Below are 576,716 nucleotides of genomic sequence, written 5' to 3'. Positions count from 1 at the left end.
TGTGCCAAACAATATATTTTGCATTTATTAACTTGCCTAATCTGCACCCCAAGGCAGTCAGGTGGGTACTATGACCCCTTTTTTCAGATGAGAAAACTGAGGCACGGGGTGGCCTTCTTGGAAATCATGGAAGTGACAGAGCTCAGTGTTGATGGCTAGGCAGCCCAGCTGCAGAGCCCACACCCTTAACTACCACTATGTTAAATTTTAAGTTCCAAATGAATGTTTTCAAAGTGTGATCTGCCAGTTTTTCAGCCTCAGAATCACCTTGAAATGATTTTGTGGGGGGAGGATGGGCAACAGAGTTGCTCTGTTGCCAGGCTGGAGTCCAGTGATGTGATCATAACTCACTGTAACCTAGGACTCCTGGGCTCAAGCAATCCTCCCACCTCAGCCTCCTGTGTAGCTAGGACTACAGGCCTGGCTGATGTTTGTTTGTTTGTTTTCAATTTACTGTAGAAACAGGATCTTGCTTTGCTGCTCAGGTTGGCTCAAACTCCTGACCTCAAGTTATTCTCCTGCCTCAACCTCCCAAAGTGCTGGGGATTACAAGTGTGAGCTGGGCCATGCAAGTTTTCTTAAAAGATAAATATCTGTGCTCCATTCCCACCTATTGAATCAGAGGACCTAGAGGTTGACCCTAGAAATCAGAATTTTAGCAAGGATTTCATATTATTCTAATCAATGCTAAAGTTTAAGAGCTACCGTATGTTATAATACACAACCTCAAATTGGCCAATAGTCAAGAACATGGCGTGGCAGGTCCTGATGATTTTCTCTCATCACTAGGACCACTGATGAGCCCTCTTGAAAGCTGAACCCTGTCGCCTCCAAATCCCATCCTGAAATTCCCTGATTTAATGGAGGCAACAGCATCCAGTCTGACTATCCAAGATCTATTCTAACTTTAGTTTCCCTAAGTATGTTTCTGCTTCTGAGGCATTAATTTTTTTTTTTTTTTTTTTTTTGCAGGTGTTAGCCAGGGCTGGGTTTGAAGCCACCACCTCCAGTATATGGGGCTGGTGTCCTACTCCTATGAGCCACAGGCGCCGTCCATCCGGGGTTATTCTTGCTCCATGTGTAATTCTCTTGGTTTGGAACACTCCCTGACTCCTAAATGCCTCTTAAACTTTCGTTCCAATGTCTCTTCCTCCTTTAACTCCCCTCAGTATTTGGCCAAATTTTCCTCACGTGGAATCTGCTCCATTCTGTCCTTTTGCGAAGCAGAGCTCTCCACACTGTAGTGTCATTACCTTTTTACTTACACATTGTCCTTCCTGGGTCTTAACCTTCATGAGGAAGGTTAAAAGGTGTCCCTCTTCTCCTTGTATCCCCAGTGCACAGCGCGCAATAGGCATTCAGTAAACATGTACTAAATATGGGACCGATGAACAATGTTTTTTAGATGCTGGCTAGTGCCCATCTGAGGAGAACACCTCCTGCTGTGACAGAGTCAATGCTGTGTTCTGATACCTGACCCGCAGCCCTGTAGCTCTTTGTTTGGCTCTGTGTATTTCAGCATTTGCTACGACACCTTTTAGATACTGCATCTGGCCAGAGGGACTTCCCCAAAGGAGCAGCAGCTGGTTTTCCCATCGTATGTGTCTTGTTCCCTGGCCCACTTCTTTCCAATCCATCCTTTCCTATTTTAGTTTACATCCTGTGGTAGGGAGCCTCAAAACCATCCCCCAGTGGTTGGTTCATGGTATCATTCATGCCCATGTATGTACTGAATAGAGTTGACCTGCATAACCAACAGGATATTGCAGAAATGGTGACACGTGGCTACTGAGGTTAGGTTATAAAAGACACTGGCTTCCACCTTGCTCTCTCTCAGACTCCTGCCTTTGGAGGAAGCCAGCTGCCATGTCATGAGGATGTGAGAACAGCCATTTGAAGGAACTGAGGCTTCCCTCCAAGAGCCAGCTTCAGTGTGTGGATATGTGAATGAGCCATTGTGAAAGCAGATTTTTGAGTTCCTTCCATTCAAGCTTTCAGGTGACTGCAGCCCGGGCAAGCACCTTGACTGCATCTTCATGAGACATCTGAGCCAGAACCAACCAGGCTAGTGACCACTGAATTCTGATCGAGAGAAACTGATGTGATAAATGTTTATTGTTGTTGTCAGTTGCCAGGTTTGAAGATTTGTTACTCAGCAATATATAACTAATTAAATTCCTCATCTGGCCTCATTTCCCAAGTGAGCCCATTGAGACCACTTAGCCAACCCTGAAAACACGATTTCAACAGGAAGACAAATGTTGACAAAGTTATATGAAAACCTCACTAAGAAGTTTAATAATCTGGTGATGAAAGCCAGAACATTCACACCCCAAAGGGGGTCATCCTCCCTCCCCATGGTTCCTACTTGAAACAAATTGTTGACCCATTTATACATAATACTTTTGACCAAACAAAGTAAACTTTGGCTCTAAAGGAAACAAAATAAAATATAACATGCAATTTTGGCTTTAGCTATTATGCTAATTCTACGGAAAATCTGCTAGTCAACCAGGAAAAGAGGAGGGTAGGAGGATACAACATCGACACAGTAATAAAGGGACATCTATATGAAGACAGATAATAGGATTGTTTTTTTTTTTTTTTTGCAGTTTTTGGCCGGGGCCAGGTTTGAACCCACCACCTCCAGTATATAGGGCCAGCACCCTACCCCTTTGAGCCACAGGCGCTGCCCCAGATAATAGAATTTTTCAACCTAGATGAAAAAAGTTAAAAGGAAATGCATCTAAATCTTTAATATTTTATATGATGTGGACAAGTTAAAGAGAAATCATTCGTGGTGATGTCAGTGTGAATGCTGTTACCTCTAACTACACAGTCTTTGTAGTTGTCTTATTTATCTTTGGATTATAAAAAAGAATATTCACAGCAGGGAGCAAACCTATAGTTTTTAAAATCATACAGAAATGGCAAGTTGAAAATAGACACAGAGATATGCGAAGCTAATAATAGTGATAGGCTTCAAAGATGATTACATAAAAAGGTCATCCCACGCTCTCATTCACCAGTCCTTACTCTTAGCATCTCAGGCCGATGCCTGCCGAGAGCGTCCTTTGATTCTTGCAGCAGCTTCCTCCAGATCAGCCCTCTGACTGGTGCTCTCACTCCTGCTGCTGCCCTTCCTCATTCGTTCTCCACAAGGCAGCTGGCATGTTTGTTTAAAACCATGACCCAGATGAGCTCCCCTTTGCTTAACCCTTTTGGTACCTTCTCACTTGGCCTGTCGTAAATCGCAGGCTCCTCGCTGTGATTCGTCGGGCGCTCCAGTGCTGGATCCTGCCACTTCTCTGACTTTATCTGCTGCCTCTTTTCTCTGTGGGCAATATTCCAAACCCTTTCCTATCACTGGCCTTGGCCTTGAGGATGCCTCCTGTGACTCATTCTCTTCCCTCATTCCAGTCTAACTCCATCTTCTAGAAAGGCCTTTGCTAAGAATCCCTTTGAAAACCCCCCACGTATGTTGTCATTTGATCGTATGGTTCATTTTTTTCATAGCACTTATCATCATCTGAAATTACACATTGTTTTCTTTCTAGTTTGTTGTTCAATAATCTGGTTTCTGGAGGCTTGGAAGGGTAAGGCAGAGGGAGCTAGAGAAACTTTTATTAACAGATACGTAATTGCAGCTAGATCTGAGGATCATGTTCTATAGCATGGGGTTGGCAGGTGGGGGGGGACTACAGTTCATTGAATAACTGTGAAAACATCTGACCTTTGATACCGAACTCATTCATCCATTTCTTAACTTGATGGCAAAGCCCAGTATGTACAATTGTGTGGGTGTGGGTGGTCTCCCAGGCCATGCTGCTCTCTGAATTGCTTTTGTGTTGCGTTTGTTAGTAAGATGATCCCAGTCATGTTAACCCTGATCTGATGGGCATATCTAACCCTTAAATCAGTTTGCCTCATATTTCAAGATGAATTTCTACACAGACCAGGTAAGTTTTTCTGAAGATCAGCATATCAATTAGACATTTTGAAAATGATTTGAAATGTTTCAGAAAAACCAATTATTTTGTAGTTTTAGCCAAAAAAAGCATCCTTTTTGTCACTGGATTCACTTAGTATTCATAATTTTTTTCCCATACAATGAATTAAGATTGCTAAAAAATCAAGGACTGGCTTTCTGGTTGGATTTCAGGTAGGATGTGTTTTAAGGCCAGAGTTCTTCCTCAATATTTGATTTTTTTTCCCCCAATATTTGATTTTTTAAAAATACAGATAGGTGCTGCATTTATATCTGCTGGTTTAAATTCTGTCATATTTCACTTCTAGCCTTTTAGTGTGGCAAATCGTTTTACTTTTACTTAAGCATTGGTAATTTGGAGTATCTGGTACTAGCTAAGAAATAATTCTATAATTGAGTTTTGTACTCACCATATATGGATCATTCCTCATCTATAATGTGCCCTAAATGCAGCTTCATTTTCCAGATACTTCGATGTAGAATAAAGTTTTTCATCATTAAAAAAAGCAGTAATAAATGAAAAATTAGCAAAATAATTCTAACACAAGGCAATTTAACAAATAAAGCATTGTTATGTATTTTATTTTAATTGGGGTCATACATGTATCAACCTGCATTTTGGTCAAGTGAAAAAAAAATTTAGTAAATACTGTTTGTGGGGCAATGCTACCAAGAACTCGTTCCTGGCTAGCACGGACCTCAGGTTGTTATTTGTATATTTTCAAATAGTTAGAAGAGAAGTTTTTGACTGTTACCAACACACACACAAAAAGTTAAATATTTGAGGTGATGGATATGTTAATTACCTTGATTTGATCGTTCCATATTGTATGTATATAATCAAAATACCACACTGTAACATCCTATAAATATGTATAATTATTACCTGTCAATTAAAAATAGCACAAATTTGTAAATGTAAAATGTCTTGTTCTATTCCTCATTGTATTTCTGTGCTTATAGGTAGCACAGTCCCTGATGTCCATAATTATTATTCTCATTATTATTTTATCATTATTGGAGTAATGAATGAGACCAAAAAAAAACAGCTAACTGCTTGATACTTCCTGGCATTTTTCCACAACCAACACTATTTCCCCAGAGTTCTTCCTTTCCTCCACTCCTTCCTCCTGTGTCCTTCATCCAACTCCTTCTGTCTCTCAATTTCTCTATATTTTACATATCTAAAGTTTGAGTTTTATACTCTACTGCTCACAGAGGGATTCGACCAAATGGAACTCCATGCATAGCTCCTGACCTGAAGACCGTATGACTTGAACTGCTGGCTCCCCTCCCACCTTGATTCCCCTTTCATTGATGTGAGCACTCATGTTCTATCTAGTAAATCGCTTATTTATTTATTTATTTATTTATTTATTTATTTATTTATTGGTAGAGACAGAGTCTCACTTTATTGCCCTTGGTAGAGTGCTGTGCCATCACAGCTCACAGCAACCTCTAGCTCCTGGGCTTAGGCGATTCTTTTGCCTCAGCCTCTCCAGTAGCTGGGACCACAGGCACCCGCCACAACACCCAACTATTTTTTGTTGCAGTTTGGCTGGGGCCGGGTTTGAACCCACCACCCTTGGTAGATGGGGTCGGTGCCCTATTCACTGAGCCACAGGTGCCGCCCAGTTTTTAGTAAATCGCTTTTGACAGATTTAGTTCAATGGTGTTTTTCTGTTGAGGGGTATTATTAGTTTGTGAAAACAAGTGCTGAGTGAGCGAAGGAAAGTGCCATGGGTGGCAGCACTATTAATAGCAATCTGGGGAACTGTGACCTGTAGGAGTAAGACTCAAGACCAGCTTGAGAACTTGAGGTCCGCGCTAGCCAGGAACAGTGAGCTTCTTGGTAGCATTGCCCCGCAAACAGTATTTACTAAAATTTTTTTTCACTTGACCAAAGTGCAGCTGATACATGTATGACCCCAGTGAAAATAAAATACATAACAATGCTTTGTTTGTTAAATTGCCTTGTGTTAGAATTATTTTGCTAAGTTTTCATTTTTTACTGCTTTTTTCTTTTTTTTTTGAGACAGAGTGTCATTTTGTTGGCCCTGAAGAGTTCTGTGGCGTCATAGCTAACAGCATCCTCAGACTCTTGGGCTCAAGAGATTCTCTTTCCTCAGCCTCCTGAGTAGCTGGCCACAATGCCCAGTGATTTTTAGAGGTGGGTGTCTCCCTCTTGCTCAGGCTGGTCTTAAACCTGTGAGTTGAGGCAATTCACCTATCTCGGCCTCCCCAAGTGCTGGGATTACAGGCGTGAGCCACTGTGCCCAGCTAGTACTGCCTTTATAAAATTTATTATATGCTTTTACATTAAGATGAAAAGGAATTCTTTTAATTGTCATTTATATTTTTCCTATAGACATGTATTACAAGGAAAATAATCTTTTACTTAACGATGAAATACTAGAATACATAAAGGTGAAGAGAACACCTGTTGTGGCAGCTTTGAAATATGGGAACCAAGACAGTAAATATTAAGAAAATACCTTTTATTTTTTTAATGAAACTCGATCTTATAAAAGTTTAAAAAGTATATTCTATGTTTATTTAGCAGACTTTATTGATGTATACAAGGATTTATTAACCAATTAATAATCAAAACTGACTAATGCACGCAATTGCATATCCACAATTTTGAGGTCTAGTCTAGAAGCCAAAAGATTTTGTTTGCTTTTGTTGCAAACTCATTTGGCAACAAGATCCAACCTGAACTGATACAAGGATGTTAATAATTCTTATTTATCTCACTGTGTATGAACTTCCACATATTTTACTAAAGAAATATTAATGTACTTAATTTCAGGTTGTTGTACCAGCCCACATCTCAGAAACCCACGTTCCCCATTAGGAATGTTATTAAAAAAATAATTGGTGCACTTCAGTACCTTTATAGGAATGTGAAAAGACTGGATTCAGAAAAACAGGCAGCATGTGATCCCAAGACTATAGAATCTGGAATTGAGGACCTATATCGTGTAACAGAAATAAATGTTTTGAATTGGAAGGTACCTCAGAGATAATATATTCCAACCTCCTCGTTTTGTGAATGAGGACTCCGAATCCAGGAAAGTGCAGTGACCTGCCAAAGGTCTTACTACTTGGTTAGTAGCAGAGATAGAAATAAACTCCAGCCCCAAGGTGCTCAAATCCCACGCGCCTTCTACTCACAGCCCTATAAGGAGCTCTTTGTTTGTGGCTGGGATTGCTCATCAAGTGGAATACACATGAGCGTTTCCTCTATCAAGACACCCTGTTCCCATGTGAAAGTACACGCAAAGTTGGGCTCATATCTGCTCTTGAATGTTCTCCCTTCCCTTCCCAAATTGCTCCCTGTAAAACTATTCCATTAATTAGCCATCATCACAGTCTTCCCTGGGTACTGTTACAAGCACTAAAAAGGCAAAGTCCTTGACCTTCCCTTCTATTTAACTTCATCTTTTGACCAGTTTCTAATAAAAATATGCCAGAACACATATTATTTTTCCCCAAGAATGTATGAGGCTTCTTCTATATGCCTAGGATTGTGAAAGGACTAAATCAATGGTTTTCACCAGGGGGAAGTCTGTCCTTTCAGGGAATATTTGGCAATGACTAGGGATATATTTTTTCATTGCCACAACTTGGGGTGTGCTGCTAGGATTTGGTGGGTAGAGATCCCCAAAAGATTAATAGTGCCACCCAAAAAACTCGAGGACTAAATATAATTTAGTCTCTAACTGAAAAATAGCAACCAAACATTCATGGAGTGAGGAGGAATAATTCAGTTCTAGACTCAGTGGTTCAAGATTTAGAGTCACAATTTCAAGTCTTACTGTAACATTTACTTTATTTGAGACTTTTGGAAAATCATTTATGCATTTGGGGCTTCAGTTTCCTTATCTCAAAACAAGGCTATTGTTATTATAACTAACCTAATTATTTCATGGGGCTATTGAATCAAAAGAGATCATGCTTGTAAAATACTTTGACAACTGGAAATCACTATATAAATATAAGCCACAGTTACCATTATTCTTTATAGCACTACTTTTTGCCAAATATAGGCAGACATACTCCACATTTGTTAACCTACCACTGAACTTTCAGAAGTGTCCACCTGGATCCCAGCAAGCCACACCACCGTCCAAGCCAGGAAATCCACATCATCATTGATCTTTTCTTTTTCTCATTCCCCAGTTTGTCATTGAGTCCTGTGGAATCTGTATTTCTTCCTTTTGAAAAGGAATTCAATGCAGGGTTAGAAATCAGAATTAACATCCCTCCAAGGCACTCGCTGAGGAATCTGATGTTGAATCCCCAGGCTGATATCACGGAACGCTTATGTGCTGTGTCGCTTCCTCTACCTCCGGCTTACCTCCTACTTCTTGAGATTTCTTCTCTTTTTCTTTGGGAGGGAAGAGCTTCCTGGAGGCTCTGTAACAAGTCCACTGTTTCCTAATACCTTACCACCATTGGTTTTGGATATAGACCTTCTCAGACCCATCTGGGTCATTGTTTTCAGAGTGAGAAACAGAGTATGAGACCATCACCTGAAGTCTAGCGAGAGGTGGCTTCACTTCGTCAAAGTTATCCTAGTTCCTTAAGTCCCCAACTAGAGTATTTGAGAAACTCTGGTACATCTTTCTGGAAAACATGAGATGATTGGCCAAACTGGGAATGTCTGCCATACACGTATACATAGAGGGTATCATAATGTATGACTTTGTGTGGAGTTTTTGCTTTGTGTACACTTATATGAACTCCTACTTATAGAAAAAAACTTACTGTGGCTTAATTATTCACCATCCAAAAAGTGTTTTGTTTATGAAATGATTCTCAGTAATGTAATAAACAGTGTCACAGTATAACTAAAACGTATTTTGATTTACAGACAACTGTTTGAAAGGAAGGTCTTTTCTGATGTTTCCAGTGGTGCCCATGGTGTGGAGGGGAAGGGACTAGATGGCAGTCCCTCCCTTAGTGGAAGAATTGTACAAACACACACTGATCGATACAAATTAGTTCACAGAACCAAGCTCAGTTTTGAAATCTATAGTCGTTCATTGCTTACAGCATACAAATATCTTACTATGGTTTAATGTGGATATACATACATGCAGTAAAAGGATGTATTTTTATTTTCTTCCCCTTGATGTTCTAATTTCTGTGGTAAAATAGAACCTCCATGCAGAAGTTCTTAAATGAAATATCCTTCATAAATTCCCAGTATTAATTAATGGAATATAAAAGGTTATGAGAGAATTTTTCTTTTTTTTTAGACAGAGACTCACTCAGTCACCCTGGGTAGAACACCATAATGTCATCACAGCTCACAGCAGCCTCAAACTCTAGGGCTCAAGCCATTCTCTTGCCTCAGCCTCCCAAGTAGCTGGGACTACCAGTGCCCGTCACAACACTGGGTTAGTTTTTCTATTTTTAGTAAAGATGGGTTCTCCCTCTTGCTCAGGCTGGTCTTGAACTCCTGAGCTCAAACAATCCACTTGCTTCACCCTCTCAGAGTGCTGGGATTACAGGCGTGAACCACCACACCCAGCCAGAATCAAATTGTTATATATTACTGGCCGAGTATTAACAAATATTTCAGTATTTCCCTCCTCTGTGATACTCAGAAGGACTGGTTTTCCTATAACACATACATTTTTCCTACTTTATAGGACCATGCACGTTTTGATTTGATCCGAGCCACAAAGCAAAAGAAAACAATCTTGCCTGGCTATCACAGTGAGCTCAGCCATCGTGCCCATTCTCACACAAGCCAGACTGGAAACTTCCTTCTGCTACTAATACCGCATGGCCTTTCTCTTCCCAGCCATACATCTCTCTGACTCTAGCTCTCCCCATGTATGAAAACCATCTTCTGGTACTGGGGATGATCGAGAAGCAAGGAAATGGAAATAAAGTAGATATATCTCATTTCACAGATTAAAAGAAATCTGGGTTTGCTTGTGTACTCTAAATTCTAACCCAATGTAAACTAGATTATCCTATTGGATGTTTATATCATTTCCTAGGGCCTCTTGCCTCATACTTACCAGTTTCATTTCTGATGTTAATCTTATGCACTGATAATATTGTCAGAGAACTGTCTGCTGGGTTCAGATGGAAGCTTCCTCTGTAAAAGCACATTCTAGAATGAAACGTGCCCCTTTAACAGAATTCCAGCAGACTTTCCAGGAAAAACCTCTTTCTAGCCCAGAAAAAGCCCATCATCTATTCTTTCTTTCATTGAGCTCCATCTAATGGCAATCACATGCTTTTTTGACATGAGGGAAAGGGAAATTTGTGGCTTCCAAGTAAAGGGTGAATTCTCCCGAGGGTGTCAAGGGAGCTGAGTTTGGCTTTCTCAGCAACAGCAGTAAGCTTGGGGGTTATCATTTGCTGCATCAGGATTTTACTGACTGGATTAATTTCAGTTCTGGGCACAGAGAAAGCCTGTGAAAGGGAAAGCATATGCTTTTACTTAATCATATGGCAAAGCGACATACCCCTGACAAATAGCTCCAAGCCACAATTGGCAGGGGTTGGAGTCATCCAGCTGTTGTAAATGCCCAGTCGGAGAAGAAAATAGCAGGCTTGAGACTGCAGACTGCAGGAGGCCTTGAAAGCAGCACTTTGCTGCATTTGCTGTATAATAATACCAAGAGCTATGGAAACTAGAAATGTGCCCAAACTGAAAACGCACACATTGGTGGGCGTGCATAGAAACAGCAGGAGCAAAGATACATATGTAATGCCTCACTGGTCACTGGACTGCTCTTAGGAAGGGCGAGACCCACAGTAACTGTTCCAAGCTGTCATTCACAGCTACTGGCTACGCGCTCTGCTGAGTCACTGGCCTTGGCAAGACATGTTGGCCAGGACCTGGGAGGCAGGTGATAGAGAAAAAACTACTCCACCAAGTCAGTACTTTTTATAAAGACTCACTTTTAATTTTAGTCCATCCCTTCTTTTCTGTTTCTTATATTTGAACCATTCAGACAATACAGTAAATATATTTACTTATAAATGTCTTGAATAACTACAATGGTATCAGTTTCCAAGGAGAAGAGCTCTTTCTTCCCTTCCACTTTCTCTTTGCTCCAGATATACGGGCACATATGTGTACATACACACGACTGCCTGAGGAGAATTTATGGTTTCTCCCAGAAATGCTAATTTAGAAAAGTTAAAAGAATTTAATACCAGAAATGAGATAATACAGAATAAGCAGCAGGACCCCATCTGAGGCACCCTGGTCCCGTGTCTGTGCCTGAAGGCACCAGCTGCACCCAGCACGGTCCCTGCGCGCAGCATGACTCAGGCTGCCGTGTAAGGGGGGCTCCTTGGGGAAGCTCTGCCAACTCCCACCTTGTGACTGTTCTAATTAGAAAGATTTGCTTAATTAGAAAGATTTTCTAGCCTATGAGTGAGCCAATAAATATTTCCGCTGTAAGGCTGTGAAAGGTGGGAATGATGCATCCGGAAGCAGCTGTTTGTGTTCCAGGACACCATCAAGCCAGCTGGAAGTCCATTATTATGTCTTTGTTTTCGAGATGAGGTTGCTCCCTATGGAAGATCCTGGCTTCTCAAAGGCATTGCATTTCCAGCATCTTACTATATTTACCCATGACCCATGGGAGTCACGTGGCTTTTCTAGTCAGAGGTGAGTGATGATCACAGCACGTTGAACACAAAGAGAATCAGGGCCCGGGATGACCCTAAAAGAGAGGCCAAAACGCAGCAATATATTCTCACTTCAATTTGTTCAGCATCACCCTCCTCCTTCCCCAGTGCTAATACTTCTTTAGTATCTCCTCTGTTGATTATTTTGTCTTCAGGCCATAATTTGTTTGCTAATAAGGAAACTCTTCTTATCTTGGTCTGCCTTCTAAAAGTCAGTAGAATGGCAGTGTGGGGAAATCAGGATTCAGAGGGAGAGAAAAATCCTTGTCTGCCTTCCTATAGTGATGGTGTTGCCTCCCCCAGACATGCCAGATTGTTGCCCAGGAGGAGTTTTTCAGTGTCATAGGAATTGATCCTTCACTTTCAACTTCACCGCTGCACAGAACACAAACTCCAAAAGGATTCATTAGCATGCAAGCTCCAGTGCAAACAACACCCACAGTGCATCTGAGGCCTCATGGTAATAACACGGGCTCGTAATCCTCTTCCTTCCCTGAAAGAGGGGAAGGTGTGTTTCCTCAATTCTTCTCATTCATCCACCCACTAAGATTTCAGATTGGTCTAGAAATAAAAGGCTCAGGATATGAGACATCAACATTTAAGCCCTGTCACTCCTCTGATGACTGCCACACATCTGCCACAACAGGACTCCCTCTTCCATATTGTCAGATATTCATTCAACTGCCAGAAACAGAACGGTTCCAAGAATGGCTTCAATTCATGAAGGGTGTTTGCCAGAAACTTTATATTTTATTGCTACTTTGCAACAATATCACCTCTCCCCCCCCCCCCCCCCGCCCCAAACTCACCGGACGTTGATATTTTTAATTAGGCACATTGTTACTTTGAACAAATTACAAGGAAGCTGGGAGAAGGGGATTGGATTTGGGACAGGTAAATAGTCGTGACCATTACAATTCCAGCATTTATTATGCTTGACAAATAGTAAATTAAGCATGTTGAATGAGGCCTTAAAATGTTAAGACGAAGCATTATCAAAGTAGGAGAACTTATCCTAACACGATAAGCCATTTTCTGGTGATACTCATATATGTGACTAAATAGACGTACCCAAGAAAATTCATGGTTGTGAAGGTAAGCATATGGGGTAAAGAACTGATTTGATTCCTCTTTATTCTTGCTTCACTCTATGAAACAGAAAAAAGAGAAAGAGAAAACCCAGAATAAGATCTTGACCTTGACTGTGGTCATAATACGGTAGTATTACAACTCTGAGTTGCAAAGACCGTGACATTAGTTCTTTCCTCGATAATTTATGACTTCCAAGGACAATGATCTTCATTATGTTTTGGATTTGAGATTATTTCTATAACTTCATAGAAAACCACGGCAGAAAAGCTCCACTCCTCATTATTGTGCTCTTGGGATGACCTTTATTATTTAGCACCTTAGTTCCAGAAAAGTTTTCATGATACAGAGATGTCCAGTAGTAACTTTGATGTCAAGGACACCTGCGTGACTTAATTCAACAATGATTATGATGTATCAGTTGTATCTCAGGAACTATACTGGACCCTGAAAATACGGAAGGAATTATACACTGCTTGTCTCCTCAAGGAGTCTGTAATTTCGTGATGAGAGATGTTTCTGATATGATGAGTGCTATCATAGATGGGCAAATAGGATACTTATGGGACTAAATCCATTTGGAGAAGTATTTGCAAGGGTTGGTACAGAGATCTGAGGTGGGGCGTGGGGCTTGGTATAGAGTAGGATTTTGTTAAGTAGAAGGAGGTGGTTGAAAATTGTACCCTACTTGATTGAAATTGAAAATCCTACTGTGCACCAAGCCCCACCTCAGATCTCTTTTCATTTGACTTGTATTGAAATCATTACATTAGCACGAGGCAAGGAAGGAATTAAGTCAAGCATGAAAAATGTCAGTGTTTGAGGGAGTAGAAGTTAGAATTTAAATTAAATTCACATCTTTGGAGACTGTTACTAGCCTATTTAATTTATAGTCATTAGACACATCCATGTCATTGTCCTGAGAAATGTGAAAAGGACTGCTAGGGATTTTGCAGACTGATAAAATTTTCCAAAGACTAAAGATAAAAGCTTTGACAGAAAAAGTTGAGAGTCACAGACCATCTTCCTATAACTTAGTGATTGTGGGTTGAGAAGTGCCATTTGGCTTCTTAGAGAACAAAACATTCCCCAGACTAAGGATTGTCAGATGACAGCCTTATTTAAATTATTTCAAAATGCAGTAGAACCTCTGTGAGTTGACCACCCATGGGACTGTAATAAACTAGTCAACGTACAGAGGTGGTCAGTTAAGGAAGCAGGCCTGCTGTACTGATAGGTACATGTGGTGCGCATTTGGTCTACGAAAGTTAGATCTACTTGGAGGAGGGAGGGAGGTCAACTATGGAGGTTCTACTGAATTTAAAAAGTCATTTGAAAATTAAGTCAATAATCTAGCTATTTTCTGCAGTAAAGCAAAATTTTATCCAGGTGTTTATATAGAATTCAAATTTGGAAAGTTGGAAAGGAGATAAAAACATTGTGAGAAAAAAAATCTTCAGATTGAAGCTTTGCCCCTGCTAGAAGGGAACAGCTGCTTCTCTAACAGCCAGAGAACTAATTCGTGTCCCCTCCGACCTCCACTCTAATCCCTTTTCCCTGACTAACATCAGGGGAGCAGAGAGAATCTAGCTCAGAAGTCACATGGAGGTTGAGGTTACAAGAGACCAAATATTCAAACTGTAGTCAATCAAAGCACGTGGTGTGGTTGTAGATGACTGACCCAATTGGAGCTTAAAATGATGGCACGGATGAGGTGCCTTGGCACTCTGTGTATGGTAGCTGCATGTTTTATTCCCTCCTAGATACTCCATGTTGCTGTTTGTTTTCTAAACCTCCATTAGCTTTGATGTCTCAAGTTTTTTTGTTTTCAGAGCTCTGGTGTGCGTTCCACTTGAGGTGTCCGAATTTTGCATCACTCTCTGTGGAGAGGGTGGCTTACCATGTGGCACAGCCTATATGGGGTGGTGTTGCTTGGTTTTAGTTGTGGTTGCAAGTGAGCATGACAAGATTACCTATTTTATCTTAGTTTAATTTATTAAAAAAATTTTTTCTCTTACACTGCTGCTCTCTTTTTCACAGGAAGTTGACCCACAAGCTAGGCTGACGGTTGGTTAGCCAGAGAGGGTAGCTCACACCCTCCTCTGGGAATGTAGGAAATGGAATAACCTCAGTCTTCTTCCTCAAAACCACTTTGGTATGTGCATGTAAACTGTACCCAACTGTTATCAGATAATTAAGGTAAAAGGACTTCACAACATCATGGGTATTGAGGTTGCAGCCTTCACATCTTAGCTGGGGCCATGGAAATGTCTTACCCTACCTTCAGTGGATGCTTTATCAAAAGTGAACCTATCACAGGTGTGACAGATTCAAGCCAACAGCCTCCCTGGCCCTCTGCAGCAGGTCCCTGGATGAAAGCCCCCCGCTCCCCGCCCCAACACACACACACACACACACACACACACACACACTATGGGGCTATTAATAAGCTAGAGCTCCTTAGCACCTGAAGATTCCTAACTGAGGCCAGGGGCCAGGGCCTAGGTGGGGGAACTGACAGTGATAGATGGGGAAGCAGGAATCCTTCTCAACAACAGCCATCTCTTCTACGAGGCTTGGCTGGCTCAGAGAGCATTCTATTTTTTTTTTTCGTGGAATATGTAGACAGCTCTCTGAAATACCTATTTTCTTGTTCCTTGAAATTAGGAATAAAGTGGTTATGAAAAATATATGCCTTAAAAATAATATACTTTCAGTCATTTTAGAAACCCACTAATTATAAGATATTCAGATATTTGCTTGCTACAGAGAAAATCTCTTGAATAGAGATATTCTTCATGATACTTGCTTGTTTATATATGAGCATCAGATATAAATCAAATCAAACAATTAGTCCACTTGCAGACTGATTATTTGCTTCTTTAATGCAAGCCAGTTGTTCATTTAAATTAGGATCTTATCCTTTTTAGGGAGTTTACTAGTTTGCTAGGGCTGACAGGACAAAGCACTTATAGACAAGGTGATTCAAACAGCAAAAATTTATTTTCTTACAATTCCGGATGCTATAAATCTGAGATCAAGGGGTCTGAAGTCGCTCTTCTCAACTCCATTGTAGATGGCCATCTTCTCTGGGTCTTCCTTCTATCTTCCCTCCATCCCCATCTTCTGATGAGCCGTGGGAGTGAGGAGGAAACTGCCCCTTTCCCTTCAAAGTTTGCTGAAGGATCAACTCACAATTAAGGCAGATTAATAAAAAGAAAGAGGTTTACTTATCATGTACCTGGGAAAGATCACAGGTTGATTACCCAATACCCTAATGAGGTCCAGAAATTAGTTATTATTTTTTTGTCGTCTTCTATTTATTTCTTTTTGGAAGGTAAAGGAGGAAGTAAAAAAAAATAAAAAGTTTGTTTTTGCTTCAAAGAGCTTCTCTCAAAAAGTGGAGATTCATTTTCATTACACACCGACATGGAACTGTTCTTCTGTTTTTCATGACAATTTGAATTTGAGGTAAGATGCATAATATACATGTATGTTTTTCTGAAATCCAGTGAATTCATTTGGATGTGCCGGTGTTCCTCGTTCTCTTGTTCACATATGGAAGGAACTGGCACTTTGGCTTCGAAAATAGATTTAAAAATCAAAGATCCTACTTGTCTTTGATTTGGATCTGGACTAATTAGTAATGAACCCTTCAGCAATAATGGCCTCAAACATTTAAACATCCAGTGAAACAGCAATCAGTTAAGAGACTGCTGATTCTAAGAAGGAGAAAATTCCAATTCTGAATGCCAAGTTCAGAGCAAAATATCTGTATTCTTCTCACTTTTTCAATATTTATAAATAGGAGGGAAAGGATAAGAATTACAAGGATAAAATTTTAAATACAAGTGCATGTAGAGCTGGGAAATGTTTTTCATTAAAATTACCACTTATTGTAGTGCCATAAAATACTTGGAAATAAAATAACCTTTTAAGGCAGAAGACTAGTTACATTATTGCTGTTCAAACTTCTTGAGAGCAAAATAATGAATACCAATTAACTTCCTGGTTTAAACTTACTTGTCTAAAAACATGTTATTTTGGTAGTTGGACATCTTTGTTATGCCCTGAAGATTCAAAGCAGAAATTAAAACCATGTAGAAAACCAGAAACTTCATCAGTACATCCAGAGAGATGTTTGCTTGTAGTTTTGGTTTCTAAAACCTTTTTCCAGGCATCAGGCAGATACTCTTTTTGCAGACATAGCCCAGGCAGTAATGAGAACTTGGTTGTGCACGGAACTTTTACAAATTCTGTTAAGTGTTGACCTTATTCTTTCCGTATGGATCAAATCTTGCTTTGTTTGAAGTCAGAGCTTTATTTTCATTCAGCTTTCTTCCATTACTTTCTATGGCTCCTGGCATTATCTTTTCCATGTGTCTGGAGTGATAACAGTACCAAGTTTTTTTTTTGTTTTTTTTTTCACATTTTTGGCACACCATCCTTCTGTCATGGCTCCCCGAGATGCAGAAGCAACAACTGCTTGAGGTTCAGAAATTTTTATACACTCCTTTTATACGGGAGAGGAAGATGAGGAATATTGGTAATTCTGTTTAGGAGGAGCAATGGTTACTAGGGAGGATGAGTGGATGAGGGAAATAGATTGACTTGTAAACTGAGAGACAGATATTATGTTTAAAATGATTTGGGGCAGATCTGGTTGTATTTTTGTCTTCTTTTCTGCAATGTATTGAGATAACAGAGAGGGTAATTGAAGTTGATTGTTCTTTCAGTGCATCTGCCTGGGTATATAGATAGAGGGACAGCATGTCCCAAGGGCCTGATGATCTATAAGGGTCTTTAATTCAAAACACTCCTTATACCAGGAAGTCATACTTTGGGAAGAAGTTTCCTGAACTCCTTCACAGGACATAAATTGTACTGATTTAGGGCTCACTTTAATTACCTCATTTCAACGTAATTACCTTTTAAATAATACCTTATCTCCAACCACATACTGTCAATTTTGACATATGAATTTAGGAGGGGGCACAACTCAATCCCAAACAGAAGGTATTAGCAAACAAAATATATTTGCAAATAAATGTATTGAAGCATACTATATGCCAAGCAATGGGATAATTGTTTTACATACATTATTTTATATACTTCTGTTAGAGAAGTCTTGAGGTAGTTGCTGAAATAACTAAAAAGAGCAAGTAAAGTTTTAGTTAGAAAAGGAAAGTTAATTAACTATTAACAACTTGCACAGCAATCTGGGCCTTGTCCGAGAGACTGCAGACCCCATGGAAAGTGCAGTTTTTGGATTCTATACACAACTTTGAGGGCTACCAGCTACTGCTTGGAAATCTAAAATGTTGGGTTTCAAGACAGCTGCTTGTCTCCAAAAATGTTGGGGTTTTAGGCAGCTGTGGGCCTCGTTTCTTGGAGTGCCCTTGGCCGACAAATGACCAGACACACCAAAGTAAGGCAAGCACGAAACAAAGTTTATTGAGAAAGAGAAAAACAGACTTATAGACTAAAAGCAATATGCAGGCTTACAGAACAAGATACCCTTCACCACAGACAGCAAATGGGCCCCTGTGGTTGTGACAAGGGAAAGGCGTGGGTCATGGCCACTGATTCTCCTTTATCCTACCTGGCAGGCCTAAGTCATGGTTAAGAGGTCACCTGGAAACCTGAGTCTTATCACACATGCAGACCTCCCAGGAGCCTCTCTGAAAGCCTTGGGGGTGTGGCCTGCAAAGTGGATTTAAACTAATGATATAATAATTAGTCCTAAGGCTGTTCTAGATTCTATTGTACCTGTTGCTGGGCTAGAGAGTCCTCTGTATCTTTTTTCAGCTGGCACACTAAGTTCTGACTGGTAGATTGGTAGGGTGGTCCCTCCTTCCCAGGTGTGAGCAATCACTTGGTACAAAATTAAAGTGGGTGGTATCAACATGGAGGCCTAGGGACCCCACCCTTGTTCTCCTTCCCAGGAGAGCTGTTCTAACTAATCACATAACGCTCCATACAGTGACTTGAAAAGCTGGATTATTAGAATCTCCATTTTATAAATGTCAATAGAAAAGGAGCCAAACTCTGCACAATAATTTGAAGTTTATCCTGAGCCAAATTTGAGGACCATCACTTGGAGCTACACCCAAGAAGCCTCAAGCAAGTGCTTTTCTTACAGTTTTACTGTGGTTTTGTTACCGTTTGGTTTTATACACTTTGGGAAAACAGGAATTACACATAAAATCATAAGTCAATACATGAAAGGAGTACATTGGCCTCGAAAGGGATATCTCAGGCTTACAGGTTATATTGATGGGTTTAAAGACTCTTTGATTTGTAGTTGGTTAGAGAAATGAAGCTTTGTCTAAAAGCTTGGAATTTTTTTTTTTTTCGAGACAGAGTCTCACTATGTCACCTTTAGTAGAGTACCATGGCATCACAGCTCACAGCAACCTCAAACTCTTGGGCTCAAGCCATTCTCTTGCCTCAGCCTCCCAAGTAGCTGGTGGTAGACTACAGGTTCCTGCCACAATGCCTGGCTATTTTGTTGTTGTTGTTGGAGTTGTCATTGTTGTTTAGCTGGCCTGGGTCAGATTTGAACCCGCCACCCTTGGTGTATGTGGCTGGCATCATAACAACTGTGCTACGGGTGCCAAGCCAAAGCTTGGAATGTTTTAAGTTAAGATAAGGAAATCTGTTAATTAGAGACAAGCCACCAGCCATACACCCAGACACAAGTGATTTTTTATGTAAATTGAGGACCTACAGATTTGTCTTGAATAGCCTTAGGCCTGTTAGTGAGTTACAAAGAATATCTCCAAGAAGAGGGAGCAGCTTCTCAGCAACTCAGCTTTAAGAATATATCCTCTTGGCCAAGAGCGGGGTCCATTCAGTCAGGTAGCGGAGAGCTTAAGATTTTATTTAGTTCACACAAATGAGAAAATTTGGGCTCAAAAAGTTCAGTAACTTTCTCAAAGTTATAGAAAATGAACGATCAAAACCAGGTGTGTACATAGTACTGTCATGTTCCTACAAAGGTTAAGGGAACTTTTCTTGTACTTTCTGAAGGTTTAATAACTTGAGTCTCTGGCATAAACTGACAGGAGACAGATTAACAGGAGAAAAAGCATACAAATTTATTATGTGCATATGCATGGGAGCCTCAAAGTATAAAAGGCTCAAAGAGAGAGAGAGGCCAGATGGTTGAAGCTTAAATAGTTATAGAGGGAAACAGGGGCCTGGGGCTTCTGGGGGTGAGGTGGCCACATACACAGCTGTGGAGGGTGAGACAAAGGTGTTGCATGATGGACAAAGGTGTCATTCATGTAGATTAAGTCTCTCAGGTAGCAGTTCTCAGAAAAATGTGTGGCATTAGTCACCTTTAGTCTTTGTCCCTGTGTGTTAATCTTCCCTGTTCAATGAGATTGTGTGGAGGAAGCCTAATGACAATTTCATTTTTCAGAGAATTTCAGAGAAAGCCCCTCCCTGTGCTTGGGGAAGAAAGAGGGCTGAGAGACTAGAGTGCCAGAGAAGATCAGAGAGACCTCTGTTATTCTTTAGTTCAAAGCCACCAACATTCAAAGCATGGTACTTTGAGGTCCCATTTCTGAGTTCCAACACTCTCTGCAGTTTACCCAAGGTCACAGAGCTGCTTGGCAGCCTAAGCAGACTTCCCACTTCCTGGTGCAGCATTCTAATGCACCAATCAGCAAATGAATCCATAATCAAGCAAATGTAGTGTTTACGGCGCTGCTTATTGGTGACAAGGGATTTATTTTTGTTTCTTTTACTCAGGCTTTTTAATTTTTCCAGAAACAGAGAATGTTGAATTAGGACGAGAACTTGAAAACTGTTACTACTTTGCTTTACAACTCAATTAATTAGGGCTATTGAAAGGATATATACAGGTGGGATAACCACCCATTCCCATTTTCCTAGAACTGAGGGCTTTCCTGGGATAGGAAAGTTTTTGTGCCAAACATGAGACAGTCCCAGTTTTAGAAACAGAAATGGTTTTAGAAGCAAAAAAGAAAAGAAAAATAGCCTTAGGGACCAGAGAGCCAGGCCCTGTGCAGAACTAGCTTATCAGTTTGAATACAACTCAATAGAGACTCCTGAGAGACTGATATGCAAGTGAACAATGAACAGACCCTATATAAAAATAGAACTTTGACCCACAACCTGCAGTAACCTGCCCAGGACACCAGCTACTGATCTACAATGAACAACCCAGGAAGCCAACCTCTTAAAAGCTGGACTTGCAGAAACCCAGGTTGCTATCTCTATGACAATCCTTCTCCAGTGACAATCCAGGAAGCTAAACAATAACTTATCACCAAATGGTCAAGATTAATAAATAACTGACACTTTAGTCTCTGCTTCCAAATTAGGACCAAATAGAGAAAGCTGGGTATACACCTCTAACCAATCAAAAAGGATGCCCAGATTCTGGTGAGCTCACCTATGGGTTCCCTGGGCCAGCAGCCTCCAGCGAGGGCACACCCGAAGCCTTTCCTTTTTCACAATTGAAAGCAGTGGTTCTCAACCTTCCTAATGCCACGGCCCGTTAAACCCACAGGTTGAGAACTGCTGCTGTAAGGCTTTTCCTCTTCTGTGCCTGCCTTTGAGTCTCTGCCAAAAGGCAAGTGATGGTACAGACTCTCTTGCTGTAGCAAGCTCAGAATAAACAGCCCTACTCTCCTCATTTGGTTGGTTTTTATTTACTTGCATGCTCCCTCAGCAGGACATATCCCGACTCTCCAGCGTTCCATCAGCACTTGACACTTCCTGTTCTCACCTCTCTTGCTTCCGTGGGAAAGGGACCCTCTCATCCTTGTGGTCTCAAGGCTTCTGTTTGCTGCCTTATTTCTGCCTCTCTCAAATGCTAAACCAAGGTAGGCAATCAAATTTCTGATAGAATTAAAGGATTATTCTGCTTGTATTGCCAAGCAGATTATAATATAGTGAAGCAGAAATTAGAGAGGGACTCATGTAATTTACAAATAGAGGGCATACACTAACCATTTGCTCTGATTAATATTTCCTCTGATTAATATTGTGCCTGCACAAATGCTCCTAGTTGCCCTTTGACACAAATACTTGTCACGGCTGACACTGATGAATGCAGAATCATTTCTGAGTAGCCACGTTGTTATGTTGATTCATAGACATGGGAAAGGTAATAGGTTCTTTGATTAAAACAATTGCAGAAATGTAAGAACCTATAGAAATAAATTTTCAATAGAAAACACATTAGTCATATAAAAAGTATAAAGAATGTTTGAGTCAATTAAATTCCTATACACTTAATGAGGTTTAGTGTCTAAATGATACCACTATTAATTATAAAATCATTTTCTTACTATTCCTGAATCATGGTATGATGGTTTTAATTGTCTAAATTCTTTGAGCTACAGTTAGCATGTAGTGAAGTATCTTAAAAACATTCTGTTGAGGTAGACCAGTGTGTTTTGTGGAGCAAGAATACCACTTTCAAAACTTGGACTGTGAGCTCTTTTTAATATTAATCTTAGGGAGCGATTGATTCTTCAGATTTGTCAGTTACTAATTTCTTTTCCCATGATGGAAACCATCTCGGTCGTGTTTGTTAGATAGTTTTGCTATTGTTAAATAGTGGCTGATACAGGAGTCCAGAAAATGACGTCTCAGACTTTCCTCAGGGGTGAGTCACCTGGCAGAAGCCTGGGCAATGAACAACGCTGCTATTACTCATCGAGAGTCTCCGAAAATGAGCTAAGATTCAAAGGCATCTTTTAGAAATAAAATAGGAACTTGGTGGGAAACCCAAATTGGATCGGATACTTTCTAAAAGGAAAAGGCAGATTTCTGTTTCTCATAATTAGAAGTAACTAAGAAAGCTTTGAAATGGGGATAAATGAAATCTGTTATCAAAAATAGATAATAAGATTTGGCCTTGATGATAACTTGGAATAATGGGTGAGGAAGCTGAGCTTATTTTAAGGGTGAAATGAATCTTAGCATCTCACTAGCTAATGAACATGTGTCAAGTAAATCATGCAAGTGGGAGTGAAATGGATGAGGGCTTACAGCTGAACATCTAGGGCCCCGATATCATGGAGTCCTCTGTGAATGGAGTCGGTGAAACAGAGTTGGCTCAAGATAGAAAGCTTGAGGACACCTTGAGAGATGGCTTCCTTCCCAGGTAGATAGGGAGCAGGGCAGAACGGAGGACACAGTGAGCAGCCTGGGAACCCTGGGATATATCACCATGCGATCCAGACCCGGGAATATTTGGAATTAATATTCAAGGGATTTAGTTCTTGTTGTAAGTTTCTAGGTTGTTTTATTTTTATCAGGGATCATCCAAATCTGCTTAATTTAATCTAGCAAGCAGAGACACTGTGGGATCCAGGAGCTAAACCAAGGCAGAGTAAGCTTTTTTACCTAAGATATGTGTGATGAGGTGTAGTCAGGTGAGGTGAAGAAATGTATGCTTTCTGTGCCATCCAAGTCTGTCTTGGGGTCAAAGACTAGCCCTGCACAGGTGAACTAAGAGTAATTTTCCTACCTTGGTGGCAATGAGATTGGGATGAGAGGTGTAGTTGTGACTAAGGACGAGGTGTGCAGATGACAGTGTAAGGAAAAAAACAACTGCAGCCCCCCCCACCCCCCGCTTTTAGCTACAAAAGTTGCTTAATGATCTAACTAGTTGTCAGACAGTCACACCCACAAGTCCTCCCCCCTGATGCTGGCACCCTGAAGACCATCACGACCCTGGACAAAAAGATAAAACAACGAATGGAAAAAGTGCAACTCAAAAATGTGACAAACGCTGTTAAATATCTTGCAGCTTGAGATAAGAGGGTTTTGTGATGATGCAGACTTAGTGTCCTAAAGCTTAAGATAGGAAAGCTTTGCTACATATAGCTAGTGTCCTACAGCTTGAGATAAAAGAGTTTAATGATATATAGTTAGTGTCCCACAACTTGGGAAAGAGGATTTAACGATATATAACTAAAATAGTAACTTTGGGAAAGAATATAGAAACTCTCTATAAAAACTGCCTCTCACAGCAGGGTAGCCTTTGAGAACAATCTCCCTGCTCCTGGGATTCTGCATCTTAATAATAAAGGACAACTTTATAGTGTTTAACTCCTGTTCCCTTACCCCAGTTATAAGACGGCTTCTTCTAGCCCAGGATGCTGGAAGGACACAGAGGGAGAGCGAAGTAAAAAGGGGAAAAGCACCAGGGGAAGAATCAGGACAGCTGAGGACTTTTAGCCTCAGCCGACCTGGGATTTTCCCTTGTAAATATGTCAATATATATTCAGCAGCTGGTGAGGAGTTTGAAAACTCCTGGAGGTTATCAATGGTTACTTCTGCTGTTGTTGAACAAGGACAAAAACATAAATTATATAAGCTTTGGCTTTGTAAACCCTCAGGAATACTCTGCCTCTGAACCCCACAGCAAGACTCAGAAATGGTCTAAGAATAGATAGAACTTATGATAGAACACTCAAAATAGTGGTAAGTGATAGAGTGGAAACAGCAAGCCCTTTTGAATTACCTTAGTCCTTCTAGGGCCTCTTTCTCAGCCATTGGTTCTAAAAAAAATAGGTTTTCCTAGGCTAGTTTTCTGAACTCATTCCCTGGACTTAGGTTCTGAAGATGTAACTTTTCTTTCTCTCAAATTCTAGTCACTGCCACCCCCTTTCCTGTTTTGCCACCCCCACACATCTCTCCATGGCACTAACACACTCACACCTTTTCCCTGCCCTGTGCTTGTGTGTGACACTCCTGGCTTGTGGAGCAAGCCCCTCACCCAGACTTGTTCCTACATCTGCTCCGGCTGGGGCTTTCCTGGATAAACTCAAATTACCCATTGTTGAAGAAAAGAGTTGCTGACTACCCTCATTCATAATTACTACCTGTCCTACTGAGCACACTCAGCACCAGAGAAAGACACTACTAAATGGACAAAAACTTCATGCTGCATGGTCTCTTTAAGTCTGAGCAGATCACACTCAAGAAATATGAACGTGTACATCTAAAGGTCTGTTGTCAACCCGGAGAAACACTATTGTCAAGAAGACTAAACTCCTACATGTCAACTGTTTTCCAAGTTGTATATTTGTGTGTGCTAATTTTCCCTGTGGATTAAAGCTCCTTTGAGGCTATAAATTGTTCAAATTTTTGCCCATTTTAAAATCGGGTTACTTTTTTCTTTTTTTTTTTTATTATTAAATCATAGCTGTGTACATTAATGTGATCATGGGGCACCATACACTGGTTTTATAGACCGTTTGACACATTTTCATCACACTGGTTAACATAGTCTTCCTGGCATTTTCTTAGTTATTGTGTTAAGACATTTATATTCTACATTTACTAAGTTTCACATGTACCCTTATAAGATGCACCACAGGTGTAATCCCACCAATCACCCTTCCTCTGCCCACCTCCACCCTCCCTCCCCTCCCTTTCCCCCTTCCCCCATTCTTAGGTTATAACTGGGTTATAGCTTTCATGTGAAAGCCATAAATTAGTTTCATAGTAGGGCTGAGTACATTGGATACTTTTTCTTCCATTCTTGAGATACTTCACTAAGAAGAATATGTTCCAGCTTTTTTCCTTTTTAGTATTTATATTCTGGATACAAATATTTTGTCAGTTATGTGTTTGTGAACACTTTTCTCCCAGTCTACAGTTTGCCTTTTATTTTCTTGATCGTGTCTTTTGATGAGTAGAAGCTTAAAATCAATGAAATTTAAAATTATCTATTTTTCTTATATTTAGTGCTTTTTTGTACAACCGCAAAGAAATCTTTGTCTTGCAAGTTTCCAGGGATGTTCTATATTTTCTTCTAGAAGCTTTATAATTTAAGTCTTTACATCATGTTTATGTAATGAATTCAAGATGAATATGGATAATATAAGGTAGAGTTTGAAGTTTATTTTTTTCCATATAGTTATTCTAGTTTTCCCCACTCCATTTGTTTAAAAGAATTTTCTTTACCTATTGCATTGTCTTAATAACTTTGTGGAAAATCAACTGACTCTGTATATTGGGTTTATTTCCTAACTCTCTAATCTATTCCATTCATTTATTTGTCTGTGCTAATGACAAATTACTTTAGCTACCATAGCTTATTTTTAATTTTATTTGGATTAATGTATTACCTTAATTACTATACCTTTATAATGTCTCAAAATCAAAGAAGGTGAGCCCTCTGATTTTTTTGCAGAATCATTGTTAATTTCTACCAAAACCCCCAAATCCTCAGTGTTTTGATTGGGACTGTGTTTAATCTATGGATCAGTTTGGGAAAAATTGACACCTCACCTAATGCTCATGATGCAATGGTACATTTCAAAACTATTAAGAAATGAGTATAATTGTGATGGATGTGTTAGTTCAATGTAAGCATTTCACATTGTATATCGAAGCAGTCCCCTGAACCCCATGAATGCATCAATGTATAAAGTTATGATTTAATAAAAAACAATTAAAAAAATTGACATCTCAACAATATTGTTTCTGTTCCTCCATGAACATTCTATATCTCTCCCTTTATTAAAAATTTTTCATTTCATTCAAGAATGTTTATAGTTTTTAGTATAGAAGTATTTTGTACTTATTAAATGTATTCTGAAATATTTTTTGTATTTGTTGCTATGATTTAAAAAATATTTTCCAGTTCTTTTCTGCAAGTACATATAAATAAAATTTTTTTTTGTTATTAAACCTTATTTTCAATGACCTTTATAAATTCATGTACTAGCCCTAGTACTATGGTTTTTAAATGTAGATTTCTTAAAAAATTCTACACTAATAATCATGGTATCTGAGGATAAAGAAGGTTTTAATTTTACCTTTTCAATTTTTATATTATTTTATTTCTTTGCCTTATTTTACTGGAGAATTTCTGATGTTTCGAGCCTGTCCTATGCTTTGTAAAGTGTTTAACAGCATCCCTACCTCCACCCCTTAGATGACAGTAGTATCCCTTTTATCCCAGAGTTGTGGAAACTAAAAATGTCTTCGGGCATTGCAAAGTGTCACTTGAAGGGAAAATTGTCCTGTTGGACTTATTTTATAATTATTTTCTGCATGTATGAAGATGACAATATTATTTTTCTCCTATATTTTGTTAATTTGGTGACTTGCATTGATTTATTTTTGATTTTAAACCAACCCTGTATTTCACTTGGTCAGGATACATTATGCTTTTTATATATTGCTGGATTTCAGTTAAAAATGTTTTATTTAGGATTTTTGTACCAGGAATCAGGGTCTGATGACTTTATAAAATGAGTTGAGAAGTAGTTTAATTTGTAATGTTATTCTCATAACTTCAGAAAGAATTTGTGTAAGATTGGTATTCTCGTTTTCTTAAATGTTTAAGAGAATTCTCCAGTGAACTCATTTGCTTCATGATATTTTTCCTGGGAAGATTTCTTGTTAAAAATTTAATTTCTTTAATAAATGCAATTATTAAGATTTTCTATTTGTGTTGATTTTTGCAGTTGTGTTTTTCTAGGAATTTGTCTATTTCATCTAAGTTATCCAATTATTAAACTGCTTCTTGACTGGATCTGTCTCAAGCTAATTTTGGTACATGACATTTATCCTAGCAATATATACTTACGTAAATATTTACAATTAAAATAACTGTCAAAATTAATCAGACTGAAGTAGAAAATTGTCCTGATTTTCTACTCTTTGTAAAGATGGTCAGGAAATAAATAATTTGAACAAGAACTCTAAGTATAGATTATTCAGGTTAATATCCGTGCCTGAGTAAATAAGATACATATTATACAAAGTCCAACTAAATGTGATTTATTCCAAGGAGTATAAAATCCGTGTCCTATGAAAGATGAAGACAAAGTGTTATGTGCATCCAGAGCACACCAGAGACCTTCCAGGCAGGGGATACTGGTGAGGTCTTTAAGAGGCAGGTGCAGCTGTGAAGCAGCTGGAAATGGTGGGCAGAAAACACACAGCGTGAGCTTGGCAGAGTGAAGACGAGGTGTGGAGGCAGAGAGGCGTGAGGCATATTTAAGGTACAACAGTGTGGCCAATAAAACGGCCTCAGAAGTGTTCGAGAACTGGGATTGTGGGTGCCTAAGGGATGATACCCTCCGGCTCTTCCAAATCCAGGTAGAAACTGCAACTTTAGGTGATGGGGAATCAATGGACTTTTTGAGCTGAGAAAGTGTGAGACTTTTCTCAGCAGGAAGCCTCCAAAAAGCTATTTAGCCTCTCTGGAAAATAGCTCATTTTCTCTTTTGTAACATGGAAATAATAATACCTTCCGAAGAGGTTGTAACAATTAGAAACAAAGTACTTGGCACAGTGCCTGGTGCATAGGTGTTCAAATAAATGTAATTGTGAAGTTAATGATCATGACGACACTGATGGAAACAGAAGGTGTTGCCAGGCACCAAGTTTCAAATCCCCAAGCTCATTATTTAGCCCTACTATGAAACTAATTTGGGGCTTTCACATGAAAGCTATAACCCAGTTACAACTTAATAATAGGGGGAAGTGGGAAAGGGGGGGGTGAGTAGAGGGAGGAGGATCGGTGGGATCACACCTGTGGTGCATCTTACAGGGGTATTGGCGAAACTTGGTAGCTGTAGAATGTAAAGGTTTTGGCACAGTAACTGAGATAACGCCGGAAAGGCTATGTTAACCACTGTGATAAAAATGTGTCAAATGGTCTATGAAGCGAGTGTATGATGCCCCATGATCATATCAATGTATACAGTTATGATTTAATAAAAAAACAAAAAAACAAAAAAAGAAATCTGTATTTGGGATGGAATTCTTGGCTGCATTTATCAGGCTCAGGAGACCCTTGCCACTCTGCTGCCACAATGAGGAGTTATGACCTCTCTAGCTGGGAACCTTTGGTTGGCTCTGGGTACCCAGGAAATAAGAGTTCTACCCGAGGCCCCTTGCATCTGAAGGTGAACCGAGCTTGGGCAGAGCCTCTGCAGGGCTGGATTCTGCTACCATGCCTCCACTCAGAAGTGCCACTCTGGTGACAAAGAACTCCCTCTTCTCCACACCCTGCGTGACACAACCCTAAGGATTTCCTAATCACCACAGCAGATTCCGGAGCTCCAATTCTGGAGCTCTGGGAAGAGCAGCTCTTTGCAAATTTTTCCCTTTAGGCTCCATGAGCCATTTTATGGATGAAATACATCTGAATTGTGTCATAGCTATGGCATATTTTCTGCGAATATTCACCTCTTATGAAAAGGTGAATTCATTTACCTTTCACTTACTTTTTGATTGATGAAACAAACAAGTATTATGTGTTTAGTGTGTGCCAAGCACTGGGGTTAAGTGGGCACTGAAAATACACTGACAGACCAGCCCGCAAACTAAACACTATGTAAATGCCAATGATATGTACATATTTGTATATTTATGTGCGTGCACACACTGTCTCTCATGAAATAAAAGGATACTTCATGTGGGAAGTCAAAGTCAACTTCTAAATGTGCTTGTGTCTCTCCAGGAGGACTTATGTGGCACTGCCAACGCCATCTGCTCTGGACCAGAGGGACTACTTAATAGGCAAAAGCAGCTGCCAGCTCAGGCTCAATGTCCTCTTTCAGTTCCCTCCAGGATGACCTGGTATGACCACCCTTTCTAGGTAAAGAGGATTCTATCTCCATTTGACAATAAATCCTCGACCTGACAAAAGAGAGGTCATGTCAACCTGGCTGACTTTAGGTCACAGGAGGGTGGAATTTTTACGACTCGGTACTACAAAGCCCCAGGCCAGTGTGTGGATCAGATCACTCAGAAGGGTGAATCCGATTAGTTTGATTTCTTGTTATCAGCATTTCAGTACTTCTGATTTGAGGTAATATTGCTGAAATACTAACGTGTCTTCATTTTTCCCTCATATTTGGAGACACAGTAAAATGTGATGACTAATCTATAGGAAGAGGGCACAGATGAGAGGGAAGGTAGAGGTTGGCTGAGGAAGGAAGGAGAATGAAATTTATTGAGATCAAGTTTTTCCACTCTTGCAAAATGAGGACTTGAAATAAAAATTAATTTCACTAAAAGAAAAAGAACTTTAAATCTCTTACATACTTGAAATTGTGAGATGTGAGTTGTAATCGCCTCAGATGCTTTTGGGGGGATTTGGTCTGATATGAATAGCAGGCAACTTTGGTAAACTGCTTAATAATGACAACAAATATGGGCGGCTCCTGTGGCTCAAAGGAGTAGGGCACCAGCCCCATATACTGGAGGTGGCAGGTTCAAACCCAGCCCCGGCTGGAAAAACAAAAAAAATAATGACAGCAAATACAATTTTACTGTAAGAACTAATCATAAAATGCTTAAGCAAAGAGAAAGCAAACTTGTTTATAATATTTTCACCCATTCCTATTCTCTCTTTATTTCAAAGAGTTAATCTGTATATAATATTTAGTCTACTGTGTTTTGAAAATATTGCATAAATATTTTATTAAAAATTAACACTTTAATGTCATGTTTATTAACGTGGAGAAATGGTCTCCATATAGTGTTCAATTAAAAAAACAGATTATAGGTTAAACCAATGTTAAATTATTAACACTAAAGTTTTAATGCTTTAATGGCATTAAAATTTATATATATTTTGAAATTATTTTATTATAAATTAATTTATATTAATTGCAGAAAATTTAGAAAATAAAATTTACAAAAAATAATTCTAAGTAGAAATAATCACTACATATAATTAGCCTTGAATTAGGGACAAATGTTTTACCACTAAAAGCCTCTTTTTGGGGTGGCACCTATAGCTCAGTGGGTAGGGTACTGGCCATATACACAGAGGCTGGAGGATTCGAACACAGCCCGGGCCAGCTAAAAAACAACAATGACAACTGCAAAAACAACAAAAAATAGCCAGGCATTGTGGCAGGTGCCTGTAGTCACAGCTACTTAGGAGGCTGAGGCAAGAGAATCACTTAACCCAAGAGTTTGAGATTGCTGTGAGCTGTGACACCATGGCACTCTACCCAGGGTGACAGATTGAGACTCTGTTTCAAAACAAACAAACAAACAAAGACAACAATTTTCTTTATCTTTGAAATGGAGATAATAATATCTTCCTTATAGGACTGCTTATATGTTTCTTACAGTGTTGTGCATATTATGAGCACATATTTATAATTTAATGCCAATTTCAAGAAAGCAATATCAACCTATACAGATTATTCTATAACCTAGTTTTTTTTTTTAAACAAAACAATATATCAGGACCATTTTTTCAGTATAAAATCTGCAGTATAATTTGAAGAACTACTTAGTCCGTCTTTCTATAACTATGCCACACTTATGAGACATTTAGATTGTAAATCTAATTTTAATTGTATAATATTCCAACTTAATTACATACTCTATTTAAAACCTTATGTTGTCTAATCCAGCTGCTTTAGGAAAATGAGGTTATGGAAATAGTAATAAAATGTACTCTCTTCTCTCTTCCATCTTTCTTTTGTAAGACTTCAGACTTTCTTCAAAAACTCCTTCTCTCAGGGAACACTTTTACACTGCTGGTGGGACTGCAAACTAGTACAACCTTTCTGGAAGGAAGTATGGAGAAACCTCAAAGCACTCAAGCTAGACCTCCCATTTGATCCTGCAATCCCATTACTGGGCATCTACCCAGAAGGAAAAAAATCCTTTTATCATAAGGACACTTGTACTAGACTGTTTATTGCAGCTCAATTTACAATCGCCAAAATGTGGAAACAGCCTAAATGCCCACCAACCCAGGAATGGACTAACAAGCTGTGGTATATGTATACCATGGAATACTATTCAGCTATTAAAAAAAAATGGAGACTGATAAACCAAACAAGAACTTACCTTGGGGGAAAGACTCCCTATTCAATAAATGGTGTTGGGAGAACTGGATGTCTACATGTAAAAGACTGAAACTGGACCCACACCTTTCTCCACTCACAAAAATTGACTCAAGATGGATAAAGGACTTAAATTTAAGGCATGAAACAATAAAAATCCTCAAAGAAAGCATAGGAAAAACACTGGAAGATATTGGCCTGGGGGAAGACTTCATGAAGAAGACTGCCATGCCAATTGCAACAACAACAAAAGTAAACAAATGGGACTTCATTAAACTGAAAAGCTTCTGTACAGCTAAGGAGACAATAACCAAAGCAAAGAGACAACCCACACAATGGGAAAGGATATTTGCATATTTTCAATCAGACAAAAGCTTGATAACCAGGATCTATAGAGAACTCAAATTAATCCACATGAAAAAAGCCAACAATCCCGTATATCAATGGGCAAGAGACATGAATAGAACTTTCTCTAAAGACGACAGACGAATGGCTAACAAACACATGAAAAAATGTTCATCATCTCTATATATTAGAGAAATGCAAATCAAAACATCCCTGAGATATCATCTAACCCCAGGGAGAATGGCCCACATCACAAAATCTCAAAACTGCAGATGCTGGCGTGGATGTGGAGAGAAGGGAACACTTTTACACTGCTGGTGGGACTGCAAACTACTACAACCTTTCTGGAAGGAAGTATGGAGAAACCTCAAAGCACTCAAGCTAGACCTCCCATTCGATCCTGCAATCCCATTACTGGGCATCTACCCAGAAGGAAAAAAATCCTTTTATCATAAGGACACTTGTACTAGACTGTTTATTGTAGCTCAATTTACAATCGCCAAAATGTGGAAACAGCCTAAATGCCCACCAACTCAGGAATGGATTAACAAGCTGTGGTATATGTATACCATGGAATACTATTCAGCCATTAAAAAAAATGGAGACTTTACATCCTTGGTATTAACCTGGATGGAAGTGGAAGACATTATTCTTAGTAAAGCATCACAAGAATGGAGAAGCATGAATCCTATGTACTCAATCTTGATATGAGGACAATTAATGACAATTAAGGTTATGGGGGGGGAGCAGAAAGAGGGATGGAGGGAGGGGGGTGGGGCCTTAGTGTGTGTCACACTTTATGGGGGCAAGACATGATTGCAAGAGGGACTTTACCTAACAATTGCAATGAGTGTAACTGGCTTATTGTACCCTCAATGAATCCCCAACAACAACAACAAAAATAAAGTTGGCTCTAGAGCCAGTGTTTTTCTGAAATGGATTGTCGTAAGGCACAACGGTAGGTGTTAGAAGATGCCTTACCAGCACAGCCCTTCATTTTCATGTAAAGAAACTGGGGTCCTCATGGGTGGACTGACCTTCTGTAGCCTGTGAGTGGCCAGTACTGTAATCTGTATTCCTCTATCCGCCACTCTGCACAGCCTTAATTTGATCAGCTGTTTTTCCAGGTGAAAAGCATATTCTCCATGGAAAAAAACAAACCCTGTATTCTTTCAAAGTTCCAGAGCAGTTGAATGTTTTAATGTAGAGATTTATTAAAAACTAAATATTCATTTTGAAAAAATAAAAAAAATAAAAAAAAAATGGAGACTTTACATCCTTCGTATTAACCTGGATGGACGTGGAAGATATTATTCTTAGTAAAGCATCACAAGAATGGAGAAGAATGAATCCTATGTACTCAATTTTGATATGAGGACAATTAATGACAATTAAGGTTATGGGGAGGGGAGGAAAAGCAGAAAGAGGGATGGAGGGTGGGGGGTGGGGCCTTGGTGTGTGTCACACTTTATGGGGGCAAGACATGATTGCAAGAGGGACTTTACCTGGCAATTGCAATCAGTGTAACCTGGCTTATTGTACCCTCAAATAATCCCCAACAATAAAAACAAACAAAAAAAAACTCCTTCTCTCATTCCCAGGAATTTTTGAGAGATTCTTCCATTCACTCAATTACAAAATATTAAGTACATACCATGCTCCAGACAGTGCACATAAAGGAATAATAAGAAAAGTAGACACAGCTGCTGCTGTCTTGGCATTTCTGATCTCAAAGGGGAAATCAGACTTTAATCAAATAATCACTCAGGTATCAAACTCAGACTGCGCTAAGTAATGTGAAGACAGAGGGGAGTGCCCTTGAGCAATGGCAAAGGGCTTACCCTAGACTGTGGCTCACAGGAGGTCTCTGAGGAAGTGTATGATGGAGATGAGACTGAAGTGTGGAGAATGTACCTAGGTCTGGGGATATCTTCAGGAGAAAGAGGGTTGCCTCTGGCAGGAGAAACAGCAAGAGCAAAAGCTGTGTCAGGAGAGTGAGATATGCTTGAGGCACCAGAGAAGGCTGGGCTGTGGGTGCTGAATCTCTTTCCTGGGGAAATATTTTTTTGGGGGGCTTACATTCTTTAGTCAAATAGATCCAAAAAATTGGTTCTCACCTGGGAGCAGTTTTAGCACTCAAGGGCTATTTGGCAATATCTGGAGCCTTTTCTTGGTTGCCACAACTTGGTGGAGTGTGCTACTGTCATTTAGAAGGTCGAGGACAGGGATACTGCTAAACACACTAACATGCATGGGATGGTCCCCTACAGCAAAGCAATGTCGTTCCAAATGTCAATGTGCTGAAGTTGAGAAATACTACTCTGAATATCCACATCTTGGATGTGAATGGGGCCAGGAATCAAGCCTTGACCTTACACAAAATATTTTTTCACCAACAATGATGCTGCAGTGGGCACATCATACACATTTTTTCTATAAATAATTTTCTTTTGTCCTCAAAACATATCTTATTTTTCTTCTCCCAGCTTCATCTCTCCATTTTTATTTTTGGGAAAGGAGGCTTATATGGAAAGAGTTTCTTAGTTTCCTTTCTCATAGCACAGTTGCAAAGTCCTTCAAATATTCTCTTGTGGTTTTTGTTCATTTTTTGAGTCTTCACGATTACTCTATGAGATCAAGTCAACTCAAAAAGTCTTTAATGACCACCTACCATGTGTGTTCAGCATGTGTTCAACCTCCGAAAATCCAGCATAGCACCTGACATAATACACATAGTTCTGGCCCATGAGTACATACAGAATCCTATTTACTTCTCCCATTAGCCCTACAGTGAAGGAATTGATGTATCTCATCTTACACAAGTAAATCGAGGTTTGGAGAGTTCAGTCATGCACAGATCACATGGCTAGATATAGTGGATTCTAACTCAGATGCACAGTCTGACTCCAAAGCCACGGGACTTCCCTCACTACCTCTCAAGTGATGGAAGCAAGGAAGCATGAATCTTTTTAGACCATTAAAAACTGTGCTCCAGTTGGCTCTTTCAATTTGGGAGGCTCCATTACACTCTTGGCCTCCCCCTAAATCAGTAAGCACAGTCCTGGATGGAGGGGAATATGTTAATTGAGGGAATAATAAGACTTCATAATAGTTTGACCCCTGCTATACCAGAAAAAGCTGGCTTCTGAAAATGTGGACTACTACTTCCTTGACACCTTTGCTGAGGTGCTGTAAAATTAGCAGTTAGGGACAACCACAATGGGGGATATTTTCTGATACTACTAAAGTTCTGTTCTATACATTGTTCTCTGGGAAATTAAACCAATTCTCACTGAGCCTCAGGTTAGCCCTGAATTTCACAGAAGATTTAAAGGCTTATCACCAGCAGGCCTATTCTTGCTCTCAGGAGAAATTTCTAATCCTCAGATGCCAGCCCCCTTCCTTACCCTTAGAAATATCTGTTGTACCTTGAAGACTATTGGCAGCTTCTTTTTTTTTTTTTTATTGTTGGGGATTCATTGAGGGTACAATAAGCCAGGTTACACTGATTGCATTTGTTAAGTAAAGTCCCTCTTGCAATCATGTCTTGCCCCAGGAAGGTGTGGCACACACCAAGGCCCCACCCCTCTCCCTCCTTCCCTCTTTCTGGCAGCTTCTTAAAAAATGTTTTATCATTCTTTATTGTTTTAATGGTCTTATTTCATTATGCCCTTATTCTCCTAAAAAATAAAATGAGCTATCTAGTCAAACAAGCTTTGGAAAATACATACCATTGCCATGCTGTGGTGTAGCTTAAAAAGTAAGTGCAGAAGAGTGATGTCAGCAAGATGGTAAAAATAGGAATTTCCAGTACTGGTCCTTTCACAGAAATATCAGTTTGAACAACCATCTAACACTATCACAAGAGCTAAGGAATCCATTTGAGAACTTACAGTACTTTGGCAAAGCATAGAAGTAAGAAAAGACAAACTGAAGAGGGTAGGAAGGACAGTTTCATACTACCTGCATCATCCTTCCCCAAACCAAGGCTCCACACCTGTTCCTGCAGACACAGGTACCAGGCCCACTTCCTGCAGACACAGGTACCAGACCCAATCACCAGGCCAGTCATACTGGACCAAGGATCCAGTCTTGTTCCTGACAATCGAAAATGAGTGACTGAGGCCAGGATCTCAATCAATCAAAGTTTATTAAGCCAGGTTTAAGGCACATCCAGGAAAAACACAAGCCACAGAATCATCTGTAACTGTTTTTTCCAAAGAGATTTTTAGGAGGTTTAGTATTTATACATTTTCTTAAAAGGGGTGAAGGAGGCAGAAAGAGGGAAGGACAGGCAGTAAGACAAATCGTTATATTCTTGTGAGACTTCACTTAGTACCTAGGAAATCTATGGTCAACTGAAGATAATCTATGTTTTACTGAAGATTTTAAAAGAAAAGGGGAGTAAAGAAAGAATCAATTATGCAAATGTACCTGGGTAGGTGGAAGAATGATTGATCTTGTCCTGTCTCTGTTTTGCACCTAAGAAGATAAACTTGTAATCAACATTATCAGTGTGGAATCAAACAGACTTTAGTTTTAGAAGCTAAACTTACCCTGAAGACCCAGTGTTATAATTTGAACATCCTTGTTTATGTGAGGCCAGCAAAGAATTTTGTTATAAGTGATCTGTGGAGGCAGTCCTTCCTAGATACCTGAGACATTTTATCATTCCATGAGGATATGGTTAATGAATGTTAGTAACAGCTATTCATTTGGAAGGAGGTGTTGCATGGCTCAGTTTCCAGGCTTGATCTTCCCTTTTGCATGAGGAGTTGGGAAGTCCTGTGACTTTTGCTTTATGTTTCTGTACAGCAGCAGGCCAACCCATAGACCCACTCAGATGGCCCAACCAGAGGTTCTGGACAAGATGACAGCTAAAGGACCCTTCCAGCTGAAGCCAGTTTGTGAAAACTGGAAGAGGTGCTTATTTTTTCAAATGTGCAGACACCAATGCAATGCAAAGTTACAAGGATCATGAATAATCAAGGAAGCATAATACCACCAAAGGAACAAAATAAAGCACGTGTAATCAACCCTAAAGAAATCAAGACCTATGAACTGCCATGAAAAAGCCCTCAAAGGAATTTTCACAAAGCAGCTCAGCTAGCTACAAAGAACACAAATAGACAATGAAATAAAATCAGGATAATACATGAACAAAATGGGAAAGTAAACAAAGATAGAAACTATAAGAAGAACCAATCAGAAATTCTAAAGCTGAAGAACACAATGACTAAACTGAAAGATTCCATAGAAAACTTCAACAGCAGACTCAGATAAACAGAAGAAAGAACCACTGAGCTCAAAAACAGATTATTTGAAACTACCTAGTCAAAGGAACAAACAGAAAAAAGAATGAAAAAGAGTGAAGAAAGCCTACAGTACTTGTAGGACATCATCGAGTAAACCAATATATGTATTATGGAAGTTTCAGAAGGCATATGGGAAGAAAAAAGGGGGCAGAAGCCTACTTAAAGAAATAATGACAGAAAAATTTCCAGATCTGAAAAATTGAACATTCAGTTTTATGAATTCCAAATAATCTCAGATAAATAAAGAAATCTTCACCAAGGCTCACTATAATAAAATCAAATACAAACAGAGAATTTGGCAAGTAGTAAGAGAAAAGTGACTAGTCACATGCCAGGGAACTCCCTTAAAACCATCAGTAGATTTCTCAGCAGAAACATCGATGGCCAGGAGAGAGTAAGATGATATGTTGAAAGTGCTGAAAGAAAAGGAAACAAAACAAAACAAATAACCTCCTGCCAACCAAGAAATCTGTCCTTTAGAAATGGAGAGGTACAGCCCTACCCAGACAAACAAAAACTAAAGGAATTTATCATCACTAGACCTACCTTACAAAAATTACTAAAGAGAGTTCTTCAAAATTAAATGAAAGCATGCTAACTAACAATATGAAAACATGGAAGTAAAAAACTCACTGTAAAGGTAAGAGTGTAGTCAAATTTAAAATAATCTAATGACAGTATGTAAAATATTTTTAACTCTAGTATAAAAGTTAAAAGGCAGAAGTGTTAAAAATAGCCATAACTACAATAATTTGTTAATGGATAGACAATGCAAAAAGATGTAAATTCTGGCATTGAAAAAACAAAATGTTTGGGAGGAGGAAAAGTATAGAGTATTTGTATGTGATCCAAGTTAAGTTGTTATCAACTTAAAATAGATTTTATTGTAAGATGTTTTATGTAAGGCTATGGTAACTACAAAGAAAAAAATCTCAAGAAGATACAAAAGGTAAAGAGAAGGGAATAAAGCATTACACTGCTAAAAATCATCAAGTCACAAAGGAAGACAGAAAGAAGAGAATTAAACAGGAAAGGAAATACAAAACAGTCAGAAAATAACAAAATGGAAATAACAAATTGTTATCTATCAGTAATTACTTTAAATGTAAATGGATTAAAATCTGTAAAAGATCAAAAGTGACTGAATGGATTAAAAAACTAAGAGCATACATATGGTGCCTATATGAGATCACTTTAGCTTTAAAGACACACAGGCTGAAAGTGGAAGGATGGTAAACAAACATTCCCTTCTTTTTTATGGCTGAGTAGTACTTCATGGTTTACATACACATTTTCTTAATCCATTTGTGAATTGATGGGCAGTTGTATTGATTCCACATTTTTGTAATTGTGAATTGTACTGTGCTAAGCATTTAAATGTGACTATCATTATTATAAAATGACTTCTTTTCCTTTGGGTAGATATCCTGTATTGGGATTTCCGGATTGAATAGTAAGTCTACATTTATTTCTATGAGGAATCTCCATACTGTTTTCCATAGAGTTCATACTAATTTTCAGTCCTATCCAGGAAATGTGGTATATATTTATACCAAAGAGTACTACTCAGCCATAAGAAGGAATGAAAAAATATCTTTTGCAGCAACTTGGATGGAACTAGAGAACATAATTCTAAGCAAAGTATCTCAGGAATGTAAAAAAGAAAAAGTCACATGTACTCTCTAATAATTTGGAGCTAGATGATGGGCAAACATAGACACAAAGAGATGTAAAGGTCATTGGAAACCATGAAGGGTTGAGGGTTGGAGGGAGTGAGAGGTAAAATCCTACCTATCAGGTATAATGAAAACCATTCAGGTGATGGGCACACTAAAAACTGTGACTTAAGCATTATGCAAGGTTTCCATGTAGGGTGGTGCCTGTGGCTCAGTCAGTAAGGCGCCGGCCCCATATACCGAGGGTGGCGGGTTCAAACCCAGCCCCGGCTGAACTGCAACCAAAAAATAGCCGGGCGTTGTGGTGGGCACCTGTAGTCCCAGCTACTCGGGAGGCTGAGGCAAGAGAATCGCTTAAGCCCAGGAGTTGGAGGTTGCTGTGAGCTGTGTGAGGCCATGGCACTCTACCGAGGGCCATAAAGTGAGACTCTGTCTCTACAAAAAAAAAAAAAAAAAAAGGTTTCCATGTAACATAAATATGTGTATCCCCTTAATACTTAGAAATTTTTTAATAAAAGGTATTTCATGAAAATGGCAGCCAAAGAAATCGGGGGGGCCATACTTGTCAGATAAAATAGAGTTTAAGTCAAAAATTCTCACAAGAGAAAAAAGCCATTATATAATGTTAAAAGACTCAACTCATCAAGGAGATATAGTAACTGTAAATATGTGTATATGCCTGTACATTGGAACGCCTAAATATACAAAGCAAATGTTAACAGGACTAAAGGGCCAATAGACAGATGACCAGCAATCCCACTTCTGGGCATATATTTAAAGAAGATGAAATCAGTATCTTGGTGAGCACTCTGCTTTGTTGCATTATTCATAATAGCCAAATATGGAACCAACTCAAGTGTCTATCAATCTATGAATAGATGAAGAAAATGAGGCATATGATGGAATATTATTCAGTCTTAAAAAGGAAGGAAATCTGTCAATTTCAACAAGGATGAACTTGGAGGACATTGTGCTAAATGAAACAAGTCAAACACAGAAAGACAAATACTGCACGATCCCACTTGTATGTGAAATCTCAAGAAATCAAGCTCATAGAAGCAGAAAGTAGAATGGTGATTGCCAGGAGCTGGGGGAGTAGAGGTTATGGGGAGATGTCACCCGAAGAACACAAAGTTTTAGTTACTCAAGATGAATAAATTCTGACTAATATAAAGCGTGGTGACTATAGTTGGTAATACCGTATTGTATGTTTTAAATTTATTAAGGGAGTGGATTTTAAATGTTCTCACCCCCTCCAAAAAAAGAACTGTGAGGTGATGGATGTGTTAATTAGCTTGATTGTGGTAATAACATCACAATGTATGTGTACATCAAAACATCACATTGTGCACATTTGTCTTTGTCAATTAAACCTTAATAAAGCTGGGCAGGGGAAATCAGACCCCCCAAAATGAGATGCACAAAACAAGTTACAGACAGCACATAAAATGTTATTTCAACTGTGTTATAAAAAGGAAATAGACATTAGCATGCATAGAATATATTTGGACTGAAAAATGGCTGTCACAGGGAAAAGGGGTGATGTGGTTAGGAGAGCAGCAAGACATAGGAGATGTTTACTTTTTAAAGGTTTTGAATACATTATCTGTTTTCTCACATAGAATTCTCCAGGTGTCAAGATGTCATTTACAAGGCTCGTGCCTTGGATGTAATTTAAAACATCTTTATTTAGGAAAGGTTGTGCTAATTACAGAGACTCCTAATAAAATAAACGAAATGTTTCACAAAACTGCTTTTTGTATCAGAGACCTGCACTCAGTTTTCAGAATAGCTCTACCTTCCACCAAAGAAAGTAGTGAATCTTTCACAAAACCAATGCATCTCCAATGATGATGAGACCAATGCCTCAAACCAACTAGGCTGATGTCCACTTAGTTGGCACTAGTTTCTCTTGCCTTCTGGTAGGGATGATTTTTTTATAAACAGTGACAATTATCTCTAGGTGTAAAAGGCTTCCTGTGGTCAGTGTCCTGTCACTACCCTAGGAAAATTAGATAAGTCATTTATCTGAGTGACCGACCACTGCTGAAAGCAGAATCAGCAAGACTTTGCAATGCCGGGCTTGCCAAGCACAGCTCTGTGGCACTACAAATGTACCAACCGGTTAGGGAGACCTCCAGCTCATGCCATTCACTCCACACCCACAACTCTCTTCTTCTCGTCCAACTTTTTTTTCCGTGTCCATACTGCAGTCTCTGCTGAAACTTAAGAAAGACTAAAAATCAGAGACACCTGTTGTAGTTGGAAACAACCGTGTTTTCTGTGTGATAGTGGCCGTTGAGCCTGACAGCTGCACAAATACAAGACCAGTCAGGGTTCATGTCAATAGAAGTGTCTTCTCTGTTTGGAAGGAAAATGCCCTCAGAACCTCAGATCCTAAGCTGTTGCTGTGGGTTTATTTGTTTTTGCAGAAAGAATATTTCCTCATCTGTTTCTTTAGATAAGCACATACACACACACATAGATCATAGAACTAGCAGTTATTAAAAATGTCAAAGTGGGGAATCATAAAAATAATATGTATATATATTTAAATACTTTATTTTATCTTAAAATATAAAAGTCTATTTGTTTTCCAGTGTCTAATGAAAGGACAATGCTTGATTTTCACATGAGCACTTCCTTTGGAGTTCTGTTGTTGCCGCTTTTATGTGAATGTCACTTCCAACAGATCATATTCCAGACTGGGTTTCCTAAAAGTAGAATTAGTCCCTACAAACAATCTGAGAGTAGTTTTTTAAATAATATTTCCCCAAACGGTAAACTCACCCATCCATAATTTCTCAGCAGCATTTTTAGTGACTTGTTTTCTAATACTAATACTCTTTGATATTCATAGAAAAAAGGACTCTCTTTTCCCTGTATTTCACTGGTTTATATAATATGTAATTAACTGAATATAAACAAAAGGACAAATACGACTGGCATTGATTGGCCTGGGGACAAATTCCAATTGATCCTTGGACAGTGAGTATCTCACCTGGAGGGAGCAGGAGGGCAGGTGTCTGTGAGAGCGGCCAGTGGCACAGCCAGCTAAGGAGGGCGTCTGTCAACACCTCCTACTTAACTCTGGGAGAGGGTGATGTATAGTTCTCTTCATGGACTGTCTGCTGTTCATGAATTCCTTTTATGGGTTTTCAGTACATTATCAGCAGCATAACCCTTTCCTCAGATGAGATCTTACACAGAACAGGATATCCGGCCGGAGTGGAGGTGTTCTGGAGGAGTTGTTCATCCTCTCTATTCCAGAGCTTCCAGGGCTACGTGAGCACAATTTGTCACCCTCTGACAGGCTCTAGTCTTTTCACATTAAAATGATATATCAAGAGCTAAAGATCTTGTGACCAGAACTCCGTTTTTCTGTCTACTAAGTTTAAACTATTTTTCCTGCTACATTTTCTGTTTTTTATTCCCCATGTGACTTGTGGCTGTCTCTTGCGGGGTCTTTGTGCCAGCTGATCATCTCTGAGTAGCATCCCAGCAGTGTTTACAAATGCCCACATGCTTGGGGTCAGCCCTGGATCTTGGCCCAGAGGTTAGGAAGGAGCATAGTAGTGCGGGTGGATATGGCCCTTACTCGAGGTAGTTTAGTGAATTGTCACTAGCAATGAACCCTGTGAATCAGGTGCGTGGTGGGCCAGGTGTGACTTTCTTTCTGACCTTTTTTCAGGACTTTTACTTCTTAATAATTCATGAGATTAAGAAGTATTTGCATTGCTAAATTCACAGTCCCTGACTTTGCCTTCAAATTGCTTCCAGGGGTGGTAATATCCAAGCTGGGCTTGCTCAGGAAAAGGTGGTGAAAGGGAGAAAGGGAGTATCAAATGCAAAAGCCTTGACTTGGACAAGCACCATTTTACTGAAGCAAAAGAGTAGAGCGGGGCCAGAATCATGAAGGGTTTTACGACCAGGCTAAAGAGTGTGATTTTATCCTGAAGGCAGTGCAAAGTTAAAGTTAAAAGCAAGCAGGAGAGTGATGTGATCAGATTGTGACTTAGATGGGTCATCTTGTCAACACTAGAAAATGAACAGGGGTTGGGGGAAACTGAAGGCAGAGAGACCAGACAGGAGGCTGTTAGAATAATTCAGGGGAAATATGATACAGGCCTGAATAGTGATAATATAAATAGAGAGAAGGAGATGGATTTGAAAATGTTACGCATGCCTGACTTAGAACATTTTCCAATACTAACAGACTAGAAAGCGAGATTCAAGTGGCCAAAACAATTTTGGGGAACATGAAAGAGGGTGTAGATTTCACATGTGATCAAGTTTCAGATTCAGTTTCAGGGATTATTCCAGAACTTTTAGTTTTCCTAGCAGGGCTGCCATGTATGGCCTGGCAGCCTGTGCCCCGCACAACTTTAGAGGATGCTATGAATATAGATTAGAATAAGTTTTGGAATCCCTTTGAGTTGTGCAATGCTACAACCTTTCTTCTTATGGTTATACAAATCAAAATTTTCAGAGATGTTCTACGAAGCTTCTTGAGAAATGTCATGTCAGGTGTATAAGCCCTTGGATCAAATATAAGATTAAAACAGCCCTTGCTCCGCACAGGGGCTGAGGGAGGTAAGAGAGGAGTGCAGATGGCAGTGGGCTCTCAGGCAGCTGGGGAAGGACCTCAAAGGGGGGTCATGCAAAGCCCTTGGTATCAAAACAGTCAGAGGCAGAACGTCCATCAATGTGGTATAGCGTGGGAATGCCAGAAACCTGCCCCGCCGAAGACACCCTGCCACAGTGCCCAATGTAGGGGCTCAGGACATAGAATGCAGAGGGACACAGAAGAACCTCCAGGATGACAAGCCCCTCAAAAGCATTTGTACCCACAATCCAAAGCACTTTTTCTTTCCATTGTCCATTTGGAAAAGCCCAAGGCACATGTACCTCCCTTTACTGCATGATACTCAGTAAGGATCATAAGACTTCTAGAAGTAGAGCCTTGGTTTGCAATTCATGATATATCTGAAATATTTGAAGAAGCAAGTGAGCATGTGTAATTGCCTTCTGGTTTACAGAGTAGATATATTTCTGATAAAGTGTGGATACACTATATTCAACCCAAATCTTATTTTTAAATAGTAGTTTTCATCATTGTGATATTCTAAACATGTATAGCAATGGCGTTTATTTAAAAAATTATTTAATTATTGTATGCCTGATAGAGTCCAAAATAACACAGCACTTTAATCCAAAGGGGAAGTCTTTAAAAGAGAAAAATTACAAATGAATTTACACATGCTGTGTAGATTATATCAGTACCTAACATGTATATGTATCTAACATATATCAGACACATGATGAATGTTCACCAAATTCACAAATAAATGGGTCTGTATAACCAAGAGCTTCTACACAAATTATCTCATTTTATTTATCTTCATCTGTGCAGAAGTTCAAAAAGTTTAACTGACTTTAAGTGCTCAAGTTCACAGAACTAATAAATGGTGTGGCTGGGACATTAATTGAGTTTTTTTGACTCTTCTTATCACTTCAAAGGTGTTTTATGAACTTTGTTCTGCATAATACTGATTTAAAGGAGCGTCCTGAGGAATCATCTTGTAAAGAAAAAAAATATGCCTTAATTTACATTTGGTAAGTTAAAAAAATTTGACAGGGGGAATTTTTCTAGGGTGAGATTCTCATTCACTCATTTTGAAGATGGAATAATTGAGTACATAAAGAACGCAAAAATAGTTGGTAGCCACAAAAATAGAAAAAGAGACAGAGCTAAAATACAAAATCCCCACAAAATGTATACTTCTTAAAATGCTTCCGAATTTCCCTTCTTTTGGCCTTTTAGTAACACTTCTCTCATATTTAGTTAGTATTATATAAAACCTTTTTCTTTTTTCTATCTGCTTCTAGGCTGAAAGATTTGTTTTGTAAAATTCTTGCCCTATTTGTTGGGTTGACTGATAAACTAATAAAGCAAAAATTTGCTGGAAAGGAACAAACAGCCTCCCCCAAAACTAAGTGTCGAATATGACAGATGGAGGAACCTTGACTCTCTGGGGCTCTGAGCTTTTTTTTATGCACACATAAAAGTAGCTGACTCCAATGGCAGGGGAAAGCTCTCCAATATACCACACAAAGTAGATTCTGTCCATTTGTGATTATTCAGATGTCCACATCTCTTTCACCTGCACCTCTTGGGCTAAAGTCAGCTTGAACCATCACGTCCTCCTTTGGTGATCCCCACGGCTTCCACTGGAGATCAGGTTGCCTGGTTCCTGTCCTAAGCCGTCACTGAGCTTTGCACACTTTGTGTGCTTTCTCTCCTCTCTTTTTTTAGGTGAGTGTGAACACGAAGCTCAAGGATCAGGTGCTGGCTACAGAACAAAGAGATTTAGTTTCCATCAAGATCAAAGGTGAACATGAACCCCAAATGACCACACCTTCACCGCTAAGGTCCTTTCAAACAATAAAACAGGACCCATCTTTATAGTTGGATCAGCACACACTGCTTAGCAGAATTTGTATAAAGCAATGCACTGTCTTAATTTGTCCTTATTTGACTGGTGAAAGTGTCGCATTATGGGCTCAGAAGCATGGGCTCAGATGACATTTTCCAAGAACTGCAGAAACCCCAAACTTGTCTTTGGTTTAAACTTCATTTATTCAACCTGCCCTGATTCAGAGGTCATTTTCTTCAAGTTAATTTATCTAAATCACTGAACAGGAACTGAATGAATGTCAAATTTTATTATTTTTATTATTATTATTATTTTTTTTTTATTGTTGGGGATTCATTGAGGGTACAATAAGCCAGGTTTGAATGTCAAATTTTAAAACAAAAAGTAAATTTGCTGATTGTTTTAGTTGACAAAAGACAGTCCAGTAAGATATAAATACATACACACATGCATGGAAATTCTGGTGGCCATGGCCATGTACTCCCCAGCAAGCAAAATGCAAATTCACAATGGTATTTACTGAAGTGCACTATATTTAGAAAAGGCAAGTCTAATAGAGCTTGGCTTTGAAAGCCACTTGATCCTCCCTTTCATCGCTGTGTGTGGAGAGGACTTTGGCCAGCCCTGAGCAGGGAGAAATCACCACCAAGGCTTCCACCGCACGGACCTCTGCTCTTGTGACCAAACATAGCCTTGTTGCTTCAGGAAGGTTTGCATAAAAAGGGATTGGTTTTCATTTGGTTCTGCACATGGACTCACTGAGCTGGCCTGGCAGAAAGGAAGAGAATAAGAAGGGGGGAAAAAAATTCTTAGGCAGTTCTGGCCAGTTTCCAAGTGCTTCAAGCCGACTTCACAACTGGTTTAATCTGCTTCTTTAGAGGTAAAGACACACTTAGCTTTCAAGGCCAGAAACTCAAGACTTAACAAGTGATAACCTGAAATTCTGAGTCTTTTTCTAGTAAAAAAAAAAAAAAAAAGCAAACTACTATGCTCAGACTCTTCTGCACTTAAAAGTGTAAAAATTACAGAAGTAGTAGTCCTTGACCTTTACTCAAATTTTTTTTCTCTAAATTGTAAAAAGGCATGACTTCTCTAAGAAATGATCCTCTAACATCTGTTGTTGCCATCTCATTAAATTAAACCTGTTTAAGACAAAAAGATATCCCTCTTTGACATGAAATTAACTGAACTTGATCTAAAATAATTGGGAATTATTTGCTGACCATTTGCCATGGACAGGCATCAATCTCCGTTTAGTTACAAACATAAAGAGCAATAAAGCATGTCCCCTCTACTCAAGTCCCTCACTATCTACCCTGTTTCCCCGAAAATAAGACATCCTCCAAAAATAAGACCTACTTACTGGAAAGATAAGACGTTCCCTGAAAATAAGACCTAGCGCATCTTTGGGAGCACACCTTAATATAAGACACTGTCTTATTTTCGGGGAAACAGGGTAGTAAGGGAGATATACATTCGTGACTATATAAAGATATATATTCTAATTTTCATATGGTATGATGAGGCTTATGTACAAGGTACATAATGGGCAAGATGTTATGAGAATGAGAAAAAGTAGCATTGAATTCAGCCTAGGGTGGGGCAGAAGTTGCTTTAGGCTTCTCCTGGATATTAATGTTTAAGCTGGACTTTAAAGAGATACTATCCAACAGAGTCAGAAGTAAGACCAGGACTAGGCCAGGACACATAAAATACTTGCTAGCAGTGAGACCAGCTCTGGTCAGAGAAGGCGACTGGGCCAGAAACAAGATCACTCAGCTCCTGCCTCCTGGTCTGAACCCCACTAGCCCTCACCTGAACTGGAGCGTGAGGACCCTCCTGCCCTACCCCTCACCCTTCTGCAGAAGTCTTTGCTCCATGAGCATGGAGACTGAACCCTGTCAGTCTTCCCTATCAATAGAGAGCCTACTGCAATCAGACACTCTCCAGACACCTGCAATACCTGAGTAGACAAAACATGGAGAACCTGCCTTCATGGAGCTGATCCTTTAGCAGTGGGAGATGGTCATTTCATGAAAAACATAAGTGAGTATAAATAACTAGATTTATAGTATATTAGAAAATAATAAGCATTATCAAAAAATTGAGCAGTGAAAGGAGATCAGAAATTGTGCAATTGGGAGCAGGTTGGAATTTTAAATACAGCAGTCAGGGTAGGACCTCGTTGAGACATTAGTGTTTAAATATAGACACTAGACTGTTTATCGCAGCTCAGTTTACAATCACCAAAATGTGGCAACAACCTAAATGCCCACCAACCCAGGAACAGACTAACAAGCTGTGGTATATGTATACCACGGAATACTATTCAGTCATTACAAAAGATGGAGACTTTGCATCTTTTTTTTTTTTTTTTTTTGCAGTTTCTGGCCAGGTCTGGGTTTGAACCCGCCGGCGCCCTACTCCTTTGAGCCACAGGTGCCACCCTACTTTACATCTTTTGTATTAGCCTGGATAGAGTTAGAACACATTCTTCTTAGTAAATCATCACAAGAATGGAGACGCAAAAATTCAATGCACTCAATTCTAATATGAAGCCAATAGATGATCTAATACATGTCTATGTAAGTGAAAAACGCAAATCGATTCAAAGATGATGCAGCAGGGAGAGGAGGGGAGGGGAGGGATGGGGGTCACGGTGTATGACACACCTCTTGGGGGTGGGGCACAATTATAAGAGGGACTTTATCTAACAAATGCAACCAGAATAACCTAATTCTTTGTACTTTCAATGAACTTGAAACCATAAAAAAAAAAAAAAAGAAAAAAAGAAAAAGAAAGAAACATAGACAGAAAGGAGAGGGAAGGAGTTACTATGCCCGTGACTGGGAAGAGTGGGATAGGCAGAGATAAGAGCCGAGGCAGACAGCAAAGAGGCCATTGTGGCTGGAGCAGGGAGCAAGAGGGGAGGATCAAGGATGAAGTCAGAGTAGTGAAGGCCATCTATAAAGGCGCAGGGAGCTAGGATAGGGAATCTGGGTTTACTTGGTGGGAAATGAGTTTGGGGCAGAGAAATGACATGCTCTGAGTTATACTTTCAAAGTAAACAACAAAGCTGCTGTGTTGCGAATAGACTATCAGAAAAAATGTTGAAACAGGGAGAATGCTTTGGAGGGAGAAGAAGGAGGCTGAGAGCAGGGGATGGGCAGGGGAAGTGTTGTGAAGGGCAGCGCTTCTGGGTGTACTGTGAAGGCGAAGGCCACCGTGCTTGGGAATAAACGGGCCATGAGGTGACACCGAGAGGGTCAGTGACAGCACTAAAGTGCTTGGCCTGAGCTCTGGAATAAGGAAGTGTATTGCTGTGCAGTGACATGGGAAAGACTGCAAGGGAAATAGGCCTGGGAGTGAGTTCAGGAGTTCGATTTGGGGCATTTTACATTAAGACACTTCAGCAGAGACGGAAATTTGGGTTCAAGAGAGAGATGAGGATGGAGATATTCATTTGGAAATCATTGGTGTGTAATTTGTACTCATAAGACTGGGTGAGATCACAACGTAAACATGTGCATATGGAGAAGAAAGAGTGCATGCCAACAAAGGATTGAACACAAAGGACCAAGAAAGAGCAGTTCATGAGGCCAGAGGGACACGCAGCCAGTGCAGTTTGCTGGAAGCCAAAGAAAGTTATAATCAAAGAATAGAGAATGGTCAACTGTGTCAAATGCTGCTGCAAATAGCATGGAACTGACCTTTTGCATTTAATATTGTTCAACCTAGTTTTTAAATCCAAGGACTCAGTGGTAACTCTGAGAGCAGTTTTGGGAGAGTGGGGAGGGTAGAGCTTGACTAGCGTGAATCATTCAGTCTGTGCTTTAGAAGCATGTCACCCAGACTATTTCTACTTCTGCCTTGTGCTGATCCTCCTGGATATTTCCCTTGCTGTTTTCTTATTTCTGCCTTCCTAGTGGATTTGTATTTGATGATTGGCCCCATTTCTATGGTTGCAACTTTGACTCCTTTAAATAATGACTGTCCATCCCAGTCACACTGCATCCAGGTGCTTCAAAAGCAAACCCCTCCCAGCTCTATCTGACCCTGACCTTATTTTCGTGGCTCATTGCTACTGGATTTTTCCTGTCTTTAGAAGGGACCCGATACAAGTGTCAAAGAGCTTACCGCCAACTGGATTGCTGGCAAACTTTCCTGGTACACAGATCCTACCAAACTGCTTTCCTCCCTTCAGCCTAATCTGTTTCCCAGAAGCAGATTCAGCAACCTGCTGTGACAGTCTATCCTTCCATGAAACAAGGGCCTGTGCATCTGGACCCGGCCATGAGGCCTAGTTTCTTTAATAGAGAGTTCTAGCTCCTAGGAGCCTGTCTTCCTTTGAAGTCCTTTGAAGTTATTTTGGCACCTTCTGATTTCAAATATCATCCCATACAAGAACTTTCACTAAGTTCTTATTACCAAGAACAGCCTAATCTTAAGCCTTCATCTTAATTTGCATCACTGTAAGCCAGACTCTGCTGAAAGCTAGAGATTCACAGAATAAAAGGTCAGGAGGGTTCCTAAGAGATATTGATCATCAATGAAACATGACATGGGCATTTTTCAGGAGCTTATGCTTAGTTATGATTCCATTCAATATAATGATATGTTATGATGACTGGTTGATGATAGTAGATCATCTTGAAGTAGATGGAGATCATCATCATTTCCTTGAAAATTAAGGGAAAATAAGGGGATGAGATTAGAAGGTTGTTGGGTGATAACCCTTAAAAGACACTGTCCAGGGAGAAAATTCAAACTAATTTCTCTTTGTCCATGTTTTTAGCCTAAATCTTCTGTGATGTTTTCCTGAAAATGAAAACAGTAGTAGCAGAGAATGGCCATGGTGCTTTGGTTTAGGCTTCCCCATGGAAACTGTGTGATGTTCATGATTTAAGTTAACAATGATGGACGGTTTCAGTGGCAGCCAGCCTCTGGAATGGCCCCCTGTAGTCTCTCCATCCCAGTATTCACACACTCATGTAGTTTTTTCCCATAGTGTGATCAATAGAAAAGGGGCAGAAGTGATGCTTGTGACTTCCAATGCTAGGTCCTAAAAGATGTCATAGATTCTGCCTGGTTCTCTCTCTTAGATCACCCACTCTGGGGAGGCCAGCTGCCAGGTTAGGAAGACACTCAAACAGCCCTTTGGAGAGGCCCACATAGTGAAAAACTGAGATCTTCTACAAACAGCCAGAAAGAAACTGAAATCTCCTGTCAATATGTGAGTGAGCCATCCTGGAAGTGGGTTCTCCAGCCCCAGTGAAGCCTTCCTGTATCTTCAGCCCTGCTCCACATTTGTCAGACCCACAGATCCACCAACTGAACAGTTTCTCAGTTCCTGACCCAGAGAAACTGTGTAAAATAGTAAAATTGTGCTGTTTTTAGACACAAAATTGTGGCATAATATGTTATGCAGCAATAGATCACAATTAGCGTCATATGGGAGTACCCTCTCTCCAATCCCGGTGTGCTAATGAAACAATCAACTCTATGTATCTGGTCTCTCTGCATGCAATTTAATTTAAATTTGAAAATGTTTTAGAATTCTGACATTTTATCCCTATACTTGATATTTACCAGATTTTAGTGATAGCGCTTAGTGATTCAGATGTTGGGCTTTGGAGTCAATAGACTTCAGTTTAAATCACAGCCCTGCCGCTCAATTGCAAGAAGTATGACCTGAAGAAAGACGTGGCTCTGTCTTCTTGTCTGAATCATGATTATACGTAATAAGCATCTAACGTAAAAGACTAATGTAAGGATTAATCAGATAACTGCAAGGTCCCCCAGCCCCCTGCTTTCTTTCTCTATACTGACTGAAAATCAGAGGGCCTAAGACCTCTCTGTGAACCAGCTAGCGGCAGGTTTTGCTATTAGTTTTCAACCCAAACCAAGGCCTTGAACGTTCCCAGGTAGTGATACAGGTATCTAGGTTGTTGTCCAAAACACTGGAAAAAACCATCCCCAGCCGGGAGGCGCCTGTGGCTCAAAAGAGACTCTACCTTTAGCAAAGTATTTGAAAATCTTGTGAGGTTAGTTAAATCCCCATCATAGGACTAATTTAAAAAGCTACGTAGAGTTTGTTTCTTTAAAGAAGATTGGACTGTGTTTTAATCCCACAGTTAAATATGATTTTGGTATTCCTTTCCCCCCAGATTTCACAAATGAGAAAAGATGATAATGACAAGTTATTGTGACTTCAGTGCCTCTCCTGTCCTCAATTGTATCATCTTTAAAGTAAATAGGTTGAATTAAATAACCTATAAAGTAATTCTTACAGATTTCTATTCATTCTCCAAAAAGAAAACCACAAGGCCACTCTCCCCCACCCTTTGCCTCCAGAAGCTGCAAAAAAATAAAAGGCTTGGCTGAATCTTCTTTGTTTCCACAGGAATATCTACAGTTAGAGGTGAGCCCTACATAGCCATTCCCATTTCCCCAGAGTGTCTTGGGTTAGTAAGTTATGAACGCTTTACTAGCTGGTCCTTGAAAGATCTAAACTCATTCGTAGGATGCCTTTTGTCGCAAGACTAGCAGTAGGTGAATCACAACTAATAACAACACCAGGCTCACTGTATGCTGGGCACTGTTTAACCAATTCACATGTGTGGCCTCCATCGTTCCTCACCCCACCCCTATTAGCTGTCATTATCCCCATTTTGCAGGGTTGCCTGGTGTCTCACTAAGGGTTCTTTACCTCATCCCCTGCCAGTCACAGGGGCGACTGTTCTTACTCTCTTCACAGTGCCATGGCCTTAGCAAGTGAGTCATCAACATGTCATCTTCATATCAGTAACAGTAGAGCGAAACTTTTAGAAGTACAGATCTGCAAAATCAGAACTAAAACAATATCCATTCATAGCAACAGATTACATGTGTGGTCTAGAAGTCCATTCCAAGAGGTATAAACCCTTTGGTCAGAAGTTGTAAAACCCAGCACTCTACTCCCCACCCATCACCCCCACTACATATCCAGATACTGTATGCACACATGAGGCATTCACTTCTGCCATTTCACAATATTTTAAATTTGTTGCATACCATGGTATAAGAAATGGTAAATACATTTAATGGCTTTTTGAGAAAACCAAGTAACCCCACCAAAAGTCAACCAGATGAGTGAATCTGTTTATAGAACAAAGGCAGCAAAATAACAGACAGGAGTTTGAAAAGAATAGGGGTCTGGCTGAGAAACAAAAACCCATATGTCTTTCTAGATAGTAGTAAGAAGGGACAGTGGTGCCCAGGTATGTGTTTCCTGTGACTATTTGATTTGTCTAATTAAGGTCACTAGTATTCCTTAGGATGTTTCCCTGGAAACAGTGTCTAAGGTCCACAGTGGTTCCAACTAGTATACAACTGGTTAAACACAGAACAAAAAGCAAGGCTTCACAGTAGAACTCAAAGACCAAACGTTCTCTGTAACCTCTGAAATAGAGAATCTTCTTAAATAAAAGCGCATATGATTTATGTAGGTAGGGACTGGGAAATAAAATGTTGTAAAATGTTAATTTGCACATGTGTTTTTCATCATACACCGAATAGATGTGAATAGATGCGTGTTCTTGTACATGGCACATGATTATGCATGTTCACATATTATACAGGCATGGTTGCATGCTCAAAACCCTGAAATCAGCACTTACAGGCAATTTAAAGGATTTTCAAGGATAATTTGGAGCTTACTTGCTTTTTCCTTTAAGTTGTGCCTTAGCAGCCCAGCCAGTGAGCAGCCTGCGACTCCACTGTGAATTAAAGCAGCCCTCCAAGGAGAGAGAAGCCCATTGGATGAATGTCTCCTAGTCCCAAGAACTAGTCCAGATCTGATGTTAACAAGGCGGGGGGAAGTCCTTCTCTGTCAAATACTGGAATTCATCAGAAATAGAGAAGAAAGTGAAGTCAGAGTGGCCCAGGAGTGTACTTGAGCAGTTTGTTAGGCCTTATCCAGAATTGCGTGGAGGCTGCTCTAGTCACACTAAGACAGCTGGCAGAAAATCCAGGTGAGAAGACCTTTCCACTAGAAGAACACATTCCAAAGACAGAGAGACAGTGTTTTGTGAGCTATATTAAAAGTGAGTTGTGTTGAGTTAGAAATGGTTTTCTTGCTGGTGAGTCTGTTTGCCTCGCTACCAAGACTATACAGAAAGGATGATTCACCAGAATTTGCCAGAAAAATCCCCTGCACCTATTTCTGCTCTTAGACGCTATATACGTGGTAATACCCAGAGACCAACTTAGGTCTTATGGAAGGGGGTATGTGTTTTCAGGGACTAAAATAGTAGCTTATTAAAGTCAGGCAGCCAGGTGCTTGCTTGAAGAATGTGAAACCATCTTCTCAAAAGAGTCCTGAGAGGTTTTTATTTAAATGTTTTAGCAAAATAAACAGTTACTTGGGAAGCATGTTGTCATAAATATAAGAAGGGTCTGCAGGTCTGAAATGTATCTGGCTGATTTCTCCTTCCTTTGTAAACCCCCTAAGCCCAGATGCTCAGCCAGGACAGCAGATGCTCCTGTACCCTTCATCACCTGTGGCTGCTGGCAGAAAATGGCCAGGGTTCTGTGCTTCGAGTAAACAGTCTTTCTGGATTAATGATCCCTGACCTCCCAGAGACTGTGTATTCAGTCTATTTTGACCAGAGAGAGAACTATTTTGACCAGAGAAGCTCATTACATGATATATGGGCTGATCTACAGACAGCAAAGAATGTTGTTGGCCTGATTTAATGAAGTGTTATGGAGACTCCAAAGAGGCCTATTCTGGATTTGCCTTATAGACTTCTGAGTCGAATTTATGAACAAAAGTCATTACTTCAGGATTTATTAATTCTGAATTTGTATTAATAACAACATCTTTATAATTTTATCTTTGTTTTATTTTTAAAAGATTTTTACTAAGCAAATATATAAGGTAAACAATATAATGAAATATTTACTAGCTTTTGAGTTTTAAGGGCTTTTGATGCAACTGTTTATAAACAACATATTAGTAATACAAATCATAATTCTTTGATCCATTCATTATGAATCACTTTTAGTTATTTAGTGAAGGAGGATTCTCCCTAAATAATTTTGCTAGCTTCTCTACCGTTATCCAAAATTAATAATTAAACTATGTAATCATTGATTCAATAATTCAATTAATAATAGCATTTTTCCAGTACCTACTGTTTAGTTGTTACAGAGTTAACAAGGATTTATTGTGTACTTATTATGTGCCAGACCCTGTCTTTATATACTGAAAGCAGTATCAGAGAACAAAAGAGGGAAAAAAGAAAAGGAAAAAAAAAAATCTCTGCCTTTGTGACACTTATATTGTCATAGATGTTGTAATGAAAGCAATAAGTAAGTTACACACGATCCTTTGCCTGCACAGAGTTTAGCTTCTGGTGGGAATGGTGGGCAATAAACCAACAACAATTTTATGATGATAACTGGATAACAAAATCGAACAATATGCAGGGTGAAGGAATAGGACATAGTCATTCTGAGCTGAACTTTAGTGGTCAGGGAAGATCCTATGAGGAAATAATGATTAAGTTAAAATATGAAGGATAAGAAGGAGCCAGACATTTGGAGCCAGGAGAAGAAACTATCTTTCAGACAGATTGATAGTCCAAAGCAGGGAAGAGTTTGCTGCTGGAGGAAACTTCAGAAGCTCCTGGCCCTAGAGGTGCAGGTGGGAACCAGACCATGGGTGTCCTTGTAGACTACAGTGAGAGGGTGGGCTTTACCCTAAGTGAAATGGAAATAGGTTTAAGAGAGAAAGTGGCAGCACTGATTTGTAAAAAATCTTTCTGTCCACTGGAGAGTAGACTACAGAGGAGTTGAGGAGTAGAGAGGAGATTGAGCCAGGGAAGAATGGTGAGGACTTGGCCCACATGGCAAGCTTGGAGATGGGGAGTAGGGAACAGACTTGGGATGTACTTTGGAGGTTGATCTGAGAGCATTATTAAAGAATGGGGTGGAGACAGGCACAGCCCATGGAGGAACCAAGTCTAAATTAAAGGAAATGCCACACTTTAAAATGGGAAGGTCTGGGGTAGAAATGAGGTTGGTTTGCGGGAAGGGAACATTGGTGTGAAAGATGAGTCCCTTCTGACTTGTTACCTCTGTGACACTGATGGGACATTCTTGTGGAAATGTCAAGAAGCTTGTGAGATACGTGAGTTGGGGTTGAGGGGCACTGTCTTGGTGTTGGGATAAAGTTGGCAGCCATCAGGAAACACAAAATGTTTAAGATTGGGGGCCAGGATGAGATCACTTTAGGGAAGAAAACAAATGATAAGGGATCAACTAGCCAACAAAACTTTGCTGTGTACTCACTCTGTGTGAAGCACACTGCCTGGTCATTGTGGACAAACAAAGATGTAAAAGATGTTACTTTATCTGCAAGAGGTAGAGTCTGTGTCAAATTGTATATTATACTCATTTTTCATACATATTCTTTTTTTTATGATAATTGACAAATTGACCTCCAAGTAAGTTTCATCATTTTTCTTCCTTCCCAAAATTTGGCTGAGGGGAGCAACACATAAAAATAATATAATAAGAGCTCAGTGCCTGTGGCACAGTGGTTACGGCACCAGCCACATACACCAAGGGTGGCAGGTTCGAACCCGGCCTGGGCCAGCTAAAAACAATGACAATGGCCACAAAAAATAGCTGGGCTTTGTGGTGGACACCTGTAGTCCCAGCTTCTTGGCAGGCTGAGACAAGAGAATCGCTTAAGCCCAAGAGTTTGAGGTTGTTGTGAGATGTAACACCATGGCACTCTACCCAGGGCAACATAGTGAGACTCTGTCTCAAAAATAATAATAATAATATAGTAAGTGTCAAAAGAAGAGACAATTTATTAGTCCAGAGAATACTTGCCATGGGCATTAAAACTGAATCATTTTGTGATGATGGCGGGGAGGCTGGGCCAGGGCTTGGGGGATTATGAAACTTCCCAAACTGGATGGTTTATATTTGTGTGCCCTTTTTCTTTTTTTTTTTTTTTTTTTTGTTTTTTGGCCGGGGCTAGGTTTGAACTCGCCACCTCCGGCGTATGGGACCAGCGCCCTACTCCTTGAGCCATAGGCGCCGCCCTGTGTGCCCTTTTTCTCTAAAAGAGTCAATTCTCAAATTCTCAAAGGGTTTCGTGAATCGTAAAAAGATCAGAAGCATTGCCACGGAAGATAAATTTAAGCTGGGTGCTAAAGGATTGGTTAAATTACAAAAGATACAGAGAAGGAGGAAGCATATTTTGAGAAATAAGAGAGTGCAAAGAAACTTCTGATGATTAAAAAAAAATTGAAGGCCAAATGGAACAGGGGATTTATATAAAGCAGCAAAGAAACTAAAACTGGAGAAGTAGGTGGGAGCCAAGGTGGGGGACAACCTTCAGAGAAGACTGAACTTTCTCCTACACACTGTGGGAGATTATAGGATTCAATTCAACCAAAAAATACTGAGCACCTGATAAATATAAAGCAGAGTAAGGTGCCCTGGTGGGAAAAAAGGGGTGGAGATATACATGTGGGGGAAGAAGGGTTAAAGTTTCCACACAGCATAACACTAACTAGAAATCATTAACATTTATTCTGTGTGTATTATGGGCCAGCCCCTATGCTAGGTACTATAAATGGATTCTCTAATTTAGGGAGACACAATGAATTACCTGTCCTTGCTTTTATGGCTAAGAATAGTGGCGTCACTATGAAACTTAGGTAGTGTGGCACTGCGCATACTCTGAAAGTTGGCTGTGACCCCTCGCTTCTCACACCAAGGGAGCTGATACCTCTGAAAACACCTGCAGTTTACCAAGCGTATGTGAAGAGACAAAATAAATATTGCATATTTTTATAAACTATCAATATTATTCTAAGACTTGAAATATATATACATACCTAGGAAAATAGACATGGTTATAAAAATCACATTAATTTTTAATGAGTGTATTGTATAACATTTATTCAGAAAAGTGCATAACTGTAAGCATATAGCTGGACATATTTTCACAAAGTGAAGGTATCCATGTAACCACCACCCAGATGAAGAAACAGAACACTACCAGTGCTCCAGAGCCTCTACTGTTCCCCTTTCACTGTCACCAAAATGAACCACGATCTTGACTTTCAACACCAATAATTAGCTTGTCCTATTTAGATTTTGACGTGTTCTGCGTGTTCTTTTGCTGCAGGCTTCTTCTTCCTAACGTTATGTTCGTGAGATCCACCCATGTTTAATTGCATGTGATAGTAGTTTGTTAAATTCACATTAAGTTTTAAGGTGAAGCATAATGACACAGTGAAATTATTTGCTTTCTAGGGAACATGTCCCAATTCTCTGAGAGTACAATTTAGTCTCCTCTTCCCTTCTGGTCACTCTGATAACAAAATGTTTAACAACACAAGAACAAGCACTGACTGAAGGTCAGGAGAAATGGAGTCTAGTCCTCCCCCACTACTTACAGCTGAGTGACCTTGGGCAAGTTACTTCTCTAAACTTCAGCCTCTATGTTGATAGCTTGAGGAGGTGAAGCTAAAAGATCTCTTTAGTCTACTCCTTTATGAGTTGTCTTTGTTTCAACTCTAAGATGAAAGATTTAATATAAAGAAAGTTTACAAAGGAAGTGAATTTTTTCCAAAATAAATTTATTTTTCCAATTATAAAAGAAAAATGTATCTGTTGTAACAGTTCAAACATCACCAAGCTACCTAAAGGAAAAGTCAATAATATACCCATTCTTTTATTCAGTCTTACCTTCCCACATTTATAAAAATAATGTTAATCTGGTATTTATAGTTTGAGAATATTTTCTATGCTAATATAATTATAGGTTCACTTAAATGGGTGTTCTTGATGTCAGTTTTGAAATGGAATCATACTAATAATATGTTTTATTCTTCAATTTTCGTGGAAATCCTTTCAAGAGTAGATCATCAGTTTCTGTTCATTTGAATTGATCAATGTTGCTTAGCATGCATACCCTGTAATCAGTCATTCCCCTACTAAGTGAGATCTATGTGGTTTCCAATTTTTTGTTATCATAATACACTGTAACAAACTCCTCTGAGCATATAGTATTACCAGTAAACCCTCATGTTCTTACTTTGAATGAGTAATATAGGAATGGTCAGATTGTTTTCTAAAATATCACTCTAGTTTGCATCTTAGTCCTTAAGGTTTGTGAAGATTTGAATGTGAGATCTGAATCAAGGAGACACATAAGATCTTAAACAATTTTCAAATTATTCCAAATATTTGTAGGAAATAGAAACCTGAAAAGTAAAATATTGAGATCCTTATAGGCTTATGTTGGAAACTGCTGAAGTCTGAAATCAGACATGTAGGGTAAATAAACATTTTTCAAAGTAAATAAAAAATGGAAACATATTTTTAGCTAGCTCCCAAAGTGCGATAATAAGAACTAAAAGGCTAAAAAAACAAAAAAATTCTAAAATCACAGAAATAAGTCATTTACGTGATTCTCTAGATAGGTAGATGAGCTGGGTGGTTAATTAAGTTGTGTTTCAACACAAACCTGGAAAAACGTACAGTAACTTGTCAAAACTAATGAGGCATCTTTTCAGTCCTGTCCTCTCCGACTTGTGGAGGTGCCTGGGCAGCTCTCTCTCTGGGCCCCTGATCATGCACACTAGGATATGGGGGTCTTGGGTAAGATGAACCAAGATTTAGAGTAGGTCATTTGAACTGGTCAGTATTATACAGAGAAAGATTTGTTTGTCATGTTGATGTTTCACTTTGAGGCTGCTAAAGAAGGATAATTTCCCTTTAGCCTTCTGAAACACCAAACCTTCACAAAGCCCTTAAGAGAAACTATTGTCTGGGACAATGAGTAAGGTGCCAAGAGGAAAAGAGGGGGAGTGGCATGAGCAAAGGGAGGGCAAAAGCCTAAGAGACCCTTCGCAGGGAAGAAAGAGAGAGAGGGATACCAGAGAGGAGCAACTCTTTGATATACAAAGGGGAAAGTAAAAATCTTTTTGCCTCACCTCTGGCCTCTGTGTGCAGGCTGGAGTGGCTGTTAGTAATATTTTATTTCTGGTGGTGAACTCTTCCTTCCTGTCCTTCCAAGTTTTAAGGGCATAGCTAAGGGGTTGCATTTACAATGTGCATGGCATGATTTGACATAACGTGCTCTTCTTCGCACTAGAAGAGAGAGCTACTTATTCATCCTCGTGGTACATGTTGTTTTTCTATTCACAGGGATAGTTTTACCCTAATCCTACCACTCCATTTCCTTGGACTCCATGGTGACCAACTGGTCCTTTGTGCAAGCAGCTGGTTGAAGCTGTGAAATAATTGGCCAGCAGTGACATGACCCTGTGACCTCCACCTCTTAGACAGAATGTTCAATCATCACCTGAGCCTGGGTTCCAGTCACTCAGAACTGGGTTCCAAGACGGGCTCCAGCCCTTATGAATTGTGGAAAGTCATGTAGGGCACGTGTCTTCCTTCAGCTTCCATTTTTATAACCTATAAAATGGAAATAAGTAGTTGTTCTCTCATGGTACATTTGAGAGGACTGATAAGCAAAAGTATGTAAAAGATTTAAGTCAATAACTAAATAACTAATACTTTTTGGCATCTTCAGCAAAAAAGATACTACGGTGCCTTTCCATCAGATGTAATTCATATGTGTGCCTCTCTGAGCCAGGAAGAGAAACAGCTGGCTATCCTCTGGGTGTTAAACAGTGGCCAGAAGAAAAGCTTCCTTCAATCAGTGTGTGCAAATAGCTGTGCCATTGTCTATGGAAAACTTTAAGAGAATCAAAAAATAATACCACTAACCGATCACTCCCCAAGAAGCCTGAGAATGTCTATGTTTTGTGATTCCTTATCTGACTTCCAGTTGAGTCCAAGCTTAACCTCTCACTCTATTTCTGGTCTACTGGTCTACCTTTAATAAATTGTTCTTCCTTTCAAATGACATGTTAATGTATTATATTATTCTTGTGTCAGAGACCTAAATATAATCATATTCTTTCACCAGTGGTAGCTGGTCTGACCTTCATTCTTTTACATACTATCATCTTGTAAGGCTTTCAGGGAATGCTCAGAAACTTTCTCTGTAGGGACAAAAATACGGACACTGAGTCATTTCCTTTGTTACTCTTTGAATTCCCATATAAAGTTATCAACCAAGTATACCTTGCTTGTCTAGCAAGTGTGTCTGCTTAACATGGTTTAGTGCTGGTGACATAGTCACTGTTAATTGCTCAAGAGTTGAGATCAGGTAGGCAATCACTGAGCTCATCTTTAAAAAAAAAAAAAATGACTGTAGTCATATTAGGGAATAAAAGCCGATGGCTAACAAATGACTGCCAGTTACTGCAATGGAATTGAGAGCATCTATTTTCATAAAAATATATACTGCCCTAGAACTCTGAAATTGCTAGAGGGTAAGCAGTTTGAGGTTTTTAATCATCTTACTTTAGCCTATAATTGGTTATTGTTTTTCCACATATGAGGTTTCTTAGATTTTCTTTTGAGTCTGTCCTACTCCACATTTTTGGCTTGTTTGATTTTTAAAGAGAATTTGTGGTTTGAATTAAACCCGACTATTTGGAAATTGACTTTACTTGAAAAGATTTCCCTTTAAATTTTTTCCTACACTAGCATTCATTTAGATAGAAAGCTGTAAAGGAGCCACACAGACACTCTGAAGGTAAGTACCTCTTTTAGAACAACCTGCTCTTTTTGCCTCTTGGGGAGCTTTGGCTAGGCCTGTGTCCTCTGGAGGAAGCGAGACTCTGAAAGTAGACTTTCAGAACTTTGTGTATTAAGCTGTCATGCTTTAATCTGCACCCAGGGCATCTGACCTCCCAGCTTTGTAGTTTGCCAACTGCAGGGAGAAACTCTGCTCAGTTGTTATGACAGACAGGGCCATATGAAGACTGCTGGAAAAATTCCTCCTTAGACTTTAATTGCCATGATGGGCAGAAACTCTGCCTCCTATTCAGCTGCAGTGTATGATGCCTCAGAGTGCTTGAGGCGGTTTTCAGGGCTTATCGCCCAGGGCACGCACAGTCAGTCTCAAAGCAAAATTAAAATGGGGCACTGAAAATACTCTGCTTCCCTGAACGAGCCAATTATATTTTATTTCATCTTATTTATAGGACCAAGATCCTTAACCCCTGAGTACAAAATGTGTACACAGGTTGATTATATGAAAACAAAACAAAAGAAAACAGAAAACTACAGTTATGTGGTTTATTTGTGGGTATTCAAATAAAATAAAATGCCTGATAGATAAGCTGCTCCCTTCTGAGAATCTGGGAGCTCTATAGAGTACTCGAGTGTGGAAGTCAGCATGACTGTGTAGCAGAAGAGTTATGGTCCAAGCTTTAGAGCCAGACTTCCTGAGTTTGAAGTCTGTATCCTAATTCCTTAACTTCTCTGCATCTCACCTTTCCCATCTATTAAATTAGATGGGAACAATAATTATACCTAATTCATCAGCTTGTTATGAGGACTAAATAAATTAATATACACACATTAAAAAGTGTTTCAAGCAGTTAATGGCATGTTATAAACACTATATGAATAAGTCTTGGTTGTTATCATTATTAAGAATCTAAGATTTTGTTCCATTAAACATGGTTCTCCATAATTGAAAAGTTGATTGCAAATTTAGCAAATTCTCCCTCTCTCCTGGTTCTTCCATTCTCTTCCTCTCTCTGTTTCTTTCCTTTTCCTTTTCTCTTTTTCTCTCTTCATGTAGAGCTCTAGCTTTGTATCCACACTGTGATTCTGGATAGTTTCAGTCCTTCCCTAGGTTATATTTTTAATGGCAGTGGTATGGGCAGATGGGAGTTGCTGTGGGGAGAATGGCAAGGCTGTGCTGCCCACACCCCAAGTTGGAGAAGGTAGATGGTTCGGTTGTTAGGGGCTCCCACTCCATACCTACCCACATGCCTGTTCTGAGGAAGGAACATTTTTTGACGTGGGGGTGGCATTCCTGTTGGAAGGGGATGCTTGATGATGTTATTTTTGTTCCCTACAAATGTGGATGTTTAAAATAGTCCTTTATTCAATTGGCATAAGTGACACATAGACTATGTATAGTGGTGGAATTGGGCCTGGCAGGTGATAAGATCTCACCAAAATCAAGAATCGTTCGCTGCTGATAGTACCCAAGGAATCTGTCTGAGCATGGCCAGCACAGACCCCTGTCTTGGGTTGCCTGGCAAATTTTCTTGAACAACTACTGAATTCTCTGAAATGGATATACCTCAGAGCTAGTGAACTGGGATTTTGGCTTCGTTTCTATGGGGCGTGCCAACAGGTCATATTTCCTCTGCGAACCTCCCTCCAAGCCGCACTGTACTCTTAAAGGGTAAGTGTGTTCCTTGTTCTTTCTCTTTTTGACTTGGTGCCCTGGGGGCCTGGAATTTAGCCAGCGTAACCGAATCATGAGTTTGCTGTCAGGCTATATTTAATTGGTGGTTTATTGTTTTCCACAGTTTTACAAGTTTAGGGAACTTTTTTGAGATTGATGAGATACAGGGATTTGAAGGAGTGTCCATTTTGGCCTTAGGTGCTCCTTTTCAGTGACTATAATTACAAGTTCATTTAAATTGTGAAGTTTTAGGTCTTAAAAAACTGCCCTTTCATACTTTTCATCAACACAGTAAGGATTCTGGAAGAGATTCTTCCTATTTTGAAAAAAAAAATGTTATGTTTCATAGACTGTAACTTGGAGAAAGAGGGACAGAATATTCTATTCCTGTGAAAAAATCTCATAACCTAAACTTATCTGATTTGGCTCCCCAAAGAAAAAGAAATGTATTTTTTGAGGCAAATATAAAGCTACCATATATGTGCAAGGGAGATTTTAAAATATTTCCGGAGTGTCCTTAGTTGATTTGAAATGCAGTGCAAAATTTGAATTTTATTTAAGAACAAGGGGGGGGGAATCCATTTAATCAGAGACTTGAGAATGAAAGATGGCAGTAAGGAAAGAATAATTTTCATACTCGCTAGACATCTCTATAATAGATTACATAGAACATTTGGTTGATTTGAATTAGAACCCACATGACTCTTCCACCCCCAACCTTCTCTTTTCAGCTCTTTAGAGCCTCTTCTCTCTACCCTCAAGTGTGGTTTTAGTATGACTAGGGAATAGACACTAAAAATATTTCTGGAATGACGTGACCCTCTCTCGCCCCATCCAGGAAAGGGACCAGACTTCACAAGAAACAGCACATGCTTTCCTTTCATTTCAGGCAGTCTCAGGGTCACTCTACAGATGCTGCTCCTTCCGTGGCCGATGGCATTCAGACTCCCAATTGCCAACACCGCCCGGCAAACAACTGCACAGGACAGCTCCGCTGCGGGACGCTGGCCACTGTCTCGGCCAGAGCAGCAGCCCCTCAGCCACCGACCACCTCTGCCGCTGCCCCATCCTGGAGCTTTCCCACCTCCCTCAGGCTTGCTGCGTCCCCGCCACAGGGGCTGAAGAACTGGGAGGTAGTGGCAGCAGCGGCAGTGGTGCCTACAGCCTTAGGGCCAGTCCAGGCACGTGCCACTCTGCTTCGGGCAACTCTGAAGCCCCTCTGGAGCCAAAAAGGGACCGGAGACATCCCCAGTGCTCACCAGTGCCTCTTCCTGTCGCTGAAACCTGGACGAGGGCTCAAAATGGAAGCCACCACTTCTGAGCTGGATTCGCAGGCCAGAGCAGTGGAGATGGAAGACCCGGTGAGCAGAGCTCAAGACAGCCAGGAGCTCCAACAGCAGCTGCGGCTGCTTCCCAGGCCTTCAGCTTCTTCCCAGCTAGAGGCGAAGTATGTGGAGATGTGCACTTCAGCTGAAGTCCAGAGGGAGAGTCCCAGGACCATGAAACTTACCCTGGGGCCCTGCCCTAGGGATGGGAGTGCCTCTGGGAGCTCAAGAGAGAAAGCCCAAGATGAACCCAGCAGTCAGGAGTGCAAGGCTCCAACCCCCCAGAAGAGTCCTGCGTCCTCCAGTCTCTCCAGATCCCAGCTCTCTGCCAATGGTGAGGGTGGCAACTTCTCATCCTCCGCATCCTCCTCTCCTGTGGACAAAGCAGAAGAGGATGGCCTTTCCAAAATGGAAGAGTCTACCACCTGGACTGGGGGTCTGGCCACTTCCTCTTCATCCTTAGGATTTGAGAGTGAAAGCAGTGAGAGTGAGGGTTGCCAGCCCAGGGGAGGAGAAAAAGGGAGAAAATCGGAAGGAGGAGGAGGAAATGGCACAGACTGCAGGGACATTATTGCCAAGTCCCAGGGCAGCAGGGACCCCCCCAAAGACCAAGAGGCTCACTACATCACCACCCATGAGATCCAGCTGAGTGAAGTGGGGCAGGACACGGACTTCGACGTGGGGCTGGCCTCCCGCTGGGATTTCGAGGACAACAATGTGATCTACTCGTTCGTGGACTATGCTTCCTTTGGTGGCAGCGATGAGACCCCGGGGGATGTCACCACCCCAACCGAAGAAGATGACAACAGCTGCTACCTCAGCACCACTCCCAGCACCAACGCCACCAGGACACCGAGCCCCACCAGCAGTGACTTGGCGCGCCCCAAGGCAGGGCGCAGAGATGGTGACACCAGCAGCACCGAAGTGTGCAGCGGCCCCTCTGACGGCGGACCCACGCCCCCACCCACTGGGCCTGGCACTGCCCCTGTGAGCCAGCCCTTGCCCGAATCCCTGGGGGCAGCTTCAGGGTCAGCAGCCGCCGCCGCCAGCAGCTGTGGGAGTGCAAGCCAGATCCTCCTATCAATCAAACCGACTTCCCGGGCTATAAATGAGCCTAGCAACGTGCGTGCAAAGCAAAACATTATTTATTCTGCCAAGCATGAAGGCGACATGAGCCTCCGCGTCCCTGCTGAACAGAATTCAAGTTCACTGAAGCAAAAGCGGGCTGCAGCCGTGGCTCAGGACCATGCAAAGAAATTCATCGCCGTCCCTGCTCGCCTGCAAACCAGGTGCGGGGCCATCAGGGCGAAGGAGCTGGTGGACTACTCCAGTGGAGCCTCCAGTGCGGTGAGCGAACTGGACGATGCAGACAAAGAGGTGCGTAACCTGACCTCCCGGGCCTTCCGCAGCCTAGCCTACCCCTACTTTGAGGCTCTGAACATCAGCTCCCGGGAGTCCTCCACCACGCTCTCTGAAGTGGGCTTTGGCCGCTGGTCGACCTTCCTGGACTTAAAATGTGGGGGTGTTGGAGCCAGGGTGGAACAGAGCCTCCTCCGGAGCAGCGCGTCCTCGGTGGCCGCAGGTCTGAGGAAGGGCGGCGCGGCCAGGGCCGCTGCAGACCAGCTCTACATCCAGTCCAAGAAGTCCCAGACCAAGGCCTTGGAGTTCGTGGTCAGCAAAGTTGAGGGGGAAATCAAACACGTGGAGACACCCCTGTGTTTCCAGAAGCAGGTGCAGACTGGCTCCCGCGTCGTCACCCTTCTCGAGCCCCTGAATTTACGCAGTGAGAGCAAAGCCAGCTCAGCCACTGGGGCTTGCAGGGCCACCAAAGGCTCCAGCAAGGGTCCAGGGTCTGTGTACACAGACGACAGCTCAGAGACCTCTGAAAGCAGCAAGCCTGCCTCCCGTGCTGATGGCCCCCAGAAGTCCAAGTTCGCTTCCAGTCTGCTCAAAAATGTTATTTCCAAGAAGATGCAGCGGGAACACGAGTTCAAAATGGAGAGGGGAGAGGTCACCGACACATCCCAGCGCAAGCTGCCCCGCACCTCCAGGGAGCCGGAACCCTTCCCCGGGGGTGAGAAGCCGCGGGAGAGGGGCCTGCAGCGGCAGAGCTCCCACCACTCGGAGGCCGGCTCTGAGTACACAGTGGTCAGCGTGTCTGATGCAGGCGGGGAAGGGTCCGTAGCAGGGTCTAAATCCCCAGTGTTCAAAGCCTGTACCCCTCGGGAGAGCGCTGCAGGCTCCGGCCGGAATTTCCCCGAGGTACACACAGAAGTGTGTGAAATTAAAAAGAGCGCCTCAGAGACCGTCAAGGGCATCTTTCTGCGCAGTCGGAACAGCGCCTTCCGCTCCTGGAAGGAAAAGGAGGCCGAAAAGCGCCAGGAGCAAGCGTCGGTCGGGAAGCTGAAGCTCCCCAGAGGAGCAGACTGGAGGGCTGATCTCGGGGAGATCTCTGCCAGCAAGGCGACCATCATGTCTCGCCTGTTTGTCCCCAACATCCCGCAGACACCCAAGGAAAAGCAGCCGGGGAAGCAGGCCACCAAGTACCCCGCTGCCCAGGCCACCTCCACGGCAGTGATTAGGCCCAAGGCTCCGGAAATCAAGATCCGGCTGGGCAGCGTGCAGCAGCCAAGCTCCGACTTCAACATTGCCAAGCTCCTCACGCCCAAGCTGGCCAGTGGCAGCGCCTCCAACCTCTTCAAGACCGTTGAGGACAGCAGCAGGGCGCAGCAGAAACTCTTCCGTGGGGACAATCTGGAAAAAGTGCCCCATTTTCAGGTGAGAGACATCAGAGACAAGTCCAAGGCTCAAGGCCCCCTGCACCAGGTGAGAGACGTGAGAAAACTCATCAAGGGGACAGGGGACAGCATGGACAAGGGCAGTGTCACTCCAGAGCAGGGGCTGACAGGGCCCAAAACCAGGCAGCTGGTTGCTGCAGCTGCTGGGTCCAGGTCCCTGTCCCCCTTGGTGATTACGTGCCAGGCGGTGGTGAACCAGAGGGAGGACAGCGTGGACCGGGAGCCAAGAGACAGCGTGGGCAAAAGTGGCAGCAGCAATGTCTCGAATCCCTCCCCAGAAGGGACGGTTTTGGTTCACAGGGCATCTGGCAGGCTGCCTGTGGCCACCATTGCCCCGAATAAGCCTGAGCAGGGCTCATACTTGCCTGTGCTGAAGATCGTTTCCAAGGCTTCTGCCCAGAAGACCCCAGAGAAACTGAAGGAGGAGGAAGTCAGGGAGGAAGGCAAAGCCCCCAAGCCAGCCCCAAATGCTCTGGAGAAGCTGACTGCTGCGGTGCGGTCCATGGAAGAGCTGTACAGCTTCAACAGGAATGAGTGGAAGCGCAAGAGCGACCCCCTGCCCATGATGACGGACAGCCACGTCCTGTCGCTCATTGCCAGCGAGGAGAGGGAAGGGGTGCTGGGTGCTGAGGGAGGCCACGACATGGTGGCCAAACGGATGGGTGAGGGGGAAGACCGGGGCCCAGGGCACAAAGGTGATGTGGTCTTTCGAGGGGCCCCACTAGAACGTCTGCAGCGGAGAAACTCCAACCCCAGCTCTGAGAGTGTGTCCGCCAGGGCAGCTGCCTTTGAGAACTTGGCCAGGCAGAGGCCCCGATCTCTCTACATCCCTTCAGTCCACAAGGATGTGGAGAGAACCCAACCCCTGCAGCCCCTCCCCCCACTCCCCAGCAACCAGAGCGCGTTCACGGTGAGTGCCAGCAGTGCCCAAAAAACTGGAGGCGTAGCCGGCAAGTTCCCACAAGGGCCTTCTCCTGAGAGTCCTTCAGCGGCCAAGGGCATCAAATCGCAGGGACTTCGGTCCCTCAAGATCTCTCCGGCCACCCGGGCACTTCCTGATGAGGTGACCAACAGGAAAAGTGGCAGCAATCTGGAGAAGAGCAACAGTGACTGTGGGAATTACCTGACCATCCCTATTAAAGGAAGCTCTGCTGCCGGGGTGCGGCCTGGGGCTGCGAGGGAGGGCCCCCTCACCTCCTCAGCTGCCACTCTCTGCAGTTTACCCCCACTGAGCGCCCGCAGTCAGGTCCCCAGCAGCCCCAAAGGCTCTCAGGTCAGTGGAACCAGCCGGCCAGCTTGGCGTACCAAAGCTGACAACCCGCGGGAGACTGTAGCTGCCCCCGCAGGGCTACCGAGCCCTGAGCATCCCCCAAGGGCCATCTACCACCAGCAGCCACTGCCCTTCACCCTACAGGGGGCCCAGTCCCAGGTCCTATGCTTCTCCCCGCCTGGCATGCCTGCCCCAGCTCCTTCAGGCCCAGCTTCGGTCACCACAGACCCCTTCCAGCAGCCAAAGCCTCAGCAGACACAGCGTAAGATGCTCCTGGATGTCACGACTGGCCAGTACTATCTGGTGGACACCCCAGTGCAGCCCCTCACACGGAGACTGTTTGACCCTGAGACGGGGCAGTACGTGGATGTGCCCATGACCTCCCAGCAGCAGGCTGTGGCTCCCATGTCCTTCCCTGTGCCTCCCTTAGCCCTGAGTCCTGGGGCTTATGGACCCACCTACATGATCTACCCCGGGTTTCTGCCCACGGTGCTGCCCACCAATGCCCTGCAGTCCACACCAACTGCTCACACTCAAGGGGGCAGTGAGCTCTCCCCCATGGCGGCAGAGCACCCCAGCAAAGAGACATCTGCCGTGTTCACAGAGGCCCCATACTTCATGGCTTCCGGACAGTCTCCCACCTCCTCTTCTTCCTCAGCCCCAGTGGCCACATCCCAGCTTGTGGGGGCCAAGGGCTTTGCCCAGCTACACAGCAAGCCGGTCATCAGCATCACGTCGCAGCCCCTGGGACCGCGGCTCGTTGCTGCCCCATCCTTCGACGGCACCACCATGAGCTTTGTGGTGGAGCACAGATGATGCGAGCAGTCCCAGGAGAGGAGAACAAAGCAGGGGCTGGTAAGTCCATTTTACTCAGGCTTTAAGAGATTAAGAATAGTCCTGTTTCTTTGCCTTTGAAGTGAGAGATTTGCAACAGAGAAATCTGGTTCTAGATATGGGCAGTTTGAAACAATAGAACCAAACCCCAGCCAGTATATGAAGGAGCTAATTTTCTTTCCAGGTAAACTCCTTTCCACACTCCTCTGTACCTAAAGTCAGCCTTTCCTTTGACCTTTTCTAATTGCCTGTTTTTCCCACTGGACAATGGGAGACAAGTGAACCTTGGGTTTGACCCTTCAGCTTTTGGTAAAGGCTGGCAGGGCATACAAACGATACCCAGTCTATATTTTGTACAGTGAGCCTCACTCTTTGTTCCTGGAAGCCCCAGTAACAGAAGGCACCAAATATCCTGGGAGATCACTGGCATTCCCTTTAATCTTTTTGCTCCCCAGAAGTAAAGACACTCAAAGACAGGTGTTTTCTCATTAAGATGTTTTCTAGAGCCCACAGAAATGTTCTTTCCCCTCTTCCTCTTAAAATTGCTTATACAAAGGTGCTGTATTTTTTAAGTTCTTGTTCTTCACTTTTCAGATGATTGGAACACTTTTTCTTAGGGCAAAGTTAAGGTCTTCAATGGATCTTATACACACACACACACACACACACACACACACACGGTTTGATCTCTGTGAGGGAGCAGATGATTCTGGAGCTGCAGCTTCTCCTTGAATGGAGTTGCTGTGTTTAATCCAATCTTGCTCAGACTGAATCCACCGTGCTTCACTGCCAGTCACCACAAAGCACTCATTTTCGTATCTGTGTTCTCTTTATTCAGAAAATAATTTCCACACTGATTTCTATGTAAAGGAAATCAGAGAAAATAAATTCCTGACTCCCAAGGTTAACCCAAATCCACAGACAGGAATCCCTGCTGTAAATACAGTCCATGGAACTTGATAGGAAGAGAGAGCTTGGCTTGCTGAAACCAGGACATTTCAGGTCAAACACATAAAGATAGAGCAAAGACTCTCACAGATGGGAGTGCAAAACTATCTGAACAGTAGGGACAAACTTGTCCCCCATACTCTTGTTCTCTTCAGATTGGGAAGGGTTGAGATCCTAAATGCTTCTAGGACTTTCACTCCCTGGTAAAATCATATACTGAACCCCAAAACAGGAGACAGAGAGAAAAGAAACCCTACTTATGCATCTAGAGTAGAAATAAGCCATTTATCTTTTCCCTGGTTTAAGTAAAAATGAACAAAGGAGCATTGTTGTTTTGTGCCATAAAAGAACCTTCAGTTAGTCATTAGGATCATTGGATTATAAACTGACACAAATTGTCACCAGCTGTGTGATATTCCGCATGACAAACTCTCTGGCATTCATATGTCATCTCTAGTGGGGACATTTATCCCTTGACATGCAACTGAATGTCAGATGATTTAACAGTGTATTGTGAGCTATAAAAACTTTTTCAAAGTAGGGGATTGTTACTGTATGTTATTACATTTATCATACTATAAGTCAACATTAGTCACTGGTCAAAAATCCTGTGTTTTTCTCTAAGGATTCAGGTTCATGTTAGTTGCAACCTATAAATAGATGATTTGAACTCTAAGAGGCTACTCCAGGCACTTTCTGATGATCACAAGTAAAGGGGGGAGGGAGGAATTACAGATAAATAATGCATCTGTTGTTTGGTATAGGAAAAAAAGAAAACATTCAATTCAGATGGGAAGGAGACCCAGAATTAGAGAACTAGTTTTGCTGAAGGAAGAGCCTCTCGTAGGCAAAAGTCTTTTAATTTCCTGGACAGGTGGTATGTTTACCTAGGGCTATTTCAGGCCAGCTAATCCTGTGAGGCCTTTGTGCAAGCTGTGGAGGTGCAGAGGCCAGGGAAAGAGAGGACAGAGGGGAGGAGGAGGACCGGCACACACTTGCACGGTGCCCTCTTAGCAGCTGCCTCTGGCTTTTCTCTTGCCTGTTGAGTCTAGAGAGATTAGACTTGGACTTGTCTCCATCAAATACAGAGCTTTTAGTATTTGAGACTCAAATAGGGATTTTTTAACATTTTTCCATTTTTGAAAGCACAACCTTTATTTTAGTAAACCATCCCAAAGATAGATAGAAAAGCAAAGCAGGTTTCTTAATTTAAGAATAGTCTTAAATATGAACTAAATGTTAGTTTTTGTGTGCAGGCAAAAACTGACTTAGCCAAAATCAAATAATGAATTAAAATCCTTCAAAATTCCTCTTTCTGAAAGTTCTGTACCACTTTCAGAAGGAAAGTCAGATAGATTTTTAAAAAATCAAGAAGTGAGTAGTTCTTTTCCTTGTGTGAAAAAGTTTGTTAAACACTTCAGACATTTCAAAAAACCCCACTGGTGCTCATTTGGATGGTCAGTGTGAGGGAGCTTCAGCTAAGTGTTTCCTTTGAAAACCAGAGACTGATGGCAGAGATTTGTGTTTTTGACATGGGGTAGTAAGAGGTCCCATAAATGATTTTATGGGGCCACAGTATTTCACAGAGAAGAAAACTTGCAATTTTTCAAGTCCCACTTACAAAGAAATGGTTTTGATTCCCCAGCGAGGGAGAGAGCTAGGACCTACGGAGCTGGCTCTTTACTCCTGGGCCACACCGTGCTCCCTGCAGACCGCTCTACCCAGGAGGCCTGGGGCAAAGGAAGCGTGGCAGGGGAGTTGCAATGGGCTCTGAACTGGCAAGAACGCCCGGGATCTGCTCCTTAGTGACGTCTGGCCATTAAGCATCTATGTTTCGTTGGCCTCTCTGGAAATTTGTAAAATGAATGTTTGAAACAAAGTGCACTAATTCCCTCATTCACTTGACAAATGTGAATTATATGCCTACCCTCTACCAGCCACCGGGTACTCTGTGGTGTAGCTGTGAACCCACTTGTAACCCCGTATGGTCCCACCAGTCAGGAGCCAACACTACAGCAGTTGGAGACAGACGTGTGCACACACAACTGCAAAACCAGTGTTCAAAAACCGTCACAAGCTTTAAGATTCCTTCCAGCTCAAATAATAAGTATTTCATCATCTATTTTTAGCACCACATTGCAACAGGGAGCTTTACTTTTTTCTGCCCTATGTCTATTTAAGCATAACCAACTACAATGGTCTTTCTGATTTGTCTGTTATGAATTTTGTTTTATTTTTATTTTATAGGATGATTTTTCTCACTTCTCTTCATCCTGTGGTCAGTATTCCAGTGTTTCTCAAACTTTGCCAATGCTGCAACCCTTCTAAAAAAGAATTGATAATATTGTTTATTTGATCATTTGGTAATGCCGTGAATAGACAAGGCTGTTCACTGCCTGGCACCTGGTAGCCCAAAGGCCAGAGGGTCACACAAGAACCCAGGTGCAACACGCCAGTGTGCTAGGCACACCAGTTGCAAAACTTCACCGCTTTCTCTTTTTGTGTGTGAGGCTTTTTTTGTCTGTCTGTCTATTTTGGTTTTGCAGTCTCTTCTCCTCAGGATCTTTGACAGCTTCTTGACAGATGATTTCTGTTTTAGTTTCCCTTTGAGGCACACGGCTGTATTTTTCTTTCTCTGACATTCACTCTCAGGCTTTCTCCTGCCCACCCGCTTAGATGTTATATTTTAGTTTTGAAATTATAATTGAGACTTGGTGCTAAATACATTAACAAGGTCATGAAGATCAAATAAATATGTAATATTTATTTTTAAAAATGTTAGTTGGTACCATGCCCATTAATAGTGGATCCCAGCATGAGAGTGTTGTTCTTACAGTAGAACCCTGATAGTTGACCTCCCTACATTCACCACCTCCTTAAGTTGACCTGATTTTCACAGACCTGACATGTATCACGTGTATGTATCAGTACAGTGGGCCTAGTTCCCTGTGTTGACCACCTCCCTATATTGAGCAGTTTGTTACAGTGCCTTGGGTCAGCAATTTACAGAGGTTGTACTATAATTTGTTCCATTTGTTACAGAATCTCCATTTTCTTCCCTAAGACTTTGTTTCTTTGTTTCTCAGTGTGCTTCATGTTGTTCCTACATTGTTGGTCTGTCTTTCTCACCTCAGTTGTTTCTGTGCCCCTGAATAGGGCCCCACATGTCAGAACTGAAGCAGAAAGAAAAGGGGCTGGATTCAGGGAGAGCTATTTTCGTAGAGTGCTCTAGGGGGCTCTAGACCCATATTTAGGTCATCAAACCCAGTCCCCTTATATTAAAATTGCAAGAGGAAATTGAGGCTCAATGAGGTTAAATGACCCCTCTTTAGTCACACTTTCTTTTCAGGGCAGAGCTGGGGCTCAGCACCTGAACACTCCATGTCAGGGCGCCGTGTTGCCGGGCTGAGTGCAGGGTGTGCTCTTCTTGCTGTGCATTTCTGCTCCTCTTTTCACCCTAACGCCACTTTTCTTCAATGGCCTTACTTCCTGGTGTCTGTCCCACTAGGCCCTGGTTTTTCCCTTGCCATTTGAAAATGCATTTTTTGTTCTTTGCAATTTTTTTTTTTTTTTTTTGCAATTTATTCTTTGTTGTGGTTTCTCATTTCCTATTCACTTCAACTCAATTAAATTCAAAGAGCCACCCGGCTCCTTCCCTTTTTCTCACTTTTTCTTTTAGTTGGTTTTTATTACAGCTTCAAGGGCAGGGTGGATGCTGTCAGCTCCACCACCTGAACATTCTTAAAGCTTTGTGCAGCTTTGGCAAGTCACTAGTGGGACAGGAACCTGGCTGCCCCTCCTGTCTTTGCCAGCACAGGCCAAGTAGCTGGGCCGCAGGCTGCAAGCTTGACATTCATTTTCAGTTTATTCCATGATTGCTTCCCTGAATCAAATAGTTTATATCTATTCTTCCCCCTAACTTGGTTGGGGCTTGCTCTCCCAATTACTTTATATAGCTGCTGGGTTTTATTATTATTGTTATTATTTCCTTAGTGTCTTTTTGCCTTTTCTTTTCTACCTTTCCCTTTTATGGATTGTAGCTTTCCTCTGGCTGACTATTTTGTACCTTTCTCCGTAATTAATTATTTTGCCTGTATATTTTCTTCCTTGCCCTCTCAAAAATTAATAAAAAATGAAACGTATCAGCTAATATATTAATCACTTAGTATATACCAATACTTAACATTATGCCATTCAATTTCTAAAACAAGTAGTTACTATTTTTAATCCCCATTTGGCAGATGAAAAAAGTAACTTGTCCCAGGTTAACAGCTCCTAAGTCCAGGTCCTTCAACCTCCATGGGCCCCACTCTTATAGGTGAGCCCTTGACCATCCACTTCTCTTACTCTCTGCCTTCTGGTCTCAATTCCATTGTGATTGCCCTCTTTCCCTTATCTGTCCTCTGTGTCAGGCCTTTCTTATTACCTACTTCTCTGAAAGTTTTCAGACATAGCCTTTTTCCCCTTAGCCGCATCATCCTGGTAATTATTTGAAATATTAATGTCCTTGGGTGGGGGGAGGAGAGAACACAGATGGGGTTTGGCCAGCTTTCCTGCTGCTTATTTTCCTAACTTCAGTTTCATTCAAAGGAAAGTAAGAGTCTTACTTAAGAGGAAATAGAATCTCGTAGTCATTTCACTGCTATGGGGTGTGTGTGTGTGTTTACTGTGGGTTTGGAGGAAGGATAGTAGGGAAAGAGAATAAGCTAAAAAAATTAATCCTGAATCTAGCAATATCCAGCATATACTAAGCCTCTATGTATATTTTTATTAAAAAAAAAAAAAATCAGCTTTGGCTTGGTGCTCATTGCCCAGTGGTTAGGGCACCAGCCACATACACCAGGGCTGGTAGGTTCAAACCTGCCCGGGGCCGGCCAAACAACAACATAAATAGTCAGGCATTGTGGCGGGTGCCTTAGTCCCAGCTTCTTGGGAGGCTGAGGCAAGAGAATTGCTTAAACCCAAGTTTGAGGTTGTTGTGAGCTGTGACGCCACAGCACTTTACCAAGGGCGACGTAGTGAGACTCTGTCTCAAAAAAAAAAAAAAAAAAGCTTAAAATATCAGATTAAAAAAAAAATCCACTTTCTTTAGAACATTTTATGCCCCAGAAAGAAACTTGAGCCAGTTTCAGAACTTCTAGGGAGTGTGGCCCTAGAAGTGGCGCGGTTGTGTTTTGTGTGTACAAGGAGGGACAGACGTGTGCTGTGCAGGTGAGAGCGGGAGCCCTTGGGTTGCCAATGGGCTAAAGCATCTTAGCTGATGGGGAGCTGCGTGTCTTTGCCTAAAGCACAAGTCTGGGTGCTTGAAGTTAGGCGGCACCACTCAAAGTCTAACACTGTCTAGTAATCTCTAGACAAGTGATTTGCTCTTGTCTGAACCCATTTCCTCACCTGTAAAGTGGGGCTATCTTGCAGGAGAATGGTGAAGTTTGAATTATAAAACTATTATGAAAAACACAGCCCATAAATGGTGCATAGTAAGCATTCAGTCTCGAGATTCATAATGTCTCAGAATCCCCCTGTCAGCTCAGGGCGCTTATCCATGCAGACTCCCAGGGCAGTGGCAGGGGCCACGTCCAGGATTGCTGTTTCCCCAATTGGAGGCTGTGTGCACAGCTTTGTAGACCCTAGGGGCAGGCCCGCTGGCTATGTGTCAGGGTACTCTAGTGTCTCCCAAGCCCTTCTCGGAGGTTACAACTCAGAGAAAAGGAAAATCTGACCCAGCGTCCCTCCTGAGCTGTCATATGTTCTGGCCCTGAAATCATTGGAAGTCATCCAACCAAACTCCCTGAAGGCACAGTACAGTGACCCCTTTCGACTTTATTGACTTCTTCGTGATCCCTGGTCCACAAGAAAAGTTTATGAGGCTTCTGATAGGTTATATTGACAATCTTTACTATTTTTTCTTTAATTGGAATTGGACTAGCTCCTCTGAAGTTAGTGTAAGCAGAAGAAGTATCCTGGGACTATCCAAAAAGGCAATATCGGGATTATTAATCCCTAGATGTGATCCTACTAGACTGTACCAGATTTCTCCTCCATTTTTCAGACTACTATCACCATCCTATAGTCACTGCAGTAGTGCAATCTCCCCCCACCCTCGCCTCTGCCTTCTCACTCTGCACAAGGAGTCTTTGCAAACCTGGCCTTATGCTAAGACTCAGCCAGAGTTGTTGTAAGATCCCTGGATCCACATTGAAATTATTATTCTTAGCCTTCTATTTTCTTTTCTCTTCTTTTAATGTTTTTTCCTATTGTTGCTCTGTATGTCATAAAATATTAAAACTTAAATTTAGCAAATGAGAGGTTCTAAACCCGTAATCATCCCTTTCATTCTGAAGTTCATTCATTACTCAACACTAAGTACAAAACAGTAAAATGAACAGGAGGTATATCCGTATAAGCCACGAAACCATATTATCCTTATAGACTTCTTTTTTCTTAAACATATATTTAAACAGGTCTGTTTCTAAGTGACAGAATTTAAATATCCCTTGCCTCACTACCCTAATTGCACATAATTGGTTAGATAGCTGTTAATTGAGACTTATGTTATTTCTCACATAAGTCTCCTTAATCCCTAACAAAATATTACCTGTCAACTATCCTATTTCTGTCTTTATGATATTATGTTCAAATATCAATTCCCAAATGTTAAAAAAAGTTCTTTAGGCAAAGTTCTAGTATATCTACTATATACAATGTCTATCTAGAAATAGAACGAAATGGCTAATTTTCAGGAGGCTTTAGAACATGTCAGTGCTGTCTTAGAATGAATTTAACTAAGCTATAAGTTCCAAGCAGTATATTTCACTTCAAACAAAATGCACTGTGTGAAATTCTACATAATTTAGGTAATGATCATTTGCTTTATAAGATTTCTCAGTACAGCGCTTACTCATTTCATTTGCTTACTAGCTCCCGTTAAATTTCAAATGTTTCTGTTTAGTTAAAAATGTCACTTCTACATGTTAATTTTAGGAACATATCTATTACACCATTTTATCCCTGCTAGGAATGATTTCAATGAAACGAAACACTTAACCCTAAAACCATTTTTTGAAAGTCAATTAGCTTTAATTTAGGTTCCACTCTGGGCAATTTCTTAAAGTCATGTACTGTCTATTAAGTTCAGAAATATATTTGCCAAATATCTTTTAAAACAGGAGCTTCATCATTAATATTGAAATCAGCCAAATGGTTAAATGAAATATGCCTTGATATTTTTCTTGCTTTTTTAAAAGCAAGATTTGCTTTTAGAACTAACGGACTTTTTTTGACTATGCTTTTTTATAGGAGCAAGACAAGATGGACTATTCTTCTTCAGTCTGAAAGTTGCATTGTAACAGCACTAAGAATTCATGTGAAAAACTTCTTCCACATGCGTTATTCTTAATTTTGCTTCTTCTAAACCAAGTGTGTAACTTTCTGTATTTTCCTGAACAACCCTCCTGAGGCAGTTTCTGTTATTTTAGTTTTACTAAGTTGGATGGTTGCATTTTTCCCTATCAAACTATTTCTTTTTATACTTTAATACAGGATATAAGCTTTCTATTCACCTCCTCCCCTCCTGCACTTGCGACTAGGCAAACCATCCCTTTGTTCACATGGTTCTGTCAAAACATACAACAGAATGGGGTTGGTTCTGTTGCAAACCAAGCCAGCAAATCAACAATTTGGATCACAAATCTTCGCATAGGTTCTTAGACTCTATCAGGGTTAGCTGGCATAGCTGCAGCTATGTTTGAAACCTGATGGTTCTTTGAATCATATACCAGCCAAACCTACTTGTGCTTTTGGTTGTGGTCTATGTGTTCTTTTATTTGGTTTGGCATGATTTCAAATGTGATTGTGAAAAATAGTGATTTTAACATCTGCACTTTGTTTTAATTTTCCCGTCTGCGCCATGCCATGAAATTATTTGTTGCCTTAACATAGAATGGCTTGAAATACTGGAGAAAGCCAATGATTGCATTTAAAAGTAAGTTCTTGGTCTCAAAAAAAGGGTAAAGTATCTATTTCCCTTTAAGAATCCAACCATTGTTGTGAGTATAGAACGTGTTTATTTTCTTCAGTGAGTCCCTCTGTAGTTGCCTATTCCTGTCTCTCCCAAATTGTGTGGGGTCTATAAAGAGTGACCTGTTGAGGGCACATTCTCTAGAATGTGATGCTGATTCAGTGGCTGAGATTCACTCCAGCCCTCAACCAGCGCAACCAGTCCAAAGCAGCAACATAAAGTTATAGTACTTGCTTCTTGTGAAGCAGGTTTTAAGAGAGGCTGAGGATCCAAATCATGGAATCTTTCTTCCACATTCAATTAGTCACCATTGAACCCCAATTCTGAAGGCTATTTGAGTGAGTGTTCACAGTTGATTGAACAGTAAATAATTAGCTTATTACAATGAATAAGTATGTCAGTATGTACTCGGCAAAGGTTACATTGAAATATTTCTTAGTGGCTTTTTTAAAGGAATAATCTGAAAGTTCTCCCAGGCTTTAAAATAATCTCCTTTTATTTACTTATTTACTAAAGATAAAGTATTCTGAAAAAAATTTTTAAAGCCTTATTTTAATTTTAATCATCATCAGTATTTGGTTTGTGTCTAAAATTTCACCTTGAAGGCCACAGAATTTTATGCTACTCATGACTGAAGGTGTGAGTAAAACAGGTGGTTTTTGTACGATTTGTATCTGATTATTTTGTAGCTGTGCTTCTCATCTCAGACTCTATAAATAAACAAACAAACAAAGAATGCAACTTCCCTTTCAGGGCTTTCCTTAAAAGGATCTTACTCTAGAAAATGTTTTCCTGGGCAAAGGGAAAGGTTTGAGGTAGAAATAGTCAGGTTTGGTCACAACTGAATTGCTTGTTTGGCCAATGAGCTATGAAAATGAAGCTATAGCCTTTATGAGACATGAAACACGAAATGTGAAACATAATTTCTGTGTATAAAGAAAGACACCCTTGTGCCATATTCAGGGAAATTATTGTTTGTTTCTTTGTCACAGAGGTCTTCTTACCCAGAACTGAATTTTTCACCACCAGGAAGTAAATCCTACAGCATCAGTACTCCTCATTTTCAGAAGAGATTAGCAGGCTTGAAGTCAATATTAAACCAAGAAAGCAGAATCCATTTCAGAGCGCTCAAACTTTCAAATTGAAAGTGCCACCATGAAATCTCAAGTATTTGATTTAGGTGGAAGCAACCAGCGCTTGGAAGACTGGTTTAAAACCACTTTAGGAAATCCCAGTGGCCACGCTGTTGGCACTGCTTGCCAGCTGTTCAGAAACAGATGCTTCTCTCCTTAGAATGTGGTACAGTTGAGGGTGTGGGGGCCCATAAACTATTAATATTTATCACCAGCAGATCTGAGCTTTAAATTCCCACATTGAGGTAAACTACGACAGAAACTAGGAAAGAAAGGAAAACTTTCCATTTGATGATTCTGCCAGGTTATACCCTCTGGGAAGTTGCCAAGGATGTCGTGAAGGTCCAAGTGGTTGCAAATGTAACTTTAAAATAATGTTCTATGAATACCATTTATTAATAATTTCATGGTTCTTTATTTTGCTGGACTATATAAAGCTGCTAGGCCATTTACTACCTCAAGTGATAGGGAAAGAACATTTGCATAGGCAGGAGGCAAATCTCGAGCCTTGTTGTCTTTGTTTTGTCCTTTCTCGAGGTTGCGTGGATATCTGGATGAAGTGATGCGCCCGTCTTTTTTCAACCAAAGGGGAATCAAACAAGAGTCCATGAAGCCCTCTGACCCATAAAACCGTTATCCTAACAATGCCCCTTTAAGGTACTGAACTACCCTTTTATGCTTTGGGTACATAAAATCATTAATAAAGCGTTTCCTAAATAGTTCTTTGAGCTTGAATCTAATCAGAATTGCAGAATCTGGTGTTTGCAATTTCCTCGCAGGGTTACACGTGGTCTGGTTTTCCAGAAGAACCACAGGGCATTATGTGTAGAAATCTTAACCTATATCCTCTTTTTCCTCCTCGGTAAAATGTCACGTTTGAAATATGCCCCACTTGAATTATTTCTGGAAAACTGAACACATTTGTAGCCAGTATGAAAATTTCATTCATCAGGATTTTTTTTTTTTGAAAGCACTCACTGAAATTGTCCTCAGGATTAAATGGAGGTCACAATATCCAAGTAATGACTTGGTTTATAGACTTTCTACATGGCTGATTATTCCTGAATAAATAAGCTAAAACAAATTAAACTTTGACATCTTTATGATAAATGTTGACTACTAACGTGCATTTCAAATTCCTCTTTCTATCCTTGGGGAATAACTGGTGATATGAATTCCTTTTTCTTTTTTTAGATTTGATATTATCATCCCTGCCTCTTAAAAAGATACATTTTAGGGCGGCGCCTGTGGCTCAGTGAGTAGGGTGTTGGCTCCATATGCCGAGGGTGGTGGGTTCAAACCCAGCCCCGACCAAACTGCAACAAAAAAATAGCCGGGCGTTGTGGCGGGCGCCTGTAGTCCCAGCTGCTCGGGAGGCTGAGGCAAGAGAATCGCGTAAGCCCAAGAGTTAGAGGTTGCTGTGAGCCGTGTGATGCCACGGCACTCTATCCGAGGGCGGTACAGTGAGACTCTGTCTCTACAAAAAAAAAAAAAAAAAAAAAAAAAAGATACATTTTAATTGTTTTCCTACTTCATAGAAATCAAAGTCTGTGTTTGCTGCAAATCGAATGCTCACGCTACCTGAAATTATACTTTGGACTGCAGGACAGTATTGATTCCCAAGGAGATTGACTATAATTTTATCATAAGTATGTGTGTGAGCGCATGGAAAACACATTCAATAATAGTGCTTGTGTTCAAAAACAATCCTGGTACACATTTTCTTTTGTGGTGCTCGAGGAGTTTCATTGTACAGTTTACAAGGTGTAGGTTTGCACCCCAGATTCTCAGGGTATGCTATTTTACCCGAATACTTGAAAGAAAAAGGTGCCCTGTATTTTATCAGTACTGTTGAGAGGAAAAATTGTGTGTAAGTTTGTTTGAAGAAAACTGCTTAGAAAAATCAAATTCATAAAATGTTAGGCTTTTACATAATTTCTAAGGAGAAATATATAGAGATAAGATATGTATTTTCAAGAGACTACTTACGTATTCTTAACTAACTTCTGGGTCCTAAGTAGACCTCACAGGTGCATAATACCATTAATAAAGCACGTAGCACTTGCTACTTGATGTCTTGAACTTGAATCTAATCAGAATTGCAGACTCTGGTCCTCTGGAAAACAAAATCATGTCCCTCTGTGGCACATGTGAGTACAAAGCCCAGGGGAAGAGTCTGAAAAAATTGGACTCCTTCGTAGGCCCCATGTCTCTGAAGAGAACTGAAAGTTTAAAGCAGCATTTGTAAGCTGTTAACTTTCAGTGTTTCGTGTTGTAACTAGAGCACATTATTAGATTTATTCCTGTTTATAATGGTGCAGAATAAAACACACACACATCTAATTTGATTTTTATTTTCATTTTTTAAGCTTCAGAATTGCTTTTTACAAGTTGGTGTTAATGGCAAAAGTCCTTCCCAGGGCTTACCTACCATACCTGTATCCAGAGCAGGTGGTCCTTTCTCTTTCTCCCCCCAACCCCTTTTGCCGGTTTCTATATTTACATATAAATCATACTATTGTGTAGTAAAGACCAGGTTGGTTGAAAAGAATGTGAAGACTTGTGAAGACCGTAGAAGTTATGTCTGAACCGAGGAGAGTAAATTGTGTGATAAATAGTGAAGGACACTGGATAATGCTGAATTATACCTCTGACTATGAAAAAAGCTGGTGGTAAATGGAATGTGGAATTTTAAATGGCACTCAATGTGGAAATCTTTGTTGAGAAGTTCCCATCTGAGGTCTGGTGTGTTTCAATTGTAGAATGCAGTGAGCTTGGCCAAGGGGACTTTGAATCCAGCCCAAGGGCTCTGAGAATTGCCTTTTCAGTGTATCGCACATGGAGAAAAAGCTACTTAGACAAGGATTCTATGAGTCTAGGCCTACGTACCTTAAATTGCCAGCGTTTGTAAATGATTGTGCAATCTTGTGTAATGGTCTTTTGACTGTTTTGAAAAAAATGTTTTGTTTTTTTTTCCAGTAAAAGTAACTACAAAGAAAACATGCATTGTTTGTCTTTATTTTAATTCAGAAAACAACCTTTAGGTATGTTCATTTCCACTTAAATAAAATATTAATATTTCACATCCAGACACTATTTTTTTCTATTGCTGTGGTAACAAATGACCACAAATTTAGTGGCTTAAAGTAATAAAAATTTATGATTCTATAGCTCTGAAGATCAGTAGTCTAATACATGTTTTTTACTATACCCAGAGTTTTTCACCCAGCCTGTTACTGGACGAAGAGGGTTTGCTTGCCTGGCGTTGTCTAGCCAATATGCAGAAAAAAAATCATTTGATCTTTCTTATTATGCTTTTTGGTTTTATTTTTAAAAAATTATTGCTTTTAACCCACTAAGTTTTGGAGTAGTTTGTTTCATAACTAAATAGAACAATGGTCATGCTTGATGATGAAGGTAAGGTCTCCTGGAAATAGTTTAGTGGGTCTGCATTAGTAGGGCTTCATTTGGTGGTTAAATTGCTTAAAATTAGCAAGAAATGACAGGAAATTGGAAGATTGGGAGCCTCAGCCTCAGAGGAGCAGAGGGAGAAAGGAGGGAGAGTGCACCAGCAATAAGGAGAGTGGTCAGAGAACTCAACCACCATTGAAAATGATCTCCTGCCAGACATGGTGTAGGGCTTTTAAAGAACAGAAATGTCAGTGGTTCAGGTTTAAGGTGTTTTCTAATGCATCTGGTGGCCATGTGATGAACCACCTGCTAATCTCCATCCGGTTACCCTAAATCTTCAACCAACTACTCCCTTGAAATGTAGGACTGGGTAGCTGTGCTGCACAATGAGGGCTGGTGGAGCAAGGCAATGCAGAGAAAACTAGGGACTTGATATAAGAGGGAGAAAAAAACGAGAATGCAGTTTGAGAACTCATTGGAAACAAGGCCTGGAAGTTGGGTAACCAGATGAATCTGCAATTTGGGCAGCATTTGGCATGGAGGGCTTGGCTCTGCCTCACATAGCAATTAAGGACCAGACAATCTGCTTCTAGGATGGTTTACTCAGGTGACTTGAGTCAAGTTAATGCTAGCTGTCAGATGAGGCTCAGCTGGACTAGAGAGAAAAGGGTCTCTTCAGTTGGGCCTCTTACTACTTGGCTCCCTCAAAACATGGTGGCTAGTTTCCAACAATGAGTATCCCAAGAGACAGGGAGCAGATGCTGCCAGTTTCTCAAGGTCTATTTCACCATTTCATCATTTTTAGCATTGCTATTTGACAAGCAATCACAGAATCAGGTTCAACGGACAGGAACATAAATCCCACTTCTCAATGAATAGATTGCCATAATTTTTTAAAACTTATTGCCATAATAAGTTTTTAAAAACAGATACTTTTTTAAAAAAGGAATTCTGGAGTCAGTTCTTAGGTCAATGTAGGCTCAAACAATCTAGGAAAAAAAACTTGAGAATAAAGTCGTCTGTGCAAGGGTTAGTGGGCATGCTCTTTTTGTGTGTTGGACAATAGGTTGGAGTTTGGTAGGGCAGAAATCACTGTTGTGCTTCCAATGTGAATGGAAACAATTTTCTTCAGGAAAGAATGAATGCCTACTTTAAGTGTGCCAGGTGCTCTGATTGATGAAGAGGTTAGGGTTTGAGGAAGCCTTTCAATATGATGAAAATACCTGATATGCTGGTGAAGCTATCTGGACTAACCCTTGCCAAAGGCATGGAGATTGAAAGAAGAAATTGGCTAACAGCCACAAAGAAGAAATTTATGTCAACCATCTAGCCAGGGATGGGAGGGGAGCAAAGAGGGCTGGGTATGAGTAAAACCAGAACAATGTCTGAAGGTCAAGAGACTGAAGGTAAAGAAGCTGTTCAGTTGGGCAGAGGGCAGGGGAGCTACTGGAGGGCTATGAGGGGAGAAATGTGGGGAGAATTAGGAGAGAGAGTTGAATTCCAGGCTTGGGATCTCAGACTGGATCCTGGGGAGGTAGCATTGCACAATGGTTATGTGCTAGCACTCTAAAGTGAGCCTCCTGGGCTAGATCCGGGCTCTGGACTCTGCCAGCTGTGGGACATTGGAGAAGTCACAAAATTTCTCTATGCTTAGATTCTTCCTACACAATGGGTGTATAATAAGATTCCCACCTGATAGGATTTTTTTTTTTTAGAGAGAGAGTCTCACTTTATCACCCTCAGTAGAGTGCTATGACATCACAACTCAGAGCAACCTCCAACTCCTGGGCTTAGGCAATTCTCTTGCCTCAGCCTCCCGAGTAGCTGGGACTACAGGCACCTGCCACCTGCTGGGCAATGGACAGATCGGAAGAAATAGCTAAAGTCCAAATTTCTTTTTGGAATGACGAAAACATTCTGAGATTGGTTACGGTGATGGGTGTACAACATTGTGAATGTACTAGAAATGTTGAATTCTATAAGAGAGTGAATTATATAATGTGTAAATTATCTTAATAATGATATTATCAAAAAATGCACTTTGATTTTGTAAATTCTGACCTGCACCCAGGAGTGAAACACTCTTCATGAAGAAAGGGATGCTTGTCCGAGGAAAGCAGAGACTTTCTATGATAGGGCAAGGGCTTCTGATACCATCAGAGAGAAGGGCCAAGCCACCACAGAGAAAGGGTAGTGACTCTTGGAACTCTGAAAGACAACTCAAAGCTCTGTTGCTGCTGTCCTGTGTTTGACATTTTCATAGCCTACTGTGCATATTCTTTGAGCAGCAAATCTTTAAAACCAAAAGGAGCTGAGAAATATGGTACAGTAAACTCAGGGAGCAGATGCTGGGCTAAGACTACTTACATTAATATCTGAATTTATTTCTACCATTTTCTAAGTCATTTAACTTGTGGAGAAAGTTAAATGTCTTCTGTGCCTCAGTTTCTCCATCTTTTGTACTGTTAGAGCAGAATTATCCATACTATGTAAAAAGTGGAAACCAACCATTCATTGGCCACATGTGTCTATTGAATAACTGAAATGTAGCTATTACAAATTGAGAAGTGCTGCATATACTAAAATACACATCACATTTTGAAGACCTCATCCGAAAAGTAAACTGTTCCATTAATAATTTTTGTATTCTTAATAAGAATATGTATATGTTGATAAGATAATACTTTGGATATATTGGGTTAAATCAAATGTTACTAAAGTTCATTTTACTGTCTCCATTTACGTTTTTCATGTGGTTACTACAAATTTAAAATTACTTACTCATGTTATATTTCTTTTGGACAGTGCTGATCTCTAAATTGGAATAGCACTACCTGTTAAATATGGCTGTATGAGGATTAGATAATTTAATCTATGTAAAAACACCTGGCTTGTAATAAGCACTAAGTAAGTGTCAGCTTTAGCACTTATTTGAAGGTGGTCAGGTTCGAGCAGCAGTGAGTGCCTTGTTACAGGCGGTCCTACACCATGAGACACAAGATGACAGTAACACTCCACAGAAGGAAAGAAGCCAGCTCAAGACTTAAGGCTTGTAGAAAGGAGCTGGATGGGCAGTGGCTGAAAATTCACATCCGAGGACCATATGGTTCCCAGACAGACATCTTTGCAGAAGAAATAAAGTCTGTCTGGATCTGACATTTATAACAGTGAAGTGGTTGAAACTAAAAGACTGCAAGTGAGATTTAAAGTTCTTTTCTTTTTTTTTCTGGCTCCAATATCTTAATTTCAAATGTGAAATATCACTCCATCCCTCTTAAATTTCTTTTTGCTTTTTTTCTTTTCCTTTTTTCGAGACAGGGTCTCACTCTTTTGCCCTGTGTAGAGTGCCCTGAAATCATCATAGCTCACAGCAACCTCAAACTCTTGGACTCAAGTGATCCTTTTGCCTCAGCCTCCCAAGTAACTGGGACTACAGGGGCCCACCACAATGCCTGTCTATTTTTAGTAGGGACAGGTTTCACTCTTGCTCAAGCTGGTCTTGAACTCTGAGCTGAAGCAATCCTCCCACCTCGGCTCCTCAAAGTGCTAGGATTACACTGAGCTACTGCACCCAGCCTCCTTTTAAATTTCTACCTCATTGATCGAAAAAGGAGTTACTGTTTATTATCCCATGTTCTGATTTCTTGTTTCTCTGGGGCATGTTAGAGCTGCTTAGCACTGTCCATTCTTCCTTAAGTGGGTAGATACTTGACTAGGCAGCCAGGTAACTGGTCGCAAAGTAGCAAAACATTGATGTTCAGGGCATCACCGTCATCACTGATAAGTAAAATGATTATTTTACATTCTATGGAGGCAGCTGTGGTTTGTCGAATCTCACGCAGCTGAGGTTCCCTTAACCCGCTGCATCTATGCTGAATGCCCTGCACTAACTTGCTTCCCCTGAGCATCAGGGTCTTTGCATCAGGCTTCATTCAAAGGCCATGTCCCCGACCTATCATGTCCACTGACCCCCTCACTTGCAGATTTTTTTCTTTCCTTTTTAGTAACTTAACAATACAGGTGCCAGTCCAGAGCCTTATGAAAACTAGGGATGGAGCCTGTTTTTAAGCTCACAGGTCCGGGAAGTTCTAACTATTGCTATTTTCAGTAGCCCCTTATTCAAAGGGCTCTGGCCTCTCATCTGGAGACCCTGGCCTGCTGTGTCTCCTGCGGAGGCTTCACTGTGTATGTGCCTAGGTGCCAGGAGCCAAAACATATCACAAAAATGCCCCTTGCTATCTTGATTTTACGAGCAAACTATTCTCAGGAATTCAACCGTAAACAGCAACGGTACTTTCCCCTTGCGTATCTCCTCAAAAATGCACCCCCCCGCCTTAGGGTCCTTCTCCTAGTAATTTTCCAGAAACTAGCCCCCTCCCCGCCCTGCTAGGAACAGCCCTTAGTTACTTCCTCGTTTGTGTGCTTATAAGCCCAGCTGAAAAATAAACTCTTCGGAGCTTGATCAGACTCTTGACTTGCTCTCATTCTTTCGTGTCTCTTGTCCCCTCATTCGACTGACCCCTTTGTTTCCCAGGTCCCCGTTGAATTCCCCGCGGGCCGGGGCACCTAGGTTCAGAAAGTGGCAGAAACAGAGAAATATGGTGTTTGAAGTAATAAATGAAAAAGAGAGTCCAGTAAGATTTCCACATATTTATTTCATCACACTTCATTTCAATTTATAACCAATAGTGGGCTAGCTAAACTTTGTGTGTGTGTGTGCGTCTAATGCACAAATGGGACCTGTCATTTATTTTGGGTTTATCACAATAAACACATCTGCTTTTATTAATAAATAGTTGCAAATGTAACATGGCTCTTATAATTCATACACATTTCCAAGATATTCTATTCTTGATTGCATATTTTAGAAATTTCAATGCATTGGTTTCTTAAAGCAGTGTCCTCTTAGGCAGTCTAACTAATTATGTTAGATTACTAACATAATCTAACTCTTATGCAGATTGCAGTCAAATAGACTGGATCTTCCTCCACATAATAAATGAGGCGGGGCAAAATGATGAATATAAGAGGATGTCCCTCATAAAGGACAATGCAGCACATTATTGTCTCAAACAGACATCACATAAGAAAAATCAAATGAAGCTCATGAAATTAATTTTTCTGATTCCTATGTGCCAAGTTTAATACTTTTGTTTGGCTAGAAGTAGAGGTCTGAACAGCTTCCAAGCAACCTCACTTACATGGTCAGTAGAAATAGGAGATGGTGTGTTTGAATTCTGTGTGCCTTCAACCTTAATGCTTCATAAACTTTAACAGAAGACATAAATATTAATTTTTGGAACTGGCTGACAGAAGTCTTGTACCCTCTCCCCACCCCACCCCCAACTTCAAAAAAGAAAAAAAGAAATAAACAATGGCCTTTTTTTATGATTAGCCAACATGTTTGGTTTTCTTGCCATGCTTAAGGTTCTGTCAAGGGCTTCACATATGCAGAAAATTGTTGAAACAAAATTGGGCTCTTCTGAGAGTGTGTGGTTTGTTTTTGTTATTAACAGACACTCGTTTCCTCTTTGAGCAGAACCTATCCTCACTGTACCAAATGGGATTTGAGAGAAGAGCAAGAAAGCCAAGAAAGTTGTTGAAAGTGTCACCTGATGATTCAACACTGTGGGTGTATGCTGAATAGCCCCACAATTGATCAATTGAAGTTTTTCATAACCTTCTACAAAATTCTTAAATACAGGTAAATATGTAAACACTGTGCTCTCAGAGAGTAAGCACTTAGGCGTGTCAGATCGCATCCCTTCTGGGGAGACAAAATCCAATGAAACATCCCTGGTCAGGTTCAAAACCATCCACTGGAAGTACTATCTGGCTGAGGGGCGAACACCACTTTGCACATCTCAGAGTTCTCTTGATGGAGCGGTAATTCACAGCCAGCTAGTAGTTGCTCCTTTCTTTTCCTAGAGATGTAACCTCTGCCTGTGGACAGCCTTTCATATTTTGTCTCAAATTGCCTGTGTAATAACAGCAACAATAACAAAATTATACACACATTTAAACCCCCTCACACCAGCCCCAGCCAAGTTCCTGAATGTGCACTTGAAACTTCTTTTTCAAAGCCATTTGAGAAAAAATATGCACACCAAAGACCCATGAATGGGGTGATTTTCTTCTTTCCACTTCCTTTTATCTCCACAGATACACTTAAAATGCCTGGGACATGGGAGCTCTGCTGTATTTTTTTTTTTTCAAAAGAAGATCTAAATTCCTTTGGAGATGCTGGTAAGCTTTGCAGGCCTTGCTATGCCTCCCACCCTTCATTCCAGAAGCCCCACCTTGGAGCACTCCCCTTCTGACTAACTAGCAAGCCCAACTGGATTTAGCTGAGAATGTCGACAGGGAAACAGTCCAAAAGCTCTGGCCCAAGTGAAATGTGGAACCAAACCATATGGCGCAGCTGGAAGGCTGATTTTTTCAACTATTGGAAGGGTAATTTTTTAAATGTGTTCATGGAGCTTTATTCTAGACATAACTTAATATAAGTTAGCGATAGCTTAATATCCAAACTATAAACCACAATCTTTTACTTTGTGAAAATATCACCTACTTTTATTTATGCTTGTATCATTGATGCATTTTTATACGAATCATGAAATGTCACTAAAATCAAGAAGGTACTCAACTGTGGCCTACTTTCAAAGGAGATGATGCAAGATATAGCTCGCTATTTTGAATATGCAAATGACCTTCATAGTTTGATAACAGATATCAACTACTATGAAGGAGCCAGTGCTAACTAGACTCAAAGCACTCCACCTCCGTGTAGTAGTATGCTACAAATCATGTCATAAGATTTGAAGGACCCAGGGATAAATGAGAATTAGGCTCTAGCATGGAAGAAAGGTTAGGAAAGTTACACAAGCAATTACATATTTACATTTTAAGGCACTAAGAATTCTACTGAAAGTATGTTTTAAAAAAATTCCAAGTTTAAGCCAAAACTTAAAGTCAAGTTGCTGTTGTATGGAATACCTAAGAATTGTGACTTCAGTTTCATCAGCCTACACCATGGCTAATGGAGTGCCGGGTGTTTTATTCTGATCTTTCTGTCCAGGAGATAACTGTGGAGACACCCCATAGTAAATGCACATCTGGTATTTTTGCTGAAATTTTGGGGCAACTCCTGTGGTAAATCATATCTCTTTGTTTCCTTGGTAAATTATTTATTGATTAAAATATCACACTATCTCTAGAATCAAATGAACTAGTCACTGGAGTTTTTTGGTATCCTAGAAACTGACATTTTTTTGGCCTTATCAATTATTCTCTTGGCGAAGGCCCCGGAGCATGGCGTCTCACCTGAACGGAGCCTCCTCCCTGTCCATCTGCATGCAGACCAGGAATGGGTACTGAGAAAACTGCACTGTGGAGATGAACTCCAGGCCTGCCTCTGTCTCTGTGCTGGTTTCCAGGCCGGCTTTCACAAAGGAGGAGTCCACCGTGACACCACCAGTTATTACCGCGGTCACCCTGAGGATTTGAGAAACAGTCTATTCATGTCTCGTTTACCCGAGTTGCACTAACTGCTTCCAGGGGTCTGAACCTGGGATGCTGATGACTGGAGGGAAACACCGAGAGGACTGAGAGGTGACCTGAATGTGCTTAGTTAGAGCCTGCTCAGTCCCAGAGCCTGCTTGGTCCCAGAGTGTGGACAGTGAAGGTTTGTTTACCCTTCCCCAGAACCCTCCCCTGCCTCCAATTCTCAACACGGGAACAAAATGTCTACCAGGCAGACATTTCATATGGGCATACCAAAGACCAAATGGAAATCCTGCTTGGAACTGGTCCTATCAGGAGGTCAGAAATACTCAAGTTACTGTAAAAGGGCGTTCAGAAGACAACTGATGCTTACAGCTTCCCGTTAACTATCTCTCTGTTGGCTTCCAAGTAACTATTTTCATTCCATTCCTTTACTTTCTCCAAAGAGCCTCCAGAGCAGTGATTTTTAACCAGTGTGTCACAACACCCTGGTGTGCCGTGAGAAGATCTTAGGTGTGCCGCAGAAATTTTTAAAGATCATTAATTAAATTATTTTTGAAAGAAGTTCAAAGCACAGTACGTATATTCTTTTCTTTTAGTGTTTTTTTTTTTGATCAACATAATTTAAGCGTGCTGCTGAAGTTTAACCATAGCTTCAAGTGTGCCACGAGATAGAAAAAGTTGAAAAACACTGCTCTAGAGGCATAGGTCTACAGTTGTCAAAATATTTGAAAAAATATTGTGCTACAAGGAACCATTCTTACAGTGGATATGTGCAGTAGGTGCCCAGGAGGGACAGATATGATAGGTTCTTTAGGGGCCGTCTTGAGAACTTCATGCACTGATCGGATGGGCAGGAGACTATGTGTTACATAAGAAGAAGTGAACAATTCCAGTAGAAAGTTTACCTCCACTCTACTTGAATTGTAGACTTCAAATCAAACTGTGGGAAACTACCACAATTAAATCAGAGTTACATATCCATACTTTTTTTTTTTTATTGTTTGGGATTCATTGAGGGTACAAAGAATTAGGTTACACTGATTGCATTTGTTAGGTAAAGTCCCTCTTGTAATTGTATCCTTCCCAGAAGAGGCGTGCCATACACTGTGCCCCCTTCCGTCTCCCTCCCCTCTACCTTGTATTAGCTCATCTACTGCCTTCATATTAGATTGAGTATTGGATTCTTGCTTCTCCATTCTTGTGATGCTTTACTAAGAAGAATTTGTTCTACCTCAATCCAGGTTAATGCAGAGGATCTAAAGTCTCCATCTTTTTTAGTGGCTGAATAGTGTTCCATGGTATCCATATACCACAGTAATCCATTCCTGGGTTAATGGGCATTTAGGTTGTTTCCACATTTTTGGTGTTTGTAAATTGAGCTGCACCATACTTTCTTGGTAGGAAAGCATCAAGAAAGTACTATTTTTGCTGTACAAAGTAAAACTCCTGATGCTCTTTTGTCAGTGAAAAAAATAGGTCAGAAGTCATTTTAATCCCTGAATCCTTAGGAGTTCCTTCTAATGTCTTAGTTCAGTAATGGCTTAAGAGGCACTTTTTCAAATGAATGAGTGAACAAATAAATGAAAATGGAAGATAGACTACGATGTGGGTGCTGGCAGATTCTTAAGACTGTTGTGTCCTTTAAGGTAGGAAACACAGATTGGTTGTTGCTACGGGTGCTGACTTCTTTCTACAAATAATTAATTTCAGTTTACTTTGGAGAAACTTCTGTCTAGAAAATACTTTGGAAAGAGGAGAAAGATGGGCTTCTTTGCCTACTTGCCCCAACAATCGCTTCCTCAATTGCTTGGGCAATAAACTTTGTATCATCCTTGCCTTAAAATAAGAAAAAGAAAATAAAAAGAGGAGAAAGATGACTGATTCAGTGGGGAGCCTGAAATTGTATTGCTGGACCCTCTGGTGGCCAGTTCCATCCTTCAACTATTTGATTGTTCTCAGTTCCTTTATTCTTAGTTCAAAATGAATAAAAAAATTGATTTTTATCCTTTTTATCTCACTTCAGCCCAATAGTATTTTTAAATATCAAAAAAGTAAACATAAATTGCATTTTCTTTTTTAAAAATTCTATAACAAACAGAAGACTAATTATTTTGATTATCACATTGGTTCAGGGACATTGTCTTAGGTCAAGGTAAGATGCTTTCATTGGATCTCACATGTATTAGAAAAATTAAAGGGACTGAGAATATTTTATTTAGAAAAAAGAATGCTGATGAAAAAACTTAAGGAATTCTAATGCTTCAGACTTAGATTCCACATAGAAGTGATTATTTTATTTTTCTTCCCTGAATACCGCAAAAGAGGAGAGGTTTTAGACCCCAGCAAAACGCATAAGCTAAAAAGTTTGCTTCAAAGTTAAATTTCCTGCTAGCATTGTCAACTACTCAAAGGGGAATATTAAAAGAAGGTGAGGCCCCCTCATTCCCGGGGCATGCTGTCTGTAAAAGCAGCCCCGGAATGAGGGGCTGTAAAAGCAACAAGATGCTTGGTTGAGTTGTGTTTGGTGTTGACCTGCTCATAACAGGCTGTGGACAGGATGACTTCCCATGGTCACTTTCACCTCTCTCATTTAATGACTACAAATAGAAAGCATAGATTTTGAAAAGTCAAAAGGTTTAACAGTTGCCAAAATGGTATCTCTGTAGTTCTTTGCATAGAGTATTATACATTTTAAGCTTACCGATTTTTCACTCGGGTTTTAGACTCACGATACCACAGACTAAACTCCATTGCGCCTGAAATATCAATAGCTAGGCCACCCTGGACCTCTATATTGGCCTTTAGTCCAGATTGCAACTGCAGCTCCTAAAAGCAAAGGAATATAATAATAATAATAATAATAATAATAATAAGTACAATTTAGTTATCCTCCCTTTCCAAAGTACAATTTAGTTACCCCCACTTTCCAAAGGCATGGTCAAGCTCCCGTGAAAACAATGCCATTCGAGTTGTGTTGATGTTGGAATCTTTCTCTAGCCTTGGAAACATGTTGTCCTAACTCTTTTTTTTTTTTTTTAATTATTCTGTATAGAGATGGGGTCATGTTATGTTATCCAGGCTAGTTCTCCTCTCTTGGTCTCTCAAAGAGCCTGGATTACAGGTGTGAGTCACCGCACTTAGCCCATGTCGTCCAGATCGACAATGCAAGTAAACTCTGCTGATTTGCTAAATTGATTAGCAAATAATTAAATCAATTAAAATGCTAGAGTAAAGAAGTGTTAAACACGGAGGGTGTTTTCAGTCAATCCTTGCCTCACTTTGGGAGAGGCAATGTTTCTCAAAGTGTGTTCTTGTGAGGATCAGCAACTCCTAGGAACTTGTCCAAAACTGTGACTCTCAGGTCCCCTTTATACCTTCTAATTTAAAACCACTGAGGGTAGTGAAGTCCAGCATTCTATTTTTTAACAGCCCTCTTGTGATTTGGATGTACCTAGATTTGAGAACCCCTGGTCTAGTGGAAATGAAGCCAGCTCCCTGAGAAACCCAGCTGTGGATTTTTGTGAGTGGAGGGAGGTTTGGACTAGGTGATCTCATGAGGTTCTTCAGCCCTTCTCTAGTTATGTGCTTGTCAAATACAGTCAATTGCATCCTGCTGGCAAATAAAAAGCAGGATTAAAAACTTCCAGTGCAGTACAGCCGTCCTCAGTATCTGAGAGGGATGAGTTACAGGGCCAACTCCCTCAAACTCCCCATCCCCAAGGATATGAAAATACAAGTCCTTTATGTAAATGGCATACTTAGTATTTACATATAACCTACACATGTCCTCCTGTATAATTTAAATCATCTCTAGATTACTTACAATACCTAATACAATGCAAAATTCTATGTAAGTGGCTGTATATTACACCGTATTTTAAAAATCAGTATTAATTTTATTGTTGTTTTGTTATATTTTATTGTTTTATTTTGTTTTAATTTTTTGATGCACAGTTGGTTGAATTTGAAGTGGAACCAGCAAATATGGAGAAATAACTGTATACAAGTTTCAAGAATTGCCTGGAGCAAGTAGGAAAAGAAGGCAAGGCAATTGAACTAGGCTCATATTCTGCTGTTTTACATTTGAAATGACATTGAATTAATGGTAAAGTCCAACATGAACTCAACAGCACTTTTCAGAGGGACAGTATCATTTACCAACATGGTCTCTCCTGAACAATTTTGTGGTTAACTGAAACCATTTTATTAGCCTGTGTGCTGCTTGCCTGCATTCGCCTTTAGGTCTTGCGTTTTCCATGAACATTAGCTGGGGTAATGTTGGCTGAAAACTTTTTCAGCTGAATTGGAATCAGATTGCTTTGGGATGGTGTTGGAAGTGATAATGATTCTGGGAAAAAGGCTCAGTATTCTTAATTTTGATATTCCTCCAAAGATCTTAAATTCCTGGCAACTCACAGCACAACTAACTTCTTTATGTAACTCCCTACTTAGACAAAACAAACCATGTGTTTGCCAGCTATAAATGCCATGATTTCACTTTGTGGAGAGGATCACGTTGATTTCTCTGAATTCCCTCTGCTTTCTAAAAAAAATGTGACAGGAAATCTCAGAAAAAAGACTTGGTTTATGACCAGGTGTACTAAAAAGGTATGATTATGGCATGATGCTACTTTTGATCAGGAGGACACACGTAGATAGAGGCTCGAGACTCTCGGTTCCATGCTCAGGATGCTGTAGAAACCAGCCCTGACTATCCTCAAAGCTATTAGAACAAAATGTGGTTGCCACAAGATGGAGGGTTGGTTTCATGCATCCAAACAAATGTGAGAGACACAAAGTATCCTGAGAAAACCACAAAAGTCATGCCCAAATTTTAACCTTTGCTCTGAACTACAGAACCAAAATAAGGGGTTCTGTATATGCCCTGTGCCTTGTTCCCAAATGAGCCCTACTGTGTGTCCTGCCTCAGTAGAGTGTTTCTCTCTTTGCATCTTCTCCACGTTGTCCATTTCTTTCATGTAAAGGGACAATGAAAGAACTCTTATATGCAGTCACAGAGGAATTTTTTTGGACCCCTTTATAAAGACTGATGACTGGCCCCTGTAGGACAAATCACTCTTTCCTTTGTTAAAGGGATTAAGCCACAGGATGCAGTGGCTTTAATATTTGAGGGGTACAAAGTAAGTGGAGTTGATGGTTTTGAACACCTACTGCTCTGCACTTGGCATCTCATGTAACTCACACCAGTCTTCCATGGGAGCTACATCTGAAGATGGAAAGGCAAAATCAGGCTCAGAGGCCACACCCAGAAGCCAAATAAATACTCAGACTGTCTCTAGGGTGGAGACTTTTCTACTAAAATACTTGGCTATCACAGACTCATGACTCTGTTTCTGTTTCCTGATGTGCAAGAAATCTTGTTCTGAGAAATGTTGCAAAGAAAAGATGAAGGCACAGGCTAAAGTCCTGTTTTACCTGGAGTACATATTTATTTAAGTTTGTGCCTATGAACTAGAACAAGACATTAGCACTTTGCCTTTGTAGCTAATGTGATCCGTTTGATCCTTTAGACCCCGTAAGTTTCTTATAACTCAGACCTTGACATTTTGACAACTCATCTCATTGCTTCCATTTAGGAAAATATGTTCTTTGCTGGCTGATGAGACTCCCCTTATTAAATTGACTTTAACGGGCATCCTTCTTTGAGGAGTAATCCAATTAGCCAGAGAGAGAGAGAGCAAGCAAGCACAGAGTAATTCCATCTGCCTTGGTGGCTGTAAGAGGCCACCACTGCCAACATTTCCTTCAGTGTCAGCACTTGACCTAGAGTGGTATGTGTCTCTGAAGCTGGGATGGCATTACTGCATGTCCAGAGGGGCTCAGACAGTTTTAATTGTATAATAACTTTAGATCTCCCGAATACTCCAACCTGACACACACAGATGTTGGATTCTGTTTGAAAGCTAGAGGTCAATCTTTCTCACAGAATATGCCTTGCGTTAGGTGCCCTAGTTTAACAAATAGAAAACCCATACAAGATCATCTAGATCAGGGCTTGATAAAGCATGACGAGTAGTCAAGTCTGGCCCACTGGCTGTTTTTGTAAATAAACTTTGATTGGAACACAGTCATACTCATTTGTTCATGTATGGCTGATGGCTGTATTTACTCTTTGAGTAGCTGCAACAGAGATCATGTGGCCTGCAAAGTCTAAAATGTTTAGTTTCTGCCCTTTACAGAACAAGTTTGCTGGTCCAGATCCACATTACCACTTAGGTTTGCAAGAACAGTTTTATACCCTGATTCAATGGGAGGGTTAATGGGAAGCTGAGCTCACACAGGTGGTGGTGAACTGTCCTCTGTGTCTTAAAATGTGGACTACTTCCTCAGCACTCTGGGCTGCCTTTACAAGACCATTGCATTAAAAGTACAACGGAATTGTGCAATGTGAAATTCTAATGTAATCTGAGAACTGATTTTTCATGTATGATTTCAGGGTTAAAGGATCTGAGAAGCACTGCTGGTTGATCTTTTCTCCAACTATATTGACAGAGATACAGTTTCGGTTAGAGTGTCCACACACCTATTACAAAAGTATATTTACCAGCTTCCCTTGTCACTAGACCTAGCCATGTGACACAGTTCTGGTCCCTAACATTCCAGACAGTGTTTCCAGAAAGTTCTTGAAAAAGTGTCAGACTCTGGATCTCCTTACTCTTCCTTTCTCCCTTCCTGGAATGAGCAAGTGGTGTTAGAGGTGGAGCAGTCAGCTGCTAATCACAAGGTGACAAGTGTGAGGTCAAATGCCACAGGTAAGGAAGGCTGAGTGGCAGAAAAAGATCTTGGATTCTGATGATAGCTTAGGGATTCCATATTAACCCTGGACTGCCAACTTCCAGTAGTAGTGCAATGGAATTGTACACTGTGAAATTCTAATGTAGAATAAAAATCAAACTATTTTGTTAAGTTTTCTGTTTTTGTTATATACAGCTATCTTGAACTGATAGAAGTTATTATAAAGATGGAGGATTAATATTAGTTCCAATGAATGAGGTTTTGAAGGAGTTCTAACACAGTTCTAAGAGGAGTTCTAACATAGTCCACTGTCTAAAGTCTCTCCCAACTCTTAAAATTTATGATTTCATATCCAGAGCCTAACAAATCAGAATCCTCAAATTAACAACAAATCTGATAAAAATCTTTAGATCATCTGTTCTAAGTGCCTCACTTCAGTAGCACTGAAGCATAGCTTTAACCTATTAAGCAATTGCCCAAGAACACACAATAAGGAGAGTGGAGGCAAAATTCAAACCTATCTTATTATTTATGAATTTATTAAACCACCAAAGCAAACTTCCCAAGTAAACTTTATAGCCTATAAATTTTGAATTCAACCCCTTTTATCTCTTCAATATACTAAGTATGAATTAGAGTGCACAGTGATCACTCTGATTCCCCAAAGACTTTATTTAGTAAATACTTCATTATTTAATATTGCTGTGCTCAGTGAGGCAGGAAATAAATCAGCCCATTAAAGAAAAAGATTTTAAGTATCAAAAGTTAATTCAAACTCAAAAGTTATTCAGATTCACCCTCTTCTGTTTCTCAGAAAATCCAATTGGATTTCTCAGAAAATCCATGGTATCTTGACCACTGAAGTCTTACTGCACGGAAGGTGGTATTATAAGTCTTTAGTATAATATTGACAGATTTGGGGCCAAAGAAAATCGAAAAGCATTTTGAAGCAAAAAGCAGTGTAAGTGAATGAAAGTACTCTTTTTATCTAAGAATGAAAAATCTTTTTAAGATTTTATGAACATGAGAATTTTGGGCAAAGAGTTTCCATGAAAGATGTGGCTTATGTCCATGGTTGCTTGTGCCTCTGCTAATTTGCCAGGGTCCAAATGATACACTACATGGGTCTTCATCATTGTCACCAAATATCATCTAAGCCCTTGTGCCCAGGAAAGCCAAGGGAGGAGACAATGCCATTTCTACTCTCTTGTAGCCTAGCCTTTTCCTACAATTTCTTGTTTCTGTTGGTGTCAATATTTTCTCCTTGGCCAGACTCAGTGGTTCCCGCCTATAATGCTAGCACTTTGGGAGGCCACTTTTGGAAGGCAGGTGGATCTCCTGAGCTCAGGAGTTTGAAACCAGGCTGAGCAAAAGCAAGACCCCATTACTAAAAAGTAGCCGGTCATTGTGGTAGGCACCTGTAGTCCTAGCTAGTTGGGAGACTGAGGCAAGAGGATCATTTAAGCCCAAGAATTTGAGGTTGCTGTGAACTATGAGGCCCTGGCACTCTATCCAGGAGGGCAACAAAGTGAGATTCTATCTCAAAAAAATTTTTTTTTCTCCTTGCCTCAAAGAAAAGAGACCCCTTAATCAGCTAATAAATGCAATAAAAACGCAACAAATCTGTAGTGAGGGAGAAAGGGCAACAATGCTAGGAGGGCCAAGTGCTTCAAATGTTGAGCTCCATGATGGGTGGAATGCTCCAAGGGCAGAGCACATTTCAAATGTGCCTCACATACTTACAGACTGAGTGAATTACCTGAGAATGATCTATTAGCAGAACAAGTCCTTTCACCACACTGACAGGGTCGCCAGAGGCAGACAGCACTTTGGACATCAAATCACTGTATCCATTGAAAAAAGTGACAGGTCTGAGTTGGACATCAAAAAGGATAGCTGACATGCCAGCATAGGAGTCAAGGTTCTCCTCCCCTTCATCGGGAGTGGCTGCAATTAAGGCCTCCAGTCCTTGGGCTTCAATGACAACCTAGGGAAAAAAATCAACATAACGTTCATGACACAAGCTCCCTGCCTGCTCTGTAAATGATGGTGAGACTTCTGAGTAACAGCTAGAACTTCTCTAGGGTTCAAAAACTCAAATATCTACAGCAGCTAGGCAAAAGCAAAAACAAAAATAAATGACAGACAAAAACCTCTATGCCTGAATGTAAGATGAGTTACTTTCCCCATTTAATCCTCACAGCTCTCCATGGAGGCACACATTTTTACCTATTTTGTAGATGAGGAAAACAAAACAAAAACAAACAAACATAAAAAACAAAACAAAACAAAGGCTCAAGTTTACCAGGCTAATAAATGGCAGAGGCATGACTCGAACCCCTCCGACTATATAGACCATGAATTTTCCATTTTATGCTGCCATTCTAGAGATGTTCAGTGTCTCCAGAACCGTCATCCATAATGGATCAGCTATCTCAGTAAGCCTCTGAAAGGAGATGGAAAGTCCATCTCCATTTGGCACAGTCAATTATAGTACTCTATAAGCCACGACTCACATCAACTTTTCTCCACAGCCAAAAAAAAAAAAGACATGAATACCATGGAGGGGCTTTCAAGCCCTGATTTCTCCCATACAAAGGGATCTTGTGTATTTTCCATTTGCCGTACCCAGCTTCTTAATCCCTGGGTGTTTGGCATTTCAAAATGCATATCAGAAAACAAATGGTGATTCCTCAGGGCAGAAGGGCATAGTATTCTGACTATGGTACTGCACTATCCAAGGGTGTAAGAACATAAAATCGATAAGAATTCTAGTTTTCACAGCACTAGATCATTTTTACAGCTTACATGACTTTATTTACAAAGTTAAAATTTAATACGCACAAAAGCTAAAAAGAAAGCATTTGTCATAATGAGAAAGACTTTATAGATCATCACTAATTTTTGCATAAAACTAAAGGGACAAAAGTCAGCCAGTTGTCAAATGTATTCTTTTCTCTCCTAGCAGTATTGGAAAAATACTGATTGCCTCTTTAAAGAGCCATATTCTCTTATGAGGGGGTTTCTATAGGAAATCAACCTCTTCATAGAAACACCCAGAAAGGGAAAATGTATTCTAGAATGAAATATTTGAGGGGAGTCCTAAGGAATATATCTGTGAATAGAAATAAGATATGATTAAAAAATGTTTATGTGAGAAATGCTGGCACAACTTCAATTATGTAAATATGTGTGCCTTTGAGAAGACAAGTGGATGTTTGGTGAGTCCAGTAAATCAAATCACTTCAGCATCAAGATCCTGTCTGAAATTTTCCCTAAGACTATAAACTATACAGCCTCTTACAGAGAATGGAATCATGGGGAAAATAAGACAGATACCATCACTAACTGGTACATTCTGAAGTGTTACCAAAAGTCTTGTTTTTATTTTACCTCAGACTACTTTCTTACCTAACTGATTAAGCTCATTTCATGGGCAGGGAGTTACCTGGCTTCCGTGAAGGTCCCCTTTCCCAATGTACTGAAAGATGTTCAGGTTACTCCTCCTTAGAATGCCAGAGCCGGAGTATAGGATGTCTAGGCTGTATGTAGATGCGGAGTGGGGTTTACCTAATGACAAAAAATAACTGCAACTTAAAAACAGCCTTAGCAATGCCAGGTTGGGGACGGGGCATCAGGGGAGGACCCCTTTTTGGTTTACATACGTTCTATGTAGCCAGTATAGGCAGAAGAGGATCCACTGGTGGAGAAACGGTCATAATTTTGAGCCACCATTTCCTTCGAAACACGACGGATCATTTTGCTGCAACATGGAGAAAGAAAAAGCTGCACATTCATGGCAGTGGCTGTTTCCCAAGTCGAAGTTGGAAAAAAAACACCCCAAATCCTCAGTGGAAGGAAGAGGATGCCAAGTTTTCCTCATGCCTGTCCAACACCAGGGGAGGTGCCAGCTGGCATATCAGGGTCAAAATCAGGACTGGCCCCTTCCTTACGCAGATATTTGACATTTTTGGCAAGGCGAGGATACCCAGCTGCGAGATGGCTTAGGCCGTCATACCTTAGGAGTTAAGCACATGTTCCTTGAATCACCATGGTTCTGTTGTTAAGTAGCACCTACATTTAAGCAAAGCTGTGCCAAACTGGGAAGGTTGTGCATTATTTCTTTAAATGTTTTCCTACTCCGTCTAATGTTCTCACTGCCTAATGATCTATAACAGGAGGTTTCCAATATTTCTTCTCTGTGTTGTTTTCAATTATGAAAAGAATCCAGTAAAACCCCATAAAGGAACTATTGTTTTCTCTGGAGTAAGTCTCCATCCTCACTCTGTGTCTCTGTCTTATCGAGGTAATTAGTGTTGAGATTGTTCCACATATGATCACATAATACTGATAACATCAGCAATAACAAAATTATGACAAAATGGCAAAACATCAGAATAATCAACTAACGAAATCTGAACCTTGGTTTGAGGTAGAAAATTGTTGGGAGGAGGGAATAGTAACCTTATAAGTTTCCTTATATCACTAGGTTATATGATTTTAGCCTAGAAAGGAAAAGATGAAGAGGGTCGTGATACGTGTCTGCAAATCCTCGGAGGATCTTCAGATGGATGAATGACTCTACATGTTCTGCTTTGCTCCAGGGATAAAACCAGAGCCAATACAAAGTAGGAAGATTTCAGTTAGTACAAAGATATAATGATGAGACTGGGACCTGTTCCCTTATAGGTGGTGAGCTTCCTGCCACTGACAGGGGCAAGCCAAGTCTGTACACTACTTGTCAGGAGACAGACTGCCACACTGGAGAGACACCAAGTAAGTCGGCCTTTAGTAGCTCTCCCCACTCTGATGTCTTTAGTTCTGGGACTTTCACCCATAATGTGGGCAATGTCTTCCTCCTATTTCCCAGGATGCTCTCCTACCCCATTTTCTCTCCTTTCTTGTTCAAAGAATTGCTGGATTCACAAGACAAAGGCAAGAAGTACACCCAGAATCCCCTCCACAGTCCAGTCCATTCGGACCCTGCTCCCTCTCCCATGTGCTCACCTGCCCCCTTCCCTGCTCTTTCCTCTGTTCTGCTCACTCCCTTGTTGCTTATTTCTTCAATCTTTTAGTTCTTGCTTCTCTTTCCTTTGACCTATTACTGTCCTCTTTTTTCATCTTTTTCTCTTTCCTTTCCCCCCTGCTGATCTCTGTTTTCCTTTTCTATGGGATATGCTCAACTTTGATCTTTTCTGGGGGTAGTGCATGTAACTCAGAGGAACCATAAATTCCTTCTGTGGCCCTCTGATTCTGGTGAGAAGGAGGTTTCGGAGAGCCAACTTTGCAGAGCGACATCAGGGAATCTGGGAGGTGAGGCGTGGGAAGCAGAAGAAAGTTAATCCACTAAGAGTAACTGAAAGTGAGGAAGTCTGCTGATCACACTCATCAGACCTTGAATAGTCTTAAAACGGGGGCCAAGCTCAAGGTTGTAAACTTAAACGGCAAATTCATTTGATTGTGATAAATGAGGTTTCAATGATCCCTCACACTTGGAACATTAACATGAAGGACCATTTGGAAAGAACTTACTTCATTTTGTTGTGCAAACTATAAAAATGGTCCTATTGAAAGTGCAATTAGATTTTAAAACATTTGGCAATATATATTTACCAGACTGAGCAGGACACCCAGAGTAAAAATCACACCCATGGTTTCAAATCATAATGCCAAAATGAAGTTGTTTTATCCGACTCACTGAACAGCCTTCTTATTGGAAATTTGGCTTTCTTTGGTTTTATTTAACATAATCCAGTGTAATGACCACATCGGTACCAACAGCCTACACATGTACCACACTGACATATAAAGAAGCTTGAAAAAGCAGAGACACACGTGCAATGTATTGTACCTTCCAGGCATTTCAAAACGTAAGATGTCTTCAACCATGGCGAGCATATATTTATTCATTTCTTTGGGAAGCTCCCCGATAGAAAGCAGTATGTTTTTTACTTCCATGTAGGATGGATTGTTGTTTAAAATGACAGCAGCTGCAGTAGTACGCACAGTCTTCTCATGAATTTTTTGATTCTGGTGGTATATCCTGTTCAAGGTCTTCTTTACCTGTTTATAAGATGTTCAAACTTAGGGCACAACTTAGATTTTTAAAATTGATATGGTAGCAGGAATAGCAAGTGATCATAAAAATATACATGTGTGCTATATTTCCCAAGTTCCTTTGCAATTAAGTTGAAGCCATGTGACTAGTTCCTACTAATGGACCAGGAACAGAGTCCATGTGGGTCACCTCCAGGCTGAGGCAGTTAAGAACTGATATGCTTTCTCCATCTCTTTATTCCCCACCTGTAGTGAACTCAGGACCACATAGTCCCCTACCCACATTAGGTATAGCACGAGAAATACTTTTGATAAACTGCTGAGATTTTGAGGTACATGTCACTGCAGCATACGCTGGTGTTACCTCACTAATAGTGATACTATGTGGCAATGGGGCTCTAAGGAGAGGGGACTATAGGAACTCATATTTCCTTACAGTGCAGTACCTGAGAATCTTCCCTTTTCCTGTTTGCTTTAATTAATGAGCATTTTTTTTGGGGGGGGGGTTGGAGGGGAGTCGTTTTAGGTCCACAGCAAAATTGAGAGGAAGTTACAGAGATTTCTCACGTACCCTATGTTCCCACACATGTTCAGCCTCCCCAGTTATCAGCATCCTATACCACAGTGCTGCATCTGTTACATTTGATAAACCTACTTGGCACACCATTATTACCCACAGTCCACAGGTAATACATTAAAATCTTAAAAAAAAAAAAACAAATATTAACATCAAAGAAAATGTACCAATATAATTACATTCTGTGGCACTAAGTAATTGCATAGGTTACTAGCTTTGCCTAATGATATGTAGTGTGGGGGGCTCAGACTAAGCATTTATAAGTATTTCTTTCAATTCCACTTCCCTCTGCCTTCCTCTTTCTCCCTTAAATCTTGGCTTTGCTCACCGGTATGTAGAAGTTGAGTAACTTGCCCCAGAACAAACAACTAGGAAAGGGCCCGGACAGAATTCATACATAGGTCTGTCTTTCTCGAGAGCCCGTCCCCCTAACCCATGTGCTTTGCTGCCACGACTTTAACACAAAACTGAAGGAAGGAGCATAGCTGGCAAACCAGAAACACCATTCTCAGCAATAGTGTATCCTGAAGTTTATATGGTTTCCTGAAATTGTAGGGGTAGGAACAAACAGGGTCGTATTTAAGACAGAATATTTTAGTGGTGAAAAATTTAACAGTTTTAAAAATTGACCTTAAAACTGATGAAAGTAAATATATTTCTACAAAGAATTTGTTTCTTAAAATATAATAATGCTTCAATATTTGTGCTTAAAAATATAGGGCATTATCTATTTAAAATGTGAGGCTGCTTTAGATTAGCCTTAAATGCAATGTAAGAGTTATTTCTAAGCAGAAGAAACAGAGTGGGAGAAAAAATGGAATGACTTGAGAGGAAGTTTGCATTTGACTCATATTCAGGTGTGCTTTTCTTCTCCTTGGTAACGTTGCAAATGTTCATGATGATTTTACCTCATCAGTTATGAAAGGGACATCGTATCTTTGGAGAGCAGTAATGGCAAGGTGGCTGATGGGCCCTTCTCCCGCTTCTGCATACTTCAGAAGAAGTGGGATGCCTTCTGGGAGCAGGGCATTCTTCAGAGCCAGCAGATACATCATAATGTCCTCTTTCTTCTCTGCTTTTTCCAGTCCTCCCAGGATTAACTTCTTAGCTTCAACTACTGCCTAAAAGATCACATACCTCAGATATATACACGACCATACATAAAACAAGACTTGAGCAAGACTGGCTTTATGCTCGGGTACAAGAAGACAACCTGATGTTGTAGAAAGTTTTGCATTGGTGGCCTGACTGAGGTGATCAATTAAATAAAAGAAGTAAGAAAAAGCATTTCGCAAAATTCATTATCCTTTTCTAACAACACTTAAGAAAATAGGCATCTATAGGGACATGTCTTAAACTGATCCAAGCCATCTATGACAAACAGCCAATATAATATTGAACAGAGTAAAACTGAGCATTTCTGCATTGAACTGGAACCAGATGAGGATGTCCATTATCACTATTGCTAGTCAACATAGTGCTAGAATTTCTATCCGATGCAATCAGGCAAGAGAAGGATATTAAGGGTATCCAAAAGGGACAAAAGGGTGGAGGGCAGCCACATACACCAACGAGTAGGGCAGCCACATACACCAACGTTGGAGGCCACATACATCCGGCCTGGGCCTGCTAAAGAACAACGACAACTGCAACCAAAAAATAGCCCGGCGTTGTGGCGGGCGCCTGTAGTCCCAGCTACTTGGGAGGCTGAGGCAAGAGAATCGCTTGAGCCCAAGAGTTTGAGGCTGCTGTGAGCTATGAAGCCATGGCACTCTACCAAGGGTGACATAGTGAGACTCTGTCTCAAAAAAAAAGAGAGAGAGACACAAAAATATTTCTTAAATGTCTTCCTCTGTGTGGCAGGTAGTTTGCTAGGTACTTTCCAAATATGTTCTTTAATCAGGAAAGGTATTTTTCCTAATCTGAAAAAAAAGGAATAATGGAAATGACCTACATGACCATGTGTGGGAGACATTGACTAAAACGCATCTATAAGCAGGAAGCAGTGTGAGGCAGTTGTTGTAGCAAGAAATGAGGAAGAGCTCTGTGAACCAGAATGGAGTGATTCCCAGGTTATATTGTTACGTGGAAAACATAAGATACAAAAAAGTATACAGAATGCTATATCTTATGTAAGAAAATAAAAAGAAATAAGAATGTGTGTTTGTGTGTGAAAATTTGCTTACTGTTTCAAAAAGAAACATAAGAAAAAAACTCCCCAAACTAAAGAGATAGGTGAGAAGACAGGGAAAAGTTAGGGAAGGAAAGGAGACCTCTTTGAGGAAGGCTTTAAAAGTACAGTTTTGAACCTGTGAGCTCAGGCAATCCACCCCAAAGGCGACAAAGTGAGACTCTATCTCAAAAAAAAAAAAAATACAATTTTGACTTTTAAACCATTTTACATAGTCAAGAAATAAAATTAAATCAAAAGGATAGAAAATTACCAAATTCAACTCAAATAGAAACAAACCTAAATCAGAAATTCGGCTCTAAGTACAAAATATAGACAAAATATTGGTATTTGTCAAATTGATAATATACCTAAACAGAAGAGCACAAAAAACAATGAATCTAAGCCATTTTTGAGCAGAGAACTCTGACTGTACACTTCAATGAAAGATATTCTGAGGACAAGAAGAATTGTAATGAAGTCTTGCTCTTCATTTAGTTTGTATTTGTAGTTTCCACTCTGTCTCCCTCAGACTCCAATTCAGCCGACAACCAGTCTATATATCCTCTTGTTTCTTTCTAAATAAAATATCTGAGCATGTCGCTCACCTGCCTAAATACCGCACTGGTCTCCCTTCCTTCTATAGAATGAAGACCAGACTCTTTAGCTTACCATTAACAAAGATTCATCTTAACCTCTCTTCTCTTTCCCCCCTTTCCTGTGCCTCCACCCCTATCTATCAGCCCCACCAACATATAATTTCGTGCTGCAGCCCCTGGAAGCTCTCACTGTTCCCAAACATACCAGAGCTAGGTTGGGGTTGGGCCTTTTCATACATTGTTGCATTTCTTTTAGAATGTCCTTCATTCCTTACTATGATCTCTTCAACTGAAGAGTGCTTCTAGATTATACTCAAATATTACCATTTTGGTGAAAACTTCCCCAATGCTCTCAAATAGAAAAAGATGCAGCATCTTCGGTATTCTCAGAGCATTTTGTTTACATTTCAACATTATTTACCTGTTTCTGTTTAATAAACTGACTTGGAGTTGTTTGATGGTGATGAAATATTTTATTCATCTTTATATTAAAAGGTTGGCCGTATGCCTAGCACAGAGTAGGTGCTCATTAAATAACTGCTGATGAGTGGATCTTTTTATATATGGGTTTTTAGCCAAGATATTTAATATGTGAAATACTAAAGTAAACCAGCTACTCAAATAATTATGGAAATTAAAAAATCTAAGAAGTAAACTTTTTCTATTATAAAAATAACACTAAGCTTTTTTCTGCCAGAATTTAATAAACTGATATGCAAAATTTTTAAGGTCACTGTTTTTAGTAATCTTTTTCATATTTCACGTATATTGCAGTTATAGCTTGCCTTTTTTGGAACCATTTGGTTTCAAGAATGTTTCCCTTATTGCTTATAAGCACTTACTTGGTAAGCAAAATAATATAGTGATGTCTTTCTGAGGTAGAAAAAAAATGCTGACTGCAGGTTGGCTGCATAATAAATGTGGACAGGAAAAAAAGACTTTTTATATATCGAGCATCTTTAATCTATTTACATTATAGAATGAAGTGCTATGTTAGATATTGATCTATTTGGATTTTCTAAATTTAGTTATGCTTAGCAAGTGAGTGTTTTTGCTTTTTTCTTTTTAATGAGAAAGATGCGAAAATTGATATTGCACTCAGGCAAGTAGAGAAGCTTTGAGCAAATGAAATTAAAATTAAAATATAAAGTTCTACGTGATAAGAAGTAACTAAATGCCCACCATCACAACCCAAACCTACAAACCACAGTTACTATAGACAAAATTCTGTTCCAGGAGGTAGATTTAGAGTCTAATATGTTTCTGCAGACAAGAACTATACCATACGCACCACTGAAAACTGAGCACATGGTAAACATACATTGGTAGGCAGGTTAATATACTATTTATTTTTTATCATTACTTAGGTAGCTGGAAGCAATTGGTGTTGAACAAAACCAAGATAAATCTTAGCGTGGAACTTACATTCTAGGGAATGGAAATAAATAATAAAATAATAAACAAGTGAATTGCAAAGTACGTTACGAGACAAAAATTGCTATGCAGATTGTGAAAGTAAGATAGGGTTAGAAGAGCAGGAGTGCCATATTGGGCAGCACAGTGGGTATCAGAGAGGGTGGTGTGGAACCACTTACTTTGAGTTTGCAGTCTTCATTCTGACATAGCTTCCTGACCAGGGCTCCGATGACGATCATAACAGTTTCTCTGATGTCCTTGCTTCCAAAAGAACCTTTGAACTTACTCTATTAGCCAGACAGGTATAAAATAGGTTACTAAGACATATAAACATTTCCAAGAAACACCTTTAGAAAAGCAACAAAGTAACCAATACATGCTTGAGGAAATGTTTTTATGTTTCTAGATTACAAGCACAGAATTTTGCTTTTGAGACATTTACAAATTCAATCTCTAGCTTTGAATTGAACAGTTAATAGAACCTCCCCATTTCAGGTATTTTTAACGTGGGAGAGTGTATGAACTGATGGATTGGATTCATTGAGTCAGTGAACAAAGGAAACAAGAGTTTGTAAAATTATATATGTGGGTGAAGAGGAGCTTCATCACTTTTATTAGATTCTCAATGGCCCCCTTTGTCCAAAAAGGCTATGAACTATTCCATTAAATCATAGGTGGATAAATGCATTTAAAAAAGAAGTCTTAGGTCCAAAGACAAGTCTAGCTTTTATTTCCAATATAAAGTTTTTAATATCAGAAGAATTCTATCTCTTCAATCAAGGTGTATAAAAAAATCATGAAGATTTCTGAAGTCAAAACAAATCTTTTAAAACCGATTAATAAAGTATAAACTAGAAATTTTGTCCTATGCCATGTAGTATGATAGGTAAGCACAATCTTTAAGTTTCCATATAGCTTATACCATTTAATGAAATGGAATTGCAAATTAGTACTAAGTGAAGAGTATTTACTGTGCAGTTAACAACTGATGAATAAAAAACAGTCCAGTACAATTTGAATGTGAATACTCAGGAGTCTCCAGTATGCAGCTTTCATTCTGAGCTAAGCAGCTCTTTTTTTTTAAGTTGGTAAGAAAGGATTTTTGATATATTTAAGTAACACTTTATTTACATATCTGTATAAAGCTAATTATACATTGGGAAAGGTTTATTAGAAAGGGTTTTTTTTTTATTTTTGGTTGTTTTTTGTTGTAGGAGAATAAATGTGCTACGGCTCCTTATATTCTTAGGTTAGGCACAGAGGCTCTTGCCTGTAATTCTAGTACTCTGGGAGGCCAAGGCAGGTGGATTGCTTGAGCAAGGAGTTTGAGACCAGCCTAAGCCAGAGCAAGACCTTATCTCTAAAAACAGGCTGGCATTGTGGCAGGTACCTGTCATCCCAGCTACTTGGGAGGCTGAGACTTGAGCCCAAGAGTTTGAGGTTGCTGTGAGCTATGATGCTACAGCACTCTATGGAGGGCGACAAAGTGAAACTATGTCTCAAAAAAATAAATTAAATTAAATTTTAAAAAAGAGTTACATTTTTGAGTTTTTTTTTTTTTGTTAAATTTAAGAGTCCTTATTTTACCAGTGTCCATTTGACTTACAATGAGGGCTCTCAGGAGTTCTTCATTGGGATGAGAGGCAAATCCACAGGCATAGAGAAACCTCTCTTGGAGGATAATGCTACTGTCACTTTTGAAATCCAAAAAGTCCAAAATGGCTTCTAGTGAGTCTGGGGTCTGAGCAGAGGTGACAGCATCCACCAGCTGAGGTCTACAAAAAAAGGCACAATTGTGGATATGCACGTTTAGGCTGCTTAAAGAATTCTTTAAAATCTCTACTATTCACAACTTCTCCATTGGTTTGTGTTTCCTAAACAAGTGAATTTTTTATTTGAACAAAAGCAAAATGACTAAGATGTTCTCAAAAAGATCCCACACTTTATTTTAAACATCTCCCTTAACTCCCCTCTCTTACTCAAACTATGTATACTCAGGATATACAAACTAATTTTACCATATTAACCAAATGTATGAATATAATCTGTAGATTTGTAAATAAAAAGTATATTGGTAAAATTATATATTAGGTTCATATTGTTTTCTCTATGAGTAATATGTAAAGGCTATAGTCTCTAAAATTTATTCTGTTCTTCCAATTCGCTTTGCAAGAAACATGTTTCGCAAATACCTAATTAAACTAAAGCAGTATCATTTGATGGAAAGATGGAAAATTCTTTTAACTTTAACTCCTATCCAAGGGTAAAGGTTTTGCTCTTTCTTTCATTTTTCCAAAAGTAAGAAACCACCATGGTATTGTTCTATGTTCAACCACAATAAATATGTGTGAGCAGAACAAAACTCCTCAAGAAAATTCTAGTTACAGATGTTAGTCATTAAAAAATCTTGTTTGGTTGTGTCCAGGAAAGTAAAATTTCTGAAACTAGGTGTTTTACGAATGAACATATGTATGTAAAATTATATACCACCTCCATAGGAATAAATTAGACATGTGTTTACTACGTTTAAATGGGACATACTTGCACTACATCATTTTGATGCTAATAAAAACCTAGTGAATGAAGCAGAGACCAAAAAAATGTCATACTTAGTGAGTGTCTGTTATGCACTGCGCCGGAATCTTTAGGTGTGCAATCTCTCTTTAGATTCTTTATCTGAAAAGTGCAGCTTAAAACTGTTTGCCTCAGGATTGTTGAGAGGATTAAATTACATAATCTATGCAAAACATTTAGAGGAGTGCTTGGCATACACAGCAAGTTATTAATAAATGCCACCTATTTTTAATAATCCCGCTTCATTAAATCCACGGAATATTCCTGTCCATTTAATACTAATATCACCCTTCACATGTTAGAAAATAGGTTCAGAAATTTGAGTCATTTGTTCAAGGTCACATAGCTAGTGAAGGGTGTCACTGGGATTGGAACCTAGGTTTTCCTGACCCTGGAGTCCATGATCTTTTAAGTACATTGGTATCTTCCAAAGTGTTTTTCATGTAACACTAGTCCTGCAAAATGCTTTAAGGAAAGGGGTTTTTAAGTTAACGTATATTTCAGAAAATAGTCAAGAAAATTTATAAAAAATGTTATCAGATTGAAGATCATGAAAATTTCTGTAACAAGAACTATTTAACCAGTGTTTTCCAACTCAGTTGCTTACTGAATCTTTTCCCTTTAGCATCCCTGTTTATACCTTGCAGAATATAGGCTCTTTGGGAAACGCTGTATTTTACCATTCTGCTCTTTACCATCCGATAATAAATAAAGGGAATTATTATCCCTATTTTCCAGATGTTGAAACTAAGGCCCCGAGAAGCTAACAATACATGACTTGTTTAAAGGTTATGCTACCACTGGAGGTCAGAATTTAAAAGTAGATGGTCTTGTTTGAGTTCACTCTAGTATCCTTTCTATTACGCTGTGTTACATGTGCATTATGTATTAAATGGTATAATAGTGTGTAATCAGGTTTAGAAAATATATTATGCAGTCATCCAAATTATTGCTGCTTTAAGATTTTTCAGATACAGATAATTCTAAGGTATAATCTCTATTCTAAATTTTTATTCTCAGTATTTTGGACTTTGAAGACAAGTCCCTCTACCAACATATTTTAAAGTTTTATGAATAAAACAGAGCCTGAAAGTTATGGTTTTGTATATCTTTCTTTTTTTAATTAAAACAAAATTTGTTTGCAAACAGGGTCTTACTCTGTTGCCCTGGCTAGAGTGCAGTGGCATCATCATAGCTCACTGCAGCTTCAAACTCCTGGGCTCAAATGATCCTCCTCCCTCAACCTCCTGAGTAGCTGGGATTACAAGTGCACGTCACAAGGTCTGGATAATTTTTGTATTTTTTGTAGAGATAGGGCTATCACTCTTGCTCAGGCTGGTCTCAAACTCCTGATCTCAAGCAATCCTTCCACCTCAGCTTTCTAAATGCTGGGATCACATTCATGAGCCACTGACTTTTCATATTTTTCAATGCCTAGTTTAAATATTTATTTTTGAAGAGAGTGACCAACTTGTAGTTAGTCATATGGAATTCCTATTATTATAATTTTTACATGTCCTCCAGGCAAGTAAATAAATACAATTCAAAATAAACACATCTTCCAAAGAAATCTAAGCTCTCTTTCTCTAGGAGATTTCCGTCCTTTGAACTCAGTGACTGCTACTGTTGTTCTGTGTGTATGTAACTTGGCCAATTTCTGATTTTGATTATGTTAATGACTAGTTTCCACTGTCTATCTAATTAATTGAACCATGTTCTACATCATCAATTAGAATAATTGTCATCATAGGACTGAATCTATATTTACAGGCAATTTTCTTTTATAGTCTGAAGAAACACTGTCTTTTCAGACAAAGTAGATTTGAGAGTTAAGTCCACTCTCTAGTACACAAGTGAAATGAATCACACTTTCACTAAATTTTAAATAATATATGGATTTCTTTTCTCCAGATTCTTTGGCTTTTTGCTCAGTTCTCAATTTTCCATATAAAACATGGCTTCAACAAGTTTTTTTAATGAAATCATGTTTTTCAACTAAAGAAGTCTTTTTTTTTTTTTTTTTGGTTTGTTTTAATTTTTTAGTCAACTCAAATCTTTTCAAGTGTAAATGAGTAACTGGGGGACACAATTTCTAAAACAGCATGGCATCACAGGACTGAGGGTGCGTGATAAGGCCCTGCCTTCACCTGTCTCTGGACCAAGCCAGGACTGATGGAAAGTCCTAAAGACAAAGAAACACTCATTCTGAGTCACTACCGAAAACCTGGTATTGTATTCCTGGCCTAGTGACTGTTAAATTAGTGCTTTGTGGTATAACTCTTTGATGAAAAAGTAAAACAACAATATAATTGATGTGGAGGTGGGGCAGTTGGTTTAAAAGAGGTCTATTTTGCTTAATAAAAAACAACGGCCCAAGAAATGTTTTCCGACAGACAACCCCAGACAAAGTTTGGGGAACTTACAGAATTTCCTTGTTTTCAGTCTTCAGGATTTGAAGGATCTCTTCTTTCTTTGCAGTCCTGAGGTGCTGAATGAAGGCCAGGAAGTGTCTGACAGCCTCAGCCTTGGAGAGGTTGTCAGGCTGCAGATGTTTCCTGATGGACTGCCAGTGCTCCAAGAGCTGCAAGACACACCTGCTGGCTCACACCCCATTCCTAATTCTGAACATCCACATTTACAAAAATGTGTTCTCCCCTGATACAAAGAGTATCTGACCTCAATTATACCCAATGGCTCCCTGTTCATATCACTCCCCTATAACTACCAGAGGCCTCTGACCAGTGTTCTATTCCTCTGAAGACTGTTTGGGCCTATTTATATTTAGCTGGAAGAACACTGGGCAATAATTATCTGGTTTCTGAACATATAGTCATCCATGGCTACACCAAAGGAATCATACCTGAGGCCAGGCTTTGACTGCCATAGTGAAATTGTGCAGAAATTTAATTAACAGCAGAATATTTTGGTAGGAAAAAAAATCAGAACTTTAAGAAATACATCAGATTTCTAACTAACCTGTACTTCACTGAAGATCTATTTTTGTGATAGTTTCAGCTTTCTATTCTGTCTCTTTATGGTACTGTTTTCGTGAAATTCAATGTTTTATTATTATTAACCATTCATTATACTGAATGGTTCATTGCTTATTTCTATGTTTAGAAAACTAGTATTTAGATAAAGGTCATTCTCACAAACTAAGTTATTTCACTGTGGTTTTTAAAAACAGTAAAGAATTCTTTTTTTTTTTTTTTTTTGAGACAGAGCCTCAAGCCCTTGCCCTGGGTAGAGTGCTCTGGCATCACAGCTCACAGCAACCTCCAACTCCTGGGCTTAAGCGAGTCTCTTGTCTCAGCCTCCCAAGTAGCTGGGATTACAGGTGCCCGCCACGACACCCGGCTATTTTTTGGTTGTAGTTGTCATAGTTGTTTGGCAGGCTCAGGCTGGATTCGAACCCACCAGCTCTGGTGTATGTGGCTGGCACCTTAGCCACTTGAGCTATAGGCACCGAGCCAAAAAACAGTAAAGAATTCTAATTAATGACATCTCTTGGCTTTGAAACAAACTAAAGAATTAATTTTTCATAGTTTACTACTTTCCCCCTAGTTTTACAGAATGTATTAAGTTCTATTAGTGATAATCGACTTTCTAACTTTAGTAATCAGCATGCTACCAGTTTGGGCTTAAGTGATTCTCTTGCCTCAGCCTCCCGAGCAGCTGGGACTACAGGCGCCCGCCACAACGCCCAGCTATTTTTTGGTTGCAGTTTGGCCGGGGCTGGGTTTGAACCCGCCACCCTCAGCATATGGGGCTGGCGCCCTACTCACTGAGCCACAGGCGCCGCCCCTCAGTTTTTAAATCATTCATTACTTCTCCTATGCCACAAATACTCGTTTTTCTCTTTTTTAAATCCCTTTTAGCTATCTGATTTTAAGAGATTGTATTCCAAAACAAAATTTTAGCAATATTTGCTAAACATTTACTAGGTCATTTTTGAAGGCAAAGAGCATGTCAATATGAATTCAATTCCTTTTTTTACTTCAAAGAGCTGGAATAGAGACATTATACTGAATTCGGTGAAGTAAATATCTCAATGACATAAACCCTTCCTATAATAATAAATTTTTATTTCAAAAATCTTAGATGGCTTATAATATTGAATAATTATAAGGGGAGAAATTAATAGTACACAATGTAAGAAAAGATTACTTTCATTAGGCACTTCTCTAAATAATTTCTGTCTCATGTGACACTAGAAAATTGCATTAGAATGATATATGTATATGGAAGAAAAACAAAGTTTGTTTCAAATGCTTTGCTCTTCCTCTAATTCAATTTTAGAAATTGACAAAGAATTACTATCTTGTACTAAGCAAATGATGGTGTTACTTCTTCATGATTTCACTTTTCTAAATGCCAGTAATGTCCAAAGGTATCTACACACAGAGCAGGAAGCCCAGGCTTTGCTCTCCTGATAAGAAGTTAAATATTAGAAAATGCCGGACCCTAAAATCATTTCTGTAACTTACACACATTGCAACTAATTCATGAAACAAATAAAATTTCTCTTCCTTGGATTAAATATGTTGCAAAATAATCTACACTTTGCCCTGGGGAGGATAGGATATCTCATTTCCGGCTATAATTGTAAGGGAGGTTGGGGTATGGTAAAGAAGTGTTTTCTAATTTATCCAGAATGCTCCATATCCTTTTTGTATCTCATAGCAACCTGCAGAACACTGAGGTCAGTGTATTTCCCATGTGCACAGATCAATGTTAAGAGACAGAACTTTCAGCCTTTGCCCATGTTCTGGACACCATAAGCTTCTCCCTAGTTTTGTCAGGGCCTTTGTCTCCCCACCTCCTGCATTTTAGGTGCAATTTTGAAAAGGCTGCACCTAAGTCATAACATTTTTTATTTGAGCCGAGTAGGTGGTATTTATCTGGTAATTGGATTATGCATCATCCCGGGTGCTTATTGTGGGATACAGTCATAACTCCATGGTGGCTGGCAGTTCTTTAGAAATGTTCTTCATAGAAGAATCTGATGCTTTCATTGGGGACAAAAGGACAATCGAGTTTTAAGTCATGATTATTCTGATATTTGTTCATACTCACAGAAGGGCATCTTTTGCACTCGCTCTGGAAGACCTGCCCAACAATGGGAATGGCCGTGAACTTTGCGTCAACTGCTTTAATCACCGCAGCAGCCTGCTTTCCAGGTCTCAGCCTTGGGCCCGCTTCGGTTGTCCTCAGCTCTAATTTCTGCCTGCATGACACCCAAGAGAAACACCCCATGACAACATTCTTTTGAGGGAACAAAATACTAATTGCCATCCTTTTAGCAAACTAGATACTAATTTATTCAAGTTGTACACAGCCATGTCTTTCAAACTACAGTATCTCCTGAGGTAACTGGAACCTCATGATAATTATGAAGTCTTTCTGGAGCAATGATTTTAGTCAAAGATTTGAAAATGTAAGTGTGGATTTTCAAAACATTGTGACAAGAGAATAGAGAGAAGAAAATTTGCCTAGATGCTGAACAAGATATGGATGTCAGCTCTTTTCAATTTGGCCTCGCTTTCTGAAAATGATATCTTCAATGTGACCACGTCACTCGTTAACCAGGACAGTTCAAAAAGCTTATTTTCCAAAAATAGTCTCGATAATATTTTTGTCTGACTTGCTCTTTCAGAACTTTGTCTCTCTGCTGGCAAAAGGTAGAGGCTATCTACCTCTCCTGGAACCTGGGTAGAACTCTGTGACTGCCCCAACTAATAGAGGACACTATAAGTGACACTATCTGACTGCTAAGGCTATGTCTTCAAAAGGGAATTCAGCTTTTATTTGGCAGACTATTGGCACATATGCCATGGGAGACTTGAGTTACCCTACAAGACATCTGGCTCCCTGAAGCTGCTGAGAGGCCCCGTGGAAATTCAGAGATGCATGAGGAGGCTCAGCTGTTCGACTTCCCAGCCCAAGCACCACATATGTGACAGAGCAACCTTTGGAGAATGCCGGCTCTAGCCAGTCCTTCAACTGCATAACAAAGGCCTAGCAAGGCCAAGGCAAGACCTAAAAATATGAAAGTAAAATAATACAATGATTGTTGTCTTTTATACCACCAACTTTGGAGTGGCTTTTTATATAGCATGGAAACCTGATAGACCTGATAAATAATTTAAAATATTTATTTTATACAAAAATTTAAGAAACCAGTGTAAGTATGAAATACTGTGCAAAATTCTATACAAAATGAGAGTTCAATGCAGTTGCAAGTATTTATGATTTGAGGACCTTCTTCTAAGATTTTGCATCATTTCGTTCTGACATATAGAGAAAAATATTTTGAGAAGCAAAGAATAAGGTATAATATATTCACTGTTAGAAAAGTAATTTTTCTCTGAATTAAAATCTCAAAATAAAAACTCATAGGTTTGAAATTCCAGTTCTTAATCCTGTAAGAACTATTTTGACGAGAGAAATGTTCTCAATTTTTTAAAGGGCCAAAATATTTAAGTTTTATGAATCACATAAAAAATTCTGTCATGTGTCTTTACTATGGAACTTTTCATGTTTTGTTTTTTTTTTAGCAACAATAATATTAAAAAAACTAAAAAGAAAATGCAAATGCTACCACTTTTTAACCTTAACATTGACAACATTTGACAGAGAAGCTAGAGACTAGAATTAGAAACTATATTAAATCAAATAATTGTCCTTTTAAAATTTAGATTATGTTAACATAATTTATTTTATTTTATTTATTTATTTATTTATTTATTTGTTGTTACTATGATTTGTTTCGTTTGAGACAAATCTCACTCTGTCGCCCTGGGTAGAGCACCGTGGTGTTGCAGCAACCTCAAACTCTTGGGCTCAACAATCCTGTTGCCTGAGCCTCCCAAGTAAATTGGACTACAGGTGCCTGCCACAAAGCCAGGCTCATTGCTCTATTTTTAGTGGAGATGGGATCTCAGTCTTGTTCAGGCTGGTCTTAAACTCCTGAGGTCAAGCAATCCACCTGCCTCGGCCTCCCAGCATGCTAGGATCAGAGGCTTGAGCCACCACACGGGGCTAGATAATTGCTTTTACACAAAATTTTATTAAAAAACAGGAAGCATTTACTAGGTGCCATGTATTGTTGTAGATGATATGAGCAAGATGAACAAGATATAATCACTGTTTTTATCACAGAAACATGCCACACCAGGATACTTCGGTCAGGGACAGACCACTGTGCTACAGTGATCCCGTGAGATTAGGATGGAGCTGAAAAATTCCTTTGTGTAGTGACATCACTGCCATCATAACACCACAGCACAACACATTAGTCACACATTTCTGGTGATACTGGTATAAATAAAACTACCACACTGTCAGTCATATACAAGTACAGAACATACAATTAGATACACTACATTAATACTTGATAATAATGATAAATTGCTGGTTTATATATTTACTATACTGCACTTTTTATCATTATTTCAGAGTGTATTCCTACAGACACATATGTACATATATATATATATAGCCCAGCCTCAGGAAGGTCTTTCAGGAGATATTCCAAAAGCAAGCATCATTATTGCAGGAGATGAGAGCTCAATGCATGTTACTGCTCCTGAAGACCTTCCAGGGGGAACCAGATGTGGAGGTGGAAGATGGTGATACTGATGATTCTGACCCTGTGTAGGCCGAGGCTAATGTGTGTGTGTGTGTCTTAGTTTTTAACAAGAAAGTTTAAAAGATTTAAAAAAATTAAAAATAAAAAAAGCTTACAGACTAAGGAAAGAAAATACTTTTGTACAGCTTACAACTAGTATATTTGTGTTTTAAGCTAAGTGTTATAACAAGAATAAAAAACTTTAAAAAATTAAAGCTTTATAAAAATAAAAATGTTACAGTAAGCTAAGGTTAATTCATTACTTAAGAAAGAAAAAACATGCTTTTATTTGCCATGTTCTATCAACTAGAAAAAAAATTAGAAAGATTGTTTTTATACATTTAGTGTGGTATAAGTGTACAGTATTTATAAAGTCAAGGACAGCTGATGTACAATAATGTCCTAGGCTTTCATGTTAGCTAACCACTCACTCACGGCTCACTCAGAACAGTTTCCAGTCCTATAAGCTCCATTCAGGACAAGGGTCCTATACAGGGGAAGCATTTTTTTTATCTTTTACATCATATTTTTACTGTACCTTTTCTATGTTTAGATATGCTTAGGCACATAAATACTTATCATTGTATTCCAGTCGTCTGCAGTATTCAGTTCAGAAATGTGATGAATATGCAGGTTTGTAGCCTAAAACAGTAGGCTGTCAGAAGGGAGGGGAGTGGAGGGAGGGAAGAGCAGAGAGAGGGAAGGAGGGAGGCGGGTGGGGGTGATGGTGTGTCACACACCTTTGGGAGCTGGGATACAATTAGAAGAGGGAGTTTACCTAACAAATGCAATCAATGTAACCTGGTTCTTTGTACCCTCAATGAATCCCCAACAATTAAAAAAAAAAAAAAAAAAGAACAGTAGGCTGTCCACATATCCTAGGTGGGTGATAGTCTACACCAATTAGGTTTGGGTTATGCCCCATCGTGTTCAATCAACCATGAAGCTGCCTACTGACACATTTCTCAGAAGGTATTCCTGATGTTTAGCAATGCATGACTGTATACACACACATAGACACACACACACATCTATTTCTTTACAAACCAAGTACAGTAATACAACAAAGAATATCAAAGAAAATAAAAATTTTAGTGTTATCTTACTTTGATACTATTTTCCCCGCAATGCTTTGTAGGAAATTCAGCCCAAAACTGTGTGTTTCTTCTGCAAGCACAGCTATAACAAAGCTGTCTTCTATCTTATAGGTAGTGACAGATGAGGCTTTTGAACTAACACCCAAGACCTAAATAAATAAATGAATAAGTAGTCATTTTTATAACAAGGACTCAGCCTTTTAATCTTTGTAGTCAAATTATCTATGTAGAAAAGAGCATCCCCTTATGCCCTTCTCTCAATGCCTCCCACCTACAACATATTCAAATACGTCTACCCATTTCATAAGTGAATCCATAGCCTAAACTAAAACTTATAAATGTTTCCAAATTACATTGCTACTTCATTATTCTCTTATTTTAAATAAATCTCTATAAAATGAATTATTCGAATGCCTCAAAGAAAGTGATATCGATCATACCTGATTTGGGATTGTGAATCCAGACCTTGCTATTTTGCATGAATCCAAGGCCTTCCTTTTGATCACTTTGTCTTGATGAGCCTGGTAGGTCACTTTACAATCCCCAGAGACATCTACCTAAAAACAAAGGCAAGAACAGAATGCTTGGAACTTCTTGTGGACCATTTGAATTCCAGTGGGAAGTGATTTAAAAATTAAGGTCCCTACCATGCCACCAGGGACTGCCTATTTTTCAGGATGACAAGATAAAAAGAAGACAGGAAGAACTCACGGTTCCCTGTAGCATCTTGATTCTTTCCTATCCCTTTTAGTTGAGTCTTACTAGTGTCTTCTCATTTTGTCATCTCAGAAATAACATGGGATTTTCTACTTCTCTGCATGTCCAGTAAGATTCAGACAAATGGCCTGGCTGTAACTGAAACCTCTGGCAAGTGGGTAATTGTGTTGCAAGAGGAAATGAGTGTTAATGCTGTATCTAGACTCTGTGTATGTGTGCCCATGTATGCATGTATGTGTAGCTTTAACTAGCAGAGTACAATTTGAAATTTTTAAAAACTTGTGGGATTACTTCGACTCATTATGAGGCACATAAACAATTTCAATTTAGACAAATCTATCCCAATATAGACCATGTTTAGCTTCTCTGAGCTTTTCCCTGGGCCTCTGCCAGCAGCACACCTGGTCCCTTTTCTAGCAAACTAGGGAACATTCTTTTGGCCCAGCCCTGCCATAAGGTTTTCTCACGGCCTGGCTGAATTCAGACTAGGAAATTTGGACTCCAGCCTTGACTCCAGGTGTGATGATACTGGGGGATCCACTTAACTTCTCTAATTTCACCTCATTTTCCTCACTTGTAAAATGAAGGATATGGGTACAGAACAGTGGTTCTCCACATGGACCATGCATCCAAATAATCCAGGAACACTGTGATAATAGAGACGCTCAGGTCCTCCCTAATATAATGAATTAAAATCTGTGGAGTCAATCCAGGGAATCTACATATTAAATAAGCTCCCTGTGGTATAGTGCAGCACCATGATGTCTAAGAACCAGGGTGATGACCCTCAAGGATTTTTGCATATCTAACTTTCAGTTATTCTGAACATCACCTTACTATAAACATTCTAACTCTCTTACACTAAATTTGAGTGATAAAACATTGAGGTAAATGGCAATTGTTTCATATGTAAATAAGACTTGGCACCCAAGTTGCCTTTTGTGAGCATTCCCAGCGCAGTAACTCTCCCCTGATTTTCTGCAACTAGAAATCCTTATACACCCTATAGACAAATAAGATTCTGAATCCTCAAGAATTTTGGTAAATACCTCATTGGTGGTTCCAGAGCTTAACTGTGTCTGAAAGAGGCTAGCCAAGCCTCTCTTGAGATTTTCTATGGCCACTGGTTCATTTTGATATGAGTAGAACTCTTTGATCTAGGGAGAAAAAAGAAGAAACACAAATGAAGCAAAAATGCATTATTTATTATTAATACAAGTGGCAGGGTAAGTCAGATTTTCACCTCTATTAGGGGAGAAAGAGATCTTTCTGGGAGAAAGACATTTGGTACTCCAAAGTTGGGATTTCTTGTTTGTAAACAGACAGCTATGTAAATTTCCAAGAAGCTAGACCATCAGGCTATAAAGTTTAGGAAGACTGATGATGAAGATTCTGGATATGATGGGCATAGCACAGGCAAAGAAAGAGCACTGATATAGGATCTCTGTGAAAACAAGGATTGCCTAAAGAAGAGAAATCAGGAACATTCCCTTTGAATGTGTCCTCATGTTTTCTCCCTGGGATCCTGCTGAAACAAAAACTAACCAAGCTCCATCCATGTAAACATGAAAGACGTAAAGTCTCCGTCTTTCTTTAAGGCTGCATAATATTCCATGGTGTACATATACCACAATTTATTAATCCATTTGTGGATCGATGGAGCTGGAACATATTCTTAGTAAAGTATCTCAAGAATGGAAGAAAAAGTACCCAATGTACTCAGCCCTACTATGAAACTAATTTGGGGCTCTCACATGAAAGCTATAACCCGTTACAACCTAACAATAGGGGCAAGTGGGAAAGGGAGGGGAGGGAGGGGGGTGGTGGGTAGAGGGAGGTGGATCGGTGGGATCATACCTGTGGTGCATCTTACAGGGGTATTTGCAAAACTTGGTAAATGTAGAATGTAAATGTTTTGGCACAGTAACTGAGATAATACCAGGAAGGCTACGTTAACCATTGTGATGAAAATGTGTCAAATGGTCTATGAAGCGAATGTATGATGCCCCATGATCATATCAATGTATACAGTTATGATTTAATAAAAAAAAATTTTTTTTCAAGAGAAAACCTTAGAGATCAGCAACCTACTGAAGTTCTAGCACTGCAAAAATCTGTACAGTAATAAATTAAAAAGATTATTCAAATAATAAAAATAGATGTATTGAAAAAAAAAAAAACTAACCAAGGTTTAAAATAACAGCAAAGTAAAATGTTCATAGGAGAGAACAGCAATCACCACCCGAGAGATTTCTGAGATGGCGCACCCTTCATAGGCTATCACAAGGGCTCAGGCATGGCCACGATGCCCAAGGTCAAATCTCATTTGCTCGCTGACCAGAGCATTCATGTGGGCCTGGTGTAAAAAGAGATGCAGATGGCTGGAAGATTTGAGGTTGAGATTGTTACTGCTGCATAACCTGCCCCAGACACAGCTGTGAGGCTCCCATTAGGAGGCCGGGAAAAGAGGGTGAAATCACAAGCAATTTCTGTGATTTGTGATTTGAGGCAGTAGTAAATGCCTTAGTTTTGTTTTACATCTTTATAGATATTTATAGGCACAGGGATAAGAACAGTGTCTTTTACCATCCTGATAATTTAACCTATGTTTAATAAATGAGATAAAAGTACAAAAGACTATTCTGGAAAGCAGCCTATTATTTTTCAGTTTGTATTGACTCTAAATGCATCACACAATTCAGAAATAGAGGATAGATATATCTTCCCTATAAAAATTTCCAAGGTCTATGATAATTATAGTTGAGTACTTCTACCAGAAATATCCTGAATGCCTTCCTGCTCCCATTTAAGACAAGCCATGACTACTTGAGTAAAACAGAAAGCTCAGTAGTTATGCAATGAATCCAACTGATACCAGGCTGAATAATCAGCCTATGTAAAAACTCCCTCATGCTTTAGAAGAAGAGAATAATTTGCCAGAATTAGCTAAGCAGGTGCCTCAAATCCTTTCTTCACTTCCCACATGTACTCTGACTAGTGATGGATTTACTTTATTTGGCAATCAATTTTAGTCATTACGCTGGATGAATCTATAAACATTGGGATAGTGTTTGTCCTGATTAAAAAGGAACTGGAATAATGACCTCAGTGTCTGAAAATCTATGGTATCATATTCTCAAACAAATCACTGGCAATTTCCTAGACTCAAGCCTGAGTTTCTGATATTCTATTTTGCAAAGTGGATCTTCTTTAATACTTACAATGTAATTTCCTTTTCAAATGTTTGGGAATATGGTATCTCCAAATTAGACTATTAGAGGTTCATAACTGGCTTGTCTGACCTCAGAACAGTGAGAGAAGCTTACCAGTGAGAGATGTGCGCCTTCCTATGGCCCACGTCCGCTTGTTCTGAGTCTTAAATACTTTAGAAAGCAAGATCCATTAAGCAGGAAAAATACCTGTTTTATCATCATTGGCTCACTTCCCTTCCAGGCTGCAAAATGTGCTTTAACTATTTATAAAATTTTACCTAAAATTTTAGGAAACCCTGTTCTTAAATTTACATGAGGCTAAATGGAATTCTATTACTGGCACACTTCTGATCCAGTTTTATTCTCAACCTCTAGATTCCTCATAAAACGTCATTAGAGTCATTTTTCTTTTCCTGGTAGGCTGAATGATAGATATAAACTGTGAGATGCAAAAGAAAAAAATTTTTTTTTCATTTGTTCCATTAGTTTCTGTTGTTTCCCTAGAACTAGAAAGTGAACAAGTCTTCTTTTTTGTATAACTGTTGCTTCTAGGGCCCAAATTCTGTTTCTTTAGAGTAGACCAGTGAGACCCAAAGTGAAGATAGTGCTGATAGCTGGTATCCATCCTGTCCTGGCTAAGTGTCAAAGCTGTCTAATTGAGCTGGCTTGTGATCATTAACAATAACAGTAATAATAATAACACAAAGTCAGGACTCTGCAGTTTGATCCACATGGCTGTCCCAGCAATAATCTTAAATTCATTCTTTGACAACAGGAACTGAATAAGTTTTATTACACGCAGGTCATAAAGCTGATTACTGCATTCGGCACTAAAATGAGTTCTGAACATCGGCGAGCACAGGGCTCTTATCTAAATTCATAGTCCTTGGAGCTTCCAAAGAACAGATACAGGTACAACCTGGTAACAAGCTAAGTTCAAACCCAAGGAAACCAAATCTAGAAGGAGACTGGGCAGGGTTGTCAAGAAGGAGATGCAGTGCCTTTCCCAGCCAAATATTGGGGGGAATAGTTTCCTCTTGAAATTAGTAGGCATCAATCATATTTTTTCCTTAGGAAGAAGATGCCTCAGCTCAGCGCCTTTGGCTCAAGTGGTTAAGGTGCCAGCCACATACACCTGAGCTGGCAAGTTCGAATCCAGCCTGGGCCTGCCAAACAACAATGATGGCTGCAACCAAAAACTAGCCAGCTGTTGTGGAGGGCGCCTGTAGTCCCAGCTACTTGGGAGGCAGAGGCAGGAGAATCGCTTGAACCCAGGAATTGGAGGTTGCTGTGAGCTGTGATGCCACAGCACTCTACCCAGGGCAATGGGTTGAGGCTCTGTCTCAAAACGAAGAAGATGCCTCTCTCGATACATTCCTTTACACCAGTGGTTCTCACCCTTCCTAATCCCACAGCCCTTTAATACAGTTCCTGTGGGTCGTGACCCACAGGTTGAGAACCGCTACTTTATACAGTTTTTTAAAATAAGAGAAGACAACATTCCATTTACTCCCCAAACAGCAAAATAAACCAAAAAGATCCCAGAAAACAAGGATTAGTCATTTTATCTTTGACATCTAAGACAGAGCATAGCCAGGAAATGGCACCTATGGGAAAGCGAGTGAATAAATATATTAATATAACAAACTTAACAGCTTTCAAGGAATCACATTTCTTGTGGAGGTTCAGTGTGTGGACAGGAGCTATGCTGCCTGATTTAGAGAGCAGATCAATACTTGGAAATATGCAAAATGAAGGGCCCACTCAACAGTCACGGGGTTATACAGATAGCCAAAACCAGAAATGGAAATCTGGTAATCATGCAGTTAATTGGATTAGCATTTCGGGCCAAAAAGGATCCATGTTATAACTTGAGGTATCTTCTGCTTGTTAGTGTTTATCAACTTAACCAGGTGACTGTCACATTTCCAACTTAGTTTATGATTTGTAAACAAAACTAGAGTCATGCCCAAATATTTATGCAGAGAAGATAAGTGGGCATGGAAAAAAGGTGAGCAACGAATGTGTATCTGAGTATTTTAATGGTTTGTTTTTTATAACGTAAAAATGGGAAATTCAAACAGGGAAAGGAGAGGGTAGACCTCAGGAAGGACAAGAAATACATGTGATGAACATCCTTGAAATCACAGAAATTTCAGGGAGCAAAACTTAATTTAGGCCTGGGGCGGAAAATGCTTTCTAAGAAATCAGATCATCAACAGTTTACCTTGTCTTTCCAGAATTTCTCTCATAGAAAGAGAAAGTAATAGTTTAAGTATTAGTGATCTTTCTGACAGTGATGAGACTAAAATTTCCACCTGGCATCTTAGTCTCCAGGGTCAAGCTTTTTCCAACAAGTACTTTATTGTACAATTGAGAGATACGATGAAGTACTTTAACCTGTGGTCTCAGTAAATCCTCACCAACCATAGCTCCTCTAGAACTGGCCCATGGAAGTCACTGACATAATGACGTGGTGATTTCATCCCAGCCTTTGAACAGTGAGGAAACTGAATTCTTTCATGGGTGTAACAAGACTTTGCACTCACCTGCCATCAAAGGAACTATAAAATGATTGGTTGTCATTAAGATTATGAAAACAACTAAAGTTTTATGAACTCAAGTGTCCTGCCACATTGGAAGTCTAAAGAAGAAAATAACAGTATTTCATGTTGTTAACAAAGTTGAGCTATATGCAAACTCAGTGAATCAACAGAAACCACGATGTAAACAAGGGATACTACAAGCAACCAAAGAGGCAGGCATTTCCCTCAGTACTTTCCAAATACAAGACAGAAGTTTGAGCATAGACTCTATTTTAAATCCCAGCTCCACTCCTCGTCAGTTGTGGACTTGTAAGAAGTTTCCAAACTTCTCTTAACTTTAGTTCTTTCTCTATCATAGGAGGCTAATAAAGTCGCCCCTGCTTCTCAGGGTTATTAAGAGGATAAGAGACGGTTCATGTCATACCTTTAATTAGTGCCTGGAGCACTGTAAGTGCTCAGCATAATTTACCTATTATTAAGTCAACAATAAGCAAAGCCTTTCTCAAATTCCAATTCATTTGAGCCCCTTATAACATTATTTGTTCATCCCTTCATTTTGCAAACAATTATTGAGCTCCCACTATAAACAAGTTGCTGAATATATGGAGATAAAGATACAATCACTGCCAATAAGAAACTTAGGTTGAACATGGAGAGCTGCCAAATAAAGGGAGGATGATGATACACTATGTTAAATTCTGTGATAGAAACAAGTCATGGGGCTATGGGATTGGGGAGGATAATGGGGAAAGCTTCATTGAATACTCAGTGCAAAGCATGGTTTTGGGGGCTTTCGGAATGGAGGTGTGGAAGGGCATGGAGGGGAAGGAGAGGGCCTAGAATACAAAGAGGAATGGGGATTTTCTCTACTGAAACTCCTAATCTAGGAGTGAACAGAAATGACCAAAAAGAAAATAAGGGTCATGAGTGAGCTGCAACAAGGTAAGAGTGTTCTTAAGAGTGATGGTTATGTTCAGCTGGTTGTGAACTTTATGGAATAAAGGCCCTGTGAGCAAGGTCTGAAACGTGGAAAACATTTTGATGAGTGGAGAGGAAGTAAGTGAAACCATTCTTAAAGACTGAGCTTTATATCTGGTTATTAGGAGAGGTGATGACACAAGATTCCTTCTTATAAGTCTCTTTTTTAGTACTTTATATAAAAATGTGCATCATGGTTAGCAATATATATGTCTACAATTTCTAGTTTAAAGTATTTGTTTTCATCTTTATTTTGAGTCTAGAAAGTTTAATTTTAGAGATTTGCAGAGTTATAACTGTAATGTTTTCTTTCTGTTTTCCTCCTTTGGCTCCTAAAATTGAGCTCTCCTCTTTACTAATACATTTTTATGTATGTCAACACAATAGCTGTTATTTTCATAAACCCTCATATGTAATTGACTGATCACAGTTGCTTCTCAGTTCTGAATATATGAAGACCATTTTACCAGACTGGAGTCAACCTCTTAGCAACACACACTTACAGAATTTTCTGAGCGGATTTCCAAATAGATGTTACATAAAGTGTTCATTCATTATTTTCATATATAAAATGCTTTTCCATGTCATAGTTCTTTAATAATCTCTAAAAACTTCTTTAAAAACATGAACTCTATCTCAGACTTGCCACGCCCTTGCAAAGGCTTCAAGTTTGTACTTTATCCAGATATTGTTATTCTCATAACAAGTAAATGTGACTAATCGAAGTTAGATAATTTCATTCTTATCATTTGTCTACTTTCCTAAATTTATCTGATCATGCTGTGATGACTTACTGTGTTACACTATCTTTGTAATTCTTCCATAAGTAATGCACCTAATAATACCTCTCATCAATAAATACTCAATTCTACTATAAAGATTTTTCACAAAAACAGAAAACATAAATTTGCTGGAAGACATGAGGGAATTCAGAACATTGATTTACTTTGAAAACATTTAATTTATAACATCTATTTGTTGGTTCTTGAAAAAAAATCTATCTGCAATAAAAGTAGTGAAAACATGATTACCTCAAAATAATATCTACTGAAGGAAAAAAAATGAGATTGGAGAAACAAAATAATATCTACTGAAGGAAAGAAAAATATGAGGTTGTAGGACACCCTCCCCACCCCACCCCAATATCTTTACCTTTCCATGGACTAGATGGAGGAGCATAGGTCTCTGTAGAGCTTCCAAGTTTTCCTTTCCTATGATTTTAGGTGGATTTTTTTCTTTGAAGATGCTCTTTTCTTTTCTCTGTTGATTCACACTTTCCACCTTTACATTGTTTATCTGGAGTCACAGAAAGAAATCTATTGAAAACTTTCTCTCTGTCTTCATCAGAGTCTTTTAGAAACTAAAATGGGGCAGACAGGGTTGGCCCTATGCTCTTCTGTCATTTTTCAATTCACGATTCATAGGACTTTGCCTCTCACTTTAAAACAGTGGAGAAAGTATTTAAAAAATAGATGTTTGAATAAGACAATTAATATCAATACCTAAAGAACTCTGTGACTTCAGTCTTACAATATCCGTGACTTGATTATGACGCTTTTAGGTCAATGTCCCTCTGCTCATTTATTTTGTACAGCTGCCATCTGCCTGATCACTTCACTTCCTGTACCACTTGTTGGAAAGGTCTCCTGCCCTATTCTACCTCATCCATAAACTTAAAAGTAAAGATCAACAACCTGATTACTCAACAATGAGGTATATAATGTCCTATGGAGAAACTCCTCAGAGAGGTGGATGATGATGTTTTGATCAAACTTGGAAAACATAACAGCTTTAGAGACATCCAGAAAAGCAAAGATCACTTGGTAAATATAGTACAATGACAGCTCATTATACAGGACATCAGTAGATGCTGGTTCCAAATACTTAGTCCTATGTACCTGTTTTACATGTGTATGCAGAAAAACAACTGAGTTTACTAAAGGAATCTATTGCCTTAGGTTCTTGAGAAGCATAGGTGGAATCACCACATATTAAAATTCGAAAAGGCACCATAGACTATTTAATTTAGACTCCCTTCTCAACACATAAATCTAAACCATTGCACTGACCAAGCACTGCCGTGCAGGGGAGGATGTGGTTCCTCCCTCTGGAAGAATACAGAATAGGTTTACTCCTTCATTGATAATTCCACCTATTAGATCAAGAAGCTCAGGTACCTCTTAATTTATCTCCTCTTTCAGTTAGTGTGATCTCAATCATTTTTCACATGATCTGGCTTCTAGACCTCTCACTCCCAGAATATTTTGGATGGATTTTGGTTTAATGTCCCTGTTAATATGATTTGTATAATTGGACCTCATACCCTAGTTGTTCACCAGGATATACTGCCCATCACCAGCTTCAACAATTTGGAAAGACCAGTTCACTTTTGATTAGCAAAAACTTCAGAATTGTAGATCTGCTTATTTTAGTGATATATAACAAACTGAATGGATATTTAAATAAAAACAAAAAACAAGTGCAGTTAAATGGTCCACTTCCCAAAGACTTTGCTGGCATCCACTCTCTTTCTACCATTCTGGTAGAAGATGCGCACCGTGATTTGGATCAGTTGGTCATCGTCACCATCTGGATTCCTCCACAGTAAGATGACGTCCACGTTGGATGAAAGTCGGTAGCCCACATTGTCCTGCAGTTTTCCTTTACCTCGATTCAGCAAAACTTCAGTGGAGTATGTGAGCTTGTACAGCCGGTCATTATTTAATGAGAGACCGGTTGTGTGACCTGCATGAAGATAATGACATGAGTCAAGTTTGCATTGCATGTGCCTGTCAGGCCAGAGACCATGTTGTCTGCCCATCCATGTGTTTCTCTACCACAGGCTGCAAAATATTTGCTGAGTTAAAGAGGGTTCTATTTTTCCATCTGCTGAAATCATTGGCTTGAAAAACATGAATAGATAAATGAACTAACAAACAAATAAGCTCCTATTTCAGAAAACTTCAGTCTTCATTCCTAATCAATTATCAGACTATATAAATATAGTCTGATAGTTCAACCCCAGTTGAAGTATAAAATCCTTTTTTAAAGAAATGCCATAGTATTGCTTTTAATGACATGAATATGATTTCAAGTAGAGATCCTACCAGGCATTGTTTTATAACTTTAATAAGAACAATTTATAAATAGCATATTATTTAGATGCAAACAGATCAATGCCAAAGTAATTTCAGAGGTTAGAAGAAAGTTCTTTCATTCGGATGTTTTTGAATTTAAGGAATATCCCTTCAGTGTATTTCACTCTATTAATTTAGTTAGCAAATTTTTAGTACAAAGGTACGGCTCAAGGCTATACATTTGTAAATTTAAATTAGCTGCACCTGAATGAAATAATGTTTTACTACATAAAATCTTAATACCAGCTTAAATTTGTCAGGGGTAATGTAAATCAAATAGTATGCAAATCAGAGAGCCAAGAAGATTGATATAGGGATGAGTTCACAGACTCTCCCATTGAGTTTAACTTATCCTAAGGAAATACAAAGGACCAAGTCTTTCCCAGAGATGACTAGAAGTTTGGGGTCACATGAACTCTTTTTGCATATTTTCTACAGGTGGCCATCAGGAGGTAGTAAAAAGAAATTTCAGTTTACTTGTTCTCAATCCTGATCAAGTTGTATTGCCTAGTTAACTAGAACAGGCAACTGTAACTTTTCTCTCTCAGAAAATATACATATGGGGAGAGGTACAGGAAAGGGGTTTTTGGTGACTAGACCAGAAATAAAGCAGCTGAGAAAGGAAGTAAAATTATTTTGCAATGCCAAAAAATTAAAAATACCTCTGAAAGTCTGACCATCTCCACAGCAACAGTCTGTTCCCCTGTCTCCATCATCTACTACACCACCTACTGCCTAGAGGGAAAAATGCTAAAAATATATTGCATGTTATGTGTATTAACTTATTTAATCCTCACAAAAGCCAATGAGGTAGGCACTACTAATAGTTTCATTATGTGTGAATGAAGAGACTGAGGAGCACAGCACTGATTACCAAGGTCAGCCAGGTAATTAGATACATGTTTAAAACCCAGGCTATCTGGCTCTGAGGATGATGTACTTATCTATACTATATGCTTTTAAACTTTAGGTTGAATTCCATTCCTAGGGAGTGAGCTAAGAATTCATTCATTCATTCAGCAAGGATGTACTGAGTACTTGCTGGGCAGCAGAAATTTTCTTAGGCTTTAGGGATAGACCAGTTAACAAACAGAAAGATTTCTACCCTCACAGAGTTTACATTTAAATGAGAGAGAGAGGGACAATTAATAAATAATTATATAAGCAAATTATATAGTATGTTAGAAAGGTTAATGAGGAAAAGGGAACAGGGACGCTAAGGGAAAGACCTCTCTGAAAAGGTGAACTTGGAGCACAGGCTTTAGGCTACCTACATAGATACCCGTGGGAAGAGCAGGCCTCTTCCCACAGTCCCTTGCAGAGACATTAGCATTGGCAAAGGGCCTGCACAGGATGCCTGCAGGTGAAATGGAGGGACAGCAGGGAGGCCAGAAAGGTTGGAGTTGGATAAGTGAAGGACACGGCAAAAAGAGATGAGGTCACATTGGTATTTACAGGTAATAGGGAGACTTGAGGAGTTTGAGTGAGATGGGAAGCCACCAGCGAGTTTTGGGTGATGAAGTTACATTATCTGACAAACCTTCAAAGAAGGGAACATGGATTTTCATAGGAATAAAGAAGCAGCAGGAGAAGGAAGTGTGGGAGGGAGTATCCAAATGTACACACAAACTCAGCAGAGCCTGAGGTGTAAGGTACGGGAGGGCAGAGAAAGTCAGAGACCCCTTTAAGGAGATGAAGTCTGGGGCCACCTCTACCCTCCTCTCTCCTATCTTTGCCTTTTCTGCATTTTAACTGGAGCCTCTGGAGCAGGTTCAAACACTGTCTTTCTGGTGAGAAAAGATATTTTGGCTAGGAGGCCTTCTTTCTACAACACCTGTCAAATTCCACATAGGGTATACAGAAAGTACATGTTGTCTTATCTAATCCTCACAGCAATTCTGAAAGGTAAGCGGTATTTGACAGCTAATAGAAGCTGTCTCGAAGATCAACCCAACATAGCAAATATAATACGGAGTTCATGTTTAAATTTTCTCAAATCTGAGTTTCGTGGACTCCATAAAAATGTCTTCTGATTAAGTGAAAACTTTGTAGGAAGGCAACCTTTCTCAGGTTCAAAGGTTCATTTTTTTTTTTTTTTTTACTTTTACTTTACTGGTCAAAAGAATATGAAAAGGAACATATACAGGTCATTTACTTAACTATGACCTGGAAGTGCTAAAACATAGGAAAGGAAGGGCCTTCTTCTCCCAAAACTGTTTCTCATGTCTTTAAACAGCTTCAAATAACACGCTACAATGTTGTCCTGTTATCCTATCCTGTTTGATAAGTATTTCTCTGTTTATATTATTCAGAGATCTGGCAACAGTGGGCATAGAGGCATGTTCCATTGCTGACCTAATTTCTTATTTAGGATATTGCTATTCCAAGTGTGCATATAGCATTTTGGGGAAACTGATGGTAGATAAAATCAAAAGAGAAATTAATTTTAGCCAAAAAGGAAACAGTACCTCTTTGATTTGCTCCTTCAAGTGCATTTAGAATTTTCTAATAACTTACAAGCAACGAAACTCTTATTTTTGAACCTTTTTAGAAATATCTAGAAATCCTCATTTCGCGAACTTATATGAGTGCAATAGCACTGTTAAAATAGAGATAAGTTACCAGTCTGAACTGGTAAGAAGTCTGAAGAGATGTACAGTGCTGATAAGGGTGATAGGTAATGGAATGTAAGAACGCAACGGAGAACTCCAGGTAGAATGAAGGATAAAAAGAAAGTTGAGAAATAATCAATGTAAATGGATGGAAAAGTAAGGGTAGGGACAGGGACTGAGGTAACACAATCCAAGTCTAGAGGTAGCACAATTAATTAGTAAAAGTAAGGTATAAAGAAAACCCATGAGAACACTGAGAATAATAGACCCACCATTGCAAAGTACAGCTAAGAATTAGTAGGGAAAACTTGAGTCTTTAGAAAGTTCACATTTAGGGCGGCGCCTGTGGCTCAGTCAGTAAGGTGCCGGCCCCATATACCGAGGGTGGCGGGTTCGAACCCGGCCCCATATACCCAGGGTGGCGGGTTCAAACCCGGCCCCGGCCGAACTGCGCCCCCCCCCCCAAAAATAGCCGGGCGTTGTGGCGGGCGCCTGTAGTCCCAGCTACTTGGGAGGCTGAGGCAAGAGAATCGCCTAAGCCCAGGAGTTGGAGGTTGCTGTGAGCTGTGTGACGCCACGGCACTCTACCGAGGGCCATAAAGTGAGACTCTGTCTCTACAAAAAAAAACAAACAGAAAGTTCACATTTAGCAAATCTTACAGAAACCTCTTCATTCTAATCCTAACCACTTCTTTTATTCTCTTCACATTCCAACCTGCCCTCAGCATCCACCCAGATCTGAGGATTTCCTAAAAAGTTGCACTGGTAATTTAAATTAGAGATAAGTTTTGAGGTGATCCATGGGATCCCAAAATTTAGAACAACTTAATTTTAGGGTAGAATCTTCATGAGTAGTTTACTAGTTAAGTGTCAATTGTTACAAGGACAAAGAAGCTACAATTCAATCACGGTATTGTACTATAAAAAGTTGTCTCATCTGGTAGAGGAGCTGTCAAATGCTGTACTTTTTCTTTTCAATATTGGCATAAGCACTTGTATTATGCAGCCCCTCACTTGTCCAGGCTCCTTTTAAGACTTTGGAAGAGGATCTTAGCTATTTGTTCAGCAATCTTTGCTGAAATAAGACATTTTTGTATCTTTTCTCATGGCCCCTAAATAGCATAAGCTGCAGGTTCTAAAAAATATGGATTTGCTACTAAGTTATACACACTAAACTGTAGCTATGTTCTACATCACATTTTCCCTGTATGCCATTGTCGTGTGTGTGTGCATGGGTGTATGTGTCTGTGTGCATTTATAAGTGCATTTGAAAACGTCAAGTTATCCAACTTTATAACTTGTAAATTAGGGAGAAAAGAGAGAAGCCCAAATAACTGCTATATTTCAATTTTTTTCCTAAAAAAATCATGGTACTAGATTTGATATTATGGTATTTAGATCTCTCATATTTAAAATCCTTAATAATCATTTGACAGATAAAACAGGAAGCTCTCTATATAACATTTCTTAATCAGATATGACTTACAAATCTTTACTTTTTTCTCATTGAAAAATTTCTTTCATTCAAGTAAGGACTATATCTTTTAAAAGTGAACATTTTAGAAACTTGTGAAAATATTACCATTAGTTCAAAAACCTAAAGTGTGAATGGCTTAGGTAAATTAATTTAAATTTAATCTATTGTTCCAATAATTGTAAATTGTCATTTACGACTCAAATGTCTTTTTTCATCCTGTGGAGATTCTCCACACAAAAAAATCTTGAGGAAAACTTTATGATTAAAAACCCCATTTATTCCAAATAAGTTTTTAAAGTTTATAAGTACATTGTTTTATATTAAATACTTGGTTTTAAAATTGATCCTGGCCATACTAAGTTGTATGCTGGATCAATTGGTTTTAAGAGTGTAGCTTCTTAAAATACTCTAAAAAGTGATCATTTTTATACAAGCAGTATTTAGAAATCCAAGGAGTTTATAATTTAGCTGATTTTAAATAAGATTCTATATTAATACATTTCCTACAGTTTTTAAAAACCATCCCACATAAAGTGTGTTTTCCTTCTTGCCTTTTCTGAGGGTACTAATTCATATGTGTTTTCTAAAAATCAATTTCATTTAAAAATAGAAACTGTAACGAGCAACACCATTCTTCCAAAAACAATAACTCTTATTTCTTAAATCCATATTCTGTAATTTTATTTTCTTTAATTTGCTGACTATGATGTTATCACTTTTGAATGATAATGGAATTAAATGTTTTTTAACATTTCATTCATAATTCTTTGGCAAATTAAATGCCTTTTTCATTGGGTCTAATTTTTCTTGATGTCACATTGCTAAGCAACTAGAAAGAAATTTAAGAACTGGATTTTTTTTTAATCCTCATTTACAATTCAAATGAAGGAGCTACATTCAGTGTGGCCAACAGTAGCAGGTAACAATAGCTGGCAGCTCTTTTCTGCCTTTTGAAAATAGTCCATGAATGAGAAGTTGAAGCAAGAACTCACTGGTCTCAGGGACAGAAACTGAAAGGAACCTCTGTTTCCTTAATATATGGAGGAATTTGAATTTGGTTTTCATCTTGAGCCATGCTTTCACAGACATTGCTTGGTTTTGAAGATGGTTTGGTGAGAAACTCTTTCACTATTCTCTCACTCACATACACACATTTTACCCCCAAAGATTGAAATTAAATTTTAGCAAAAGGCAACACAAACTTACCTTTAACAGAAGCTGAGTATGAGGAAATGAAGCAGAGAAAAAGCACAGCAAGAAGAATCATATTAACTAGCCACCCCAACTTCATACAGCTCCTAGCCGCGACTCACTGAAAGGAGGGCTCTCCCCAAGGCAGCCGGTGAGGAAGTGACCCTCCTCAGAACCTGCAACAATAATGTTTATCTTTAGGAAAAGGTCAGATTCCAAACTCCAAAATCAGGACCTAAGTTCACTGAAGCGCTCACTATTAATGATTAAACGTAGGGGGCCTGCAGTTTTTGGTTTCATACTCCTTTTAATTTTTTTTCACCCAAAAAGGAAAATCAGAAAGTTTTCACTTTTAAGAGCTAAACCAAACCAGTCTACCTTCCTATATATGTAGAAGTACTGAGGGACATTCCAAGAAAACTGGTGGTGCTACTTTTCTGCTCAATACATAATTATCATCATGTCTATAATATTAACTACCTATCTTTACGTTTCAACACTTTATATGGGAGAGTGGTAAAGAGTCTCAAACTCAGCTAAAGCCAGTTGAATTTTACTATGTCTTATATGGTCATCTTTGAATTTTTATACTCCTTGTATGCTATTATAAAATCATTCTGAATTTTAGGATTTAAATTTATTATTATTATTATTATTATATAGTATCTTATATGTAGATCTATCTTGATGTGGTATTAAAGCTTACAGCAACCTTAGGCTCAAACATCCTCTTGTCTCAGCCTCCTGAGTAGTTGGGGCTACAGGCACCCACCACAACACCCAGATAATTTTTCTATTTTTAGTAGAGATGGAGTCTTGCTCTTGCTCAGGCTGGTCTCGAACTCCTGAACTCAAGTAATCCACTTGCCTTGGCCTCTGAGAATGGGATTTAAATTTAAACTAAGTCATACCTCTACCAATCACTTCCAAAATAATACTAAAGTAGATAGAACTGTCATTCCTGAAACACAGATGATTCTTTTTATATGGGAAACTGTATGAGGTTAGAGCGAATCACCATTGTCTATCATTAATGTGCTGGAGAGCAATAGCATCATAGTAGAACTCTGTATCTGTTGTTAAGAAGCACTCGTCTGAGTTCCCAACATGGCAGGATGGAGTCCTGTGCTTTCTGAATTCCATTTCTAGGAAAAGATTCAGAGGGAGAATTCTAGTATTTTTGCTACAAAATATTAATTAGGAAACTTCTATAGAATTTAAGTAAAAATCCTAGTATGGCTAAGGCCATGCTAACTGAACCAATCCTCGTCCCTGGAAACCCTCAGGAGGGAAAGCTGATAGAAACAAAACCTACTTAAATACAGTGTCTTAGGGGGAATGTGGGGATGTTTTGGCAAAGAAAGGAAAAAAGTGCTAGGGAAAGGCCATTTGAATGTACTTGAAAATACTGATTACGGCCAGGTTTCAGTACAAAGTCAGTTCTTAGACTGCCTGTTTAACTTGACTGCCTATGAAATTGGGGCCTATAAAATTGCCTCGTCACTCTCAAAACCCTTTTCTCAAACCTTAACCTTGAGCTTAAACCTTGTAGACAACCTAGGCTAAAGAGAGAAAACTAACAGGGCCACAAAATGAAATATAAAATTTAAAAATCTCTAAAATTAAGCATGTTTTCTTTGAAATTGTATCCTCACATAAAGAATTAAAAGATGGGGGTGGTGCCTGTGGCTCAATGGAGTAGGGCGCCGGCCCCATATGCCGGAGGTGGCAGGTTCAAACACAGCCCTGGCCAAAAACTGCAAAAAAAAAAAAAAAAAAAAAAAACAAAGATGGAAATTGTTCTTAACTTCTATTGAGATTAGAACTTCATTTGCTGTCATGAGTTTATATACAAATTATGTCTAAAGTAGCTAATAAAAATAAATTGGTTGTAGATAAGAAATTTTTCTAGAGTTAAACAGAAAAGGTCATTCTTAGACAAGTAGCTTTGTTAAAATATGTAAGTTTTTATGAATAGTAGGGGTTATAAATACAAGGCAATGTGAAATTTCTTTATTGCTTTCCATTTCAATAGACTTCTAAGAGTTCCCACAACTTCTGCCTTTATAGGGATATAAACTTTACTTACACATTCATTTAAATTAAAGACTAGTTGGCATCTTATTTCATTTGAGGCTCACAGTTACATAGACCTTTAGTGATGTGGTTAGACTATGTGGTACATGATACGTGTCCCTTCGGGTAAAGTTCTGTTCGTTGTCAGGTATTTACCAGAGTCCAGTCAATAAAAGGCATATCACTAGTGGCTAATAAACTACACATTGTTTCATCTGAACATTTGATTCCCCCTAGAAAGCTCCTATGAGTCACTGTGTTAAGTAGTCATTTCAACATAGAGTGTGCAAATAAGGCTGCTTCTGTTGGTCATAAATAATATCATCCTTCTATATTTTGCTTACAGCTTTCTCTTTTTACAAATGTATTGCAGAAAAGACTTCTTCAGATTGTTTCACCAGATATAAAACAAAAATGTCAAACCCTTTCCATATTCAGTGAACTCTGTGTACCAAAGAAGAAGCATTTTCCTCTGTTACTCTATTGATCAAGCAAGCAAACACTGTACAATAAATGTACTAAATGTGCCAAAGGTACTAAAACTCACCAGCTATTTTACATGACATTTGAAGCAGGGCAGAAGCACAACACAGCATAAAAATAACAAGAGCAATCATCAGTGCAACAATTAATTTGTACAATACACCATGTTGAACACTTCACATATTTTACAGTAGATCCTCACAACATTTTACATATTTGAAAAAGGAGGCCGATTCATTTTATAAAGTACTTAAAGGAAGATAAAAAAGTAAACCTTGAGGCTTGGTGCCCATAGCTTAGTGAGTGGGATGCTGGCCACATACACTGAGGCTGGTAGGTTCGAGCCCGACCCAGGCCTGCTAAACAACAATGACAACTACGTTAAAAAAATAGCCAGGCATTGTGGTGGGCACCTGTAGTCCCAGCTACTGGGGAGGCTGAGGCAAGAGAATCGCTTAAGACCAAGAGTTTGAAGTTGCTGTGAGCTGTAATGCCACAGCACCCTACCAAGGGTGACATAGTGAGACTCTGTCTCAGAATGAATAAATAAATAAATAAACCTTGAAACCTAGATCCAAGGATTCTTCCTTGCTTAAAAATGTTAGAGATGGGAAGTGGGCTAAAAATTGATTTCTTATCGATGACTGAAGTTGTTAATTTGCACTGTCTTTTAATAAGTCCATCTCGATTTTGCATGGAAGCTAACAGAGCGCGTGATTTTTGTGGTTAGACATTCCAGGGCGAACATACTGTGGAAATAAATCATCTTTGCTAGTCAGATCAAAATCAAATAATACATTTTAAAACAATACTATTGCAATGAAATTCCTTTGGCAGTACATGACGCTGAAATATTTGCTATACTACTATTTTTCAGCAATAAATAAGAAGACAATGCAAGGAACATGGATGACTGATTCCAAAGTACAGTTGTGTTTCTAGTAAGTGTCGGAGGTTATTAGGAGTTATTTTCTAGATTAGAATATAAATGAACTTTACCCCACTAAGGTTGGAAGGAAATGTATTACCCTACCAGATATAAAGTAAGTCAGAATGTATGAATGCTGGTGAAAAAAAAGTCTATTTATAACGTTAGAGCACTTTGTTCTTAGAAGCATGAAGTTGATGAAATGAAAGTTTTAGAACACTTTTTTCACATAATTCATAAATGGTGATAATCGTTTAAAATCTATTAATAATAGTAGTTTCAATTCAGTGAGGGAAGTGAAAGAAAGAAATTTTGAAGGAAACTTGAAAAAAGTTTTTCTTAGGTTAAGAATATTCTTTTATGTCTAAGTTCAGATTGATATGAGGGTGCAAATGTTTAGGTGTCAATGAGGGTGAAAATGTTAGGTGACATTGTTTTCATTTCTGAGGTAAAGTTCAAGTTGTAGTTGAGCCTTTCACCCAGAGGGCGTGATGAACAGGCTCACATTGTGCGCATTAGGTGAGATACTACCAATTGCTCTCCCTCCTTTCCACTCCCCCTCGGGATATACTTCTGTTTTTCTTTCATGTGGGCATACAGTTGTTTATATACTGGTTTCTTTCATATTAGTATTGAGTACATTGGATACTTATTTTTCCATTCTTAGGTTACTTTACTAAGAAGAATGTGTTTCAACTCCATCCAGGTGAACACAAAAGATGTGAAGTCTCTGCCTTTTCTTATGGCTGGGTAGTACTCCATGGCATACATATACCACAGTTTGTTAATCCATTCATGGGTTGATGGGTGCTTGGGTTGATTCCAGATCTTGGCAATTGTGAACTGGGCTGCAATAAACATTGTAGTGCAAATGTCCTTGTGGTAAAATGATGTTTTTTTCTTCTGGGTAGATATCTAGTAATGGGATTGCAGGATCAAATTCAAGGTCCACTTTTAGTTCTTTGAGAATTCTCCACACTTCTTTCCACAGAGGTTGTACTAGTTTGCAATCCCACCAGTAGTGCATAAGTGTTTCCTTCTTTCCACATCTGTGACAGCATCTGCACATTCAGGATTTTGTGATGTGGGCTAATCTCACTGGAGTTAGGTGATAGCTCAGAGTGGTTTTGATTTGAATTTCTCTGATGATTAAAGATGATGAGCATTTTTTTCATGTATTTTTTGGCCATTCATTTGTCATATTCAGAGAAGTTTCTCTTCAAGTCTCTTGCCCATTTATAAATAAGGTTATTTGCTCTTTTCCTGTTGATTAATTTTAGTTCTCTGTAGATTCTAGTTATTAACTCTTTGTCAAATTTATAGCATGCAAATATCTTCTATTCTGAAGGCTGTCTGTTTGTTTTAGTGCAGTGCAGAAGTTTTTTAGTTTGATCAAATCTCATTCATTTACTTTTGGCATTGCTGCAACTGCCATGGAGGTCTTTTTCATAAATTTTTTTCCCAGGCCAATTTTGTCAGGAATTTCCCCCACACTTTCTTCTAGAATTTTTATTGTTTTGTGTCTTAAATTAAAACTTTCATCCAACAAGAGTCAATTTTTGTCAGTGGTGAGAGGTGCGGGTCTAATTTGCGGGTCTAATTTTCAGTCTTCTGTGGCTGAACATGTGGCTAACATGTTCTTCTAGCACCAGTTATTAAAAAGGAATTCTTTTCCCCAGTGCATGCTTTTTTTTGGTTTATCAAAGATCTGATAGTGATATATTGCTGGGTTCATCTCTAGGTTCTCTATTCTACTCCATAGATATATCTCTATTCTTGTGTTAGTGTCATGCTTTTTATCATTATAGACTTGAAGTATTATCTAAAGTCTGCTTATGTGATTCCTCCAAATTATTTTTATTTCTTTTTTTATCTTAAATTTATTTATTTATTTATTTATTTTTATTAAACCATAGCTGTGTACATTAGTATGATCGTGGGGCACCATACACTTGGTTCATAGATCGTTTGACACATTTTCATCACATTAGTTAACATAGCTTTTGTAGCATTTTCTTAGTTATTTTGCTAAGACCTTTACATTCCACATTTACTAGGATTCACATATACCCTTGTAAGATGCACCGCAATTATTTCTTAAATTTGTATTGACTATGTTGGTTTTTTTCCTGGTTCCATATGAAACAAAATACTATTTTTTCAAGTTCTTGAAACTATGATATTGGTTCCTTGATGGAGATTGCATTAAACCTGACATGGGTTTGGGTAGTATGGGCATTTTAACAATGTTGATTCTTCTCAGCCATGAGTACAGTATGTTCTTCTATTTGTTAACATCCTCTGTTATTTCTTTTCTCAAGGTATCATAGTTCTCACTGCAGAAATCCTTCACATCATTTGTTAGATATATTCCCAGGTATTTCATTTTCTTTGGAGCTATTGTGAAGGGTATTATGTCTTTAATTTGATTCTCAGTTTGACTATTATTGGTATATATGAAGCCTACTGATTTGTGGACATTACTGATTTTTATCCTGAGACATTACTGTATTTCTTGATCACTTCTAAGAGCTTTGTAGTTGAGTCCCTGAGGTTTTCCTGGTATAAGATCATTTCATCTCTGATGAACGAGAGTTTGACCTCCTCTACACCCATTTGAGTACCTTTTATCTCCTTCTCTTGCCTGATTGCACTGTCTAGGACTTCCAGCACTATTTTGAATAGCAGTCACAATAATAGGCATCCTTGTCTGGTTCCAGTTCTAAGTAGAAATGCTTTCAATTTTATTCCATTCAATATGATAATGGCTGTGAGTTTGTTGTAGATGGCCTCTATCAGTTTAAGAAATGTCCCACCTATGCCTATTTTCTTCAGTGTTCTAGTCAGAAAAGGATCCTGAATTTTGTCAAATGTCTTTTCTGCATCAGTTGAGAGAATGACATGGTGTTTGTTTTTAGTTCCATTTATATGGTGAATTACATTTATGGATTTACTTAATTTGAACCAACCTTGCATCACTGGGATAGAATTCACTTTATTATGATGTATAGTTTTTATAATGTGTCACTGTATTCTGCTTGCTAAGATTTTATTGAATATTTTTGCATCAATAATCATTAGTGATATTGGCCTGTAGTTTTCCTTTTTGTTGGGTCCTTTCCTGGTTTTGGAATCAGGGTGATACTTTCTTTGTAGAACATGTTGAGGATTCCTCCCTTCTCTACATTTTGTTGTTGTTGTTTGTTTGTTTTGTTTTTACTTTCTCTATGTTTTAAAATAGGTTATGCAATATAGGTACTAACTCCTCTTTGAAAGTTCAGTAGAATTCTAGGGTGAAACTGTTCCAGGGCTTTTCATTTTGGGGAGAGTTTATATTGTTGACACAGTTTCAGTGCTCTATATAGGTCTCTTCAAAATTTCTAATTCTTTCTGGTTGAGTTTAGGAAGGTGGGATGTTTCCAGTCCATTTCCTCTACATTTTCAAATTTCTTGGCATAGAATTATTTGTAGTTATCATTGAGGAGCTTTTGTTTTTCTTTGGTATCTGTTGTTATTTCCCCTTTTTCATTTCTGATTGAGGTTATTAGAGATCCTACTTTTCTGTTTCTGGTTAGCCTGGTTAAAAGTTTATCGATTTTAGGGCAGTGCCCGTGGCTCAAAGAAGTAGAGCCCTGACCCCATATGCCAGAGGTAGTGGGTTCAAACCCAGCCCTGCCCCCCCAAAAAAGTTTATCAATTTTATTAATCTTTTGAAAGAATCAACTTTTTGTTTTACTGATCTTCTGAATGATTCTTGTATTCTCAATTTCAATTAATTCTGCTCTAATTTTGGTTATTTCTTTTCTTCTGCTAGGTTTGGAGTTGGATTATTTTGCCTTTTCCAGTTGCTTAAGATGGCCCATTAGGTTGTTGACTGGCTCTTTTCTGTTTTCTGGATGAAGGCATCTAATGCTATAAAGTGGCATCATACAGGTTTTGACAGCTTGTGGCTTCATTATCACTTTGTTTGAGAATCTAATGATTTCTTTCTTAATCTCATCCTTAACCCAGCTGTTATTCAGCATAAGGTTATTTGGTTTCCATGACTTTATGTGGGTATGGAGATTTCTGTTGGAGTTGAATTCAATTTTTATTCTGTGATGGTTTAAGAAGTTACAAGAAATAATTTCTATTCTTTTAAATTTGTTGAGGTTATGTTCATGCCCTAAGATATGGTCAATTTTGTATGATGATCCATGGGCTGATGAGAAAAATGTGTATTTTCGTTTTACTAGGATGAAATGTTCTGTATATGTCTATTAAGTCCATTTGTTCTGGAGTCATGTTTAAATCCATTACTTCTTTGTTTAGTTTTTACATGGAGGATCTGTCCAGTACTGTCACAGGGGTTTTGAAATCTCCAACTATTATGGAACTGGAAGGTATCATATTGTTCAGATCACTTAGGGTTTGTTTTATGTATTTAGTGTTTAGGTTGGGGGCATAAATGTTAATGAATGAAATCTCTTCATGTTATATGCTTCCCTTGACCAGTATGTAATATTCATCCTTATATTTCCCTATTTTTGTTGATTTAAATCCAATTGTATCCACAAATAAGATCAGAACCCCTGCTTTTATCTGATTAACATTTGTCAGGGCACATTGTTTTCCATCCCTTCACTCTGAGTCTTGTTTTACCTTAGAGGCTGGGTATTTTTTTTTTTTTTGGAAACAACAGACATTGGGTTTGAGCTTTTATATCCAATCAGTCAGCCTGTGTCTCTTTGAGGGGGAGATTCAAGCCGTTCACATTTATTGAGAGAATTGATACATATAGTACAGTATTGTTCATCCTGTTTTATGGCTATCCAGGGCTTAGTTTTATCACTTACACCATTGTGAAAGCTAGACTTTTTTCTTTAATGTCTGGGTGTGTTTACTTTAGTAATGGACCATAATTCTGGTCAGTATGAAAAATGAGTCTGAGTACTTCCTCTTCAGCTGGTCTAATTGTGGCAAATTTCCTCAGCATTTGCACAAAAATAAAAAATTTGATTTCTTGGGTGGCGCCTATGGCTCAAAGGGAGTAGTGTGCACCCCATATACTGGAGGTGGTGAGTTCAAACCCAGCCCTGGCCAAAAGCTGCCAAAAAAAAAAAAAAAATTGATTTCTCCATCACAAATGAAACTCATGACTTTGTTTAAGAATGTTAAAAGCTGATGCACCCTCTTCTGGCTTGAAAAGCTTCAGATAAAAGATCTGTGGTCATCCTGATATTTTTCTCTTTTCTTATGCCTGGCTACTTGCAGGATTTTCTCTTTCATATTGACTTTAGTAAAGTTAATTGCAATGTGTCTAGGAGATGTTTTGTTTGGCTTGAGTTGTGCTTGGGTTCTGAAACTATATATTGCAATGAATTTTTGTGTCTGTCACAATGCTTGACAAATTCTCCACCATGATGATTTGAAGCAGAACTTTAGTGCCTTTAGTGCAATTTTCTACTCCTTAGAGAATCCCTATAATTCAGATGCTCAGTGTTTTGGAGAAATCCCATAACTCTCTCAGGTAATATTCTGTTTTTGTTCTTTTTTTTTTTTTTTTGTGCCTCTGTGAATGATAGGGTTTGTTCAAAAGTCTTATCTTCAATTTCTGAAATTCTTTCTTCTCCATGGTCTACTCTGTTACTGACCCTCTCTACTATATTTTAAAGCTCCTCAAATGCCTCTTTCAATACCTTAAGCTCTGGTATATCTTTCCTAATTATGCACAGACTTTGTCTTTAATTTCACTAATTTCTTGAGACAATTTTTGATTATTGTTTGGTTTTCCTTTTTCATCTTCTCCTCAATTCCATCTATATTTGCCATCAATATTCTGAATTCTATTTCTGACATTTCAATTGTTGAAATGTCAGAAATAGAATTGGGGGAAGTTGATCTGCTCTGTAATCTCTTGGGGGAGTTGATCTGCTCTGATTTTTCATGCTGCCAGGATTCCTCTGCTGGTTCCTCCCCATGTATATTTTCAGCTTACTTTTTATATTAATTATAGTTTTTTAGATGAAATGTTAGATTGCCCCTAAATACTTATTAAGAGATAATCTAATTGGGGACTCATAGACAGCACCTCAGAGACCTGTTGGCAACTAAAATTAAAACTAAAACCTGCAGGCTGAAATCAGTTCCAGAGGCCCCAGGATATGAGTCTTACTACCCCTTCACTTCTGACTGTTGAAATGAATTAGAGTATATATCTGTGGACTCCTTCACACACAGCCTTCCAAAGCCCCCTGTTCAGGCTACAATGAGATTCTCTAAGGGCCAGACTTGCTTTCTCCAAATTGGGTAGAGTAGCACTTGAGGATAGACCACCAGGTACTGGCTGGGGTTTGTGTGTGTTATGTTCATCTTGACAGTCTGCTTCTGTCCTAGTATCAACTAGCAGTCAACCCAGGAGCTTCGTAATTTTCCAAAGTTCCTTTAGTAAAGAACTGTGGTTCCCCTCTGCCCTACCACAGCACAAATGCCCCTCAGGCAAATAAATTCCAAGCTCCCAGGGGTTTTCATTGGAGTCCTGGTTGCAACTGACTGGATACATAGTGATCCTCACCATGGCTGGGGAAGGGGAATGGAGGTCTGCTGACTGATTCCCAGATCTTCCTAAGGCAGGAAGATCTGCCTGTCTCTCTCCAAAATGGGATGCGGGAGCCTGCCTGAACCTCTAGGAGAGGCCAGTGAGGTGCAGATAAGGGCAGAGCCATGCCAGAGGGCAGGATAAAGGTCCCTCCTAGCAGAAGGGACACCCAGGAGAGAACCTGCCGTATCCAAGTCAGTGCAGTCAAGCCACAATTTTCTTTCTCAGTACAGGGCAAAGCACACTCAGTTCACTGGAACACAATGCAGAAGAGCTCATAGCCCCCACCAGACACATTAGAGGGTAGGACCTGCCTCCCTTTCGCCATGGCCAGTCAGGATTGGCCAGTTGTGGTGAGGATAAAGGTGGCCTCTGTGGTTCCCTTGTGGGTCTGGTCAAAATTCTTTTGGCCTTCTGGTGCCTGGGGGTGAGGCAGACCCTCCAGACTGTCTGGGCCAGCCTGGCCAGTACTCCAATTGCCACTGGCATCTGCAGGGGACAGTCTTTCCATTGACCAAAGCTGGGGGCATGGGCTATGGTCACAAGGCTGCAAAGACAAAGTTTGTTCACTATTATGTCAGGTGGAATGGGGACCAAGGGGTAGAAATTCCTAGGTGCAGGAAAATTGAGGTTTAATAGCTTAAAATTAGTTGCTAGCATTTAAAGGAGAGGACTGATGGAAGCTTTTTTAGTAGACTACTGTAAAGATGATAGAATGTTAATTCAATCAGAACAATTTTATTGTACTTTTCTCAAAAAGAGAAATTTGAGAGCCTAGTATAAAATAATATCCAAGTATATATACAATTTTGTTTTAAAATTATATGCAATATAACAATTACCTACAGACTAGTTCTCAATATATAGGTATAAAAGTATAAGTTTATTTCAAGTAGAAAGCTAATCATTTTAGGTGATCACCAATATAAAAAGATAGAAAATATTAAAGAGATATTAAAAAGGACATGGATGATAGAACATGAATGGGGCACACATTGAGGGAAATATTTGAAGAATTTCCCAGAACTTTTAAAAGGCACCATATTAGTTCACTGTAGCCACATAACAAATTACCACAATATTCATGACTTAAAACAACAAATGAAGGTTTAGTCCTGAAGTTCAGAAGTCTAATATTAGTCTCACTTGGCTTAAATCAGGATTTTGGCAGGATTCATTTCTTCCTGGAAGCTCTAGGGGAGAATCTGTTTCCTTGCCTTTTCCAGCTTCTAGAAGCTGCCTGCATTCTTTGGTGTACAGCACCCTTCTCCATTTCCTAAACTAGCAAGAGTGGGATGAGTCCTTTTTATCTCACTCTCATCTCTCAGACCATCATTCTCCTACGTTATGGATCCCTGTGATTACACTGGGCCTACTTGGACAATCCAGGATAATCTTTCTATTTGAGGTCAAATTTTTAGCAACTTTAATTTCATAAACAGTCTTAACGTGGATATTTATGGGTTCTGGGAATTAAGACTTGAACATCTTCAGGGAACCATTTTTATTGCTACTACAGATACCAATCCACAGTTTTATGAGGCTTTATAAATCCTAAGCAGGAAAATTAAAAAAAAAAAAAAAAGGAAAAAGAAAGAACCACAGTAAGCCAGGCACAGTGGCTCATGCCTTAATTTTAGCACTTTAGGAGGCCAAGGTGAGAGGATTGCTCAAGGCTAGGAGTTTGAGACCAGCCTAAGCATGAGCAAGACCCCAACTCTACAATAAATAGAAAAATTAGCTGGGCATAGTAGTGGGCACCTATAGTCCCAGATACTCAGGAGGCTGAAACAGGAGGATCATGAGCTATGATGATACCACTGCCCAGGCAACAGAGTGAGACCTCATCTCAAAAAAACAAAAACGGGGGGTGGGGGGGTGGGGAAGATGGCAGACCAAAAGGATCTTTCAGCTGAGCTCTCATAGAACTACTGGGGAAAAAGAGAGAACCCAGCCATACCTAGTGCAGGGACCTTACCCAGAGTTATAGCTCAGGGAGCACAGTGAGGAGATGGTGAGCTGGATACAGCATATGACCCAGAGCACTAGAAACCTGATGAATTAGGCAAATGATTGCTACCAGCCAGGATTGGCTGTCCCCCCACAGAGGTCTGGGATGGCAGGAAGCCTTTACAGAGTTTTCAGGTGTTGGGGGAAGCTGAGCATTGAGTGGAAAGCTTGAAAGAGTGGGCAGACTTGAACAGTATATTGCAACCAGATTTGAATACTGGTTGGAGTGGATTTGCCATAGGTTTGGTTGCTGGAAGCCAGCCATACAGAGAAGGGCTCAGGAGCAAGAGGGCTGCCATTGTGGGAAGGTCATGAGAAGGTCTTAGCATAGCTGTCTTAATACTGCCTGCCAGGATCCCGCTCTTGGACAGACTGAGGGACTTCCACACCCCATGGGAACTGGAGTCAGGAAGCACTGTGAGGCCTGCCCCTGAAGTATTCTTGTGAGCTTCAAGATACCAACATGACAGGGTCTGAATGCTGATGAAACAGACCTTGATTGTCTGAGCAATATGATAGAACACCATAATGTTGGGGACTTTAATACCTCTCTTGCAGAACTGGACAGATCCTCTAAACAGAAACTAAACAAAGATATAAAGGACTTAAATGTGACTCTAAAACAAATGGGATTAATAGACATATACAGACCATACCATCCCAGGCACCACCTGAGGCTCAGTGAGTAGGATACCAGCCTCATATACTGAGGGTGATGGGTTCGAACTCAGTCCTGGTCAAAACTGTAACAAAAAGTAGCCAGGCATTGTGGCAGGTGCCTGTAGTCCCAAGTAATCAGGAGGCTGAGGCAAGAGAAACCCTTAAGCCAAAGAGCTAGAGGTTGCTGTGAGCTGTAATGCCATGGCACTCCACTGAGGGCAACAAAATGAGATTCTGTCTTCAAAATAAATAAATATAAATAAATAAATCACCATCCCAAAGCTAGTAGACATTTTTCTTGTCAGCCCATAGAATGTACTCCAAAATCAACCACATCCTAGGACACAAATCAAACCTCACCAAAATTAAAAGAATAGAAATTATACCTCATTTCTTCTCAAACCATAAGGTAATAAAGGTGAAACTCAACTCTAACAAAAACACTCATCCCCACACATAGACTTGGAAATTAAACAATCTTACGTTGAATGATAGATGGGTTCAGGGAGAGATAAAAGAAAAAAATGTTAAATTCCTCAAATATAATAACAATGAAGACACAAGTTACCAAAACCTCTGAGATACAGCAAAAGCAGTCTTAATAAGGAAATTTATTACATTTGAAAAACATAAAGCAAGTGAATCAACATATTCATGAACCATCTTATGGAATTGGAAAAAGAAGAACAATCTAATCCCAAACCCAGCAGAATAAAATAAATAACCAAATGAAATCAGAGATTAATGAAATTGAAAACAAAAGAATCATTCAGAAAACTAACAAAATAAAAACTTGTTTTTTTTTCAAAAAAATAAATATAATTGATGAAACTTTGGCCAGATTAGCTAGAAACAGAAATGTCTAATGACCTCAATCAGAAACAATAATGGATGCCACAGGGATACAAGAGATCATCTTTGAGTACTAAAAGAAACTCTGTGTCCAGAAATTTGACAATGTGGAGGAAATGGATCAATATCTGGAATCACACCCTCTCCCTACACTTAATCAAGAAGAAATAAATCTGTGGAACAGACTGATTTCAAGAACTGAGAGGGAAGAAACAATAAAAAAAATCTCCCAAGAAAAAAATGCCTGGGTCCAGATGGCTTTACACCAGAATTCTATCAAACCTTGAAAGATGAGCTTTATACCCATACTGCAGAAATTATTCCAAAAAATTGAGAACGAAGGAATCTTACCCAACATGTTCTGTGATGCAAACATCACCCTGATACCAAAACCAGGAAAAAAAAACAACAAAAAGGGGGAATATCAGACCAATTTCACTAACAAATTTGGACGCAAACGTTCTCAATAAAATCCTAGCCAATAGATTACAGCTACACATTTAAAAATCATTCATCACAGTCAAGTAGGTTTCATCCCAGGGATGCAAGGCTGATTTAACATATGCATGTCCATAAACACAATTTACCGTATCAACAGAATCAAAAGCAAAGACCATATAATCCTCTCAATAGATGCAGAAAAAGCATTCGATAAAACTCAGCATCCTTTCCTAATTAGAACATGTGAGAATATAGGAATAGCTAGCACATTTCTGAATCTGATTGAAGCTATCTATGACAAACCCACAGCTAATATTATACTGAATGGAGTAAAATGGAAAGTTTTTCCACTTAGAACTGGAACCAGACAAGGTTGTCCTCTATGGCCACTATTATTCAACATAGTGCTACAAGTTTTAGCCAATACAATTAGGCAAGAGAAGGAAGTAAAGAGCAACCAAATGTGTGCAAAAGAGGTCAAACTCTCACTCTTTGCTGACAATATGATCTTATACTTAGAGAACCACAAAGACTCATCCACAAGACTCCTGGAAGTCATCAAAAAATACATTAATGTCTCAGGATATAAAATCAATGTCCACAAGTCAGTTCCTTTGTATATGCCAATAACAGCCAAGATGAGAGGCTAATTAAGGACACAACTCCCTTCACCATAGCTTCAAAGAAAATAAAATACCTAGGAATGTACCTAATAAAAGAGGTGAAGGACCTCTATAAAGAAAACTATGAAATCCTAAGAAAAGAAATAGCAGAGGATATTAACAAATGGAAGAACATATCACGTTCATGGCTGGGAATAATCAACATTGTTAAAATGTCTATACTTCCCAAAGCAATCTACAGATTCAATGCCATCTCTATTAAAATACCAACATTATACTTTCAAGACTTGGAAAAAATAATTCTTCATTTTGTATGGAACCAGAAAAAAAATGTTATAGCCAAGGCAGTTCTTAGTAATAAAAACAAAGCCAGGGGCATCAGCCTACCAGAGTTTAAGCTGTACTACAGTGCCATAGTGATCAAAATAGCATTGTAATAGCACAAAAATAGAGACATAGACATTTGGAATCAAATAGAAAATCAAGAAATGAAACTAACATCTTACAGCCACCTAATCTTCCATAAACCAAACAAGAACATACACTGGGGGAAAGAATCCCTATTCAGTAAGTGGTGCTGGAAGAACTGGATATCCACATGTAAAAGGCTGAAACTAGACCTGCACCTTTCTCCACTCACAAAAATTGATTCAAGATGGATAAAAGACCTAAATTTAAGGCATGAAATGATAAAAATCCTCAAAGAAAGCATGGGAAAAACACTTGAAGATATCGGCCTGGGGAAAGACTTTATGAAGACTTCCCTGGCAATTGCAACAAAAACAAAAATAAACAACTGACGCTTAATTAAACTGAAAAGCTTCTGTACAAATAAGAAGACAATAACCAAAGCAAATAGACAACCTACCCAATGGGAAAGGATATTTGCATATTTTGAATCAGACAAAAGCTTGATAAGTAGGATTTAGAGAACTCAAATTAATCCACATGAAAAAAGCCAACAATCCCATATATCCATGGGGAAGAGAAATAAATAGAACCTTCTCTAAAGGAGACAGATGAATGGCTAACAAACATGAAAAAATGCTCATCATCCTTAATCATCAGAGAAATGCAAATCAAAACTACCTTGAGATATCACCTAAGCCCAATGAGAATGGCCCACGTCACACAGACTCAAAGCTTCAGATGCTGGAGTGGATGTGGAAAGAAGGGAACTCTTTTACACTGCTGATGAGACTGCAAACAAATACAACCTTTTTAGAAGGATGTACGGAGAATCCTCAAATAACTCAAAGTAGACCTCCCATTTTATCCTACAATCCCATTACTAGGCATCTACCCAGAACAAGAACAAAAATCCTTTTGTCCTAAAGACATTTGCATTAGACTGTTTACCACAGCTCAATTTACAATTGCCATTATGTGCAAACAGCTTAAATGCCCACCAACCGAGGAATGCATTAACAAGCTGTGGTATATGTATAACATGGAATACTATTCAGCCACTAAAAAAGATGGAAACTTTCCATCTTTTGTAGTAATTTGGATGGAGATGGAACACATTCTTCTTACTAAAGCATCACAAGAATAGAGAAGGAAGATTCTAATGTAATCTATTCTAATATGAAGGCATCATTTGAGCTAATACAAGGTGGGGTAGGGGAATGAGCAAGTGGGAAGAGAGAGGGGGACGGGGGTCACGGTGTAAAGCACCTCTCTTGGGGGCGGACACAATTATAAGAGGGACTTTATCTAACAAATGCAAACAGGGTAACCTAATTCTTTGAATCCTCAATAAATCCCAAACAATAAAGTAATAATAAGAAAAATTACAAAAAGATAAAAAATAAAAATACAGAAAAAACCAAAACCCCATAAGTAGACATGTGATAACAAAATGCAGACTATCCAACAGATAGGGAAGATGTTTAAAGGAGCCTGATGGAGAACACAAATTACTTTAAAGGAGCAAGAGAAACAGACAGCTACTAATTTACTAACAACATTAGTTAATATTAGGAGACATTAGAATGATGTATTCAATGTTCTAAGAGAACATAATTGTCAATTTAGTATTCTATATTCTGCAAATCTTTTTTTTTTTGAGACAGAGTCTCAGTATGTCACCCTCTGTAGAGTGCTGTTGTGTCACAGCTCACAACAACCTCAAACTCTTGGACTCAAGCAATTCTCTCGCCTCAGCCTCCCAAGTAGCTCCCACAGGTGCCCCCCACAATGCCCAGCTGTTTTTTGTTGCAGTTGTCATTGTAGTTTAGCTGGCCCAGCCTGGGTTCGAACATGCCACCTTCTGTGTACGTGGCTGGTGCCGTAACCACTGTGCTTCAGGCACCAAGCCTCTGCAAATGTATTTCTAATGTAAGATTAAAATAAAAATATTTCCAGAAAAATTGAAACTGAATGTTTACAACTAAAGGACCTCCCTAAGAGACATCTTTAAAAAATCTACTTCAATTTGGAAAAAAATGGCCCCAGGTGCAAGGAGGAAAGAAGAGCAAGAACGTGTGGTGGGGAAACACAGTGAGCGACTCCTTAAATCTCAGTAATAATGTGTTGTGGGGTTGAGCATCGCTTATAATGTACACAAAAACAACATAAAAAATGGTGTCACAAGGACCTTTGTGGTATAGTGAAAATTTGGATACCAGAATGTTCATTTAATAACAACAATTAGTTCAATAAATTATGGTGCATCAGTTCAACAGAACTCCATGAAGCCATTTTAAATAAAATTGTACAAATATATTTTCTACATATTTTTACCATACCTTGGTAAGCAAAAGCAAGTAATCTACTAAAAAGATACAGATACAGTTTGAGATACTTTTTTGGTTTTGTTTTTGTTGTTTGTTAGTTTTTTTCAGACAGTTTCAAGTCTCACTCTGTCACTGTAGGTAGAGTGCCATGGCATCATCATAGCTTATAGCAACCTCAAACTTGAGCAATCCTCACCTTAGCTTCCCCAGTAGCTGGGACAGGCACCTGCCAGAACACTGAGTTAGTTTTTCTATTTTTAGTAGAGACGAGGTCTCACTCATGTTTAGGCTGGTCTCAAACTCTTGAGCTCAAGTGATCCTCCTGCCTCAGCCTCGTAGAGTGCTAGGATTACAGGTGTGAGCTGCCCTGCCCAGCCATAATTTCTCATTAAACATATAAGAAAAGGATTGGAACAGTATTCACTGAAAATACTAACACTTATCGCTGAGAGGTAGAACTACAGTTTATTTGTGTTTGTATTTTCTTTTTTTTTTTTTGCCATTTATATTTTTTCACATTCCATATGTTAACTTCAAAAAAATAGTCCGGTGCAGAGGCTCACACCTGTAATCCCAGCACTTTGGAAAGCTGAGGAGGGAGAATCACTTGAGGCCAGGAAAGAGTTCAGGACCAGCCTGAGAAACATAGTGATGCTTTGTGTCTCTATAAAAAAAAAAAAAAAAAAAATGGAAAAGGTATTCCAGTGTGGTGGTCTGCCTGTAGTCCTTAGCTATTTGGGAGGCTGAAGCAGGAGGATTGCTTGATCATTTGAGCCCAGGACTTTGAGGATACAGTGAGCTATAATCATGCCACTGCACTGTCACCTGGGGGCCAGAGAGAGACTTTGTCTGCCATATTTATAGCAGTTTATAACTGTTCATAAAAATTTTAAATTTAAAGAAAAAATGCTTACATAGTACAAAGATTTTCCATATAACAAAACCTGCATTTCGTTACCCCTATTATTAATATGTTACATTAGTGTTATTTACTAAGAAAACACTACTGACATACTGTTAACTAAAATTCATCATTTATTTAGGTTACCTTTGTTTTTACCTAATCCTTTTTTTTTTTTTTTTTCCTATTCCAAGATCCTACCCAGGATACATTACATTTCTTTGCCATGGCAATCCTCTTGCCTCAACTCCCTGAGTAGCTGGGGCTGCAGGTGCATGCCACCACACCCAGCTACATGTATATTTTCTTAGTTCTGTTACTTCTCTTCAAATATTTGTTCAGTGAATCATTTCATTTATGAGACTTTTGTTTAATATATATTTTAAATATTTTCTATCATTTAAAAAATTGCTCGTTTTAAAATATTGGACCCGCTTTTTTCTTTGCCCCTATTGTCCCTCTCCTGCTCAATTTGGATTCTGCCCCCAGAGGTTTCTCCTTGATGCTTAGCTATGTTCAGAAGTGCAGTTCCAGTTTGTTAGTTTTGAGAGTTTACAGGCCTCACACCCCCTCCATTAACTTCCTTCTCATTCTTTAACATGAGCACAGGGGTGGGAAACCTGGGTCCTTGAGGTCGCACACGGCCTTGTTGAGTATGATCTTTTGGGCTGAATCCAAATTTTATAGAACAAAACTTTTTTATTATAAGGGGTGCAGCAAATAAAGGTGAAGGTTTTCATTCCTCCTTTGGTGCTTTAAAAAGAACAATCTTGAGATCAGAAGGCTGCAGGCTCCCCATTCGTTGAACTCCCTGCTAGTTTTGCTGTTGACCTAGCACTGGTCTCCTCTCTTTTTCTCCCCTTTTTCAGGGATTACTTGCTGGCGTTTAGGTGGCCTCTCATTCTCAGAGCTTTCAGATGCTCTGTTGTCTTCCTGCTATTTCCTCCTACACAGATGTTGATATTAAGTTGGCTTTGTTCCTTCCTGCTCATATTTTGGGGTATGTAAGGATTCCTTTCCACGTAGTTATGTTATAGCTTATCATCTGGGATTGTTGCTGTTACTGTTGTTTGCTTATGCCAGATGTTTTACCAGTTTTTTATGAGAAGATTCACAGACTACACTGCCTCCATAGTTGTCTTTCTAAAGTCTTCAATATTATGTATCATTTTTGGGGTGGTGGTGTTAATGAATTTAACAATACATCTTAAACTTTTCCTATATTTTGAAGTCAATAAAATTGTAGGTTGGAATGATTACAGATGAAAGGTTAATTCTTCCTTCTAGGTATCTTTTGTGTTTTAAAACTGGTTTCTTTTTGGCTTTCTTAGCCTGAAATTGTTCACAAATGGTACTCTATTCCTACCTCCCCACTGAAGAGTGCTCAAAAACTTAAAAATCCCATTTAGACTTGAAATAATGAAATTTGTAATGATCGTCCAGTGTTTTGGTTATGTTTCATAACCATATTTATTACTGTGCTTTTTATTCTAAGATTCTAGTTGAAGCTGTTGCCCCTTTCTCACTCTATGATCAGCAGTCCAATTTAACAAACCGGATGCCAATTTTCTGGATGTAGTCCACAAACAAGTTTTGTTTAGCCTGCTCAGCATTTAAAAAAACTAAGAAAACAGTTGTCAACATTTTAAAACCAGACTTTACATACAAATTCAGTTTCTGCTGTTCTAAAAAATTGAAATCTGGTGTCTTTATGCCCACATTGTACCCTGATTAAAGAGGGAAGGATTCTTTCCTCCCCATAGCTTCTTTCATTTGTTACCTTCCAGTTTCCATGATCTATGGAGTAGATTCACTTTGAGTTCAACTTCTTATACTGGCTTACACTATGAATATGTTCTGATGACTTTTTTTAATGTTTCTACTTAGATATCTTGGAGTCTCTCCAAAATCCACACACTCAAAATCAAACTTATTTTTTTTAAAAACAATTTTCTTCCAGTATTCTGTACGTGACCTAATTTTAGTATATTCCTACAGTTATTCAAATTTTAAAAACGCTTAGATTTCTTTTCCCCTTCTCATTCATCCTATTCACACCTCTACAGTCATGTGCAAAATCATGACAAGTTTTGCTTTTACTGTTCCCAATGTTTTTAACTTTTTTGCTTGCCTGACACCTAAAAAACTCCTGTTTTCCAAGAAAATGTAAAAATCATTCAATCTCCAAATATATTTTGTCTGCCTCAAGGAGTGTTTAGTAACTTCTTTCAATATACAGGCATCTCAAGTACATAATATTTATTTACTGTGGGCTTTCCTATTGGACTATGGATTCTGTAAGGACAAAGATTATGATTTAGTCATCTTTGTATTACCAGTATTAAACATAAAAAGTTTGAAGCTCAGTAAGTGGGTCAAATAAACACACGAATTTTACAAATCCATCAAAAGATTCCTTCGTATTACACGATTTCACCTTAAAGTTTCTATGTTTCAATCTTTGGTTAAATTGACTATAGGAGGGTACTTTTTTGGTGGTTATTCTGGGTTGATATTAATACTAGAATCATTTTAAGTTTTGTAGCAAATTACTACTAAGTTAAATGTCTATGTCAAAGGAAAATTTGACTTCATTATTAAAATATGAAGGGCCTTTTTGTAACTTAAAAACTTTAAATATCTAAAGATGCCAGGTACTAACTCTGAAAGAAAATGTATAAATGTATAATTATTTATAAAACAGATCCCATAGGGGCAACTGAACAGCTGTTGAAAGATCTGGCACATCACTATGCCAGCCTGAATTTAATGACCTACATGTGAAGGACTACATATCCAATTACTAATCCTCCCTCAGCTACTTTTTGCCCTCATACGGAGGCAGCTGAAAAAAGATGCCCTACTAACAGATCAGAAATGAACCCAGACTTCATCGCCAACATTCAGTCCACAAAGATCTTTTAGATTTGACATAAGGAAGAAATGGAAAGAAGCCCACAAGAATGCTATAGTTGACAGTTTTTCAAGTAAAATTCTAGGGTTTAAAGTACAAGTGACTTTAGTTTTGTCACTAAATTCATGTTAGTTTTAATTCTTTTAGAGAATCTCAAATTCTGGGTTTAATTTCCTATTCATTGAAGGCTTTAAGCATGGTAAATTTTTTTAAAGCATCGAGAATCATTTAATTCAGATTTCTTTCCAAACTGAAAAGGCAATCTTCTTTTCAAACCTTCAAATCTCATTCTGATCTTCAAATTCTGCAATAATCACCTATTAAAAGAAGAGCTAAACAAAAAATTAAAATACAAAATGAGAATCTATGGGATTGTGTTTCATTTCTCCCTCAGTTGACTTGGTCTATATATAGAAAAAAGATTAAATGAGGTCAAATATTATAAACAATGAAATGTCACCTGATATTTTGCAAAATAGCATAGGAAAAATAGCTCCAGTAATGAATAAAGAGTAAAGCTATGGCTATTTCACTTAAGCCATAAAAAAGACTTATAAATTCTAAATTTAAATGTACCTTACTATGAATTCGATTCACTTTTTAAATTTAATTATCCATTCGAGTTATGTAAAATTGTTATGTTGTAACCTTTTTTCTGTATACATTAGAAACAATTTAGACAAGAGACGCTTTCATTTTCAACACAGAAAAATTAAGAGCCTTTTGTCTATTATGCATTTTTAATTTAAAAAAGGGCGTATAACCCCCTCCAACACGCACAAATATGTGAATGAATTCAAGCCTACAGGTTTATAGTTGCACTCACAAGGGGAAAACCATACCGCGCTGCACTTACATCCCACTCCCCAACCCCCATCTCCAGACCCCGCCCAGTGAAAACCCCTCCCCTTTCTCCTGCTGCCGGTCTGAACTTGGCGCAGTTCAATGACGTAAGGAACAACCGCCATAGCTTCCACTGGATAACTACCGCCCCTGCCTCTGGGAGTTGAAGTTTCCGAGGAAGGACTCGAGAGCGGTGTTGAGATCACTCCAGAAAGGCTTTCTGTGCGCGCAGGTTCCCATAAATCCCTCAATCCGGTAAGTCTCCTGGCACCGGAGCTGACACTCGCCTGCCTCCTGATACCTTTTGAGTGTAAAAGGAGCGCGTGCCATGCTGCCCAGGACAGGCAACAAGGATTTCCGGGGGAGAGGAGTACGGGGCTGTGGAAGCGACTGCCGGGACGCAACTCGAAGGAAATGACGTTAGATGATAGCGGCCTCCGCGGCACGCCTGTCCTTCCCTGGTTCGCCGGCTGCGGCCTAGTCCCGCCTCTGGGGTGCGTTCGTGGGCGGGGCCCGTAGCAGAGAGAGGGCCTGGCTCTGCCCATCCGCAGTGCGGCGCTTTTGGCTAGCGTTTGTTTTGGGGGTCAGGATATGGTCTCCGGTTTGTGAACAGTTGAGTTTGCAAAGGAGAGGGAAATCTGGACTCTGAAGGGCCAGAAAACAGGTTGTGGTTGTGTCATTTAGTGGCTAGAGACCTTGGGCAATCGCTTTTCCTCTTTAAACCTGCCTTACCTCGTTCCTCCTAAGAGGGCTGACGTGGATGAGCTCTCTGAAATGTAGAGAGCCGGAAGGGAACTTGCTGCAGGTGCTCGTAGGCCCCCTTGGTGGTGAGCTGAAGATGATTTTGAGAAGATCGAAGTGTTACTTGATCTCACTGACATATTTTAATTGTTTTTTTTTTCTAGAGATACAAAGTCTCAAGCGACAGATTATCTTTTTTTAATAGAACCTCCTCGCCCCTCTTCATCACTACCCTCTGCCCAAGGGGCTTGACAACTGAACAAAGGGTTTTAGCTAGGTCAGCGCGTTTTTAGAAGGGTATTTCTTCGTTATCACTGTCAGGTCATTAATTTAATTGCGCAGTTATTCCAGAATTCCTTTGTATTTTTCTGAAAGAGAGGCTGTGCCATAAATTTATAAAAGAACTGTTTAGCCTGTTTGAGAAACTCTTGCAAGTTTTAAACACTTTTTTCCTTTGGATTTCACTGATGTATGAAGTGTGTCTTCCCTGCTGTAAGAAATGGAAGTACAAGGAATGTTGAGATGCTTTTTTACATATTCATCCCACCCACATCAAATGGCCTTAGTCATCTGTTGTTACTTTTGAAAACCATTATCTATGAATGAACCCCCCAATTTTTTATTTTATGCTAAAGTAAAATTTCACAGAAATATTTCTATAGTTACTGTAAAATATTCTTAAATATTTGTTGAACTTGGTTGAAAGCATGAAAATGCACTCTTAGCCTAAATTGCATGTGAGGTAGGAACACAAAATTCTCTGCCAAACAGATTTTATAAATTATTGCTTAAACTAAGATAATCATATAGTCTTAAGTACTGTATTTTGCTTAACAGGTAATCTGAACAAACTAGTACATAGTGCAGTATATGTACATTATACTTAGGATTTACAGTGTGAGTTGGTACCTATTTTTATATGTAAAGTATACTGTAAGCAATTTATAAAATAACAAGCTTAGCACAATTTTTGCCACATTCCGCTTATTTGTGTCTCAATATGTCTAGCATATGTAAAGCTTTAAAAGATTCACTTAGTACAACGTATTTTCTTAAGTGAGAATAGCTAAAAAATAATGATGATGGTGATGAGGTTGACTAGCTCATGACCTTTCCTTGCATTTAATAGGTTGCTTAAAAAAGTTACTGTGATAAGTCAAGTTAAATTTAACTTGAGACTTATTAGATGGGAAAGGCAAATGCTCCCCCTGGTGTACATGAGCTATAAAACATTACCTTTTATGAACAAGTTCCAAAGCTAAGAGAACTAGCCAAAAATAATGCCACTGATAAACAGAAATGTACACTATTGGAATATTAATTATTATTTCACAAAGAGAGAAATTTGTTTCTTGTTAATTTTAATTGTTCTTTTAAGTTTTCTTGTTGAGTTTGATGGGTCTTAAATTTTCTCCACCCAATATTGTTTTGGACACATGGATTGCTGAATTTTATTTAATGTACTGTGCATTGGAAAGAAGGAAAATAAAATTGATCCTGGGGATCAATATGTAGATAGATATCTAGATATCTATATCAATATCTAGATAGATATAGCTATATAGATATTTTTTAATTTTTTTCCTTCTAATCATTTTAGGTTTACAGAGTTTTAAAAAACTGACTCCAGTTTTTTAAATTGAATGCTTAGCTTATTTTCTAGATTTAGAAAAAATTAATGAATGCATTACCTTTTCCCCCCTGTGTCTCTTTCAACCTGTGGCCTACCTTCTGCATGTTATTTTCTGTACTATTTCTCTGTCTGTATTTTGAGACAGATTGTCAGGATGTTTTCTAATTCATTTATCACCTCTTGACTGCAGGTAATCTTGAGTTTATCTCACATATTGAATTTTTTGTGTCTTCATTTTCTAATTTTCAAATCATTTTTCTTTTTCATGGGTTCTTATTTTTCCATTTTTTAATAGTTTTTGTGTCACACAATTTTGTTTTTTGTTTTTATGGTTCTTTTTTTAATTTCTCTGAAATATTTTAACTAAACTTATTGTAAAGTCATTTTTAGATTGTCCTATTATTTTTAATTTGTATAGAGTGAATTTATTTCCTGATAGTTGATTTTTTAAAATTAGTTCTTTCTGTAATTTTGCCTTGCAGATTCATCTTGAATAGTTATTACCTCTCCTTTCCTAACCCCCCTCTTGATCCCTACTGATATCTACTACTTGACCTTTGACCCTGTCTGTGTTCCAGTACACAGCAGATTCTTTTTTTTTTTTTAACTTTATTCAAATTAATATGAGGGTACAATATTTAGGTTACATTGTTCTCACTTCCAGGGTAAAGTTCCATTGGTAGAAGAGCCCCTCAGATACTCTCACAATGTGCATATTAGGTGAGATCCCCCCTCCTGTCCTCTCTCCTACACAGCACATTCTTATAGGAGTGATTCTGATTGAAATCATATAATAAGTTCATATATCACATTATGATCCAGGATGTGACTGAGAAGCTGTGTCTGCTTTTTTCAGGCTTCCTACAAGTACTCAGTTTTATATAAACCATAGTCTACTTGTACCTGTTTTCAGACATTTTTTTAGGGAAGGAGAAGGTCCACCCCAAGCCTAGTTTCAGCTCATCTGTCCCCTATTTTCCTGCCTTATATTATTATTATTATTCTCCCTATTTTAAAGATGAAGAAACTTACAGTCTGACTGCCCAGTAGATCCAACAAGAACAGTATCTGTTCCACTTCTTATTTTTGGTTTTGAGAGAGGCTGTACCTTTTTTATATCTCCTTTTTATATTTTATCTACTGTTTTCATATATCTCAAGATTGAGAGGGAGGTTGACTCAAAGCATAAACTTTTGGCAACTATCTTTAGAAAGTCTGTTCAAATTTTTTATTCAGTGGCATAGAAATAGACCTAGAGCTATTTTTTCTTCTTTTTCAGTGACACAGATCTTATCAGAGCCTCTATCAGCAGGATTAAAGCACCATAGCTCTATTACACTTCTTGGAAACCTCATTTTCTAAATAAGGTTTTGGGTTACTAAGGGTAGTAGAGATAGATTTGGGTTTGAATCCTAATATCCATCATTCAACAAAATATTTTTGAGTATGTACTTTGTGCTGTATTTGTAATTCTTGGTGAATTAACCTTACTGTGCCTTCTTCCTTTATAAAATAGACATAATGTTATCTAATAGGGTTGTTTCAAGGATTAAGTTAGATAATAAATTCTTTATTAAGCACAATAACATTTAATGTTTAGTATTATTTTTATTACTTTAAAAAATATTTTGTAATATTGTATTTGCTCATTTATTTATTCTGCCAATATATAATAAGCATCTACTAAGTGCCAGCCACCGTGTTAGTACTGGCCATGTAATATTGAGCAAAAACAGACATCATCCCAGCTCCCATGGAGTTTATAGTGTAGGGTCAAATTTGAGTCTTTATTTCTAAGGGGTGTCCTTCCAAACTGAGTATATGTTTGATTAATGGAATAAGGAAAATTTGTGAACTCTTACTTAGATTACTAGACAATTCTTTCCCTCTTTTAGAAGTTTAGTGATCTAGTAAAATGACAAGGCTTTTGTATCCTCCAAAGCACACATCTCCTTAAAATTTGTCTCTCAGTCAAAATTAGGTACATTTCTAAGTTTGCTTAGTTATCCTCATGTATCTTATTACAGCATTGCATTTTAAAGAAAGTGGGAACAATATACCAAAACTACTGTTTAAATTATGTTTTGCAAAGATCTTTGTTGGCATATAGATAAAATCTTGGGAGATTGTCTTTTTTCTTTTAGCGTCTTTGCACAGACTTGTTAGCTATCCCTATATGAAAGAAGATGTATAAAGTTTTCCTTAAGGCCAGTAGAACGTTTGGTAGCATCTTGCTTAATCTTTGATAGGGATAAATAAAAAGTACATTTCTGAGTTTTGGTGTTGATAATCTATTAAAGAGAAAAAGAATCTCACTGTTTCTAGTCTTTCCTTAAACTGAAGGTAAGTTCAGTTCTAGTTAATAGGTGTGGTTAACTTCAAATAAAGATATGTTTGAGATGACCCTAAACATTCCACAAAGCCAGACTGATTGTGAAATCAAGTTCCATGTTTTGTTTTATAGCCATGACTAAAGAGGAATATTATAATTAACCTATTTACCATGAATATGTTAGAGGGGGGGATACCAAATTTGTTGTCTGTCCTGTTCAAAGTTTACAAAGCTACATATAACATCTCTTTTGTCAAAAACCTTTTGTGAGTGTACACCCAGATAATGAAATAACATTCTTATTTCCCTTGTTCTAAAGAAGACTACAGAAAAGGTTTTTCCATCTCTGTTTTAAAATCATATTTTTTCATGAACAATATATTTTCATTTTATAAACTATAGAACATGCAGAAAACCATGGGTAAGAATTGAACATATGTTTGTGTATGTACTTTTTAAAAGCATTTGGATATAAATATCTGTATCTATTGTTTTTTGTTTTGATTTGCTTATTTACAATATTATTTCCCCTTATCACTAAATAATTTTGGCTTTTCATTATTAAACCTAACACTGTGGTGTGTATACTGTAGTGCATATTTTTGTGTACACTTCTGATTCATTTATAGGAATTAGTCTAAGGAAATAAATTACTGGATCAAAGGGTATCACTGTTTTAAAGCTTTTAAAATGTCTGTGTTGCCTTCTGAAAAGATTATACCATGGCACATAATAGTATATAAAAACACCTTACTTCTTCAGACCTTTATCAGCATTGCCAATGATTGATATTTAATTGATATTAGGTGATATTTAAATGATATTTGCCATTAAATGGCAAAATTGTCTAAATTTGCATTTCTATGTATTACTAATAGGATTTAATTTTAATCATATCTATTAGATGTTTGGGATTTTTTACTTTTTTGTGTATTTTTAAGTTATCTGATATCAAAAGTTGCCTTTCAGTTTCAGAGTCACAAAATAATGTCGTCTGAAATGCTGCAAAATTTTATTGAGTCTTCTAATGTTGAAAAAAAGCAAGACTTAAGTGAAGATCAAGCGCAGAGCCAGAAGCCAAGATTAGGTGAAGGGTTTGAACCAATATCTAAACGGCAAATGAAAAAAATTATAAAACAGAAACAATGGGAAGAACAACGAGAACTCCGAAAGTACGTGTTTCAAAAGTATATGCTTCATTCCTAGTCATAAGTATGAATGTTAGATCTTGTATACCCCTTTGTCCTCCTAAAAGTGATTGTGTTAATTAAAATTAGGGTTATACATATACTTAGCTATCACCGTCAACTGGCTGTTAAAAACTACATGTGCTTTGAATTATATTGTTGGAATATTTTTAAGCAGTGTTAATGAACTTGCACTCAATACTTTTTCCACCCAGAATCTATTGTTAGCAGCAGCACAATTTTTGAAACAATCATCTTAGAGAAGGGATATAGTTAGTAGCTATGTCCTAGATGTAGAATCAAAATAACCAACTCAGAAAGATCAAGTTTTAGCCTGACTTTGATTTTTGTTAGAAGAAACATTTCAAGTTTGGGGGAGAGCAGTTAGGCTGAGTTTATTATTGTATAAATGCCAAAATTTACTGAGAGGAAATAAACTATAGTTGCTATAAATCAGACAAAAAGTATGTGAAAATATACCATATAAATGTTTTAAAATCTTGTAGAGGATGAATGATGAAAGTAAAATTGATTATAACTCCCAAATTCAGTATCTAAAAAGTTTTCTTGGAGATACTGTGATACCAATAACAAATGAACCCATGGAGGTGGTATAGTTAGGATTTAGATAGATTGAGAGATAGATGAGATTTTTTACAAGCTCATTTCCTTCCTATCTAAAGCTTTTAGATGGCTATATAAATAGCCATCTGTTCACAGAAGTGGCAGTTTCATATGGTTTAACTTAATTACTTTAAAATGTTTTATTTCTCTATTTAGAAGACTTATGAATATCTGAGTATACAGATAACAAAAAGTTATTTTAATTACTAATTTCAGACAAAAGCGAAAGGAAAAACGCAAGAGAAAGAAATTAGAGCGACAATGTCAACTGGAATCAAAATCAGATGAAAGTGACAGAAAACGTATTCGAAGACATGCTGTTCACAGCACCCTCCGCCTTATCATTGACTGTAGTTTTGATGACTTGATGGTTTTAAAGGTATTACGAATTATTACTATATACAGAAAAATTCTGCAGGCAAACTAGGCTGAATCATTCTTGTTTTTATGTGTAATATCACTTTGATATAAACTTACGTACTAAAATGCATCTTTAGTTTTTCCAATTCTCTGTCCTCTAAGTTAAATTAGCTAGTAAATTGCTTTTGGTATACAAAGCAAAGTTTAATATTTTAAATTGCACACAGACTTTATGGACAGCCTGTGTATGTGTATCTATGTATATGGGTGTCTATGTATGTGGAGATAGGGGAGACAGAGACACACCCATTTCATCATTAGATAGTAAAGCTGAATAACTACATATTCATAATCATTGAGATCTGGGGGGTTTTACCAACATCATTGGTAAGGCATGAAAATTATACGGCTCTCAAAGAATTATTTGTTTTTATCTCTTAAGAGAGTAGTTTTTGTGACCTACCATTCTAAATAGATACAACATATGAAATAACGGGTCACTTACAGAGTATTTATTTGTATTTTTTCTTAGTATGTAAGAAAATCAAATGAGAATTATCAGAATGGACTTGTATTAAAGAAGAAAATTGTACCTATCTAGTCATCCCTGCTGTTTATTGTAGCCCTTTAAGATCATGGAATGGGCATATTGTATTTTGATAACTTTGCTTTAAAAATTGTACTATTCTAGGACATTAAGAAACTTCATAAGCAGATTCAGCGATGTTATGCAGAAAACCGCCGAGCACTGCACCCTGTGCAGGTATGTCTGAAGAATTTAAAACAGATTCCAGTTTTCTTTTATATCTTCCATGGCAAAAAACATAGATTACAATTCTGATTGTCTTTGTAAGAGTCTTGCCGGTGATCTTGTTTAATGCCTATTTGAAAAATGTTTTCTTTTTTATAAAAAGAAAGCAAACTGTTTTAAACATATTTTCACATATGCCATTCTAAGACATGTTCCAGTCATTATCAGCCTTGTGCACATTAACCTGTTCACGGCTGTGTAGTTGGATGTCTTTGTTATAGGACATACACGTTTTCATACCAGTTTCTCTACTTTGAATTCCTGAGATAGGGTGGTAGAGGCTGTGACTGCCATTGCCTGATGTATGCTGCGGTACCTGTAGCATAAGTTTTGTCTATTTAAAAGATTATATTGTCTTTTTGAGTCACTGATAATTTGGGAAGTATTTCTTAAGCTAGGTGAGGGAGTGATTTGGGAGACTAGTTGGCTGCTGTTAAGAATAGAGTCTTTTTGTTTGAGTTCTGAGTGACCTAAACATTAACAACGGCTCACTGATGTTAAGAACCAGGAACTCTTTATTTTTAGTTAGATATTTTCTTTTTACCAAGTGATAGTAATCTTATATTTTTGTATTTTGTGTTTTTTCAATTTTATAATTTTTTTTATTCCATGTCTATGATAGTCCTTTATACTCTTATTTTTGACTGTACCCTTTTATCTGTAATAGGCCTTTTCTTACTGTTGATTCAGACTTATATAGGTGTTAGGGTTTAGAATCAAAGAAAAATTAAAAAGACTATGGATTGGTTAAAAAAAAAAAAAAAAAGAAAAGACTGTGGTGCCCTCCCAAAATAAAAAAAGTCGAAGAGGAGTAATGGGAACTTGACCTGTAAGCAAAGATTTTGCAGAAAAGAGATCAAGTAGAGGCAGATTTTAACTACTTGAAAGAGAAGAGGGATGAAAATGTAGATGGAATACTGTAGCTATTAAGTGATGAGTTACACAAACATATCACTTCTACCACATTTTATGCCCAAAGCATGCCCAAAAGCATGTAAATATTTTGTTCTATTGAGAATAAATATATTGTGTGTATCATTAACGATGAGGTGAGTAGATGAGGGAAATAAAAGATTGGACTTAAATAGTTATTTGCTCTCTCTTTCTGTACATACCAATCTCCTGTCAGTTTTACCTGACAAGCCATGGAGGCCAGCTGAAAAAAAACATGGATGAAAATGACAAAGGATGGGTCAACTGGAAGGTAATTAAAACACATCAACTCTCACTTAATTTTTTGAATTTTCACGCTTCTAAAGGTCTATATTTTTACCTAAATTTCATGTAATGCTACTAAATTTAGCCGTCTACAAACACTATGTGTCACTGAACCTAAGTCTGAGGTTACAAATGGAAGAGTCTGAAGAAGAGAGGGAGATGTCTGTTAGTTTGTACTTGCTCTTGTTAATTCTTGCCTATTCTTTTGTTACATATAAAATATATTTTTTAAAGAAGAAATAATTTTAAAGGTCTTTGTACAATTTCTTCCTAGCAAGCCAGCTATGTTATACATTATCTAGAAGAGTGAAGTCATTCTAAAATTGGGAAGTGTGCCTACCTTTTGTTTTTTCTAAATCTATGCTGTTCAGCAAGTGGCCATTAGCTTTGTGTAGCTGTTGAACTCTTAAAATATAATATTTTGAATTGTAAATTGAGATGTGCTATAAATATGAAACATATACTGGATTTCAAAGGCTCAGTACCAAAAAGAGGGCAAGAGAATATAAAATATCTCCTAGTTTTTGAAATAATTATATGTTGAAATAACATATAGGCATATTGTATTAATAAAATGTATTATTAAAATTAATTTCAACTTTTTTCCACCTTTTTTAATGTGGCTACTAGAAGACTTAAAATTGCATTTGTGGCTTGAAGTTTTTTTCTATTAGACCGAATTTTTCTCAGTCATTGGTAAAGATGACTAACTAGATTGGCTTTAGTACCAATACCTAAGGAACTCTGTTCTATTCAGACAAGTACTGGGTTATTCTTATACTTTTTTCCTTTCTCGAAGTCAATTCTCTTATTGATAAACTTTCCCTTTCACATGCACTAATCCCATATTGACTGCATTTATTTCAGTAATAGCCTATAATATGAAACATTTTCAAAGGCTTTTTAAGTACAATATATTCATCAACCCTTTATCTGTGCCTATTTTCCTAAGAAGTAATTTAATAAATTATAATAGGTGGATTTCCAGTTATTTTGGTGGCTTGTTAAATTTAATGTTTATATTACCAGCTTTTCAGAGAGACATGAGTTTCCCTGGTCTCTGATTATGCAGGTTTCTCTTGAGGCCTTTAGTAAGTATAGGGATTTAGTATGGTTTATAATACACCATTTTTCAGAAAAGTAGCTGTTTATTAATAAATTATATATTTTAGGTGAGAATTCTGCTTTTTTCTTGATTTCCTTAAAAATTACTGGGTAACTGTCATCTGAGACTGGTGATAGATCTTCTTTTATGCAGTTAATGTGGTTTGCAAAATCCTGACTACTAACTGTTGTTCAGTTTTGTACCTGTGACATGACAATTCTGGCGAAGAAGTTTTCAAATCTTTGTAGAAATAGATGCATGAGATTAACTAAATCTATAAGCAATTTCCTTTCATGATTCATGTAGATGGAGAGGAAGTAATTGGAGAAGGCATTCTTTGACTGGAGAACAATATCAGCAAATATGTGGCAATAAAAATGCATTTGTTTTGTTGGAACAGAGATAAAGTTGGAAAGGTAGGTTAGTGTCATATTTAGGAAAGAGTTTTTAAATTAAAGAGTTTGGACTTTATTCTACAGTGAAAGATAAAACTTCAAAAGTAGTGTTTTTAGAAAAGGAGCCTGCCATCAGTGTGTGGAAGTAAATTGTAGAGGTCTGAGATCAGTGACAGGGAAATAAAATTAAGAGGCTAATTAATTGATCAAAGTATAAGGCAATAAGGATTGAAGTAGTAAGTTCTAAATAACACATTGTAATGGTACGCTTTCAAACTTTATTTCAGATGTTTTTGGATGGGTTTGTTTTTGGAAAAGAGGATAAACATTTTTAGCCATCTTTCACAAACTCCTATAAATTAGTCATGTCTTTCCCCTGTGTCTTGAAGGATATACACGTCAAATCAGAGCACTATTGTGAACTCATGAAAAAAGAAGATCTGGTTTATCTTACATCAGATTCACCTAATGTACTGAAGGAATTAGATGAATCAAAGGCCTATGTGATTGGAGGATTAGTAGATCACAACCATCACAAGGTAACATTAACTTTGTATTTTTGCTTTTGTTTGTCCTTAAAGTCAGAGTTTCGTGATAGTAATAGCAGTACCAATGATAGCTAATTTTTATTGCGTGTGTACCATGTTTCATCACCTTAATAGCGAAACAAAGTTAGTTTGCTTAATCCTCACTACAGCTCAGTGAAGTCAGTGCTATTACTATCTACATTTTACAGATAGGGAATATGAGGCACAGAGAAATTAAATCTAAAATCAATAGTAGTAGGCATCAAAACAGATAGTTGAAACAAGACAAGTTGCTCCAGAGTCCACATGCTTAAACACGGTGCTGTATTGATAGAAGATGCTGCTACTAATCAATTTCAAATCCATTGAAATTTACGCACCAAGGCTACAAACCTGTATGCTCAGCCTGCTACTGTACTGAATACTGTGTTGGCAATTGTAACACAATGGTAAGTATTTATGTGTCTAGACATCCCTAAAGATAGAAGAAACATAGTTAAAATGCAGTATAAATGATACAAATGGTGCACTTTTATTGGGCACTCACCATGAATGGCGTTTGTAGGACTGGAAGTTGCTCTGGGTGAATCAATGAGAGAGGGGTGAGTGAATGTGAAGGCCTGGACATTATTTACATCACTATAGACTTTATAAACAATGTACATTTAGGCTACACTATTTAAAAATTTGTTCTTCAATAATTAACTTTAGCTTACTCTAACTTTTGTACTTTATATATTTAAAATTTTTCTTAGCACTAGCTCAAAACACAATCACATTGTACAGCTGTACAAAAATTTCTTAATGTCCTTATTTAATAAGCTTCTTTCTACTTTTAATATTTTTTTCACTTTTAAACATTTTTGTTAAAAACTAAGGCACAAACACACATGTATCATCAAAATCACTGTCTTCCACCTCGACATCTTATTCCACTGGAAGGTCTTCTGGGACAGTAACAGACACGGAGCTGTCATCTCCTTTAATAATATTGCTGCCTTCTAGAATACCTCCTGAAGGACCTGCCTGAGGCTATTTTCCAGTTACCTTTTTTATGAGTAGGAGGATTACCTCTAAAATACCCATAAAAATATACTCTCATATATACATAAACCAGTAGCATAATTCTTCTTTATCAAGTATTATGGACTGTACATGATTGTGTGTGCTATACTTTTATGTAACTTCAGCATAGAAGGTTTATTTCCACCAGCATCACCACAAACATGTGAGTAATGTATTGCACTATGATCTGAAAGCTACAACATCACTAGGTGACAAGAATTTTTTAACTCCTTTGTAATCTCATGGGACCACTGTCATACATACTGTCTGTCATTGACTAAACTGTCATTATGCTGTGCATGACTATATTTTAAATGGAGAAAAGAGCAGGGTGAAATGATGAAAAGATATATAAGTCAGGAGATGAGTGAGCCACATTTTTCTTGTGGTTCTGCTAGTGTGGAGCAGGGAACATAATGTCTTTGGTTTCCTCATTTGTAAATTGCAAAGGTTAAAGCAAATGCTCTAAACATTCTCACTATACTTATTGTCAAGAGAATGTTACAAAGTCAGCAGTTAAACATACACATGTATGCTTACCCTCCCTCTTCAGAAAATATTTTTGTATCTACAATCGCTTCTAAAAATTATTGATACTGCCATAGACTTTGAAATAATATAATGTTCTCTCTAGGAGTGTCCTACCTTCGGCCTGTGGGCTGCATGTGATTTGGAGAGACAGCGTTTGCTTATGTGTGGTGTCAGATATTACCAGAAGTATGCAAGGACCTTTTTTCTCCTTTTTTTTTTTTTTGCTAACCAGCTTTCATTAGTGTTTGTGTATTTAATGATTTAATGTGTGACTCAAGACACTCTTATTCATCTAATGTGTGGCAGAGAAAAAAAAGGGTGGGGCACCCCTGTTGGACACTAGAATCTAGTTCAAGTCATTCATAGTGTTTTTGTTTTAGGGACTCACATATAAACAAGCGTCAGATTATGGACTTGATCACGCACAGCTCCCTCTTGGAAATTTTGTGAAGATGAATAGCAGAAAAGTTCTGGCAGTTAATCATGGTAAGCTATAAAAGTAAACTGAAAATATACCTGAGTAAACATTGTGAGAAGATACGTTATCATTTGCAATTTGGACAAATAGAAAATATTACATCCTGCTGGAGTCAGAATTGTAAAAAGTAATCATTTAAAATTTGTTTAATAAGAGAAATAACTCACAGTTTAGAAATTTTGAACATGTACAAAACTCTAAAAAATTAACTGTAATCTTTTTTGGTGTTTGCTTCCAGTTTTTTCCTGTGCATATATGCTGTGTATATACACATATTACATGACTGGATTCTATACAATGTTATGTAACTCTGGTATATTTTCCCCCATTTATCATTTTATTTTTCCATGTCATTAAATGATTATTAATGGCTATATAATATCCCATCATCTGAATATATAATAATTTAATCATCCTCCTACTGCTAAATTGTTTTTTTCTTTTTGCTGTTTGCGTAAATAACACTGGAATAGACATTCTTGGACTAAATTTGTTAAGGAGAGATTTTAATCAGTAAACAACTACTTCTTGAACTCTTTTCATATGCCAAATACTTTAGGCTCTAAGGAGTTATAGAAATGAAGGTATTGATTCAGGGAACAGACTTCTTCTAAAACCTCTGATACATGGTGAAAATTACTTTTCTGTAAAGTATTCCGAGTTAGCACTTCCGCAGTGTGTTGAAGTTAGAGTCCTCTGGAGACAGTATTGATATTCTTTACTTGCAACGTAAAAATAAAGCAGGTAAGACACTCCTCAGAGTGAGTGGAAGGAAACTACAGAGGTCCTTTGCCTATTATTTATAATTGACAGGGGATACTGTAAATTTCTGAGTACTTAAGAACTGAACTGAGGAAAAGCTAGAAAGGAGGTAATAGGCAGGAGAACCTTGAGGCAGATTAGCCTTGGTGGCCAAAAGAAGAAGGAAAAGATAAGAACAAAGTAGTTATTAGGACAAGCTAATGCCCTTAGCTCAAAGACAGCATATGCTAAAAGACAATATATAGCACTGTAATGAACTTGGCTAGAAATGTATGGAGTTTGTCTTTGTTGCAGTGTTTGAGATTATTCTGGAATACCTGGAAACAAGAAACTGGCAAGAAGCCTTTTTTACTATCTTGCCCCAGCGGAAAGGAGCTGTTCCCACAAACAAAGCCTGTGACAGTTCTTCCCATGACAAACAATCTGTCAGGGTTGAGGATGGATCAGACAGTGATTCCAGTGGGGAAGAAGATAGCAGAAATGAACTAAATTCACCACATGAGGAAGAAAAGCAGGATAAGGAAAATAGCACTGAATCCACAGAGAACTGTGTACCACTCTAATGTTACCTGGTTTTCTTTTGGTTTAAGGAAAAACGAGAAAATGAGGTGCTTCACAGAATATTGCTCTTATTTGTCATTATTACTAATTTTTTTTATTAATATTAAATCATAGCTGTGTACATTAATGCAATCAGGGGGCACCATACACTGGTTTTATAAACAGTTTGGTACATTTTCATCACACTGGTTAACATAGCCTTCCTGGCATTTTCTTAATTATTGTATTAAGACAATTATATTCTACATTTACTAAGTTTCTCATGTACTCTTATAAGATGCACCGCAGGTGTAATCCCACCAATTCCCCTCCCTCCACTCATCCTCCCTCCTCCCTCTCCTCCCTTTCCCCCTTCCCCCTATTCTTAGGTTATAACTGGGATATAGCTTTCATATGAAAGCCATAAATTAGTTTCATAGTAGGGCTGAGTACATTGCATACTTTTTCTTCCATTCTTGAGATACTTTACTAAGAAGAATATGTTCCAGCTCCATCCATGTAAACATGAAAGAGGTAAAGTCTCCATCTTTCTTTAAGGCTGCATAATATTCCATGGTGTACATATACCACAATTTATTAATCCATTCGTGGATCGATGGGCACTTTGGCTTTTTCCATGACCTAGCAACTGTGAATTGGGCTGCAACAAACAATTTTTAAAACTTTTTTTTGGAGCTGATAGTAATAAAAAGCCCTGTAAACTTAGTGAGAAAGTTTTTTTCTTGTTTTTGCATAAGAAGATTTAAATGTAAATGTGAATTTTTTAAAGTTTGGGGGGACCTCAAGTGATAGTTTCTAGAGAATTTTACTTTCTTAGTATTCCCTTCATTCTCTTTCATTTACTGGATTATATTCAGAATGTGCCTTCTGACCTTCCAGTTTTATTATTTTATGTTCACATCATTATCTTTCTGATCAATTGTTTACATATTTGTGGGGGCAGATATTTATAAGTACCTATAAGTCTACCAGAATGTTACTTTCTGTTTGTACCTTTTATTTTCGATGTAGTTACTTCAATGAAATAGTAATTTTAGGAAGAAGTTTGAGTTTGACAAACTCAACAAAATTCATTTCTTTTGAACTATGGAGCCCACATCTGTTCCTTCTTTGTGTTGCCTTTTTATGGTTCTGAAGTAATTACTGGGGAGTTGAGCGTCTCTTTAATACGTTTTCTGAATTCTTATAGTGGTAATAAATTATTTCAGTTTAAAAAATTAAATTTTTGGAGGTTGAATTATTTTATACAGCTGTTACTTTTGAAAGATTAATTTTGTCTTTACCTAGATTTAAAATGAAATAGCTCTTAGCAGCTGTCCTTTCCTTCCATTTTTTTAAACAAAATACCTTTTGTTTTTTAAAGTGAATAGTTGATATATGCATTTGCCTCCTATCTTATGATAATGTTCAAACTGATATGAATGTTTTGTAAATATCATACACATGTATGAAAATCTGTATAATTGTATTTACATCTTTTTTCTACTTCATGTATGCTTCTTAATTACTAATTGATAACATGATAGATTTGCCATATGTTTGTATTATTTCTATGAATGGTTGTGTTGAACACACTAAACAATTTGAGTTTCAGTAAGTGTAAAAATCCATAATTAAACATATATATGGGAAATTTGGCAAGGGAGGATAGAGCAAAAGAAAAATGTTTTAGTTCATAGTAATAAAGCAGTTAAATGTTTATAGTAAAATAACTGTTCTCTGGTATAGTTAGAGTAAGATTTTAGGAGCCTTTTCTAAATTTGGATGAAATAAGTTGCTTTGTTTTTTTAAAACATAAAAGTTATATTAAAAAGTGCATAAGTTATTTATGTGAATTCTAACTAGAAACTTTATTGGATTTAGGATTGATATTCACTGTCTTTTGTTTTTCGTTGCTTATTCTTAGTAATCTATTATAGTTATCTATGTTAAAGTAAGTCTGTAAGCAAGGTATATAAATAAAAGTCCTACAGTTCTAAAATAACAAAGCTTATGTCTTAAGTTATATATTTCAAAGGTTTAGGGTTTTTTTAGTAAATGTTGTTTATTAGCTTGAAATATATGCCTTTTACTCAAATTATTACATATGGAATAGGACACTGTTTAATTATGAAAGGTTAAATCATTATAGACATTACATATTTAGATTATCATCAATTATAAAAAAGTCCTGTATTAGTGTCCTAGGAGTGCTATAACAAATGAACACAAACTGAGTAGCTTAAAATGACAGAAATTTCTTGTTTAAAGTTCAAGGCTAAAAGTCCAGAATCAAGGTATCAAGAGCCAAGCCTCCTCTGAAGACCCTAGGGGAGAATACTTTTTTAGCTTTTTCCCTGCAATGCCTAGTGTTCCTTAACTTGCAGTGGTGCCACTCTTATCTCTGCTTTGTTGTCACACAGCCAGTTGCACTTTGTCTTCCATGTCTGCTTCTGTGTCCAAATTTTCCTCTTCTTAGAAGGCGACCAGCACTGGATTAGGGTTCACCATAATCCACCTCACCTGAATTTGATTATATCTACAAAGACCTGTTTCCAAATTAGGTCATATTCTTAGGTGCTAGATATTAGAACTTGACATACCTTTTTAGAGGACACAATTCTACCCACTACAAGCCCATATCTTGCCTAGGTTGTTAGTGGTAAGAAAGAAAAGATTACCACTTTTTTGAAATAACTAATTTTTGAGGTAGTTAAAAATTTGATACTAAAAATAACATTATTAAACTTTTTTCATTTTGATGTATCTTTTTCTCTCAACATTTAGGTTCCTCATTAAACTTTAGTAAATATTAAAGTTACTTTTATTGGGACATAAAAAGGTAAGAAATTTAATGCTTAAATAAATGCATCAAAAGGATATATGTCTGCTGAACTAATAGGATTACCCCTCATTCAATTTCTTTAATAACTTGCAGTATTCATAAAACACACTTCTCTTTTTTCTTTTGAGACAGAGTCACTTTGTCATCATTGGTAGACTGATATGGAATCATAGATCACAGCAACCTCAAACTCTTGGGCTCAAGCTATCCTTTTGCCTCAGTTTTTCATTCTTAGTAAAGACAGGGTCTCAGTCTTGCTCAGGCTGTTCTCCAATTAGTGAGCTCAAGTGATCCATTTGCATCAGCCTCCCAGAGTACTAGGATTACAGGGGTGAGCCACCATGCCCAGACTAACAAACTTCGTAAAGGATGGACCATTCTTCAGTCTTATTCTTCAGAGTGTGTTGACATTTTGCAGCATTTGAAAATGTGCTCAGAATGGAAAAGAAAAAGAAAAAAAAAGAAATTCTACTGAAGAAATGTCTTTTAGGTAGCAAATGAGCAATGAAGAAACCCACCAATTACTGGCAATTATAAACTAAAGTGATGTTAGCACTTCATTTTACAAATGGAAATGGCCATTAAGATGACGTAGATAAAAAGAAAGACTTGTCCATTGAGCACTGAGAACATGTATAGACAACACATGAAATGAGGTAAAGAAAAAAAGAAAAGATAATGGCGGGGATTAGAATTAAAGGCAGCCAAGGCATGTGCCATCGTTAAACTTTGATCTCAGCATTAAGATGTTTATGTCTGTTTCACTAACTCATTACATACATATATAATATAATATATGGCCCAAGTGTATATTAAGCACTTATTAATGTGAAGAAAAGAACCAGTGACAGAATCAATGGACCCATTGCCTCTGTTGTACACATACACGCATGACTTTGGGTAATTTTTTCAACTTTGTAAGTTTCAACGTACATATATGGAAAATGGGAATCATCCCATTTACCCTATCTCTTAGGATTTGTGCAAACAATTGTGTTTGGAACCAAGCAGTAGCTAATTCAGGAACGTTTTATATTGGCTTTCTCTCATTTCTTACCTCATCCTCTTATATTTCACTCTTTGTGTTTAACATAACTGTACAACATAACCGTACAACATAACTGCTGTAAGAAAGTATTAATATTAAGCTTTTGTTCTGAGGTACACAGGCTTAGCCAAGATTCTAAAAATGTAAACTTTCTAAATTTCCAAATGAATATTTACTAAATAAAACAAGAAAATTACAGACCATTCAGCGAAACATTTAATAAAAGCAATAAAAACAATGTTAACAAAATGCAATAACCACACAAGACAAAATCTGTATGTCCTATAGGCAAATATAAATGGTCTAAAAATCAGGTTGACTAAAAAAAGTAAATACATACTGCATTTAATGTTACTTAGCAATGTGGAAAGTGAAATAATAAGAAAAAACATACTGAGCTAATTTAAAGAAAAAAGTCATAATTTAACAGTGAATAAGGTCCAACACATTACGAATAAACTAGAAAAAGGAGAGCATGTTGTAATTGTCAAGGAATGCAAGCCTTGGTCAAGATCTAGTAGTTGTGAATACTATGCACCAGGTAGCATAGTTTTAAATTCATTAAGAAAAAAATTACATGAAACAATAAGAAACGTATCAGTATAAAGAGTCCCAAGTGGATAAAACATAAATACCTGTGTGGCAAATGTAAGCATTGTAATGATGCAGATATTGATATTTATTAAGTTCTACAGGCTGCAAACAACAAAAAGAAATGCACCTTGTTTTCCAATGTCCATGTGACATTCATAAAAGTAGCTATATTAGAAAACAAAGGAAAATACATTTTCAAAATTAGAAATTATATAGGCAACTTCCCTATATAATAACAATGCATTAGAAAATAAACTTGGGATGAGATAAAATCCTTATCACCTAGAACTTTTAAATTTTTTCTAAAACAAGTTTTGGATGAAAGAGGAGATCCAATCTGAGATTGTAAGATATTTTAGAAATAGACATAATAAAAACACTACATATTAGACATATAGATGCAGCTAAAGCTGTGATTAGAAGAAAATTTATTACCTCAAAAAACTTATGATAATAAATGAGAATGACTGAATGTAAATATATTAAAAATATTCAACTCAAGATATTAGAATAATAGTGAACCTAAAGAAACTAATAAAAAAATGTAGCCTAAAGAAATAAAAAATGAAAGGAGATAAGAAATGGAAACAGGAAAATTGTTGAATGTGTGAATAAATCTAAGATCTAGTTTTTTAAATATGATAGTGAAATGGAAAAAGCCATGAGCTAAATAAGTGAAGAAGGAAATTACAAGTAACACAAAAATGAGATTGCAGAATAAACAGGAATTTCAAGGAATTATGAGACAAATCTGCCTCAATTCTGTGAAAATATATTTGGAAACCTGAACAAAATAGGTAATTGCCTAGGAAAATATAAATCTCCAAAAGTGATACCCCCTAAAAGTACAGAAAATATAAAGAGACCATTTACCGTAGAAGAAATAAAATTGTCAAAGGGCTACCACCCCTTAAAACAAAACCTCAGGGTCTAATAGGTGAATTTTACCAAATTTTCAAGGGAAAGGAATTGGCAATGCTATTACCACCTCTTCATAAGAGGAAAGACAGAGAGCACTTCCATATTAATGTTATCAATTGAGCATTATCTTATTAAAACATATGTCAATAGCATCAGTGGTGAAGCACACAGACTCTCACCACACTTTGAACCTGTCACTAAACTGATGTGTCAGAAAGTTAACTGTTCATTAATTTTCCTTTCCATAGAATATAGCTATGGCTGGAATATAGTTTATACTCAAGAGTTTTTGATTAGCTTCCCCATTTCCAGGCCAAGACTTTAAGCAGATATACTCTTCTCAAAGAAGGTAGAATAATATCCCCTCAAAGATTATAATCCTTGGAGCCTGCAGATGTGTTATGTTATATGGTAAGGGAGAATTTAAGGTTGCAGATGAAGTTAAGTCACTAATCAGCTGACCTTAAGATAAGGAGATTATTTTGGATTAGTTGGATAACAGGCAGGCCCAGTGTAATCACGGGAGTCTTTAAGAGTGGACAAAGGAGGTGGAAGAGTCAGTGTCAGAGTGATTTGTTTATGACAACTCAACTGGCTGTTGTCTTTGAAGATAGACAAGAGCCATGAAATAAGGAGAATTGGTAATGTCCAAAAAAACAGAAAAAGTAAGAAAATAGATTCTTTCCTAGATCCTCCAAAGGAATGCAGCCCTGGCAACATCTTTATTTTAACCCAATGAGACCCATCTTGGACCTCTACCTGCAGAAGTGTAAGAGAACAAACATCTGTGTTACATTAAGGCACTAAGTTTGACAGCAGCAAAAGGAAACTAATGTTGGAAAGGAAACCACTCTCATTTTCCTTTTGCCATCTAGATAGAGTTGGCAATGAAGCTCTAGGTGATGGCTGAGCCACAAGATGGAAGGATCCTGGGCCTCTAAATCATCAAGTAAGTAATGTCATTCTCTGACTAACAATATACACTTTGGATGCTTACATGAGAAATTTAAAATTTGATAGCATTTGTTACAACAAAGAGTTCAACTCTCCGTAACTCAGTTTTCATATTTAGAAAATGGAATGATAATAGTAGCTACGTTAAATATTTTTGTGAATATTAAACAAGTTACTATATTTAAAGTGTTTAGAATGATTCTTGACACATAATAAGCATAATATAAATGTTATTAAGATTCCATACACACACAGACATACGTGTCCATGCACACAAATATAAATTCTTTACAGCATCTCTTTTGAATATTGGTGCAAACATTTTAAATACAAGATTGGCTGACTGGTAGATATAATCCATCCATACACTAAAAAAATGATAGCCATGGCTGAAGTAGTTTATTTAAAAATACTAGGTAATTTGTTAATATCTACCATTAGTATTGAGTAGCAACTAGCTCCTTTCTCATTCATAAATTAGAAATAATTTTTATATCTTTTATTTTTCTGGGGGTGGGGGGTGAGCTTTTTTCCATAGTAGTTGAACAATTCTGAAACACTGTAGATTCCAAATTATCAGCTCACATGTTAAAACTCTCAGTATTTTGGTGTTAATTTTTTTTTTCTCGTTTGAGGTAAGTGTCACACTATAACTGCCTAATTCTGATTATGGGTGATTTTTCTAGTATCAGGGTCCTATATTTATATATTAATACTAATAGTGTGTGATTGGAAATGCAGTTTATAAATAAACATTTTTTTAATATGGCATTAAAATTAACTACAAATAGAAAAACTGTGTCCATTAATATTTATTTGTAGCATTATATCCAGCTGTTTGGGGAATTACATGTGCCACCACAAAGAAGACCATTTGATTCCTCAATACCAAAAATATTCTTTTAAAAAATAATATCATGTTTTACATGTGAAGCTCATGGTTATGAAAGAATTAGCCCAGTCTAGACTTTCTACCTTTGGTATGCTGAAGGATAAACTGCTCTTTGGGGACAGAGATTGTATCCTTGTGTAGTGCTTGCTGTCATTGGTTTTGCTGATCCACTATTCTGAGAGGTCGGCCTGGGAGAGACTGGGGAGAGGTCAGACTTTGGTTTGCTGAAATATTCTGTAAGAGGTATTTTTGCCTTATTTCTTCTAATAAACAATGGGGGCTTATGTTCAGCCTCTGAAATAGAAAAAAAATATCTAAATTAGACCATAATTAAAACATTGAATACAGTTTCTTCTGTGTTTTCATAGCAAATGATATACAAACCCCAAATTCATAAAAGAATATATTCCCATCTTTCTTACCACCTGATCATCTTTAATTAGTTATGTGTTCTATAACATGTAGAATATGTTCTTTTATTCCTAGAAGCAAATATGATTTTGGTAGAAATGATTTAGAGTTGGTGATAGGTAAGAGTGACAGGTAAGGGCAAAACAAGTGAGAGAAAGGAAAAAGATCTCTGGCACAGATAGACAAAATAAGAGAATAGGCAAGCAGATTAAACTTTCCAAAGGCCTACATGGTTGCACCCAAGCAGGAATAGGGATTTGAGGAGATGTAGAATATCAGTAATGGAGAGAAAGAAGCATGACTTGGAAGATTTTTATACAAAAAAATTAGCAAGTATCTAGATAATAAAATATATGGACCTTAGAGGTAAGACATAAAGTTGAATAATAGAAAACATCACTATCATTATTTGATAGTCGTAGGATGAGGATGTTGGTAGGAGAGGCCAGATACAATAGGCTATCCTTGGAGTCAGAGAGTACTCTCTAATTTCTAAAATACACTTATTGTCTGTTATCAGATAAAGCCTCTTGGGTTTGGTTAACTCCAGTGTAACTTCCTGTGGTCTAGAGTGACCCCAAGGAATTCTGAATGATTACTATATCATGCCTGGTAAGAAGGAAAGTTGTAGAAATAATAAAACAGACTTTTATTTGAAGCTTGTACATGCTACTTCATAGTTGCTGTTCTATAGCCATTATTGCTATGCCTGTCTTAAAGCTAGAATCTGTCAAATGTACAGGGATGTTTTACTACTTGGGCTATTCTGAACCAAAGTAGGACTTTCCACAATTCTTGGTTCTCCCTGGTCCAAATTGTAGACTGGGGCTGGGCCTTTGGTGGGGACACAAAACTGCTCTTTTTAAATATTTCAGTTATCTCATAGGACACCTGTTGGGACTGACTGTCATTTTACTTTTTTCTCTGGTTGACTTTGTTGCCAGTGAAATCATTTATCTCCACGACAGTTAATCTGTGAAGAAGCAAAACTCTGAGATCACTGTCCTTCTCCATTGTTAGGTCAATTCAGGGCTTCCCTTGCCACTGAATTGGCATGACCAAAACTATAGTTCCTGATACACTGTCTCCTTGCTTCAAAAGTAAATTGATGTAATATTGATCTCTATGAGAAATTCAGCAGATGCCATTTCTTAAGAGTTGAGGAGCAAATCACTATTGTATTTTTTTGTTTTTCTTTTCACAAATCCTTAAAATCTATCCCCTAAGTAGTGAGTACTGACTAGGTTCTTCATACCAACTCAGTAATTATCACAAACTGTACTTAACCTTTTGGCACTTCCTTATTCCCTTCAGATCCTTGACTTGATGCTCTAAATCAATTGGAGAAAGAAAAAAGTGAAGTTCACAAATACAGACAAGTACTTTCTATAGACTACACTGTCGTCAATAAACTTGGTATGTATGAATGTATGTTAAATAGGCTCTCCCAGTTCTTCTTTTTTAATGCATACAGAATTAAATTTACTTCCTAATGAAAAATTCTTGCCTTGAATATATATCTAACAAGTACATCATATTAATATGTTAGTCACTAAAGTAGAGAATGACCCTTACTATTTCTGATTTTATGAAAACTTTAAGGTAGAAAGAGATAAATAGCAATACAATTTTTTTCTGTCCTAATGCTTTTTTAAAGTGACATACAGTGTAACCTCTGTAAGTTGACCACTCTAGGGATTATAACAAACTGGTCAACATGCAGAAGTGGTAAACATAGAAACTAGGCCTATTGTACTGATACATACGTATGGTGCCTGTCCAATCTATGAAAATTAGGTCAACTTGAGGAAGCCGTCAATGTAGGGAGGTGGTCAACTAGGGAGGTCTTACTGTATTTATGTTTTCAAAAACATAATATTTCTCTAACTTTAAGCTTTACTCAACATTTAATTTTAAAACAAGATTTTCTCTCTCAGCTTAAATAACATCATACCACACATTATGTTCATTATGTTTGACATAAATATGTGTTTTTCTTATTACTGAAAGTATAGGGTTTAAGAGAAATTTCTTTTGAAATAATTACCCCTTCTCTTAGTAGTTATTTTTCTCTCTAGGAATATGTCAGAGAAAATCAAGTGAAGCAATTTAAATCTTGCATTGTTCTACACAAATATGTAATGCCTGTATGACAGGCATTTGACAAACATGCCATAACTACATACAATAACTATAATCATACAATTTTGTTTTCCTTAATTGCTTCTATTTTTAGTCAAACTAAAAACAAAAACCAAAAACCCTTTATTATCTTAGACTTCTAAGATAACTTCTCTTGCTTTGCCTTTAACAAAAAGACAATTTTCCTCAAAAAGAAAGATTTTTGGATAAGGAAGACATAGTTCTGGCCAAAATGTTCTAAACCATAGAATTGAGAACGACTCTCATATTACATTTATGAAAATGAAAGCAAACACACATTGTAGTCATTTACTGAATAAAGAGGAGACTTATAATATCGACATTTTTAGCCTTTTGCAAGATAAATGACGAGAGAATTCAGTCTTAGGTAACACAGGCCTTCTAGGTGGCTGTTATACCTAATTACCTGGTTGGTTGATCTTCTTTAGCTTTGGTCAGTTCCACTGATTTTTCAGGTGAATTTGGGGGTGGTGTAACTATGGGTGGCTTCTCAGTCTCTCCTGCTGGTTCCTTTGAGATGTTTCTTCTGCGAGTCAACATGTTTATCTCAGCCAGCTCAGAATGAATCAAAGCAGAGACCCACTCTTTCTCTGAGTTTAAAGAAAAAAAGGGGTGTGTAGGTGGGGCAAAAGTTGTAATTATCATGTTGGCTAGAAATAATAGTTACAAGCATGTCCAGAAAGATATACACCCAAGTATTCACTGAAATGATCTCTGTGGTAACGTTATCAATTATTCCTGTTCTTTCTCATGTTTTTTATTTTTCTTTCTGGTTCATCTGCTCTCTCTCCCAGTGGTAAGCATTTATCACTTGTGTACTTTATTAAATGTTACATTCTTTAAAAGGAAAAAGAAAAGAGAGAATAGCTAGAGACCCCTTCTTCCCAAGTACTTCTCAATTGCCTGGAAAGCTGTATTGAATTTGGGCAAGGCACTATAACCAAAATGCTGCTCCTTTTAAAACATTAGTCTGTTCCCCAGACATTGGTATCTCATAACATTGATTAGGGCAGTGATTCTCAAAGAGTGGTCCCCAGACCAGCATTATCAGCATCACATGGGAACTTGTTAGAAATGCCAATTCTCAGGTCCCACCTTGGAGGTTTTGCCTCAGTCAGTCTGAGGACCAGCTAAACTTGAGCATAGCTTCTCTGTGCCACTCATGGTTTTCCTGCTAGGGAATGGCATGTGTTTTCATGGAAAAGGACAGGAAAGGCCCACAGGAAGTTGAGAGATGACTGATGTGATGATTTTGTTGGGGGATTGGCAGAGCCATCAGCACCTGGCCTTGAAAGGCTATGCAACTGCCCTCCATACCAAAGGAAAGAAAAACCTGTGTTCCAGGTTCCCAGCGGGCCAAGGGGCTGCTCAGGGAGAACCCTGGCTGTGTGGGCTCTGAAGGAGAAGCACATACTAGCTCTCGCTGAAAATAAGGCCTCCCGTGGACACAAGTGTTTCATCTCACCCAAATGAGTTCAATTTGTGACTGGATCTGGGGGTCACTGAATGATCAACATGTATGCAGTTGAAGATGTAGGCCTGCAATAATTCCGACACACTGGGAAATAATGTTGTAATATTATTTTTGCAAATTCAAAGTAGGAAATTCGAGATGTTGGCATATTTCCAGTTTCTAAAAATAAACTGAGCTCAGCGTGTAAAAATGCTTATCTTAATCTCACCTTTTGTACTTGCATGAAGCAGCCACTGTAGCACTTCTCCCAGAGAATCAGTGTGTAAAATGTCACAGAGCTTTGCCAGGATCTGACAGAGGATATTAGAATTATGTGTGAGCAAATGAACAATCCAAGGAGTATAAAGTTTCCCTTGCCTTCTTCAGAATCTCATATTCCCAAATGTCACTCTGTATGTGATGCTCAATTAAGTGAACTAGATTATAGCTGGAGAGGCCAATTTCAAATAGCACACAGTGGAATCTTAGCAAAACAAACATTTCTATGATTAGTAATAATTCAGGTTAGGCCATGCAGTGTGTCACTCTTATTTAGTCTGTTCAGTACCAATGCCTTCGGGTTGGGGCAATTTACTTCTCTTGGGGAATTGACCCTTTCTCACTGCACCACAGCATTCTGATGAGAATCTGCCAGGCACAGAAAGAGGCAGGTCTGCCTGGCTCCTCTCCATAGGCTGGGAGGGAGGAGTGTGATCTGAGCTGGATTCATCATTGCACCTCAGTTCCTGGAACGCAGTGATTATGTGGAATATAATTCCCTTTAGGTATGCTTTAATTTCTCCTTCTTCTTCTTCTAAGACTACAATTACATGTATGTTAGACCATCCAACATATTCTCACAGGCCTATAAGCTTCTTTTTATATTTGTAAAGTCTTTTAACTTTAATTTGGGTAGTTTGTGTTGCCCTGTCTTTAACGGCACTGGCAATTTCTTCACAATGTCAAGTCTGCTAAGTACATACACTGAAATTTTGATTTCAAATGTTGTACGTTCATGAATTGCTTCATAACAGGAATACATCTTGAGAGATGTGCAGCTAGGTGATTTCATTATTGTATGAACATCATTTTAAATACATCATAGCATGTATTTACCTAAATCAAGATGGTATAGCGTAGGTTTGGTATAGCTTCTTGCTCCTAGGCTATGCACCTGTACAAAATGTTACTTCACTGAATGAATGCTATAGGCAATTTAAATACAAGGGTAAATATTTGGGTGTCTAAATATAGATTAGGTAAAAGAAAAATACCATATTATAATCTTATGGGACCACTGTTGTATGTGTGGTCTACTGGCTTCCAGAACATTATTATGTGGTGCATGGTTGTATTTCTTAATTCTGAAAGTTCTTTTTTGGTCCTCTTTTCATATGATGTCTATTTCTTTTGTGAGATTCCCCATCTGTTCACTCATTATGTCCACCTTTTCTTACAAATTCTTGAAAATATTTTAAAAAACTACTTTTATGGCCTCCCCTAGTAACTTCAACGCCTGCATCATTTTTCTGTGTGTGACTGTTGTCAACAGTTTTTTTTCTTCAGGTTATGGGTTATAGTTCCCTGTTCCTTGCATTTCTAAAAATTCTTTATTATTTGATGGAATTTATATATGCTACACTGTGGTGAGTCCATATTTTGTTTGTCTCCCCTTAAAGAGTGTTCAGTTTTGTTCTGGAAGTTAGTTGATACATTGGCCGATGACCTTGATCTGTTGAAACTTGATTTTAGGATTTGACAATCTGAGTAGCCCCTACATAAGGCTACAGTAACCTTATTCTGAAGGTATGACCTTTTGGAAGTCCAAACCGAATTCCTAGTATGTTCAGCATGTCTCTTCACTTTGGCAAATAAGAGCTCTGGCAACTCTAAGATCTGATATCTCCGATTAGCTCTCTTCAGCCAGGTCTCAGAATCTCACCCTGTGCACGTGCAGATTAATATTAGACCAAAGGCTAAGTGGGACCCTGTACAGATTCCTGGAGCTCATTCTCTGTTCATCACTCTACTCTTCAGTATCTCACTTTGCAAATTCTGGTAACCTCAGCATCCCCAACTTCTGAACTCTATTTTCTGTAGCTGGTAAACCTGCTGTTCGCTGTTTGGGTTCCAATTCTCTGTGTCATGACTGGGCATATACTCCAGGCAGAAGTCTGGGTGGAATATGGAAATTATCCCAATTGTTTTTCTTCTCTCAGTGGTCATAAATCTGTTTTTAATACCTTAAAGGAGTTTCTTTATATATTTTTCTGAATTATACATTTGTTTACAACAGGAAGTTAAGTCTTGAACCTAATCTATTATTTTAGAACCAGAGTCCCTTGCTTACCACTTTATCACCCCCAACACTCCAAATTATTTCTTCCTATTGTATTCAGAATAATGTTTTTGTGTTTTTTTTTTTTTAGAACCCTCATTTTATCGCCCTCAGTAGAATGTTGTGGTGTCATAGCTCACAGCAACCTCTAACTCCTGGGCTTAGGCGATTCTCCTGCCTCAGCCTCCTGAGTAGCTGGGACTACAGGCACCTGCCACAATGCCCAGCTATTTTTTGTTACAGTTTGGCTGGGGCTGGGTTTGAACTCACCACCCTCAGAACACGAGGCCAACGTCTTACCCACTGAGCCACAGGGCCTGCCCCAGAATGATTTTTCTAAGGTATAACCCTGATTGAGTAATTCTTGTACTTACAAAGTAATCCAGTGCCATTAAGTTGCTTGAAATTCTTTACTGGCTTCCCACAGACCTTGGGATAAAATCTGGACACCTTGATATGGCTTATAAAGTACTCCATTATCTGGCCTCTGCTTACATCCAGCCCTATCTCTTGCCACCTTCTCTCTGCACTCTCTGCATCAACCATATTAATTGCTTTAGTTCCTTGAATGAGCAGTGTTCTCACCCCTTGGCTATGAGATCTGCAGGTCCCTGGACTGGGAAAGATCTCTTCTGTACTTCTCTTTATCTTCTAATTATATCTTAATCCTTCTTTAGGTCTTTTTCTACTTGAAGACTCTCCTAGCTGCAGTCTCCTTCTATATGTTCTACAACACCTGCACAATCCCTCTCATACATCTGTGATTGAAGGAATCAATTACATCCCTACAGTGCAGCATTTTGTAGTTTGATGTTAAATATTTACAGAATACATGGATGTGACTGGCAGACTTTTGATGTCAGTAATAAAGAGACAATCATGTCTATAAATTCCAGACCTTTAGGATTCCAATCCTTAAGAGGAAGGATTAAAATAAGGTGGTAATAAATAATTTTTTCTTTTCCTTTACGTTAATAATTGTGAAACTGCATGCTCTTTCCCATACAACCCTCACAAAAATTTCTTGATTTCACAATCCATTCAGAGTTACTCCCTGGATAGAAGGAACTTGGAAAATATTCCAGATTTTTTTTTTTTTTTTGAGGCATAGTTATTCTGAGTCACTCTCACTCAGTCACTCTGGGTAGAGTGCCATAGCAACCCAGCTCATAGCAACCTCAAACTCTTGGACTTGAGCAATTTTCATGCCTCCACCTCTCAAGTAGCTGGGACTCCTGCTATGAGGTTCAGCTAGTTTTTCTATTTTTAGTAAAGACTAGGGTCTCACTCTTGCTCAGTCTGGTCTTGAACTCCTGAGCTCAGGCAATCCACCTGCCTTGGCCTCCCAGAGTGCTAGGATTACAGGTGTGAGCCACCATGCCCGGTCTCAGATTTTTTTTAAAAGGCCTGGAAGGATGGGATACCTCTGAGATGAGCTCTATTTTTAGGGCTTTTTTATATAAGCCATTTTTTTTATTAGATCTGTTTTATCATCTTATTCCATTTCTTTCATTTATTTAACAAATATTCAACAACTATTTTGTAAAATGCCATGCTCTGTGCACCTATTAATATTTTGCAAGCAAAGAGATGCTTGAAGAATCAATTGTGAACAAAGCAGATAAGATCCTTGCCTTCAAAGAGTTTACATTTCAGTGAGATTTTAGTTGTTATTGTTTGTTTGTTTTATCAATTAATGTCCAGGTTAAGTTGATATCTATAAGATGAAAGATTCTTTTGAGAGGAGGGCTCTTTAACAGATGCCAACAAAGTCAGTTGTACAGGATTATGCTGGTCTATCAATGTGCTGCCCAAGGAAACATGATAGTCTTGCTAAAACTACACTCAATTATGGTGTGTTTGAGTTGAAGCCCTTTATATTTTCTATAGTTCCATTTTGATCTTGAAGACTTTTCTTTTTAATTTTTATTCATACAACAAATACATACTTAAGAATCACTACCACTTTGTCAGGCACTGAAGATAAATCAGTTACCGGGATAGACAAGTACGAGCTTTTATATGACTTAAATTTTAGTGGGAGTGGAACCAAACAAACAAGAACATAGCACGTTATGCAAAAATTAATAAAGGGCATTAGGATAGAGACTGACTAGGTAGCTACTTTAGATTAGGTGGTCGGGGATAGTATTTCTGTTTTTTAAAACAAAACAATTTATTATAATTTGTAAATAAAAAGATAACTATTAAAATTCTTTTTTTAATTTCTGTTTTTTATTTCAGATTAATGTGACGGTACAAACAATTAGGTTACAATGTTTGCATTTGTTAGGTAGAGTCCCTCTTGTAGTTGTGTCCCACACCCAAGAGGTGTGCCATATACAAACTCATATTGTGCCTATTAAGTGGGAGCACACCCATCCGCTCCCTCCTTCCTTCTCCCTCCTCTTCCTTGCCCCCCCAACTTGAATTAAATTGAGTTTTTTCTCTTATGTGGGCATGTATTAGATCACCTACTGGTTTCATTTTAGTTTTGAGTACATTGGATACTAGCTTTACTATTCTTATGATACTTTACTAAGAAGAATGTGTTTCAACCGTATCCAGGTTAATACAAAAAAGATGTAAAGTCTCTGTCTTTTTTATGGTTGAATAGTATTCCATGATATACATATACCACAGTTTGTTAATCCATTCCTGGGTTGATAGACACTTAAGTTGTTTCCACATCTTGGCAATTGTAAATTGAGCTATGATAAACAATTTAGTGCAAATGTCCTTATAATAAAATGATTTTTTTTCTTCTGGGTAGATGCATAGTAATGGAATTGCAGGATCAAATGGAAGGTCTAATTTGAGTTCTTTGAGGATTCTCCATACTTCCTTCCAAAGAGGCTGTCAGGGAAAATATTGCTGAGTAACTGATATTTAAACTGAGACCTGAATGAGAAGGTGATCACTGAGAGGATCAAGGGGAAGAGAGTTCTTAGGGCAAAGCCCTTCATGAGAGAATGACCAAATTATAGAAAGATCAGAGTGGCCAGCGTGTTTCAGGTAAGACGGAAAGATGGTGATTCTGAAGACGGTATAATATCTGTCATTAGCCAGAATCATCAGGAAATCACATACAAACACAAGTCAAATCTGCAAATACTCTCCCTCGTATGTCTTTCCTTTTCTTCTCCATCCCAATTTTAATCATCAGCATAAATTATTATACCAATAGTGCTAATATGCTATTTATTTATTTTTGATACAGAGTCTCACCCTGTCACCCTGGATAGAGTGATGTCCTCATAGTTCACAGCAACTTCAAACTTTTGGGTTCAATTGAAAGCCTCTCTGCCTCAGATTTCCCAGTAGCTGAGACTATAGGTGCCCGCCAAAACACCTGGGTAGTTTTTCCATTTTTAGTAGAGACATGGTCTTGCTCTTACTCAGGTTGGTCTTGAACTTCTGAGCTCAAGCAAGTCACCAATTTTGGCTTCCCAGAGTACTAGAATTATAGGTATGAAACACCACACCCAGCCTATACTCTACTTTTAGAATACAGGATATCTCAAACATTGTCATACATAGGACAATGGGAAATTGTAGCAAAATGTACCTTTATTTACAAAATATACATTACTAAATTTTGTAAAATATTTACAAAATATTTTCTACTTGTGGGTCACCTTTTTCTATACACACACACACACACACACACACACACACACACACAGTCTTCTCCCTCACTCATGGTGAACACATTTCAAGATAACTGTTATTAATGCAATTTTCCCATGTATGGAGACTTTTGGAACATCTGGTGGTTCTTTGTTAAGGGATTTTTCAAAAACTGTCCTTACAAAATGCTCTGATATTTGTAATTGTAAATATAGATACCGATTACTTAAAATTGCCCCTAGAGTCCTCATTATAATATTTTGACCCTCAGTTCATAGTAGTGGGTCTTATCATGGAGCAAAGTTGAGATTACTAAAAGGATTCAAGAAAAACTTGGTGATGACAAATATTATCTTATCGTTTTATGTCATTCTCAGAAATAACTATGGCTGGAGAGAACTTTCCAGGAAACTTATGTGACATTATTACTATTAATAAAACTGAGTTTATAATCCCAGATAGAAAAGTTTGAGGAAACAGTTTTCTAAAGATCAGAAAGGAAGAAGAATGTCAGTTGGAAAAATCTCTGCTTTAAAGTAAGTGATGTAAATTTATAGACAGTGGCAAGAAGTTACGAATAGAGCTTCTCAAGTGTTATGAAAATGATAAAGAGAGACATGAAAAGAGTAGGAATGGGTTTGTTTGGCCAACACCAAGATTTTCATTATGTATAAACCAAAGGTTGTGTTTATGTAAGAGTGGTAGGATTCCAGGGGAAAGACCAGAAATGACAATAGAAGTATGCCTTAGATTTTAGGCTAAGTAGTTTTAAATCAATTTAGCCATCAGTAAGGAATTATTCATGTATTTCAAGGATGCTATGTATTTGTATGTAAGTATTTGTGTGATTTTTTTTCTTTTTATATTTTCATGCTGTTCCCATGTTACAGATTTAATAACCCTGCCTCTTACTTTAATTTCTTGATCCAGGTAGTTCGGTATGCAAACAGTGTTCGCTTTGACGTCGTTCTTGGAAGTCATCATCTCTGAAGACCCAGAACCAGCAGTAGAGGATGCCTTTGGAGCTGATGGTGACTTTTTGCCCTTAATTTCTTCCTAAATCAAAAGTATAATATAATCAATATACACTTTCATTCACTTATATTTCCTATGAAAATTAAATGTAAAATGAATGAGAAATACTGTCATTAATACGAGAGATCCATGAAAATAAAAAGAGGTTGGCTTTAACCCTTTTTTAAGCTGTATCATATATGTGCATTTGGAGACAAAACAAATAGTGCTGGATTATTAACTTCTCTGAAACACCAACATACTATCTTTTTAATATTCAGTGCATAGCTTTTATTTACATTGCAATTCCAGATAACAACCAACCCATGACCCATGAGATTTACTGTTGAATTGGAAAGACTTCTCTTTTATAATCAGGAATTGACAGCTGAGAGGTTTCATGTTTTGTCTGTGAAGAGACTACATGATGCAGACTGCTACTTCCTTACTCTACTAAGTGACAGCCTGAGAGATGATGAGTTAGAAAGGTCAACTAATTTTTTTCCATAAATTAGTTGGAAAAGGAAATAGAAAGCCTATTTTCTTGTTCTGGAAGGCAAATATACGGTTTGCAACTTGAAAAAGTGACAAGGTTATAGGAGCTTTAAGTCCAAGAAGAATTGTAGAAGCCTTAGATGTATGTCTGTTCCAGGAAAGGTTTTTGAAACTTCAGAAGTGACAACGTATAAAGAAAGATAGAAGTTAGTGGCTAAATCAGTCAACATGGGAGGGTGATGATTGGAATGGATAGATCAATATTTAGCTGTTGATGTTTAGTGAAAATCAAACTATATTATATTTAAAGACTTTTTTAAGTTTATTATGCAGACATTTTTGAAGAATTGGTAATGTAGTAAGTACTCAATATCATTAACGGGTTCTTGGAAACTGATGTTAAGCAAAACAATGCATATAAAAAAATTGTTTTTCCTCTCCTTAATGTTATAGCAAAATGACAGTGAAGGAAATAGTGCTGTTCAAGGACCTGCTGTACATCCCTTTGCTTAAAGTCAAAGTTTCCAAGAGTCCATTGATGACATTAATTGAAGACTTATGGCATATATTTTGTTCAGCTATCCTACTGAACACCAAAAATGTTGGTTAAAATTAAAAAAAGAATTTAAGTGATTATAGGCAGTCCCTGAGTTACAAACATCTGACTGACATACGACTCACACTTACAAATGGAGGCGGTTAGAAGTAATAGGTAAATGTACCTGTTTAAACTTACCTACAAATTCAACTTAAGAACAAACCTATAAATTTCTTAAAGAGTACCAGGTACCAAATTTCACTAAAGAAAAAATAGATAACCTAAATAGTCTATAGATATGAAAAAATGAAAGTGAATTTGTAGTTAACTTCAAGTCAAAGAAAACTCCAAATCTAATTTTTTTATTGAAGAATTCTACTCAATTTTTAAGGAAGAAATAATATTAATTATACATAAAGTCTTTTAGAATATTCAAGAAGAGTTCCCAACTTATTCTAGGAAGCCAGCATTATGCTGATACTAAAATCAGAAAAAGACATTATAAGAGAACTACAAACAAGTAATTCTCATGAATGTAAACATTAGAATACTAAGAAATATTTTATGAAATTTGCTGTATGAAAATTATGCATCATGTCTAAATGGGGCTTATAACAGGAATGTAAGGTCAGTTTAACATTTGAAAGTGAACCAACATAATTCACTATTATTAACAGACCAAGAAGGAAAAATCATATGATCATCTCAAATAGGTATAGAAAAAGCATTTGGCAAAATTCATCCCCCATTTCTGATAAAACTCTCAGCACACTGGAAATGGAAAGGAAGCTCCTTAGCCACGTAAAGGACATCTATGAATAAAGTAAAGTAGCATGATACTTGGTTGTGAAAGTCAAATGCTTTCCCCCTGTATCAGGTAAGAATGTTTGCTCTCATCAACTCTATTTGACATTGAGCTAGAGGTTGTAGCCATTGCAATAAGGTCCAACAGAAAGACAAATGGCATGCAGATTTGAAACTGTAATAGAAAGAAAATCAATTTGGGCTTCCTCAAAATTATAAATTTTGGTTTTTCAAAAGACACTGTTATCTCTCAGACTGGAAGAAAATATTTGCAAGCCATACATATGACAAAAGATTTATATTTAGAATATTTACAGAACTTTTACAGTGTCACAATAAAAAGGCCAATAAATCAACTTAAGAATTGTGTAAAAGATTTGAACATATGCTTCATATGCTTCCTATAAAAAGATACATGGACAGTAGGTAAGCATATAAAAGCCTCATAAGCCTTTAGGGAAATGGACATTAAAACCACAATTAAAATACCACTACATACCCAATGGATTGGTTAAAACTAAGAAGACTGACCATGGTAAATTTTGGAAGGATGTGGAAGAAAGGACACTCTCATACACTGCTGGTGGGAATACAAAATGGATCAACCATTTTGAAAAAAAATTTGCCATATCTGAAAATTTTCAATATACAGCTACTATAAGACCCAGGGATTTCACTCCTAGGTATTACCCCATGAGAAAAGCAAATATATAGAATATTATATAAAAAATTAAATTGCACATGAACTTTATGGCCACCAAGTATGTCCGTCTATACAAAGACTTGTACACAAATTTCCACATTAGCTTTGTCAAAACCTGCCTTTCGATCTTATAATTCCTTTACTAGGTTTATACCCAGAAGACCAAAAGTCACAATATAACAAAGACATCTGTACCAGAATGTTTATTGCAGCCCAATTCATAATTGCTAAGTCATGGAAGAAGCCCGAGTGCCCATCGACCCACGAATGGACTAGCAAATTGTGGTACATGTATACCATGGAATACTATGCAGCCTTAAAGAAAGATGGAGACTTTACCTCTTTCATGTTTACATGGATGAAGCTGGAACATATTCTTCTTAGCAAAGTATCTCAGGAATGGAAGAAAAAGTATCCAATGTACTCAGCCCTACTATGAAGCTAAATTATAGCTTTCACATGAAGACTATAACCCAACTATAGCACAAGACTATGGGGAAAGGGCCAAGGAAGAGGAAGGGAGGGGGGAGGTTTTGGTAGAGGGAGGGTAATGGGTGGGGCCACATCTATGGTGCATCTTAGAATGGGTACAGGTGATTGCACTAATGTACACAGCTATGATTTAACAATAAAAAAAAAAGAAAAAAAATTAGAAACAGGGCAGTTGGCAGTGTCTCTAGGAGGCTGAAGTAGAAGGATCTCTTGAGGCCAGGAGTTTGAGACCAGCCTGTGCTGAACATAGTGAAACTCCATCTCTACAGAAAACAAAAAACTTAGCTGGGCATAGTGGCAAGTGCCTGTTGTCCCAGATGTTCAGAGGCAGGAGGATCCCCTGAGCTCCAGAGTTAGAGTCGACAAGGAGCCATGATGACAGCAGTGCACTCTAGCCTAAGCAACAGAGCAAGACTCTATCTCAAAAAAAAAAAGTTTTAGAAGCAACTTAAATATCTCTCAACAGGTGAGTGGATAAACAAATTTGTAAGATAACCATACAACTAAATACTACTCAGCAGTATAAAGGAATAAACTATTGATCCACATAACAAAATGGGCAAATCTTAAAAAGCTAAGTTAGAAACCAGATTTTTTTTTTTGTCAAAGTTTTGCTTTGTCACCCTCGGTAGAGTGCCACAGCATCATATCTCACAGCAACCTCAAATTCTTGGGCTCAAGCTATCCCCTTGCCTCAGCCTTTTGAATAGCTGGGACTAGAGGCGCCCATTACAACACCTGGCTGTTTTTAGAGACTGGGTCTCGCTTTGGCTCATACTGGTCTTGAACTTCTGAGCTCAAGCAAGCCACCCACCTCAACCTCCCAAATTCTGGGATTACAGGCTTGAGCCACCACGCCCAGCCTAGAAACCATATTTTAGAAAGAGAACTCACTATCTGATTTTATTAATATAAAATCCAACAAACCCCATGCCAATTCTTAGTGACAGAGAGAAGGCACATTTTTTTTTTTTTTTTTGAGACAGAGTCTCATCATGTCGCCCTCGTTAGAGTGCTGTGGTGTCACAGCTCACAGCAACCTCAAACTATTCGGCTTAAGTGATTCTTTCCTCAGCTTCCCAAGTAGCTGGGACTATAGGTGCCGGCCACAATGCCCGCCTATTTTTTGGTTGTAGTTGTCGTTGTTTGGCAGGCCTGGGCTGGATTTGAACCCACCAGCTCTGGGGTATGCGGCTGGTGCCCTAGCCACTTGAGCTACAGGTGCCACGCCAAGAAGGCACATTTTTGCCTGTGGGAATGCCGGCATCATAAGAAGACTTTTGGGGCTGATGGATACATGCATTCTCCTGAATACAGTGGTAATTTTCTAGGCGTATGCATGTGTTTGTCAAAACTCATTGAATTGCACATTTTGAATACGTGCACCTTATATCAGTTAATTATACTTCACTACTGCTATAAAAATGTGTGAAGCATGGTGACTTTTCAGGAAAGTATATGAAGAAAAGGAGAGGCAATGATAGAAGTCAAACCAAATAAATAACTGTAAATAGTTGTTTCCTTACCTTTTTAATTACTAAGGGATTCTCATTGGAAGTTTTGAAGCACTCTTTCATTTTTCGACTGGGCTCTGAAATGAAATTGAGGAAAAATACATTTATATTAAATTGATGAATAATTTCTAGCATGTGATATACAATGTGTCAGTTGCTTAACTAGATGAGAGTATGTCTGAATTTATATTGTAGTCAACTCAGGGACCTGTTTATAAATGTTAGGAAACTTGTAGGCAAAATGGTATTGTGGTAACATAAGAAAGGCTTATTTATATTGAAAAACTAATTCAATGCCCAAGATGATGATATAAAGACATACTACAAGTGCTTTTTGCTCAGTTAAACTGATTTTAGAAGTATGTATTTCAGTATAAGATGTGTTTTTCTGCTTCCTGTCTATATAACTGTCTTTTTTTTTCATTAAAGAGAATTTGTCATTTGCTTTGTAGACAGAAAGAGATTTTTCCTGAGTTACAATTACATGGCTTATTGTTTCTTTCTTTCTTATCAGCCTCTCAATCCTATCTATTTCCTACTTGGTCTTCTAATTAAATCCTTTTACATTGCCCCAAAGTCACTTCAAGTTTGCCTAATTTTCCTTTACATTAAATTAAATATATATTCTCTGTAAACAATGCTATCTCTTTTACCAAAGCCAGAGTTATCACAAAAACCTTCAAAAAAATGAAAAGATTTTATGCATATAGCCAAAGTGACTAAATTCATGAGGTGTAGCTGAAAAAAAAAAAATAGAAAAAGGAAGTTTAAAGTTACCTCTCTTTAAGTAATGAAAACCAAGTTATGAATGATAAGTCTAATTAAATAAGTGTTCATTTGTGGGAAACAGAAACCATTCTGTTTTAAGCAAAAATGTAAATAAGAGGGGACAAGGAGTTTTTAATATTGTTGGAGCAGTGTACTATGGTCTCAATCATCCCCAGAACACCTTGGGCCTTGTCTCCAAGGGAGGCACAGTCTTTGTGACCGTCAGGAAGAAGGGAGTTAGCCACTAGCACTTCTGTGGCTGTTGCAGTATCCATAAGGCTCAAGCTCAGGCAGTGGAATGCTTCTGAGATCAGAAAGCCATCACGTCTGCTGACTTTGCTTCATAAATCCAGAACTTGAACACTGAGATCTTATAGGAGAAAAACTCCTATCTCCAGTCATGCTTGATAAGAGAAAGCCACCAAAAGGTGACGGCCCCATGTCTGCCATCTTCCTAGATTCTAATTCTTATTTTCCCTCAATGGCTGTTTCTTGCAAATGTAGTTTTTAAGTTTCTAGGTTCTGCAGTATAAAGAAGGTACACCAGAAGGAAGGTGGAATAAGTGGGCTTTGGCTCTTAAATGCTGACAGAAGGGAAGGAAGAAGGAATCTTGAAAGGATGAACCGAGTTAGGTGAGAAGAGCTTAGAACGGTATCTGTCACATAGTAAGCACTCTATAAATGATCACTCTTCTTGGGCGGCGCCTGTGGCTCAGTCGGTAGGGCGCCGGCCCCATATACTGAGGGTGACAGGTTCAAACCCGGCCCCGGCCAAACTGCAACCAAAAAAAAAAAAAATAGCCGGGCGTTGTAGCGGGCGCCTGTAGTCCCAGCTACTCGGGAGGCTGAGGCAAGAGAATTGCTTAAGCCCAGGAGTTGGAGGTTGCTGTGAGCTGTGTGAGGCCACGGCACTCTACCCAGGGCCATAAAGTGAGACTTGGTCTCTACCAAAAAAAAAAAAAATAGCTGAATAGTATTCCATGGTATACATATACCACAGCTTGTTAATCCATTCCTGGGTTGGTGGGCATTTAGGCTGTTTCCACATTTTGGCAATTGTAAATTGAGCTGCAATAAACAGTTTAGTACAAGTGTCCTTATGATAAAAGGATTTTATTTGTTCCCGTTTGTTTTTTTACTTCAAAATAAGATATGTGCAGTGTGCACAGGAATTTGTTCATAGTTCTTTTTTTTTTTTTTTTTTGTATAGACAGAGTCTCACTTTATGGCCCTCGGTAGAGTGCCGTGGCCTCACACAGCTCACAGCAACCTCCAACTCCTGGGCCTAAGCGATTCTCTTGCCTCAGCCTCCCGAGTAGCTGGGATTACAGGTGCCCGCCACAACGCCCGGCTATTTTTTGGTTGCAGTTCGGCCGGGGCGGGTTTGAACCTGCCACCCTCGGTATATGGGGCTGGCGCCTTACCGACTGAGCCACAGGCGCCGCCCCATAGTTCTTTTTTTAAACTATAGTCCAGCCCTCTTGGAGACTTTACATCCTTCGTATTAACCTGGATGGAAGTGGAAGACATTATTCTTAGTAAAGCATCACAAGAATGGAGAAGCATGAATCCTATGTACTCAATTTTGATATGAGGACAATTAATGACAATTAAGGTTATGGGGGGGGGAAGAAAAGCAGAAAGAGGGATGGAGGGAGGGGGTGAGGCCTTGGTGTGTGTCACACTTTATGGGGGCAAGACATGATTGCAAGAGGGACTTTACCTAACAATTGCAATCAGTGTAACCTGGCTTATTGTACCCTCAATGAATTCCCCAACAATAAAAAAAAAAAGATCACTCTTCTTATTATACTGTCTTTAGAAAGATATTATACTATCCATTTACCACATTGTACTATAATAATTTTCACACACCCTAAAAGTTTTAAAAATAACATGTAATTGTATAGGGTAGGAGACAGGGAAGAATTGACTATAATTTGTACCATGCAGAATTTTTTTTCTATTTGACCTTGCCCTTTGAATAATGTCACACTTTGCTTTTGATCATTTCCTTTTCCCTTCAATTTGGTAAAGATTAATTAATTGATTGCGTTGTTTACTAAGGACTAGGCACTGGGGTGGATCATGGGGAGAGATGAAGTATGGGAAAAACACTGAAGGCAACACCACCAGGGCCCAACCTGAAGGAGATGACAGTCTGGTGAGGAAAACGTCAACATGCAACTCCATCCTTATCGCATTTTCTAGACTCATTTTTTGCCTGGCATAGTTCCCCTAGCAGTGTTAGCTGAACATTCACTTCTGGTGTCTCTAAAGCTAGTTTTATAGATGTTAGAGACCAAAACCAAGCCAAATAGGCACACAATTAATAATAGTAGTAATAACATTTTTAATATTATTGTGCTACTGAATTGAAGTTAGAAGAGTGAAATTTTTTTCTAATGAATAACCAATTTCACAGTGAAGAAATTTTATAACTTAAAAAGTCTCACCATACCTATTTTAGCAATCATATCAATTTTTCTTCCCAATTTTTTGCAGGAGGCATAAGAATTTATCAGTTGTATAGGACTCACCAGAATGAGGCCGTAGGGGCGTTTTGACAATGGTTGAAGCTGGCGACACTCCTCTGACAGAGCTCTGTGAGTCTGGAGTGCTAGGTGGGCAACTGCATTTGGCACATGTTGTCTTACCCTCCTTGGAGTGGCAAAGCTGGCCACCACCGTGCAATGTCCACAACATATTCTCATCATCATTCACAGTACAGATGGGAGTGTTATTCAAACCTAGGTGAGGCAGGATAAAAAAAGATCAATTTCCCAGCCAAATATTGTTAACTGCATGGAAAATGTTGGACTTCAAATTGAATGAACCAAGGCTAGGTGAACATTCTTGGACAGTATAGCCTATTTTGTTTGCAATATATGCTTACTTACACTGTCCTGCCATTTTGTCAGCCTTGGGAACCTGGCCCACGTCTTTGATCTTGGTCTGGGAGTCAGGTGGACTAGATCTGCCTTTATCCCACACCAATCTCTCACTTGCAAAGTCTTCATAATGACTAAGAGTGTTGGTGCTAGCCCTCTTTATGAATATCAAATGTGAATTTTTGAAAGCATCCAGAATGACTCATCATAGCAAGGTTTTCTAAAAGGTGCACTGGCTGATCTTTTGTGCTGGCGGAAGGTAAAAAGCTGCTGATGGGAGGGATGGGAGAGAAAATAAGATTGTGAGGGAAGAAGGAAGGAGAACATGGTCCAAAAGAACCTCCTTCCTCATGTCAGCAACTTGACATCCTCTAACAGCCATTCGTTTTTGGCTTGAATATTGAATTTAGTTCAAATATTACATTCTAAACAGATTTTCCTCTCAGTAGCAATGCTAAGACATGTGGAATTGGATAGCTTAGGCAGAGGAGTTGCACAGGGCAGCGCTTCCTGTTAATCAGTGAGTTAAAGAGATTTTAAGAGATGGCTGCTTTGTCTCCTAAGAATTCGCCAGGCAAATTTCTAGATTGTATTTTTCACACTTGCTCATTCTTCAAACCTCCATGTAGTACCACTAGTCCATCCCCTTAACTGTGTGCTCAGATGGAATCAAAAAGGTCTTTGCTGACAACCCCATCTGAAATACACCCATCCCTCTGTGTCCCCTCTGTTTTCCCCAAGCATTTGTCATGTATCTGTCTGCACATTGCTTGCTGAGCTGCTCTAAGATATGAGTTTCGTGAGGACGTCGTCTGTGTCATTTGCTGCTTTCTTTCCAGTACCTAGAACAGCGCCCTGCAGAAAGTAGGTGCTCTATGATTATTTGTTGAATAAATGAATAACATTCAAATTAAAGCTTTCATTTGACCGACACTTAGAACTTTACTGATAGTAACTGGTTCTAAATAGAAATGAGAATAAAATTCTTGGAGACCATATCACATCATTTTATCTTAAACATCTATTTTAGTGACTAGTCCAAGTGCATAGTGAAAAATTGCCTGTGAACTGAAATATAAAAGGCCTTAACACGTACCAAGTCAATGGAAAAACGATTTTCTCTGCAACCTACTTTAATTAGTTAAACACGTATGTATGTAGTCATGTGTGTGTATGTATGTATGGGGGAGGTGTGTGTTGGAGGACTTTCAGGACAAAAAAAAAACACCTTTTCTCCATCCCTATTTTTTTCCTTTTCGTTTTTCTTATCCAGCCACACATATATTTATATTTATATGTCACTACAGAAGTTTTGAGACAGTCTGTGTCATGGTCTATTATTTCACTTCCAAGAAACCCAATGGACAGCATCTTTTCTGAGTCAACCATGCCAGTTTCAACTTGCTCAGCTTATTGGTGTTGCTGAGAGGTTGTCTGTCTGTGAAGATTTTACATTTCTTGACTTTTGTGTATCTCAAAACTTTCATAATGATCCACATATATATATCTCAGGTGAAACATAAATCATATGAAAGAATTCAGATTCCATCTATCTAAGAGTTAGGAAGGAACTACAAAAAGCATGTGAAGGGTCAAGAGGAATCACATTAAGGTGGCTTCAAAGTCAAACGGGATAATCAGGGAAATATAGAATTCAATCCAGCAACAGAGAAGGTTAGCTACAATCCTGATGAGGGGTTTCATTAATTTCCTTGCACATATAGAAGGATGAGGTAATCAAGTCTTGGGCTCAAGAAAGATCAGCTCTTCCTATAGGGCAACAAATTTCGGTTACTGTAGTGATTATAAAGAGGGGTTCATCTTGTCTGACAGTGCCAGGTGAAGTCTCAGCTCTCACAGCCCTGCCTCATTCTCTGATTTATATGCAATCTCAGTTTGATGAGAAAGTAACTATTTTTGTGTGTCGAGAATAATTCTTTTCTAAGAGGCTGAGTATCATTTAACACTGGGATGGTTTAGAATTAAAAAGCAATGATTAAATGGGAAAAATACATACTATTCCTATTCATGGGGTAAGTTTATTAAAAATCAATGCATATATGTATTTAAAATATAGATGATTAGCTAATTTGTAGTAATAGAATGGAATTGCCATTTAAAATATATATAAGAAAATGCTTTTACATTTTTTATTGTAAGTAGAAAACTATGAGAATATTATTAAGTTGGTATGCAGTAAAGAAACATTTAAATAACATTTCTCTATAATTATAATATATTAATTTATTGGAGTGATCTACAACTTAGTGAGAATTTGCTTGTTCTGAATGTGAAGCATGCAAAAATAAATCAAATATATTTAAAGAATAATTGCCGGGGCAGAGCCTGTGGCTCAAAGAGTAGGGTGCTAGCCCCATATACCGGGGGTGGGGGTGGGGGTGGGGGGGAGGGTGTGTGGGTGGGTTCAAACTCCATCCAGCCAAAAACTGGAAAAAAATGGTTGTTCTTCTCTTAAAAAAGAAAAAAAGAATAATTGCCATTTAAAGTTTCAAAGATATTTAACTAAGTTTGTAAACGGGACAAAATGTTAATCAAAGACATACCCCTTGAAGTTATTTTTAAAATTTACTAGATTTATAAAGAAAACAAAAAGATCTGAAATTGACATTTTTCTATTAAGTTGAGCATATATTTTTATGTCAACATATGACTCTGAGCAAGGCTTTGTGATAGGCATTGGAAGAGATTTGAAAACATAAAAATCAGCCTCTTGCCAGTTTTATAGTATATTGTTAAGAATAAGATAATTTGAAGCAGAGTGTGAAATAAAATACATAAGAGGTATATATCAAGAAATTTTAAGTATTTAAAGCCAGAAAAAATTTCTACTATATTCAGTTTACTAATATATGTTCTTCATAGGGGAAAAAGCAGTTTTAGTTAAGTGTGTGTGTGTTTTCTCTTATGTGTGTTGTGAAAAACTGTGACTCCAGACATGGTTAAGATGATGGTTTATAAGGCTGTCTATGGCTTTTTTATGGTGACATCTCTTTGCTTTTCCTTGGCCTTCATTTCACTAATCCTCTTAGGAACTTGGTTTTGCAGGTCACCTCGCCCTTGTCCTTGAACCTTATTTTCTCTACTGGTTCTCTCCCGGCTGCTGAGCTGGGCTCTCCTCTTGCTCTATTTCCGAATTCAAGCTTCAGTCTCTGCTCCTCTGTTTGTCCTGGCCCATCCTCTTCCCTTCCCACATAGACGACTGACTCAACCTTTTAACTGAGCCCCCATTCCCTAGTAAGGCCCTACTTCTCCTCCACTTTCCTCTTCCATTTTCTGCAACACAGCTAGAGTAATATTTTAAATGAAATCGCTTGCTCCAGGACACACAACTACTAAATGGCTTGGATAGAATATAAATTCTGTTTAAAATCTACCCGTGGTTCTACAGTTTTATCTGGAGGTAATATAAACACCTTTCTTTCCTTCCCGAAGAATGTATCTAGCACCTCCCCTGTGGTGGCGACACCTCAGGAAACTGAGATAAGTGGTGAACAAAGCAGATAAACTCCCTACATTCCTGGACTCACAGTTTAGTGGAGGAGGTCTGATATTATTCACATCATCATGAAAATAAATATTCATTCATGAGCTGCAAACATGGCTATAGAGCGCACTGTGGTATGTCCACCCCTATCTTGGTCTCACCTTCAGCTCGGAGGAGCTCAGCTGTCCAGCTGCCCTGTGGGTCAGCTACTTACAGCCCATGCTGAGTCTCTCTTTGGGAATTGCTTTCAGCTGAAGGAAGCTCTCATGCACAGTGAGAGCTTGACCAATGAATGGTGGGTGGGAATTACAAAGGCACTGCAGTAGGCCTGTCCCAGCTCCACTGCTCCTTCTGGGGTTGGCTGAGCCCTCTATCACATCTGCATGGCTGTTCAACTTCTCCTGCCCAATTCTCCTGCTCTCTCTTATCATGGTGTTCCCCAAATCACTCCACAATAAAAGCTTCTTCACACAATCTCCACTTTGAGGACCTGATGATCTAAGACAATTGTTCTGAAAAATATAGGGACCAGGAGGAAATGCCATAAGGAAATATAATTTAGATCAAGGATATAGAGCCTAGAAAGTCTCTCTGTAGTGATGTTTAAACCAATACCTGAAAAATGAGAAACAGCAAATAATGGGGGGATTTTGTAGTTAGAGAGAAGTGTATATGTGAAAATCCAGAGGTAGGAAAGGATTTGTTCTATGTTGGAGGAACGTAGGCAAGCCCAGTGTGGCATAATGCGGGCAGGAGTTAATACCAGATGAGTCATAGAGACAGGCAGTGGCCACATTAAAGGGAACATTTCAGCCTATGTCGAGATACAGGACATTATCCTAAACGGGAAGCTTCTGAAGGATTTTGAGCAGGATATTTAAACAGTCTCATTTATATTTTAATATGATCTTTCTGGTTATTCCATGGGGAATGGACTTGACAAGGGCAGGAATGAAAGAAGAGAAGCTCGGAGGCTGAAAATTGCGGAAGCAGTAGTCAGAGCAAGAGGTAACAGTGGCCTGGAATGGATTTGCCACCCCAGCCACAGAGAGAAGAGGCTTCATTTACAAAACACTATCTAGAACAAGACCAAGGAAGGTATTGCGAGGGGAAGAAAAGAGACAGAGGAGTTAAAGGAGAACTTAAAATTTATAGTCCCATTTATTTGTTAGGGAGACCACGCTTTTGAGGGGAGACCACGCTTTTGAGGGGAGACCATGAGTCCATTTTCATGGAGCAAAGCTCCAGGTGCCACGAGGAATTCCATGCCTCAAAGGTAGGCAGTTGAATATATAGATCTAAACTTTAGAAGAGGTGTCTGAGACTAAGGAAAATATTTGAAAGCATTTGGCCTATAGATGGTATTTGAAACTTGTGAATGAATGTATTTGCCTAGGGTCCTAGAATGGATTAAACAGAGAAAACAGCCAAGGACTGAGCTGTAAGCGATTCCAACATTTACTGAAGAACCGGAACATTTACTAAAGAAAACAGAGCTGGAGGGAGAAGCCGCAGAGGTAGAAAAAATAAAAAATAGGAACATACTCATGTGGTGTTATGATAGCTGAATTAAAAATGTGAAAGAAAGAGAGAAGAAGGGTGAGAGGGAGGACAGAAGGAGTGTTTGGCTGTGTCAAATGTTTCCAAGACGTCAAGACGAGGATTAAACGGTGTCTGTAGTGGACATTTGTCAGTTCTGCCCAGTATCTGTTTCTGTCTTTCATTTACTAACAGTGCCCAGACCTTTTGTTTTATCTCCCTCATCTTGTCTACCACTCCAGAGCCCAGGCAGCCTCGAGCTCTGGAGAAGACTGAACCTTTTCCCCGTGCCATGGTGACTGGTTATCTGAGCTATGGCCTCCTGATCTGGGCATATCACCCCCCTGTCCACAGAGATTTTCTCAGTGACAGCATGTGGCCTGATGCGTGCTGCTGAAAGGTGAGGAGAGTTTTGTTAGAATCTGGAGAGAAGCCAGTATGTCATGCAGATGTGAGGCTAGAAACTGATGTAGCCATGTCGGCTGTAAGATGAGGAAGGCAGAGAGAAGAGAGAAAAGAAAGAGGCTGTTGATGACACCAGTAGGTCATCAGATCAGACTTGAAGCCCACCTCACTGCCAGACTTTCCAGTCACCTGAGCCAATAGACCGTCTTTGTTGCACAAACCAGGTTGATTTATTTTTCTGTTACATATAACCACAAGCATTCTTACTTGTATGTTCATTGGATTTGTCAAAATGAAGGATTTGACGATTTTTACAGAGTGGTGGGTCAAAAGGCTAGGCTATGGTGGGGTGAGAAGTAGCTCAGGGATCAGGAAGTAAAAATCACAGTGGGGACATCTCTTTTGATTATGAAGGAAGGTAAATTTCTCAGCAGCATAGATAGAGCCTTTCTAGATCTGGCTCTCTCCACTTTTGCACCCCCCGTTTCCCATTCATTGTCCCTCTGCTCCTCCCCACATGCTCCATGATAGGAGTGTGGATCTTTTCCTGCTTAGTGTCCTAATAGTCTGTGCTGTGTGGCCACTTGCTGTCCTTTTGCCTCCCTTATTCATATACTAGCCATGCGCAGGTACTGTTGTCTTATTGTCCTTCCTCCCAGTGTGCGGCCAGCCAGGCAGTCCAGCCCCCGAGGCCTGGCTCTTTCCTATACTTTCACAGCAAATAATTGTTGAATGGATGGATGGATAAGTATCCTCAATAAAAGGATACTTGATATCTTTCCTTCAAATATCAATTTTATGTTGGTGACTCCCAAAGGTACATCTATATTCTTGACTTCCCATTTGAGACCCAGACCCAGATTTCTGCTGGTGGGCAGGCCATTTCCATTTGGATGCCTGGTGTGACTGCAGCGCAGTGAGGGTGCCACTGAATGGATTTCATTGTCTCACTGGAATGTGAGCTCCGTGAGGGTAGGGATGTTTCTTCTTCCCCATTCCATCTCCCATGTCTAGAACAGGGGCTGAGATGTATTAGATATCAAATGAACATCTACTGAATGGAATGACTTCACCTTCTCCTCCTGGCTTTCCTGTGTCATCAAAAGCAATACGTTTTTTTTTTAGTCATGGTAACTAAAGGCGGGATGGGAGTGAAAGGTATGTTCTTCTTGGATTTTTTTTCCTCTTTTTCACATTTTATACTAATAAGTTACTGGGACCTTTTAATTTTTTCTCTACACACTCTCTCGGCAAACAATAGTCTGCTCTTGCTGCTCCCTTGCCAGCAGCGTAACAGGGATGCTTGCCCTCCTGTCTGCACAGATGCCGCAGCCTCTTAATTCTCTTCTCTCTCCCCAGCTCTACCGTTTCTCCAACAAAAATGGTGGCTCATTTTAATCATGAAAGTGGTTTTTAATCTCACTTTTTTGGGATCATCTCAGGAATATGACATGTTCCATCTTTTGGAGCTCACTTTGGCAGAGGTAACAGTACTCTCTTAAGAATAAGAATCTCAGGGGTAGGTATGAGGATCTATTTTGAGTATCAAACAAATACCGCAACAGTTCTGCTTGTTTTCCATATACTTCATAACTTTAAGAAATTTACCTCTCCAACATTTGTACCTTTCCCTCTTTTCATTGTTATTTTCTCAATAACCCAAAATATGTGTAAAAAAAAAAAAAGTATGTATTTTTTGTTCTTTGATCCAAACTAAATTGAATTGCCTCTCCTGGAAGGGAGAAACTGTCATTAATTTCCAAGAAGTCTATTATATAAAGTTAAAGTGAAAGGAAGGAAGCGAGGGAGGGAAGATGAAAAAGAGAGAGAGAGGAAGGAAGGAAGGAAGGAAGGAAGGAAGGAAGGAAGGAAGGAAGGAAGGAAGGAAGGAAGGAAGGAAGGAAGGAAGGAAGGAAGGAAGGAAGGAAGGAAGGAAGGAAGGAAGGAAGGAAGGAAGGAAGGAAGGGAGGAAAGGAGGGAAGGAGAAAGAAAAGAAAGAAAGAGAGAAAGAAAGAAGGAAGGAAGGAAGGAAAAAGAAAAGAAAAGAAAGAAAGAAAAGGAGAAAAGGAAAGAAAGGAAGAGAAGAAAGAAAGAGGAGAGAACACAGACAGGGCATGAGGCCTCTGCTCTAACTCCCATGTTGGTGCCTGGGCCCAATACTCAATGCCCATGCCTTACAGGTGGTTAAATATTTTTAATGGCAGCTTTATGTTTATCCTCCAGAATCATCAAGCATCACAAGAAACACATTCTGGGACCTTAAGTCACCTTACCTTTGATGTGGCAGACTCTTCTGGGATGAGGGGTGTGCCTGACTAGAAAAGAGCCTCTATTTCTAGCCATGATATGGCTGCCTTTGACCTCAAACTGGGGGACAGGTGTCGAAGATTTGGAGTTCATGTCCAAGTGTGTTGGTTTCTTCCTCTCCACTGCTGCCATTGAAGTTTTTAAGGTCTAACTTGATTAAGGTCACTTCCAAATGTGCTCAGACCCTGAAATCACAGAATGATTATAATTCTCACAAGAGTTTTTAGACATTTTCTTATACATTTTTGACATTTTCTCCATCTTCTTTGTTTGAACTGCATTGTTTCTCATGTCTAAGTAATGTGAGACTAATTTGCTTTCAGATTCAATTTCTGTAAACATTAAAAATAGTATAGGCATAAACATTTTCCTTAGAAAAATTAAAGTAATTGTGAAAACGTAAAATATATGCTCTTTTTCACAGTATTTAAGGTTATTTTGTTAGCTTAACATAAAAAAAATTACATGATTATAACAGTTTTTATATAGTAAATTAAAACGATGGCTTTGAATACAACACCCACAAGTGTTCTTTACACTAAATTAACTTTAAATGAAAAGCTTTTACATTTTACTTTTAAAAGACCACTATCTTGGGCAGCGCCTGTGGCTCAGTGAGTAGGGCGCCGGCCCATATGCTGAGGGTGGTGGGTTCAAACCCAGCCCCGGCCAAACTGCAACAACAACAAAAAATAGCCGGGCGTTGTGGCGGGCGCCTGTAGTCCCAGCTGCTCGGGAGGCTGAGGCAAGAGAATCGCGTAAGCCCAAGAGGTTGCTCACAGCAACCTCTAACCTCACGGCACTCTACCGAGGGCGGTACAGTGAGACTCTGTCTCTACAAAAAAAAAAAAGACCACTATCTTAAATTTATATTACATTCCAAGGCAATATAAAACCTGAAGGAGAAAAAAATGCAAAACTATGATGTTATCCATAGACGATAAACCTGAAAACCTTTGTCATGTTGTTTATGATATTTAGTAATATTTAATGTTCCTCCAATCATTTAGCAAAACTTTATCAGATACTAACAATGTCATAGGCCTAGAGAATTAAAGAAATGTTATGACTCTTAAAGAATTCACAATCATGGAGGAAAGGAACTTTGTAGATTAAGAACATAAGAAAGGCTGGGTGCACTGGCTCATGCCTGTAATCCCAGTGGTCTTGGGAGGCCTAGGTAGAAGGATTGCTTGAGCTCAGGAGTTCAAGACCAGCCTGACAAAACCCTGTCTCTCCTAAAACTAGAAAAATTAGCCAGGCATTATGGCAGGCACCTGTAGTCCCAGCTACTCGGGAGGCTGAGGCAGAAAGATCACTTGAGCCCAGGGAATCTGAGGTTGCTGTGTGCTAGGCTGATGCCCTGGCTCTACCCACAGCAACAGAGTGAAACTCTGTCTTAAAAAAAAAAAAAGAAAGAAAGAAAAAATTAAAAAAGGAACATAAAACAGAGTTATTTAAACTTTCTTAAAGATAGTATACTACTCTTAAAATCTGAAAAGTATGTTTTTCTGGTGCCTGTTGTATTTTTCCTATCTTGTATGGAAACCTTATTAGTCACAGCAGAATTGGAAAATCCATATTTTATTTCTAACCATGATAGGGATTTTTTTGATCAGAATAATTTGCAGTGTCAAAATATAACCATATTCTAGAAATTGATGTCATAATTTTGTTGCCATGGCTGTCATTGACTATCTTTTTTGACCTGAGCAATCTGTAGTTAAGTTTTTCATGGTGTATGATGTATCATTTGCCAGTTCCTGTTGCCTTAGAAAATGTACATTTTAGAAATTTCATTTTGATATTTTTAAATTCTAGAATTATTCTGGGCTAAAATATATTTGAATATTAAATTCAGAAAATATCTAACAATAAAAAGTATATTTTCATATTGTACCTTATGAACATCAAAATGAGGAGCTCGTTCTAACCTCTCTGTATTAATCAGACTTAGACTTATTCTTTTCATGAGGGACCCTTTGTACAATCAAGCTGGTAAATTTGTTTTTTATCTGTATGGGGGGAAAAGAATATAGCAGGCATTTGGAGAGTAAAAAGGGCACTAACCTAGAATAAAAAATGCTATATTTATGCTCTCAGCTTTGCTATTAACCACCAAAGTGATCGCAGATTATTTGCTTTATTGCTTAGATTGTCGCTTCCTCAACATAACCTGATGGGATTGACTTAAATATCAGCTGGAAGATTCAGTTATTCTGTTACTGATGTGTGTCTGTTTCACATCAATTCTGTTAGATAAATTTGAAGGGTAGTTATACACTTTAAATTTGTGTATAAAAGATCAACAAAGAACTGATGCAGAGAATTTTCTTATAAAAATATTCCTGCCTCAGGCAGCACCTGTAGCACAAAGGAATAGGGTGCTGGTCCCATATACCATAGGTGGCGGGTTCAAACCCAGCCCCAACCAAAAACTGAAAAAAAAAAAAAAAAATACTCCTGCCTCTCAGAAACCTAAAATTCATCTTGCTCTTACATTTTAAGTGATATAATACTTACTCTTAGCCTACGAAAAATTTAATGTTCAAAAATTGTAAAAGCAATACATAAAGATTTTATCTATATACATCGGGAAAAGTTCTACAAAATCTAAAACATTGGGCTTACTATGGTATGATTATTTGTGCCCCTTCATTCGCATGTTGAAGCTTAATCACTACTGTGATAGTATTAGGAGGTAAGGCTTTGGGGAGGAGCCCTCATGAATGGGATTAGTGCCCTAATAAAAGTGATCCCAGAGAGCAGCCCTGCCCCTCCTACCAAGTAACGACACAGTGAGAAGGCAACATCTGCAACCAGGAAGCTGTTGACACCTTGAAATTGAACTTCCCAGCCTCCCTATGGTGAGAAATAAATTTCTGTTCTCTATAACCTACCCAGTTTATGATATTTTGTTATAGTGGCCCAAATGGACTAAGACAGTGTTCTTTTGAAAGTTTGGTTTAAACTTAAATTTTTAGAAATTCAGTAAATGAAAAACTCAGAATAGAGTTGTGGTTTGAATTTTTCTGGCAACTGAGCTAATGATGGAAAAATAGAACTACCTCAAACCTGAAAAAAATGCAAAAATGCGGGGTAAACACTAATAATTCCCCAAATCTTTCTTTTTTTACCTCATTCCTTTTCTGATTTCAACATTCTTTCATTGACTAATTATTCATTGCTGGTGATTTTACTAGATATCTCTCCAAAGCCCATGAATTGCTTCAGAATAATATTTGTCTTTTAAGATTTCTGTTTATGACAACATTGTGTTCGAATTACAACTTTTTGATGCTTATAAACTCAAGAGAAATTAAAGGATTTATCCTCATATGTAAGTGTGGATTTTTTTCAAAAGACAAGAGAAATATGAAAAGAACATATTTTAAAAGAACACATAATAGAAATGGAAACCAGGAAATACATTTTTTTACCCATTGATAAATAAATATTATCTTTATTAGAGACACAGAAATATAATTTACTTTGTAATAAAGAGACTAAAAATTTCGCTGAAACCAATATTAGAAATGCTTATCAATACAAAATTGGTCCATGTGTATTATAGATGAATCTTGTGGTGTCAAACAAAGTAATGGCTACTTCTACAAATATGACAGGAATTATTTACTGGAGCCTGAATATGGTCTTATGATAAATAACAGGTACGCAAAACATATACACACACACCATACACGGACAGGAAATAAAAACTACACAGTTTCTGGTATTTTAGCTTAATAGATATTTGCTATATTATGTAACACAGTACTGCCTGATTTTCCCCACCATGATATACAAGACAGATGATATTCACATGGAAGACACATCTCTATCATGCAGATTTTAAGGAATGCATCTCAACATTGTGGGGAGCAAAGTACTAAGAACTACTGACCCAACTACGGCCTGTCAGTGACTGTCGTTCAGAAGAGCGATATACATTGATTCCAGCTCCAATTTTTCCAACCAGGTAAGCATGTGGGATTCCAAATAAATGCAACAGATAGTATTAAAGAATTTTCCTATCTTTGTACTAATTTCTTTTAAAAAGTAAATGATTTGCAAGTATGAGCATTTCAGCTATTTTTAGTAAATATCTTGGTCTTACATCTGTGTTTCAAAACCTAGACTGAAACTTCCCAACTTAAAGGATGTACCCAAGCAATTTCCTGAATGAAAGTAGCTGAGTTCCATTTATACTTACATTTAAATTGTGCAGCCAACACTCTATTTTTCACTTGGAAGAGGAAAACCTGTAGAAGTAAATCTGTGGGAAAATGTAATTAAAATTAATATTCACCATTCAAGGAATTCTGTAAGTATTTCAGGGAGCAGTATTTCCTTGCCTATAGACCTTTTTTTCTTTCCTTTTTTTTTTTTTTTTTTTTTTTTTTGAGACAGAGTCTTGCTCTGTTGCCTGGGCTAAAATGCAGTAGCATCATCATCATAGCTCACCACAACCTTGGCTTGAGTGATCCTTCTTCCTCAGCCTCTCAATTACGCATTTTGTAGAGACTAGATCTGACTCTTACTTATTGCTGAGGCCGGATGTTCGAGACCACCTCCCACCTTAATCACCCAAAGTGCTGGCATTACAAATGTGTGCCACTGTGCCTGGCCTTCCTATTGTTGTACTCATGTGCCACTGGTAAGAAAACCTCGGACCCCACTTCAAGTATAAATCAGATGGTGATTTATTACATCTGCGCAGGTGGGTTGCTGCCCCAAAGGGCAAACGGCCCCGAAGTGAGGAGTAGGCTGACTTTTATACCATTTTTATGCTGTGTTGGCAGGAAAGCTGCTGAGCACAGAAGCAGAATGTGGCCAGTTAGCTCAGGGGTGGGTTTACAGAGTTGGCTCAGGGCAGGCTATAGCATGGCGATTGGCACCGGGACAAACTTAGCTTGGGAAACTAAGTTGAGTAAGCTTTCACCATTGTTTTACCTGTGGCTAGGAGTTTGGGGGAACTCAGGGAACTTCCTTGTTCTGAAACCTATTCTCAGAATTAACCCAAAGGGGTAGGGGTTTGAGACATGCAGGGTCTCAGGTTGAGACAGTTAGGGCCTTTAGGGGTCTTTTTGCTGGGTATTACATTATAGCTTCTTGAATCTACCTATATATTAATAAATGATCGAAATTTATTTAGACTAAATGACACAAAATTCTTAAAATAGGTGGTTTTGAAAGTGTTATTAATTCACCCAGTCTTACCACTGGCCACTATGATTTATAATATACTGTGTAAATCTGTGTTAAATGTTAATATTTTTAGTCCAAAATAGCACGGGTGTAAAATACAGGCTTACAAAGGGAGATTACAATATCAGTTAATGAATAGCTGAAAGTTATTATGAATTCAAAGGGATGTAAAGATTCCTATTTAGGGGATGAATACAGAATCTTTTGCCTTGTAGATCATCTAGCCTAGAACATACACCACTCCCATCAATCCACAGCTTCATTCATTTCTCTGTCTAAAGGACCCTTTTCTCCAGGTTCCTTTCTTCCTAACCCTTTCTCAACAGTAGTTCTCACCATAATCCCAGTCTTAATCCCTTCCTAACCTTTTCCCTCCTTAAATTAACTTCATAGTGTGTATTAGTGCCCAACATTATTTTACATTTCTTTATTTTTGCTTCTCTCAGTAGGATGCAATTATCAAGCAGTCGATAATCTAGCCTTGTTTTTTATCTCTGTATCCCCAGTACCCAGAACACAGCCTGCCACATAGTAGACATGCAATAAATATTTATTAAGGGGAAATATTTTTCCACAGAATAGATGTCTTTATCCTTTAAATTTTTTATGTTTTATATTTGTATGATCCACTCAAAAGTAGATGGTTTATTTTGAAAGATAATATCCCTTTCCTTAAAAAAGGCCTATTTGGCTTTTACATACATCTCGAAAAGATGAACTTGAGGATGATTAACTAAATCGTGCCTAACATTTTACAAAATTATTTTACTGATGAACTTAAAATTATACCTGAGGATAGTATTAAAAGCAGGTGATCTGGTTGCCAGGAACTCAAGTCTGTTGAAACGCTCCCAGCTTCATAATGGGTCTAAACTGAGTTTTTGTTAATTTCGTTAAATCTTTGCACTTAAGCTGGGAGTTTTTAATTGGCAGAAACAGCCTAATGTCTAATGCTTCCAAAAGAATACAGCTGTCTCCCACTCTTACTCCAAAGAGCCTATGTGGCTTCCTAAGCTATGTAGCACAGCCTAGCAACATGGTAACATTCCTTGAGGAAATCTAAGTTCCAGAATCTCCTCACCCATTATTCTTCTCAGATTTCCAGTTACCCATAACTTGACAAAACCATGTAACAGCAAAAGTGTTTTTCTCATTGTTAAATGTTAAAGGTACATCAAATGCAAGAGAAAGGGAAAGAGGAAGAGAAAAGAAAAGGCATTACAAATAACACTGATAATTCTTCCCACAATTCTGCTTAAAGAACACTGACCAAGTGACATAATCAAATTTAGCTCAATCGAAAACCTATTAGGAGAAGATGTGAATGATTTTTAGGATTTTCTAATCATTGTGAATGAAATATACTGCTTTGCTTGTCAGGATGTCTATGCTAATGACTCTTTCAACAGACTTGAAAAAATATTAAAATGTTATTTAAAAGTCACAAAGAAACATATACACGTATGCATATGTGTACGTATGTACATAATGCTATCAGGATTGTATATATTGGTGCTTCCTGGTATTTTTCTTTTTAGAATTCAGATGATTTTGAATTTCTTAATTACAGTTTCTGAAAGAAATATAGATAATTTCCAAAAGGGAAATACTAACTTAAAACAATACCAAGCAAGCTTTTCTTTTGGACTGGCCCCAAGAATTAAAGGCTTAGTTGCCTTTGACTGTAACTCATCACATTATTGTATTTTGTGGGGGATTTAATTGATTTTTCTAATTTCTAATAAAATTATTTTATTCTGATAGTTTGAGATTTTCATTGCATACCGTGTATCAGGAAATATTTTTACATAGCTAATAACAGTGACAAGAAACAGGTCCTTAAACAAGGTATACCTGTTTTTCTCCCTCACACAAAAAAGTTCAACAGTCCAAAGTTAGTACAGAAGCTCCATGGTGTTATTGTGGAGGTTGGCTTGTTCTGTGTTTTAGATCTACCTTTCCTAATATTTGGCTTTCATTCTGCGATGGTTCCTAAAGTTCTAGTTCCTCAAAATGGCTACATATTTGCACAAATCAGCAAGAAACAGAAGGAAAGGGGAAGGTAAAGGGCTGAGAAGAGCACATGCCAGTTTTCTGTTCTGTTTGTAAGAGCCTTTCCATGAGTCCCAGAGAATAATCTAGGTTGCATTGACCCAGCTGCAGGGAAGGATAGAAAATGCTTATTTGACAGGGCACATTGTCCACTCCCCTCCACTTTATTTCTTTCTGTGCTCACGTTTTTCATATATAGCTTTTATAATTTTGAGACATGGTCCTTCTCTGCCTAATTTGTTGAGGGTTTTTAAGCATGAAACAGTGTTGGATTTTGTCAAATTATTTTTCTGCATCTATTGAGATCTTCATTTTTCTTTCTTTTTTTGTGTGTGTGAGTTGTATATTTTTATTTTTATTTATTTTTTATTATTTTTATTTTTATTGTTAAATCATAGCTATGTACGTTAGTGCAATCAAGAGGTACAATGTGCTGGTTTCATATACAATCTGAAATAATCTCATCAAACTGTTCAACGTAGCCTTCATGGCATTTTCTTAGTTGTTGTATGTAGACCTTTGTAATCTGCATTTATTTTTATTTATTTATTTTCAAAACAGAGTCTCACTATGTCACCCTGGGTAGAGGGCCATGGCATCACAGGTCACAACAACCTCATACTATTGGGGTTAAGAGATTCTCTTGCCTCAGCCTCCCAAGTAGCTGGGACTACAGGCACCTGTCACAAAGTCTGGCTACTTTTTTGTTGCAGTTGGCATTGTTGCTTAGTTGGCCCAGGCTGGGTTCAAACCTGCCAGCCTCGGTGCATGTGGCCAGAGTGGTAACTGCTGTGCACAGGCACCAAGACGAGATCTTTATTTTTCTTTCTGCTTAAGTGGTGAATCACATTTATTGATTTATGTATGTTGAGCCATGCTTACATCCCTAAGATGAATTTCAGTTGCTTGTGGTAAATTATTTTATTTATGAGTTTTTGAATTCAGTTTGTTAATATTTTGTGGAGGATTTTTGCATCTGTATTCATAAAGAACATTGGTCTGTAGTATTCTTTTTTCATTTTGTCCTTTCTTGGCTTTGGTGTCAAAGTGATATCGGCTTTATAAAATTAGGGAGGATTCCCTCCTTCTCAATGTTATGGAATAATTTCCACAGGATGAGTACCCATTCTTTGTAGGTCTTGTAGACTTTAGCTGTGAATCCTTTTGGTCAGGAACTTTTTTTTTTTTAATTGGGAGATTTTTTGCATTACTGTTTTAATCTCACTGCTCATTGTTGGTCTGTTCAGGATTTCTATTTCTTCCTGATTACTAAAAGGTTGTATTTTCCAATAATTTGTTCATTTCTTCTATGTTTTCTAGTTTATGTGTGTAGAAATTTTCATATCATCATGGATAATGTTTTGCATTTCTGTGGTATCAGTCGTAATATTCCTTTTTCATTTATGATTGAGCTTATTTGGGTCTTTTCTATTTCTAATTAATCTAGAAAGACATCTATTGATTATGTTTATCTTTTCAAAGAATGAACTTTTTATTTCATTGATCCTTTATATATATGTGTGTCTCTCTGTGTGTGTTTTTGCTTTTAATTTAGTTCTGCTTTGAAATCTGTTATTTCATTTCTTCTGCTGGCTTTGGTTTAGTTTGTCTTCCTCTTCTGGTTCCTTGAGATGTAACATTAAGTTGTTAATTTGTTATCTTTCTGTCTTCTTGATGTCAGCATTTCAGGCTATGAATCTTCTCCTTGTGAATTCTTTTGCTGTATTCCATAAATTTGATAGCCTTGTCCCCTTTGTCATTCAGTTTGAAAAAGCATTTAATTTCCAATCTTTATCACATCATTGACACAAGGATAATTCAGTTGAAGTCTGTTTAATTTCAATGACTTTGTGTAGATGTGTTTCTCTTGGAACTGATTTCTAGTTTTATTCCCCTGTGGTCTGAGAAGATACATGGTGTGATTTTGATTTTTTTTTAATTTGCTGAGACATGTTTTATGGCCTAAGATATGATTAATCTTGGAGAATGTGCCATGTGATGATGAGAAGAATGTTGATTCAGTAGTTCTGGGTAGAATTTTTTGTAAATGTCTGTTTGGTCCATTAGTTCTAGAGTCCTGTTTAAATCCAGTATTTGAAATCTCTAGACCAGAGATGTTGGCGTGGATGCGGAGAAAAGGGAACACTTCTGCACTGCTGGTGGGAATGCAAATTAATACATTCCTTTTGGAAAGATATATGGAGAACACTCAGAGATCTAAAAATAGATCTGCCATTCAATCCTGTAATTCCTCTGCTGGGCATATACCCAGAAGACCAAAAATCACAACATAACAAAGATATTTGTACCAGAATGTTTATTGCAGCCCAATTCATAATTGCTAAGTCATGGAAAAAGCCGAAGTGCCCATCGATCCACGAATGGATTAATAAATTGTGGTATATGTATACCATGGAATACTATGCAGCCTTAAAGAAAGATGGAGACTTTACCTCTTTCATGTTTACATGGATGGAGCTGGAACATATTCTTCTTAGTAAAGTATCCCAAGAATGGAAGAAAAAATACCCAATGTACACAGCCCTACTATGAAACTAATTTGGGACTCTCACATGAAAGCTATAACCCAGCTACAACTTAACAACAGGGGGAAGTGGGAAAGGGGGGGTGGGTAGAGGGAGGGGAATCGGTGGGATCACACCTGTAGTGCATATTACAGGGGTATTTGCGAAACTTGGTAAATGTAGAATATAAATGTTTTGGCACAGTAACTGAGATAACGCCGGAAAGGCTATGTTAACCACTGTGATAAAAAAGTGTCAAATGGTTTATGAAGTGAGTGTATGATGCCCCATAATCATATCATTGTATACAGTTATGATTTAATAAAAAAATTTAAAAAAAAAAATAAATCCAGTATTTGTTTATTGATTTTCTATTTAGATGATCTCTCTAGCTCTGTTAGTGGGGTGTTGAAGTCCCTAGGAATTGAGATGCTATTGTTTGTCTTTTTGCTTTTATTTTGTTGGATTTGCTTTATGAATCTGGGAGCTCCTGTGTTAGGTGCATATATATTTAGAATTTTTATGTCTTGTTAAATTACTCACTTTACTATTACATAATGGCCTTTTTTGTCTTTCTTAACCATTGTTTATTAAAACTCGATTTTCTCTGAGAATGGCTATGTCTGCTCTCTTTTGGTTTCTCTTTGCACTGAATATTTTTTTCATCCCTTTGCCTTAAATCTGTGTGAGTCCTTCTGGGTTAGATGTGTTTCCTGGAGACAGCAGATACTTGGGTTGTGTTTTTTCATCCATTCAGCCAGTCTATGTCTTTTGAGTGTAGCATTCTGATAGTTTATGTTGAGTGTTAGTGCTGATATGTGGAATACTGTTCTGTTCACCTCATTGCTTTGCTTTTCCTCTTGTCTTATTGTTTTACACTACTATGAGCTTTAACTTTTTTACTGGTGGTTATCTATTGTGTGTGTATAATGCAGTCACAAGTATTCCTGTAGATCTAGTAATAATGAATACCCTTAACATTGGTATGTTAACAATGTCTTTTCAGTTGGGATCCACTACGGTAGATCCGTGGTGACCCCTTAAGAGTGTCAAACTGTTTTGTTTGCTTATGTTGTCATTGTTCTTTTGCTGATTTCTTTCCATCTAATCCTCTTCTGTTAGCTCAGAGCTGGTAGGTTTTCAGGGCATCTGTTTTCTTTGCTGAGATCTCTCCTACTTAGTGAGAAGAAAGGGATGTCCCTGTGTGTCATTTTTGTGCCCTACTCTGGAATGTTGACACAGCAGAGGAGGGAGGGGTGGGAGCACTGAGAGCCTACAATGCATCTCTCTTCTGTTTTGTCCTATTTGCTTGTGATTGTCACATTTCAAGACAGCACTGGATGATCTTCATGCAGGGTATTGGCTTTTTACCCAGATTGTTGTTGGAAGCTTGAGTTCATGGCTGGATGAGGTTCTCTCCGTGGAGGCTGGCATTATGGGAGATTGATCTGCTTAGGGTCACCCTGGGGTGATTAGTAACAACTAGATGAATCTATGTAGGCAGTGGTTATGAGTGTCTGGGCTATGAGTATTTGCTCAAATAGGGTCCTGGTGTAATGGAAGTTCAAGGGTGGAGGTGGACCTTTAGGCAGTTCTGTGGGTTCAAGGGCCATGGTAGAGACTCAGGATATAGTCTTGGGATCCAGACAGAGCATTGCAATCTTATACGTGAAGTAACAAGAAAATATGGGAAATAATTTAGGACCAGAGACTTTCAGAAAGAATATTTTAAAAGTGAAAGGTAGCTCTAGAAGTGTCTTTTATCTTCTGATCCACGATCGACTAAAGTCTAAGTTTAACCAGCCTCTAGTAGAGGGACGGCAGACAAATCTAGTCCATAAGCAGATAGGAAGCTGGATCAGAAACCCACTGTAGAGCCAGGACCCCTCTGAAGGTTACTCAAATATCCATATTAGCTATTACACGGATGTTGAGGAGTTAAAATGATTGTTTCTGATTTTAAAAACTTTATGGGAAAATTACAGAATGTAACTAGAGAAAACAGGGGAAATGTCACTGTCATGCTTATTTTTAAAAATAGCTGATATATATACTACCCAAAATTGTGAAAATAATATATCAGGGTGGCTTTCTGAAGTGGCAAGGGGGGTGGGGGCTCAAGGTTGTTTTCCAACTGATATTGTTAATCTAACTCTACCTGTGTATTCTTTTCTCTCCTAAGATTTTTATTCCTGACAGTCACAGGGGTTAAGTTCTATGTTCACCACTAGGTGGTGACAACAGGCTACACACAGATATCAGAGTGCACCATTCAGCCAAAGCAGACAGGAGCCAGAACAGAAAGAAGCTTTTGGAACCAGGAACTGCTGTGGCCACATAGTTCCCTAAACTAATTAACCCCTTAGAATTTAAAAATGAAGTCCTGGGGACAGTCCTTTTAATAAGATACTCCCGATAAATAGGAACATTCCACTACTAGAAATGGTTCTGCATCTTGGCCTGGCCATTTACTAGCAACCACCTCAATGATCTGCAGTTTTCTTTTCATTGAAGTAGAGCTGCAACTACTTACAATGCTGCATCCTGGGATATACAGACTGAACAACTGAAATAATTCTTACAAACTCAAAAGTGCTAGAGAAATATGGAGTACCATACAAGTTATCATTCGGATGACAATATTTAAAAGAATGATTCTCAACCTGGGAATACCAAAGGATTTTTTTAGAGACTTCTATCCAGGATAGTCTCCAGATAGATGGGTGAAATTTACATTCTGTGATAGATCAATAAATATTTTTTATTAAATCATAGCTGTGTACATTAATGCGATCATGGGGCACCATACACTGGTTTTATAGGCTGTTTGACACATCTTCATCACACTGGTTAACGTAGCCTTCCTGGCATTTTCTTAGTTATTGTGTTAAGACATATACCCTTGTAAGATGCACCGCAGGTGTAATCCCACCACTCACCCTCCGCCCACCTCCTCCCTCCCCTCCCTTTTCCTCTTCCCCCTATTCTTAGGTTATAACTGGGTTATAGCTTTCATGTGAAAGACATACATTAGTTTCATAGTAGGGCTGAGTACAGATCAATAAATATTAACAGAGTGAATGAGTGAACGAATGAATGAATGAATACTCAGACAAGTGTGGAGGTGGTAGGATGAAGGGTATTGCCTTAGAGATAGACTGTTCTTCTTGCTGGACAGTGGACTGGGGAAAGGGAAGGCGAGGGACTGGGGAGAACAGGGAAGCTCCAGGCAGAGACAGGCACTATGTTTTTAGATAAGTTGCAATTTGGGCAGATGCAGTAACCCTGAAGGACCTACACACTAGTAGATCATGTGCAGCAGTTTGAGAGTTTCTCCCACAGAATACTGAATATATTAATATTTTGTCCTAAATTGAGGAAGCTATTCCTACTTCTAATCTTTCGCTGGTAATCCTGCCTTAAAGGTAAATATTATCCTCCTAACCCTAGGATTCGCAACATAACTGCTTTCTTTGAAGGCTGATAGGACGGGTCCCTCCCTGGCTACGGATCAGAGAAGGCTGCAGGGCAGAACCATCGAGGACTGCGTAAGCCCAGAATGGTACCAGTGTCCATTGGGCTAAAGAGTAAGGGTTCCCAGCCAACGCCAGGCATCAGAAACATCTGAGGAGTTTTGCAAAAATTCTGTAGGGCCCCTATCTGTGTTTTAAACGCCGCCTCTGGTGGGATGATAAGGAACCGGAGTTAAGAAAAATAACTAGAATTAGGCCACAAAGAAAGACTTGTTCAGCAGCCAGAGGGCGCTAAACACACATCCAATACCCCCCAGCCACCCTGTTCCCTTCTCACGCTGGCTTTGTTATATAATGCCTGAGCTTTCAGTTCCTCCAGCGTGGCAGGGAATGTTACGGTACTAAGGGCAGATTTGACAGATCAACTGCCCTTTGATTGAGTAATCATCTCGTTTAGTCTGTGCTAAGCACCTTATTCCGTTTAACCCCCTTAACCAGTTAGGAACTATTACACACGTTATTTATGTTACAGATGAGAAAATTGAGACTTAGAAAAAAAGTTGTGAAAAGACCACTTAGTTTGAAAATGGTAAATTTATCTCCAAAACCCAGTTCTCTTTGAAACCAAAGTTTCCGTTCAACCAAACCTCCTTCAGAGCATGCATTTCTGTCATCTATGACAACAAGCCTCGTGGAAGGATCTGTGATTTTATAGATATAACATTTACCGTTGAATCAAAACTTAAGCTATTAGGAAGAAATAACAGTAGAAGCTTGTAACAATTATTTTATCATTTCTTGTTCTAGTAGGAAATAGATGGTGTCTTCAAGCCGAGTTGTTGAAAAGAGTTCAATAGAGTTTAATTCGAAAGCTGTGTATACTATTTTTAAAAAGCAACGAGAAGTAGTTTGGTATCCTGGATCTAGTGTGCTGAGAGACAGGGAGAATTTACTGGAAGCTGGAGAGAGAGCTCGATGGAGAGGGTTCTGTGGACAGGGGTCCCTTTGGTAGAGGGAGCCAGCAGAGCTGCACTTCATTCTTCTGTACTCTGCTCCCCTGCCTATCAGGGAATCCTCACTCGGCCAAAATCCAGTGGGAGCATCCCTGACTGGCCCACCTTAGTCAGTTAGTTAGCCTGCCCCAGGGATAAAGCAGGGTAGAGGGAGAACCTGGGAGAGAAAATAGGTGATATCCAGAAGATTGATTAGCTTAGAGTGCGTCTGTAGCCATTTGGGTTGAAAAATGAAAATAATAATTAGCAAGCACAGATAAAGTTATCCTAGTAAGTACCTATTACAATGTGCACTTTATTTTGTTATCTTATTCCACCTTTATAACATCCCCTCTGGACATGCCTTATTTACTGGGTTTCTGAAAAGTGTAGCACCTTGTTCAAGGTATATGGCAAGTACTCGGCCAAGCTTAGATTCTAACCACCATGTTTTTGTTCACTATAAAACACCGAATAAGAACAAAACTGAAAAGGACTAAGCAAATTGTTTTTATCTAGAAAGATCTAACAGGCTGTGAAGAAAAAATAAAGCTAATATTTTTTTGATCAATCATTAAGTTTTTATACATGATAATTCAAACAATAAATCTATGTTACCCAGTCTTTTCATATTTTTCTCTTTAAAAGGAACTATTCCAACCTAATAGTGTACTTAAAAACTTTATAATGCGCTCATTTGGATTCATCATTTTAGACTAACTTGATTTGTTTTGTGGACTTTTACACCTCCACTGGTGAATGAAAAGATGAGGGGATAGAATCCGCATTTCCTTGGAGCGGGGTTTTAGCATGAACTGAAGCTGGATCCTGACACTGGGATCCCTCACAGAGCAGAATAGGCAGGGTGCGGTGTGACCATGACACAACTCAGACTACCCCAGACTGACTACAGACCTTTCTAGAAATCCCAGTAATAGAAGCAATTTTGAGCTTCCCTAGTACAGGAGCATTTTAATTCATGAGCCCAGATAAGTTTTTAGATGAGTAGGTGAGCTCTCCCCTCATACGTAGCAAAAAAAAGGAAGAGTATAAGGAAGGGGACAAATCAGGGGAGACAGAGGTAAGGAAGACCCGGATTCTAATTCAGGGAGATCCTTTGGGGATCCTGGGTTGTATGAAGCACTCTAGTGGGTGCCAAGGCAAAGACTGATGAAACAGAGGAAATTTGTGACCCAGTATACAAAAGTATATCTGAGGTTAGCCACAAGCAAGAGGCGTCCTGTGGGCTTGTCTATCTCCAGGGCCATTCAGACTCTAGCACCCCTGCCCTCCAAATTAATCCAATGCTCCTTATTGGATTAATTTAATGTTACCTTACTAAACTTTTTATGCCACTGTGTCTTTTGTTTTCTACCATAATGTGTCTTTTATTTTGCACATGATGTTGAACTGGTTTCAGGAGGTGGTTATCTAAATGAATGAGTGGAATGGCTAGATGAGGGGTGTGAGGGAGAGTCTCAGGCACCTCACAGCCTTCCTTACAAATAATGGCTCATTCAGACAACTCCAATTTCCTGGTTTTCTTCTTCTGGTTAAAACACATGTGCCTCTCCTCTCTGAGCCTACCCCTGGGAGCACTTCACCTCCTCAGCTGCTGTTCTTCACGCCAGGCTGTCCTCTTCTCCTGTGTTCTCTGCCATGCCAGGGTTTCCCCAGGCCTCTGCTGCTTTATTTGTCTTGCTCTGCCGGAGATTGTTCTTTGTGAGAAGTAATAAATAGAGCCAAACAGGAAACAGGAAATCACTGCTCGGCAAAATATTTAATATATTCATTATTCCTTTTTGTGATTACTTACTGGGCTGGGGAAAAGCCCAGTAAAAAGATGTATATTTTATTTCAAAGAAAAAGGTTTCACACTTAAATATCCTAAAATTTGGAGTCTGGGGGGGATTTGGAGTCTAGATTTGTGACTATTATAGAAGAGGTGAAGATTCATGGTTTTCAAATTGCTTTAGCCATAGAACTCTTGCCCCGCTTCCCTAAAGGACTCAATAAAGAACATCTGAAATCTGTTCAGAGGAAAAGGTAGGGCTCTGGACATAGCACCAATTAGTAGGGTAGCTGGATATTAGGCTGAAGGAAATGTCCTGAAATCACTGGCTATTAGATGTAGGTATATAGTATGGTACACATTTGGTGGTGGGGGTGGTTATCCATTAACAGTTTTGCTCTGGAGGAAGTCTGGGTTCAATTCTCACTGCTGCTTAGCTGTGTGACATTGGATTATTTAACCTATCAATACTTCAGTCTATTCATCTGTAATCTGAGGGTAATAAAATCAGCTACTTCATAAAGTTATTTTATTAGAATAAAATGATAAAATGTATACACAACACTTAGCCCTGTATCTAGTACATGAAAAACATTCAATAAATATTAGCTAGTATTTATATAATCATGTCTATTAACAGCTTGGATTGATTTTTATTCATACACAGGGCAAGAACTTACTGCCCAATAGTAAACTATTTTTTTGAGACAGAGTCCTGCTTTGTTGCCAGGGTAAGAGTGCAGTGGTGTCATCCTAGCTCAAGTGACCCTCCTGCTGTTAGGCAGGTAGCTAGATAAGAGCAGTATAGATGACAGATATGACCAGGCTATTTTGCCTTGGTTTGGGTCAGGCTGACCTGGGCTATTATGGGAATGAGGCTAGACTTTGCCAGTGGGTTGTTTTCAAGACCTTGCAGGTGGGTTGTTTTGAGAAAGGAGTTAATTAAGACTCTGAGAGACTTCCAAAGTTGTGTATAAAACCCCTGGTGCCTATAGTCACTAGGACAGACCATGGCTTTCTATGTGAGTTGTTAATAAACTTTATTTTTCTTGCTAAAACTTTACTTATTCTTTTCAATTACTTCAGCAGCTACCTCGAGCCACTGTACCACTCTAACTCTCAGCCTCTAGACTAGCTGGCACTACAGGTGCATACCACCACACCCAGATAATTTTTCCATTGTCTGTAGATATGAGGCTCTCATTCTTGCTAAGACTGGTCTTGAAGACCTGACCTCAAATGATCTTCCTGCCTCAGCCTCCCAGAGTGCTAGGATTACAGGTGTGAGCCACCACACCCAGCCAACTTCAAACTATTTTTGATGCTTTTAGTTTAAGTCCATCAGGAAGGCACTTGTAATCAAAGAAAGGGTTGGGTTTATTTGCCTACTAATAAGAGACAACACACCATTGGGAACCATGAGGCATCTCAATAGAAGGATGTTGGAAAGAACTTATAAGAGTTGTGCTGTGTCGGGTAAGACTAGGGAGGGTTTAAGGAAGTGGAGCCTTGTTCTGAACTGGATACTGTCAGGAAGCAGGGCATTTCATGTTTATCAAGAAGGCAAGAAGAAGAAAATGCAAATCAACCTATAATTGGTAAAAAAGCAGTAGTTACTCATTTTAAACAGGTGTCATAGTCATCTTTGCTGTGTAACAATTTATCCCTAAATTTAGCAGCTTAGCACAATCACCATGTTTTACGTCATATTGGTTCTAGGGGTCAAGAATCTAGGAAAGCCTTAACCGGTAGTTCTGGCTTAGGGTCTCACTTGAAGTTTCACTCAAGATATCAGATGGGGTTGTAGTCCTTGAAGGCTTAACTGGGGCCAGAGTTTGGCTTCCAACCTTACTCATGTGGCTTCAGTTTCTCTCCACAGGGACGCTTACAACAAGGCCCCAGTGTAAAAGATCTGACATGGGGGTTATTTGAGGAACACATTCCAATGAGTTTAATGACATAGTCTCGAAACTATGTACTGTCACCTCCATCTTATTCTATGGATTAGAATTAAGTCACTAAGTTCAATCCACTCAAGGGGAGGGGAAGTTCTTCTCCCTAAATGGAGGAGTATCCAAATATTTATGGACATTTTTTTTTACAAGTTAGGAAGATAGGATGTTTGGTCATTTTTGTGACTTGAATAATTGTGTGTGTGTGTGTGTGTGTGTGTGTGGACATGCATACACACGCTCAGACATAATTACAGAGTGGCCATGTTTTAGCTAATTCATCATGGACACAAAGCAGCTTTGTGTAGTGTTGAATTTCTGCGAAGTTATTTACATTCAACTAAAGGAAACCTGACCTTCCTGTGAGTTTCTGACCAACTCTCAGTTATTGGGAGATAGCTGATTTATTCCCGATACTGATTTATTCCTCCACAGCATAATTTCAGCAATAGGGACTGTGGTTGTGGAGTCCTGAACACAGTGATATTGCCCAGTGGGCCACTTCCCACATATTGCCTGTCTACCTGAGTAAAAGAATCTGGGCTTTGTTTAAAGGGATCCCCTACCCCTGGCTGGTCTAGGGTTGCCCTGGTGACTAGTTCTGGTGAAAGTTGTAAAGGAATATCACTGGGATGCTTTTTGTGAAAGACTATTTTCCATAAAAAGGAGGCATGTGAACAGAAACTCTACTTCATGCCTTTCTGGATTCAAGTGTTTGTGCGAGGATGAGATATGGCTATAGCGGCTGTCTTGCTAGCATGAGAGGAAGGACAAAAGCCAGCCCAAAGTCCTGGCATCACTGGGGCCCTTGGCCAAGCCCAGCAGTCACCAACCTCTAAACTTCTTCCCTTGTGAATTAAAAAAAAAAAATTTAATTTTAGAGCATTCTGTTCCTTGAATGCAAACAAATTTCTAACTGCCGTAAAGAATTTTCTTAAGGTAATTTTGTTCGTTCACTTTAGGAATTGTATAAAACAATAAAAAAGACTAAAAGCTGGGTATTTTTTTCCAGTTTGAAAGTATTTCATTAAACATTTTTTGATGTTGCCTCCTACCTCTCAAGAATAAAACTTCAATAAAAACAAATCTATGTTGAAATCGTTTTCCTTTATGTGAAGATACATGAATGAAATGTATATGAATATTTACAAGCAAAATATTTCACTGCCAAAACTTCAAATATCTCAAGAGCACAATATATTTTAAAGACACTTAAGATCAGTAGAACTTCAATATTCTTAGGACTGATGAGTGATTAGTCTATCTATGGCTTAGGTTCTGTTTCCAAGCTTATTTCTTCAGCTGCTTCTACCTTTGAGAGCTTTGCACCATTTTCCAGTGTTTGCTGAACTTCATAGATGGTACTAAGAAGAACATGAAACTGTTTCTATCTCAACTCCAGCTTATCTTCAGCGCTTTCTTTCATATGTTAGAGCTGTTCTAATTCTTTTCCCAGAGCCTCTAGTTCCTTTAATGTTTCACACCTGTCTGGATGATGCTGGCTCGCTTTTGCCAAAGCATCATATTTTTGGTGATTTTTTCATATTCATTTTGCTTAAAGAATTTGCTTTTCACACTCAGCAGTCTTTTCATGTGCTCCAGCAATGCTGCATTCTTTGTAAATTTATTCATAATTTTCCATTTCTCTTAGATGCATATCATATACCAACAAAGTTTTGCCCACCGAAAATCCACATTGAGACAGCGTGCTCAGCATGCCCTGCAACTGGCTATGCCCTTCTTCTTGGGATCCAGACTTGTACCATTTACTGAAGCTCTTTACCAGCAGATTAATTCTCTGATCATCTCCAGCACCATCTCCAGCAATTAGGAGACGTTGCCTTATGACTTTGTCACTCGCTTCAGCTTGATTCTTTTCAAAAGCTCCGTTGAGGGAAACCATATTTATGGGAGACTGAAGAAGCTGTAGTTGGTCTTCAGTATTCGTCAGTCATGGCTCCCGTGGTGTGTGCGGCGGCTACAGTAGTGGCGCAAGCTCCTAAAAGCTGTTCCTATCACAGTTACACTGTTCGACACATCTCATTCTTACAGAATTCCCATGTGGTATTAAAACATCCTCATTTGACAAAAGTTTAAACTGAGATCTAGATAGTTAGTAACTTGCCATGGTCAGCTGATAAGTATCAGAGCCAGTCTAGCTTAAGCTTGTTAGACGACTGACCTCAAACTTGCTGCTGGCCCTAACCTGGTGTAAAGCACCCCTCCATACCATGGCCTAGTTGTCCCTGTGATAATGACATTGGCTAGCACTCCTTCAGACCTCTCTCATCTCTAAGGTAGAAATTGATAAGGAAATATGAGAAGAGCAAAACCAGAAGAGTAGTTGAGCTTACAGAAATGCTAAGGGAATTTAAAGGAATTCAAAAAATGTATGTGCTTTAAAATATGAAAAATGTTACTTTTTAATCAAAAGTGGCATTACCATTTTAAAGACTAAAACAGGATGTTCAAGAAAATGACTTTCACCAAAAGAACAGGAAAATGTAATTGGTGATGCACGTTTAGAACATGTTTTTGCTGAACACCAAGTAGCCCATATTTTATCTTTCTTCTTCTTTTTTAAAGGTAGGATTATTTGGGGACAAGAGATTAATGAGACAAAAGGCTATTTGGAATCTATTATTTTCTAAGCCTCTTGGAACATAAACTGCCCCGTAATCATGTCAGTACTGTCAAGAGAAAATGACGTTTATTTAGGAATGGGGTGTTGCAATTGGAGTACAAGCACCCTAGTAAACTATGCGTATTTTCAGGGAGATAAAAGGAGACAGAAGTTTTGTTTGTTTGTTTTTGAGACAGAGTCCACTCTTATCAGCCTGGGTTGAATGCCATGTTGTCATAGCTCACAGCAACCTCCAATTCTTGGGCTTGGGCAATCCTCTTGCCTCAGTCTCCTAAGTAGCTAGGACTACAGTTACCCACGACCACATCCAGCTAGTTTTTCTACTTTTGCTCTTTCTCACTCAGGCTGGTCTTGAACTCTTGAACTCAAATAATCCACCCATCTCAGCCTCCCAGAGGATTACAGGCATGAGCTGCTGCACCCAGCTGAGACAGAAGGTTTGAAAGGAAAATTGAGAAGGAGTACTTAATTATACTGAGATAATTCTCCCTGGCTACAAAGATCATAACAAGGATAACATGGGTCTAAGATTGAAAGGAAGTTGCCTGGGCAGATGTCCTCACAGAAGTATTTTTTGTGTAAGTTTGTGACAGATTTTGTGAGAGGTTGTGGGTTTTGCAGAGTCTTGTAATTTTTTTTTTCATGTGCCACACAAGCATGAGACCCCACCCTTCTCCACCTCCCCAGCTCTATTTCTCAGTTTTGTTTTGTTTTTTAACACACATGACTGCATATGATTCTGACAACTTTCACATTTCCCACTTTCAATTAATACTTTTTTTTTTTTGTAAGTATCACTGATCAATCGTCCCTCAATGCCAGGATGAGCCAGTCCGAGGTTGCTGGTTTTGTCCCACACCGGAGGGAGTGACTGGCAACGGAGAGTCAGCGTCAAAACCCTTTTAGCTGCATTTGAACAAGTGGGGTTTTGAAGGGAGTGGCTCTTCTTTTTAAAGGTGGGGTTATTTGAGAATAAAAGATTATTGAGACAAAAGATTATGGAGACTCTATTATATTCTAAGCTTCTTGGAATAGAAACTACCTCATAATCAATTTAATACCTGACCCCACCAGCTACATCCCAGTACCTAGGTCCATAGTAGAAACTAATTTTTTTTTTTTTAAATTTGGAGACAGAGTCTCACTTTGCCACGCTTGGCAAAGTGTCATGGCATCACAGTTCACAGCAACCTCAAACTCCAGGGCTCAAGCAATCCCCTTGCCTCAGCCTCCCGAGTAGCTGGGACTACAGGTACCCACCACAACATCTGGCTATTTTTAGAGACAAGGTCCCACTCTGGCTCAGGCTGGTCTTGAACCTGTGAGCTCAGGCAACCCCCCTTGGCCCTCCAAGGTGCAGGGATTACAGGCATGAGCCACCATGCCCAGCCCAGTAGAAACTGATTAAAAAAAAAAAAAAACTTATTGAGTGAAAGAAAGATTTAAGTAAATATGTGGCCACTTCACACTTCCGATGTTTGTGACTTTTAGTAGGTCCTGTGAACTAAGTTTCTCAGGCTCCAGTTTGGTTCAGCTCTTTCCTTCTCACATCCCAGTCACTCCTCATTGATCCCACTGTGAGCCTTCACCTTGAAGGACTAGTCCTTCCACTTCTTTCAGCTGCTGGAGAGAAATCTCACTCTCACTATGACCGGGCTCCTTCTCACTGCTCATTTGCTTTGCTGCCTGTTGAATAAATCTGTTTGAGTTTGACAAGAAAGGTTTCCCAGGAATTATTAAAATACATGAGATCTTAGCAAAGTGGCCCCTGGATAGTTCAGCAAAAAAACAAGACAAAACATACTTCTAAAAATTTTGTTTTGTTAATGGGTTATCCCCTGATTAAAATTAAAAACTGGTTGGTATAACTTTTATGTAATAAGTAGTTTAGACTTAGGTATCAGTATTATCTTTGAAATATGAGAAGGTAATTAGCTTATCGCCTATGTGAGTTAGCATTGCCTGGGGTACCCAGACCCTAAATTTGTATGGTGGGTCACCCTTGCAGTACTTGGGCAGCCCAATCTCTAAATATTTTGTTCCTTTTAATGCAATTTGTTTTCCCTGCCCTTGCATGCCTGGCCACCCACCTGTGCTTCATAAAACTACTCTCAGGTGCCCAGTAGGCCCCTGGTGTAACAGAATGTGCATCTACCCTTGCGATGTCTTCTGTAACCCCCTTTGTGAGGTCCTGCATTTGTCGGGGTACATTTGGGACACATATACACACCTTCTTCTCCCCTCCTTGATGACTTTGCTTAGAGAGGAGAGATACTGCAACACTCCTCCTTTTGGCTGGAGATCCCTCACTTATTCTTTTCTGAGGGCTTCCAAAAAAGGGCACACAAACACGGCAGCTTAAAGAACAGAAATTTATTCTCTCATAGATTCTGAAGGCCAGAGGCCCCAAACCAAAGTGTCATCAAGGTTGGAGCCTTCCGGAATCTCTGAGGCAGAATCTGTTCCATTCCTCTCTCCTAATTTCTAGTGGTCACCAGCATTGTAGATGGCTTGTAAATGCATCATTCCAAACTCTGCCTCTGTGGCTACGTGCTGTTCTCCTCAGTGTGTCTCTGCCTGACCTTCTTGTAAGGACAATAATCACATTCTAGGGTTCTGGGGACATGAATTTTGGAGGGATGCCATTCAACCCAGTATACCTCCTTTCTTACCAGCACAAGGCCGTATTCAAGCTTGCTTGAGATTTCACCTACACTCTGAGCCTAGATTTCTTAAGGAAGCTCATTTATCTAGATAAAAAAGAACTAGAAAGTTAGGCTTTCATCATTTGACTACTCATTGAGAGTGGCAGCTCAGACAAAATAATGTGCATATAAATTATTCAAAGCTCACCTAATAGTATCCTAATAATTACAGGTAGCTACCACACACTGGACAGCTACACTGTGTCAGGCTTAACGTTGATCTTTATTAATGATAATAAAAGCTAACACTTGATAATTAACAGTTTGTCATGGAATATGTCTAGTATTTCTTATATGGTATCTCATTCAATCCTCATAACAATTGGGTGAAATAAGTGTTATTAGTATTATCCTCATTTTACAAATGAATAAATTAAGCCTTACAGAAATTAGGTAATTTGTCAAAGTTAACCATTTTCTTAATTGGATGTCAGAGTCCAGAGATTAAACTTTTAAACCCTGTTCAATGTGGTCTCCCTTCTTCTCCAGTCGGCAGATGAGAAAAATGTGGTTGCAAGAAATGAAGCCACTAGCCTGAGGTCTCATACCTGGAATGCAAATCCTTATCTGTTTTCCCTTAAGTCTCAATTCTTTTTTAGCACCTCATTTCAAGTTTGGTTCCTACAGGGTCCCAGGTGATGATAGCAATGAAAATAGGGTAGTTGACTCTTTGAGGATTCAACAGATCAAAAAGAGGAAGTTGAGCCATGGACATAGTGATTTGGACGGTTTGCCCAAGAGTTTGTTAAATTCACACTAGCCTGACTGTGCCTGGGAGTTTGTATTCTAGAGCCCTTTCTTTTTTCTTGAGATTCTTGAGTGAGATTCTAGGCATTGGTGAGCAAGACACTGCCCTCTGCTCCGTGGATGTGGGGCCCTGGGGACTCTCATGTTGGGGGCTGGCTCATGTTAGAATTGGCTCCAGGACTCAGACCACTTGTCTGCTTTCAGCTCATTTCCTATATCCTTTTTTTTTTTCTTTTAACTTGTTCTCTTCTTCTTTTCCCTCTTTGTTGACCTATTTTATAAACAGTCCCTCAAATACCCATAGGCTCTGTGTCCCTCATGTAACATGTCACTTCCCCTGTGAGATTCCCTCTGAGGGACATTGTGTCTTAGTCCCTCACTCTGAAATGGACTTAATAATATTATCTTCTTTATAGTTTTATGATCAAATGAGATAATGCTTTAGTGAGCTAATAAACATTAGCTACTATTAATTGAAGGAACATTCAGTTATAAAGAGAAATACATGTAGAGAGCACAAATCACCAAGGTCATTTCTAGCAAATGACACACCATAGTTTCAGAAGGAAGGAGATCATCTATTCTCTTTCCAACACACTGGTAAAAATTTCACTGTATCTCTGACTTGCAATCATTTTTTTATATAAAACACTCTGTTCCACTTTTTCCAGAAAGCCTTGAAATGTTTTAGAAATTCGCACATCTGAGTGTCCAAGTTAGATTTCCCATACTAGGTCTCAAAAATGGAAGTGACATGGACAACATCAAAGTCAAAACTCTTTCTCAGACTGTGCATTGATTAGGAAAATAAGTTCACTGTGTTTTAGGGATATTTAAACCTTTTTTTAATTTTAAAATTGGAAGTTTTTAGTTTTGAAATAATTCAGGACAAAGCACAAACTCATTCTCAGCTTTGACTTATCCTGCAGAATTTTAGCTCTGACCTCAGTTTAGTCACCAGCTTTCTCATGGTTATATAATTCCTGACCTTGTCTTCAGAGAAAACTGTCATAAGGCTCCATTTTGTCATGTAACTTCACTCCTAGTGCCAGAAAAGAGAAAACAAGATCACAGGGCTGCTTGACCACAGGTTCTGCAATGATGCCCAGGGCTCTTTCTTCCAGAAGTGTGTTTAGCTGAGGAACCCCAGATATCAGACAGGCATACCTCCCCCTGCCTGCTTTTATCACTTACAGGCAATATGCAGTTTCATACTCACTCATTTCCATTTTTTGCCAGGCACATTTATAGAAGAAAGAGAGTGCCCCTATGTCATCTGAAAGGGAACTAGCAAAGGCAAGGCCAACCCTTGACCTTCAGCATGATGCCATACTTGACCTTGATAATGAAACAAAAAAAAACAACAACAAAGGATTTAGCACCAGTCTTGCAGGGACAAATGTTATAGTGGCAAATCCCCCAAAGTACAGTGTTTAGGACGAACCAAGGTGATCCTAATATGTGGTTCTGCGCTGTGTTTCTTAAGCCATCTTTGGTAAAGACCACTTTCAACTCTCCCCCAAACCGCCATGGACTGATTTGTTTGTAACATACAATAAAAATAAATTACTAGAAAAATATAACAAAAAACTAAAGAGCTACAAAATATTAGCTCATTTTAAAAATTATTAGATTTAACAGACATAAACTTAATTTGCCAGGTTGCTATAGAAGTTTTTAAATACTCTCAATATTGAAGCCTTTCTCATTATGGACCACTAACAGGATTGATGCTGGCTGAGACCAAGCTGTTAGTGGCACTGCTAGTTGGGAAGAAACTGGTCCCAGACAGGCTTCACCCTGTAATCACTTGGGGAGATGGACCCCAAACAGTGTTTAGTTAAAAGGAGGGCACGTGGGAGTTGGCCAGGTTTTGTATTTTTTAATAGATTTTCAGGTCTTTCCCAATGTGCCACCAAAGTTGACAAACATTTATCCAGAATAAAATGCCTTACTCTTATGTAAGCTTCATTCCTGCCAAGTATTGATAGACAGCTGAATCTAGTACAAGCAAAATAATAGCCCTGAAGAAATGCCTAGAAACCTGAGGCATTGTAGCCCAGCCTGTGTAATCTAAGTAAACTAAGTAAAAGCTTTTGCTTTTACCTTTTAGAGATAGTCCTGGAATTCATAAGGAAAACTGTTAAAGAATTCCTTTAAGAAACAATGACTCCTTTGCTCTTATATCAACGTTAGTTGACCACATGATCTAAATTTGTTTCATTTGTGAATTTACCAGGAGGGAGTACATTTTATAGTGTGGTACCCATGAACCTGTGTGTAAAACCAGATGCTACATTTTACTACTTGTGAGACCAAAGGCAAAGTATCTAAAATCTCTGAGCCCTTGCTTCTTAGACACCTTCCTTAAAGGATCAATTTTGAGCTTTCAATGAAATAACCCACACAAATTGATTACAAATTAATAGAATTACTGAAATATTAACTCTCACCACATTTCCAGGGCTGCCGTCTACCCGACATGTCCCGAAATGGCAAGCCAACCAGCATCTGCTATTCAGGGCTGTGGACTCATTCTGATTGATCAGTCTTTTGGGTGAATAAATGTTTTAAATATTATATCAGCCATCATGTTTCTTATGCAGAGTATGTTCAAAGTGTACATTGCCAGAGATTATAAATTAATAAATTAGCACCTAGTGTTTATTAATTTTTCGTGAGCATAATTGATGTGAATAAGACTTCAGGCTTGGCGCTCATAGCTCAGTAGATAGGGCGCCGGCTACATAAACCAGGGCTGGCAAGTTTGAACCTGGCCCAGGCCTGCTAAACAACAATAACAACTACAAGAAAAAACAAACAAAAAGTAGCCAGGCATTGTGGTGGGCACCTGTAGTCCCAGCTATTTGGCAGGCTGAGGCCAGAGAATCGCTGAAACCCAAGCATTGCTGTGAGCTGTCACAGCACTCTACCAAGGGTGACAAAGTGAGACTCTGTCTCAAAAAAAAATAAAAATAAAAATATAAAAGACTTCAGAATCTACTCAAACATAGACTCCAATCAGTCAAGCTTTTGAATTTACAAAAGTGAGAAGTTTCTAGGCCCAAGTAACCTCATAAAAATACAGAATCCCAGGGAGATGGAATTCAACATTCCCCTTGATCTAGTCTTTATCCATCTTAAAGATAATATAAGCCACAAGGAGCACCTGGGTGGAGCAGCCAAAGCAGAAATAGCTGATTCACTGTGACAGGAGCGTTTCCATTGTACTCGGAAGCCCAGGCAACAAAGGCGATTTCACCAGCTCCATAACACCAAACAAAACAGTAAAGAAGTTGATGAGTGTTGTGGTTTTTATACTATTTAAAACTATAACAAATTACTGTTGGTGTCTCCTCTTCCTCGCTTTCACTTTGCTCAATGCGATACAATTATTTTTGAAGACATAGATCTCTAAGGACTTTCCAGTTCACCTGCTGAGATGTGCTGGTGCAAGTTCAGCTTCCCCTCTCCAGCAGCCAGCAACAGCAGTGCAGGGAAGTGAACGGAGGAAGTCACAATGAACTCTGCAGACTTGGCCCACACATGCACTCCTCACTACCTCTTTGTGTTTTCAATTGCCAGTTCTCATGTTTCGTAGACTTACACAACACTGAAGTTTGTCTAACCTTCCCAATGGTGCAAGAGGTCCATTTGCATTGTTCCGTGTAGGAACAATCCTGAAGTCTTTTTTTTTTTGTAGAGACAGAGTTTCACTGTACCGCCCTGGGGTAGAGTGCCGTGGCCTCACACGGCTCACAGCAACCTCCAACTCCTGGGCTTACGCGATTCTCTTGCCTCAGCCTCCCGAGCAGCTGGGACTACAGGCGCCCACCACAACGCCCGGCTATTTTTTTTTTTTGTTGCCGTTTGGCCGGGGCTGGGTTTGAACCCGCCACCCTCGGCATATGGGGCCGGCGCCCTACTCACTGAGCTACAGGCGCCGCCCAATCCTGAAGTCTTTTAAGGAGAAGCACCTCAAAACTTTCGTAAGTTAACCCATTTAAGATTGAAACTTTCTTCCTTATACAGACATCAAATGAGTCTTAAGAGTTTCACTCATATTTCTACTTCCAAGCTTTGAAAAACACAAGGCAATACTCCCCTCACCCCCAGAACCCAGAGGAACCTCCTTTTCCTCCCAAACTAAGGCTTGCCAATATAAAGCCAGTTAAAGCTAAACTGTGAGAGTTGAAGTGGGGTGGGAGGCGAATGAGCTTCCTCTCTGCCTGCCCCAGCTGCCACACTGCTGCAGAACCAGCTCTTCTGAGAGTTCCCTCTGGACATGGTGCAAACCTCTACAATGAATTAGTCTATGGTCACTTCTGGGTTCACATTTCAGAATCCTACTCTGTAGGATGACAAGTTCTGAGGGGAACTCTAGAAATAGCTACAGAGAATATATCATTGAACAGCCCCCTACAGCCACCTCTGCCTCCTTCCCAAAGTTGAGCCTCATGCCTTCCAGATCTTAGGCATGTCACTCCCTTTATAGTTGCTGTGACATTTTCACACCTGTCCTCTGCAAGAGACAGGCTCAAGGTTCACCCTCTGGAAAGAAGAACTACGTGGCCTTGCTGCCTTAGAGTCATTTTCAACATGTCCTCAACCAAATACATGGCAAAATTGATTTTTCTGTGCTTTTTTAAAAAAGGGAGATAATAAATAGAATAAAAAGAACTTGGATTTTTTTTTTCCCCCACAATCCTCGACCTTGAATTGGAATTCTTATCAGCCAGTACACTTAGTTGGTAAGCTGAGTAATGTGAAGCAGATGTGAAGCCCTCGCCTTGCAACAAAAAAATCTGCTTTGGATTCTTTTCGTGAGTAGGGTGTGCGTGCAGAAGCAAATTATCTGAAACTGCCAAACACAATCTCCGTGGCAGCTCTGAAAGCTGGTAAGGCGTACCTGCAAAAGGATTAGCAAAAGCTTTCATATCAGGGCAGAGCTGCAGGTGCTGGGTCCCCAGAAGGCTTGGCAGAGCCAAAGGCATGAGGGGATGAGTTTCAGCTTGCATTCAGCCTTAGGACTCACCACCTGAGTTTATAGCTGGAGAAAGAAAATTTTAGGAAGAAAGGCCAAAATAAAACTCCACCCTCAAGGAGTTTGCCTAAGCACAGCACAAGTCAGCAGTGTTTACTGTAATTGTGGGTGACTTGCCCTTGTGTACCATTCAGTGAGTACAATTACATAACTATTTCTGCTATTAAGAATGATTCAGCAATAAACTAGATCCATTTCATGTGCACACAAGGACCCTTTTCTTTCTCTCTTACCCTTCCAGATATCTATTTAATTTTCATTTGCTGAATGTTTGACAGTTTATTAAGTTTAATAAGCACTTCCTCACATAGTACCTCACTTTGCTTCTGAAGCAGGGCTCTTTGTGAAGTTCAGGGCATTAGTGTCTTGGCCAGAGCACTTACCAGTCACCCCTGGAGATGATACTCCTGACTCTGCAGTCATCCTGAGAAGGGTGATCAGCATTCTGGATGGAGTCCATGACACGGTCCATGACAGAAGAGCAAAGGAGCGGAGCTAAGAGAGAGCAGGGATGATCACCCGAAGCTAGCATGACCCTGTAGGCCATCCAAACTCACAGACCCTGAGGCCATGCAAAGTGTGGATGGGCTAACTGGCTGGTGGCCATTTGCCTGGGACGCTCCTACTTTTGGCACTAAAAAGCCTGCATCCTGGGAACTCCCTCAATCCTGGGCAAACCAATGGCCTGTCGACCCATGTACGGATCTTATTTTGCCTGTTTGGTTCCACCTTAATTTCTGGTAGCACTTCCAGGTCCAGGAGGAGCTTTAGTATCCATATGCTGAGGAAATTCTGAAGGCTTCTGTGACCTCATAGTCAATGTCGGCAAGACTTTTTTTTCTAAATGTTAATTATTATGGGAACGTACCAGATGTACATTAATATCCTTGTACAGTACATGTGATGTTCAGTGGCATACAATGCAAATAAATCAAATCAGGGTAATTGGAGGAGCCATCACCTCAGCTGTTTATCATTTCAATTCACTCTTTTAGTTATTTTGAAGTATACTCCAACTTATTCTAGTCACTTTGTTGTGTTAGCAACTGTTGTTCATTCTATCCAACTATATTTTTTACCCATTAACCATCTCTACTTTATCCCCCTTCCTTACCACCTTTCCCAGCCTCTGGCAACCTTCATTCTACTTTCTGACTCCATAAGATCAATTTTTTTTTTAATATTTAACTCTCACATATGAATGATAATATGTGAGATTCATCTTTCTGTGATGGTCTTATTCACCTAACATAATGTTCCCAGTTCCATCCATATTGTTTCAAATGGCAGGATTTTATTCTTTGTACGGCTATATAGTAAGTACTCCATTGTGTATATGTATCGCAATTTCTTTCTTTCTTTTTCTTTTTTTTTTTTGTAAAACAGAGTCTCAAGCTGTCACTCTGGGTAGAGTGCTATGGTGTCACAGCTCACAGCAACCTCAAACTCTTGGGCTTAAGTGACTTTCTTGCCTCAGTCTCCCAAGTAGCTTGGACTACAGGTGCCCACCACAACACCCAGCTATTTTTTGGTTGTAGTTGCCATTGTTGTTTGGCAGGCCTGGGTTGGATTCGAACCCACCAGCTCTGGTGTATGTGGCTGGCGCCCTGGCCACTGAGCTACAGGCACCAAGCTGCTGTATCACAATTTCTTTGTGTATTCATCTGTTAATGGACAGTTAGGTTGATTCCAAATCTTGGCTATTGTAAAGAGTGCTGGAATAAACATGGAATGCAGATACCTTTTGATATACTGATCTCCCATCCTTTGGATATACCCAGCAGTGGGATTGCTGGATCACATGGTAATTCTATTTCAGTTTTTTGAGGAACTGCTATACTATTCTCTATAGTGGTTGCACTAATTTACAATCCCACCAATAATGTATGGGGGTTCCCCTTTCTTCACATTTTCTCCAGCATTTGTTGTTGCATATTTTTTTTTTAATAAAAGCCATTTTAACTGGGGTGAGATGATATCTCACTGTATTTTTGATTTGCATTTCTCTGATGACTAGTGATATTGAGTGTTTTCTCATATACCTGTTAGTTATTTATATGTCTTCTTTGCCCACTTTTTAATCAGATTGTTTTATTTTTTCCTGTTGAGTTATTACAGCTCCTTAAATATTCTAGCTATTAGTCCCTTGTCACATGCGTAGTTTGCAAATATTTTCTGTCATTCCATGAGTTGTTTTCTCTTAGTTGATTGTTTCCTTTATTATGCAGAAGCTTTTTAGCTTGATGTGATCCTATTTGTCTAATTTTGCTTTGGGAAATTACTTAAGACGTCCTTGCCCTGATCAGTTTCCTGAAACATTTCTCCAATGTTTTCTTTTAGTAGTTTCATAGTTTAGGTCTTAGATTTAAGTCTTTAATCCATTTTGATTTGATATTTGTATACAGTGATAGATAAGGGTCTAATTTCATTCTTCCGCATGTGGATATCCAGTTTTTCCCGCACCATTTACTGAAGAGACTGTCCGTTCCCACTACACATTCTTGGCATCTTTGTAAAAGATACATTAACTGTGGATGTCTAGACTTATTTCTGAGTTCTGTATTCTGTTCCACTGGGCTGTGTGTCTGTTTTTATGCCAGTACCATGCTATTTTGGTTACTGCAGCTCTGTAGTATAATTTGAGGTCAAGTAACATGATTCTTCAGTTTTGTTCTTCTTGTTGAGAATAGTTTTAGCTATTCTGAGTCTTCTATATAAATTTTAGGATTATGTTTTCTATTTGTGTGAAGAGTGTCATTGGTATTTGATGGAGATTGCATTGAATCTGCAGATTGCTTCAAGTGGTATGGGCATTTTAACAACACTGATTTTTTTCAATCCCTGAGCATGGAATATCTTTCCATTTTTGTGTGTGCCCTCTTTGATTTCTTTCATAAGTGTTTTATAATTTTCATTATAGATATGTTCCAATTCTTTGGTTAAGTTTATTTCTAGATATTTTGTTTTATTTGTAGCTACTGTAAATGCATTACTTTCTTGGCTTATTTTTCAGATTGTCTTCTGTTGATATATAAAAACATTACTGAGTTTTGTATACTGATTTTGTATCCTGCAACTTTACGGAATTTACTAGTTTTTTTTGTTTTTTGTTTTTTGAGACAGAGTCTTACTTTGTTGCCCTCGGTAGAGTGCCATGGTGTCACAGCTCATAGCAAGCTCCAGCTCTTGGACTTAGGTGATTCTCAGCCTCCCAAGTAACTGGGAATTACAGGGGCCTGCCACAAAGCCTGGCTATTTTTTTTTTTGTTTTTTTGTTTTTTTGAAGAGACAGAGTCTCACTTTATGGCCCTCGGTAGAGTGCCGTGGCATCACACAGCTCACAGCAACCTCCAACTCTGGGCTTAAGTGATTCTCTTGCCTCAGCCTCCCGAGTAGCCTGGCTATTTTTTATTGCAGTTTGGCCGGGGCTGGGTTCGAACCCGCCACCCTCGGTATATGGGGCCGGCGCCCTACTCACTGAGCCACAGGTGCTGTCCTATTTACCAGTTTTAATAGGCTTTTTCTTTGAGGTTTTAGATTTCTCTAGATATACTATGATTATATTAGTGAAAACAAGGATAATTTGACTTCCTCCTTTCTGATTTGGATTTCCTTTACTTCTTTCTCTTGTTTGATTGCTCACGTTAGAACTTCCAATACTATTCTGAATACCAGTGGAGAAAGAGGGTATCTTTGTCTTGTTTTAGATCTTAGAGGAAAGACTTTCAGTTATTTCCCATTCAGTGTGATACTGTCTGTGGGTCTGACATGAATGACTTTCATCATTGAAATAAGTTTCTTCTATATCCAATTTTTTGACAGTTTTTATCATAAAGGGATGTTGAGTTTTCTCAAATGCTTTTTCAGCATTATTGAAATAATCGTGTGATTTTGTTCTGTTGAAATACAAGACATTAATTGCATTAATAGCAATGCCATTAATTGACTTGCATGTGTTGAACCACCCTTGCATCCCTGGGATAAATCCTACTTCATCATCATGAATAATCTTTTAAGGATGTTGTTGAATTCAGTTTGTTAGTATTTTATTGAGGATGTTTGCATCTATGTTCATCAGTGATAATGGCCTACAGTGTTGTCATTGCTGCTGTGTGTTTTTGTCTGGTTTTGGTATCAAGGTAATATAGGCCTTGTAGAGTAAGTTTGGGAGTATTCTCTCCTCCTCATTTTTTTGGAATAGTTTAAGTTGGGTTGGTATTAATTCTTCTTTGAAGGCTTAGAAGAATTCAGCAGTGAAACCATTGGGTCCTGAGCTTTTCTTTGATGGGAATTTTTATTATTGCTTCTACTTCATTGTTATTGGTTTATTTAGGTTTTAGATTTCTCCTGGTTCAATCTTGGTAGGTTGTATGTGTCTAAGAATTCATCCATTTCTTCTAGGTTTTCCAATTTATTGGCATATATTTGCTAATAGTAGTCTCTATTAGAATAGTAGTCTCCTTAGAATTTCTGCAATATCAGATGGGATGTCTCCTTTTTCACCTCTGATTTTATTTATTTGTATCTTCTCTCCTTTTCTCTTAGTCTGGCTAAAGATGTGTTAATTTTGTTTATCTTTTCATGAAACCAACCTTTTGTTTTGTTGATCTTTTTTTATTTTTGTTTCAATTTCATTTATTTCTGCTTTGATTTTTATTATGTCTTTTCTTCTACTACTTTTGGGTTTGATTTGCTCTAGTTTCTCTAGTTCTTTGATATGTATAATTAGGTTGTTTATTTGAAGGTTTTCTACTTTTTGGTGTAGGCAATTATGGCTATAAACTTTCCTCATATTATTGCTTTTTCTGTATCTCATAGGTTTTGATATGTTATGTTGTCATTTTTATTTGTTTCAAGAAATTTTTTCATTCCTTCTTAGTCCCTTCATTGATCCTTCTGTGGATTCTTCTCCTCATTCAGGAGCATATTATTTAATATCCATGTATTTGTATATTTTCCAATGTTCCTCTTATAATTGATGTCTAGTTTTATTCCATTGTGGTCAGAGAAAATACTTGGTGTAATTTTAATTTTTAAAAATTTTTCAAGGCTTATTTCATGATCTAATATATGGTCTGTCCTTGAGAAGGTCCATGACATGAAGGGAAGAACATGTACACTGCTGCTGTTGGATGAAACATTTTGTAAAATTTATTAGGTCCATTTGGTAATTCTGGGTGTTGCAATGTGGGATGCATGGATATTTGGAATTGTTATATCCTGTTGCTGAATTGACTTCTTTATCATTTTATATATCACAATCTTCTTTATGTCTTGTTATAGTTTTTGACTTTTACAAGGCAGTTTTTACTGAGATTAGACTTCAGAACATGTTGTTTCAAGTGGTTATATGTTAAATATTTTTAAACATCAAGCAACCAAACCATAATATTAATAATAATAATAATACAAGAAACCTACTGGAGTGAAGTTAATGATGATGACATTTGCTACTGATTATTAACCTAGCAGTGTTCTAAGAGCTTTATGATATGACCCTCACCACTAATCCTCAGGACACCCATGCAATGTTGTCATTATTAGTCCCATTTTATGAATGTGAAAGCTGAGGTGATACATATTCAAACAAGGCTCCCAGCCCCGAACCAAGTGAATCTGGTTAACTATGTTAACCACTATGATAAAAATGTGTCAAATGGTTTATGAAGCAAGTGTATGATGCCCCATGATCGTATCAATGTATACAGTTATGATTTAATAAAAAAAAAAAAAAAAACCAAGTGAATCTGGTTCCAAAGCCCAGGTTTGTGTGACGCAATTCTCAAAGGTATTCTAAGATCCCCTGTATTCTGACCTAAGTAAGTTAGAAATACAAGGGTACTTTGAGGTAAGCATTAAGGTAATTGTAAATTTTGGAATACAGAAAAGCTCTTATAAACTGTGAAGGGCCATGGTAATTAGGAGATTGATTACCCTGAAAGTTTCAATGTTAGAATTTCATAGAAGCATGGTGTTTATAAGAAAGATTTCTCTGGACAATTCTCTAAACCTAAATTTAAGACTTACCTACTGTATATCCAACATGACCATGATGTTTTTAGGTCAAATTTTTGGTTACCTCTTACATTTCAGTTTTTGAATTTCATCATCTAATCAATTCTTATGGACAATGGATTAGAACACATTAAGACTTATTTAGATATTAAGCCTCACTTGATAAGCTATTTTTTGGTAAAGTTTTGTTTCTTACATTAATATGCTATGACGTTTTGCCAAGCCCTTGAGAGAGATTATCAGTTGGCTCTGTTGTCTTTTGTGCTGGTAACAGCCATATTGGCACACAGTTCCCTCCCAGTTGGTACCCTTTTGCTTTTGTTCACAAGTAAACAAGTTTTTATTCCTGAGATAAAGTTTAGTTTCTTTGATTTGGAAACTGAGACTCAGAATAACTCTTTTGGTGCACACCTGCTTACCTTTGTCTAATCATGCCCACAAGACATGCCGGATTTCTTTAGCATTTACTGTTGAAACCATGATGCTTACTCACAAGCCTGATCAATTGACATTGCTTTTACCTGGTAGGTTTAGTTTGGCTAATGAATTAGAGTAACTAATTCCTATTCTGAATTAGGCATAAATATATCTTAAATTAGACCTAGCACTTACTATATGACATTGAGAGAGAGATTTGTGGCAATGCTTATATTTATTTTTTTAAAAATACTTTTATTTATATATGTTATCTGAAAAATATATTTTTGCAAATTTCTTCTCTGGGTTGGTAAGAGTCCAGGTTCTAGATTTCATACTCTGAACAGCATTGGCTGGATCACTCCACAAGAGTAAGACCTCCTTTGTGTAGATTGAGTTAACTGGAAGGGCATTGTGTGCCAGTATACTCACTAACCATGGTCAAAAATAAAATCTATCTTGGACATTCTCCTGTCAAGAGTTAGTAGATCCAGACTAGGCATGGTGGCTCGCACATATGATCCTGGCACTCTGGGTGGGCGAGGCAGGTGGGTTGCTTGAGGTCAGGAGTTTGAGACCAGCCTGAACAAAACAAGACCTCATCTCTACCAAAAATAGAAAAACTAGCTGGCATTGTGGTGGGTGCCTAAAATCCCAGCTACTAGAGAGGCTGAGGCAAGAGGATCACTTGAGCCCAGGAGTTAGAGGTATCTGTGAGCAAGGCTGAGGCGTGGCACTCTAGCCTGGGTGACAAAGTGATACTCTGTCTCGAAAAAGAAAATCTGGAGTTAATGTGTCCAGGATATTCTAGTGTCATTGCATCTTCTCTGGAATTTGAGAGCTAATATACAGGCTGGATTTCAATTCCCCTTTAGCCCCTGTTCTGAGTATCTTTGTGTTATGTGCAAGCGACACAACCATGAGACAACTCTATGGATGATGTGATTTGAGGTCAGATGATAATTTCTCTATATGTAGGTATAAGTTCTACTTAACTTTTTATCCCCAAAATACCAAGAAATCACAGTCATCCATATTTGTATTTTATATACCGCCAACTCCTGTTGCCAAACCCATTCCAACTTTTTTACATTTCTTTGGCCCTATTGCCATTTATATTTAATTGTATGTTTTCCACAAACTACATCAAGTCTTTGTAGACTAGAGTATGAACACAAGTGTCCACACACACCTCTAAAATCAGCTGTGCCCAGAAAAGCAGCTTGCACTTAAGCAGCATACAAAACACTTTTTATGAATTATGTTGACCTGAATTAATCTAACCTGTTTTTATATCCTCCAAAATAAGATTGATAGAAATACTTTCACCCCTTTCCATAAGTTTGAGTATCCTGGTCCTTGTTAGAGCTGTACTCTTGGTCTGTTCGTAATAGTTATTGTATTTCTTTTCACAGCTTTGTCTGCCAGGGGTGGGGCTTGTGGACCATTGAAAGGTTTTGAAAGCTATGAGTCATATTGCCGAAGGCAGAACTTTTGAGGCAGAGTATTTATGTGAAGGCACAACATGCTGTTATTAACAGCAGAAGAAACTGAGTATCAGTCGGAAAGAGTCCCTGATTACAGAAATACAGAACCAAGAGAAAGACAGGATGGGCACTGCAGGAAAAGTAAGCTGAATATCTTTCTCTTCATCATCATGGTCTAATGATGTGGGGTTGATTCTCAGAACTTTGGATCCATTAAAATAATTAAGTAGTTGGGGATAATTCTTGAGGAATGAAATGCCTATCAAGCAGGAAATGCTGGATGAAGCATTTCAGAGAATACCAGCAGAGGCAGGCTTAAGTGGAGAACAGGGAAAGACACTGGAGGAAAATAGAGATGTGCTTTATACTGGCATTACGACTGATCCAAACTCAGGATAGCAGAATGTTTCCATAAGGAGACCTCAGCAATCTTAGTAGCACACATTATGTTCCTGTCTATAGTTCAAAACCTCAAAGCCAACTGTTAAAAAAAAGTTTCCTTCTGTTGACTATGAAAAATGCTAATTCTGGGTTGCAAAGTAGACAAGAAAGTATCATGCTTTTAAAACTTTAAACTTCTTAATGATATAGTTTCTATAAAAATATAAGTTTAAAAAAATTTAAAACAAGAGTACATTATAAAGTATATTATTCTTTAAAAATAACAGAGTCAGCAGAGTTGATATTAACTTCAGAAATAACTTTCATTTATTTAAATTTGCAAGTAAATCAGCGTAGTTCTTCCTTTCACATGGGCACACAATTGCTTCAAGTGTTAGATGTTTTTGTTTGTTTTGTTCTTATTTAAACACTTTGCATTTAGCCAACCTTAAGGTTTTTAGGAAAATAAAGATAACATTTGGAGTCATCTTTATCAAATCAAGAGGCCCTAAAACTTGAAATGATTTTTCTTAGAATTAAATAAAAATAGAATGAAAGCATTCTACTTTGAGTCAGACATTCAGCAAAACCAGATTACTTGGGGAATTAATTTTACACTACAGAAGCTAGCAACTCTACCCAGGGATATTAATGAACCTTAAAGTTGGAAGAAATCTGAAAAATGTGCAGCTTTAGGTGCATGCATCAGGTCTAGTTATGCTGTCTATGCAAAGCGGATGTCCAGCCATGGTGAGAATATTTCTAGTGGTGGGGAACTCAGTAGCCTCAACTTTTCAATTATAATTAATGACTCAGTATATAACATATAAAGAGCATACAAGCTTTATAGAGATAATAGTGTGGCTACATAGGGTTATGTATTTCCCAAATTCCTTTAGTGTTCTGGTGTAGCTCATGAAAGAAGAGGTCCCCTTTAATTGGAGATTACATTTTTTTTTCTGTATAATAAATGTTTCGTTTTTCGCTAGATAAGTAAATAATAATTGTTGCCAGTTTGGTAGAGCCATAACAGAAATTTATTTTCTCATAGATCTGGAGTCTAGAATTCTAAGATCAGGTGTCAGCATGGTTGGGTTTTTGGAGTGTAGATGGCCTTCTCTCTGTGTCTTCACATGTCCTTTCCTTTGTATGGTATCTGTGTTCTAATCTCCTCTTCTTATAAAGACAAGTCATATTGGATTAAGTCACACCACCTATAATTCCTAGGATGAGCCACCTTATCTCCAAATAGTCACCTTCCGAAGTACTGAAGATTAGGACTTCAACACATAAATTTGGAGAGGGACACAATTCAGCCCATAACAAAGACCATCCTAGAACATTTGGAAAATCAGAAAATATGAGAGAAAAATATCAACCATAATCTTACATCCCCAAACTACAATTAACTAAACTTTTGTTTGTATTTCCCTCTATACATTTCTCAACTCATCTTTATTTATTTATTTTTTTAATAGACAGAGTCTCACTATGTCACCCTGGGTAGAGTGCTCTGGCACCACAGCTCACAGCAGCCTCAAACTCTTGGGCTTAAGCAATTCTCTTGCCTCAGCCTTGCAAGTAGCTGGGACTACAGGCAACCACCACAACACCCAGCTATTTTTTTGTTGTAGTTGTCATTGTTGTTTAGCAGGCCCAAGCTGGGTACAAACCCGCCCCGATTTATGTGGCCAGCACCCTAACCATTGAGCTATGGGCACCAAGCCTCAACCCATCTTTTATGTGGCTGTTCTCACATAATCTGTATTTTATCCTATTTTCCAACTTAACATTAAGTATTTTCTCAATTTATTACAAACAATTTATAAACATTTTAGTGTCTAATTCCAATTTCTGTATTTTCCACAATTTATTTCATCACTTCTCTATTATTGTTTACACATTTTCTTCTATAAATAAGGCTTGGATGACCTCTTACATATTAATATTTTTCTGAGATTAGCATTTTCTCAAGGTAGATTTTGTAAATGGAATTATAGGATGAAAATGTCACAACATAGGGCAGCGCCTGTAGCTCAGTGGGTAAGGCGCTGGCCACGTACACTGAAGCTGGTGGATTCAAACCCAGCCCAGGCCTGCTAAAACAACAATGACAACTGCAACAACAACAACAGCAACAAAAATAGCCAGGTGCTGTGGTGGGCACCTGTACTCCCAGCTTACTTGGGAGGCTGAGGCAAGAGAATTGCTTAAGCCCAAAGAGTTTGAGGTTGCTGTGAGCTGTGACGCCATAGCACTCTACCAAGGGTGACATAGTGAGACTGTGCCTCAAAAAAAAAAAAAAAAAAGAAAGAAAGAAAAAGAAAAACTCACAACAACCTTAGGTATTATGTTGTACCCTGGAAATTACTTTCTAAAGAGGTCAGCATTAATGAGATGGCCTATTTTACTACCCTTGTGACAATATCTATGTATTCTCATTAATAAAAAGTCATTATTGACTTAAGATGCAGACAATTGTATTTCATTGTCTTTATTAAAAAAAACAAAAAACCCTTTTTATGATTGTGTAGAATAAACACTTCACAATCTGTTCATTAACCTGTTGTGTTCCTCCCTACATCCTCTACTCGTCAAGTTGTAGGTGGGAAGGGGCAGGAGTGTTAGGAATGGAAGTCTCAGAGCTTTCCTTATAAATTTGATTAAGCATTGTGTATATCAAACATGGCAACTTTTATCATTCTTGCTTTGAGTATTTTTCCTTGGAGAGTAGTTGATTTTAATCTGGAAAATTTACTCATTGTTTTTCAACACAAAATTTTTGTTCTTAGCATCTGCTTCCTTTATGACCTTTTTCTACCATGTTAGGCTTAAAAGTTCCTCCATGCACCTTATGATTAATACTTACATTTTCATTGATTGGTAAAATAGTTTGATTGTAAAAGTAAATCTTAGCTATAAATCTACCTGCAATATGTTTTAGAATGTGTGTGGGAGGTTTCTAACTTCAACAGTGGGTAAAATTACATTGTGACCCCTACCATTTTCAGTAGCAAGGCAGAGGGTGAATATTAAGTTGAGTTACTGATGCCTTTCAGCCACCCATCTGTTTCCAAGATATCGTTTCTCACATTTAACCTCTTTGCAAAAGAATAATTTAGCCATCTGCAGGAGCTCTCTAGGAGTGTTGCATCAGCTGATAACATGAGGAATACCTCATCTATACAAATTAACTAAAATATTTTTAGGAGTCCTGGACAGATTTGCGAGTAAGAAAATGGAAAGAGTTTCTCTCTCACTTATTCCCTCTCTTTCACTCTCTCTCATTCTCACTGTCTTTCTCTGTCAGAAGCCAATAATCTTAGTGATAGAAACCATTTAATTGAATAACTCCAGCAAAACTAGTTGAACTGGAGGTCAGTCACTCCACAGCTAATTCCCATTTCTATGAGATGAGAAGCTTTATCTTCCCATCTTATTAAGACCTACCCAATGCAAAAACTGGATTCAGTGCAAAAGGCATGGAGAGATGCAAAAACACAGACTCAGTCATCCAGGAGCTACAGTCACAGTCCACATACTCCCCGACCTTCATGGTTCTCTTTGTCACTTACCACATCAACTGTCTCATTTCTTCACCATTGCTGTGTGATTTATTTAGCAATTCAATACAAATTTGTGGTTTGTGAGTTAATGATACACCAATGGAAGTTTTCTTAGTCTATTGCATCTGAAATTGTAGCAAAATAATCTAGATTATAGGAATAATATGTGAATATCAGCAAGAAGAAAAAAAATCAGTGGGCTGGGAGAAGCATAGCTCAGATCTAGTCCAGCCCTGCTTTCCATGTGCTATGGGACCATGGATCAATCATTCATCTCTTTGGGCTGCATTTCTTATGCATCAAAGTCTTATACAAGATGGTCTAGAAGGCTTACAGCTCTAGTGTTTAGGAAAATCATTCTGGGAAAATTAGAATATTATACGTATTCTTCTGTCCATGTTAATATTGTTTGAGGAGTCTATATATGAAGACATAATTAGGACCCATTATAACCCTTCCGACCTCTTAGGTTATTAAATGCAAAGCAGCTGTGCTGTGGGAACAGAAGAAACCCTTCTCCATTGAGGAAGTTGAAGTTGCCCCACCAAAGGCTAAAGAAGTTCGCATTAAGGTAAGAAAGAGCCTTGGAGTACACGAGTCTAAAATGTCTCCCCATCTATATTGTGTACATCACTGTTGTGTGGTTAAATTTTTAAATAAGGAGATGTTTCCAAAATTTAAGGTATTAACGCTCTCTCTGGTTATTATTCTTAAGGATTTGGAAATGCAGGATGTGAAATTAGTGAGTTCATTATCCATTAAAAAACCAGCCATGCTAATTTGCTTTGCTAAATTCATTTGTTGAATTTTTATTGATGTAGTGTCTGATAAAAAATGGTTAATAATTATGACTAATAAATTCTTTTAAAACCTTCTGGGAGTCCGATTGTATTCAGATCACTTTTCACAAAGAAAAAGGGATTCATTTGTGTCTGGAGAACTCACAACTTCCTGGAGTATACCGCCCCCAGTCCTTTGGACAGAGATTAACCTTTACTTTGGACACCAGTGTTGAGTGGGCATTTCTTCCCATCTTTCTTTGACCCTCTCCTCTTATCTAAGCATTGCAGTAAGATTTTGCTCCTCAATTCCTTCTTGCACACCATTCCCTCTGCACTTCATTAAGAAAGTCCCAGGAGGGCCTAGCTACAAAAATCTACTTTTAGGCAATCACACGGTAACACCTGTATTCTGACTCCCTCACAAGCTCACCAGTTTACTACAGAAAGGTACCAAGATTCAACATAGGGCAAGAAGCAGCAATATTGTAAGTTTCTTGAAGAAAAAGATCTTATCAAATTGTTAATTTTAGGCTTCTAAAAGTCAACTCTGTTACTGTTGATCATCATATTAAGTAAACAATTATAATTTCTTCAAGAACAAGTTAATTATTCTCCCAGCAATAAAATGACCGTTTGATGATTGGTCTAGTGTTTCTGTCTCTGAACACAGATTTTGGCCTCAGGAATCTGTCGCACAGATGACCATGTGATAAAAGGAGCAATGGTGTCTAAGTTTCCAGTAATTGTGGGACATGAAGCAACAGGGGTTGTAGAGAGCATTGGAGAAGGAGTCACTACGGTGAAACCAGGTATATGGATGTCAAGTCACAAGTTTGAAATAAGTGGTCTTTGACTATCTGTCAAAAGAAATGCACATGCTAGGAATTATTATAATGATCTTTATCATAGTTTCAGGAGATGAAAGCATAAAAAGAGAATGGATTGTACTGAGGGATATGTAATTTGGCAAAATCTCAACCTTCAGTGAACAAATTTTATGGTGTTTATAAACCTTAGGCTACTTTCAAGAAATTTTTACATGTTGTATGGGCTCAGTTCACGCTTATTTATTTCGTATTTTAACTTTAATGAACAGCACCTTATATCATGATGTTTTTCCTGCAGGTGACAAAGTCATCCCTCTCTTCCTGCCGCAGTGTAGACAGTGCAATGCTTGCCTCAGCCCAGAAGGCAACCTGTGCGTTCGGAGCGAGTAGGTTTCAGTCCCTTTTACTCTGGTGTCATTCAAATTCTTCCTGGGCTAATTTTTGAATTGAATTGACTAATACGTGTGTTTGGTGTATCAAACAGTGTCACTGGTCGTGGAGTACTAGCCGATGGTACTACCAGGTTTACCTGCAAGGGCAAGCCGGTCTATCACTTCATGAACACCAGCACGTTTACCGAGTACACGGTGGTGGATGAATCTTCCGTTGCCAAGATCCACGATGCCGCTCCTCCTGAGAAAGTCTGTTTAATCGGCTGCGGATTTTCCACTGGATACGGGGCTGCTGTTAAAACTGGCAAGGTCAGAAACAGAGTGGGCTGATTTCCTTCCCTCATTTGTTTTTAAATGATTTTCTCAGAATCCTTTTAAATGATTTTCTCAGAATCCTGAAGATGGGGAGAACAAAAGGTTTTGAAAACATATCTCCTCTTCAGGCTGTTTCTACACAACACCACATCAACTGAAGAAAATGAAAAGTTCGGGCTAGAGATTTTATTTCTAAAAAACTAGAAACAAAATTTCAGATTTTTATCTTGATTTTTGTTTGCTCCACATCTCCTTCCTGTTCAATTTCTAACATTTAGATTTGCATCAAAATTTAATCTTTCTTCATTCACAAAATAAGTATCAACGTTTGTGTGTGAGTTTGCTACAGCTGCTACAGAGAAGGAGCGCGTCTAAGCAGTTTAAACAACAGGTACTTACTGTCTCACTGTTCTGGAGACCAAAGGTTCAAAGTCAAGGGGTCGGTCGGTAGAGCTGGTTTCTCCTGGGGCTGTCAGGGAAGGATCTACTCAAACCCCTTCTCCTTGGCTTATCTTGGCTGTCTTTCTCCCGTGTCTCTGCCTATGTCCTCATGTTAACTTGGTTACCTCTGAAAAGACCCTATCTCCAAAGAAAGTCAGATTCTGAGGTTTGGGGAGTAAAAAATTCAACATACAAATTTTGAAGGGGACATAGCAGCTGACAAATAATCTGAAAAGAAGACTGAGGTTTTTTTGTTGGGGGGAGAGTTTATTTATTTTGAGGCAGGTTCTCACTCTTGTCTCCTAGGGTAGAGTGCAGTGGAATCATCACATCACAGCTCACTGCAACCTCAAACTTCTAAGCTCAAACAATCCTCCTGCCTCAGCCTCCTGAGTAGCTGGGACTGTGGACATGTGCCACTGTGCCCAGCTAACTGAATGAGTTTGTTTCTTTTTGTCTTTTTTTTTTGGAGACAGAGTCTCATTATGTTGCCCTCAGTAGAGTGCTGTTGCATCACAGCTCACAGCAACCTCAAACTCTTGGGCTTAAGAGATTCTCTTGCCTCAGCCTCCCAAGTAGGTGGGACTACGGGTGCCCACCACAACTCCCAGCTATTTTTTGGTTGCAGTTGTCATTGTTGTTTAGCAGGCCTGGGCCAGGCTCGAACCTGCCAGCCTTGGTGTATGTGGCTGGCACCCTACTCACTGAGCATAGGTGCCACCCTGAATGAGTTTTTAAAAGTAAATATTTCAAACAAATTTTTGGATTGCCCTTATGGAATCACTGAAGGAAGTAGAATATGTTAATTACCACTTGGTTCTAAATTTCCTTGACAAAATCCCAGACATAGAATATTCCTTCCAGGGTATCCTTGATGCTTTTCATGAAGAATTTTCTGCCAATATGGAGGTGGAAGGAAAGATGGGGACATTGGATCTAGTTGTACATTATTCTTTGTCAATTTTTTAGTGTACTGATGTATTGGCATCATATTAGTATGTGGTTAATATGCTACTTACCAAGATATTTGCCAAAAAGATATAATATTTTTTCCTGGAAGCCATGTCTTAATCATGCCTGTAATCCTACTGAGTTGGATGATTGCTTGAGCTCTAGAGTTCAAGACTAGCCTGAACAAGAATAGGACCTAGCTCTACTAAAAATAGAAAAATTAGCCAAGCGCTGTGGTGGGCACCTATAGTCCTATCTACTCAGGAGGCTGAAGCAAGAGGATCGCTTGAGCCCAAGAGTTTGAGGTTGCTATGAGTTAGGCTGATGCCATGGCACTTTACCCAGGGCCACAGAGTGAGACTCTGTCTCAAAAAAAAGAAAGAAAAAGAAAAATTATTTGAATGAACATACTTTTTTGTGTTTGACTATGTAAAAATAGGCTGAACTTTCAATAGTGGGAAAGTCAAGTCCCCCAAAACTCCCCTTATTTTTAATAATTTGCTTTAAGGATTCAGAAACAAAAATGGTTATACTTATGATTATGGTTTCTTAACATAGAAGATTACAAATTAAAATCAGCAAAGGAAAAGACTTACCGGGTCATGTTCAGGAGAGGTCAAGCATGGGCTTCTGGCTATCTTCTCCAGTAGAATGGCATGACAGTGTGTAATTCTCCCAGCAAGGATTTATTACAACACACGCCAAGTGTTGTCAACCAGGGAAGTGCATTTAAGCTTTGTATCCAGAATTTTTGTTGGGAGTCATTCAAGTAGATATGTAGTACCCAACACAACTCCAGCTCCACAAGAGGTCAAGGTAATAGCTCAAAGCTACAGGCATCTGAAAATAGGCATTCACCATACATCACATTGTTAGCATAAATTATCTGGCATAGGCCAAGGTCTCAGTTATTCAAAGACCGTCCTAACATACAGGAGTTCAAGGCCTCAGCATTTATCCCCCAAGAAGCTGGTTAAGAGTCAGTCTTAAAGTCCTTTGTTTTTAAAGGAGGAATATAGATTTTTATTAAGGAATACTAAGGGATCATTGCAATGAAATAAAACAATAGTAAAAAGTAGAACCTCACTATATTTTAAAATAATAATTTGGCCAACTCATTGTACATACTAATTCCTAGTTCTCCTTCCTTAGAACAGGTTGATCAGGAAAAGGGGGGAAGTTTGGGGGGGGGTTACATCTGAAATTAACAGAAACTGATGCTTTCATCTACTGGAAGTCTCAGAGGTAGAGTGACAGGAGGGTCAAAACTATCACTTCACAAATAGGCGACTCAGATGTAGGGAGAAGTCTACTGTGGCAGTCTCAGTTAGAAAGATCCCCCTTTGGACTCACCAATAAAGCTTTCTAATGACACAATAGAGAAGGCTAACTGAGGTCTCGGGAGACAGAGCAGGATCAGAAGCTTTTGAATCTACATTGTAAGACCTAAAACTCAACCATCAACAAAGTATTCCACCTCAAATCTAGGCAATAAAACAGGCAAATAAACTAGGATAACAGGCAGGTGAGTTTCTGGCAAAAGATGAGTTTGTCAAATAGATGTATAAACAGCTGCATGATACTTAAGAAAATGACTGCACCAACGTGGACACTCCAAAAGCCAGAACTGAGCGGAGGGATTAGGATGCCAAGGCTGAAATGAAAACTCACAGCAAGTGACTTTACAAAAATCTCTGCAGGCCTCTGTCAATCTCCACCTAAAGGTGCAGACATATCAAAACACGTGCTTCCATATACAAACACAGACTATGTCCTCAGGTAATTCCTAGAAAGGAGGACCAAGCCAGCCAACTAGGAGGTCTGCAAACAGACCTCGCCCACCATAAGCCTTTGCCCTGAAAAAAGGAAAGAAAGTATCACATTAAGGAAGACAGACCCTCTTCTGTGGGTTTCCCTGTGCTCAGCTCTCCCTGCTGCCTGATGTAAAAGTGGATTAGTGTTCTTCTGGCAGGAATGTAACTTGTGGCTAGAATCCTCTTTAATATAGCATGGTAAAGGGTAAAGATCCCAAAATTGATTTAACCACATTTCCCTCCTAGAGCTACACATTCATCACCTAATTGTCACATGGAGTTTGGACTTCAGTGAAAAACAAATTTATTTACAAGCAACTCAAGAGTTATGATTATTTAGAAAACGTTACTGAGACCAAACTTAAAACAGATTTAGCATGTCTTTGCAGAGTAGCAATCATAGAGATCTTTAATGTTTACTTAATTCTGCTATGAGGTTATAGCAGGTTGTGGGTGATGGCCAAGAAGGTGGCAAAAGTTTCCGAAACAAAGGCCTGAAGGCGTGAGCCTTTCTGAGCGGTTTTCATCTACCTAGCACAGACCATTTGGTTGTGGCAAATACTCCTTTTTGATTCTCAGGTCTTCCATTGTTTCTAGCCCTCTCTGCGGCATATCATCAGAATGAATGATCTGGTCCTAGCTGACATCATGGATGTTGTTTTTGTTTGTTAAAAAAAAAATTTGAATTTTGTTTGTGACACTAGAGGTTCTTTGCAGGTTTCGCTTTTTAACTCTACTGCTGATATTCACAGGAACATTTCTCTCCACAGGTCACACCTGGTTCTACTTGTGTTGTCTTTGGCCTGGGAGGAGTTGGCCTGTCTGTCATCATGGGCTGTAAATCAGCTGGTGCTTCCAGGATCATTGGGATTGACCTCAACAAAGACAAATTTGAGAAAGCCATGGCTGTCGGAGCCACCGAGTGCATCAGCCCCAAGGACTCTACCAAGCCCATCAGTGAGGTGCTGTCAGAAATGACAGGGAACAATGTGAGCTACACCTTTGAAGTTATTGGGCGTCTTGACACTATGGTAAGAGGCAGAATTTGGGCAGCTGCAACATGCTTAAATTATTAGACATGTGCAAAGTAAAGTTTATTTCCATGGTTTGATCACTAATCACCCATGGAATAGATGTGTATCAGGCAATCACATGGCAATTTTGCCTAAAAATGTCAAAATCTTAAGAGCAGGTCCACCTGACCAACTTAAGTACCATATCCTACCATTCTCAGATGACTAGAGGGCAAGGGACTCACTCGGTATTCTTTTTTGAGGGTTATCTCCCTTGTATATGAGAATTTCTTGGCACAGGTGGTTCTAACTCTTTCACTTCAGTAAAGCAAGCATCACAAGGTGACTCCCTGAGGAAATAAGGAAGACATGCCAGAGAAAGGGGAGATTCCAAATATTCTAGTCTCTTCGCCTGAATCTATGATATGGCCAACTTCTCACTCTTCACACCTGAGCTTTCTTTTCCTCCCTCTGAGCTCCCTTAGAATATGAATTCTAAGTGCAACTTTCTAAACATGCCTTCTTTATGGCAGCACCAGACCCCCACTCAGGTCTGCAAAACCAATATAGCAACTCTAGCATTAGAACACTTTGGGCTGGGAAAGGGAAAGGAGACTTGGAAAAATAGGACAAAACTGATTTTGCTCAAGATTGAGTAGCACATTAAATTCACTTGAGGGCAGCACCCATGGCTCACTGGGTAGGGCACAGACCCCATATACCGAGGGTGATGGGTTTGAACCCACCCCAGCCAAACTGTAACAGAAAAATAGCCAGACATGACGGGCGCCTATGGTCCCAGCTACTCGAGAGGCTGAGGCAAGAGACTGTCCTAAGCCCAGGAGTTGGAGATTACTCTGAGCTGTGATGCCATCACGCACTCTACTGAGGGTGAGAAAGTGGGACTCTGTCTCTAAAAAAGAAAAATAAATAAATAAATAAATAAATTCACTTGAATGTTTTTGGTGATTTAGGAGTAGGTGGTCATTAATTTACTACTATTGCCGTGGTAATCACCCTTTCCTATGAATCGCTTATAATTATTCCATAGCAATAACTAGCATTTTGGATTATATGTTTATGGAGAAATGTGCAATATTGGTTATCTTATATAGGGACTATTGATTACCAGATGATACTTGGATCAACACTGATGCCTGAAAAATGTCAGCATCTATTACTACAATCTAGCAAGTATTTAAAACATTAGTAATAAATAACTAATAATGAGTAGACTAAAGACCAGAAAATGTAGTCTCAGAACTGGTAAGAAAAAGAATTCCTTCTTCCAAATTTTGGTATGTTACTTAATTTTTAAACTAAAAAAACCATGTCGATTGGTTTGGTATACTTAATCAAATTGAATTTGGTTCAAATGACTTCCTAGGGCTTACCTAAAGTGGTGATGTTGGTATGACAATATCACCAGATTTCTCTGTTTCGGTCCATGGTACAATGAAAATGCCACAAATACTGCATTAAGTATTGCCTTCTGCCTAAAAGGGAAAAGTTTGTAGTAGCTTAATTAAGAACTAATGTTGTATTGAGAAGTTTTTAAAGCTAGAAAAAAAAAAAGCAGTCTAATTTAATCTCATGTCTTATAAACTGAGCCAGCTACAGGATCTGCTATAGTGTGTAGGTCATTTCTGAGCACACGTGATCTACAAGAAACATATGAACCAAATAATCACCTTCCTTTTTAATTCAGGTTGATGCCCTGGCGTCCTGCCATATGAACTATGGCACCAGCGTGGTGGTAGGCGCTCCTCCATCAGCCAAGATGCTCACCTTTGACCCAATGCTGCTTTTCACAGGACGCACGTGGAAGGGATGCGTCTTTGGAGGTGAGAACAGCACAGCCTCTGGACTGTGCGTGGTGACTTTCACTCTGTTGCTTGGCAAGGGAGAGAAGCCCATTGCCTCATCACATCTCCCTAACAAGTCTTTTTACCAAGCATGTGTATGAAGTGATCTAAAATGAAACTGTAACCACAATAATATAAAAGATAATTATCCACTGCTTACATTGATCGAGGGCTAATATTGGTGGGCAGTTTTGATACTTGCTTGCAGCTCCAGGTTCCCGAATGCCTATGTAAGAGGCAGAAGTGGTGTTTCCTTGGGATGATTTATGTGGCAGGAAGTTCTGATTTAATCCATTCATCTTAATACACACAAGGATGCACATGAAAACAGAATTCATTCATTTCCCAGTACCACTGGCAGAACTTTTGGACCCAAAAAATAAACAAACAAAAAGGGATTGTCACATTTTACAGGAACAGTTCAGATTCACACAGGAATGACTGGAATTACTGCTCATCCATCACTATTGCTTTAGTAAAGGCAGAGCCAAAGTCACTCTCCCCTGGGCAGGTGACACAGTGAATCCTTTTATCTCTCTCTTTGGTGGGTCTCTTTTTCTAGCAACTTCATCTAGAATTGTACTAGGTACCTTGGTGGCATTTTCCATATTAGAGTCTGCCATGTACAACAAAAGAAAATAGTAACCATTCAAGTATTTGTTGAGTCTACTCTTTAAGAGTACAAAAAGGAATAAATGACTGTTCTTGAATCAGAAGTATATAATTTAGTGAAGAATGCAAAAACAGGTATAAAGGAAATAATTTAAAAATAAATGTAGCTATAAATATTATAAAACAAATCATAAAAAGAGTTATGTAGTATTTATATGTTGAAAGTTTTACATAAATGTGTTAATTTTATTTCTCAGTAACTATCTGAGGGAGCTGCTCCTGAAAACTGAAACTGAGATTGGAACTATTCAGTCCTTTGTCCCTAAAGCTCACAAGTTGAGAGTTGGAGTTTAGAACTGGTCCCTCGGAGGCCAAAGCTCATCCTCTTTCCTCAGCATTATTTCAAGCATTAAAGCAAGAGGATGGTTGGTATGGAGGAGGTTTTTTTTAAAAAAAGAAGAGTTCTTGGAGTAAATAAAACTTGAATTGAGGAACAATTATACTCAGAGGTATAAGTGGAGTTTCTTCACTTCAACTGTTTTTGTGATGTAGAGATTGTGGATTATTCAGGGATAGAAGTAAAATTCAATTATTCAACAAATATTTTGTGAGCTGAGTGCCAGGCATCACTCCAGGAGCTGGGAATCTAGCAGAGCTAAACCTACCAAGTCCCTGCTCTAGGGAAGTCTGAGACCCCTCTCGTTTTATAGTGGAGAGACGGACAGTAAAGTGCTCAATGCAGAGTGCAGCATCTGGTGACAAGTGCAAAGGGGAAACACGGGTAGTCTGGGAGGGTCAGGGAGTACGGAGAGGAAGAATATTCTGTGAAGTTCAGGCATGGCCTCTCTGATAAGGTGGCATCTGAGCAAAAGCATAAAGGAAATGAGCTTTTCAGAAAGCTTGGGAAAGAATATTCCAGGGAGAGGGTATAGTAAATGCCAATGAGTGTTGGCAAGTGAGGACTGAGCAGGCCAGCTCGTCTACAGCAGTGTGAGGACAGAGGAACAGCAGCAGCTGGGGTCAGAGGGCCAGATCCTGTGGGGCCTTTTGGCCATTACAGGGTTTTAGGATTTTATTCTGAGTGAGAAAAGAAGGAGGCTTTTGAGGGAGGTATGTCCTGATGTGACTTGCATTTTAACAATATTCTGCTGGGAATATTCTAGACGGGGACAAAGGACACATGCAGGTGACTTGTATGCTTCTGAGAATCATCTGATATGGGGACAGGTAATAATGCGGGAGAGAGACAAATAGACCATAACACAATGTGAGGATTTCTTAGTGAAGTCTAAGGAGAAAATGTGTGCTTACTTACAGGTTGGAAAAGCAGAGACGATGTCCCAAAGCTAGTGACTGATTTTATGGCAAAGAAATTTGACCTGGACCAGTTGATAACTCATGTTTTACCTTTTACAAAAATCAATGAAGGATTTGAACTGCTCTATTCAGGTCAAAGGTATCTTTTTTTTTTTTTTTTTAAAGGTGATCTTGTCTCTTCTCTACAGGCTACTTTTTAAATGTAGTACTTATAAGTGTGCCTGTTTCCTTCATATTTCTTTTGATTTAATCTAACCAGATTAATATAGGTGGTGGTTACTTCTTCTTCAGACTTCCTAATCAATGTCCTAAAATCCTGTGGACTTGGTGGGCTTTCTTTTTTTGTTGTTGTTGTTAGATTTATTTCACCTTTACTATTTTAATTTTATCATGAATCTGATAGCTTTTTCAATAATACTGTAAAATTTCTTTATTTTTAAGTTTTCAAAGTGCTTTTTCAAGTATACATCCTTCTGCTTCTTGTGGATATTGGTTTTGTTATTTTTAGATGAAGAAACTAAGGTTGTGAGGGGTAAATAAATAACTTGTCAGACCTTCTCAGAGCAGCACCAGGACCCAGACTCGGTGCAAAGCCCATGCCCCTCGCAGCACACGCCAAACTTCTCTGACAGAGCTTGGCAAGCTCCAGTAAACATGGCTTTTCCAGTCACTGCTCCTGTCACTTCTGGGGCTAAGCAAAGCAGAGGTGGAGTAGGAAGGATTTGCTCAAACTTCAACTCCAACATCTGCTCATGGAGGTCTGGAACAGCATTCAAAGAGGCTGTCTGCAAGATGAGATGGGCTTTTATTCATTGAGGATATACATATTTATTGAGCATCTACTATGTGTTAAGGATTTGGGTTTTATTAGTAAAAGGAAATGTACCTTAACCTGAGATCCACATTTTCACGAGTTTTTCACCTGTTTATTCAGTGTTATGTCTTGTCTCTACATCTGGTCTTACCTACAGGGTCATCATGTGATGAACATAACATTTAAATTACTTTTAAGCAAGTCAACAGAGAGTTTCTTTCAGAGAAACTGTCACAACCACCCACTACTCCTATATTGAGATAAGCAAAACTGATAGCTTAGTGTGGCCTGCTTGGAAAATAATTACTAGTTGTTTTCTAACGAGACATAAATTCTGCTCTCTGGCTGTCAGGAATTTTGCCTCAAATATCACCTTAGCTCAGTGAATTCCAAAATAACCTTTATAAACCTAAACTCTTTAATTTTTATTTACTTCCTGCACAACTCCATTTGAATTCCCCACGTCCATCAACTTCACTCAAAATAATTCTTCCAGCGGTACATTTTATCTCAGTAAATAATGTCACTTATTCCACCTTTACAGAGAGGCCACAGCATGTTGTCTTTTTTTTTGTCATGCTTGCTCACCACATAGAAACTGAGGCTAAACCCAGATGATGCAACCTCTAGTTTCATTTCCAGCCATTCTCCCTCTCATAACCCATGATCCTTGCCTCTGTTCAGTCACATCATCTCTGATCTGGATGCACGGTAGCCTTATGACAGCTTTTCTAGGCTCTGTGTTTTACCATTCCAGTCAGTCTTGTACTAAGCTGCCAGGCTCAACTCACTCCAAAATGACAATGCCTCAGCGTGCTTTTTGTTCAATAATACCTTCATTAATTTATCTGGTAGTTCAACAACCAAACATTTAGCAGCTACACTACCAGCCTGTGCACTAGGCTCTGGGGCTACAGAGAGGTAAGCAGATCTCATCTGCATGTGGGATCTCTCCGCCACCTAGGTGTCCGAGCACATTGGATTGCCCTCTTCCTGCTCCCACCTGCCCAGGCTCATTCATGATGCTTCCAGAATCAGCTCAGATACTCTCATCAGAGATGTACAAGAAAGAAAATAGGTGAAGACTTCAAGCCCAAAGGATTTCTACTCACAGAACTGACCCAAAGTTTCTATGGCTGACCAAAAGGGCAATTGTTTAAACTATTCTTGTTCGTAAAATATGAAAGCCACTCACTGAAAACTCTTTGTACATTTCAGCATTCGAACGATCCTGACATTTTGAGATCCTAACTTCCAGGAGGTCCGTGTTGTGTGCTGGTGATCTGGAGCGTCCATGTCTGTAGTTCCCTCCTCTGAAATCATGGATCTGTCTCACAATACAAGTGCAAGGAGACTATTTGGTGAAGCTACAGAACCTTCATGTTTATGCACCTTTCTAAACACATAGAGTCTTATGAGCACTTGGGAATTAACACGGGGATTCATAGCAATATTTAAAAACTTCATTTATCGTTTATTAGACTATAAATTACATATTTGAAAACACAAATACTTGGATTTCTATATTGAAACAGAGATGTCCTTAAAAGAGTTTTAACTAGCTCCTACCACTTAAAACTGATTAGCATAGAAAGATATAGTAATTGTATTTCTTTTTTTTTTTTTAGTAGTAATTGTATTTCTAAAGCATATTCATTTAACACATTGTAAATTTTTTTTATTTGAATGGAAGTTTTCAAAAACACTTGTTATACATTAACTCGGATTAAGTTTTGAAATCAGCTCATTGCATGTACATTGCTCAATTAGATTAAGAAAGAAATGGGGTTATTTAACAGAAGGGCATATTTTTCAATGATTAACTCTAAGAATTATCATTACATACCGTGGTGAAACTGAAAAAGTATATTACTAGCAATCATGAGGCCAATTACCAAACCACCTTAATATTTCAGAAAATATGCCTTTTTATAATACGACTTAAATATAAAAGTGCAGCTAGAATCACATTGTAGTATTTACCATAATGTTCCCTCGGATTAAGTAGAATTACAAGGCTCTAAGTCCTTATTTAGTATTTAGCAATGACTCCATTTCATAAAAATTGCTTTCAGTCTGGTACAAGTGCACTGGCAGATCTCTATGTATCTGTAACATGTTAAAATTTTTAATAAAATTAAATTCTTTACAAAAGGTTTCGTGGTGATATATTTTAATTGAAAAGAGCAATTTTATTTTGGGCTTTTCTTGATTATGGGTAAAGTGTTAATATACCTAAAAATCATATTAAATACTTCATGAGAAAAATAAGAGGTTAAGTGGTCAAAGCAAAAAATGAGGATTTAAAACCAAGAACATAATGTAGATTGGAGAATCCTGCTTGGGTAGGTAGGTTGCAAAATGTCCAGGTCATTAGGAGCCACTTTTACATGATGGTCACAGCCCAATAAAAATAGATCCATGGAGTAAAAGTTCTCTTTTCTTTTACAAGTTTGTCAATCTAAAAAAACAGCTGAAATGACTGAAAAGTATAAAGAATTTCTTTGTGAACTAGCTTCATCATCAGCTAGGTTTAGCTATGGCTGTACTCTGAGCCTTCTGTATATAGTCAGTTTATAAGAAGGAATATGTATAGACACACATACACACAAACATGAGGAAACATAACGTCTTCACCTAAGAAGCATTTATAGACATTATTCCCATCCATCCATTAGCAATGTCTGTAGCTCAGATCTCAGAATCTTCCCCCCCAAAAGCATTTTAACAAGGAAAATATGTAAAAAGTGAATTAATTCCCCAATGTCTCTTGCCTCAAATTTTGAAAAACATGGTAAATAAGAATATCAAGAGTTATGTACAAATACTGTTATGTCAAAAGAAATAAATCCAAGGAATAAACACATAAATATGCTCAGATCACAGTCTCTACAGTGAAATCCACTGTATTCCTAGAACTTCTTACAGATTATATTTTTATAAATACATTGTATATGTAAAATTTTAAATACACATTTAATATTTTTTATAAAATTTTGTAGAATCTTTCTTCACTTTAGAGCTTGTCCTGTCCAAATAGACAACAGAAAGATCCTCTGCTGTCTTGCCCAGGGGAAACATGTCTATGCATAGCTTTTTGAGTCATTAGAAAATGCTAGTTCTCAGAAATCAGGAAATTGGTCATTTTTACATATTTTTCATTTCTTATCAATGTAGCTACAAAACATCATAAAACTGAGTTCTTGAATGTTAAAGGTTAAATGAGTAGGAAATAGATAGAAAAATGTTAAAGGAAATATCTAGTTTCTCATTTGAAGAATAATCTAGACTTTTAATCCCTTAAATCATGTTTGAAGCATATTCATTCACTAAGCTTTATTTTATTTTATTATTTTATTTCATTTTATTTATTTATTTTTTTGAGACAGAGTTCCAAGCTGTTTCCCTGGGTAGAGTGCCCGGGCGTCACAGCTCACAGGAATCCCAAATTCCCAGGCTTAAGCGATTCTCCTGCCTCAGCCTCCCAAGCAGTTGGGACCACAGGTGCCTGCCACAATGCCTGGCCACTTTTGTTGTTGTTGTTGTTACAGTTGTCATTGTTGCCCCAGCTGGCCCAGGCCGGTCTGAACCCGCCAGCCTCGGTGTATGTAGTTGGCTCCCCACCCACTGAGCCACAGGCACCGCCCCACTAAGCTTTTTTTTTCCCTGCCACTTCAGCTGTCTCAAGCAATAAGCTGAGTATTAGATATACAGTGAAGAAAAAAATCAGATGTGTTCTCTGCTCTTTTATAGCAGATAATCTAGTAAGAGAAAGAGATGCATTTAATAAGCAGTAAATAAATGTGCAAACTTATTACTTAAATTTTTGATAAGTGCTACACGTTGTTCTATGCTAGAGGGGAAAAAAGGGACTTTTCAGCTTTCTATAAGGTGCCCTCTATAAGGTTACCTCTGAGAAAGGTAAATTTAAACTCACATAGGAGGATGAGCTAGAGCCAGACCTTTGAAGAAAGGGCCAAAATTCTCTCAAGTGAAGGAACAATATGCCCAAAGACCAGTAATTTGGGAAAAAGTCATCACACACTATCAGCAACTCTAATAAGGCCCATGTGGCTGGTGTTTGTCTCCAGATGTTAATGTTTAGGTTCATGAAGGAGAAAAAGGTTAATTCCTTATGGAGATTTTTATATCTTTACTGACCTCAATAATCAGTTCCTCACATACTTCTCCAGAAAAGAATGTGCTTTAATCATTATAAGATTGACATGAAATGATTTTAGCTTAGAGGGAAAAAAAGACTGTATAGAGATGATAGCTTTCTCAGGAGTACCCCTCCCCTATGACCTCCACACCAGTCTCTGCAAAAGTTCCTTCCACCAGCCATTTATTTCTTGTTTCCCAGCCCTCTTTACACCTAAAGTTGTTTATCTTCCTATGTAGTAACTAACCAAGGCCTCACAAATGAGTGTATCATATTCATCCTCTTCATGCACTTTTATTTGCTCATCTTTTTGCTCCTCATCCTCTCACAAAGTTGGAATCCCTTCGTTAAGGAGAGTGAAATTCCTGTTACCCAGGCAAACTGCCTTAAATTCTAGTAATTGTTTTCGCTATGCTTCTGGTATTGCCAGTCACCCCACAGGCTGCAGAGAGGTGACTGAGGCCTTCCTCAAAAGTCCAGTTCATTTCACATGTAAAGTTCCAGAAGATAAGGCATGCGCTCCAAGTTCCTTCTTAAATCAGTACCTAGTAGAACATTCTGTACTCAGTGGACACTAAGCAAACATTCTTGGCTGATTCAACAATTGGATTAAAAGGATTATACATTTAAGGCTGTGTCAACTGTCCAACCCAGTAAATACACCATCATCTTAGCCAAAAAAAGTGAGTGAAGTAGCAAGGCTTATTCTTGGCAATGGCTCTTTCGGGTAGTCAAATAAATTTTAAATTTAGACTTATTTTTCTCCGCTTTGAGTGAGCGAGAACCTCGCTTCAGATTTAAATCAACATTTTAATTAAAAACAATGTTTGATTAATATAATTCAGTTCAGGGGTAGAGGGAAGTGGAGGGGGGGAGGGGAGGGCATTTGGCAGAAGGAGGGAGGGTATAAGGTGGGATCTCACCTAATGTGCACATTGTGAGGGTGTATAACACGCCCCCTGGGTGAGGGGCTCTTCTACAAATGGAACTTTACCCTGGAAAAGAAAAATGTAACCTAAAAATTGTACCCTCATATTAATTGAAAAAAAATTTTTTTGGAAAAAAAAAACCCCTCAAAAAAAATGTTTGTTTGAATTTGCGATTTAACATGTAAAAAATAGATATGGCGTTCAAATACGTGACCTGGTTGTTTGTACCCTCACATTAACCTGAAATTAAAATAAATAAATAAATAATAGATGTGGTGTTTTAACTTGAGAAGCATAAATTTTAAGGCAAAAGTTTTGCAAAGAACCATGTACTTACGTAACTTCCTGGCATGTGACAAATGTGGTACTATTTATTTTTGCAAAACAAATGTACCTGTCAAAAAATAAATGACCTGCAAATATTCTACTCTGATCACAAATTACAACTTCATTTGAAAGCGTGATGTGGTGGCCTGATTCAGGAGGCATGAGTTTGATACTGGTTCCACCTCTAACTAAAACTCTTAGCATGTTTTTTCTGAGGGCCCATCTAACTCTCTCAAAGGCTCTCATGAAGGTTCTTGAAATAGTCATAACTTGTTTTCTCTCTACTTCTGAAAAGAAAACTGAGGAGTGTCTCCATAGGAAAGAGGTGTCAAGCACTTTCAATTCACTGCTTCAAAACAGCAGATCCATCTAGCACCTTCCTCAGGAAACTGGAATCAGAAAGTCTCCCCAGGAAGCCATAGAATGTTCTGGGAAGCACTCAAAGGAGTCAGCTTGATAGAGGACTAAACATACCAGAAAAAAACTGAGAGTACTGGGTTCCAGAACTGCAGCCCAAGTACTGCAGGAGGCTCTAGTCAATCCCTACCTACTTACAGGATCCTTGACATTACAGAATTTTATCCTAATTTGGACTGCTGCCCCTCACAGGCATCCTCAAACTACGGCCCCTCGGGCCACATGAGGCGGTGTGATTGTATTTGTTCCTGTTTTGATTTTTTACTTCAAAATAAGATATGTGCAGCGTGCATAGGAATTTGTTCATAGTTTTGTTTTTTTTTTAAACTATAGTCCTGCCCTCCAACAGTCTGAGGGACAGTGAACTGGCCCCCTGTTTAAAAAGTTTGAGGACCCCTAAAACATTGTAATGTTAAGTCATTTATTTTCTAAGGCAATTTCTCCACACTCTGAGGTTTGTCTTGTTTAAAAAATATTCAGTCTCATCTTTTTTTTTTTTTTTTTTGAGACAGAGTGTCACTATTTTGCCCTCAGTAGATTGCAGTGGCGTCACAGCTCACAGCAACCTCAAACTCTTGGGCTTAAGTGATTCTTTTGCCTCAGCCTCCCAAGTAGCTGAGACTATAGGCACCTGCCACAATGCCCAGCCATTTTGTTGTTGTTGTTGTCATTGTTGTTTAGCAGGCCTGGGCCAGGGTTGAACCCAGCAGCCCCTGTGTATGTGGCCGGCATCCTGATCATTGCTTTATTATGTGTTTAAACCATCAGAAATATTTCATATTACCTGGGTTATTTCTCTAATTGTAAGGAAGGTGAAATGAAGAACCTGGGCTGCTTCTCAACTTTTTTTTTTTTCCTTTCACACCCTATTTTCTTTTTTTTTATTATTATTTATTTATTTTTATTAAATCATAGCTGTGTACATTAGTATGATCATGGGGCACCATACACTTGGTTCATAGATCGTTTGACACATTTTCATCACACTAGTTAACATAGCTTTTGTAGCATTTTCTTAGTTATTTTGCTAAGACCTTTACATTCCACATTTACTAGGATTCACATATACCCTTGTAAGATTTGGGTATCTTGGTTGGAGCTCCTTAGTCCTAGCTACCAGACCGAGGACTTTCATACAGGACACCAGGCCTATTCCTTAGGTGCCAGTGCCTTAGGTGATGTTTATAGTAGAGTAACAGTAGAGTCCCTAAAAGGGAAAACACCTAATCATTCAATTAAATGGTACCTATTACAAGATTATTGACTTCTGAAAGAGAGAAAAGGAGAGAGAAAAAAAACAGAAACTCTTTCAGTCTTCCTAACCCCAAATCTGTCTAGTACTCATATAAAATATTTTAATTAATTTGTCCTGATACAAATGAGTTATACATTACCCCATCTTTCTTGTCAACCAATGTAACACCCCTAGAAAGATGCTTTTAATGGTTAAATGACTCTTTTGCAAGGAAACTAAACGTGAGAAATGATATGCCAGAAACATGTGGGTGGCATTTTCCTTAACCAAGAAAGAGGATTCAGGGTCTAACTACCATGGATTTAACTGCTGTAGCATTCATTAGAGATAAGCTTAGTAATACTTTAGGAATCATGAAACACCAAAAACATAATCTGTATGACTTAATTTTCTTTGGAAAATTGTCCATATTTCAGGAGAAATTTTGCTATCCTCTTGTTTTCCTCCAAGGTAATTAGGAAAAGAGCTGTGGGAAATTCCATATGTCTTGGATAATGCTTTCTTCCCCGCAGATACATATTCTGCACAGTCCCTTGAGTGAAGCATCCAAAAAGCAAATCTGACTATGCCACTAGTTTCTTTAACAAGCACTCTGGGAGGCTGAGGTAGGTGGATTGTCTGAGCTCAGGAGTTTGAGACCCCCACCTCTTAAAAAAAATAGCTGGGCATTGTGGCAGGCACCCGTAGTCCCAGCTACTTGGGAGGCTGAGGCAAGGGAATCACTTGAACCCAAGAGTTTGAGGTTACTGTGAGCTATGATGCCACAGCACTCTACCAAGGGTGACAAAGTGAGACTCTGTCTCGAAAAAAAAAAAAATTCATTCAGGGGTTGCACTTTGCCACCAGTATTATTAACAGGCACCCAGGGCCCCTGGAGCTGGGCTGTCTGAGCTCCCATCTTCCCATGCACTACCTACAATGCTCAGGCAACATTAAAATGCTGCGCCCACCATGCTGAAGTTTCTTTTCCTTTCTTGCTTTCCCTCTTGCTATTCCTCCTGCCAGAGTATTCTCCCACCCTGCCCCCGTCTTAGCAAATTCCTGCTCACACTTTAGTATTAAGTGTAGCCTTCACTCCTCCAGAACTTCCGTCCTGATCTCAATTCTCTCTGTTCTTTCAATAACCTTGGTGTCAATTCTGTCATTTTGTGTACCCTGCTATATATTAATTTTCTGTTTGTGTGTTTGGTTCCCTACAGGTCTGTTCCTCTTTCTCCAGTTGCTGCAGAGAGATCAATAGGAATAGACGTTCAGCAGGTTCTTGGTTCCAACAGAACTGGTTTCCTCTGCAGGACTTACAAAGAGGGGGAAGGTGGCAGTGTCTAGCTGTGAGTGAGTTCACTCTGCTGATAAGAGGAGAGATCAGGAGCTGCAGCTTCCTTTGAATGTGCCTTAGGCTCTTTTCCAGATGCCGTTTGTGCTTCTCTTATAATAGTGCTGTGAGAAATGAAACCGTAGTTGAAAATTTCGTGTTTGGTGAAGACATCAAACCCTGAAATGCTGGACCAAAGAGCAACTTGAGTAAAGCACATCTCCCACTTTGGTCCAGCAGGAGCTGGGAACTGCTTTAGGAATGAGGAAAAATGGACCCAAAATGGCCTACACAGTATGTAAACAGCATGTCAATCCTTTTCTTGCTTACAATATCATAGACTGGGAATTAGGGAGATTCTCTATATCTGCAATATAATTCCACATCTTTCTTGTTATACTCTATTTACATTTGTCAGTTTTTAGTGTCATCGAATGAGCCCATTCTCCCACTTTGCTTCACATAATTCCTCACCTATGAGTTCCAAATAAATGAATGTAGGTTGAAAGAATGCTTTAACTCAGTGATCCCTGAGCATTTGCCTCTGTGGTTGCTGTATTGTTTTAGGTTCTCTTCGTTCCTTATATTGGTTACCTTCTAACTGGGTAAGCCAGAAACCAGTATTTTCATCACAGTAGTACTCACACTGAATAGTCATTGTTTACTGATTTGTCTGGTGATCAGCTTGAGAGCAGGACATATGTCAGTCAGGGTACTAGCAGGACCTGGTACTCTCCATCTCTAGAGCAGCAGTTCTCAACCTGCAGGTTGCAACCCCTTTGGAGGTCAAATGATCCTTTCACAGGGTTCGCCTAAATACATCCTGCACATTAGATATTTACATTAAGATTCATACAGTAGCTAAATTACAGTTATGAAGTAGCAACGAAAATAATTTTATGGTTGGGGGTCACCACAACATGAGGAACTGTATTAAAGGGTCACAGCATTAGGAAGGTTGAGAACCACTGCTCTAGAGCAAAGAAGAGACTGAATCTCCCACCTTCAGGACTTGGTACAATACACAGGCTGCTCCAAATTACTTCTTAAACTCCTCATCCCCCAGATATCCAGTTAGTAGGACTTCTAGTAATGGTGAGTCAAATTCTAAATGTCGCGCGATGTTCTTGTTTATTTATATGGTTGGATCTAGCCCAGTGAGTACTCAGGGCCTAAAGAGATACTTTTGGATAAATAAACATTTTCAAAGAATACTTGCTTTTGTTCCACCTGTGAGGTGTTTGGCATAGTCTGAATGTTTGTGTTCCTCAAAATTCATATATTCAAATTGTAATCCCCTATGTCAGTCAGGGTACTAGCAGGAAATGAGTGCTTAAACAAATTAGAGCTTAATTGAAGATTGTTTAAGAGGTGTAGGCAGGATTAATCACCCAGCTAGGGATGATGAATTATCTGGGGTCTCACTGCCAGGGGAAACTAATATCATCCCATGCCTGAAGGTCAATGGCAAGGAAGAGAGTTACTAGAATCCAGCAAGAGTTGAGAATCTGCCTGTTGGGAGCAGTGGCCAAGAGTGACTGGGAATTGCTGGCGAAATGATTCACCTATCAAATGCAGAGGCTAACCCATAAGTCCTGACCACCACAGGCCTCCTTTCAATTACTAGTGTGTCTTTAGTTATTCACTATCAATCTCTCTTTCATTAAGATATCCCCCTGCAAACTTCAGGTTTGGGGGTAATTTGTCTACCAAACATTTTAAAGCAGTAACTATTTTTTTCATTTTTTTTTTTTTAATTTCCCATTTTATGGCGTGCACATTCTGTTTGTTAGTAATCAGAACCACACGTTACTGACCAGCTTCTGATCAGCACAAAATAAGCCTACCAGACAAGAGTTTGTACAGGCCAGCCAAAAGAAAAGCAGTTCTTTGTTCACTACCCTTTGCAGTCTTGTCGAAAAAATATGTTATGATTGTTTAGTATTTAAACTAGTTCTCTGCCCCTGGTACTTCCTTCTCAAAGCAGCAGGACCTTCTAAAACTGAGAATCAAGTCTTAAGATTTGATAAACTTATTTTCTCTAGGGAAATTAAAGTCATTATGAAATTTGCAATTGACTTTTATGACCACCACTCCCCCGCCTCTTTTATAATATGAATGCATTACGCTGATGTTCATGAATTCATTTTTTCAGAGCTATGGAATAATGCAATGCTTAAAAGGAGATTTGTATCTTGAAGAGACAAATGACTGGAACAAAAGAATCTGTTTTCTCTATCATAGTAACTTACTAGTCTATGAAACATAGTTGGGACTTAAAGCAGGGTGTTCAAATCATACCCACTCCTTACTGTGTAGCTAGATTTCTGTCTTCTTATTTAACACACAGCTTCTTTTCCTGAAAAATGAGCATGAAAAATCTTTTGTTTTTTGAGAACCAAGGCTGAAATTTTATGTATTTTTTAGAGCATTACTTTATCAGTTTTGAGATAACTATTTTGTAAGATATTTTTCAGATTCTGGGAACATACAAGAACACTTTCGATTTCGGAGTTTTATAACCACTACAGGTTCAACGTTAGGTAACATATTGAGTTTGTAGTATGTTTCAGCTGTAGCACTGGTTGGTTTTTTCCCTGAACTTTGCATCCACAAACCCATTTTAGGGAGAACATAAGTATTTTCATCATTAATCGTTAACTTGGTTTTTTTATTTGTTTGTTTTGAGACAGAGTCTCCATCTGCACCCTGGGCTCAGTGGCACCATAGCTCTCTGCAACCTCAAACTCCAGAGCTCAAGTGATCCTCCTGTTACAGCCTCCCAAGTAGCTGGGTCTATTAGCACAAGTCACCACACCTGGCTCATTTTTGATTTTTTTGTTCAGTTTTGTTTGGTTTTGGTTTTTTGTAGGTATTTGGTCACACTTTTGCTCAGGCTGGTCTCAAACTCGCGGCCTTAAGCAATCCTCCCTCATTAGCTCCCAGAGTGAGCCATAATCCTACATATAATTAGCTTGACTTTCAGCTACCTCAAATTTAGAAATATGGGATAGACATCGCCAGGACAAACTATTTAAGTGCAGTAGAACCTCCGTAGTCAACCATCTCCTTTTACTGACCACCTCCTTAAATTGACCTCATTTTCATAGACAGGACATGCACCACATGTACATATCGGTACAGTAGGCCTAGTTCCTTAGGTCGACCACCTCCCAAGGTGGTCCATACATTCAGAGGTTCTACTGTAGTCCCAAAATGAGAATCAAAGCCTATACTTAGAGATTCTTTACAAGAAGAGGCTTCACTATGGGCTGGGTCCTCCCTTGGGGGGTGGGTGGGGATAAGGGATATAAGAAAAACCTTTCAGCTTCCTTACAACTTTACAGAATAAAGTCATGTTAAAGTACAGTAGTGAAAGGAATGTTTGAGAAGTGGCCACAGTGGTCTAAACTGAGTGACACTGGTTTCAGAAAAGCCAGAGGGATCTTTGCCTTGGTCACTGTGGAAGAGTGACACATGCTGATTGTATGTGGGTGCGAGTGCCTTGCCTTCGGCTGCTTAACACATGGTGAAGGGACTGTAATAGAAATCCAAAGTGGACTTTTTTGTATGACCTTGTATACAGCAAAAGAGCTTACTTCCTTCTTCTGGCTGGGAACATGGATTCAGCTGAGGAAGGAGTTTCTTGGGGTGGGGAAGTTGGGAGCAGGGTAGGCAATGCCCTTCTGAGGAGACAGTGCCATGCAGGAGATAGCTTACAAGTCTCTCTCAGACTGAGGATGCTCTCTATTGGCCTTCGAGCTTTTGGCTCCTCATGACTTGAGCTCTCTGCAGCACTGGGGAGAAGGAAGGAGACTGTCTCCTGAAGGTCTCAGTACTTGTTCTGCATTCTGTCAATGAGGGTAAGGGCTGATCTGTACAGCGCTGAGCTGGTGCAGGAGAAGATGGTAGGATTGGTACTCTCCATCTCTAGAGCAGCAGTTCTCAACCTGTGGGTTGCAACCCCTTTGGAGGTCAAATGATCCTTTCACAGGGTTCACCTAAATAAATCCTGCACATCAGATATTTACGTTAACATTCATAACAGTAGCAAAATTACAGTTATGAAGTAGCAACAAAAATAATACTATGGTTGGGGGTCACCACAACATGAGGAACTGTATTAAAGGGTCGCAGCATTAGGAAGGTTGAGAACCACTGCTCTAGAGCAAAGATGAGACTGAATCTCCCACCTTCAGGACTTGGGACCTGGTACAATACACAGGCTGCTCCAAATTACTTCTTAAACTCCTCATCCCCCAGATATCCAGTTACTAGGACTTCTAGTAATGGTGAGTCAAATTCTAAATATCACGCGATGTTCTTGTTTATTTATATGGTTGGATCTAGCCCAGTGAGTACTCAGGGCCTAAAGAGATACTTTTGGATAAATATTTCAAAGAATACTTGCTTTAGTTCCACCTGTGAGGTGTTTGGCATAGTCTGAATGTTTGTGTTCCTCAAAATTCATATGTTCAAATTGTAATCCCCAATGTGATGGTATTAGGAGATAGGGCCTTTAAAAATTTATCAGGTCTCCCTTCACCATAGCTTCAAAGAAAATGAAATACGGGGGAGGAGAGCAAGATGGCGGCCGAGTAACAGCTTCCTTGCATCTGGGCACCGTGAGTCTGGGGAGATAGGACTCCAGGCATCTCTGGCTGGTGGGATCTGCCTATCATCACCCCTGTGAAGATACAGAGAGTCAGCGAGAGACTTCTGGACCCCAAGAAGAGGACTAAAACAGTGGAAAACTGGAAAGTGGTCACGTGTGTTCAATCCGTCTAAACCCGCCCGCAACTGTAAGTTCAGTAGCTGTGAGACTGCAAACTGGAAAGGCCTTACTGGTGAACTGTTTGGTGTCTTTGGACTTGGCACTCAGTTGAACTGCCTTGGGGAGAGGCTAAGTGGGAATGTGGAGAACTTTGGCCGTTGTCTAGGGTCCCAGTCTGAGCCGCTGAGCCAGGCGGAGCTAATAGTGTTTGGCTGTGGGCCATAGGGAGCCATTGTCAGCGATCTGCCCCAGCAAGCTCCGCCCTCAGGGTCGCAGAGCTAGAATCGGGTGGGAGCTGGTAACCCAGCCACCGAGTAGCCTAAGGGTGGGGTCTGAGCCGCCTTGTAGCCCTAACCCTCAGGGGAAAAGTGAGACCGGTTTTGGCACACTGGGTAAGTGGATAGCCACTTCAGCAGTGACTCCAGCGACAAGCACTTTCCTGGGAAAGCTTCTGCTCAGCAAGTTTACAAGTTCAAAGTGCCGTTTAAGTGGGCTGAAGAGAGATTGAGGGTGTCTACCTGCTGTGTTTGAGAAATCAGCAACCTTCAGTTGTATCGGAACTGTGATTAACATCTCATACCCCAGAAGACCACGTGTTGCCCAGACAATATTCAACAACATACACATACTGCTTTGTTTTTGCTTGTGTTTTTGATTTTGTTTTGTTTTTTTTTTTTTGGTTTGGTTATTTTTTTGTTTATTTTGATGTTGTTGATGTTGTTTTGTTTTTTAATTTCAACCTTTTCCATACAGATCTTTTTTCTTTCTCAATTTTTCTAGTTTAATTATAATTTCCCATTGCTGCCTTTTTTAATAACTAGAACTTCATTTTTGCTAGTTTTCTACCACTATTATTTGCTTTTTCACCCAATTTTACCCCGTAAAGTTTTCTGTTTGCTTGTTTTGGTTTGATTTACAGCATTTTTGTCTTTCCTCTCTACTTGGTGGAGGTGGGGCACTGTGCTGATCAGGTTAGCAAAGAGCTGCTGACCTCAAGGGACCCACCCAACTGGGCACCTCCAGAAGGTGGTTTTTTCTTAAAGGTTGTGTCAAAGTACCCTACTGTATACCTATATTGATCTGTCTCCCTCTTTCTGTGCCTCTCTTCTTTTTGTCAATATTCCCTTTACCCACCCTCTCTCCTTTCCCTATTTTTTTCTTTTCACTCAGTCCTCCTTTCTTTCCTCCCTTTCTTGCTCTTCAACCTTCTCACCCTTCTTGTCCTATACCAAAGGACTCATCTAACCCTTAGTCCATAGGCACGAGAACTTAAAGAGCAAGAGGAAGTGAAAGGAAAATTAGGGCAAGGAAACAGATAAAAGAAATCACTCATGAGGAAGAATCAGCAGAAAACTCCAGGCAACATGAAGAACCAGTCGAGAACAACCCCGCCAAGGGACCATGAGGTAGCTACTGCAGAGGATTCCACCTATAAAGAAATGTTAGGAATGACAGAAAGGGAATTTAGAATACACATGTTGAAAACAATGAAAGAAATGATGGAAACAATGAAGGAAACTGCTAATTAAGTGGAAAATAACCAAAAGGAAATCCAAAAACAGAATCAAATAAGAGATGAATGATATGAAGAATATAAAAAGGATATAGCAGAGCTGAAGGAACTGAAATAGTCAATTAGGGAACTTAAAGATGCAATGGAAAGTATCAGCAACAGGTTAGACCATGCTGAAGAAAGAATTTCAGAGGTAGAAGACAAAGTTCTAGACATAACTCAGACAGTAAAAGAGGCAGAAAAGAAGACAGAGAAAGCAGAACGTTCATTGTCAGAATTATGGGACTTTATGAAGCGTTCCAACATACGAGTTATAGGAATTCCAGAAGGGGAAGAAGAATGCCCCAGAGGAATGGAAGCCATACTAGAGAATATTATGAAAGAAAAATTCCCCAAATATCACCAAAGATTCTGACACACTGCTTTCAGAGGGATATCGGACCCCAGGTTGCCTCAACTCTAACTGAACTTCTCCAAGACACATTGTAATGAACTCGTCCAAAGTCAAGACAAAAGAAAAGATTCCGCAAGCTGCCAGGAGTAAGCGCCAGTTGACCTACAGGGGCAAATCCATCAGATTGACCGCAGATTTCTCTAATGAAACTTTCCAAGCAAGAAGACAATGGTCATCTACCTTTAATCTACTTAAACAGAATAATTTCCAGCCCAGAATTCTGTACCCTGCTAAGCTAAGCTTCAAAATTGACAGAGAAATCAAATCATTTACGGATATACAAACATTGAGGAAATTCGCCACAACAAGACCAGCTCTACAGGAAATACTTCAACCTGTTCTGCACACTGACCACCACAATGGATCAGCAGCAAAGTAAGAACTCAGAAATTAAAGGACAGAACCTAACCTCCACACTGATGCAAAAGATAAAACTAAGCAATGGATTCTCACAAAATAAGACGAATAGAATACTACCACACTTATCAATTATCTCAATAAATGTTAATGGCTTGAATTCCCCACTGAAGAGACATAGATTGGCTGACTGGATTAAAAAACACAAGCCATCCATTTGCTGTCTGCAAGAAACACACCTGGCTTCAAAAGACAAATTAAAGCTCCGAGTCAAGGGTTGCAAGACAATTTTTCAGGCAAATGGCATTCAGAAGAAAAGAGGAGTTGCAATCTTATTTTCAGATTCATGTGGATTTAAAGCAACTAAAGTCAAAAAAGACAAAGATGGTCATTTTATATTGGTCAAGGGAAAAATACAATAAGAAGACATTTCAATTCTAAATATTTATGCACCCAATTTAAATGTTCCCAGATTCTTGAAACAGACATTACTCAGTATGAGCAATATGATATCTGATAATACCATAATAACAGGGGACTTTAACACTCCTCTTACAGAGCTGGACAGATCCTCTAAACAGAAATTAAACAAAGAAATAAGAGATTTAAATGAGACCCTAGAATAACTGTGCTTGATAGACGCACATAGAACACTCCATCCCAAAGATAAAGAATATACATTCTTCTCATCACCCCATGGAACATTCTCCAAAATTGATAATATCCTGGGACACAAAACAAATATCAACAGAATCAAAAGAATTGAAATTTTACCTTGTATCTTCTCAGACCATAAGGCACTAAAGGTGAAACTCAACTCTAATAAAAACGCTCGACCCCACACAAAGGCATGGAAATTAAACAATCTTCTGTTGAATAACAGATGGGTGAAGGAAGAAATAAAACAGGAAATCATTAACTTCCTTGAGCATAACAACAATGAAGACACAAGCTACCAAAACCTGTGGAATACTGCAAAAGCAGTTTTGAGAGGAAAATTCATCGCTTTAGATGCCTACATTTGAAAAACAGAAAGAGAGCTCATCAACAATCTCACAAGCCATCTTATGGAATTGGAAAAAGAAAACAATCTAAGCCTAAACTCAGTAGAAGAAAAGAAATCTCCAAAATCAAATCAGAGATCAATGAAATTGAAAACAAAAGAATCATTCAGAAAATTAATGAAACAAGGAGTTGGTTTTTTGAAAAAATAAATAAAATAGATAACCATTGGCCAGACTAACAAGGAATAGAAAAGTAAAATCTCCAGTAACCTCAATCAGAAATGATAAAGGGGAAATAACAACTGATCCCACAGAGATACAAGAGATCTCTGACTACTATCAGAAACTCTATGCCCAGAAATTTGACAATGTGAAGGAAATGGATCAATATTTGGAATCACACCCTCTCCCTAGACTTAGCCAGGAAGAAATAGACCTCCTGAACAGACCAATTTCAAGCACTGAGATCAAAGAAACAATAAAAAATCTTCCAACCCAAAAATGCCCTGGTCCAGATGGCTTCACACCAGATTTCTATCAAACCTTCAAGGAAGAGCTTATTCCTGTACTGCAGAAATTATTCCAAAAACTTGAGGAAGAAGGAATCCTCCCCAACACATTCTATGAAGCAAACATCACCCTCAAACCAAAACCAGGAAAAGACCCAACCAAAAAGTAGAATTTCAGACCAGTCTCACTCATGAATACAGATGCAAAAATTCTCAACAAAATCCTAGCCAATAGATTACAGCTTATCATCAAAAAAGTCATTCATCATGATCAAGTAGGCTTCATCCCAGGGATGCAAGGCTGGTTTAACATATGCAAGTCCATAAACGTTATCCATCATATTAACAGAGGCAAAAATAAAGATCACATGATCCTCTCAATAGATGCAGAAAAAGCATTTGATAAAATCCAGCATCCTTTTCTAATTAGAACACTGAAGAGTAAAGGCATAGGTGGCACATTTCTAAAACTGATTGAAGCTATCTATGACAAACCTTCAGCCAATATTTTACTGAATGGAGTAAAACTGAAAGCTTTTCCTCTTAGAACTGGAACCAGACAAGGTTGTCCTCTGTCACCTTTACTATTCAACATAGCGCTGGAAGTTCTAGTCAATACAATTAGGCAAGACAAGGAAATAAAGGAAATCCAAATGGGAGCAGAGGAGGTCAAACTCTCCTTCTTTGCTGACGACATGATCTTATACTTGGAGAACCCCAAAGACTCAACCACAAGACTCCTAGAAGTCATCAACAAATACAGTAATGTTTCAGGATATAAAATCAATGTCCACAAGTCAGTAGCCTTTGTATACACCAATAACAGTCAAGATGAGAAGCTAATTAAGGACACAACTCCCTTCACCATAGTTTCAAAGAAAATGAAATACCTAGGAATATACCTAACGAAGGAGGTGAAGGACCTCTATAAAGAAAATTATGAAATCCTCAGAAAGGAAATAGCAGAGGATATTAACAAATGGAAGAACATACCATGCTCATGGATAGGAAGAATCAACATTGTTAAAATGTCTATACTTCCCAAAGCAATCTACCTATTCAATACCATTCCTATCAAAAAACCAACATCGTACTTTCAAGATTTGGAGAAAATGATTCTTCATTTTGTATGGAACCAGAAAAAAACCCCATAGCTAAGGCATTTATTAGTAACAAAAATAAAGCTGGGGGCATCAGCATACCAGATTTTAGGCTATACTACAAAGCCATAGTGGTCAAGATAGCATGGTACTGGCAAAAACAGAGACATAGACACTTGGAATCAAATTGAAAACCAAGAAATGACACTAACATCTTACAACCACCTAATCTTCGATAAACCAAACAAGAACATACCTTGGGGGAAAGACTCCCTATTCAATAAATGGTGTTGGGAGAACGGGATGTCTACATGTAAAAGACTGAAACTGGACCCACACCTTTCCCCACTCACAAAAATTGATTCAAGATGGATAAAGGACTTAAATTTAAGGCATGAAACAATAAAAATCCTCCAAGAAAGCATAGGAAAAACACTGGAAGATATTGGCCTGGGGAAAGACTTCATGAAGAAGACTGTCATGGCAATTGCAACAACAAAAATAAACAAATGGGACTTCATTCAACTGAAAAGCTTCTGTACAGCTAAGGAGACAATAACCAAAGCAAAGAGACAACCTTTACAACGGGAAAGGATATTTGCATATTTCCAATCAGACAAAGGTTGATACCTAGGATCTATAGAGAACTCAAATTAATCCACATGAAAAAAGCCAACAATCCCATATATCAATGGGCAAGAGACATGAATAGAACCTTCTCTAAAAATGACAGATGAATGGCTAACAAACACATGAAAAAATGTTCATCATTAGAGAATGCAAATCAAAACAACCCTGAGATATCATCCAACCCCAGTGAGAATGGCCCACATCACAAAATCTCAAAACTGCAGATGCTGGCGTGGATGTGGAGAGAAGGGAACACTTTTACACTGCTGGTGGGACTGCAAACTAGCACAACCTTTCTGGAAGGAAGTATGGAGAAACCTCAAAGCACTCAAGCTAGACCTCCCATTTGATCCTGCAATCCCATTACTGGGCATCTTTCCAGAAGGAAAAAAATCCTTTTATCATAAGGACACTTGTACTAGACTGTTTATTGCAGCTCAATTTACAATCGCCAAAATGTGGAAACAGCCTAAATGCCCACCAACCCAGGAATGGATTAACAAGCTGTGGTATATGTACACCATGGAATACTATTCAGCTATTAAAAAAAATGGAGACTTCACATCCTTCGTATTAACCTGGATGGAAGTGGAAGACATTATTCTTAGTAAAGCATCACAAGGATGGAGAAGCATGAATCCTATGTACTCAATTTTGATATGAGGACAATTAATGACAATTAAGGTTATGGGGGGGGAAGCAGAAAGAGGGATGGAGGGAGGTGGGTGGGGCCTTGGTGTGTGTCACACTTTATGGGGGCAAGACATGATTGCAAGAGGGACTTTACCTAACAATCGCAATCAGTGTAACCTGGCTTATTGTACCCTCAATGAATCCCCAACAATAAAAAAAAAAAAGAAAAGAAGTTAGCAATGTCATGCGAGTGCCCCAACCTCCAGGGAATTCGGGGCTGTAAAAAAAAAAAAAAAAGAAAAGAAAATGAAATACCTAGGAATATACCTAACAAAGGAGGTGAAGGAACTCTATAAAGAAAATTATGAAATCCTAAGGAAGGAAATAGCAGAGGATATTAACAAATGGAAGAACACACCATGCTCGTGGCTGGGAAGAATCAACATTGTTAAAATGTCTATACTTCCCAAAGCAATCTATCTATTCAATGCCGTCCCTATTAAGACACCAACGCGTACTTTCAAGATTTGTAAAGAATGATTCTGTGTTTTGTACGGAACCAGAAAAAACCCCATATAGCTAAGTTCTTAGTAATAAAAACAAAGCTGGGGGCATCACCATCCCAGATTTTAGGCTATACTACAAAGCCATAGTGGTCAAGACAGCATAGTACTGGCACAAAAATAGAGACATAGACATTTGGAATCGAATAGAAAACCAGGAAATGAAACTAACATTTTACAACCACCTAATCTTCGAAAAACCCAACAAGAACATACCTTGGGGGAAAGACTCCCTATTCAATAAATGGTGCTGGGAGAACTGGATATCCACATGTAAAAGACTGAAACTGGACCCACACCTTTCTCCACTCACAAAAATTGATTCAAGATGGATAAAGAACTAAATTTAAGGCATGAAACAATAAAAATCCTCAAGGGCACTTCCTGCCTTTTCTCTTCATCTTTGGAGTCCTCTATCTCCTGTGTCTTAGCCAGCTTTGGCAGATGGCTATATAGTTTATTATCCAAACAGCACAATTTTGAGATTGAATGACATCATTATTGATAATTATGGTGAGAAAAAGGGCACGAGCCATTAGAATCTCAGAAGAATGAAGACGTATAATCCCCTGCCTTTTATATTTCTACTCTCACTCTTCTCTTCCTGAAAACCTTCTCTTAGAAGGAGTATTTCACCAGTCACTTACGTCTCTGCATGAATCAGATTTCTTTTTCCTCCAGGAAATTTTAAAAATTGGTTCACATGGGAAAATAAATAAATTCCTTTCCTTGTAGGGAACGTTACCGTTTTTATGTTTAAGTTTACAATGCTTTTAAAAGATGACTTTATGACTCAATGTCTTGATTCAGACATCCTACTGCAGCATAAGCTGAACACAGCTGAACGGAGGGAGGTAAAGCCAGCTTGATGACTGCTGGAGTAGTAAGGGAAGATTACCTATTAACCTCATAATGTATATGTAGGCTTTTCAAAAAGCTTTTTTTTAATTGTAATTGACATATAATGAACTGCATAGGTATTAAGTGTACAATTTGATATGTTTTTGTATGTATTCATAATTAAGATAATGAACATATTTCCTACTTTGCAAAGACCCTTGTGCCCCTCTGTGATCTCCCATTTCCACCCCTCTCTGTCTTCCCATCCCAACACAACCACTGATCTTGTGGTCACTGCAGACTTTCCATCTGCCTGAAGGCTTTTCTTTAGTATTTTTTGTTCTGTGAGTTTGAGGGTGATGAATTCTTATAGCCTTTTTATACCGAAGATACTCTATTTCACCTTCATTTTGAAAAAAAGATGTTTTCACTAGCTGTAGAATTTTAGATTGACAGGTATTTTTCTATGAATGCTTTAAAGACATCGCTGTCTCTCTGCTTTCTTGCCTTGTTTCTAGTTGGAAATCTATTGTCTTGCTTGCTTTATTCTTCTAAACATAACCAATCTCTATTTTATCTTTTCTAAGATTTTTTTTTTTTATCACTGGTTTTGAGCAATGTGGCTATGATGTGCCTTGCCAGAATTTTCTCCACATTACAAGTGCTTGGGATTTATTGAGTTCCTTGGCTTTACAATTTTAATCAAATATGAAAAGTTTTCATCTGTTAAGTCTTCAAATATGTTTTCTTCCCCCATTTTTTTTTCTTGGGGCTAAAATTACACATATTTTATGCTTCTTGAAGTTGTCTCACCTCTCACTGATGCTGTCTTCATTTTTTCCCCTGTATTTAACTCTGAATAGTTTGTCTTGTTTTCTTTTTGAATGCACTATTTTTTTGCTTCTGCAAAACCTAATCTGCTTTTCTTCCCATCCAGTATACTTTTTATTTGGGATGTCTAAAAGTTTGATTTGAATTTATTTTTTCTTATTGCAGCAAAAAAAAAAACCAGCTATCATAAAATTTGCTATCTTAACCACTTTTAAGTGTATGGTTCAATTGTACAGTTACTGTGAAACTGATCAAAACGTTTTCATCTTGCAGAACTGAGACTCTATACTCCCTAACGATAATTCCTATTTGTCCTCTTCTGTCATTCTACTTTCTGTTTCTATGAATTTGGCTACTTTATTTAATATAAGATTAATTAATTAAGATAGTTAATATAAGATTAATTATACAGTATGTGTTATTTTGTTTTGCATAATGTCCTCAAGGTTTATTCATGTTGTAGCACAAGCAAAGAACAGTTTTGGGAGAGCGCCACAGAACATGCATGGGACCTTCTGGACAACAGCCGAGGGCCACCTCAAGTCTCTGCTCCCTGCATTCCAGCACAGCAATTCTTGGCCACCTCACCTGTAGTCCAAGTGTGCCCAGAAAGCACAAGCCATACCCTTCGCAATGTCCACATGGTGCTAATGCACAGTGTACAGAAGCTGTGGAAGGTGTTACAAATGCCAGGGAATTTGGATAGGGATTGCATTGAACTTGAAGATCAGTTTGGGCAAAAAGGACATTTTAACAATATTAATTATTCCTGTCCATAAATACAGAATATCTTCCCATTTATTTGTGTCTTTCCAAATTTTATTTCATGAATTTCTTGTTGTTTTCAGTGGATAGATCTTTCACTTCATTATTAAGTATATTCCTGGGTATTTTATTCTTTTTGATGCTGTTGACGATGGGATTTTTTTGAGATAGAGTTTCATTCTGCCACCCTGGCTAGAATGCCTTTGCCTCACTTTAGTTCATAGCAAGCTCAAACTACCAGGCTCAAGTGATTCTCCTGCCTCAGCCTTTCAAGTGACTGGGACTGCAAGTGCACAACACCCTGCCTGGCTAATTTTTCTTTCTTTCTTTTTTTTTTTTTAGTAGAGACGAGATCTCCCTTTGTTCAGGCTGGTCTCGAACTCCTGACCTCAAGCAACCCTCCTACCTTCACCTCCCTGAGTGCTAGGATTATGATCATGAGCCACCATGCCCAACTCCAATTTCTTTTTGGATCTCTCATTGCTAATATGATTTTTGTATATTGATTTTGTATCCTGCAACTTTACTAACTGGTAGTGCCTTTAGGATATTTTTACCTACAGAATCATGTCATCTATAGACATGGAAGATGTGGCTTATTGCCCTTTCTTCATGGACAAGTAGTGTTTTTGTAGCTATCCTAACGTTGGAATTGCAGCCTCTGAGTCTCTAGATCACTAGATGTGTAGCCCACACTGCCCAGTATCCACTTGGACCCAGCAGCCTGCCTTAAGCAACAAGTGGGCCCTTGGGGAACTATGGGTCTCCTAGAGCTTGGGCATCCAGGGAGGGCCACTTCCAGCTGAGAAGAGAGTGAAGCATACAGAGGTCCTTTTACAGCAAAGTAGACCAGGACACCAATATCCCACCGTTCAAGGCTTTTTCCTCCTGCCCTCCTAGAGGAGGTCAGGAGGACAACCACAGCAGGTCCATTTGGGACTCTGACAGTTCCATAGGGGATGATTAAACCAGGAAACTTGCTTAATCAGAGTGGCGGCCCCAACACTAACAGAGTGTCTATCACATTTGGGACTCACTCTTTTACCTCTAAAAACCCTCAACAAACACTCTTATGTGCCCCAAGGAAAAAAGCTATGGCCTTTCCTGGGAGAGGAAACTGTCCTCTCCCAAGCTGTCACTTCAGGGAGGAGCCTACCCTGCCCCCTGAGGCAATTCCCTGACTCCCTCCTCAGAGCATCTCAGCCATAGTCCACAGCCAGTCTGAAACCCTGGACACAGGTGGGGTGAGCTGCCTCCACCACTTCTGCTGCAGCTGGGCCAGGAATGGGGGTTGGAATCTGGGTGCTCTTGTGCCTCCAAAGGACAGAGACCCCTGTCACTGCTAAGAGAGGGAGGTATGAGTGGCTTGTGCATCCTGCAGCCATCTGCATCTGCTACCTCATCAAGATTCATGAAACAAATACTACTGGATCTAAGAAATGAAATAAAGACCAAGAAATAACAGTGGAGGAGATCAACACTCTAATGACACAACTAGACAGATCGTCAAGGCAGAGGACTTCATCACCACCACCACAAGCAACATTTTCTAACATAGACCATATATCAGGCCACAAAGCAAGTCTCAGCAAGTCTTTAAGAATCAAAATAATACCATGTATCTTCTCAGACCACTGTAAAATAAAATGAGAAATCAATTCCTTGGGAACTCTAACAACTTGTCAAATACTTACAAATTAATCAGTCTGCTACTGAACAATCTTTGGGTCAACAACAAAATCGAGGTGGAAATAAAAAACATTTTTGAATTGAATGACAAGCTACAAAATTATCTTGGATAGAAGAAAAGCAATGCTGAGAAGAAAATTCATAGCATTAACTTCCTACACGAAAAAGATAGAAAGATCACAAATTAATAACCTAACTTCGCACCTCAGGGTGCCAGGGAAAAAAGAACAAACCAAACACAAAGCTAGAAGAAGGCAAGAAATAACAAAGACTAGAGAAGAACTGAATGAAATTGAAACTGGAAAAATAAAACAAAGTATCAACGAAACAAAAAGTTGGTTCTTTGAAAAGATAAAATAAATAGACCACTAGCTAGATTAACCAAAGAAAGGAGAGAGGATTCAAATAAGCTCAGTTACAGAATTAGAAAAAACAATCCTAAAATTTATATGTAATGAAAAAAGAGGCCTGAATAGCCAAAGCAATCCTCAACAAAAAGAACAACCCTGAAAGCATCGCATTACTCAACTTCAAATTATGCTATAAGGCTATAGTAACCAAAACAACATGGTACTTGTATAAAAGTAGAGACTTAGATTTGGAACAGAATAACGAACACAGAAATAAAACCATACACCTACAATCAACTGATTGTTGATAAAGCAGACAAAACATACAATGGGAAAAAAGATGCCCTTTTTAACAAATGGGAAAATCGGAGGGCTACATACAGAAGTATGACACTGCATCTCTGTCTTTCACCAAACACAAAAATTAACTCAAAACAGATTAAAAACTTAAATGTATGACTTGACACCACAAAAATTCTACAAGAAAACTTAGGAAAAAGTCTTCTAAACATTGGCCTGGGCAAAGAATGTCTGGCTAAGAACCCCCAAAGTAAATACAACAAAAACAAAAATAAGTAAATAAAAGTTAACTAAACTAAAAAGCTTTCTGTACAGCAAAAGATATAACCACAGAGTAGATAGACAACTTATAAAATGGGAAAAAATATTCACAAAATATACATCGAACAAAAGACTAATATGCAGAATCTATAAGGCATTCAAACAAGTCAACATGACAAAACAACTGCATTAAAAAGTGAGTAAAAGACATGGATAGACATTTTTCTAAAGAAGATATAATGATGGCCAATAAACATGAAAAAATTCTTGACATCCCTAATCAACAGGGAAATGCATATTAAAACCATGGTGAGATACCACTTTAACCCTGTCAGAATGGGCATTATTAAAAAGTCATGAAACAATAGATGTTGGCATGAATATGGTAAAAAATGAATGCTCATACATTGTTAGTGGGAAAGTATATTACTACAACCTCTTTGGAAAAAAGTATATTAGGACAACCTCTTTGGATATTCCTCAAAGAACTAAAAGTAGACCTGCTATTCAATCCAGCAATCCCACTACTGGTTATCTACCCAAAGGAAAAGAAGTCATTATATTACAAGACACATGTACCCGTAGGTTTGTCACAGCACAATTCACAATTGTAAAGATGTGGAATAAATGTAAGTGCCTATCAACAGATGGGTGGACAAAGAAAATGTGGTATATATACACCATGGAATACTACTCAGCCATAAAAAAGAATAACGTAGTGTCTTTTGCAGCAACTGGGATAAAAGTAAGTGAAGTATTTCAGAAATATCACATGTACTCAAATATAAGTGGGAGCTAAACCATAGTTATACAAGGTCATATAGAGTGACATAATTGACTTTGGAGATGCAGAGGAGAGAGAATGGGAGAGGGACAAGGGCTCAAAAATTGCCTGTCAGGTATAATGTGTACTACTCAGATCACAGGTACACTAAAAGTCCTGACTTCACTATTATACATGTGCCATTCATCCAGGTATAAAAAAACCACTTGTACCCCCTAAATCTATTGAAATAAATAATTAAAAATAAAATAAAATAAAATTTAAAAATTGAGAAAAGAGTTGGCTAAACTGAGTTTCTTTTTCTTTTTTTTTTTTTTTTTGTAGAGACAGAGTCTCACTTTATGGTCCTTGGTAGAGTGCCGTGGCCTCACACAGCTCACAGCAACCTCCAGCTCCTGGGCTTAAGCGATTCTCTTGCCTCAGCCTCCCGAGTAGCTGGGACTACAGGTGCCCACCACTCACTGAGCCACAGGCGCCGCCCCGGCTAAACTGAGTTTCTAAAGAAAAGAAAGCCATTTCCCCTCTGTTTCCTTCTTTCCCACCCTACTCAGGATTTTTCATAAGCTTTAATGAAAGACAGAGAACCACAGTTCCCAGCCAACATTTCCTGTATGGATTGCTATATCCCACATAAACACTGCTCTCAGCTGAAGCCCAACAAGACCTGGCTCTTATCTTTACTAGCTTTACTTCAACCTTCCAGCACAACCATACAATAATTTTTTTGTTTCCTTGTAAGAAAAGACGTGATTACGTTTTTTTTTTTTAAATTTGCCATTGTTCTTAAGTAAACTATGCCAAGAGCTGGGCACCTGTTCTGGCAAATATTGGATTATCTATGGTAAAAGAAGTAAATATGTAATGAACACACAGCTTTTTAAAATTCTCTCTATGCTTAGGTTAAAAATCACACATATTTATCCATAGAATTTAATAAGAAGCTTAGGCTTTGTATCTTAAATAGGGGAAGAAAAATATTGTGATTATATATCACGATGGTCCCACATTATTTGCTCTGCAAAAGTAATAAAAGAAAACAGAAAACTGAGAAGGTCATCAGGTTATCCTAATGGGGTAAAACCCTTCTCTAGCCCTCTATTTACTGAGTGAGCAATTCTAGCTCTGGGTCTCAATTTTTCAGGCTACTGAGATTTCCACTTTTAGGAAGCTGGTAGGGCACAGTGCAGTGCTGCCTAGGTGGTAATTGGCCTCCACACCAGTTAAAGAATACCATAGGTAGTTGAGTAATACGATTTACAACCTGTATAAATAAACACGTGATTGAGTTGTTTTTGCCAACAGGTATGTGTATCTTGGCCTCTCCTTTTCCACAAAGCTATTATAGTTTTTCTACTTCCTTAACTTAGATATCTCAATTATAATTTTTCTTATTAAATAATTTAAATTTTTACCTATAAATACAGATGAGAGCATCTTATATAAGCTTTAGTATGTAAGTTTCCAGAAAGTCCACAATTTTATTTTTAATTTCTTCTTTGAAACAATACTTAACTAAGATTATTGTTCATTTATTGGTTAGTTGGGGAATATGTGTTTCTAAACCTGTGTAATTAAATTTTAATCTGTTTTTCAGGCTATATGACTTGTATAATTTCTGCTCTTAGAAGATAACAGGAGTTTTGTCTATAGTTAAAAAAAGACTATGTAGAGTGTGTAGCATTAATAATATTAATAATGTTACCCTTTTAATATTATTCAAAGTCTTATTTACATATCAAGTACACATCTGATTATGATGGAATAATGTGCACATGAATTACCTGGAGATCTTTTTAGAATAGAGATTCTGCTTCAGTAGGTATGGAGTGGGCTTTAAGATTCTGTATCTCTGAGTCCTTTAGAAGCTCCCAATCCATGTTGCTGGACTGTGAACCTCACTTTGAATAGCAAGGGCTTCAGCCTATGTTGGTCTTTTGTGACTTGGAGACTGACTTCCCTGTAGATAGGGGCCCAACCTGTATGCATTCCTCTCCCTTAGAATGGATTGGCACTTCCAAGTTTCCATTAAGTGTTTACTTCTTTTATTTTCTCTGTAATTCCAACTTTTAAAATACCACATTCTTTAATTTCTTGACTATGCAGTTTTTTTATAAATAGAAAATGATCTTTTTTGCCTTAAATTATACCCTATATTTCATAAAAATGGTTTCATAAAAATCATTTTGATTTCTTTTTGTTTGAATTTGCCCAATATATGCCTAAAACATAACAGGTGCTCTAAATATTGTCACCATCTTTTTATTTTTGACCTCTACTATTTTGTTTCAAGAAGTATTTTCTTTTAATCTATTCTAGAGTCTCTTGACGAGTATCAAAAATCTCTTCTCTAGATTGTTAATTTGATATCAGCGGTGTCGATTCTATGCTTTTCTACATCCATTTGAGGTTTTCTTTGTTAGTTTGTTTGCTGTATCTCTAGCTCATTGCACAAGTTCCTCATTCACTTGGATTACACTTTGATTCCAGCCTTTACCCTAGCTTAATGGGTCAAAGCATCCATTTCACAAAGGTGTTACCACTCATATACTTGGTGAACACCAAAGAAGCAACTGCTTTCCAAAGTTATAATTTGTTTGGGGAGGGGGCACAATTATAAGAGGGACTTTACCTAACAAATGCAATCAGTATAACCAAATCTTTGTACCCTCAATGAAACCCAAACAATAAAAAAAGAAAAAGAAACCTGGGTGCGGTGGCTCACGCCTATAATCCTAGCACTCTGGGAGGCTGAGGTGGGTAGATTGCTTGAGCTCATGAGTTCAAGACCAGCCTAAGAAAAATGTTATACCCCATCTCTACTAAAAATAGAAAAACTGAGGCAAGAGGATCACTTAAGCCCAGGAGCTGGAGGTTGGTATGAGCTATGATGTCACAGCACTCTATCCAGAGTGATAGCTTGAGACTCTGTCTCAAAAAAAAAAAAAAAAGAAACGAAAGAAAAAAATTGCAATTTCTTACATAAAGTTATATATATAGTTATTTTCTTTGATATTTTGAGGTGGTATTTACCTCCTTTATGCTGCAGTAATCCTATTGTAAGCCCCATTTTAGTTTCTTCTTGTTTACTTTTTAAAAAAATTTATATATATCTCCAAAAACTTCATTTGTCAAAAGATAGGATGAGTGGAACCGTTTCTTTTGTAGCTAAAGCTAAAATACTTAATTCCTATGGACAGCAACTAGTCATTCAATGTACAGTTCTTAATTGAGCAGCATAATGTGTGGAACTACAATGGTTCCTCATGAACCATTACCACATACTAACTCTGCACACTGCATTACTTTTCCTTAGATCATGAAGTGTCCCAAGATGCCATGTGCTTTCTACAGACCCCTTTCATACAATACATTATATTTGTGAAGAAGCCAGGGTGGAGAAAGAGAGGCAGTGATGTTGCAAGATGTGGCTAGAGAAAATAAGATAATACTAGTGGGCAAAGACAATATTTCACAATCAGTGCAAAGATTGCCAAATTTCCCAATGGTCAATAGAGCTCTTCAACCTAAAAAGGGCATAGAGAAGAGACGTAAAACAAAATATTTTCCTATTTCCTTTGGCACTATTAATTCTCAGTCTGGCTCAAAAGCTTATGTGTGTGGTATGACTCTGGTAAGCTTCTCGATACAGATGGAAAATCTATTCTGACTGTTGTCTTTGAATTTATCCCAAGGATGCCATGTTTTGTTAGTCATTGTTCGCTTTTTTGGATGGAGACATAGGGAATATAGCTACTCACCTATAATGTGAACCCAGTAATTTCACCCAAAATGTATTAACCTATATGTTAGCCAAATAATTTAACTCCAAAATACAATAACCTTCATACCCAAGAAACCTGGGATCAGAACATATTGGTGAGGTATACTAGAAAATGCATGACATTCCCATTCCAGATATTTCAAGACCTTTTGTTTTATCATGTATAATGTAATTTAGACTAAATAATACCAGCTAGCTGTAAAATTTTTATAAAAAACTTCAAATGAAATAGAAGTATTTTTATTTTTCCTACAGAGTTGCAGAATCAGAAAAGCCCTATAAAGAAGTTCTCAAATATTCCAAAGGCATAATACTTAGAACCTAATGCTTAGAATACTGTCATTAAGTTTAGAGTAACTACACAATTCTAAGATTATAGAATAAATGATATCAAAAGTTTCATAGTAGAAAAGGAAAAAAATTATGATATTTTGCTTAATTCTCCTTCCTAACATGTTCATATTCTATATAAGCTTACACACATATTCCTTTTAGTTATTTATTTGCTTCTAGAAGAATTTTACAAACTGGCCTTCTGATTAACTTTTGCTAAACTTTTCAGACTCTTGAGAATATTAATTTATATGAAGCACATACCCTGCTATTAAGCCTGGTTGGATTTATTCCAACCATGATAATGTGATTGGGAGAAAACCTAGAGACTCTGACTCAGGGACTCAGGCACTGGGCCTGATCCTTTTCCTGCTGCTAGCGACTGTGTTGCATTCCAAGATTTTAATTCTATGAGAGCAAGATTAAATATTTGTCTTCTTTTTAAAGGCAGAGGCTCTGAAACAAAGTTAAAATATCATGCCACCTGGAACATGGCCACATAGAATGAGAAACTCTTTTTTATTTTTTCCTTCTCTTTGTCCAAAAGTACGAACAAGGCACAGAGGAAGCCTCAGATGGTGGGGGTCTATACATACACTACCCTACATGTATGTCTGGGAGGGCTTGTCTCCTAGAGGCCAGGTGCTTTGCATTTATTTTTCATGTGGAAACCCCACAGTTATGTAAGTGCTTCAAATCATTCAAAAGCATGTCATAAGCTCAGGCAGCATGACAGAGATGGTTGTCCAGAAGGAGAGTAAGCAGATATTTCTACTCAACAACTATGACCTTCAACTGTGGCAAAAAAAAAAGGAGATTTAAAAGCCATCAGAATTTTCCACCCAACTTTATAGCTAGCCTTCTGGATTAGAATTGTTTCTGTCTCTACCATTTCCTAACGTTGTGCGCTATGGGCCCCGACCTGGGTTGGGAGTCAACAGGGAATACTATGCTGGGGGAAATAACGAGACCACACACCAACTTAATGCATAGAGTCAGAGAAGCCTGGAGAGGCATACATCTTCTCACACCAAGTAGCAGATTGAGGCAATGCCGCCAATCCAATCTCTCAGGGGTCTTTTATTATGTTCAAAAAAATAGGATTAGAAGGAAAGCTCAGCTCCCAGAAAGGTGGGATAATCTGGAACACAGGATAAAGGAACGTCTAGAATGGTCCAATAATGTGTATTTAAATAGGGGGAGGAGGAAAGTAGGTTTTGTCCCTGCAGGGCAGATATTTTAACTTCCCTAGTCTAAACTGCTGATCAGGAGTCCAAAGGTCTTAACCCACCAGTTCTGCTGATCCTCCACACAGGGATGGTCATGTTGACATTCCCCTGACTAGGCTGCCTCTAGGCTGAGCTCTTCTTTTTTCAGTGATCTGCGGGGAGCCGCAGCGATGGCCCATCTGCATGCTTTTTCCCTGAATTGGAGACCCATGAAGAGATCAGTCTATCTACCTCTCACACTTCTAAGACTTTCTCAATTGACCCAAAACATCTATATGATTGGTGGCCAGGGAAATAGGAATTAAGATTGTTGCTATTTACTTCTCAACATTTAAAATAGGACTTTGAAGTAAGACAAGAAAACTTAAAAGCCAAGCTTTTCAGGGGAGAGAACTTTCTTGATCCTTTCTGTTTTTTTTTTTTTTTTTTTTGGTTTTCTGTTTTTTTTTTTAACCTGTAGAACACTCATATTTCTGACAGAAAGGTAATCCACCCATGAATGTCAGGGCTTTCTGCACAATCGCAAGAAGAGGCTATAATGCGGAGGGAGGGAAGCCAGTCTCTCTGGTACTAGGGAGTTGTGGGATGAAGAGGGGAAAGGGAGGAGAAAACAGTCAGATGTAAGTGTCTTGACCCCTCTATGACTTCATCCAGGCTTGGGTATTAAGAAAGAGAGATCACTGTGGAAAGAGGGAGCTGCTGAGTCTTGTTTGGGTCTATGCAGAGAGCCCTGCCAGAAACCACCCAGCCCTATTGGGACAGAACCACTTCAGAGTTTAATTCAGCAACAAAGAATGGTTAGACAGAAATTAGCCCTGAAGTTTTAATTTTCAGGGCAGCTTTCTGTCACTACAAGGCAGGGATAGAAACTAAATATGCCATTATCTCCTTATTGCAGGGTATAGAGCCGGAGGAGGAAGGACATGACTGAAAGTCAGGTAACTTAAGAGCCAGGTGACAGCCCTCCCCACAGGGCCTGGATTTGTGAGGTACCAGATTCACCAGCTGTGGCTTGGGACGGACCATCAGAGCAGGAGGCCAGATATGGAATAGGGATCTATTGTCACAGGCAGAGGTAAGGTGAGCTGAGTAATCAGGAGAGCAACCCTGGGCTGTAGCCAGACAAAATAAACCAGACCAGAAGCTCCATCAGAGGAGGCCTGCTGCTACAAGTGGGGTGGGCAAGCAGCACCCAGGAACACAGGGCCATTGTCATGAAGACAGAGGGAAGGAAAGTATCATGAGTGCCAAGAAGCCCATCTTTCCCCAGGCAAGGAGGTCTTGAAGTCTTCCTTCCCCCAGATGCCCTGAGAAACAATCATAGAACAGAGAGACTTTGGGAAAATAGGCATTCCTTTTTAACAAAAGAAAGAATTGTTTCAGTCATTGCAGTGGCCTACATTTTTTAGACATAATTTTAAAAATACAACTGACTGCATATATTAGACATAGTATGCATAAATGCATGTATTTTCAAACTTGCTACCAATGTTAATGGAATAAATGAATGAATGAAATAAAATAGAGAAAAATAACAAAGATGTTTAAAATGACTTATCTTCTTAAATAGTAGAGCCTCCCGGTGAAAGAAATATTAAAACCTAAACTATTGCTATAGCACCAAGATTATGATTCCTTCCCAAGTATTAGTCCCAGTGTGGATGAGCCTGAGAGAAAAATATTGTGAAATGTATGTATGTGTGTGTATGTGTGTGTGTGTGTGTGTGTGTGTGTGTGTGTGAATATACTTTGTCATTTTTTGTTTACAACTGAAACTCTGGGAAATTAACATCCTTACCCGTGAGCTTCTTATAGACACCAGAAAAAGTTTCAACCTTGTGCGCCGGTTGTTCTGCTGGGCCTTGTCCAAGTGCACTTATGAGTCGGCTGCCATCCAATTTCACATGGATTCTCTTGCCCACAATTTCACTTAGGAAGACCAAGTCCTCAAGGATTGTATCATGCACAGCTGTCAGAGTGCAGCTCCTGGGATGCTTTTGCTTATTTTTTGCACGGCTTTTTTGAGTTGACTTAGGCAGAATTCTCCTCTGGGCAATGAAGACAACGTGCTTGCCACTGAACTTTTTCTCCAATTTACGTACTAGCCAGACTTAAATTTTCTGGAAAGATTTCAGTTGAGGAACGGGAACAAAGGTTATGATAGCTTTTCCAACCACCACCAACTTCAACTTCCTCAGCTGCAGTTATGTTCAGCTCCGGGAGTTGAGCCTTGAGGTCCGAGTTCATCTCCAGCTCCAGCAGGGCCTGGGAAATGCCCGACTCAAAATCGTCCGACTTTTGGCCATTGGGCTTCATGGTCTGGCCACTGGAGTTGAACATGAATTTGTCCTTGCAGAGAGAGCTGTCTGAGAAAGACGGCCCAAGTCTCACGAGAGCTTGTCAAATTCTGGGCCTCTGAAGTAGATAGAACTTGTCTTCATTTCTCTTCTCTCAAGACTCAACATTCTACTTAGCTACCCGATGTATGCTGCTTTTTAAATTATTACAAATATCTTGCTTTCAGAGAAAACTCTAATACTAATTTTAAATCTCAGGGTAAATTTTTAAATGATAAATGATAAAAGCGTTGGTACATTTAAAAGTTACTTCATGTTCAACCAAACCTAGTTTCTATCACAAATATTTTATGCAAGACACAAAAACATCAAAGTAAATAGATCTACCTACTGTGTGACCTTGAGCAAGATTCTTAACCTCTCTGAGTGTGTTTCTTCATTTGTGGAAAAACGGAGAACTAATCATTGCTCTACCAGATCCATTCATTTTGAAAGATACCACATTAATGAAAGTGCTTTATTTTCTTTGAAGACTATAGTTGTAATCATTATGTTAGGATTGCCCTGAGCTGGCATGTGTGCCCTGATTCATAATCCTTTGATAGCAACGCCACTGTGAAATCTAGAGAAATGAAGAGTGTCTAAATGCCCATGTAAAATACTGTGGTCATACAATGCTTATGTGATGCCCCACCCCCAAACCACTTCTAAAGGGAAGGTTGGTGGGGACCTAAGCACAGGTGAGACAGATTCGCAGAGCACGGCACAATCTTCCAAATGGTTGGGAGGGTGCCTATGGGCCCAACACTGACATCTTATTTTTGTGTACAGAGGTAAGGAAGGAGGTGAGTTGAAATCAAAGCCTTTAGTAATGTAATGCAACAGTGTGCAAGTATCTCATCTGCCTCAGAGAGTCCTGGTGCTTTCTAAAAATGAAAAACAGAACATGTAGAGTCAAGAATTTCTATTTTTGTTAGTCTCCCCCAAATTGTCACCCTGTTGATTTTCACATCTTCTGTTCATGGTAATAGGAATACTGACATTTTGCTTATTGTGCTAGTCAGTCCCCTGAGAGATTATGAATGGTACTTATATGATGATTGATAAGCTCATGCACCATGTAAAACCCGTGCTACACTGAATGGTTATATGTGGGTAATGATAAATTTTGCTTTGCCAGGGACAACTATTATTTCTGCAAAGTAATTATTGATAGCTTACCTTTTACTCTTAGAAGTATTCTAGTTTAGACAATTCATTATATGATCCCCCTACTTATGCCCGTATGTGAACCAACACTGGGACACCTGGACTTCCTCAATAAAACCCAGATTTAGTTAGGTGCAAAGTCTTCCTTGGTATAAAATTAAGTCAGTTTCAAGAATTAGAACTTCATGTTAGTTGTTAAACCAACAGCTTTGATGTTAATGACCTACCTCAGTGATATCGTAGCAATTCAAAGAGTAATACAGAGCAATTAACTTTACTACTTTATGGATCATATAAGTTAATATAGGAAAGCAAACATCAAGGTGACTTAAAAGATTTGATAGAATCATAAGATTATTCTCAGCAGATGAATTAGAAGAAATCAAAGTCTATATTTGATAACCACGTAATGTTTAAATATTAACCATTTCTTTGCATATCATGAGTCTTTTTTAATTAAACCATGTAATGTTTAAATATTAACCATTACTTTTTGAGTATCCTGAGATACTCAAAATATGATTTTTTTTTTTTTGAGACAGAGTCTCACTATGTTGCCCTCGGTAGAATTCTATGGAGTCAGAGCTCACAGCAACCTCAGCCTCTTGGACTTAAGCAATTCTCTTGCCTCAGCCTCCCAAGTAGCTGGGACTACAGGTGCCTGTCACACGTCTGGCTATTTTTTGTTGCAGTTATCATTGTTGTTTAGCTGGCCAGGTTCAAACCTGCTACCCTTGGTGTATGTGGCTGGCACCGTAATCACTGTGCTCCGGGTGCTGAGCCTCATCAGAGTACCTTAATGAATGTTCCAAGTCATTAGAAATGAGCACATAGTATATCACTGTTGGATGTAATATTCCATTAATTATTAATTGATTAATTAGATCAAGTTGTTAGGTAATGTGTTGTTCAGGTCTGGTTTATCTTTATTAATTTTCTTCCGAATTCTTCTATCAAGTACTGATACAAATGTGCTGAATTCACTCTAATAGTTAGATTTTCCTATTTCTCCTTTCAATTGTAGCAGTTACTGTTCTGTGTACTTTGAAGTGTGGTTAGGTACACATACATTAAGGATTGCTATATATTTTTGGTGAGATACCTCCATCATTATGTAACGTTTGTCATTATCCCTTGTGATCACCTTTGTTCTACACTACATATTGTCTAAAATAATCATAGCTATACCATCTTTGTTTTATGTTTCAATGTTGTCTTCATGTTTAGGTGATGATCAGATGGTTTTTGTTCTTTATTCTGGTAATTTGATATATCACACTTATTGCTTTGCATATGTTCAACCATTCTTGTATCCCGGTAATAAATCCCACTTGATTGTGATGAATAATCCCTTTAATGTGCTATTGAATTCAGCTAGTATTTTGTTGAAGACTTTTGCATCTGTGTTCATTAGGGATATTGGCCTGTAGTTTTCCTTCCTTGTAATGTTTTTGCCTGGCTTTGGGATAAATTGGTATTAGTTGTTTAAACATGTGATAAAATTCAACAATGACACCATCAGATCCTGGGCTTTCTTTGATGAGAAACATTTTATTATTGCTTCAATCTCCCTACTCCTCATTGAGCTGTTCAGGTTTGTTATTTCTTCAAGATTCAGCCTTAGTAAATTAATATGTCTATAAATTTGTACTTTTTAAAGGTGTACTTATTCATAGTAATTTCCTATGTATTTTTGTTCGATACATTCTTTCTTTCATTTTTTATTTGTTTTTTTTCTAAGTTTTTGCCTTTGTTTTTTCTTCTTAATCTAAAGTTTGCCAATTTTGCTTATCTTTTCAAATAATCAACTCTTACTTTCATTAATATTTTTCTGTTGTTTTTCTAGTCTCTATTTTGTTTACTTCTACTCTGATCTTTATTATTTCCTTCATTCTATTAACATTAGACTCTGTTCTGTTTTTCTAGTTCCTTAAGGTATACATTAGGTTATTTGAGATCTTTATTCTTTTTTGATGTAGGCATTCATTGCTATAAACTTTCTTCTTAGAATTATTTTGCTATGTCCCATAGCTTTAGCCAGTTGTGTTTCCAGTTTTATTTGTCTCAAGATATTTTAATATTTCCCTTTTAATTTTTTCATTGACTCATTGATTGTTCAGAAACACGTTTTTTTAATTTTTATGAATTTGTTAATTATCTGAAATTCTTGTGATTGATTTCTAGTTTTATACCTTTGTAGTCAAAAAAGATTCCTGATGTGATTTTGATCTTACATTTCTTAAAACATTTTTTGTGGCCAAACATACGACCTCTCATGGAGAATTTTCCATGTGAATTCTTAAGGAACTGGATATAATATTCTTTATATCTGTTGGTCTCATTTTGCAGTGGTTCTCAACCTATGGGTCGCAACCCACAGGAACTGTATTAAAGGGTTGCAGCATTAGGAAGGTTGAGAACCTCTGGTCTCGAGTGTAATTTAAGTCCACTGTTTCCTTATAGATTTTCTGATGAGATGATCTGTCTATCATTAAAACTGGGGTGAAGTTCCCTACTATTATTGTATCTATTATATTATATCCCTTCAGATTTAACACAAGAAAGCCATATACATACAAGGCTCTGGAACTTCTATTGGAGGCATATATATTTATAACTGTTATACGACTTTGCTGAATTCACCCCTTTATCATTATATAATGACCTCTCTCTTTTTATGTTTTAAAAAAAATTTAATTGACACATAATTGTACACATTTATGGACTACATTGTGGTATTTTAATACTTGTGTACATAGGCAATGATTAAATCAGGATAATTAGCCTATCTATCACCTCAAACATTTATCATTTGTGTTGGAAACATCCACAATCCTCCATTCTGGCTAATTGAAAATACAGAAAAAATATTCTTGATTTTAGTCACCCTGTAGTGGTATAGAACACTAGAATTTATTCCACTATCTAGCTATAATTTTATAATGATTAACCAATCTCTCCTTATCCACCACACTTTCCTACTCCTCCCAACATCTAGTTACCACTCTCTTCTCTACTTCTACAAGGTCAATTTATTTATGAGCGAAAACATGCAATATTGATCTTTCTGTGCCTGGCTTATTTCACTTCATATAGTGTCTTCCAAACTCATCCATGATGCCATAAAAGTATAATTTTGTGTTTTTTTTAATGACTACATAGTGTGTCATTATGCACATATGCCACATTTTCTTCATCCATTCATCTGACAGTGGACACTTAGGTTGATTCCATATCTTGGCTGTTGTGAACAGTGCTGCAATAAACATAGGGATGCAGATATCCTTTTGATATATTGATTTCCTTTCCTTATAATGTATACCCAGTAATGATATATCTGGATCACATGGTAGTTCTATTTTCAGCTTTTTGAGAAACCTCCATACCATTTTCCACAATGGCTATATTAACTTACATTCAACCATCAGTATATAAGAGTTCCCTTTTCTCTACATCCTTGTGAGCATTTGTTATTTTTTATCTTTTTGATAATGGCCATTCTAACTTGGGTAAGATGATATATCATTATGATTTTCATTTGTACTTCCTTGATGATTAGTGATGTTTAACATTTTTTTTCATATACTCATTGGCCATTTATACATGTATGTTTTCTTGAGAAATGTCCATTGAATTTGCTTATTTTAAAATTGTTTTGTTTTCTTCCTGTTGAGTTGTTAGAATTCCTTGCATATATTCTAAGTCCTTATCAGATGAATAGTTTGCAAATATTTTTCTCATTCTAGAAGTTATCTCTTATTTCCTTTGCTGTGCAGCTTTGTAGTTATATATAATCCCATTTGTCTATTTTTGCTATTATTGCTTGTGCTTTTACAGTGTTATCCATAAAATCTTTCCCCAGACCAATTTTCTGAAATATTTTCCCTATGTTTTCTTCTAGTATTTTCATAGTTTTGAGTTTTATATTTTGCTCTTTAATTCATTTGGAGTTTATTTTATCTATGGTGAGAGAGGGGTATCTACATTTGTTCCTCTGCATATGGATATCTAGTTTTCCCAGCACTATTTATTGAAAACATTGTCCTTTTCTTAATCGGGTAGCTATAAATATAAGAATTTCTGGTTTTCTATTTTGTCCATTTTTCTATGTCTATTTTTTCTAGGACCATATTGTTTTGGTTATTTTAGCCTCGTACTGTATTTCAAAGTCAGATAGTGCCAGGCCTCCAGCTTTGATCTTTTTGTTCAGAATTGCTTTGGATGTTTGTAGTCTTCTTATGGTTCCATACAAATTTTAGTATTTTCTATTTCTGTGAAGAATGCCATTGGTATTTTGATAGGGATTGCATTGAATCTGTAGATTGCTTTGGCTAGTATAGTTGTTTTAATGATATTCTTCTAATTCATGAACATGAATGTCTCTCAATTTGAGGGAACCACTTAAATTTTATTCATCAGAGGTTTTTTTAAAAAAATTATTAGAGATCTTTCATCTTCTGGGTTACTTTTATTCCAACGTATTTTTTCTAACTATTGTAAATAGGATTGCTTTCTTGATTTTTTTTCCCATCTAGTTTGTTATTGGTGTCTAAGAATGCTATGGATTTTTATATGTTAAAGTTGTATCCTGCAACTTTATTGAATTCATTTATCAGTTCTAAGAATTTGTGCCTTTAGATTTTTCTCTATATAAAATTATGTCATCTGCAAACTGGTATAATTTGACTTTCTTCTTTCCAATTTGGACGCCCTTTATCTTCTTCTCTTGCCTAATTACTGTGGCTAGGACTTCCGGTCCTATGTTGAATAAGAGTGGTGAAAGTGGGTATTCTTGTCTTGTTGCAATTCTTAGAAGAAAAGCTTGCAACTTTCCTGTTCCCCTGTTAGCTGGGCGTTTGTTGTATATGGCCTTCTTGTGTTAAGGTACTTTTTGAGACAGAGTCTCACTTTGTCACCCTCAGTTTGTCACCCACAGTGTCATAGCTCACAGCAACCTCAAACTTTGGGTTTCAAGTCTCCTGCCTCAGCCTCCCGAGTAGCTGTGACTACAGGTGCCTGCCACAATGCCTGGCTCTTTTTAGAGACAAGGTCTCGCTCTGCCTCAGGCTGGTCTCAAACCTGTAAGGAAGTCCACCTGCCTTGACCTCCCAGAGTGCTAGGATTATAGGCATGAGCCACCACACCTGGCCTGAGGTACCTTCTTTCTATACCTAAATTATTGAGAGTTTTTTTTATCAGGAAGTAACACTGAATTTTATCAAATGCTTTTTCTGCATTTATCAAATACCTTTTATTCTGTTGTAATGAATGTGATGTATCGCCTTTATTAATCTGCATATGTTGATCTATAATTGTATCCTGGGGATAAATCCTACTTGATGGTGCACAATCTTTTTGATATGCTTTTGGATTTTGTTTTAAAACATTTTGTAGAAGACGTTTATATTTATGTTTATAAATAATATTGGTCTGTAGTTTTCTTATTCTGTTGTTTTTCTGATTTTGGTATCAGGGAAATTCTGGTCTCAAAAAATAAGTGTGAAATATTTCCCTCCTCTTTGAACTTTTTTAATATTTGAGAAGGATAGATCTCAGTTCTTCTTTAAATGTTCAGTAGAATTCAGCAGTGAAGCCACCTGGTCCTGGATTTTCTTTGCTGGGAAACTGTATTACTACTTCAATTTCATTACTTTATTATTATTATCATTATATCATAGTTGTGTACATTAATGCGATCATGGGGCACCATACACTGGTTTTATAGACCATTTGACATATTTTCATCACACGGGTTAACATAGCCTTCCTGGCATTTTCTTAGTTATTAGTTAAGACATTTATATTCTACATTTACTAAGTTTCACATGTACCCTTGCAAGATGCACCGTAGGTGTAATCCCACCAATCACCCTCCCTCTGCCCATTCTCCCCCCTCCCTCCCCTCCATCTCCCTCTTCATTACTCGTTATTGGTTTATTCAAGTTTTCTATTTCTTCCTCTTCATTGCGTAGTTATCTGTAGTGAAAGTTTGATTTTTTTCTCTTACTCATTTATGTATCTGCTCTACCTGTGAGTTTTACACTTTAATGTGTCTTCACAATGATAGTTATTCCTTTATTTCTACATATAGGATTTCCTTAAGCATTACTTGTAAGGCGAGTCTAGTGTTGATTTCAAGTCTTTAATATTTATAGCCAGCCCTCTCTATTTTATAATTATGTGATTCCACTTTAAATGCGAGCTTATTTCTTTTGTTCTTCATCTCCTGTGGTGTTATACTTCTTTTTAATAGCTGTCAGCTATTGTCAAACTGTTCTCAATTAGCAATAGTAATATACATCATACATTATTGGTGGGTTCCCTATATGTGTTCAGTATTCTAGCTAAAGCCACTGTTACATTATATATAAGGCATGATGGCTTATACCTGTAATCCCAGAATTTGGGGAGATCTAGGCAGGAAGAGTGGGGGTCTATTGAGGTCAGGATTTTGAGAACAGCCTGGGCAACATAGCAATACTTCATTTCTACAAAGAATTTTAAAATTATCCAGGAAAAGTAGCATGTGCCTGTAGTGCTAGCTGCTCAGGAGGCTGAGGCAAGATTTCAGGAGATCAAGGTTACCGTGAGTTCTGATTATGCCTCTGCACTTCAGACTGGGCAACAGAACAAGAACCTATCACTAAAAGCAAATAAGACAAAACAAAAGAATGCTGAGTTGACAGACTTTCTGTTCAGTACCTTTTTGTCTTCTGATTGTATCGTTTCTGATGAGTAATCTGCTATAATTTGTTTCTCTGTATATATTGTTTTATTTTCTGACTTTTTTCAATATTTTCTTTTATCTGTAATATTCAAGTCAGTCTGAATGATGTAACATTTGGCATGTTCCAGGCACATGAAACCTCTTTTATAAGGACCTTAACTCAATAAATGAGGCAAGACCCATCATGGCCTCATCATCTTCTAAAGGTACCATCACATTTGTAACACATGAATTTTGTAGGACATACATTCAAAACACAGCACCAGGGATAAGCTTCCCACAATGGAGGGTGTTCTCCCTGTGCATTCCCCCGATAGAGGTTGTCACTCTTATCAGAGACAGGCAGATGAGCCTGTAAGAAATTTGTACAAACCTCCCTTATTAAACTGACTATAATCTTTTTGGTCATAATTCTACTCAATTAACTACCCTAGCCTAAGCCCCTTTGCTTTGTCACATTTTCATGATTTTACTACTCTTTATCCAGTTTAGTATATAACTCTTCAACTCTGTGTTCAGTTATGGGTCATTTCCTTAAGAAAGCTCCCATACTCCACAAAGCTTGTACTAAATACATCCATATTCTTCTCTTTCATTGTGTTTTATGTCAACTTAATTCTCAGGCCTACCCAAAAAAACTAGCAGGGTAGAGGTAAAACTTGCCTCTAGTATGTCTTGTTCATCTCAGCTCTGCAAGACCGCCACACTCTTCATGTTCTTTCTCCCTGTAACACATTTTAGAAAATGCCTCTGATACTGCTGTACAAAGGTCCCAGAAAAAAAAAAAAGAAAGAAGCTAGAGTAATCATTAGGCTCACCTCGGTTATTTACGAATTCTTGGGTGTTATAGTGCTACAGTGCCTACTATCTAGAGTCTGAAAACTGTTTCATATTTTTTGTCTAATTGTAATTACAGAAGTCCTTACCTTACTTTTTTTTTTTTTTTTTTTTTTTTCAGTTTTTGGCCAGGGCTGGGTTTGAACCCACCACCTCTGGCATATGAGGCCAGGGCCCTACTCCTTTGAGCCACAGGCACCGCCCTCCTTACCTTACATTTTTAAGGGGAAAAGCAGAATGAAAAGGTAAAGCTCATGGGTAAATAGTATATGTAGAATTAGTACCTTGGAAAAATAGGTGAAATATTTTACTGGAAACATGATAAATGTGTGTGTGTGGTTACGCACCACAAAATGATATTTTAGTCAATGGCAAACTGCATATACAAAAATGGTCCCATAAGATATGGCACACGTACTTTTACTGTGCCTTTTCCATGTTCAAATACACAAATATTTATGTTATAATTTCCTATGACATTTGGTACAGTAACATACTGTACAGGTTTGTAGACTAGGCTTGTGTAATTATATTCTATAATGTTCACATACTGATTAAATCATTTAACAACATATTTCTCAGAATGTGTCTCTATTGTTAAACAATGTATGACTATATATATGAGCATGTACAAATTTGGCTAGTTGGAATTGTCAAGTAATAAGAGATGAAGTTAGAGGATATTCTGACTAGGTTGGAGAAACTCTAAAGAGTCAACTCTTAGGCTTTGTTATTCTTTTGCTATAGAAAAGAGCCATTTTCTGGTTGGAGGATCTGTCCTGTTCTGTCAGTAAGGTGTTAAAGTCTTCGGCTATTCCAGTGCTGTCTATATTTTATTTAGATCAAGTAGAATTTGCTTTATTGTCACCTCTCGTGACCCAGCATGAGGAGGGAGAGTTGACCTGAGTAGAAATGGTGGGAAATTGAGAAATAAAACCTTGAAAGGGAGAGGGACACGAAGAAAGACAGGAGCCAAGAGATAGGATGGTGTCAGGAGGACTGATGCAGCTGATGGCTGCAGCCAGCACCTGAACTGTGGAATCAGCTTTATTTATACAGTGTCTTAACAAAGTCATGTAAATCTTAGCACATCAGGTAGAGATCAACCTTAAAGGGGAAAAACTATGTGCCTGCCGATAACAAGGAAAGTATGCATGGGCTACATGACTTCCAACAGGTGAAAAGCATGTTGTTAGAGGAGGAGAAGTGGTTGGGGAAGTCAGTCCCTGAGCCTTTCCCAGGCTGTGGGGGCCCTGCCACCCACAGCCCACTCCCCACATATCCTCCCTTTTTATTTTATATTTTTTCAATTCATGAATAAACTATTTTAGTTGAAGGACTTCTCAGGGGTGACTGGTATACCACAATGTTGCATCAGCTTCTTCAGTTGTTCTATGTCAGAGGCTTTGCACTCCCTGATGTCTTGGCTCAGTGATGAATCTCCCGGGGTGTCAGTCTCAGCTTCTCAACAAGTTCCTCTGGCTCAATTCAGGGAGCCAACGAGCCAATGTCAGCTGTTCTAAGAAAAAACACAACCATATCCTCTCCCCCATATCAGAACAGGGTCAGGCCCTTGCCAAATACCAGTCAGAGAATCTTTCCTCAGGATGTTTAGAACTAGGTGCATTCCCAAAACACTGCCGCTATATGTCCCTGATATCAACATTCAAAGTAAAGAATTATGAGCTATATTGGAGTATATCTCCCCCTTTGTAATTTATAAACTCGAAGTTTAAGAGTGATGAGCATGTCTGACAATTCCTTGACCCTGAAGATTGTATGGAATACCTGTTTTGAGAGCAATAGAGAAAGTGGAGCAAAAGGAAGAGAAGGATTTACTAGTATAAGCAAAACCATTGTCTTAATTAGTCATGGAATTCCTAAAAGAGCAAAAGCATTTAAACAATGAGCAATAACATACTTAACAGATTCACCGGAAGCAAAAATGAAACCAGAGTAGGTGTCAACTATAAAATGAACAAAAGTTTTTCAAAAGAATCCTGGGTCATATCCATCTGCTATAATTGACATGATTTTTGACCATGACGGTTCACACCAAAATGAAGAACAGATGGTAAGCAAAACATTTGCAATCTGCAGGATGTAAAGGAATAGTCCATCCTGTATCAATCCTCCATCTCCAAATAGAAGCTCTAACTGCCATTAGGGGTAAATGGGCGCTGACTGCCCTAAACTACTTCCTGCTAAAGATGGATGATGATATAAGGGAGCAGTTAGAAGTTCCTCAATCTTAACTCCAGAGGTAAGTAGCTTTCCCCAAGCTTTGTAAAGCTAACTGATTGATTTGCTGATAGGCTTCAGGTGGATAATGTAGTTGGTTTGTCATAGAAGCCTGAGCCCTTCTACAGTAAAAGGAATGTTATTTTGTCTGCCTGCTCAGCAGCCTAGTCGTCAATTCAAACCTCCACAACCAACTATCTTCTCAAGAAAGGCAACCCCTAGCAACTGACCTCCATCAGGAGGGAGATCCTCACCACTCAAAGCATCTACCAAAGCCAAAGCAAAAGGAGCTGCAGGACCACACCTGTCCCAACTCCCCGCCTCAAAAGGAGGACTGATATTAATACGCTGATCTGCAGCCTCTGGCACTGGGAAGTAAGAAACGCCATCTAGATATTCTCATGAGCTTGTGCTGAGCATCTTTTGTAATATTTACCAGGATACCCACATTTTTCTGCAGTTTTAACAGTGCCTTCCTTGGGAAACCTCCTGAACAAAGTTTCCAGTTTTTGCCTTCAGCCTTACAGTTTCTACAGTTTTTAGTTTTAACCTACCAATTTCCAGTGAAATCAAAGGCACATAACATACACAAACACATAGACATACAGACCTACTCCCGACCATGATTACCCCCAAAACTTACCATACAGTTTTACTTTTTCTCACTTTTTCCCCACATCTCTTCTCACAGGGGTTTCCTCATCTGCTTGGCTCCATTTTCCCATACCCTGGTCCCTGTTTGAACTAGAGAGGGAATGGTGGAGAACAAGGATTCCCTCACATGTTTGGACTCACTTTTCCATACTTGGGTCCCTGTTTGAGCGCCACATGTCATGACCTGGTGCGAGAGAGGAAGACCTGGGGTGAGGAGGGAGAGTTGACCTGAGTGGAAATGGTGGGAAATTGAGAAATAAAGCTATTAAAGACAGGAACCAAGAGATAGGATGGTGTCAGGAGGACTGATGCAGCTGATGGCTGCAGCCAGCTCCTGAACCGTGGAAACAGCTTCATTTATACAGTGTCTTACAAAGTCGGGTAAACTTGGCACATCAGGTAGAGATCACCTTACAGAGGAAAAAGTGTGTGCTTGCCAATAACAAGGAAAGTATGCATGGGCTATGTAACTTCTGGCAAGTGAAAAGAATGTTATTAGAGGAGGAGAAGTGGTTGGGGGTTCACATCCTGAGCCTTTCCCAGGCTGTGGGGGCCCTCTCCCCACACTTTATGAACCTGGATGTACTTGTTTTGGATGCATAAACATTTAGGATTGTTATATCTTGTTGAATTGTACCCTTTACCATTATATAATGACCATCTTTGTCTGTCTTTATTTTTGATTTGAAGTCTGTGTTACCTGATAAGAGAACTGCCATACCAACTTTCTTTTGGTTTCCATTTGCATGGAATGTTGTTTTCCATCCCTTCACCTTGAGTCTGAATGACTCCTTATGAGTTAGATGTGTTTCCTGGAGACAACAGATACTTGGCTTTTATTTTTTCTTATCCATAGAGCCAGCCCATGTCTCTTGAGTGAGGAGTTCAAGTGATTTACATTTATTGAAAAGATTGATAAGTGGGGTGGATTTCTGCTCCATCTGTTTAGTAGATCTTTATTGCTCTGTTTTACCTCTTGAGTCATTGTGGTGACTAGGCTCTGACCTTTAGCTTTCAGGGATTTTTACACTGGGGAGCGTCTATTATATCGATCCGTGTATATTGAAGGTCTCAGTACTTCTTGCAGTTCAGGTCTGAACTTGGCAAATTCCCTCAGTGTTTGCTTGTCTGGAAAGACTTAATTTCTCCATTAAATATGAAACTTAGTTTTATAGTATACAAAATTTTAGGCTTGTAGTTGTTTTGTTTTAGAAGAATGGAGATGGACGCCTACTCCTTTCTGGCTTGTAAGGTTTCCACTGAGACATCTGCTGTTATTATATTCATAGGTTTTTTTCCCCTTGTATGTCAGTTGTTGCTTATGTCCAGCTGCTTGTAGAATTTTCTCCTTCACTTTGACTTTGGTCAGGTTCAATACTATGTGTCTTGGAGGTGTCCTATTTGCTATGACTCTACCCAGAGTTCAAGGACCACTTTGTATCTGATGTCTAGATGTCTAGCAATGTTGGGGAAATTTTCCATGATAATTTCCTCAAATGGATAGATTTTCCATGCTTCTGGCACTTTCTACTTTCTTCTTATCCCTCAGGGGTACCTTTTTATTGTTCCATGTCTTCTATGTGATTTCTGTGCACTTGTAATTAATTCTCTTCTCTATCTCTTTATATGATTGAATGAGCTTGTGAGCTTTGTCTCTAAGCTCTGAGATTCTTTCTTTTTGGTTTAACCTGGGGGTGAAAATTTCTGCTGCATTTTGAAAATCGCTGAATGACTCTTCCACTTCTTCTTCTTCTTTTTTTTTTTCTTTTTTTGAGGCAGAGTCTCAAGCTGTTGCCATGGTAGAATGCCATGGCCTCACAGCTCACAACAATCTCAAGTTCTTAGGCTCCGACGATCCTCTTGCCTCAGTTTTTCATTTTTAGTAGAGACAAAGTTTCACTCTTGCTCAGGCTGGTCTCGAACTCATGAGCTCAAGCGAGCCACCCCCCTCGACCTCCCAGAGTGCTAGAAATGCAGGCATGAGCCACCACACACAGCCTCTTTCATTTCTTTCAGTTTAATTATATCCTCCTTAATTTTGTCAATTTCTTTAGTGACTTTTTCATTAATTTTCTGAAATTTCCAGAGACCTTCTTTATGTTGGTTTTCAACTTTCTCTTCAATTTCATTCATCTTCTTTGCCATCCGTATTCTAAATTCCATTTCTATTTCAACAATTCCCTTATAGTAGGAGTTCACTGCTATAGCTCCATTGTGATCCCCTGGGGATGCTGATCTGTTTTTATTTTTCATGTTGCCAGAGTTCTTTTGCTGTTTTCTTCTCATATGAAATCTGGGTTTTCAATTCCAGGTTAGGTTAATAAGTTTTTAGGATTTTTGCTCCTTGCTGGAAACTCTCTCAGTAGTTATGGTTGTAGGATGTTAAATTTAGGAGCTGGCTGAGACTTTTTTTCAGTGAGTCTATTTTTAGCTATGTCTAAAGCTTGATAAGTTATTTAAGGATTCTGAATAAGAGGCATATTAGACACAGTGATATGGAAATGTTATTTTCTTACTGGATAATTAAGAGGCTGAAACCTAAAATTACTTAAGACAGATAGCAATTCAAAGAAGCTGAATAATTTCAATACTTAAAACACAGGTGAGTCATCTGGCATCTTGTTTCTTTAATTGATTTTTATGTTATTGTAGAGTTTAAAGTACTTTGGTTTATAAATTTCAGATATTAAAATATTCAGACTTTCTGGGTTAAACTGAATAGTCATGGATTTTTATTTTGTTTTGTTTGGAATTCATTGGGGGTACAAAGAATTAGGTTACACTGATTACATTTGTTAGGTAAAGTCCCTCTTATAATTGCATCCTGCCCCCAAGAGGTGTGTCATATATCATGACCTCCCATTCCCCTCCCTCCTCTTCTCTCCCCTGCCCTCCACCTTGTATTAGATCATCTACTGCTTTCATATTGGAATCGAGTACATTGGATTGTTGCTTCCCCATTCTTGTGAGGCTTTACTAAGAAGAATGTGTTCCACCTCCATCCAGGTTAATACATAAGGTATAAAGTCTCTATCTTTTTTTAGTTAGTATTCCATGGTATAATTATACCACAGCTTATTAATCCATTCCTGGGTTGGTTGGCATTTAGGTTGTTTCCATATTTTGGCAATTGTAAATTGAGCTGTGATAAACAGTCTAGTGCAAATGTCCTTATGATAAAAGGATTTTTTTTCTTCTGGGTAGATGCCTAGTGATGGGACTGCAGGATCACATGGGAGGTCTAGCTTGAGTTCTTTGAGGATTCTCCAAACTTCCTTCCAAAAAGGGGACTGCAGGATCACATGGGAGGTCTAGTTTGAGTTCTTTGAGGATTCTCCAAACTTCCTTCCAAAATGGTTGCAGTCCCACCAGCAATGTAAAAGCATTCCCTTCTCTCCACATCCACACCAGCATCTGCAGCTTTGAGACTTTGTGATGTGGGCCATTCTCACTGGCGTTAGGTGATATCTCAGGGTGATTTTGATTTAGTCATGGATTTTTGTCATTCCCATCAAGTGGATTGTCATCTTGGCTTCCTTATATAAACCTTGGGTTTATAGGTTCTCTCAGAATCTTCCTTTCCCACTGTGTTCCCAGAATGCTGGCAGGTAGACAAATATCTCTGCTTTGAGAAATTTGAAAAAGAAAGAACTTAAAATTTCGGACATCGTGGATTCTCCAAATAAGCCTCCAAGCCACCATATCACCCTATAATATATTCAGTAGTGAATAAACACCATTTGTGTGCTCAGAATTTACAAATCAATCCTAGGTGACCATTCAACAATATAAAATACAGAGAACAACTGAATAGCATAAAGGAAATAAAATGGAAGAAACAGTGACTATGAAGGAAGAGAAAATGGCAAAAAATTCTTTCTGCACATAATATATAAATGCATATAAAATTTATATATTTATATGCAGAAAGAATTTTTACACACACATTATACATTTATATATCAATTTTTAATACATCTATTTTATATAAATGTGTAATACATCTATATACTACATCTATTTTTAACTCCAGCTGCTTCCCTGTTTTCTTCCTTGCTTCCTTTCACTGACAACCTTCTTAAAGAATGATGTGTTCACCTTTCTTCCTTTCTCATCCTTTCTGATTACCCAGCCCTTGGCTGCAGGCCCACCCTGCCCCCACAGTCAGAGGACCTCTGGGAACCAGCTTCAGTGTTCAATCAGCTTCCTTCCTCTTGGCTTCCTGTGGCAGAGTTCTTGTCTCTTCAGGATTCTGCCTTATGAAAATATTGAAAATCAGTATTTTCAGAAAATGAAATTTGTTCATTTCTTCACTTTTTACTGCTATTTTTCTTGAAGACTGCTCTTTGAAGTCAGATTTCTCTCTTTTTTTTTTTTAATTTTTTTATTAAATCATAACTGTATATAATGATATGATTATGGGGCATCATACACTCACTACATAAACCATTTGACACATTTTTATCACAGTGGTTAACATAGCCTTTCTGGCGTTATCTCAGTTACTGTGCCAAAACATTTACATTCTACATTTACCAAGTTTCGCAAATACCCCTGTAATATGCACCACAGGTGTGATCCCACCGATTCCCCTCCCTCTACATACCCCCCCCTTTCCCACTTCCCCCTATTGTTAAGTTGTAGCTGGGTTATAGCTTTCATGTGAGAGTCCCAAATTAGTTTCATAGTAGGGCTGTGTACATAGTAGGGCTGTGTACATAGTAGGGCTGGGTATTTTTTCTTCCATTCTTGGGATACTTTACTAAGAAGAATATGTTCCAGCTCCATCCATGTAAACATGAAAGAGGTAAAGTCTCCATCTTTCTTTAAGGCTGCATAGTATTCCATGGTATACATATACCACAATTTATTAATCCATTCGTGGATCGATGGGCACTTGGGCTTTTTCCATGACTTAGCTATTATGAATTGGGCTGCAATAAACATTCTGGTACAAATATCTTTGTTATGTTGTGATTTTTGGTCTTCTGGGTATATGCCCAGCAGAGGAATTACAGGATTGAATGGCAGATCTATTTTTAGATCTCTGAGTGTTCTCCATATATCTTTCCAAAAGGAATGTATTAATTTGCATTCCCACCAGCAGTGCAGAAGTGTTCCCTTTTCTCCACATCCACGCCAACATCTCTGGTCTTGAGATTTTGTGATATAGGCTAGTCTCATTGGAGTTAGATGATATCTCAAAGTAGTTTTGATTTGCATTTCTCTGATGATTAAAGATGATGAGCATTTTTTCATATGTCTGAAGGCCGTGCGCCTGTCTTCTTCAGAGAAGTTTCTCTTCAAATCCCTTGCCCAGCCTGCGATGGGATCCCTTGTTTTTTTCTTGCTGATGCGTTTGAGTTCTCTGTGGATTCTGGTTATTAAACCTTTGTCGGAGTTATACCCTGCAAATATCTTCTCCCATTCTGAGGGCTGTCTGCTTGCTCTGCTTACTGTGTTCTTAGCTGTGCAGAAGCTTTTTAGTTTGATCAAGTCCCAGTAGTGTATTTTTGAAGCTGCTTCAATTGCCCGGGGGGTTCTCCTCATGAAATGCTCACCCAGACCAATTTCTTCAAGGGTTTTCCCTGCATTCTCCTCTAGTATTTTTATAGTTTCATGTCTTAAGTTTAAATCTTTAATCCAATGAGAGTCTATCTTAGTTAATGGTGAAAGGTGTGGGTCCAATTTCAGTCTTCTGCAGGTTGCCAGCCAGTTCACCCAGCACCATTTGTTAAATAGGGAATCTTTTCCCCACTGAATGTTTTTAATTGGCTTGTCAAAAATCAAATAGCGGTAAGTAGCTGGATTCATCTCTTGGTTCTCTATTCTATTCCAGATATCTACTTCTCTGTTTTTGTGCCAATACCATGCTGTTTTGATCACTATCGATTTGTAGTAAAGTCTGAGGTCTGGTAGTGTGATTCCTCCTGTTTTGTTTTTATTTCTGAGTAATGTCTTGGCTATTCGAGGTTTTTTCTGATTCCATATAAAACGAAGTAATGTTTTTTCAAGATCTTTAAAATATGACAGTGGAGCTTTAATAGGGAGTGCGTTGAAATTATATATTGCTTTGGGTAGTATGGACATTTTGATAATGTTGATTCTTCCTAGCCATGAGCATGGTATGTTTTTCCATTTGTTAACATTTTCAGCTATTTCTTTTCTTAGAGTTTCATAGTTCTCTTTATAGAGATCTTTCACGTCTTTTGTTAGGTAAATTCCCAAATATTTCATCTTCTTTGGCACTACTGTGAATGGGATAGAGTCCTTAACTGTTTTTTCAATTTGACTGTTGTTGGTGTATATAAAGGCTACCGATTTATGAATGTTGATTTTGTAACCTGAGACGCTGCTGTATTCCTTGATCACTTCTAGGAGTTTTGTAGTAGAGTCCCTAGTGTTTTCCAGATACACAATCATATCATCTGCGAAGAGCGAGAGTTTGATCTCTTCTGACCCTATATGGATACCCTTGATCGCCTTTTCTTCCCTAATTGCGGTGGCTAAAACTTCCATTACAATGTTGAAAAGCAATGGAGACAATGGGCAGCCTTGTCTGGTTCCTGATCTGAGTAGAAATGATTCCAATTTAACTCCATTCAATATGATATTGGCTGTGGGTTTGCTGTAGATAGCCTCTATCAGTTTAAGAAAAGTCCCTTCTAGACCAATTTTCTTGAGTGTTCTGATCATGAAGGGATGCTGGATATTATCAAAAGCTTTTTCTGCATCAATTGGGAGAATCATATGGTCTTTGTTTTTTAATTTGTTTATGTGCTGAATTACATTTATAGATTTACGTATATTGAACCAGCCTTGAGACCCTGGGATAAAACCGACTTGGTCATGATGTATAATTTGTTTGATGTGTTGCTGGATTCTGTTTGTTAGGATCTTGTTGAATATTTTTGCATCTATATTCATTAGTGATATTGGTCTATAATTTTCTTTTCTTGTTGGGTCTTTTCCTGGTTTGGGGATCAGGGTGATATTTGCTTCATAGAACGTGTTGGGTAGTCTTCCTTCTTTTTCTACATTTTGGAACAGGTTGAGTAATATAGGTACTAATTCCTCTTTAAAGGTTTGGTAGAATTCTGACGTGAAACCATCTGGTCCCGGGCTTTTCTTTTTAGGGAGGTTTTGTATAGTTGATGCTATTTCTGAACTTGATATGGGTCTGTTCAACATTTCCACTTGATTCTGGTTAAGTCTTGGAAGGTGGCGTGCTTCCAAGTATCGGTCTATTTCCTTCAGATTTTCATATTTCTGGGAATAAAGTTTCTTGTAATATACATTAAGGATTTTTTGGATTTCTGATGAGTCTGTGGTTATTTCGTCTTTGTTGTTTCTGATTGATGATATTAGAGATTTTACTCTTTTTTTCCTGATTAGGTTGGCCAGAGGTTTATCTATTTTATTGACCTTTTCAAAAAACCAGCTTTTTGATTTATTGATCTGTTGTATTATTCTTTTGTTTTCAATTTCATTTAATTCTGCTCTAATTTTGGTTATTTCTTTTCTTCTACTGGGTTTGGGGTTGGAATGTTCTTCCTTTTCCAGTTGCGTGAGATGTCCCATTAAGTTGTTAACTTCCTCTCTTTCCGTTCTCTTGAGGAAGGCTTGCAGTGCTATAAATTTCCCTCTTAGAACTGCCTTTGCAGTGTCCCAGAGGTTCTGATAGTTTGTGTCTTCATTGTCATTTTGTTCCAAAAAATTGGTGATTTCTTTCTTAATCTCATCTCTGACCCAACTATCATTCAGCATAAGGTTATTTAACTTCCATGTTTTTGTATGGGTATGCAGGTTCCTGTTGTTACTCAATTCAAGTTTTATTCCATGATGGTCCGAGAAGATGCATGGAATAATTTCTATTCCTTTAAATTTACTGAGGTTAGACTTGTGACCTAAAATGTGATCAATTTTGGAGTAAGTTCCGTGGGCTAATGAGAAGTATGTGTATTCAGTTTTGTTGGGATGAAATGTTCTGTAGATGTCTGCTAAATCTAAATATTGGATGGTTAGGTTTAAATCTAAGATTTCTTTGCTCAGCTTCTTTCTGGAGGATCGATCCAACACTGCCAAGGGAGTGTTGAAATCTCCAACGATTATGGAGCTGGAGGAAATCAAGTTACTCATGTCTGTTAGAGTTTCTCTTATAAATTGAGGTGCATTCTGGTTGGGTGCATAGATATTAATAATTGAGATCTCGTCATATTGAGTATTACCCTTAACAAATATGAAGTGACCATTCTTGTCCTTCCTTACTTTTGATGGTTTAAAGCCTACTGTATCTGCAAATAAAATTGCAACACCTGCTTTTTTCTGATTACCATTTGCCTGAAATATGGATGACCATCCTTTCACCCTGAGTCTGTATTTGTCTTTTAAGTTGAGATGTGACTCTTGTATGCAACAAATATCTGGCTTAAGTTTTTGTATCCAGTCAGCTAACCTATGCCTCTTTAGAGGACAGTTTAAGCCATTCACATTGATGGAGAGTATTGATAAGTCTGGTGGAATTTTGGGTATTGAGTTTTTCAAAGGTCCAGTGGACATTTTTAATCCTTTCGCCAGTGTGGAAGTTGGAGTTTGATCTGAAGTTTCTGAGTGAGTTTACTTTTGTGGTATAGGATTGGGTTGGTCATTGTGGAGGATAGGTCTGAGAACATCCTGAAGAGCTGGTTTACTTATGGCAAATTTTTTCAACATATGAATGTCATTGAAGTATTTAATTTCTCCATCATAGATGAAACTCAGTTTAGCTGGATACAAGATCCTGGGTTGAAAGTTTTTTTGCTTTAGGAGATTAAAAGTTGATGACCAGCCTCTTCTTGCTTGAAAAGTTTCAGCAGAGAGATCTGCAGTTATTCTAATATTCTTACCTTTGTACGTTATAGTTTTCTTTCGCTGGGCTGCTTTGAGAATCTTCTCTTTCATGTTAACTTTAGTGAAGCTAATTATGATATGTCTGGGAGATGGCTTATTGGGGTTGAATCGTGCTGGGGTTCTGAAGCTGTCTGCTATCTGAATTTCAGATTCTCTAGGCATGTCTGGAAAATTTTCTTTCATAATTTCATGTAGAAGGGCCTCTGTGCCCTTGGCAGCCACTTCATCAGTCTCCGAAATTCCTATAACTCTTATGTTGTTTTTTTTCGAATTATCTGAGAGCTCTCTGAGTGAGTGATCTGTTTTTGCTCTCCATTTCTCTTCCTCTTTGAGAGATTGGGAGCGTTCGAAGACTTTATCTTCAATGTCAGAAATCCTTTCTTCTGCTTGCTCCATTCTGTTACTGAGGGATTCTACTGTATTTTTCATATCTTTGAGGGCTGTAAGTTCTTGTTTCAGTGTGTCTAAGTCTTTGGTGGTTTTGTCTTTAAATTCGTTAAATCCTTGAGACAGTTTTTGAATTTCTCCTCGAATTCCTAATTCCATTTTATTAATCTTGTCTGCAAACCAAATTCTGAATTTGACTTCTGACATCTCAGCCAGTTGTTTATGAATGGGATCTTCAATCACATCTGCCGTATCTTTTCTTGGGGGGGTTGATCTATTCTGGTTATTCATGTTACCAGAGTTTTTCCGCTGATTCCGCCCCATGGTTTACTCCCTTTGGTTTTTCCCCTGGGGTTTTATCGAGGGCCCGTACAGTGTTGTGGCCTGAGAAACTGTTGCCCTGTCTGGTGTGGTGGAGCAAAGTGGTTCTGTCTTGTTTTCAGCTGGTTTCTGTTCGATCCTATTGCAACTTCTACTCTGGCTTGAAGTCTCAGCTGTGTGGAAAAATCAGCAATTAAGTCACCCTGCCTGCCCACCTCTGGCCCCTTGGAAAAGGAGAATCAAACCTTCCTACAATCGCACACCCAGGGCACCGCCTGAAAAGTCCTCAGTCTATTAGCCCAGTTCAAAAGGTCCGAATCAACTGTCTCAATCGGCACTTGTCTCAGGTGGAAGGGTTCAAGAGGTCTCTGGGAACTGGATCACAGGGGCCTGGTGACTCCTCTGACACAGCTCACCCCAGTGCAGCGTGGAGTCAGGAGGAGCCACCCAGCAAACAGAGCAGTCTGGGAAGGTTGACGTCTCCTTCCCCACTTTGCCCCTCCGTGGGACCCAGTCACTGGTATCTCTGCAGATGGCTAACCCAGTTGCCTGCAGTGAACAGACACTCCAGGGGTTTGCACCTGCCTGAATCGCAAGGAAGTCTGCCAGGCCCCCGCAGACTGCCGCTATCTAGCAGGAGGAGATGGGGCCTGACATCTTTGAGTGTTTGATGCAGGTGATGGGAAGGAGGTGTTCACTCAGGCTTAGCCCCGTCCCTGATGGATGCTGCTAACAGAACAGAACAGAACAGACAACTTTGTGAGGTTCTGTCTCTGTTCCTGTCGTCGCCTACAGGAGACGGGCTGTTTTGAGTTCAAACGTCTTTGCTGCTGGAGAATTGCGTCTGAGCACCTCTCTGGGTCGGCCCCGCCCTGGAGGCTTCCGGGTTTGTGAGCCGTGTCACCGGTGGCCTCCTCTGGTTGCCCAGGGAGACAGGGGGTGTGGTCTCAGAATATCCAGAAGTGAGCGTTCTGCCGTTAAAGAAAAAACGGCTGTTGATCTACCTCCAGGGAACTGCTGCTCTGGTGTGGGCACTCAGGCGACCCTTTTCTCCTCTGTCCCGCGCCCCAGAGTCAGCACTGAGCGGCCGCAGTTTGTGCTGGGTCCACACCCCTTAAGAGATCCCCCAAGAATCAGAACTCTTGGGGGATGGGCCCCCAGACCCCGATTGGGAGTGGGGCGGGGGGAAGCTAGAGTTTCATTCAGTTTTACGCAACACTACGGTCCGGGGAGGGCTCCTGCACTGCACCGCAGGGAAGTGCCGCCAAGGCTTGACTTCCCCTCAGCAGAGTGCCCTCTCCTCGCTCACGTGTCCCGGAGTCAGCGCTGACCTGACGCAGCTCAGGCACTGTGCACTCCCCTCGAGAAATCACCCAAGGATCTGAACTCCGGGGGGATAGGCCCTCAGACCCCGAGTGAGAGTAGGGGTTCTCAGCTCTCAGCGGGGAGGCCAGAGTCTTATTCAGTCTTGGGCCCCCTATGCCCGGGGAGGGTTGGTGCACTGCACCGCAGGGAAGTGCCGCCAAGGCTTGATTTCCCCTCAGCAGAGTGCCCTCTCCTCGCTCACTTATCCCAGAGTCAGCGCTGACCTGACGCAGCTCAGGCACTGTGCACTCCCCTCGAGAAATCACCCAAGGAGCTGAACTCCTGGGGGATAGGCCCTCAGACCCCGAGTGAGAGTAGGGGTTCTCAGCTCTCAGCGGGGAGGCCAGAGTCTGATTCAGTCTTGGGCCCCGTATGCCCGGGGAGGGTTGGTGCACTGCACCGCAGGGAAGTGCCGCGAGGCGTGACTCCCCCTCAGCCCGGTGCCCTCTCCTCACTGGGCGCGCCTCAGAGTCAATGCTGACCAGTCGCAACTCGGGGACTGTCCACTCCCCTTGAGAAATCACCCAAGGATCCGAAGTCCTGGGGGACAGACCTCCAGACCTCAGTGGGCGGGAGGGGAGCTCCGGGGATTCAGGGTTGCCGGCAAAGGATTCCCAAAGTTTTATTCAGCCCTATGTCCGGCAGGAGAACGCCACGGCACCCCAGTAGGGGAGGTAGGTCCAGTTTTTAGAAGGTCTCTCGCGTGGAGTGTAGTGGGAGGGCCTTTAATTTCTGCCCGCTTGTTCAATTTTGGGGCTCTAGAGCCGGTCTCATGGGGGAGGGGGACTCCCGTCCGCTTGGTGGTGGATTTTGTACCTTTTGTTTGCGTCCTTGTGATCACAGCTTGCCTCAGCGGTGTTGATGTGCGTTCTTCAGCCTTCTCTCTTGGTGAGGCTCAAGTCCACCAGGATACTTACTAAATTCCTATCCCTTAACTCTCCTTCTGGACGGGAGCCTTTGTTGAAAGCTGGCTTCAGTCCGCCATCTTGTCTCTGCCCCAGATTTCTCTCTTAAGAAATTAATGCATACTGAGAGTTAAGAATTGTCACCTTTTTGTAGATCTCAAATCCACATATTGAGTCATTTTGTACTGCTTACACCATCCCCATGCTTCCCAACACTCAGCCAGACATTCCACTTAGCTTATTTCAAGGTTACTTAAACTTTATCATGTTCAAATTAACCTCCCGGGTTAGCCAATAAAGCTTTTCTCCCACTCATTCAGGTTGGAATGTTCAGAGCTGTTTTGGAGTCACTGCAAGTACTTTAAATTTTCCTTAAAATTTTATTTCTTCATTTCTTCTTTACTATTTCTCCAAGCCCTGGGACTAGAGCAGTAAGCAGAGAGGGGGCAGACTTTGAAGCAGATGGCGTGAATTCTAATTTGATTCAGTCACACATCAGAATTAGATGTGCCTAGGCGTGGGCTTTGATTTTCTCACCTATGAAAAGGAATAATAATAGTACTTACCTCATAGAGTTGGTCTGAGGATTAAGTAAATGAGTTAGTAAATGTAAAGCACTTAGAACAGTGCTTGGTACATACTAACTATGTACCACATAATTGTTAGTTGTTATATTATCATTCCTTAGTTAGGAACTTCAGCTCTGGGAAAATCTTTTGAAATCTTAAGCAATTCCTCAGTTTCTTCATAAAGTATGACTTATGATAATACCTTCCTACTAATAATAAAAGTTAAGTTAAACAAATATAAGGAAAATCAAAGAATCCCATTAAAAAGTGTGAAAAAGACATGAAAAAAAGCTTTTCAAAAGAAGATTGACAAATGGATGATAAACATATACAAAAAAGGTCAATATCACTAATTATCAGGAAAATATAAATTAAAACCACATGGGACATCACATTTCCCCAGTTAGGATGGCTTTTATTGAAAAGTCCAAAAACAATAGATGCTGGCATAGATGCTGAGAAAAAAGGAACACTTATACACTGTTGATGGGACTGCAAATTAGTACAACCTCTATGGAAAATAGTACAGAGGTTTCCTCAAAAAGCTAAAAGTAGACCCATTATTCAATCCAGCAATCCTACTATTAGGTATTTACCCAAAGAAAAAGAAGCCATTTTATCAAAAAGACACCTGTACCCAAATGTTTATTGCAGCGCAATTCACAATTGCAAAGATATAAAAACAACCCACATGCTTGTAAATTTATGAGTGAATGAACAGAATGTGGCATATGTACACTGTGGAATATTATTCAGCCATGAATAAGGATGAATTAAGACCTTTTGCAACAATTTGGATGGAACCGAAGACCATTATCCTAAATGAAGTATCTAAGGAATGAAAAACAACTACCACAAATACTCACCATTAAACTGGAACTAACCAATGAGCACATGTGCACAGAGGGAAGTAAAACTCAGTGGAAATCAAGGAGGGGAAGGGTGGGAGGCAGAGAAGCTGGGTGAAAACCTACCTAAGGGGAACAATGAACACTATCAATAACACTGGGTGATAGGCAAACTTATAACCCTGACTCGAGTGTAACAAAATCAATATGTGTAACCAAAAACATTTGTATCCCCAAAATATCTCGAAATTTAAAAGAAGATATAAGTAAAACACATAACAAAATAATCTTTCAATAAATTATGGCTATTATTAGTGATGTAAAATGATGATCAAAGAAAATAATACTACCCTATGGAAAATTATCATAGATTCTTTATCCTTAGACAGCTGTTTTCAAGATTGCATCCTTCACTGGTATGTATTTTTATATTGTCTAGATTATAGGAATCATGGCATTTTGCATTGTTAAAAATCATTTTATACATTTTTGTTTCTACATCATCTTAAAAATGATCATCTGCACAGCACTTCATTGATCTAAAATCTTTCACTAGAACATTTGCTGGCATGTTTATATTTTTTTATTTTGGTGTTCAGAAGAAACTGCCTAAAATATCTGTACAGTTTTCCCTTTTGGCTTCTCTGAGATTATCTCCCAAAAACTTTCATAGGGATATCTATGAACAAACATTTCCATACATGCTTTTTATGTCACGACCAGCACCAAGTTAGCGAAATATTTTCTAACTTGATGAAAGAAATAATTTTAACTGGAGGTGGTGGGTTCAAACCCGGCCCCAGCCAAAAACTGCAAAAAAAAGGAAATAACTTTAACTTTCCTACCAATTTTGGTTTTACTGTCAGCATGAAATGAAGTGCATATTTGATTTGTGGTGTTAGTTTGGGTAAATTAAACATATTTCTCCTGAAGCTTGGGCTCCTTAGCCTGCCTCAACTCCACAATACTTGAAAGCTATTAGAATCTTTATGCATTCACAAGAACAGTCATGTCTTTATTCTTTCTAAATACCTTTTAAGTAAACATTAACCATACTGCTTTGCCAAGTCATTTGTCCTATAAAATAAGGAATTTGGAGGGTATGATTTCTAAGCTCCCTGCCAGTTACAGTAGTTTCTCTCAGGATTACAAAATGTGGGGGAATTTTTTGTGGCTAAATAGCTGGATGTCTTGCTCATGCTGTGTGTGTGTGTCCCTTTGTGTAGAATAGAAGAAAGAACATGGGCTTCTGAATCAGATGCATGTGACTCAGGATCCTGCTGCAGATACCAGCCTGGGGATGCCTTTAAAAATAATATGCCTTCACACGCCTGCATAACCTCAACCTTCTGATTTTAACTGATTGCTTCCTGGCCAGACATCTGATGCAGGCTAGAGACCCTGCACAACTGAGTGAAGACAGGCTCCAGGTAAAATATGGAAGAATTAGGGCCAGGGTGTATTCAGAGAGAAAGACAGACGAAAGCAACCAGGAGAGACAGTCCATTAGCTCCTGAGGTCCAGTTGTTCCAGATATACCACTCACTTCTTATCCTTTGATATTTCCATGATAGACCATTATATTCATATTATAAAACACTTATTAATACCAGCTTGAGTTCTGTTCTTGAAGCCAACATCTCTGACTTAGAAAAGACATTCAGGGACCTATGATTTTATCTTACTTCATCTGTAAAGTGGGAATAATAAAACACCCTTGCAGGGTTGCTCTGAGAATTATATTTGATAACGTTATGGGGAAAAACTCCCAGTAGAGTTATGAATAGTAGTTGCTAAATAAGTTGTGGCCATTAGCTTTCTGAAAATTTATACCTCGTAAATAAACCACCAGTTTATTAAAAATTCAAATGATTTCTGATACCCCACTATGTTTGTCCATCATTCTTTAAACACACCAATCTAATGAGTCTTTCAAATTGATTGCAACAAGTCAACTCCTTGATAACATCCGGACTATCTGATAAGTAGCCAGATTCCTTTCCTTTGCTCTCTCCCCACAAGTCAAGGTAGGAGAGCAGGACAACAGATTAATGGCCATTCTGTAGAAGTGATGCCACTCAATGCTCATAAGACCACAGTGAAGAGCTACAAGGCCTTTCTCACCTTTCTGCTGGGTGGAGTAGTGCACCCCTCCTATTGATCTGAACACCTGCATAATTGGTGTCACTGGAAACAGACATGAAGGTTATTCCATTGACAATTCTAGAGAAATATGCAGTTTATGTGTATATGTTGACAGAATACATGTAATTAAACAGTTAAATGCACTGTGGTCCCCAAGTGTTGGTAGAAGACTTGGCATTTATTAAAAATCGAACTCATATTCTCTTACCTGTACTTATGGAATTGAACAAAGTTCGATGGAATAATAAAAGTTTTATAATGGAATACCCAAGTAAATTTTTGGTCTCTTTGCCTGATCTTTTAGTCTCTTAACTCAAATATCTCCTCTCTACAAAGCCTCCGCTGATTGTTACAATCAGAATGCCCTCCTTTGATACAGTACTACCTGGATAGTCTGACTTGTTTACTTCTGTGCCTTTTCCCTCACTAATTGTCAGCTTCTTTTTATGAATAATTATAGCAAATATTTATTGAAGATGATCCTATCTGCTGTGTGTTCTTTACATGAAGTACTTTATTGACTCACCAAACAGTCCTTTCAAGTAGTACTATTAGTCATCCTCATCTTACAGATAACAAAGCCAAAAAGCCAAGGCAAAGAACAGTTAAATAGTGAGCCCAAGTTCACACAGCTAATGAGAAATGGTGTCTGCCTGATCTCAAAAGCCATGCCATAACTACTGCCCCAGACTGCCTCTTGCCATGGGTAGAAGTCATCCCTTACTCATCCCTGCCACCACGCTGGACCCAGCATAGAGCCTGGCACAGGGAAGTGTTCAGTCAGCACTGAGTGGAGCTGCATGGAGCAGAAATGCCTGGGGAAGGTGACACCTTTGCTATGACTGGTTGGGCATCTGATGCTCTGCTGTGAAGAGGAGAGTGCCAGAGTAGGCACATTCCTCTGGCTCCTGGCTCTCTCTGTCCTACCTCACGTGTCCTCCTTCCTCAGTCCTGTTCCTTTCTCTTCCTTCCTGTGGATTCAGAATTGGAGCTTAGTTCAGACAAAGGGAACACAGAACTCTGAATGACCAATGTGGGATTGAGAGAGGAGAAACATGGAGATCAAGAGAGAAAGGAAGATTAAAATCCATGTGTAGGGAAATATTTAACCTAATAATAAGAAAATGTTATCTGAAAAAGGCATGTCATAACGTCAAGGTTTTGAGTGCTGGTTCAGTGCCCTTATCTCTGACTTGGGCTGAGAGCAATCTGATGGGTGTGGCTTAAAGACACAGATCACATGTGGATTTGGGTGTTACTCAAGCAAACAAGATATCCGTGCAATAAATCTGCCTTATGCATTCAAGCAGGGAAGAGGTCCACTAGAACTCATCAGTCTCCTGGTCTGCAGAGAAGACAGAAACAGCATGAGTACAGCAGGAAAAGTAAGCAAAAAATATGACTGTTAGAAATATATTCTCATTAATAAAATGAGTAGAGGGATACAGTATTCAATGACAGCTTTAAAATTCATATCTAAATTAAAATGATTCGACATATAAAATATGCAACCTGTGCTACAGCTTATAATCTACTGAACTACAAGGAAAATGGGCTATTCCTAAATAACTTTAACAAGAATGTATAGAATGTGTGTCTGTTAAAGTCTTTATTTCCTACATTAAATAAATGTGCAGTGAAGTGAGTTTATTCCAAGCTAATCATAACTAGTTTGTAATTCCAAAGTCAGAAAAGTCTGACTATCGAGAAGTTATCTTTATTCAGAGAAATGTGAGTTGTAAAAAAAAAAAGAAGTAATCTTTTAAAAATCGTAATTGAAATGTGTTACTCTTTGTAATTACATTCTTTTTATGAACATTAGAAAGTCAAGTCTAACAAAATTTTGGTGAGAGGAGTTTGAGAAGATTGAACTATGCTTTTAAACTTACTATAATATCTCTTTAAAAAATGCAAGAGAACATCGACATGCAAATATTGATTAAAAGGGATCTGTTATGGCACAATTTAGGTCATTTCCACAGAAATCTTGCCTAACAGTGTCTTCGCCATACAAAAGTCCACAGGATTTTATGGAAAATGAATACTAACACAATTTGAATCTCAAACGAGCACTGGAAAAACAGGTTCTAAGTCTTTCATAAATTGATATTTATTTGTTCAATGTCCTGACAAGCGCAGAGAAATGCACATGCATGTGGTGAATCAATATAACCAGATCCTGTTTTTAATTGTTTAATTACAAAAGGCTGTGCAACCTTTCCAGGATCTTTGTTGAGTTAGGAGTGGGGCACACAGTAAAACGTCTTGCTGTCATCTCAATTTAAAGATTCTGACATTTCTATACATACTGTGTGACATAATAGGCTCATAGCAGTACAATTGTTTGGAATCACAAGTGGCCAATGGTCAATGGTCAATGGTCTTATCCCACCTCGCTTTATTTTCATCAATTACTTATTAGTATTTGCATTCCAAATGAAAAGCAATTAGGAAAAAGAAAAATTTAAATTTACCAAAGCACAGCTTAATAAGAATAATGAGTTCATGGAGCAAAAGTGTAAAACAGTCATTTTAATGAAAACAATAAATGATGAAACAGGCAATCAATCCTCTCTCCTGGGATGCAATGTTAATAACTTGGCCTTTTGATAGCATTTAATTTATATCTGAACTTCCTGCAGTTTACTTTCCTCAAATGCTAAATGATGAAAGCACTAACATTTACTTCATAAAGGGGTCGTGAGACTTTAATAGATTAATGCTGTAAAGCAGTGGTTCTCAACCTTCCTAATGCCGAAACCCTTTAATACAGTTCCATAGGTCACGACCCACAGGTTGAGAACTGCTGCTGTAAAGCATCTAGAATCATACCTGGTGCATAGAAATAAGTCAATAAATGTTTGTCAAAGCTATTATTATTGTTGCTGTTGTTATTTAACTTTTTGTTAACATTTAACTACCATGGGGGAGTGAAAAGGCTGGATTGCTCTTAATTCTCTGGACAGCCAGCTTTGTGACTTGGGGAAAGTTATTCAATTCAAGTCCGTTAATCATCGGTATTTTCATTCATAAAATAAGGCAAGTGATTCAATAATACTGCCCTGGTAGCTTCCTTGTCGGATTTGAAGACAGAGCCTGTGACTCACCCAGCACAAGCCACAATGTGCCCGTCACATCATAGGCACTTGATAATTAGGACCTCCCACTACTACTATATTGTTTTCAAGGATTCTCATATTCATTTTGGCATTGCCCATGTCAAGCACCCTGAAAAGTGGAAGGATTTAACAACTTATGAAAATGAACACATTTTTCTTGAATTTATCATTTTTGCAATGATGGTTCTCTCTAGAAAGAACTCTGTTAACTACATTTTACAACAATGAAGATAGGTTTGATAGCAACCACTGAAAATGTGTTCAACTTTTATTTTTAGAAACATCTATGGATAAGCTATGCTAACTAGAAATTCAAACACACAAGTCCTTCAATTTAAAAATATATGGATGTGCACACACCAAGAGTTCTAACCTCTGTAGTTTGTGTCTCAGATCTAATCTGGAAGGAATCTCTATACTCAACTTAGATGGCAAAACAGGTTTTCTTTTTTTTTTATTAAATCATAGCTGTGTACATTAATGCAATCATGGGGCACCATACACGGTTTTATAGACCGTTTGACACATTTTCATCACACTGGTTAACGTAGCCTTCCTGGCATTTTCTTAGTTATTGTGTTAAGACATTTATATTCTACATGTACTAAGTTTCACATGTACCCTTGTAAGATGCTGGCGGAGGGAGCGTGATTGGTGGGATTACACCTGCGATGCAAAACAGGTTTTCAAAGTTAAGCTTCAATGAGCGACGCAAACAAGTAGCACACAGAAGTGGTGAGGGGAGAAATCAGAGGAGAAAAGACAAAAAAGAGAAAGAGAAAGCATCCTAGGGCAGAGGGCAAGTTGTTATAAAGACATAGCTTTTGGTCCTAAGCAGAAAAATGAGCGAGGAAGTAATAGATTTTATGTTAACAGACCCTGGCTCTGTCAGCAAAATAATAGTGACTTAGAATTTTATGTACAAGCCAACAGTGAATAAATGTGAATTTTTAGGAGAGCAATGGGAAATAGCAGAAATAAATACCTTTGAGGGAAAAAATAACCTAAGGATGGTCTAAAAGAACATATTCTCTTTTATCTCAATGTCTTACTATATTAATAGTGAGTTCTTTTTCTTTTTCCTTATGATATTGCTTTATACTTTGAAAAAAGATACTATAGTTTTATTCTCTTTGTAAACCAGAGGTGTTCATTTCTTTGGAGCACTTATTAAGCATCTCACATGGGACTAGATGATCCCTATACAAAGATGAAAAGATAGAAATACTGACTTCAAGAGTGGGAAAAAATAAGTTATCCTCTCTGATTTTCCAGGTAATAAAATGCAAAGCAGCTGTGCTATGGGAGACAAACAAACCCTTTTCCATCGAGGAGGTGGAGGTCGCACCCCCTAAGGCCTATGAAGTTCGGATCAAGGTGAAATTTTGTTTTCACTTCTATTTAATTTTAGGTTTAAAAAAATTCAAAAAATATTGAAAATACAAAAAATCCATTACATTTGTTGTCAAGGATATATGTGACCATGAATTGTTAAATTTTTTAAAAGTGACCAAAGAATGTAATGCCACATAATCCCAGGGGTAAAAAAAATAACTTCTGTGCCTGTATATTTAAAAAGAGCAAAAGGATATATAGAAAGATTTTAAATCAATTAACATTAGATACTTTCCTGGCATCTAGTATTATATAAGACAAATATTTCAGGTTCAATTATGTCACAGATTATCTAGATTGTTTAATTCGGGAAAAGAAGGTGGAGAAGGGTTTTAACATAAAGCCTTGCTTGGAGATAAAGGGCACCTTTTGTATTGGGTAATATTAGGGACCATTAGGAATCCTTAAACATGTTTTAGGAGCACAATTTCATAAAATTGTACATGTTAAATGCATCTGAGGGTCATATCTTTCCTGAATCTTTCCTTTACTTTGTAGATAGTGGCCACAGGAATCTGTCGCTCAGATGACCATGCAGTTAATGGCACCATGTTCGTCCCTTTTCCTGTGATAATAGGCCATGAGGCTGCCGGCATTGTTGAGAGCATTGGAGAAGGGGTGACCACGATCAAACCAGGTACAGAATTGACACTCAAGGGATGTGACTTGGTTCAACCCCAAGACCAGCTGGGCCTTGAAGGGTTTCTTCTCCTTCCCTCCCTGCCTGGCTCAGGCACATGTACATTCAGGCACTCAGACATTCTCCCCTTTAACAAATATTTCTTGAGGAACTACAAGATGCCACACACCAGGTGAGAGCCTATGGATATGTGAGATCACAGGAGACGCAGCGCCTGCCAGTGTGGAGTTCCTCACCTAGTCACTCCAGTCTGGTGTTGCTGGGCACTGTCTTCTGCCAGGGCCCAAACCTAGCAAGGGACAAGAGAAGAAACATGAGTCTTGGTCCTGAATCTCTAGATCAGGAGATGAAAACTGTTCTGTGCTGAGTTCACAACATGGAGGCTGTGTGGCTATGGCTGAATCCACATGATCTTTTCTTAGGTAGAACATGGACCTGCTCACCAGTTTCATCTCATATAGCCTCACTTCTAGAGCATGGAATGAATGAAACCAACTAAAGGAAAGAGAAAAAAAGGAACACAACAGAAGGCATCTGGCCATAGACAATGTCTGTTATGTTACCGTTAGCCAGGCATGGTTAAATGGGACTGGTTACTAATTAAAATTTATTTTTATCTTTGATATTTATTTTACCCTAATTTCATTGTGTGTTATTATAATATAAATACTTTTAGAGGTAAAAGGTGACTAAATAGAAAATTTTCATACCATCATTCCCACGTACAGTTTATTTATAAAATGCAATGGGCCAGCCATTAGTTTTGGTCTGATGGGATAGGTAGAATAGATGATTGTAAATAAAAATTATGCTTAACTCCAAAAATTCATTTTGGCCAGTAGATTTGACTTCTGCCTACTCGAATAATTAAACTGTGAACAGAAAATATTTTATGAAAATGTCTACTTTGAGCTTATGCTCTTATTACTTCCTGTAGTTAGAAATAACTTAATAATAAAATGACATATTTTCTTCTCGCTCCCTCTCCTTTCACCACACCAGGGAAAAGAGATATGGAAAAATCACAAATCATCAACTGAGAACATTTGAAAGTCAGTTCTTATCCAGAAAGAAACAGCCTAACTCACTGTTGAGAGTTGGGGTTTTCAGAGGAATTATTACATTTTTCTTTGGCCTATTTTGGTTAGTTTTCCTCAAAAAATTACTAAGATTTTTTAAAAAGCATTCCTTTCAAAGCATAGTCATTGCAAAGAGCCAATAATTTGTTATTAAAATTCTCATTTTTACTGTAACTCAAATTATAACAAAATACTAGATCGTTCCAAGTCTGTGGAACTATGGAAGACACTTTCAACTGAAAATTTTTATTGATACTTACTATGAGAATATTTAAGATTTAATTACTTAAGGATTAAATAAGATGATGTGGGTAAACCTCCCCCCCAGAAGAAATCAGAACATTCAAAAAAAGTTAACTATTAATAACAGATAATTTTTTTTGTTTGAGACAGAGTCTCACTATGTCGCTGTCAGTAGAGTACTGTGACATCACAGCTCACAGCAACCTCAAACTCTTGGGCTTAAGTGATTCTCTTGCCTCAGCCTCCCAAGTAGCTGGGACCACAGGCGCTGGCCAGCCACAATGCCCAGCTATTCTTTGGTCATTGTTTGTCAGGCCCGGGCTGGAGTCCGAACCTGCCAGCTCCAATGTATGTGGCTGGTGCTGAGCTACAGACAGGTGCCGAGCCAGGAGATAAACAATTTTTAAATCCATGCTATTTTCCATATTTACATTTCCTCTTTGGGACTCTTCAGACACATGCAAACCCAAACCAATGAAAAGATGGGCCAGCAATGACAAATGACACAGATGTGACTGGACTCTATTTCTTAGAGACTTTTCAAAGACACACACCTCTATACATACATGTAAGATTAAAGGTCTTGCTCTATAAGTTTCTGGAAATTTAAGAAATTGTTTTATCCCCCCCAGGTGATAAAGTCATCCCACTCTTTACTCCTCAGTGTGGAAAATGCAGAGTTTGTAAACACTCAGAAGGCAACTTCTGCTTGAAAAGCAAGTAGGTTTCTCATACTCTTTGCTCAGCTCTTGAGTTTGCACCTTAGTTATGCTGCTGTCTCATGCCCGGTGTGCCTGTGTGTTGCACTGACCAGACTGAACCAGAATCAGGGGACCTTGCAGGATAACACCACCAGGTTCACGTGCAGGGGGAAGCCTGTCCACCACTTCCTCGGCATCAGCACCTTCTCCCAGTACACTGTGATGGATGAGATGTCTGTGGCCAAAATTGATGCAGCTTCACCACTGGAGAAAGTTTGCCTCATTGGCTGTGGATTTACAACTGGTTATGGGTCTGCGGTCAATATTGCCAAGGTAGGAATGGCAACAGGTGATAAGACCAGTTACCCTCGGGTTGTCAGGAACCACAAAGGAAGCCGTTTCTCACGAGAATCAGAGATTACTTTTCATAGATGTGAGGTATTGATTATGAGCAGAAAAAATAGTCCCAGGAGGAAGTGACAGTTTGTCTTAGAAAATTCAGCTCTTTATCACAAATAAAAAGCTATTCAGACTTGATTAAGAAAAACTAAGATTTCACTTTCAATAATTATTCTTCCATGTTTTTTCCTTTTGTGATTATTAAATTTCAGAACTCCTGTAGTCCTTTATTCCACAATTAGAGAGCACCTAGACATACATTAGGCATGGAGGTTCTGCAGGGTTCTGAGGCAGCAAAGATAAATGAAACGAAGTTTCCCTTTGAAGATCCACTACTCCCACCATTAGGATCAGCCGTAGATCTGAAAGCCTTATGATAGATCTCCAAACCAAAAGTCACCCACTCAGTGGATTTTTCTAAGAAAAGTAATACAGTTACACACTTAATTCATTCATTATGGGAGTTCACTGCTGCAACTTCTCCCCCTCTGTGAACACACGCACACACACACGCACACACACACACACTCCTCAGAAGTGGTCGACTTCAGGGAGAAATTCTTTAAAGTCACCTCTTCCCAACAGGCTGAAAATCTTATGAGTACCCTTCATTTTATGAAACTGAGGTCCAGGGACACAAAGCTCATTGCTGCTCAGCGTGAGAGCTGATGCTAGAATATTCACCTCAAATCTCCTGCTTAATCTTAAATCACACTACATAATCGTTAGCACTTTTAAATCCCATCACAACCCTTAGTTTCTCCTAAATAAGGGAGAAAGTAGTATTGTACCACACAGTACAGAGTAACGTTTATTGAGTGAGTAAGTGAACAGATACCCTAAGGCTGACTATAGAAGACTGGGTTTGTTAACTAGCCCCTAGCCAATTTAAACAATTTAGAGCACATCTTGCCTGGATTTCTGTGACTTTAGGACACAGTCTCTTGAGAATTGCCTCATCTGTTTTGGCAGGTGGTCTCAGTGAGCCTACCCGTAGAGCAGAAGCTGAGAGTACTCAGTAATAGATTTTATTCATTATTGAAATATAGATAAATTTTTTGTTAATTATCATGTATTTTGTAATGCAGGGATATACTGGTCTTGACGATACTTGTCTTAACTAATGGAATGTGGAGTTAATTATTAAGATATTGATTGGATAATTTTTGAGTCTCCTTAAATAGCATTTTCCACTTATTTCATTTTCCACAAACTGCCTGTAGGTAAAGCTGGCTATCAATGGATTTAAGCAATGAGATTCTCTTCGAGATTACAGTCACTGACATCTAAAACTCAAAGAGCAACCAGTCCTGGGTTCTGAGCCTGGGCTTCCCATTGGAGTCACCCAGGGACTGGGCCCCAACTACAGAGATGCTGATTTAATTGGCAATGGTTGTGGCCTTGCAGTGAGAAATTTTTTTTATGCTCCTCAAATGACTCTAATATGCAGCAAAGTTTGAGAACCCCTAAGTAGTTCAACCTCCTCGATTTAAACATAAGATAACTAAAGCCAAAAGAGCTCTTGACAGCAGATTGACATGCAAGTCTGAGTAGCTCTTGGTAATGGACAAGGCATGGCACTTAATAAAGCTGAGGCATATTCTAACAATAGTTACTTAATCTATTTTTGCCTTTTCTGAAAACACAGGTCACCCAGGGCTCCACCTGTGCTGTGTTTGGCCTGGGAGGAGTTGGCCTGTCTGTTATCATAGGCTGTAAAGCAGCTGGAGCATCTAGGATCATTGCCGTGGACATCAATAAAGATAAATTTGCAAAGGCCAAAGAGGTGGGTGCCACTGAATGCATCAACCCACAAGACTACAAGAAGCCGATCCAGGAGGTGATAGTGGAAATGACTGATGGAGGAGTGGATTTTTCGTTTGAGGTCATTGGTCGGCTTGACACTATGGTATGTACAGGATGTGCCTTGAGATTTCTGTGTCTGCAATCTGGAGTATGCTTTTAGACTTCAGAATATAAATACTCTGTATAAAGAACATGGTTAAAATAATGAATAGCAATTTCACATCTCCTGTTTTTACCAGGCTTGTTTGCTTTATTGTTGAAAAAATCTTTGGTTCCATCAACTAAACAAGGCTGTGTCAAGAAATACTTCCTCTTGAAAAGAAAAAGGGTTTGTTTTTTAATTGAACATTACAGATTTACTTTATTAATTATTGGTAAAAAGTTGAAACTTCAGTAAATATGAATAATACACATTCGGTAAGTTTCATTCCTCCCCACATTCTTAACAAAAATGGCTCAACAATTGTTTATATGCTTTAATGTATTCCAATTTATTTTTACATATCATACACTGGCCAAAAGGAATGAGCAATTTTAGATCAAATATTATTTTATTAACCAAAATATGCCCCAAGGAAAGTGGCTGCTTTAATGTGTCACTATATTTTACTAGACAGAGAGCACCAGGCACACAGCTGGTACTAAATATGTGTTAAATTGAGTATTTTAAAAATTCAACACACACACACAAAAAAAAATTTGACAGATATAACATCTCCTAAATTTAAGAGATACATATCTCAATGCGTTGTGTACAGATTACATGATATAATGCATGTAAGATACCTTGGGCACTGGTACCTGTCATGTGGTAAGCTCTCAGGAAACGTCAGCAGGCCTTATTAAAATGAGTACTATCCCCAGTCTTGCAGTGCTTACATCATCTTTGAAATATACATCCCATTACTTTCAAATAATTACAGATACCACCATGTGTAATGGGAAACACATCGCCAGCTGTATTTTCCCTATGCTGAGTTCTCTAGACTCCTACTGAAAAAGTCTGCAGAGACCAACAAATCCCCATGTTTAGGTTCTCCAGTAAGTACAGGCAGTGTGGTAAAGGGGAGCAGCACCCTGAAAGTAAAGCCCTTTGTAGCCTTTATCTGGGACAATATGCTATTTACACATGAAGTTTCAAGAGAATCCAATTTTTCCAAAGCTGTTTTTCTTCTTATACTCCTTTTCTATTTTTTCCCTCCACTTTCTCATGTGGAACTAGATTGTTACCTTGTTTGAAGACACCAGTGCCTCATAGCCACATGTTCTGAGGATACCTGGCCTTCCAAATGTAATAATCCAAAATCAAAGGACTAATTGTGATAGGGCTTGGGAATCCTAAAACATTTTCTTACTATAGAACATGTTCTAAAGCTGCTAGAGGGAAAAGACATTCTGGACTATCTTTTGAGGTTTCAGAATAAGAAGTGTACTTTAAAGTAAAATCCATACACATTGAAAAAAATGTTCAAAACATGTCCATGTATAAAATAGAACAGGTATCCAAACAATCAAGTGGGAAAGAGACAGATTGATGATGCAATCATTATATCTTTTTCACTATCAAACAATCAAGTTCAAAGGGTTCAAAACATATTCTTAATAAATCAATGAAAAATAAATCCACCAACTCATAGATTGCCTGAGAACCAAACAGTACCCTTATTTAAGGAACCAGAATGTAGATACGTTTGTAATGCTGTTTGCCTCTTTATTACTTCGTAAGGAAGTGTTAAGTATACACAAACGTATTCATCCATTCTTGCATTCAAAAGATATTTTCTGGGCATTTCCTAAATTCACAGCACTATTCTAGGCACAGAGGGGAAACAAGAAGCAAAAGACATCATCTCGTCCCTGCACACACTTCCAGTCCAGCTAAATCGATACAACATGATACTGTGCATTAGCAGTAAATATGATCAGAGTCCACTTTGACGATATTAAGTATTGATTTTTTTATTCCAGATGGCTGCTCTGTTATCTTGTCATGAAGCGTGTGGCACAAGTGTCGTTGTAGGGGTCCCTCCTTATTCTCAAAATCTTTCAATGAACCCTATACTGCTATTGACGGGACGCACCTGGAAAGGAGGTGTTTTTGGTGGTATGTAGTAATGTTTGGGAGCCAAATTCTCACTAACATCAGATTATCTCCCCTTATACAAGTGACAAGGCCAGGTTGTGAAAAGCAACGAGGTCAAGAATTAATCAAAACTCCTGTGGCATCTGTAGGCTCCAAATCAACTATATGGAGCTAAGGAAGACACAAAGTCATAAGGAAGACATTTCTGGTGTCCCCATAAATTAATAGGACCTCTTTTCATTCTTGTGACTGCATAAGGCACCAAAATTTCTAACAAAACACACGAAATTTAAGAACACATGAATCTATAATTCATGTCTACACTCATTGCCCAAATTTGCTCCTCGACTGTGAGCATAATCACCAGCACTATAATTTCTCTGTGAGACCAATGATAACTAAGGACCCTGGTTTGCCTGGGGAGATTTTTTTTAAGTCAAAGCACTGCAAAAGGATATGAAACACTCTGTAGTTTTTGACTTCAGTAATAGCAGTCTGAGGAATGTAGAACCTTCAGCAACTTTCATTTTAATATTACTTGGAAAGTCTTCTCCCCAATTTTCTTACTTACTCCTGGCTGAATCTAACAATGTTCTCTTCTTTTCAGGCTATAAGAGTAAAGATTCTGTCCCCAAACTTGTGGCTGATTTTATGTCTAAGAAGTTTTCACTGGATACACTAATAACCAATGTTCTACCTTTTGAAAAAATAAATGAAGGATTTGATCTGCTTCGCTCTGGAAAGAGGTAGATTTTAAGGGTTTTTTGTTTTGTTTTTGTTTTTGTTTTATTTTGTTTTGTTTTTTTTGTGGCAACGGCTTGGCTGACCAAGAATGAAAAAGTAGGAAGAGAAAAAATTAGAGTGCCCTGATTTTCCTTTATCAGTTCAGTCGTCACATGTAGAGAATATAAGATAATGTTGTGGGAAGCTTCCTATTCTGTTGAAGCCAAATGAAGTTGGTTACAGCAAATCTGAATTCTGAGAGCCACTCAGTCTACTTTCCAAGAGAATAGTCATCTTTGCCAAAACAAAGATCAGGTCACACAATAGTAATTACAACGTGGAGTCCCTGAAGCCTCTGCCTGGGCACCTAAGTAAGGCTGACATTTAGTGGCTGTGAATTTAAATTGTATTCAAGACATCCCCAACACTTTCATTATGGGAAAAGGTAGCACTACACTATATATTTTTTTCTATTCAGATGTTACTTGTTCTATTTTTTGTTTGTTTGTTTTTGCAACTTACAAAGAGTTTTTTTACATATGAAAGTCTCTATAAAGGAGAAATGTACAACATGCTATTTTAAATTTGTGTTACTTTTTTGTAAATATTAGAAAAATAAGCAAATTCTATTTCCTACTTTTAACATTTATCACTGTTCTAGTAAGAGAAATTTTGTTACCTGCATTTGTACAAAGCACAACTCGTAATAGGCAGTTATATCCAGCTGCTGGCTTATCCCTCCATAGTCCATGCTTTTTCTGCTACCCTACCCTTCCTCTCGTGAGATTTTCAACCAAACGATATTTCCCAGGCACTCCTATAAATTATTAGACTAGATACTTCATCAGACAAATATTCTTGAGGAAGGAAAGAAACAAATGTCTACAGAGCACCAGCTGTTTTACTGATTTTCTTACTTGTATTATCTTATGTGAGTCCCAAACCATGTTGATGTGCCAGTTTCAACTTCAATGTTTGAGAGAGGAGAAAGTGAGACTCAGACAGAACGTGTTCAGGCCAAAACCATGTCCTTAGTAGGCAGGGGAACTAGAATTCAAAAATCTAGTTGTTAGCAAATCAGTTCACTTTCTATTAAACTACACTGCCATCCAAAGGTTATGTGTGTGGATATGGAATATAGTAGTCATCAAATGTTAGTTATCATCATCACCATCATCAGGCTGGAAAGACAATGACAAACATGGAGATGACCAAACCCAGAGAGCAGCGTTGAACAACAAAAGAATTCACGAAGGGCGCCTACATTCACATCATGAGAGTATCATACAATTAAACAGAAAATTTTAATATCATGAATCTACCAATCAGCAAAGATCAAAAATTGAAATGATTAATATTGGTGGAGGATAAGATGGCATGAGAACCTGCATATGCTGCTTGTAGGAATGTTAATTATTACATCTTTTTGAGAAAGCAGTTGAGTAATTCATGTTAGAAATCTTGGAAAAAACTTAGGTTCTTATCTAAGCAATTTCGTTTCTAGAAAACTATTCTATAGAAATAATCAAATGTTCAAACATACATATGCACTTAAGAGTTTTTGCCTATTCTCTATAATATAAAAAATTAGAAACATCCTGGAAGTTCCACATTAAGAGAATTATTAAATAAATCCCAATCATGTACTAGAAATAAATGAAGTCAATAGAAAGAAATGATTTCATTACAATGGGAGATTCCCCTGATGTAATCTAAGGTTCATAAAATGGAGAACGCCAATTGAGTATACGATTTCAAATTTTCAGTAAGACCAGTAAAACATGAACGCATGTCTAGAAAAAAGTTGATTACAATTCAAGAAAATATTAACAGTGGTTATTTCTAGGTTGTGAGAGTACACATTATTTTTACTTTCTTTTGTATGCTATCTATATTTCAAAGTTATGTACAGACATGGTTATATTTGTACATACATATTTATGTAAAAAATTTTAAAGAAGCATGAAGACCATCTTTTCTTAGCATTTATCCATCAGAGGATGGTTTTTAGAAAAGGTAAAATGTATAATTCCAAGCATAAATGCTGTATTTCTAATCTTTGTAAGAATGAAATCTCTTAGAATTAATACAAATTAGCTTTATTTTCTACTTTTAAGAATCCTTAAACATCTCTGTATCAAAAGCTCTATTAAATTTTCAGCATGGCCTTCACTTTATTAAATTATCAGTCCTTCCAGGATAGTATCTTGTAATTTATACAATTTTATATTCACGCAATTTTGAATTCCAACAAGCCATATTAGATGTATGACCCAGAGCAAATTACAAATCTCTCTACATCTCAGTATTTATAATATCTAAAATAAAAAATAATGAAAGACTGCCTAATAGTATTGTTGTTTAGGATGAGATTTACATGAAATAATGCATGAAAAGTATCTACAAAGTATCTGACAAATAGGAAGAACTTAGTACACTGTGTTACCCATTGTTGTTTTATATTCCTTCATTTCCCAGGAACAAGGGCACTCAGAAGTGATTTTTTTGAGGATGCTAATGTAGAATTGAAGTCTAAATGGCAGTCCTATTGAGGATGTTACAAACAAGCCTAAGACTGGAAAAATACAAGAGAGAACAATGAAGAAAGATGAACTGTCTTTTTATTTGATTTGACCCAAAAGCTTAGGGATGGGAATGGAGTGGCTGGAAACACAGATTTTCACTGAGACATCTCAGGAGGACTGTCACCTGGAAGGGTGTGAACTGTCTCAGTGTTAACACAGTGTCTTTTCTTTCCCATTGCAGCATCCGTACCATCCTGACGTTTTGAGACCAGACAGATGCCTTCTCTGCCAGCAGTCTTCAGCCTCCTGCATCCCACACCCTCTACAGCACAGACTGGGCAAAGTCACTGATCCTGTTCTTCAGAGATGTTATCAGTCAATTACACTTGAGCGCTTTCCACAAGGAACAGAAATTGACATGAGATTATTTTTCAAGCAAATATTTAAAATTCAAGTGAGAGCTAGATAAGATGTTGAATATCACCTGGGGAACTGAAACCAGTTAAACTTCCTTCTTCATCATTCTACTTTTTGTCACCTTTCTCGTTGAAGAAATAAACTTCTTGTGCCTTCTTGTATGTCTGTGTATCTTTTTAACCCACAGGCATTGTTGTCCAGTGGAGGGGACCCTCCTCTTGCCTTGAACTCACACATCAGGCTATAGGACTTGAAGTCTTCTATCTCTATTTTCATTTCCACTACATATATTTTCTATTTTTATAAAATGTATCAAAATTCCAGGGTAAAAAACTACAGTGTGATGAAGGATAGACTCAGATTTATAAGTAGAGTAGATTCAGAACTTCTAAATCCAAGAAATTTCTTAAGTCAATGAATAGGCACACATTTTCATACAGGAATTGAAATTGTATCTATTGTTTTTATGCTTTTGTTTACTGTGAAAATATAATCATTCTGTTAAACAAAAACAAGTTTTATGGTTCCTGTGATAAATGTGAGGTTCAGATACTCATTGTGAAAATTGAACTATTCCTAGAATGATGTTCAAAAACTTCATAATTTTTTCTCATGAAAGTGCTTTATTGGCTAAACAGTCTTAGTTAATGATTAATGACTGCAAATGAGGCATAAAGTAATTAAAAATCATGCGGCAGCTTGAAGTATGGTATGGCAAAAGATATCAGCACAGCACATAAAATGGATAACCAAAAATGGCAAAAAACTGAAATCCACATATTTTTTAAGTTGATATGTACACATATGCAGAAATACATTTTTACCAAAATTAATTTTAATCTAGAACTTTTAACTACCATCTCTTAAGTTAAATCTATGATTCTAGAATTCATTTAGTATTTTGAATATGTAAAGGCACATGGTACCCAGTTGTTAATGTTTTCCTATGCTCAGAGGAAGATTTGCATTTGAGCTTTATTCCTAACGTGTTATTAAAAGTTTATTCCTATTATAGAAATTACAGCTGTCTCCAAAAGTGCTACTTGTGGATATGTCTACAATCTGTTTCATATTATGGACCATAGACAGAGAGTAAAATAATCTACCATTTACTATATGACCCTCAATAGACTTATTAAACCGAAGTGTGTTCATCTTTGCTTTGAAAAAATTAAGCTGCTCACCCATTAGAACCGTATCAAGATTGGATGAGATGATGCTGGTGAAAGAGCCTTGCCAACTATAAAGTACCACATACTGAAGGAGACACTTAGCACCAAGGCAGCTTTCAGAATGTTCCTGACATAACATCATGACACCCTATGTGTTGCAGCGTGAGCTGTGATTTTTACTGTGGTGCTGACGATGCAAGGCCCAGACAAAAGGAAGTGGTTTTAATGTCCACCTTACAATAGAGGTCATAAAATCCTTCCAATGGTACAGAGCCCTGGATCCAGCTCCCACCCTCCTTCCTTCCAGGTTAGGGGAGCAGGTGCAGAGAGGGGGTTAGATGGGCACTGTCGGTGTCCTCACAGAGTGGGTAGGTGTGGGTGGGAGAGCCTTCTGCACCCATCACTGGCTCTTGATTACATTGACTTTGTTAGAGAAGGAGGCAATTTGGAACCTAAACAGAAAACTGGAACCACAGAGTGGCTGGTATCCCAGTGGGCCAATAATAGTGTACCGGTCAGTGTAGCCTTCAGTAACTTTTAACTCTAGAATCAAGAACTTCTATGTTGGCTAGTCTCCCTCCAAAACTGTAACTCTGTGAAGGTACATAGCTTGCACTCACTTTTAGCCAGCAGCAAAAAGCTTAGTCAAAATAAAAGGAAATATTCAAGTTAAAAATTTTCATGTCGATGGTTTAATAAATAACTCTGATATGCTGACATAGTACCTCCAGAACTATTATATAACAAAAAGAGGTAATAAAAATGAACTCTGAATTTGCCCTTTGATACTTTGCAAATCATACAAACTGCTCTAAGATTAGAAGAAAAGTGATATTAAAAAAGAGAAAGACAAAATTTAAAAAAGAAAGAAGTGATCGTGGCAGAATTATTAGACAGGAACTCAGAAGTTAAAATAGAGTGAGCCCAAGTATGTGCTGGATTATGGTGTAGACACCTGATTATTCAAGTCTGTTACCAAATGACTACTACACAAATAACCCTGAATTAGGTATTCTCTGAAAAATGTTAAACTCACTATTTTGTTAATGTGCATTAAATTTGATTTCTCACACACACTAGTAATATTCAGGAAGTGAGCCATTGAATGAGAAGAGAAAAATGGGAGGAGCAAGAATAAAAGAAGAATAGGAGCAGCAGAGATGCCGCCAAACACTATTTTGATCAAATTAATTTTATTCACTTGGGTTAATTTTATTGCTAATTTTATTCACTTGGGTCTCAGAGTCCAGAAGACCATCGACATGGTGTTTTCACACTCACCAAGAGAATCTAAGCTTGCTTAACATATCACAAACAAAACAGACAAAGATAACTAGAGAGAGAAAAAAAGATCTACTTTTGATGTCCGGGATTGCTTTTTGAGGTAATTGACATTTCAATAAATAACTTGGTGGCTATATTATCAATGAAAACAGATCAGAGAGATCAATAGATCATTCTTATCTAAACATATTTAAAGACTACTACTCACTCAGAAACCAATAATTTTGAGTATTTGGGCAGATATCTGTCTTCCATAGATAAAACTAAAGTTTTAAGGCAAAAAACATTTTTAGTTCATTGTAAATTTAAATAATAAATATCACTTGGGTGGGTTAGGGTTCAGGGTGGGTAAGAGGAATAAGTTGGGAAATAACTTCAAAACTATTTTAAAACCTGTATTCTAAAATACAGGAAGTATTCTGTATTCTTCCTCAGGAAGTTGGAAGTAAATCAACAGCTAAACTGAAGTGAATTTCTTCATTAATGGAAAGAAATTCTAAGGCATTTTGTTTTATCTTTCCCAAATCTTCAAACTATAATGAATAGAAGAAATAGTTTGGAGCAGTCAATAATCAGTTATTTTAAATCTGATAACTCCCCCTTCTTCTGGGACATTTAAAGACAGAGGATTTTCAAGGCATACAAACGGGAGCTGATAGCTATCCTACAGAAATTATTCTATAACATTGAGAAGAAGGGAATTCCCCCTAATTCATTATCGAAAGCCAATATTACCTGCATCCTAAAGCCCAGAAAAAGCACAACGAAAAAAGAGAACCATAGACAAATATTCTTTATGAATATAGATGTAAATATCCTGAATAAAATTCTAGCAAATGGAATTAAACAGCATATCAAAAAGATAATCCACCAATCACCTGGCTTCATCCCAGGGATGCAAGAGCGGTTCAACATATGGAAATCAAAAAATGTGATTCAACAGATAAATGGAAGCAAAAGCAAAGATCATCTCAATACATGCAGCAAAAACATTCAACAAAATTAAGCACCCTTTCCTGATTAAAAAAAACCCTCTAAAAACCAGACATAGGAGGAATATAACTCAAAATTTATAAAACCATATATGACAAACCCACAGCCAACATCATACCACATGGGGAAAGGTGAAAGCATTCTCCCTAAGAACTTGAACTGTCCACTATCACCATCTCTATTCAACATAGTGCCGAAAGTCCTAACCAAAGCAATCAGGCAAGAGAAAGAAAGGCTATCCAAGTTGATAGTCAAACTATCACTTTTTGCTGATGATATAATTTTGTATGTAGAAAATCCCAAGTCTTGAAATCCTGGTCTCAAGAGGTCCACCTGCTCAGGCTTCTCAGATTATATTTACACATAAATAGATATTCCAGCACAGAAATTATTGACCAGGTCTGTAATCAAGTATGTCTGCAGAAATGGTCCCTGGTGTTGGAGAGGTGGCTTCAAGGATGTTGAAAACAGGATAATCTGAGTAATAGACACAGAGGTGACAAGGGCAAAATATGCCTAGATTGTGAGAATATATTGCTTGGATTCTTTGACTTCTCATGATATATATAAACTCACATAAACTGAAAGTTTAACTTCAATAATTTCATGAAACTATTTAAAACCAAATTGTGGGAAAAGTTTTCAAATTTTGAGATGAAGAAATAAAATAAAAAAGAAAATAATATACATGGAAAAATATCTGTAACACATATAATTGACAAATAAGTGAGATCTCTAATATCCAGGTCCTTTTTTATTTAACGAAATGAAACAACAATCTGAAAATGGGCAATAACAAAAATTCTAAGAGAAGAAATAAAATAGGCCAAAAGGCATATGAAATGAGGTTGAGCATTGATAATTGTCAAAATAATGAAAAATAAGACAAAATGAGATATCACTACTCACTTCTAGTTTACACTACTGACAGAAAGTTGTATTGTCATAGGTTTACAAAAAACAATTAACAATATTTATTAATTTTTTTTGAGACAAAGTCAGTAGAGATTTGTGGCATCACAGCTCACAGCAATCTCAAACTCTTAGCCTCAGTCTCCCAAGTAACTAGGACTACAGGTGCCTGCCACAATGCCTCCCAGAGTGTATTTATAAAAATTTTAAAACACAAATTTCCCAGCTTATCACACTAGCAAATCAATTCCTAGAAATAAAAGAGTGTGTGAGGATAGAATGACAAGGCTATTTACTGCAGACTTGTTTGCAGAAGAAAAAAGTCTTGAGACATTTTTTATTGGAAGAATAAAGAATAACAAATGCCCCATTTGGGATGATAAGTGGATCTTAAAAGAAGAAATTATATCTTAAAACCTAGAGGGATGACTATAGCATATCACTAAGTATAAAAAACAAGGTAGAGAGAAATAAGTATTGTAAAATCCAATTTCTGTGAAAGACAAAATCAAAGCAAATAAAAATTCTTATTTATCAATGTATAGGTCCGTATGAGCAGGAAGAAAGATGTGGAAAGGTATAGAACTACCTGTTTATCTCAGAAACTTGAGATTGAAAAGAGTTAAAGAATTAAGGTTAACTCTTTAACAATAACTATTGGGTCACTTGTTACAAGATGTGTGATTCCATTACTTTATTACCTTCTAAAAAGCTGCAAAGAAATAAAGATCTCAGCTGCCAACATTCATATGTAATTCTGAAATAACCTAAAGGTACTATAATTGCTATTTTCATTATCTTTAAAAATACTTCTAGCCCAACAATGGCCAAAGTGATATAAACTACTCTCTGTGATCACTAAAGCCCAAGAAAGATTTTCAAGAGCTCTTTGTCCATGCTTTGTGTTACTTATTGGATCCTATAGGAACCTAAGTTCGTCTAAGACAGGTAGAAATGTTTGGGGAAAAATAAATTTTCATAGGCCTTAAGAGAAAACATTTAAAGCTAAAAACATGAATACTAAAATGTCTAATAGATATTTGCTATAGTCTTACACGATTAATGTGAGAAAACTTTGGAGTTATCTAGGTAGTCCTGGATTGTACCTTTTTCTCCCAAATAGGCTATATTTGGTTTTCCAATTGACTTCTTAGACCCCAAGATAGCTATATATGTGTCTTCTACACAGAAGCTTGGAAAATGTTGTTTTTTTTTGTACTTTATTTATTTTATTTTATTTTTTTATTAAATCATAACTGTATACATTGATATGATCATGGGGCATCATACACTCGCTTCATAGACCATTTGACACATTATCATCACAATTGTTTTGGCTTGGAAAATTTTTATATGAAAACTCTGGCCAGCCCAAGAGAAAAGACCTGGACAGACTGACACTTCAGATCCCATAGCAATAAACCCCACTGGAAAATTTCGTGGCCACTCACAGTATTCAGCTGCCACCCATGTGCTCAGAGCTTCTTGGAAGCTTGTTAGCACTCCATTCCTTAAAAGAAGCAGACAACCAAGAATCATCAGATATCTGAGGTGATTCTAGCTTTCTACTATGCAATATAGAGAACAAAAATGAAAAGGAAACTGGAAGAATATTCCATAAAATGTGAAAACAAAAAAGTCTTCAACGGTTGGTGGAATTGCAAACTAAAACGGCCTCTTTGGAAAGAAGCATGGAGAATTCTCAAAGACCTCAAAATAGACTTTCCATTTGATCCTGCAACCTCATTACTAGGTATCTACCAAGAAAAAAAAAAACAAACAGCATTTTATCATAAAGATATTTGTGCTAGAATGTTTATTACAGCTCAATTTACAATCACCAAAATGTGGAATCAACCCAAGTGCCCATCAATCCAGGAATGGATTAACAATCTGTGGTATATGGATACCATGAAATAGTACCTGGATGTAGTTGAAGCACATTATTCTTAGTAAAGTATCATAAGAATGGAAAAGCAAGTATTCAAATGTACTCAATACTAATATGAAGCCAGTAGATAATCTAATGTACACCCACACAAGAGAAAACTCAATTTAATTCAAGCTGAGGGAGTGAGGAGGAGAACTGATATGCTCCCACCTAATGGGCACGAGGTAGGGATATATGGTACCTCTCTAAGGTGAGGGGCACAAATACAGCAGAGACTTTACCTAACAAACACAAACACTGTCACCTAATAGTCTGTACCCTCATATTAATCTGAAACTTTTTAAAAGGCTGCTTTTAATATTTCCAAGGAGAAAAAATGATACCATATGTGAATTTAAAAGTATCATAGCAGGAATGGAAATACAATAGAAATGTTAAAAATCTCAATAAGGATATCCCCAGCATACCTTTTCTCCAGAAGATACCTAATGAAGTGCCCCTCAAATTCATAAATTGATTCAAAGAAAGACATGGGATCTGGGAAGCTGATGCTTTTTCATCCTGGAGAGAATGGAGGGATTCCCCAGGATGGGGGTGAGGAAGCTCTAGGATGGCAGGTGCTGCCGGATGCAAAGCACCCCCTGGAGTAAGACAAAGACTCCAGAGAGGTATTTGGCTGGGAATAAAATCTCCAGTCACTGTAGCAACTCTTGCTTGAAAAGGTCTTGTTTCTCAAGCAACTTATATTGAAGCAATGTTGATATGTCTTGGGAAAATGTGCTACTAAACTAAAAAAGTGGTTTTAATGATGACAAAGACATTCATTTAAAAATTGTCTATATAATGAGGATAATAGTGAACCTACCTCATGGAGTTATTGTGAGGTTTGAGTTGACAAAAGCTAAGCACTTAGAACAGTACCTCCATGTACTGAGAGTGACAAAGATATTAACTATCATTGTCATCACCATTAACACCATCATCATTATTAGGCAGATTATTAAGAGTTAAATTCTTGAGACCCTGACTCTACCACTAGAAGTGTTACCTTGGGAAATCTAAGTAAACTCTCTAAGCTTCAGTGTCTTCATCTGTAAAATGTGCATGGCAATGGTACCCACCTCATAAGTTAATTCTAAAAATTAAATTGAATGAGGCAATGTATGCACAGAACCTAGAGAGGAAGTACTCTGTAACTGTAAGATATTAATAGTAATAATTTGTGTTTTTCATGGAAAATAATATAAAATTTGAAAAGGAGAAAATTCTACACGATTAAAGAATTCTTCTTAGGTTCAGCAATGTAGCCCAGGCCTGCTAAACAACCACAAGTACAATGACGACAACAACAAAAATAGGCGTTGTAGTGGGCACCTGTATTCTCAGCTACTTGGGAGGCAGGGGCAAGAGAATCACTGAAGCCCAAGAGTTTGAGGTTGCTGTGAGCTGTGATGCTGCGGCACTCTACTAAGAACAACATAAAAAAAAAAAATGAGCAACAACAAAAAAAAAACAACTCTTTTTAATTTTTAGGTACCTTAATATTGTGATAATTGTGGTATTCATATTACTTTATATTGTTTCAATAAACGTTTAGTATTTCCATATTTTCTTAGTGGTTATAGCTTTAAGCATCTGCCAAACATACCATCAGAATAATTCAAAATAAATCACCAAAACATCTGTGGGACATTCAGATGGTCTGCAGTTTGGCTCTCACAAAAAAAAAAAAAAAAAACCCTGGACTAAACATGTTTGTGGGTTTGGATTTTGGTTTCTTGATTATTTTCCAAGTCTCTTCACAGGAGAAATGTCAACAAACACTCTGTTCTCTCACACAAGCTCCCCATGGCAGCACTCCAGGCTCTACGGTCACAAGAAGTTTGGCAAGCATTTTAACTCCCTCAACATCTTTGCTTCAGTATTAAAATCAAAATGAAATGTTAATTGAATACTATGATGGTTTTGAACATGGATTTTTCAGAAATTGCCCTAAGAACTAAAATATATTTCATTCTAAATAGATTACTTATTCTAAAATTCTATGGAATATTTATTTTTCCTTTTGGAGACAGAGTGTCCCTTTGCTGCCTGGACATGTGTGCAGTGGTGTGATTTTAGTTTATTGCAACATCACACTCCTGGGCTCCAATAATTCTCCTACCTCAGCCTCCTGACTAGCTGGGACTATAGACATCCACCACAGCACTCAACTGTTTTATTTTTTTTACAGAAACTATCTCACTACGTTGCTCAGGCTGGACTTGAACCTCTGACCACAAATATTCTTCCACCTCAACCTCCCAAAGTCCTAGGATTATGGGCATGAGCCACTGTACTCAGCCCTATAGAATATTTATCTATTTTATTCTAAAGTTCTTTTTACTTCATTAAAAATTTCCTTTCCCACCTTGCTTTTACAATTTATCCCTACACATGCTTCAGTATCAAAATAAAAATGAGGCTGCGCCCATAGCTCAGTGGGTAGGGCACTGGCCACATACACTAAGGTTGGTGGGTTCGAGCCCAACTGGGCCTGCTAAACAACAATGACAACTGCAACCAAAAAATAGCTGGGTGTTGTGGTGGGCACCTGTAGTCCCAGATACTTGGGAGGCTGAGGGAGGAGAATCATTAAGCCCAAGAGTTTGAGGTTGCTGTAAGCTGCGATGCCACAGCACTCTACCAAGGGTGATGTAGTGAGACTCTGTCTCAAAAAAAATAAATAAATAAAAATAAAAATAAATTCTAATTGAATGCTATTTGATGGTTTTGAATGTGGGTATTCAAAACCTTTTATGTTTTCAGATATTTATGCACAATGTGGTGTTATAATTTTTCTTTTTAGTAACATTTAGAATAATATGATCTCACCATTTTTCCAAGTCACTTAACCCAAAGACTGAGGATAATTCTGACAGTTACAATATTCTTTCTTAGGCCCGTGTAAATTATGAGGGCCCTTGCGAAAAAGAAAATGTCTTTCCCTCAGAGGCTTTGGAGTCATATCTCAGTACTACTCATCATTAGCTGCAGAATTATATTACAGATGCCAGCCCTTGCCTGCCTGTTAATCTTCCAAAAGAGTTTGTGTTAATTTATTATATCAGCAATAAAAAATTAATACACCCCTGTTGTAAGCATGACCACCATGTCAGGTCTCCCCTATATGACCACAGTTGGAAAAGCTTGTACAATTTCAAGAACCTATAAGATTAGACTGGGGGAGGAGAAAATGGCAGCCCAGAAACATCACTTCCAGATCATCTCAGAAAGAAGGAAAAGTTTTAGATGAAAAACAAACAAACAAACAAACAAAGATTGGGTGTAATTCCAAGGAAAAAATGCCAGAAACTACAAGAGATTCCATGGGAGGAAGTTGTCAAGGTGAACAAGAAAGAGCAAGTTATCAGCAGTGATCAATCCCTGAAAGACTGGGAGTCTAGCAAAAAGTATAGGTAGAGTAGTATGTTTTTCTCTCACTCACATCTCTGGCAGTAAGTGGGCTCCCATGCTGCTGGAGAGCCCTTCTACCCTCACAAGCCCCAAAGCAACAGCTGCCAGTGAACTGGGAGCTTCTTAAAGACAAAGCAACAGGCTACCAGGACTCCAAAGACTGCTTCCCATCACCACATACTTGAACTGTGACAGCAGGTGCTATATTGCTTCTCTATCCACTACGTACCTTTGATCTCCCTAGAGGGCTTCAGCCCTTCAGTTTTCATTTTATTTATTCCCATCCAAATATTTCTAACTCCAGCCCAGAGTACAGGAGCCACAAGGGCTAGTGGGTCCAAGGGAGAGGAACAGAAATGACCAGAGTGCTACTTTTCTCCATCCCGACTCTTTACTTCCATACCATTCCCTTCCCCTAACCATGGCTTCCAAGAGAAAAGATTGAGCCCACGGTCTCAGGAGCAGCTGCTTCCCCTGTTGGTGCATACACCACACTGAAGCTTCTGTAGGGATTAGGGCCCAAAATATTTCTCTTACAGACCTTCAACAGACTAAGGGATGCTCAGACTGTGAGCTCCCTGATCATCAGACCTCTCTGGAGCTGCTTTCTCAGCTGTTACATCTGGACAGGGCACATCCCAAACCAGAGGGACATCAAGCCTTTTTGAGTACCCCATAGACAACTCAGGACAAACATGTATCTCCCTAGCACAGTCAGAGACTAATCTTTGGGAACTTGGGGACAGACCAGATTCTGTACTTCTGGGACTCAACCAGGTTGCTCAAGGGCACAGAGTAGAGAATTGTGAACTAACCTCAGGAGACAAGGGAGCCCACACAGGCAGAACTGAACTTCTGAATGGCTAGAGGAAATCAGAGGTCCCCAAAACAACACTTCAGCTTGTTCCCTCCAGCAAGTATCAACTACTGCCAGGGAGGTTAATTTGCACAGTTCTTCACAGCATTTGCTAACTCAATCATACAGGGCATACATGACCACAGTGAGACCTGAAAAGCAAGAAGTGATTGGGGCTCCATCTTCTGTCATCTAAAACAGAACAGTTGCAAGATTCTTACCCACAAGCACCAGCTACTGTCTCAGAGGTTAAACTGGGCATGCCAATATAACTCACACTCTTAAGAAGACCACAGGGCTGGGGAAAGAGAAAAGATTTCGAAGACTTTCATCCTACCTCATCAAAGAGAGACAAGGAATCTGCCCACACACATAGCTCACCACTGCTACAGCTATAAACCACCTAGCAACTGAGAAAAAAACAACTACACTAGAGATATATAAAACTAAGGCATCTATCCAGAATATAGATCACCAGAAAACACCTATAAGCAAAGCCAGACGTTCTTACCCAACATATACTATATCATGGCCTTAGAAGTGAGGGACAAGAAAAAAGAAACCCCATCCAACAAAAGAAAATGAAAAATTAAGGAGCAACAACTGCTCCAGTTGAGAAGAACTTAATGAAAGAACTTTGGAAGTGTGAAACATCAGAATGAAAAGATACACCCCAAAGGGAAGACCAGCTTATTAGTAATATACACAAAAAAAATAAAAATATTAAAAAATGACAGACAAGGAATTCTAAATATGCATTAAAAGAAGTTAAATAAAGACCAACAAAAATGGAAAACCAACTAAAAGAAAGCAGAAAAACAATTTAGAAAATGAATGAAAAATGTACTAAAGAGATTGACATATTAAAAACATTTAGAATTTCTGGAAATGAAAAAATTCACTTAAAGAATATAAAACTCAGAGGGAAGTTTTCAGAATAAACTAAACCAAGCTGGAAAAAAAAAAAAAAATCTCAGAGTATGAAGACAACTCTGTTTACTGTTAATCAGTCAAAAATAAAGAACAGAGAATTGAGGGAATGAATTAAGCCTACAAGAAATATGGGATAATGTAAAATGGCATATAAGACTCATGGCTGTAAAACCTATTTGAGGGAATAATTAAGGAAAACTTCCCTGGCCATGCCAGAGCATTAGACATTAAAGCAAAAGAAGCTCAATGAACACTGGGAAGGTTCGTTGCAAAGAGGCACTCACCAAGACATTAGACTAACCAAAGTTGACACAAAAAAGGAACTCCTGTGATCCATGACATGAAAACATCAAGTATTTTACAAAGGAAGACCCAGCAGTCAAACTGCAGGCTTCTAAAGAGAGACCTAAAAGGCAAGAAGTGATTGGGGCTCCATCTTCTGTCATCTAAAGCAGAACAAGTTGCAAACCAAGAATTTTGTATCCTGCAAAACTAAGTCTCATATAAGAAGGAGAAATAAAGACTTCCTGACAAACAAACACTGAGGGAATTTGTAAAAACCAGAGCTGCCATACAGAAAATACTCAGAATTGCATTATACATGGATTAGCTCAATAGACCCACTAATGTAAAACCACCCAAAGCTAAAGCTCAGAGCTCATATAAAATAGTAGCATAAGAGAGAAAACAAATCTATAAGTTACTACCCAAAAGGATAAACAGAACAACATACCAATCAACATGGATTGTCTAGGTGCCCAACTCAAGGGACATAGGTCAGATGAATGGAATACGACCTAAGGATCTGATATGTTCTAAAAATACACCTAATCAAAAAGGTCTCATAGAGACTCAAGGTGAAAGGCTGGAAAAAAATATTCCATGTAAACAGAAAACAGGTATAGCCATTCTCATATCAGATAAAATTGACTTTAAATCAACAATAGTAAAAAAAAAGATAAAGATGTTCATTATATAATAATAAGCAAAGCATTTCAACAAGACAAAACGATCCTAAATATTTATGCATTTAACACAAGAATTCCTGGATACATAAAGCAAACACAAGTAGATCTAAGCAAAGAGATAAAACCACAATGATATAATATCTTACCCCAGTTAGTATAGGTTTGTTGAAAAGAAAAAAAGAAAAAGATGCTGGCATGAATGCAGAGAGAATGGAATATTTATCCACTGTTGTTGGAATTGCTAATTAATATAATGTCTATGGAAGTTGTATGGAGATCTCTCAAATAACTAAAAGTGGACCTACTATTTGATCCAGCTATCCCACTACTGGTTATTTACTTCAAGGAAATTAAGTCATTTTATCAAAAAGCCACTTCATTTAAATGTTTATTGCAACACAATTCTCAATTGCAAAGATGTAGAATCAACCAAAGTGCCCATCAATTCATGAGTAGATTATCAAAATGTGGTTATAATATTCCAATACTATGGAATATTATATAGCCACGAAGAAGGATGATTTGCGGCTTTTTGCAACAATTTGGGTGGAAGTAGATACCATTATCCTAAGTAAAGTATCTAAAGAATGGAAAAACAAACATCACATGTACTCTCTATTGAATTAGAATTAACCAAAGAGCACACATGTGCACAGAGAGAAGTAAAACTCAGCAGAAAATAAGCAGGGGATGAGTGAGAAAATGGGGGTAGACAAAACCCTACCTTATAGATATAATGAACATTATAGGCACACTTACAACCCTGATTCAAGCACAAGAAAATCAATACATGTAAACAAAAATATTTGTGCCCTCATAATATTTTGAAATTTTAAAAAAGTTTAATTTTAAAATTGATTATATAGGTCTACCTAGATAATCCAAGATAATTTCACTTTATCAATATCTTAAACTTAATCACTTGTACAAAATCACTTTTGCTATGTAAAGCAACATATTCATAGGCTCCAGAGATTAGGAGTGGACATTCTGGGGGGGACATTATTCTGCCTACCACACAGGGAATCCCTGATCTCAATGGAATCAAGCATATCCTCTCTCTGTGTGATATGAATTTAGGAGATACTTTTCTTTTAGAGAAATATTTTATTTTATTTTTTAACTTAATTTTTATTAAATCATAACTGTATACATTTATGGGGTACAATGTGATGATTCTATATACAATGTGGAGGGCTTAAATCAAACTGATTAACATAATTTATCACCATCATCATACTTATTTTTTGTGGTAGGACATTTACAATACACTCTTAGTTGTTTTGAAACAACTACCCTTTTGAAACAACTACGCTTGCGTTGTGCACCTTAGGTGAGATCCCACCAAATACCCTCTCTCCATTTGTCCCACCCTCCTCTCCCATAGAAGGAGATACTTAAATGGAAATGTAATAGAGAATTGGGCTGGCTTACAGAGAAACAGAGAGAAAAAGAAGCAGAGGGACATGATGCCCTGTGACCCTTAGAGATTGATAGGTTTACCCTTCCAGTGGTTCTCAACCTTCCTAATGCCGCGATGTATTTTCATTGTTACAAAGGGATCCCTATCCACAGGTTGAGAACCACTGCAGAGGTTGTTCCAAGCCTTCTAAGTCCCTCTGATTCTAATCCTTTTATCCAATCATGTATCCCTTCCTCTTCCCATTGCCTATCTAAACTTCTAGAAGTCAGGGCAAAGAGTAAAAGTAGAGTACTTGCCAGAGGGTATTAAGAACAGTCTCCTGAGATAGAAATTGTCCCAAAGTGGTTTTGGTGGTTCATGGAGCCATACGTTCTTGAAGTGATGGAAGCTTGTAAGTATGTACCAGAGTTCCAAAAGTATGTTCCCAGGCCCTGAAAACAAGGTGGAGTAGCTACAATTCTCTCAACTGCTAGGTCCAAAGGTGTGGGAGAGGAATAAAATGTATAAGAGACAAATTCAAGATTCTTTGTCCATGCTACTGATTTCATCTATACCTATCAATTCTAACTTGTCTTTCCTGATAAATCTTAATAAAATACCTTTCCTTTAAGGCTCACATGACTCAAAGTAGAAGTCACTTCTTCGATTTCGTCAATAAATATCTGAGCACTGACTCCACAGGAGGCATTAAGTGCTGAGAATGGACAAGGAAAAGATAGGTGCCATCTTTCTCCTTTGAATTCCACTCCCAAACTCACTCCTAGCAATGTCCATTTCCCACCTCACCTGAGGGTTATCCGTTCTGTCAACCTAACCACTGGTGACCCTGTTGCAAATATATAAACCCTTAAAGAGGAATTGCTGGAGGGCGGCGCCTGTGGCTCTGTGGGTAGGGCACCGGCCCCATATACCGAGGGTGGCAGGTTCAAACCCGGCCCCAGCCAAACTGCAACAAAAAAATCGCCAGGCATTGTAGCAGGCGCCTGTAGTCCCAGCTACTTAGGAGGCTGAGGCAAGAGAATCGCCTAAGCCCAGTAGTTGTAGGTTGCTGTAAGCTGTGTGACGCCACGGTACTCTACTGTGGGCGATAAAGTGACTCTGTCTCTACAAAAAAAAAAAAAAAAGAGGAATCACTGGATTTTCTGGATCATGAGGTTCCTCACAGTTAGCACAGTAATTGTCCTAACATAAATAAGCACAGGAATTCAATAATCATTCACTAAACACCTAGTATATATATGATACTAGGTGCAATAGAGAATATAAATGAAACTTAGGATCCTTGACCAGGAATTTCCAATAAAATTTGAGAGATTTGTCTCTATGCCAAATGTATATATCAAGAAATGAGAATTGGCCCAAAATATCACAGAAGAGGCACTAGTTCTACAGGGATGCAGAGAAGGGAAAAATGACTGTGAGATGCAGCTAGTATATCTGCACAGAGGGGGCCTTGTCCTGTGTCTCAAAGTTAGGGCAGAATTTGAATAGGTCATGGGGACAGAAAAGAGGAGAAAAACCATGATGAGCAAAGACTTGAGAGGAATAGACTTCTGTTTGTGGGACAATGAGGACACAACCTCTTAAAGAACATGGGTCCTATACTGGAGATGACAGATGGCAAAATGAAAGAGGTTAAAGGCAGTCCACGAATGCTCCTAATGTCAGGCAAAAAATCAAGGACTTTCTTCTTTCCTTCAAATTTTTCCAAACTGAAGTTATAGGACCTCCCTTTCCTCTCCTTCCTGTTGAGTGAATGTTTCCTAGCACTGATATTAATATCAATGACTACATATTGAAAGCTTACTGACACAGTCATGAACTAGTCATGAAATTGTTCCCTTGGCAATTCTAGAGCAATATGTTCTTTATGTTAACTTGTGCATGTTGACACACTTATAAGTAAATATCTGACCATAAAAATGTTTGATGCCTCTAAGGTGGTTAAAAGAAAAACCAAATTCCTATTATCTGAAAACCATACACACACTAGTTACACTGATTAAAGGACACTAGAAATGATCCAGTGAGAGTTCTTTTGATTTTCTAAGATTATTTAAAGTCCACCACAGCTGACCTATCCAAGATGGCTAACAAGACACATCGTTTTTTAGACCATCCCTGTGAGCTGGCAGGATATTAGACAGAGTGGAGGGGACAGCTTCAGTGTGGACCACAGAGAAGTCAGAGATGGCTGGGTACCTCACAAAGAAAACTAACTGGAAAGCCGGGGATTATGAAGATAAAGAGAAGATATCAGCTGATCAAATCCAGAGATAGTCGGAGCCCAGCCGTAAGATAAGCAGGGATTCTCCCCCCCTCTTAACTCCCAGCAGGACACTAAGTACACTGCAGGCTTCTCCACCCTGCATGAACCCAGGCAGAGTGGCAAATACAGAAGAGTGCGGAGAACAAAGTAGGAATTTGGGCAGTCCAAGCACTGCAACCCCTGGAGAGTGCCATAAGAAGCTAGATTGACAGCATTCTCCCATCCAGACACTTCTCCGCTGCTAGCACCTCTCTAATCCACTTCAACTGAGAAAGCAAAGTGAGCTCTGGCTATCGGTGTGCTGCAGCCCCTCCCTCACTTAGCACAACCAGTGTAGTTTGACCCAAGAAATTTGTGAACTGGCCACTTCTTCCAGTGGGCTTAGCATGTCCCAGGCTGAGGTTGAGAGGTCAAAGACCAAAAATAAAAGATTATTCTGAAACGTGAAATGAAAGGAACGGAGTCCAGGTTCTATGTGGACAACATTGGCCTTTATTTCCACCTGGATGCTGGCAAGCTGAGTTTGAGAAGGAAGTCAGCATATGGGTTAAGGTGGATGGTGATTTAAGGGGTCAGAAGGGTGGGGGTGGGCACATTCCCTCTTTCTTGGTGGTACAGTCTATTTGGGCATGTCCGTTCTATTTGACTCTATCAGAGGTCTCCTCAGAGAGTGTGACACACACCTCGTTCCCTTTAGGACTTGTGGTGGAACAGTGAACAATTTGGGAACTTCTTGCCCACAGGCATTTTGTGGGGTCATATGCCGGTAGCTAAAATAAGCAAGCCCGTCCAGGTGTACCCCAGACATGAGAAGGGAGAAATCTGGGGCTGGTCTCCAGTGGCAAGGAAGCCTATATGAACGTATCTACCAGTAGAGTGGAGTGCTGAGGAACAGGATCTGATAATGCAGTCATCTGCCTATTAGAGAATTGCCATCTTGGGTAAGTGTATGGCATTTAGAGAGGAATAACTTTGCCCCTAGTTTCATGGCAACCAAATGCCTCCAACTCAGGCCCACCAGTTCAGCCTGAGCTGGTGCTGAACCAGCACCACCACCATACCCACATTACAACAGGCAGAGCAGTTTGTATGGGGAAGTTCCCAAGCGTTCTGTGAGCACATGCTATAGGCAGTTCCCACAGAGAGCCAGCCTGCCCCTCTTCCTCCAAGGTCCAGTAGTGGAACAGAGGTGCACAATTTTGAAACTCTCTGCCCACTGTCACTTTGTGGAGATATACACTCGTGGGACAGACATGTAGAACAGAGGGAGAGCTGAGAGCTGAACTCAGGTGGTAAGGGACCACACATAGACAAAACTAGTAGAAGTGTACTATGGGGGTCCAAGGAGTGGTGATTTGGGGGAGTACCCACCCCACCCCACAGAAAAACTGTACTGCTGGATGAGGGTGGAAAGATCTCAGCCCAGGGCCTTACCATTCAGCATTTATGCTCCTCCCTCATGAGCAACCCTCTGGTTTGGAAAGCTCATTCTGATGCTCATCCTAGCACGCCCCGCTACTGGCCAGAAAGCATTTTCTGAGTCTCACCAAGGCTTTGCAGAGCCTTTCAGGCTCCTGCAAGTTAACCACAAACCACCTTGCTCCTCCCTCCACCATCAAAGTCTCACCTAAAGCTTGAGGCACTCAAGCACTCCACCTGGGGACCAGATTCTGTCACAGGAACAAAAGAATATCTCAGCAACTGGCTCTTTCATACAAACATCAACAGTGATAGTAGGTCAAAGATAAGAGAGAAATAAGAGGAATGAACAAGGTCAACAAAAAATATAAAATTATGTAAAGAGGCTGAAACATAATAAAGATAAGCTTCCCTGTGGGTGAAGAAACACAAAAGGATTGGAAAACCTATCTGAGGGAATAATTACAGAAAACCTCCTGGGACTTTCCAAAAATTTAGATATCCAGTTAAAAGAAGCTCAAGAACACCTGGAAAATTCATCACACAGAGCAATCACCATGACACATGGTCATCAGACTGGCCAAAGTTAACATGAAGGAGGAACTCCCACAAGCCAGAAGAAGAAAAAAAATCAGGTAATTTACAAAGGAATCCCATCAGGCTAACTGCAGACTTCTCAAATGAGACCTCACAAGCAAGAAGAGATGGGGCTCTATACTCAGTCTTCTTAAACAAAATAATGGCCAGTCTAGAAATTTATAACCTGTGAAAGTATGTTTCTTAAATAAGGGGAGAATAAAGACTTTTTCAGAAAGCACACACTGAGAGAATTTGTCAAGACCAGACTAGCCCTACAGGAAGTTACTCAGATCTGCATTATACATCACCAGCACAATGTACACATACTAGTATAAAATCACTCAAAAGCTAAAGCTTGCCACCCATACATGATAGCCCAAGAAGTAAAACAAACCAATAAGGTTCTATCCAGCAGGATGAATATAACTGCTTCCCACTTACAAATTATTTCAATAAATGTGAACAGCTTGAACTCCCCATTCAAGAGACATGGGCTAGCTGAAGGAATTTTAAAAATACAAGGTAAGAAAGTACCTGCAGTCTCCAGGAAACATACCTAAATCATTAGGACTCATTCAGCCTTCAAGTTAAGGGATGGAAAAAAAAATATTCCATCAGAATACTTTTTCAGAATTTTTTTCTGAATATCTTCAGAAAATCAGAAGAAAACAGGGATACCCATTTGTATATCAAATAACAGAGACTTCAAATTAACAATAGTAAAGAGGGCGGCGCCTGTGGCTCAGTCGGTAAGGCGCCGGCCCCATATACCGAGGGTGGCGGGTTCAAACCCGGCCCCGGCTGAACTGCAACCAAAAAATAGCTGGGCGTTGTGGCAGGCACCTGTAGTCCCAGCTACTCGAGAGGCTGAGGCAAGAGAATCGCTTAAGCCCAGCAGTTGGAGGTTGCTGTGAGCTGTGTGATGCCATGGCACTCTACCCGAGGGCCATAAAGTGACACTCTGTCTCTACAAAAAAAAAAAAAAAAACAATAGTAAAGAAAGACACAGATTGTGGTTATATAATGATACACATAACGGGAGCAATTCAACAAGAAAATGTAACAATCCTAAATATTTATGCACCTAACACAGGTACACCCAGATTCTTAAAGCAAATGCTACTAGATTTAAACAAAGTAATAAAAAACAGCACAGCATTAGTGTGGGAATGGCCCTGGGCCTCAGTCTATGGCTGCTCAACATGACTAAGGTGTGGGGATGGGTGTTGGAATGTTTGCTTGCATAGATAGAAAACTAGTTTGGGGACATTTAAGTGGAGATAGGATATCAGCAGAGTTAAAAGGGGATTTAAAAATTGCCCTTGAGGGAGGGCGGAGCAAGATGGCGGCCGAGTAATAGCTTCTTTGCATCTCGGAACCGTGAGTCTGGGGAGATAGGACTCCAGGCATCTCTGGCTGGTGGGAACTGCCTATCATCACTCCTATGAGGATACAGGGAGTCAGCAAGAGACTTCTGGACCCCAAGAGGAGGACTAAAACAGTGGAAAACCGGCAAGTGGTCGCGTGTGTTCCATCCATCTAAACCCGCCCACAACTTCCACAGGCACAAGAACTTAAAGAGCAAGAGGAAGTGAAAAGAAAATTAGGGCAAGGAAACAGATAAAAGAAATCACTCATGAGGAAGAATCAGCAGAAAACTCCAGGCAACATGAAGAACCAGTTCAGAACAACCCCACCAAGGGACCATGAGGTAGCTACTGCAGATGATTCCACCTGTAAAGAAATGTTAGGAATGACAGAAAGGGAATTTACAATACACATGTTGAAAACAATGAAAGAAATGATGGAAACAATGAAGGAAATTGCTAATAAAGTGGAAAATAACCAAAAGGAAATCCAAAAACAGAATCAAATAAGAGATGAACGATATGAAGAATATAAAAAGGATATAGCAGACCTGAAGGAACTGAAACAGTCAATTAGGGAACTTAAAGATGCAATGGAAAGTATCAGCAACAGGTTAGACCATGCAGAAGAAAGAATTTCAGAGGTAGAAGACAAAGTTCTTGAGATAACTCAGACAGCAAAAGAGGCAGAAAAGAAGAGAGAGAAAGCAGAACATTCACTGTCAGAATTATGGGACTTTATGAAGCGTTCCAACATACGAGTTATAGGAATTCCAGAAGGGGAAGAAGAATGCCCCAGAGGAATGGAAGCCATACTAGAGAATATTATAAAAGAAAATTTCCCAAACATCACCAAAGATTCTGACACACTGCTTTCAGAGGGCTATCGGACCCCAGGTCGCCTCAACTCTAACCGAGCTTCTCCAAGACACATTGTGATGAACCTGTCCAAAGTCAAGACAAAAGAAAAGATTCTGCAAGCTGCCAGGAGTAAGCGCCAGTTGACCTACAGGGGCAAATCCATCAGAGTGACCGCAGACTTCTCTAATGAAACTTTCCAAGCAAGAAGACAATGGTCATCTACCTTTAATCTACTTAAACAGAACAATTTCCAGCCCAGAATTCTGTACCCTGCTAAGCTAAGCTTAAAAATTGACGGAGAAATCAAATCATTTACGGATATACAAACATTGAGGAAATTCGCCACAACAAGACCAGCTCTACAGGAAATACTTCAACCTGTTCTGCACACTGACCACCACAATGGATCAGCAGCAAAGTAAGAACTCAGAAATTAAAGGACAGAACCTAACCTCCACACTGATGCAAAAGATAAAACTAAGCAATGGACTCTCACCAAATAAGACAAATAGAATACTACCACACTTATCAATTATCTCAATAAATGTTAATGGCTTGAATTCCCCACTGAAGAGACATAGATTGGCTGACTGGATTAAAAAACACAAGCCATCCATTTGCTGTCTGCAAGAAACACACCTGGCTTCAAAAGACAAATTAAAGCTCCGAGTCAAGGGTTGGAAAACAATTTTTCAGGCAAATGGAATTCAGAAGAAAAGAGGAGTTGCAATCTTATTTTCAGATACATGTGGATTTAAAGCAACTAAAGTCAAAAAAGACAAAGATGGTCACTTTATATTGGTCAAGGGAAAACTACAACAAGAAGACATTTCAATTCTAAATATTTATGCACCCAATTTAAATGCTCCCAGATTCTTGAAGCAGACCTTACTCAGTCTGAGCAATATGATATCTGATAATACCATCATAACAGGGGACTTTAACACACCTCTTACAGGGCTGGACAGATCCTCTAAACAGAAATTAAACAAAGATATAAGATATTTAAATGAGACCCTAGAACAACTGTGCTTGATAGACGCATATAGAACACTCCACCCCAAAGATAAAGAATATACATTCTTCTCATCACCCCATGGAACATTCTCCAAAATTGATCATGTCCTGGGACACAAAACAAATATCAACAGAATCAAAAGAATTGAAATTTTACCTTGTATCTTTTCAGACCATAAGGCACTAAAGGTGGAACTCAACTCTAACAAAAATGCTCGACCCCACCCAAAGGCATGGAAATTAAACAATCTTCTGTTGAATAACAGATGGGTGCAGGAAGAAATAAAACAGGAAATCATTAACTTCCTTGAGCATAACAACAATGAAGACACAAGCTACCAAAACCTGTGGGATACTGCAAAAGCAGTTTTGAGAGGAAAATTCATCGCTTTAGATGCCTACATTCGAAAAACAGAAAGAGAGCACATCAACAATCTCACAAGAGATCTTATAGAATTGGAAAAAGAAGAACAATCTAAGCCTAAACTCAGTAGAAGAAAAGAAATATCCAAAATCAAATCAGAGATCAATGAAATTGAAAACAAAAGAATCATTCAGAAAATTAATGAAACAAGGAGTTCGTTTTTTGAAAAAATAAATAAAATAGATAAACCATTGGCCAGATTAACTAGAAATAGAAAAGTAAAATCTCTAGTAACCTCAATCAGAAATGATAAAGGGGAAATAACAACTGATCCCACAGAGATACAAGAGATCATCTCTGAATACTACCAGAAACTCTATGCCCAGAAATTTGACAATGTGAAGGAAATGGATCAATATTTGGAATCACACCCTCTCCCTAGACTCAGCCAGGAAGAAATAGACCTCCTGAACAGACCAATTTCAAGCACTGAGATCAAAGAAACAATAAAAAAGCTTTCAACTAAAAAATGCCCTGGTCCAGATGGCTTCACTCCAGAATTCTATCAAACCTTCAAGGAAGAGCTTATTCCTGTACTGCAGAAATTATTCCAAAAAACTGAGGAAGAAGGAATCTTCCCCAACACATTCTATGAAGCAAACATCACCCTGATACCAAAACCAGGAAAAGACCCAAACAAAAAGGAGAATTTCAGACCAATCTCACTCATGAACATAGATGCAAAAATTCTCAACAAAATCCTAGCGAATAGATTACAGCTTATCATCAAAAAAGTCATTCATCATGATCAAGTAGGCTTCATCCCAGGGATGCAAGGCTGGTTTAACATATGCAAGTCTATAAACGTTATCCACCATATTAACAGAGGCAAAAATAAAGATCACATGATCCTCTCAATAGATGCAGAAAAAGCATTTGATAAAATCCAGCATCCTTTTCTAATTAGAACACTGAAGAGTATAGGCATAGGTGGCACATTTCTAAAACTGATTGAAGCTATCTATGACAAACCCACAGCCAATATTTTACGGAATGGAGTAAAACTGAAAGCTTTTCCTCTTAGAACTGGAACCAGACAAGGTTGTCCTCTGTCACCTTTACTCTTCAACATAGTGCTAGAAGTTCTAGCCAATACAATTAGGCAAGACAAGGAAATAAAGGGAATCCAAATGGGAGCAGAGGAGGTCAAACTCTCCCTCTTTGCTGATGACATGATCTTATACTTAGAGAACCCCAAAGACTCAACCACAAGACTCCTAGAAGTCATCAAAAAATACAGTAATGTTTCAGGATATAAAATCAATGTCCACAAGTCAGTAGCCTTTGTATACACTGATAACAGTCAAGATGAGAAGCTAATTAAGGACACAACTCCCTTCACCATAGTTTCAAAGAAAATGAAATACCTAGGAATATACCTAATGAAGGAGGTGAAGGACCTCTATAAAGAAAACTATGAAATCCTCAGAAAGGAAATAGCAGAGGATATTAACAAATGGAAGAACATACCATGCTCATGGATGGGAAGAATCAACATTGTTAAAATGTCTATACTTCCCAAAGCAATCTACCTATTCAATGCCATTCCTATCAAAGTACCTACATCATACTTTCAAGATTTGGAAAAAATGATTCTGCGTTTTGTATGGAACCGGAAAAAACCCCGTATAGCTAAGGCAGTTCTTAGTAACAAAAATAAAACTGGGGGCATCAGCATACCAGATTTTAGTCTGTACTACAAAGCCATAGTGGTCAAGACAGCATGGTACTGGCACAAAAACAGAGACATAGACACTTGGAATCGAATTGAACACCAAGAAATGAAACTAACATCTTACAACCACCTAATCTTCGATAAACCAAACAAGAACTTACCTTGGGGGAAAGACTCCCTATTCAATAAATGGTGTTGGGAGAACTGGATATCTACATGTAAAAGACTTAAACTGGACCCACACCTTTCCCCACTCACAAAAATTGATTCAAGATGGATAAAGGACTTAAATTTAAGGCATGAAACAATAAAAATCCTCAAAGAAAGCATAGGAAAAACACTGGAAGATATTGGCCTGGGGGAAGACTTCATGAAGACGACTGCCATGGCAATTGCAACAACAACAAAAATAAACAAATGGGACTTCATTAAACTGAAAAGCTTCTGTACAGCTAAGGAGACAATAACCAAAGCAAAGAGACAACCTACACAATGGGAAAGAATATTTGCATATTTTCAATCAGACAAAAGCTTGATAACTAGGATCTATAGAGAACTCAAATTAATCCACATGAAAAAAGCCAACAATCCCATATATCAATGGGCAAGAGACATGAATAGAACTTTCTCTAAAGATGACAGATGAATGGCTAACAAACACATGAAAAAATGTTCATCATCTCTATATATTAGAGAAATGCAAATCAAAACAACCCTGAGATATCATCTAACCCCAGTGAGAACGGCATACATCACAAAATCTCAAAACTGCAGATGCTGGCGTGGATGTGGAGAGAAGGGAACACTTTTACACTGCTGGTGGGACTGCAAAGTAGTACAACCTTTCTGGAAGGAAGTGTGGAGAAACCTCAAAGCACTCAACCTAGACCTCCCATTAGATCCTGCAATCCCATTACTGGGCATCTACCCAGAAGGAAAAAAATCCTTTTATCATAAGGACACTTGTACTAGACTGTTTATTGCAGCTCAATTTACAATCGCCAAAATGTGGAAACAGCCTAAATGCCCACCAACCCAGGAATGGATTAACAAGCTGTGGTATATGTATACCATGGAATACTATTCAGCCATTAAAAAAAATGGAGACTTTACATCCTTCGTATGGAAGTGGAAGACATTATTCTTAGTAAAGCATCACAAGAATGGAGAAGCATGAATCCTATGTACTCAATCTTGATATGAGGACAATTAATGACAATTAAGGTTATGGGGGGGAAGCAGAAAGAGGGATGGAGGGAGGGGGGTGGGGCCTTAGTGTGTGTCACACTTTATGGGGGCAAGACATGATTGCAAGAGGGACTTTACCTAACAATTGCAATCAGTGTAACTGGCTTATTGTACCCTCAATGAATCCCCAACAATAAAAAAAAAAAAAATTGCCCTTGAGCTGAGACAATCTAGCCTGAAGTCTGTAGGCAACTTTGTTTGTTACCTATTTTGTTCTGCCCTTGAGAATTGTTCTACGATTTAGTGCCTCCACCCTGATGACCTTTTTCTTAATCAAAAGACCATCCTGGGAGCGGCACCTGTGGCTCAGTGAGTACGGCACCATGGGGTAAGTATACCATAGGGTGGCAGGTTAGAACCAGGCCCTGCCCAAACTGCAATAAAAAAAATAGCCAGACATTGTGGCAGGCTCCTGTAGTCTCAGCTACTCGGGAGGCTGAGGCAAGAGAATCGCCTGAGCCCAGGAGTTGGAGGTTCCTGTGAGCTGTGACATCACCACATTCTACCAAGGGCAATAGAGAGAGACTCTGTCTCTAAAAAAAGAAAAAAAAAAAAAAAAAAGACCACACTGCATGATTGAGTCAAGAGACTATTAACTCATTACTTTCTGTAAACACATGCCCTAAAATCTTAATAAAATCTCTTCAGAATTCAATTCAGGGTGGCACCTATCTGCCTCCCTACATGCAATAGGTGTCCATCTCTCCCTGATCTTAACATATTTTCTCAAAGAAACTCCGCCTGTGAATTTCTCAGGCCATTTCTTCCTTCTTCTCTGGACCCCAGGCAGTCGGGAAAGTCCCCTCTTGGAGAGTTCTTAATCCGCTGTGTTATGGCTTCCTCCTGTGCCCAACAATAAAATGTTCAACATCACTAATCATGAGAAAATGCAAATCAAAACCATATGGAGATATCGCTTTTAACCCAGTGAGAATGACTTTTATCAAAAAGTCCCAAAACAGCAGATGCTAACATGTATTCATAGAGAAAGGAATGCTTATACACCATTGGTGGGACTGCAGACTAATACAACCTCTATGAGAAATAGTATTGAAATTCTTCAAAGAACTAAAAAAAAAAAAAAAAGACCTACCATTTGATCTAGGAATCCACTATTGCATATTTACCCAAAGGGGAAAAAAAGTATTTTATCAAAAATACACTTGCATGCAAACATTCATTATAGTACGATTCTTAATTCCAAAGATGTGGCATCAACCCAAGAGTCCACCAATCCATGAATGGATTGATAAAATGTGATGTATTTATACCATGGAGTACTATTCCACTATAAAAAAAGAATTAATTCATATCGTAACATTCTGGATGGACTTGGAAACCATTCTCCTTAGTGAAGTATCATACGATTGAAAAATCAAATACCACCTATATTCACTATTAAATTGGAACAGACCAAATGCCACTCATGTGTACACATGAAAGTAAAAGTCAACAGAAATTAAGCAAGTAGGAGGCGGGAGGAGAGAAGGGATGATACCATACCAGACGGGTACAATGGACAGTATCTGGGTGATGGGCACACTTATTACTTTGTCTCAAACAGTACAAAAGCAATTCATGTACCAAAACATTTGTACCCCTCTAATATTTTGAAATTTTAAAAAATAAAAAAAATAAAGGATACTTGAAATGCCTGCTCCTCTAAAATGCCTTCCTCTGCATGCTCCATTCAGAAGGACTAAGTCCCTCCTTTTCTGTCCCAAAGCACTAATTTAATAATAGTGTCCTTCCAAGACAGTCTGAAATACAGACTTGGTTACACATGTGCCTTTTCACCATAGACTATATGAGTTTCATTTATGGATAATTGCAGCTAAGATTTATTAAGGATTTTTCTGCCTACCAAGTTCCATGGTAATAGCTTTACATGGCTCATTTCATGTATTCACCAAATAGTTCTTTAAACTGGTACTATTGTTCATCCTCATCTTACAGATAACAAAGCCAAGGCAAAAAAATAATTAAATAATAAGTCCAAGTTCACACAGCTAGTGGGAAATGGGGTCTTCCTGATCCCAAAGGCTGTGCCATGACCACTGGTCCATACTGCCTCACGGCATCGGTAGAACTCATCCCTTGCCTCCTCAAGTCCTTCATTCAGAAAAGCTCCTTCTTTTCTGCTCCCCAAAGCACTAACATCTCCCTGTGATAGGATACTCCCCAGGGAGGCTGATATGCAGACTTGATTGCCTGTGTGTATTTTCCCCTATGAACTTCATTTTAAGAATAAGAATTGTAGCTATTATTTATCAAGGATTCTCCTACCTGCCGAGTTCCATGATAAGTGTTTTTCATGGGTCATTTCATTTATTCACCAAACAGTCCCTTAAACAGGTACTATTGTTCATCTTCATTTTACACATAATAAAGCCAAGGCAAAGAACAAGTAAGTCCAAGTTCATACAGCTAGTGAGAAATGGGGTTTGTCTGATCCCAAAGGCTATGCCATGACCACTGTCCCATACTGCCTCTTGGCCTGGGCAGAAATTATCTCTTACTCATCCCTGCCACCACGCTGCACCCAGCTTAGAGCCTGGCACAGGGAGGTGCTCAATCACCACTGAGTGGAGCTGCATGGAGCAGAAATGCTGGGGATGGTGACACCTTGGCTGGGACTGGTTGGGTGCCTGTTGCTCTGCTGTGAAGAGGAGAGTGCTGGACCAGGCACGTTCCTCCAGCTCCTGGCTCTCTCCAGCCTACCTCACGTGTCCTGCTTCCTCAGTCCTGTTCCTTCCTAACTACAGCCTGTGAATTCAAAGTTGGAGCTTAGTTCAGACAAAGGGAAAGCAGAACTCTGAATGACCAATGTGGGATTGAGAGAGGAGAAACATAGAGCTTGTGGGGGGAGGGTGATTAAAATCCATGTGTAGGGAAATATTTAACCTAATAAAAACAAAACGTTATCTTAAAAAATCCATCACAAAGTCAAGGTTTATGACTGGAAGTTCAGTGCCCTTTTCTTTCTGACTTGACTTAGTCTAAGGAACAACCTAATGGGTGTGGCTTGGAGACACATCCATGTGGAATTGGGTATTACTCAAGCAAACCAAATAGCTGTACAACATATAAATGCACTCAAGCAGGGAAGAAGTCCACAAGAACTCATCAGTCTCTTGGTCTGCATAGAAGACAGAAACAACATGAGCACTGCAGGAAAAGTAAGCCAAGGACAGGACTGTTAAAAATGTATTCTTGTTAAGATAATAAATAAGAGAATATAGTATGGGATGACTAATTTACAATTTATATCTAACTTAAAATGATACACTGAATACAATATGAAATATATGCTATGCTAGAATTCATAATGTCTACTGAACTACAATGGAGATAAGCTATTCTTAAATAACTTTAATAAGAATGTATAGAATCTGTATCTCTTCAAGTCTTTATTTACTACATTAAACAAATGTGCAGTAAAGCAATAGTTTATTCCATGTTAATCATAACAAATTTGTAATACTGAAGTCAGAAAAGTCAATTATCAGGAAGGTATCTTTATTCAGAGAAATGTAAATTGTAAAAATTGTGATCTGTATCTTAAGAAACCATAATTTGAATGTGTTATTCTTTGTAATCATGTTCTTTTTATGAACACCAGAAAGTTAATTCTGACAAAATTTTTGAGAATTTGATCCAGAAGACTGAAACATCCTTTTAACCTTACTATAAAATCTCTTACAAAATGCATATAGCATTAGAATATCAAGATTAAGCAAGACAACATCAACATGCAAATTCTGATTAGAAGGCATCTGTTAGGGCACGATTAAGGTGATCATACCTATAGCACAGTTAATTCCCCATACAAAAGTCAGGAGCATTCATTGTACAGAAAAGTAACATGAATGCAATTTGAATCATTTACTAGCACTACGAACACACAGGTTCTAAGTCTTCCATAAATTTATGCTATTTGTTCAATGTGTTGACAGGTGCAGAGAAACGCATGTGGTCATTCAATATAATCAAGTCCTGTAATTACAAAAGGTTGTGGCAACTCTGTTAGAGCTCTGTTCACTGTACATGTTTTACAACAATGAAGACAGGTTTTATGGCTCATAACCAACCACTGAAAAGATGTGTCCAACTTTTATTTTTAGGAACATCTATGGATAAGCCATGCTAGCTAAATAGTCAAACACACAGTTCTTCAATTTCAAACTACATATGTGTGAGTGTACACACCACTAGCTCTAACTTCTGTAATTTGTGGCCCAAATCTAATCTGGAAGGAGCCTCTGCACACAAATTAGAAAACAAAACTGGCTTCCAAAGCTAAGTTTCAAATGAGTGATGCAAGTAAGTAGCACACAGAAGTGGTAGGAAAAGAAATCAGAGGAGAAAAGGGAAAAGGCAAATAGAGAAGGGGAAGTCATTCTGGGGCAGAGGGCAAGTAAGTAACTGTTATTATAAAGACAGATCCTTTCATCCTAAGCAGAAAATTGAGCAAGGAAGTACAATAGAAACTCTGTAAGTTCACCATACAAGGGACTGAAACAAACTGGTCAACCTATGGAGGTGGACGACGTAAGGAACTAGGCCTGCTGTACTGATTGATACATAATGGGTGTACATGATCAGTCTGTAAAAATTAGGTCAACTTAAAGAGGTGGTCAATGTAGGGAGGTGCTCAACTATGCAGGTTCTACTAGAAGAGAATTTAGGTGAACGGACATTGACTCTGTCAGCAAAATAATAGCGACTTTACCTAACAGTTGTGAGAAAGCAACAAATTTTAGGACAGTGTTAGGAAGCAGTGGGAAAAAATAACTTTGGGACAAAAACAACAGAAGGATGGCCTAAAAGAAAATATTCTCTTTTATCTCAATGTCTTGTTAGAGTTAATTCTGTTTCTGTTTATTCATACTATTGCTTTATACTTTTTTTAAAAAAAGATAATGTTATTCTGCTTGTAAACCACATCTATTCATTTCTGTGGAGCACACATGGCCCTGGATGTTCCATATACAAAGGGAAAAGACACAATCCCTGACTTCAAGAGTGGGGGAAAATTGGTATTGTCATTTTGTTTGATTTTCCAGGTAATAAAATGCAAAGCGGCTGTGCTATGGGAGGCAAACAAACCCTTTTCCATCGAGGAGGTGGAGGTCGCACCCCCTAAGGCCTATGAAGTTCGTGTTAAGGTGAAACATTTTTTCCACTTCTCTTTAGTTTTAGACTGAAAATAAATTCAGAAAATGTTAAAAATAGAAAATAGCAAAAATAAATTAAGAGGTACTTTTTATATGATAATCCAGACAATAGAATTACAATTGTTGTGGAGAGATTGAAACATGAACTGTTAAATGTTTAAAGAGTGACCAAAGAACACGTACAGCATAATTCAGTACTATAAAAAACAATTTGTGTCTCTATATTAAAGAAGTACAATAAATTGTGATATTTGTACACCATGGATTATTATGCAGCCTTAAAAAAAGATGGAGACTTTACCTCTTTTACATTTACATGGTTGAAGCTGGAATATATCCTGCTTAGTACAGTATCTCAAGAATGGAAGAAAAAATATCCAACTTACTCAGTACTATTATGAAACCAATTTACAATCACTCACACTTTCATATGAAGAATAGATCACAACTATGGCCCAAGCTGAGGAAGGAGGAGGGGGGCAGACAGATGGAGGGAGGGTGAATGGTGGGATCACACCTATGGTGCATAATGCAAGGGTACATGTCAGATCTATTAGTATAGAGTATAAATGTCTTTACACAATAACTAAACGAGATGAGGTTTATATTAACCAGTGTGATGTAAACGTTCCTAATTCTATATGAAATCAGCATATTGTACCCCATAAATGCATTAATGTATACAAGATCTATGTGTTTATGATTTAATAAAAAAAATGCATTCTGAATCTATGTAAGACAAATATTTCAGGCTCAATTATTCTAAATTATTCTAAATTGTTTAATTCAGGAAAGGAAGATAAAGAAGGGTATTAGACCGGATAGACTTCCTTTGGTATAAATTGCATCTTTTGTATTTGGGAAGAGTAGGGCTGATTAGCAAAATCCTTAAAAACACAATTTCATAAAATTGGGTATGTTAAATGCATCTGAGGGTCATAATCTTTCCTGAATGTGATCCCTTTCTCTTTACTCTGTAGATGGTGGCCGTAGGAATATGTCGCACAGATGACCATGTGGTTAGTGGCACCATTGTGGTCCCTTTTCCTGTGATTGCAGGCCACGAGTCAGCTGGCATCGTGGAGAGTATTGGAGAAGGGGTGACTACGGTCAAACCAGGTACAAAATTCACACCCAAGGGATATGCCTTGGTTCATGACCCCAAGATCATCCAGCCTGGATGAGGAAACTGAGGTAAAAAGAGATGAAAAATCTTGCTTGAGGTCACAGACCACCTGGGCCTTGAACGGTTTCCTCTTCCTCCCTCCCTGCCTGGCTCAGGCACATGTACATTCAGGCACTCAGACATTCTCCCCTTTAACAAATATTTCTTGAGGAACTACAAGATGCCACACACCAGATGAGAGCCTATGGATATGTGAGATCACAGGAGACGCAGTGCCTGCCAGTGTGGAGTTCCTCACCTAGTCACTCCAGTTTGGTGTTGCTGGGCACTGTCTTCTGCCAGGGCCCAAACAAAAGTAGCGAGGGACAAGAGAAGTGTATGTAAACTGTTCTGTGCTGAGTTCACAACATGGAGGCTGTGTAGCTATGGATGAATCCACGTGATCTTTTCTTAGGTAGAACATGGACCTGTTCACCAATTTCATTTTCCATTATAGCCTCACTTCCAGAGTATGGGATGAATGAAACCAACTAAAGGAAAGGGAAAAAAAGGAACACAGCAGAAGGCATCTGGCCATAAACAATGTCTTTTGTGTTACCATTAGCCATGCATGGTTACAGGGGACTGGTTACTAATTACAATTTATTTTTATCTTTGATATTTATTTTACCCTAATTTCATTGTGTAAAATGAAATTTTATAATAGTATATGTTATTAGAATTATAACGTAAATATTTTTGGAGGTAAAAGTTAACTAAGTAGAAAATTTTCATACCATCATTCCTACATAAAGTTTATCTATAAATGTAATGGGTCAGCCATTTGTCTTGGTCTCGTGGGATAGGTAGAATAAATGATTATAAATAAAAATGATGTCTAATTCTAAAACTTTATTTTAAACAGTAAATTCAAATCTCCACTTTACCAAATACTTAACTAAATTGTGAACAGAAAATATTTGTTTTAATTTTTTGGAGCAGAAAATATTAAAACAAATGGTCTAATTTGAGCTTCTGCTTTAACTACTTCCTGTGGTTAGAAACAACTTAGTAATAAAATGACACCCTTTCTTTTCACCCCTTCTTCTTTCACCCAAGCAGGGAAAAAAGAAATGGAAAAGTTACAAATTATAAACAGAGAAAAATTGCAAGTCAGTTCTTATTCAGACAGAAAGTGTCTAACTCACTGTTGAGGGTTGGAGTTTTCAGAAGAATTTCTTACATTCTTCTTTGGCCTATTTTGGTTAGTTTTCCTAAAAAAATAACTAATATATTGTTAAAAAGCATTCACATCATAATAAAGAAAAGCATTGTCATTTTGAAAAGCCGAGAATTAGCTATTCAAGTTCTCACTTTCTTTTTTGTTTTTTACATATATATTTTTTATTATTAAATCATAGCTGTGTACATTAATGCGATCATGGGGCACAATAAACTGGTTTTATAGACCGTTTGACACATTTTCATCACACTGGTTAACATAGCCTTCCTGGCATTTTCTTAGTTACTGTGTTAAGACATTTATATTCTACATTTACTAAGTTTCACATGTACCCCTGCAAGATGCACCACAGGTGTAATCCCAGCAATCACCCTCCCGCTGCCCATCTTCCCCCCTCCCTCCTTTCCCTCGCCCCCTTCCCCCTATTCTTAGGTTGTAACTGGGTTATAGCTTTCATGTGAAAGCCATAAATTAGTTTCATAGTAGGGCTGAGTACATTGGATACTTTTTCTTCCATTCTTGAGATACTTTACTAAGAAGAATATGTTCCAGCTCCATCCATGCAAACGTGAAAGAGGTAAAGTCTCCATCTTTCTTTAAGGCTGCATAATATTCCATGGTGTACATATACCACAATTTATTAATCCATTTGCAGATCAATGGGCACTTGGGCCTTTTCCATGACTTAGGAATTATGAATTGGGTGCAATAAACATTCTGGTACAAATATCTTTGTTTTAATGTGATTTTTGGTCTTCTGGGTATATGCCTAGTAGAGGAATTACAGGATTGAATGGCAGATCTATTTTTAGATCTCTAAGTGTTCTCCAAACATCTTTCCAAAAGGAATGTATTACTTTGCATTCCCACCAGCAGTGTAGAAGTGTTCCCTTTTCTACACATCCACACCAACATCTCTGGTCTTGGGATTTTGTGATATGGGCTAATGTTACTGGAGTTAGATGATATCTCAAAGTAGTTTTGATTTGCTTTTCTCTGATGATTAAAGATGATGAGCATTTTTTCATATGTCTGTAGGCCGTGCGCCTGTCTTCTTCAGAGAAGTTTCTCTTCAAGTCCCTTGCCCAGCCTGTGATGGGATCACTTGTTCTTTTCTTGCTAATACGTTTGAGTTCTCTGTGGATTCTGGTTATTAAACCTTTGTTGCAGACATAACCTGCAAATATCTTCTCCCATTCTGAGGGCTGTTTGCTTGCTACTTACTGTGTTCTTGGCTGTGCAGAAGCTTTTTAGTTTGATCAGGTCCCAGTAGTGTATTTTTGAAGCTGCTTCAATTGCCCGGGGGGTCCTTTTCATAAAATACTCACCCAGACCAATTTCTTCAAGGGTTTTCCCTGCACTCTCTTCTAGTATTTTTATAGTTTCATGTCTTAAGTTTAAATCCTTAATCCAGTGAGAGTCTATCTTAGTTAATGGTGAAAGGTGTGGGTCCAGTTTCAGTCTTCTACAGGTTGCCAGCCAGTTTACCCAGCACCATTTGTTAAAGAGGGCATCTTTTCCCCACTGAATGTTTTTAATTGACTTGTCAAAGATCAAATAACAGTAAGTAGCTGGGTTCATCTCTTGGTTCTCTATTCTGTTCCAGACATCTACTTCTCTGTTTTTGTGCCGTACCATGCTGTTTTGATCACTATCAATTTATAGTACAGTCTGAGGTCTGGTAGCGTAATTCCTCCTGCTTTGTTTTTATTTCTGAGTAATGTCTTGGCTATTCGAGGTTTTTTCTGATTTCATATAACGAATTATTATTTTTTCAAGGTCTTTAAAGTATGACAGTGGAGCATTAATAGGGATTGCATTAAAATTGTATATTGCTTTGGATAGTATAAACATTTTAACAGTGTTGATTCTTCCCAGCCATGAACATGGTATGTTTTTCCATTTGTTAACATTTTCATCTATTTCTTTCCTTAGAGTTTCATAGTTCTCTTTATAGAGATCTTTCATGTCCTTTGTTAGATAAACTCCCAAATATTTCATCTTCTTTGGCACTACTCTGAATGGAATAGAGTCCTTAACTGTTTTTTCAGCTTGACTATTGTTGGTATATATTAAAGGCTACCAATTTATGAATGTTGATTTTGTAACCTGAGACACTGCTGTATTCCTTGATCACTTCTAATAGTTTGTAGTAGAATCCCTGGTATTTTCCAGGTATATAATAATATCATCTGCGAAGAATGAAAGTTAGATCTCTTTTGACCCTATATGAATACCCTTGATCGCCTCTTCTTCCCTAATTGCGATGGCTAAAACTTCCATTACAATGTTGAGGAGCAGTGGAGACAATGGGCAGCCTTGTCTGGTTTCTGATCTGAGTGGAAATGATTTCAATTTAACTCCATTCAATATGATATTGGCTGTGGGTTTGCTGTAGATGGCCTCTATCAGCTTGAGAAATGTCCCTTCTATACCAATTTTCTTAAGTGTTATGATCTGAAGGGATGCTGGATATTATCAAAAGCTTTTTCTGCATCAACTCAGAGAATCATAATGGTCTTTGTTTTTTGATTTGTTTATGTGCTGAATTATACTTATACATTTACATATATTAAACCAGTCTTGAGACCCTGGGATAAAACTGACTTGGTCATGATGTATAATTTGTTTGATGTGTTGCTGGATTATGTTTGTTAGGATCTTGTTGAATATTTTTGCATCTATATTCATTAGTGATATTGGTCTATAATTTTCTTTTCTTTTTGGGTCTTTTCCTGGTTTGGGGATCAGTGTGAACATGTTGGGTAGTCTTCCTTCTTTTTCTACATTTTGGAACAGGTTGAGTAACATAGGTACTAGTTCCTCTTTACAGGTTTGGTAGAATTCTGATGTGAAGCTATCTGCTCCCAGGCTTTTCTTTTTAGGGAGATTTCGTATGGTTGATGCTATTTCAGAACTTGATATGGGCCTGTTCAACATTTCCATTTGATTCTGGCTAAGTCTTGGAAAGTGACGTGCTTCCAAGTATTGGTCAATTTCCTTCAGATTTTCATATTTCTGAGAGTAAAGTTTCCTCTAATATTCATTAAGGATTTTTTGAATTTCTCAGGAGTCTGTTGTTATTTCGTCTTTGTCGTTTCTGATTGATGAGATTAGAGATTTTACTCTTTTTTTCCTATTTAGGTTAGCCAAAGGTTTATCTATTTTCTTGACATTTTCAAAAAAACAACTTTTTGATTTATTGATCTGTTGTATAATTCTTTTGTTTACAATTTCATTTAATTCAGCTCTAATTTTGGTTATTTCTTTTCTTCTACTGGGTTTGGGGTTGGAATGTTCTTCCTTTTCCAGTTGCTTGAGACATCCCATTAAGTTGTTAACTTCCTCTCTTTCCGTTCTCTTGAGGAAGGCTTACAGTGCTATAAACTTCCTATCATTCAGCATAAGGTTATTTAACTTCCATGTTTTTGTATGAGTATGCAGATTCCTGTTGTTACTGAGTTCATCTTTTATTCCATGGTGGTCCGAGAAGATGCAAGAAATAATTTTTATTCCTTTAAATTTACTGAGGTTAGAATTGTGACCTAACATGTGATCGATTTTGGAGTATGTTCCATGGGCTGATGAGAAGTATGTGTATTCAGTTTGTTGGGATGAAACGTTCTGTAGATGTCTGCTAAATCCAAATGTTGGATGGTTAGGTTTAAATCTAAAATTTCTTTGCTCAGCTTCTTGTTGGAGGATCTATCCAACACTGCCAAAGGAGTATTGAAATCTCCAACTATTATGGGGCTGGAGGAAATCAAGTTGCTCATGTCTGTTAGAGTTTCTCTTATAAATTGAGGTGCATTCTGGTTGGGTGCATAAATATTAATAATTGAAATCTCATCATATTGAGTATTACCCTTAACAAATATGAAGTGACCATTCTTATCCTTCCTTACTTTTGTTGGTTTAAAGCCTATTGTGTCTGCAAATAGAATTGCAACACCTGCTTTTTTCTGATTACCATTTGCCTGAAATATGGACTACTGTCCTTTCACCCTGAGTCTATATTTATCTTTTAAGGTAAGATGTGACTATTGTATGCAGCAAATATATGGCCTGAGTTTTTGTATACAGTCAGCTAACCTGTGCCTCTTTAAAGGACAGTTTAAGCCGTTCACATTAATGGAGAATATTGATAAGTCTGGTAAAATTTTTGGTATTGAGTTTTTCAAAAGTCCAGTGGACATTTTTAATCCTTTCACCACTGTGGAATTTGGAGTTTGATCAAAAGTTTCCAAGTGAATTTACTTTTGTGGTAGAGGATTGGGCTGGTCATTATGGAGGATAGGTCTGAGAATGTCCTGAAGAGCTGGTTTGATTATGGCAAATTTCTTCAACATATGAATGTGATTAAAGTATTTAATTTCTCCATCATAAATGAAACTAAGTTTAGCTGGATACAGGATCCAGGGTTGAAAGCTATTTCACTTTATGAGATTAATAGTCGATGACCACCCTCTTTTGGCTTAAAAAGTTTCATCAGAGAGATCTGCAGTCATTCTAATATTCTCCCCTTTGTAGGTAATGGATTTCTTACATCTGGCTGATTTCAGAATTTTCTCCTTCATATTTACTTTAGTGAAGTTAATTATGATATGCCTGGGGGATGTCTTATTCGAATTGAGTCATTTTGGGGTTCTGAAACTGTCTCCTATCTGAATTTCAGAATCCCTTGGCATGTCTGGAAAATTCTCTTTCATAATTTCATGGAGAAGGGCTCTGTGCATTGTGAGGCTACTTCATCACTTCCAGGGATTCCAATGAGGTGGATATTAGCCTTCTTCGAATTATCCGAGAGCTCTCTGGGAGAATGATCCGTTTTGGTCTCCATTTCTCTTCCTCTTTGAGAGTTTGGGAATGTTCAAAGGCTTGGTCTTCAATGTCAGAAATCCTTTCTTCTGCTTGCTCCACTCTGTTACTAAGGGATTCTACTCTATTTTTCAGATCTTTGAGGGCTGCAAATTCTTCCTTCAGTGTGTCTAAATCTTTGGTGGTTTTGTCTTAAAATTCGTTAATTTCTTGAGACAACTTTTGAATTTCTCCTTGAATTTCTAATTCTGACTTTTGAATTGCTCCTCAAATTTCTAATTCCAAATTTTCCTCCATTCTATTAATCTTGTTTGCAATCCAAATTCTGAATTCGATTTCTGACATCTTGGCCAGCTATTTATGAATGGGATCTTCAGTTACGTCTGCCATATCTTTCCTTGGGGGGGTTGATCTATTCTGGTTATTCATGTTACCAGAGTTTTTTCACTGATTTTGCCCCATAATTATTTTACACCATTTGATCTTTCCCTTGGAGCTTTGTCAAGGACCCGTACAGTGGTATGGCCTGAGAAACTGAGAAACCTGTTTGGTGTGGTGGGGCTAAGTGGTTCTGTCTTGTTTTTAGCTGGTCTCTGTTCAACCCTAGTGAAACAGTTACTCTGGGTTGAAGTCTCAGCTGTGGAGAAATACCAGCAATTAAGTCACCCCACCCCCCACAGGCAACAATTGGAAAAGGAAAATCAAACCTTCCTACAACCACACACCCATGGCACCACTTGAATGGGCCTCAGGAGATTGGCTCAGTTGAAAAGGTCCAAATCAATTGTCTCAGTCAGCACCTGTCTCAGGTGGGAGAATTTAAAAGGTCTCTAGCAACTGGATCGCAGGGGTCTGGTGACAACTCAGATATGATTTGCTCCGGTGTTCCGTGAAGCCAGGAGGACTCACCCTGCAAATATATTAGTCTGGGAAGGTTGATGCCTCCTTCCCCACCTTGCACCTCTGTCACACCCAGTCACTGATAGCCCTGCAGGGGCTTGCACCTGCCTGAATCACAAGGAAATCTATATCTGCTCAGCCAGGCCGGTGCACTCTGCCTCTATCCAGCAGGAGGATTTGAGGCCTGACAACCTCAGGTGCTTGATGGAGGCTTGGGGGTGTTCACTCAGTTCCAGCCCTGCCCCAATTGATGTTACTGACAGAACAGAACAAAACAACTTTGCGGGAATTTGTTTCTGTCCCTGCTAAATTCCCCTGCAAAAGAGAAGCTGTTTTGAGTTCCCAGAGCCTGCACCTCAGGCCCTGTCTTTGCTCTTGCAGGTTTGTATTCAGTTAGCTGTCAGTTCTAGCCTCTTGCCTTCCTTTGTCTATAGGCTGATGATCCCCTGAGGGCCGGGTGTGTCTTTGGCTCTGTAAAGTGGTCCTCTGGGTCAGCCCCTCCCTGGGAATTTCCTGGCTCTGCTTGTGCGTTTTCTAGTCCCTGCACTCCACCCAGGCTGGTACCGCCTCAGGCAAACCTTTTACTCACGGGGCCTACATTTCCATCCCAGATCTGTTCCATGGTAGTTGCCACATGAGAAGATGCACCTCCTCTGGTTCCCCAGGGAGACAGGGGGTGTGGCTTTGGCATATCCACGAGTGAGCCCCATTGCTGCCAAAAATGGCTGCTGCTCTGCACCTCAGGGCACCGCCGCATTGGTGTGGTTCCCTCTCAGCCAACCGTCTTCTCCTCACGCCTGTGTTGCAGAATCAGCACTGACCAGCTGCAGTCTAGGCCCTGTCTACACCCCTCGAGAAATCACCCAAGAATCTGGACTCCTGGGTTACAGGCCTCCAGATCTCAGAGTGAGAGTGGAGGGAAGTGCTGGGAGTTCAGAATTGCAGGTAGAGAATATATACAGTTTTATACAGTTTTATGCCTGGCAGGAGAACACCATGGCACCCTAGTAGGAGAGGTAGATCTAGTTTTTAGAGGGTGTCTCCCGTGGAGTGTGGTGGGAGGACCTTTGAACTCTGCTCATTTGTTTGTGGGGCACTCCAAGCCATTCTCATGGGGAGGGGACTCCCATCCAATTGGTACCTTTTGTTTGTATCCTTGGGGTCGCAGCTCACCTCAGTGGGATTTATGTGTGTTCTTCAATCTTCTCTCTTGGTGCAGCTCTAATCCACCAGGTTACTTGCTAAATTTCTGTCCTTTAACTTTCTGGACAGGAGCCTCTGTGGAAAGCTGGCTTCAGTCAGCCATCTTTCTCCCCACAGTGCTTCTTCTTAATTCAGAATCAGTGGGAGCCCTGTTGTTTTCCTGCCACCAGATGGTCCCATCTTGTGCTTGCAGCCACTACCCTGTGCTAATATCATCACCTCTGTTCCCCCTTAGATCTTCAGGCATTAGATTCTCCCAAGTTCTCACTTTCATTGTAAATCAAATTATAGCAAAATTCCAGATCTCCCAAATTTTGTGGCACTATGGAGGACATTTTCAACTGAAAATTTTTATTGATACTTACAGTGAGAATATTTAGGATTTACTTAGTTATGGATTAAATGAGATAATGTGTGTGAAGCCCTCTAAAGAAATCAGAACATTCAATAAAAGTTAACTAATAATACAGGGAAATAATTTTTAAAATCCATCCTGTTTGTCACATTTACATTTCCTCTTCAGGGATCTTCTGGCACATGTAAACCAAACCAATGACAAGATGGGCCAGCAATGACAAAAGACACAAATGTGATTGGACTTTATTTTTTAGAGACTTTTCAAAGACACACACCTCTAATACATACACATAAAATTGAAAGTCTAGCTCTATAAGTTTCTGGAAATTTAAGATGAAATTATTTTATTCCCCCAGGTGATAAAGTCATCCCACTCTTTACTCCTCAGTGTGGAAAATGCAGAGTTTGTAAACACCCAGAAGGCAACTTCTGCTCGAAAAACGAGTAGGTTTCTCATACTCTTTGCTCAGCCCTTGAGTTTGCACCTTAGTTATGCTTCTGTCTCATGCCCGGTGTGTCTGTGTGTTGCACTGAACAGTCTAGCCAAGCCTCGGGGGACCTTGCAGGATGGCACCACCAGGTTCATGTGCAGGGGGAAGCCTGTCCACCACTTCCTCGGCATCAGCACCTTCTCCCAGTACACTGTGATGGATGAGAACTCTGTGGCCAAAATTGATGCAGCTTCACCACTGGAGAAAGTTTGCCTCATTGGCTGTGGATTTACAACCGGTTATGGGTCTGCGGTCAAAATTGCCAAGGTAGGAATGGCAGGCAACAGGTGATAAGACCAGTTACCCTCGGGTTGTCAGGAACCACAAAGGAAGCCATTTCTCATGAGAATCAGAGATTACTTTTCATAGATGTGAGGTGTTGGATTATGAGCAGAAAAAAGGTCCCAGGAGGAAGTGACACTTTGTCTTATAAAATTCAGCTCTTTATCACAAATAAAAAAGCCATTCCTACTTGGTTAAGAAAAACTAAGATTTCACATTCAATAATTATTCTTCCAGGTTTTTTCCTTTTGTGATTATTAAATTTCAGGGCTGAGAACTCCTGTAGTCCTTTATTCCACAATTAGAGAGCTCCTAGACATACGTTAGGCACAAAGGTTCTGCTTGGTTCTGAGGCAGCAAAGATAAATGAAACGAAGTTTCCCTTTGTAGAACGTCTAGTTAATGGATCCACCACTCCCACTGTTAGAATCTATGATAGATTTCAAAGCATTACCTGATACACCTGTAATCCAAAAGGCGCCTGCTTTCTAGATTCTTCAGAAGAAACTAATAACGCTTCAGTTACACACTTAATCCACTCTTTATGGGAGTTCACTGCTTCATCTCCTCCCCACCATGAACACTCACACACTCACACACTCCTCAGAAGTGGTCAACTTCAGGGAGAAATTGTTTAAAGTCTCTTCTTCCCAACAGGCTGAAAATCTATAAGTACCCTTCGTTTTATGAAACTGAGGTCCAGGAACACAAAGCTCATTGCTGCTTAGCATGAGAGCTGATGCTAGAATATTCACCTCAAATCTCCTGCTTAATCTTAAATCGCACTACATAATTGTTAGTGCTTTTAAATCCCATCACAACCCTCAATTTTTTCTAAATAAGGGAGAAATTGGTATTGTACCACATAGTACAGAGTAACATTTGGTGAATGAATAAGTAAGTGAACAGACACCCTGGAGGGAATGTAACAATGAGATTATTGGGAATAGGAAGAGCCTTTTACCACCATTGAAGGTTGACTATAGAAGACTAGGTTTATTAAATATCCCCTAGCCAATTTAAATAATTTAGAGAACATCTTTTCCAGATTTCTGGGACTTAGTCTCTTGAGTAATTACCTCATCTGTTTTGGCAGGTGGTCTCAGTGAGCCTACCCGTAGAGCAGAAGCTGAGAGTACTCAGTAATAGATTTTATTCATTATTAAAATATAGACAAATTATTTGTTGCATTATCCTGTATTTTGTAATGCAGGGATACACTGGTCTTGACTAGTGAAGGTTATTGAACTAAAGATTTAATCATTGAGGTTATTGAACTAAGGATTTAATCATTGAGGATTGAATTAGATAATTTTTGAGTCTCCTTAAAAAGCATTTTCCACCTATTTCATTTTCCACAAATTGTGTGAAGCTGGAGATCAATGGATTCCAGCTATGGGATTCTCTTCAAGATTACAGTCACTAACACATAAAAGTCAAAGATCATCCGGTCTGGGTTTCCCAACCTGGGCTGCCCATTGGAGTTACCTGGGGACCGGGCCCCACCTACAGAGATGTTGATTTAATTGGCAATGGTTGTGGCTTTAGCAGTAAGAAATTTTTTTTATGTTCCTCAAAAATGACTCTAATATGCAGCAAAGTTTGAGAACCCCTAAGTAGTTCAACCCCCTCCATTTAAACATGAGATAACTAAAGCCAAAAGAGCTCTTGACAGCAGATTGACATGCAAGTCTGAGTAGCTCTTGGTAACGGACAAGGCATGGCACTTAATAAAGCTGAGGCATGATCTAACAATCATTACTTAATCTATTTTTGCCTTTTCTGAAAACACAGGTCACCCAGGGCTCCACCTGTGCTGTGTTTGGCCTGGGAGGAGTTGGCCTATCTGTTATCATAGGCTGTAAAGCAGCTGGAGCATCCAGGATCATTGCCGTGGATGTCAATAAAGATAAATTTGCAAAGGCCAAGGAGGTAGGAGCCACTGAATGCATCAACCCACGAGACTACAAGAAGCCCATCCAGGAGGTGATAGCGGAAATGACTGATGGAGGAGTGGATTTTTCGTTTGAGGTCGTTGGTCGGCTTGACACCACGGTATGTACAGCTTGTGCCTTGAGATTTCTGTGTCTGCAAACTGGAGTATGGTTTTAGGCATCAGAACACAAATATTGTATACAAAGAATGTTTTAAAAATAATGAATGGCAACTTTCCATCTCCTGTTTGTTACTTAGCTCTTTTAAATTATTACTGAGAAATCTTTCATCCCATAAGCTAAGCAAGCCTGTCTCAAGTAGTATATCCTCTTTGAAAAGAAAAAGGGTTTGTTTTTAATTCAACCATTACAGATTTACTTTATTAATTTTAGAAAAAATTCAAACTCAAGTAAATATAACAAATATACATTTTGTTCTCAATTGATAAGTTTTATTCCCCACCCCCCTTACTTTCTTAACAAAAATGGCTCAACAATTGTTTATATTGTTTAGTGTATTCCAATTTGTTTTACATATCATACTTTGGCCAAAAGGGAATTTGCAATTTTAGATCAATTATTATTTTATTAACTAAAAATATGCCCCAAGGAAAGTAACTGCTTTAATGCATCACTGTATTTTACCACAGAGAAAGCTCAGCACTGGTCACATAGCTAGTACCCAGTATGTGCTGGACTGAGTATCTTAAGTCAACAGACTTTAACATCCCCCAAATTTAAGAGATAAATATTTCAATTTATTGTGTATAGATTACATGATATAATGCATGTAAGATAACTCGAGCACTGGTACATGTCATGTGGTAAGCTCTCAAGAAATGTCAGCAGGCATTATCAAAATGAATACTATCCCCAGTCTTGTAGTGCTTACATCATCTTTGAAATATGCATCTCATTACTTTCAAATAATTACAAATATCACCAAATGAATGGGAAACACACCTCCAGCTGTATTTTCCCTACACTGAGTTCTCTAGAATCGTACTGAAAAAGTCTGCATAGACCAACAAATCCCCATGTTTAGATTGTCCAGTAAGTCCAGGCATTGTGGTAAAGGGGAGCAGTACCCTGAAAGTAAAGCCCTTTGCAACCTTGACCTGGGACAATATGCTATTCACACATGAAGTTTCAAGAGGATCCAACTTTTTTCAAAGTTGTAGTTTTTGTCCTTATGCTCTTTATTTTTTCCCTCTATTTTCTCACGTGGACCTGGATTGTAACCTTTTTTTGAAGATACCAGTGCCTAATAATCACATGTACTAAGGTTTAGCTGGTCTTCCAAACATCATAATCCAAAATCAAAGGACTAACCATGATATGCCTTGGGGAATCTTAAACCATTTTCTTACTACAGAACATGTTCAAAAGCCAACTAGAGGGGGAAACCTTTCTGGACTGTCTTTTGAGGTTCCCCAATAATAGATGTAATTTAAAGTCAAACCAATGTACATTTGAGGGAAGTAAAAAACAATGCTTAAAACATATCCATTTTAAAAATAGATACTAGAATAGGAATTCATCTAAAAGGGAAACCAGCAAGCGAATAAGACACAGATTTTGATGATGTACTAATTATATCACCATCAAACCATATTATTCAAAGTACTGGGTTCAAATCATCTACTTAATAAATCAATGTAAAATGAATTAATCAACTCATAGATTGCCTCAGAACCAGGTGATAATGAAACAGTACCCTCAGAGGAGGAGACCTTTATATATATTTGTAATAGTGTTTGCCTCTTTGTTCTTGATAAGGAAGCATTAAATATAAATACATTCATTCAGATAATATTTTCTAGGTGTTTCCTAATCCACAGCACTATTCTAGGCATAAAGGGGAATGAGGAAGTGAAGGACATCATCTCTTCCCTGAACCCTTTCGCAATCCAGCTAAATCAATACGACATGACCCTGTGCATTAGCAGCAGACACTGAAAGACTACTTTAAAGGTGCTCAGTATTTATTTTATTCCAGATGGCTGCCCTGTCATGTTGTCATGAGGCATATGGCACATGTGTCAATGTCGGGATACCTCCTGATTCTCAAAACCTCTCCATGAACCCTCTAATGCTATTGAAGGGACGCACCTGGAAAGGAGGTGTTTATGGTGGTACGTAATAACGCTTGGGGGGTCAAATTTTCATTCACATCAGATTATCTCCCCTTTTACAAGTGACCAGGCCAGTTTTAAAAAGCAACAAGGTCAAAATTAATCAAAACTCCTATTATATCTGTAGGCTCCAAATCAACTATGTGGAACTAAGGAAGACAGAAGGTCCCAAGGCAGACATTTCTGGTATCCTCATAAACTAATAGGACCTCTTCTTATACAAATAACCACATAAGGCACCAAAATTTCTAGTAAGATGTAGGAAGCCTGTAGAACATAGGAATCTATAATTCATGTCTCCACTCATTGTCCAAATTTAGATATTGCTAAATTTGCTCCTTAACTTTGAGCATAATCACCTGCACTATAATTTCTCTCTGAGACAGCTAATAACTAAGGGCCCTTGTTTACTTGGGAAGATTTTTTTTTAAGTTAAAGCACTACCAAACGTATCAAACACTCTATAGTTTTTGAGCTCACACTATATTACAGTGTGAGGAATGCACCACCTTTATAAGCTTTCATTTTAATTTTATTTGGAAAGTCTTATCTCCAATTTTCCTATTTAATCCCTGGCTGAATCTAATAATGTTGTCTTCTTTTCAGGCTATAAGAGTAAGGAGTCTATCCCCAAACTTGTGGTTGAATATATGTCTAAGAAGTTTTCATTCGATACATTAATAACCAATGTTCTACCTTTTGAAAAAATAAATGAAGGATTTGACCTGCTTCGCTCTGGAAAGAGGTAGATTTTAAGTTGTTTTGTTCTGTTTATGATAAGGGCTTGGCTGGCCAAGAATGAAAAAGTAGAAAGAAGAAAAAAATTAGAATGCCTTGATTTTCCTTTATCAATTCAGTCTTCGTTTGTGGAACATCTAAGATTATATTGTGGGAGGCTAACAACGTTGTTTTGCATTTCCTATTCTGTTGAAGCCAAATTATGTTGGTTTCCTATTCAGTTGAAGCCAAATCTGAATGATGAGAGCCACTCAGCCTACTTTACAAGAGAACACTCATCTTTGTCACAACAAGAATTAGGTCACACAATCATAAATTATAACATGGAGTCATGGAAGCCTCTGCCTGGACACCTAAGTAAGGCTGACGTTTAGTGGCTGTGAATTTAAATTATATTCAGGACATCTATCCAACACTTTCATCATTGGAGAAGGTAGAACTACACTGAGATTTTTTTCTATTCAGATGTTACTTGTTTTACTTTTTTTGTTTTTGCAGCTTACAAAGAATTTTTATTTTGCAAATAAATGTTTCCATAAAGGGGAAGGGTAGAAAATGCCATTTTAAATTTGTCTTACTTTTTCCTAAAGATTCAAAAAGTAGCTAATTCTATATTTCCTGCTTCTAACATTTAACAAGACCACTGAGTTAGAGGAATTTTGTCACCAGCATTTATACAAAGCGCAACTCGTAATAGGCAGTTATATCCAGCCCCTGCATAATCCATGCTTTTTCTGCTACCCTACACTTTCTCTAATGAGATTTTCAACCAAACAGTATTTCCCAGGCATTCCTATAAAATATTAGACTCGATACTTCATCAGACAAATATTCTTGAGTAAGGAAAGAAACAAGCATCTCCAGAGCACCAGCTGTTCTACTGATTTTCTTATTTGTATTATGTGATTCCTAAACTATCAACATGCCAGTTCCAACTTGGAGAAAACAGATGTGGAGAGAACAGGTCCAGGCCAAAACCATGCAGAGAGTAGGCAGGGAAACTAGATGTCAAAGATCTGATTGTTAGCAAACCAGTTCACTTTCTATTAAACCGTGTTAACACTTGAGAGTACACTATGGTTTAGTATGTACATACATATATATGCAATGCAATAGTCATCAAATGGTAATTATCATCATCATCATCAATTTGGAAAGATGATGGCAAATATAGAAATGACTACACCGAGAGAGCAGTGTTGAACGACAAAAGAGTTCACTAAGGGCACCTATATTCACATTATGAGAATATCATACAATTTAATATAAAATTATAATATAACGAATCCACCAATAAGCAAAGATTAAAAAATTATAATGCTTAATACTGGTAAGGGTAAGGTCGCATGAATACCTACATACACTGCTCGTAGGAATATTAACTGTTACATCTTTTCAGGAAAGCAATGTGGTAATTTGTATCAGAAACCTTGAAAAATCTTAGATTCTTTTCCCAGAAATTTCATTTCTAGAAAACTATTCTACAATAATAATCAAATATTCAAACATACATATCTATTTAAGAATATTTACCTGTTGTCTATAGTATAAAAATGTATAAACATCCTATAAGTCCACCATTAAAAGAATTATTAAATAAAACCCAATTGTGTATTAGAAATCAATGAAGCCATTAGAAAGAAATAATTTCATTACATTGGGAGATTTGCATGATGTAATCTAGCATTCATAAAATAGAGTACAAATTGAGTATACAATATGATTCCAAATTTTCAACAAGAACAGTAAAACATGTACACACGTCTAGAAAAAAGTTGATTAAAATTCAAGAATTTTATGGCTATTTCTAGGTTGTGAGATTATAGATTTTCACTTTTTTCTGTATAATCTCCTGTATTTTCTAAATTATCTACATATGTGGTATTATATGTGTATATACACATATATGTCAAAAAATTAAAAAACACAAAGATCATCTTTTTCTAGCATTTATCCATCAGAGTATGGTTTTTAGATATGGTTTAATGTGTATGCCAAGTGTAAATATTATATTTCTAATCTTACAAGAATGAAATCTGTTAGAATTCATTCAAATTAGCTTTATTATCTCCTTTTAAGAATTCTTAAACATCTCTGTATCAAATCTCTATTAAATTTTCAATATGGTCTCCACTTTATTCAGTTCTAAGTTCCTTCAGGTTAGTGACCTGTGATTTATACAATTTTACATTCATGCAATTTTGAATCCCAACATGACATGTTCGATGTATGACCCAGAGCAAATTACAGATCTCTCTAAGTGTCAGTATTTATTATCTCTAAAACAAAATAAAACATGAAAGGCCACCTCATAATATTGTTGTTTAGGATGAAATTTAAATGAGATAATGCATGAAAAGTATCTACAAAGCATTTGACAAATAGGAAGAACTTAGTACACTGTGTTACCCATTGTTGCTTTACATTCCTTCATTTCTCAGGAACAAGGGCACAAAGAAGTGATTTTTTTGAGGATGCTAATGTAGAATTGAAGTCTAAATAGCAGTCATATTGAGGATGTTATAAACAAGTGTAAGATTGGAAAAAACACAAGAGAGAACAACAAAAAAGATGAACTGTCTTTTTATTTGATTTTATCCAAGTGCTTAGGGATGGGAATGGAGTGGCTGGGAACACAGATTTTCACTGAGACACCTTAGGTGCTCCTGGACTCTCACCCATAAGAGTGTGAACTGTCTCAGTATTCACACAATGTCTTTTCTTTCTCATCACAGCATCCGTACCGTCCTGACCTTTTAAGACCAGACAGATGCCTTCCCTGCCAGCATCGTCCTCCTGCATCCCACACCCTCTACAGCACAGACTGGGCAATGTCATTGATTCTGTTCTGCAGAGAGGTTATCAGTCAATTACACCTGAGCGCTTTCCACAAGGAACAGAAATTGATATGAGATTAATTTTCAAATGAATGCTTAAAATCCCAAGTGAGATCTAGATAAGATGCTGAATATCACCTGGGGAATTGAGATCAGTAAACTTTCCTTCTTAATCATTCTACTTTATGTCACCTTTCCCATTAAGGAAATAAACTTCTTGTGCCTTCTTGCATGTCTGTGTATGTTTTTAACCCAGTCATTAGTATCCAGTGCAGGGGACTCTCTATTTATATTTCCACTATATGGATTTTCTATTTTTATAAAATGTATCAGAATTCCAGGGTAAAAACTATAGTATGTTGAACAATAGATTCATATTTAAAAGTAGAGAAGATGTGGACCTTCTAAATCCAGGGAATTTCTTAGTAACTCAAAGAAAGTGTCACACATTTTCATACAGTTAATGGAAGTGTCCCTATTATTTCTATGCTATTTATTTACAGTGAATATAGAATTGGTCCTTTAAATAAACCAATTTTTATGGTTCTTATGATAAATGTGAGATACTAGTTGTGAAAATTGAACTATTAAACTGTGTTCAAAAAATCTGCAATTTTTACCTGAAAGTGCTTCATTGTCTAAATAGTGTAAATGATTACAACTGACTGCAAATGAGGCATAAAGTAATTAATAATCATATAGTGGCTTAAAGTGTGGTGATGGTTTGGCAGCAGCAATGAACATAGCATTTAAATTGGGAAACTAACAAATGGTACAAACACATAAGGCTGTATATTTTCTAACTAGGTATATATACCTATACAGATGTACAATTTTGCCAAAATTAATTTCAACCTAGAACTTTTCTATTAATTACCATGCCTTAAATATAATCTCTGATCTAGAATTATATTGATATTTTGAAAATGGAAAGGCCTAGGGTACCCAGTTGTTAATGCTTTCTCCCACTCATAGAAAGAACTGCATTTGAGCTTTATTTTTAATGTGTAATGAAAAGTTTATTCCTATTTAAAGGAATTACAGGTATCTGCAAAAGTGCTACTTGTTTCTGTGTCCACAATCTGTTTCATATTATGGAAAGGACTGTATACTTAGAGTGAAATAATCTATCTTTACTATGTGACTCTCAATAAGTTATTCAACCTCTCTGTTTGCTCATCCTTAGTTTTGAAAAAATTAAGCTACTCACCCATTTGCTTATCAAGATTGAATGGGATGATATTAGTTAAAGACCTTTGACAACTATAAAGTGCCACATAAATGCAGGAAACATTTATTTGCTTTGTCAGAGATGCTGAAGGAGACACACAGCTTTCCTAATGTCCCTGATATAACATTGTGACACACTACCTGTTGCAGCGTGAGCTGTGATTTTCATATTGGTGCTGTCAATGTGAGACCCAGACAAAAAGAAGTGGTTCTAATATCCATTTTACAACAGAAGTAATAAAATCCTACCCGTGGCACAGAGCCCTGCATCCAGCTCCCACCTTCCTTCCACATAGGTCAGGGGAACAGGTGCAGAGAGGTGGTTAGGTGGGCACTGTCAGTGTTCTCTCAGAGTGGGTAGGTGTGGGTGGGGGAGCTTTCTGCACCCATCACTGGTTCTTAGTTACATTGACATTGGTAGGGAAGTAGGCAGTTTGAAATCTAAACAGCAAAATGGAACCACAGAGTGGCTGGTATCCCAGTGGGCCATTAATAATGTATATGTTCAGGGTAGACTCTAGTAACTTTTGACTCTAGCATCAAGAACTTCTATGTTGACTAGTCTCCACACACACACCCCAAAATGTACATAACTTGCACTCACTTTTCACTAATAGCAAAAAGCTTAGTCAGAGTAAGGGAAATCTTCCATGTTTAAAGTTTAATAATGTTATGTTGATGATTCAATTAACTCTGATACACTGACTTAGCACCTCCAGAATTAGAATATAACAAAAAGAAGTAATAAAGATAAACTTTCACCCTTTGCTACTTTGCAAATCACACAAGCTGCTCTAGGATTAGAAAGAAAGTGATTTTGATGGAATTATCAGAGAGGTACTCAGAAGTTGAAGTAGAGTGAACAAAGCTGACTAGACACGGGGGAGAAATGATCTGCTTTTGATAACCAGTGTGTATTGGATAATTATGTGGACTCTTTGACTATTCAATTCTGTTACCCAACAATTATTGTACAAATAACCCCTAAATAACCCCCAAATATTAATGTCTCTATTTTATTAAAGTGCATTAAATTCTATTAGTTAATCAAATACCTAGTAATATTTAGGAAGTAGGCCATGGCAGGAGAAGAGAAAGAAAAATTGTTGGGGCTAGAAAAAAAGTGAAATAGGAACAGTAGAGTTGGTGTCACCATCCTGTTGAGATGAATGTTTGTATATGTGAAGTTGGGTTGCTCATTCCATACTTTTGGGTCTCACAGTGCAGGAGACCATTTACATAGTATTATCACCATCACCAAGAGAATCCAGAGCTTCCTTAATATCTCACAGACAAAACTAACATACAAGGATAACAAGAGAGAGAGAAAAAATGATCTGCTTTTAATGCCCAGGCTTGACGTATTTGACATGTCAACAAATAATATGACTATTTCCATGATAGCACATCAGAGGGATCAATAGATAATTCTTATCTAAACATATATAAAGACCAACTCACCAGGAACCAGTAATGTTCAGTATTTTGAACATTACCTTCCACAGATATAGCTAGAGCTTTGAGACAAAAAAACATTTTTAGTTCATTGTAAATTTTAATAATTATTGTCACTTGGGTGATAGCATATTGCAGGGTAGGTGGGGAAAAAAGTTGGGAAATAACTTCAAGACTAAATATTTCTTTTGAATCTGAATTCAAACCCTGGGAATTTGGAAGTGTGTAAGAAGCTGAACTGAAGTAAATTCCTTCATTAATGGAAGGAAATTCTAAGGCTTTAGGTTTCATCTTTCCCAAATCTTCGAATTTAATAGTTTATAGCAGAAATAGTTTATAACAGTTGATCATTTATTTGCATTCGATAACTTCCCCTCTGTCCAGGACATTTAAAGATAGAGCACACTCAAGACCTACAAAGAGCTGGTAGCCATCCAACAGAAATTATTCCATAACATCAAGAAGAAGGGAATCCTTCCTAATTTCATTCTACAAAGCTAATATTACCTTGATAGCAAAGCCAGAAAAGACAAAATAAAAAATAAAAGCATAGACATATTCTTTATGAATATAGACTAAAATCCTCAATAAGATACTAGCAACCAATTCAATAGAACATCCAAAAAATAATCCACCATGACCAAGTGGGCTCTATCCCAGGGATGCAAAGAAGGTTCAACATACGTAAATCAATAAATGTGATTCACCACATAAACAGAAGCAAAAACAAAGACCATAAAATCCTCCTAAAAAGTATGTGACAAAAGCTAACACCTTTTCATTAATAAAAACCCTCAATTAACTAGGCATAGGAGGAACATATCTCAAAATTATAAAAGCCATGTATGACAAACCTATAGCTAACATCACACTGTATGGGGAAAAGTTAAAAGCAGTCTTGCTAAGAACTGGAACAGACAAGAGTGCCCACTGTTACCACTTTTTTTTCACCATAGTGCATCCTAGCCACAACCATCAGGCAACACTAAGAAATAAAGCATATCTAAATTAGGAAAGAGGAGATCAAATTATCACTTTTTGTTGATAACATGATCTTGAATCTAGAAAATTTCAAGGAATGTACCAAGAGACTCCTGGAATTGGTAAATAAATTCAACAAAGTCTCAGGTTACAATATCAGTGTATGCAGATCAGTAGCATTTCTATATACCAGTAACAGTTAATCTGAGAGTCCAATCAAAGACTAACTACCATTCACAATAGCTACAAAGAAAATAAAATATTTAGAAATATAGTTAACCAGGGAAGTAAAAGATTTCTACAAGGAGAATGACAAAACACTGAAGAAAGAAATTGCACAGGCTAAAAACAAATGAAAAAAACACATCATGCTCAAGGATCCATTGTTAAAATGTCCATACTACCCAACATGATTAATAGATTCAAGGCAATCCACTTAAAAATACCAACATTACATTTCACAGGTCTAGAAAAAATAATTCTATGATACTTTCGGAACAAGAAAAGAGCCCAAATAGACAAAGCAATCTTCAGCAAAAAAGAACAAATCTGGGGGTATTGCATTACCAGATTTCAAACTATACTACAAGGCTATAGTAACCAAAACAGCATGATAAATAAAGACACAGACAAATAGAGCAGAACAGAGAACACAGATATAAAACCATCTACCTACAACCAACTGATCTACATACAACCAAAGCAGACAATGATATATACTGGGGAAATGAAGCCCTGTTCAATAAATGGTGTTGAAAAAAACAGATAAATACATATTTAAAAGTGAAAGATGACCTCTATCTCTGACCATATACAAAAATTAATACAAGATGGATAAAAGACTTAACTGTGGCTGGAGCAAGATGGCGGCCAAGTACAGCTTCCCTGCAACTGGGCACAGTGAGCCTGGGGAGATAAGACTCCAGGCATCTCTGGCTGGTGGGATCTGCTATAATCATTCCTTTGAGGATACGGGGAGTCAGCAAGGGACTTCTGGACCCCAAGAGGAGGACAAAAACAGTGGAAAACTGGCAAGTGGTTGCGTGTGTTCGATCGACCTAATCCCGCCAGCAGCCTAAGTACAAGCAGCAGTGAGACTGCAAACAGGAAAGGCCTTACCTGTGAACTGTTTCAGTGTTTCTGAACTTGACACTCAGTTGAACAGCCTTGGGGAGAGTTAGAGCAGGAGTGCGGAGAACTTTGGGCATTGTCTAGAGCCCCAGACTGAACTGCTGAGCCGGACGGAGCTAATAGTGTTTGGCTGTGGGCCGCAAGGAGCCATTGTGAGAAATCTGCCCTGGCAAGCTCCACCCTCAGGGTCACAGAGCAAGGATAGGGCGGGAGCTAATAACCTAGTGACTGAGCAGCCTAAAGGCAGGGACTGAACTGCCTTACAGCCTTAACCCTCAGGGGCAGAGTGAGACCAGTTTTGGCACACTGGAGCCTTGGGCTGTTGCCCTGGGTACAGTGCCATGGCATCACAGCTCATAAGCAACCTCAAACTCCTGGGCTTGGCACTGCCTGGACCTCCATAAGAGCTGCACCATGACCCCCGACCTACAAGCCACACCAGCCAGAACTCCGCATGTTCTGACCAGGAACTGCAGGAGCCACGCAACCCTGCGTCCTCCCTCCAGTATCCTCCCTGCTTCCACACAGGCCTGCTCATCTGTCCAGGGACTCTGGTATCCACATGCCCTCCAGAGCCCTGCCTGTGTCTGCGCAGAGCCCTTCTCCTGGCCAGAGACTGCTGGAGCTGTGGGCTCTCTGTGCCAAACTCACTGGACACCAGACACTCCCAGAGCCATGCGCACCACCTCCTGCCCTGTTGCTGGATCCAGGTGTGTCACATTCCGGATCTGCTTCCTCACCAAAACTCCCTGGCTAGGGCAGCCCCAGAAGAACTACACAGGGCACTCCCTACAAAGATCCAGCAACAACAGAGTGATCCCGCTGGGGTCTAATCTTGGAGAGACACCTCCCCAACTCTGAGGACAGCCAGAGGCAATGGTGAAAAACAATCATGAGGCAAAATCAACAGAAAAACTCTAGCAATATGAGTAATCAGAGTAGATCAACCCCCAAGGATCAATGGGGCAGACACAGCACAAGATCCCATGCACAAACAAATAGCTGAGATGTCAGAAATTGAATTCAGAACCTGGATAGCAAATAAGATCGAATTAGAATTCCAAGCAGTAACCTAAAAGATATCTCAAGAATTCAATGAATTCAAAGACCAAATGACCAAAGATTTTGACACATTGAGACAAGAAGTTGCAGCCCTCAAAGATCTGAGAAACACAGTGAAATCCCTCAGTAACAGAATGGAACAAGCAAAAGAAAGGATTTCTGACATTGAAGACAAAGCTTTCGAATGCTCCAAAACTCTCAAAGAGAAAGAGAAATGGAGGGCAAAAACAGACCACTCTCTCAGAGAGCTCTTGGATAATTCGAAAAAAAACAATACTCGTCTTATAGGGATCCCCAAAAGTGATGAGGTGGATTCACAAGGCACAGACTCTCTTCTCCATGAGATTATGAAGGAGAACTTTCCAGACATGCCAAGAGATTCTGAAATTCAGATAGCAGACAGTTTCAGAACTCCAGCACAACTCAACCCAAATAAGACATCCCCCAGACACATCATAATCATTTTCTCTAAAGTTAATATGAAGGAGAAAATTCTGAAAGCTGCCAGACGAAAGAAAACCATTACCTACAAGGGGAAGAATATTAGAATAACTGCAGATCTCTCTGCTGAAACCTTTCAAGCTAGAAGAGGATGGTCATCGACTTTTAATCTCCTAAAACAAAATAACTTTCAACCCAGGATCCTGTACTCAGCTAAACTGAGTTTCATTTATGACGGAGAAATTAAACACTTCAATTCATTCACATGTTGAAGAAATTTTCCATAACTAAACCAGCTCTCCAGGATAGTCTCAGACCTATCCTCCATAAAGACCAGCATAATCCTCCACCACAAAAGTAAACCCACCCAGAAAATTTTGATCAAATTCCAACTTCCACAGTCACAAAAGGATTAAAAATGTCCACTGGACTCTCAAAAGGCTTATCAATATTCTCAATTAATGTGAATGGTTTAAATTGTCCTCTAAAGAGGCACAGGTTGGCTGACAGAATACAAAAACTCAAGCCAGATATCTGCTGCATACAAGAATCGCATCTTACATTAAAAGACAAATATAGACTCAAGGCGAAGGGATGGTCATCTATACTCCAGGCAAATGGAAAGCAGAAAAAAAGCAGGCATTGCAATCCTGTTTGCAGATGCAATAGGCTTTAAACCAACTGAAATAAGGAAGGATAATATGGACACTTCATATTCGTTAAAGGTAATACTCAATATGATGAAATTTCAATTATTAATATTTATGCACCCAACCAGAACGCACCTCAATTTATAAGAGAAACTCTAACAGACATGAGCAACTTGATTTCTTCCAGTTCCATAGTAGTTGGAGATTTTAACACCCCTTTAGCAGTGCTGGATAGATCTTCCAAAAAGAAGCTAAGCAAAGAAATTTTAGTTATAAACTTAACGATTCAACATCAGGATGTAACAGACATCAACAGAACATTTCATCCCAACAAAACTGAATACACATTCTTCTCATCAGCCCACAGAACATACTCCAAAATCAACCACATCCTAGGCCACAAATCTAACCTCAGCAAATTTAAAAAAATAAAAATTATTCCTTGCATCTTCTCAGACCATCATGGAATAAAAGTTGAACTCAATAACAACAAGAACCTGCATATCCATACAAAAACATGGAAGCTAAACAACCTTATGCTGAAGGATAGATGGGTTATAGACAAGATTAAGAAGGAAATCACCAAATTTTTGGAACAAAACAACAATCAAGACACAAATTACCAGAACCTCTGGGATACTGCAAAGGCAGTCCTAAGAGGGAAGTTTATAGCACTGCAAGCCTTCCTCAAGAAAACAGAAAGAGAGGAAGTTAATAACTTAATGGGACATCTCAAGCAACTGGAGAAGGAAGAACACTCCAACCCCAAACCCAGCAGAAGAAAAGAAATAACCAAAATCAGAGCAGAATTAAAGGAAATTGAAAACAAAAGAATTATACAACAGATCAATAAATCCAAAAGCTGGTTTTTTGAAAAGATCAATAAAATAGATAAACCTTTGGCCAACCTAACCAGGAAAAAAAGAGTAAAATCTCTAATTTCGTCAATCAGAAATGGTAATGATGAAATAACAACAGACCACTCATAAATTCAAAAAATCCTTAACGAATACTACAAGAAACTCTACTGTCAGAAATATGAAAATCTGAAAGAAATCAACCAATACCTGAAAGTACGCCACCTACCAAGACTTAACCAGAATGAAGTGGAAATGTTGAACAGGCCTATATCAAGTTCTGAAATAGCATCAACTATACAAAATCTCCCTAAAAAGAAAAGCCCAGGACCAGATGGCTTTATGTCAGAATTCTACCAAACCTTTAAAGAAGAACTAGTACCTATATTACTAAACCTCTTCCAAAATATAGAAAAAAAAGGAGTATTACACAACACATTCACCTTGATCTCCAAACCAGGGAAAGACCCAAAAAGAAAAGAAAATTATAGACCAATATCACTAATGAATATTGATGCTAAAATACTCAATAAGATCCTAACAAACAGAATCCAACAACACATCAAAAAAATTGTACACCACGACCTAGTGGGATTTATCCCAGGGTCTCAAGGCTGGCTCAATATACATAAATCTATAAATGTAATTCAGCACATAAACAAACTAAAAAATAAGGACCATATGATTCTTTCAATTGATGCAGAAAAAGCTTTTGATAATATCCAGCATCCCTTCATGATCAGAACATTTAAGAAAATTGGTAAAGAAGGGATATTTCTCAAACTGATAGCAGCCATCTACAGCAAACCCACAGCTAATATCATATTGAATGGAGTTAAATTGAAATCATTTCCACTTAGGTCAGGAACCAGGCAAGGTTGTTCATTGTCTCCATTGCTCTTTAACATTGTAATGGAAGTTTTAGCCATTGCCATTAGGGAAGAAAAGGCGATCAAGGGTATCCACATAGGGTCAGAAGAGATCAAATTTTTTTTTTTTTAAGAATGAAAATTGCAAAGGAAACTTCATAGTCAATGAAAATACAGTACTTTGATCAGTCCAAAATGCACAATGCACAAGCATTCTAAACCATGTAGTTTACTTGTTGACCATCTGACTATATAGATCAGTTACTGCTTCAAAAGCTGTCCCTAGTTACCTCCCCAAGTTGCTTTTAAATAAATTTCTTAAATTGTAGCAACAAACAAAAGGACAAGACACACTTAAATAATATTGCAGTTTATCGAGATCAAATTTTCACTCTTCACAGATGATATGATTGTATATCTGGAAAACACTAGGGACTCTACTACATAATTCTTTGAAGTGATGAAGGAATACAGCAATGTCTCAGGCTACAAAATCAACACCCATAAATCTGTAGCCTTTATATATAACAACAATAACCAAGCCAAAAAAACAGTTAAGCACTCTATTCCTTTCACAGTAGTGCCAAGAAGATGAAATATTTAGCAGTATACATAACAAAGGACGTGAAAGATCTCTACAAAGTGAACTATGAAACTTTAAGAAAAGAAATAGCTGAAGATGTTAACAAATGGAAAAACATACCATGCTCATGGCTAAGAAGAATCAACATTGTTAAAACGTCTATACTACCCAAAGCAATATATAATTTTAATGCAATTCCTATTAAAGCTTCATTGTCATATTTTAAAGATCTTAAAAAAATAATACTTTGTTTTATATGAAATCAGAAAAAAACCTCGAATAGACAAAACATTACTCAACCATAAAAACACAGCAGGAGGAATCACGCTACCAGACCTCAGACTGTACTATATATCAATAGTGATCAAAACAGCATGGTACTGGCACAAAAACAGAGAAGTAGATGTCTGGAACAGAATAGAGAACTAAGAGATGAATCTAGCTACTTACCGTTATTTTATCTTTGACAAGCCAATTAAAAACATTCAGTGGGGAAAAGATTCCCTATTTAACAGATGGTGCTGGGTAAACTGGCTGGCAACCTGTAGAAGACTGAAACTGGACCCACACCTTTCACCATTAACTAAGATAGATTTTCACTGGATTAAGGATTTAAACTTAAAACATGAAACTATAAAAATACTAGGAGAGTGCAGGGAAAACCTTGAAGAAATCCGTGTGGGCGAGTATTTTATGGGGAGGACCCCCGGGCAATTGAAGCAGCTTCAAAAATACACTACTAGGACCTGATCAAACTAAAAAGCTTCTGCACAGCCAAGAACACAGTAAGTAAAGCAAGCAAACAGTCCTCAGAATGGGAGAGGATATTTTCATTTTGTCTCCAACAAAGGTTTAATAACCAGAATCCACAGAGAACTCAAACATTTAAGCAAGAAAAGAACAAGTGATTCCATCGCAGGCTGGGCAAGGGGCTTGAAGAGAAACTTTTCTAAGGAAGACAGATGTACGATCTACAAACACATGAAAAAAAGCTCATCATCCTTAATCATCAGAGAAATGCAAATTAAAACTACTTTGAGATATCAGCTAACCCCAGTAAGAGTAGCCCACATAACAAAATCCCAAAACCAGAGATGTTGGCCTGGATGTGGAGAAAGGGAACACTTCTACACTGCTGGTGGGAATGCCCACTAATATGTTCCTTCTGGAAGGATGTTTGGAGAATACTTAGAGACCTAAAAATAGACCTGCCATTCGATCCTATAATTCCTTTACTAGGTTTATACCCAGAAGACCAAAACTTACAATATAACAAAGACATCTGTACCAGAATGTTTATTGCAGCCCAATTCATAATTGCTAAGTCATGGAAGTCCAAGTGCCCATCGACCCACAAATGAACTGGCAAATTGTGGTACATGTATACCATGGAATATTATGCAGCCTTAAAGAAAGATGGAGACCTTACCTCTTTCATGTTTACATGGATGGAGCTGGAACATATTCTTCTTAGCAAAGTATCTCAGGAATGGAAGAAAAAGTATCCAATGTACTCAGCCCTACTATGAACCTAAATTATAGCTTTCACATGAAGGCTGTAACCCAACTATAGCACAAGACTATGAGGAAAGGGCCAAGGAAGGGGAAGGGAGGGGGGAGGTTAGGGTGGAGGGAAGGTAATGCGTGGGGCCACACCTATGGTACATCTTAGAATGGGTACAGGCGAAACCTACTAAAGGCAGAATACAAATGTCTACATACAATAACTAAGAAAATGCCATGAAGGCTACGTTGAACAGTTTGATGAGAATATTTCAAATTGTATATGAAACCAGCACATTGTACCCCTTGATTGCACTAATGTACACACCAATGATTTAACAATTAAAAAAAAAAAGACTTAATTGTAAGGCATGAAAACATGAAAATTCTAGAAGAAAATGTCTGAAAAAATCTTCTAGACATTGGTCTAGGGAAAGAATTTATAAGTGAGACCCCAAAGGCAAATATAGCAACAACAAAAATAAATCAATGGGACTTGAGTAAATTCAAAAGCTTCTGCACAACAAGGTAAACAATCACCAATGTGAACAGACAATCTACAGAAGGAGAGAAAATATACATCTGACAATATCCATAATTTATGAAGAACTCAAATCAGCAAGAAAAAAAATATGCTGGTTGAAATCTAAGCATGAAAGTGATTAGAAGATCTCAAAGGCACCTGTTCTCCCTCTTTCCACTAGTTTTCAGAAAAAAAGAAAGAGAGCAAAGAGGGAGCGAAAATAACCATTACATGAGAAATTAAGCCTAAAGGAGAAATTGGGGATGTTTAACTTGAAAGTTTCATGTCATGAGGACGTTGTTACCTAATGCAAATATTTATGCCTAACTTTGAAGGATGAGGAGTTTGGCAGAAGGAAAACTGAGGGAGGGCAACCAAGACGGAGGCCTCAGCATGAAACAGCAGAGTGTATATAAGGAACCGCAGACTTTTAGTATTGTTGGCCTGTAAATTTCACAACAGGAAGTCTTTTGGGCTAGTGAACAGTGGTTTCTGGATTCCTCACAATAAGTTGAGATTTTATCTTCTGGAAAATGCATGCTCTGTTATAATTTTTCTGAGCTGGTTGGTGATATAATCAGATTGGCAAGATAGAATTTCATTCTTGCATTAGAGATAAGGAGAAGAACAATGTCAAAGCAAACAAAAATTCCCATTTATCACTATATAGATCTGTATGAGCATGAAGAAAGATGTAAATGTGCAAAATGTGCAAGATGAAAATGTGCAAAGCTGCCTGTTTTTCTCAGAAACTTAAGTTTGAAAAGGGTCAAAAAATCAAAATTAACTCTTTAACAATAACTACTGGGTTTTACTTGCTATAAGATTCTATTACTTTATCACCTTATGAAGAAGCTGCAAAGAAATGAGATAAAGTTGTCAGCTGCCAACATTCATATGTAATTGTGAAATTATCTATTTACTGTACTTACTAGTGTCATCATTTTTTGAAATGTTTCTAGCCAAATAATTGTCAAAAATAATATAAACTACTCTCTGCCTAAAGAAGATTCTGAAAAACTCTTTATCCATGTGTCATATCACTTAGTAGATCATTGAGGAACCTCATCTAAGACAGATAAGGCTGGAAATTAAAAAATCTTCACTGGTCTTAAAAGAAAACATTTAGAGCTAAGAAATAAGAGTATTCAAACATCTAATAGATACTTGGCTATAGTCTTACGAGATTAATGTGAGCAAACTTTTGGAGTTACCTGGGTAGTCCTGACTTGTGCCTTTGTCTCCAGAATGGCCTATATTTGGTTTTTCAGTGGCCCTTTTGGACTCAACAGTGCTGGTAGCTAGGTATGCATCTTCTACACAGAAACTTGGAAAAAATTTTTATGAAAACTCTGACCAACCCAAGAAAAGAGCCCTAAACAGACTGACACTGCAGATCCCATAGCAATAAAGCCCACCAGATAATTTCATGGTGACTATTAAGGTATTCAGCTGCCACCCACACGTGCAGAGCTTCCCAGAAGCTTGTTACTGCTCCATTCTTCAACAGAAGCAGATGACCAAGAATCATCAATAGCCAAGGTGACTCTAGATTTCTAAAAGATAGAGAACCCCCCCAAAAAAAGAAATTAGAAGAAATAATCCATAAAATGAAAAAAAACATTTTTAACATCTGTTTTTAATATTTCTAAGGAGTAAAGAATATACTGTATGTATAAAATAAGAACATGATGCCATTTTCTAAAAAAACTCTTGGGAATTAAAAAGCTACCATAGCAGGAATGGAAATACAATAGCAATGCGAAAGATCCAATAAGGATATCCCCAGTGTACCTTTTCTCTGATACCTAATGAAGTGCCCCTCAAATTCATAAATTGATTCAAAGAAAGACATGGGATCTGGGAAGCTGATGCTTTTTCATCCTGGAGAGAATGGAGGGATTCCCCAGGATGAGGGTGAGGAAGCTCTAGGATGGCAGGTGCTGCCGGATGCAAAGCACCCCCTGGAGTAAGACAAAGACTCCAGAGAGGTATTTGGCTGGGAATAAAATCTCCAGTCACTGTAGCAACTCTTGCTTGAAAAGGCCTTGTTTCTCAAGCAACTTATATTGAAGCAATGTTGATATGTCTTGGGAAAATGTGCTACTAAACTAAAAAAGTGGCTTTAACGATGACAAAGACATTGATTAAAAAACAAATTTGTCTACATAATAATAGTAGAACTTACCTCATAGAATTATGGTGAGATTTAAGTGAGTTGACAAAAGTTAAGCACTTAAAACAGTACCTGGCATATACTGAGGGTGACAAGGTTATTAACTATCATTATCATTACCATTTTTATTAGGCAGGTTATTAAACTCAAGAGTTAAGCTTCCTGGGACCCTGGCTCTAGCAATGTTACCTTGGAAAATCTATGTAACTCTCCAAACTTCAATGTCTTCATTTATAAAATGTACATGGCAATGGTATCTACTTCATAAGTTAATTCTAAAAATTGAATTAAATGAGGCAATCTATGAACAACACCTGGCAACAGAAGCACTCCATAAATGTTAGATATTGACAGTAATACTTTTTGTTTTTCATGGAAAATAATATTCTCAAGTTTTGAAAAAAAGAAAATTCTCCATTATAGAACTCTTTTTCATTTGGGGGACATACTGTGATAACCATATATGGTATTATTTCAATAAACATTTGATGTTTCCATATTATCTCAGTAATTCTATCTTTAAGCATCTACCAACCACATCATCAGAATTATTCAAAATAACTTACCAAAACATCTACAGGACACAGAGATGATTTGTAGTTTGGCTGTCACAGAGAAAGCTGGAGTAAACAAGTTTGTGGTTTTGTATTTTGGCTTCTTAAGTTATTTCCCAAATCCCCTTCACAGGAAAAATGTCAACAAACGCTCTGTTCTCTCACATGTGCTCCTGATGGCAGCACTCCAGGCTCCCCGGTCACAACAAACCGCACTTCAACTCCCTCAAAATCTTTGCTTCAGTATCAAAATCAGAATGAAATGCTAAATGAATACTAATTGATGGTTTTGCATGTGGGTATTTTCTTTTTTTTTTTAATTTCAGATAAATATGAGGATACATATAATTAGGTTACATGGTTTTCATTTGTAAGGTAGTCCAAGTTGCAGTTGTGTCTACCCAGAAAGTGTGCTATATATCCATGAATTGTGCCTGTTGGATGGGAACTCACTAAATCCCCTCCCTGACCTTACTTTCTTGAATTTAACTGAATTTTCTCTCATGTGGGTCTGTAGCTGTTAATCTGCTAGGTTCAATTAGTATTGAGTATATAGAATGCTTGTTTTTCCATTCTTATACATTATTTAGGAGAATGTTCTCCAAATCCTTCCAGGTTGCTATAAAAGATCTCCATCATTTTTATGGCTGAGTGATATTCCTTAGTACACATAGACTGCAGTTTGTTAATCCATTCACAGGTTGAAGGTCACTAGGGCAGCAATTGTGAATTGAACTGCTATAAATATTCAAGTGCAAACATCCTTATGGTAAAATGACTTTTTTTCTTTTGGGTTGATACCTAGTAATAGGGTTGCAGGATCAAATGGAAGCTCTTTGATAAATCTCTTGCCCAATTTTTAAGGAAGTTGTTTGCTCTTTTCTTGTTGATTTGCTTGAATTCTTTGCACATTCTGGTTATTAGCCCTTTGTTAAATTTGTGGCATGCAAATATCTTCTCCCATTCTCTAGGTTGTCCCTTCGCTTTGTTGATTGTGTTCTTAGCTGTGCAGAAACTTTCTAACTTAATCAGGTCCCTGTTATTTATTTTTGTTTTTTGCTGCAATTGCCAGTGGGGTCGTCTTCATAAATTCTTTTCCTAGGCTGATAAGATTAAGAATTTTCTTCATACTTTCTTCTAGAGTTTTTATAGTTTCATGTCTTAGACCATGGTGAGTTAATTCTTTTTTTTTGTTTGTTTGTTTGTTTTTTTGTTTTTTTTTTTTGGCCGGGGCTGGGTTTGAACCCACCACCTCCGGCATATGGGACCAGCGTTCTTGAAAGTAGTGAGAAGTGTGAGTCCAATTTCAATCTTTCACACATGGCAAACTATAGTAGTGGTGATAATGAACATCCTTGTCTGGTTCCAATTCTAAGTGGAAATGCTTTCAGCTTTTCTCCATTCAATATTATATTAGCGGTGAGTCTTTCACAGATGGCTTCTGTCAGTTTAAGAAATGTCCCACCTCTGCCTATTTTCTTAAGTGTTCATATTTTTAAAATGTTGAATTTTTTGAAATGCTTTTTCTGCATCTTTTGAAAGGATGATATGCTCTTTTTTTACTTCTGTTTATGTGGTGACTTACATAAATGGATTTGGTTATGTTGAATCAGTCTCACATCCCTAGAATGAAGCCCACCTGGTCATGATGTATTTTTTTTTTTTAATGTGTAGGTGAATTCTGTGTGCTAAGATTTTACTAGGTACTATTGCATCAATGTTTATTAATGTTTGTTTTGTAGTTTTCTTTTATTTGTTGAGTCCATTCCTGGTTTTGTTATCAGGGTGATATTTGGTTCATAGAAGGAGTTAGGAAGGGTTCTTTCCTTCTCAATGTTTTGGAATTGGTTCTGCGATATAGGTATGAGATCTTTGATGGTTTGGTAGAATTCTGGTGTGAAACCATCTGGTCCAGAACTTTTTTTATTGGAAGATTTTTAATTGTTGTTGCAATTTCAGTGTTTGATTTGGTCTGTTCAAGAGTTCTAATTTTTTCTGATTGAGTCTAAGGAGTAAGTGTGATTCCAAGAATTAGTTCATTTCCTCCACATTTTCAAATTTCTTAGCAGAGTTTTGAATGATATTAAGTAATATTAAGATACCTTTTGTATCACTGTGGTATCTGTTGTTATTTCCGCTTTTTCATTTCTGAGTGAGGTTATTAGAAATCTTACATTTCTGTTTCCAATTAATCTGGCCAAGGGTTTTTTGATTTTATTTATCTTTTCAAAGAGCCATCTTTTTGTTTTGTTAATCTTCTGAACTGTTCTTTTATTCTCTATATCATTTAGTTCTGATCTAATTTTGGTTGTTTCATTTATTCTCCTGTGTTTGGGATTGGATTGCTCTCTTTTTCTAGTTTCTTGAGATGATTCATTAGATTGTTGATTTGTGCTTTTTCAGATTTTGTGGTGTAAGCATTTAATTTGATAACTTTCCCTCTGAGGACTTCCTTTGCAGTATCCCACAGGTTTTGATAGGTTGGTGCTTCATTGTTTTCTTTAAAAAATTCAATGATTTTCTTCTTTATCTCCTCCTTGACCCAGCTATCTTTTAGCAAAAGATTGTTTAGCTTCCATATCTTTTAGCAAAAGATTGTTTAGCTTCCATGACTTTGTGTGGGGATATGTTTTTATGTTAGAATTGAGTTCTACTTTTATTCAATTGTGGTCTATACAGATACAAGATATAATTTCTATTATTTTTAATTTGTTGAGATTTGATTTGTGTCCTAGAGTATGATTAATCTTGGAAAACAATCCATGAGCTGATGAGAAGAATGTATATTCAGTAGGTTGGAGGTAAAATTTCCTGCATATATCTGTTAAGCCCATTTGTTCTAGAGTCACGTTTAAGTCTGTTATCTCTTTGTTTAGTTTCTGCTTGGAGGTCTGTCCAATTCTGTCTGTGGGATGTCGAAGTTCCTGACTGTTATAGTATTGTAGATTATTGCATTATTCAAATCAAACAGGATTCATTTTATAAATCTTGGGGTATTAATATTGGCTGCATAAATATTTAAGATTGAAATTTTTTTTCATTGTATTGTTCCCCTCACCAGTATATAGTATCCATCTTTGTGTTTCTTTACTTTTGTTGCTTTAAAGACAATTGTATCTGTGAAAAGAATTGTGACTCCCACTTTTTATTATTATTATTATTATTTTTATTAAATCATAGATGTGTACATCAGTATGATCATGGGGCACCATACACTTGTTTCATAGAATATTTGACACATTTTCATCTCATTAGTTGAGATAGGCCTCCTGACATTTTCCTAGTTACTTTGCCAAGACATTTACATTCCACATTTGCCAAGGCTCACATGTACCCTTGTAAGATGCACCACAGGTGTGATCCTTTCAATCCCCCTCCCTCTACCCACCTCCCCCCTCCCTCCCCACGCTTTCCCCCTTCCCCCTGTTCTTAGGTTGTAACTTGGTTATAGCTTTCATGTGAAGGTCCTAAGTTAGTTTCATAGTAGGGGTGAATACATTGGATATTTTTTCTTCCATTCTTGAGACACTTTACTGAGAAGAATATGCTCCAGCTCAATCTATGTAAACATTAAAGAGGTAAAGTCTCCATCTTTCTTCAAGGCTGCATAGCATTCCATGGTGTACATATACCACAATTTGTTAATCCATTCATGGATCGACGGGCACTTGGGTTTCTTCCATGACTTAGCAATTATGAATAGGGCTGCAATAAAGATTCTGGTACAAATATCTTTGTTATGATGTGGTTTTTGGTCTTCTGGGTATATGCCCAGCAGAGGAATTACAGGATTGAATGGCAGATCTATTTTTAGATCTCTAAGTGTTCTCCATATATCTTTCCAAAAGGAATGTATTAGTTGGCATTCCCACCAGCAGTGCAAAAGTGTTCCCTTTTCTCCACATCCATGCCAACATCTCTGGTCTTGAGATTTTGTGATATAGGCTAGTCTCATTGGAGTTAGATGATATCTCAAAGTAGTTATGATTTGCATTTCTCTGATGATTAAAGATGATGAGCATTTTTTCATATGTCTGAAGGCCGCTCGCCTGTCTTCTTCAGAGAAGTTTCTTTTCAATTCTCTTGCCCAGCTTGTGATGGTATCCCTTGTTCTTTTCTTGCTAATGCGTTTGAGTTCTCTGTGGATTCTGGTTATTAAACTTTTGTCAGAGACATAACCTGCAAATATCTTCTCCCATTCTGTGGGCTGTTTGCTTGCTTTACTTACTGTGTTCTTGGCTGTGCAGAAGCTTTTTAGTTTGATCAAGTCCCAAAAGTGTATTTTTGAAGCTGCTTCAATCGCCCGGGGGGTCCTTCTCATAAAAAACTCACCCAACCCAATTTCTTCAAGGGTTTTCCCTGCACTCTCTTCTAGTATGTTTATAGTTTCATGTCTTAAGTTTAGGTCTTTAATCCAGTAAGAGTCTATCTTGGTTAGTGGTGAAAGGTGTGGATCCAGTTTCAGTCTTCTACAGGTTGCCAGCCAGTTCACCCAGCACCATTTGTTAAATAGGGAATCTTTTCTCCACTGAATGTTTTTAATTGGCTTATCAAAGATCAAATAACGGTAAGTAGCTGGATTCATCTCTTGGTTCTCTATTCTGTTCCAGACATCTACTTCTCTGTTTTTGTGCCAATACCATGCTGTTTTGATCACTATCGATTTGTAGTATAGTCTGAGGTCTGGTAGCGTAATTCCTCCTGCTTTGTTTTTATTTTTGAGTAATGTCTTGGCTATTCAAGGTTTTTTCTGATTCCATATAAAACGAAGTATTGTTTTTTCAAGATCTTTAAAGTATGACAGTGGAACTTTAATAGGGATTGCGTTGAAGGTATATATTGCTTTGGGTAGTATGGACATTTTAACGATGTTGATTCTTCCCAGCCATGAGCATGGTATGTTTTTCCATTTATTAACATTCTCGGCTATCTCTTTTCTTAGAGTTTCATAGTTCTCTTTATATAGATCTTTCACTTTCACATCCTTTGTTAGATAAACTCCCAAATATTTCATCTTCTTTGGCATTACTGTGAATGGGATAGAGTCCTTAATTGTTTTTTCAACTTGACTATTGTTGGTATATATAAAAGCTACTGATTTATGAATGTTGATTTTGTAACCTGAGACGTTGCTGTATTCCTTGATCACTTCTAAAAGTTTTGTATTAGAGTCCCTAGTGTTTTCCAGATATACAATCATATCATCTGTGAAGAGTGAAAGTTTGATCTCTTCTGACCCTATGTGGATGCCCTTGATCGCCTTTTCTTCCCTAATTGCTGTAGCTAAAACTTCCATTACAATGTTAAAAAGCAATGGAGACAATGGGCAGCCTTGTCTGGTTCCTGATCTAAGTGGAAATGATTCCAATTTAACTCCGTTCAATATGATATTGGCTGTCAGTTGGCTGTATATGGCCTCTATCAGTTTAAGAAATGTCTCTTCTATACCAATTTTCTTAAGTGTTCTGATCATGAAGGGATGTTGGATGTTATCAAAAGCTTTTTCTGCATCAATTGAGAGGATCATATGATCTTTGTTTTTTACTTTGTTTATGTGCTGAATTACATTGATAGATTTATGTATATTGAACCAGCCTTGAGACCCTGGGATAAAGCCAACTTGATCATGATGTATGATTTGTTTGATGTGTTGCTGGATTCTGTTTGTTAGGATCTTGTTGAATATTTTTGCGTCTATATTCATTAGTGATATTGGTCTATAATTTTCTTTTTTTGTTGGGTCTTTTCCTGGTTTGGGGATCAGGGTGATGTTTGCTTCATAGAACGTGTTGGGGAGTCTTCCTTCTTTTTCTACATTTTGGAACAGTTTGAGTAACATAGGTACTAATTCCTCTTTAAAGGTTTTGTAGAATTCTGATGTGAAACCATCTGGTCCTGGACTTTTCTTTTGGGGGAGGTTTTGTATGGTTGATGTTATTTCTGAACTTGAAATGGGCCTGTTCAACATTTCCACTTGATTCTGGTTAAGTCTTGGAAGGTGACGAGCTTCCAAGTATCTGTCCATTTCCTTCAGATTTTCATATTTCTGAGAGTAAAGTTTCTTGTACAATTCATTAAGGATCTTTTGGATTTCTGAGGAGTCTGTTGTTATTTCGTCTTTGTCATTTCTGATTGATGACATTAGAGATTTTACTCTTTTTTTCCTGATTAGGTTGGCCAACGGTTTATCTATTTTGTTGACCTTTTCAAAAAACCAGATTTTTGATTTGTTGATCTGTTGTATTATTCTTTTGTTTTCAATTTCATTTAGTTCTGCTCTGATTTTGGTTATTTCTTTTCTTCTACTGGGTTTGGGGTTGGAGTGTTCTTCCTTTTCCAGTTGCTTGAGATGTCCCATTAAGTTGCTCACTTCCTCTCTTTCCGTTCTCCTGAGGAAGGCTTGCAGTACTATAAATTTCCCTCTTAGAACTGCCTTTGCAGTGTCCCAGAGGTTCTGATAGTTCGTGTCTTCATTGTTGTTTTGTTCCCAAAATTTGGCAATTTCCTTCTTGATCTCATCTCTGACCCAGCTATCATTCAGCATGAGGTAATTTAACTTCCATGTTTTTGTATGAGTATGTAGATTCCTGTTGTTACTCAGCTCAAGTTTTATTCCATGATGGTCCGAGAAGATGCATGGAATAACTTCTATTCCTTTAAATTTACTGAGGTTAGATTTGTGACCTAAGATGTGATCGATTTGGAGTAAGTTCCGTGGGCTGATGATAAGTATGTGTATTCAGTTTTGTTAGGATGAAATGTTCTGTAGATGTCTGCTAGATCTAAATGCTGGACGGTTAGATTTAAATCTAAAATTTCTTTACTCAGCTTTTTGTTGGAGGATCGATCCCTCACTGCCAAAGGAGTGTTAAAATCTCCGACTATTATGGAGCTGGAGGAAATCAAGCTGCTCGTGTCTGTTAGAGTTTCTCTTATGAATTGAGGTGCATTTTGATTGGGTGCATAGATATTAATAATTGAAATCTCATCATATTGAGTATTACCCTTAACAAATATGAAGTGACCATTCTTGTCCTTCCTTACTTTTGTTGGTTTAAAGCCTATTGTGTCTGCAAATAAAATTGCAACACCTGCTCTTTTCTGGTTACCATTTGCCTGAAATATGGATGACCATCCTTTCACCCTGAGTCTGTATTTGTCTTTTAAGTTAAGATGTGACTCTTGTAAGCAACAGATATCTGGTCTGTGTTTTTGTATCCAATCAGCTAACCTATGTCTCTTTAGAGGACAGTTTAAGCCATTCACATTAATGGAGATTATTGATAAGTTTGGTGAAATTTTGGGTATCGAGTTTTTCAAAAGTCCAGTGGACAATTTTAATCTTTTCGCCATTGTAGAAGTTGGAGTTTGATCAGGAGTTTCTGAGTGAGTTTACCTTTATAGTAGAGGATTGGATTGGTCATTATGGAGGATAGGTCTGAGAATATCCTGAAGAGCTGGTTTGGTTGTGGCAAATTTCTTCTACATTTGAATGTCGTTAAAGTATAATTTCTCCATCATAGATGAAACTCAGTTTAGCTGGGTACAAGATCCAGGGTTGAAAGTTATTTTGCTTTAGGAGATTAAAAGTCGATGACCACCCTCTTCTGGCTTGAAAAGTTTCAGCAGAGAGATATGCAGTCATTCTAATGTTCTTACCTTTGTAGGTAATGGCTTTCTTTCACCTGATAACCTTGAGAATTTTCTACTTCATGTTGACTTTAGTGAAGCTAATTATGATATGTCTGGGGGATGAATTATTGGGGTTGAATCGTGCTGGAGTTCTGAAACTGTGTGCTATCTGAATTTCAGAATCTCTAGGCATGTGTGGAAAATTCTCTTTCATAATTTCATGCAGAAGGGCCTCTGTGCCCATCGATGCCACTTCATCATTTTCCGGAACTCCTATTATTCGTATATTTGCCTTCTTTGAATTATCCCAGAGCTCTCTAAGAGAAAGATATGTTTTTGCTCTCCATTTCTCTTCCTCTTTGAGAGTTTGGGAGCGTTCAAAGGCTTTATCTTTGATGTCAGAAATCTTTTCTTCTGCTTGCTCCATTCTGTTGCTGAGGGATTCTACTGTATTTTTCATATCTTTAAGGGCTGCAAATTCTTGCTTCAGTGTGTCTAAGTCTTTGGTGGTTTTGTCTTTAAATTCGTTAAATTCTTGAGACAAATTCGGATTCCTAATTCCATTTTATCAATCTTGTATGCAATCCAAATTCTGAATTCGATTTCTGACATGTCTGCCAGTTGTTTATGAATGGGATCTTCAATTACATCCGCCATTTCTTTCCTTGGGGGGGTTGATCTATTCTGGTTATTCATGTTACCGGAGTTTTTCCGCTGATTCTGCCCCATGGTTATTTTACTCCCTTTGATTTTTCCCCTAGGATTTTGTTGAGGGCCCGTTCAGTGTTGTAGCCTGAGAGACTGGGGCCCTGTCTGGTGTTGTAGGGCTGAGTGGTTCTGACTTATTGTCAGCTGGCTTCTGTTTGACCTCAGTGAAGCACTTACTCTGGGTTGAAGTCTCAGTTCTCTGAGTCGGCCCTACCCTGGATGTTTCCAGGGTCTGTGAGTCACCTCAGGCAAATCCTATACTCAGGGGTGGCCTCCTCTGGTTGCCCAGGGAGGCAGGGGGTATGGCTTCAGCCGCCTCAGGGAACTGCTGCTCTGATGTGGGTCTCCCCCAGCCTCACTCCTGTGTCCCAGAGTCAGAACCGACCAGCCGCAGTTCGGGCACTGTCCACACCCCGACAAATCCCTCAAGAATCTGGACTCTCACGGGACAGGCCTCCAGATCCCAGAGTGTGGGTGGGGTGGGGTGCTGGGAGCTCAGAGCCACCGGCAGCAAGCTCACTCCTTTCCTCCCAATCTTTGGCTCCACTGCACCGCCACAGCCCAAGCCTCCAGGCTTCAGAGTGGGGGGGGTGGGGGAAGCGGCTGGAGCCCAGAACCGCCAGGCAGCGAACAGACTCAGCTCCACCCAGTTCCCTACCCAGCCACACGGCAGGCGCTCAGGTCTCCAGAGCACAGAGCGAGGACGGGGAGAGTGCCAGGAGCCGCAGGGAGCCCAGTCAGCAGCGAGCAAATTCAGTTCCTCCCAGACTCTCGCCTGATTGTACTGCCTCAGCTCAAGCCTTCAGGCTTCAGAGTGGGGGCAGGGTAGAGGGAGGGGCTGGAGCACAGAACCGCCAGGCAGCGAACAGACTCAGTTCCACCCAGTTCCCTGCCTGGCCACATGGCAGGCACTCAGGTCTCCAGAGCACAGAGTGAGGGCGGGGGGATCGCCAAGAGCCCAGAGCCAGCAGGGGCTCCGAGCCGCAGGGAGCCCAGTCAGCAGCGAGCAAATTCAGTTCCTCCCAGTCTCTTGCCCGGTTGTACCGCCACAGCTTAAGCCTTCAGGGTTCAGAGTGGGGGTGGGGTGGAGGGAGAGGCTGGAGCCCAGAACCACTGGGCAGCAAACAGACTCAGCTCCACCCAGTTCCCTGCCCGGCCACACGGCCGGCACTCAGGTCTCCGGTCCACAGAGCAAGGGTGGGGCGAGCACCAGGAGCCTAGAGCCAGCAAGGGCTCAGAGCTGCAGGGAGCCCAGTCGGCAGCGAGCAAATTCAGTTTCTCCCAGTCTCTCACCCAGTTGTACCGCTGTACCTCAAGCCTTCAGGCTTCAGAGTGGGGGCGGGGTGGAGGGAGCGGCTGGAGCCCAGAACCGCGCAGGCACTCAGGTCTCCGGACCACAGAGTGAGGGCGGGGCGAGCGCCAGGAGCCCAGAGCCAGCAAGGGCTCAGAGCTTCAGGGAGCCCAGTCGGCAGAGAGCAAATTCAGTTTCTCCCAGTCTCTCTCCCGGTTGTACCGCCGCAGCTCAAGCCTTCAGGCTTCAGAGTGGGGGCGGGGCGGGGGGAGCGGCTGGAGCCCAGAACCGCTGGGCAGCGAACAGACCCGGCTACCCCCAGTTCCCTGCCCGGCCACACGGCAGGCGTTCAAGTCTCCGGACCACAGAGTGAGGGCGGGGGGAGCGCCAGGAGCTCAGAGTAGCTGTGAGCTCAGACAAGCTTGTAGTGAGTTCGACTCAGTTATATGCCTGGTTGTATTGTTGCCCAAGGAGGGCTGCTGCACCTCGCCTCAGGGAAGCACCACCCTGGTGAGGGTCTCCCTCCGCTGACTGTCCTGACCTCTCCCCCGTGCCCCAGAATCAGCGCTGACCAGCCGCAGCTGGGGACTGTCCTCTCCCCTTTAGGAGTCACCCAAGAATCCGAACTCCTGGGGGACAGGCTTTCAGACCTCAGAGAGAGTGGAGGGAAGTGCTGGGTGCTCAGAGTCGCCAGCAAAGGATATTTACAGATTTATACAGTTGTATGCCTGGCAGGAGAACACCTAGGCATCCTAGTAAGGGAGGTAGGTCCAGTTTGTAGTAGGTCTCTCCCGTGAAGTGTAGTGGATAGCCTTTAATTTCTGCCCTTTTGTTTGTGGGGCCCTTAAGCCGATCAGGTGGGGGAGGGGGGACTCCCGTCTGCTTGGTGATGGGTTTTATACCTTTTGTTTGCTTCCTTGTGGTCGCAGCTCTCCTCAGCGGGGTTGATGTACATTCTTCAACTTTCTCGCTTGGTGTTGCTCGAATCCATCAAGTTACTTGCTAAATTTTCGTCCCCTAACTCTCCTTCAGGACGGGAGCCTCTGTGGAAAGCTGGCTTCAGTCCGCCATCTTCCCATAATCCCGACTCCCACTTTCTTTTGGTTTCCATTTGCCTGAAATATTGTTTTCCCACCATTCACCCTGAATCTTGATGTGTATTTCAGATGTTTCCTGAAGACAGAAAATAGTTGGCTTGTACTTTTGTAACCAGTCAGCCAGCCCATGCTTCTTCAGTGGAGAATTCAAGCCATTCACATTTGTTAAGAGAATTGATAAGTGGGATGGAGTTCTGTTCATCTTGTTTGGAGATCTGTTACCCTAGTTTATCACTTGGGCCACTGTGGAAGCTGGGCTTTGACCTTTAGTTTCTGAGTATGTCGACTGGTGGTCCATTGTGTTGGTCTGTGTATATTACAGGTCTGAGTACTTCCTACAGAGAAGGTTTTATAGTGGCAAATTCCTTTATGTTTGCTTGTCAGTAAAATATTTGATCTCTCCATCAAATATGGAACTTAGTTTTGCAGGATACCAAGTACTAGGCTGGCAATTATTTTGTTTCAGAAGATTGAAGGTGGGAGCCCACTCTCTTCTGGCTTTTAAAGTTTCAAATGAGAAGTCTGCTACCACCCTTTACCCTGCTGCGTTTGCCCTTGTAAGTAAGCTGCTGCTTATGCCTGGTTGCTTGCAGTATTTTCCTTTCATTTTAACTTTGGCCAGGTTAATTGTATCTAGGAAATGCTCCATTTAAATTGAGCCGACCTGCGATTTGATATCCATTTCAAATGACAGATGAGGCTGAAGGCAAGAGAATTGCTTAAGCCCAAGAGTTTGAGGTTTTAGAAGGTGTATGTCTGAGTCTTTGGCAATGCTTGGAAATTTTTCAGTTGTAATATCAACCACAAGGCTTGCAAGCCATTGGGACTCTCTTCTTCTCCTTTAGGGATACCTGTAATTCATGTTTGTCTGCTTCATGTAGTTCCATTATTCTTTAAAAGATTGTTCTGCTTATACTCTCCTCTCTTCTTTTCTGCCTCTTTAAATGACTGGGTTAGCTTAAAAGCTTTGTTTTCAAACTCTGAGTCTCTTTCCTCTCCATAGTTTAATCCATTGTTGAAGCTTTCTACTGTGTTTTGAAACTGTCTGAATAACTCCTTCAATTCTTTAAGCTCTATGATATCCTTTCTAATTTTGACCAAGTCCTTGGAGAATTTGTCTTGTCTTTTGTTCATCTCTTTGGTCATTTTTTGGATTTCCTTTAGTGTTTTTCTACTTTCCTTTCAATTCCCTTCATCATTTCATTTCTGTCATTTATGTGATTTCTTTATAGTTGGGATTTTCTGTGTTAACAGCATTATGATCCCTTGCAGGAGTTAATCTGCTCTGATTCTTCATGTTGCCAGTGTTTTTTTTGGTGGTTCCTTCTTATGTGTGGTTTCTTCTTCTTTTTTTCCTTTTCCTCCTTAACTTCTCTTACTTTCTCTTTTCCTTTGATCTCCTTTGCCTTTATGCTTTGACATTGAAATTGCTCTTTGGGCAAGACATGACTGCAAGAGGGACTTTACCTAACAATTGCAATCAGTGTAACTGGCTTATTGTACCCTCAATGAATCCCCAACAATAAAAAAAAAAAAAAGAAAGAAATTGCTCTTTGGTACAGGGAAGAAAGGGAGAGAAAAGAAAAGAAGAGAGAGGCAGCAACCATAGTTCAGTGGGTAGGGTGCCAGCCACATACACCAAGGCTGGTAGGTTTGAACCCAGCCCAGGCAGGCTAAAACAACAATGACATCTGCAACAACAACAACAACAACAAAAACAGCCAGACATTGTAGTGGGTGCCTGTAGTCCCAGCTACTTGGGAGGCTGAGGCAAGAGAATTGTTTAAGCCCAAGAGTTTGAGGTTGCTGTGAGCTGTAACACCACACCACTCTACCCAGGGTGACAGCTTGATACTCTGTCTCAAAGAAAAAAAAAATAGTGAGAGAGAGAGAGAGAGAAAGGAAAATAATAATAATTGGTAAAAAATTAAGCAAACCAAAAAAGTGTATGTGTGTATATATAAAAGGTTAATATAGTCTTCTTTGGTGCTCTGCAAAAGATAACAAAAGGAAAAGAGAAAAAGAAGTTTTAATTGTAATTACTATTAACTTAGGCATCTAGAATTAAAAAAAAAGTTAGCCCCACCCCCCTCCCACATCAAAATTGAGTACATAGGATTCATGTTTCTCCATTCTTGTGATGCTTTACTAAGAATAATGTCTTCCACTTCCATCCAGGTTAATACGAAGGATGTAAAGTCTCCATTTTTTTTAATGGCTGAATAGTATTCCATGGTATACATATACCACAGTTTGTTAATCCATTCCTGGGTTGGTGGGCATTTAGGCTGTTTCCACATTTTGGCGATTGTAAATTGAGCTGCAATAAACAGTCTAGTACAAGTGTCCTTATGATAAAAGGATTTTTTCCTTCTGGGTAGATGCCCAGGAACGGGATTGCAGGATCAAATGGGAGGTCTAGGTTGAGTGCTTTGAGGTTTCTCCATACTTCCTTCCAGAAAGGTTGTAGTAGTTTGCAGTCCCACCAGCAGTGTAAAAGTGTTCCCTTCTCTCCACATCCACGCCAGCATCTGCAGTTTTGAGATTTTGTGATGTGGGCCATTCTCACCGGGGTTAGATGATATCTCGGGGTTGTTTTGATTTGCATTTCTCTAATATATAGAGATGATGAATATTTTTTCGTGTGTTTGTTAGCCATTCATCTGTCATCTTTAGAGAAAGTTCTATTCATGTCTCTTGCCCATTGATATATGGGATTGTTGGCTTTTTTCATGTGGATTAATTTGAGTTCTCTATAGATCCTAGTTATCAAGCTTTTGTCTGATTGAAAATATGCAAATATCCTTTCCCATTGTGTAGGTTGTCTCTTTGCTTTGGTTATTGTCTCCTTAGCTGTACAGAAGCTTTTCAGTTTAATGAAGTCCCATTTGTTTATTTTTGTTGTTGCAATTGCCATGGCAGTCTTCTTCATGAAGTCTTTCCCCAGGCCAATATCTTCCAGTGTTTTTCCTATGCTTTCTTTGAGGATTTTTATTGTTTCATGCCTTAAATTTAGGTCCTTTATCCATCTTGAATCAATGGGGTGGGGCCTTGGTGTGTGTCACACTTTATGGGGGCAAGACATGATTGCAAGAGGGACTTTACCTAACAATTGCAATCAGTGTAACCTGGCTTATTGTACCCTCAATGAATCTCCAACAATAAAAAAAAAAGTTAGCAAGAACACTAGGTGGTGCTACAGTATTGGGGGGGGCGGGGAAATGGCCACTTCTGAATGTGCTGGTCTGAATGATTTTCAGGTGGCTTCCATAAAGATTGGGTCTGTCTTCTCTGTTTTATTCTGGGTGTGGTAGCTATGTAAGAGCTGAAGCCCCAGGAAGTGGTGCTGCAATCCTGGAGAGTATGCCGGATGCTTGCAGGGGTCCTCAAACTTTTTTAACAGAGGGCCAGTTCACTGCCCCTCATACGGTTGGAGGGTCGGACTATAGTTTAAAAAAAAAAAAAACTATGAACAAATTCCTATGCACACTGCACATATCTTATTTTGAAGTAAAAAAACAAAATGGGAACAAATACAATCACACCGCCTCATGTGGCCCACGGGCCACAGTTTGAGGACCCCTGCCCCAGTTCTGTGGTCAGAGTGCTATAGGATGTTTTTTGAGGCGTGGGATGTGCCTCTGTGATACAAATGGTACTTAGAAATTAAAAGAGGGTCCAATATGGAACGCAAAATCTCCCCATATGGTCCACAGCACTGTGGGATCAGCCCAAAGATGGCTGCCTAAGCTGGGGAGGTACAGCCAAGGCCAACCATACCACCAGTCCCTAGAAAGCCATGTTAAGTTGGACCCCATGGGTATCAGCCCACTCAGGGCCTCAGCAGTCTCTGCTCCATTCCTGTGACTTGCTGAAGTGGGATGGCAAGATGCCAGGCAGCCAGGTTTCCTGCTGACCAGACTCCATGAACCCATCTGTGCACCAGGCAGGGAAGTGCCCAGCTAAGCCACTGGCTCCATCTCAAAAAAGCCACAGTTAGTCTGCACTCTGTCTGTCCCTCTGCAAAAGGGCCAATTTTTGTGCCCCCAACAGTCCAGTCAGTCCCTAGTTCCTATTCATTTCACACTATACCTTCTTCCGGAGGGATAGGGCCACCCAGAATTAGAGCCAGTTCTTGGTCTCTCTCCACAGGGCACCACAGAGAGTGGAGGAGATTCTCCAGTAGGCTTAATCCCACAGAGATTCCATGTGTAAGCTTTGTCCCTGGGTTGCCAGACTTCCCTGCACCTGCTTTCCCTTCTGGCCTTCCTGTCTTTGTCTCTCCTGGTATCCCACACTGTCACTCTGTGCTTTCACAATGCTGTTTCCGGATGAGATGATCTAGACAGAGGAGACTGGTCCCTACTGTCTCCAACCTTACCAAGAGTGGCTGACGAGAAGATGTCTCTAAACCACCTTGGAGCCCCTTAATGTGGGTATTTTCAAATATTGCTATAGAAAGTTAAAATCTATTCTATTGTAAATAGAATATTTATTATGATATTCTATAGAACATTTATTTTTCTTTTTTTTTTTTTTTTTATTGTTGGGGATTCATTGAGGGTACAATAAGCCAGGTTACACTGATTGCAATTGTTAGGTAAAGTCCCTCTTGCAATCATGTCTTGCCCCCATAAAGTGTGACACACACCAAGGAGAATATTTATTTTTCTTTTTGGAGACAGAGGTTCTCTTTGCTGTTGGATTTGAGTATAGTAGTGTGATATCAGCTCACTGCAACCTCAAATTCCTGGGCTAATGTGAACCTTCTACCTTAGCCTCCTGAGTACCTGGGACTACAGGCATGCACCACCATACCCAGCTAACTTTCTCTTTCTCTTCTCTTTCTTTTCTCCTCTTCTCTCCTCTCCTCTCCCCTCCCGTCCCCTCCCCTCCCCTTCTCTTTCTTTCTTTCTTTCTTTCTGTTCTCTTTTCAGAGATGGTGTCTCACTATGTTCCTCAGGCTGGTTTTGAACTCCTCATCACAAGGTATCCTCCTGCCTCAGCCTCCCAAAGTTCTAGTATTACAGGCATGAGTAACCACACCTAGCATTATAGAATATATATTTATCTATTCTATTCTAAAGTTCTGTTTGCTGTTACTAAATTCCTTCTCCAACTCTTCATTTTGCACCTCATCCCACAACCTGCTCTAGGTTTTCAGACTACTTAGCACACACATAGTGTCATAATTTTTCTTTCTAGCTATCTTTATTTTTTTTTTTAATTTTTTTATTAAATCATAACTGTATATAATGATATGATTATGGGGCATCATACACTCACTACATAAACCATTTGACACATTTTTATCACAGTGGTTAACATAGCCTTTCTGGCGTTATCTCAGTTACTGTGCCAAAACATTTACATTCTACATTTACCAAGTTTCGCAAATACCCCTGTAATATGCACCACAGGTGTGATCCCACCGATTCCCCTCCCTCTACCCACCCCCCCCTTTCCCACTTCCCCCTATTGTTAAGTTGTAGCTGGGTTATAGCTTTCATGTGAGAGTCCCAAATTAGTTTCATAGTAGGGCTGTGTACATTGGGTACTTTTTCTTCCATTCTTGGGATACTTTACTAAGAAGAATATGTTCCAGCTCCATCCATGTAAACATGAAAGAGGTAAAGTCTCCATCTTTCTTTAAGGCTGCATAGTATTCCATGGTATACATATACCACAATTTATTAATCCATTCGTGGATCGATGGGCACTTGGGCTTTTTCCATGACTTAGCTATTATGAATTGGGCTGCAATAAACATTCTGGTACAAATATCTTTGTTATGTTGTGATTTTTGGTCTTCTGGGTATATGCCCAGCAGAGGAATTACAGGATTGAATGGCAGATCTATTTTTAGATCTCTGAGTGTTCTCCATATATCTTTCCAAAAGGAATGTATTAATTTGCATTCCCACCAGCAGTGCAGAAGTGTTCCCTTTTCTCCGCATCCACGCCAACATCTCTGGTCTTGAGATTTTGTGATATAGGCTAGTCTCATTGGAGTTAGATGATATCTCAAAGTAGTTTTGATTTGCATTTCTCTGATGATTAAAGATGATGAGCATTTTTTCATATGTCTGAAGGCCGTGCGCCTGTCTTCTTCAGAGAAGTTTCTCTTCAAATCCCTTGCCCAGCCTGCGATGGGATCCCTTGTTTTTTTCTTGCTGATGCGTTTGAGTTCTCTGTGGATTCTGGTTATTAAACCTTTGTCAGAGTTATACCCTGCAAATATCTTCTCCCATTCTTAGGGCTGTCTGCTTGCTCTGCTTACTGTGTTCTTAGCTGTGCAGAAGCTTTTTAGTTTGATCAAGTCCCAGTAGTGTATTTTTGAAGCTGCTTCAATTGCCCGGGGGGTTCTCCTCATGAAATGCTCACCCAGACCAATTTCTTCAAGGGTTTTCCCTACATTCTCCTCTAGTATTTTTATAGTTTCATGTCTTAAGTTTAAATCTTTAATCCAATGAGAGTCTATCTTAGTTAATGGTGAAAGGTGTGGGTCCAATTTCAGTCTTCTGCAGGTTGCCAGCCAGTTCACCCAGCACCATTTGTTAAATAGGGAATCTTTTCCCCACTGAATGTTTTTAATTGGCTTGTCAAAAATCAAATAGCGGTAAGTAGCTGGATTCATCTCTTGGTTCTCTATTCTATTCCAGATATCTACTTCTCTGTTTTTGTGCCAATACCATGCTGTTTTGATCACTATCGATTTGTAGTAAAGTCTGAGGTCTGGTAGTGTGATTCCTCCTGTTTTGTTTTTATTTCTGAGTAATGTCTTGGCTATTCGAGGTTTTTTCTGATTCCATATAAAACGAAGTAATGTTTTTTCAAGATCTTTAAAATATGACAGTGGAGCTTTAATAGGGAGTGCATTGAAATTATATATTGCTTTGGGTAGTATGGACATTTTGATAATGTTGATTCTTCCTAGCCATGAGCATGGTATGTTTTTCCATTTGTTAACATTTTCAGCTATTTCTTTTCTTAGAGTTTCATAGTTCTCTTTATAGAGATCTTTCACGTCTTTTGTTAGGTAAATTCCCAAATATTTCATCTTCTTTGGCACTACTGTGAATGGGATAGAGTCCTTAACTGTTTTTTCAATTTGACTGTTGTTGGTGTATATAAAGGCTACCGATTTATGAATGTTGATTTTGTAACCTGAGACGCTGCTGTATTCCTTGATCACTTCTAGGAGTTTTGTAGTAGAGTCCCTAGTGTACTAGCTATCTTTAGATCTCACCATTTTGCCAACTCATTTAATACAAGAAATGAAGGATTTGGGCTGAGGATAATTCTGACAGCCCACAATATTCTTTCTTAGGCCCATGTAAATTATGAGAGATCTGGAGAAAAAGGAGATATTTCGATCTGTGGTAGAAATTCTGATGTTTCCCTCAGAAACTTTGGAGTCAGATCTTGGTACTATTCATTATTAACTGCATTAGAGATGCCAGTCCTTGTCTTACTGTTTCTTCCAGTTATCTTGTAATTTCTTACATCAGTAATAAAAAATTAATACACCCTCTTGCAAACATGGCCATCTAAGGTTGATGGGTATTCAGGTCTTCCTCTCCAACCTCAGCCTGAAAAGGCTCTCCAATGTTAAGAACCAAAAAAATTAGACTGGGTCTGTCATAATCCAAGATAATCTCCCCATCTCAAAATCCTTAATTTAATCACATCTACAAAATCTCTTTTGCCATGTAAAGCAACATATTTATAGGTTCTAAGGATTTGTTTTGGTTTTTTTTGTTTTGTTTTGTTTTGTTTTGTTTTTTGAGACAGAGTCTCACTATGTGAGCCCTCAGTAGAGTGCTGTGGCATCACAGCTCACATCAACCTCAAACTCTTGGGCTTAAGCAATTCTCTTGCCTTCAGCCTCCCATGTAGCTGGAACTAAAGGTGCCTGCCACAATGCCCAGCTATTTTTTTGTTGTTATAGTTGTTATTGTTGTTTGGCAGGCCCTGGCCAGGTTCAAACCCGCCAGCCCCAATGTATGTGGCTGGCATCCTAGCTGCTGAGCTACAGGCGCCAAGCCAGGTTCTAAGGATTTGGAGTGGACATATTTAGAGACCATTATTCTGCCTATCACACAGGGAACCCATAACCTAAACTCAACAAAGGCTATCCTTTCTTTAAATGATCTGAATTTAGAAGATGAAGTGTAAGAAGTGTAAGATAGAATTGGAAGTGTAAGATAGAATTGAGCCTGCTTATGCGGATGGGAAGAGAGAGGGAGAGAGAGAAAGAAAGAAACGGAAGTGAGGTCCTTACTGATTGTGATAGGTTTACCTTTGGACATTCCAGAGGTTGTTCCAGGCCTGCCTCAAGAATGCAGGGCAAAGAATAAGAATACTTTCCAGATGATATTAAGAAAGACATCCTGACATAGAAATGGTCCCAACGTGATTTTGGTGGTTCATGGCCACTTGTTCGTGAAGTGATTGATGGAAGCTTGCATGTGGATAACAGGGTTCCAAATGTTCTTAAACTCTGAAAACAAAATGGAGAGGCTACAGTTCCCTCAAGTGCTAGGGCTATAGGTATAGGAGAGGAGTAAAATATATGAAAGGGGGTATTAAGAAGAAAATAAATTTATTCCAAGATACATTTGGAATGTATCTTGTGCCAGGCTCTAAGCTGGGTGCTCAGTCAGCGCGGAGTGGACCTGCATGGAGCAGAAATGCTGGGGATGGTGACACCTTTGCTGTGATTGGTTGGGTGTCTGATGCTCTACTGTTAAGAGGAGAGTGCCGGACCAGGCGCGTTCCTCCGGCTCCTGGCTCTCTCCAGCCTACCTCATGTGTCCTGCTTCCTCAGTCCTGTTCCCTTCTAACTACAGCCTGAAGATTCAAAGTTGGAGCTTAGTGCAAAGGGAATGCAGAACTCTGAATGACCTGAGTGAGCCTGAAGGAGAAATATGAAGTCTCAGAAGAAAAAGAAAAAAGATAGAGATTTATATATTGTGAAATATTTAACCTAATCAAGATATTATCTGAAATTGGCACATTACAATGTCAAGTTTTCAAGTGCTGATTCAGTGCCCTTTTCCTTTTAAAGTAATGTTGATTGAGTGATACAGCAGGTGTGCAGTTTAAAGACTCCAGAGAGCATGTTTAGAATTGAGTAATATTTCTGCTTTGCTGACTAAGGAAAGGATTCGTTGAAATCTCTTAGAATACAGAGGACAGAAAACACATAAGTACAGCAGGAAAAGTACACACAAGAATCTCAATGTGGAACCAAAATCTCTGCAAATGTAAGGGATAAAGTAATAAGAAGAATGGCTTAATATTTATATTGAAGTTAGGAATACCATTTACTATTTTGACTTACATTACAAAAACAGCATTTCTAAATATCTCTAAGACGTACAGCATCTTATCATCTTTCTTCTGTACCTCCTTCCTCAGTCCTCCTTCCTACCTGTGCCATGTGGATTTATTGACAATTTGTTCCAAACTAAATGACTGATGCAATAAAGCTAAGATCAGAAAAGTCTCTAAACATGAAGTTATCTTTATATAAAGGTGATACTTTGAGGTCTTGTACACAGTATACCTGAAAGTTCAAACCAACAAATTGTTTTACAGACGTGTAAGGGTTTGGGATCAGAGGGCTTTGAATCATTTCTCTGAAATTTCATATCAATCACTAAAACACATCAAGTAAAAGCATAAGAAATGTCATAAGTAAGCAAGGCAAATAATATGAGTATGAAAATTCCTATTATACATATTTCAACATTATTAACAAAATTTCCACAGAGCTTCTACATAGCAGCATACTTGTCCTAAAAAAACTCAGCATAATCCTTATAACAAATGAACACCAATGCACTTTTGTTACCTACATACAAGCTTCCATCACTTCTTGAACATATGGCTTTATGAACCACCAGAAAAACTCTGGGACAATTTAGCAGGATTGAAAATATATTATGCTTCAATTTCATGTAGATACATGCTTATGAGTAAAACACATATATACACATCCATGGAGAGTATACACATTCAATGCATAAAACATATTTTACTTAGCTCCAAAACCATTGTTGGTGTTTCCAGTACATTTGTTGTGCTAGAAGTTGATTACATAGCCATAGCAATTTAAGTCAGAATTTCTACAATTTTTAAGCAGATATAAAGGCACAGTACTAGGTAAACAAGTGACCGATACTCATTTTTTTATTCCAACTCTCTTTATTTCAAATTCTTTCTCATTAGCACTTATAGTTGACTATTAAATTCCAAGTGAAGTAGAAAAATGACTGGCAAAAAGAAAAATTAAATGCACTAGAGCCTGGCTGGAAAAGAAAAAACAATAAAGATCTCAAAAGGAAAAAGCATAAATATTGGTGAAGAGAACAGGGGATTAAATAGGTCCTAATTCCTTTCCACTTATAGATCACGTCAGACAGTACTAGTCCTTTGCTTAACCCCTTCAGTCTTCACTAGGCTTGCACTCCTTCCAAAGTCAGCAGTGACTCAGAGACGTCTTGAGAAGCCTTGAATAGAATAAAGCATATAGAACTTGGCACATAGTAAAAGATAAATAAATGTTAGCAATTAATACTGTCATATTATTTATCTTTTTTTTTGGCCAGGGCCAGGTTCAAACCTGCCACCCTTGGTATAGGAGGCCAGCACCCTACTCCCCGAGACACAGGCGCCTCCCATTATTTATCTTTTGAATAAGGCATTTAAGGACACCACCGATTAAGGAAGAAATAGAACTTTGGAATCAACCAATACTGAGTTCTACCTTTGATCTACCAATTATTAGCCATGTGATCATGGAAGAATTGCTCATGCATTCTGAGCCTCAGTCTTTGCATCTGAGAAATAAGACTTTAGATTATTTTTACCATTTTCAAAGCATGACATAGGAAGAACACCAAAAAGTAATATCATGAAAATAAATTGTCAAAAAAGTACATTTCAATTGAATATTTCTCGGCACATTGGAGTGTTTTTCAGTCTCGCTGGAGAGATGTTTTGACTGGTGGTACTTTTACAATAATGAAATGAAAATTAACATGAATAAACATCAATGTTTTTCAACACTGAAGTTCAAGACTAAAAATATTTAAGTAAATTTCATTCCTAAGAGTAACTATTATTAAGCTACACTGGATGAAGATTTAAACCCAGTTTTCCTAAATAGAAGGAAAAAAGAAGAAAACGTCACTCTTTAATTTTGATTTCTGCATTTCATGACATAAATCTAACTCAAAAAAGTCTCTACATATAAAACAGATGGCAAAATAGGGCACGTATGCTAAGTTCCAAAGTCTATAAACAAAAAGCACCTCATTAGTAATGTGTAGAGAAAGCTAAAGGGCAGGAGAGCAGACCTATAGGGAGTGGGGGAGAAGCACTCCTAGTCAGGCAGGACAGAAGAGAACCAGAGAGAATTGCTGAAGTGAAACATTAAGTCAGGGTGGGGGGAACAGGATTATATAAACACACACTGCATCTGTTTGTAAACCAAATAAATATTGGCAAGATAAAACTTCATGCACTGACCCACGGTTTTAAGCAGACAATCACTTCCAGGACTGCAATTAGGAAATACTAAGAATAAATATCTTTAGCAGAAAAATAATTATGTGAGTTATTTGAATACCCTGAAATTCAACTTTACCTGAATATCTTATTATGATTTGATCCTATTTCTCTCTCCTTTTATATTATTGGTTTGCACATCAAAAAATATTTCTGTAAACTAGTAATAATTCATGTTGTATTTATGAATTACTTATTTTCCACAAATTGTGCAAAATTTTGCCAATACCAACATGCTTCTGTATATGCATGTCCTTCTTCCCTGTGTCCCTGGGTATCCTCTCCTCTTCTGAGAAGGACTCTAGTTATATTGGTTTAGAGCCCACCCTAAATCAATATGATCTCATTTTATCTTAACTAATTATATCTGCAAAAACCCTATTTCCAATTAAGACCACATTCTGAGATTCCAGGTAGACACAAACTTGGAGAGACACTATTCAACCCAGTATTGTCTTCCCTCTGTCCCCCCGATTCACATTCATCCTCTGTCCCATGTGAGAAACACACTCACTCCATCCCAACACTCCCCCAAATCTTAATCTATTCAAGCATTCACTCTATTCTTGAGTTGAAGATATAAAAGTCCCATCTGTATATCTTCCACTCAAGTTCCAGATCTCATCATCCAAATAAGGTATGGGTCAGACTCCAAATATGATTCATGTGGCATAAAATCCCTCTCCATCTGTGGGCCTATAAAACAAGAAAGCAAGTTTCCCTGTCTCCTCGAAAATAAGACATCCTCCTAAAATAAGACCTACCTACAGGAAAGATAAGACGTCCCCTGAAAATAAGACCTAGCGCATCTTTGGGAGCACACCTTAAAATAAGACACTGTCTTATTTTCAGGAAAACAGGGTATCTGTTTCCAAAGTACAATGGTAGAACAGGAATCGGATACATTTCCATTCTGAAAGGGAGAAAATGTAAAGAATAAAGGAATCTCGGGTCTAAAGAAAGTTCACAACCCAGCAGGAAAGATTCCATTAGGTTTCAAGGCCGGAGAATAATTCTCCATGATTCAATCTACCACCAGGTTTCTGAAGGCTCTGCCCTCTGGGCCTATCACTCTGGCTCTGTGTTCACAGTACTACCCTTGAAGTCACTTTTTCTGGAAGGGAAGCACATGTCTTGAAGGGGAACACATTTGCTGCTGATAATTCTATCAGCACATTTCCTGCTGGTAGAATCCCAGAAAAAGCTGACAGCTTTTCCTCACTTCATTCTGTCTCTGGCCCCTTCAGAACAAGCTGACAGTGTATCTGTTGACACACGGTCCTCAAAAACCTCATCAGCCTTTTGTGTATGTCACAAAAGGGATACACACAATTGCACAGGAAGGTTCTCACAGATCCTTCTTGACTCAGATGGCTGACTGGATCCATGAATCATGCATCTGGTATCTCTATCAAAGGTTTGCCCAGCCACATGCTTGGCCTATGTCCAGAGCAACATTATCTGGATCATCAAATGCTGGTTTATTTTTGCTTAAAATTCCTTCCTTTTGTTATTTTTTTCCCTCTTGTTTACTCAAGACAGCAAGGAGAAAACAGGCCACACCTTCCATACTTTGCTTGAACATCCCCTCAGTTAAATATTTATTTAACAAGTTCATTATTGTGGTGGCTCACATCTGTAATCCTAGCACTTTGGGAGGCTGAGGCAGGTAGATTGCTTGAGCTCGGGAGATCAAGACCAGCCTGAGCAAGAGTGAGACCCCATTTCTACTAAAAATAGAAAAAAACTAGCCAGGCATCATGGCAAGCACCTATAGTCCCAGCTACTCAGGAGGCTGAGGCCAGAGAATCAATTGAGCCCAAGAGTTTGAGGTTGCTGTGAGCTATGACACCACAGCACACTACCCCAGGGAGACTGAGTAAGACTCTGTCTCAAGAAAAAAAAAAGTTTATTGTTTACAAGTTCTGCTTTCCAGGCAACATTAGGACACAATTCAGCCACTTATAACAAAGGTCACCTTTCCTCCAGCATCCTAATACCATCTTTCTCATTTTTTTCTGAAACTTCACCAGAAGCACCTTTGAATTCATATTTCTCTTTTTGTTGTTGTTCTTGGGTTCGAACCCGCCACCCTCAGTATATGGGGCTGGCACCCTACTCACTGAGCCACAGGCACTGCCTATGAATTCATATTTCTATACTTATCATTAGGACATGTATGCTTGGTAAGACAACAGAAGCTTTTCCTACCATGCTCCTCACTTCCTTCTGAGTTCATACAGGAATCACTTTTTAACATCCACACTTCTATCAATAATATCTTCAAAACTATCTTTATATCTTTCACTTCAAAGTTATTCCAGCCTCTATCCTTTATCCAATTCCAAAGCCACTTCTGTATTTTTAGGCATTTGTTACAGCAGCACCATACTTTCCCATATCAAAAGCTATCTTAGCTTCTTAGCGCTGCTGTAATAAATTACCATAGACTGGATGACTTAAAATAACAGACATTTACTCTGTGACAATTCTGGAGGCTGGAGGTCCAAAATCAAGGAGTCAGCAGCTGTTGCATGGAGATGGAGTGCTGAGGTGTGAAATAGAATAACATGTGGAGGAGTGAAAGGAAGTGAGGAAAAGGAGAGTATGAATGTAAAGGGGCTTTTCTTAAACTGTATCTTTTCTTAAAATGTTTTATTGTTGTCTTGGCAGTAACAGCCAGACACCTCCTGAATCACTGTGGAAACTTCCTGAAGCTACAAAGTCCCAGTTACCAAGTCAAATCACACATTGGTTCCCAGTGACTCAAATGATAAAGGCAAATTCAAATTGGTCCCATTTAAAAGTCAACTTATAATTTATTCATATTATAAAATTCCAATTATTTCAGGACAATTACAGTTTCTCCAGGCGAAGTAATGGAAACCCAAATTATTAGTATTTGGCCTAAAGTTCCTAGCCCTCAATTCAGAGAGCCACATAAATAACTCTCTTGACTCTCCCAATGGTAGTTGGAAAGATGTGGGGCAATGAAGGGTTTGAGTCTGTTTTCCTTTTTTTTAGACAGAATTTCACTTTGTTGACTTTGGTAGAGTGCCCTGGCATCATATCTCATAGCAACATCAAATTCTTGGGCTCAAGTGATCCTCATGCTTCAACCTCCAAAGTAGCTGGGACCATAGGTGCCCTCCACAATGCCCGGGCTATTTTTAGAGAGAGGGTCTCACTCTTGCTTAGGCTGGTCTCAAACTCCTGGTTCCTTTTTTTTTTTTTTTTTTTACATATATATATTTTTTTATTTTTCATTGTTGGGGATTCATTGAGGGTACAATAAGCCAGGTTTATACTGATTGCATTTGTTAGGTAAAGTCCCTCTTACAATCATGTCTTGCCCCCAGAAGGTGTGGCACACACCAAGGCCCCACCCTCCTCCCTCCTTCTCTTTCTCTGCTTTTCCTTCCCCCCCCATGACCTTAATTGTCATTAATTGTCCTCATATCAAAATTGAGTACATAGGATTCATGCTTCTCCATTGTTGTGATGCTTTACTAAGAATAATGTCTTCCACTTCCATCCAGGTTAATACCAAGGATGTAAAGTATCCATTTTTTTTAATAGCTGAATAGTATTCCATGGTATACATATACCACAGCTTGTTAATCCATTCCTGGGTTGGTGGGCATTTAAGCTGTTTCCACATTTTGGTGATTGTAAATTGAGCTGCAATAAACAGTCTAGTACAAGTGTCCTTATGATAAAAGGATTTTTTTCCTTCTGGGTAGATGCCCAGTAATGGGATTGCAGGATCAAATGGGAGGTCTAGCTTGAGACTCCCTATTCAATAAATGGTGTTGGGACAACTGGATATCCACATGTAAAAGACTGAAACTGGACCCACACCTTTCCCCACTCACAAAAATTGATTCAATATGGATAAAGGACTTAAATTTAAGGCATGAAACAAAAAAAATCCTCAAATAAAGCATAGGAAAAACACTGGAAGATATTGGCCTGGGGAAAGACTTCATGAAGAAGACTTCCATGGCAATTGCAACAACAACAAAAATAAACAAATGGGACTTCATTCAACTGAAAAGCTTCTGTACAGCCAAGGAGACAACAACCAAAGCAAAGAGACAACTACACAATGGGAAAGGATATTTGCATATTTTCAATCAGACAAAAGCTTAATAACTAGGATCTATAGAGAACTCAAATTAATCCACATGAAAAAAGCCAACAATCCCGTATATCAATGGGCAAGAGACATGAATAGAACCTTCTCCTGGTTCCTTTTTAATGGGAGAAAGATAAACATGTTAAAAAGCTGACAAATCACATTGAGAAGAAGATGTTAAGTGCTAAAAAGTATAAGATATACTTTGGAGACAGAGGGGCAGGGTTTGTTAATGAATTTGATATATAGAGAGAAAGGTTTTTGCCTCATGAGCAAATTTTCTTTGTATAACAGCTTCATCTCCTGAAGCAAAGGAAAGTGAATGAAGATAGGGAAATGAAGCTCAGAGATTTGACATGAGTGTTGAAATATTACGACAACTATTTCAGGAAACTAGGCAGTAAGTTGGTTAAGAAAATGTTCAATTGCCAAGCAATGTTGAGGCTTTCTTTAATCTTTGTGATCAATTATAATAGTCCCTCTGTATTTTGGGGTCCTGAAGTTCTTCACCCTTAGATTCAACCAACTGTGGATTAAAAAAAATTTTTTTTTAATAACAATACTACAATAAAAAATGATAAAATAAAAATACAGTATAACTACTATTTACAAAGCATTAACATTGAATTAAGAAATATAGAGATGAGATGATTTAAAGTATACGGGAGGATGCACATAGCTTATATGAAAATACTATGCCATTATTTGTGGATTTTGGTATGACTCCTATTGATAACAAGGAACGACCATATTTACAATGGAATCAATTAACCCTGTAAACTTTCCTCACTTACCTTCAGCTGATCAAGAGTGTCCACATGACCCACCATAATATGTAGCCCTTAAATAGAAGCCCTGCTATGTGCTGGGCACATTGCTAAACATTTAACGTGTGGTAATTCTCTCAATACTAATAATAAGCCTATGAGTTAGGTACTACTATAATGATCCTCACCTTATTGATGGCGAAATGGAGGCACAGAATGGTTGGTTTTCTTGCCTAAGTCACAGCATCTGAGAGACAAAACTAATATTTGAACCCAGGTCAGGGCTGATACCCATGACCTTAACCATTAGGCTTCACTGCTTAATGCAGAAGAGAGGTAAAGTTTTGTTGAAGTTGAATTGATCCAAGTTTCTGCTCCTAGTTCCATTCCTGCCCTCTTTCTTTATTTGGTTATTCATTACTTTCATGGTTTCTGTTGGTCAAATTTTCCCTTCCTTTTCCTATGGTAATTCATGTTGGAGTTTTGAAATTTGGAAACAAAGACTCCTGACTGGTGACACCATTCACTGACATCCCTCAAAAATGTGACTCCCTGAGTGAAGCGGGTTAGGGAGAAACAAGGATTCCACCATCCTTGACTTGGAAGGTAGACTATGGAATAAAGCAGTTAATTGGCACCTGTCATCTCTCAGGACACAGACTATATGCCCATTAAAGCTCTAAATGTAGGCAGCTTTGCAGAGGAAAAAAAAAAAAGACAACTGTTGCAGCCTTTATCAAGACACTAGGGGAGAGGCAAGGGTAAACTGGGCCTTCAGAGAAGGGAAGTTCACAGTAGAACGTTGTTTCATTCCAAGTCACAGTCATTCTTTTCAGACTATTGGGTATCGCATCACCCAAGCTTTGCTGAACAGGAGCAATGTGTAGATTGTGAGTATCTGTGTGGGAGCAGAAGGTGTGGCAACCAGGATACTGCAGAACAAGGTTATCTAAGCAGAGAGAGGAGGGAACAGGCCTGTCCCTTCAGCCCCATCCCAGTACCTCCCTTCTTACCCTACTTTGCCCAGAAAGGTGATGCTTCCCTATATAAAGCACAGCTATCTAAAATGCCTCCTAAGAGCATTCCTGTGGCCAGGTTTCAGAATGACTGAGCCAGATCTATCCACCTCAGCTCCAGTTCACATCTTAACGCATAGCCACAAAATATCCTGGGGGACAGAGCAGGTCCCCAGGCTGTATGCTAAATAGAAATGTGTAAACATGCAATCCTGTAAGAGGACAGGAACCTGAGAGAACTTCTGAATTATTAGCAGATATAAAACCCTTCAAATTAAACAACCGACTAGGAAGTTAAGAAAATTCTGTTGCCGGAAAAGTTCTAAATCTAGAGGGCTATGATTACCAAGAGGTCTCAAATTATTAAGGTATGTTCCTACTATGCTTAGTTGTTGAGGGTTTTTATTATGAAAGGCTGCTATAAGTTGTTGAATTCAGTTTGCTAGTATTTTATTGAGGATGTTTGCGTCTATTATATCTATGTTCATAATGGATATTGGTCTGTAGTTTTCTTCTTGTGTCCTTTTCTGACTTTGGTATCAGTGTGATACGTACTTCATAGAATGTATTTGGGAGGATTCTCTCCTTTTCCAGGTTATGGAATAATTTCTTTAAGGTGGACAAAACCTCTTCTTTGTAGGTCTAACAGAATTCAGCTGTGAATCCATCTGGTATGGGCTATTTTTTTGTGAGGAGATTTTTCATTCCAGCTTTGATCTTCCTACTCATTATTGGTATGTTGAGGAATTCTATTTCTTCCTGAGTGAGTCTTGGGAGCTTGTGTTTTTCCATGAATTTGTCGATTTTCTAATATGTTCGTAGAGATATTCATAGTATTCACAGATGATATTTGGTATTGCTATAGTAATAATTTTAACATCTTCATTTTTCATTTCTGACTGAGCTTATTGGGGTCTTTTTACTTGTTTTCCTGGTTAATCTAGCAAGAGGTCTACTGGGATTTTTATATTTTCATCACTTTTTTGTTTTGTTGATCCTTTGGGGTTTTTTTTTATTCCATTTCATTTAGTTCTGTTCTGAGCTTTGTTATTTCTTTTCTTCTGCTAGTTTGAGTTTACTTTGTTCTTCCTATTCTAATTCCTTGAGATGTGGCATTAGATTGTCAGTTTGTCATTTTTCTGTCCTTTTGATACAGATGTTTAAAGCTATGAATTTTCCCCTTGGGGAACAAGACATTCACATCTGGATTTCTTTATCTGTAAGGTGGGGATGATATCATCTTCATTTATTATCAGACAAGTGCACATTGAAATAAAATGAAAATGCCATGTTATCCAGTTAGATTATCAAAGATTTATTTTTAATTTCAGGTTAATATAAGAGTACAAACAATTAGATTACATTTATTTGTGTTTGTTAGGTTGACTCCAAGTGTCGCTGAGCCCTTCACCCAGGAGGTGTGCCATATATTCCTACATTTTACCCAATATTGAGAGCTTACCAATCCCCTTCCCCATACCTCTTGCTTCCCTTCTTGAATTTATCTGTGTTTTTCTCTCATGTGGGAATGTAGTCATTCATCTGACATTTCATATCAGTATATCAAGATTTTTAATGGCAACACCCAATGCTTCTCCAGCTGTGTAAACTCATGTAGTATTGCTGGAAGAATAAATTGCTGAATGCACATCAATACAAAAAAAATTGATAAAATACAAGATAGTAAGGGAAGAAAAGACAAAAGAACAACAAGATTAATATAAAACAACTAACAAAATGTCAACATATCAACAAACTGGATTACTTAGGAGAAATGGATAAACTCTGAGAAATTCATAGCCCAGCAAGACCAATGATAAGGAAATAAAAAGTTTGAACAGACCTCTAAAGTGAGGGGACTGAATCAGTAATCAAAAACCTCACTACAGGCTCAGTGCCTGTAGCTCAGTGGCTATGGCACCAGCCACATACATGGGAGCTAGTGGGTTCGAATTCAGCCTGGGCCTGCCAAACAATAATGACAACTACAACCAAAAAATAGCCAGGTGTTGTAGCAGGCACCTATAGTCCAGCTACTTAGGAGACTGAGGAAAGAGAATCACTTAAACCCAAGAGTTTGAGGTTGCTGTGAGCTGTGACACCACCGCACTCTACCAAGGGCAACATAGTGAGACTATGTCTTAACAAAAAAAGAAAAAGAAAGCCTCACTACAAGAAAAACTTAGGTACAGGGTATATGTGAAACTTGGTAAACAGTCTGTGAAGCTAGTGAATGATGCCCCATGAATATATCAATGTACACAGCTATGATTTAATAAAAAAAAGAAAGAAAAATTTAGGATTAGATGGCTTTACTAGTGAAATCTATCAACAATTTAAAGAAAAATTAATGCCAATGTTTCTCAAACTATTCAAACAACTGGAGAGGAGTGAACACTTCCAAATTCATGAGATCAGCATTACTCTGATATTAAAGCCAAACAAAGACATCAAAGAAAAAAGTTACAGCCCAGTCCCCCTGATGAATATAGACATAAAAGTTCTCAAAAAAATACTAGTAAAGAGAATCTAATAGCAAATTAAAAGTATCATACCCCATAACCAACTGAGATTTATTCCTGAGATGAAAGGATGATAGTTCAACATACAAAAATCAATTAATGCAATACACCCTATTAACCTTAATAGAACACAGGATAAAAATTACATGATCATCTCAATAGATTCAGCAACAACATTTGACAAATTGTCATGCTAAAAATTCTCAGCAAACTAGAAATAGGAAGTATTAATTGAACATAATAAAAGCCATACATGAAAACCCACAGCTAATATCATACTCAACAGTGAAAAATTAAAAAATTTTCTTCTATGATCAAATATAAAACAAGGATACCCACTCTTGCTACTTCCAACATGGTAGTAGAAGTTCTACCCATGATCGAGGAGGCGGAGCAAGATGGCAGCCGAGTAACAGCTTCCTTGCATCTGGGCACCGTGAGTCTGGGGAGATAGGACTCCAGGCATCTCTGGCTGGTGGGAACTGCCTATCATCACTCCTATGAGGATACAGGGAGTCAGCGAGAGACTTCTGGACCCCAAGAGGAGGACTAAAACCGTGGAAAACCGGCAAGTGGTTGCGTGTGTTCAATCCGTCTAAACCCGCCCACAACTGTAAGTTCAGTAGCAGCGAGACTGCAAACCAGAAAGGCCTTACCTGTGAACTCTTTTGATGTCCTTGGACTTGGCACTGAGTTGAACTGCCTTGGGGAAGGCCTGAGCGGGAGTGCGGAGAACTTTGGCCGTTGTCCAGGGCCCCAGTCTGAGCCGCTGAGCCAGACGGAGCTAATAGTGTTTGGCGGTGGGTCACACGGATCCATTGTCAGTGATCTGCCCCGGCAAGCTCCGCCCTCAGGGTCGCAGAGCTAGAAACGGGTGGGAGCTGGTAACCCAGCAACCAAGTAGCCTAAGGGTGGGGTCTGAGCCGCCTTGCAGCCCTAACCCTCAGGGGCAGAATGAGACCGGTTTTGGCACACTGGGTAAGTGGATAGCCACTTCAGCAGCGATTCCAGCAAGAAAGCTGGGAAAGCTTCTGCTCAGCAAGTTTACAAGTTCAAAGTGCCTTTTAAGTGGGCTGAAGAGAGATTTAGGGTGTCTACCTGCTGGGGTTTTAGAAATCAGCAGCCTCCAGTCGTATCAGAACTGTGACTAACATCTCATACCCCAGAAGACCACGTGTTGCCCAGACAATATTCAATAACATATACAAACTGCTTTGTTTTTGGTTGTGTATTTTTTCTTTTTTTTTTTTTTTGTTTGGTTGTTTTTTTTGTTTGTTTATTTTGACATTGCTGATGTTCTTTTGTTTTTTTAATTTCAATCTTTTCCACACAGATCCCTTTTTCTTTCTCAATTTTCCTAGTTTAATTATAATTTCCCATTGCTGCCTTTTTTAATAATTTCAACTTCATTTTTGCTAGTGTTTCTACCGATATAATTTGGTTTTTCACCCAATTTTATCCCTGTAAAGTTTTCTGTTTGCTTGTTTTGGTTTGATTTATAGCATTTTTGTCTTTCCTCTCTACTTGGTGGAGGTGGGGTACTGTGTCTGATCAGATTAGCAAAGAGCTGCTGACCTCAAGGGAACCACGCAACTGGGCACCCCCAGAAGGTGGGGTTTTTTAAGGTTGTGTCAAAGTACCCTACTGTACACCTATATTGCCCTGTCTCCCTCTTTCTGTGCCTCTCTTCTTTTTGTCAATATTCCTTATACCCACCCCCTCTCCTTTCTCTATCTTTCTTTTTTTCTTATCACTCGGTCCTCCTTTCTTTCATCCCCTTTTTTTTGCTCTTCAACCTTCTCACCCTTCTGGTCCTGTAACCCTTAGTCCACAGGCACAAGAACTTAAAGAGCAAGAGGAAGTGAAAGGAAAATTAGGGCAAGGAAACAGATAAAAGAAATAACTCACGAGGAAGAATCAGCAGAAAACTCCAGGCAACATGAAGAACCAGTCTAGAACAACCCCACCAAGGGACCATGAGGTAGCTACTGCAGATGATTCCACCAGTATAGAAATGTTAGGAATGACAGAAAGGGAATTTAGAATACACATGTTGAAAACAATGAAAGAAATGATGGAAACAATGAAGGAAATTGCTAATAAATTGGAAAATAACCAAAAGGAAATCCAAAAACAGAATCAAATAAGAGATGAACGATATGAAGAATATAAAAAGGATATAGCAGACCTGAAGGAACTGAAACAGTCAATTAGGGAACTTAAAGATGCAATGGAAAGTATCAGCAACAGGTTAGACCATGCAGAAGACAGAATTTCAAAGGTAGAAGACAAAGTTCTTGAGATAACTCAGACAGTAAAAGAGGCAGAAAAGAAGAGAGAGAAAGCACAACGTTCACTGTCAGAATTATGGGACTTTATGAAGCGTTCCAACATACGAGTTATAGGAATTCCAGAAGGGGAAGAAGAATGCCCCAGAGGAATGGAAGCCATACTAGAGAATATTATAAAAGAAAATTTCCCAAACATCACCAAAGATTCTGACACACTGCTTTCAGAGGGATATCGGACCCCAGGTCGCCTCAACTCTAACCGAGCTTCTCCAAGACACATTGTGATGAACCTGTCCAAAGTCAAGACAAAAGAAAAGATTCTGCAAGCTGCCAGGAGTAAGCGCCAGTTGACCTACAGGGGCAAATCCATCAGAGTTACCGCAGACTTCTCTAATGAAACTTTCCAAGCAAGAAGACAATGGTCATCTACCTTTAATCTACTTAAACAGAACAATTTTCAGCCCGGAATTCTGTACCCTGCTAAGCTAAGCTTCAAAATTGATGGAGAAATCAAATCATTTACGGATATACAAACATTGAGGAAATTCGCCACATCAAGACCAGCTCTACAGGAAATACTTCCACCTGTTCTGCACACTGACCACCACAATGGATCAGCAGCAAAGTAAGAACTCAGAAATCAAAGGCAGAACCTAACCTACACACTGATGCAAAAGATAAAACTAAGCAATGGACTCTCACCAAATAAGACGAATAGAATACTACCACACTTATCAATTATCTCAATAAATGTTAATGGCTTGAATTCCCCACTGAAGAGAAATAGATTGGCTGACTGGATTAAAAAACACAAGCCATCCATTTCCTGTCTGCAAGAAACACACCTGGCTTCAAAAGACAAATTAAAGCTCCGAGTCAAGGGTTGGAAGACAATTTTTCAGGCAAATGGAATTCAGAAGAAAAGAGGAGTTGCAATCTTATTTTCAGATACATGTGGATTTAAAGCAACTAAAGTCAAGAAAGACAAAGATGGTCACTTTATATTGGTCAAGGGAAAACTACAACAAGAAGACATTTCAATTCTAAATATTTATGCACCCAATTTAAATGCTCCCAGATTCTTGAAGCAGACCTTACTCAGTCTGAGCAATATGATATCTGATAATACCATCATAACAGGGGACTTTAACACACCTCTTACAAAGCTGGACAGATCCTCCAAACAGAAATTAAACAAAGATGTAAGAGATTTAAATGAGACCCTAGAACAACTATGCTTGATAGACATATATAGAACACTCCACCCCATAGATAAAGAATATACATTCTTCTCATCACCCCATGGAACATTCTCCAAAATTGATCATATCCTGGGACACAAAACAAATATCAACAGAATCAAAAGAATTGAAATTTTACCTTAAGGCACTAAAGGTGGAACTAAAGGTGGAACTCAACTCTAAGGCACTAAAGGTGGAACTCAACTCTAACAAAAATGCTCAACCCCACCCAAAGGCATGGAAATTAAACAATCTTCTGTTGAATAACAGATGGGTGAAAGAAGAAATAAAACAGGAAATCATTAACTTCCTTGAGCATAACAACAATGAAGACACAAGCTACCAAAACCTGTGGGATACTGCAAAAGCAGTTTTGAGAGGAAAATTCATCGCTTTAGATGCCTACATTCGAAAAACAGAAAGAGAGCACATCAACAATCTCACAAGAGATCTTATGGAATTGGAAAAAGAAGAACAATCTAAGCCTAAACCCAGTAGAAGAAAAGAAATCTCCAAAATCAAATCAGAGATCAATGAAATTGAAAACAAAAGAATCATTCAGAAAATTAATGAAACAAGGAGTTGGTTTTTTGAAAAAATAAATAAAATAGATAAACCATTGGCCAGACTAACTAGAAATAGAAAAGTAAAATCTCTAATAACCTCAATCAGAAACGATAAAGGGGAAATAACAACTGATCCCACAGAGATACAAGAGATCATCTCTGAATACTACCAGAAACTCTATGCCCAGAAATTTGACAATGTGAAGGAAATGGATCAATATTTGGAATCACACCCTCTCCCTAGACTTAGCCAGGAAGAAATAGACCTCCTGAACAGACCAATTTCAAGCACTGAGATCAAAGAAACAATAAAAAAGCTTCCAACTAAAAAATGCCCTGGTCCAGATGGCTTCACTCCAGAATTCTATCAAACCTTCAAGGAAGAGCTTATTCCTGTACTGCAGAAATTATTCCAAAAATTTGAGGAAGAAGGAATCTTCCCCAACACATTCTATGAAGCAAACATCACCCTGATACCAAAACCAGGAAAAGACCCAAGCAAAAAGGAGAATTTCAGACCAATCTCACTCATGAATATAGATGGAAAAATTCTCAACAAAATCCTAGCCAATAGATTACAGCTTATCATCAAAAAAGTCATTCATCATGATCAAGTAGGCTTCATCCCAGGGATGCAAGGCTGGTTTAACATACGCAAGTCCATAAACGTTATCCACCATATTAACAGAGGCAAAAATAAAGATCATATGATCCTCTCAATAGATGCAGAAAAAGCATTTGATAAAATCCAGCATCCTTTTCTAATTAGAACACTGAAGAGTATAGGCACAGGTGGCACATTTCTAAAACTGATTGAAGCTATCTATGACAAACCCACAGCCAATATTTTACTGAATGGAGTAAAACCGAAAGCTTTTCCTCTTAGAACTGGAACCAGACAAGGTTGTCCTCTGTCACCTTTACTATTCAACATAGTGCTGGAAGTTCTAGCCAATACAATTAGGCAAGACAAGGAAATAAAGGGAATCCAAATGGGAGCAAAGGAGGTCAAACTCTCCCTCTTTGCTGATGACATGATCTTATACTTAGAGAACCCCAAAGACTCCACCACAAGACTCCTAGAAGTCATCAAAAAATACAGTAATGTTTCAGGATATAAAATCAATGTCCACAAGTCAGTAGCCTTTGTATACACCAATAACAGTCAAGATGAGAAGCTAATTAAGGACACAACTCCCTTCACCATAGTCTCAAAGAAAATGAAATACCTAGGAATATACCTAACGAAGGAGGTGAAGGACCTCTATAAAGAAAACTATGAAATCCTCAGAAAGGAAATAGCAGAGGATATTAACAAATGGAAGAACATACCATGCTCATGGATGGGAAGAATCAACATTGTTAAAATGTCTATACTTCCCAAAGCAATCTACCTATTCAATGCCATTCCTATCAAAATACCAACATCGTACTTTCAAGATTTGGAAAAAATGATTCTGCGTTTTGTATGGAACCGGAAAAAAACCCGTATAGCTAAGGCAGTTCTCTGTAACAAAAATAAAGCTGGGGGCATCAGCATACCAGATTTTAGTCTGTACTACAAAGCCATAGTGCTCAAGACAGCATGGTACTGGCACAAAAACAGAGACATAGACACTTGGAATCTAATTGAACACCAAGAAATGAAACTAACATCTTACAACCACCTAATCTTTGATAAACCAAACAAGAACTTACCTTGGGGGAAAGACTCCCTATTCAATAAATGGTGTTGGGAGAACTGGATGTCTACATGTAAAAGACTGAAACTGGACCCACACCTTTCCCCACTCACAAAAATTGATTCAAGATGGATAAAGGACTTAAATTTAAGGCATGAAACAATAAAAATCCTCAAAGAAAGCATAGGAAAAACACTGGAAGATATTGGCCTGGGGGAAGACTTCATGAAGAAGACTGCCATGGCAATGGCAACAACAACAAAAATAAACAAATGGGACTTCATTCAACTGAAAAGCTTCTGTACAGCTAAGGAGACAATAACCAAAGCAAAGAGACAACCTACACAATGGGAAAGGATATTTGCATATTTTCAATCAGACAAAAGCTTGATAACCAGGATCTATAGAGAACTCAAATTAATCCACATGAAAAAAGCCAACAATCCCTTATATAAATGGGCAAGAGACATGAATAGAACTTTCTCTAAAGACCACAGACGAATGGCTAACAAACACATGAAAAAATGTTCATCATCTCTATATATTAGAGAAATGCAAATCAAAACAACCCTGAGATATCATCTAACCCCAGTGAGAATGGCCCACATCACAAAATCTCAAAACTGCATTTGCTGGCGTGGATGTGGAGAGAAGGGAACACTTTTACACTGCTGGTGGGACTGCAAACTAGTACAACCTTTCTGGAAGGAAGTATGGAGAAACCTCAAAGCACTCAACCTAGACCTCCCATTCGATCCTGCAATCCCATTACTGGGCATTTACCCAGAAGGAAAAAATCCTTTTATCATAAGGACACTTGTACTAGACTGTTTATTGCAGCTCAATTTACCATTGCCAAAATGTGGAAACAGCCTAAATGCCCACCAACCCAGGAATGGATTAATAAGCTGTGGTATATGTATACCATGGAATACTATTCAGCCATTAAAAAAAATGGAGACTTTACATCCTTCGTATTAACCTGGATGGAAGTGGAAGACATTATTCTTACTAAAGCATCACAAAAATGGAGAAGCATGAATCCTATGTACTCAATCTTGATATGAGGACAATTAATGACAATTAAGTTTATGGGGGGGAAGCAGAAAGAGGGATGGAGGGAGGAGGGTGGGGCCTTAGTGTGTGTCACATTTTATGGGGGCAAGACATGTTTGCAAGAGGGACTTTACCTAACAATTGCAATCAGTGTAACTGGCTTATTGTACCCTCAATGAATTCCCAACAAAAAAAAAAAAAAAAAAGAAGTTCTACCCATGATCATACCAATGTACACAGCTATGATTTAATAAAATCAATTTAAAAAAAGAAGTTCTAGCCAGAACAATTAGGCAAGAAAAAGAAATAAAAAGGCCTCAAAACAGAAAAAAGAAAGTATGGTTTGATATATAGGAAATCCTAAAGAATAAACAAACAAAAAAAAACCTGTTAGAATTAAATTAAAAAATTAGTAAAGCTTCAGGATACAAAATCAACATCCAAAAATCAGTGGCATTTTCATACACTAATGATGAACTACCTGAAAAGGGAATTATTTTAAATCTTATTTACAACAACATCAAAACAAATCAAATACCTAGGAGTAAACTTTACCAAGGAGGTGAAATATTTGAATACTGAAAACCAGAAAACATTGAGGAAAAAATGTCACAAATAAATGGAAAGATATCCCATGTTCCTGGAGTAGAAGACTTAATATTGTCAAATATCTGTACTATTGAGAGTGATCTACAGATTCAATGCAATATTTATCAAATATCCAATGACATTTTTGTTTTTTATTTGGTTTTTGACCAGGGCTGGGTTTGAACCCACCACCTCTGGCATATGGGACTGGCGCCCTACTCCTTGAGCCACAGGGGCCACCCTCCAATGACATTTTTCAAACAGAAAACATCATAAAGTTTATACAGAAGCCCAAATGTCTATAAATATCTAAAACGATCCTGAAAAAACAACATAACTGGAGCTATCACACTTTCTGATTCAAAACATATTACAACCACAACAGGATGGTACTGGCATAAAGACAGGCATATAAAACAGTGGAAATGAACAGAGCCCTAAATAAACCATGTATGTATGCTCACTGAACTTTGATAAGAGTGCAAAAAAAAAAACACAATGAGGAAAAGATAATCACTTCAATAGTGTTGAGAAAATTGGATACCCATATTCAAAATAACAAAATTGCACCCTATCTCATACCATACACAAAAATTAACTCAATATAGATTAAAGACTTAAATATAAGACCTGAAATTATAAATCTTCTACAAGAAAACATAATGGAAAAGCTTTATGACTTTTATCTGGTCAATGATTCCTTGAATATCATCCCAAAAGCACAATCAATACAAAAAAGAAAAAAGTTAAAGAAAAATACAATTTCATTAAACCAAAAAGCTTGTGCATAGCAAAGGAAACAATTAACAAAGTAAAGACACAACCTATATAATGGGAGAAAATATTTGCAAACCATAAATGTGATAAAGAGATAATATCTAAAATATATAAAGATATCAAACAACTCAATAGTAATAAAACAAATAACCCTATTCAAAGTGGGCAAGGGGCCTGAGTAGGCATTCCTCCAAAGAGGATACACAAGTGGTCAACAGGTATGTGAAAAAAAAAAAAAATTTCAACATCACTAATTATCAGGAAAATGCAAATCAAAACAGCAATTAGATATCACTCACATTTGCTAGGATGATTGTTATCAAAAAACAAAGATAATAAGTATTAGTGAGCATATGAAGAAATTGGAGCCCTTAAACACTGTTGGTGGAAATTCAAAATAGTATCATAACTGAGTAAATAATTCTGAAAATCCACAAATGATTGAAAAATAGAACCATGATATGACTCAGCCATCTCACTTTGGGGGTATATATCCAAAAGAATTGAAATCAGTTATGTCAAAGAGAAATCTTCACTTTTATGTTTATTGCAGCACTATCCACAATAGCCTCAACCTGGAAACAACTTAAATGTCATCTAGTAAAGAAACGTTGTTGAACTGATAAAGAAAATGTGGTATAGACATACGATATAATGCTTTAGCTTTTAAAAAGAAGGAAGTTTTGCAATGTGGGTTAACATGAGTGAATCTTGAGAACACTATGGTAAGTGAATGAAGTCAGTCACAGAATGACAAAAACTGCATGATTCCGCTTCCACGAGGTATCTAAAACAGTCAAGTTCACAGACTCCAAGAGTAGAATGGTGGTTTGCAGGACAAGGGGAAGAAGGGAATGGAGAGTTATAAATCAATAGGCATAAAGTTTCAGTCAAACGAAATGAATAAACTCTAAAGGTCTATTGTAGAACTGTGTATCTACAATCAACAACGATGTACTCTTAAAAAAATTGTTAAGAGTATAACTTAAGTTATGCCTCTCACAAGAATAAAATACAAAGGTAAAGAGAAAGTCTTGGAAAGGAGCAAGAGAAAAATAACACATCACATAACAAGGAACCTCAATTGGATGAATAATTGACTTAAGATGAGAAACAATGAAATGCAGAGGGGGACAGGATGACATTCAAAGTGTATACAGAAAAAAAACTACACACCAGTAATCCAGCTTTCACTACCTCCCAAAAGTGAAGGTGAAATAAAGTCATAAATACTGTTTAAAAGACTGAGATCATTTACTGCTAGTAAACTTGACTTACAAGAGATATTCGAGGAAATTCTTCAGGCTGAATTACAATATAGTGTTTATCAGCCTGAAGAATTTCCTCGAATATCCCTTGTAAGTCAAGTTTACTAGCTTGTTTAAAACAATAAAATAACTTTTTTGTTTTAAAACTAAAGCACAAATCAAGAAAATGAAACCTCCATCTGTGGGACAATTTAATCGTCATCTAAATTCAACCTTTTGCAGATGTTTCAGATCTAATTAAAATTTACCTTTTTGTTGCCAAATAATAATGTACATAAAACATCATTATATCATAAAACATTATTATATCAGAATATAAGAAGATGAAAGTTCAGACTTTTAGGAAGATGAGGGAACGTTTAAAAAGTATGTATTATCCATTTCTGATATCACCTGCACCAGGTAGTCTCTGCTCATTGCTAATAACTGAGCCTGCCTTCTGATATTTAATTTAAAAGAACATAGGCTCAGCACCCATAGCTCAGTGAGTAGGGTGCCGGCCACGTATACTGAAGCTGGCGGGTTCGAGCCCGGCCTGGGTCCACTAAACAACGACAACTGCTGGGTGTTGTGGTGGGCCTATAGTCCCAGCTCCTCGGGAGACTGAGGCAAGAGAATCGCTTAAGCCCAAGAGTTTGAGGTTGCTGCGAGCTGTGATGCTACAGCACTCTACTCAGGGCAACATAGTGAGACTCTGTCTTAAAAATAAAATAAAGTAAAATAAAATAAAATATAAAAGAGCATATAAGTGGTTTACTACAAACATACGAGCTATAATATTCTATTTATAGGCTATTGTCCACTGCATCTTTCAACATTATGAGTAAAAGAATACTCTATCCCAGCCAGGATTCTTCTACATTTCAGAGAACTGTACTAAATTTTTTCCTATTATGACCAGTATGGTACGCCCTGGGATGGTACATCTTACTTCCAAACTTTTATTATTAATTATAGCAAATTCACAGTCTTTCAATTTGCACTTGCTCAAAGAATAGCATTTTATGTACTGACCAATTTTCAAGTGTTATCCACAAAAAGGTTAACATCTATACAAAACACACTATAGAAACATGGTTGTCTGCTTTACCTATTAACCAAGGATAAATTATTTCTCAGTCTCTCTTTTGAACACTGTTTCTCTTCTGTTTGGCATCTATTTTCTCTTTCATGATAATAAGCAATAGATAAACCATTTTAAAGAACTTTTCATGGGAAATAACACTTCCTGATAGAGTCATATTCTAAAATAGTTTTTACTATTGATCTTACACAGAATACTTTATTATGTCACTTAAAAGTCCTCAGTAGTAGCATTTATGGTATTTTATTGACTTTCACTTTATTCATGTTAGACACACAGAGTCAATACCTTTTTCTACATTAACTAAATGGTTAGCAATAAAATTTAAAACATTTTATAACAGGTACAACATAGCCTTGAACTAGTTCACTGAAACAGGAAAAAGGTAAAACACAAAGTTCATTCAGAGTACAAAAGATGAGAGGAACAGTCTATAGTAGTCTGGAAAACACAAAGGGGTAGAGAGTAAGATTGTTTTAGTTATGGTCTGTAAAGATGGCAAGGTATTTTGCCCAGAGAGCTAAACAGAGGGTTGAATACCATCAACCAGAACATGTGATTAGTCAGAAACTTCCTACAGCCAAAAGATAGACACGTACTTGCCAGGACAGCTACTTTAACTAAAAGCCTGAGAAAACAGACTAAGAAGACATAGAGAAAATTGTCTTACACCTCAAAAAATCAAAAACAAATAAAGAAAATAAGTCAGCACTGGATTTAACCAGATTAGCAAAAAATACCAGAGCTCCAAAGATCAATGTCTGCTGATTAGAAAAAAAAATAAACAAGTAGTAAAAACATTATCTAGATGGAACTTGTTATTGTTTTAAACATGTTCTATGTGAAATGTGTAAGAAGTGACTGAACTTATGATTTGAGAGCAACTCCATTTGGTTCTGAAATCTCCTTACCCTGGAAGGAAGCTCACTGACCATTTGTACTAGAGTAGATAGAGAAAGAAATCAATAACAAGTAACACAAACAAAGCTATGAATCAAGGCGCAGTCTTGAAAGTAGAACCTTCCCACTTTACCCTTTGGAAAATTAGCTGCAAGCCATGAACTACTGAGCTACGATCAGGATAGAAAACCTGGCCTGAAAACCTTCTGTTTCAGGTTCTTCTACTGGCAAGTGGAAGGAAAAGCATAAAGAAAAGCATGAATATGTAATCACCCCAAAGTTCCTTCTATTTGTGTATAGGTATCACAATGGACCTGAAAGTTGGGGTTACCTAATATTTTTAATTTTGGATTAATATAAGGATATATACCATTAAGTTACATTCTTTGCATTTTTTTTTTTTTTGGTAAAGTCCAAGTGTGGTTGAGCCCTTCACCCAAGAGATATACCATATACCCCATATACTCTTACATTGTACCCATTAGGTGAGAACTTACCGAACCACCTTCCCCCTCCCCACTTCCTGAATTTGTTTATTTTCTTGTATGGGCTTGTAGTTGCTGATCTACTGGTTTCATATTAGCATTGAGTACATCGGACACTTGCTTTTCCATTATTATGATATCTTACTCAAGAAAATGTTCTCCAAATCCATCCAGGTAAATATAAAAGATACAATATCTCCACCTTTCTTTATGGCTGAATAGTACTCCATGGTACACATATACCACAGTCTATTAATCCATTCATGGGTTGATAGACTTGGGTTCTTTCCACATCTTTGCAATTGTCAAACAATATGGAACTCTTCACAAATTTGTGTGTCATCCTTGCCCTTGGGCCATACTCATCTTCTCTGTATTGTTCCAATTTTAGTGTCTGTGCTTGCTTTGGGGGTTGTCTGTTTTATGATGTGCCAGACAATGCATAGCATTTCTTGGCAAAGAGCTAGAGAACAATTCAGTGGTGTTTGTGGTGCTGAAGAGACCTAGGGAAAAATTATAAATACAGAGACAAACTAAGTACGTTGGCCTTTTTTCTGAAATATCAGTACTATGTAGGCATAATCAATAACACTGAAAATGCATAGCCAACTTTAAAGACTATATTCTGCCTCTAGACTTGGAAATATGGCTTTTATGCAAGATTCCACAAAGCATTCCAATAGGCAACCTGAGATTCAGAACCTTCCAGTTTTGTGTTTGATTAAAAGGACTCAAAGAAAAAGAATAATTTTCCTCCACCCATTTCTACATGGATTTCCTCCAGTCTTTTTATCCAAAATTAAATGAAGAAATGCACATATACATAACATAGTAGAATATCCTTAGATTTAAAATGTATGATAAAGAGGTTTTTTTTCTGCACATACACATACACGTGATAATCCCTTAAATTGTCCGGAATAGCATAATCTATAATAACATTTCCTTCAGAATTTATACTTGCTCCTTTTATATGGAAATGCGAATATTTCAAACACTTTACAATATCACATATTATTCTAACAGCAAAATGCTGTAAAATCTTACCTATTGGGTAAGATAAAGACTGTCCTGGAAGTGGGCACCAGCCCTAAAAGCCCTGACTTCAGCAGGGTATGCCAGGGTTACAAGGTTGATTCAACATAAATCTATAAATATAATATACCACAAAATAAAATAAAAAACAATGACTATATGATTCTAGAAAATAGGCTTAGATGGGACATTTCTTAAACTGATAGAGGCAATCTACAGCAAACCCACAACCAATATCATTTTTATTTTTATTTTTTTGAGGCAGAGTGTCACTATGTCACCCTCAGTAGAATGCTGTGGCATCAGAGCTCACAGCAGCCTTAAACTCTTGGGCTTAAGTGATTCTCTTGCCTCGGCCTCCCAAGTAGCTGGGACTACAGGCTCCTGCGACAATGCCCAGCTATTTTTGTTGTTGTTGTTGTTGTTGCAGTTGTTGTTTAGCTGGTCCAGGCTGTGTTTGAACCCTCCACCCTCAGTGTATGTGGCCGGCACCCTGCCTAATTGAGCTACAGACACCACCGCCAATATCATATTAAATGGAGTAAAATGGAAAACATTTCCACTCAGATCTGGAACTAGACAAGGATGCCCATTGTCACCCCTGCTATTCAACATAGTACTGAGAGTCCTAAGCCATCACAATCAGGCAAGAGGATCAAGGATATTCAAATGGGGAGGGGAGGAGACAAGATGGCTGACTGAAATCAGCTTTCCACAGAGGCTCCCGTTCAGAAGGAGAGTTAAAGGACAAAAATTCAGCAAGTAATCTGGTGGATTTGAGCTGCACTAAGAGAGGTTGTAGAACGCACGTCAACCCCGCTGAGGCGAACTGCGACCACAAGGATACAAACAAAAGGTACAAAATCCATCACCAAGCGGACGGGAGTCCCCTCCCCCATGAGAACGGCTCAGAGTGCCCCACAAACAACCGGTCAGAGTTCAAAGGTCGTCCCACTACACTCCACGGGAGAGAACCTCTAAAAACTGGACCTACCTCCCCTACTAGGGTGCCATGGCGTCCTTCTGCCGGGCATAAAACTGTATAAACTGTATATAGTCTCTACCTGGAATTCTGAGATCCCAGTGCTCCCCTTCGCTCACACTGGGGTCTGGAGGCCAGTCCCAGTCGGTCGGCGGAGAGGGGACTGCACCAGAGTGGCAGTTCCCTGAGGCACAGTGTGACAGCCGTCTTTTGGTGACAATACGGCCAGGCATAAAACTGTGTAAAGCTCTGTGTGTTGTCTGCCCGCGACCCCAGGCTCCCAGCGCTCACTGCAATCGCCTCTGCTCTCACTCCAGGGTCTAGATGCCTGTTTCCCAGGGGTCCAGACTCTTGGGTGATTGCTCGAGGGGTGTAGACAGTGCTGGGCTGCAGCCGGTCGGTGCAGACTCTGGGGTACAGGAGCGGAGAGAGGACGGTTGGCTGGAGGGGAGCTACACCGGAGCGGCCGTTGCCTCAGCCATAAAGCAGCAGCCCTCTTTTGCTAGCAATACGGCTCACTACCGAATATTCTGAAGCCACACCCCCTGTCTCCCTGGGCAACCAGAGACTCTGAGTTTGCCTAAGGCAACTCTAACTTGCAAACCAGGGAAACTCCCAGGGCAGGGCTGACCCAGAGGTCCGCTTTACTAAACCTAAGACGCTCCTGGCCTTCAGGGGATCGTCAGCCTATAGACAATACAAGAGCAAAGACAAGCTGATTTGGAACTCAATTCAGCTTCTCTTCTGCAGGGGAACCGCAGAGTTCTTCTGTTCTGTTCTGTCAGTAACATTAATCAGGGGCAAGACTGGACCTGAGTGAAAACCCCTCAACCTTCATCAAGCACCCGACGCTGTCAGGCTTCACCTCCTCCTGCTGGAGAGAGGCAGAGTGCAACACCCTGGCATACTTCCTTGTGATTCAGGCAGGTACAAACTCCTGCCTGATTCACTACAGGCAACTGGGTCAGCCAACTGCAGGGCTATCAGTGACTGGATGTGAAGTGGTGCAAGGTGGGGAAGGAGGCAGCAATCTTCCCAGACTGATTTATTGGCTGGGTGGCTTCTCCTGACTCCACGCAGCACTGGAGCAAGCCACACCAGAGTAGTCACAAGACCCCTGTGATCCAGGTCCCAGAGACCTCTTAAACTCTCTCACCCGAGACAGGTGCAGACTGAGACAATTGATTTGGACCTTTTTGAACTGAACCAATTGCCTGAGAACAAATCAGGTGGTGCCCTGGGTGTACGGTGGTAGGAAGGTTTGATTTTTCTTTTCCAATTGTTTGCCAGTGGGGGGCGGGGTGACTTAATTGCTGATATATCTCCACAGCTGAGACTTCAATCCAAAGTATCTGTTTCACTAGGGTGGAACAGAAACCAGCTGAAAACAAGACAGAACCACTTAGCCCCACTACACCAGACAGGGCCGCAGTTTCTCAGGCCACAACACCGTACAGGCCCTCGACAAAGCCCCAGGGGAAAAAAATCAGAGGGAGTAAAACAACCATAGGGCAGAATCAGCGGAAAAACTCTGGTAACATGAATAACCAGAATAGATCAACCCCCCCCAAGGAAAGATATGGCAGATGCAATTAAAGATCCCATTCGTAAACAACTGGCTGAAATGTCAGAAATCAAATTCAGAATTTGGATTGCAGATAAGATTAACAAAGTGGAATTAGGAATTCGAGGAGAAATTGTCTCAAGAATTGCAGATAAGATTAACAAAGTGGAATTAGGAATTCAAGGAGAAAGTTGTCTCAAGAATTTAACGAATTTAAAGACAAAACCACCAAAGACTTAGACACATTGAAGCAAGAATTTGCAGTCCTCAAAGATATGAAAAATACAGTAGAATCCCTCAGCAACAGAATGGAGCAAGCAGAAGAAAGGATTTCTGACATCGAAGATAAAGCCTTTGAACGCTCCCAAACTCTCAAAGAGGAAGAGAAATGGAGAGCAAAAATGGATCATTCTCTCCAAGAGCTCTGGGATAATTCGAAGAAGGCGAATAATTGAATCATAGGGGTTTCAGAAATAGATGAAGTGGACTCACTGGGCACAGAGGCCCTTCTGCATGAAATTATGAAAGAGAATTTTCCAGACATGCCTAGGATTCTGAAATTCAGATAGCGGACAGCTTCAGAATGCCAGCACGACTCAACCCCAATAAGACATCCCCCAGGCATATCATAGTTAACTTCCCTAAAGTTAATATGAAGGAGAAAATCCTCAAAGCTGCCAGGAGAAAGAAAACCATTACCTTCAAAGGCAAGAATATTAGAATGACTGCAGATCTCTCTGCTGAAACTTTTCAAGCCAGAAGAGGGTAATCACCGACTTTTAATCTCCTAAAGCAAAATAACTTTCAACCGTGGATCTTGTATCCAGCTAAACTGAGTTTCATTTATGATGGAGAAATTAAATACTTTAATGACATTCATATGTTGAAGAAATTTGCCATAACAAAACCAGCTCTTCGGGATATTCTCAGACCTATCCTCCATAATGACCAACCCAATTCTATCCCACAAAAGTAAACTCACTCAGAAACTTCAGATCAAACTCCAATTTCCACACTGGTGAAAGGATTAAAAATGCCCACTGGACTTTTGAAAAACTCGATATCCAAAACTTCACCAGACTTATCAATATTCTCCATTAATGTGAACGGCTTAAACTGTCCTCTAAAGAGGCATAGGTTAGCTGATTGGATACAAAAACTCAGGCCAGATATTTGTTGCATACAAGAGTCACATCTTAACTTAAAAGACAAATACAGACTCAGGGTGAAAGGATGGTCGTCCATATTTCAGGCAAATAGTAATCAGAAAAAAGCAGGTGTTGCAATTTTATTTGCAGATACAATAGGCTTTAAACCAACAAAAGTAAGGAAGGACAGGAACGGTCACTTCATATTTGTTAAGGGTAATACTCAATATGATGAGATCTCAATTATTAATATCTATGCACCCAACCAGATGCACCTCAATTTATAAGAGAAACTCTAACAGACATGAGCAACTTGATTTCCTCCAGCTCCATAATCATCGGAGATTTCAACACTCCTTTGGCAGTGTTGGATCGATCCTCCAACAAGAAGCTGAGCAAAGAAATCTTACAGTTAAACCTAACCATCCAACATTTGGATTTAGCAGACATCTACAGCACATTTCATCCCAAACAAACTGAATACACATACTTCTCATCACTCCATGGAACTTACTTCAAAATCGATCACATCTTAGGTCACAAGTCTAACCTCAGTAAATTTAAAGGAATAGAAATTATTCCATGCATCTTCTCGGGCCACCATGGAATAAAACTTGAGCTGAGTAACAACAGGAATCTGCATACTCATACAAAAACATGGAAGTTAATAACCTTATACTGAATGATAGCTGGGTCAGAGATGAGATTAAGAAAGAAATTGCCAATTTTTTGGAACAAAACAACAATGAAGACATGAACTATCAGAACCTCTGGGACACCGCAAAGGCAGTCCTAAGAGGGAAATTTATAGCACTGCAAGCCTTCCTCAAGAGAACGGAAAGAGAGGAAGTTAACAACTTAATGGGACATCTCAAGCAACTGGAAAAGGAAGAACATTCGAACCCCAAACCCAGTAGAAGAAAAGAAATAACCAAAATTAGAGCAGAATTAAATGAAATTGAAAACAAAAGAATAATACAACAGATCAATAAATCAAAAAGCTGGTTTTTTGAAAAGGCCAATAAAATAGATAAACCTTTGGCCAACCTAATCAGGAAAAAAAGAGTAAAATCTCTAATGTCATCAATCAGAAATAACAAAGACGAAATAACAACAGACTCCTCAGAAATCCAAAAAATCCTTAATGAATATTACAAGAAACTTTATTCTCAGAAATATGAAAATCTGAAGGAAATTGACTGATACTTGGAAGCACATCACCTTCCAAGACTTAGCCAGAATCAAGTGGAAATGTTGAACAGGCCCATATCAAGTTCGGAAATAGCATCAACCATACAAAACCTCCCTAAAAAGAAAAGCCCGGGACCAGATGGTTTCACGTCTGAATTCTACCAAACCTTTAAAGAGGAATTAGTACCTATATTACTCAACCTGTTCCAAAAGGTAGAAAAAGAAGGAAGACTACCCAACACGTTCTATGAAGCAAACATCACCCTCATCCCCAAACCAGGAAAAGACCCAACAAGAAAAGAAAATTATAGACCAATATCACTAATGAATATAGATGCAAAAATATTCAACAAGATCCTAACAAACAGAATCCAGCAACTCATCAAACAAATTATACATCATGACCAAGTTAGTTTTATCCCAGGATCTCAAGGCTGGTTCAATATACGTAAATCTATAAATGTAATCCAGCACATAAACAAATTAAAAAACAAAGACCATATGATTCTCTCAATTGATGCAGAAAAAGCTTTTGATAATATCCAGCATTCCTTCAATCAGAACACTTAAGAAAATCGGTATAGAAGGGACATTTCTTAAACTGATAGAGGCAATCTACAGCAAACCGACAGCCAATATCATAGTGAATGGAGTTAAATTGGAATCATTTCCACTCAGATCAGGAACCAGACAAGGCTGCCCATTGTCTCCATTGCTTTTTAACATTGTAATGGAAGTTTTAGCCACTGCAATTAGGGAAGAAAAGGCAATCAAGGGTATCCATATAGGGTCAGAAGAGATAAAACTTTCACTCTTCACAGATGATATGATAGTATATCTGGAAAACACTAGGGACTCTACTACAAAACTCTTAGAAGTGATCAAGGAATACAGCAGCGTCTCAGGTTACAAAATCAACATTCATAAATTAGTAGCCTTTATATATACCAACAACAGTCAAGTTGAAAAAACAGTTAAGGACTCTATCCCATTCACAGTAGTGCCAAAGAAGATGAAATATTTGGGAATTTATCTAACAAAGGACGTGAAAGATCTCTATAAAGAGAACTATGAAACTCTAAGAAAAGAAATAGCTGAAAATGTTAACAAATGGAAAAACATACCATGCTCATGGCTGGGAAGAATCAATATTGTTAAAATGTCTATACTACCCAAAGAAATATATCATTTCAATGCAATCCCTATTAAAGCTCCACCATCATACTTTAAAGATCTGGAAAAAACAATACTTCGTTTTATATGGAATCAGAAAAAAACCTCGAATAGCCAAGACATTACTCAGAAATAAAAACAAAGCAGGAGGAATTACACTACCAGACCTCAGACTATACTACAAATCAATAGTGATCAAAACAGCATGGTATTGGCACAAAAACAGAGAAGTAGATGTCTGGAACAGAATAGAGAACCAAGAGATGAATCCAGCTACTTATCATTATTTAATCTTTGATAAGCCAATTAAAAACATTCAGTGGGGAAAAGATTCCCTATTTAACAAATGGTGCTGGGTGAACTGGCTGGCAACCTGTAGAAGACTGAAAGTGGACCCACACCTTTCACCATTAACTAAGATAGACTCTCACTGGATCAAAGATTTAAACTTAAGACATGAAACTATAAAAATACTAGAGGAGAGTGTAGGGAAAACCCTTGAAGAAATCGGGCTGGGTGAGTATTTTATGAGGAGAACCCCCTGGGCAATTGAAGCAGCTTCAAAAATACACTACTGGGACTTGATCAAACTAAAAAGCTTCTGCACAGCCAAGAACACAGTAAGTAAAGCAAGCAGACAGCCCTCAGAATGGGAGAAGATATTTGCAGGTTATGTCTCTGACAAAGGTTTAATAACCAGAATCCACAGAGAACTCAAATGCATTAGCAAGAATAGAACAAGGGATCCCATCGCAGGCTGGGCAAGGGATTTGAAGAGAAACTTCTCTGAAGAAGACAGGTGCACGGCCTTCAGACATATGAAAAAATGCTCATCATCTTTAATCATCAGAGAAATGCAAATCAAAACTACTTTGAGATACCATCTAACTCCAGTGAGACTAGCCTATGTCACAATATCCCAAGACCAGAGATGTTGGCGTGGATGTGGAGAAAAGGGAACACTTTTGCACTGCTGGTGGGAATGCAATAATACATTCCTTTTGGAAAGAGATATGGAGAACACTTAGAGATCTAAAAATAGATCTGCCATTCAATCCTGTAATCCCTCTACTGGGCATATACCCAGAAGACCAAAAAGCACATCATAACAAAGATATTTGTACCAGAATGTTTATTGCAGCTCAATTCATAATTGCTAAGTCATGGAAGAAGCCCAAGTGCCCATCGATCCACGAATGGATTAATAAATTGTGGTACATATACACCATGGAATATTATGCAGCCTTAAAGAAAGATGGAGACTTTACCTCTTTCATGTTTACATGGATGGAGCTGGAACATATTCTTCTTAGTAAAGTATCTCAAAAATGGAAGAAAAAGTATCCAATGTACTCAGCCCTACTATGAAACTAATTTAGGGTTTTCATATGAAAGCTATAACCCGGTTACAACGTAAGAATAGGGGGAAGGGGGAAAGGGAGGGGAGGGAGGGGGGAGGTGGGTAGAGAGAAGGGTATTGGTGGGATTACACCAGCGGTGCATCTTACAAGGGTATATGTGAAACTTGGTAAACAGTCTGTAAAGCTAGTGAATGATGCCCCATGATCATATCAATGTACATAGCTATGATTTAATAATAAAAAAAAAAAGAATATTCAAATGGGGGTCAGTGAAGATCAAACTCTCACTCTTCACACATGACATGATCTTATACCTGGAAAACCCCAGAGACTCAACTACAAAGCTCTTGGAAATGATCAAGGAATATACCCTGTTTACCCCAAAATAAGACAGTGTGTTATATTAATTTTTCCTCCCAAAGATGCGCTAGGTCTTATTTTCAGGGGTGGTCTTATTTTTCCATGAAGAAGAATACAGTACACATTTATTGTTAAATGAAAATAAAGGAAATTTATTACCTGTATACGGTACGGTAGTAACTTGAGTATCTTCCAGCCTAAACAATGTTGTGGATCTTCTTAAAGACAGTTCACTTCACTGAAGGAAATTATCCAGCCAGTGTTGTGATGCTTTGAAGTCTTCGGGGGCTATGTCAAACTGTGGTGCCATTGCAAGGGCAAATTCTTGAATCTGAGCCCTATTCACAACCAAAGCCTTTGCTCTCCTGTCAACAACCCATTCACAGATCAGGTCTTCCAGCTCGGAAAATAATGGTTGCCAACCTGATCCACACTTGCGCTTTTTAGCATTTCCCTTGTCCACTTGTTCAATGAGGTTACCATACTCTGCTCACCATTTTCGGATCAATCAGATACTCAACATCTTCTCTTTACTGAAAGCAGTAAGATTTTGGCCCCAAGAATCTTCCACGATTCCTTTCTTGTACTCCATGGAGTAGCTTTTTGTTTTTGTGCTCATTTCTAGGGGTAAAAAAAAGGAACTGGGGTATCAGGGTTGGGGGAGGGGAATCACTTAAAATGACACAGGGGGGATCAGAGGGGGGAATCAAAATGGCACAGGAGAATCAGAGGGGGGATTACCATTTTAGTAACCCCTTTTGATCCTCCTGTGTCATTTTAATTGTCTGCTCTGATCCTCCTGTGTCATTTTGATTGCCCCCTCTGATCCACCTGTATCAGTTTAAGTGATCCCCCTCCCCTCACCCCTGTGCCACTGAACACCTTCACCAGACATCCGCCCCCACTCCTTTATCAGACATTTCCCCCCTGGGGCCTGCCTCAGGACTGTCACTGGGCTGGCTGGGGCTTGGACCTGGGCTGGAGCAGGGTCTGCCACTGAGAACCTTCAGTCATCATGAGGGCGGCTGCGAGCATCAGGCAGTGTCACCAGAGACAGACCAGCACTCACCACCTTTGCTGCGACCCATCAGCTCTGATCCTCCTGTTCTTCTACACGCATCTGTGAAAGTCTCCTCCTCTCTCCTGACCCGTGCTCACCTCTCACTCTGACCTCCACTCCACCTCCACACAGCAGTGACGTCAGGACTCTGCATAAAGTCAGTGGTTGCTAGACGCCAGTCGGGGCAGTCCTAGCAACCAGTTGACAGTAAGTTAATTTTCATTCCGAGACAGAGCCTCGGGGGGGCCTTATTTTCAGGGGGGATGCCTTATATTTCACCCAGAAGGAAACCTATAAGTAGGACTTATTTTTGGAGGATGTTTTATTTTCGGGGAAACGCGGTAGCAGTGTCTCAGGATACAAAATCAATACTTACAAATCAGTAGCTTTTATATATACCAACAAAAGTCAAGCCAAAAATATAGTCAAGGTATTGTACCCTCAATGAATCCCCAACAATAAAAAAATATATATATATATACATATATATATAGTCAAGGACTCTATTCCTTTTACAGTAGTGCCAAAGAAGATGAAATACCTGGGAATTTATCTAACCAAGGAAGTGAAAGACCTCTATAATGAGAATTATGAAACCCTGAGGAAAAAAATAGCAGAAGATATTTTAAAATGAAAAAATATACCATGCTCTTAGCTGGGAAGAATCAACATTGTTAAAATGTCCATACTACCCAAAGCAATCTACAGATTTAATGCAATCCCTATCAAAGCACCAATGTCACACTTTGAAGAACTTGAAAAAATAGTACTTCATTTTATATGGAATCAGAAAAAAGCCTCCAATAGCCAATATATTACTTAGAAATAAAAACAAATCTGGAGGCATCACATTGCCAGACTTCAGGTTATACTACAAATCTATAGTAATCAAAACAGCATGGTATTGGCACAAAAATAGAGATACAGACATATGGAATAGAACAGAGAATCTAAAGATGAACCCAGCCACATATTGTCATTTGATCTTTGATAAGCCTAATAAAAACATACACTGCAGAAAAGATTCCCTATTCAACAAATGATGCTGGGAGAACTGGCTGACAACCCATTGAAGACTGAAACTGGACCCTTACCTTTCACCACTAACAAAAATTGATTCTCACTTTAAATAAAAGATTTAAATTTAAGACATGAAACTATAAAAATAGTAGAAGAGAGTACAGGGAAAATGCTTAAAGATACTGGCCTGAGAAAATATTTTATGAAAAGGATGCCCCTGGCAATTGAAGCAACACCAAAAATACATTACTGGGATCTGAGCAAACTAAAAAGCTTCTGCACAGCTAAGGTCACTGCAAGTAAAGCAAACAGACAGCCTTCAGAATGGGAGAAGATTTTTGCAGGTTATGATTCCAACAAAGGTCTGATAACTAGAATCTAAAGAGAACTCAAATTAATCAATAAGAAAAGAACAAACAACCCCATTTCTTTGTGGGCAAGAGACTTGAACAGAAACTTCTCTGAAGATGACACATGAATGGCCAATAAACACATGAAAAAATGCTCATCATATTTAATCATCAGAGAAATGAAAATCAAAACCAGTTTGAGATATTATCTAACTCTAGTAAGATTAGCCAACATCACAAAATCCCGAAACTGCAGATGTTGGCTTGGACGTGGAGAGAAGGGAACACTTATACACTGCTGGTGGGATTGCAAACTAATACAGCATTTTTGGAAAGAAGTGTGGAGAATTCTCAAGGAACTAACAGTTGACCTACATTTGATCCTGCAATTCCATTACTAGGCATTTACCCAGAAGAACAAAAATAATTTTACAAAAAAGACATTTGCATCAGAATGTTTATTGTAGCCCAATTCATAACTGCCAAGTTGTGGAAGCAACCCAAGGGCCCATCAACCCATGAATGGATTAATAAATTGTGGTATATGTATACCATGGAATACTATGTAGCCATAAAAAGATGGAGATTTTACATCATCTTTTGTGTTTACCTGAATGTAGCTGGAATACATTCTTTTTTTTTTTTAAAGATCGAGTCTCACTTTGTTATCCTTGGTAGAGTGCTGTAGCATCACAGCTCACAGCAACCTCCAGCTCTTGGGCTTAGGCAATTCTCTTGCCTCAGCCTCCCAAGTAGCTGGGACTATAGGCACCCACCACAATGCCCAGCTATTTTTTTGTTGCAGTTTGACCAGGGCCGGGTTCCAACCCACCACCCTCGGTACATGGGGCCGGCACTCTACTCATTGAGCCACAGGCACCGCCTTGGAACACATTCTTCTTAGTAAAGCATCTCGAGAATGGGAAAAAAGTATTCCATGTAGTCAATACTATTATGAAACCAATATATAATCACTTATACATTCATATGAATGATAAAACACAAATATAGTCTGTAAAGGAGGAGGAAGAAAGGAGGGGAGGGAGGAGGGTGAGTAGAGGAAGGTTATTTGGTGGGATCTCACTTAATGGGCAGAATGCAAGGGTACATTTCAAAACAACTAAGAGTATATTATAAATGTCTTACCACAAAAAAGAAGTAAATGAGGTGATGGTTACGTTAATCAGTTTGATTTAAGCATTTCACATTGTATACCAAATCATCACATTGTACCCTATAAATGTGTACAGTTATGATTTAATAAAAATTAAGAAAAATAAAAATAAATAAAAACTTCCCAAGACTAGAATGTTAGGAGTCAGTGATCATCTCACCTTTCAAAACCTCAAGATGGCTGTACAAGAAGTGGTGGTGAAATAATAGTGTTGGTGTTTGCTGTGCTTTCAAGGCCATCAAACTCACTGATCCCCTGGTATGCGGTCTTGGGACACAGTGAGGCGGAGCTGCCTGTTAACGCACAGGTACAAATTAACTTCACAATGACATGAAATTACTATAATTTTTAAACTAGCATTTTTAAGTGCATCTTATATGTCTCGCACTGTGCTGAAAATTTTATGCCATTTAATCTTTATGTCATCCTTACACACTAAATACTAGCTTTATCCCTATTTTAAATATTGAAAAATCTAACTGTAATTATTTCAAGAAGCTTACCCAAGATCTCCTATAAGTTGTTCTATATAACTTCTTTTCCATGTTACTTATCCCATATAACCACCTCAAAACCACCTGTGTTTTAGGATCACATCAGAAGAAGTGGGCCACTGACAGGCTAATCAGTCTACTTGCAAAACAAGATCACAGTTCTGGAATAATACCATCCGAGCTATGGAGTATGTGATTACTGGAATAGAACCCTCAAATTCACAACTTTCCTCTGACCTAATGCTGATTCTCTCTAGGAGAATCCTGAAAGCTGACACTAAGGGAGATAAATCCTTCACTTACCTTTTGTCTTTTCCAGAAACCTGGACATTGTGCATGCTCCTTGTCTAGAAACAGAGGGAAAGAGAGGCAGGGAAAATATTTCTCTATGAAAAGAAATAGAAGATAGTGTGTCAAAATAGAAAAGGACACACTTACCCTTCCTACACGTATTTATTACATCTTGGAGCAAAAATAGATTAGTAGTCTGAAAATTATCAATAAGATATAAGGCACATTTTAAGGTGTACATTGGTACCCACACCTTCCATAATTGATGGAGAGCCATTGTTTATCTCTGGCTATTCCCCAGCACAGGCCAAGACTAGAAGAAAATTGCACTGTGTTGACCCCCAGTTTTCACCTTAGTAATCATCCTAATCGCCCTCTAATGTGGTGTGTTATGGGAATCTCTCTTCCTCAAAAAAATACCTCCAAACTCTTCTCTCCCCACACTTCACACCCATACACACTGTGCTTCCAGACCAGAGCTGTCCAAGAGAAATCTCTGTAATGACAAAGACGTTCTACAGCTGTGTTAACCAATACAGTAGTCACTAACCATAAGTGTAGTTACTGAACACTCAAAGTGTGTCTACGGGGGCAAGAAAACTGACTTTTGAATTATATTTAATTTTAATTAATTTAGATTTACATAGTCACATATGTCTAGTGGCTACCTTGCTAGACAGCACAGCCGAGATTACCTTGTTCCATGGATTTAGCTAGAATACTCAGACAAGATCAATCAATTTGAGGGAACTATGGTATGGAGCTTAAAAATATGGGCTTTGCTGTCATATAACTTGATGGGCATGTGACCTTAAGACAATTATGGAAACTCTTTAATTTCTAGTCCTATCATCTGAAAAATAAGACTATGTAAAAGTTCCTTTCTTATGCAACATCTTGAGAACTAGATGAAACAATATAGATGCTATGGTTTGGATATTTGTCCCCTCCCCTCTCATGTTGAAATTTGAGTCCCAATGTTGAAAGTGGAGCCTAATGGGAGGTGTTTGGCTTATGGGGCAGATCCCTCAGGAACAGATGAATGGCCTCCTCGGAGATGAGTGAATTCTAACCCCATTAATTCCCCCAAGAGCTGTTTGTTAAAGAGCCCAACACCTCCCTGCCTCTCTTTCCTCTTCTTTCACCATGCAGATCTCTGCACAAACCAGCTCCCCTTCCTCTTCTACCATGACAGGAAGCAGCCTGAGGCCCTCACCAGTTGCAGATGCCCAATCTTGAGCCATCCAACCATCAAAATCACAATTCAAATAAACCTTTTCCTCCATAAATGCCCAGTCTCTTTACTGCAAGCAACACCAAGCAGTAAAGCATTTGGCAAACAAGCTAACACATAATACACACAAAATAAGTGTCTAATTGTAGCAGTAATGACAGTGATGAAAGTAGCTTATTGATCCAGATAAAAGATGAGAACCAAGGCACATACATTGCAAAAGATAACTGAAGGATTTTTTTCTTACTATTTTGAAGTACCTGAGTGCTCTTTCATTTCTTCGTTGGTATAGCTGTGTGTGAGTTGATTGAGTATAATTAAAATTGGATGAGTACCTAGTCATCAAACACTAGAGAAAACTTTGCCATTGACCAACCTTCCATTATGAAAGTTTCTTTTTTAACAAACTACATGTCTGATTTTACCAACTTGAATAAAAACTACACTTAAAAATTAAACCATTTCAGAAATAACTAGGCTGGTGCTGAGAATAAGTAGGCAGAACTAGGACTGATATTTTTGTTCATGGTTGATATTCTGTTCACTCTGATATTCTGTTCTATTTCTGTTCATATTTGGCTTCGTTATTTATGTGTCCTGACAATCTTCACCACATATCTGTTATGTCTCCTTCCTCAACGCTATATGTAAACATACTGAGGGAAATTATTCTTTTTTAAATTTCAGATTAATATGAAGATACATGCAATTAATTAGGTTACATAGTTTGTGTCTGTAGGATTAACGTCTGAGTTGTAGTTGTGTCCCTCCCCCAGGACATGTGCCATATACCCGTGCATTCTACCAGTTGGGTAGGAACTTAACAAACACTTGAATTTAATTGAGTTTTTCTCTCATGTGAGCCTGTTGTTAATCCACTACTTTCCATTTAGTACTCAGTATACGTGATGCTTGTTTTTCCATTCTTGTATTACTTCACCTAGGAGAATATTCTCCAAATTTGCCCAGGTTATAATATTCTCCTTCTGGGTGAAAAACATACAAAATTGTGAAAGAATTTTCCTTTCATTCACTTCCAAGCTGAAAAGTTTTTAAGTTGCTCAAACTCCTGCATACCAATTACATAATATTCAGATATTTTAGTACAAATAGTCTTATTAAGCAACATAAAATATTTGTAGCCAGGGCTTTGATCAAGAGTGCCAGCTATCTTTTTTAAAAAGAGCTCAACCTTTTTTATAAATTCATCTTAACATTTTATAATAATTGCATTTGAATTGTCACGTAAAAAAAACACAATATTCTTCATAAATGAGTTATAAAGAACATGCTAGGAATATAAACCTGGTTTCCAGGCTCTGGTTTGCCAATTTCTAGCTGTGTTTCGGTGTTTTAAAATATACTCAGAATGTGTTTTAATCAGGCATGGTAAGATGACAGGCAGGGAGACAGTTGCCTTGAAGGACTATTACCTACTTATCACCTACAGTTCCCCAAAAGAGGGGGCATGCCACACCATGTAGAGTTACACAGGGAAGTGGCAGGGTCAGTCAGGAAGCAAAGGTAGCAAAGTAGAAACCGTGGGTCAGAGCTTTACTGTGGCTTTCCCAAGAAGGAACAAGCAAGGCTAGGCAGGCAAAAGTGTAGGATTAGATGGTCTGAGTGATTTCCATGGGTTCTGGATGTCAAAGGTGTGCTCCCAAGCCACTTGTCTGCTGTCTCGAGGAATTACCTAATCTCGGGAAGGGGTAGTCCTACCATGGGTCCCCAAGGCTCCAAGATGTCAACGCACTACCTAATATAAAAAGTAAACATGATTAATACAATCAGTGAAAATTATTTAACCTCTCTAAACCTTAGTTCCCTCAAAGTTATAAAAATGGGGAAAACAATCCCCACGTCTGCCTTACTCCTGGAGATCAGATAATAAATGGGGGGGCTAGGCAGGGCGCCACCTGCATCTGCTTCAACACTCTAAACACCACTCTCCAGAATGCTACTACAGAATAGGACAGTTTTATTTCTGAGGTTGGCATGTTAGATTTGTGAAGGCTTAGGTGGAAGGGGGTACTTCAAATCATAACAGCTGGAGGGTAAGTTACAGAAGATTCTTCTTTCCCTGAGGACAAGGATGGCTGCGGGCTGACAGGCTGAGCTCATGACGATAATGGATCCACTTCAGTAATCCACCATCCTCACAGCTACAGGGCTCATCTGTGACACTGTGTGATCTTAATGTCCCTGGCCAGCAACTGCATTGTCATGAAATCGCCTTGCTGTTGATGAGTAGTAAAATGATGAGAAAGTGAATGGTTTACTCTCTCCCAGGAATAGTGCATAAATAAATATATTATAAATAGTACAACAGATTCTTGGGTTAGTTTGGATATTTTTCAGGTCCTATTATTGTTGACCTTTCCATCTACATAGTTTAAAATCACTCTATTCCTAAACTGATAATTGACTACCAAAAAAAAAAAAAAACTAACATAGACTCACTTACAACCTATAAGTTGCCTTTTGAATCAATAAGGCATTTGAATTATTCCAAGATATATTAATACACTGGTGAATATCGGTGTGTGAGTGGTGTGTGTGTATGATGTGTCTGTATGAGATAGTTTATACATGTGGCTCTTATCAAAAATATTATGAAAAATGAGAGGTCTCCGATGAAATGTAAAAGTAGGACATTTTGAGAAATGGTTTAGGAAACAGCTATAAAAAAGCTTTGAGTCTAGCCAGGCGTTGTGGCAGGCGCGTGTAGTCCCAGCTGCTCGGGAGGCTGAGGCAAGAGAATCACGTAAGCCCAAGAGCTGGAGGTTGCTATGAGCTGTGTGACACCACGGCACTCTACCGAGGGCAGTAAAGTGAGACTCTGTCTCTACAAAAAAAAAAAGGCTTTGAGTCAGTTGTGAGGAGCCCATTTGCCCATGTCACTGTCATCATTTACAAAGTGGTACCATGTATGTTTTTCAGGTGGTATGTACCCTAAAAGTTCTGACTTCACCACTTCATAATCTGTGCATGTACCAAAATTGCCCTTGTACTCCATAAAACTATACAAATTTTTTAAATTTTTCCTGATTAAAAAATAGAATGGAGATAATTATACCTCTTCTTTTGAGAAACTACTATGAAGATAAAATGTAAAAATAAAAAGAATGCTGGTCACCCTGGCTCACATCTGCCATCGCAGCAGTTTGGGAGATCTAGTGGGGAGGATTATTTGAGGCCAAGAGTTCAAGACCATCCTGGGTAATAAAGGAAGACTTCATCTCTACAAAAAATAAACAGAAAGAATTAGTCAGGTGTGGTGGAACATGCCTATAAGCTACTTGGGAGGCTAAAGCAGAAAAATCACTTGAACCCAGAAGTTTTAGGTTGCAATGAACTATGATCATTCCAACCTGGGGATGACAGCCAGATTCTGTCTCAAAAATAAATAAATAAATAAATATTTTTTAGAAAGAGAAAAAATAAATAAAAAGAAAGGCCAATGGGGAAAAAAATCTATAAAAGTATATAATAATAAAATTTACATTACTAAAATAATAGTAAATTACTATTTATACTAAAATAATAGTAATGTAAATTTTATTATTATATACTTTTAATATATGATTAAATACATATTAACATATTTAATGTATTATAATAATACATTATTATTATCTAAGTACTATAGATACTATAGAGACACCTTTCTGACAGGATGGAGTGAGGGAAGCCCTAGGGGAGAAGGTTACCACTGAGCCAGGCCTTGGGAGTTTATTGACCAATATATGAAGGCCAGGCATGGTGGCTCAAGCCTGCAATCCTAGCACTTTGGGAGGCTGGGAGGATGGCTTGAGTCCAGGAGCTTGAGATCAGCCTGAGCAAGAGCAAAAGTCCATCTCTACAAAAAAACAGAAAAATTAGCCAGGCCTGGTGGTGGGTGCCTGGAGTCCCTCTAGAGGCAGAGGTATCACTTCAGCCCAGGGGTTTGAGGTTGTAGTGAGCTTTGTTGGTACCGCTACTCTCTAGCCAAGGCAACAGAGTAAGACTCTGTCAACAACAGGGACAACAACAACAAAAAAATCTATAACCTGAACCTTCTGGGTGAAAGGTGAATAGCAATCAATCCAGTTTGCAAAGGCCAGATAGTGTTTATGTACAGAAGTAAGTGTAAGTCTTAACTGCACTTACTTAATAAATAAGGATGCAAGAACTTTTACATCTAAAGAGAACTAGGTTTCTCTAAAACATTATCTTGCCTTTCCTGAGCCAAATTACATAATATCATCATGAAATTCCACCTTCCAATGACTGACAAACCAACACTAGCTTTAGTTGTAATTATTAATGTCCACCAAGGATCAACTGAATCCTTTGTACTCCAAGGCATCTGAAAAATACAGATGTTGGTTTGTTTGAACTTTGGGCTACTTTCCAGCTCTGTGATGCCAGTGTGCCCCCGGATCCACTGAGACCAGAACAAATGAGACTAGGACTGTGGTTCTAGTGTAACCTGAATTAATTTATGACACTTTGAATTTGACCCTTAATTATCTCTCTTTTAAAAATATTTAGCTATGGCCAGGCACAGTGGCTCACGCCTGTAATCTTAGCACTCTCAGAGGCTGAGGCAGGTGGATCACTTGAGCTCAGGAGTTTGAGAGCAACCTGAGCAAGAGTGAGACCCCATCTCTATTAAAAATGAAAAACTGAGGCAAGAGGATCACTTGAGGCCAAAAGTTGGAGGTTGCTATCACCTATGATGCCATGGCACTCTACCCAGGGTGACAAAGTGAGACTCTATCTCTAAAAAATAAAAAATAAATTAGCTACACATCTTTTCTTCTATACCCATGCAGTATTCAAATAAATGAATTCCATTGGTCACCAATAGTGAGAAAGTATTGAAATCCACCCACCACTAGTATTAGAAAACAGAAGACACTTCCCCACCTTGCTAACAGTGGATTAGAAACTTCACCTTCATTATAGGCTAAGCATGCTGAGGACTCCTTCTCCTTTTGAAGCATGAAGCTCACACAAAATTTCATAAAATGGGGTGTGTGTATGTATCTGTAAACCTAAACTAAAAGTTAGATAACACATGGATTTTCATGCATTTTTAATTAAGTATTCTCAAAAATTTCTTCTTTTTTTTTTGAGACAGGGTCTCACTTTATTGCCCTTGGTAGAGTGCTGTGGCATCACAGCTCACAGCAACTTTCAACTCCAACTCCTGGGCTTAGGCGATTCTCATGCTTCAGCCTCCCGAGTAGCTGGAACTACAGGCACCCACCACAACGCCCAGCTATTTTGTTGTTGTTGCAGTTTGGCCAGGGCCAGGTTCAAACCCACCACACTTGGTATATGGGACCAGCGCCCTACCCACTGAACCACAGGTACCACCCCTCAAAAATTTCAAATACCAAAGTCACCAGAATTATGGGAGGAATTGCAAAAGGTGAATTTCTGAGGAGATAAGATAGAGCTTATGCTAATTTAATGGAAAACATGCATTTATTCATGGCATAGCTACTTTTGCAGAACTGACAAGCATATAAAAAGAACAGAAAAGCTGCCTTTTCCGCTCTTCACATTAATACATCTAATAAGTAGTGACTACAAATAAGCCCAAGATAATAATTTTAAACTGTTACCTTCCCTAACTTGAAACCTAATTCCAGAACCTAACCTGGAAAAAGGCAATTTTCATCAACTCATTCACAAATACTTTATGTAATTTATTTTGCTAAAATGGACTATTAAGAAATAATTGCTTCACTTTAAATTTACTTTATTGGAATTGGCTCAATAATTATTTAAGATGTGGAAATGTTGGACTTTGACATCAATCGTAAAACATTAAGATTACCCTTTGTAACATTAGTAGTGTGTGTGGTAAGAGAACAAAGTATGGTACAGAGGACCTGGGACGAACCTCCCTGAGTGGAAAAAAACACAGATCAAGACTTTAAAGCTTATCCAAAGACTTTTGGGCTAAAGTAGTATTAACTTGCCCCAATCCCACCAATGGAAGCCATTTGTGCAGAGTGACTACTTGAACGTGGTTTTAGTAGAGTATGAACTGATATAAGCACTAAGGTCACTTGACAGTCACCTTCATTCATGGGGAAGAAAATCTACCCAAAGAAGTACAGAGACTTTCCAGGATCACAAGCCAGTTACCAATTGAGCAGATTCTCTTGGATTCTTCCTGCCCCTTTCTCTACATCAACCTTCCCTGTTACACTTACATTTTGTCATTTCACCCCTTGCATTCAATGCCTCAATCGCAATAAGGTTCTTTCAATGCTTCCCCCAAACACCATCGCTCAAAGAATGGTCTCAGCCTCCTTGTTTTAAGGCCTTTCTACTTGTAATTTCTGGTTCTGGAACCAATTCATGCCCATAGCCCACCTACATCCAACTCCAGGTCTCCTTAACTCCCAGCTATTGTCCACATCACAGTTTAGCAAGGGCTCTGAGCTTCCACTAATCTAGGTTATATACAACTTCTCTCTGTTCCCATTTCACCCTTTACTTTCCCATCATAACATGTCAAACACTGCATTGTAATTGTCTCATTAATTGTCTGAGGAATTCTTAAATATCATAAACCTCATTTATTACCCCAGCATCCAGTGAAATGCCTAAAACATGAAACCATCTCAGTAAAAAAAAAAAAAAAAGTGTTTAAATGAATAAGATTGTATAAATTAATGAGCAAAAATCCCTAATATGAATGCATTAGAACAGTGGATTTAGACAAAATACTACACTCATCTAGGGAACCTGCCAATACACAATGTATAGTATACATTATTATTCTTCCTGATACAGAACAGCTTGGCGGCTATTAAAAGTTAAGATGTAACACCACCAGGCACGAGGAACAAAAGAAAGAAGCGGACATTTGAAGTGGAATAGCATGATGATCCTCATGTAGCCATTCACAATCAGAAGAGGGTTGGTCTCTTACCTTCCCTTGCCTTCTTTAAAAGACATAAAGTGATATAAAGTAATTTTTATAAAAATGTACTTTGGGTTTTATAACATGTGTATATATAATATGTACAAGAATAACATGAAGCAAAATGGGGGGAAGAAATAGAGCTATGTAATAGCAACATTCTGTATCTCACTGAAATTAACTTAGTATAAATCTGAAACTGATTCTTATAAAGTGTATATGATGAGCTCTACAGCAACCACTAAAGCAATAACTCAAAAGATATAGTAAGAAAAATTACTAAAGAAATTAAAATGCTATGTGAGAAAATACTTACTTAATGAAAAAGAAATCATTAGAGGAAGAAAAGAAGCAAAAATGACACAAGACACACAAAGAACAAGTGGACCAGGCCAGGCACAGAAAGACAAATACTGCATGATCTCATTTATACGTGGCATCTCAAATAGTCAAACACAAGAGCAGAGAGTAGAACGGTGGTTGCCAGGGGCTGTAGGTGGGGAAGGACACATGGGGAAGTGTTGGTAAAGAGTACAAAGTTTTGGTTATGCAAAATAAATAAGATCTGGAGAGCTACTGTATAATATAGGGTCCATAATTAACAATATTGTATTGTATACTTAAAAATTTGCTAACAGTGTAGATCTTCTATTGAATTCTCTTACCACAAAAGGGAAAAAAGTGGGGCAAAGAAGTTCTGGTAGTGACGGATAAGTTTATGGTATTGACAGTGATGGTGGTTTAATGATTTTGTGCATGTATACTAATCTTCAAACACATCAAGTCATACATGTTATATATGTACAGTTTTTTGTATGTCAGTCATACATTAATATAAAAGGTTTGTTTGTTTTACATAAAAGAGTAGCATATATTTTTATTATATAACATTTTTAAAATTTTCTTTTCATAGAATACATTTTCATGTTGGGGTTCTATAATGGGAAAATAATAATTTATTACTTATACATTATATTTGTAGACAAATTGTTTTAGAACAAGTAAAACACATTTGAGGCTTAAGTGTCAGTTTAGAATTGATAGTATTTTGATACTTCTACAAGGGGCATCTAGTCCTTACATGGAACTTCTCTACATTCAGAAACTCTCCAAGCTTTGCTTCCTAGGATTTAGAAATTCAGAATGTGAGAGAGATATCAGTATTTCCTAATTCTAGAGTTTCTCTAGGATATTTAACCATCAGTAGCTGGTATCAACTGAGCAGAGAGGGATTTTTTTCAAAAATTAAACCATCTAATTTTCTGCAAAGTCATTATTCATGAATTAACAGGCTTTCCCTTTGTCTCTTATACCCAGACCAAATATAGAATTCTGATTGTGTGTTGACAGTAATAAAGCTGAAATCTCTTAGACTGATAAATTAAAAGGCAAAAGCATATAGTTGCATAGAGTTTTGTTAAACTGTGAATCTTGTTAGAAGTTGAGAGGCAACTCCATTAACTCAGTATAGTATGAAACTCGGCCTTAAAATTTCTTGGCCATAATACCTCTCAAACCCTCTTTTTCTGGCTGGAACCATGGAGAGTGTTGAAGAGAAGAAAAAGAAGTTTCCTGCTGTGCCAGAAACCCTTAAGAAAAAGCAAAAGAATTTCACAGAGCTGAAGATCAAACGTCTAAGAAGTGTGCCCAAAAGATGCTTCAAAAGGCAAGGAGGAAGCTTATCTATGAAAAAAGCTAAGCATTATCATAAAGAATATAGGCAGATGTACAGAACTGAGATTTCGATGGCTAGGATGGCAAGAAAAGCCGGCAACTTCTATGTACCTGCAGAACCAAACTTGGCATTTGTCATCAGGATCAGAGGTATCAATGGTGTGAGTCCAAAGGTCCAAAAGGTGTTACAGCTTCTTTGCCTTCGCCAGATCTTCAATGGAACTTTTGTTAAGCTCAACAAGGCTTCTATCAACATGCTGAGGATTATAGAACCGTATATTGCATGGGGGTACCCAAATCTGAAGTCAGTAAATGAGCTAATCTACAAGCGTGGTTATGGCAAAATCAATAAGAAATGAATTGCGTTGACTGATAACAGTTTGATTGCACGATTTCTTGGTAAATATGGCATCATCTGCATGGAGGATCTGATTCATGAGATCTATACTGTTGGAAAAACGCTTCAAAGAAGCAAATAACTTCTTGTGGTCTTTTAAGTTATCATCTCCACGGCGGGGGAATGAAGAAAAACAACCCACTTTGTAGAAGGTGGAGATGCTGGTAACGGGGAAGACCAAATCAATAGGCTTATTAGAAGAATGAACTAAGGTATCTGCCCTGATTGTTTTGTAATCTGGTCAGTTAATAAACAGTGACTGCTTTCAAATTGAAAAAAAAAAAAAATACCTCTCAAATCCGTTCCTCAAAAATTAACATTTGAAAATAACCACATGATTATAACAAAAGCTTTGTCCAGCAATGGACTTAATTATTTCTTCCTTATTATGAGTTGAATGGCACGACAAAGCAGAGGCAAAGAGGAATACAATCAATTCTTAAGGTAGGAAGTCAAAAAGGTCAGAGTTTCCACAGCACAGCAACAGCTCTGCAGATACCCACATCCTGATAGTTGAAATAACAAAGCCCAGCAAAAGTTAAAGCTGGAAGTGCCAGAAGGCCTGCCTTGGCAGCTTTCTGTGATGTGTCCCCATGAACACAGTTAGTAACAGCTTGTCTAAGGCCCCAGTGACTATGGAGAGTAAGGGCTGCAGCCAGGGAGTAGTCCATCACAGAACAAGGATTCAAATAAGCAGCTGGAAGGAGGCCCAGGAGCAAAACCTTGACAACCCTCTCACTAGTCCAGTGGAGAGATGCAGCCTTGGAAGCAGAGTGGTGGCTCAGTGACAGATGTATGTGCTGCGTTCCACACCACTCTGGAGGAGGTCAGTCCTGGAGAAATGCTGAGACATAAATAAGCAGGTCTGACCACTGAGGTTTGGAGGAACAGAGCTCGGCCTCCTTGGGCACCACAGAGGACACTCAGCCTGCAAAGAGCCACCATATCGCTCCAGAGGGCTCAAGGTCATCTAGCAACTCAGAAGTATTTTTGCTACAACTCCTTGTTTTTTGTTTTTTGTTTTTTGAGACAGAGTCTCATTCTGTCACCCTGTGTAGAGTGCCGTGGCATACTACCTCATAGCAATCTCAAACTCTTGGGTTCAAGTAATCCCTTGCTTCAGCTTCCCAAGTAGCTAGGACTACAGGCAGGCACCCCAATGCCTGGCTAGTTTTTCTATTATTAGTACAGATGGGGTCTTACTCTTGATCATGCTGGTCTTGAACTCCTGAGCTTAAGCAATCCATCTGCCACAACCTCCCAGAGTGTTAGGCTTACAGGCATGAGCCACCGCACCCAACCAAAACACATTTTTTAAAGAGAAGAAAAGATTATCAATGTAAAACTTCCTGACTTAGATTAGACAATAGGTGTAATACCAAAAACATGGACAACAAAAGAAAATTAGATAAATTGTATTTCATCACAAAAATTTTCATGCTTCAGACAGTATCAAGAAAGTAGAACTCACAGAATGAAACCAAAAATTTGCCAATTATATATTTGATAAAATATGTGTAGCTAGACTAAACAATTCCTACAGTTCAATAAATAGCCTTTTCAAAATGGGCAAATGATTTCAATATACATTTCTCAAAGAAAGATAGACATATGGTCAATATGCACATAAAACAATGCTTAACATCATTAGTTGTCTGAATGTTTGTGGCCCTCCGCCCCACAAAAATCGTATTTTGAAACCTGGAAATTAACCTTTATAAATTTAAAAGAATTGAAATCATATAGAATTTGTGATCTGACCACAATGGAATTGACCTAGAAATCAATAATGGAAATATCTTTAAACACTTAGAAGCTAAACAATACACTTTTAAATAACGTATGTGCCAGATAAGTAGAAACAAAAGAAATTTTCAAAAAATGCACTGAACTAATAAAAATACACATCAGCATCTATGTCACACAGTTAAAGCTGTACTGAATCAGATATTTATTGCACTGAAGACTTACATTAGAAAAGAAAAATGTTGCATATCAATAGTCTGAGGTCATATTTCATGACTGCAGAATAGAAGAGCAAAATAAGCCCCAAACGAAAAGATGGAAGGAAATTCTAAAAGTGAGAGCAGAAATTAATGAAATGGAAGAGAGAAAAACAATAGAGAAAATCGATGTATCAAAAGACAGCTTCTTTGAAAAGAATAATAAAATGAATATACAGCTAGAAAAACTGAAAAAGAAAAAGAGAAGACACAGATTACCAAAATCAGGAAAACAAAAGGAATATCACTGCAGTCATCAAAAGGATAATAAGAAAATAACAGTCTTAATGACTCTACACACATAAATTTGACAACTTAGGCAAAATGGACCAATTTCTCAAAAACCACAAACCACAACTCACCAATTATGAATTAAATCACCTGTATAACCCTATAACGATTAAGGTAAATGAATGCATAATTTAAAACATCTCAAAAAAGAAGGCCATGGACCTAAATGATTTCACTGGAGATTCCACCAAACATTTAAAGAATTAATACCAATTCTATCTCTTTAAAAAAATATAAGAGGAGGCAACACTTCCTAGTTCACTTTATAAAATGAGTATTAATTATTGTGACACCAAAACTCCAAAAGGGCAAAAAAAAAAAAAAAAAGAAAGAAAGAAAAGAAAAATAACATTAATAACACTCACAAATGAAGTAAAAAATTTTAATGAAGCATTAGCAAAGTGAACTTAGCAACATATGAAAGGAATTATATAAGAAGTATGAGTTTGTTTTCAGGTATATAGGGCTTATTCAACATTTGAAAATTAATCAATACAATCTACCATATCCATAGGCAAAATAAAGAAGAAAAATCATACAATCAATCCATTTGACACAGATAAGGCATTTACCTGTCTTTTTCTTTTTTTCTAGCTAAAGCCTGCCCACTAGTATTGCCTTTTGTTGGAAATATATTTCTCTGTGTCCATTCTTCGTCAAGATCCTTCAGTCTTGTTCACAACTCTCAGTCCATGTACACCTATTTTCTCAGCTCCAAATCCCACATGGAAGTCTCCCTTATGCAAATTAGCTTGATTTCCTCTGAGTAACCACCTCAGCATACAGAGGAGTGAGGCGCTCTTGGTAAAGTGCTAGAGAAAACTATCTAGTACCCTCTTAGTCCCTCCACGATGAGATTTCCAGTCCGAAAACCCAAAGAATTACTCAAATTCAGAGGCAAAGATTATCATCTCTGCATTTGAAAAACAAGCAAAAAAGAAATAATTTTATTAAAAATGTTCAACTTAAGCCCAAATTTAAAACTCAACTGAGAGGGGCTCTTGTTGATAACGAAGTGGAAAGTCATTTGCATAATTTCACCATTTATGCTCTTTCGTTGAGCTAAGCCAATTTCATATTATACTTGGGAACCACCCTCAAAGTGGCTGAGTTTACGGAAACCGTAAAGGATCTGGTCTAAGAATCACCTAATCATACAGAAAGCTCAGAACTGAGCCTTTTGATCTAGTAGTAACCTATGTCCACTTGAACTTTCCACAGTGAAAGTTGTGGCCAAAATCTCCCTTTCTCAATAAATTCATCTCTGATGAAGGAAATCAGCATGGGTACTATAGGCAAAGTAAGTACAATAGTCTCCTTTATATCATGTCTTCTTTGTGTCAATTTGGTGTTTATCTCCTTAGCAACACCTCATCTCCCAACCAGGCTCTGGGCTGCTAGAGGGGAGAGCCTATCTTAATCTTAGTACCTCTCTCCCTCCTATCCCTTTTTTCATCCCCTTTATCTACTTTGCTTTTCCTCAGTTTTCTCATGTCTCCTATAAGCAAGGTCAAAACCTTATAACCCAGTTACAACCTAAGAATAGGGAGAAGGGTGAAAGGGAGGGGAGGGAGGGGGGAGGTAGGTGGAGGGAGGGGAATTAATGGGATTACACCTGCGGTGCATCTTACAAGGGTATATGTGAATCTTAGTAAATGTGGAACATAAAGGTCTAAGCCAAATAACTAAGAAAATGCCAGGAAGGCTATGTTAACCAGTGTGATGAAAATGTGTCAAACGGTCTATGAACCAAGTGTATGGTGCCCCATGATCATACTAATGTACACAGCTATGATTTAATAAAAAAAAAAAAACCTTATATCAGACTTTCCAGGGTCAGAGATATATCCCCTTCTTCTAGGATCTCACAGAGAGAAAGAGTTAAGTATAAAAGAATGTGCAAGGATAGTAAAACAAAGATGGATAGACTCCTCAAGGAAAAATTTGCAACCCAGTTTGGCTTCCTAGAGAAGGTGGGACCCAAGGAGAAAGTGACCAAAGAAGAAAGAATTCACCAGGTAAAGTAGAAAGGGTGTGCAACACAAGGAGAAATACAGACAAAGAAAAAAATATATCCCATATGAGAAGCTCCAGAATAAGTTTTGTAGATGAAGAATAAAGTCTGAAGCAGAAAGTGACAGGAAATTAGGTAAGAGAGACTGATAGGAAGGGGATCACGATGTCAGTGGATCCTGTTAAACACTTGGTAACATCATTTTTAAATAGGAGAGTAGCATGATCAGGATTATATTGCAGATGGCAATGATCTAGAGGGTGGATTTGAACAAGATGAAATCAAGTCAGAAGTAAAGCAGAAAGCTTCCTCAGTAGTCCAGGTAAAGGCAATGAGGGCCTGGTCCACACAGTATTAGCAGGTATAAAGAAGAGGAGACCGATTATAGAAACTTATAGACATTGAGGGAGAGAAAAAGGTAAGGTTGCTTCCCAGGTTCCTGTCTTGGGTAAGTGGACAGATTGCATAGCTGCTAGTTGGAACAAAGAAACAGAGGGAGGAGCAGATCCCATGTGGCATCTACTGGAAGGTGGAGGGAAGTGCAGAGGGGAGAAAGAAATGGTGATGTTCACATTTTAACATGTTGAGTTTGAGACACCTGTGGGACATTTGAATATCAAATAAATACACGAGCCTAAAGCACAGAGGTAAATCTGCCCCTTAGTTATAGATTGTGAAAATCATCTACATAAAGGTAGTAGTTAAATCTATAGAAATACATGAGATTAGATAGGAAAAGAATTTATGGGGAATGGTATTGGGCTGAAATCAGAACCCCTAAGAACTACCTTATTGCCATCAATTTCTCCAACTTTCATTTGCCATTGACCACCATTTGATGACTGTCACCACTTGATGGCTTTCATTCCTTCCTCCCTCCCCCACTCCTCCACCTCAGAACTGATTCTCTGCCTTAACCTAGGATCACAAATAATTGCCACATTGTAATGCCATTCCTACCATGAAATAGCCTCTGGGAAACAGAAAGATCCCAAATTAACAACTTCATGTTACATCTCAAGGAACTAGAAAATGAAGGAAAAAAACAAACCTAAAGGCAGCAGAAGAAAAGAAATAACAAAGCTCAGAGTAGAGCTAAACAAAATAGAAACAAACAAACAAAAATACAAAAGATCAACAAACCAAAGGTTAGTTCTTAGAAAAGATAAACAAAATCAATAGACTGCTAACTAGATTAACCAGAAAATAAAAGAGTTAAGAACTCAAATAAGCTTAAATAGAAATGAAAAAAGAGACATTACAACTGATAACCACAAAAATACAATATATCATCCATGACTACCATGCACAAAAACTAGAAAATGTAGAGGAAATGGATAAATTCCTGGAAATACACAACCTCCCATAGCTGAATCAGGAAAAAATAAAAATCTTAAACAGACCAACAAGGAGCAGTAAGATTGAAACAGTAATAAAAAAAATCTCCCAATGAAACAAAGCCTTGGACCAGATAGATTCACAAACAAATTCTACCAGACCTACAAAGAAGAACTTGTACCTATTCTGTTGAAATTATTCTATAACATTAAGAAGGAAAGAATCCTCCCCAACTCATTCTACAAAGCCAAATCACCTTGATACCAAGCAGGAAAGGAAAAGACAGAAAAAGAAAACCCCAGACTAATACCCACTATGAATACAGACACAAAAATCCTCAACAAAATATGTAGTACTAGCAAACTGAATTCAATAGCTAAAAGATAATTGACTGTGATCAAGTCAATCAAATCAAGATCCCAGGGAGGAAAAAAATGTTTCCATATATGTAAATCAATAAATGTGATTCACTACATAAAAAGTAAAAACAAAGACTATGATAATCTCAGTAGTTGTAGGAAAAGCATTTGACAAAATCTAGCACTCCTTTATGATAAAAAAAATCTTCAACAATCTAGGCATATAAGGAACATACTTCAAAATTATAAAAGCCACATACATCAAATCCATAGCCAATATCATAGTGAATGGAGAAAAGTGAAAGCATTTTCACTTAGAACTGGAAAAAGACAAGGTTGCCCACTGTCATGATCTCTGTTCAACATAGTGCTGGAATTCCCAGTCTCCACAATCAGGCAAGAAAAAGAAATAAAGAGTATCCAAATTGGAAAAAAGGTAGTCAAACTTTTGGTAACATGTGGTCTTATATCTGGAAAACCCTATAGACTCCACCGAAAGACTCCTAAAACTGGTGAATAAATTATATAAAATCTCAGATTAAAAATCAACATACACAGCTTGGCATCCATAGCCCAGTGGTTAGGGCACTGGCCACATGCACCAGGGCTGGTGGGTTCAAATCCAGCCCAAGCCTGCTAAACAACAACAACAACAACAACAACAACAACAAAAATTAGCCAGGCATTGTGGCAGGTGCCTGTAGTCCTAGCTACTTGGGAGGCTGAGGCAAGACAATCACTTAAGCCCAAGAGTTTGAGCCATGGCACTCTACTGAGCATGAAAAGGTGAGACTCTGTCTCAAAAAAAAAAAATCAACCTACACAAATCAGTATCATTTCTATATTAAGGACTCAATGCCATTCACAATAGCTGCAAAGAAAATAAAATACCTAGGAATATATTTAACCAAAGAGATGAAAGATCTTTATGAGAATTAAAAGACACTGATGATAGAATGGCTCAGTCGGTAGGGTGCCGGCCCCATATACCGAGGGTGGCGGGTTCAAACCCGGCCCCGGCCAAACTGCAACCAAAAAATAGCCGGGCATTGTGGCAGGTACCTGTAGTCCCAGCTACTCGGGAGGCTGAGGCAAGAGAATCACTTAAGCCCAGGAGTTGGAGGTTGCTGTGAGCTGTGTGATGCCACAGCACTCTACTGAGGGCCAAGAAGTGAAACTCATGTCTCTACAAAATAAGAAAGAAAGAAAGAAAGAAAGAAAGAAAGAAAGAAAGAAAGAAAGAAAGAAAGAAAGAAAGAAAGAAAGAAAGAAAGAAAGAAAGAAAGAAATCATAGATAACACAAACAAATGGAAATACATCTGATAATACAGGTTGGAAGAATCAGCATTGTTAAAATATCCATAATACCCAAAGTGGTTTACAAATTCAACGCAATTCCCATCAAAATGGCAACATCATTTTTCATAGATTTAGAAAAAATAATCCTGAGCTTCACAGGGAACTAAAAGGAAGAGCAAATAAAGAAAGCAATATTACACAAAAAGAATAAATCTGGAGGCATCACAATACCTGACTTCAAACTTAACTGAAAGCTGTAGTAACCAAAGCAGCAAGATACTGGTTGTATAAAAGTAGAGATGTAGACCAATGGACTGGAATAGACAACCTAGAAATAAAATCATATCACTATGACCAACTGATTTACAACAAAGCAGACAAAAACATACACTGGGGAAAAGATGCCTTGTTCAGTAAATGGTTCTGGGAAAATTGAATGAAACTCTTTTGCATGTGGCTATTCAGTTTTCACCCAATCTCTCACCACATACAGAAATTAACTCAAGAAGGATTAAAGTCTTAAATGTAATATCTGAAACCATAAAAATCTAGAAGAAACCACAGGAAACACTCTTCTAGACATTAGCTTAGGCCAGAATGCATGATTAAAACATGAAAGCCAAATACAGCAAAAATAAAAATAAATACATGGAACTTAAAGTTTCTGCACAGTGATGGAAGTAATAAATAGACAACTTATAGAATGGGAGAAAATATTTGCCAACTATTTATCCAACAAAGAGCTAATATTCAGAATCTACAAAGACATTAAACAAATCAGCAAGAATAAAAACAACTTCATCAGAAAGTGGGTGAAAGATATGAACAGAGTTTTTGAAAAGAAGATATAGACAAATGGCAAATAAGCATATGAAAATACACTCAGCATTACTAATCATCAGGGAAATGCAAATTAAAACCATAATGAGGTGCGAGAGATTAAAGATGGCGGCCGAGTAACAGCTTCCCTGCAATTGGGAACAGCGCGTCTGGGGAGACAAGATTCCAGGCATCTCTGGCCAGTGGGATCTGCCTATAATCATTCCTTTGAGGATACAGGGAGCCAGCAAGGGACTTCTGGACCCCAAGAGGAGGACAAAAACAGTGGAAAACTGGCAAGTGGTTGCGTGTGTTTGATCGACCTAATCACGCCGGCAACCGTAAATACAAGCAGCAGTGAGACTGTAAACCGGAAAGGCCTTACCTGTGAACTGTTTCGGTGTTCTTCGACTTGGCACTCAGTTGAACTGCCTTGGGGAGAGCTTGAGCAGGAGTGTGGAGAACTTTGGGCATTGTCTGGGGCCCCAGACTGAGCCACTGAGTTGGGCACATGAAGCCATTGTGAAAGAACTGCCCCAGCAAGCTCCACACTCAGGGTCTCAGAGCAAGGATTGGGTGGGTCAAAGTAACCTACTGACTGAACAGCCTAAAGGCAGGGACTGAGCTGCCTTACAGCCTTAATCCTTAGGGGCAGAGTGAGATGGTTTTGGCACACTGGAGCCTTGGGCTGTTGCCCTGGGTTCAGTGCCATGACGTCACAACTCATAGCAACCTCAAACTCCTGGGCTTGATGTCGCCCAGACCTCCATAAGAGCTGTGCAGTGACCCCCAACCAGTGACCCGCACCCACCAGGCCTCTGCATTCCCTGACCAGGAACTGCAGGAGCTACGCAACCCTGCGTCCTCCCTCCTGTGTCCTCCCAGCTTCCACACTAGCCCGTTCATCTGGACAGGGACTCTAGTAGCTGTGTGCCCTTTGGAGCCCTCCCTGCCTCTGCGCAGATTTCTTCTCCTGGCCAGAGACTGCTGGAGCCTTGGGCTCTCTGTGCCAAAGTCACTGGGCACCTGGCACTCCCAGAACTGTGTGCAACACCCCCAGCCCTGTTGCTGGATCCAGGTGTGTCACAAACCAGAGCTGCTTCCACAACCAGAACTCCCTAGCTAGAGCAGCCCCAGAGGAACTATACAGGGTCACTCCCTAAAAAGATCCAGCAACAATAGAGTGATCCCACTGGGGTTTAATCTTGGAGAGAGAAGTCCCCAAATCTGAGGACAGCCAGAGGCAATGGTGACAAACAATCATGAGGCAAAATCAACAGAAAAACTCTGGCAATATGAATAATCAGAGTAGATCAACTCCCAAGGACCAATGGGGCAGAAACAGCACAAGACCCCATGCACAAACAAATAGCTAAGATGTCAGAAATTGAATTCAGGATCTGGATAGCAAATAAGATCGAATTAGAATTCCAGAAGTTATCTCAAGAATTCAACGGATTCAAAGACCAAATGACCAATGTGTCTTCTTCGACACATTGAGACAAGAATTTGCATCCCTCAAAGATCTGAGAAACACAGTAGAATCCCTCAGTAACAGAATGGAGCAAGCAGAAGAAAGGATTTCTGACATTGAAGACAAAGCTTTTGAACGCTCCCAAACCCTCAAAGAAGAAGAGAAATGGAGAGCAAAAACAGACCACTCTCTCAGAGAGCTCTCGGATAATTTGAAGAAAACCAATATTCGTATTACAGGGATCCCCTAAAGTGACGAAGTGGCTTCACAAGGCACAGAGTCTCTTCTCCATGAGATTATGAAGGAGAACTTTCCAGACATGCCAAGAGATTCTGAAATTCAGATAGCAGACAGTTTCAGAACTCCAGCACGACTCAACCCAAATAAGACATCCCCCAGACACATCATAATCAATTTCACTAAAGTTAATATGAAGGAGAAAATTCTGAAAGCTGCTAGACGAAAAAAAAAACCATTACCTACAAGGGGAAGAATATCAGAATAACTGCAGATCTCTCTGCTGAAACCTTTCAAGTTAGAAGAGGATGGTCATCAACTTTTAATCTCCTAAAACAAAATAACTTTCAAACCAGGATCCTGTACCCAGCTAAACTCAGCTTCATTTATGACGGAGAAATTAAATACTTCAACGACATTCACATGTTGAAGAAATTTGCCACAACTAAACCAGCTCTCCAGGACATTCTTAGACCTATCCTCCATAAAGACCAGCATAATTCTCCACCACAAAAGTAAACCCACCCAAAAAGTTTTTGATCAAATTCCAACTTCCACAGTCGCAAAATGATTAAAAATGTCCACTGCTCTCTCCAAAGGCTTATCAATACTCTCATTAATGTGAATGGTTTAAATTGTCCTCTAAAGAGGCAAAGGTTGGTGGACAGGATACAAAAACTCAAGCCAGATATCTGCTGCATCCAAGAATCGCATCTTACATTAAAAGACAGATATAGACTCAAGGTGAAGGGATGGTCATCTATATTCCAGGCAAATGGAAAGCAGAAAAAAGCAGGTGTTGCAATCCTATTCGCAGACGCAATAGGCATTAAACCAACCAAAATAATTAAGGATAAGGATGGACACTTCATATTTCTTAAAGGTAATACTCAATATGATGAGATCTCAATTATTAATATTTATGCACCCAACCACAACGCACCTCAATTTATAAGAGCAACTCTAACAGACATGAGCAACTTGATTTCCTCCACTTCCATAGTAGTTGGAGATTTTAATACCCCTTTAGCAGTACTGGATAGATCCTCCAAAAAGAAGCTAAGCAAAGAAATTTTAGATTTAAACTCAACCATTCAACATCTGGACTTAACAGACATCTACAGAACATTTCATCCCCAAAAAACTGAATACACATTCTTCTCATCAGCCCACGGAACATACTCCAAAATTGACCACATCCTAGGCCACAAATCTAACCTCAGCAAATTTAAAAAAATAGAAATTATTCCTTGCATCTTCTCAGACCATCATGGAATAAAAGTTGAACTAAATAACAACAGGAACCTGCATATTCATACAAAAACATGGAAGCTAAACAACCTTATGCTGAAGGATACACGGGTTATAGACGAGATTAAGAAGGAAATCACCATATTTTTGGAACAAAACAACAATCAAGACACAAATTACCAGAACCTCTGGGATACTGCAAAGGCAGTCCTAAGAGGGAAATTTATAGCACTGCAAGCCTTCCTCAAGAAAACGGAAAGAGAGGAAGTCAGTAACTTAATGGAACATCTCAAGCAACTGCAGAAAGAAGAACACTTCAACCCCAAACGCAGCAAAAGAAAAGAAATAACCAAAATCAGAGCAGAATTAAATGAAATTGAAAACAAAAGAATTATACAACAGATCAATAAATCCAAAAGCTGGTTTTTTGAAAAGATCAATAAAATAGATAAACCTTTGGCCAACCTAACCAGGAAAAAAAAGAGTAAAATCTCTAATTTCATCAATCAGAAATGGTAATGATGAAATAACAACAGACCCCTCAGAAATTCAAAAAATCCTTAACGAATACTACAAGAAACTCTACTCTCACAAATATGAAAATCTGAAAGAAATAGACCAATGCCTGGAAGCACACCACCTACCGAGACTTAGCCAGAACGAAGTGGAAATGTTGAACAGGCCTATATCAAGTTCTGAAATAGCATCAACTATACAAAAATCTCCCTAAAAAGAAAAGCCCAGTACCAGATGGCTTTACATCAGAATTCTACCAAACCTTTAAAGAAGAACTAGTACCTATACTACTAAACCTCTTCCAAAATATAGAAAAAGAAGGAATATTACCCAGCACATTCTACGAAGCAAACATCACCTTGATCCCCAAACCAGGGAAAGACCCAACAAGAAAAGAAAATTATAGATCAATATCACTAATGAATATTGATGCTAAAATACTCGATAAGATCCTAACAAACAGAATCCAACAACACATCAAAATAATTATACACCATGACCAAGTCGAAATTATCCCAGGGTCTCAAGGCTGGTTCAATATATGTAAATCTATAAATGTAATTTAACACATAAACAAACTTAAAGATAAAGACTATATGATTCTTTCAATTGATGCAGAAAAAGCTTTTGATAATATCCAGCATCCCTTCATGATCAGAGCACTTAAGAAAATTGGTATAGAAGGGACATTTCTTAAACTAATAGAGGCTATCTACAGCAAACCCACAGCCAATGTCGTATTGAATGGAGTGAAATTGAAATCATTTCCACTTAGATCAGGAACCAGGCAAGGTTGCCCATTGTCTCCCTTGCTCTTTAACATTGTAATGGAAGTTTTAGCCATTGCAATTAGGGAAGAAAAGGCGATCAAGGATATCCACACAGGGTCAGAAGAGATCAAATTTTCACTCTTCGCAGATGATATGATCGTATATCTGGAAAACACTAGGGATTCTACTACAAAACTTTTAGAAGTGATCAAGGAATATAGTAATGTCTCAGGCTACAAAATCAACACCCATAAATCTGTAGCCTTTATATATACCAACAATAACCAAGCCGAACAAACAGTCAAGGACTCTATTCCTTTCACAGTAGTGCCAAAGAAGATGAAATATTTGGGAGTATACCTAACAAAGGATGTGAAAGATCTCTACAAAGAGAACTATGAAACTCTAAGAAAAGAAATAGCTGAAGACGTTAACAGATGGAAAAACATACCATGCTCATGGCTGGGAAGAATCAACATTGTTAAAATGTCCATACTGCCCAAAGCAATATATAATTTTAATGCAAGTCCTATTAAAGCTCCATTGTCATACTTTAAAGATCTCGAAAAAATAATACTTCATTTTATATGGAATCAGAAAAAACCTTGAATAGCCAAAACATTACTGAGCAATAAAAACAAAACAGGAGGAATCACACTACCAGACCTGAGACTGTACTATAAATCCATAGTGATCAAAACAGCATGGTACTGGCACAAAAGCAGAGAAATAGATGTCTGGAACAGAATCGAGAAACCAAGAGATGGATCCAGCTACTTACCGTTATTTGATCTTTGACAAACCAGTTAAAAACATTCAGGGGAGAAAAGATTCCCTATTTAACAAATGGTGCTGGGTAAACTGGCTGGCAACCTGTAGAAGATTGAAACTGGACCCACACCTTTCACCATTAACTAAGATAGACTCTCACTGGATTAAAGATTTAAACTTAAGACATGAAACTATAAAAATACTTGAAGAAAGTGCAAGGAAAACTCTTGAAGGAATCGGCCTGGGTGAGTATTTTATGAGGAGGACTCCCCAGGCAATTGAAGCACTATCAAAAATACACTACTGGGACCTGATCAAACTAAAAAGCTTCTGCACAGCCAAGAACATAGTGAGTAAAGCAAGCAGACAGCCCTCAGAATGGGAGAAAATATTTGCAGGTTATACCTCCAATAAAGGCCTAATAACCAGAATCCACAGAGAACTCAAACGTATGAACAAGTAAAGAACACGTGACCCCATCTCAGGGTGGGCAAGGGACTTGAAGAGAAACTTCTCTACGAAGACTGACGCAAGATCTACAAACACATGAAAAAAAGCTCATCATCCTTAATCATCAGAGAAATGCAAATCAAAACTACTCTGAGATATCACCTAACCCCAGTAAGAGTAGCCCACATAACAAAATACCAAAACCAGAAATGTTGGCGTGGATGTGGAGGAAAGGGCACACTTCTACACTGCTGGTGGGAATGCCCACTAATACGTTCCTTCTGGAAGGATGTTTGGAGAACACTTAGAGACCTAAAAATAGACCTGCCATTCAAGCCTATAATTCCTTTACTAGGTTTATACCCAGAAGACCAAAAGTCACAATATAACAAAGACATCTGTACCAGAATGTTTATTGCAGCCCAATTCATAATTGCTAAGTCATGGAAGAAACCCAAGTGCCCATCGACCCACGAATGGACTAGCAAATTGTGGTACATGTATACCATGCAGTACTATGCAGCCTTAAAGAAAGATGGAGACTTTACCTCTTTCATGTTTACATGGATGGAGCTAGAACATATTCTTTTAGCAAAGTATCTCAGGAATGGAAGAAAAAGTATCCAATGTACTCAGCCCTACTATGAAGCTAAATTATAGCTTTCACATGAAGACTATAACTCAACTATAGCACAAGACTATGGGGAAAGGGCCAAGGAAGGGGAAGGGAGGGGGGAGGTTTTGGTGGAGGGAGGGTACACATCTATGGTGCATCTTAGAATGGGTACAGGCGATTGCACTAATGTACACAGCTATGATTTAACAATAAAAAAAAAGGAAAAAAAACCATAATGAGATAAACATTTCACTTTATCATCCCTATCAGAATGGCCATTACTAAAAAATCAAAAAGAATAGATGTTGGTGTAGATGCAACCACTGGAGTGCTTAAACACTGTTGGAGGGACTGCAAATTAGTATGGAGACTCCTCCGAGAATTAGCAGTAGGCCTACCAATCAAGCAATCCTACTATTGGGTATCTACCCAAAAGAAAATAAATCATTTCATAAAAAAAGACTCCTGTACCTGAATGTTTACTTCAGCACAATTCACAATTACAAAGATACGGAATCAACCTGAGTGCCCATTCATTTATGAGTAAAGATAATGTGATACACACACCACACACCCCGTCACTTCCATTTGGGAGCTTCTTTCTTGGATTATTCACTCTAGGAGAAGCCAGTGGCCACATCATGAAACAGGCCTATGGCGGGGTCCTGGGTAAGTCTGCAAGTTGACCTGAGGCCTGTCAACAACAGGTGAGTGAAAGTGGAGGCAGGTTCTTTCTGAATCAAGCCTGGAGAAGTCTGCAGCTCTGGCCAGCACTTCTGTATAGCTTTGTGAGAGACCTGGATTCAGAACCAAACCACCAGCTAAGTTGCTCATGATTCCTGAACACCAGAAACTTTGAAAACACACTTTGTATTTTAAGCTGCTCAACAGCAGACGACTAACACACTGGTGGAAGAGAGTGTAAAAGTCCTCCTCGGTGTGCTGTTGTAACACAATTTCTCTTGTTCTCACCTAGAGTGAATTGGGATAAGACACAGATTGCAGGCTATGAACAGCCTTGTACAGTATCATTTGTACCTGAGAGATAGGATGGAACTAGTAATTACAAGGACTGTGAGTTTAGTTCCTCATTGCTAAGTGTCATCAATATACTGAATGAAAAAAAAAAAGGCAGGCTTGAGTCAAGCCAATCACCAGCCAAGGGAATTACTGAAAAGCACATGATTTCCACAACAGTGCTTAAATTTTCCTTTATCATCTATAACCAGGGCAAATTGGGCTGAAAATTACACCCAGGATTTGGTCACAAGATGAGCCAAATTGCAGAGAAGTTTTAATCTACAGTCCCCACAAATCTCCAACACTAAAGTCAGGGCCCTGATAAGGAAGGAATACTTAATTGCTTCCATGCACAAAGGAAAAAAAATGTTCATTTCTCTAATTATTTTGCAATCAACAAGTAAAAATTTATACTGGGTTTACAGACCATGAAAACTTGAATTTTCCTTGGTAGAGTTACTACTATAATAGATGCTATGGTTGGAATGTATCCCCTAAAATTCATGTGCTGAAATTTAATTCCAAAATTAACAGTGTTGGAAGGTGGAACCTAAAGTATAGGCCTCCATGAATGAATGCCCTTGTAACAGAGCAACTTCAATCCCCTGTTGTCTCTTTGTCTCTCCTGCTCTTCTGCCATGTGAGGACGCAATGATCCTCCTCCTTGGACGACTATTCCCTGGTGAGCAGTTCTGTGCAAACCTGCTCCCAAAGTCTGAGAGAGAAAGATGAAAGGCCAAAGAAAACTGCTGATAGATCCAGTTTCTCAGAAAGAAACATTTACTAGGGACTTATAAACAGAATCCATGTCCCAGGTGGCCACGAGACAGGACAGAGGACCTCCATGCCATTACCCTCCAGACCCAAGACTTATACATTGTAAAGAAGGAACGTGCAAGGCAATTGAAGTTGACCCCTTAACGAAAGGCAAGAATGCTATGGGGAAAGAATGACTAAGGGCAGGACTTAAGATAACAATAGATAAAGTGGAAATCTTTCAGGCATTCCTAGAACAGGGCTTCATCAGAAGTCAGCAGGGTCAGCATTAGCATCCAGGATATAATTGTTTTGTCCTCCACAAGGACACAGAATTCCAGGCATCATCATGGAAGCAAAGACACAAGGCCCTAACCCGCCAGTGCCATGAATTTGGACTCCAATACCTTGAAAGAACAAATGTCTGTTCTTTCTAAATTACTCAGCCTGTACTAGTCCATTATAGCAGCACAAAACATGACAGTAGAGTTACTCCATCATGCTCTGTCCTTAGTACACCTTGTACTCTACCTCCATCGTCATGCCCGTCACTCAGATGGAAGTTATGTAATGGTCTGTATTTATTATTTATTGCTGCATAACCAATTACATCACAACTTAGTATCCCCAAATAACCACATTCACCTCACAGTTTCTGTGGGTCAGGAATTCAGGAGCAGCTTAGCCATGTGCCATCCCAGAGTTTATCACGAGGAAGCAGTGAAGATACTGACTGGGAATATAGTTGTTTGAAGGCTTACCTGGGGCTAGAGGGTCTTCTTTCCAAGGCGGCTCACTCATGTGGCTGAAAAATTAGCACTGGCTGTGTGTGAAGGTCTTCAGATCCATACCAGTTATTGGAACAGAAGGAATACACTATAATGAGGTGTTAGATAGCAATAAAGTTACTCATGAGGAAACTTAAAAGCAAGAAAAGACTCAACTACCATAGAGGTAAAACTTTCAGAAAGCAAGGGGAAAAAAGTACTGTTAGAATTATTAAACATGGATGCTTGAGAGAGACCCAGCTGAATTGAAATGTGGACCTCTGAGGAACAGCTCTGAATGGCTGGTGTCTCTGAGGATACATGTGGATTGTTTTTACAAAGATTAGAAAAACTTCTAAATGCAGACAGCTGCTGCTGTGAGATGATACAGCTGCTACTTGGGTGAAGGGCTAAAGCTGGGGGTGATAGTCACCGGGTCTACAAGCATTCAGGAAGAAAATAAGACACTCATGGGGGCACATTCACAGACGAAAGGCAGCAGGGCCAGATTTAACTTTCCAAACCAGATTTTCTGCCACCTCATACTCCCCAGCTCTTCCTAATTTTGGGTGGGAAAGAGGTTGGTGGATAACTTGTAATAATCCTACAGTTTTGAAAGAGAAAAACATAAATATGAGCTGATCTGATGATTTGATTATCCATATTAGATTACATATAATAATTAAAGTGGTTTTGGTTATTTTTTGTTTATAACATTTTTTTCCTTCTTTTCTTTTTTTTTTTTTTTTTATTGTTGGAGATTCATTGAGGGTACAATAAGCCAGGTTACACTGATTGCAATTGTTAGGTAAAGTCCCTCTTGCAATCATGTCTTGCCCCCATAAAGTGTGACACACACCAAGGCCCCACCCCCCTCCACCCCCCTCCCTCTTTCTGCTTCCCCCCTCATAACCTTAATTGTCATTAATTGTCCTCATATCAAAATTGAGTACATAGGATTCATGCTTCTCCATTCTTGTGATGCTTTAGTAAGAATAATGTCTTCCACTTCCATCCAGGTTAATACGAAGGATGTAAAGTCTCCATTTTTTTTAATGGCTGAATAGTATTCCATGGTATACATATACCACAGCTTGTTAATCCATTCCTGGGTTGGTGGGCATTTAGGCTGTTTCCACATTTTGGTGATTGTAAATTGAGCTGCGATAAACAGTCTAGTACAAGTGTCCTTATGACAAAAGGATTTTTTTCCTTCTGGGTAGATGCTCAGTAACGGGATTGCAGGATCAAATGGGAGGTCTAGCTTGAGTGCTTTGAGGTTTCTCCATACTTCCTTCCAGAAAGGTTGTAGTAGTTTGCAGTCCCACCAGCAGTGTAAAAGTGTTCCCTTCTCTCCACATCCATGCCAGCATCTGCAGTTTTGAGATTTTTGTGATGTGGGCCATACTCACTGGGGTTAGATGATATCTCCGGGTTATTTTGATTTGCATTTCTCTAATATATAGAGATGATGAACATTTTTTCATGTGTTTGTTAGCCATTCGTCTGTCATCTTTAAAGAAAGTTCCATTCATGTCTCTTGCCCATTGATATATGGGATTGTTGGCTCTTTTCATGTGGATTAATTTCAGTTCTCTATAGATCCTAGTTATCAAGCTTTTGTCTGATTGAAAATATGCAAATATCCTTTCCCATTGTGTAGGTTGTCTCTTTGCTTTGGTTATTGTCTCCTCAGCTGTACAGAAGCTTTTCAGTTGAATGACGTCCCATTTGTTTATTTTTGTTGTTGTTGCAATTGCCATGGCAGTTTTCTTCATGAAGTCTTTCCCCAGGCCAATATCTTCCAGTGTTTTGCCTATGCTTTCTTGGAGGATTTTTATTGTTTCAGGCCTTAAGTTTAAGTCCTTTATCCATCTTGAATCAATTTTTGTGAGTGGGGAAAGGTGTGGGTCCAGTTTCAGTCTTTTACATGTAGACATCCAGTTCTCCCAACACCATTTATTGAATAGGGAGTCTTTCCCCCAAGGTATGTTCTTCTTTGGTTTATCGAAGATTAGGTGGTTGTAAGATGTTAGTTTCATTTCTTGGTTTTCAATTTGATTCCAAGTATCTATGTCTCTGTTTTTGTGCCAGTACCATGCTGTCTTGAGCACTATGGCTTTGTAGTACAGACTAAAATCTGGTATGCTGATGCCCCCAGCTTTATTTTTGTTTCTAAGAACTACCTTAGCTATACGGGGTTTTTTCCAGTTCCATACAAAAAGCAGAATCATTTTTTCCAAATCTTGAAAGTACGATCTTGGTATTTTGATAGGAATGGCATTGAATAGGTAGATTGCTTTGGGAAGTATAGACATTTTAACAATGTTGATTCTTCCCGTCCATGAGCATGGTATGTTCTTCCATTTGTTAATATCCTCTGCTATTTCCTTTCTGAGGATTTCATAGTTTTCTTTATAGAGGTCCTTCACCTCCTTCGTTAGGTATATTCCTAGGTATTTCATTTTCTTTGAAACTATGGTGAAGGGAGTTGTGTCCTTAATTAGCTTCTCATCTTGACTGTTACTGTGTATACAAAGGCTACTGACTTGTGGACATTGATTTCATATCCTGAAACATTACTGTATTTTTTGATGACTTCTAGGAGTCTTGTGGTGGAGTCTTTGGGGTTCTCTAAGTATAAGATCATGTCGTCAGCAAAGAGGGAGAGTTTGACCTCCTCTGCTCCCATTTGGATTCCCTTTATTTCCTTGTCTTGCCTAATTGTATTGGCTAGAACTTCCAGCACTATGTTGAATAGTAAAGGTGACAGTGGACAACCTTGTCTGGTTCCAGTTCTAAGGGGAAAAGCTTTCAGTTTTACTCCATTCAGTAAAATATTGGCTGTGGGTTTGTCATAGATAGCTTCAATCAGTTTTAGAAATGTGCCACCTATGCCTATACTCTTCAGTGTTCTAATTAGAAAAGGATGCTGGATTTTATCAAATGCTTTTTCTGCATCTATTGAGAGGATCATGTGATCTTTATTTTTGCCTCTGTTAATATGGTGGATAACGTTTACGGACTTGCGTATGTTAAACCAGCCGTGCAAACCTGGGATGAAGCCTACTTGGTCATGATGAATGACTTTTTGATGATAAGCTGTAATCTATTGGCTAGGATTTTGTTGAGAATTTTTGCATCTATGTTCATGAGTGAGATTGGTCTGAAATTCTCCTTTTTGCTTGGGTCTTTTCCTGGTTTTGGTATCAGGGTGATGTTTGCTTCATAGAATGTGTTGGGGAAGATTCCTTCTTCCTCAATTTTTTGGAATAATTTCTGCAGTACAGGAATAAGCTCCTCCTTGAAGGTTTCATAGAATTCTGGAGTGAAGCCATCTGGACCAGGGCATTTTTTGGTTGGAAGATTTTTTATTGTTTCTTTGATCTCAGTGCTTGAAATTGGTCTGTTCAGGAGCTCTATTTCTTCCTGGTTGAGTCTAGGGAGAGGGTGTGATTCCAAATATTGATCCATTTCCTTCACATTGTCAAATTTCTGGGCATAGATTTTCTGGTAGTATTCAGAGATGATCTCTTGTATCTCTGTGGGATCAGTTGTTATTTCCCCTTTATCATTTCTGATTGAGGTTAATAGACATTTTACTTCACTATTTCTCGTTAGTCTGGCCAATGGTTTATCTATTTTATTTATTTTTTCAAGAAACAAACTTCTTTTTCATTAATTTCTGAATGATTCTTTTGTTTTCAATTTCATTGATCTCCGATTTGATTTTGGACATTTCTTTTCTTCTACTGAGTTTAGGCTTAGCTTGTTCTTCTTTTTCCAATTCCATAAGATCTCTTGTGAGATTGTTGATGCGCTCTCTTTCTGTTTTTCGAATGTAGGCATCTAAAGCGATGAATTTTCCTCTGCTTTTGCAGTATCCCACTGTTTTAGTAGCTTGTGTCTTCATTGTTGTTATGCTCAAGGAAGTTAATGATTTCCTGTTTTATTTCATCTTGCACCCATCTGTTATTCAACAGAAGATTGTTTAATTTCCATGCCTTTGGGTGGGGTCAAGCATTTTTGTTAGAGTTGAGTTCCAACTTTAGTGCCTTATGGTCTGAGAAGATACAAGGTAAAATTTCAATTCTTTTGACTCTGTTGATATTTGTTTTGTGTCCCAGGATATGATCAGTTTTGGAGAATGTTCCATGGGGTGATGAGAAGAATGTATATTCTTTATCTTTGGGGTGGAATGACCTATATGCGTCTATCAAGCACAGTTGTTCTAGGGTCTCATTTAAATCTCTTATAACTTTGTTTAATTTCTGTTTAGAGGATCTGTCCAGGTCTGTAAAAGGAGTGTTAAAGTCCCCTGTTATTATGCTGTTATCAGATATCATATTGCTCAGACTGAGTAAGGTCCATTTCAAGAATCTGGGAGCATTTAAATTGGGTGCATAAATATTTAGAATTGAAATGTCTTCTTGTTGTAGTTTTCCCTTGACCAATATAAAGTGACCATCTTTGTCTTTTTTGACTTTAGTTGCTTTAAATCCACATGTATCTGAAAATAAGATTGCAACTCCTCTTTTCTTCTGAATTCCATTTGCCTGAAAAATTGTCTTCCAACCCTTGACTCGGAGCTTTAATTTGTCTTTTGAAGCCAGGTGTGTTTCTTGCAGACAGCAAATGGATGGCTTGTGTTTTTTAATCCAGTCAACCAATCTATTTCTCTTCAGTGGGGAATTCAAGCCATTAACATTTATTGAGATAATTGATAAGTGTGGTAGTATTCTATTCATCTTATTTGGTGAGAGTCCATTGCTTAGTTGTGTCTTTTGCATCAGTGTGGAGGTTAGGTTCTGTCCTTTAATTTCTGAGTTCTTACTTTGCTGCTGATCCATTGTGGTGGTCAGTGTGCCGAACAGGTTGAAGTATTTCCTGTAGAGCTGGTCTTGTTGTGGCGAATTTCCTCAATGTTTGTATATCCGTAAATGATTTGATTTCTCCGTCTATTTTGAAGCTTAGCTTAGCAGGGTACAGAATTCTGGGCTGAAAATTGTTCTGTTTAAGTAGATTAAAGGTAGATGACCATTGTCTTCTTGCTTGGAAAGTTTCATTAGAGAAGTCTGCGGTCACTCTGATGGATTTGCCCCTGTAGGTCAACTGGCGCTTACTCCTGGCAACTTGCAGAATCTTTTCTTTTGTCTTGACTTTGGACAGGTTCATCACAATGTGTCTTGGAGAGGCTCGGTTAGAGTTGAGGTGACCTGGGGTCTGATATCCCTCTGAAAGCAGAATCTTTGGTGATATTTGCAAATTATCTTTTATAATATTCTCTAGTATGGCTTCCATTCCTCTGGGGCATTCTTCTTCCCCTTCTGGAATTCCTATAACTCGTATGTTGGAATGCTTCATAAAGTCCCATAATTCTGACAGTGAATGTTCTGCTTTCTCTCTCTTCTTTTCTGCCTCATTTACTATCTGAGTTATCTCAAGAACTTTGTCTTTTATCTCTGAAATTCTTTCTTCTGCATGGTCTAACCTGTTGCTGATACTTTCCACTGCATCTTTAAGTTCCCTAATTGACTGTTTCAGTTCCTTCAGCTCTGCTATATCCTTTTTATATTCTTCATATCGTTCATCTCTGATTTGATTCTGTTTTTGGATTTCCTTTTGGTTATTTTGCACTTTATTAGCAGTTTCCTTCATTGTTTCCATCATTTCTTTCATTGTTTTCAACATGTGTATTCTAAATTCCCTTTCTGTCATTCCTAACATTTCTTTATAGGTGGAATCCTCTGCAGTAGCTACCTCATGGTCCCTTGGTGGGGTTGTTCTGAACTGGTTCTTCATGTTGCCTGGAGTTTTCTGCTGATTCTTCCTCATGAGTGATTTCTTTTATCTGTTTCCTTGCCCTAATTTTCCTTTCACTTCCTCTTGCTCTTTAAGTTCTCGTGCCTGTGGACTAAGGGTTATAGGACCAGAAGGGTGAGAAGGTTGAAGAGCAAAAAAGGGATGAAAGAAAGGAGGACCAAGTGATAAGAAAAATAGAGAAAGGAGAGGGGGTGGGTAAAAGGAATGTTGACAAAAAGAAGAGAGGCACAGAAAGAGGGAGACAGAGCAATATAAGTGTACAGTAGGGTACTTTGACACAACCTTAAAAATACCCCATCTTCTGGGGGTGCCCAGTTGGGTGGTTCCCTTGAGGTCAGCAGCTCTTTGCTAACCTGATCAAACACAGTACTCCACCTCCACCAAGTAGAGAGGAAAGACAAAAATGCTATAAATCAAACCAAAACAAGCAAACAGAAATATTTACGGGATAAAATTGGGTGGAAAACGAAATAATAGTGGTAGAAACACTAGCAAAAATGAAGTTCTAATTATTGAAATAGGCAGCAATGGGAAATTATAATTAAACTAGAAAAATTGAGAAAGAAAAAGGATCTGTATGGAAAAGGTTAAACTTAAAAAACAAAACAATATCAACAACATCAAAATAAACAAAAAAACAACCAAATCAAAAAAAAGAAAAAAAAACACAACCAAAAACAAAGCAGTATGTATATGTTATTGAATATTTTCTGGGCAACACGTGGTCTTCTGGGGTATGAGATGATAATCACAGTTCTGATACGACTGGAGGCTGCTGATTTCTCAAACCCCAGCAGGTAGACACCCTAAATCTCTCTTCAGCCCACTTAAAAGGCACTTTGAACTTGTTCACTTGCTGAGCAGAATCTTTCCCAGGAAAGTGCTTGTCGCTGGAGTCACTGCTGAAGTGGGTATCCACTTACCCAGTGTGCCAAAACTGGTCTCACTCTGCCCCTGAGGGTTAGGGCTGCAAGGCGGCTCAGTCCCCGCCCTTAGGCTACTTGGTTGCTGGGTTACCAGCTCCCACCCAATTCTAGCTCTGCGACCCTGAGGGTGGACCTTGCCAGGGCAGGTGGCTCACAATGGCTCCCTGTGACCCACAGCCATACACTATTAGCTCCATTTGGCTTAGCGGCTCAGACTGGGGCCCTAGGCAATGGCCAAAGTTCTCCACACTCCCGCTCAGGCTCTCCCCAAGGCAGTTCAACTGAGTGCCAAGTCCAAAGACACCAAAACAGTTCACAGGTAAGGCCTTTCTGGTTTGCAGTCTCACTGCTACTGAACTTACAGTTGTGGGCGGGTTTAGACGGATTGAACACATGCGACCACTTGCCGGTTTTCCACTGTTTTAGTCCTCCTCTTGGGGTCCAGAAGTCTCTCGCTGACTCCCTGTATCCTCGCAGGGGTGATGATAGGCAGATCCCACCAGCCAGAGATGCCTGGAGTCCTATCTCCCCAGACTCACGGTGCCCAGATGCAAAGAAGCTGTTACTTGGCCACCATCTTGCTCCGGCTCTGTTTATAATTTTTTTGAGTGTGAGGAAGCAACCTGCAGGATACAGCCCAGTCTTCCTTTGGCATGTCTCACAGTAGAAAATGATTCTGTCCTTCCACTTTGCTCATTTCTTTTGCTGCAAACCATGCACTCCTTTGTTGATTTTTTTTCCAATTTCCATTATAAAATGCATCTTCCCATTTAGCCTTTCCTCAGTGTCAGAAGATGACGGTGTCCCCCTTCCTTGAATTTCTATTCCTCACATTGCTACCAGGCTGAGTGATGAGATTTCTCCTGTGAAAAAGGTGTGTCCTCACTTTTTCTCCTGTGGAGCAAGCAAATAAACACAACCAAAAAAAACATGTCAGGGGTCTTTCAACATGGATGGGGTCAGAAAGAGTTTTAACATACAGCCCACCAGCTGGCAAAGCAGAACTGTGGTTGTTATCTTTTCCAGGGTGCAAAGTCTCCAGGCTGGAGGTGGAAGTATAAGACCTGACGGGTGATTGAGTCGACAAGTAGTTTAAGGTAAGTCTTTAGAGCCTTCACAGGTTTGCAGCGGTAGGGCAGAAGGTCCCTCTGTATTTGAGCAGAGGAAAGCATCCCCTCACTTAAATGCCTGGATCAGCCTATAGCGGTTTCAAAAGGGGCAAGTCAATGTGGGACTGTAGAACCAGAGGAAGAGGCTTAGGCCAAGCAGGCTAAAAGCCCCTATGATTCTTGGCAATTGAGTCTTGATTGTTTAATAGTCCTGAGGACTACAGGTGGTAGGCACGATGGAAGTGTTGTATAACAAGCTTTATGTCAAAACTTGCTCTAATATTTGGCCAGTAAAATGAGTCCCTTCGTTGCTATTAAGTTCACAAGGACCTCTGCAGGTAAAGATAAGTTTTTCAAGAAGTATTTAGGTCACTGCCATGGCTGTGGCTGGTCTGCAGAGAAAAGCTTCTTCCCAGTGGAAACATGTATCTATCATTACAAATATATATTTAAATCCATGAGAAGGGAATAAAGTTAATTTTCCAGCTCTCTAAAAAGCCATTTGGCAATGTATATAGGCAAATTTTGCATAATTTATAAACTTGAGAAGAAACCCTAAGGGAGAATCCCCAATTGTGTGTTTACCCCACTGGATCGTTGTGTTAAGACTCCAATGAGGGCGGCGCCTGTGGCTCAGTGAGTAGGGCACCGGCCCCATATGCCGAGGGTGGCGGGTTCAAACCCAGCCCCGGCCAAACTGCAACAAAAAAATAGCCGGGCGTTGTGGCGGGCGCCTGTAGTCCCAGCTGCTCGGGAGGCTGAGGCAGGAGAATCACGTAAGCCCAAGAGTTAGAGGTTGCTGTGAGCCGTGTGACGCCACGGCACTCTACCCGAGGGCGGTACAGTGAGACTCTGTCTCTACAAAAAAAAAAAAAAAGACTCCAATGAGTGAGGTTAGTATAAAGGTAAGGGTGCGTCATTATAAATTCTCTGGGATCAAGTGTTCATTAGGTCCCTCCCATAGTGGGTATCTGGGATTTTAGGCACAGCCTTATTTTCTCCATTTTTCCCTTTCATGATTTTAGGACATCCTTTTGGACTTAGAGGGGCTAGACTACAGGATAGATCTTCAGAAGGAACAGGATGTGAGGGTGGGAGTTGAATGGACACAGGCATGGCGAAGAGGTTTAAGACGGCAGGCTTAGCTGCAGTGTCATCTGGGCAGCTGGCTTTGCTATTTTCATTATGTTCAGAGGAGTGACCCTAATGCTTAAGGATGGTCAGAGGCCCAGGAACTTCAGTGGCATTGAGAAGTGCCACATATGGTCTCTGTTTCTGATGGGCTTTCCAGCAGAGGTCAGAAACCCCTCTTTGTTGCCAAAGTAATGCAAAGTCAAGAGCAAACCCAAAAGCATACCAGCTATCTGTGTAAATGTTTGCAGTTTTATCCTTGGCCAAGACACAAGCTTGAGTAACAGCATGTAATCTGAGTGTTGGGCACATCAGACACTGGGCAGAGGGCCTGATTAAATACTTTCTGTCAGAGAAACAACTGCATACCAGCCTGGTAGGAGCCAATAGAGCCTTGTCTAAGAAAAGATCCATCAGTATATCAGACAAAATTGGGACGAGGCGGGGGTTCTCCATGAAATCCATATGGAGTGAAAGGAGAGTGTCTGTAGAGGTAGCACAGTTGTGGGGAATACCTTCTTCCAATGAAGCTAAAAGAGTGCTGGTTAAGGAGATTACAGACAATGGTTAGGTTCAGAGAGGAAGAGAAAAACAATCAACTGGTAGGGTGAGGGTAGAGAAGGGTTTCAACTGAGGAAGGAACACAAACAGAGAAGATCTCATTACTCTGAATGGCTTTGATGAGGGTAGAGGTGGCAGCAACTACCTTTAAACAAGGAGGGAGCCCGTGAGTCACAGAAACCAGTAGCCAATAGGCCAATTATTGCCCCCATGAGGTTGAGTTAAATTTGTTAAAGCCTTATCTTCTCTTTCATGGAAGAAAAAGAAAAGGGAAAGTCAAAATGAGGGTGTCCCAGAGCAGGGAATGAGGACAGTTGGTCATTCAGAACCTTAAAGGCCCATTGGTCATCCATTGTCCAGGTAAAAGAGTTTGGGGAAAGGCCTTAAGCAGGGCATATAAGGGTTATGCCAACAAAGAGAGTAGGGATCCAAGCTCAAAGATAACCCCCAAGACCTACAAATCCCCTAAGTTGTCTTTTTTTGTAGTGAGCAGGGGGAAAATCAGGGCCTTGAATGCGAGAAAGGTCAATGTCCTAGTCCAAGAGAATGAACAAAAAGCCAAGAAACTTGATTGCATCTCAAGAAAACTATAGTTTATCCTTAGAAATTTGTGGTCCTGTGCTCGCTTCGGCAGAACATATACTAAAATTAGAAACTTGTGGTCCTTAAGGACTAGCTGAAGTAAGCGGAGAGTGTCAGTAGACAGGCATTTTTCAGGGAGAACATACAAGCAAATCATCAATATACATATTGCATGTAGTACAGTCAAACTACGTGAAAATGTTGTGTCTTTTCCATCAGCTTGTAAAAGCTAAAAGAAAAAAGTAAGTAGGGCATTCAGTTTCTCCTTGAGGAGAGGACTGTCCAGGTGAACTGCTGGCCCTTCCCATAGGATAGCAAAAAGAAAGTGACTCTCAGGGTCAAAGCAGATGCTGGGGAAAGTGCTGCAGAGACCAATGGTAGAGAAATGTTGGGTGTCAGGAGTGTATTGGTGAGAGACTATGTCCATCCAGCATGACAGGGGCCGGGGAATAACAATGTTCATGATAGCACTAAGCACAATTCTCCATCTCTTTCCATTAGGCCCCTGGATGGGCAGAGTGGGAGTGCTGTAGAGATGAGTAGGGAACTCATTTCTGAGTCCTTTGGAAACAAAATCCATGGCCATGGGTTCTATACCAGTTAAAGCTTCAGAACTGAGGGGACACTTATTAGGATCTATGTATATGGTGGGTAACCCTAAGTGGGTCAGGCTAACCTTGGTATTACTTTTTGCCCAAAGGATTTCAATCAATTCTTCTAGAGCTGGGTGTTCAGTAACAAATGGATAAGTAGAGGCCAGTAAGGGGAAGACCTGGATGAGATCAGAGGCTGAAGCCTCAGGAGGAGAGAACTCTAAAATCATACCTCCCTCACTGCTGAAAGAAATAGGAGCTCAATGTTTTCTCATGGAAGTCTCTTTCTATCAGGTGGATTGGGGCAAAAGGGACAAGCCAAACACTGTGGTATCCAGTAAGAAGCCCCAATTGGTAAGAAACTGGCTCAGACTTAAAGGCACTCATAGGTTGGTTGGTGACCCTGACCATATGAATTGTTTGGTTACTCCAGGGAGGAGGTTTGAAAGGGAGTGAAGGTTAAGTTCTGAAAGCACAGCCCCAGGGTCTACTAGAGCTTCAACTATTCTGTTGCTAATTTTAAGATCAACCTCTCCTAAGCAGTTGTCTGAAGGGAGATGAAAAATCTCACTTATTTTTTTTTTTTTTTTGAGCACCCTAGTCCTGCCCATTATGTATGTCTCTATGGGTTCCACATTAGGAGTCCTTTCATGTTTTAGGGGAGTTCCTTTGAAGCCATTGTAAATATTTTTCACACTCTCCTTTAAAATAACCAGAATACTTACAGGAAAAAAAAAATTACCTCCTGCAGCAAGCAGAGGGTGCTGCAGTTTCTTATCTGCTGTGTGGGCTTTCTGATGTGGAGGAGGCCTTTCCGGTTGTTGAGTATGTGAAGTGGCAAATTTACCAGTCTTTCCTTGGCATCCTAGTGCCCTGGTCACTTTGGCATCATTTTCCTTTGCTAAAGTTTTAATAAGATGACTAGCAAGAGAGGCTATTTCATGGGATCTCATATGTTGTTTAACCAGGGCACTAAGGGTTTCATGGGAAAAGTGGGTTAAATGATTTACAGTGTCACCAGTGAGGTCTGTGATGCTAGAATTTTGTTGGAAAGCCTTTCAAATCCATCAAAGCAACCAAAGACAGGTTGTCATTTTTCTGAGCACATCGCCAAATAGCCCTCCCATTGATTAGTTTTGGAAAGAAGCACTGGTATGACTTGACCCAACTGAGGGACTGTTTTCTTTTCTTTTTTTTTTTTTTAATTAAATCATAGCTGTGCGCATTAATGCGATCATGGGGGGAGGGACTGTTTTTCTTGCTGACTTAAAAGCCTTTTCCTATAGGAGACAGTGAACCACCACTACTTGAGTTAAAGGAGGAGGGGAAACGATTAATCACTTCCAATTTTGTCAAAATGTTTGGTCTCTTCTGAAGACAGGAAAGGGAGAATTATTGCCTATTGCTTTTTTAAAAACTCTATTTCTGAGGAGGAAATCAAGAGGGTGGACTAGAAGCAGCCTCCACACACCATTCTCATAGAGAGGATAGAAGCAGCTAGTAGATAATCACCTTCAAATCAGTCATCTAAGAGAAAGCATCAGTAATCAACAGAGAGAAACAAGGAGGACATAGGGCGAGCCATTTGGCAGGAAGAGAGCTACCCAGGGAAGCACTTGCATTTGAAAAAGAGACAGAGGAGAGATTCCCAGCCCCACACATTCCTGGCAGACATTAGAATCTGAGCTGCCAGGTCCCTCCATTACAGCAGGCCTCTGGACTGATCAGGAAACTGCCTGAAGATTGTGTGGTGAGATTACTCTGGAGATGAAACACAGTGGGGTCCCACTGGCTTCTGTCCTTGGGCCTGTGGCTGGCACCATTCTGCAGTTCAATCCCCCAGTGGTGCATCAACCTAGAAAACAGCCCCATTGTTGCCACCTCCCCATTCCTCCTACTGGGAAAGGAAGGGAACAGGGAAAACAGGAGCTCTCACATACTGTGTGGGTGTGTGTGCGCCTGTTGCCACTGGGGGACTCAGGAAGTATAAGTACCCATGGGCCTCATGGCTGCTGCCACTGCCTGGGTGGCTCCATCTAGCTACTGCTACAACAAAGCCTGAGTGAACCATCGTGCATGTGGCTGTCACTCATACCAGCACTGCCACCAGAAAGGACCAAGGTGAATACCCATGGTCAAATGCCACCTGCTGCAAACCCTTGTGCACTGACCCTCCTGCTGTGTATTAAACTACCAAACCCAGGTGGAGTAAACTCCCAAAGCCCTGGTACCCACTCCCACCACTTAAGAAGCCCCATTCAGCCACCACTGCCATTACCACCAAGGGTCCTAGATAGAACAAACAATCATGACCATCTGCCTCTGCAGAGAGGGACCCACCTCCCTGACGTTAGCTTTAAGTAGTGACCTGGAGACTTGTACACCCCTCTACATGATTATCCACCCAGCACCTGCATAGACTGTGATAACTATAAGAGAATGTGGAGATGCAGAGGAACAACAGTGTCACAGGCTCGTAGTGCAACCATCACTCTATTGCCTTGAAAGTTGTCCAGAGCATGACCTAAGCACACCATCCACTGACTTCTCCCTCTCTTCATAAAGCAACAGAGCTCCCAGCCATAGATATAACACAAAATTTTCTGTTTTTAGCTAAGAGAAAAGGTTACAGATGAGAATCAAACAACATGAGAACTTTGGTAACGTGAAAAAACATGCTGTTTGAATTGCCAAAGAAATTGCCAAAGTATGACAGTAGCCCTCTAATATGGACTCTGTCAAAATGAAAATTGTTGAAATGTCAGATATGGAAGTCAGAATATGGTCTGCAAGTAAGATCTGTGGCATGATGAAAATATGGAAAACCAACACAGAGAAACAAACAATAACAAAAAATTCAAGGCATGAATGAAAAATTCTTTAAAGATTAGTTAGTATTCAACTTCTAGAAGTAAGGCAGTCATTTAGAGAATTACAAAATACAGTTAAAAAAATGTAACAACAGACTATACTTAGTAGAAGATAGAATTTTAAAGCTTGAGGCATTTGAATTAACCTATTCAGTCAAAAATGAAGAAAAACAAATCAAGAAGAATGAATAATCTCTCCGAGAAATATGAGATTCTGTAAAATGAAAAAATTTAAGAATCATAGGTACCTCTGAGGGAGAAGAAGAAAAGTTAAAATTATAGAAAATCTATTTGACTTGCATCCCTAACCCTTGGGGGCAGAGGGAGACCAGTTTTGACACACAGGTCCACAAGCATGAGAACTTAAAGAGCAAGAGGAAGTGAAAGGAAAATTAGGGCAAGGAAACAGATAAAAGAAATCACCCATGAGGAAGAATCAGCAGAAAACTCCACGCAACATGAAGAACCAGTCCAGAACAACCCCGCCAAGGGACCATGAGGTAGCTACTGCAGAGGATTCCACCTATACAGAAATGTTAGGAATGACAGAAAGGGAATTTAGAATACACATGTTGAAAACAATGAAAGAAATGATGGAAACAATGAAGGAAACTGCTAATAAAGTGCAAAATAACCAAAAGGAAATCCAAAAACAGAATCAAATCAGAGATGAACGATATGAAGAATATAAAAAGGATATAGCAGAGCTAAAGGAAATGAAACAGTCAATCAGGGAACTTAAAGATGCAATGGAAAGTATCAGCAACAGGTTAGACCATGCAGAAGAAAGAATTTCAGACGTAGAAGACAAAGTTTTTGAGATAACTCAGATAGTAAAAGAGGCAGAAAAGAAGAGAGAGAAAGCAGAGCGTTCACTGTCAGAATTATGGGACTTTATGAAGCATTCCAACATACGAGTTATAGGAATTCCAGAAGGGGAAGAAGAATGCCCCAGAGGAATGGAAACCATACTAGAGAATATTATAAAAGAAAATTTCCCAAATATCACCAAAGATTCTGACACACTGCTTTCAGAGGGCTATCAGACCGCAGGTCACCTCAACTCTAACCAAGCTTCTCCAAGACACATTGTGATGAACCTGTCCAAAGTCAAGACAAAAGAAAAGATTCTGCAAGCTGCCAGGAGTAAGCACCAGTTGACCTACAGGGGTAAATCCATCAGAGTGACCGCAGACTTCTCTAATGAAACTTTCCAATCAAGAAGACAATGGTCATCTACCTTTAATCTACTTAAACAGAACAATTTCCAGCCCAGAATTCTGTACCCTGCTAAGCTAAGCTTCAAAATTGATGGAGAAATCAAATTATTTACGGATATACAAACATTGAGGAAATTCACCACAACAAGACCAGCTCTACAGGAAATACTTCAACCTGTTCTGCACACTGACCACCACAATGGATCAGCAGCAAAGTAAGAACTCAGAAATTAAAGGACAGAACCTAACCTCCACACTGATGCAAAAGATAAAACTAAGCAATGGACTCTCACAAAATAAGACAACTAGAATACTACCACACTTATCAATTATCTCAATAAATGTTAATGGCTTGAATTCCCCACTGAAGAGAAATAGATTGGTTGACTGGATTAAAAAACACAAGCCATCCATTTGCTGTCTGCAAGAAACACACCTGGCTTCAAAAGACAAATTAAAGCTCCGAGTCAAGGGTTGGAAGACAATTTTTCAGGCAAATGGAATTCAGAAGAAAAGAGGAGTTGCAATCTTATTTTCAGATACATGTGGATTTAAAGCAACTAAAGTCAAAAAGGACAAAGATGGTCACTTTATATTGGTCAACGGAAAAATACAACAAGAAGACATTTCAATTCTAAGTATCTATGCATCCAATTTAAATGCTCCCAGATCCTTGAAACAGACCTTACTCAGTCTGAGCAATATGATATCTGATAATACCATAATAACAGGGGACCTTAACACTCCTCTTACAGAGCTGGACAGATCCTCTAAACAGAAATTAAACAAGAATATAAGAGACTTAAATGAGACCCTAGAACAACTGTGCTTGATAGACGCATATAGAACACTCCATCCCAAACATAAAGAATATACATTCTTCTCATCACCCCATGGAACATTCTCCAAAATTGATCATATCCTGGGACACAAAACAAATATCACCAGAATCAAAAGAATTGAAATTTTACCTTGTATCTTCTCAGACCATAAGGCAATAAAGGTGGAACTCAACTCTAACAAAAATGCTCGACCCTACCCAAAGGCATGGAAACTAAACAATCTTCTGTTGAATAACAGATGGGTGAAGGAAGAAATAAAACAGGAAATCATTACCTTCCTTGAGCATAACAACAATGAAGACACAAGCTACCAAAACCTGTGGGATACTGCAAAAGCAGTTTTGAGAGGAAAATTCATCACTTTAGATGCCTACATTCGAAAAACAGAAAGAGAGCACATCAACAATCTCACAAGAGATCTTATGGAATTGGAAAAAGAAGAACAATCTAAGCCTAAACTCAGTAGAAGAAAGGAAATATTCAAAATCAAATCAGAGATCAATGAAATTGAAAACAGAAGAATCATTCAGAAAATTAATGAAACAAGGAGTTGCTTTTATGAAAAAATAAATAAAATAGATAAACCATTGGCCAGACTAACGAGGAATAGGAAAGTAAAATCTCTAGTAACCTCAATCAGAAATGATAAAGGGGAAATAACAACTGATCCCACAGAGATACAAGAGATCATCTCGGAATACTACCAGAAACTCTATGCCCAGAAATTTGACAATGTGAAAGAAATGGATCAATATGTGGAATCACACCCTCTCCCTAGACTCAACCAGGAAGAAATAGAGCTCCTGAACAGACCAATTTCAAGCACTGAGATCAAAGAAACAATAAAAAATCTTCCAACCAAAAAATGCCCTGGTCCAGATGGCTTCACTCCAGAATTCTATCAAACCTTCAAGAGCTTATTCCTGTACTACAGAAATTATTCCAAAAAATTGAGGAAGAAGGAATCTTCCCCAACACATTCTATGAAGCAAACATCACCCTGATACCAAAACCAGGAAAAGACCCAAACAAAAAGGAGAATTTCAGACCAATCTCACTCATGAACATAGACGCAAAAATTCTCAACAAAATCCTAGCCAATAGATTACAGCTTATCATCAAAAAAGTCATTCATCATGATCAAGTAGGCTTCATCCCAGGGATGCAAGGCTGGTTTAACATACGCAAGTCCATAAAGGTTATCCACCATATTAACAGGGGCAAAAATAAAGATCACATGATCCTCTCGATAGATGCAGAAAAAGCATTTGATAAAATCCAGCATCCTTTTCTAATTAGAACACTGAAGAGTATAGGCATAGGTGGCACATTTCTAAAACTGATTGAAGCTATCTATGACAAACCCACAGCCAATATTTTACTGAATGGAGTAAAACTGAAAGCTTTTCCCCTTAGAACTGGAACCAGACAAGGTTGTCCTCTGTCACCTTTACTATTCAACATAGTGCTGGAAGTTCTAGCCAATACAATTAGGCAAGACAAGGAAATAAAGGGAATCCAAATGGGAGCAAAGGAGGTCAAACTCTCCCTCTTTGCTGATGACATGATCTTATACTTAGAGAACCCCAAAGACTCCACCACAAGACTCCTAGAAGTCATCAAAAAATACAGTAATGTTTCAGGATATAAAATCAATGTCCACAAGTCAGTAGCCTTTGTGTACACCAATAACAGTCAAGATGAGAAGCTAATTAAGGACACAACTCCCTTCACCATAGTCTCAAAGAAAATGAAATACCTAGGAATATACCTAACGAAGGAGGTGAAGGACCTCTATAAAGAAAACTATGAAATCCTCAGAAAGGAAATAGCAGAGGATATTACCAAATGGAAGAACATACCATGCTCATGGATGGGAAGAATCAACATTGTTAAAATGTCTATACTTCCCAAAGCAATCTACCTATTCAATGCCATTCCTATCAAAATACCAACATCGTACTTTCAAGATTTGGAAAAAATGATTCTGCGTTTTGTATGGAACCGGAAAAAAACCCCATATCTCTAAGGCAGTTCTCTGTACCAAAAATAAAGCTGGGGGCATCAGCATACCAGATTTTAGTCTGTACTACAAAGCCATAGTGCTCAAGACAGCATGGTACTGGCACAAAAACAGAGACATAGACACTTGGAATCGAATTGAAAACCAAGAAATGAAACTAACATTTTACAACTACCTAATCTTTGATAAAGCAAACAAGAACATACCTTGGGGGAAAGACTCCCTATTCAATAAATGGTGTTGGGAGAACTGGATGTCTACATGTAAAAGACTGAAACTGGACCCACACCTTTCCCCACTCACAAAAATTGATTCAAGATGGATAAAGGACTTAAACTTAAGGCATGAAACAATAAAAATCCTCCAAGAAAGCATAGGAAAAATACTGGAAGATATTGGCCTGGGGAAAGACTTCATGAAGAAGACTGCCATGGCAATTGCAACAACAACAAAAATAAACAAATGGGACTTCATTCAACTGAAAAGCTTCTGTACAGCTGAGGAGACAATAACCAAAGCAAAGAGACAACCTACACAATGGGAAAGGATATTTGCATATTTTCAATCAGACAAAAGCTTGATAACTAGGATTTATAGAGAACTCAAATTAATCCACATGAAAAAAGCCAACAATCCCTTATATCAATGGGCAAGAGACATGAATAGAACTTTCTCTAAAGATGACAGACAAATGGCTAACAAACACATGAAAAAGTGTTCATCATCTCTATATATTAGAGAAATGCAAATCAAAACAACCCTGAGATATCATCTAACCCCAGTGAGAATGGCCCACATCACAAAATCTCAAAACTGCAGATGCTGGCGTGGACGTGGCGAGAAGGGAACACTTTTACACTGCTGGTGGGACTGCAAACTACTACAACCTTTCTGGAAGGAAGTATGGAGAAACCTCAAAGCACTCAAGCTAGACCTCCCATTTGATCCTGCAATCCCATTACTGGGCATCTACCCAGAAGGAAAAAAATCCTTTTATCATAAGGACACTTGTACTAGACTGTTTATTGCAGCTCAATTTACAATCGCCAAAATGTGGAAACAGCCTAAATGCCCACCAACCCAGGAATGGATTAACAAGCTGTGGTATATGTATACCATGGAATACTATTCAGCCATTAAAAAAAATGGAGACTTTACATCCTTCGTATTAACCTGGATGGATGTGGAAGACATTATTCTTAGTAAAGCATCACAAGAATGGAGAAGCATGAATCCTATGTACGCAATTTTGATATGAGGACAATTAATGACAATTATGGTTATGGGGGGGGAAACAGAAAGAGGGAAGGAGGGAGGGGGGTGGGGCCTTGGTGTGTTTCACACTTTATGGGGGCAAGACATGATTGCAAGAGGGACTTTACCTAAGAATTGCAATCAGTGTAACCTGGCTTATTGTACCGTCAATGAATCCCCAACAATAAAAAAATAATAATAATAATAAAAAAAAAAAAAAAAGAAAATCTATTTGAGAAAGTAATGGAGGAAAACATACCTGGTATTGCCAGAGATTTAGATAACAAGAATTAAGAAGGCTATTGAACACCTGGAAGATTCATGACAAATAGGACATTACCAATGCATATAGTCATCACTGTGGCCAAACCCAAAATGAGGGAGAAAATTATACAAGTCAAGAGATGAAAGCATCAAGTAACTTACAACGAAAAATCTATCAGACTAACACTAGATTTCTCAGTAGAAACCTTACGTCAAGCCGAAAAGGATTGAGGTCTTTTTTTTAGTTTCTTTAAACAAAACAGCTGCCAACCCTTTCCCCCCTCAAAAAAATTGTATCCTGCAACACTAAGTTTCATAAATGAAGAAGAAATAAAGTCCTTCTCAGATAAGCAAACAATAAAAGGAATTTTTCACCACTAGACCTGCTCGCAAGAAATGCTTAAAAGTCCTTTGTATATGGAAGAGTCCAATAGATACCCAACAGTGTAAAAATGTCTGAAAGTTAAATATCATAGGTCTTATAAAACAGTAAGGGAGAACAAGGAAGAAAATAAAGCAACTTCGTAACAATATGATGATGAGAACACTATCATAAATAGCATTTAGACTGTTTACATAAAATATAGACTGGCAAAATAGAATCAATAGATTCAATCAATAGATTTCAATAGATTCAATAGATTTCAATCAATCTATTTCAATGATTCTTGAAATAGAATCATTGTCAAAACAAGTAATGTTGATAAAGAGGAGGCAGTTACCATAGAGGTGAATAAGCCAGTTGGACTAACTTCTGCACAGACACACCTGGACCTCTTTATAAAAGCCACTCCACTCTCTCCTGTGGTAATATTCAGGATGTCTGCAGGTGTACCCCTTTCTGCAGTGAATATAATTGCTGATATGATACATTTAAAGTATTATTTTGCTCCTAAGATTAAAGATGGAAAAGGATTTTAGGCATTCTTACTATCCAAGAAAATAAAAAAGTTCTTTAAAAATTACTTCCAAGATGCCAGCAAATACTGAAGTCTTTTCTGCCACCAAATCTGTACCTCTGAGTACATAGGTAGATGATTGTTTTCTGTAAATAACTTGCTTTTTCCTACGTTGTCTAAAACCTGTTTAAAGAATAAAATCCAAAATTAAATCTGGTCTTGTAAACCTAGAAATAACATCTGCCATATTCAGAAACATGCCTTCTGATTTTTGTAATAGGTTTATGAAAAGGGTCTTGCCTCTAACTGCAGTTTTAAGAATTGTGTTTCCAATTTAAATAAAGTTTTTCTGGAATGTTAAATGTCAAAAAAAGAAACTATGGTACACGTTGGCATAGTAATTTTGTGTTTTGAATTTAATCATTAAAAAATGGGTCTTGTATTTTGTCTTTGTTTTTATTTCACATTTCAGTTTTCTAGAAATCGATTTTTATTATATTTTATACAAAAGTATCAGTCCATGTTGGATTGAAAATTAAAAAAAAAAAAAAGTAATCCTTCACTACTGATAAGTTGAGAAACACTGTCCTAAACCCAAGACTTGCAGCAAATTGAATGGAAGCTACATGAACGGGCATGACTTGAACCCTGGGGAGGGCCAGCTGGTGCTCTATGGACACGATGGCACAGGGAGCATCCTGGGAGAGATCTAGCCTCCTTGGAGCGATTACAGCTGATATCATCTCTAGGGAGATAATAACTAAGCAAGTTAAGGCCAATGGATAGACTGGAACCAGGGAGAAATGACATCTCTGTCCAGGCAGTCTGATGAAAAGAGGAGCTTAATCTAACTAGAATCTCGAGTAGTAATTCCATAGAGTAATTATTAGCTTTACAGCAATAAAGATAAGCTGAACCATTTCCCAAAATTATATTTATAAGCAATGATAAAAGAGGGGAAATCACAAACCCAAAAGTTTTCTCTGCTTAATGAAAATCAAAATCAGCAACTTGCCAACTTGCCAATAACCATGAACTTTGAAATCAAGCAAACTTCAAATCAAATTCTGCTCACCTAGCAAACAACGGAATGTTATCAAACGGGGTAACTAGGTTACCTTATCTGTCAATAGGGAACACAGTATCCAACAGAGGTATGGTACAAATTAAATTGATAATGTGCGCAAAGTGCCTGATATTCACTAGGTTCTCAATAAAGGTTAGTTCCTTTCCATTAAATAAAGCCAAACAGCAGCAGTTTTCTCTTAGCTCATATTTTAAATAGCAAATAAGTACTATAACAGGAGCGAACTTTATTATAAAAATCAATATAACAAAGAAAATAAGCTCTTCCCCAGGATGGAAACCATGGGAGCAAAGGCTAGAAATGTAATTGAGTACTTACTAGCATAAGCACCTCAAAATCTCTTTTCTGGAAATCCGAGAACTGCCATGGAAGGGTCAAATGGCTCCATTATTAGTGTTCTGGCTGGCCCAAGGGAGAACTTGACTTAGTCTAAATAGAATGACTTGTAGACTTGTGGTAGATGCATGGTAGCCTCACGCTAATTATGTGACCATTAGAGTGTCCTCTCTTGCTGTCCCCAATATAGGTTTAGAACATATATTTCCAAGAATTAAAGTCTATCCTTGGGATATAGTTGTATGTATATTATATACACAGGATACCATCAGTCTAAGAGGGAAAAAGCAATAAGAAACAGTAACAAGCTGTGACTGCAATTCAAAGTAGCAGAAACACCACTCAGCAAAACCAATCCAGAGGACCTAGGCCCTGCCCAGATCTGGAACCCCAAAGTTTCAGTCTGTTTCATCCAATTTGGGTTTTGTGGTTTCCCCTCTTTTATCTCCCACAAATTGTCCTGTGGGAGATAAATAGATAAAATCTAATATTAGACTCTGTTGCCCTGGACCTGAAGTCCCGTGCGTCCACCAGTCACTCCGTGACTTCTACCAAATTGTTTTTCCTGAGCCTCCATTTCCTCATCTGTCAGGTGAGAATGATAACTTGCCTCAGACAGTGGCTGTGAGAGTGGAAAGCATGAACTCACGCTCAGTGCTTCTGGTTCTGGCTGAAGCTTTGAAGTTCTATCTACAGAACTCCCAACCAAGTGATGCCAACTTATGAAAATAATTTTTAAGAAAGTAGATCTAGGAAGGGAGACCTCAGGGCCTGGGTTTCTCTGGGGTGCTCATCTATTTTCTCCGTGAATGTATCTGACCAGGGCAGTCAGATACAGATGTGGGTTTCAGGAAATGAGGACAATCACTAGAGAACCTCTAGAAAAAATCTCCGTGATGGGCTTTCTCTGGGACTCTTCAGAAATATTTTCCAGCCAGATGTAGTGGCTCATACCTGTAATCCTAGCACTCTGGGAGGATGAAGTGGGAGGATTGGGAGGATCACTTGAGCTCAGCACTTCAGGATCAGCCTGAGCAAGAGGCTAAAAATAAAAAAATTGTGGCGGGTGCCTGCAGTTACTTGGGAGGCTGAGGCAGGAGGATTGCTTGAGCCCAGGAATGTGAGGTTGCTGTGAGCTAGGTTGACGCCATGACACTCTAGCCTGGGGCAACAAAGTGAGACTCTGTTTAAAAAAAATAGAGAGAAATATTTTCCATTTCTTCACATTTTCTTAAACCTCTGCAAATATTATGGTGAGAAATGAAATTATATTAACAGATAATAGAACTTTAGTAAATGACCCCAGAGAGTACTACCTCCATACATATTGCTTAAAAGCATGACAAGATTTAATTTGAAGAGCAATGCAAATGTACATACTGTGGGTAAAAACTATATGCAAATAGAAGGAGTGGGAGAGGCAATAGGAACCCTGGAGACGCACCTTAAGAAGATGTTAGGGTCTGGTAGCCAGAGACAACCGCAGTAGATGCTCTCATTGGGGCAAACAATTTGAATAAAAGGCATACATTACATAAGGGAAAGTTTTACCTCGAGTGGTGAGAAGAATATAGAGAAACCTAGAAGTTTTAAAAGATAAATCAGGGTGTAGGTAAATGGTCTTAAGTAAGAGTTTTGCACTTAATTCAATAGTAACTACAGCATTCTTGATGGTCTTAGACTAAGAAAAATGACATGATTAGTCAGGTGCCATGGATCACACCTGTAATCCTAGCTCTCTGGGAGGCCAAGGCAGGAGGATCACTTGAGCTGAGGAGTTCAAGACCAGCCTAAGCAAGAGTGAGACCCTGTTTCTACAAAAAGAAAGAAAGAAAGAGAAAGGAAAATTAGCCTCCATAGTGGCACATGTCTGTGGTCCCAGCTACTCTAGAGGCTGAGGCAGGAGTACTGATTGAGCCCAGGAGTTGGAGGTTGTGGTGAGTAGCAGGCTGCTACTGCTCTAGCCAGGGCAACAGAAGGAGGCTTTGCCCCCCATACGCACATAAAAAGAAAGAAAAGAAAATGATATGATAAAAACTATTAGGAATACTAACCTCATGGCATTTTGAAACTGGGACTAACAGAGCTCTGAAAATAAAAAGCCCAGCAGGAAGGTTATTAGGATGGTGCATGAAAGATTTAATAAGAAGCTTATCTGTGACATAGAGATAAAAATGAAAAGAAGGAAATGAAAGGCACAAGAGGTAAGATACACAGAGCTTCTCAACAATAGAGAAAGTAAGGCCAAGGGAGGTTTCAGAACTGTAAGAAAAAGAACAGCCATGCCAGGGTCAAAATAGCAGAGTCAGAGAAGGGAGCCCTGTCAAGGTTGTGAAAGAAGGTAATGAGGCTGTGTTGTGAACATGCACACTCTTCAAACAGAGATATCTAGGAACGCTCCATCCCCGTCTAAAGCTCAGATTAAGGAGAAATAAGGTATAAAAACATAATGGAAACCAAAAAAGAAGACAAAGACCAGAAAAATTGAACACTACAGAGGAATTTCCTAAAAGGCCAGGTTTCTTATTCGTCTTTAAAATAATGAGGCCATTAGTAACTGTAAAGAAAACAGCTTCAATAAAAAAAGATAAAAACCAGATGAGTTAAGAAGTGAAATGTGGTTAGTGAGAAAGTGGATATAACGTGTATAAACGAACGCTTTCAAAAAGTTTAACAGAGCCACTTAAATATTCAACAATAAAACATCTGTTAAAGCCTGGAGGAGATGATGGGAGACCACTAAAATGGAACAAAAACATGCTAACAGAGAAAGTTGGGGAAATATGTTGTTAAAATTCTTAAAACACATGGAACACAGACCCCTTGCATGAACCTAATGTCAAGCTTCAAAATATATAAAGCAAAAAGTAAGAGAAGTACTATAAGAAATTAACAAATTTATAATAGTGATTTTTAATTGATAACTAATGTACATGTTTATGAGGTTCATGTGATAGTTTGATACACGTATACAATGTGTAACGATTAAATCGGAGTAATCATAATAATGATGTTTCTCTCAGTAATTATTAGGACAAGCGCACCAAAACTCAGAATGAGCTGACCCCACTACAACATTGGTGTTCATCCTCATCGATAATCAGAGAAATAAAAATTAAAAATACAATTAGATATCCTTACACATCACTGGATTATCAAAATTTACAAAGTCTAGTAATTCCAAGGATGAGTGAGGACGTGGAGCCCTCAGGACTCTCAGGAACTGCTGTTGCTGGGTGAAGCCACTTTGTAAATCTGTTTGACCTGGTCTACCTACCACTGCTAAGGATGAGGAAATTCCTCTCCTACGCAAAATATTTAACAAATGGGACAGGACACTCTCACAAATGGCCATGCAAATGTGACTCTGGGGGACCTGTGCCACAGCACTATCATAGCCTCAGGAGGTCAGATGGGCACTAGATATTTGTCTGCTGAGGTTCCAGAGACCCAGGAGCTGGCTGAATAACAGAGACCCAGGAGCTGGCTGATGAGCTCACAGATCAGGAGAGACCTTTAGACCAGCTCCCCCACAGCAACCAAACAGGGCTGCAACAGCGTTGAAGGAGAACTTGGGGGTTTGGAGCAGTGACTTTCCATCAAGCTGAACAAAAGTATTTTGACATTTTGACAGTTGGCATTACCTTAATAGTATGTACTAGCTGGATATCAGTTCCGAATTTTCCCTAAGGGAATTGCATATTGTGCAATCAGATACAGGAAGAGAATTTTTGCACAACTGTTGATTCATTATAAGCAAAAAGAAAAGCAGAAATGAAAATGGATGAATAAATGATAATCAATTCATACAGTGGAATATTCTACATTAATGAAAATAAACCACAGCTACAGGTAATGTAAAAGAATCTCCCAAACATGAGTAGAGAGGAGGAAAAAAATACATGAAAGAATATGTACACTATGATTCCATTCATATGAAGTTTCTAACAGAGAAACCTCAGCTATTGAACAGAGAAGATAATTAAGTACAAAACCCATAAAATGCTACATGAACAAGGACGCGACTATCAGGATGGTGAACAAGAAGCACGGATGAGTAAAGGGGAGATTCCTTTCATTATGATTATTTGTTTATCCAACCTTATATGTTTGATGTACTTTTCGCTATTATTTTAATTTTTGCAATAAAAGGAAATAAAAAGATGAAAAACAATCTTGGAGCTGACTGGGGTTTGCAACTGAAACCTGATAGCACAAATGACATGGTAGGAGGTAGGCAGAGCAATAAAAAAGGAGAGAAAGTGATTGGAGAATAATATAGCAGGAATGGTATTTATTCAAAGACAGCTCACCACAGGACAAGGAGCACCCTGGTAGAAGTGGAAGGCTTCTTCAGTCAGAAAGAAACTTCCAAGGCAAGTTCCCCAAAGGAAAATGAGCACCAAAGGCAAAGTAAGTAGATCCAACAAAGCTGAATCTTTGTTCAGTTCATGCTTTTTTCTGTCTTTGTATGTTTGACAGAAGAAGCTCCTTTGAGGGCTTCCTCTCAGATAGCAGCAATTTGAGGTTGATCAAAAGGAGGAATTTATTCTATGGAAATAACTGTGGATTTGCTAAAATGCTTACTTACAAGGGCATTCAATTAAATATTATTTAAATGTTAAACGGTGATTTAAGGAACTATAAAATAACCATAAAATAGAATATTATTTGTTGGAAATACTGTTAGAGGATGTGGAAAGTGGTCATAGTCTATTAATAAGTAAAAAACAGATAACAAAACATTATATACAATAGGATCTCATATGGGCATACTCAAAGGATCTGCATCAAAACCAAAAAGTGGGTGATAAAATTAATGATGAATTTTTTTTTATTAAATCATATTAATCATAGCTGTGTACATTAATGTGATCATGGGGCACCATACACTGGTTTCACAGACCGTTTGACACACTTTCATCACACTGGTTAACATAGCATTCCTGGCATTTTCTTAGTTATGGATGAATTTTATTTAAGTTTTTATTTCCTTAAACTTGGGAGGCCTCAGCATTTTGAAGCTTCCTCTGACTAATATATACTTCATTTATAATAAAGTAAATTCTATTTTCAAACATAATTCAAAATTATGTAACAGCAATTGCAAAATATGTATTCGTGTGGTCAAAAACTTGGAAAATATCAGACCAAAAGTAAAAATAGTAGTATGAGAATGGAAGATTATTGGCTTGTTTCTTTCTTTAAATGTTATGTTATTTAAAATTTGAAATATATTGGTGGCGCCTGTGGCTCAGTGAGCAGGGCGCCGGCCCCATATGCTGAGGGTGGCGGGTTCAAACTCAGCCCAGGCCAAACTGCAACAAAAAAATGGCCGGGTGTTGTGGCGGGCGCCTGTAGTCCCAGCTGCTTGGGAGGCTGAGGCAGGAGAATCACGTAAGCCCAAGAGTTGGAGGTTGCTGTGGGCCGTGTGACGCCACGGCACTCTACCTGAGGGCGGTACAGTGGGACTCTGTCTCCACAAAAAAAGAAAAATTTTGAAATATAATTTTAGGCTAGGAAAAAATATAAATCTGGGAATTATAGAATCTGAAGTACTTAATTTCTTTTCATTTATTTTTGCCCAAGTTCTGACAAAGAAACTAAATTTTTATACAATTCATATTCTACTGATTAATTTGGTACTTATATAACCTCACCCCTCAGATTTTTAATGAACAACCGGGGGATCCTGTTCAAATGCAGATTTTGGCTTAGTGGATTTGGACAGGGCTTTCTGTTCTGACAAGTTGCCCAGTGGTATGAATAACTGCTAGTCTAAGAACCAGACTTTGAGCAGAAAAAATGTAAAACATAACCTATTTTCTAGCAATTGTCCAACTAAGACAAACAGTTCAATGAACAGATACTTATTAGCCATTTACTCTATTCAAACCTAAAAATTTATCCTTGAAAAATCAAGGCATTATATTAGACTTTACTTTACCTGTCCTTTTCAAAAATAAGAAGTGTAAGCCAGTTAGCAGTGGCTCACACCTGTAATCCCAGCACTTTGGGAGGCTGAGGTGGGAGGATTGCTTGAACCCAGGAGTTTGAGGTTTCAGCAAGCTACGATGACATGACTGTATTATCAGAGGTCCTCAAACTATGGCCCACAGGCCACATGAGGCGGTGTGATTGTATTTATTCCCATTTTGTTTTTTTACTTCAAAATAAGGTATGTACAGTGTGCATAGGAATTGGTTCATAGTTTTGTTCTTTTTAACTATAGTCCGGCCCTCCAATGGTCTGAGGGACAGTGAACTGGCCCCCATGTTTAAAAAGTTTGAGGACCCCTGCTAAACAGAGCAAGATTCTGTCTCAAAAATAAAAGGTACAAAGTGTAATAAATATAATGTAGAATTTAACTTCTCATTTCAATTAAGATCCTTTGTCTTTAAAATAATATAATTACATATAAAATTCAGCCAGAAATGCCTTAATTCTTTGTCATGAAATTATGATATCAACATATTCTAAGTCTTTGCACAATATCCTCTCTCTTCCTCCCTACCCCTCTCGTTCCTCTACCAATTTATTTTTCTTTTCTTTTCTCTCCTGTTCTTTTCTCTCTCTCTCTCTCTTCTTTTTCTCTTTCAGGTCATTAAATGCAAAGCAGCCATCGCCTGGGAAGCAGGCAAGCCCCTTTGCATTGAAGAGGTGGAGGTAGCTCCCCCCAAGGCTCATGAAGTTCGAGTGCAGGTGAGTGGGGATTTGCCCTGTGCGGAGGGACAGACCCTAAAGTGTACATTTGGTTTCTGTCATGTCAATCCTATGTGGTATATCTGAGAAACTTTGGACTTTCCAGTACAGAAGAGTTGTATTTTCAGACTCAGATAAAAACAGGTATCATCCAGAAAAGGAATAAACAATATTCTAGAAATTTTCCACAATGGCATTAAAATTTAATTGAATTATTTCAACATTAATCATTCACCCTAAGAATCAGACAAAGGAGTTCCCTTTGGGTTAGAATTAGTTAGGCTTTCTTTGTATTTTCCAGTCATAAGTTAATGGAAAGGATTGTTAAAAGGAAGATTGAGAATTTGGTCTAACAAGGGAGAAGGAAGATTTGATGTGCTACCCTGGGGAGCACAAGTCCTCCTGGGTGCCCAGAGGAAGCGACAGGACTGGTTCATCAGGGAGACGAGACTGTATTGAATAGCGCGATATCACAGGTGGTGTGTTTGGACGATTTCCCCATTTTTCCTGGAGTTGGCCAGGCTCATAGTTTTTCTCAGGGCCACCATAATAAAGTTTATATAGGAGAATGAGTGGGACATCCTCATGAACAGAACCTTGAAGAGGAAGAATACAGAGATACACTAGTCATTAATTTATACAATTATTTATTTAATAATTCTCTTTTAACTATAAAAAACATATTACCTCAATTTCATTTCAACAAAATTTGAACATGCCCTAGATACCTGTGTTCCATCTACTTTCTCTGCCTAATAGACTAACTTTTTCCTATTACTTTTGATATTTTTTCCTCCTGGAAACAATAATTGCCAATCCTACCTCTTTGTTATGATTTTCTGACAATGAAAGGTAGGAAACAAAAGGTCCTTTATAAATTATAAAAGGAAAAGAATCTAACCTAATATACATTTTTTTCAAAATGTAATTCTTATATTGAGTTCTCAGAGTATTGTGAAGTTTCAAAATGACATCAGACCTAATATCTTATGTAACATCCAGCCCAATAACATAACCACAGAAACACAAGTCTGCTATTGCTTTTTGCAGATCGTTGCAACTTCCCTGTGCCATACTGATGCCCTTACCATCGACCCTAAATTTGAGGATGCTCCTCTCCCAGTGATCCTTGGCCATGAGAGCGCAGGAATTGTGGAAAGTGTTGGGCCAGGAGTGACCAACTTCAAACCAGGTATTTATTTTACTCCTATGAAATGGAAATCACAGGATATTTGGGGGATAATTCTTCATAGAATCCTGGCTTTCCATGCCAAAATTAATCCCTATTTACATAGGGAGACCATAGTTTCCAAAGTTAAACAGAAACACAACCTATCACAGTCTACCAAAGGGACAGAATATTTGAAAGCAGAACTGTCTAATGAAAAGGGGGAAATACAGTCACTTTATTTATGTACAGCACTGAGAAACTGACCTATGAAGCAAAGTTACAAGATTAGCCTAAACTCCTATGTTAAACAAATGGCACTTTGCCTGTGGCTCAAGGAGTAGGGCGCTGGTCCCATATGCCGGAGGTGGTGGGTTCAAACCCAGCCCCAGCCAAAAAAAAAAAAAAAAATGGCACTTCATAACTTTTTGTATATAAAATAGAAAACTATTTTAATATTATATAAGAAGTAAGAACTTCTCAGAAACTTAATTGAGAACTATTATACATATGTCAATGGTAGTTAAGTGTCTTTTTGGACCCTAAATGATACCTAAATTAAGCATGTCAACAGCTAAAATTTACTCTGCATTGTATAACAGATCACCAAATACTGGAATATGGGCCATGTGATCCTCACTTGTCAGGCAGGATAAACAATATCTCTCTTTTCTCTTTTAGGAAGATAGCTTCGAACTATATTAGTTTCTTTGCATTTTAAAGATTATAAAAACAAATTGCTTCCCCAAATTTGCATTAATGAAGGAGTCCAGCCAATGTAATCCCTTTAGTCCCAAGCTCTGTCACTTACTAAGTATGTGACGTTGGCCAGTTAAGTCACTTTCCTGAGACTCAGCTCAGAATTCTGTTTTCTAAAGTACAGTTAATAATAGTGCCCATCTCAGAGGAGTGTTCTGAGAATTGAGAAAATACATGGAAGCAATTAGAATGGTGCCTGGTACATACTAAATGTTGATGAAATGTACATTATTATCATTGGTAATATCTCCTTGGTCATACAAGGATATAAGCCATTATTAAATGATAATTGAATAAAAAGTGAGAAAATGTGGAATTTGAGAGTAAATGTAAATGGTGAAAAATGGCAGTGATATAAAGTTTACTCTCTATGGCTAGCCTAGTATTGTTTACCTCTCCTAATATAGAAGGATATTCTGTTTCATAGAAGGTGTTTGGAAATGTAATAACAATAGCAATTATGCAGAGAGTTATGAAAACAAGACTGTACATCTGATAATATCAATGTAGATTTGTTACTTGACTGACAGTAATTTTTTTAAAAAGATAATATAGCACTACTTAGGGAATCTTCAATCTCATGAGATAATGAAACACTATAGCCATTTATACTTTGTGCTGAATATAAAATGCATACTATAAAGAAATAGTGTTTTCTACTGATTCATGGAGTAGAAATTATAAGTAACATTTTAGTCACCATTAAACATATGTGCCTTTTCTTTCTAGGTGACAAAGTAATTCCATTATATGCACCTCAGTGTAAAAAATGCAAGTTTTGTCTGAGTCCACTCACAAATATTTGTGAAAAACTCAGGTAAGCTCTATACACTATTAGGAAGAGTATAAATTCATACAAATATTTTGGGAATCACATTGACAATATCTAAATAGGGTTGAAGAGGTGCAAATATTCTACCTACCAGTTCTACTCCTAGGAGTGTACAAGACACTGCTGCAAATACACACAGAGACACATGCTAGAATGTTCATTGCAACACTATTTATTAGAGCAAGCAAATAAAAACAGCATGAATCTCCATCAATAAAACAATGGATTAAGGATTAAAATATTACTATGGGCCAGGCATGGTGGCTGACGCCTATGATCCCAGCACTCTGGGAGGCCAAGGGAGGTAGATCACCTGAGGTGAGGAGTTGGAGACCAGCCTGATCAAGAGCAAGACCCTGTCTCTAGTAAAGATAGAAAATCATCGGGCGTGGTGGCAGCCACCTATAGTCCCAGCTGCTCGAGAGGCTGAGCCAAGAGGACCACTTGAGCCCAAGAGTGTGAGATTGCTTGAGCTATGACACCATTCTATTCAGATAGAATAGAATAGAATAGAATAGAATAGAATAGAATAGAATAGAATAGAATAGAATAGAATAGAATATTACTATGTGATAACAAAATGGAATACTATACAGCAATGAAAATGGCTAAACTTGAGCCATACCTATTAACATAGGATAATCTCAAACACATTATGTTAAGAGAAAAAAGCACATTGCTGAAGGACACACTTGGTAAGGTGTCCAACACTATACTTTGACTATATTGTCAAAAGTCTTAAGTTATTTTCTCAGTTTCTCCATCTTACAAAATTCTCATGACAATCTATTTCATAGGAAAGTGATCAATGTCTCATTTACTTTTTCCTCTTTTATCTCTCTTTTTAAATTTTCTAGTCGAGATAAAAATCCTGCTACTGACCAAGAACTAATGGCAGACAAGACCAGCAGGTTCACCTGCAAAGGAAAATCAATTTACCACTTCTTGGGAATCAGTGGGTTTTCTCAGTATACTGTGGTGTCAGATACTAATCTTGCCAAAATTGATGATGATGCAAATTTACAGAGAGTTTGTCTGCTTGGATGTGGGTTTTCAACTGGCTATGGGGCTGCTATCAACAATGCCAAGGTAAATGGTTAAAGACAGGTGTATAAAACAGAAGTTACTGGGAGGTGGTGTGATGTGAAAGGCTATATTATTCATTACTGCTGTGAGTTTAGGGAAGTCATTTAACCTATAGATAATTAAATCATATTACATGTCTGAGACTTCGGGCCCAGCAGCTTGCATTTAGGTACAGCTGCCACTCAGTCCGTTTTATCTACTATACCAGCATTCTAGCTTGCATACCATCCCTAATTTAAACATAGCTGCTTAAATTGTCTCCTAAATGTGAATGTTCATCCTGGGACAGCTGACCCAGCCCTCCAGCCCTCTCCTTCATGCTGCAGATGTATCTCCCTCACTCAGTAGTAATTCATCTCTGTCTCATTCTGGCCTTTTCTGGCTTCAAGGGAGGGTCTCTGGTGACAGCCCTGATAGCAGTAACATGATTACCCTGGAATCTCGTGTTGGAATTTAGAAACTCTTACAAAACTAAGCTAGAGCTAGAGAGATGGTAAGGGGGGTCTCATGTGATGACCCAGACAACATCTTAATTTGAACTTCCATGGTATCAGGCTTTGACATGAAACTGAATTCAGCCGGAGTAGTCTTCATAGACAACATCTGAAGATTTTATTCTTTTTTTATTTCTTTGTTCTCTCAGGGGGGGGTCAAATGCCTAGGTAGGCTATAGTGACTTCCTGCTTCTCCTTTTCCAGTGCTCACTGATCCCCAGGGTCCCCCTCAGCAACCCCAGGCTCCAGCCACTGTGGCCTCTGGGCTTCCCACAGCTTGCTCTCACCAGCATTTCAGGGAAAATTCCCCCACCTCCCTCTTGCTGACACAGGTTAGTTATCATTCCTGTCAGAGCCCTGCTTCAGCCTCCTAGGCATGCATTGAGTGTCCTTCCAAGTTCTCCTCAAAGTATCTATGATTATCCCTCTCTTCATTTTTATCACACTATAGAGAAATTTCCCATTTATGTCTTCACCTTATTACACTATTTGTTCTTTTAGAGCAAGGGCTCTTCTCGTATACATTGTGCTATCTCCAGGGCCTAGCACTGTGCCTGGATGGTAAAGCCAGGTGCCTATGAAATCCTCAAAACATCTTGATGAGGCTTGGTCCTCAGCTTTGTAATCCAGAAATTCCTTTTTATCAGGTTAGAGTTGTTCTGAATCAAAGAAACAAAATCAGCCTTACCAAATCTAAAAGCTGATCTAGTAGCCAAGATATTTTCATGGAGAATTTCATCTGCCATCCAGAAAGAAATACTATTCTTTGCTATCAGCATTTTATCTCCTTCTAAAAATGTATTCACGCATTCAATCATTCAATAATAAAAAAATAAAAATTATGTGGGAAACCAAACTATAATCTGAAGGTTGTCAGGAAAAAGATACTTACTGCTGGGTAAAGAGCCAGGGTGCCCTGGCAGGAAAAGCGTGTGCTCTGCTTGACAGCATTGGAGACTCAGGGAAGAAGGATTGCCTCAGGCTCTCTTTTTTTGGACCCTCTACTACTTCAGTCCTTATAAGTGATATTAACATTAGAGATTCAGCAACAGCTTTCTTTTTTAAAATATGTATTTTAATTGATAAAAAGTATATGTATCTAAGGATATAATGTGATGTTTAGATACATATACCCCTTGTAGAATGATTTAGTCAACTTACAACATAGCTATCACCTCACCTCACTATTTTTTGTGGTGAGGACATTTAAAATCCACTCTCAGCAATTTTCAAATATATGTTATTAACTATCGTCACCATACTGTATTATAGATGTCCAGAAATTATTCCCCTCGTCTAACCGAAACTTTATATCCTTTGACCAACATCTTCCTATTCTTCATCCTGCCCCCAACCCTCACCTCCAGCCTCTTATAATCACCCTTCTATTCTGTTTTGACTTCTTTAGATTCCACATATAAGTGAGGTCATTCAAACCTGCCTTTTCGTGCCTGGCCTATTTCTTTTTTTGTTTGTTTGTTTCTTTGTTTTTTTGTTTGAGACAGAGTTTCACTATGTCGCCATCAGTATAGAGTGCTATGATGTCACAGCTCACAGCAACCTCAAACTCCTGGGCTTAGGCAATTCTCTTGCCTCAGCCTCCCAAGTAGCTGGGACTACAGGCACACACCACAATGCCCAGCTAATTTTTTGTTGCAGTTGTCATTGTTGTCTAGCTGGCCCAGGCCGGCTTTGAACCTACCAGCCTCGGTGTATGTGGCTGGCGCTGTAACCACTGTGCTTCGGGAGCCAAGCCAGGCCTGGCCTTTTACATTACCACAATGTTCTCCAGGTTTAAGCATGCAGTCACAAATGCCAAGACTGCCTCCTTTTTAAGGCTGAATAGTATTCCATTGTGTTTGTATACCACATTTTTTGTACCCATTCATCTGTTTGAGGACACTTAGGTTGATTCCGTACCTTGGTCACTGTGAACAGTGCTGCAATGAACATGGGTGGGCAGATCTCATTTCCTTTGGATACATATCCACAAGTGGAATTAAGTCCATTTAAATTCCCAGAACCTATTCTTCCCATTGTTGAGAAAGCGATCTTATCCACTAAACCCATTTCATAAGATGCTCAGAGAAGAGAAACAATATGATAGGAAGAAATTAAGAAAAGTGAAATGCCAGTTATTCTGCCCAAAAGGTAAGAGCCTTAATAAACTTTCACTTATTTCTGGAAAGAAAAGTGAAGCAACAATTCCATGTAATTATTGAGGATACCCTTATAACACCAGAACCCCTATTTTTTCTTAATTTCCTTGTATCTTTTACTGCCAATTAAATCATTTCACAGAGATCTTTGGAAGTCTGAGAATGTCCTCTAACAATGAGGTTTGCAGATAGATAATCATCCACTGTGTGCAGCCCTATTTGCAAATTGTGGGGGCAATTTAGAGTGAGAGTCCCTCTAACTACTGCAAGCAAAGGCACCTTTACACACAGGGGTCCAATTTTATAATACAAGCAGTACAAAATATTCAGTTTATAGCCCGTTGTGAGCAGGCCTGAGAATCCAAGTACTAGTTTCAACATCACTGCAATGGGAAAAATAGATTTCTATTTCCAAAGAGACTCTCAGGCTCTTTTTAACCCAGACTCTGGAGAAATATATTAGAAATCAAATTAAACACATGCCATAATATTCTCCACTGGCTATAAAGAGGCCATAATAGGAACAATATTCTTAATATTCACAAAACATATATTTTACATTTTTTAATTTACCTTTTTAAAAGCCAGCGTATGCATGACTGATACTATGCATAAATTCAGGTAGAAGATGCGCATCTTCTTTGTTCCTTAGTAATTTTGTTTCCACAAAATTTTGTATTACCACTTCTCTTGGGCAGATTTTCTCTTTCCTTTTGTCTATGCTTTAATCCTAACAGTTTCGTATCCTCATTAGAAAGTATGTCTCAGTGTAGTATTCTTCTACCACTATACACTACTTTGTAGAATAACAGATTCCAGTCGTAGCTTCCTTTCTTACTATCGTGTATATTGTTTCCGTTTAATTCAATGTAACAAATATTTATTAAAGATTCAACATACAGAAGATTCCTTGATAACAATATGGAAAATAAAAAGCTTCTGCCTTCACAAAACTTAGTCTTTTAAAGAAACACACAATCGATCAAGGCAGATTATAAATCATGTGACACAGGAAAAGCAAAAGGAGAGGCTCTGCTTTCTCATGGAATAATCAAGAAGAGTTTCATAGACACAAAGTACTTGAAGTCAGGCCTAGAAGTATAGGCGATGTTTTAATTAAATAAAATAAGGTGGAAAGTACATTCAAGTAAGGGAAAACCATGAAGTAAAGGCATGCAGAGAAAAAAGTGGAGGAAAATGCAACAATTTGTTGCAGATGTTGTGCTGTGAATATCATGGAGATGAAGTTGAAGAGTAAACAAAGGTCAGATAACAGAAATCCTTCAATGCTACGCAAGGAAATTTGGGCTTGATTCCATTTCAATGAACTGATGATTTAGAATGATCAAGTGAGTCACTTTAACATTAATACAACTAAATAAGTTCTCTTAGAAATATAAATGTCAAATAACTTATCATCTGGGTGGCACATGTGGCTCCAAGGAGTAGGGTGCCGGCTCCATATGCCGGAGGTGGTAGGTTCAAACCCAGCCCCAGTCAAAAACTGCAAAAAAAAAAAAAAAAAATTATTATTATTATTAAATCTGATTTAAAAAGGAAAACAATAAACTCTTTAGAATGAGTGGGTTGTCAGATTTTGTTTGTTTGTTTTTAAGATTTTGTTTTGATAACATTGAAAAAAAAATAACAGAATTCTTTTCACTTGGGTTTATTCCTTAAGAGCTGATAATCTTAATGGTCCTTAAATGATTCTCCAACTCTAGATAGTACAATGTGCCTTTTTCACATTGGCAGATTTTCTCCACTGGCTATATCATAGAGTTTCATAACAGGTGCTTTTTTATTCATATGTTTAATCCTTCAACTCACCCTCCCCCTTAAAAGAAGTAGGACCAATTGCTTTAAAATTTACTTTATAATTTTCCTGTCTACAGGTCACACCTGGTTCTACCTGTGCTGTCTTTGGCCTAGGAAGCGTGGGTCTTTCTGCCATAATGGGTTGTAAAATAGCAGGAGCTTCCAGAATCATAGCTATTGACATCAACAGTGGGAAGTTTCCAAAGGCCAAAGCCCTAGGAGCCACTGACTGCCTCAATCCTAGAGACCAAAACAAACCCATCCAGAAGGTCATCACTGAATTGACAGGAGGAGGTGTGGATTTTTCCCTTGACTGCGTAGGTGGATCTGAAGTCATGGTGTGTATATTTTTTCCTTAGATCTTCTTTCAAATTTTTTCTTTGGCCATTGAATAATAGAGAAGGATACATTATATTCCGTACAGTAGCTGTAATCATTCCTTCTTCTTAATATTTTTAAAAGTCATGACAAGGAAGTAGAACTGTCACTGCTGATTCCCACTCCCTCAGCCATGCTACAGATCCCTCCCCACTAGGATCCTCTTTAGAGTTCACTCTTCCCTTGTGATAAGACAAGCACCCGTACCAGCATTGACTGTAGATTATTTGTAGATGTTCGTTTTTCTTTTGAGATCATTTTTTAAAGCTCAGATTATTAGACTGCAAATAATATTTTCTAATCTTCTTTTCCATGAGAATTTCAATTTCTTATTTCTAAGGCACTATTTAGGGGTTTCTTCATTTCTTTTTTTTTCTTATTTTTTTTTTTTTTGAGGCAGCGTCTCACTATCTTGCCCTGGGTAGAGTGTCGTGGCTTCACAGCTCACAGCAACCTCAAACTCTTGGGCTTAAGCAATTATCTTGCCTCAGCTTCCAAGTAGCTGGAACGACAGGCACACGCCAGAACACCTGGCTAATTTTTTGTTGCAGTTGTCGTTGTTTAGCTGGCCCAGGCCGGTTTTGAACCCACCAGCCTCGATGTATGTGGCTGACACCATAACCACTGTGCTACAGGTGCCAAGCTGGTTTCTTCATTTTTAATGAGCTTAAGAAATGTTCCTTTCGACTATTAACCAAATAAAATGGCGAGTGCATTAACTAAGTTGCAGCATTCCTTAGCAAAAGACATAAAGAAACTAATTAACTAATTGCCATATATAAATAAATAGGAGTAAATACCTGTTCCGTTTAACTATTTTATGTTATATACATTTTTATGGTGTTATTAATATTTAATATTTATTAATAATATAGTACATATTTTATATACAGTATATACTAGTATATGAAATATTTAATATTTATTAATGTAGTGTATATTTTATATACAGTACATACTAGTATATAAAATATTTATTAAAATTAATAAACATTGATGTACATATATTGATTACTTTATATTTAATAGCAATATATTTATAGATGCATATAAATTAATGCTTACATAATAAATATTTATTAATATTATATATTAGATATTAGATAATCTATTATAAGTGACATTTATTAACATATTAATAAAGATTTCTAATAATTACCTAATATTAATCTGTGTTGTTATATTTCTGTGTATTCTTCTACATGAAAGTCAGCAAAAGATTAAGAGAAAATTTGGAAATGAACATTTTAAGAGAATTATGCCTTATGAGAAGAGAGATTCCCCCAAAAGGCAGTTTTATAGGAAAAAATAAAATAGTGACACTAGTCACTATTACAGCTGTAAGGCATTCCCTCACATCTTAAAGTAGAGCAGGGGGAGGTTAGTGACCTACAAACAATACAATTCTATCCATCAGATCTCAATAAATAGACTGTAAAATTAAGTCCAAACAATATATGTGAAATTTTCTATGTTTCAACAATAACAAAAAAAAAAAAAGCCCCACAAAATTTGAATTTCTTTTCCTGAAAGTACAATTTTGTATCATTCAGATTTCTTCTCAACTCAGGACAGGCTACATACCTGCAAGGACCCTCGTAGCTAGAAGCCCTGTGTCACTGCCCTGGTTGCACAGCCAGCCCTGTCTCTTCTGGTCCAAAAAGTAGGGTAAAGAGCTAAGCTCAATATATAGGCAATATCACGAAAACATAGCTTGCTAGAGTGCCCTGCCTTATTCTCCAGAGAATCAGTGACTAATCACTCTATGTATATTTCCTCAAAGACAGAAAGCAGAGATTTGTTTTGGGCGGGGAGGGATGGGGTTGTTTCTTTAATGAAATGACCAAGGAATTCATCAATCAAATTAACTGCCAGTGGGTTTTTCTTATTTTATCAGCGACAGGTAGGAAATAGTTGTTAAAATATTATTCCTTTTTATTTACATCTTCACTCAGCCTGACTCCTAAACCCTCCTCTAGAGAAGGTATAAAATTCTTAGAAAAACTAGCTGAACATTGTGGCCGGCACCTGTAGTCCCAGCTACTCGGGAGGCTGAGACAAAAGGATCACTTGAGCCCAAGAGTTTGAGGTTGCTGTGAGCTATGAGACCATGGCACTGTACCCAGGACAATAGAGTGAGACTTTGTCTCAAAAAAATAAATAAATAGATAAAGTTCTGTACTTCAAGCTCCCAGAAATAGGCTTTGTGCTGCTTCTTCCCCTTGGTTCTTACCTGACAGATGTGTCCCCAACAAGAGAACGGAGACACAGCAAGAGCTATGATGACAGCCACAGTATGTTGTCCCTCCCATCATTCTTCTCAGAACAGTTTCATTATAAGATACGCAAACTGTTTAGAATACTATCTGGCAGGTAATATGCAATAAACATCAGCCATTATTGATAATGCATCTACTTGGGGCTCCTTATCCTGTACTATTCCCCTTTATTCAAAGCTTTGGGCACTGCTTTTTAAATTGATTTTGGTACCTACAGCCTAGGCTTCCACAATTGCTAATATTTTAATATATGTTCATAGCAGGTCATCAAAAACTTGTTGATTAAAGTTTATAATATCTTTCGTGGATCTTTCCTAACTCCATGTACCTATGTGTTTCTCTTGATATGCAATAAGATACACTCTAGATTCGGCCTAAGGGTAAAATCATATGTTCTGTTTCTTTTCAATACCTTTTTTGATAAAGTGCAAACTTGTATGGAACATGCTATCTCTATAATGGAACATCAAGCCTCAAGATTCCATTTACAATGGTACTATTGATATGATGTCATTAGTTTGCATCCCATTATCTTACATGCCAAGTTGGATAAATTTTTCCTAAAGCATTGTACATACCTACACTGAAGTTCATATTCTACTTGTCTGCTAACTCAGGTAGTCTTTTTGTTTGGTCTTCCAGAGAGCAGCCTTTGAGTGCACAACAATAGGCGGAGGAACTTGTACTCTCATTGGAGTAGCTGCTGGTGACAAAGGATTGACTATTACGACGCCAGAACTAATATTGGGCCGTACTATAAATTCAACATTCTTTGGTGGTCAGTTTTTTTTTTTTCTTCATTGTGTATAATTTTCTTCATGGTAGTACTGAAATTCTTAGAGTGAAGGTTACTGAAATGGAAGAAAATAATTTGTATAGATATTGAGTGCCTAGAACATATTTAATGACTACACAAAAACTATTGTATCTATTACTTTAAAGTAAATGGAGTTTATATAGAAAGATAACTGCAATTTACAAACTGAATTCAATTTGCATTTAAATAAACCAACATAGAGGAACAAAAGGTAAACTTTGTCTTAGTTGAATAATTCCTTATCTAGAAGGGAAAACAATCTTGAATTTTTTTTATAAAGAAAAAATGTAAAAATAGATATAAGTACAGAAATTTAAAGATAGAAGGGGGAGGCTGGGCGTGGTGGTTCTTGCCTGTAATCCTAGCATTCTGGGAGGCCGAGGCAGATGGATTGCTAGAGCTTATGAGTTCAACACCAGCCTGAGCAAGAGTGAGACCCATCTCTACTAAAAACAGAAAAACTCAGGCAAAAGGATCACTTGAGCCCAAGAGTCAGAGGTTGCTATCAGCTTTGATGATGCCATGGCACTCTACCCAGGGCAACCTCTTGAGACTCTCTCAAATAAGAAAAAAAAAAAAAATAGGAGGAGTTCAACCTATTTGAAGCAAGACAAATCTGACTAATAATTTTATGACTACAACAAATAGTGACTGAACTACTTCTTCATGTCAAGTACTATGTCTTTTTTTATTTCATATTTTGGCCAAATTATAGGTTGGAAAAGTGTAGATTCTATTCCAAAACTAGTTGCTGACTACAAGAATAAGAAGTTCGATCTGGATACCCTGGTGACCCACACCCTGCCTTTGGACAAAATCAATGAGGCATATGACCTAATGAACCAAGGAAAAAGGTAAATTAGCAAATAGACTATGGAATGGTTTAGAAAAATGATTCTATTTTTATTTAATGTTAAGAACTAACCAGTTTGTTTTTTTTTCTACTACTTTCCACATCAGAGATACTAGATGTGCTTAAAAGATTAAATAGTCGCCATTTGGAAAAAGCAAAAGCTTCTATTTCAATGATGTTCACTGCAACATACAGTTACAACATAAAGTGGTATAAATTGACACATATTTTCCCTTTCACAAACAATTAACTTAGGTAGGGCTGCTCCCTAGAAAGATAAGTTCACATAGAGCATAAGTTTAGATCCTTCTGGCATCATTATGTTCAGCAATGTGGCACACAGGGCCCACTCCAGACCCTTTGTGAACAGAGAGGTGTGAAAACTATGGTGGTGTAAGTAGCAAGTAGCAGATAGCAGGTAAAGGCTTCCCCAACCCTCTCGTTCTCTTGCATTGCATGTGGCTCCAATAAGATACCTCCTGATCCACTATTTTAGCTATATTATATTATATTCCCTTGCCATGGATCCTGGGACTGATTTATAGAAATGTCCCAGTTGGTGTTGGGGAGCTGGTAAGACTAAGATCAATGATTTTAGGTAAAATGTTTAAGCACAGCCTCAATCTTTAGAAGCAAAGGCCAAAAACATCAGGAACAAGGTTACATAGAAGAAATACAGGAAAAGAAGAAATGAAAAGAGAAGACATAACAAAGGGGAGGAAGCCAAAGTAAAATGAAAATGACAGGAGTTCAAAGCACAGAATAAATGTTGCAGAAGAAGAAAATAGTTTTGTGGTGTAAAGGACCAAGGCTACTTTATGGGAAAGAAACCCACTGACATGAACTCTTCAATGTGCAAACAAATTATCTGCAACACGTCAAAAAGAAGTTCAATAAAAAGAAAAGAAAAGAATAAGCTTTTTTTTTTTAGTGGTTAAGAGAATTTTATTCAACTACTCTCTTAACTGAAAATTTTGAAATCTTTTTCTTAATGGTTTGTAATGTATACTTCCCTTTAATTTTCTCTTTGGTACAAGTCAGATAATATTTTAAATGAGATAACATTTACAAAATGTTTAATATTTATCAAATACTTAACATAATGTCTGGGATTATTATTATTGTTATGGGATCAGAGTTTGAAAGATTCTTTTTTTTATTAAATCATAGCTGTGTACTTTAGTGCAATCAAGGAGTACAATGTGCTGGTTTCATATACAATCTGAAATATTTTCATCAAACTGTTTAATATAGCCTTCATGGCATTTTCTCAGTTATTGTATGAAGACATTTGTATTCTGCATTTAGTAAGTTTCGCCTGTACCCATTCTAAGATGCACCCTAGGTGTGGCCCCACCCATTACCCTCCAAATAAGCATTATTTTTTAAGCTACACTATGTAAATCTAACGCATAATGTTTGCAATATTTTGCACAATCTCAGTATCCCCATAAAAAGTATTCCTCAAGTTAGAAATTGTACTGGAATTTTGGCCTTAGACCATTGACCATCTCTACCACAACCCCCTCCCTTACAGTTCTCAGTCATAAAATATTCCCACAAGGAATGCTAAATGGAGCCAAACAGAGGAACGTTGCATTGTTTTATTAGAAATAGGTGGACAAGTCTTTGCTCTTCTCTAAGGAGGCCTTCCTGGTAATCAGTCTAGGGTCAGACACCTGAGTGGGGCCTTCTACTCCTTCTCTGGTCCACTGAAAAAAACACCTGATTGCCCACACAGATGCCAACTCAGAGTGTGGGCTTTCCCAGATGTACTCACCATATGAATATAGGGAGCACAAGACAGGGCAGACCCTCCCCCCATACCAACTGCATAGAAGCAAGGGGGTGGGAAGAAGGGGACGGGACACAGTGACCCACTGGCCCACTGAAGTGCAGTGACCCTGCCCCATGAGGAAGAAAGGACACAAAGTTCTCCTTCCACAGGTAGGAGTAGCTTTAAGGTCCTAGGTGAAGAAAACATTATGCATGGTACTCCCTTGATGCCAGCGATTTCACAGCTCAGCAGTAATGTCTGAGATAAGAAATTCTTTGTCCTTGAGGCTTAACTCCTCTTTCCTTCTACATGTTGGAGTTATCCAGGAGAAAGAACTTTTGTTTCTCAGAAAGTAGCATCCCAGCACAACCACTGCCCTCTGTTTGATGCCCAACTTTGCCCTTGGCTATAGGGGAATCACAAGCAATGACTATGCCAAGACTAAGGCCTCACCTCTCCCACCCACACTTGGTCGGTTCTACTTCTCGACACAAGAACATGCTCAGGGTCAAGTGAGGGGCCTCCATTTCCCCCCAGTTAACTAGCACTATGTGCAAAATAGTATTAAATGCCACAAGTGGAAGAGGATGACAAGATAAAAAAATTAACAAAGTCAATGTCTACAAAGGAAGACCAGATCCTTAAATTTAAAAAAAAAAAAAAAAAAATTATTCACAGGCTTTGGTTAAATTTATCATGAAAATTATATTTATTAGTGTTTTTTACTTCTAACAGCATCCGAACAGTCCTGATCTTGTGAAGATGCCAGGAGTGATTTGGAACACATCTGATTGAATCTGAACCTGGTTAATTTATTACCTGATACAATGAAACAAGGAAAGCTATGAATTTAAACAAATATTCGTAGTTAATATCTCAACATAAAAGAACTTTACAACAGAATTTGTACACATAAAATATATTTTCCTATGTTAAATATGATAATTAAAGTGTTTAGGAATAGAATATGATGTCTAGAGGTTGTTTAAAACTAGTTCTGAGAAAATAAAGGTGGGGAATGAGATATTTAATAAATAAAACTAGATTGGAACATGTTCGTAATTGTTTAGGTTGGGAGATGACTATATGGAGTTTCATTATACTGTCTATGTTGAAAATTTTCCACAATAAAAAGATTTTCACTGAAAAAAATTGCTATATATATTTTATATATCAACATATAAAATGCTATTGTATAATTTGTGTCTCTTTAAGCTTAAAGCTACTTTTTTAAATAAGCTGCTAAATAATCTCCTTTTAACATTTGATAATTTCTTTTAGCCTCAGTCTTTTATTAACTATAATCACAAGTAATGGGATATCAGAATTTAGTAAATGAAGGCTTAAAAAGAAAAAAACACATTTATAGTCTCAATTTCTATCTCTATTAAAATAACTACCCTTTCATCTTGAATAATTATTACAACATATAATAATATGTTTAGTGCTTTACTGTTTAGTATCTGTAATTGGCATATAATGCTATTTTTTAGTCAAATAAAAGTGACAAAAATCAATGTACTTATAATAAAATAACATAACAAGGAACAATGTTTAGTAATATGACTTAAATAGATTATAGTCAAAGTAGCAAGTTTTTGAACTTTTATACATGTTACGATGGACAGTTTAAATAAATAAGATGGATAATAATTTAGGTAAAAAGGCTTGCTCTGGTAGTAATTTCTGAAGCCTACTAGTTTTCTATAAAAATTGTTTACTATGCATTGAACTCTGTGAGTGTTAACGGACAAAGAGGGTCCAGCTACCTGTCACTGTCCAGCCAATATGCAGAGACAGTGTTTAGGTCCAAACGAGCTTTATTTTCAGAAGGCCAGCGATTCTGGAGAACAGTGAGAGTAGCCTCTAAATTCTGTTCTGCCTCGGTTACAATTCTAATAACTCTTATAATGAAATACAAAGAAACCAACCTAGGAAAATTTAACTTTATCTGATAGGAAGTAACATCAAAGTAGCATCTATTCCAACAATGCAAAATGTTTAAATAATAGAAAGGTGGTTTTCATTTTAACAAAATATGTGAGAGAATTATAGGAGAAAACATCATATCATCAAAGTAACCTTTACCAACATCACAATAACTATTGTCTATGTGTGACTACCTCCTTAGAGTCTCCTGAGATAAACATCCTTACAATCACAGTGAGACCAGCCTGAGCAAAAGCTAGACCCCATATCTATCAAAAATAGAAAAATTAGCTAGGCATTGTGGCAGGCACCTGTAGTCCCAGCTATTCAGGAGGCTGAGGCAGGAGGATCACCTGAACCCAAGAGTTTGAGGTTGCTGTGAGCTGAGGCCATGGCACCTGGGCAACAGAGTGAGACTCTGTCTCAAGAAAGAAAGAAGGAAGGAAGGAAAAGGAAGGGAGGGAGGGAGAGAGGAAGGAAGAAAGGAAGGATGGACAGAAGGAAGTCAGTCTCTCTCTCTCTCCCCCTCCTCCTTCTCCTCCTCCTCCTTAGCAATTGCTCCTGCAGTAAGTATCCCTGCTCTGTCAGTCTTCTAATTTCAGTACTATGACTTGAAAAAAAAAACAAAAATTAAAAAACACCCAAAACAAACCAACAAAAAAAACCCTTCTGATTGTTTTTATCAAAGTTTTTAGGATTATTTATAAGATCAATGACACCTCCGAGTGACGTGTGTGTGTTTACAGCTTATCCTTGATTATTTTTTCTGCAGCAGAGGCATTTTCCTTACCATGCACCTAGTTGAAATTCCTAGCAAATATAACATACCGTAGTGTAATTGTTCCAAATTTATACCCAATGCCTAGGTAAGCCAAATATCTCTCTCTCAAAATGAGGAATGAATGCTGAACCTTTCTATGATACTCCAGAGACAACAAAAACTATATACCAGTGGTGCAATTGGCAATACATAGAAAACTTCCGCTTAACACCTGCCCTTCAAAGATATAACAAAAAGTCTGCAAACTACTGACAGCCATCTACTTTTCCTGAGTGTTCTCACATTCATTCTTCACTTAAATATATCAAAAGATATATGGGTCTAAAAAAAAAACTAATTTGGAGTGTTAGAAATGATTACAGATCTTTAAGGATGCTAGTTAATAGGGTGCACAATACTTGAATTTGAAATGGGAAAAATGCAGTTAGTTGTAAGATGTACTCAGCACTCCTTCAGATACCTTAGCTTAAGCTGTCATTGTTTTCCAAATACTGCTATAGTGCCCTCTGGTGTTTTCTTATGTTTTCCCATCTCCTAGATTTTATTTTCTTGAAAAGAAGAATCAAAAAGAGAATAAGAGCAACTTTCATTTATATCACTGTTGACATTTTAAAGAGCATTTTCATGCATATCATTTCATCTGACTCGCCAGCATTTTCCACAGGACCATAAGCTTCTTGAGGGCAGAACCATTTTCCTTACAGACAGCCGGCCTCCTACAATGCACCCTTTGAAGGAAGCAAGGCGGAATTTATAAACTTCATTAAATGAATCCTGTATTATGGGAAAAACAGACAATTTTCCTGACTGGCTTATGAGAACTATGATTCTCACCTGAGAGCTGAGAGATGCAAGCATTCCTTTAAGGATGGAGGAGAACAGGTAGAGGACAATGTCCTAGTTCCTAGGAGATACTTGCTGAAGAAGTTAGGGGTAGATTTCATGAGGTTTGCAACTTCCTTTCAAAAGGTTCATCAGATGTCAGGCAGAACGGTTTACACTTGTAATCCCAGCACCTTGGGAGGTGAAGGCAGAAAGATCACCAGAGGCCAGAAGTTAGAGATCAGCCTGAGCAACATAATAAGACCTCCACCTCTACAAGAAAATAAAATAAAGTAAAATAAATAGCTGGGCATGTTGGTCCCATTTGTAGTCCCGGCTTCTTGGGAGACTGAGGCAGAAAGGCTCACTTAAGCCGAGGAGCTGGAGGATGCAGCAAGCTGCAATCTGGCACTGCACTCTGTCCTGGGAGACAGAGCAAGACCCTGGCTCAATCAATCAATCCATTAATAAAATTTTTTAAAAGGTATGAGAAAGAGAGAGATATAAATGTGGCAAAAATACTAATTGGTACATCTAGGTGAAAGACATATTGGTATTTATTGTCCTGTTTTACAAATTTTGAAATCTTGAAACTTTTTAAAATAAAAAGTTGATTGAAAAAGACATGGTTTACAGGCGGCACCTGTGGCTCAAAGGAGTAGGGTGCAGCCTATATACTGGAGGTGGCGGGTTCAAACCCTGCCCTGGCCAAAAACTGCAAAAAAAGAAAGAAAGAAAAAAGAAATGGTTTACAACTTCAGATTCAATAGAGAAATCACTTTTCATAATATTCCTGACACGTGGTCTGTCAACGTTGGGTTAAATATCTTCACAGGCCAACTTCTTCCTTATGGCTAAAGATCTGCCTTCCTAGTCCTGCTCTTTGGAACATCACAGAGTAAGCTCAGTACCTCCAATGGTTGAAGACAGTTGCGTGTTTTCTTACTCCCAACAATCAGGTCCCCTTCATCCTAATCAAATATCTCTAAGTATAACAAATTAAATATTTTATATGCAGTCCAAATAATATATTATTTGGAAAGGTATACTAGCAAAGTTTGTATTTACATGTTCTTTGGAAGACATCTCCTATTGTTGACAAATACTGACTTCCATAAAATCCCTAAATATTTCCTCTCTGAGATGCTATTAAAGCAGATCACTCTTATTCTATAACTTTAAACCCAAGGATAGACAGTTTATACATGTAGTTTCTGAAGTTTTAAAGTCTTTTTCGAAGGAAATTATAACTTAATGTGACATTTAATAATACAGAAGAAAAACAATATCCTCCTTTTATTGTTATTAAACAATTATTATCCCTTCTCCATTCTTGCCAATAGAAAAAAAACTATTCAATAGGCCTGCTCATATGTAGCTAATAAAATTTTAGAGCCAGGCCTTAAAAATGAAAATCCTTGCAATTAACCAAAGGAATCTAAGAAAGATATGAAAGAGATATCCCTTATCCTTGCAACTATGAAGAAAGGAATATAATTCTACATCATAAACTATTTCCCAAGAAAACCTAGTATAGGAGGAGACAAGATGGCTGACTGAAGCCAGCTTTCCACAGAGGCTCCCGTCCAGAAGGAGAGTTAAAGGACAAAAATTCAGCAAGTAACCTGGTGGATTTGAGCTGCACTAAGAAAGAAGGTTGTAGAACGCACGTCAACCCTGCTGAGGCGAGGTGCGACCACAAGGATACAAACAAAAGGTACAAAATCCATCACCAAGCGGACGGGAGTCCCCTCCCCCATGGGAACGGCTCAGAGTGCCCCACAAACAACCGGTCAGAGTTCAAAGGTCCTCCCACTACACTCCACGGGAGAGACCCCCTAAAAACTGGACCTACCTCCCCTACTAGGGTGCCACGGCGTCCTCCTGCCAGGCATAAAACTGTATAAACTGTATATAGTCTCTACCTGGAATTCTGAGCTCCCAGTGCTCCCCTTCACTCACACTGGGGTTTGGAGGCCAGTCCTGGTCGGTCGGCGGAGATGGGACTGCACCGGAGTGGCAGTTCCCTGAGGCACAGTGTGACAGCTGTCTTTTGGTGACAATACAGCCAGGCATAAAACTGTGTAAGCTCTGTGTGTTCTCTGCCCGCAACCCCAGGCTCCCAGCGCTCCCCGCACTCCCCTCTGCTGTGGTTCCAAGGTCTGGAGGCCTGTCCCCCAGGGGTCCGGACTCTTGGGTGATTGTTCGAGGGATGTAGACAGTGCTGGGCTGCAGCCTGTCGGTGCAGACTCTGGGGTATGGGATCGGAGAGAGGACTGTTGGCCGGAGGGGAGCTACACCGGAGTGGCCATTGCCTGAGCCATAAAGCAGTGGCCCTCTTTTGCTAGCAATACGGCTCACTACCGAATATTCTGAAGCCACACCCCCTGTCTCCCTGGGCAACCAGAGACTCTGAGTTTGCCTGAGGCAACTCCAGCTTGCGAACCAGGGAAACTCCCAGGGTGGGGCTGACCCAGAGGTCTGCTTTACTAAACCTAAGACGCACCTGGCCCTCAGGGGATCGTCAGCCTATAGACAATACAGGAGCAAAGACAAGCTGATTTGGAGCTCAATTCAGCTTCTCTTCTGCAGGGGAACTGCAGAGTTGTTCTGTTCTGTTCTGTCAGTAACATTAATCAGGGGCGAGACTGGACCTGAGTGAAAACCCCTCAACCTTCATCAAGTGCCCGAGGTTGTCAGGCCTCACCTCCTCCTGCTGGAAAGAGGCAGAGCGCAGCGGCCTGGCATACTTCCTTGTGATTCAGGCAGGTACAAACGCTTGGAGTACCGATTCACTACAGGCAACTGGGTCAGCCAACTGCAGGGCTACCAGTGACTGGATGTGAAGTGGTGCAAGGTGGGGAAGGAGGCAGCAATCTTCCCAGACTGATTTATTGGCTGGGTGGCTTCTCCTGACTCCATGCAGCACTGGAGCAAGCCACACCAGAGTAGTCACCAGACCCCTGTGATCCAGTTCCCAGAGACCTCTTAAATTCTCTCACCGGAGACAGGTGCAGACCGAGACAATTGATTTGGACCTTTTTGAACTGAACCAATTGCCTGAGGACAAATCAGGTGGTGCCCTGGGTGCACGGTGAATGTTTGATTTTTCTTCTCCAATTGTTTGCCTGTGAGGGGTGGGGTGACTTAATTGCTGATATTTCTCCACAGCTGAGACTTCAATCCAAAGTATCTGTTTCACTAGGGTGGAACAGAAACCAGCTGAAAACAAGACAAAACCTCTTAGCCCCACCACACCAGACAGGGCCCCAGTTTCTCAGGCCACAACACTGTACGGGCCCTGGACAAAGCTCCGGGGGAAAAAATCAGAGGGAGTAAAACAACCATGGGGCGGAATCAGCGGAAAAACTCTGGTAACATGAATAACCAGAATAGATCAACCCCCCCCCAAGGAAAGATATGGCAGATGCAATTGAAGATCCCATTCATAAACAACTGGCTGAGATGTCAGAAATTGAATTCAGAATTTGGATTGCAGACAAAATTAAAAAAGTGGAATTAGGACTTCGAGGAGAAATTCAAAAGCTGTCTCAAGAATTTAACGAATTTAAAGACAAAACCACCAAAGACTTAGATACACTGAAGCAAGAATTTGCAGCCCTCAAAGATATGAAAAATACAGTAGAATCCCTCAGCAACAGAATGGAGCAAGCAGAAGAAAGGATTTCTGACATCGAAGATAAAACCTTTGAACGCTCCCAAACTCTCAAAGAGGAAGAGAAATGGAGAGCAAAAACGGATCACTCTCTCCAAGAGCTCTGGGATAATTTGAAGAAGGCGAATATCCGAATCATAGGGGTTCCAGAAACAGATGAAGTGGCCTCACTGGGCACAGAGGCCCTTCTGCATGAAATTATGAAAGAGAATTTTCCAGACATGCCTAGAGATTCTGAAATTCAGATAGCAGACAGCTTCAGAACCCCAGCACGACTTAACACCAATAAGACATCCCCCAGGCTTATCATAATTAACTTCACTAAAGTTAATATGAAGGAAAAAATCCTCAAAGCTGCCAGGAGAAAGAAAACCATTACCTTCAAAGGGAAGAATATTAGAATGACTGCAGATCTCTATGCTGAAACTTTTCAAGCCAGAAGAGGATGGTCACTGACTTTTAATCTCCTAAAGCAAAATAACTTTCAACCCCAGATCTTGTATCCAGCTAAACTGAGTTTCATTTATGATGGAGAAATTAAATACTTTAATGACATTCATATGTTGAAGAAATTTGCCATAACAAAACCAGCTCTTCGGGATATTCTCAGACCTATACTCCATAATGACCAACCCAAACCTATACCACAAAACTAAACTCACTCAGAAACTTCGGATCAAACTCTAATTTCCACACTCGCGAAAGGATTAAAAATGCCCACTGGACTTTTGAAAAACTCGATATCCAAAACTTCACCAGACTTATCAATATTCTCCATCAATGTGAATGGCTTAAACTGTCCTCTAAAGAGGCATAGGTTAGCTGACTGGATACAAATACTCAGGCCAGACATCTGTTGCATACAAGAGTCACATCTTAACTTAAAAGACAAATACAGACTCAGGGTGAAAGGATGGTCGTCCATATTTCAGGCAAATGGTAGCCAGAAAAAGGCAGGTGTTGCAATTTTATTTGCAGATACAATAGGCTTTAAACCAACAAAAGTACGGAAGGACAAGAATGGTCACTTCATATTTGTTAAGGGTAATACTCAATATGATGAGATCTCAATTATTAATATCTATGCACCCAACCAGATGCACCTCAATTTATAAGAGAAACTCTAACAGACATGAGCAACTTGATTTCTTCCAGCTCCATAATCGTCGGATATTTCAACACTCCTCTGGCAGTGTTGGATTGGTCCTCCAACAAGAAGCTGAGCACAGAAATCTTAGATTTAAACTTAACCATCCAACATTTGGATTTAGCAGACATCTACAGAACATTTCATCCCAACAAAACTGAATACACATACTTCTCATCACCCCATGGAACTTACTCCAAAATCAATCACATCTTAGGTCACAAGTCTAACCTTAGTAAATTTAAAGGAATAGAAATTATTCCATGCATCTTCTCAGACCACCATGGAATAAAACTTGAGCTGAGTAACAACAGGAATCTGCATACTCATACAAAAACATGGAAGTTAAATAACCTTATTCTGAATGATAGCTGGGTCAGAGATGAGATTAAGAAAGAAATTGCCAATTTTTTGGAACAAAACAACAATGAAGACATGAACTATCAGAACCTCTGGGACACCGCAAAGGCACTTCTAAGAGGGAAACTTATTGCACTACAAGCCTTCCTCAAGAGAACGGAAAGAGAGGAAGTTAGCAACTTAATGGGATATCTCAAGCAACTGGAAAAGGAAGAATATTCCAACCCCAAACCCAGAAGAAGAAAAGAAATAACCAAAATTAGAGCAGAACTAAATGAAATTGAAAACAAAAGAATAATACAACAGATCAATAAATCAAAAAGCTGGTTTTTTGAAAAGGCCAATAAAATAGATAAACCTTTGGCCAACCTAATCAGGAAAAAAAGAGTAAAATCTCTAATCTCATCAATCAGAAACAACAAAGATGAAATAACAACAGACTCCTCAGAAATCAAAAAAATCCTTAATGAATAATACAAGAAACTTTATTCTCAGAAATATGAAAATCTGAAGGAAATTGACCAATACTTGGAAGCACGTCACCTTCCAAGACTTAGCCAGAATCAAGTGGAAATGTTGAATAAGTGCATATCAAGTTCGGAAATAGCATCAACCATACAAAACCTCCCTAAAAAAAAAAGCCCGGGACCAGATGGTTTCACGTCTGAATTCTACCAAACCTTTAAAGAGGAATTAGTACCTATATTACTCAACCTGTTCCAAAAGGTAGAAAAAGAAGGAAGACTACCCAACACATTCTATGAAGCAAACATCACCCTGATCCCCAAACCAGGAAAAGACCCAACAAGAAAAGAAAATTATAGACCAATATCAATAATGAATATAGATGCAAAAACATTCAACAAGATCCTAACAAACAGAATCCAGCAACACATCAAACAAATTATACATTATGACCAAGTCGGTTTTATCCCAGGATCTCAAGGCTGGTTCAATATATGTAAATCTATAAATGTAATCCAGCACATAAACAAATTAAAAAACAAAGACCATATGATTCTCTCAATCAATGCAGAAAAAGCTTTTGATAATATCCAGCATCCCTTCATGATCAGAACACTTAAGAAAATCGGTATAGAAGAACATTTCTTAAACTGATAGAGGCCATCTACAGCAAACCCACAGCCAATATCATATTGAATGGAGTTAAACTAGAATCATTTCCACTCAGATCAGGAACCAGACAAGGCTGCCCATTGTCTCCATTGCTTTTTAACATTGTAATGGAAGTTTTAGCCACTGCAATTAGGGAAGAAAAGGCAATCAAGGGTATCCATATAGGGTCAGAAGAGATCAAACTTTCGCTCTTTGCAGATGATATGATTGTATATCTGGAAAACACTAGGGACTCTACTACAAAACTTTTAGAAGTGATCAAGGAATATAGCAGCGTCTCAGGTTACAAAATCAACATTCATAAATTAGTAGCCTTTATATATACCAGCAACAGTCAAGTTGAAAAAACAGTTAAGGACTCTATCCCATTCACAGTAGTGCCAAAGAAGATGAAATATTTGGGAATTTATCTAACAAAGGACGTGAAAGATCTCTATAAAGAGAACTATGAAACTCTAAGAAAAGAAATAGCTGAAAATATTAACAAATGGAAAAACATACCATGCTCATGGCTGGGAAGAATCAATATTGTTAAAATGTCTATACTACCCAAAGAAATATATCATTTGAATGCAATCCCTATTAAAGCTCCACTGTCATACTTTAAAGATCTTGAAAAAACAATACTTCATTTTATATGGAATCAGAAAAAACCTTGAATAGCCAAGACATTACTCAGAAATAAAAACAAAGCAGGAGGAATTACGCTACCAGACCTCAGACTATACTACAAATCAATAGTGATCAAAACAGCATGGTATTGGCACAAAAACAGAGAAGTAGATGTCTGGAACAGAATAGAGAACCAAGAGATGAATCCAGCTACTTATCATTATTTAATCTTTGACAAGCCAATTAAAAACATTCAGTGGGGAAAAGATTCCCTATTTAACAAATGGTGCTGGGTGAACTGGCTGGCAACCTGTAGAAGACTGAAACTGGACCCACACCTTTCACCATTAACTAAGATAGACTCTCACTGGATCAAAGATTTGAACTTAAGACATGAAACTATAAAAATACTAGAAGAGAGTGCAGGGAAAACCCTTGAAGAAATCGGGCTGGGCGAGTATTTTATGAAGAGGACCCCCTGGGCAATTGAAGCAGCTTCAAAAATACACTACTGGGACTTGATCAAACTAAAAAGCTTCTGCACAGCCAAGAACACAGTAAGTAAAGCAAGCAAACAGCCCTCAGAATGGGAGAAGATATTTGCAGGTTACGTCTCTGACAAAGGTTTAATAACCAGAATCCACAGAGAACTCAAACGCATTAGCAAGAATAGAACAAGGGATCCCATCGCAGGCTGGGCAAGGGATTTGAAGAGAAACTTCTCTGAAGAAGACAGGCACATGGCCTTCAGACATATGAAAAAAAGGTCATCATCTTTAATCATCAGAGAAATGCAAATCAAAACTACTTTGAGATACCATCTAACTCCAGTGAGACTAGCCTATATCACAAAATCCCAAGACCTGAGATGTTGGCGCAGATGTGGAGAAAAGGGAACACTTTTGCACTGCTGGTGGGAATGCAAATTAATACATTCCTTTTAGAAAGAGATATGGAGAACACTTAGAGATCTAAAAATAGATCTGCCATTCAATCCTGTAATCCCTCTACTGGGCATATACCCAGAAGACCAAAAAACACATCATAACAAAGATATTTGTACCAGAATGTTTATTGCAGCTCAATTCATAATTGCTAAGTCATGGAAGAAGCCCAAGTGCCCATCGATCCATGAATGGATTAATAAATTGTGGTACATGTACACCATGGAATATTATGCAGCCTTAAAGAAAGATGGAGACTTTACCTCTTTTATGTTTACATGGATGGAGCTGGAACATATTCTTCTTAGTAAAGTATCTCAAGAATGGAAGAAAAAGTACCCAATGTACTCAGACCTACTATGAAACTAATTTAGGGTTTGAACATGAAAGCTATAACCCAGTTACAACCTAAGAATAGGGGGAAGGGGGAAAGGGAGGGGAGGGAGGGGGGAGGTGAGTAGAGGGAAGGGGATTGGTGGGATTACACCAGTGGTGCATCTTACAAGGGTATATGTGAAACTTGGTAAACAGTCTGTAAAGCTAGTGAATGATGCCCCATGATCATATCAATGTACACAGCTATGATTTAATAAAAAAAAAAACTAGTATAAAATTATAAACATTCCGAAGAATATCAATTTGTTCTCAGCATATGGAGATGTGTGAATATTCATAACTGTTACTAGAACATCTTCTGTTCTTTATTAAAAAGAAATTCATCTCCATTAATATAAATGTTATTTAAACCAAAAGGTCTCATATGATTCCGAAGGCTTTAGAAAGTATTGCCTTGCCCTATGAAAATAGCCTCTAAAAGGAGTCAGTAATCCTGATTGTTTTACTAATAAGATTTTGACATAGTAAGAATATTATAATGGGCATCTCAGTATTTTTAAATTTTAATTAATTGATTAAGTTTTTCAGTATTTCTCGATTTTAATTAATTAATTTCTTAATTTTCCTGCCAAATTAAGAGTAGATCATTCACACTTTCCTCTGCATGCATAATGGAATTATTAAAAGTTTATGCCTTCACTATATTTATTTTTTAATCATAGATTCTGAATCTGTGTTTCATTTACATTAACAAATGAATGATGAATGAATTCTATAAACAGAAGTATGACAGAGTAGGGAAACAATTCTCTAAATGCTGATCCCAGTGAGAACACGTATCTGCCTCTGTGATGAAAGGGATCCAGTGTAATTAGAGAGCAACTGTCTAGACCCCCTGAGGTATTACCCTGTACTGGGGACCCAGGGCTGGTGGCAGTGCTTCTCAATCGGGTATTCAGCAGTGGGAGAGCTAAAACAGCCTTGGTAAGGGAATGTCTATGCTGTTGGGCTCACGCTTGTCTCTGCAGCCACTACATTTATAAGTCCACTAAACAAGCACATGGACAACCTGCTGAACATCCTTAGGGTGGGTCATCTTGTTCACCTGATTATTGACAATGTCACCCAAAATCAGATCTTTTGGTGTTAATCACAGGAAACAAATTTCCTCACACTTGCTGGCCATCACACATCTCTTCTGCAGATTCTCTTATTACCAAATTTATAATCTTACTCCTTCAAAGACCCTGGTCATGACACCAAATCATTAATTACTACTCATCAATCAATGTAGACCCTTACCTCAGTCAGGCTAGTTCATTCCTGTCAAAGGGGACTCACGGAAATATAATGCTTGAGGTTCTGTACCCTGGCAAGATTTCTCAAGTCTACCAACAGCCAGAATATTGGGCAAAGTATTTGTAAATCAAGCTGAATTTTTCTTCAGGTTCTATGAACTGCTCCTAGAATGGAAAGAATTTCCCCTAAAAGGTGGAAGTGAAATAGGAGTGTAAGTTAATTGCTCAGGCAGTTTACTGTGCCCCCAGGATCTGCTTGGGTCCAGTCCCACATATATATATATATATATATTTTCACTTCTACTTTGTATACTAGCCTCTTGAATATGTCCAGTGTTATATTATAATTCTGTGGATCAGATAATACCCAGTTCATGGTTAGAAAACTTAAACAACACAACCATCTAGTGCTGCTCACAGTCAGGCATTTCAGGCATTTAATTTTAACCAGGGGTAAAAAGACCATGACTTTGATCTAAAACTTGAGATTCTCCACCATGATTCTACTAGTGGAACTTGACACAGGCTTCATTCGATGCCTGCCACAGACACTTAAAAAACAGTCAGTCCATAAAAGGAAAGCATCAAGAGTTTTTCTCATGGTAATCTAGACCAGTCAAGACTTCTCCCCCTCTAAACTCTACTCAAATCAGTATAAATAGGTGTTAGCTTCCCCAAAATGATGCTGCCTACATTGGTTGACTATTCTTCCCCAAAATGATGCTGCCTACATTGGTTGACTATTCATCAGCCATTCCTCACTGCTGCCTTAGAAACAGATCCCTAATTCATATTTAATTAGATAATTGCCCCCTCACTGCCTAGTTTGACTGAGAACATCAAGAGAGGGAGGTAGATAGGACATGAAAAAATTGACCTCCCTTTACAGGATTGCTGCTCAGGCAAGATCCTTATATGGGCTTCAAGTCAGACGGTGGCATCCTTAATGGACAGATAAAAGAAAAAAAAATGTTTTAGTTGGCAAGGAAAGATCAGTGGAGATCAGGGATTCAGGATAATCTGAGTTATTACTATCTGTCAATATGTCCTTATTATGATATTTGGGATTTTATTATTTCCCAATCAATGCCCTAGTGTTCATATAAGAGATCTGGTGCATGCCTGCAAACTTAATCAGCGTTGCAACTAGAAACCTCCAGGGCCAACTTTTACTTTGGCTTCTAGCTAATTCTTATGACTTCAAGAAATGATTAATTCTTCCATTATTGTCACGTCTAGCCATCAGTTCGTACTGAAAGATACACATATCTAGGATATCAAATTTGTAGGCACAGAATTTTGATGTCCATGAGATCTGCAGCGATTTTCCCTCTTTCATTTCTGATATTAATAATTTGTGTCAGGCCAGGAACAGTGCCTCACACCTATAATCTTAGCACACTGGGAGGCCAAGGCAGGAGGATCACTTGCATTCAGGAGTTCAAGACCAGGCTGAGAAAGAGCAAGACTCCAGCTCTACAAAAATAGAGACAACATCATAATTTGTGTCTTCTCTCTTTTTTTCTCAATTAGGCTGGCTAGAGTCTTACGGATTTTATTGATCTTCTCCAAGAACCAATTTTTGGTTTTATTGACTTTGTTTTCAATTTTATTGATTTCTGCTCTAATTTTTATTGTTTCTTCTGCTTGCTTTCAATTTACTCTTTTTTCAATTTCCTAAGGTATATGTAGAAACTTAGATTATCAATTTTAGATCTTTCTTCTTTTCCAATATATGCATTCAATGTTATGAATTTCTCTCTCAGCACTGCTTCTACTAAATCTCCCACATTTTAATAGTTGTATTTTTGTTTTCACTTAGTTTTAAGTATTTAAATTTGCAATAGACATAACTAATCCAATTCCACTTTCAAATAACACTACACTACTTCACAGGTAGTGCAAGTATTTTATAATAACAAAAAAAATCCTAATTTCTTCCTCCTGGTCCTTGCACCACTGCTCTCACTCATTTCACTTTTATGCAAACCACACTTGTTGAATTTTAATTTCTCTTGAGACTTCTTTTCTTCTTTGAGATAAGTTATTTGGAAGTGTATTGTTTAATCTCTCAGTATTTTAAGACTTTCTATTATTGATTTCTAGTTGATGTCATTGTGGTTAGATAGTATATGTCTTTTATATTTGTTAATGTGTGTTTATGTCTCAGAATGTGGTTATCTTGGTTAATGTTCCAGGTGGACTTGAGAAGAAAGTCTATTTGCAGTTTTAGATAAAGTTGTCTATAGATGTCAATTACATTCCATTGACTGATGGTACTATTGAATTCAATTATGTACTTACTTATTTTCTGCCTACTGTATCTGTCCATTTCTCATAGAGGAGCGTTGAAGTCTTCAACTATTAGTATCATAGTGGATTTATCTATTTCTCCTTACAGTTCTATCAGTTTCTGTCTCATGTTTTTTTGGCACTTTTATTAGGGCATATCCACATTATAAATTGTTCTGTCTTCTTAGGAAATTGATCCTTTTATCATTATGTAATTCCACATTTCTTTTAAGCCTGATAATTTCCCTAGCTCTCAAGTCTGCTCTATCTGAAGTTAATTTAGGTCCCCCAGATTTCTTTTGGTTAGTGTTTGCATGGTATATCTTTCTCTACCCCATTACTTTTGGTTGATATATCTTTTTATTTTAAGTAAGTTTCTTGTGGAAAACACACATTTGGGTCTTATTTTTGATCCATCTGATAATCTGCCTTTTAATTGGTATATTTATGTGGGAGTTAGACAGGCTGATTTCTCTGTGGCCCCTCCCATGCTGGGTAAACCCAGAGAGGTGGGCCATCCCTGGGGCTCTTTATCAAGAACAAGATGAAAGGAGCTCGGAGGCAGCCCAGACAGCGTGATGTCTTCAAAACCAACCATCCCTGCATAGAGAATCAGCAGGCAGGTGGCTAAGCTCTGTGAACTCTTGATCAGTAGTTAGATTAGAGAAGCTCATTTGTCTGCTCTGTGGAAAGGAAACTTGTTTTCCCCTCACCGTTTCTGAAAGCATATTGGACTGTTTTTGACAATTTATTGCCCTACACTCAGCCTTACTCTTCTACCCATCCTTCCAAGGGACTTGGTATTCTTTTTTTTTCCTATTTTTAAATTTTGACAAATGCTTTGTCTTAGAGAGCAATAAAAGGTTTCTGAGGAATTGGAGCACTGCTACACTGCCTCAGTCTGTCACTCAGGCCATCAGACAATGTATGCCTCTCCAGGCTTTTCAGACTTTATGTATTCAGTTGTTATGAAGTCTCCTTCTTTCTTCAGCACGGTCTCCCTTGTTGGCCCCCAGCCTGGGTCAGGGTCCCCCCCAAAACCCTGCAATATTTAGTCTATTAACATTGGAAGTGATTGTTGATATAGTTGGTTCATGTCTACCATGTTTGTTACTATTTTCCACTCATTGCCTTTGTTCTTTGTTCTTATTTTTATCTTTTCTTGTTCTGCTTCTCTTCTTTTAATCAAGCATTTTATATGATTTAATATTCTCTCCTTTATTAGTATATCAATTATACTCCTGTTTTCACTATTGTTTTTTACTGGTTGCCCTAGAGTTTGTAACATACATTTATAACTAATCCAATTCCATTTTCAAATAACACTACACTACTTCACAGGTAGTGCAAGTATTTTATAATATCAAAAAAAAAATCCTACTTTCTTCCTCCTGGCCCTTGCACCCTTGCTGTCACTCATTTCACTTTTATGCAAACTACACTTGTTGAATAGATTGATTCTATTATTGTTTTGAACAATTTGCTATCTGTTAGATCAATTAGAATAAGGAGGAAAAGTTTTTATTTTACCTTCACTTATTTCTTCTCTAATGCACTCCCTTTCTGTTGATCTGAGTTTCTAACCTATATCATTCTTTTTCTCTCTGAATTTTTAAAAACACCTTCTGCAAGTCTACTGCCCTCCATTTTTATCTAAAGTCTTTATTTCTCCTTCACTTTTGAAAGATAATTTCAGTGGATACAGAATTCTAGGGTTTTTCTCTCACACATTATATATTTCACTCCACTCTCTTCTGCATGATTTCTGAAGAGAAATTAGATGTAATTCCTATGTTTACTCCTTTATATGTAAGATATATTCTCTGGTTCTTCTTTATCATTGATTTTCTGTAGTTTGAATGTGTTATGCCTAGATGTAGTATTTTGGCATGTATCCTATTTGGTGTTCTCTTAGTTTCCTGGATCTGTGGTTTGGTACCTGATATTAATTTAGGGGAAATTCTCAGCCAATGTTGCTTCAAATATTGCCTCTATTTCCTTCTCTCTTTCTTTTCCTTCTGGAATTCTCATGCATTCATGTCACATCTTTTATAGTTGTTCCAGAGTTCCAGGATATCTTTTGCTTATTTGTCTTTTTACATTTCAGTTTTGAAAATTTCTTTCTTTTTTTTTTTTTTTTTAATTGTTGGGGATTCATTGAGGGTACAATAAGCCAGGTTACACTGATTGCAATTGTTAGGTAAAGTCCCTCTTGCAATCATGTCTTGCCCCCATAAAGTGTGACACACACCAAGGCCCCACCCCCCTCCGTCCCTCTTTCTGCTCAGTTTTTAAAATTTCTATTAACATATCCTCAAGGTCAGACAGTCTTTCCTGAGCACATCCAGTCTACTAATAACCCACTGAAGGCATTTTTTTTTACAGTATTTTTTATTTCTATCATTTCTTTTCAATTCTTTCTTAGAATATCCATCTCTCTACTTAAATTATCCAGCTGTTCTTGCATGTTGTCTACTTTTTCCATTAAAGCCCTTAGCATGGCTCAGCACCTGTGGCTCAAGCAGCTAAGGCGCCAGCCACATACATCTGAGCTGGTGGGTTCGAATCCAGTCTGGGTCCACCAAACAACAATGATGGCTGCAACCAAAAAATAGCCGGGCGTTGTGGTGGGCACCTGTAGTCCCAGCTACTTGGGAGGCAGAGTCAGGAGAATCACAGGAGTTGGAGGTTGCTGTGAGCTGTGATGCCAGGGCACTCTACCCAGGACCACAGCTTAAGGCTCTGTCTCAAAATAAAAAATAAAAAAAAAGCCCTTAGCGTATAAATTAGAGTGGTTTTAAATTCATGACTTGATAACTCCAACATTCCTATCATACTCTGGATCTGGTTCTGAGACTTTCTCTGTCCATTCAAACTGTGTCTTCTAATTTTTTTTATTTTTTGAACTAGAATCTCACTCCTTTGTCCTGGATAGAATGCTGTGGTGTCATAACTCACATCAACCTCCAACTCTTGGGTTGATGCAATCCTCTTGCCTCAGGCTCCCAAGTAACTGAGACTACAGGCATCTGCCACAATGCCCCCGCTAGTTTTTCTACTCTAGAGATAGAGTCTCTCTCTTGCTCTAGGCTGGTCTCAACTTCTGAGCTCAGGCAATCCATCCACCTCTGCATCCCAGAGTGCTAGGATTACAGGCATGAGTCATTGTGCCCAGCCTTGTGCCTTGTAATTTATTAAAAGGTAGACAAGATATATTAGATAAAAGAAACTATAGTAAATATAGGCCTTTAGTAATGTAGTGGTAAGGAAAAGGGAAAGGAAATGTTCTATAGTTCTATAATTTTATCTCAGTCTTTTAGTAAGCCTGTGCCCATGGATTGTGAATGTCATTATACTCATTTTTTTTTTTAATTTTTTCATTCCTTTAGGTGGGATAGGATGACTAAAGGAGACTGCAGCTGGATATATCCCTTTTACCAGGTTGGTTAAAGCTCTGATAAAAACCCCAATAGGTTAGGCACCAGTAAAATAAAGTTCCTCTTGGAGACAAGCATTGTTAAGAATAACAGAATGTTATAGCATATTTCAAATTGGTTACTTTTCTACTCTCCCCTTAAGGAAGAAATACAAGAGTTTTCTTCAGTCTTCTCTATGAGAACTCATGGAGGTACAACTCAAAACTGTGAGAGCTCTCACTATCATTAGGGCTTTTAGAATTTTAATTCTCAAACTAACTTCCAATGATCCTCCAGCAATTACAGGCACTCCCCAAGTTACAAACATGACTTAAGTACAACTTGGACTTACAAACAGAGGCTATTACAAATACATACCTGAGTTACAAACATCCCAGCTGATGTATGACTCACACTTACAAATAGAGGCTATTAAAGGCAAAAAGAAAATGTACCTATTCCAACGTACACACAAATTCAACTTAAGAACAAACCAACACAACCTATCTCACTCGTAACCAGGAGAGGTTCCAGTAGCTGTGGATTTCTACTTTGCTAAGCTGTGATTTTCTGTACCCATCTCTCTTTCTCGAGTTTGGGGGTATCAGTTTTCCCTATGAGCTCGCTTCTCTCATGGATCTAAGAAGAGCTATTAATTTCTCAGTCTGTTTAGCTTTTAATTTATCATCAGGATGGAGGGATGACTTCTAAACTTCTCACATATCACACCAAAACCAAGAAGTCCTATCCATTATTGTTAAACAAGATACTATAAAAATGCAAGTGTCAGCTGAGCACAGTGGCTCATGCTTATAATCCCAACACTTTAGGAGGCCAAGGCAGGAGGGCAGGGAGATTGCTTAAAGCCAGGAGCTTGAGACAAGCCTGGGCAACATAGGAAGACGCCATATCTAAAAAAAAATAGCCAAGTGTGGTGGCACACACCTGTATCCCAGCTACTCAGGAATTTGAGGCAGTATTCCTGAGCCCAGTTCAAGGTTACAATAAGCTATGACTGAGCCACCCATTCCAGACTGGGCAACAGAGCAAGACCCTGTAGGAAGAAAGAAAGAAAGAAAGGAAAAGAAAAGAAAAGAAAGAGGAAAAGTAAAAAAGAGGGGAAAGAAAGGAAAAGTGAAAAGGAAAGGAAAAGAAAAGAAAGAGGAAAGTAACGGAAGAGGGAAAAGTGAAAAGGAAGGAAGAAGGAAAGGAAAGGGAAGGAAAGTGACAAAATGGGGACAAAAAGGAAAAAAGGAAAGAAAGAAAAGGAAATAAGGATGAGAAAGAAAGAATAGAAAAGAAAGGAAAAGAAAAGAAAAGAAAACACAAGTTTCTCTTCCTGAAAGATAGACAACATAACTGCAGTAGAGGGAAAAATTAACTCTCTGCTAAAAGAGAGTTCCCACTACTTGTATGCCAAGCAGATACAAAGGCCTGAAATTAAGAAAAAGGATAGTCTTTTTAAAGAACTACAAATGTGACAAAAACTGGGAGGTGGAGCATGATGGCGGATGGGACGGACCTGTAGCCACCTCTCCCAAGTCATCAGATAGAGGAAAGGTGGTCTGGAACTTTTCCCTGCGTGAATTATTGGTGTGGACAGACAGCTGGAGACGTGCAGCGAATTGGCAGATTGCTGTATATGAGGTGTAATTTAAAACCACGAACTCTGTTGTAGAGATTTTTCCCTGCTTGGCAATGCTGGCCGGCAACGCCTCCCTCATGGGAGGACAGCAGCTTGCAATTCCTAGCAAAACTCAACTGACAAAAATTTATTCTTGAGCAGAGTTTCGCACCTGAAAGGGGAGCCACTCAGAATCACAAGGAACTAAGTAACCCGATGGAAAATTGAAGGGAAGGTTGAAGGGAAGGGATCCCACCCAGGAAACAGACATTTTGAATTCTTGAGGGCGGCACCTGTGGCTCAGTCGGTAAGGCGCCGGCCCCATATACCGAGGGTGGCGGGTTCAAACCCGGCCCCGGCTGAACTGCAACCAAAAAATAGCTGGGCGTTGTGGCGGGCGCCTGTAGTCCCAGCAACTCGGGAGGCTGAGGCAAGAGAATTGCTTAAGCCCAGGAGTTGGAGGTTGCTGTGAGCTGTGTGAGGCCCTGGCACTCTACCAAGGGCCATAAAGTGAGACTCTGTCTCTACAAAAAAAAAAAAAAAGAAAGAAAGAAAATGGCGGGCACCTTCCCTAAGAACAACAGGAGTGATTAAACAGACCAGACCATTTCTGGTGGGGAATATTGGTGTGGGCTGGCAGTTCAGGCTGTGCGGCGAACTGGAGGGTGGCTGGACTCAAAACTCCAGAGCCACAAAAACTGAGTATAAGGTTTCCGTGCACTGCAGCCGCGGGGGCAGCAAGATCCGGCAGCACCCGCGGGACCAGCAGCAGCCTCGGGAGCCGGCAGCAGCTGCGGTAGCCAGCAGCAGCGAGACCCTGCAGCTGCCAGCACCTTCCCCTACAGCCGATTGCAGTTGCCAGTTTGCAGGAGAACGCAGGAGCAGAGTGGAAAGATTTGTGAAGCGTGGACTCCTGCACTGAGTTGGGAGGTCAGAAAGCAGTGCTGTCTGGAACAGAGCAGCTGAGGTTGCACAATTAGGTAAAAAAAACTTTTACAGAAACTCCAAAATGGCCATCGGCCAGGTAGGGTGGTTACCGTGGTAACAGTAAAATGGTGAATCAGGTATAAGCCTGGGAACCACTCACAGCACCACCTGGTGTACAGAAAGTACATTGCATTATAAATATAGTCCTACAAAAGTTGATCCCTATATCATACATGTAGATGTATATTTCTACATATATACAAGAATAATATTTTTGTGGTTGGTGCGTTTTTTTCCTCTTTTCTCATCATTTTCTTGGAGGAACTATTGTTAATTTTTATTATTTTTCTATATTTTTTATTTTTATTTTTTCTATTTTTAATTTTTTCTTTCTTCTTTTTTAACTTTTTTATGAACACCACTTTTTATTTTTCCCTTCTCTCATCCTCTTCTTCCCTTCTTATGGTTTCTGAGAGTGCTAACATCAGATTTCTAAAGGGTTTTTGGTTTGTTGTTCGTTTTGTTTGTATGTTTTTTACTTTTTCTTTTTTATCTCAATTATTTTATGATTAACATTATTTTTATGGTATTTGTTTTGTTGTATGTCTATGTGTTTCTGACTGTGCATCTGTGGGGTTGTGTGCCTGGTAGCCTTTTTTTCTGTTTATTTGCTCATTTGGTCTCAATGAGTTTGGTGTTTTGACCTACAATTCTGAGCTCCCAGCACTCCCCTCCACTGTCACTCTGAGATCTAGAGGCCTTTCGCCCAGGAGTCCAGATTCTTGGGTGCTTTCTTGAGTGATGTGGACAGGACCTGGACTACAGCTGGTCAGTGCTGACTCTATGGCACAGGAGTAAGGTGACAACAATCAGCTGCTCACACTGGAGCAACAGTGCCCTGAGGCGCAGAGCAGCAGCTGTTTTTGGCAACAATAGGGCCAATGCCCAGATATTCCAAAGCCACAACCCCTGTCTCCCTGGGCAACCAGAGGTGGCCGGGCATCTTCTCAGGTGGCAACCACTGTGGAACAGATCTGGGACGGAAACACAGAGGCCATGAGTAAAGGGTTTGCCTGTGGCAGTACCGGCCTGGGTAGAGTGCGGGGACTAGAAAAAGCACGTGCAGAGCCAGGAAATCCCCAGGGCGGGGGTGATCCAGAGGACCACTTTACTGAGCCTAGGACACACCTGGCCCTCAGGGGATCATCAGCCTATAGACAAAGGAAAACAAGAGGCTAGAGCTGAGTATGCTATGAATACAAACCTGTAGGAGTAAAGACAGAGCCTGAGACACAAGTTCTGGGAACTCAAAACACCTTCTCTTCTGCAGAAGAATTTATCAGGGACAGAAACAAATTCCCACAAAGTTGTTCTCTTCTGTCAGAAAAATCAATCAGGGTGGGGTTGGAACTGAGTGAACACCCCCCCCCCAGCCTTTTGAACGCTCTTAAACTCTCAAAGAGGAAGAGAAATGGAGACCAAAAACAGATCACTCTTTCAGAGAGCTCTGGAATAATTCGAAGAAGGCTAATATCCACCTCATTGGAATCCCTGAAAGTGATGAAGTAGCCTCGCAAGGCACAGAGGCCCTTCTCCATGAAACTATGAAAGAGAATTTTCCAGACATGCCTAGAGATTCTGAAATTAAGATAGGAGACAGTTTCAGAACCCCAGCACAACTCAATCTGAATAAGACATCCCCCAGTCATATCATAATTAACTTCACTAGTGTTAATATGAAAGAAAAAAATTCTGAAAACAGCCAGACATAAGAAATTCATTACCTAAAAAGGTAAGAATATTAGAATGACTGCAGATCTCTCTGCTGGAACTTTTCAAGCCAGAAGAGGGATGCTCATCCACTTTTAATCTCCGAAAACAAAATAACTTTCAACCCCAGATACTATATCCAGCTAAACTGAGTTTCATTTATGATGGAGAAATTAAATATTTTAATGACATTCATATGTTGAAGAAATTTGCCATAACCAAACCAGCTCTTCAGGATATTCTCAGACCTATCCTCCATAATGACCAGCCAAATCCTCTACCACAAAAATAAACTCACCCAGAAACTTTTGATCAATCTTCAAGTTCCACAGTGGTGAAAGGATTAAAAATATCCACTGGACTTTTGAAAAACTCGATACCCCAAATTTTACTGGACTTATCAATATTCTCCATTAATGTGAACGGCTTAACCTATCCTCCAAAGAGGAACAGATTAGCTGAATGGATACAAAAACTTGGGCCAGATATTTGCTGCATACAAGAGTAACATCTTAAATTAAAAGATAAATGTAGACTCAGGGTGAAAAGATGGTCATCCATATTTCAGGCAAATGGTAGCCAGAAAATAGCAGGTCTTGCAGTTCTATTTGCAGACACAATAGGCTTTAAACCAACAAAAGTAAGGAAGGATAAGAATGGTCACTTCATATTTGTTAAGGGTATAATACTCAATATGATGAGATTTCAATTATGAATATTTACGCACCCAACCAGAATGCACCTCAATTTATAAGAGAAACTCTAACAGACATGAGCAACTTGATTTCCTCCAGCTCCATAATAGTCGGAGATTTCAACACTCCTTTGGCAGTGTTGTATAGATCCTCCAATAAGAAGCTGAGCACAGAAATTTTAGATTTAAATCTAACCATCCAACATTTGGATTTAGCAGACATCTACAGAACATTTCATCCCAACAAAACTGAATACACATACTTCTCATCAGCCCATGGAACATACTCCAAAATCGATCACATCTTAGGTCACAAGTCTAACCTCAGTAAATTTAAAAGAATAGAAATTATTCCTTGCATCCTATCAGACCACCATGGAATAAAAGTTGAACTCAGTAACAACAGGAACCTGCATACTCATACAAAAACATGGAAGTTAAATAACCTTATTCTGAATGATAGCTGGGTCAGAGATGAGATCAAGAAGGAAATTGCCAAATTTTTGGAACAAAACGACAATGAAGACACGAATTATCAGAACCTCTGGGATACTGTAAAGGCAGTTCTAAGAGGGAAATTTATAGCACTGCAAGCCTTCCTCAAGAGAACGGAAAGAGAGGAAGTTAACAACTTAATGGGACATCTCAAGCAACTGGAAAAGGAAGAACATTCCAACCCAAAACCCAGTAGAAGAAAAGAAATAAACAAAATTAGAGCAGAATTAAATGAAATTGAAAACAAAAGAATTATACAACAGATCAATAAATCAAAAAGTTGGTTTTTTGAAAAGGTCAATAAAATAGATAAACCTTTGGCTAACCTAACCAGGAAAAAAAGAGTAAAATCTCTAATTTTATCAATCAGAAACAACAAAGACGAAATAACAACAGACTCCTCAGAAATTCAAAAAATCCTTGATGAATATTACAAGAAACTTTATTCTTAGAAATACGAAAATCTGAAGGAAATTGACCAATACTTGGAAGCATGTCACCTTCCAAGACTTAGCCAGAATCAAGTGGAAATGTTGAACAGGCCTATATCAAGTTCTGAAATAGCATCAACCATACGAAATCTCCCCAAAAAGAAAAGCCTGGGACCAGATGGCTTCATGCCAGAATTCTACCAAACTTTTAAAAAGGAACTAGTACCTATATTACTCAACCTGTTCCAAAATGTAGAAAAAGAAGGAAAACTACCCATCACGTTCTATGAAGAAAACATCACCCTGATCCCCAAACCAGGAAAAGACCCAACAAGAAAAGAAAATTATAGACCAATATCAATAATGAATATAGATGCAAAAATATTCAACAAGATCCTAACAAACAGAATCCAGCAACACATCAAACCAATAATAAATCATGACCAAGTTGGTTTTATCCCAGGGTCTCAAGGCTGGTTTAATATACGTAAATCTATAAGTATAATTCAGCACATAAATAAATTAAAAAACAAAGACCATATGATTCTCTCAATTGATGCAGAAAAAGCTTTTGACGATATCCAGCACCCCTTCATGATCAGAACACTTAAGAAAATTGGTATAGAAGGGATTTTTCTTAAACTGATAGAGGCCATCTACAGCAAACCCACAGCCAATATCGTATTGAATGGAGCTAAATTGAAATCATTTCCACTCAGATCAGGAACCAGACAAGGCTGTCCATTGTCTCCACTGCTCTTTAACATTGTAATGGAAGTTTTAGCCATCACAATTAGGGAAGAAAATGCGATCAAGGGTATCCATAGGGGGTCAGAAGAGATCAAACTTTCACTCTTCGCAGATGATATGATTGTATATCTAGAAAACACTAGGGATTCTACTGCAAAACTCTTAGAAGTGATCAAAGAATACAGCAGCGTCTCAGGTTACAAAATCAACACTCATAAATCAGTAGACTTTATATATACCAACAATAGTCAAACTAAAAAAACAGTTAAGGACTCTATTCTTTTCACAGTAGTGCCAAAAAGATGAATATTTGGGAGTTTATCTAACAAAGGACATGAAAGATCTCTATAAAGAGAACTATGAAACTCTAAGAAAAGAAATAGCTGAAAATGTTAACAAATGGAAAAACATACAATGCTCATGGCTGGGAAGAATCAACATTGTTAAAATGTCCATACTACCCAAAGCAATATACAATTTTAATGCAATCCCTATTAAAACTCCACTGTCATACTTTAAAGATCTTGAAAAAACAATACTTCATTTTATATGGAATCAGAAAAAAACGTCGAATAGCCAAGACATTACTCAGAAATAAAAACAAAGGAGGAGGAATCACAATACCAGACCTCAGACTATACTATAAATCAATAGTGATCAAAACAGTATGGTACTGGCACAAAAACAGAGAAGTAGATGTCTGGAACAGAATAGAGAACCAAGAGATGAATCCAGCTACTTACCATTATTTAATCTTTGACAAGCCAATTAAAAACATTCAGTGGGGAAAAGATTCCCTATTTAACAAATGGTGCTGGGTGAACTGGCTGGCAACCTGTAGAAGACTGAAACTGGACCCACACCTTTCACCATTAACTAAGATAGGCTCTCACTGGATTAAAGATTTAAACTTAAGACATGAAACTGCAAAAATACTAGAAGAGAGTGCAGGGAAAACCCTTGAAGAAATCGGGCTGGGCGAGTATTTTATAAGGAGGACCCCCTGGGCAATGGAAGCAGCTTCAAAAATACACTACTGGGACCTGATCAAACTAAAAAGCTTATGCTCAGCCAAGAACACAGTAAGTAAAGCAAGCAGACAGCCCTCAGAATGGGAGAAGATATTTGCAGGTTATGTCTCCGACAAAGGTTTAATAACCAGAATCCACAGAGAACTCAAGCGTGTAAGCAGGAAAAGAACAAGTGATCCCATCACAGGCTGGGCAAGGGACTTGAAGAGAAACTTCTCTGAAGAAGACAGGCACATGGCCTACAAACATATGAAAAAATGCTCATCATCTTTAATCATCAGAGAAATGCAAATCAAAACTACCTTGAGATACCATCTAACTCCAGTAAGATTAGCCCATATCACAAAATCCCAAGACCAGAGATGTTGGCGTGGTTGTGGAGAAAAGGGAACACTTCTACACTGCTGATAGGAATGCAAATTAATACTTCCTTTTGGAAAGATGTTTGGAGAACACTTAGAGATCTAAAAATAGATCTGCCATTCAATCCTATAATTCCCCTACTAGGTATATACCCAGAAGACCAAAAATCACAATATAACGTAGACATCTGTACCAGAATGTTTATTGCAGCCCAATTTATAATTGCTAAGTCCTGGAAAAAGCCCAAGCGCCCATCGATCCACGAATGGATTAATAAATTGTGGTATATGGACACCATGGAATATTATGCAGCCTTAAAGAAAGATGGAGACTTTACCTCTTTCATGTTTACATGGATTGAGCTGGAACATATTCTTCTTAGTAAAGTATCTCAAGAATGGAGGAAAAAAGTATCCAATGTACTCAGCCCTACTATGAAACTAATTTATGGCTTTCACATGGAAGCTATAACCCAGTTATAACCTAAGAATATGAGGAAGGGGAAGAGGGAGGGGATGGAGGGGAGTGGATGGGCAGAGGGAGGGTGATTGGTGGGATTACACCTGTGGTGCATCTTACAAGGGTACATGTGAAACTTAGTAAATGTAGAATATAATTGTCTTAACACAATAACTAAGAAAATGCCAGGAAGGCTATGTTAACCAGTGTATTGAAAATGTGTCAAACTGTTTATAAAACCAGTGTATGGTGCCCCATGATTGCATTAATGTACACAGGTATGATTTAATATTAATAAAAAAAAAAGAAGAAGAAAATAAAAACAAAACTACAAATGTTCCATAAGGTCGGTGTGAAAATTATGTGGCAGAATAGCAGGAAAGAGGATGGAGACGTACACAGAATGAGGTTATTTAGGGCCTGAATGGACTAACTATAGAGTTTGGATTTTATTCATCTCTTAGCTCTTGAATATTTTTTAATAAAAGAATGGCATTTATTTGTGTATAGCCCACCTCTATCAAAAATTATGAAAGGCTGATGGGAAATGGCTTTGGCTGATGTGTACTTTAGAAGGCATTAGATTCAGAGGTCTGGCGTCAAGGAAATCAGATGGAAGCAATTCCAGTAATCCTGTAAGAAATGAGGAGAACCTGATCTAAAGCAGCAGCACTGGGGAGAGAGAGGCACAAGAAGGGAGAACTATTTAAGGCTTGGTGATAAACTTAATGCAGGGACTGAAGGAGAGTTTAAGAATAAACCAGCAAATTTCCATCCCCCCTCTCTCCACACTCTGGCCCACTCCTAAAACACACCTGAGACGTCAGGTTGCTTAAGGTTCAGGAGACTTTTCGCTTTTCTCATCCCATGCCTGCAAAGTTTTCTCCCCATGTCCTTCTGTTCCCCCCAAATCCTACATACGCTTCAGGAACTGCTGGGATGGAAGCCTGGGAAGTTTCCAACAAACGGCCCTCTTCCTTTGCACCTTCTTCATCATTATCCTCACAGGTCACCTTCTTCTTTTGATGATGAGTCCCTTGAGGGGCTATATCTCATTCATCCTGTGTCCCCAACACAAGCATGTACCACGGGAGGAAGCATTTGCCCGAGGAACACAAAGAGCACGCCTCTCACCGCTTATCACGAGCTTCCAGTCAAATTCCTGTTTCCTCACCTTCCACATGTCTAATTTGTAAGCCTTACGTACAGCGACTGGGCTAAAATTTCACGAGGAAACCGTTTCTACACAAAAAGTGTTGTATGTAGTATTGTATGTAGTATTTAGCTTGTATGTAGTATTTAGCCACAAAACCGTCCTCTCCAGCCTCTCGGGCAGGACCAGTCCAGCATCTGCAAAAGCCACGCCTGAGGCCCCGCCTTTCAGGGTGGAGCCCTTGCTAACCCTCCTCCACGCCCCGCCCCACGCGGCGGACGCACGCACGCCCCCGGCGACGGACGCACGCTCCGCCCCCGTCTGGTGGACGCACAACCCGTCCCAGCGCGGCCAGTCCCAGGTGTCCGGCTCGTACAGACCTGAACCCAAGGACATGGCTCACCAGGTATCGCCGGCCATACAGAGGGCCCTGCGGCGGAGGACGGGAGAGCACTGGGGGGAACAGGACGATAGCCCAGCCCGGGGTCCCGCTACCGGAGCTGGAGTCGGGCCTCCGGCCAGCGGCTCTGCAGAAAGAAAGAAAAGGCGGCCTTGTTTCGGTTCCTTAGTCAGAAGCAGCTGCGTCGGGGTCGGGGCGGGGAGAGCTGGACAGTGAGGTCCGGGGGCTGCTCAGTTCGGTATCCTAGTGGAAATGGCTTAGGAGCGGCCGCTCTTTGCTCTTCACGAGAAAATAAGTAACTTGCTCGGGGTCATATTTGCAGCTTGCATACTTGGCAAAGCTGCCGCCAGAGCGCGTGCGCTTGTGTTTTATAATTGTAATTCATAATTGAGCCTGTGTCTAATTACTGTGCCACCAATTAGTGTCTTTGGGGAAGACTCCTAGGTCCGTTTCAGTGGCATTTTTAAGCACTTAGGTAGCAAGAGATTTATATCCTCCTTCGTGTATATCCTCCTGTAGTGTGCTTAATGGGCACACTACAGATAGGGAGTCGGGATTCGAACCCAGGTCTGTTCTTGCGTGACAAGTTTCTGAGGCAGAAATATATATATTAATCAGTATAACGTTGCTGTTTTAATGCTTTGCAAACTTTAGACATTTTCTTTGGAGTTTGAAAGAAATGATACCAGGATGTGGTGGTGTGTGCCTGAAGTACCAGCTACTTAGAGGCTGAGGCAGGTGGATCCCCTGAGCCCAGGAGTTGGAGGCTGCCATGAGCTATGTGATTGTGTCTGCACTCTTGCCCTGTGGGGACCCCATCTCAAAAAAAAAAAGAGAGAGAGAGAGAGAAGAAATGATAAACTCTCAGACTTGAACCAGCAGTTGTTTTTCCTTATTGTCAGGTATCTTTATTCAGAGAAGGTGAAAAAAATATTTCTGTGATAGCTCAGATATGGAAGTAGGGCCATTTATTTTCAGTGGATTTAGAGTGGGGCTTTGTTTTGCATAGAATTATCAGTACAAGGAAAGGGTTAAGCTCCTTTCAGATATGTCCCTCTCCTTTAAAGGGGAGGGACATGAAACTTTGAATTATTTATTTTTATTTTATTATTATTTTTTTTTTGAAACAGAGTCTCACTATATCACCCCTGGTAGAGTGCCGGGGTGTCACAGCTCACAGCAATCTCAAACTCTTGGGCTTAAGCAATTCTCTTGCCTCAGCCTCCCAAGTAGCTGGGACTACAGGTACCCACCACAATGCCCAGCTATTTTTTTGTTGCAGTTGTGATTGTCGTTTAGCTGGACTTGGCTGCTTTCAAACCGCTAGCCTCAGAGCATGTGGCTGGCTTGTAACCACTGTGCTACAAGCGCCAAATTATTTATTCTTATTGCTTCATTGTTGGTATTCTGAATCTGACCTTTGAGATTTTGTTTTGAGATTTTTGATACATGAAGGTGATAGAAGACTCTCATGCAGTACCTGAATTCTTTTGTGTTATCAGATTTGCTATCTAGAATTAAATTTTAAAAGTGATAATATTCAGGCAGTTTACATAGGCATCTCCTTAAATCTATATACATAGGTCACTTGTTTTCTTAAACTTTGTTCTATTGCTACCAATAACAGCTTATTTTTGCAAAGCTGCACTGTGTCAGTGATTGTTAGGGACTTCATGTTCACTTTCATTCACCCCTCACAGCTACCCTGTAGGTAATGCATTTTGTCACCCTTTCTAACCACCACTTCCTTACCCTTCAGTATCACGATAAAAAGTGAAATTTTCCTAAACCCACCAGAGTTACACTCTTTCCCCACATTTTGCATTCTGTGGCCCTTTGTGCCTATTTCTTTAAATCACATTCTTAATAATTACTGATTTTCAAGGAGATCTCCTAAAAACCCAGTGGTTTGCAACCTTTGTCTGTCAACACATTTCATAAGCATTAGGTAAACTGGTCAAAACTTTCCTCATTGCACTTCATTCCCTGGTAGTGGAGGAGTGGAGTGTACTGACTACAATCTCTAAAGCAGGTCTATTCTTCAGATACACTGTATGGATCATACATATAATTTAAGAATTTTTAGTAGCCACATTAAGAGTGAAAAGGAATGTGTGAGATTAATTTTAACAGTATATTTGATCCAGTATACTCAAAATACTATTTCAACATGTAAGCAATATTTTTAAAAATACAATTAATGAGATATTTTTACTTTTTTTGTATTAAGTCTTCAGTATCCAAAAATGTTTACACATATGACATGTATCAGTTCAAACTGGGCATGTTCTAAGTGCTCAATAGCCATACATGGCAAGTGGCTTCTGTATTGGACAACCCAGTTATAAATGGTAGATATAGTTAAGTTCCTCCATTATCCTCCTTCCCTCCTTGCAGTTTAAAAAAACAAGGGCATTTAAACCAGCCTGAGCACAAAAATGTCACAGGGTACATGTTAGATGTGCATATTGCTTGAAGCCCATGATCTGGGTAAACTAGATTCTTTTGGAACCCATATTCTTAACCTGGTAGAAGGTCATTAACTATTTGAAGAGTAAAACTTTTAACTTTTTTTATTACTTTTTAAGAGGCTTTTAGGGCCTGGTGCGTGGCTTACGCCTGTAATCCTTTAACACTCTGGGAGGCCAAGACTAGAGGATTACTTGAACTCAGGAGTGGAGTAAGGACAGGCTATTTAAATAGAATGTAGTTCAAGACCAGCCTCAGCAAGAGCAAGATTCCATCTCTACTAAAAAAGGAAAAATTAGCCAGACTTTATAGCAAGCAGCTGTTGTCCCAACTACTTGGGAGACTGAGGAAGGCAGATCATTTTGAGCCCAGGAGTTTGAGGTTGCTGTGAGCTACACTGACGACTGACGTGATGGCGCCCTAGCCTGGGCAACAGAGTGAGAAGCTGGCTAAAAAAAAAAAAAAAAGAAGAAGAAAAGAAAAAGGCTTTTAGATCTGACCAGTGGTTATCTCAAATTAAATCTTTTTTTTTTTTTTGAGACAGAGTCTAACTATGTTACCCTCAGTAGAGTGCTGTGGTATCACAGCTCACAGCAACCTCAAATTCTCGGGCTTAAGCGATTCTCTTGCCTCAGCCTCCCAAGTACAGGCACCCACCACAATGCCTAGTTATTTTTTGTTGCAGTAGTCATTGTTTAACCCACCAGCCTTGGTATTGTGGCTGGCACGCAACCACTGTGCTACGGGCGCTGAGCCTCAAATTAAATCTTTTTGTAACATATACTATTTATGTGAAATCTAAAATCAGTTCTTCGTATCACTTAGAGCTATATGTTTCTTGTGAATCTTTGATATACTTTCTAAGATTAGCATTCATCAGTATCTAAATTGGCTGTTAAATATTTTTTAGTTAATGGCAATAAACAGCTTACTTTTCTCTATTTCAGGTTATAAAGTGCAAGGCTGCAGTTGCCTGGGAGGCTGGGAAGCCTCTCTCCATAGAGGAGATAGAGGTGGCACCCCCAAAGGCTCATGAAGTTCGAATTAAGGTAATGATACATTTAAGGCACTGGAAGGGAAAAAAACTTAGCAATTAGGTCTCTGGATGGGCGAGTAGATCTGAGGTCTGCAGAGGATAAGTCCCGAAGCACAGCGTCAAGGAGAAGGCATTGAAAACCTTCCAACCGTAGAATCACAACATCCTCCTCTTTTCCTCCTCACCTTTGCAGTATTCCTCTCTATCTTTTCAGCTCTGATGTTGGGCTGAGCAGCCATACCCATGGATCACTGGTTTACTGCAGTTTATCTTCTGTAGCTTGAGTTTAAGGTGGCTGTGTAGGATACTCCTCTTTCTGCTGCTCCCAAAACTTCATATGTTAGGTAACAAGTTAGAAACAAAAGAAGAAACGGTCTTCAGTTTTGTTAGACGAGACTTCAGGTAAGATGTGGGAAGACCGATTAGAACAAGCAAGTGAAGTCCGCTTGCTTCAAGAGCTTTAGGATATACTAACCCTGGTGGACAAGGCCAGGGTTCAGGAGAGTCATTATTGTACTGCTTCTTAATCTCCACTGTGAAATGAAGTTACCCTGGAGAGGGCCAAGGCAGCCAGCTGGAGATACCTTTGAAGCTTGGATATTTACAGAACTTCATGTTTTTAGCATTCTACTTTCTACTTGTTTTGATAGAAAATTAATGCTTAAAGGTAGTAACCATTAAATAAAACTAATGTTGTAGGAAAATGTTATGTTCTAGGAAGAGTCATGGCTCTTTTTGCTGTGACTTAGAGTGTTCTTCCCCTCATCCCACCTACAAACAAAACACACATACTGGCTCATGCTTCCAAGGATCGCATTATCAGGTAGAGTAGTCTACAACCAATTACCTTTTTAAGATCCTTTACAGCACACCCAGGAACCTGAAATCTAGAATAATAGTTTGTTTTTCTTCAAGTTCTAAAATTAATCTGATTGTGATTTTGCCACTGAAGAAGAAAATGTTTGTCCTGGGTATACTAAGATAAACTAGCTATATGGACACACTGATTTCAACTATCCTTGCTGGGAAACTGCTAAGACATAGCAAGGAATGTTACATTGTAAGCAAGTACATGGGCCAGAAACAAAAGCATAAATACAAACATACCCAAGATTTTGCCTTTCTGCCCTTTTGGTAGTTTGGAAAGGTAAAACACTTGAAAGCCAGAGAGATGGGAAGAGATGGGAATAAAGGGCTTATTTAAATAGAGTTTGTGTGCAGTTCCTAAAAAGGGGTGGGGTTCCACTAAAAGCTCTGATTTTGGGGCCAGACTCAAGCAGACTGGCATATTTCAGAAGGAGTTGATATTTTTTTAAAAATCACAGATCACAGTTCCCAGCATTCAGTAGGAAGCCAACAGTGAAATGGGCTCCACCTGTTTTGCACACCTCCATTGCTCCTCCCCACATCTGAATGCACGGTGCCTGTAGGGTCACCCTTCTTTACCCTGTCTTGCTATCATGCACTGAAAAGGAGAATAGATGTGCCATATTTCATTGTATGCGACTACACCATTACTTTTATATACTGCTAAAAGTAGGCTGCCAGTTCGAATCATTAAGATGCTATGGATTGTAAGCACAGGCTAGTTTTAGAGAGGTTAAAATTAAAAAAAGTATCCTCTAATCAATGAAATGTGGCATTAAAGTAAAATGCCTTTCATTTGACCTGTAATTCACTCTGTAAATGCTCATTGTTTTAATATCCTGATAGATCATTGCCACTGCAGTTTGTCACACTGATGCCTATACACTGAGTGGAGCTGATCCTGAGGGATGTTTCCCAGTGATTTTGGGACATGAAGGTGCTGGAATCGTAGAAAGTGTTGGCGAAGGAGTTACTAAGCTGAAGGCAGGTAAGAGAAATATATAGAGCACTTACTTGATGATTTTAGCTTATTTCTATTGGGGAATTATTTTTTTTTTTTTTTTTTTTTTTTTTTTGTTGTTGTTGTTGTTGAGACAGGGTCCCACCCTATGCCCCTGAGCAGAGTGCAGTGGGCGTGGTAGCTCACCACAACCTCAGACTCGGGCTGCGGGCACCCGGCTGCCTCAGCCTCCGGAAGCCGCTGGGATTACAGGCGCTCGCTGGCGCCCGGCTGGGTTTTTCCATTTTTTTCACGAGTCGGGGTCTCACTGTCGCTCAGGCGAGTCTCGAACTCCTGAGCTCAAGCGATTCTCCCTCCTCAGCCTCCCACAGTGCTGGGATTACAGGCGTGAGCCACCGCGCCCGGCTGGGGAATTATTTTTATGATAAATTACACACTATTTATGAACAGGTTATCACCTAAGTAGATTGCCAAGATTGATTTTTTTCCTCATCTAGGAAGCACAAATATTTGAGTTTGTTTTTTTTTCTCTCTATTTTTCCAGATGAATACATTGTCAAAGCCAATTTTGGCAAATTAAGCAAGAATTTTTAGAGATAAATCAATGTGTTAGGATTTTGAAGCACATTACCTCCTTGTTCTCCAGTTAATGCTTTAAGAGTTTCTTTTTTTAAGGCCGGGCACAGTGGTTCACGCCTGTAATCCCAGCACTCTGCAAGACCAAGGCCAGTAGATCACTTGAGCTCACCTGAGCTCATAAGTTCAAAATCAGCCTGAGCAACAGCAAGACCCCAACTCTAAAAAAATAAACGAGCATTGTTGTGGGCACCTGTAGTGCCAGCTACTTGGAGACTGAGGCAAGAGGGTCACTTCAGCCCAAGAATTTGAGGTGGTTGCTGTGAGCTATGATGCTACAGCACTCTACCAGGGCAAGAAAGTGAGACTGTCTCAAAAAAAAAAAAAAAGTTTCATTTAGATAAAGATTTGGAAACATACTTTTAGCTTGGTCAGGCAGTATTTGAATGATGTCACATAGGAAAAGTTCTAAGATTGAAGTTGCAAAGCCACATCAGTTGCCGGTGAGAATTTTCAAGGACTGATGTGTTCATTTATAAGCAGATGCTACCTATTCACAATGTTTTTGCCTTTGTTTCCCAGGTGATACAGTCATCCCACTTTATGTCCCACAGTGTGGAGAGTGCAAATTTTGTCTAAATCCTAAAACAAATCTTTGCCAGAAGATAAGGTTGGTATCTTTTTATATTATTTGTAAAACAAGAGGTCAAATTAACAGTGATAGTAAGTGATTGTGTAGCAGTTTATACACTGCAATTTACATGAACTATTTTATTTTATTCCATCTTTACAGTAGCCTCACTGTCACTACCATTAGTATTCCCGTTTTCATAGAAGAGAAAATTAAGACTGTGAAATTAAGGCATTTACCCAGTATTACTAGTTATTAAGGTACAAAACAGAATTTTCTGAACCATTCTCTTTCTCTAGCACTAGGCTGAATTAGCCAAAATATGTAGTAAGGAAGACAAATTTGTGAGATTAAATGAAATCCTTTTGTTTGTTTTTTAGTCAGAGTTTTCAGTCTGTTGCCCAGGCTAGAATGCCATGGTGTCAGTGTGGCTCACAGCAACCAACCTCCTGGGTTTAAGCTACCCTCCTGCCTTAGCCTTTCAAGTAACTGGGACTACAAGTGCCTGCTACAATGCCCAGGGATTTTTTTTTTTTTTTTTGAGAATGACAGACTCTCACTCTTACTCGGACTCATCTCAAACTCTTGAGCTCAAGCAGTCCTCCTACTTCAGCCTCCCAGAGTGTTAAGATGACAGGCATGAGCCACTGTGCCCAGCCTCAATGAAATCCTTTCATGACCCCTTTCTTGTCCTTTAAATCAAAGTAATTTAATTTACCTCATAAGGTTATTGAGAAGACTGCAAGAGGCAACCTAACACCTTGATGCAGAAAAGGTGGTTATTTCTAATGTAGTAAGATAACACCACCAAAAGAACTATCTCTCTGAGGTAGTTTAAGATCCTCTTGGTTTTTTTGAAGGAGAACATACATATGGTAAAGTATCTAGGGTGTCCAAATCTTAGGTGTACAGCTCAGTGAATGTTTATGCATATACACACCTCGTGGTTGGAACCATCCCCAGATCACGATAATGAACCCTGCTAGTACTCCACCAAGTCCCTCGTGCCCCTTCCAAGTCAACACCTGCCTCCCTCATGGGAAACCACTGTTTTGATTCCTTTCACTGTAGCCCCTTGTGTGAATAGAATCATGCCATATGTGCTCTTTTGTCTGGTTTCTTTAATCATAACGTCTGGTGAAACATATCCAAGTTGCACGTGCATCAGTAGATTTTTTTTTTTGTCGCTCTGTCATATTCCATTCCAAATACCAGTATTTTTCCATTCTGCTGTTGTGGCGCATTATGATTGCTGCCAACGCAGAGCTGTTATGATTAGTGCTGCTGGGAACATTCTCATACATATCTTTTAATGGAGATAAGCACTACTATCTCTCGGGTATTTTCTAGGGATTGTAATTGCTAACTCATAGGTCTGGTATCCTCAGCACTCTAGAGGGGATTTCTCATGTTAAGGAGGGCTAAATAAACTTAAATTTTCTCAAAGATATAGTTGGCCAGGTGCAGTAGTTCACACCTACAATCACAGCACTTTGGGAGGCCAAGGCAGGAGGATTGCTTGAGGCTAGAAGTTTGAGAACAGCCTGGGCTGTGTAGTGAGACTCTATCTCTGCAGAAAATTTTAAAAAGTAGTTGGGTGTGGTGGCAAACATCTGTAGTCCAGCTATTCTGAAGGCTGAGGCAGAAGAATCACTTGACACCAGTTCAGGGTTGCAGCAAACTGTCATCACACCACTGCTCTCTAGCCTGAGAGACAGAGCAAGACCCTACCTCAGAAAAAGAAAAAAAAAATGTAGCACCTATTTTTGGTGGAGTCTTGCCACCTGTTCTTTGTTTCTGGTCATACTTTTGTTTTTCTTCCAAAGGAAATATATTTACTCTTGAATCTAGATGCAGTCCGTTTTCTCTTGATCTGTGTAATAATGCATATTCTAAAGAATTTAGCTAAAAATGTATATCAAATTATAGTGTTTATTTTATTAATAACAAATACTTACTTAACACTCTATGCCAGACACAGTGCTCATTCTTTACATAACGTCTTCATTTGATATTTTTAGCAATCTATAAGGAAGATACAATTGTTTCTCTGCATTTTCTAGTGAGAAAACTAAGGCACAAAGGTTAATTAACTTGCCCAAGATCACACAGGAGTCGAACCGAAGTAGTTTGATGTCCTTGTAAACAGGTGTTATTTCACCTATTTAGAATGCCAAAAGTAATTTTTGTTACCATTTTTGTATTGTTCATCTTTGTAATTTTTCTGGGGTTTTTCTTATGTTGCTGTGATCAACTACACAAAGTGAAGAAGACATTTAATTTGAATCCTTCAGGACTATTAGAAAAGTCCCTCCTAAAAGATCCAAATTAGCTAGTTTGGCCATCTGTTTTGATCAGCTCATCTGGATAATTGTTTGTAATCATTACTTGTATACGTTTTGGTTCTGCCTTTATCCTTTATAAAGTTATATTTGCTCACAGAGTTTTATGGTAGAGTTTTAAAATAATTCTGATCCATAAGTTATACCTCTTCAAATGGATTAAATATTCTGACAATAAGAACAAGAAGGATGTTAAATGTTGGAAAAGATGGTTAAGATTGTTTGTAAGTTTTCTTCTTTCTTGCTGAAAGGTGCTGAATTATTAATGGATGCATTAGAAATTAGACTTTGAGTCTTAGCACACTTTTATGAGTACTTACTGGTCATTATTTTAAAAACAGACTTCTTTTTCCTATGGATTTTTAGAAACTTGAGTCCATCATGCCTTTTTGCTTTATTATGTTCTTTAGAGTCACTCAAGGGAAAGGATTAATGCCAGATGGTACTAGCAGATTTACTTGCAAAGGAAAGACACTTTTACATTACATGGGAACCAGCACATTTTCTGAATACACAGTTGTGGCTGATATCTCTGTTGCTAAAATAGATTCTTTAGCACCTTTGGATAAAGTCTGCCTTCTGGGTTGTGGCATTTCAACTGGTTATGGCGCTGCTGTGAACACTGCTAAGGTAAGAGATTTGCATGGATTTGAGCTTCTGCTTTTAATTAAGTTCAGCAAAGCTTCTCTGGAATAGTGAAATTGGCTGATCTCTGTGAAAGCTATGATTCTGTTGACCCTGATGGAATGAGCACCGTACGTCCTGTCTTTGCTGTTAGGTGGAGCCTGGCTCTACTTGTGCTGTCTTTGGCCTGGGAGGAGTTGGATTGGCAGTGATCATGGGCTGTAAAGTAGCTGGTGCATCTCGGATCATTGGCGTGGACATCAATAAAAATAAATTTGCAAGGGCCAAAGAGTTTGGAGCCTCTGAATGTGTTAACCCCCAGGATTTCAGTAAACCCATCCAGGAGGTGCTTGTTGAGATGACTGATGGAGGAGTGGACTATTCCTTTGAGTGTATTGGTAACGTGAAGGTCATGGTGAGTATGTTTGGCTTCATTCCTTTTTTGTTTGAGGAACTGCTTTTTATAACAATGTAGTTTCTTATAGATTAACAATTGTAGTTATGGGGGGAAAGAAAAGTCGCTTTTGATAAGAACTATTCTTAGAACGGAAGAAGGGAAAAATAACTATTTGAACTACAACTGAGAAACAATACAAGAACAGCTCAGGGAGAGATGAAAAAAGATGTTTCTTTGTCTTTCAATCCATGCTAATGTATGTCTCATTAAACTGAAAGGCGGAATAATGCAGTTGTAATGAACATGGGCTTTGGAATTAGATACACTTTCTACTTAATTCATGACCTTGAGGAACAAAGTCTCTAAACTTCAGTTTCTTCTATAAAATGCAGCAGATACAAATTACAAATCTCTAATTCCAAAATCCAGAATGCTCCAAGTTACTGAGCACCAACATGACACTCAAAGGAAATGCTCATTGGAACATTTCAGATTTGGGGTTTTCAGATTGGAAATGCTCAAGCAGCCAGTTTAATACAAATGTTCCAAGTATGAGAAAACGCAAAATTCAAAACACTTCTGGTCTCAGGCATTTCAGATAAGGGATACTCCACATGTAGCAGCCATGTGTGCTGAACACTAAGTAGAGACTCAGTAAAAGTATTCATGTTACTCCTCCTGCCTGCTTTTTTAAACTAAGTCTTTATAATTTTGAGCTACAATGTACTTTTAAAAATAGAAACCAAATAAAAACTTTAAATTCTTTCAATTTGTGTTAATATTTAGCCAGGCAAATTTTTTAAAATATCTGTTAAAATGTCACTACAATACTAAGTATTAAATTTGCTACAGCCCCTTCCCTGATCAATGTTTCTGGAAAAGCAGCTATTCTCAGCATAATGCCCTGCCTTTTGTGACTTGAGTGTACTCTGCCTGCAGAGAGCAGCACTTGAGGCCTGCCACAAAGGCTGGGGTGTCAGTGTGGTGGTTGGAGTAGCTGGTTCAGGTGAAGAGATATCCACCCGTCCATTCCAGCTGGTTACAGGTCGTACATGGAAAGGCACCGCCTTTGGAGGTAATTGGATGGATGAGATGAATACATTTTCTGTTCTGTTATTTCCATTGGCAAATTTGAATCTCAGCCTAATTTTTTTATATTAACAAAAATCTCCATGGGCTTCCTTCTCTTTATAAGTTATTTGGTGCAAGGTTATTTCAGTAGGAGGTTTTCAAACTCAATTAGTATTTCCCTGGGGCCAAGGGGCAGTTTCTCCTAAAGCAACATGGTGTCTCGTCATTCACTACCTGTGGATAAGCCAGCAAGAAGAGGGCAGTACAGAAAGAAAACACTCACACTCAGTTACCTGCAGTGGAATAAGGGATAATGGATGAGGCTCAGAGAGGTAAGCAACTTCACATGCTCAGTAAGTAGCAAGGAAGTGCGCCTCAAGACCTCAGGGGTCTCTTACTGAGCATGAAAAATGTATACATGTAACATAGCATGGAAAAAAATTAATTTTTTTTTTTTTTTTTTGTAGAGACAGAGTCTCACTTTATGGCCCTCGGTAGAGTGCTGTGGCCTCACACAGCTCACAGCAACCTCCAGCTCCTGGGCTCAAGCGATTCTCTTGCCTCAGCCTCCCGAGCAGCTGGGACTATAGGTGCCCGCCACAACGCCCAGCTATTTTTTGGTTGCAGTTTGGCCGGGGCCGGGTTTGAACCCGCCACCCTCGGTATATGGGGCTGGCACCCTACCGACTGAGCCCCAGGCGCCGCCCAAAAATTAATTTTTTTATTAAATCATAAACACATAGATCATGTATATATTAATGCATGTATGGGGTACAATGTGCTGATTTCATACAGAATTAGGAGCATTTACATCACACTGGTTAATATAAACCTCATCTTATTTACTTAATTAAACTCTGTACTTAATAAATCTGACAAGTACCCTTGCATTATGCACCATAGGTGTGATCCCACCATTCAGAAACTCTAACCTTATTACTCAACATAAGGATGAGTCATTTTTTTTATCATGGTGGTAAAGAATATGGAAATAATAGAAAAAAAAGCAAAAGAGAACATCTTAAGAACAATGTCATAGAATCATAAGGTCAAAATGTTACAAAAGAAATGGGTACAGTAGCTAAGAAAATGCCAGGAAGACCATATTAACCAGTGTGATGAAAATGTGTCAAACTGTTTATAAAACCAGTGTATGATACCCCATGATTGCATAAATGTACACAGCTATGATTTAAAATTAATTAAAAAAAAAAAAAAGAAATGGGTACAGTGCATAGAGGGTAAACTTGAGCTTCCTTGACTCTCCCTATTGGTCCCATTCTATACTTTGACTTGCCCAGCAGATGTTAATCTGTAATTGCTAAACATGCCTTTCAGACCACGATGGGGAAGGGGTCTGCAGGAGTACAGGCTGATGTCAACAGACTCAGGAATGTTAGCTCTTGAACCCTTATCTCTAACTCACAGTCACTTGGTATACATTCTTTTTAAAAATATATATTAATTTTCTGTTAATGAGGAAGTAGTTGTGGGTAGTGCAGGGGTGAGAAGAAATAGTATCAGCCACGTCGTGTTGTGGGCTTAAGTAGGTTGTCACATTTTCACTCATTTTTATCAGAAAGTGCAGTGATTACTGGATGTGATCATAATTCTGTCTGAAGAGTATTGATTTGAGCAGTAACCAGTACCAAGTCTTAAGATGAAAATATTAGACAAAACCTTATAACAATATAAAAAAAGCTAAACTGATCATCTTTCTCTTGTATGATCCAAAAAGTGGTTGGTAGTTTGGAGTTGCTGGGAAGTAGTTTCTGTCTTTTTCATGGCTGCTCAGCTAGAGAAAGGACATCAAAACATGTTTGTATATCCCAGCTGTTACGAATGAATGAAATCTAAAGTTTTTATGAGCTTTTTAAAGCTACTTTACTATCTCTCTATCACACAGCGTGAGTATTGAATGATGTATGTTTAACATGTCTGTTACAATCTCCTACTTAATATTATGCCAGTTTTTTTGAAGGCTAGAAGAAAAGATTTGGACAGTATGCTGAAATGAGGGGTTTGTCTAAAGTTTTCCTTCTTTATACTGCAGAATTTGCCTTATTAACTGTCGATTTGACTCTGTTCTCCGGAGCTAGAGATGTGTGCACAGCTGAGTATTTAGAGCAGACTGATTAAATCATACATGTTCCTTAGGGGCACATCTCAGGGTCATGGCTGTATTTGAAAGAGCCGGAGGTCTTGTTAGTAGCCTCTGGATCAGTGGTTCTCAACCTTCCTAATGCCGTGATGTATTTTCAATTGTTACAAAAAGTTCGTGACCCACAAGTTGAGAACCATTGCTCTGGATGAACTTAGCACATGCTGGCTGGGAGATTTGCTGGAGCATTAGGGCACTGCTAAAATATGACCCCAAAGATAATAGCCATCTTTCCCTAGAGCAGTGATTTTCAACCGGTGTGCCATGAAAATTTTTAAAGATCATTAATTTTTGAAAGACATTCAAAGCACAGTGAGTATATTCTCTTTTTCTTGACCAACATAATTGAAGTGCGCGGTGGAATTTTATAGGTTCAGGTGTACCGTGAGATAAAAAAAAAAAGGTTGAGAAACACTGCTATAGAGGATATGGATGGCTTCAGTTATATTAGTTACCAGGAGATTGGAAGGAGAAAGAAAAGTCCCCTCAGTTTTGAGGGACAAAATAATTGGTGGAGGACATACAAGGAAGATTTAGAACTGGCTCAAAAGAGCTTTGACATATGTTCCAAAGCATTCTTAAAAAGTGATAAGTCTTTTGTTCTGATTTATTCTGTCTTCAGATAGAGTTAAGAATTGAAGTATCTACTTTTATTTAAAATCTTATTTAGCTAAAGATTTTCACTCTTTCAGTTTCATAGTTTTCTGTTCTGAGATGCTATTCTTATTTTATTGTCAAATTTAAAACCAAGGAAATAGTTTTTCCTAGGCTAGTTTTTCTATTTTTAGTAGAGACGGGGTCTCACTCTTACTCAGGCTGGTCTCAAACTCCTCAGCTTAAACAGTCTACCTGCCTTGGCCTCCCAGAATACTAGGATTAATAGGCATGAGCCACCTCACTTGGCCAAAAATTCAGTAAATATTAATATAGAAAAAGGAAAATACTCAAAAGTATTTACTTCTTTCTTAACTACAGACATGCGTAAAATCTCCCTCTCTATGCTAATGTTGGAGCTTGTCATTCTTTAAATCATCAAAAACTTCATTCTCTTAAATGTCTTTGTGTCACCCACTAAGTGGTAAGTACCCTGTAGAAATTTGTTGAACAAACTAATGAATAGATGTATGATTTCTTTTAGGATGGAAGAGTGTAGAAAGTGTTCCAAAGTTGGTGTCTGAATACATGTCCAAAAAGATAAAAGTTGATGAATTTGTGACTCACAATCTGTCTTTTGACAAAATTAACAAAGCCTTTGAACTGATGCATTCAGGGGAAAGGTAAGCTTTGTCTTTAAGCTTTAATATAGAATGTATTAATAAATTGGGGTTTTTATTGGGGAAGGTGGTTCATAACAATTTTGATATCTTTTTCCAAAGGTGTCTTTGGCTTGGCATCTGTGGTTCAGCAGCTAGGATGCTGGCCACATACACTGGGGCTGGCAGGTTCGAACCTGGCCAAGCCTGCCAAACAACAATGACGACTTACAACAAAAAAATAGCTGGGCATTGTGGCAGGTGTTTGTAGTCCCAGCTATTTGGGAGGCTGAGGCAAGAGAATCGCTTAGGCCCAAGAGTTTAGGTTGCTCTGAGGTCTGATGCCACGACACTCTACCAGGGGCGACATAGTGAGAATGAATCTCAAAAAAAAATAAATAAAAAGGTGTTATTTGGTACTCACTGCTTCCTTCTCTTACAGCATTCGAACTGTTGTAAAGGTTTAAATTTACAAAAGAAAAATGTGTCCATCCTGTCGTGGGGTCTCAAGGGAAGCAGCCTGATGGGAAGAAGCTCTTCCAAGTTCACAGCCTCTTAGACCTTCAGTAACTACTGTAGACAATAATGTTATATGTGTAATTCGTAAATCTCTGTAATCAAGGACAAGACTAATTCAGTCATGAATCTATTTTCTGTACTCTCCTTCACATAAATAATTGCTCTCTCATTAAAGAATATTTTAACATAATAAAAGTTCTACAATTCTGAGGAAGTTGTGGTGTTTGTTTTACGCTGTATTCATTGTCATGGTTCATCTCCCTGTTACCTTCGTTCTGTAAAGGAAGAATCAGTGCAGCAGTGAGTGAGCCTTTTCTGATGCCAACCTCAGGAACATTCCCTTAACTTTTAAGGGTCTCAGGCCTGTTGATTGAAGAACAGATTTCCTTAGCCATCAGTAGCAAATTAATCAAACCCAAGCCTGCTTTTGTGAGATTATCTTCTTAAAGGCAGGTACCAGGCGTTGTTCACACCTATATATCAAGTTCCTACCCTGTTTCCCCGAAAATAAGACAGTGTCTTATTTTAAGGTGTGCTTCCAAAGATGCGCTAGGTCTTATTTTCAGGGGATGTCTTATCTTTCCTGTGAGTAGGTCTTATTTTCGGAGGATGTCTTATTTTGGGGAAAACAGGGTAGTATGGCATCTGGCCCATAGAGGGGGGAAGGGCTTGAAAGTTCGTCATTTAAATAGCCTTCCATACCTAAATAGGCGAGTATGTGTTGGTGGTGGCCGTATGAACTATTTCCAGTATAGTATATTTCAGAACTTGAACGCCCAAATTCTCAGCACCTGCTTTTGTCATATCGTAACATTTTGGCACCTCCAGATCACATTCACTTTCCAGTGGTAACCAACATCCAAACTGATACTTATCTTTCCATGTTTATTGTGATGTTTTCACTCTATAGACATAATCCATAAGCCCTCCAGTCTTCAGTATTTTCCTGTCTCAGTCTCCCAAGTAGCTGGGACTACAGGCGCCCGCCATAACGCCCAGCTATTTTTTTTGTTGTTGTTGTAGTTGTCATTTAGCTGGCCTGGGCTGGATTGGAACCTGCCAGCCTGGGTGGATGTGGTCAGCACCCTACCCACTGAGCTATGGGTACCACCAACACCCAGCTATTTTTAAATACAGGGTCTTGCTCTTGCTCAGGCTGGTTTCTAACCGGAGAGCTCAAGCAATCTGCCTGCCTCAGCCTCCCAGAGTGCTGGGATTACAGGTGTGAGCCACTGCACCCAGCCCTCTCATTCATTTTGGTACCATGTAGTATTTAATTATATGAACTGCCTTAATTTATCTGTTCTCAATTGTTTCCAGGATTCCTGTATTACACTGCAATAGAACATTCTTGTGCATTATGCCCAGTGTGTTAGTTACTTAGGATGCACGTGTGGAATAAACACATCTTACCCTACTAGACATTCCCATATTGCTCTTTACGTGCTTGTAAATTTTTGTCAGTTAGATGGGCGTGAAATGATGTTTCATTGTGACTTAAGTTTGCATTTTTCACAATTACTAGTTAAACCTTTCATCCTTTTGGCCACTGTATTTCCTTCTTTTGTGAAGGATCTGTTCATATTCTTTGCTGATCTTTCCATTGGGTTATTTCTCCTTTTCTGTATAATTTTTTCTTTTTTTTTTTTTTTTTGCAGTTTTTGGCAAGGGCTGAGTTTGAACCTGCCACCTCTGTCATATGGGGCTGGCGCCCTACTCCGTTGAGCCATAGGCACTGCCCTTCTGTATAATTTTTAAAAGGTCTTTATTCTAGACACCAACCCTTTGTCAGTTGTATGTGTTGCAAGTATCTCCTCCTAGCCGATGGTGTGGCTTTTTACTTTATGGTATGTTTTTGAACAGAGTTTTTATTTTAATATGGTCAAATCTATCCTGATAGATTTGTTTTAATCCTGAGAAGTATAAAGAAGCAAACAAATGAGCCAAGATCCTACCTTCCTAATAATCCACTGACAGAAATACAGGAAAGCAATATAGCTAAGGGTTAGAAAATTCAGAGCCAGGAGATTATTTAATGAGAAAGAAAAGCTATATAAAGAAAAGCTAAAACACAAGTGACCACTGTTAAGATTCTCATGTATCAGGGCGGTGCCTGTGGGTCAGTGAGTAGGGCACTGGCCCCATATACCAAAGGTAGTGGGTTCAAACCCGGCCCTGGCCAAACTTTAACAAAAAATACCTGGGCGTTGTGGCGGGCGCCTGTAGTCCCAGCTACTCGGGAGGCTGAGGCAAGAGAATCGCCTAAGCCTAAGAGTTGGAGGTCGCTGTAAGCTATGACGCCACTGCACTCTACTGAGGGTGACAAAGTGAGGCTCTGTTTCTAAAAAAAAAAAAAAGGATTCTCAATATCTTTCCATAAGTTACTACTTACATAATGGCCTTTATACATGGTTTAAAATAACACAAAAGGATATATAATGAGGAAGAAAAGCTAAACACTTCCACCTAAAAAACAAGTGACCACTGTTAAAGATTCTCACATATCTTTGCATAAGTTACTATGTACAAATGGCATTTATACACATGCTTCAAAATAACACAAAAGGAATACTTTTAACACTATCCTGTGTTTTTTGCTTCCTTCACATGACAGCATGTTTTAGACTTTTTCTGACAGTACATAATATTTGCCGTGCACATAGTATCTTTTAGTTGGACTGAAGTATGTACTTTTTAAAAAAATACCTTTGATAGGGCTTAAATGTGTGAGAGTAATAAGGTAGTTGATTGAGAAGTGGAAAAGTGATAGTGAATGGTCAGGACTTCCTCTTTTTGGAACTTTGGTGCATTTCAAGTTCCAGGTGATAGAATCCAACTGCTCTTCCTTTTTACTTAGAGGGTTGGAGACACATTAAGGGCCCAAGTGGCCCTGAATATTGTCCTAGGTGAACTTCCTAGCTGTCCTAAGAAGGCAGTATTAAAACTAGCTTCTACGGCAGCTGTAGGAAATGTGCTTTTAATCTAGTTTGATTTAGCTCAACCTCCTACAAACAGAAGTATATTGCCTTGGCAACTGTAACAAAATAGGCCTGGAGGGTAATGGAGAAGTGCTAATAACCCTTAAAGGTTTGTTACCTTTAATTTTCTTCTCATACGTAAGCTATATAGGAATGGCAAACACTTTTATGTTCTACAATATTAAAAAGCAGTTTTAAGATACTAATATTACTCCAATTCTTGTGGCTGGGCAATTATTGAGTTTACTTGTCATTTCTATTACAGCTAAGTACATGTTCCTGAGCCAACCAATTAAGTTTAACAAGTATTAGCATTTCTTTTTTTTTTTTCTTTTTTCTTTTTTTTTTTTTTATTGTTGGGGATTCATTGAGGGTACAATAAGCCAGTTACACTGATTGCAATTGTTAGGTAAAGTCCCTCTTGCAATCATGTCTTGCCCCCATAAAGTATTAGCATTTCTTAGCTGAAAGCACAGTTGTCTTGTTCAAAGATCCAGTATAAAGAACAAATTTCACAAGATCTTATAAAGATTCCTAGGTCATGGGACTTGACTGTAGGTGTTATGGTTTTCCTTTTACAGTCCTTTTAATACATCCTCTTGGATGGAAGCTGGGGTGTTAGTGAACCAAACGGTATTTGGAACAAAGTATAGATAAAGCACAGGACTATCAACTGTTTCTTATGTGCATGTTGGTAAGTCGATCTTGTATGTTCAAAATTAGGATTCCTCCACTGTGGAAGGATGTTGGTAAATGTTTACTTTTTGTTGGTAAATTTTTTTATTTAGTCTTTTGCACATAGATCATAAATGTTGGTAAATATTTCAATTGATATATAATAGTTATACATATTTATGGAATACAAGTAATATTTTCACACATGTATACAATGTGTCATGATCAAATGGGAAGCCCATTTCCTCAAACATTTATTTGTGTTGGAAACATTCCAAACCTATTTTGAAATAGACAATAGATTACTGTTAATTGTTAGGACATTTGTGAAAGTATCTTTAAACTGCTTTTTTGGACAAAAGAGATAATTTCAATATAAATGGGTGTAAATTTCCACTGTATATTTCATCAAAGCTAGTAAAGTCATTTTTTTTTAATTTAAGGATCTAAAATTTTGCAGCATTAGGAGCTTTCAGCATCCGTATTCAAATGGAAATGGTTGACATGCCTAGCATTTTTAAAATCTTGCCTGTATTTCCACTTGTAGCCTGGTGGGCTACTCTGCTTTCTGTTTTATCTACCTCATGTGATATTCACTCCAGAGATGGCCCATGTATCTGCAGGCATGTCTACATGGATCAAGTTCTTTACCCTGTGTACGAGGAACTAACATATATAGTAGAATGTATGGGACAACATGGTCATTTGGGATGAAGGTGAAGAAAAAACTGCATTTTTGTCTAAAATTTTCCTACAGTGAAGCCAGTTAATGTGTGTACAATTTATATCAAACAAAATGGCTCCAAAAAATATACAGAGTGCTACTTCTATTCATCCTATTACAATGCGAAATTATACTTAGCTGGTAATTCTGAAATGTTTTGTTGACTTGGGTAAAAGGAAACACATTTTACGTGCACAGAAGGCTTCAGGACACTTTCTGCATGGTTACCAATCTGCCAAGTATGCTGATGACCAATGTCCTGAAGTAACTGACAATTGTTTGGGCCTGTAGACCAGCGGTTCTCAACCTGTGGGTCACAACCCCTTTGTAACAATGAAAGTATATCACGGCATTAGGAAGGTTGAGAACCACTGCGCAGACACTTGTGTTGACCTGGAAAAAGGATCAACTTGGAATTCAGCCAGCTTGTTTCAATTAATAGGGAAGACCAGAATCTTTGTCAGCAAATACCTTTTAGAATAAGTATACCACAAACACACTTGGGAAATATTTTATTAAGTACTGTAAACAGCTGTGTAGATAATAAATACACACAGCTATGCCAAGAGAATTGCATCTTTAAAGAAACAAGTGAACGGGGATGTACAAAGTCTTCCAATTATGCAAGATTTCTTCCAGTGTGACTATAGGAACCAAGCAGTGGAATGGGCTCTTGAGTTGATTTTTATCAAACTGGATGCTGTAGCAGAATTCCTTGTAAGGGAAGCATGCACACATCCTTTTTAAGAAAGGGGTGATAATCCATCACAGAATTACAGTTTAAACGTGAACTCTTGTCTTGCCAAACATATCAAGATGAGTTAAACCAAGATAAAATAGCAGAAATGAGCTTTAAAATACGCGATCTCTTTCACTAATATAACATTTTTTTTTTTTTTTTTGTAGAGACAGAGTCTCACTTTATGGCCCTCGGTAGAGTGCCGTGGCCTCACACAGCTCACAGCAACCTCCAACTCCTGGGCTTAAGCGATTCTCTTGCCTCAGCCTCCTGAGCAGCTGGGAACTAATATACATTTTTAATACTAAAAGGTTTCATCCTTGGCATTGCTTCTTTGAACTCACTCAGGGCTCAAATTCACTTAAGCTTTAAAAAAATCTAGCCTGAATCATTCTGTGACCTCTCACCCAACAACTGAAGTAAAGCAACTTTGCTTCATAGTCACATTATAAATACAGAGGGGACCGAAAGTAATGTGGACACATTTTAGGAAAGGAAGAAACTGTATTAAAATTATAATAATATATAACAATAACAAGATTAATACAAGTCATGTTGAGCACCTCTTGTAATTGCAGAAGTCAAATGTGACTTGAGTATTACAAATTTAATACACTTATGGCTTGGCGCCTGTAGCACAGTAGTTACGTTGCCAGCCTTGTGGGTTCGAACCTGCCCCGGGGCCACCTAAACAATGACAACTGCAACAACAAAAAACAAATTGAATACACTTTTTTTCCTGGCTTACAATGTGTATACTTTTTTTGGCACCCTCTGTAGAATAAAACAGTTGGTAAGTTGTGTTAACTTCCCACAAACAGGAGATTTCCACAGAGAAGTGTGGTCATTTGTTCTAGCCATGGCCTTCTCTGTTACCTTTAACAGAAGCAGTTAAAAAGTTGTATGAGAGTCCTGATTGTTGGTCCTTCTCAGAAGACACCATTATGCAAACAAATGTGCTTGTAGTTCTAGAAAATAAGTATTCCTGGCATTTTATTGTTGGAAGTGGGATAAAGAGGCTGGAATAACAGTAATGGGCTGAGAATCTTGGGACCGACCCTGTTTCCCCCGAAAATAAGACAGTGTCTTATTTTAAGGTGTGCTCCCAAAAATGTGCTAGGTCTTATTTTCAGGGGACCTCTTATCTTTCCTGTAAGTAGGTCTTATTTTCGGAGGATGTCTTATTTTAGGGAAAACAAGGTAGATGGGAGTAATCACTAAAAGCTTTACAATTATAAAAAGGCTAGATTTCATAGGACTTTCCATAGAAAAAAACATGTGAATCCTCTGAACTACTACTACTAAGCACATTAGTGATAGGTGGGAACATTTCCAGGAAGGCTTTAAGTGCTCCACATATGAATTTTGGGCACATTTTAGTAAAATGACCCAACAATGTTGACACATTTTTAAAAATAACCACAGAATTACCACAGACAGTTCTGCTGTTGCTCACCCAGAACTCAAAATGAAAACACGTAGCCGAGGCTACTTTATTCCTATTTTCTCTTGCAAAACCATTTTTCACTTTTGAATTTTTTGGGTTTGTTTTTCAGTCTCTCCGGTGAGACTGGAACTGCACTACCCTTGGTGTGGGGGGCCCTCACATTGACCCCACAGAAGCCACCTTACCACTTTTCACTTTTTTCATACTTAGCACCGTAAGAAAGAGGTAAGAGAGAAGGCCACAGAGCTTTAAGCAGCAGCCACCAAAGGCTGCTTCCCCTTCAAGAGTTCAAACAGAGCAAGGACCAGAGAATTCCCATACACAGATCCTGTGTTAACACTAGCTAATCTTTCCTTAGGTGTTCTTTTTTTTTTTTTTTGGTAGAGACAGTCTCACTTTATTGCCCTCGGTAGAGTGCCATGGCCTCACACAGCTCACAGCAACCTCCAACTCCTGGGCTTAAGCGATTCTCTTGCCTCAGCCTCCCGAATAGCTGGGACTACAGGCGCCCACCACAACGCCCAGCTAGTTTTTGGTTGCAGTTTGGCCGGGGCCGGGTTTGAACCCACCACCCTCGGTATATGGGGCCAGCGCCTTACCGACTGAGCCACAGGCACCGCCAGGTGTTCTTTTTTTTTTTTAATGGAACAAAATACATTAATAACTTTTAGAGTACATTGTGAAAAAATTTATCCTAAAATGTTAACTCCTAGGTCATACATCCACATTACAAGCAGTATAATTTGCTCCTATTGTAGTTAAAGATGTTGGTAGAAGTTCAACACGATGGAATGGAGACAATCTTTCTTTCTTTCTGCTTATTAAAAAATATTTATTCAACAATCATTGTATACTAGGAATTTTATATTTTTTATTAAATCATAACTGTGTACATTCATGCCTTTATGGGGTTCAGTGTACTGATTTGATGTACAATGTGAAATGCTTACATTGAACTGATTAACACATCCATCACAATTATATTCTTTTCTTAATAGTTTTGAAATGTACCATTGCATCATGCACATTAGGTGAGGTTCCCCCAAAATACTCTCCCTCCTCCCCCCACTCCTCTCCTCTCTCCTCTTCCATTCTACTTTCTGGGCGATAGTTATGTTTTACCATTTGTATGAATGTGTAAGTGATTACATACTGATTTCATAGTAGTATTGAGTATATTGGATACTTTTTTCCCCATTCTTGAGATACTTTACTAAAAAGAGTATGTTCCAGCTCCATCCAGATAAACAAAAGATGTGAAGTCTTCATCTGTTTTTATGGCTGCATAGTATTCCATGGTGTGCATATACTACAATTTGTTAATCCATTCATGGGTCAATGTGCACTTGGGCTATTTCCATGTCTTGGCAATTATGAATTGGGCTGCAATAAACATTCTGGTACAAATGTCTTTGTTGTGACTTTTTGATTATCTGGGTATATACCTAGTAGAGGAATTGCAGGATTGAATGGTAGGTCTACTTTTAGTTCCTTGAGTATTCTCCAAACCTCTTTCCAAAAAGGTCATATTAGCATGCATTCCCACCAGCAGTGTAGAAGTGTTCCCTTCTCTCTGCATCCACGCCAAAAATCTGTAGCTTAGGAATTTTGTTACGTGGACTTATCTTCCTGGAGTTAGATGATATCTCAAACTGGTTTCGATTTGCATTTCTCTGATGGTTAAAGATGATGAGCATTTTTTCATGTGTCTGTAGGCCATGTGTCTGTCTTCATCAGAGAAGATTCTGTTCAAGTCTCTTGCCCACATAGAAATGGGGTTATTTGTTCCTTTCTTATTGATTAGTTTGAGTTCTCTGTGGATTCTAGTTATCAGACCTTTGTCAGAAGCATAACCTGCAAAAATCTTCTCCCATTCTGAAGGTTGTCTGTTTGCTTTACTTAATGTGCTCTTGGCTGTGCAAAAGCTTTTTAGTTTGATCAGATCCTAGTAATGTATTTTTGATGTTGCTTTAATTGCCTGGGGGCCCACCTCATAAAATATTCTCCCAGGCCAATATCTTCAAGTGTTTTATCTGCATTCTTTTCTAGTGTTTTTATAGTTTCATGTCTCAAGTTTAAATCTTTTATCCAGTGAGAATCAATTTTTGTTAATGGTGAAAGGGGGGTTCTGGTTTCAGTCTTCTACAGTTCAACCCAGCACCATTTGTTAAATAGGGAGTCTTTCCTCCACTGAATGTTTTTGATAGGCTTATCAAAGATCAAATGATAAGTAGTTGGGTTCATCTCTTGGTTCTCTATTATGTTCCATAAATCTACTTCTCTGTTTCTGCAGTACCATGCTGTTTTGATCACTATAGATTTATAGTATAGCTTTAAGTCTGGTAATGTGATACCTCCTGATTTGTTTTTATTTCTGAATAATGGATTGGCTATTCAAGGTTTTTTTCTGATTCCATTTAAAACACACTATTTTTTCAAGTTCCTTGAAGTATGACAATGGTGCTTTAAAAGGGATTGCATTAAATCTGTAGATTGCTTTGGGTAGTATGAACATTTTAACAATGTTGATTCTCTTCCCAGCCATGAACGTGGTATGTTTTTCCATTTGTTAACATCTTCAGCTATTTCTTTTCTCAGAGTTTCATAGTTCTCTTTATAGAGATCTTTCACATCCTTTGTTAGGTAAATACCCAGATATTTCATCTTTCTTGGCACTACTGTAAAAGGAATAGAGGCCTTGACTATATTTTCAACTTGACTATTGTTGGCATATATAAAAGCTGCTGATTTGTAAGTACTGATTTTGTATCCTGAGATGCTGCTGTATTCATTGATTGCTTCTAAGAGTTTTGTAGTTGAGTCCCTGGGATTTTCCAGGTATAGCATCATATCATGTGCGAAGAGTGAGAGTTTGATCTTTTCTGACCCTATGTGGATACCCTTGATCACCTTCTCTTGCCTGATTGCAATGGCTAGGACTTCTATTACTATGTTGAATAGCAACGGAGACAGTGGGCACCTTGCCTAGTACCTGATCTGAGTGGAAATGCTTTCAATTTTACTCCATTCAATATAATATTGGCTGTGGGTTTGCTGTAGATGGCCTCTATCAGTTTAAGAAATGTCCCTTCTATGCCCATTTTCTTAAGTGTTCTGATTATGAAAGGATGCTGGGTATTATCAAGTTTTTTCTGCATCAATTGAATCATATGGTCTTTGTTTTTTATTTACATTATGTATTACATTTATAGATTTTCATATATTGAACCAACCCTTTAACCCTAGAATAAAACTAACTTGATCATGGGGTAAAATTTTTTTTGATGTATTGTGAATTCTGTTTGCTAAGATCTTACTGAATATTTTTGCATCACTATTCATTAATGATCTTGGTCTATAATTCTCTTTCTCTATTGGATCCTTTCCTGGTTTGGGTATCAGGGTGGTATTTGCTTCATAGAATGTGTTGGAAAGTATTCCTTCTTTTTCTATATTTTGGAAAAGGTTGTATGATATAGGCACTAGTTCCTCTTGAAAGATTTGATAAAATTCAAATGTGAAGCCATCTGGTCCCAGACTTTTCTTTTTTGGGAGAATTCGTATAGTTGATGCTATTTCAGTGATTGATAAAGGTCTCTTCAAGATTTCTAATTCTTTCTGGTTGTGTCTAGGAAGGTGGCATGGTTCCAGGCATTGGTCCATTTCCTTCAGATTTTCATATTTCTGGGAATTGAGGTTTTTGTAGTAATTGTTGAGGATTTTTTGAATTTCTGAGGTGTCTGTTGTTATTTCTCCTTTGTTGTTTCTGATAGACAATATTAGAGATTTTACTTTTCTGTTTCTGGTTAGGTTACCCAAAGGTTTATCAATTTTATTACTCTTCAAAAAACCAACTTTTTGTTTCATTAATCTTCTGAATGATTCTTTTGTTTTCAATTTCATTTAATTCTGCCCTAATTTTGGTTATTTCTTTTCTTCTGCTGGGTTTGGGGTTGGAATGTTCTTCCTCTTCCATTTGCTTGAGATGACTCATTAAGTTGCTGGCTTCCTCTCTTTCTATTTTCTTGATAAAGGCTTTCAGTGCTATAAATTTCCCTCTTAGGACTGCCTTTGTAGTATCCCAGAGGTTTTTATAATTTGTGTCTTCATTGTCATTTTGTTCCAAAAATTTGGTGATTTCCTTTTTTTTTTTTGCAGTTTTGGGCTGGGTTGGAACGCCACCTCCAGTATATGGGGCTGGCACCCTACTCCTTTGAGCCACAGGCGCTGCCCTGGTGATCTCCTTCTTAATCTCATCTATGACCCAGTTATTATTGAGCCTACGATTATTTAGTTTCCATGACTTTGTTTGAGTATGAAGATTCCTGTTGCTATTGTGTTCAACTTTTATTCCATGGTGGTCTGAGAATATACAAGGAATAATTTCTACTCTTATAAATTTGCTGAGGTTAGACTTGGGTCCTAAGTTCTGATCCATTTGGGAGGATGATCTGTGAGCTGATGAGAAGAATGTATATTCAGTTTTATTAGGATGAAATGTTCTGTAGAGGTCTGTTAAGTCCATTTGTTGTAAGGTCAGGTTTAAGCCTAATATTCCTTTGTTTAGTTTCTTCTTAGAGGATCTGTCCAAAACTGTCAAAGGGATGTTAAAATCTTCAATTAGTATAGTGCAGGAAGATGTCAAGTTGTTCATCTCCATTAGAGTTTGCTTTATAAGCTTAGGAGCATTCTGGTAGGGTGCATAAATGTTAATTATTGAAATCTCTTCATGTTTGGTGTTTCCCTTGACAAATATCTAGTGACCATCTTATCTTTATCTTTGTTGGTTTAAAACCAATTGTACCTGCAGATAAAATTGCAACCCCTGCTATTTTCTAATTTCCATCTGCCTGTATTATAGATGTCCTTCTATAATTTCTTCACCCTGAGTCTTTTTATCTTTTAAGGTAGGATAAGATTCTTATACACTTCAGATATCTGGTCTGAATTTATGTATCCAGTCCGCCAAGTTGTACCGCTTTAGAGGACAATTTAAACCATTCATATTAATTGAGAGAATTGATAAGCATGGTAGTGCTTTGGGTGTCATGTTTTCCAAAATGTCCAGTGGACATTTTTAATCCTCTCATCACTGTGGAAGTTGAGCTTTGTTCAAAAATTTCTGAGTGAGTTTACTTTGGTGGTAGATCATTGTGCTGGTCATTGTGGAGGATGGGTCTGAGAATATCCTGGAGACCTGGTTTAGTTATGGCAAATTTCTTCAACATGTGTATGTCATTAAAGTATTTGATTTCTCCATCCCAAATGAAACTCAGTTTAGCTGGATACAGGATCCTGGGCTGAAAATTGTTTTGTTTTAGGAGATTGAAGGATGATGACCATCCTCTTTTGGCTTGAAATGTTTCGGTTGACAGATCTGCAGTCATTCTGATATTGTAGGTAATGCTTTTCTTACATCTGGCTGCTTGCTGCTGGCTCCTTCATCTTAAGTTTGGCAAAATTAATCACAATGTGCCAGGAGGTGCTGTATTTGGATTGAGTCTTGCTGGGGTTCTGAAACTGTCTATCTGAATTTCTATATCTCTTACAATGCTTGGGAAATTCTCCTTCATAATCCCTTGGAGGAGAGCATCTGTACCTTTAGGACTATCCTCTTCTCCTTCAGGAATTCCTATAAGATCAATGTTTGATCTTTTGGAGTGATCCCACAACTCTCTCAGAGAATGATCAGTTTTTCCTCTCCATTTGTCTGCCTCTTTGAGCATTTGGGAACATTCAAAAGCTTTGTCTTCAGTTTCAGAGATCCTTTCTTCTGCCTGGTCAACTCTATTACTGAGGGATTCTACTATATTTCAGAGCTCCTTGAATAACTTTTTCATTTCCTTGAGCTCTGCTAT

General features: G+C 38.6%; 9 protein-coding genes, 1 long non-coding RNA gene and 4 pseudogenes across 18 annotated transcripts; 7 read left to right on the top strand and 7 right to left on the bottom strand.

Annotated features, from left to right (window-relative positions):
• The first annotated feature begins 63,377 nt into the window (after positions 1 to 63,377).
• Positions 63,378 to 80,262, top strand: C1H4orf54 (chromosome 1 C4orf54 homolog). 2 transcript variants are annotated; one of them, XR_008373263.1, is made up of 3 exons: positions 63,378 to 68,955; positions 77,179 to 77,298; positions 79,570 to 80,262. XR_008373263.1 is itself a non-coding variant. In XM_053555694.1 (2 exons), exon 1 carries the CDS (start codon positions 63,577 to 63,579, stop codon positions 68,914 to 68,916), a length of 5,340 nt encoding a protein of 1,779 aa, XP_053411669.1. In that variant the 5' UTR covers positions 63,378 to 63,576; the 3' UTR covers positions 68,917 to 68,955; positions 77,179 to 80,262. The 2 variants fall into 2 exon arrangements, 1 of the variants encoding a protein (XP_053411669.1); XM_053555694.1 differs by having other exon boundaries at positions 77,179 to 80,262.
• Positions 80,263 to 87,078: 6,816 nt separating this feature from the next.
• Positions 87,079 to 134,959, bottom strand: MTTP (microsomal triglyceride transfer protein). The gene is made up of 18 exons (XM_053555558.1): positions 134,711 to 134,959; positions 128,836 to 129,023; positions 127,431 to 127,574; positions 120,592 to 120,699; positions 119,266 to 119,382; positions 118,835 to 118,974; positions 115,175 to 115,325; positions 112,522 to 112,679; positions 109,131 to 109,299; positions 107,704 to 107,811; positions 104,248 to 104,460; positions 102,557 to 102,768; positions 100,371 to 100,468; positions 100,154 to 100,275; positions 98,465 to 98,692; positions 92,651 to 92,775; positions 89,767 to 89,937; positions 87,079 to 88,421 (listed from the first exon to the last, which is right to left on the bottom strand). The coding sequence occupies exons 1-18, from the start codon at positions 134,793 to 134,795 to the stop codon at positions 88,250 to 88,252; spliced, it is 2,709 nt and encodes a 902-aa protein (XP_053411533.1). The 5' UTR covers positions 134,796 to 134,959; the 3' UTR covers positions 87,079 to 88,249.
• A 27,435-nt stretch (positions 134,960 to 162,394) lies between these two features.
• TRMT10A (tRNA methyltransferase 10A) lies at positions 162,395 to 173,044 on the top strand. The gene is made up of 7 exons (XM_053555431.1): positions 162,395 to 162,619; positions 163,475 to 163,637; positions 164,310 to 164,381; positions 165,559 to 165,633; positions 167,537 to 167,686; positions 169,651 to 169,756; positions 170,805 to 173,044. The coding sequence occupies exons 1-7, from the start codon at positions 162,435 to 162,437 to the stop codon at positions 171,071 to 171,073; spliced, it is 1,020 nt and encodes a 339-aa protein (XP_053411406.1). The 5' UTR covers positions 162,395 to 162,434; the 3' UTR covers positions 171,074 to 173,044.
• A 5,339-nt stretch (positions 173,045 to 178,383) lies between these two features.
• On the bottom strand, positions 178,384 to 205,406 carry C1H4orf17 (chromosome 1 C4orf17 homolog). Its single transcript, XM_053597294.1, has 8 exons — positions 205,241 to 205,406; positions 197,168 to 197,377; positions 193,872 to 193,936; positions 189,212 to 189,355; positions 182,561 to 182,642; positions 181,285 to 181,468; positions 180,003 to 180,046; positions 178,384 to 178,598 (listed from the first exon to the last, which is right to left on the bottom strand). Exons 1-8 carry the CDS (start codon positions 205,404 to 205,406, stop codon positions 178,384 to 178,386), a joined length of 1,110 nt encoding a protein of 369 aa, XP_053453269.1.
• A 19,126-nt stretch (positions 205,407 to 224,532) lies between these two features.
• Positions 224,533 to 225,171, bottom strand: LOC128590118 (THO complex subunit 7 homolog; annotated as a pseudogene).
• Positions 225,172 to 242,261: 17,090 nt separating this feature from the next.
• Positions 242,262 to 259,576, top strand: ADH7 (alcohol dehydrogenase 7 (class IV), mu or sigma polypeptide). Its single transcript, XM_053554915.1, has 9 exons — positions 242,262 to 242,468; positions 246,744 to 246,845; positions 247,727 to 247,865; positions 248,182 to 248,269; positions 248,368 to 248,584; positions 252,567 to 252,827; positions 254,518 to 254,653; positions 256,604 to 256,742; positions 258,636 to 259,576. The coding sequence occupies exons 1-9, from the start codon at positions 242,451 to 242,453 to the stop codon at positions 258,658 to 258,660; spliced, it is 1,125 nt and encodes a 374-aa protein (XP_053410890.1). The 5' UTR covers positions 242,262 to 242,450; the 3' UTR covers positions 258,661 to 259,576.
• On the bottom strand, positions 243,019 to 426,504 carry LOC128561215 (uncharacterized). Of its 5 annotated transcripts, none has more exons than XR_008373236.1 (8): positions 426,430 to 426,504; positions 254,835 to 254,900; positions 254,204 to 254,305; positions 250,579 to 250,822; positions 248,990 to 249,169; positions 248,413 to 248,646; positions 246,284 to 246,399; positions 243,019 to 244,042 (listed from the first exon to the last, which is right to left on the bottom strand). It is a non-coding gene; the product is annotated as an uncharacterized LOC128561215 (long non-coding RNA). The 5 variants fall into 5 exon arrangements; XR_008373226.1 differs by lacking the exon at positions 426,430 to 426,504 and adding an exon at positions 251,654 to 251,838 and having other exon boundaries at positions 254,835 to 256,596; XR_008373224.1 differs by lacking the exon at positions 426,430 to 426,504 and having other exon boundaries at positions 254,835 to 256,596.
• On the bottom strand, positions 290,283 to 290,859 carry LOC128561156 (40S ribosomal protein S7-like; annotated as a pseudogene).
• Positions 318,572 to 333,204, top strand: LOC128560991 (alcohol dehydrogenase 1C-like). 2 transcript variants are annotated; one of them, XM_053554746.1, is made up of 10 exons: positions 318,573 to 318,737; positions 319,224 to 319,298; positions 322,308 to 322,409; positions 322,926 to 323,064; positions 325,022 to 325,109; positions 325,204 to 325,423; positions 327,138 to 327,398; positions 329,264 to 329,399; positions 329,986 to 330,124; positions 332,868 to 333,204. In XM_053554746.1, the coding sequence occupies exons 1-10, from the start codon at positions 318,714 to 318,716 to the stop codon at positions 332,890 to 332,892; spliced, it is 1,209 nt and encodes a 402-aa protein (XP_053410721.1). In that variant the 5' UTR covers positions 318,573 to 318,713; the 3' UTR covers positions 332,893 to 333,204. The 2 variants fall into 2 exon arrangements, with proteins under 2 accessions (XP_053410791.1, XP_053410721.1); XM_053554816.1 differs by lacking the exon at positions 319,224 to 319,298 and having other exon boundaries at positions 318,572 to 318,737.
• On the top strand, positions 360,819 to 381,242 carry LOC128560931 (alcohol dehydrogenase E chain). Its single transcript, XM_053554619.1, has 9 exons — positions 360,819 to 360,969; positions 362,857 to 362,958; positions 363,948 to 364,086; positions 372,950 to 373,037; positions 373,132 to 373,351; positions 375,161 to 375,421; positions 377,300 to 377,435; positions 378,042 to 378,180; positions 380,909 to 381,242. Exons 1-9 carry the CDS (start codon positions 360,952 to 360,954, stop codon positions 380,931 to 380,933), a joined length of 1,128 nt encoding a protein of 375 aa, XP_053410594.1. The 5' UTR covers positions 360,819 to 360,951; the 3' UTR covers positions 380,934 to 381,242.
• An 11,515-nt stretch (positions 426,505 to 438,019) lies between the features above and the next one.
• Positions 438,020 to 438,115, bottom strand: LOC128592621 (uncharacterized; annotated as a pseudogene).
• A 23,340-nt stretch (positions 438,116 to 461,455) lies between these two features.
• Positions 461,456 to 462,092, bottom strand: LOC128588284 (succinate dehydrogenase [ubiquinone] cytochrome b small subunit, mitochondrial-like; annotated as a pseudogene). Its single transcript, XR_008380745.1, has one exon. The product of XR_008380745.1 is annotated as a succinate dehydrogenase [ubiquinone] cytochrome b small subunit, mitochondrial-like (transcript).
• A 40,807-nt stretch (positions 462,093 to 502,899) lies between these two features.
• Positions 502,900 to 521,693, top strand: ADH4 (alcohol dehydrogenase 4 (class II), pi polypeptide). 2 transcript variants are annotated; one of them, XM_053554278.1, is made up of 9 exons: positions 502,900 to 503,271; positions 506,020 to 506,121; positions 507,172 to 507,313; positions 508,778 to 508,865; positions 509,738 to 509,969; positions 514,515 to 514,775; positions 517,737 to 517,872; positions 518,627 to 518,765; positions 521,277 to 521,693. In XM_053554278.1, exons 1-9 carry the CDS (start codon positions 503,212 to 503,214, stop codon positions 521,299 to 521,301), a joined length of 1,185 nt encoding a protein of 394 aa, XP_053410253.1. In that variant the 5' UTR covers positions 502,900 to 503,211; the 3' UTR covers positions 521,302 to 521,693. The 2 variants fall into 2 exon arrangements, with proteins under 2 accessions (XP_053410253.1, XP_053410334.1); XM_053554359.1 differs by lacking the exon at positions 502,900 to 503,271 and adding an exon at positions 503,303 to 503,832.
• A 27,582-nt stretch (positions 521,694 to 549,275) lies between these two features.
• Positions 549,276 to 564,492, top strand: ADH5 (alcohol dehydrogenase 5 (class III), chi polypeptide). Its single transcript, XM_053554488.1, has 9 exons — positions 549,276 to 549,394; positions 552,805 to 552,906; positions 554,607 to 554,748; positions 555,880 to 555,967; positions 558,681 to 558,900; positions 559,049 to 559,309; positions 560,231 to 560,366; positions 563,662 to 563,800; positions 564,219 to 564,492. The coding sequence occupies exons 1-9, from the start codon at positions 549,383 to 549,385 to the stop codon at positions 564,241 to 564,243; spliced, it is 1,125 nt and encodes a 374-aa protein (XP_053410463.1). The 5' UTR covers positions 549,276 to 549,382; the 3' UTR covers positions 564,244 to 564,492.
• The last annotated feature ends 12,224 nt before the right edge of the window (positions 564,493 to 576,716 follow it).

The sequence above is a fragment of the Nycticebus coucang genome, chromosome 1, assembly GCF_027406575.1.
Source record: "Nycticebus coucang isolate mNycCou1 chromosome 1, mNycCou1.pri, whole genome shotgun sequence".
NCBI classification, from domain to species: Eukaryota; Metazoa; Chordata; class Mammalia; order Primates; family Lorisidae; genus Nycticebus; species Nycticebus coucang.
Note: the sequence above shows the minus strand (reverse complement) of the source record. Positions and strands in the feature narration are given on the sequence as shown.

What these genes read in the sequence shown, in the direction of transcription:
- C1H4orf54 (XM_053555694.1), top strand. Translation starts at nt 63,577, where the DNA reads ATGCTTTCCTTTCATTTCAGGCAGTCTCAGGGTCACTCTACAGATGCT.
- ADH5 (XM_053554488.1), top strand. An exon ending in CTGCTGTGAACACTGCTAAG is followed by an intron (nt 558,901 to 559,048) that starts GTAAGAGATTTG and finishes CTTTGCTGTTAG; the next exon opens with GTGGAGCCTGGCTCTACTTG. An exon ending in GAAAGGCACCGCCTTTGGAG is followed by an intron (nt 560,367 to 563,661) that starts GTAATTGGATGG and finishes GATTTCTTTTAG; the next exon opens with GATGGAAGAGTGTAGAAAGT.
- C1H4orf17 (XM_053597294.1), bottom strand. Translation starts at nt 205,406, where the DNA reads ATGGCAGCAGTGGAGAGGAAGAAACCAACACACTTGGACATGAACTCC. An exon ending in AAGAGTCTGCCACATCAAAG is followed by an intron (nt 197,378 to 205,240) that starts GTAAGGTGACTT and finishes TGCCTCACCTAG; the next exon opens with GTTTGAATAACACTCCCATC. An exon ending in GAATAAGGAAGTGCCAAAAG is followed by an intron (nt 178,599 to 180,002) that starts GTTAAGTACAGT and finishes TTTCTATTTCAG; the next exon opens with AGGCTGAACATAAGCCCCCA.
- ADH4 (XM_053554278.1), top strand. Translation starts at nt 503,212, where the DNA reads ATGATAATCAATTCATACAGTGGAATATTCTACATTAATGAAAATAAA. An exon ending in AGTGACCAACTTCAAACCAG is followed by an intron (nt 507,314 to 508,777) that starts GTATTTATTTTA and finishes TTTTCTTTCTAG; the next exon opens with GTGACAAAGTAATTCCATTA. An exon ending in AATATTTGTGAAAAACTCAG is followed by an intron (nt 508,866 to 509,737) that starts GTAAGCTCTATA and finishes TAAATTTTCTAG; the next exon opens with TCGAGATAAAAATCCTGCTA.
- TRMT10A (XM_053555431.1), top strand. Translation starts at nt 162,435, where the DNA reads ATGTCGTCTGAAATGCTGCAAAATTTTATTGAGTCTTCTAATGTTGAA. An exon ending in AAGGATGGGTCAACTGGAAG is followed by an intron (nt 165,634 to 167,536) that starts GTAATTAAAACA and finishes TGTGTCTTGAAG; the next exon opens with GATATACACGTCAAATCAGA. An exon ending in AGTTCTGGCAGTTAATCATG is followed by an intron (nt 169,757 to 170,804) that starts GTAAGCTATAAA and finishes TCTTTGTTGCAG; the next exon opens with TGTTTGAGATTATTCTGGAA.
- LOC128560991 (XM_053554746.1), top strand. Translation starts at nt 318,714, where the DNA reads ATGGAGCAGAAATGCCTGGGGAAG. An exon ending in GCATGAGTACAGCAGGAAAA is followed by an intron (nt 319,299 to 322,307) that starts GTAAGCAAAAAA and finishes CTGATTTTCCAG; the next exon opens with GTAATAAAATGCAAAGCAGC. An exon ending in TTGGTCGGCTTGACACTATG is followed by an intron (nt 327,399 to 329,263) that starts GTATGTACAGGA and finishes TTTTTATTCCAG; the next exon opens with ATGGCTGCTCTGTTATCTTG.
- ADH7 (XM_053554915.1), top strand. An exon ending in AGTCACTACGGTGAAACCAG is followed by an intron (nt 247,866 to 248,181) that starts GTATATGGATGT and finishes TTTTTCCTGCAG; the next exon opens with GTGACAAAGTCATCCCTCTC. An exon ending in AACCTGTGCGTTCGGAGCGA is followed by an intron (nt 248,270 to 248,367) that starts GTAGGTTTCAGT and finishes TGTATCAAACAG; the next exon opens with TGTCACTGGTCGTGGAGTAC.
- MTTP (XM_053555558.1), bottom strand. Translation starts at nt 134,795, where the DNA reads ATGAAGTTGGGGTGGCTAGTTAATATGATTCTTCTTGCTGTGCTTTTT. An exon ending in GATTCACAATCCCAAATCAG is followed by an intron (nt 118,975 to 119,265) that starts GTATGATCGATA and finishes TTATTTATTTAG; the next exon opens with GTCTTGGGTGTTAGTTCAAA. An exon ending in TGCTAATAGATCATTCTCAG is followed by an intron (nt 92,776 to 98,464) that starts GTAATTCACTCA and finishes CTTTGCTTTTAG; the next exon opens with GAGCTGCAGTTGCAATCTGG.
- LOC128560931 (XM_053554619.1), top strand. An exon ending in GAAAGGAGGTGTTTATGGTG is followed by an intron (nt 377,436 to 378,041) that starts GTACGTAATAAC and finishes TCTTCTTTTCAG; the next exon opens with GCTATAAGAGTAAGGAGTCT. An exon ending in CTGCTTCGCTCTGGAAAGAG is followed by an intron (nt 378,181 to 380,908) that starts GTAGATTTTAAG and finishes TTCTCATCACAG; the next exon opens with CATCCGTACCGTCCTGACCT.